General features: G+C 38.6%; 9 protein-coding genes and 1 pseudogene across 23 annotated transcripts; 4 read left to right on the top strand and 6 right to left on the bottom strand.

The window, feature by feature from the left end:
• Window positions 1-3,516: 3,516 nt before the first annotated feature.
• On the top strand, window positions 3,517-8,071 carry LOC131693755 (SANT and BTB domain regulator of class switch recombination). Of its 3 annotated transcripts, none has more exons than XM_058981876.1 (4): window positions 3,517-3,655; window positions 3,716-4,321; window positions 4,395-5,322; window positions 5,370-8,071. In XM_058981876.1, the coding sequence occupies exons 1-4, from the start codon at window positions 3,612-3,614 to the stop codon at window positions 6,039-6,041; spliced, it is 2,250 nt and encodes a 749-aa protein (XP_058837859.1). In that variant the 5' UTR covers window positions 3,517-3,611; the 3' UTR covers window positions 6,042-8,071. The 3 variants fall into 3 exon arrangements, with proteins under 3 accessions (XP_058837859.1, XP_058837858.1, XP_058837857.1); XM_058981875.1 differs by having other exon boundaries at window positions 3,713-4,321; XM_058981874.1 differs by having other exon boundaries at window positions 3,517-4,321.
• Window positions 8,072-9,710: 1,639 nt separating this feature from the next.
• On the bottom strand, window positions 9,711-12,713 carry LOC131693757 (ubiquitin-conjugating enzyme E2-22 kDa). Its single transcript, XM_058981882.1, has 3 exons — window positions 12,090-12,713; window positions 10,448-10,600; window positions 9,711-10,385 (listed from the first exon to the last, which is right to left on the bottom strand). The coding sequence occupies exons 1-3, from the start codon at window positions 12,150-12,152 to the stop codon at window positions 10,002-10,004; spliced, it is 600 nt and encodes a 199-aa protein (XP_058837865.1). The 5' UTR covers window positions 12,153-12,713; the 3' UTR covers window positions 9,711-10,001.
• On the top strand, window positions 11,590-41,444 carry LOC131693756 (ribose-phosphate pyrophosphokinase 1). Of its 4 annotated transcripts, none has more exons than XM_058981877.1 (7): window positions 11,594-11,729; window positions 24,817-25,051; window positions 31,909-32,092; window positions 32,796-32,849; window positions 39,601-39,699; window positions 40,220-40,678; window positions 40,743-41,444. In XM_058981877.1, the coding sequence occupies exons 1-7, from the start codon at window positions 11,678-11,680 to the stop codon at window positions 40,833-40,835; spliced, it is 1,176 nt and encodes a 391-aa protein (XP_058837860.1). In that variant the 5' UTR covers window positions 11,594-11,677; the 3' UTR covers window positions 40,836-41,444. The 4 variants fall into 4 exon arrangements, with proteins under 4 accessions (XP_058837862.1, XP_058837860.1, XP_058837863.1 ...); XM_058981880.1 differs by lacking the exon at window positions 11,594-11,729 and adding an exon at window positions 24,541-24,686 and having other exon boundaries at window positions 24,743-25,051; XM_058981881.1 differs by lacking the exon at window positions 11,594-11,729 and adding an exon at window positions 24,552-24,686.
• Window positions 41,445-49,569: 8,125 nt separating this feature from the next.
• Window positions 49,570-57,682, bottom strand: LOC131690494 (tubulin alpha-8 chain-like). Of its 3 annotated transcripts, none has more exons than XM_058976314.1 (3): window positions 57,603-57,682; window positions 57,449-57,517; window positions 49,570-50,978 (listed from the first exon to the last, which is right to left on the bottom strand). In XM_058976314.1, the coding sequence occupies exons 2-3, from the start codon at window positions 57,449-57,451 to the stop codon at window positions 49,638-49,640; spliced, it is 1,344 nt and encodes a 447-aa protein (XP_058832297.1). In that variant the 5' UTR covers window positions 57,452-57,517; window positions 57,603-57,682; the 3' UTR covers window positions 49,570-49,637. The 3 variants fall into 3 exon arrangements, with proteins under 3 accessions (XP_058832297.1, XP_058832298.1, XP_058832296.1); XM_058976315.1 differs by having other exon boundaries at window positions 57,620-57,638; XM_058976313.1 differs by having other exon boundaries at window positions 57,449-57,663.
• A 470-nt stretch (window positions 57,683-58,152) lies between these two features.
• LOC131689851 (tubulin alpha-8 chain-like) lies at window positions 58,153-70,154 on the top strand. The gene is made up of 2 exons (XM_058975191.1): window positions 58,153-58,373; window positions 68,678-70,154. The coding sequence occupies exons 1-2, from the start codon at window positions 58,371-58,373 to the stop codon at window positions 70,019-70,021; spliced, it is 1,347 nt and encodes a 448-aa protein (XP_058831174.1). The 5' UTR covers window positions 58,153-58,370; the 3' UTR covers window positions 70,022-70,154.
• On the bottom strand, window positions 70,035-71,703 carry LOC131689855 (UPF0046 protein T07D4.2). Its single transcript, XM_058975193.1, has 2 exons — window positions 71,302-71,703; window positions 70,035-71,239 (listed from the first exon to the last, which is right to left on the bottom strand). Exons 1-2 carry the CDS (start codon window positions 71,567-71,569, stop codon window positions 70,785-70,787), a joined length of 723 nt encoding a protein of 240 aa, XP_058831176.1. The 5' UTR covers window positions 71,570-71,703; the 3' UTR covers window positions 70,035-70,784.
• A 2,122-nt stretch (window positions 71,704-73,825) lies between these two features.
• On the top strand, window positions 73,826-485,145 carry LOC131689849 (protein furry). 6 transcript variants are annotated; one of them, XM_058975185.1, is made up of 27 exons: window positions 86,538-86,610; window positions 93,235-93,333; window positions 103,669-104,966; window positions 118,694-120,214; window positions 131,197-131,277; window positions 133,772-134,091; window positions 134,177-134,359; window positions 142,963-143,106; window positions 151,021-151,188; window positions 151,415-151,937; window positions 152,234-152,344; window positions 171,074-171,228; window positions 206,134-206,294; window positions 228,342-228,461; window positions 272,305-272,438; window positions 273,383-273,481; window positions 287,056-287,187; window positions 287,338-287,506; window positions 292,287-292,389; window positions 318,894-319,347; window positions 326,605-328,377; window positions 328,634-329,035; window positions 329,178-329,252; window positions 329,460-329,489; window positions 396,230-397,599; window positions 433,065-433,303; window positions 484,346-485,145. In XM_058975185.1, the coding sequence occupies exons 2-27, from the start codon at window positions 93,249-93,251 to the stop codon at window positions 484,675-484,677; spliced, it is 10,182 nt and encodes a 3,393-aa protein (XP_058831168.1). In that variant the 5' UTR covers window positions 86,538-86,610; window positions 93,235-93,248; the 3' UTR covers window positions 484,678-485,145. The 6 variants fall into 6 exon arrangements, with proteins under 6 accessions (XP_058831167.1, XP_058831171.1, XP_058831170.1 ...); XM_058975186.1 differs by having other exon boundaries at window positions 86,540-86,637; XM_058975184.1 differs by lacking the exons at window positions 86,538-86,610; window positions 93,235-93,333 and adding an exon at window positions 73,826-74,060.
• Window positions 209,280-217,676, bottom strand: LOC131689854 (antigen 5 like allergen Cul n 1-like). 3 transcript variants are annotated; one of them, XR_009305485.1, is made up of 4 exons: window positions 217,202-217,676; window positions 216,577-216,821; window positions 209,450-209,771; window positions 209,280-209,382 (listed from the first exon to the last, which is right to left on the bottom strand). XR_009305485.1 is itself a non-coding variant. In XM_058975192.1 (3 exons), exons 1-3 carry the CDS (start codon window positions 217,511-217,513, stop codon window positions 209,507-209,509), a joined length of 822 nt encoding a protein of 273 aa, XP_058831175.1. In that variant the 5' UTR covers window positions 217,514-217,676; the 3' UTR covers window positions 209,390-209,506. The 3 variants fall into 3 exon arrangements, 1 of the variants encoding a protein (XP_058831175.1); XR_009305484.1 differs by having other exon boundaries at window positions 209,320-209,382; window positions 209,441-209,771; XM_058975192.1 differs by lacking the exon at window positions 209,280-209,382 and having other exon boundaries at window positions 209,390-209,771.
• Window positions 239,531-260,430, bottom strand: LOC131689850 (uncharacterized). The gene is made up of 4 exons (XM_058975190.1): window positions 260,077-260,430; window positions 259,837-259,964; window positions 259,343-259,765; window positions 239,531-241,077 (listed from the first exon to the last, which is right to left on the bottom strand). Exons 1-4 carry the CDS (start codon window positions 260,107-260,109, stop codon window positions 239,538-239,540), a joined length of 2,124 nt encoding a protein of 707 aa, XP_058831173.1. The 5' UTR covers window positions 260,110-260,430; the 3' UTR covers window positions 239,531-239,537.
• Window positions 356,567-357,612, bottom strand: LOC131689853 (thioredoxin-like protein 1; annotated as a pseudogene).
• Window positions 485,146-544,527: the final 59,382 nt, after the last annotated feature.

Below are 544,527 nucleotides of genomic sequence, written 5' to 3'. Positions count from 1 at the left end.
AATTCATGGCCGTCCGATTCATGACCGACAGGGCCTATATATTGCTTGATGTTTGTTCTAAACTGGGCGGATAGAGCTAACAGGGTATATTTTCAATTCTTTCGCTATTTTGAATTGATTTCGTCGCATGCTAATCTTCGCCGAAAAGCACAATATTATGTCGACAGTTTGAAAGCAGAAGTTAGCATCTTCTACATTTTCGAGCATAAGTGAACTGCGTAATCCTAGGGGCAGATCAGTTGCGAAGCAATTTTTAAAAATCAGCGAAATTAAATGCATTTCTTTCCACCAAAATAGAAATTCGTAATGCATTTTTCGTTGCGTGTAAGACGTCAAAACCCTACAAAAACAGCCCTATATTCAACAAAACATCGAACAAAGTGGATCAGCGTAGGACGATTGTTAAGTAATCTTTTCTGCGAGGGAGTTGATGCAAAAATGGAAATTAAATGCATTTTTTCTAAGTTGATGCAAATTTGTTATACATTCCTAGAGTGATCTGCCCCTAGGCGTAATCTATACTGGTGCACTTTTGATCAATAATCCCTCTCAGAGCTATCATAGAAATAAAATTCACTTTGCTTCTGAAACCAAACATGTCCGTACCTGAAAGCGCTGCGTCGGGAGAACGAATGATGATGGAAACGAACCAAAAATTTCATTCATCGCAGCGGGTATGAATTGAATTTCATTTTCTTTCAAGTTCATGCAGCAATGTCAATTTTTTTAAGCTCTGCTCCAGAGTAAAAAGGAGCAAAAAATCCTTGCTCCTTTTTACTCCGGTTTACTACCAGAAGAAAAAAGAGAAGAAGAGAGTACAGGAATGATTTTCTCCGGAGTACTTCCAGTTTCTCCTGGTCCTGGAACAAACCTCATAACTACTAGAGGGAGAAAAGTGCTACTGTCTCCAACCATTCATTGATTGAAACATGTCGTCTTGCTCTAGCATATTGTAACCCATTGCTTTGCAATGTGTTTACCCTAGGCAATAAATATTAAACTAATGGGCCTATCATATGAAGCAAGCAAGAACATACATCATCAATATAGGTTTGCTCCAGTAGACGGAAGTTACTCCAGAGTAATTACTCTGGAGTAACTTCCGTCTACTGGAACGCCCTTCAGAAATCTTGACATACACACAGAACTTTATTTAATCATCGATAGCATATAGGGTTACCACCTCTGGAGAGTGTGTGACCCGGAGATTTTCACTGGACTTTGGGGGGGGGGACCGAAGGGTGGTGGATTTTGAGTGGAACTAGACGGAAATTGGCATCAAAACGATTGCTCGGCAGTTTAGAGCACTTTAATCGCTTTTTATTACTACGTTAGAGTAAAGCTGTAAATTTTTCTTATTTGAGAACGGTTTGGTCGGTTTAATCTGGTGTAGTATTTCACTTCCCCTACTAAATACCAAGAATATAAAAACACCAGCTACTCTCGCTGTGCAGGATAAGTCGAACGAGCATTGCTCTCCTCCATAACTAACAGGAAAAGGATAGCAAAGGAGACTGCGGCATCACATGGGAAGCACTATGTGGTGTCGGTTATTCATCACCAGAGGTCGGGGGTACAAAGAGGCAAAACTCACCCCCTAGCCTACAGTTAAGGGTCGCTGCAGGAGTAGCAACAACAAGGGAAAAACTCGTTTGATGTTGACCTAGTAAGTTGGATTAGAACAAATCTGCCATACCTTGGTGCAGCTCCACTAACAGTGAAGTGATTTGAAAAAAAATTGCAGCAAAATGACTTTTTTACATCATTTTGAGTGACTTAGTGGGATGCTACATTTAAATTGTAGCATATAGCGAAATATTACTTTACTTAATTTGTAGTAAATTTGATGTTTTTCATATTCATTGCCTTATGAAAGAAATCAGCAATATTTGGTGAACTCATCTTCGCCACCTTGAAACGAGGTAAGTCGGGCAAAATAAACCTGAACCAGAGTAATATTTAACTTAGACTTTTTAAATATTTTGTAAAGAATCAATTAATTCCAAAAAAATTAAATTATTCTTCTTCCACCAAACCCGGAGAAATTGATGTAAAACCCGGAGGTCCGGAGATCGCTCCCGAAAACCGGAGTCTCCGGGTCAAACCCGGAGGGGTGGCAACCCTAATAGCATACTTTTCCATCTACCTCTCGTTTCTTCTGATGTAAATTTTACATTTGGGCTACCCATTCATTGAATGCTTATTAGAAGTATATGCTAGAAAACGCATAAAAATCACAGCAAAATAATAGAGACGGGAATAGAAAGTGTGCTAAGGCTGTTCGCAATGCTGTGATGTAAATTTGTTTCAATGTTTCAAAATGACAAGCCGTTGGATAAATTGGATCTGTCACAATACATCTAGAACACGGTGTTCTTAATGCGATGATCCAGCCACCTGATCAAAATATTGTTTATTCGATTTTGTTATTGTTTATCATTTATGTGACACATAAGTTGTTTTTCTATTTTACATCACCGATTAAAACAGATCGATCGCAATGATGAGATGCAGTCTAGATGCAGTTCTATTTTTCGAGCACTTTTTTGGATCAGATTTAAAACAGCTCGACCATTCTGTTTTAAATTTTCCACATTAAATCATTGAATGGGAAAAAAATCCGATAAAGCTGATTTTCGATGTTTTTTTTCCAACTCAGGAAACGTGAAAATAAAATTTAGTTTTAAAATAAAGAAATATTTTGACAGTCTTTATTTGACACTATCGGAAGCGTTTGACATATTTAATTTCACAACAAATGATGCCCTGTCAGAAAAAATGAATACATGTTTTCCCACAGGGTTATTTTTATTTGACATAAACACCATCCAATCAACGACACGACCTGAAACTTAATGAAATATTTTGAAGAAAAAAGTGTCCGAGTCATTTACCGCCAGTTACCAGTACATCGAGTAACCCTTTGGTAAGGTCGGAAAATAAATTTCTTTAACAACACTTCTTTGTTTACCTATAATTTTCAGCTGCTTTCATAGCAACCATGTTATTCGTTGTAAATAAAGGAGCAAACTTTTTTTTTCTATTTGAATGGTAATAAGGCTCTCAAGTTGATTTTTACCGCTACCGTTGAACGCACTGCCTGTTGTTATGTCGTTGACATAACTCTGCATATTTTTGTTTCTCAGTGTCAGAGATGCCAGGTACTTTTTTCAAATGTCTGCAACAATAATTTTAAATGTCTGGGAAGAACAAAAATGTCAGGAAAGCTAGTGTAACCAAAAGCCTTTATATTCAAAAATCTGCAAATATCTGCAACAAAACTAAAAAATCTGCAAATATCTGCAACCAAACTAGAAAATCTGCAAATATCTGCGTCATCGAAAAAATCTGCAGCTTAAATTAAAAGTCTGCGAATTTGCAGACTTGTCTGCAAATCTGGCATCTCTGCTCAGTGTAGAGGTATACAGCGAATACTCACACTGTCGCATATCCACAGGGCTAGTTGATTTTGAATGTCGTTCCAGCGGAAATAGTTACCGTTGCTATGACAATATCACGTTTTCATTTCATTATTGTAAACTGTTTATATTTTAAAGAGAATCTTTTTAAAAATTTGAGTGTTTAAGGCAAGAAAAACGTAATTAGAATCAATGACTGAGCATCAAGATCATAACCGAGGCGAATCAATTTCGATGCATGATTTTTTGGAATTTTTAAAAATTACTTGTCAAGTTAACGATTCTTTTAACAGCAGCAAGAAAAATCCTCCATTCGACTACAACCAACTAGCAAAGAACGAGCTGATTAGTCATGTTAACAATGGGTTACCAAATGGGCCTAGTAATATCACTGGAGCACCGCTAGCTCGACATCAGGCAACCAAAAAAGATAGCAATGACGGTACAGCACAAAAGAAAATTTTCAAAAAGAAAGCACTTTCGCAAAGTAAACCACAGAAAAGTAGACAAGAGACGGTCGATGTTCCCAAGCGGAATCTAGATGCATTGTTAAATGAAAAGCTGGATGAAGTGCTTAACGAAGGTATTCTTGATTCAGTGCTACCGTTCATCTGCCCGTCTAATTCAAATTCTAGTGGACATGGGTATAGTAAAGGAACGAATTCAAAATCATCGCAACACCCTATTGTGCAAATAACTTCTGGTGTTGGAGGTGCATCAAAAATAGTACCAAATGGAGGCGAAGCGTCTTCGGATCTTCATGGTTGCGGAAGTTCTAAAAAAACTAGCCTTTCGGGTGTTGCGGATGCACCGCATAACTTTCTAATTGCAAGCAGTACTACGAATAAGGCAAGAAGGAAATCATCCGTTTCACAAATGACTATCTCCGATAATCGATCAGAGTGAGTTAACAACACAATAAAACGTAACGAACCAGTCGTTTTGTTTTTATTGACATGTTTAATTCTATTTCAGGCCTGAAGTCATCATCCACGTATGTGACGAAGTCAAAGGAACATCTAGGGACTTTTCTTGTCCTCAAAAACTCCTTGTCACAAAGATGGGTTACTTTGGAGATGTAACAGCTGGTCAACGGTTGGAGGACATGGACATATCTGTACACTGCGATTTGCAGATATTTGAATGGCTTATGAAATGGGTGAAGAAAGAATCCGTATCTCAAGATGATTGGCCTATGCTTGATCCATCCAACGTAGTGCCAATTTTAGTATCAGCTAGCTTTCTACAAATGGAGCCATTGCTGTTAGATTGTCTGTCTTTTTGCCATGCTCGGTTAAACGAAGTCGTAAGAGCATCTGCAAACTTGGCATGCCTGAATGATAGCATTATAACTCGATTAGCAGCAATGTTCACAAATCTAGAGCTGGAAATGGTTAAAGATAAGAAGGATCGAATCGCGCCTCGTATCTGGACAAAATTAATTCAAAGCCTCTGTGAGATTGAACCGCAAGCACTCAGAGGTCACTACGCTACATTAGTTGGCATGTTTCGCTGCTTGCGATGCGGTAAATTCTTAACCCAAACCGTTAGTACATTCATACATTGTGTTCCCCAAAACATACGTCTAAATCGCTGGGGTCAACTCATCAGTTCACACGTTAAGGACCCTGCGTGGAACATTACCAGTTATGTGGCTAGTCTACATAAGGAACTGCGTTCTTGGCGTAAAGTATACTGGCGGCTTTGGGGGCATTGTCATTTTTTGTATTGTGCTATATGCGATACCCACTTTGCTGTGTATCAAATGCTTTGGTGCCAGTATCATCCAGAACAACCGCAGTTTTTAGGACCTGCCGCAGAGGGGAGAGTTCCTGGGCCTGCTGGAAGATATCCGTGCTGCGGGAAACAGGCATATAGATACGAGACGCTTCCAGCACCAACGGTAAGATTAGAACTAAACACAAATGATTACTAAACGTATTGTTTCAGGGTTGTCAATTTCGCGAGCACACAGTCCAAGCTGATACGGATCGTGATCGTGCTATCCTACAGCTTGCCATGCAGGCAGCCGAAGGAGGATGTTTATATGAAACTGCTCCGTTTAAGCCACCTAACACTGTTAATGACCCGTGGTGGAACGGCATTGGGATTTTGCCTCACCGTTCCAGACAAGGTTTGCTCCCAACGTTCCATGTAGACGGTGATGTACAACCAAGCCGCTCTACTCGAAAATTCGTCACTCGGCAGCTGTCCCAATCAGTGGCTGAATCTGACACTGAATCCGAATCGGAGGATGTTGATAAATCTGGTACCATCTTGAGTCACTCCTCCAGTAGCAGTAGCGACGGAGGTGAATCCGAATATAGCAGCCCCATGTCGTTTCATCCCAAAAACGTCAAACATAAGCCAAAATTATCGTACGGTCGCCAATGGGCTGGTGACATGTCAGCTCGCAGTAATCAAGACAATCAGCGAGAGTATGAAGAACGTGCTATGAAGCAGATTATTGCGATGGTCGGAAAGAAGACGGGTGGCGAGCAGAATCAGCAGTTTGTAACCTACCAGCAGGGTGGTACGTATGTGAAGATCGAGGCTGACTGGCGGGAATCTATCAAGCAAAAAACCTTAGCGAATGTAAAGGTTAAAACAGGGATCAAATGATGATTGTTAATTGATTTGCGTGAACGATCAAAAGAAAAATCAGTTTAGGGTTATAAATTTATGATTTGAAGATAAATTATTGTTGTAGTTCAAGCGCTAAAATCGACATTACGAGTGGTACATTTAATGCACTACGCTTCCTTTGGAGGGTAATTGAGCAGTTGTATACTGCATGCTTAGATCATCTGATGGGGAGCTTTATCACCGTCGCCTTCTCATAATCGCGTATTTGTCCTGTTTTATGGGATTCCCTATCTACTTTACATTTTTGACATTTAAAATATCTGACACCTGACATGAATATTGGTAACAATTTATTTTCTGTGCCATAAAATGTGGTACCTAGCTATAAGGGACTTCCGTAAATACGGAACACCGAGTAATGTATAGAGCTCTGTTTTGGTACTACGGATTCGAAATAGCAGAATAATGTTGAGTGGACCAATGCGCAAATGTGAGTAATCTCGCAGGATGGAAGCCCCTGAAGTTAACTTTCATCGATATATGAACGAAACCAAGTTATCCATGTGTATCTAGCTTGGCTGTTGCGTTACCACGGTCGAAACAAACGGATAGAACCATGCAAATGCCATCGACCCGCTGACGAATATATTGTTAAGAACAGCAGTTTGGTAATCTTCGATCGTTTATGTTCAGAAAGCAAACTATCCAGTTTATAAAACCTTTGTAAATATTCAAACGAATATTTGATAAAACACCGACCATGCAATTGTAATAATTCATACATACTTACGTCCGCGATTTTGCCTACATGAAACAACCCCAGTAGTTCAGTAAATGTAGCATCTTTAAACTTCCAAACGCGGTCTCAAACATTAACCCACCACTCGCGCGATCATGAAACGGTCACGTCCGGAAGTCTTACCTCGGTCCTACCAGTCTGGACTAATGTCCTCAGTTGAACTAATCAAAAAAGTGACGCTCATATTCACTAAACATCACATTCCATGGTGACATGACCTGGAACACTAGTGATATGGGGAAACGGACTCTCTTCTACAATATGTACCATACATTAAAAATTGAGCATCAGACTCACGGTTCGCGCGCGATCAAACACGCTACATCATTATAAAATCGAAATTATATACGCAAAGTCACATACACGTGACAAATACGTTAATATACAAATGCTAGAGCCCTTCGCGACCATCCACGGCACCTACACCCGCGATCTCGTAAACATGATGACATCCCGGTGATAAAATGAATGTCTCAGCTCCTATAAATTTTCAAACGCTGTCTCAAGCGTGAACCTAAAAACTCCCGCGGTCGCACGATCATGAATCGGTCACTTCCGGATGTTTCTATCCTTGACATCAGCAGACTAGGTCCATGCCTTCAATTGGATCAATTGAAAAAAGAAAGCTCTCATATCCACTGGACACCACGTTACATGGCGACATGACCGAGGACTAGTGATATGGGGTAACTTACTCCCTGTCAGAATGTGAATTGTACACCGAAAACTAACAATCAGAATGAAGGTCCGCGTGACTATCCAAGAACGCACGCGTATATAGGAATGACCACACGGTTACAAAATCCAGCCTTGTGCACGCGAAGTCACATGAACGCGAGCACATGTGACAAACACATTAACATACGAACGCTTAGGCCTTTCGCGATTAATAGCGCACACCTACGTTCGAGATCGCGCAAACTTCATAACACCCCGGTAATAAGGAAAACGTTTTAGCACTTACGAAGTTTCAAACACTGTCTCAAACGCGAACCTACAAAGGTCCGTTTTCGCGCGCTCATGAATCGGTGACGTCCGGAAACCATTACTCTCTGTCCTAATAACTTAGGTCCATACATTCAGTAGGACCAATAACAAAATAAAGCTCATATCCACTAGACAACACGTTCCATGGCGACATCACCGGTAACTCTAGTGATATGGAAGATCTCACTCTCTTCTTGCGTCTTAGCCGTACACCAAAAATAAAGTATTAGATTCACGGTCCGCGCGCGATTATCCAAGAATACACGCGAATATGCAAAAGGCACACGGTTATGAAATAGAATTTATACACGCGAAGTTACATACATGTTAGCACACGCGACATAGAAACGCACACGCGATCGAACACGTTAACGTACAAATGCTCGATCTCTTCGCGATAATACACGCGATCGCGAGTCCCTACGCCCGCACATACCTAAACCGTACAATATCACATTCAGAATCACGGTCCGCTACAATTGGTCTAAAGCAGTGTTTTATTGGGCGCTATTGCCTGTCTCGTCTGCAAATTGTAGTATGTGATTCTGACGGGGAGCCCTTCCGAGAACCCAGCTCTATAGCTCCAGTAGGACAACTCTCGAAAAAAAAAGAATCTTTGTTAAAACACCGTCGCCATACAAGCATATCCTAACTATGTGTATAATTATGTCGGCTGTTTTGAAATCTATACTGTCGTTGTCGTGCTATATTATGACAAATGCATTTTCGCGTAATAGGCGCACCAGTGAGCAATACAATGAATGCAAACAGTGATAATCCTTTAAGTTCCGACCGACTTTGGAAATAAAGCTGAGATTATAGCTGAGCAAACGTTAGCTTAACATCTAGCAAGACGCCGAGGTCGCTAACGTGATCTATGGATCATTTGCTCATCGATTTTGTAGTCGTAAAATATCGGATTAGTTATGCGGTGTAAGGTGATAACTTGACATTTCCAAATGCTGACTATGAGTTATTGTAGGATCATATGAAGCCATCTACCGGTCTATGTGGTAAACAATTATCTATGATAATGACCCTAAGTATACATCTCGGTTCGTTAAACAGGGGCTTTTTTGATCAGATGGTTTATGTTCTTCCATGATCTGCACACCGCCCAGACCAAAAGTTAATAGAAATCTGTGGAACGACGTGGAAAGCACGTCAAAGCGAGGAAATGCAAAAGTCTGAATGACCATGGTTTGAAGCTAGCTGTTAATTCTAATGGAGCGATATTGTAAGCTGGCTGAAAGCGTTCCCCGTTGTGTAGACAGTTTTCAAGCAAACATGTTTCCCCACTAAATACTAAACAGCTATGAACCATTTGTCTTGATCTAAATCTAAATAAACAGCAATTTTAAAATATGTGCTAATTCTGTGTCCAGGACCCATTTAACTTCCTTGTTAATTTCATTCATATAATTACAGATTTCGTCTAATACCATGTCATACGATTTATTTTCATGTACCCACTAACAGTACACTACACAATTCTGTGTCCACCACTGTATTTACCAGTAGTTTATCTTAGTTAACGCATTGTTGCTGTGCTGCCATGCGGCTCCACCAGACAAGACGTGTGCAATTGTATCGCAATCGTAAGCACTCTAGCTACAAACTTACATAAAAATTGATTATTTTCAGTCGTTTTCCTCTTATATCTGGAAACTAGCTTTGTGCAGTTAAGCGGTTGCTGCATTGAGCCCCTTAGATGTGAAATAGTGTTCATGAATAATGTTTTCTCATTTTAGCTCAAATGTATTTTATTTGTATTTTAACTTATTCAATTTACATTATACATAACAGCATTTATCAAAACTTGGCTCAAACTAGATGATTGTGTTGATGATTACAGTAGGAAATCAAAGCAGAACGAAAGTTCAATGGAAGTGTCAGCTCTACCAAATAAACACTTAAAATGAGTAGAAAACACCTGGTTTATCTGTTTCATTATAATAATACGATATCACCATTCCTCTGCAATAGCTCATGTTCTTAAGTGTTTACTGACGTTTGTCTTTTTATAAAAATGTTGAGTGTTGTCATTAAGTTTTTACATGCGCTTATTTTTCGTTTTTCGTCGATGCTTCAATAACTTTGTTTTAAAAACGTGCTGTTTCATCAACGTGGACAAGTTGAACGACAAAATAAAAATAACATGGTTAGGAAATTTAAAGACAAGAATTTATCGCATACGGAAATTGATTAAACTAACTAAATAGTTGTTCGGACGCGCGCTCAAGATGCCAATTGTGCCGCGACAGAGCAGCACGTGCTTCGTAATCGGCCACACCCATATCGCGCAATCGTTGCACTTTCTGGTCAAAATCAACATTCCGACAGGGACCACCGGCATACACGTTAGTCCAGTGTTTGGCGGTGAGGATAAACATCTCGTGGTTATCTTTGTACTGCGTAGCCACTACAGCATCCTGTGGATCATCCGGTTCAGCTGCAGCCAATAACGCCTGCAGCGACAGTAGCACCGTCCGTAGCGTCATTGCGGCGGCCCAGTTGTCCTTCAAAATATCCAAACAGATCGCTCCCGTCACGGATGAAATGTTCGGATGCCAAATTTTTGTGATGAATTTAACCTTTTTGGAGATAACAGAAAACACATGAAAACAATATTGGCGTAAGAAAATAGTGGGTTTACCTTCGGTGGGTTAAAGGGATATGTTTCGGGTACTTTGATTTCGAGTAAAAACTTGCCACCTTCATAAGGCGTATCTGGTGGGCCAGCAATCTCTCCACGCAACTCGGTAAAATTATCGTTGACTATATCCAATTTGATGGAACACTGGACGATCTGGAATGCAAATTAAGTTTTAGTTTGACACGCAATGATTGGCATACCACGTTTAAGTTTGTTTATAACCCTCCCGGAACTTGTGTTCCGCTACCATATTCCAAAATCTGTTTAAAATGCGGCAGATAACAAAGAAATCTAAATGTATCCCTACTAACCATCAATGATTAAGACCAACGCTACAAAGCATTAAGCCATACATTACAATGTCAAACCACATTTGTATATCAATCTCAAATGAAACGAACTTAGCAGAAATTAGGCAAGAATCATAATTCGATCTGATGACAGAAAACTGTAAAAATGTATAATTCTTGTGTTACTGGTGCTACAGTATCCAGCAATAGTTTCGAAGTTTTGTTTAAGATCATCAAAATCTAAATTATTATTGGGACACCAACCGTCTTCACTTAGATTTTACTAACAAACCCGACAAATGTGACACTAGCTAGAGTCAGGTAGGTATATAGTTGTAATAGATTCTTTCTGGGACTGCCTGCGACAAACCCATCCTATTAACTTTTCTCTTTTACAATATACTGCTCATACTCATAATCGCGCATTTGTCCCATGTTCTATTCACCTGGAACATATTTAGAAGAATACTAAGAATACTACCTATAATCGTAAGTTAATCAGTGTGGATAGAGAATCTCGTAGAACATGAGACTGACTACTAAGCAAAGTCTCATGCTCGGTACTGTGCAAAAACACATTGATGGTTGATTGCATTGCAGTTCGATGTTTCCTAAAGGCTCAAGCTAAATATATAAACTATTTAGTAGTTAAATAAGCATTCATTGATAACCCTTGAATTCAAATTTCATTGCTAACTCATACTGCACAATAAAAAGCTGTGTACATTTCAATGCGCTTGTAACATCGATCGAACCAAGATTATCAGTAATGCATCTGTATTTCAGTTTGCACTGGAATGTAAACTTTCGAAGTTTTGCTCTCATTTTCCCTAGATTTCAGTTGAGTGTAGTGGGCCACTGAATTCTAGTGATTTGCAGCTGCAGTTACAGCGGCTTTGCAGGCATAATTTTGATACGTGAGTAAAGGAAGCTAAACAAAATGGGCAGCTGCGTTAACCAATCAAGTGACTCGGAAACCGAATTCGAGCAAGGTAGTTATTCTGATTTTGTAGTTTACATATATACTAGACATAAGATGCAAAACAATACAGTTTTATCATAACAAAACCAGAATTATCTAAATATTCCATTGATTTATGATGAAAAATAATACTATCTACATAAGAACAAGTAAAGTGCGTTTACATAAAATTATATACATTATAAATTTAAAAAAATAAGATTTCTCCTACTCATTTTCTGCACACACGGACACAACTCCCAAAAATAGATAACGTTGACATCTGTCATCCATTCTCTACGAAATGCGAAACGAAACTTTATAGATTATGCAATTATTTTGTGAACCCCGATGATATTGAACAAAATCTAATCTTCATACAATGACTTACCTCTTCACTTTTAAGAACTTCTTTGAATTCTCTCTTGATGCGGGATACTGCCATATTCGCCATTTTACCTTCGTGTCCTGCCAAATGTTGTTGCCTGATCGCAAGAAAGAACTGCGGAACAGTTGTATTGGCTAGCCGCTTTGCTGTCTATGAAACCACCAAACTTCGATGAAAATAACTCAGTGGAAGCTCGAAACAACGCAATTTCCCGATGAGCTGGTAAGTTTTTGAGCCAGCAAAAACACAAGCGGGTTGAAAATTTTTCTCTGTTCAAAACAAGCGCCCTTGTTTTTAACTTTTTTGTGCTGCTTCCTTTCCGTGAAAAGGTCTAAAGGTTTGTTCTTTGTGGGTGCTCCGTCACTCGCGAATATCGCAATCGCACACAGACGCACTCGATGCGAATTTTATGCTACGTAGTGGTGTGACGGAAGTTATTTGCCTACTGTTTAAATAATGAATCTACCGCACTCGCTTATTCTCAGTACTATAAAAAGTCAATCGAATAATTCACTTAGGTATGACGAACATCACTAATCGATTAAATTTAGCTACAGTTGAAGTAACGGAAAGAAATAATTTCTATGAGATTTTGTTATGCTGAAGGGATTTTCAACATTAAGATGTTTGCTTCAGAGATGCCAGGTACTTTTTTCAAATGTCTGCAATAATAATTTTAAAAGTCTGGGAAGAACAAAAAATGTCTGGATAGCTAGTGTAACCAAAAGCCTTTATATTCAAAAATCTGCAAATATCTGCAACAAAACTAAAAAATCTGCAAATATCTGCAACCAAACTAGAAAATCTGCAAATATCTGCGTCATCGAAAAAATCTGCAGCCTAAATTAAAAGTCTGCGAATTTGCAGACTTGTCTGCAAATCTGGCATCTCTGGTTTGCTTTGTTCTAGAGAAGCGTCGCTTTGCCTATTTATTTTGACGTTGATGAAAGAGGGGTGTCCATTCATGTCGAACAGTATTGCACCGTTTATCCAACTTGTGTGATAATGGGACAGGACTTGTGGATAGAAAAAAAACAATGTTAACCGATTTCTTCACTTGGATGAAAACCGGTTTTCTTTGAAAACCAGTTTCCGGCTCATTAGTCTCCAGCAACCCGAAAACTGGTTTTCTACGAAAATCGGTTTTCATCCAGTGAAGAAATTGTCCGATAGAGTTCTATGAAAATCATTTCACACACACTATTGAGAGGGGGTTGTTTTTCTCCAGCTGTCATATGGCCTGTGTTAAGCCAAAGAGGACCAAGCGCCATTTTGAGGCACTTCATCCAAAATCGCTTTAACATCCAATGTAACACCAGGAACTCTAAGATATATTATGTTTTGGGAGCTCAAATAGCAAACGAAAGCAAGCAAGTGTTCTTTGACTTTCTACGTAAATGGTAAGTTATCGAAAAATGAATTTTGGTACGAAAAATACACGAAAAAAATTATGGCGCTTAGCTCGGTTTGGCTTAACGCAGGCCATATGTAAAACTCAACCAAATTAAATGTGTGAAGAAGCCTAGGGGCAGATCACTCTAAGAATGTATAACAAATTTGCATCAAATTTAAAAAATGCATTCAATTTCCATTTTTGCATCAGCTTTGCACTGCCTCGCAAAAAAGTTTGTTTAACAAACGTCCTACGCTGATCCACTTTGTTCGACGTTTTGTTAAATGTATGGCTAGTTTTTCTGTAGGGTTTTGACGTCTTACACGCAACGCAAACCACATTGCAGGCAACGCAAAAACATTGCACGCAACGCAAAATACATTATGAATTTCTATTTTGATGGAAATAAATGCATTTAATTTCGCTGATTTTTAAAAATGCATCACAAGTGATCTGCCCCTAGGAAGAAGCTCGTCTAAACTATTCATATTGAGAGATTCACTGAAACTTACACGCCGCAACAACTTTTTTAAATGCCGTTGTAAGGTTGCCAGTAAATTAGTTAGCACTTGTATTTACTATTTGCGCTTGAAATTAAGTATGTAGCGGCAGTAATAAGCCTCCCATTTTGGTTTAAACGCAAGAACAGTTTTTAAAACAGAATTTGATTGTTAAGGTCATGTTCAGGAACGTTTTATTTTGTATAGGAGTGTCAAAGTAGAACTGAAACTAAAACATTCACATCCCCAGCAGAGCGTTTTGTTTTGTAATTTCGAACAGTTTTGTTCTAAAATTTATAACTGTTATACGACGCTGTTATATTTGTTGCTGATTTTAAAACACGGTTAGAACTGTGTTTTAAATACATGGAGAGCATTTAGCACAGACACTTAGACCCGATAAACTGGGAAAAAATAAATTTGAATGCAGTAACTGAAGTGAATAGAACACCCGCTAAAACTGCTGCTGGGGACAGCAAGATCTAGTTTTGAAATTTTGAGTTTTATATTATAGAACTGTCAAAATTTTGAATTTAGAACTGAAACACTCCTGAACATGCCCTAAGTTCAACTCATTTAACCAATTTTATCAATTCTTTAATCTAAAAAGTACTTTTGAATTATACTGAACGTGGTGATTTTGGTACCACTTGCATATGGTATAAACAATCTCCACAAAACGTTGCATAACGCAGGGCTCTTTTTGGAACAACATGTGTTATTATTCAGCCCTTCGTTATGCAAAATCGCGATATTATGACAGATGGGCTAAGCGCGGTGTTTCATGGAGCGCGGCCGTTCCTTTCAATTGGGAAAGGCCGCGTGGAATTTTGGGCAAATGCGCTAATAGTGGTGTTGAAATGCTCTACGCCGCTGCAAAACTTATTCCGAATGCGTACAATACTAGTTGGTCAGGTCGAGGGGCAGTTCACTCCCCATTTAAAGTGAATTGAAAATGCCCAATTGAAAAAATACATGAGAAATGCTTCAATACACCTTAATACATTTAATGCGCCGAAAATACACTAATGTACTAAAAATACGTTACTTCTGGAAGAATTTTTCAATATGTCGAAAATACGCTAATACACAAAAATACGTTAGTACCGAAAATATTTTTCAATGCGTCGATAACAATCCAATTGGTCAAGTAATCACAAATATTACATTAATTTCATGGTGAATGAAACTAATTCAGTATATTTCTTATTATGGCATAGCGTATGTTTTTTCAAGCTAGATTGTTTACTTTTCTCGGAATTGGGACTCCCAGCAAACGAATTCAGAATCGGTGAATCGTTAGGATGACATGCAGGCAGGAATCAATCAGAATTCTTGTTACTTTGACTCAGAGGAACAATCCCATAATCTTTGAAGAAAACAAACATCCCGCAAATTTGAAAATACTCACAGGGGCGTGAACATAGGTAAATCCGAAACTTCCTACCAGCATCAGTAGGAAATTTTTTGTCAAGAATTTGCTCGTTTTAATGACATAAGCAATGGTTTAATGTTTGCCCTAAATAGTGAAGCTCTGAAATCTTGCATGTTCGAAGTTTACATTGCGACGGATCATTTTGTTTAGATTAATAGGTTAACCTGCATTATAAATCAACACTCGTTGGGGGAATAGATTCGATTCTATTCCCCCAACGAGTGTTGATTTATAATGCAGGTTAACCTATTATGCTCGATGGATGGATTGAGAATGAAAAACACAAGCTCACCTGGGTTCAATTCCCAACCCCGCACATAGGGTTAGATTTTTCCAAAAGAGGCGAATAACCCTAAGGTTAAAACCACTTTAATCAACATAATAAAAAAAATTATACAAAGCACAAGAATTACAAGTTGCTTCTGATCAACTTGCAGGAAGCAGTTCAGCAGTAACTCTAAGTCCAGTTGGAATTCCAGCTGGATTTTGTCATAATTCAGGCTCCGGTGACACAACCGAGTCTAGTATAACCAGCAGGAATTTCGGCTGATTTTACTGAGAAGCATCTCAATTTTTTGACCAAACTAAAGACAAATGTTGCTTCAATTACATGTTCATCAGCCTTGGTACAGTAATAGAAGCATATCTGGTGAATCTCTCCGCTTCCTGCTTCTCATGTCATTACCAAATTGATGATTTCTTTAACATACGTCTACTGGAAATCACCAGTAGAAGCAAACTGAAGAAGTCACTAATTCTCTAAAAAAAATAAATTTGGCATAATGCTTAATTATACGTCAATCATGAAAAATCACTATTAATTCCATTGGTACTAATTTTATTATTTGCATTTATGAAATTATTCTATTTGCATTCCACAACAATATTTAAACGTTAAAATTCTGTAACATACGGCTTCAATTGATTATTCAACAAAAATACAATAATTGCATACAAGTGTACGTTTTAGTACACTACGTATGGGTCAGGTTCCATCGTGAACGACCGAAAAGTTATTTCCGATTTACTTTCCTCCACCTGTGACAGGTGGAGGAAAACAAATCGTTGAACACACTAATACAGTTACAGATTGTCAAGTACTCTATATAGGGGCAGATCACTCTAGGAATGGATCGGTTTTAAAATCATTGAAATAAGCGTATTGTTCGGATTGGGAAGAATACACGTCCTGATAGCAGCTTACACGCAGCTTCAAAGATTTTCGTTTGCTTCTTCCGCGCTTTTCCGAAACAAATTCTTCTTTTTTATATGTGTCCGTACTGTTTTGTCTTGCAAATCTGTGATAACTAGCATAGACTAGCCAATTAACCGTACTGTTAGCTTTAGTATCTAGTTTAATCACAAATTCACTCCTTTAACTAGTATTTAAGTAATTGTAGAAATAAGTTTTAATTGCTGACTATATTATTTTATAGAGCTTTCAGATCTTCGACCACTTAACTCCTCGTGTGAAATCTATGCTCCATCTGACAGTCCAGCACACGAGGGTATGTTCTGACGTTTGCGAAACTGACATTTATGTTTGCTCGAATTGACAGCACCGGGTGGTACTGAACTGAACTCATCTGTCTGTTGAACGAATCTGCCCTGTGGTTTCGTAACATTCCCCTGCCCGTGAAGTTCCGGACCGTCTCCAGGTGTCTGAAGATCCAGGAGTGCTAGCTTTACTGCAGGTCTATTGATTACTCCATTCTTCGTCTGTACAGCTACTCGCCGAACTTGTCCATCTGGTACCTTAATAACGTCCACGATCTTACCCCTTAACCAACCGTTCCGTTTACTCTCCTCCACAACGATGACTAGGTCTCCTGCTTTCAACGGTTTAGTAGGTTCAAACCACTTTGTACGCCTGGTTAAAGTTGGTAGGTACTCTCGAATCCAGCGGGCCCAGAAGTGGTTTACCAAGCATTGTGCGAGACGCCAGCTGTCTCGCAAGGCACTTCCTTCCACCTTTGTTGATGTTTCCGGTTGTGCAACGCCCTTTGTACCGAACAACAGGAAGTGATTTGGCGTCAGTGACTCTTCTTCCATCGACTCAAGCGGAATGTATGTCAATGGCCTAGAGTTGACAATCGACTCGGCTTCTGCAACTACTGTTTCCAAAACTTCGTCACTAGGATGCTGTGGATGGTCTGCGATGACAGACATAGCGGTTTTTACTGAGCGCACCATGCGCTCCCAAGCGCCGCCCATGTGAGGCGCCGAAGGCGGATTGAAACACCAGCTCGTCTTACTGTTGGTAAATGTAATCGCACAATTCTCCTGGATCTCCTGCATCTGTTTCTCAAGAATGTTGCTCGCTCCCACGAAGTTAGTCCCGTTGTCACTGTAGAAGGTTTCTGGAGAACCACGGCGAGCCACAAATCGTCTGATGGCCATTACGCACGACTGGGTAGAGAGACTATGTACTACCTCTAAATGTACAGCGCGTATCGTGAGGCAAGTGAATAACGCCACCCATCTTTTCACCAGGTTTCGACCTTGTTTGACCTGTATTGGCCCGAAATAGTCTACGCCAGTGTGCGTAAATGGTCGAATCATTCCAGTGACGCGAGCGGCCGGTAGGGACGCCATCATAGGTGGTGCTGGAACAGCATTTCTAACGCGACAGGTAACACACTGTTTCGATACCTGACGAATTAGCACTCGTAGCCCAGGTATAAAGAACCGTTGGCGCATCTCGTTGCAAACTGTCTCCCCATTTCCGTGGAGGAATTTCCGATGGTAGTTTTCCGCTAGAAGATGAACAGCGAAGTGCTTCCTTGGTAATATAATTGGGAACTTTGCATCATACACCACGGGAGGTGCTTCGCAGATCCTACTGTTCATCCGAATAATGCCTGTTTCATCTAAGAATACTGATAGTCGGTACAGTGAGCTGGACTTCGGGATGGGTGGTGAGCTTGTCGAATCCCCTAGGTTACGCCGCAGAATCGCGTACTCGTCTGGATAGGTTTCAACTTGTACCTGTTGCCAAATTAGGTTTTCAGCCTCGCATAACTCCTTCTGCACTAGAATACTGGACTGCGATCCCTTTCCACCCTTGAACTTGCACACGGCTCGTAACACGTAGGCCGTCGCTCTCAGTAAACGATTCCAACTTGAGAATCTAGAAACATCCATCAGTGGTTGCGGCATCATACCATGATAAAGAAATACGGTACGTAGTTCAGCTTCTACATCCATCCTGTTCGGCTTGGGTTCTGACGGCCACCGATCCCGCGCGTTGAATAAGAACTCCGGTGCATTGTACCACGGCCCATTCGGGTCGAAACTTGGTCCATCTTTCCACTTCGTGGCCGCATCAGCAATGTTCATTTTCGATGGCACATAATTCCACTCATCTACGCTCGTTGAACTGAGAATCTCTCCTACACGGAACGCAACAAATTGATGATATCGTCGAGCGTCAGATCGTAGCCAGTACAGAACGGTTGTTGAATCTGTCCAGAAGTATCGTTCAGTTATCTGGATATCCAGGGAGCTCAACACTAAGCCCATCAACCTTGTTCCGATCATCGCCGCTTGTAGCTCTAGACGCGGGATGGATAGTGGTTTCAACGGAGCGACCTTCGTTTTTGCAGCTACTAGAATACATCTGGGTCTACCGATATCGTTGAGTCGAAAATATAAGGCAGCCGCACAGGCCACTTCGCTGGCGTCCACGAATAGATGGGCTTCTACATCTTTGAGAGCGGAAATGTTGACCCCCTTGAAGAAACAACGAGGCACCCTCACTGCATCTAGATGCTGCATGTTCTGACACCAATGCCTCCACTTACCATGCAATTCTTCTGTGATGAGATCATCCCAGTCTGTTCCACTTCTCCATATCTGCTGCATGAGAATTTTCCCATGTACGACGAAGTGTGCAATCAGTCCTAGTGGGTCGAAGAGTGACATTACAGTTCGCAAGACTTGGCGTTTAGTTGGTGTACTTCCACTTTCGATTAGTGCTTTAATTTCTTCCTTCATGCTGTTCAGGCCAAAGCAGAAGACATCCTCTGTTGGTTTCCAGATCAAACCTAGCACCCGTTCCGAATCAAGCGATTTGTCCAGCTTCATGGATATTTGCTGACGTGCTTCCGGCTCTCCGATTTTTTCTAAGACTCGGACTGAATTTGAGGCGAAGTTACGAATTTCGAAACCTGCTTGCGAATGGACGTATTTCACTTCGGTGATTAATCGGACAGCTTCCTCTTCCGTGTCTACACTGTCCAGAAAGTCATCCACGTAGTGGTTCTCGGTGATAGCTCTTGCCACTCTCGGAAAGGAATCAGCAAACTCTGTTGCGTTTCTGTTTTTTACAAACTGTGCTAGACTTGGCGAGCAGGTTGCGCCGAAGGTGGCCACATCCATGACGAAAATTTGGGGTTCTAATTCTGGATGCAGCCGAAAAAGGAACCGTTGTGACTGCTTGTCTTCATCTCGTATCCTGATCTGATGGAACATCTCTTTTATGTCCCCCACCATTGCTATGTTCCCTTGCCTGAAGCGCAGCAGTACCGATATCAGATCCACTAGAAGATCCGGACTTTTTAACAGCATGTCGTTGAATGATACGCCTGCCACACGTGCTTTAGCGTCCCATATCAGCCGTAGCTTGCTCGGTTTTTTCGGGTTCTGTACTATTCCCAACGGTAAGTACCAGACCTTTGTCGGGTCAGTAGATCGCAGTTCGTTTGGCGTAATACGATGGGCGTATCCCTTCGATTCGTACTCTACAATCTGCTCTTTCACCCGTTGTTCGAGAATCGGGTCCTTACTTAACCTTCTTTCCAACGCTTTCAATCGCCGAAGTGCCATCGGGTAGCTGTCCGGAAAGCAGAACTGGTCATACTTCCATAACAGCCCTATCTCGAAGGCACCGTCCACGCGCCGGGTTGTAGCTTCCATAATCTGTCGTACTCGCTTGTCTTCTTCAGCTTCAGGTTTAACTGTCACGCTGGACTCTTCAACTGCGAAGAATTGTTTCATCCATTGATGCAGCTCATGATTTTTCATCTTTTCTGTTAGATGTAAATTCAACTGCACTATCGAATTGCCGCTCTTGTCGTTTTTCCCGAAGATACACCAACCCAGACGCGTTTTTGTAGCTACTGGTTCGTTATCTCTTCCCTCGCGCGTTCGCAACGCAGTTAGTAGCCGAATATGTTCGATGCCAATGATGATACCTGGAGTCGCATCCGTGTAACTTTGAACCGGAAGACCCTTTAGGTGTTGATAGCTACGTGCTAGATTGTCGTAGCACATCGTCTGCGCAGGTAACTGTTGAACTGTTCTCACATTGTGGAGTTTAAACTTCTTGCTATTCCCGCAGATAACCACGCTAATACGCTGAGATTCCTTTTCCTCCCTCGAGATATTTCCAGTCCAACTCAAACAGAAGCCGTCATTTGGACCCTCGATGCCTAATAACGACGCAATATTGCGTTCAAGAAGAGTAGAACTCGACCCGTCATCCAGGAACGCATAGGTACTGACTTGCTTACCATTCCCGTGTATAGTGACCGGCAAATATCGGAATAACGAATATGACATCGAACTGTGTAAATTTTGATGTACAACAATATTCGTATTCCCTGCTCCGCTCGTTGTATCCGCTTTTCCCGAACCGTTTGCTGAGTGCAGAAGGTTATTGTGGTATATTCTACAACCATTTATACCACACTCCTTTTTGGTTCGACATGGCCATTTCCGATGTGGTACAAGGCAACCCCTACACAGTTTTTTCTGCTTCACGACTTCCCATCTACCGTCGATATCGAGCGCCTTGAACTGCTTGCAGTTTGCGATTTCGTGACCGGTTCTAGCGCAATACATACAAGTATTCTATTCCCGCTCCCCTGTTGCCATATTTTTCCCAGCGAATTCACTATTCCTCTCCTGCGGCCCCTCAGAGTGTGTGTACAGCTTCGGTTTCTCTTTTCCCGGTTTGATGGGTTTCGAGTTCATACTGAGCGCTTCGACTGGAAGCGTAACATCTGAAGCCATTATCACTAACTCAGACATGAACGCGCTGAAGGTCGCCAGGTTGACGCAGGTGCTTTTATTTTTGTAGTAGGACCACTGCATTTTAATTTGCGGTGGTAGTTTCTCGACTAGCTCGTGAAGCAGCGTAGGATTCCACAAATGATCAGAAAGATTAGCAACACACATGTGATCCACTACATTTTGTACAGCGAGACCGAAATTTATTTGCGACTGCAAGTTGTCAGTCTTCGGAGAGGGAACTGTTCGTAGCTTTTGGAGGAGAGAGTGTATCAGAATTTCTGGTCGACCATACAAGCGCCGTAATATGTCAATTACGAAAGGCACCGACTGCGGCATCAGCAACCGGCTTCTAACTGCTTCCAACGCATTCCCCTTCAAACAACGCTGTAGTCGCGCTAAGTTCTCCGAATCAGTGTATCCACATGTTTCCGTAGAGTTACAGAATGAGCTATAGAATAGCGGCCAATCTTGAGGGTCGCCTGAAAAGATTGGCAACTCTCGCGGCATAACTTGTCTCGCAGCCATTTGCTCGCTAGATGGCCCGCTTCGAACTGGTATAGCAGGCTGTTGTTGAGGCCGTTGGTCAATGGAGGGAGCACCGAATGGTCCGGCTGGCATCGGTAGTTGGTTACCCGGAATCACGAACTGAGGTGCAGTACTACTAGACACAGGTGGTACCAACGCATTCGTACTTACTAACACACCCCCATTATTGAAATACGTTCCTTCTCTCTGCGTTGAAACCGGGATATGATTTATATTTAACGATTGCATTCCATTCACGGTGGTACTGGCGATATTGCTATTGATCCACGTTGGTTGACAAATGGAACTTAACGTTGGTCGGGAGTGTACTAAAGGCACTGATAAACTCGGATGTTGGAAAGTAGCTGAACACCCTCCAACCGGGTAACCCTGACTACCAGTGAGAAATGACATTGATGGGTTAGTTTCAACGTACGGAGGGGCGACGATACTGTTATGTGTCGGAATATTTGTAGTGTGCAGTTGATTCAGCACTGAGGTTGTTGTCGAGAATGTGGGATTATAGTTAGATATAGGCGTATACCCATAGTTGAGGGAGGATACTTGTGGTACGCTTTTACCTACTATGCTATCGTGAAACACTGGCCTACTACTAGAGGAATATATGACAATGTTATCACCACATTCCGATGCCCTACTCATGAGTATGGAGGGGATGCTGCTTACTATTGCCTCTGGTACTTGGTTACGACCCGATAAAGGGGGAAGGTCGATAACCGAAGGCGGAGCACTATTGTTGATCTTCCGCGATCCACTGTTGTTATTTATCGCAACAAGTTTATTGACTCCGACGTAGGAGTTGCATCTAGTCACCAATGACGAACTTACCAGAGGGAACGTCTAAAATAATTTCGGTGTGGGATACGAAGTCACCTTTTGATCTTACTGGAACTGGACCTTCAGGTGTACTCATTGCTACGGAGCACTTTACCGAACTTGGTGTAGAAGTTGACACAGGGCTCGAGGTTGCAAGAGCAGGAACGTTTGACGCCTTCGGGCTGGAGGTGATGAGAGCTGGGGTTATAGACTGCTGAACTGTTTCTGTAACTACGGTTCTCGGCAAGGTGCTACTGGATGACACTACTTTCACTCGACGTGCTGTGTCGACTTCCTGCTTTCCAAGCCACGACCGTACCTTATCTAAACTAGCTCGACTGCTCAGTCTTGATGTCCTACTGGCTCCATCCTCTGAATTTTCCTCATCTGCGAGAAGTTTATACTTCTTCTTTAGAAACTTCTCCTCCTCATCCGCTAGCTTTTTCCTGGTTGCAGCTTGAGCTGCTTCTTCTTCCAGAATTCTTCGCATTCTCATGGCCTTCTCTTCCTCGATCATCCTTAGATTGAGGTCAATTCTAGACGAGTGCTTGCTAGAAGACATACGACTGACCGACTGCAACATTGAATCTTCTTCCCGGCACTGCTCGCATTTCCAACTGCGATTAACCTCGGCGATGGAATCCGTCACTCCCGCACACCCAAAGTGGATCCACGTCTCACAGGAGTCGCATCCGACTAAATTATCCGCCGAGTCCGGTCGATCACACTTGGCACAATGTTTCGTCAAATCCATCTCCTTCTTCCAGGAACTGTGTTCTCCAGAAAATCTTTGAAGATTGTTCGGATTGGGAAGAATACACGTCCTGATAGCAGCTTACACGCAGCTTCAAAGATTTTCGTTTGCTTCTTCCGCGCTTTTCCGAAACAAATTCTTCTTTTTTATGTGTCCGTACTGTTTTGTCTTGCAAATCTGTGATAACTAGCATAGACTAGCCAATTAACCGTACTGTTAGCTTTAGTATCTAGTTTAATCACAAATTCACTCCTTTAACTAGTATTTAAGTAATTGTAGAAATAAGTTTTAATTGCTGACTATATTATTTTATAGAGCTTTCAGATCTTCGACCACTTAACTCCTCGTGTGAAATCTATGCTCCATCTGACAGTCCAGCACACGAGGGTATGTTCTGACGTTTGCGCAACTGACATTTATGTTTGCTCGAATTGACAGCACCGGGTGGTACTGAACTGAACTCATCTGTCTGTTGAACGAATCTGCCCTGTGGTTTCGTAACACGTATTAATCTATTATAGTTTTTATTTACCTGGATGTTTTCAGCTATCAAGCTAGAACAACCAACCTGGTTGTTCTAAACAAATATTTATTGAATTTCCGTTCAAATGAAACGCAAAACAAAAATATATGTGTGCAATATATTTGCCATGATTTGATCTCTGTGATGCGTTGAAATGTGGCACGCCAAGAAGTCGATGATTGGATGTAGCAGTGAGGATCGATGCACAGAATAAAACCAAAAAATGACAAATTATTCTGCTAAATGAGTATTACAGAGAAGTTTATGAAATACCCATCACACAATTTGGGTCGAAAACAGAATAGCTTCATATAAAATAAAGATTGTTAAAAAAGTGCGTTTCTATCCTCAATGTGGTCAATGTAGGGTCATTACCCTGTAGGAATTGTTTATCATGATTTCGATGAAGCAGCAAATACCTGTCGAAACGGTGTATGTGAAATCGGTGTAACACAATTTCCTACACATAAACATAAACGTCAAAGTGAAACTGGTTATCAAAAAACATCATCGCCTTCATCCACATGGTTTCATATACCAGTAACTGTCATCGCCTCCACTAATCAAACATACTTTGCAGTCGTATTCTCCGTCATTGCACGACCACCAGTTTATAAGGTATCCCGTTTTGTTTAAGCCTGTGTGCCAGCCTCTATATTCCCATCCACAAACAGCCATCTATACCTAAACAGTCTACCATACAAATCGACCGATGGCGAGCTCTGCTCTTATTTAATTGATACCGTAGATTGTGTGATGCCAGTCAGATCGTCAAATCCTATTCGCGCCAGAAGTCTCATTCGCAACAACTTGGAGAAGTCAAGCAGTAACGTCCAGCAGCAGCAGCTCCTGCAGTCCAGAATGCCCAACATCAAGGTCTTCTCCGGTTCGTCTCATCCGGATCTAGCGTCGCGCATCGTGGACCGCCTCGGGATCGACCTTGGGAAGGTGGTTACGAAAAAGTTCAGCAATTTGGAAACATGGTAAGTTTTTTTTGCACTTGCCTTGCTTTTATTTCGCGTTATCGATTAAACAAAATAACCAAGCCGAATTGAGGAAAATTGTTTGGTAATCGTTCCCGTTTTCTTGGGGGCAAATCATAAACTAAAATGGCAGAGACTTTAAAAATAAAATTCACTTAACCTTGAAGTGTGAGCTCTTTCCTAACCGCAATGTAGTGTACTTCTATACATTAGTTTACGGGGAACCAGGAATGTGAACGGCGGTAGAGTTTATGAATATTTTAAAGAGAAATGATTCCCTAATTACATTTGTTTCTCTTTAAATTTAATTTTTCACTGTTTGAATTGTATACATATAGATGCCAGTTGCTGGGATTTTGTTGTTAGCCTCTGAAAATTGCCATATTTTCGTTTATAATAATAACATTTACTTGAAATGTTTAATCAGCTGAGTACAATAGTTATTCAGTGAAATCAATCCAATATTGATATACCGTTTCGATTGGAGTGGGAGTGATTTATTTTTTCTCGATGGTTAACCTTTGGTGGCAAGCCACAATTGCAGTTTATAAATACATATTCTCTACAATACATTACTTGATTCTGAATATTGGGCTTATTTTGACTGGCGTTTTTTAGTCCATTCTCCAAGCTAAAAAGTTAGTAAATTAATTTGAAGTTGCACACAATCGATTCGATGTTTTGGTGCCTCGTAATATGTCGCAAAGCAGGTAGTACATACTTAATATTGTTCATAAGAAATACTGGTTGTCTTCAGCACAGAACCAGCCGACATGATTCTACACATGGACTTCTAATAAAATTGTCAGAATGTGCTCCAACAATCATTCATCATCGTGTATCGAAACGAGTTCGCTTGCACCTCCACAGCTTTATCTGCGTACCGTGCGTACTGCGACAGGATTGTTTTCATTAATCAAATTGTTGCTGCGGATGTAAAGGTGGAACAACAAAATCACATGTTGCTGAAGCCGGATCGACGCCGAGGAGCGACAGCTCATGCTGCGGTGATCGTGGCCATGTTACGCGAACATGCAGATATTTTACGATTGTTTGGGTTGCGCGTCAGGTGAATGAAAAGGGAAGCACGTGTTTGTGCGTTCATTCTACTCGATTTAAGCTAGCGTAATTGGTATCATTGTGTTCGTAAGCTATTAATGCGTGACCATCTACTTCGATTCGGCCGGTGTAATCGTTTCCGAACATAATGGGATAACGAAATTGTACCATGTGAAATAAAAGGTTAGGTATTTACCTCGAAAAAAATTCTCCATCGATTCAAAATCCAAAAATTTAATGCAATGCTTTTACAAAATAATGTATGTTATAATTGTATATTTACCTTTTAAAAGAACTAATGAATTTTGCAAACATGTTTTGCGGATTCTTGTAATTTTCTATCATTGCAATACAAAAAACTCGCAATCAGGTCTAGTTACGAAGCATAAAGATGTGGATTAACGTACAATTCCACCCTGCAGCTGAGTAATAAACCAAAGAAATTCTTTTAAAAGACTTCTAGCGCTTTAGAGGAATCAACGTTGCGTTGCGAAGCACAGTGCTATTCGTAGATTGCATACTAACGATTATCATGTTGCCCATAGGTTGTTTAACTTATCGTACTTGTGAGATTAATGATCGGGAATGAACTTTTGAGTTCAGTACCAATATGTACTTATGGGTTTTTCGATTGATGGGCGCCGGTGTAGTGGAGTGCACTGGTCTCGCACTATTTTTTCACTTTCGAGCAGAAGTGCAAAAAATTGGGTATCCAATCCAATTGACACTTCTGTTCGAAAGTGCAAAACCAGTGCACTCCACTACACCGGTGCACTGCCATCGAAAACGGCATTAGGATAGGGTAGGAAATGTTGATGTAGTACCTACTTAAAGAAGGCCACCGATGATGGGGATCAACAGTGGGATGATTAGTATCCGAGTACAGGTATACTCAGAGCAAAAATATATTTGGTTATGTCTTTCTTGTGTTTAAAGTCTAGATAGTCGACCATTGAGAGTGATCTACTTTTCCCCAAACTACAGTAATTTGAACTCCAAACAGAGGGCTGTGGGAGTATTGCTTAAATTATAAGCTCTTCTGCTATCTATAATCGTTTGAGAATTGGGTAGTTGGACCACAAGATGATCTTAGCTATATGCACGAAAGTCGTTCGCGATCGATTTCCGAAAATTTTATTCGCTCAACTTGAACTCCAGACAGCCGATCATCGGGAGTGTTTACTTCTTAATTATAACGGGAGTGTTGCTTCTACCTTATACTCGTGCGACCGCGCTTGGTTGCAATTTCGTTATTGATCTGATTGATATAACTGAATCCGTCACGGTAAATAGCGAGAAAATGTCTCTATCGATTTTTTTTTTCAAATATTTTTACGGAAGGAAAACTAGCAAAAGAGAAAATTATATTAATCGAGGGTTGTATACAAACCGATCCTACAAAAGAAAGCCAAGAAATAATTTTGAGCTGCCTAAAATAACCATCAACTGTACCGAAAGATACACTCTGCATGACGAATACAATAGCAGTCTCACGCGCGCGTCGTTTGACCCCCTTCCCTGTCAGCATATGATCACAGATCCTAGCCGATCTTCACTTACACCACTCCCGCTCGAAGCGAACTGAGACAGGCTCCAATTCGTCAACCTGTCGAAGTGAATGAACTGACAGCGGTTGGGGATAGAGCCCGACCCAGTTCCGAGTCTAAGCGGCATAAGGTGATCTCTATCCCAGTTGGTAAGGCGTAGGAGTCGCACGATAATTCAATAAGTTTTTTTTTTTTAAAATAAGGCATGTATGACCGAAAAAGTAAACAATCGCCGAAAGGGTGATACTATCATTAAATTGCTACAGATTTGCCGAAAAAGCCTTATGGACAGCGTCGTATGATTCTTGGGCCCGAAAAAAGACCTATGTGAAAGGTCTTATAATTTTAAAAAGGTGCATTCTACATTAGCACTAAACATTTGATGTTTTTAGTATTATTTTCCTAAAGAGCATATTCCTTGGACTATATTGGCATAATTGTTCCATCAAAACACATACATATTTTCAAACAGGGATTTGTTTTAGGTACATGAAACTATCCTGGGGTGGCATTACGCATCTCGAAACGAATGGTTTATTGTAAGCAAGCTTGTATGAAAAAGTCGATTCGAAGTGGTTCCGGTTGTACGTCATTTCGCGGAATACCATTTCCCGGTATACCATATTCCGGAAAACCATATCCCAGAATGTACTATTTCCCGGAAAACCATTTCCCGGAATGTACCATTTCCCAGAAAACCATTTCTCGGAATGTACCATTTCCCGGAAAAACCATTTCCCAGAATGTTCTATTTCCCGGAAAACCATTTCCCGGAATACCATTTCCCGGAAAATAAATTAAACCACGTACCTTGCCACCACTCATTTTGATTACACTTGCTACGCAGCAAATGTCAAACAAACTACGAAATTCTCTCTATTTTAGAACACAAAAAGTAGTTTGGAATTTTATTGATTTTAAATGTAAGTTAGAATAACATATCAACAATGCTTCAGATATATTTATTTTGGTATTTTTTATGGATTGTGCATCTAAAAAAACCGGTTTTTCTTTTTTATACATGCATGCTTCCTTGTCGTTATTTTTGGCATGTTTTTGATTTATATGTACTTTCTATTTCTATGTAGTTTCACATTCTTTTAAGTACTCTTTCAAAATATTCTTGGTGTTTTATTGGATTTAAGTACTAGTGGTCCTAACATGCCTTCCCCATAGAAAATTTGACAGTTCATAAATTTCACAGTCGACCGACGAAAACGGGTGCTTCGAGGTCGATAGAATAATTAAACGACCAAGTTGGGTGTCGTCGGTGGACAATTTTCGTCACCGTATTAATCGCCAGATTTAATCTGTGTGAATCTGGTTCCAGTTTTAAACTATCAACTAATCGATCGATTTAATCGGTTGTCGCGTTGGCTGACGTCCATGTTAAACCCCCATAAGAGTCGGTGCAACAATCGACCGATCAATTGGTGGCATAGTCGGCCGATTGTGCCGACGCAAACCGATTTAGTCGGTGGGAAAATCGGGAGGATTTTCTATGGGGTTATAACTTTTTGAATTATAATTGTTATTCTATGAGCTTATTCGCCTTCTTTTGGAGATGAGTAAATCATGAAAAATAATGAATTTGTCTTCTTTAAAATTTGAATACTTTTTTTGGAAATTAATAATTCATAACAATCTTCTTTGAGACTTTGCCTTTTTTAAGCATAATCTCTTTTCTGGTACTTTATTGGTTTATGAGAGCTTGTTTTTTCTTAATATGATCAGAGAGCAAAGATAAGATGTCAAGCGAACCAAACAAAAACTTGGAATGCAGAAGAATGTCATCATGTTTTATTCCAGCACAGTCAATCAATATCTATAAAGCTTATCATATCTTGATTGTAAATTTTATTTGTCGCGGAATAATGTGAAATAAAGAATAGAGGAGAATAGGTTAGTTTAGTTTATAAGTTGGTAGCTCTCTCGGTGTTCCATCTATACGTAAATGGAATGACTCATACAAAAGGAAAAATATTTCTTTTTCACGGAATAAAAATGTTAAAATAATTGAACAAATCCAAGATTACTCTTCTGTAACGGCGAAAATGAAATCCTTTGATTTCGACGATAAATTTAACCCATTCCTCTGGATCTCGAAGACCATTCACGAAAAAAGTGGTTAATTGTAAATGCTCGTGATAATTAAAGTTTTTAGAAACCAGAATTCTCTCTATGTAACCAGGCCACGTGTATGCAGGTCCACAAACATCTTGGAAGGTAAAAAACACATGATTCGTTGGGCTGTTTCTATAAACTCGGCTCAAAATCTCTAGTGGATTGTTCATGATATTGCCTTCTATAAAATGATAAGATTTTGAATGCTATAGAATACCATATATGTAAGTCAACATAGCTCTGGATTTGTTCTTAAAGTTCAAATTACAGGTTTTCTTTAGATTTCAATAGTATAAATATTTACCGAGAAAAAGTACATTCCGGGTAATGGTATTCCGGGAAATGGTACATTCCGGGAAATAGTATTCCGGGAAATGGTACATTCCGGGAAATGATATTCTGGGAGATGGTACATTCCGGGAAATGGTTTTCCGGGAAATGGTACATTCCGGGAAATGGTTTTCTGGGAAATGACATTCCGGAAAATGGTTTTCCGGGAAATGGTAAACCGGGAATCGACGTACAATCAGTGGTTCCATAATGTCGCCCCTGATTCTATAACATTTCCCCGAAAACCAGTACTCAGAAAATATAATGCTGAAGCTTTTTCCCCACAAATATATTATTTTGAAAATGTTGTCTGCATAGAACAGACTACAGTCCGATGGTAGTAGAGATGCGACATCGTTTATAAAAATTGAGAACAGTAGCGGACCGAGGTTGCTGCCTTGTGAAACTCCGGACCGGTTTATGAACGACTTCGAAGTTGTCGATCCGATTTGGACCTGTACAGAACGGTTTGTCAGGTATGATCCGAACCAAGCCACACCCAACGCTGAGACGCCATGTCGCTGCAATTTTTCCAGGAGTATTCCATGATCCAGTCATTTGAATGCTGCTTTGAGATCCATATATGCCGTATCTATTTGCTTGCAAGGGACCACCGCTTTCGACGGTTTATCCCCAGTGGTTCTCAACGTATCAGTTTCTTGACATAGGTAATGCGCGATGTTTTGGCTTCACCACATAACTTTGTGGGTAATGCTTTTCTGCGAAAGGGTACATTCTGGAATATTTTTGCCTTTCTCAATAGAAAGGTATTGCAATTGCTCTGAAAACCGACTTTTTAACGGAGGCCCGGAGGGCCGAGTAACATATACCATTCGATTCAGTTCGTCGAGAACCCTTTAACCTCGTTTTTCTCAGTTCGAGCTGGATGTCACTTAGGACCTTTGGAATAAGTATTCTTGATTTAGTTCATTTATACAGTAAACACCAAATTTAATTCAATAATTTTGAAGCTTTGAGTTTCGATCGCTGAACCATGCAATCTAGGACGAAAAAAAACAACAATAGTTTTTACATAGATATTAAAACTATTTCTGGAAATATTAACTGTTGATTTTTTAAGCGATGTCACTGCTAGTATCGCTCTTTTTAGGAAATAGCGTTGATTTAATTGTGACTTCAACTAGAATTTTTTTTATTGTATATCAGTGTGCATTCTTCTAAAGGACCAATTTTCGAAACCTATGAACAATAACCGTAGAGCTACCTGCTAAATCACTGCACTCGTTGGCGTGTGCAGTACTTTATAGTAACACCTAAGCTAACCAACTTAGACGAAAAAGTCCGTCCACCATTTGCAACAAATCGTAATCGTTCATCACGATCATGCGCATGGTTCGCATAGTGTATGGATTTATTCGTCCGAGTCGGTCAACTTTGTCGTACCTATGAACGCGCATCCGGCTTACCATGAACTAAATTAGTTATGGGATTTGCGTTTTGACTTCGTCTCTTCAGAATCCGATACTAACTTACTGACAGTACTAAGCAACCGCCGGAGTGACGCTAGCTCCATAAACGAAAACACTGTTTCATCTCAGGAATTAGAATAAATAGACTGATGGGTTAATATTGGCTAATGGGTTAAGTATCTTCAAGTAGGAAGGATTTTTAAGTTATTCAAGTGAATCTCAAATCGAAACGTTTGTTGTTTTCCATTGACCATACTAAAGTTTCTATCACGATTAAAAATGTATAAAAATACAAGTCTGTTGGAATTATATATGTTTTGGCAAACCGTAGCTATATCTGTTCTAATATTCCTCCATCATCTTCCAGTGTTGAAATCGGCGAATCCGTTCGTGGCGAAGATGTCTACATTGTGCAGTCTGGTTCCGGCGAGATCAACGATAATCTGATGGAACTGCTGATCATGATCAATGCATGCAAGATTGCTTCCGCATCGCGAGTGACTGCTGTCATACCATGCTTCCCATACGCCCGGCAGGATAAGAAGGATAAGGTAGGCTAGCCGACTGGTGTCAAACGGAAGAGTTTCGCGATTTCTTAGATAGAAGCTTGTTACATTCAGAATGTTTCGATTTGGTTTTTGTTGAACCATACCGAATGGCGTACTGAAATGTGGTACTTTTTTGTTTTTGTTTTTCATTGTTATTTTCGTGACGATTGAAATCAATTGCAATTGCAACTATACGACTCTTAGTAACTGAGCATGCAAAGAAGACTCTCGTTCAATATGCTAATGGTAAACAGCCCACTATCGGGAGAGGTCAGATCGAAAGGTTATCGTCGTCACAGTGTTGGAATAAAACTTCATCAGTTTTGTACATCGCTGGCAATCATTTGTTCCGTCAGAACTATGTACATATAGTTGATTGATTCGCATTTTACATTGGCAACCTCTTGTTATAACTATCACCAATGACGTCGACGGTGGAGGACGAACTGATGATGATAATTTACAGTGTTATTGGCGTCCGGCTGTACCACAATATTACCGCTCTGTCCATCAGTCTAAATACGGACAAGCCTCTGTGTGTTATAATGTTTATTCAATTTCACATTATAGTTTGCCTTTTCAGTTCATTTCCTACTATGTAACCTATATAAGATAATCTTGTTTATTTGCGTGAACTGAAACTACTGAGAGTAATCTACAATAATAGCAATAATAATAATAATTTGATCTCCTACCGCCCCTTCAGACAGGCGATGATAAGCTGGCCATGTTGATGAAGACCAATGAGTGGAAGTTTCGGGTATTGATCGTTCCAGTTATTTTTTTCCTATTTATTTTATTTGTCCCACTTGTCCACAAAATCGTCATCGATTTGTTTTTGACCGTCCATTCATCATCAGTGCGTCGTTTTATTTAGTTTCGTATAGTATAGTATAGATCTATTCACCCATGGGGTCAATGCCACATTCATGTCATCAACAATGTTAATACACCTACTAATACTCTATTGGTCCGCTACTGTCGACAAAATATTAGATCTACTTATGTGTATTGATTTTTTTTTATTGTGTACCATACTTTAACAATTTGGTCAGTTTATGTTGTTGGGTAGATCTTATGACAGTTAAAAGACATCTCAATGTTTAATAGCAGAGTTCATTGTGATAAAATACGTTTTCAATTAACTTCACTTGGGAGGATTGTAAATAGGTTGTTGGATCAAAACTTGTATCAAACCTTAACCGCCACTTTCGGTTTTCTTTGCACTATATATACAATTGAATCATATATCGCGTTTGTTGTTGATTCTACTTCAAGCAAGATAAAAACATCATCATGATACATTGATTCAAACATTTAAGTCCAATTTGCTTTACATTTTAGTATTTATCGAATTGAAATTGCCAGTTAATTATAATAACCACTTCTTGTTTCAATCCTTTAAAATAACGATGCAACTTATGTCTTCATCGCTGCTAGTAGCCTAATCTCAAAAAGTGCCTAGATTTTTACACAATTACAAAATCATTCTATATACAGAATGCTTGATTCATCATAAAGAGTGGGTATTAAAGAAGTATAGACATTAGGGTTTTCAATTATTCTAGCGATGTTGGAATTTGTTCATCGCGTATCATAAAATCAATCAAGAGGTAAAACGAAAATTGTACTAAATTCGAGCGTATTTAGACCATCATAACACGCTCTCTAAGAGCATTGAAGTTTTATAGTAATAATTTATATACGTGTATTTTTTCTCGCGTTTTTTACAAAAATTCACTTTTTTTAAACTGCTCGACAATTTTTGAAATTTAGATGAAAGGTATTGGGTTGTTTCCGGTGAGAATATAACGCCGTTTTTCATTTACGTAGAAAATTCAGTGATTTCTGCTGTATAAGTGTGTGTACCCTCGTGTGGGGCTACTTTGGATATGCGGACTACTACACACACTTTAGTTTTTCAATATTTTCTAGTAGACGCACTTTTGGTAGTTTTATCACGCTTTCGGCATTTGTAGTCATATCTTTTAACCGTGTTGCACAAATCAAAAAGCTTCAAAACCACTGAAAAGTGATTGGGAGATTCGTAAAATAAGACTGCACGACAAAACAAAACAGCTTGAGTGTGCTGAGGCCACATATTGATAGGTACGAAATATGATAAATGTCGTTTTCTGTGTGTCTCTAATACGTCAGGACCGGCATTTGAAGATTTTCGTGTTGTTTCTAATATCATTCTCAAAAACTTTACCGAAGTTGACAAGTCTCTAAGTAAAGTTTTGATTCTTCATCATAATTTCCGGCGAATGAATCGCCAATATTATGTTTTCCAAAGATGCGCTGTATTATGTTGTGAACTAACGACGCTGAGTCCCTCTGGATAAAGACTCGACACGTTATCCAGAGGGATTCAGCATCTTCTTCGAAAACACTTAATCTCCAATGTTGACGGTTTCGAAATTATGTGATCTTGACTCGAAAACCTGGTTTTAAACATTTGTTTCAGTGTTCGACTTTAAAGTGCATAACATAAGGACGTGATCTTGTATTTCAAATCTTCGCCATAAATTGCCCCGCTTTAAAATATCATTTCAAGTGACATTTTTATGTGAATGTTCGGGAAAAACCAGGGGGGTGTAACTACTGTCATCCGCTATGGAGATTTACAGACTCATTGCTAGGACATTATTAAAATGTACAAAGCATACCTAGTACTGGAACATTACTCCGGAAAATCCTGATTACCAAGAACCAGATCCATTCATACGGTTCAATTTCACAGAATCAAAAAGTGGACGAGTTCCACAGAATCCAAAACAACTAGAAGTGTCCAAACCGGTTAAAAAGCCATAGTTATGAGCATTTAAATTCGTGGGAACCCGGGTATCCTCGTCGGCCTGTTAAAGGTGTTTTTTTGTTGGACACATGGCCTGTGTTAAGCCAAAATGGACCAAGTGCCAATTCGAGATACATGCTCTAAAAACGCTATCGCATCCAACATAGAACTAGCGACGGCCACATCTACTTATTTTTGGGACACAAATAGTGAACGATAGTAAATAAGTGTTCATTAACTTACAATGTTAATGCTAAGTTATTCAAAAATGCATTTTAACATGATAAGTACTCGTTGAAGGGAAAGTTGTTGGCCGTTGAAAGTCGATAGTTTTGGACATTTACAATGCGCAGGAGGTCCGCCGATGAATCAAAATAGAATTTTTCAACTTTCTAGTAATGAGTTTTATATTGAATCCCAATACATCAAACTTGTTTTTTTTTGTGGAGCAGTATTATAATTGGTAAATAAACATGAATTCCTCTTTTTAAAAAATACGATATGCTGTTTTATTGTTGCAAATGTTCTGATATGAATACTGGGGATGTTCAATAGGAAAAATTTTAAAGGAAATCGTCATCTTAAATTTTCGCATATATATAAAATACTTATTACATCGAAAAAGGAATCTACGCATTTTTTAGCAGAGTCGGACATCGGTGCTACGTTCAAAATTTCAATTTTTTTCATCTGAGAAAACCCCTTTGAAATGTTGAAAATTTTGTTTCGAATAAAAATGACTTTAAATAGCATGAAACGTTGACATCTAGTATCGAAACAAATAAAAACGTTCAAGAAACTTTGGAAAAAAATCGTCTCAAGGATTTTTTTTAAATACCTTACGGCGTAACCATGGAATTTTTCAAACAACTTAACACACAATATGTAAATTTATGAAAACAAGTCCTTCCTAGGGGGTGCGGGCATAGTGTAGTTGGTAAATCGATTGCTTTGTATGCAGTTCACCTGGGTTCGAATCCCAACCCCGCACATAGGGTTAGAGATTTTTCTAACCCGAAGAGACCAATGGCCTTAAGGTTAAAACCTCTATAATCAAAAAAAAGTTCTTCCTAGGAATTAAACATGTGTTTTTCGTACCCATGCATTTTTCCTGACAATTTGTGCATCAAAACAAAACTAAAAATTACCCAAAGTTTGGGGTTCCAACTAAACCGTCGCGAAGAAATTTGTGAAAAAATGTGGAATCTAGCTTTACAGTTCAAAATCAAAATTTTTGAAAAAAAAATTGGAATGGTGCAAATTTTTTTTAAAGTTTTAAGAAAGAACTCTTGGAACTTTAGTCACTTTTGTACCTTTCCAATTTCCTGAAAACTTGCACATAAGGACAAAACCCAAAAAATTTGCCAGAAATTGGGTTTTTCAACTAAACCTCAGAGAAAGATCACCAGCGGGGGTTCAAGATATCGCATCGGATAAGCAATCGATATGAATCTGTGCAAAGCGATCTTGATGGTTAAACGACGTTCAGCTTACTAATGGAACGAGACGCTCAGTACGCTACGCACTGCTTATCTCAGAGCCGGAAGATGGGCTTAGAGAGCAAGATCGGAGCCAGATAGAGAAGAGCGCAAGGAGGCGTTTCGCGAAGATATGGCTGCTTTAAAACGGAAAATCTAGCAAGTCAGATTGCCACATGGAGCAGTGCCGAAAAGCAGACGCCAATTCTTGGGGAGACGCGTACCGAGTCGTCATGGCGACGATGAAAGATCCGTCGACGCCAGTTAAAATGTGCCGCGGCAAGATGAAAAAATCCTTGAGGGTTTTTCTTCTGGAGCACGATCCGATGGCTTGTCCACCGACACGGTACAGCGAAGAAGAAGGAGTAAACATGGACGGTCGGAACGACGAATTCGCAGAAGCGTCGATGTGACTGAAATCAAAGAAAACACCCGGTCCGGATGGACTACCAAACGTGGCGCTTAAAATTGCGTTCCTGTCATATTCGGAAATGTTCAGGAAAGTGCTGCAGAAGTGTTTGGATTACATAAGCCTGCTGGATGCACCCGGAAAACTCCTGGAAAAGATTATCATTAACATGCTGTCGGAATACACGGAGGGCGAGCGCGGAAAAAATGTCCAAATGCAATTCGGATTTCGCAAAGGAGTGTCGACAATGGACCCAATTCGGACTGTGCTCGAGTGTGCTGAGAGGGCATCTAAACAGAAGCGAAGAGGAGATTAATACTGCGCAGTAGTCACGATAGATGTGAATAATGCGCTCAACATTGCCAGGAAGTATCTTCATAGGTTTGGAAAAGCAACGTCACCCTTGTGTCCGGAGTGTGAGAACGTCGAGGAGACACCGGAGCAACGACCACTTCCTCGAATGTCCGAGGTTCGAAGCGACACTCAGCGAGATGCTTGAAATGAGTGGGATGAACATCAACCCGGATATTGTTGTTCACAAAACGATAAGCCACGTAAAATCACTTCAAATGATCCTAATTATCCTGATAACCAACGCACTAAAAATCTCAAGCTTCCATAAAAACAACGATGGGCTAATTTTTTTTGGACGTCAGCTAGTACTGTGGTTACCTCCACGGTCAACTTTGATTACTAAAAGCAAATAATACTAAAAATAATTTTCAAATTTGTCAAATAACACAACACATGGATTACTTATAACTATTCAAAAATGCAAAAAAGTCAATATCGGAAAAGATGTGGGTTAGCCCCGTTTGTACGCCAGCCAGTCAATTGTTGTGTAACTTTCTCTATTTGTCGATTTGAAACTCTCCAGATAGACTTGCTTTCAACGAAACTCATTTTAGAAACGAGTTTTAAATGATAAAACTCCTTGAAAGTGAAATTCGAAATATATTTTTCAGATAATTGAAGACAAAAAAATGTCACTCCTTTACCTTTACCTTGTGTAGACTTTGAACAATTAAACTATAAATATTATTTAACGAAAATTCCGCACGGGAAATCAACATATTCAACAAGTTTGATAAACATTAAACATTGTTAATTTGTTATATGGAGGTATTTTATGAAAGCCAAAGTTCAGAATACCAACATTTTTGTGCTTGGAATCATTATCCTGTATGTCCCTTGTGTGTCCAATTTCACAGCACTAGTACTGAAACGCTCTTTCAAAATACGGATATACATTCTATGATCCATAATATCTTCTAGAAAATGTAATTTTGCATACCTGCTGTATTCATGCACCCCATGTCATGACAATCTCTATACAGATAATGATAATATAATACAATCATTTAGGTGATGTAGTGGGAGCAAAACCATCAGGGTTTTTCTTTCTACTTCTAAGGTTGCCTTGTATTTTTCATGTAATCGAACATATTTCCATTTGAGATTTTCACTATTTTTTGTATTAACGGCTTCTGAAAAAAATTGAAATGCATAGTCCAATCAACTGTCAACAATAACTTTGTTTTATATATATTGTCTCTAGCTTATTGTTAATGAAACCAACTTGTATTCGTTGGTTTTTTTCTGACTAAAGCAGGAAAATCGTGGAAATTTAGAGTTTCAACATCATCATTTTGAAACTTAATATTTTTTGCTACAGCATTGAAAGGAGGGAAAATTGAAAACAATGATTTAAACGTCTAATTTCTCAAATCACAGATTAATCAAAAATTGTTGGTATCTTGATTTCAAAATTATAAAATTGAATTTCTTTCACCGAACATATTTCTTCTCAAAGCTTACGTAGACGGGAAGTATTCAGTAAAAGCAGGTTGTTACTATTTTGACCACCATGATTTTGTTGCATTCTTTAGTCGATGTTGTTTGACATTGTTTCAATGGCACTACATCGTCAAGAGCTAAGTGATTCCCCATGTACATGTATTCTACCACGTTAATCCACCAGCGCTCCGTTGAATCATATAGCTTTTCTATCGAGTTGTTGTAAGGAACATTTATTGGCTTGGTACTTTATTGTCCTCGTGAGCTTTATTCAGTTTCTGAAAGAAATGTAGTTGCAGTAAATGATCGTCGAATGAAAAATCCACCTTTTTTCCGTACAGTCACGTCATAGAGTCAGTTTTGGTTTTTGCTTTGCTCAATCCCTTAAAACACTCATTCTAATTTTAATTCTTTCTGTAAAATAAACATTTTATCCTCTAGGATCATGTTCCAGACCTTTACATTGTGAGTAAAATGCCTTCGCATAAGTGGCACGCATTTATCTGCAGGCAGTGTGAACTCTGACAGTGTGCTGCTACAGTTTCTCCGATTGTCCAAACTAAAAGTGCACCTTTCACTGCAAAATGATCCGTTTCCCAATCTCCCAATTGCAGCAAACAATGTAGATAGTTTTAGGGTTTTTGAGTGATTTCAAAACAACATGCGTGTCAAACAATCAAACTGCTTAAACTTTATGGATCAAAACGGCGAACTCGTCCATTTAAACAGGGATGCGACAAAACATGCCTATTTCAGTAGTTGATACAGCGATCGGCTACGGATATTAGTAATATCGGTTCATGAAGCCACATGTGTCTATTATAGTATTTCATTCATCCGGCACTCATCTAAATTGCATGTGGGTACACTCATCCGTTGAGAGTATTGAACTTGGGTGGTCTAATCAGTAAAATTGTATGCGAAACTAACAGGAATGACATTTTAAGTTGTTTTATTTTTGTCCAATATTCATTACTTTCAGCCATCGTCGGTCAATGATCTTTTTTCTTTCTTTAAATTGCTTTTCCAGAGTCGTGCACCGATTTCGGCAAAGTTGGTAGCTAATATGCTATCAGTAGCGGGTGCTGATCATATTATTACAATGGATCTTCATGCTTCACAGATTCAGGTAAGGTACTAGTAGTTAGTACTGCTATTATCGTTTATCAAAAGGTCGTATATCAAGAAGACTGAACCTGAAGGGGCCACATAGCGTTTATCTCCTGAAGATACCGCATATGTGGTGTAGTTTGCTACGTTAGGTTTTTTTTCAATTCTCGAGAATCTCATTTGAAGTAAAGTAAACTATTTATCATTATCATTTGCAGTAAAAACCACCTCTTCATGGTGCCGAATTGTTACACAAGCTTATTCGCAATCTATACTGTTGTTCTACGCATAATTACGCGTACAACGGCAGTAAATATCTACGTTGCTTCTTGGCGATGTATCATACCACCACTATTGCACTTGTGTAACCTGTTGCGTCAGGTCAAAACTTTCAACACGCGACATACAGGATTCAGTCAGTCTTGTATTTATCTTTTAACAACTTGTTTAATACAACTTGTTGGTGTATTACAAATACATAATAGTTAACCATGGTTGTGTTATAACTATTAATCTGCATCATACACACCATTTTCCAGGGTTTCTTCGATATCCCAGTGGATAATCTGTACGCCGAGCCGGCAGTACTGAAATGGATTCGAGAAAACATTGCGGAGTGGAGAAATTCGATCATCGTATCTCCGGACGCTGGTGGTGCTAAGCGAGTTACATCGATTGCCGATCGGTTGAATGTCGAGTTTGCGCTGATTCACAAGGAGCGGAAAAAGGCAAACGAGGTCGCCTCTATGGTCCTGGTCGGTGATGTGAAAGATCGGGTGGCTATTTTGGTGGACGATATGGCTGATACTTGTGGTACCATATGTCATGCAGCCGACAAACTGGTGGAAGCTGGCGCGACCAAAGTTTACGCCATTCTGACCCACGGTATATTCAGCGGGCCTGCGATCTCGCGGATAAATAATGCTTGTTTTGAGGCTGTAGTTGTTACGAATACCATACCTCAGGATGGACACATGAACGATTGCCCTAAAATCCAGGTAAAGACATTTGGTACTGATTCTGAATGAATGAACAGTTTAATTACCCTTCATTTGTTTGCAGTGCATTGACGTGTCAATGATGTTCGCCGAGGCTGTTCGTCGAACCCACAACGGTGAGAGTGTATCATATTTGTTTTCGAATGTTCCTTATTAGAAGCATCCCTATTGGAGATCGAGTAAAGAGCAGACAAGAGACTAGAATCCAGGATAATGGACCAGAGTCTTCTTCTTTGTGTTTTTGCAATTTTTCATTTTGGAACAACATTTATTTTGATAAACTAACATTTTGACACAAAAAAGACTATGAATATCTCAGCATTCAACGCAAATTCGAAATAACTGACAAGAGGACCGAAAATTTATTTTAGCAGAAAAAGATTGTGATCTAGCGGTTTCCCTATGTGTCAATTCCTTTCTAAAAGGCGGACGACTAAAATATTTAGTTTTCATGCACGGAATGGATTAGCGTTCTGACCCTGGCTTCAAAATACACATCTTTTGCGATGGCCTCCGATGAACAGAAATAGTTTACACAAGCCACTACAAACCAGAGTTAAACTTTGCTTTATAGCAAGCCATTTAGGGGTAGCTTTTAGTTTTAGCCGATTGGATTTCGTGCTTGTAAAACAGACTACACGCATCTGCGAGTAAACTGGTAAATTCAAATCCAATTAATTCTAAGGTACAACTACAAAATATATTTTTACGCTACTTGATATGAACATGAAAAGATATAGAAAATATAGTATTACACTAGCAGAAACCCTTTTTGTCCTATTCCGAAAGTTACTCTACACAACCTATTCATCCTTGGCATCTTTCAGGTATTTTCACTAAAGTGTTCGGGAGGTGATATTGTACTAGCGACTAACAGTAGTCATAAAATAAGAAGTAGTGTCAACTTGCCGATTTGCCATTTGTTTGTGGATGTAAAGGGCTACGTGTGAATCGGTGAAATGAATAGCTGATTCGTATGATGTTGAATGGGTCAAAATCAAGCGTCAAAATTTTCGAAGACATTCGGCTCGATTATGGCGTTAGATGGAGAGATACACTATTCAATCAGTTGTCCAACATAACTACTGCCCATGAGTCATTTGCTGAGAAAACGAGCAATAAAATTTGCAAAAATTCTCGCTGTATTGTTTTAATATGAAGTCCCCGCAGTTAAAATTTTGGTATGGCACAACTCAAACACATAGCACAGTGGAGCCGGGCCGCACAGTGGCATGACTTAGAACAAAAGGTGAACTAAAGTGCAAACTTTGCCGTATCGGTTCAAATAGGATGATTTTATGTAAGTTTGGTATGCCGAATTCGTTTTTGATATTAAAACATTTCAAAAATAAGCGTTTACTATTCATTAGGGTGCCTCAAAAATATTTTTTTTTTCGAAATCGTTCTTAAAATTTTTGTATATAAATTTTTGTGTGCTAAATCGTTTTTGATATTATCGCATGGGAAAAAAATTTCATTTTACGTTTGGGTGGCTCAAAAAAAATTTTGTTGTGAAGGTTCAAACATTTTGTTTAATTAAGTTTTTGTGCGCTGAATTTCTATTTTAATTATAAAAATAGAAATTAACTTTACTACTTATTAGAGTGGCTCAAAAGTAAGTATTTTGTCTTCTATAATGATTTTTTCAATAGTAATTTTGGAATTTATTTTCCATATTGAAACAAATTAATTGACATCTCATTATGGGGCTTCAGAAATGACTATTTTGTTTTTACGGATTTGGAACATTTAATTAATTAGTGCGTTACTTGATATGAAATCGACATGTTCTATCATTTTCAAAACAAACATTTTGAGCGTCTTAGTGGAATGTTTAATTACATTCACTAATCAGCAAGATGGTTAACGATTTTTTTTCGTAGGTGTGTTTTAAGTTACTTAGATTGCTTATTTCATATCTTAAATGAAAATAAATCCAAAACCCTTTTTCCGTGTATATGGTTCATTTAAAAATGATCTTATTTTATTTGGATAATATCGCATACCCTTAAGCTATATCAGTGCTATGCAAATTCGGATCAAAATAGTCTCACCGGAGCTTAAAAAATTGATATCGCTGCGTGAACTTGAAAGAAAACAAAATTCAATTCATGCCCGCTGCGATGAATGAAATTTTTGGTTTGTTCTCCCGACGCAGCGCATTCAGGTACGGACATGTTCGGTTTAAGAAGCAAACTGAATTTTGTTTCTATGCTAGCTCTGAGGGGAATTATTGAGCAAAAGTGCCTCAGATATGGATTACGCAGTTCACTATGCTTGAAAATGTAGAAGATGCTAACTTCTGCTTTTAAATTGTCCATTTAATAACAAATGAATGCTTTGGTTGGTGAATAAATTTATATTTCCTCTGCAGTCAAGCATTCGATTCGGCATGAAATTCCAGTCAGCTGGAAAGTTAATGCGGGAGGCGTTGAATTTGAATGTCGGTTTCGGTAAATGCAAGCAGAAATAGGTAACTGATTTTGAAATTTCGAAACATTGAGTCTCAGCAAATGACTAGAACTCAACTGTGTTCACTCTATTTGACAGTTATTGCGCAAGTTAGCAAGAAATAGTTCCAGAAACATTTTATAACCTATTTCAGATGGTTGAAAATATTTACTGATTTTCAATCATTCTTAATACCTCTACCATCTAAAAACATACTTCCCACTCGGCTCCTTACTCACTAGTGAAACCCTTGTAGACCATGCTCTCAATGCTATTTTAAAGTTGTGCATGTATTCGTGTCATTATTCTAGCTATAAAGTGATTATTCAAGTGCAATATCAGTAATAACCATGCGTCTCCATTCACAGTTTTTTTAAATTTTGACTGGTTATCGCAAGTTTTCGCAAAACTAGCATATACTCATTTTAAAGAGAAAATTAAAAGATTTCGAATGAGTATAGTGTGATCGCGGGCATTCACGGGCGTCGTTGTTGTTATCGCATTAGAAGTTCGAATTCAATAAAAATTCATGACAAACAGTTATCTTAACACAAACTAAACCATCTAGTGATTTATTTTTGGCGATTTTACGATGTAATTTTATCACACGGATAATTTTGGTGAAGTAATGCAATGCATAAAATCAACAATTTCTTTGAAAAACGAAAATAACTGGATGTATTTCCTATGGTCAAATTATGCAAAAAACACTTAAATTATGCCCTTAAAAAAGCTGTTAAAATTCATTTTACGTTCAAATCACTTAAAATCTCGCAAAAATATCTCTAATGGCTCAGCTGATAGGAGAAAAATACTAGCGAGAATATCACATACCATTCATATATGGATTTAAGTCCGGGCTCGTCCCACTGTGGGCCGGTCAAAACCTCCAAAATTTATTGTCGATTTTCATACCTTTTATATTTTTTTTCCTAAATGTACATTACCTAAAGCTGTATTCGCCAAATTTTTGAGTCAATCGATTGAAAAATATAAGTGCTACATTTTTTTTTGAACCGTACAGGGTCTTGAAAATCTGCAAGAATTTGGGTGACAATAAGTTTTTGTTCATTTTAATTCATCTCGCTTTAATAGGTACTACAATGATAATTTAACAACACATATTTGCACATTTCTAATAGAAAATCATCTCAGGAATTCAATGGTGTATTTCGATTTGAGAAATAATGAGTATTTAAAAAGTTACCAATAAAATCAATATAACTATGTTGTTCAACGCGGACTTATTTACATTCAGAGTGTCATCTCTTTATCGGTAAAAGCGTGTTAAAGGATCTCATCTAGTAGGTACAACTGACGCAGAATTTTATCTAGTTTTCAAAAATCATAGTGTCATCTTGCGCCGTTTTGCGCCGACATTTGTAAAATTAGTTTTTTCGTGGAGACATGGTATTTCTTGATTTCATGAAGTTTTGCATTATTATTCACCGGTGGATTTCTTTTTCTGAACGCTGCTTGTAAATTCAGGGTTCCTTGATACAAATATAAGTATGCCTTAACCGTCTTGCAACTATGACTCGTGTTTCTATATTTTCACAGTTATCTGCAGTATAGAAAAATTCAAATATATAGAAGCCAACGAGGCAAACTAACTGCAACTATTATTATATCTTTCCATGAATCCTATCTCTTTGGTAGGTATTGGTCGTTAGCTTTACTGGTGGCCGATGAAAGGTAAACACGTGAGTGTGGGAAGTGTTCTTTTTTACCCGATTTTTACTTATTGGCCAGTAATGCCACATTCATTTTCAAGTACAAACTCCCTATTGAATCTATCACAATCAACAATCAAATTCAAAATCTTCCTTAATAATTCACTTCCAAATTGACGAGAGTTTCAGGAAAAAACGCTCACGCCTCTATTTCACAGCATACACATACAGTGCAAAGTATGCTCAGGATATTTTCGTACGAAAAAAAGTCATTACCCACAATGAGAGATATTCATATCATCATTGGAATTGAAAATCAATGGAAAAGTATTGAGAGGCTTAGCTGCAGTAGGCATCGTATGAGCAACTGTGAATAGAGCATAGTACGGCATGATTTGAGATCTTCATCATAATCAATTAAACCTGTCATCTTTTAATAGCTTTGGCGATAACTATAAATAAATAAACCAATAAAACAAAAATTTAAGGCATTCTATCAAACACCTTAACATATGCTATCTTTTACAACTATTCTAAACGCATACGTTTCTAAATTAGTACATGAGGTTTATCTCTTAAAGAACTATGAAGGGATGATTTTTTCTACGATGATATTCAGATTGGACTGAAGATCTACAAACAAATGTATAAAATTACATCATTTTTTATTCACCAGATTTCGATAAATTGGAACCACCCTAGATATCTCGTTACTAAGGACTACCCTAGGAAATCGAAATGTTTCTGTTCACTTACGAAGTATCTGTTTTGAGAAGTTAATGAAATTCACTGTTGCGAAATTAAAAAAAAAAACTTTTAGAACCACCCTAGGCTGTCTAATTTTCATTTTAGCGTCCTAATTTAATCAAAATCGAGTTCAGCGCACCAAAATTACCCTTAGATGATATTTTCATACATTTTAAACTACTTTTGAGGTTTTGTCCAGCTTTTGTATGGAGTGGATCCGCTGTGCATAGTGGTGTAGCAAAAGTATACGTTTGTCTACGAGGGAGGAAAGGGGGGGGGGGTTTGCAAAAGTCTACGTAGAGCTCGATTTTTTGGTCTTCTCGTATTACGGATTATAAATAGGATTTTAAGAGAACGCTGTTCAACATACTAGTCCATTCAGCTATATGTAATTTTGCGAACACTTCGAAGCTAGTACATACATTATTGAACTCTTTAGGGAACCACTCTATCCTGCACCCCCGTGATCTTTTTTAGACAAAACACGACTCATTTGGGGTTTTCGATTGATTGACAACGGTGTAGTGGAGTGCACTGAAACTGCACCGTTTTTACACTTTCTAGCAGAACTGGGTATGTTCCATTGACACTTCTGCTAGAAAGTGCAAAACCAGTGGAATCCACTACACCGGTGTCAATCAATCGAAAATCCCAATTGTTTTTTCTTGCGTAGGGCACAATATAATTCGCGAATGAATTTTAATCTATCATAACTATCGGCTCACGTTCTAGCTTACTCTCATGCTCCCATATGTTTGCTATACACCCTCTCCATCAAAACATAATTTATTGAAGGTCATTTAACAACAACAGTGAGTTAAGGCATATATCGACAGGTTACCGTAATATTGTTAATACACAAACAACAAAATTCTATAACCAAGTACAACACCATGCTCTCAGCAATACATTTAAACTAATTTATTATTTTAATTGATCAATTATCTCACTAGCTGATTCAATTTAGCAAAAAATGGGTGGTATGTCCAGCGAATATATTCAAAACGAGTAACTTCATATTGCGGACTGTGATGAGGAAGCCCACGCTCATCAAAGGAAATACTCAGTTCTTCCACGAAATAAGCAATTTCATTTTCCAATTAAATTTTCAATAATGATCCAATGTACTTAGGTAAACAATCTTTAGGTTAAGTATTTCTTAATCGACTAATGGCCAATCATACGAAATTATTTAATAAATTACAGTGTTATTAAACCGGTTCCAGTTTGAAATTAAAACAATCAATTCCACTAGTGGTGGAATTGATTGTACTTGACTGGTGAGGGCCACGGAAAACCTCTCCATCAGCCGGCGAAGGTGTGGCAGAGGGCCCACGTTTGGTCTGGTTGATTCAGATGCGGTCGTATAGGCGGGCATCCTTTGAAAATAGAAAAACTTCCTCTCGAACCAGGTCGTTGGACAGTACGTCTCGGATTGAATTGGTCAGATCATGATGTCGCCGGAGGTCCTCGAGTTCCCGGCAGTTGCATAGGAGGCGTTCAACAGAGAGTCGGGTGTTGAATGTGGTACATTCTGGTGTTGGTTCCCTAGAGATGGTGTGGGCGTGAGTAACTTTCGTGTGTCCCACCCGGAGTCAGGAGAGTATTAACTGTTCTTTTAAATTGTATCTGTCATATCAGCAGTAGGGAGATCCCTTGGCCTTCTGTGTGGATCTTCGCCAGTGGTTCGTGAACCCGTTCCGCAGATTCATGTTGAATTCTCTGTATATGTCGATAGATGGTATTTCTTCTGGTAGTCGGGGGTACTTCTGCCGTGTAGGGCTAGCCTATGTTCCCTCTGATGCCAGGGATCCAGAACAGTGTGATCAGTGGACTGACAAGGAGACGGTTAAAATTACGGTTGGTTCGTCTGCGTCTCTTTTAGCCATTGCCACTGCGATGGCTGCAACTTCCGCTGCGAAGATTGAGCAAGAGGATGTGAGGTGGAAGGAGAGCCCGTTCCGACGCAGTCGTTCGCCTTGAAACCGTCGATGTATAAGTTAATGTGATGTTGGTATTTTTCGGTTGATGAGTTGACTATATTTTGGCGTGACACAGTTCGGGGAGTCTTCGGCTTTTACTGTACGGGTGAGACTGTCGTCAGTGTTAGGTCCAGGGTCGTGCCAGGCTCGTGGTCTTATGCGATGTAGTCGGTTGTTGGGTGGGGTTTGTCGGTGAATTCCATGTGGATGTTGCTTGCGATGGTGAGGAGGTGACATTCGTCACCCGTTGTCCTCTCGAGGAAATTTAGTGCCCGTTTTAGGGCTACCCTCGCTGCTTCCCAGCGGTAAAGGAGTACTCCGCCTTCGACACAGGCTGCTTCATCAGGTAGTAGTTCGGAGCCTAACCGCAGCGCTCCATGATATAGTAGCCCGAGTGTCGGTTGGTGAGGTAGTTCTGGATGAATGGGCTGAGGTTTCCCTGCAGACTCCAACGTTTGAAAACTTGGAGCACACCTTCTCGCCACACTGTGTTGTATGCTTTTGCTACGTCTAGGATGGCGAACACGGCGTGTAGTTTTTCTGATATTCCGAGTAAACGAAAAGCCCATAATACACCCATGCTCATGGGGTTTGACATTGGTGTTAGAAATGGGTTCAACCTATGAAAATACCATCACCATGGTCCGGTAGATCCCATATAAAATACCATATGTTGGTGTATTTATGGGTTATTGAGACCATTTTATGGTGTCTTGATGGTTGTGAATTTTGGCATGGATGGACACGTCTGTCGATACCAGGACACATGTTAGTGAACTCGGGTGATTAGTAGTTATACTGCCTAAGCTCGACCCTCATTAACTGAAGACAAAGATTAAGCCCGTACGATATTAAGCCTGTTCTAATGACCCTGCCACTTCTAGTTTTCCGATCTGTTTACTTCACATCCTTGCTCTCACTTGAGTACTAATTTTGGCATGAATGGACACGTCTGTCGATACCAGGACACATGTTAGTGAACTCGGGTGATTCGTAGTTATACTGCCTAAGCTCGACCCTCATTAACAGAAGACAAAGATTAAGCCCGTACGATATTAAGCCTGTTCTAATGACCCTGCCACTTCTAGTTTTCCGATCTGTTTACTTCACATCCTTGCTCTCACTTGAGTACTATGGCTCTAATTTTCATAACTTTCCCTACCCAGTAATCTCTAGCTAATTGAATGTCGTTAAAATGTAAAAAAGAAATGTGTCCGGACCGAGGTCCGGACTGAAACAAACGATATAAGCAGAGACAAGCGTTATAAGCTTTAACTCAGATAAGCTTTTCAAGTTTTGTGCTAGGCTGAAACGTTCATGTCCAGGCTTAGACTGGCAGCATCAAAACGCTGGATTATTGTTTTCAGAAAAAGCTTAGTTCGCCCAAATATTAACAAGACGAAATCAAAAAATCAACTAATTTGTTGGTTGACATTGTGATGAATTGGTTTTTCGTGTAAATATCAAATAATAATGCATGTATTGTACACGCAAAAATAAAACAACCCACAGAATAAGTTCTTTTAACTTAAATTTAGGTATTTTTGAGCTGTGCGTCGCTTTCGTAATTATTAGTGTTGTTAAAAACAAAATGAGAGATTCGACTCAGTCGAGGTCTTCCGTGCAGTAAGGTACTTTTAAGTTGTTTGGGGTATACTCAAAATTAGGTAAATTCAACTTAAATTTAAGTAAATTAAACTCAAGGTTGAGTTAAGAATATTGCCGTAGTTAAATGGAAACTACCTTCAACACGGTTTACCTAATTTTACCTTCCTGCACGATAGCACGAGATTGAGTCAAAAGTACTCAATTTTAGGTAGTTTTTCGGTGGCGTGTAGTTTACATGATGCATACGCATTTTTTTTGCTTAAGTTGATTATGTAGCTTAAGCGGAACGAAGTCGAGCTCTGCAACGAAATGTAGTACCAAGACTTTGCTTTTTAATTTGAGCGAAACGTGATAATTTGGAAAATGCCGAAATATTACCCTGCAAAAATTTAAATGTGGTTACATTTCTTTCTTATTCATCAAATTGAAGTTAAAAGTACTCTACAGAACATGTTTAATAACAATCACAGAAATAAAACACTAACAATGCAGAACAATTTAATATTCATCATCCTCGCTGACCCCACCATCAGCGGTGTCGGTTGAAACTTCCTCGTAGTCCCTTTCCAAGGCAGCTAAATCTTCTCGCGCTTCGGCAAATTCACCCTCTTCCATGCCCTCTCCGACATACCAGTGGACAAAAGCTCTCTTCCGGTACATGAGGTCAAACTTTTGGTTCAATCTCTCCCATGCACCGGAAATCGCGGTTGAATTGGACAGCATACAAACGGCTCGTTTTGGTTTGGCTAAATCTCCACCGGGTAGAACGGAGGGAGCCTGCTGATTTATGCCGATTTTGAATCCCGTGGGGCACCAATCGACAAAGGTAATGTGGCGCTTGGCTTTGATTACGGCGATAGCGTTGTTGATGTCTTTTGGGACCACGTCGCCGCGGTACAGTAAACAGCAGGCCATGTATTTACCGGTGCGAGGATCACATTTGACCAAGGTATTCGGTTGGCTGAATGCAGCATGAGTAATTTCTGATATAGATGAACATTCGTGTTGAGCTTTTGATGCCGATAGTAGCGGTGCGTATGATACTAGCGGAAAGTGAACCCGTGGATAGGGAACGAGGTTAGTTTGGAATTCATTTAAATCGACGTTCATGGTTCCCTTGAACCGCAATGATGCTGTTACCGATGAAACGACTTGCGCAACCAATGTATTCAAGTGATTGTAATCAGGTCTACCAATTTGTAAATTTTTCGAACATATATCATAGGTAGCTTCATTGTCAATCATAAAACAACAGTCAGAGGAATCCATGGTTGTGTGAGTGGTTAGGACGCTGTTATAAGGTTCTACAACGGCAGTTGAGATCATCGGTGCTGGATAAACCGCAAACTCTAGCTTGCATTTCTTGCCGTAATCCATGGCAATCTGTTGCATCAGCAGTGATGAGAATCCTGAACCTGTTCCTCCTCCAAATGATCGAAAGACCAGAAACCCTTGAAGTCCATCGCATTGTTCTGTGAGTTTCCGTAGGGTAGTGGAAACCTGTTCGCTGATTTGCTTACCCACTGTATAGTGCCCCCTAGCATAGTTGTTGGCAGCATCCTCCTTTCCGGTGACCATGTATAACGGATGGTACAGATGCCGGTAAGTTCCAGTCTTGATTTCGTTGATCACGGAATCTTCCAAGTCGATAAACATGTTGCGTGGCACCACACGCCCCGAGCGGGTGTCATGGAAAAATGTTGTCATGTTCTCGTCTACGTTTTGATGCGGATTTAACGTTCCATCGGCGAGTACACCATGTTCCAGGGAAAACAGTGGCCAACAAGCGTTACCTATTTGGCAACCAGCCTGACCGACGTGTATTGAGATGACTTCACGCTGTAAAAAAAGAAATAATTTTCTGAAAGCTGTGTCTTTCTGAGTATTTAAAATTTAAGATTACTGTGAAGACCCGATTCCATCAGCCCCAGATTTTATCTGTTCCCGATTATCTCGAGTAAATCCTTTCTTAAGCATATTTTTACATTTACAGAAGTGAAAATTACATTTTTTTACAGAACTGGCAGTTATAATCCGGGACACTTGCCTGATAGTTCGCATAATACAGCAAGACGGCCGCTCATGAAAACTATCAATGCGGCCCCCGAGTTCATACCCATGGAAGGTTATACACCTAGACAAGGTCCTCTCACATACACTTGTGCAGAAGAAGAGGGCAACGGAGGAGTAAATCTGTTACGTAGTCAAGTGGCCACCGATGCCTAAGATGCTATATGGAAACCCAGTTTTCAAATTTCCCAAGCGGGAATTTTTTTTTGGATAAGGCCAAATTTTTGTGCATAAGGACACAAGACCTTACATAAAGTATATTTTGGTCTTTCTCATATAAAGAAATGTTACGCAATCACTGTAAAAATCGACTTTTTAACTGAGGCCAAGTGGGTCGAGTTTCATATACCATTCTATTCGGTTCGTCGAGATCGGAAAATGTCTGTGTGTATGTATGTGTGCATGTGTGTGTCATTTGAACTCACACAATTTTCTCAGAGATGGCTGAACCAATGTTCACAAATTTAGTTTCATCTGAAAGGTATTACGCTCCCAAGAGCTGCTTTTTATTTTTTAGTCATCCGACTTCCGATTCCGGAGTTACGGGTTGAAGAGTGCGGTCACACAGATACTTCCTATATAAACTGGTGCAACCATGATGTCCAAATTATGTAAAACTTATTAAAATGGATGCAACATTACTCAAGTTTGCGGGTCTGGATCACTAATGATCAATAAAAGCAGTTTTGACCACATTGGCCACCTATGACAGTTCATGATGCCTCCGGGGAACTCACCATGTTCCTTAACTAATATCACACCTATTCCCCAGCGAATTTTCTACCGAATTTTACAAAATACCATTCACTGCTGCTGAATTTCATTCAGTTCTGACTCTTGGTTCCGGAGTTACAGGTTAGTTAGTAAGGTTACATTGGAATTTCCCACATAAATCGGTACAATCGTAATACCTCAGAGGCTAAAAACTATTGAAATGGTCACCAAATTACTTCGATTCGTACGTCTAGATCACTGATTACCAATCAAACCTTCCTTGAATATATTGTCACTATTGACAATTCCGGAAGCTCCGGATTCCGGGCATATTTCACAATTAAAGTCACATCGGTTCTTCGGTGATGACTGAACCGATTTTCTAAAAACAAATCTCAAATGGAAGGCAAAATATGCAGTTGAGTATTGCGTCGCCACACTCCCACCCACTCTTAAGCTTACACCTTGATCACTCCCCGTACTTGGACCACACTCACAATTCCTTCATCCACCCCGTATACCGAAATAAGATAAAGGATTTTTGCCGCATCCTCCACTCCCACTCTACTGACCCCCCCACCCTCTCCACTACCAAACCCATTTCACCAACATTTCAAAATATAATTACATGTAACACATGCTGATTAAGCTAATTAAATATTATACTTTTTGTTCAAAGCGAGTCAGCGTCTACTTTCGTTGTAGTCGTGGGATTCGTGCTAAGTATAATAATAATGTATGTAATTTCCACAATTTTATCGAACAAAACCTAATAAATCATAGTTTGGATAAATGAGAAAGGCACAATCGCACCACTAGGTGGATTAAAACCGGGTTTTGGTTTCGATTAACATTCCTCGTCGGCAAACAGAACCTCTGTGCTTACTAATGAGACATCACTCGATACTAGCCAGTTGTTTAGTGTTCACACAAGAAGTGTGAAAGTGCATTTTAGTGTCTAACTAGCGCCAATTTGGTGCTTGTTTGAACTTATCTAAGTAGCATTAAGTTGGTGTTAGTTACTGACGAAGAGAATCCGAAACACAAAAAAGCATACTTTATGTAAGGTCTTGTGTCCTTTTGCACACAAAATTTGCTTTCATAAAAAATTCCCGCTTGGGAAATTTGCATACTTATAACATGTTTAACAGCGCGAGCGATACGTCTGGAAATTGCTCATTCTCTAAATACTAACTCTTGTGTGATAGCTCTTAGAAATTTCATGGCACGACGTGGCGTCCCAAGTCTTATCTATAGCTATCGAGGCACGAACTTCACAGAAACTAGTAAGAAATTGGTAGCTGCGCTGAAGTTGATGAAACAGGATAAGCTGATTAACGAAATCGTGAGTCACCAAATAGAATGGTCTTTCCTTTCCCCTGCATGATATGGTAGGAAGTTGGGAGAAATTAGTACAATCAGTGAAGAAAAACATTTGTGCGATTAGACCCTAGCGAAACCTGACGGACGAAGTACTCCGCAACTTTTTGGCTGAAATTGAAAACGTCGTAAACTCTCGACCAGTAACACATTTGCCAGTGGATGGACCGGAAGGCCAGGTTCTAACCCCGAACCACTTCATATTAGGCTCTTCTAGTGAATTAAAGCCAGTAAGCCCTCTCGATGATAGGGCTGCAATGCTGAGACGTTCATGGACAACCTCACAATTAGAAGCCAACTTGTTTTGGAGACGTTGGGTTCACGATTATCTACCGAATAGCTCGAAACACACAAAATGGTATAAGAAAGTGAAACCAATCCAGATTAATGATATGGTAGTTATTGAAGATCCCAACGTCCGGACGCGTCCTTCGTAATTGCTGACTAAAAGGCCGTATCATCGCGGTGTGCAATAGCAGAGATGGACAGATAAGAGCAACAATCGTACAAACGACAACCGGGATCTACGTGTGACCAGTGGTATGCTATTGGCTGTTCTCGACGTTAGGCGCCAAATACCAATAAGTAACGAAGATGGTACACTTGGGGATTGTTGCGATTCTCTGGTCGGCGCGCCTGGCGAGGCCTCACAGACTGAAAGAACTATTACTGGTAACCTGATTTGATGACAGCAATCTCCACTAACCGGTAAGACAAACGGTAAAATGCCCAAAAGATGCTCACTGAATTCTTATTAAACTAATTGTAGAGATAAGTTAAACCTAAAAGAAACATTAATCCTAGAACGTTACACTTACTTTTCTTACCTTAGAACGTTGCACTGGAGTACAAATGTACCCCACGCTTCGATCACAATTTTCGCAGGTAAAAATGCAAACTAAAGAAATGTATAATTTATCATTTTCTTCGTTTTTTTATTGCAAAAACAGCTGAGTAGGTGAAATTACTGAATTTATTGAATCAATGATACAGAAATTGGCCTAATAAAAAAGTGGAAAAAATCGCGGTTTTTTCACAAAAATTACTATAACTTTGCTTATTTTCAGCCGATTAAAAAAAATCAAATGATTCTAAAAGTTGAAGGAATGGTCTAGAAACGGCATAGAATAAAATTTCGAGATTTTTGAAAAAGTGCAATTATTTGGAGAGCGAAAGATGAAAAATCTGGTTTTGGAAAATACCACGAAATGAGGTGGAAATTGAAATGAAAAAAAAAATATTTCTGGTCAGCAATACATTGGTAACACGCAACGCTACTGTTACAGCAGTTATTATGTGCAAATTATGTTTGCAAGCCATTATTTTGAAAAACTTTAAAAAATAGAAAATTATAAAGTAAAAATCAGCGCAAATGAGAACGAATTTTTTGTCTACTTGAAAATTAAATTAAATTAATTGAATAAATAATTAAAACTGATTACATAATACTAATTGTTACTTACGAAGTGAAACAATCGGTATTTAAACTGGTATTGTCACGAGTCACATTTCCACAAACAGAACGAAGCACTAACGGCAACCGTACACTGGGGTACAAATGTACCCCAATCCAACTTTAACACCTGCTTCCACGAAGGCCAAAAGCCAACTGGCTTTACTACCTTTCCCTACTCTTACTATCCCCTCTAAATTGAATTATAGTTAGGGTCCCACGTCGGTAAATACCGAATTCTCGACTTCACACGTCTCTAAAGATTGCGTGGGGTACATTTGTACCCCAGTGCAACGTTCTAGGGTTAAGTTGGATCACAGTTAAAAGAAATAAGAAAACGTTTAGTACGTGAAATTGAACATAACCTAAACTAATCTATATCATAAATTTTCAACCCTTTTGGGAAGTTTTTAAACTTTCCCATCAATTTTAATAAAGGCTTTAAATACTTGGAAAGTTCTTATTCCTCCGACGAAAATCCAACAGTCGGTCTGTGAAAAGCTGGCGCGCATGTTACGCACTGCTAAAAGCTAGTTTACAGTTCGGAAAATGTGTCACGGGATTTGGTCCCCTGTGTGTTTTAAATGGAGCTCTAGATATCAAATCCCGTGACGGGAAATGAGTTTACACAAAAATGATAGTTTTCTTGAAGTGTAAGCCCAACGGCGGGAAACATCACGGGATTTTAAAACTCTCCACACAGAAATCTGGCCGGGAACAATTCAACACCAATTTCCCCTTACTACACTAAAATAGTCAAAAAATTTAAAAAACTAAAATTAGCAAACGTATGCGAAAAAAACATCGAGTAGTTCTAAGCAAGCGTGTATCTCGGCGAGTTTTGTTTATTGTGGATGGCCCAGAGAATGTTCGAACAAATTGATGTGAAAGTGGTGTAGAATAAATTTGATAAAAGACTGAGCATTAAAAGCCTCCAAAAACAGTGCTTTCCCGCTATTAATTTCCATGATTAATGAATGACGAAAAGATGAATCTGAAAACTTCCAATGTGGGTACTTTTAGAATATAGAAGATGTCGCCATCTTGGATTTCACAATGGCGTCAGGTATCGGTTTTTGGCATCGAGTCTTAAAAACCGTGCTGAAGATATCTATATTGATTGGGATATATAGAGAATTCCGTTAAATTGAATGTCGCCATCGTGATTTTCAAAATGGTGTCAAAAATCAATGGCATCTACTCGTCAAGCCCGTTTTGAAAATACCCAAATTGATTGGGTTATAGAGAATTTGGCATTTGACACACAAAAATGGGGTGCCGAGAATCGATTTCAGTAGCCTTTTTAAAAACTGAAAAAAAAGAAATTGTTACGCACATTTCGGTGGCATTCAATGTTGAATCACAAAAAAATACTCCATGCGCATATTTTTTCAGTCGATTTACTTCATTTTATAATACTAAGCAACTGATCAACAAAAACTTTTGACTAGGTTTTCACTTGTTCAAAAATAGTTTGTTTGTAGGACAGAACATACGAGTCGCTTTGCCTCGATAATCGGCACAAAATGAACTTGCTAATATAACACACAAATAATATTTCTCAGAATGGCTATGTTTGTCAGATATTGTCAGAGTCATAACCGGAGTGAAGTAGAATACACTTTGAGCTGTCAATTCGCATGTTACAATTATTATTACCCTAAAGATTCTATTAAAATCGGGAAAATTTAAATAAACCCCGTTGAAGATAGTTTCCAGATCTCTGTAAACAGTATTTCTTCGGAACAGTTTCCCGCCACGAAAATGAAGAGTGCATTGCGCTCGTGTGACGGCAAGTAAATTGTCGGTCATGGTTCGGGTGCTTGGTTTTGTGGGTCGCCGAGGAACAACAATTCCTCTTCGTTCAAATCTATCGTAATTTTTGTTTAACCCACAAAAACACCCAACACTCCACCGAAATCCATGTTTATGTTCACACCAATTTTAATAAATTGAGCCCTTTACTTTATGAAAATCGAATTTATCGAATTCAATGAGTTGACAAAATCGAGTTAAAAAGTTGATAAAATCTTATCTTCATTGTAATCGGAAGCAAAGATGTTTTTCAAGAACACTATATGCTTTCATTTATGGATTTACGGATTAACGTTACTAACGCTTCTTTTTTCAAAAATTTCAGATGGAACAACTCGAGTTAATGAAGGCAAAATTTATATTGATTGATATTCTAAAAGCTGCAGCCTATAGTTATGGATAAATTTGCAAGGCTGATCCATGTCATGACGTTGATACAAGCCAATTTCCAATGACTTGAAATAAATTGTCTTTAACAGTTTTCGAGTCAATTAATTAAGTTTCAAAGCAAAAATAATTCACAGCCAAATCTTAACTTGTTACATCTTATAGGCTGTTTCCAGTAGTCCATTTAATTTATTTGTTTGAGCAGCTTCTGGTATCTATTCAATGCATTGATTCAAGGGTACATTGAGTAGATAGCAGAAGCTACTGAGAAATATCTGCAGCTCGATTTTAATTTTCATTGCGCTAACACACTAAAATTACGTATGTTTCACGTTAGCTTTGTTACTATTCTGTTTCTGTTTTAGAGAACATGATAAAAATGCTTATTTTAAAATCATAGCTTGGATGGATTTAGCGAAATATTAAATTTACTACTGGCATGTCTTGCACTATTCACTTGGCCATTTTGATTGTTTCACAAGAAACTTACCATACTGAGACGAGGGACGCACTAAACAGTGAAAATGTCGCACACGGTAGTAGTCCACTGATTTTTGCACTGCAATTATTGAAATTTATTTTATTCGTATATTTTTTTTATTTCGACGCGCGTCCAAACACTTATAAAATGATTTTGATATTACCACACAAATTTTATTACATTTAGGTACAATGGCAGTTTATGATAATGTGATTACAGCGTTGCCAACGTACACAACTAAGATGAGGGAAGAAAATCTTTGATAAATGTATAGGGTAGTCCTAAATTACATGTACTCATTTATGGACAGAAATATTATATAAACACATTCAATTATATATTATTGCAGTAAGGTTGCTGTCAGCCACACCTTTTCTAGACACAACAGCAATATACTATGCCCAGGCTAGAATTTTGAGAAGAAACCAGACATCGTTTAGGCAGTTTAGTATTCCAGGGGAAGTAATTTTATTTGGAAGCCCAGTTGAGTCGATTCGTGATAAAGAACAGACTGCGGGAGAAAGATCATATTAAATTGACTAGAGTCTTGGCACGCAGTATGTTAGTAGTAATCTGCGCTACGATAAGATTCCAATGACTGTTTTAAATGAAAATTTAAGCTGGATTGTATTGCCGAACCACCCCACTACTACAAGCCAACAGTTTAGAATCAATAGATGTAGGCTTTACAAATAATGATCTAGATAAGTGATCGTTGAACGATCGTTTGTCAAACATTGTTGTTTCTGCCCAGCGCGTATTCTCTCAAATTATTACCGTCTCTATATTTAATTAATTTCCAGATTATTCTGTTTATTGTTGTATTACTCGTTATTAAATTGTTCAGTTGTTCGCTAAACACATTTTTAATTGTTTTTAACATTCAAACAGTGCTGTGATTGTTAAATAGAGTCAATCAATCCGTTCGACTATGGTAAGTGGTTTGAACATGGCGCCTTTTTCGGAATATTATAGGCATTATTAGTTGTATTATTTCTCAGTAGATATTTAAGGTTCGACTATAATAGCTATGAAATACATGCTGACGGTTGTCACATGTAAGCATCAGTTGGTCTATGAATAATATTATTCGTATTAAGAAACCTCCGGATAATGCGATCTTTGATTTATGGCAGGTTGAATCGTAATTTTTTCGTTACTTTGGACTTTGAAACAAATTTGGGGAATGTTTAACTATAATTCATCACATTTTGGAAGAAAGACGTTGAGATTCAGAGAAATGTCGAATCTGTTGATCATATGAAATAAAATCAAATAGGGAGATGAGAATTTGTTTTATTTCTCTTACTATTATTTTCGGTATAACCTGTTTATATAACCTCTGGGTTTATATTTCAAATTGACTGATAAATGTATACACTGCACAGTGCTCTAAAATTCAAATTTCGCAGAACTTATAAGTTTAAAGTAAACAACTTGGTCTTATTATGTCCTGGGAAAAGTTCTTGTAAAAACGTTTGTTAAAACAACAGTTGGAGGGGTTTTAATTTTACTAAGATCAAACAATTACCTTTTTTATCATTCTAGAAGTAGAAGTATGGCTTTATTCTTCAGTGAAGTTGCAGGACAAATTTTTGAAAATTTTGCTGATAACATATAAGCTTTATCTGTCATACTTTTCATATTACAAGAAATTTAAAATCAAGATTTGGAATGTTTCTTAACCCTCTAATGCCCAAATTTTTATTTGGTTGAAAAAACTTTTGTAGGTGGGTTTCGAGATGAGAAAAACGAAAATAATGTTGATAATTCATGTAAGCAATGGAATAAAAAACAAAAACATTTTTTCTTCTAGTTACTTCAACATAAGCGAATTCAGATGGTTTACATTTTGGACTCCTGCAGAACGCAAATTACCCAAACTAAGGAGTATTTCTCTAGTACTTTGGTTGTTTAATTATTGACTTCTAATTTATTATAGGGGAGACCAGTGTCTGCTGGCGATGGTTTCACTTATCATATTTTATTTTTTAATTTAAGAAGATCGTGTAAAAGAGAATTTTCGAGATTCTTCAGGTGAAATTCCGAAGTAAGCAAACAAAAAAGAACAAATTTTGTTTGTGGTTACGTATATTATATATACGGCCACGGCAAGTTATTTTCGCGCGCTATCGAAAAATCTAGTCATTCGTGGAATAGCTTTGAACTAGCTCTAAATAACAAAAATGCTGAAATTTAAAAACTTCACCTAGGGTAATGAGCCTATTTTCGCCCTAACCATGTGAAGCCGGTGGTTAGAGCAGCGTTAGCCACCTTTGTTCAATGCATTGGAAAGCAAAGATACTGGTGCCAATTCATACGCATTGCATCAATTGTATTTCGAGTAATTGATGAAATGGTGAGGCGCCCTCCCTAATGCGACTAAACTAAGCTCTTCACTCTAATATGCCTAAAAACTTAACGCCTAACGTGAATGAAACAGAATGTAATGCAACATAAGTACATGGGAGTATGTATTACACAGTACTTGAAGTGCAGGACTATAAACAGTGCCATATGTCTAATACAAAAGGAGAAAACAAAATTCCGCCAACTTACCCCAGACTCCCCTAAATATAATTAAATGATAAGGACATCCATATTCTAACAGCAGCATTCACCAAGCAAGATTTTAAAACATGCTTCTTTTCAGCTAAAATTACACATAAAGCTAGTTTCGGTACGATAAGTAATCACAAAAGACTGAAATTTTTTTTCGCCCAGGTGCCCAAAACCGCTTTTAGGCGGGCAAAGTATTTTACCAAAAAAGCTAAACTTCCGAATTATTCCACTAAACCAATTCACATCTACAGTAAAATGCTACTAACAGGCTACTCAAAAATATTTTTTTTAGTTATTAACATTTCCAAAAATAGTTAAAATTTGTTTAATGAAGATTACCACTAAACACAAAATAGTTTTTTCCACGTTTTCATCGAATTTTCAACTTTGAGCTTCAATTGCCTTTAACAGAAAGCTACGATTATTCAAACAATGTGTGCGTATGAAAGGTGTGAGGAAGAAATACTAGTGCGGATGACAACATACAATGATGTTTTAGTAGTTTAATTTAGATTTTTAAAGAGACCGCCTAAAGGCAGTGTTGGGAACTAGAGGGTTAATGACACTTGAAAATTAGTGTACTTTCCGAAAATGAATGTCTTGTTTTGCCACTTTCTGCCCCGAGGTATGAAAAAAGATGATATTTCATGATACGTCTGAAGGAGACGCATGGTAGTGTTTGATTACCCAAGGTTCGTAATATAATTTATAAATGTGTCTCAGCATTATCAATAATTGAAAAAATGCGTATTCTACTAAAAATTTACTAGACCAAATTTTTTAAAAAAGAATTTTCGGATATAGGCAGCAACTTTATATTCATAAATGTTGAATTTTTGAACCACTCTATGTGTCGAAATTTCTATAAAAAATGACATCAAATATGAATTCTGAGCACCACAAAATTACCTTAATTTTCATCAAGTTCGGACCACTTTTGAGGTTTTGTCCGACTTATGTACGGAAGGTGATCACTGTGAGACGTACCACTATTCGAACGTTTTGATCTCGGACATTGAAATTGAAATGGAATGTGCGTCATAGCTTCCGGGACACTATGCCGCACATCCCTTTTCGGATCTTACGACGCAGCATGGTGCTTCGTAACGTTCGGGACACTATAACGCACCACCCTTCGAACGTTATGACGCACCACCCTTGGGACACGGTGCAGTTATGGAGTTTGTCTGAGTGCAGCAAGTTGATCGGCCTTTTCATTCCTTTTGACACCGCAATGACCAGGAACGCACCACACGGTTGCCGTTGAGTCGCAGTAGACGCTAGGAAGGGGGGGGGGGTGCCAAGGGTGGCGAAGGCGGCTGTCCAACGGAATGGGAGTATGTCAGCTTCAATGCACGCTGTTGCAGCAGGGGGCTGCTGGGTGGCAGATTAGAGACATATTAGTTGATAGTGAGTCGATCAGGCCGTTCCCATTTGGGAACGTGATTTCGATTCTATAAAAAATCCGACTGTTGATGATAACCTGGCAAATGATGAGGCCTGTGTTCCTGTTCCATTTTGGGTGTCCACAGCTGAATCTTGGGTTCTCATCGGTAGGGAATGGGAGACTCCGCGAGTTGGACCGGGAAGTTGGTGGTGGTGTGTGTTGCAATACTGTGATAGCAACTTGAAACTTTCTCCTTATGCGCCAAACTTCGTTCGTTTCGTGGCACATGTTTGATTGATGGCCACCAATGCAGACTTTGAAACTACGGTTGCTGAGGTAGTTTTGAAGAAACTGTCCAAGATTTCCGGTATCCCCATAAGTAGTTGCCGAAGCACTTCCCGCCAAACCCTATTGCCATGGCAATATCTAACACCAATGTTTGCATGCTGGTTCTCAGAGATAGTCTGATTGACTGTGTTACCGTCGGAACCGAGGTGAATTCCGGTTCCGAGACTTTCTGCGAATTGCTGGTTGTCCAGCACACTGTTCTGCTTCAGGAAGGACATCAGCCTTCTATTGACCATTGACCTATTTGGTCTCGCACTAACACAACTGCACATGGATTAGTCAATGCGCTCCATATTGTTTTCCACTGGAGGCTATTAGGCTAATAGGACGCAAATTTTTTGTCGTTCGTGAATCTTCGCTTTTTTTTAATTGGTCCAATCAAGATTTTCCAGCCCTCCGGCAATAAGCCGCGATCTATCACTTGTTTAATGTTTTTGAGTAATATCCTCTTGGCGAGTGGCAGCAGATGCCGGGTAGCCGATACCCTGTAGTCCGGCCGGTTCTCCGTGATTTAATGTGAAAGCGTGGTTTAGCTCGGAACCAAAAAAGGGTTTAGTGAAGTCCTGCACCGAGTTACAAAATATTCGTAGAAGCATGAGGTGTCTCATTGAATTTCTAGATGAATATACCTATACTATGATGAGATGACTGTGATATCTTAGAAATTACAATGCAAAATACCTTATAATATCCTATTTCAATGTGGAGTAACCTCCAACCGTTTATTCACTCACTGACATAACACACTGTCTGTCTTTTTGCTCACAGACACACGGACCCGTTAATCTCTAGATACCACATCCTCCCCTGGCAAACAATGAGAGACAAAACATCATGTTGCTATGAGCTAGTGTCCCAATGCGCCTTCAAGCTCCAAGCTGTCGATGTACCTTTGTGGTCGTTTTATTGTTCTGCCATTGCCTCGCCTTGGAACCGGCTCATCATCGTTCAATTCTTGACCTTCAATGCACTGGTCTTCAGATAAACGTTTCATAGACGATCTTTGATTAGAACTGCGTTGAGGTTGTGTCGATGATTCCGGTACGTCGTCCCGCGGTTTTACTATAAATAAATGAGAAAAAAAAATTAGAGATTGTATAGGTGTAATTCAGCTTTTTGTTTTCACCATTGGAATTCGACTCGTCCTTTTTAACATATTTCTTCAAATCTTTAACATTTCTGTCATATGTTTTGTTTGTCATCATATCCACGATGGTCGCTCTACCAGCTCCAGTTATTTGTACCACTTTGTGGAACGCATTTTTGTACGATGAGTCAGTCTTGTCTCGTTTCTGTTGAGCAACTAACACGGTATCGCCCACTCTGATTTGTGACTCGCGAGCACAGCGTCGTGTATCTTCCCTGGAATTACGAGTGAACTTCGCTTCTTTGTCACGATCACGTAACTCATCATCTATGATATTTCGTCGATCTGTACGCACATCCGGTAGCAGGCTCCTGACAGCTCGTCCAAACATGAGTTCCGCTGGCGGTACTTTTGTCACATGGTGTGGCCACGAGTTATACGCAGCTACATAGTCAGCCAAAACATCTTTCCAATTTTGCTTTCCAAGTTTTGCAATAGCCGAGATTTTATTTATACCTTGCATACTTCTTTCAACGAGACCATTTTCCGTGGGATTCATTGGAGTACTGTGGATAAGTTTTACGCCCCATTTGTCTTTTAGCCATGTTTGGAGTCCTACACTATTAAAAGGCGGCCCGTTGTCTGTTTTCAACGTTTTTGGAATGTAGTAGGTGTTGAAAACCCTGTGAAGTACTTTTTTTACGGCTTCGGTATCGGTTTTGTCCATAGGAATCGCAACAAGAAAACGAGAGTAGTTATCAGTCAGGACTAAGGCTTTCCAACTATGCAGATCGGAAGCGGTTGAAAAATCCATTGATACATAATCCCACGGATTTTTAGGAAGTTCAGTCATCGTGATGGGTGGAGGATGACTGTGTGTAGTAACTAGTTGGCATTCTGGGCAGCTTTTGACAAACTCTTCAACTTCTCGGTCCATCTTTGGCCACCATAATCCTTGTCTTAGGAAATTTTTCATTGTGGACATACCAGGGTGACTTCGGTGCGCTAACATTACAGCTCTACTTCGTAGTGTTTTTGGTATCACCATTTTCTCCTGCTTCATGAGTAAATCACTCTGCATATATAAATCTCCTTGAAATGCTTGATACTGCGAAATGTGAGCTGGCCATTTAACACTTTTGTTGAGCCATTTAATGACTTCCTGAAGTTCTTCGTCTTTGAGCAATTCCTCTCTAACTTCTTTGTTAGTCATCGCTAACAGTTCCTTATTCAGGGTAGCAGGGTTGGCTGTTACATTGCATAGCTCATATGGTTCCTTTTTCGCCCCAAACTCTTTATCGTTTCGCTTGACACACATTCTAGAAGCAGCATCAGCAATGTTATCCTTTCCTGCAACGTGTTCAAACGTATAACGAAAATGATCCATTCTAAGCAGCCAGCCTTCAGCTCTCGATATTACTCGTTTACCCACATCTTTGTGGTATTTATTCTTAGTCATGAACATTAAAGCTTCGCTATCAGATCTTAAAATAAAACTCCGTCCAAGAAGATAATAGGAAAATCTCTCCATAGCCCAAACGATGGACAAGGCTTCGCGATGTAGTTGTGGATATCGACATTCTACTGACGTTAAACTTTTAGATGCACAAGCGATAATACGATATTCTCCCGAGCACGTCTTTTGTTGCGCTAAAACTGCTCCAAGTCCCCACGGGGAGGCGTCTGTATAAAGGATAGTTTTGTCATTGTCGTCAAAGTATCCTCTTTTTATCAAATCATATTCTACAGCTTGCTTTAGCTCGTCAAACGCCTCTTGGTGAGGTTTATCCCATGTGAAACTTCGATTTACCGTTAACAGATCTCGTAACGGCTTGGTTCTGTGCGAGAAATGTTTAATGAACGGGCTAATGAAGGTTAACATCCCAATGAAACTACGAAGTTCATGAACATTTTTAGGCCTCTCGAACAACTGTATATCTGAGAGTTTCTTTCTCGTTGGGAGGATTCCAGTACCATCAATGGTGAAGCCGAGAATGTCTACCGTTGTCTGGTCATACGTTGACTTCTCCTCGTTAATTGTAAGGTTGTTCTCAGTCAACCTTCTCTTAACATCTTCCACATGCTTCCTTAGTTCCTCTAATGTTTGACCGTAAATTAAAATATCATCTAGATACACGATGACGTTTTTGCATTTAATCATGAGTCTCTCCATCACCTTCTGGAACAGTTCCGGGGCACATGACAATCCGAATGGTAGTCGTTTAAAACGCATCAAGCCATTAGCGGTCATAAAAGTGGTAAGATGACGGACTTCTTCATGCAGTTCTATGTGAAAGTATGCATCTTTTAGATCCAGTTTTGTAAAGAATAAAACCCCATCACCGTTAGGAATATCTGTCCAGATTTTCTCCAGAGATGGCATGGGATACGGTTCGCGAATAATTGCCTTGTTGACTGCTCGATAATCTACGACAATCCGAAAATCGTTAGTACCTTTCGGAACTAGCACCAAAGGTGAAACATAGGTAATTAAATCATTCTCATTATCTGCTCTTTCAATAATTCCTTTAGCTTCCATAACCCTTAACCTTTCATTTGTATCTTTCTCGAATGCCTTTGGTATATTGTACCGGATAATTTGTTTCGGTGACACTGATTCGTCCATTTTAAATTTAACGCCGTCGATCGGAATTTTAGGGAAATCTTGTTGTTTGGCCGTCGGATTTGACATACATGGTTTAGAAATGTTGCCTTCTGTGACCCTACAGATTGTTGAGTCATCGTATTCATTAACGAAGACTTGATATCCAATACGTATTAAACCCAAACTGCATGCTGTCTCATAGCTGAGTAATGATATCAGGGCTCCATTAACTACGAAAAACTTGGCAAGTTGTAACGGGTGATGGCCGTTCGTAACGCTAATATAAGCTTTAAAGGAGCACTCGATATCCAGTGGTTGCTGATTTGCGTAACTTTTTATAACTTCTTCAGGATGGATAACCAGATCTTGAACTACAGTACGACAGTTTCGTTTAATCCTTTCCCATACATGAGGTGTGATTGTATTCACAGTAGCCCCAGAATCAATCATGAATTGTAGGCTTTCAGTTCCGATTGTGCAATCAATATACCTAGGGTCATCGGTCATTCGTGCGAGGTTTTTACTTCCAGTAATCAACTGTAATAAATAAATGAATAAATGCCAAACGTTTATAACTTATATTAAAATGATTTATTTCTTTAGCAGGATTAATTTTCTCTACTTGAACCTATCTAACTATCTTGTGATTGCTCACTATCTACCTGGTTGATTCTGCCAGCTTCATTTTTCACTTTTTCACGGTGATCGGCATAAGTCTGGATTCTGTGGTGTGTACCATTGTTATTTGATGATCGGCAAAAATCGGCGAAATGACCTAATTTCCCACATCCGTAACATTTTACACGAAAAGCTCTGCAATGTTTTGGTCCATGAGTTCGACCACATTTCGAACAATTAAATACAGCATCCCTGCCGCGCTCGATTTGCGTTTGTGGATTCCATGTGCGATGTCGTAAACCAGATCGTTCGCGCTCAGAACGAAAATTACGATAGGGTTCGTAACGATTTTGGGCGGATCTTGGCTTATGTAAATGCAAAGCATTCAACGGTTTCACCTCGACTGCTGTTTCACTAGCATACCTGTCACTTTTTGTTGACGTTGCTTCCTGAGCTTCCGATCTGATAAAATCAAGATGATTTCCATGGTTAATGATTTTCTCCAAGTTATTGTTGAAGATACTGGATATCTCATATAACTTTTCTGAGATCATTGGAATTGATCTTCTCAACAACGCTTGAATGAACTCTTTTTCCCGTTGCTGCTCACCGAAATCGCAGAATTTTGCTTGAATTTCCAAGCGTAACACCCAATCAGCAAACGGTTCTGTCATTTTCATTTGCAGTTCCCGGAATTTCATTCGCTCTTTCGTCGTGTCGCAAGTTTGATTAAAATAGTTATTAAGAGCTGTGAGAGTTGCTTTGTAGATGTCTTCCGAACCACCCGGAACAAGTTTCTCTTGCATTTCAATTATAGTCAATAAGTAGTTTCCTGCAAAAATTTTTAACCCGGTTAGCTTCGTGATGGAATCCACGGGCGCCTTGCAAGAAACGATGCGTTCGTATTGATCACGAAATCGGATCCATTCCGCTTTACGCTTATTATTCGTTAATGAATCGTCGAATGGTTGCAGTGGCCATGACCCTGAAAGAATGTTTAATGTGAGACGTAGATTTTTCTTTAAATTGCGTCATCAAACCTGAAAGCCATTCCGCTTTTCGTTCCTTTCCTGCATCATTCTGACTAGGCTGTTGATTCATGTTGCAATCGGATGTATTTTCCGGGATCATCTGCTGTCGCTCTTCGATTCCGCCTAGCTGGTCAATCTCGTTTTCTGACTTTTCCGTGCGCGAAACGTCGCTTACATGCCAAAACCCACTCATTTTTTTCCTTCCTCCGAAAAATGCGACTGATGGTGCATAGGTTGCTTGTACAATAAATCCGTTTTTTTCTACACGTTTCACATTTTAATGCTCTCGACATACGTCCACGCCAGTTGTTGTCTTCTCACTCTTCCTTGTTTTGAAATAGCTTCTAAATAGATCAGTGCAGCCGTTTACATCTGTGCACCCGACGTACGTTTCGATTGAGTATCTATTCGTCTTGTTCTTTGGTATGCTCCAACTTTATGAGAACACATGCACTACACACATACCTATTGGAATAGAAAAAGACACGTAATATAAACGCCAGAATAATTTCTCTGGAAATGGTGAGCCTCAACCTATCCCAGCAAAAGGACTGGCGACTAGGTGGTTTCAACTAGATGCTGGCAAGCGGTAGGCAACTGGAACTTGGTTCTGGGCTACTCGCTGTAACCTGCCGCTTTATGGAAAAACTTGTTTGGGATGTTTTGCGTGCGGGTAGTCAGATAGAGTAAACAGATGTGATTAAATGTCATTTTGAAGGTATTAGTAACGGAATGAAAATTAAAGGTGTATGGAAATCATAATTGGTCACGTCACAAATTTATAGTAAGAGAGAGAGAGAGCAATAGCGTTGGCTTACTTCTGTAAAATGCACGCCATTGGTTTTGATTGTTGTTTTCAGCTTTTAGAATCTATGCTGTTTCTTTTAGCTTGGGTGTATTATTTAATTTGTCTTGAGCTTTACTCGACGAAATTTATCACCGGTCTTGGGCAAAACCCGACTCAGTTGAAAGTTATCTCTTGGCATTGAGCTGAAACTCTGCGCAAGTTTCGCATTGAATTTCTCTTGGCTTTAAGCTTAACTTAGCGCAAGTTGGATTTTGTACTTCTCTCTCCCTCTTGCATTCCCATTTCTTTCCGTCATATGTACTTGCGATTTTCAGCGCTTTTGTATCATTTTGATGGCTCATTACGTTGAACTTTATATATTCAATGAAATGCAACTATCGTGGCAGGATCGCCAATGTGATATCTTAGAAATTACAATGCAAAATACCTTATAATATCCTATTTCAATGTGGAGTAACCTCCAACCGTTTATTCACTCACTGACATAACACACTGTCTGTCTTTTTGCTCACAGACACACGGACCCGTTAATCTCTAGATACCACAATGACCAGGAAGATTAATGAGCAAATCCTTCCAAAGTGAAACTTGCCTCAACTATCTTTATAAAATTAAAGTTTTATTGACACCATTTAGGCCGACACATTAGTTGAAATAGATTCGCAATTGTGTTGTGTCATCATAATAGTTTACAAACTGCAAAAAAAAACGGATGAGGAAACACAGATGTAAAAAATGTCCAATCTGAGTGAGAATTCAACCATTTTTCACCTATTTTTACCTTTATTTCAGCGAGAGGTGCTCTCGATCAACGTCGGTCAGGCGGGATGTCAAATCGGAAATGCTTGCTGGCAGTTATTCACCCTGGAACACGGCGTCCAGGCCGATGGTACCGTTAGTGAGAAGATTCAGGTCGATGAAAACATGGCAGCGTTCTTCCATAATACGGGCTCTGGGAAGGTGGTGCCTCGGAACATCTTCATAGATCTGGAGGAATCGGTCATAGATGAAATGAAGAATGGTTCGTACAAGTACCTGTACCATCCGTTGTACATGATTACGGGGAAAGAAGACGCTGCCAATAACTATGCTAGAGGACAATATACTGTGGGGAAGCAAATTATCGAACATGTTTGTAACTCCATTCAAAAACTAGCAGAACAGTGCGATGGATTGCAGGGAGTGTTAGTATTTCATTCGTTCGGTGGTGGCACAGGGTCAGGATTCACTTCGTTACTGATGCAACGATTGGCTGCAGATTATGGAAAAAAGTGCAAACTGGAGTTTGCCGTTTATCCATCGCCGAAAATTTCAACGGCTGTTGTGGAACCTTACAATTGTGTATTGTCGACTAGTACTACAATGCCGAACTCAGATTGTTGCTTTATCATGGATAATGAAGCGATCTACGATATCTGCTCGAAAGGTTTAGAAATTGAACGGCCAGATTACACCCATTTGAATTCTCTGGTGGCACAGGCCGTTTCTTCGGCAACAGCGTCGCTTCGCTTCAAGGGAACGATGAATGTTGATTTGAACGAATTCCAGACAAACCTGGTACCATTTCCTCGTGTTCATTACCCATTAGTATCCTATGCGCCATTACTGTCAGCATGCAAAGCACAACACGAATTCTCTTCAGTATCGGAGATAACTAATGCTTGTTTTGAGACTAGCAGCATGATGGTTAAGTGTGATCCTCGTCACGGAAAATACATGGCGTGCTGCATGCTGTACCGTGGAGACGTGGTTCCGAAGGACATCAACACTGCAATTGCCGCTATCAAAAGCAAACGACACATAACGTTCGTAGATTGGTGTCCAACTGGTTTCAAGATTGGTATCAACCAACAAGCTCCTTCGGTTCTTCCGGGTGGTAATTTGGCCAAACCAAAAAGAGCAGTATGTATGCTGTCCAATACAACCGCTATATCTGATGCTTGGGCTCGCGTAAACCAACAGTTCGATTTAATGTATCAAAAGCGGGCCTTCGTGCACTGGTACGTTGGTGAAGGTATGGAAGAAGGCGAATTTACCGAGGCTCGGGAAGATCTCGCAATGTTGGAACGAGACTATGAGGAAGTCGCAGGAGATAGCGTGGATTTGGAAGAAGTTGGATCGGATAATGAATTTTAAAATGTTTGCAGTTATTATCTGTACAACTGATTGTGTCTTTATTTTTCACCGTATCCTATAATACTTTATGTGATAGTTTCGGCTTATAGTCAAGTAAAAAATAGGCACATGTGTGCCGTGATAACGACAATAATATGGTAAACCAACTCCGAAATCCCGTACGATAACCTTTTCTTCATAATATGCTTTCAAAGCTCAGTTAGTTTATGTCAATGGTAGAAATTTCGATCATCATCCAGTTTTCATTATAAGATTGAGCATTACTAGATATTTTGAACTTTCACTAGATATATTAATAACCTTCACAATGAGCATTTCGAATATCATATCCAGCAACGCTTGAATGCGATCTCTGATGGTCCAGAAAACAAATTCATACTGAAATAAGCTAATCATTTTATACTTAGTCTTATCTTAAGGAAACTTTTCTATAGTTTTTATCAGAACTTTCATCAGGTGCAAAATAAGATTGCTAAGCAAACGTTTTGACTAGCATATGAAGCTAAACAAGGTGAATTAATCTTAAGCCTATTGCAAACGTTGTCATGGTATTTATGTCGGGTCATAATTTAACAGTTCGAGTTTAGCACTCATCTTTTGTACGTCCATTCGCAAGAGAGACGTCAAATACGATAGGTTGATTATTTGGCAAATAATTGATATCACAAGTCGAAGCGTTGATAAAAATAATCTTTCCGTCCGAGGTGATACCGTAACCCTCGTGGACATGGCCAAAAACATGATATCGGGGTTTGACTCGCTGTTATACTGTCGTTAGCAATTCGACGCAACCTGCCCGAACCCCGGAACAACAGAGATCGCCGTGGCCGACTGGAGGCGTATGGGTAATCAGGACATCAAGGCTTTCCGGAATTTGTTCCCATTTTTCAAGACAATCTTTGCCACGCTTGACGTTAAAAGCCCACTTACAGAACTCCGGCTGCCAGGGTGTTCCGTAGATTTTCAAACCATACAACTCAATACATTCATCCTGTAAGTAGGTACAGTTGCTCAGGTACTGTCGAATGTTTTGCGTCTTCACTGCTTCCGCCAGGCTTTCTTTTGAGTTTCCCAAAGTGGGAATCTCATCAAGTATGTTACTGCCCATCTTTTTGCAGCAAGAGCTGTTCGCATTTTGAAATGGATGAGTGAAAGTATGATCAAAGCTCAGTTCGTGGTTACCAGCAATAACTATCTTGTGTTTATGTGGCAATTTGCCTAAAAAACAGCAGAAAGCATTAGTTTATTATAATAATTACACTTCACCTGTATAAATTTACCTAGCCAGTTGTTGAAATCGATCACTTCGTCTAGCTTGCCGCAACGAGTAAAATCCCCTGCGTGTATAAATATGTCCCCTTCCGGTATATCGAATTTTATGTGATGAGTGAGAGAGTGCGTATCGGACATACAAACAACCCGGACTTTGTTGTTCGGAACAACTGAATTGGGTGGTTTGGTGTTGATTTTTATGACACGCTGAGTTTTTGAAATTTCTTTCCATGCTAATGTAGGATTCTCTGTCAGGGGATGTATATCTATCTCCATAGCCACCGGGACAAATTCTGTTTTGCAACACCGTGTTTTACACTCCGGATGATTCGAGAAACGTTTATCGATTGTGAAATTAAACGAAATTGCACAAAAAATACTGAACACTTATGACGCAAACCGATCGGTAACTGTCAAACTGTTCGTGTGAACTATTTTGTGCCACCCTGTGATAGTCAGTTTGCGATAGATTCAATCAGCTGATCGAGATAAACAAATATTAAAAAGCAATTATCACTGATATTACTCAATTAATTGCTGTAGTGGAAGTATACAGCTGCTGCTGTTAGAAAACAATATGATTAGGATGTTCGACCGGTTTGTTAAGCTTTGGTTTTCATTCAATATTTGGTCAAAATATACAAGTAAATAGAAATCAGCTGTTGAGAGTTTCTTCTTCGGCTTTGTCGTCACGAAGTTTGAAGAGCAAACTGTCAAACCTCGGCCTTTAATTTTATGTTTACATGTCAAATGACACTCGTAAGATTGCTATCGGGTTGCCAAAAATCACCAAATATATAATAGGAATATTATCGATATTGGAATCGAATTTCGACAAAACGAATTGTGATTAGATTATTTAGGGAACACGCTCGTTTAAAGTAACTCAAAAGTGAGTGACCAGCCACTCAATTTCATAAAAAGTGCACATAGTCAAAATATGAGTTATCATCGCTTACTCAGTTTTGAGTTCAAGACGAGAATGTCAAACTTGAGTAATTTTTACGCAAAGATCAAATATGAAAAATAACCCTTCCGTAATTTTATAATAGTAATAAATGCATTCATCTCTATTTAAAATACCACTCACCTGTATCTCTAGGCCTTAATGCGATGTCTAAAAATCTACTCCGGGGCCCTTTCTTCACTTTCTTTCCTTGTAACTCGGATCTCATACTAATGGAGCTAAAAAATAATATGTGTTTAATAAGTTTGATTATTTAAAAAACACATGTAGAAACTTACCTTTTAGTTTTATTCAAATTCTCTTCGTCGATTCTTTTGAATGTTTTTCAATTTTTTAGGTAGCGTTGCACTTCGTGCACCAGCAAGTTATTTTTTCACTCAAATACTTGATAATTTAAATTTTACTCAAGAGTTGAGTTAACTCTACTCAAATTGATACCCATTTTTTGACAGTTTGCCCCTATTTTGGAGTTTGAGTAGTGGGAACTCATAATTTGAGTAGTTTTAAATGAGCGTGAAAGGCCGCCGTGCCAAAAGTCGTACCTAATTGGTTGCTACAAGTACCGTTAAGTACTATAGAGTTTCTAAAGTGGTGCCAATATTTGAAAAGTACTTTATAAATTTATGGTAATTTAATTACATAAATATTTTCAGTATGGCGCTATCGTACTTCAAATACTCAAAAGCTTTTAAGTGCTGCCAATAGGCATTTTAAATACTTTATGTCAGTGGTTCTCAACCTTGTATGCTCTGTGGACCCCTTCGAAATCACCTTGGGTCATCGCGGACCCCTTCGACATTATTCTGGGTGGTCGCGGACCCCTTCAAAATTACCGCAGGGCGTTTGAGGACCCCCACGGCTTAACATCGATTTATATGCTGTCAATATATTATTTTCAGCCTGATACGATAAAAAAACTGCTGGCGCATCGAGGCTCGCTCCTCAAGAATATCTTTTTCATTTTAGAGTTCACGAGTTACTTTTTTTCTACAACACGTTGCGGTCATGCAGAAATAAAAATGATGAAAATAACTGATTATAAAGTGTGCTACGAAATAAATTATGACTTGATACACTTATAAGCTAGGTATTTACGGTCACTGAATAAAAACCGGTTTCCGGTGAAAAGCGGTTTTCAGATTGCTGGTTAGTATTAACCAGAAACCGGTTTTCAGGAAAAACTGGTTATCATCTAAGTGAAGTAATTGGCCGTTAATCTTTCCGTTAATTTGATTTCTTAGGCTCTAACGATATTTATGTGAAGAAAAAAATTCTCCCATAGTCACGAATTACTCTAAAACTATGACATCCAATCAAAAATCCGTTAACTTACGTTAACTTGTGAAAACAAAAATAAAAAAAAACATTCAACATTTTTGCCGCACTATCTATATATCTATAAACAAAAAATAGAAATAGAATGCAATCAAACCAATTTGACAGCAACTCTTTATTAGAAATGATGGTTATCTGCGGGACAAACGCCTTACAATCTGCCAATTGACATCGAAAAATATAACATTAAGGTGTATACACATTATTTTGTTGATCTGCCAGCACTGACCCCATGTTTCTAACGGGAACGGGAGTGGAAAAAGTATTTGTTATCGATCGTGTGACGCGTAAAATAGTGAAAATTTTCGTATTTTTCGGTGTTTTTCGGGATAAATCGGTTCGTGGCGTGTTCGCGACGCGTGAAAATGCATCGTTCCGTCGGTGAAGAGCCGGATTGCGCTGACAATGTTGTGGAAATTCCGTCGGACAATGGCTCCTCCGCAGTGAACTCGTTCGCTATCAGTGGTAAGTTTCTGATGGTTTTATATTTCAGAACCGATGGGAATGCCGATCTAATGATTAATACTATGTTTATTATAATAAACGTATCGAAATCCAGTTAGTTGCCATTGAAAACGACAAAAGCATGGGTTAGCTTTATAATCTTGTACGCTTGACCAATTATATTTACAATTTCCCGTTACCCGCAGTTCATTGATCCACCTTTGTATTGTGCGGATCTTTGACCATTCCTTTGAATTTTTACGCTAGCAGCTTCTTAAAAAGAAGTAAAACAAACTATAAGCAAAATAATTTACAATAAACAATGATAGTTTTTAGATATGATCTGCGTTGACTTTTGGTGGTGTGTTCGGTTTGTTTACATTTCCATATTAACTTGTTTTGCTAATTTGCAATAATTTCAACATCGAAAACATTTGAAATTGGTTCTATGAAAGGTAAAAATGTGGAATAATGAGCCAAACAAGTTCGTTTACAAAAATCTCTTCAGTCCTTTGAAGAATTATCATTGATTTTTACAGAATCGATTGTGTTTAAACGTAATGATTGTAGGGAGCTCTTTTACTTTCACTATGTTTGCGAACAATTTGTCGTCATTTGGCATCTAACCACTATTTTTTGTTAGTGTTGTTTTCGGTTTTGAACGTCCACTCGAACGAACACAAGTCCAATCGCAAGTACTATTCATTTATGCTGTGAATCGTCGACAGGTTCTAGTGATGATCTTACGTGACTTCTATTTTAGGTTTCCGCAGCTATCTTGGAGCCTCACTTGATCCATGAAACGGTTCAAGCTTTGAGTTACTTTAGTCTCGACTCTCATCTTGCTTTCCATCTCTAAGCCGTGTGGTGTCCGGCGGGCTGAAATCTTTTTGCACTATTTCAACCAAGAATAGAACCTCTGGGAACTGCTCCCATGTCGTAAGAGGCGACTAACAACATGCTAGGAGTTCCTAGGCCGAGGTTTTGTTCCGTACCGAAGACTTAATCTGGGCGGACCTTAAGGTTTTCCATATTACCCTCTTTCCAGTCTGTATTTAGTGAATCACTGACATATACCTTTTCTGATTCGCCTTTCTTGATTGTGTACCAACGTTTTAAGTTTCTTCTGGCGGTTGTATATTAGCCGTAAATGACGAAATCTAATTCTACACTAAGTAACAGAATATATTAATATACCGGCACTTCCACGCCAAGGTTTAACTTCCAAAGCTTTGGCTTAAAAACCGTTTTTAAAAAATGGAAACTTTCATGCAGGAAATTTATTGAATTGGCCTAAGATGGAGCTGTCGAATTTCACAAAAAGCTTTTTATGTTGCAAGTGATCTGTAGTTGTGTTAAATTAGGTATTTTTCTATTATATTTGGAACCGTCTACCGACAAATCTACATTTACGAATACCTCCAAAAGTGACTTCTTGAGGTCTCATGAAGGCCTGACACTAGCTTTATGATATTTTTGCTTTTCTAAACAGTAATAAAAATCTCAACATTCAAGAACTTCACTTTGTCAGAAAATGTAGGGCCATCGGAAGCTAAAACTTCGTAAAATCGCACTCCTGGTCCTTTTTTCAGTGCAGTACTCTACGTCACTCGTTCAAATTTGCACCGCTCTTATGGTAGTCGGTATTTGCTAGTATTACTGTTCTCCCATCCATTCTGGTAGTCAAACGGTGGGATAGCAAAATTCTTACAAGTTTCCTATCTCATGCCTCCACGCGATTCTAAGTCTATTGATGACATTTGGTCCTTAGACCGCAGAATGAGAGGGTGCGAACAGAATGAGAGGGTGCGAACAGATCTAGTCGAGAAAACATTGCCGTAAAAATGAATAGTTGATCGGAAATTAGCCCCAATACGACTAATCTGACTAGTATCTATGAACACGGCTCAATACGTATTGAAAATTCGCCGCGTCTGTTTTTATGAACCTAATTTAAAGCTCCGTTATTGCTAACAAGCCCGTGCATCAGATTAACAATCCTTTATATTTCCCTTCAGTGTTCGGTATTATCGCTCGTATACTTGTATTCCACAAACAATCCGATATGGAAAATAAGAAATACTTTCCTTGATTTATAACATCTCGCGCTATTTTTGCCAGTATAATATGCTGTCACTTGGTAGTTTTCAAGCCAATAAATATATCGTAGAGAAGAAGTAGCGAGTTCTGTCCAAATACTGTTGCAATAAATAGTGATCCGGCCCATTACGCAGATAAGATTAGCTTTTCCAGGCAATACTCCCACGATCGGCTGTGTGGAGTTCAAATTGTTTTTGTTTAGGGAACATAGTATACTCTCGGTAGCCGGCTGCCCAGAGTTTAAAAATAACCAAAAACTAAACAAGATCATCTCTTTTTCGAGTGATCGTGCACTCGAAGACTAACTAAACAACTACCTAATAAAATATGCTTTACAGGTCGCATCGTTTGCTTGGAGCGAATCCTAGACCTGATACCCTTCCAAACCACCAACTCCGCGACACCTATGGAAGAGTCTGATGAATCGTCGTCCTTCCGTTAAGTAGGTGGAGCATCAACACTTCCTGTCTACCTTATCCTTTATCCTTCCCCGTGAACGATGGAGATGGGGGCGGCCGGCAATGATGGCTATCATGCTGTTGAGGTTTTAATATGGGTCGGATTGGTATGAATTCCTACTTACCACTTCCTAAGCAACTCTTATTAGATAATCAGCAGTCAAACATGATGAAGTCAGTGTGCAATCCGCCAAAATCATCGTCACAACGCAACGCAACGCAACGCAACTCTCATCTTGCTTTCCATCTCCATCTACTACGTCGCCATTTAGCTCTTATTTCAGAGAATCATTCAGCTCTCGGTCTTACCCCGATCCAGTAGGATAGTCCCCGGCAATGAACTCACCCTACTCCGACTGAAAGATCCCTGGTGGCGGAGTTTCTCTCGTTGCCAGTGTCTGTTTAGTAAGCTCCCGTTTTTGTCATGATATAGTCGGATAGTCCACGGTGGTGAATGTCCCTAGGCTTCGGTGATGAGACTAAAGGCGCGTACCCTTGGGTGGTGGATAAGAGTGGGAGATCAGACCGAGTGATGGTTTTTTATCTCTGGATCTCGACTAATAATCATTAGATCAAGTGTTTTGGCGGACAGTTAATTTGGATGTTTTTGCTTTTGAATGGGTGGACATATTGGTTCTGGTCGAAGACTCATTTGATCTTGGGCATAGTGATCGATTCATTCAATTCAGATCAATGGACTGTCATCAGTCTGATGATCAGACTGAAGGTGGGTATTTTGTCGTGACTAACGACTTACCTTTCAATATAGGGGCCCCTTTTCAAAATTTCGGAAGAAAAATGATGTAAGATTTTGAACGCTTATATCTTTTGTTGTACTGAATGGATTTAATCAATTTCTTCGGCATTTTGTCGAAAATATTTGTACCAATGTTGTATTAAATTTTGGAATATGTAGGATATTCATTATCAACGGAATAATAGTGTTTTGAAAAATCTTTCGAAAACGACTCGGAAAAGTGAAAATTTTCAGCCCATCCCGCACAGAGCCGTCAAAATGGTGCAGCAAATGAACAATAAAATAATGAAAAGTTTATATAAAGGTCCACTACATGTTTGTTCCTATGATTATTCGTATTGGGTTGCTTGACGAGAGCAGTTGGTGGGGGAAAGCCGGGATGTTAATTTTGGTTAAGCCATTAGAAGTCGGACGGAAAGGAAAGGCTCATGCACGCCACGAGAACGAGCGACAAGCGATAGTAGTGCATATTAGCGAAAGCGTTACGTACATTTTGAACCTTATTAACTTTTCTTCTACAAAACGGATTGCCAATCTTGTTTCATAAATCGGAAGGAAAACGTTCAATGCTTGCTACCAATGCGTTCTTTGCTATATAAAATTTGTTTAAATAGTTCGAAAACTACTTTAAATGAAATCAACATTAATGATAAAACCTATAAATAGGGGTGTCGCAGCTTTTCTCTAAGCCAGACGTGTGTAAGACGCAGTGCATAACAGACGTGCGTGGTCGTGAGAAGCTGCATCGGACGACCAATCAAATCAGCTACCATCGGAGAGAAGAAGAAAAACGTTGGTGGAGGTGGTGGCGGTGAGAAGTCCAAAAAGCCAAAGGCTAAGAAACGCAGTCACTGAAAAGGCGGTAGTAACTGCCACTAAAAATGCCACCAAAACATCGAAGGCTGCAAAGCGTACTCATTCGGTGTGAGCTGCGAAAGGGGAAAGATCGTATGGATGTACGCAGTAAAAACAATCGTCGGCAAGGTTTGAATTATTTTAAAAGATTCCCGTCTTGTATCAACATAGTTATCTACAAACCGTCCTTATTAGGACGAATACAAAATGGAAAAAGAATTTAATTAGAAAGTTTCTTTTATTAACTGGTATTAAGTTTGCGCTTGGTAATTCTGTACTTTTACCAGTGAATCATAAGAAAATGTTTTTCTAATTTACAAACCCGAAGGTTTTTGCAAATCCTTCCAAGAAAATCAGTGAATGTGCCAACTCTGCCACTAAGCGAAAGCTACACCAAAACGAATGATGAAAATATTTTCATTTATCGAACAAAAGGACGTCCTTCCATCTGCATTGTAAAGTCAATAAATAGGAACACCATGATGAAAACCGTGCTCATTCGGTGTGAGCTGCGAAAGGGGAAAGATCGTACGGATGTACGCAGTAAAAACAATCGTCGGCAAGGTTTGAATTGTTTTAAAAGATTCCCGTCTTGTATCAACATAGTTATCCACAAACCGTCCTTATTAGGACGAAGACAAAATGGAAAAAGAATTTAATTAGAAAGTTTCTTTTATTAACTGGTATTAAGTTTGCGCTTGGTAATTCTGTACTTTTACCAGTGAATCAGAAAATGTTTTTCTTATCTACAAACCCGAAGGTTTTTGCAAATCCTTCCAAAAAAATCAGTGAATGTGGCAACTCTACCACTAAGCGAAAGCTACACCAAAACGAATGATGAAAAGATGGGTTGGTAATGTATATGACATAACAGGGGTGTCGTGACCACACTTCGAAGTTATTTCAAATCTTGCAAAGCATAAATTGACATAATTTCAATGATTGTTCCTTTATGAATGAAATGACAAATTTTCAGGTCAACGCGGCAATAACTTTGCAATTTATAGAACAATTTTATATTTTTAGTTATCATATATTAACTGTCATCTCTTCCAAACAACTTAACCCTCTGCTGCCAACCACGTGGTTTTGCAGGGTTAAGGAGAATCATTGTAAAATGTCCAATACATGATTTTATGTTGTTACCTCCACTAAAACCACTTCAGAACACTCCCACCTGTCATACATGTACATTGTCTGCATGTTGAAATCATTATATGAAATTATTGACCTGTATTCAACGCGGAGAACTCGGTAATAAAATTGTTTTGCTGAATATACTAACGAACGGGATCCCCAGGAAAATTTCGCTGAGCCCGGTGAATCGAACTTAATGCGCAAAATTTAGCCATTTGAAGGAGATACAAGCAGAATTTTAAGAATATGACCATCGCGGTTATGTCCCGGACATTACCCGCCCCTAGTTTTTCGCTAAGCGTGTTCATTTCTGTACGGAAAAGATTCCGATGGTTGTTTCGAGAGATTTTAACATTGATATTTCAAAGCAAGAAAATTGTTCATTTCATGAATGAATGTCTCAACGAGCTTAGAATCCAGCGCATCCCCTATCAACGCAGACGCCAACAACAAAGGTTCTTTTCAGATCCACCATAATTATTATAAAGAATAACTTGAAACATTCCCACATATTTCATTGAGTATCATTCGATTTGAATTACAAGTCAAACGAGTAGTCACGACACTCCGGTTATGTCCTAGACATTACCCACCCATCTTTTTATCTCTTAACTCTCTCAAGCTGTTGCTCTGGTTCGTGAAGATGGCGAGTAACAATCGTCTATAACGAATCGGATTCGCTGTTTTCAGAAGCAGGGATGACAATCTCTTATGGGTGGAGCCTCTTTCTTAAACATACTATACAGCCACTAATTAATGCTCAACTATCCGACTGAAACACGTAGTATTTGATGAAATCCAATCTAGGCGAAGCACATCACCGAACACCTAAAAGGAGTTTGGATGCCTGTAATATCTATTTCTGTAGCTAATATATTGTCATCTACTCAATAGTATAGAAAATCTTTATATTTCCCACTTTATAGATCAGTTTACTCTGTCTTAACATTATTCATGCATACTAAAAATAATCAATATTTGTGTTTTAACTTCATTTATATCTTAAATTTATACTAACACTCACTAACAGAATAAATTACATATGCTCTCATATATACTCACAATCGTGGCCCTCGCGATTGCACAAACCTGGTCATAAACACGAACACGCTATTGCAATCATCCACACATACTTAGGCTCGCGATCTTGGCAACATTAAAACACCCCGGTAATTAAGTGAATGTTTTAACCTACCGCTCGCGCGATCATGAATCTGGCCCGTCCGGAACTCTCTACCCTCGATCCTAGCAGACTAGCCTCATGCCTTCAGATGGACAAAAAATAACGCTCATATACACTAGACAACACGTTCCATGGCGACATAACCAGGAACTCTACTGAATTAGTAGAACTTACTCTCTTGTAGGATCTGAACCGTACACTAAAAATTAAGTATCAGATTCACGGTCCGCTCGCGATCATTCAAGAACAGGCGAATGGTTTCACAGTTATAGAAAATAACACGAATTTACTTACGCGCTAGCACACGCGACAAACACGTTAACATACAAACGCTCGATTTCTTCGCGATCGTCCACGCACACCTACGCCTACGATCTCGTAAGCAGGAAAACATGCCGGAAACAGTGAACGTTTTAGGACATAGAAATGCACAAACGCGGTCTCTACCTACAAATGCCTATGTTCGTGCGATCATGAATCGGTTACGTCCGGAAGTCCCTATCCTCGGCCCCAGTAGCATTGGTCCAATGCCTTTAAGTGGACCACAAATAATGACGCTCATATCTCATATAAATTTTCAAATATGTTATCAAACTTAAACCTTCAAAATCCCTACAAATTCCCGGTATCAGAAGTCTAGATAACACGTTCCATGGTAACATGACTGGGAACACGGTTTAAAATCGAATTTATACACGCGAAGTCACATACACGCGGGCACATGTGACAAACACGTTGAAATATGATCGCTTGCCCTTCGCGATTATCCACGCACACCTAACCCGCGATCCCGAACGTTTTAGTATGTACTTACAAAGTTTCAAACGCGGTCTTAAACGCGAATCCACAAACGCCCGTGTTCGCACGATTATGATTCGGTCACCCACGAAAAACGCTCCGTCCTAGCAACTTAGGTCCATACATTCAGTTGAACCAATCCAAAAATAACGTTCTAGTGATATGGAAGAACTCACTTACTTCTAGCATCTGAGCCGTACACCGAAAACAAAGTACTAGATTCACGATACGCGCGCGATCATCTAAGAGCACACGTGAATATGCAAAAGGAAACACAGTCATAAAATAGAATTTATACACGCGAAATTACATTTACGTTAGCACACGTGATTGAACGCGTTAACGTACAAACGCTAGAGTCGTTCGCGATGATACACGCGATCGCGAAGTTCCTACGCCTGCACATATCTGACCCGTACAATGAATATCTCATTCAGAATCACGGTACGCTGCAATTGGTCTTAAGCAGTGTTTTAGTGGGTGACATTTCCCGTCTCGTCTGCAATTGTAGTGAGTGATTCTGATGGGGAGTCCTGCCGAGACCTTAGCTCTATAGAATAACGCTAAAACAATTAGAGTAATACTTATTAGCTATTTTTTATAGTAGGTTGGGCATTAATGGGTTAATAATGCTTCAAATTATGCACAAAGATTTTTGGCATTTTCATTTTCCTAGCAACTGAATGTTTTTTTTATCTTAAATACGTTTATTTGGGCCCAAATGCTGTAGCCTAACGAGGCCGATAATTCATTTTTTTTTATTACATGTTACATGTTAGTGGGGGAAGGGAAAGTCGTATTTAGGGGCGGCTTGCTCCCTTCTTATGTAAGTAAAGGGAAAAGGTAGGAAGTGGGCTACATATTGTGTAATTGACATCGTCGTTTGCTGATTGATCATTGTGGCGGATATGCACACTTTGTTGTAGTGTTGTAGTTTCCAGCCTGTAATCGCAGGGGCGAGGGGAGGGTCGATATTTCGGATAATTATTGGCACTCTATATCATCTGCATGTGAGGTATGTCATGATGTTCTGGATAGACGATTATCAAGAAGGGTATGCACCGAAGACTCGTGAAGCAATGCCATATTGTAGATACAGGGATAGGTTGGTGAGATTCTACTGTAAATGAGAGAGGGGAAAATGTATTAAACTTGGACATCAATAGTTTTCAAAAAGATATAGATAAGAAAAATATAGGGGTGGTCACGGCTTGCTAGGACGTCCCGGACTGGCACATAGGGTGATCTACCTCGGGCCCGAAGGGAATCTATTAGTTGGGACCTGGCAACACAGTACTCTACGCACAGCCAAACAACATGCTCGATGTCGTGATAGCCGTTCTCACAAACAATGATTACTTTCAGCAAGCCCTATACGATGGAGATGCGCGTCAAACGAGTAATGGTTGGACATGATCCTTGACATCGTACGAATAAAGTCCCGGTTCACATCCAACCCCTTAAACCAAGCATTCGTTGATACCTTCGGGATAATGGAATGTAGCCACCGTCCCAGATGCCCATTGCTCCATGAGGTTTGCCAACTATCGAGCGTCCTCTGACGAGAGATACTGAAAAATTCGTTGAAGCAAATTGGTCTTTCGTAAGTGTCGCCTTCTAATGCGCCCACCTTGGCTAAAGAGTCCGCCTTCTCATTGCCCGCAATAGAACAATGTGACGGGACCCAAACCAAGGTAATCTGGTAAGATTTTTCGGATAAAGCACTCAGATATTCCCGTATTTTCCCCAGGAAATACGGTGAGTGCTTTCCAGGCTTCGCCGCACGGATGGCCTCAATGGAGCTGAGACTATCCGAAACGATGAAGTAATGGTCTGAGGGCAGGGTGTCAATGATCCCGAGAGTATACTGAATGGCAGCTAATTCTGCGACGTAAATTGAAGCAGGATCATTGAGTTTGAATGAGGCAGCAAGATTTTCGTTGAAGATACCGAAGCCTATGGACCCGTCGAGAATTGATCCGTCAGTGTAGAACATTTTGGCGCAGTCGATTTGATGGTATTTGTTATAGAAAATATTTGGGACCACTTGTGGGCGAATATGATCCGGAATTCCACAAATCTCTTCCTTCATGGATGTATCGAAAAATACAGTTGGATCAGAAGTATCTAAGAGATGAGCACTGTTGACGTTATACGTAGATGAATGTTCTGTGCCATGTAATCGAAGTACAAGGACATGAATCGGGTCTGAGAATTAAGCTCGACAAGCCTTTCGCAATTTGCAATCACCAATGGGTTCAGAATATCGCATCGAATGAGCAATCGATATGAGAGGTCCCAGAACCGATTTTTCAGCGGAAGAACGCCCACCAGCACTTCGAGACTCATCGTATGGGTCGAGTGCATGCAACCCAAGGCAATACGTAATCAACGATACTGGACTCGCTCCAGTTTGATGAAGTGTATGTTCGCAGCGGAGCGAAAGCAGAAACATCCGTACTCCAACACTGATAATATCGTTGTTTGGTACAGCCTGATTAGGTCTCCTGGATGGGCACCCCACCATGTTCCAGTTATTGTACGGAAAAAGTTGATCCTTCGTTGGCACTTCTGTTTCAGATACCTAATGTGACATCCCCAGGTACCTTTAGAGTCGAACCATACCCCGAGATATTTGAATGTTGAAGCCTGAGCAATAGTTTGATCCATTAATTGAAGCTGTAGTTGCGCTGGTTCACGCTTTCTAGAAAATACGACTAGCTCAGTTTTCTCCGTGGAGAACTCGATACCCAGCTGGAGAGCCCAAGCAGACAAATTGTCCAAGGTATCTTGTAACTGAATGTTTGTCTCACTATCGAATCCATTTGGTCATTTCTTAAGTCTGTTTTTTGCATTTCGTTTATTCGTAGCTATTGGCAATCGAGTTTTAGCCGATATTGAAACACTGTGAACAGAACTTACAGATCAGCCAAGCTTTTTCAAAAGTATTCTGATTAGATATTCCTGATTTTCGTTTGGGCTGGGCAACATTGCTTTTCTAACACGCTCTTCTTTAGGCGCTATTTTTTGAAAGCGCGTTCTGCATGTTAACGTTTTATATATTTTTAGATAGAAGAGATATATTTCTGTATTTGGGAGAAATAATTCATTTTTCTTGAAATACAAGAGATCTATGTGGTTTTAGGTGTCCAGATTTTGTCGCGAACAAGCCTTATTTTCGAAGGTTCAATTATCGTAAAATTGATTACCAGAGGGCGTTCCTTTTTTTTTTTTTTAAATGTAAATCTATAATCCAGCGGCTATGAACAAGTGGAATGCTGAAGATTATACGCGTTAGATAACCTAGGGTGACCACTGACCATACGTCCTGGTTTTCAATTGACTGTTTTGGGGTCCTGGGATGTCGAGGAAAACGCTTGATTTGTCCTGGTTTTTCTGCAAGCCTAAAATATATCTTCATTGTGTTTTGTTTTTAACCTTCTCTTTTAACATGTTTGGTATTTTTACGACTTTCGTTGTTTTCGGTCTCCTTCAGTGGTGGTTATCTGTATTGTATTGTAATACAGATAATTTCCACTGAAGAAGACCGAACACAACGAGCGAAACGTTTGAACGTTATAAATCGTAGTGTTCAATTTTATTTTGACTGTAGAGTCGTAAATTTTTGTCTAATAAGCAAATTCCATATCTACTTTTGAATAGCGCTACTAAGATTTATAAACAAACTTTTATTTTGCTGATTTCCCTTATTTTGTTATAATTTGAACACAGAAGACATTTGAAGTTGATTCTACCAAGGGTAAAGCTGTACCGGTTCATGTGTATCTTTCATGAAATTCAACTCGACAGTGGAATAATGAGCAAAATAAGTTTGTTTACAAAAATCTCATTAGCCCTTTTGAAGAATTGATATTTAATTGAAAAGATGTGCTTGAAGAAAATCTGGCGGACCGCAGCTATCCGTTACAATATCACAAGATTTCAAAAAGCGATGTCAGAATTCTGCTACCATTGAACTCATGCCAGTAATGAAGTTTCTTGGTTGAAAACAAGCCCCTTCTGATTTTTCCATCTTTGTTTATTACTTTCAAAGTGAACTTTTTAAATAGTGTTTACAAACCAAACCAACCAGAACCATCGCTATTTTATTTAATAGGTGAGTTTGACTGAATTGACAACTGACCACAAAGAGATTTAAAAATTACTGACAAAGTTATACCACAGTTGTCTGTGGTTTAGTTGGAATTCGTTAGAATATTCTAACCTGTTGTATATAACATCCTACATAACAGTGAGTATGGAACGTCGCGCTCAAACTTATATAATTTACACCGACCTTGCTGCCACTTTTGACAGAGTGAACCGTGATATAACAATGTTGATGCTAGCACTCAGATCGAGAGATATTGGTTGTCATTGTAGATTGCCAACCACTCTCTTTTACTTCCACGCCAGGAATAGCCCAGAGAAGCTAATGGGGACCGTTGCTATTTCTGTTTTACTTGAATGACTTGTTTTTAGCGCTGAAAATCCGATCCTTCGCAGACGATCTCAAATATTTCCTCCCATCAGCTCAATTGACGATTGCAGATTTCTCCAACGACTTCTTGCAACCTTCGCTGCTTATGTGGTACTTCGTTTGTGTCAATTCGAATAAGTACTATAGGTGAATGAAATCACACGAAAGACAATTTAGCCGAGCTCGGTCCTCCAGATCTCCAGAAATGTCTCATGACTAACAAAAACCTGGAGAAAATTTCGCCAAGCACGTTCGAGTAAATTTTGTGGGGAGGGGGGTGAGTGACAGGGGCTTTATCGACTGTGTTGGGTTTTTACTCGCTCGATATGGTCACCCTACCATTGACCAATCAGCTGTAAATAAATCGGGAATAACATTAATTTGCCTAAAGATCAACTATGGATTGGTTTGTAATGCCAAGTAAGACAAATCTTGTTTACATATTGTACAAAAATGAATGACGAAAGCAAATGACGGCAAGAAAAAAATATCACCATCGGTAAATATAGTAGGAAAATATGAAAAATCGCTGCTCGCAATTAGCCAGTTCGCTTCCAATTCAAGTAACCTGGGTTTGCATGTATATATGTACGTACAGTACCGGTCTTTCGCTAAACTGCGGTAATGTGACGAATCACGCGGAAATCGGATGTGGGCTTGACGGTGCGGTGTAAGATATAGTCATCTCTCCCTTGAATGGTATATTTGAGCTATTTAGTGTGAGAAACGGTCGCAAGCGATTAAGAATTATCGCGGCGTGCGCGCGAAAATCTTTTTGTCATCCTGCAGCTGCTCGTCGCGAGGTTGTAACCCCGCAGTGCTCGAAAGTGGTAGTGTGTGTGTGTGAATGGGTGGTGTACTGGGCGAGGTCGGTGTACTAGTTGACTAGTATGTCTTCGTTTTCTTCGAACGAGGGGCAAGGACACACGTGACTACTGTCATTTAATGGGATATGGCTTCACCTTTATTTTGGCGGTGATAAAATCGTGGACGCCTCTGTGTCTTAACTTTCTTAAACATTTTTCATATTTTTGAAGATTGTTGATTACACTGGTGTTATTGTTCCTGCATTAAAGTATCAGTGATGCCTAATTAAGTTTGATGTTGTTAATTTGTTTTCACATAGAAAATGAATAACTTGAACGCCGCTCTTCGAAGAAGGTGGACTCATATCAAGCATCCCCACCTTATCTGTAATTGAGCACTTATTATACCTAGTGCGATAAAAACCATTGTATCTGTCCTGTACGCATAAACAAAACGTTTCAATTATGTCGAATATGATTTTGTTGTTGACAGCAACTGTGCCTCTACATAAATACAGCTAAATCGGTAGTTTATGTCATACATTTGCTGTGGACTGTTGCCAATGCCCTACGGTTGTGCATCTGTGAATCGCAGCCAAATCTGGTTAGAATAGTATGTGCAATAACAAGACAGCCGATAATGCGACTGCCTGTCTGCCAGCTTGGTTCTGCGGGAATGGATCAGAGGGCGCACAATTCACTTCCATGTGAAATGGATGTTAATTCAATTATAAACAGTACGGAATTACATACCGCTGGTAAATGTATAGTTGTTTATTAGCTTTTCGGTGACATATATGGTTTTCGCGCGGAAGCCGCATGCTGACAGCGTGATCTGTTGTTGTCGTTGATGTACGTGGGTGTGCAATGTAATCATGACTATTTGAGAAGCATTTCTGTGTTGGTATTACATTGTTATTTCGACTACTTCGATTGTTTGCTTATCGATTGGCAATATTTAGCACTGTAATGGATTTCGTAGCCTCAATTGAACCTGAACAGTGTGTGATAACAGTCCGAAAATCGCATTTTAATCCACCTAACAATTTGATGAGACATTTCATATAACTTTCGTATCTCTTTTCGGATATTATATTGATTGAAAACATTTAGAACATGAAGTTTTGCGATGTTTTTGATAACACATACTACAGACTATATGGGGCACATACCACAGACTATATGTGCACATACTATATGGGGCAGTAGCAGGAGTCGGAGAAACGATTTAATCGGCATGGGATAATATCAGTGTGAGAAATCTCGAAAGTCAAATCAAAACAATGGTCAAACGAAAGAAAATGGCCTTTAAAATAATGCTTTTTGACTAAAACATCTAAATTATTCAATCAATGCCATAGGTATGGACCAACTGAATTTCTCTTGAGTTGTGCTATGCCAAAAATCAAGAGAAAAAAAAGGCTACCTCTGAAGTGCATGTGAGCATACTTTAAACAAAATCGAGTGGTAAATAATTATTTTTAATAACCAAAATAAAAAAAATGATCACGTTTTATGAAACTACAATAGTTTTCATAGATTTTACTTTTCGTCATTGGACACTATTATGGTAGTTTTGGAAATTAAATTCCCTCATTATCATATTATGCATTGTCTTATAGCACTCTTCCTCCTATCGTCAAAAACGATCCGAGATTTGATTTGTAATTTTCCATACCATGAGACATATGTTTTTTTTTAACATTCTCGAATGAAATCTTCAAGCCGGTCTAACATCAAACGAAAATGATTAGCGATAGACGTCGTTTCATTGTTTGCGGAAGGAAGGATCCACCTATGAATTGTCAAACAAACGTCGCATGGAAAGGCTAATACATACCGAATTCTGAATCGTCGATAGAGGCAGAATCGGTTGCCGTTGCTGCATTCGAAATTATTTTCGATAAGAAAACAATCTGAATTCAAATCGAACTCCTGGTGATTTATATGTGGTTCAATATTCAATATGTATGATATTTGCTGAAAGGCTTTTGATATTTAAAGATTTCATATGGGATCGTAGTGCTCAGACCGTATTTATGTAGTCATATGTGCGATTCATATGAACTTCACCTGCAGACTTTGAGGATACAAAACCTTCCATTTGCGACTAAGTTTGTGACAATCGAAGAAGCCTTTTCCGAGGAACCGACGATACTTTAATTCTGAAATATTCCAAAAACCAGGAATGGACGCTGGATTCAAAGGGACTTTGACTGGCCATCAGCAATCAAGAAGGCTCTAAAAATGCTAAATGTAGATCTTACAGACAAAGATACCATCAGCACTTACCGCAGGTAGAGCCGAGCATCTATTATTGATGTCAATTTTCATAGCCTCGAAGTGACAGGAAAAATGAACTGAAAAGTGTGCGAGGAGCTAACCATAGCGACCATCAAGCAATTTGGTATAGCATTGGTAGCATGTCACAGTTTGAATAACGTGGTAGACATATAAACGTATGAAGGTGAAAAATAGTTCTTTCACAACGACGTGTCCGTCGAAGAACTTAAATTTGGGGGCATTCTCTTCAACCAAAAAGTGAACGAGTTGACGGCTGAATTAACAAGGATCATACCGAGGAATGGGAATCCTGGTGCAATACGATTACCGATCTACGTATAAGTTGCCGCCAAGCTTGGAAAAAAAGTCAGAGGGCTCGTAATGACACCGTAAGTTAGAACCGTTTTTAACAAAGCAGTCAAGCTAGGCAAGAAAGCCTGCATTGAGGAGTTTTGCCACAAAGCCAACATGAATTCTCGAGTAGACGGCTACATAGATGCCATAGCAAAGAAAAAAGGTCCAACTGCACCACCTGAAAGGTGCTTGGAAAAGATGAAGATCATCATCGAACGGCTTTTCCCGCAGCATAAACCAACTTTCACTGGACAGTGAGGAAAATGTTTATGAAGAAGTAGTAGCTCGAATTACCGACAAACAGCAAATCGAAATGGCAAAAACCATGAAAGTGAAAAAGGATCCAGGACCAGCCCCAACTTGGCTCTGAAAACAGCGATACAGAAGAACTTGGATATGCCCAGGGAGATCCGATAACTGGAAGTGACAGAAGTGGATGTTGCTGTCTATGCAAAGAAAACCTGGAGTTCTTTTAGCTTGGTACAGTCGGAAAACTGGTAGAGAGAGTAATCCTGAACAGGCTAACTAAGTACACGGAGCATGAAAACGGCGTGTCATACAGTTCGGCTTCCTTGTAGGCAGGTCTACAGTGAATGCCATCCGAACGGTTGTGGAGGCTGCGGAGACTGCAGAGAAAAGGATATCGCGAATGCGTGGTGGTTACCTTAGACGTGAAGAATGCTTCAACAGTACTGGCTGGAATACTTCGACAGTACTAGCTGCACAGCGTGAGGGTTCCTGAGTAACTCTGCAGGATATCAAAGAGCTATTTTCAGTACCGAACACTGGTCTATGAGACGGACAAGGGAGAATGACATTACAACGGACGTTTCTCGGCCCGATGCTGTGGAATGCGTTGCACGATGGAGTATTGAAGCTGAACTTCCTAGAGGTGTAACGATTGTCGGTTTCGCGGATGATGTGGTGTTCAAAGTAGTCGGGGAATCGCTAGGAGAGGTGGAGGCATTCGCCACGGAGACGATTATTAATCATAAAACAGAGGTAACGTTGATTAGAAGCCGAAAAACGGCAACAGGCGAAACTTCATTGTCGCAGATTATATCATGGACTCGAATCGTGAAATTATGCTATTGGGTGTGAAAACCGGTGACCGGCTGAATTCATAAAGTCACTTTCATTATGCTAAGAGGAAGACGGCAAAAGTAACCACAACTTTGGTTGCCGCGCCAGTGTACCGGGCACCACAAACCATCTGGAATCGCCGGACCGAAGCCCCTTGAACAGACTAGTTCCACTGCCAGTTACTAGATCGAGTGAAGCGCCAGCGGCTGATCGTTGAGTCTTCAGCGAAGCAGAAGCTCTATCCGGTATCGTCGAAACGATCTCGCCAATTACTGGTTGGTCCATTGAGTAGGATATATGGACTGTTTGAGTAGAATACGACAAAACTGGGAGCAAAATGACTCACACAACGGGCAGCGGGATTGGGAGAAACTTCGGCGCCGAGGGATAAATGGTTCATTTAGATGGAAGCTGGAATGGCTCGCGAGAACAAGAGCTACAGGGCTCACCGAAATGGGAGCCAAATGGCTCCGGAAGGTCCGCCACTGTGATTATCCGAATAGGAGTTCGGAGCTAAATCACCCTAATGTATGCAGAAGCTGATGGAGGAAAGCCGGAAGTTAAATAGCTGAAAGGACTAGAAATTTAATGGATCAAGGGATACCCCAAGTAAACTGCGAAAGATTCATGAGCAAAACAAGGGATGAAACAAAATAAAGTTTGTGAAACTCATATACAAACATGTCTTTTAGCCCTCAAGCACTTACGCTATTGTAATTTGTACACCACTTTGAGAATTTCTGGTATCATTTTGTTGCAAAGACATTTATCAACGCCAAACCGCCTTGTATTCCTCAAATAACATGTTCTGGACAAGATATAATCATTTTTATTCACAGACACATTTCAAGTGCAACTATTATATCTTGAAAATGGAACAACCGAGATGGAAATTTCGACAAAATAACATTCCATCGAAAAATCTCGTGATCTCGATCATGCAACAGGGTAATCTTCGGAAAACCTGTTCGGAAGATCAAGAGCTAGCCTGTGGAAGACCAAATAGTTTTCAACTCTGCCACTAGGTAGCGCCAGAGATCATGTTTTTTAGTTCGCCGTATCTCAAGATCGAAACAGTCTCCCCTCGATTTAACGCTTTGATGTAATCTCGTAGGGCAAAAGGAAGGAAGAAAAGTAAGGACTGTTTTGTAGTGGTTCAAATTAAACTGTTATCAATGTTTGTACAGTAGGAATCACTGATACTAATGACGCGCACAAATGGTGTCGGTAAATCGTCGCTGTTGTGCTATCTTATGACAAGCGCCATTTCGCACATTTCGGGAAAAACGATTTTTAAAGTTTGAAATTGAATATCTTCAAACTTATAAATGATAGAAACACTTCATAGAAAACAATTGATGCTTCTATCTATTCCGTATTAATCTCTCAAATATTACGAAGATCGGTTGACTATGTTGCGAGTTGTTACTAAAAATGTAAACAAAAGTCGCACTCACACGTGTCATAGGTGTGTATTGATGACAAAATTTGTATGGCGTGTCATAATCGTGCATGGAAAATATTCCATAGAAAAAATCATCAATTGTTAACTTTTATTCATATCTTTGGCTTCATTTGGTCTATGAACAATCGGTGAGATGCATTTTGAAGGAAATGAGTCAGGGAACCTAGAAAAAATAGTTATTTAAGGTTAAAATGTTGCCAAATATGCTATATTTTAGGTTGTAGAGTTAAACTGCATCTTTCTCACAATTCGTGTATTTTTGTTTTGAAAATGATTATGTCATTCTGCTTCTCAGAGAGTTTTACATAGAAAAACATCCTATACATCAAGATAGCTTGCGCCAAACCCCAATCACAGTCATTTTAAACAAAAAACATAGAATTTCTCAGCACGTTTCTCACTATATCTTAGTAACCAAGCAGAATGTCAAAATTCTGAAAACGCCACTTTGTAGAGATTTTTCAGACAAGTAATGTTGCATATCTAACTCAGTTTACACCAAAATGGCGTTTGTCATAAAATAGCACAACAGCGACGATATACGGGTATCTGTTGTAGATACAAGATCTAAATGGTTTGATTATCTTTTGGGACAAAGGGATTGTGTAAAATTGTAAAGGTTCACCATCACTCACACACACAAAGCAGTTCGGAAGCAAAAAAAAATCTAGAAAATAATCTGAAAGTCCTACGTGTAAATGAGAACTTCACATTGTTTACTTTCCCCCCGTTAATGGACCATCCATAAATGACGCAGCATAATATGGAGGAGGGGGAGTATTCTATTTTGTGATGATGTGTGACGACAGGGGGGTCATGTCATGCTACGTAGCTTTTTTAAAGGGAATAGAGGTTGACCTGATATCACGACAACCTTACCCGTTTCATCTAACTACCATCGTTTTTTATTTTTTTTTTATTTTTTACGTTGACAAGGGGGGGGGGAGGATTACCGTCAAGCTCCGTAATTACCAGGGGTTATTTAGAGGTTTGTGACGAAATGCTACGACGGGGGAGGGGGTGTTAAAATCGTTAAAAAATGCTACTTCATTTATGGATGATCCCTAATCAGGTTCATTCGAATCTGCCATCATTTTCACTTTGCTGTCGTTATTGAGCATGCAATTCATACTCGATCGAAAAAGCGATTCGTAATGTAGAGTTAGGGCTGAATCATTTGGTCGGTTTGACATTTGCTCTTTAACTGTATGCATAATATCCTAGTTGAAGTCACAATCTTTTGATGAGCACTGGAAAATTATTGGAAGATTTTATGATGTAATACAGTGAAGACCCGTTTTATCAGCCGCTTGATTAATTTGAGGCTCGAGTCTTCTCTGTAGTCAAAGGATAAAGAAAACGAAGTGGGGTTAGAATTTGCACAAAGACTTATTGATTATTTTGCTACAATCGTTACTAATTCCCATTTGTATTAGTGAAAACCAATTTTATGTTGGAGCGATCTAGTTTTTCTGCGAAGTTATTTAGAGTAGCTGTACGGATTGGACAATCGTTGCACCTGTTTTCTTCCACTCGTAAGTATTAAACGATACATCCTCGGAAAGCCCAAAAGAATTGTTAGACATTGTTAGCTATCACTCGAGATCATTAGGTTTAGATAGGTTAAAAGATAATGTAATTTTTGCACCAAATTTGCTTTTTAACATATCGAATGTCTTGATTGTCTTGATTTATTGAGGGAGAATGTTCATGTTTCGAATCTGCTGTTAACATATAGCTTTATTATAAGCTTGTTTTTGGATAAACAACTAAACGGTATTGGTAAAAATCCCTATATAGTTCATTTTTTATTATTATTTTGAAGTAATGTTTTCTAAAGTAAATAACGTATTAGTTTCGAATTAATATTTGGTCATACAAAACAAATATTGGTCTTATAATCGTCTCGAAAAAAGTCTGTGAATTTTTATGCCCAATAACGTCAAACCAGGAAATAGCCAAGTGCCCTGGTCTGAAACACAAAAAACCATTCTATAGATATTCCCAAATACACTTTTAATGTATATTGGGTCTACAGCCAAAAGCTAAATATAAGTGGTAATGTAATACTATTTATTTTAACAATAGTTTTGGGGAATTAACAAAAATGTGTGTAATCGACAGCCGGAAGGTTAAAACCTTTCTCATGTCCTATTATAAAATTAAATCATTCGTGGAATATCTTAAACTCAGCGCCAATTTGACGAAAAGTAAGAAGTGAGAGAAAAATTTACTTAACTTGCTCGAAAACCCTATATCGATCAGCTGAAAAACTAAATGAATTGCTACATAAATACAATGAGTGATTGCAACGTGTACCTAATATAAACGGAGAAAAAAACTGCCGACTAGTTCCTTGTTCTTCCACGGCATTTAGTAGTCACGTCATCCTCGCTGTTATTGCTTGTTTTCGACTTCATTAATTCTCATCAGCTAGGACTCCTTTTCTTGTGGGATATCAGAGGTTTGCTCAGAATCACAAACAGTGTTTTCGTTTTTTAGAGCTAGCGTCAATTTAGGGCTTACTTAGTCCTGTCACTAAGTTAGTGTCGGATTCTGATGAAACGCAAATTCCATAACTAATTTAGTTTAAGATTTTGTGCCCTTAATGCACAAAAGTGGGTTAAAACAATTTTCTTCTTAGTGGAGAAAAATTAATTTTACCTTTATCTGATCTGAAATTTTGCACAGTTCTTCTTCACAGGTAACAACGGGTGCTTTTTACAAAATTATTGTTTTATATTATTTAATAACATGCAAAATTTGTTTAGCGAAAAACGGGACCGGGACTGCTACGATAAGCTAAAAAATCGAGTAAAAAATAAAATTCTCCCGCTATTACCTGAGGAATATTGTGAAGAAGAACTGTGCAAAATCTCAAAACGCTTGGTCTAGTAGATGATGAGTATCAGTGTCATCACGACAAAAAAAAATCGAGGAGGCGCTTCCAGAGATTCACTGTCACTCATTTAATTTTCAGTATTTTTCAATGAAATTTTGAGAAAATGTTAATATATAAAAAATGGATGGATATACTAACACTCTCGGCATCGCCACAACGATTTTAAGAAAATATGTCTTACTATCCGAATTAACCTTACCCCCCTTACCTCAGAACTTCTTTTCGTGCGGGACATTACGCAGGACGAGGGGTTTGCTCAGAATAACAAATAGTGTTTTCGTTTTTTGGAGCCAATCTATCCGGCGCTAGCTTCGTTCTGACACTAAGTTAGTGCTAGATTCTGATGAGACAAAGTCGAAACGCAAATTCCGTAACTAATTTGGTTATAAGTTTTGTGCCCTTGACGCGCACCAGTGGCTCAAAACAAGTTCTTCCTTAAAGGTAATAGTTTTTACCTAACTTTTCTCCACTAAGGAGAATTTAGCATAGAACAAATCAATATTAAGTTAGAAGCAATCATATTGGTAACCGCTTATTTACACAGTTCTCAGTGCTATTACATGCTGCATCATATTATCAATGTACATATATATTAGAGTGTCAGTTATTTTTGCGACCTTGCATAGTTGCCCAATGTCGGTCAAAAATGAATCAAGGTATCGAAAAAAAATGGACAAAATCTGAGTGAAACCGGAGTATATAAACACGTGCCCTAAAGCGATTATATGGAATTTACATGCATTTTTTCATACGTTTTATATAAAAATTGAAAACTTTTTAGGTGATCGAAAAATTTTGAATTTGGCCTTTGAAAAATTTATATGAATGAAAACAAATAAAAAAAATCGAAGACAAACCCGAAATCTAAGCACTTTTAGAAAACAATATTTTCAAAAAATTGATTAAATATCCGTTTGAAACCTAGCATCATGTGCTCGTGCTCTATCAAGTTTTAAATTTGTTAGATCTCTTTGAAAAAGTTATTACGCAAATAAATTTCAATCGATTTTCGACACCTTGATTTATTTTTTGACCGGCGATGGACGAAATTCCAACATTACAAAACTAACTGCCACCCTAATATATACCCATATGCATCGTACAGGTACCTATTAATGATATTCCTGTTGCTCGCGTGTTGCACCTTATTCTACATCGATATTATTGGCAGCGGTGTTACCGAGCTAAATTTCCGCGACTGAACAGTTCATTGCATCGCGTTACGGCATTGCGTCTAACAAGTTCAAAGTCACAGTATTCAAGGTGATATAATTTGTTGTTGTGATTGATGTTATTATATGATAATTTGTAATGGATCTTCTAGATGATTTTGGAAGGAAGTACTTTTAAAGATAAATTTAACTTTTTGTAGTTTTCACCCTAGTGAGAAATTTTGGTTTTTACCAAATTTTCCTCCTTAGGGTGAAATATAGCATAATAGTTTTTATAGTTTTTGGTGAAGTTATTCCGATTATTGTGATCAAATATCTCGCGACTATCTGGAATTCCATAGATGCTCAGTTTGACCAAAGCTTTTAAAATCGTTCGCATTTAGCAGTGGTAGGAAATTTTGAATCATTCTACCGTCTTACATTCTGTTTCGAAAAAATATGTCCATCCATGCAATTGTATTTTGCCTTGACCTTGTATGTATTTATCACTCCGTGCTTCTACACAAGCCGCACCTTCGTGGAAAGCTGCTAGTTGATGTTTGGACTTTTCGTTCCAATTCAGTAGCACACAGGACACTCTTACTCTATCCCGGTCGATTCATGGTGATGTTGATTTTTATCGAGGAAACGCGACAGAAGAGCGTTTTTAGTTTTTGTTCAAGTTTTCAACACTAATTTTTTCGGTTGTTTGAAAAATATGAATATACAGTCAAAGTGAAAAGCAAATGGTAGTTGTTTATTTTTTTTCAATATGCTCAGTAGAGCGGTTGGGAAAACAACTTTTGCCACCTATCGTTGTGGATATACGTAGTGAAAACTCGACCATGATATTCCACTTCCCGATGTGATATGTGTGTTCGTTTTGATTGCATTATCGGAAAACTTCTAGGAATATTCGAGTCTACTGAGTTTGGTGAAACTGTACGGCAATAAAAGAACCCAATTTAGCAAGACCCAATTGTTCTAGGGTAGAAAAGGTCGCTTGATATCAAATTACTTTTTCTTTTTAATGACGGATTTCTACCTGATTGCTTGCTGCTAGAATAGGAGTTCCAGATAACTGGAAAATATTATTCATCCTTTCTGAACTAATTAAACTCTCAAGAAATAGAAATCTGCAGAAACATCCTTGATTTTTAGGCTAAAAGTTCAAGTTACAAATATTTTACTACATTTAATTAACATCGAAACATCAGCGGGTAAATCAAACCCTGCGAAAGAATTCGTGTAAAAAAATCTACGCCCGGGTGATATACGCAATTTGGCGCTTCAGTAGTGTATTCATCACTCTAGACTATTCTTATGTACTATTGGCACAATATTCTTGACATCAGTAAGTCTCCATAACACTAGATTCAAATATTGGAACTCTACTTGTGTTAACAACTATATAGATGCTCACTTACGACGTCCCGCAAGTACAGAAGTTCTGTTCTACCATGGCGAAAATCGTACCGCGTACCGTTTGTTCACTATTCATAAGAAAGCTTTCTTTAGTTGTGCTGGCTGTTCGGCCATCTATAGAAGTTGTCATTCATTGTCAGCTTCTTTCTCCGAACAGCCTAGATAAGCCGTTTAGTGTCGGTAGTGGTTGTTTAAACCGGCCAAGTATTACACTACGGACTACCTGTTCCGATGTTAAAAACCTACCAAACAGGGAACCCCTATTCCATAGTGTGTTCGCTGTACGCACCGAAGTTTTTCGCCGATGATCCGCATAAATTTGTCAAATTTTTGTTGGCTAGGGGTTTGCTGAGACTGCAGACTGTAGTTCGATGAAGTTTTGCTGGGTTTCGATTATCAAACTTCGATGTGTACAGACGAGCCTGCCCAGTGGTATCCGGCCAAGAATTGAGCCACTGGGTTCATACTCCCATGTCGTAGGAGGCGACTGAAAGTAGGAGTCCCTATGTCAAGGTGTAGTTCCGTGTCGAGGACTTGATGACTGCTAGTCGCGCACGGAACACTTTGGATTTTTTTTTTTGGAATTGCTTATTAGACCGGACAATTCATTCTATATGTCCGGAAGCATATAACAGATCCTTACCAAATTTGTTAGCAGCCTGTAAGGTATACCTTTCATATGAGGCTAAGCTTGTAAAAATCGGCCCAACCATCTCCGAGAAACTGATTTGAGTTTGTTAATTTTGAAAGATGGCCACTTTTCCTGGGCACTTCCAGAACCGTCTATGGTGGTCAATGTGGTCAACAAGACTTCGATGGGCCGTTAGTAATCTAGAACTGCAAATGCAGGACGTTTGGCTCCCTTTCTATCCAAAAACAAATCCCTTTTGCATTCATCGCGGTATCGGTTTGAAAAGTTTCTATGGGACCATACTCCACAACACGTAACTCCGAAACCGTAAGTTGGATATAAATGAAATTTAACAGTTTTTGAGGACACTACACCGTTCATTTGAGACTAAGTTTGGCCATCACCGAGAAATGAATGTAACTGTTATTTTGAAGAACCGTCGATTGTGGCCAATGTGGCTAAAGAGACTTTGAATGACTGTTTGTGACCTAAAACTACAAATATAAGCAGTGGTGGTCTTATTATGGAACAGTTTTCATCTTTTTACATTCATCGCAGTATCACGTAACACCGATGATGGAGCAGTGGGTCCTCGTCCCGAGTACCGGTGTTTACTTGGTAGGCAGTTACCACTTCGTTGGCTTTTGCAAATTTTGTCTCGCGGGACGGTCCAAGATCCCTTAAGCTATAAGCTGCAGTCCTATCATTAATGATTTAGACACGCAAATCCAAGTAATGTGGCACACATTTTAATATATTGCATCATTTGGACATCATAACGGTACCAGTTTATATAGAAATTTGCAGTGTGATCGTACTCTTCAATCCGTAACTCCGGAATCCGAAGTCCAATCAATAAAAAAATCAATAGTGACCGATGGGAAGGTTATACCTTTCATTTGAGACTTAGTTTGTGCCAATCGGTCGGGCCATCTCTGAGAAAAATGAGTGTGATTGTTTGACACATACATACATACATACATACATATACACACATACACACGCATACAGACTTTTGCCTATCTCGGCGGACTGAGTTGAATGCTGTAAGAAACTCGGACCTGCGGGCCTCGGTTAAAAAGTCGAAATTCCAACCGATTGCATAGCTTTTCTATAAAAATGTCTTACTGCACTATCTGGGTCTACGTATCGTCATTCCAAAACCTATCGATGTCACGTGTTTGCGTCACAATTCTGTTATTTCCGCTAATAACTCTAGGATTTCCGTATTTCTTACCACTAAACAATTCGGATACAACTCAACTCTGCGAAACCATGCCCGTTTTAAATCATTCGTTGCTAGCTTTTCGAACGAGCCACACCTGGGCTATATCGTCCGGATGGTGTGATAAGTGGGAGAGGCTATGAGTTTTCGGCAGTTCACCAGTGTGACATAAACCCGCACAACCGAATGAAAACCGGGTGCCAGTACTAGAGTTAATTATTAATTATCTACTATTTCATTTATTTAGTTCAACATCAATTTCATGATAACACTGAATCAACAATTTGCCTCCACAATACTCGATTTGTAGTTGCTGCTCTCCAACGTCGGTTACGCACAACACTCGTCAAATCACGTTCCACCTGGTCCGTCCATCGTGCTCTCTGCGCTCCTCGCCTTATTGTACCAACCGGATCATTAGCGAACACCATCTTTGCAGGATTGTTGTTCGGCATTCTTGCAACATGCCATGCCCACCATATCCTTCCAGCTTTGGCCACCTTTTGGATACTTGGTTCGCCATAGAGTGCAGTGAGCTTGTGGTTCATCCTTCTCCGCCACACACCATTCTTCTGTACACCGCCGAAGATCGTCCTTAGCACTCGTCGCTCGAAAACTGCTAACGCTTGCAGGTCCTCCTCGAGTCCAAGTCTCGTGCCTGTAGAGAACCACCGGTCTTAAAAGCGTTTTGTACATGGTGCATTTGGTGCGGGGGTGAATCTTTCTTGACCGCAGTTTCTTCTGGAGCCCATAGTAGGCCCGACTTCCACTGATGATGCGTCTTCGGATTTCACGGCTCATGTTATTGTCCGCCGGTAATAATCCTAGGTAGACTAAATCCTCCAGTACCCCGAAGGTATCCCTGTCGATCGTAACGCTGTTTCCTAGCCGGATCCTGTCGTTTTCGGTTCCGCCTACCAGCATATACTTTGTTTTGGACGCATTTACCACCAGTCCGACCTTCGCTACTTCGTGTTTCAGGCGGGTGTACAGGTCTGCCAACGTTCCAAATGTTCGGGCGATAATGTCCATGTCGTCCGCGAAGCATACAAATTGGCCGGATTTCGTGAAGATCGTGCCTCGGCTGTTGAGCCCGGCTCGTCGCATCACACCTTCCAGAGCGATGTTGAATAGTAGACACGAGAGTCCATCACCTTGTCTCAGTCCCCGTCGAGATTCGAATGGACTGGAAAGTTCACCCGAAATCCTTACGCTGTTTTGTACACCGTCCATCGTTGCTTTGATTAGTCGAGTCAGCTTCCCGGGAAAGCTGTTTTCGTCCATGATTTTCCATAGCTCTACGCGGTCGATACTGTCGTATGCCGCCTTGAAGTCGATGAACAGGTGATGCGTTGGGACCTGCTATTCACGGCATTTCTGGAGGATTTGCCGTACGGTGAAGATCTGGTCCGTTGTCGACCGGCCATCGATGAAGCCGGCTTGATAACTTCCCACGAACTCATTTACTTTAGGTGATAGACGACGGAAGATGATCTGGGATAGCACTTTGTAGGCGGCATTCAAAATGGTGATCGCTCGGAAGTTCTCACACTCCAAATGGTCGCCTTTCTTGTGAATGGGGCAGATCACCTCTTCTTTCCACTCCTCCGGTAGCTATTCGGTTTCCCAGATCCTGACTACTAACCGGTGCAGACAAGTGGCCAACTTTTCCTGGCCCAACTTGCTGAGTTCTGCTGTGATACCATCTTTGCCAGCTGCTTTGTTGTTCTTGTTGGATGGCATCTTTAACTTCCCTCAACGTGGGAGTTGGTTCATTCCCGTCCTCAACTGCACTGACGTAGTCAAATCGTCCGTTGCCTTCGTCATCTGTACCTACATTCTCCTCGCCGTTCAGGTGCTCGTCGAAGTGCTACTTCCACCTTTCGATCACCTCACGGTTATCCGTCAGTAGGCTCCCGTCCTTATCCCTACATATTTCGGCTTGCGTCACGAAGCCTTTGCGGGATGCGTTGAAGTTCTGGTAGAACTTCCGTGTATCTTGAGAACAACGCAGCAGTTCCATTTCCTCGCACTCCGCTTCTTCCGATGAATGCTGCCTCCGCTTCTGTTTGTATCGTTCTACATTCTGTCGGGTTCCATGCTGCAGAATGACCTCTCGCGCTGCATTCTTCTCTTTCAAACCGCTCTGCACTCCTCGTCGAACCAATCGTTCCGTCGATAGTAATTATCTACTATTTGTTAATTCTAAAAACACGAAATTTGGTGCGCGTGGCTAACTTTTGAACCGCATATTGTCCATCAACTGAAAGATTAAATTTGAATATTTCCTACAATTGATAGCAACAATGGTCTAACGAATATGTGAAATTTGCAAATATGTGTGATTTGTTAAAAGTAATCTTTCGGAAACATTCCAAAAATCTGTAATATTATAGACCAGCTTGCTACTCAAACGTACATTGATAATTTGAAATATGGGAAAACCTGTGTTTGTTCTGTGGCCTGACTGTAACAATTAGTTTGTACAGCTCCGTTCTAGTAACAAGGGTCAATTCAAACAAAAATTCCCCATTTTAGTTAAATATGCTTACTACAATATAATTGAATTACTACTGAAAAGGACAATGGGCTTGTTTTATTATGGGAGGCACAATAGGTCCGCTAACGGCGGATTCGGCGAGCCATTTCGATGTCTTTCGACATGATGGGTTACTAGCTTGGCGTGGAAGGTGCACTATTTCGTAATAGGTCGAACAAATCGACCAGGAATGCCTTGTTGGCTTCTTGGGGGTCATTACGGCTGAGATGAGTAGATCGATTTTATAGTCCTGCGCAATCTGACGAACCAGACGCACTGGAAGGGCCAGCTTGCGGATCAGTAGCTCCGTTGACTTCTGATAGCGGGTAAATTTCCCACAGGGCGACATTTCGGTAGCGAGGTCACTTTTGCGGACGACCTTCGTTGCTAACTGCTTTCGGGGAGCTTTTCCATCCGGTGGACTTGCGGATTGTCTGTTTTATATGGGCCATGGCACGAGAAATTCTGCTCTGCTACTGCCGATGCTGGCTGGCTAATGCTAATAGCACAACGACGGTCAAACGAATGATGTGAAAAACCGAACTTCCGTTGTATAGTCGCGCGAATACGCTCTAATATCGCTCTCTCGCACGTTTTCGTGTTATGTTCATTTTTCATCAGGGTTACCCCACACATTCACAATTTTTGATCACATTCTTTTTCTCATATGACAGATTTTTGACATTTTGATCTTTCACAGATTTTTGAAAGTATTGCGCGATTTTTCACAGATTTCTTGGTAATTTATTTCATATTTTTTGTGCGACCACCACCCCTGGTTGCTATACTCCGTTATCGATCTGGACTAGCTTAAGTTGCACAGTGAATCAGTAGATAACTATGCTTGGGAGTAGCGAAACATCTTTCAATGTTCAACTCCTGATAATCCTAAAGTGTTTATTGATCAATACCGACGCCGACCAGGCCCGAACGTAGACTAACGGGCTTTACTTACCTTCCGAACGAAGACGTGACCACAGATTTTTTCATCTCAGAAAAATTTCAACAACCTCGGCTGGGATTGAACCCAGACCAACTGGGATGGGTGGCGGTCACGCTTGCCACTCAACCACCGGCGCCGTCTCAACGAATGTTGCAATTTGGAAAAAAGGAAAAACAGTCCAACAATACACTCAAGTTTTTTTTACGCGGTTTTTTTGCGCGGTATTTTTTTTACGCGGTTTTTTTACGCGGATTTTGAAATTTACGCGGTTTTCATTTACGCGGATTTTGAAATTCACGCGGATTTTGAAATTTACGCGGTTTTCATTTACGCGGATTTTGAAATTTACGCGGTTTTCATTTACGCGGATTTTGGAATTTACGCGGTATCCATCAACGAGGTTCTCTTTAACGCGGATGCTTAAATTTAAGTGGTCTTCATTTACGCGGATTTTGAAATTTACGCGGTTTTCATTTACGCGGATTTTGAAATGTACGCGGTTTTCATTTACGCAGTTTTCATTTACGCGGCCTGTATCCCCTGCGTAAATAAACCTGAGTGTATTTCCAAAAAAACTATGTGTAAAAAGCGGCAAAATCGCATAGATATTATTTTCTCCATTAGATTTAATAAAATTCAAACAGTATTTTCGCAGAGCATACTAACTACAGAAGTAGTTAGTTTCTTTCAAAGGTAAATAAAATGAACTTAACTTGCTGGGGTAAGTTGGCGGGATTTCCGTGTCTCATTTTATATATCTATGAAAATGAAGACAATACATCAAACACTTTGAAAAATTCTGAGATGTTACAAAACAGTCTACCCTTGTATGCCACGTGTTCAAGTGCAGGTCTTCGTTTCATCTTACCCCACATTTTAACTTGCCCCGGTATATCCCAAATGCGTAAATCACTGTTGAGAATGTGGTGATGATGAGATATGCGTTGTGCTAGGGTTATTCCTAGGATTGTATTATCAAATTACGCAGCCCATTAAAATATTTTCGAATAGTCTATATAACATTCATTAACCATTTCCATCTTTTCATCAACAGAATCGCAATCCGGCCCCAGTGGGGACTACAACGTAAATGTAGTCAATCAGCAGAATCTATCGTTATCGGAGCCACCATCATTATCGGACGGTCTTTCGTCGGTTGGCGGCTCTAGTGATTCGACCAGTGTAATTACCAATGCGCGCAGTTCTGTTAATTTTACCAGCACACCAAAGCTAGGCGCCGATAGGAATTCAAAAAACGGTTCCCAACTGCAGCTCGCATCGCAAGCTGGTAACGGTTCCGGTCCCGGAGCTGGCCCGGGTGGGGGCGGTAGTATTGGCGATGTCAATTTAGTGGACGAAGGGGACACGATTACAATCGTCGAAAATCCTGCTGAGGTTGAATCGGTAAAATCACCCGTTATCACGACCAATACAAGCGTGCGGTTGAGTTTGCTTCCTTGGAATACACACAATCGGGCATCGGTTGTTCATACGAGTGCTTCCGTCGCGATCGATATGATGGCTGCCTTTGATGGAACAATGAGACCCGGCGAAATTGTTATGCGAACATTATTCGCTGATTTTACCGTGCAAGCGGAGAAGAAGATTGAGATAGTTATGCTGGAAAGTTCGGATAAAAATTTAGCTAAGTTACTGCAGCGGGGAGAAGACAGTCAATTTGATCAGCTTTTGCAAGCACTTGGCTCAGTTGCTGAACATTGTTTACCGTCGCTGCTAAAGGCATTGCTAGCTTGGCATCGGCATCAAATCTGTGATGGCGATATCAAACGCGACTACAAACGGTTAGAGACTGAACGGCAACCGATAGCGTCCAAATCGAATAACGATTTGGAATTTCAACTCCAACGACGAGAAGCCGCAGTAGAATTTATCTTTTGTTTGGCTTTGATTGAAATCCTACGACAATTTTCATTCCATCCGGGCCATGACGATATCGTGAAAAATATCGAAAACCTTGCCTTTCGTCAGTTCAAGTACAAAGAAGGGGTGCAAGCGTCTCCAAATGCTCAGTACAATCATATGATTGCGGATCTGTACGCTGAGGTGATTGGTGTACTGGCACAAAGTCGTTTCGCGTCGGTGAGAAAACGGTTCATGACGGAGCTGAAAGAACTTCGCAGCAAAGAACCGAGTCCACATACGACACACAGTATTATAAGTTTATTAATGGGAATGAAGTTCTTTCGCGTCAAGATGGCTCCGATCGAGGAGTTTGAGGCATCGTTCCAGTTCATGCATGAATGTGGACAGTATTTTCTGGAGGTTAAGGATAAAGACATCAAGCATGCGATGGCAGGACTTTTCGTGGAAATTCTAGTTCCAGTAGCTGCGGTAAGTGTGCATTAATTTAGTGTTTTTTGTTATTCATACATATTGCACAATTTATTGCAATATTGTTTGTAATAAGCAAACAATAGTGCGATAAATTGTGCAATATGTATGAATAATATAAAATGTAGTTAGATCTTTATTAGACTGGACAATATCTACTATCTTAATCTATTAAGTTTCACCTGATTGTATTTATTAAGATGAAACTTTCTTTTTTCCATTATAGTCTTCGTCCATCTCTTTCGAAAGCATATCAGTCAGTGAGTTGGGATGCGTTATACACATGTGTACACGCTCAAATTTGTTTCAATAACATGTTGTGAGAACACAATGCTTAAACCTTCCGGTACTCAATTTACATAAACACACTTCCAAGTGTCTATTTTTATATCTTGTCTATAAAATTCAAACATTCGTAATGGGTCATAACTCGCCCTACAATACCACTTTAAGTGATTTTTTTCCATTAGCTATAACGCGAAAATGATCATGATGGGCAAAGGACACTCAAAAAAATGTAAACGTTATGCCTATTGATTTTACACGTAGATTTTTGCAATTATCTGAACCCTCCCCAAGGTTTAGGGGTTTGACGGTATTGCAAACATCATCAAGCATCAATTGCTTTAAGATGGGTATTGCATTACGCCTCGATAGTGGTGCGTCGAGGAGACCGAGAGGGCTTATGCGCCTTTTTATGTTATATGTTTTTTCATACTCTGCACCTGCGCATACCAACGCTAAACCACTGGTCTATGCGCGGTGGCGTGACCGACTGGCGGATCGACGTAGATTGACTTTTGCTGTGTGCCGTGTTTGCAAATATTGTTCTATTGGTGGTATTCGTGGACGGGCCTCACGGAGGGAGTCATTGTGTATCCATTTATCGGTCGACATCGTCATCGTGCATTAAATTAAATTAATTTAATAATTAAATTAATTTAATAAAGTAGAATAAGTAGAAACCTATTAGTTGCAGCTTTGTGATAATCGTAGTTTTTCGTACTATTGTACAACTGCTATGTGCTAGTCGTGTGTTTATCTATGTATGTATTTGTCTGCGTATTTATGACAGTTGGGTCAGGGAATGGATGCAGAACTGACGTATATGATAGAATAGCGGCTAATGCTTCTGGTGATCAATCTGAGCATTTGGTTCTATTCATTCGGGAATGTCGGGTTGGATAAATTAGGGTAAAATAAATTTACCGACGCACGTGGGTCATCCATTCCCGGCCAGCATAGCATGATGAAAGTCTAACAGCATGCAATTGTCGTTAATGATAAACATACAACATTTGCTGCATTTAGACAAGTTTGATTACATGTTACATGTGTTTTTCTATTCTACTTCATTAGTCTGTTTCTTTTGTACATCTATTAGTTTGCTTTTCCATTATTTATGTATACCAAAATAGTATTGTTCAATTTATACACTGCTAGTCAAGCTGTTTGCATCTTTTTTTCTTTATTCGGCATGTTGTGATTCCTTTTATTGGTATATCTATACTATACGCTATCTATACTCATATAGGTACAAACGCTCGTGGCCACAAACCTGGCGGAATTTTTCTTGAAAAATTGCAATTCTAAAAACATCTGATCTCTTTAATTTTAGTCGTTTTCTTCAAGAAATTTTGTGAACAACGCATTCAATGTTGTTGGTTCCTAGGATGTCAAATCCCAAGAACGGAGCAGCCAATCGGCATAACTATTTTTCAATAGTATCGTCTATCGGACAACGTTTTCATTAAAACGATGGTTGCATCGACCATATAACTTATAGCCCCATCTTGTTTAAACCAAACTGGCCATAATTGCAAGTCAGTCCCATGTAGATAGGGAACCCTATGGAACATAGGATAAATATGCGATTATGGACAGTGAAGGTCTTCCCAACCTTGTGTAACAACAGTTGAAAGCAACTAGTCCTCAACTATGTCTCGATAGTGATCGCTAGTGATATTGACGTTGAATTCAGTATCAGTTTGGCAAAAATTAGGGTGCCGTTCACCTGCAAACAGCACTACACAGTCGCATTTTTAGGATGTAATGGGGTCTCCGAGATCATTTCTGGCTGTTCATCACACTAAATAAACAGTTGTATCTGCTTTCATTTCCATTTGACCAAACATGATTTTTGGGTAGCAAATGCAACTTACAGATGCTGTTTATACCTTTCTCAACGGAAAGGTTTAGGTCCGGACGGCCGGGTTTCATATACCATTCGATTCAGTTAGTTGAGCATGGTAAATGTCTGTGCGTTTTTTGTTAGAGAAGGAAAAATTGTACAAAAACCAACAACTGGTTGAACGGCTTTGAGCTGCCACCCGACCCGCTAAAACAATTACTCTTGCACGGAACCTGATTCCTCCCCGGTACTATCTAACGGCATTACTTTCAGTAGGATTATAGCACACCTTCTAGACACACTACCAGCTTTTGACCATTCATACACGTGGTAAATTATGTATGGCAGTAGGAAAGCTAGCTGTGGGTCGATAATTAGTGCTCTTCCCCTACGAGGACAACCTGGGCGGCAAACTTCACGTTTATGGCATTTTTCCGATGTCCTCCGCCAGGGTGATGCAGATAGGGATCATTCCGGCGATAACACATACTGCCCCCGACGATATTATTCTGTACGTGATCGTGACTCGTACAGCGATCAACCGGAACGTACTGTTCAACTATTTTCACGGTTCTGCTTGGTTTTCAGCACCGCACTGCTTTGCAGTTAATGACCTACAACACCTGCAGCTTGACCCCGTTCGTTCAGTTCTCGATCGCGTCCTTTGTCTCCGTCACAGACACCTGCACATCTACAAGTGTTTCATTCATCACCGTTAGTGACACGTTATCCGCGAAACTCGCGATTTTCCAGGGCAGCCGCAGTGTCAAGACATCATCGTACATCCCGTTCCAAAGCCGGACGGAGAATGGAGGCCGCCCGCTATCAGTCGCATTGACTTTCGCCCTTCGTTCGTTTCGTATAGAAGCACTCTGTTCTGGAAGTAGCTTTTTAGGATCCGGCATATATAGTCGAGAACTCTCATTCTGTGCAGCGCTGCAGCGATGTTAAATGCATTCTTCACATCTATCGTCACCACAGCACAGTATCGATCTCCCCGTCGCCTCCGTTTAGATGCTTTATCTGCACTCTCGAGCACTGTCCGAATTGTATCCACTGTCAATGCTACTTTGCGGAATCCCAATTGCATCTTGAACAGCCCGTGCTCGCTTTCCGTGCATTTTGCCAGTGTATTAAGAATGATTCATTCCAGGAGTTTTCCGAGTGTATTCAGCAAACATGTAGGCCTATACGAGGCCAGATCGCCCGGTGGTTTCCCTGGCTTTGGTAGCAACACCAGCTTCTGTTCCTTCCGCATTTCGGTGAAGTTGCCTTCATCTAGGCACGAGGTATGCCCGGATCGCAGCTTTCAGGACCATGTTGGTATTCCATCAGGACTGGGGGCTTTCTTTGATTTCAATCGGTTCGATGCTTCTGCAATCAGTTACCGATCTCCGTGTTTACCCCCTTCTTCGCCGCACGGTGTTGTTAGCAAGCTGGTTAGATCGTGCTTCGGGAAGTGACGCTTCTCCAGATTAACCGGATACATTTCGGCTGGTTTCGACGGGCCATTCATTTTCGCCATCACGCCTGGTTACGCGTCGGCCCAGCGATTGCCGTCTTCTCGGCACAGCTCCTTGTGGTAATTTTTTCCCGAAAGGCTGCCTTGAACGCCTCTCTATCTGGTTCCGATACTGCTCTCTGAACCCGCCCTCTGACCCTGAACGCCGTCACAAGCCGTCACAATCCTTCTGGTTAGACCAGCCGCATCCTCGGTCCCGCCGTTCGGCCGAAATGCTTTAACGAAGAGGTCTTTGTTGAAAGCTTTCGTCTACCATTTTTGTCTGCTGGTCATCCTTCTCTGTGCTTCAGCAGGGTTCCGTTGGCTGATACGGTCGCTAATGGCTGGTGGTCGCTAGCGTCTACTTCTCGCATACTCTCCAATCCATGTTCGCCGTCAGTGAAGGGGTACAGAATGTGATGTCGTTTAAACACTCCCTCCTGTATCTCCGAAATGTGCTAACGGAGCCTTCATTGCACAATCGTGCGTCTAACTTCGCTAGAGCTTCCTGCATGATATACCCTCTTGTATTGGTTATTTTACCACTACCAACGCCAATGACAATCGCCTTCGACCGATCAACCGCTCGGAAAACTGATCCACCATTAGGTTGAACTACTCCACTGTCCACCTTGGAGAAGCGTAGCTGCTGCACACGAAGATGCCGTTGATTTTGGCGATCACGAAGCCTTCATATGAGCGTTCTACCACTTCTTGAATGAGGAATCTGCTCATAACTTGTATCGCAGTCGTTCCCGATTTATCCGACACCTGGCTACCGCCATCAAGGGGGACTTGATATGGCTCTGCAATCAAAGCAACGTCACATATCGTTTCTGCCGTTGACTACCAACAACAGTTGCTGTGCCGTGCACTGCTGTTTCAGTGTACCTCTCAACTCATCTTTCGTCCACACCTTTTTGGGTACGCCTGGTTTTTATCACGTTTTCTCTCAAATCCCTTAACTGCGGATCCTCTCTGACCTTTTTGAGGAGAGCTTCATACGTCGTCGCGTCATTGGCTTTGATGATCACGGCTTTTCCCGTTGGTGCCTTCTGGCGAGCCAGAGGTTTTACTTTCCTCTTCAGCTCCATTTTTACATTTCTTATAAAAGAAATGTATAGAATTCGCTCAAACTTTCAAGATTTTTTCCGAGGCCCGGAGGGCCGAGTCTTATATACCAATCGACTCAGCTCGACGATTTGGGACAATGTCTGTGTGTGTGTGTTTGTGTATGTAACGGACAAATTCCCATTCGTGTTTCTCAGCAATGGCTGAACCGATCTTATCCAAACCAATTTTAAATGAAAGAACTAAAAAACAGTATGAACGCTATTAATTTGTTTTTGATTCTGATGCTTAGTTTCCAAGATATGAATGTTTGAATGCGCAAAAATGGCGTTTTTTGCAGTTTTTTTTAAATTATCTGCCGAAATTGACAACATAGATTAACAATTTATATGTTTTTAGACAGCTTTAATGAATACCTTTCGAATAAGCTATAGATTGTTGAAATCGGACTATTACCAAAAGAGATATTTAACATTAAATGCGGACGAAAGATTTTTATCATTTCCCATTGCCAGAAATATGACCAAAAACATGTAATCTATTATTAACGCCAAAACGGCTTATTTTAGGTCAATAGTATCTTCGGAGAATTTAATGGAGGCAATATGCCCTTTCTTTTGGTATTGTGCTTTTGCTGATTAATCCCCCTATAGGTGAGATATTTTCACAAATTTTCTTAGAAGTGATTATATCGAAATGATGCCTTCAGCAAATTTGTAGCTCTTACTTTTGCGAATAACTTTACTGAAGACTTCAAATATCCATTTTGAATACTTTAAAAGTTATGGCTTGTTGTTTGTTGATTACTCTTTGTCGCCTATTTATTGTTCAATATTCATTAATCCATTGAAATAAGCCAAACATTATTTCGATAAAACGAATTTTGTATTTCATTTTACTATCTACAACCGCTAGAAATAATCACCGAACACTTCCAAGTTGTCTGGAAGGAACTTGATAACTTATCAGTAAAAAAATGTTCATTTGTGCGAACCTTCTGACTGCAATTTTTCTAACTTATAACCATCGGATCGATCTGAAACATATCGGAAAATGAAAAGCGAAATAAATAACTCCAAGCAACGGCGTAGCCAAGAGAAGGTTTTGGGGTTTAACACCATACAACCCCCCCCCCCACACCCAAAAAAATTGGATTGAAGTTGAAAATTTATTGATGCATACTGATTTAATTCAATATTACAATAACAATTATCTGATCCGTAGATTGATAACCTGTTGTTGTAAACATCATGAGGACTTTTGATAAATTGTCGGAATGGGGTCCTGATATGTAACTGATCTCTTGGTCTTGATTTCACAGTTGTCTAATAGCATCACTATCAAATTCCTGCCTGAAAACATTCCAATAGAAAATTCCAAAGTTCTGTAATCGATCATAATCCTCAGATTTATTTTCAAATTGATCTCGTTTTTGTAGAGATGTACTGTAATAAGGATCTTTATTTAATAGGAAGCGAAGTTAAAATTGATTTAATGTCTATGAAACATAGAACTGCTCACCAAAAAATGCATAACTTTCAACATTTGCTAAAAATGTTTTTGCCTTTCTCATTCACTCTAAAATTCGTCGATCTAATCCCGACCGGGAGGGCCGAGTGTCATATGCTAATCGACTCAGTTCGTCGAGATCGGAAAATGTCTGTATGTGTATGTATGTCTGTATGTATGTATGTGTGTATGTGTGTATGTGGAAAAAATATGTGACCTCTGTTAATCAGAGATGGCTGGATCGATTTGCACAAAGTTAGTCTCAAATGAAAGGTACAATCTTCCCATCGGCTGCTATTGAATTTTTTATTGATTGGACTTCCGGTTCCGGAGTTACGAGTTGAAGAGTACAATCAAAAAAAAAAATTCAAAATCAATTTTGTATTTTTGATGCCAAATGACATTATAATGCATGAAACATTGAGATTTGATGTAAACTCGAAAAAATAACGTTTGACAAAAATTGATTTTTTTGGACTTTGGTACTTTTTTGCTCTGTTACCATTTTCTGAAAAATTAATTCTGCGCAATTTTAAAACTTCAAAAATTACGGTTTCGGAATTATGCCGTTTAGACATTAAGATCGATTTTCACCAAACCCCCACCAATTGTAAAATTGGTATTGTAAAAAAACGTAAGGGCGATACTTCAATGCTGATAGGTGGGACCGAAAAAGTAAACAATCGCCAAAGGGACTATATACTATATATACAATCATTTTGTCAATTTCAATAGCAAACACAAATTTTAATTTAATAATTTCAAATAAATGTAAAAAACACAATAGTTCTTAAATAGGAAATAAAACCAAGTCTGGAAATATGCACTGTTGATTTTCTTTGAATGGTGGGTTTTTTCAAGAAAAAGCGTCGATTTCTTAATTCTCAGTCGCGTAGGAAATTTGAGTAAAGTATAAACTTCAAATCGATTCAAAAATCGATTTTTTTTTGGCTCAGTACGATATACATAACCCCATTAGAAAAATCAGTTTTCCCACCACAATGCATTGATTGAGGAATTTAGATATTTTATTAACAGAGCATTAGCAATAATTCGTTTGTATGTCTATTTTATCGGCCATTTTTTCGCTTTCCCATTAATTTGGTTTGAGATTTCTAGCACTGATGTTGTCCTATGCTGATTTGAGCGATTCTCTGTGTCCTACCACAATCCCATGTAGTATGTGTTATCAAAAACATCGCGAAGCATCAAGTTCTAAATGTTCTCAAACTATATAATATCCGAAGAGAGTGATAAGAGTTATAAGAAATGTCTCATCACACTGTTAGGTGGATTAAAAGCGTTTTCTCTTTTCTTTTCGCTTTTGCTGTTTCCCGTGTTTCTTCTTCTGACTGATTGGCGTCCTTCCCTTCAGTAGTAAGAGCGCCATCGCGTGTTTATCTTGGACCCCCCATAGTCTTCTGGCTCCTGACGAGGTTCTTTTCTTCTTTGGAGCCACGGAAACTGGCCTGTTCCTATGTTTCTCCTGCTTCGGGGGCTAGTAAGATAGGTAGCCTTAGCCGACGCCAATGCTCGCTCAGCTACACAAGCCCTCAGCATTGCCGTGTCATACGTAGTAGCCTCTTGTGACCCTATGGTTTTCGATCCAAGCAGGGCGCTAGTGTAGAATCGGGAATGGTCCAACCGAACCTAGTACCACCAAGCAATTGATGACGAGTTTTGACCGTACCCGGAGAAGTGTCATGGTTTTGAAGGGACAGAGGTATCCGTGCTGTTAGCCCATTCGCCATTTTAAGTCGGTGTTATCCTTTCTTACTCAGGAAGTAGAACAGCACGCCTATCAGCCCAAAGTCGCCATCCAATTCATGATCCATGTCCTGTCCGTCGACGTTCGCAATGACCAGTATGCCGTAATCAGGATGATTCTGACATCGATCCTGATATGCCGGTTAGCTCTCCGGTTGAGCTAGGGTGCTTTTATTGCTAAGATCTTTAATTTATAGAAACTAAGGGTCTCAGCAGAAGCGGCACAGATTAGCTTCGTCGAAGCTGCGTTCTTATGGCATTTTATAGAGGTTTAGTAAAGCCCAATGCTGCTCCAACTATGTGTGTATGTATGCGTCTGTGTGAAAATGTCACTTTTCTCACAGATAGCTGAACCATTTTCACAAACTTAGCCTCAAATGAAAAGTACATCGGCTGCTATTGAATTTTCAGTGGATCCGATTTCCGGTTCCGAAATTATAGGGTGACGATCGAGTACGATAACGCAGCAAATTCTGATTTTAACGAATTCTGCAATGAATGTAAAAAGGTGATAATATTTCCTAAATGTGACCACAACTGCTTGGATTTGTAGTATGTACTAGCCCTAATAAAAGTTATATGGTTAAATAGCTTAACGACGTGTTCAGCATATCGCCCAAACTATATATGGAATGGTTTTACCATATGGGTTATAATACGTGTATAGTTTCTTTTTATTAGGGAGGTCTCTAATAGTCATTCAAAATCTCTTTGGTCACATTTGTCATCATCGACGGTTCCGGAAGCCTCGGCGGAAGCATAAAAATTTTGAATAACAGTTAAAGGGCGAACACGAAATTATTGCGACACATTCAACAGGGCATAACTTTTTTACCATTGGGTAAAAATCAACCAAATTTTGCACACTTTCTCATTGATATGTATTGTTTACATGCTGTCAAACTCGTGTTTTTCGATTCAATGAACATGGAGGTGAACCAACGCGAGTCGAGAGAACAAATTATTTCCAAACACCTGGAATTTCCTGACCTGTCGCACCGGCAGTTGGGAAAAATGTTGAACATTCACCATTCAACCGTCTTCAGAGTGTTGAAGCGGTTCCAGGAGCGGTTGACGTTGGACCACGGCAAAGGAGCTGGAAGAAAACCGGGACCGGAGAACAAAAAGACGGAGGGAAAGGTGAAGCGGATGATTAAAGCAAATCCCAACGTCTCAAGCCGTGATTTGGCTAAAAAGATCGGCATGTCGCAGAGCTACGTCCAGAATGCAAAGAAGAGAGCTGGACTACATATATACAAGGTACAGAACTTCCCAAACCGCGATGAGCGGCAACAATCGACGCCTAAAACTCGGGCACGGAAGCTCTACGAGAAGATGCTGACAAAATATGGCTGCTGTGTGGTGGACGACGAAACGTATATAAAAGCCGATTTTAAGCAAATTCCGGGGTTGGAGTTTTTCACCGGCAAGCGCAAATTCTATGTGGACGACAAATTTAAGAAGAAGAAAATGTCGAAGTTCGCCTCCAAATATCTCATTTGGCAGGCCATCTGCTCTTGCGGACTGAGGAGTGAGCCTTTTGTGACAAAGGGCACAGTAAATGGCGAGATCTACAAATCTGAGTGCCTCGAGAAGCGCATTTTGCCGTTCTTGCAGCAGCACGACGAAGCTCTGCTATTTTGGCCAGATTTGACATCATGCCACTATTCTAAAAGTGTGCTGGAGTGGTATGAGGCCAATTCTGTCGATTTTGTTCCAAAGGACATGAATCCGCCAAACTGTCCGGAGCTGCGCCCGGTGGAGCAGTACTGGGCAATGATGAAGCGGGAACTTCGGAAGAGCAAGAAGACAGTCAAAGGCGAGAAGGACATGTTAAGAAAATGGAATCAAACAGAGAAACTGGTACCGGATGACACTGTAAAGACTTTGATGGAGGGCTTCAAGCGAAAATGCGTTCAATTTTACACTCAAGGCTCCATCAATTAACTTTTCTTTTGATTTTTGAAGTAAATATATGTATTAAACTACCCTAAAATTTTGGTTTGATTTTAAACATTATAAGAAAATTGGCATGACATTTTCGGTGTCCCAATAATTTCGTGTTCGCCCTTTACATCTCGGAGATGGCTAGACCGATTCGATCAAACATAGTCTCAAATGAAATGGTTCCGGAGCAAAAAGGTAAAAATGTTGCTAAAATGGGAAATAAAAAACTTGCATTTGCAGTTCTAGGTCATTCACGGCCAACCGTAGTTTCGTTGACCAAATTTACCACCATAGCTGGTTCTGGAAGTGCCCCAGGAAAATGGCCAATGTTTGAAAATAAACATAAAAAACAAAAAAAAAATTGACAAGAATCGACTTTGCTATTTGGATTTTGTCGGATATTTTCGGAAAAAATAAGAATAAGACAAATAAATAGATTGATTGTTTGGTTTATTTAATGGCGATTTCGCTTGAACCCGAAACTGAGTCAGGTTCTAACCCCAACCGCTGTTAGTTCATACATTTTGACAGCAGTTGGGGTTAGAACCTGACTCAGTTTCGCTTCAAACGAAAACCACATAAGAGTGGTTTTAAATTATTATTCATTCGCCACTCTGGAATTTGGTTTTTCGTTTACATTTCATTTTAACATAGTTTTTTTTTAAATTAGTTTATACATCTCCGTATCCTTTAAGAAGCATAGAAGTTGTTGTTCCTTACCTGGATCGTTGCTTAGCGTATCTCGGATGGAATCTCCGATTTGATGGTTTTGTCTCGCATTGTGGTAGATGGGACATCGGAGTAAAGCTTGCTCCACTGTCAGTTGAACCGCACAGGTGTCGCATTGAGTTGGTCTCCCGTTGAGGTAGAGTTCCTTGTGCGTTAAGAGGGTATGGTCGGCTCTAAGTCGAGATAGGATTTGTTGTTCCCTTCTTACTTTTCTATCAGTCCATTTTTCGAAGTTTGCTTTTATTTTTCGAAGAAACACGGATCGATTTATTGTCCATTATCTTAAAACTTCCTCTCTTATGAATTTGGAAGAATTTCGCTTAATGTCCGGACCCGGTACATATCTCGTTAGTAAGGTTCCTCTACGTCCGGTAGCTGCTAGATGATCAGCTTCGTTGTTGCCGGTGATCCCGCAGTGGCCAGGCATCCAACAAAGAGTTGTGTTATATGCTAGTTCAATGGCTTGTATCCAGGGGACTGGATCCTTTTTCCAAGGCTTGGAGTACGCTAGCGGAATCAGTGTAAATCACGATTGGGTGGTTGGGGTTCGTCGTTTGTTTGGTTAGTGCAGTGTGTATGGTTGCTGCTTCTGCTGAGAAGATGGAGTAAGCATTTGGTAGCCTATAGAAGGTTCCATATTGATGTTGCGCAATTCCAATTCCTACTCCATACTCATTTTTGGATCCGTCGGTGTAGATAGCCGTATGATGCGTGTACTTTCGACTGTGATTTTCTGTGAAAATTGCGACTGTTTTTTTGGGGGGGTCTCCTGCTTTAACTTTGTCTTTGATCGCCCAGTCGATGTTGGGTTTATCTTGATCCCATCGTAAATCCCATATATGATGTAACCTGTATATCGGGGGGTGTGCGGCAGTTGGAAATTCATTATAAATCTTAGTAGTTATTTATTCGGTTGGGTCGTAGTTCCCTGTCGTTTTCTCCAGTATTCCAACGGTTCTCTGTATTATCGAGGTTGCTGCTATTACGTCGAATGGAAGGGTTCCGGCTTCAACGCAGCTGCTAATTGCGGGGGTACTTGGCAGTAGTCCAGAGCAATTTCGCACCATTTTATTGTAGACCGGCACAAGTGGATGCGCAAGTGTTGTAACAAGACTGGCGAACGCTCTCGACGAAATTTCAACACCGTATAGAAGTTTACTTGTGAGTATACTGTTACCTACCTGTAGGAGGGATTTTCTATTCCCGTTTAGGTGCCGCCCGCTAATTGTTTTGACTAATCGGCTTCTCGATTCTGCCTCCTTTTTAACATTAGCGAAGTGGTGTCGAAACGTAAAGTTCCGGTCTAGGGTGATCCCGATGATTTTATTGTTTTTTTTTAAATGTAATAGTTGACCCGTTAACAGTGATTGGTCGTCTCTAAGGCTGATGTGATAGTTGGCAAAGGTGAGAGATTACGGATTTTTCAACTGACATGCAAAAGCCTACGCTTTCGGCCCATTCTGTACCTCTTCTAATAGCAGTCTGCAGTTTTAATTTGTTTCTGTTGGCGTTTTCATCGGTGGCAACTAAGACGATGTCGTCTGTGTATACCAGAATGTAAACTAAATGTGACCGTAACTGCTTGGATTTGTAGTTTTATGGTTAAATAACTTAATGACGTGTTCAGGATACCATCCAAACTATATATGGAAAGGTTTTACCATATGGGTTATAGTACGTGTATAGTTTCTTTTTATTAGGGAGGTCTCTAACAGTCATTCAAAATCTCTTTGGCCACATTTGTCATCATCGACGGTTCCGGAAGCCTGGGCAGAAGCATCAAAATTTTGAATAGCAGTTTCATCTCGGAGATGGCAAGACCGATTCGATCAAACCTTGTCTCAAATTAAATGGTTCTGGAGTTACGGGTTGTGGAGTGTGGTCACATAGAAAATTCCGATTCAAACCGATACTGCGATGAATGCAAAAAGGTAAAAATGTTGCTAAAATGGGAGCCAAAAAACTTCCATTGGCAGTTCTAGGTCATTGACGGCCAACCAAAGTCTCGTTGACCAGATTTACCACCATAGCTGGTTCTGGAAGTGCCCCAGAAAAATAGTCATTCTTAAACATAAAAAAAATTGACAACTTTGCTGTATGGATTTTGTTGGATATTTTCGGAAAAGTTAAGACAAGAGAAACAAAAGGAATGACACTGAAAGACGGATAAGTATTCTAGAGCAAATTCAAATATAAACTTAGAACGGAAAAACTAGGACTAGGTAGGCTCATATGGACATGATCAAAAGGAAATTTGTAGAACCATTTGCCTTCTGCTGGTAGGAGTTGGGCTTTTCACCCATGTTCGTTCATAGAACATTACTCATCATCATGTTTTACCTTCGGCGATACAGTACAACCTTGCGGCACTTAGGACATAGTAACAAGAATTGACTTTTTGGGACAAAAATCAACGATTTTGCACCTTTTTGCCATTCTCAAATAAAGAATGGCTATGCAATCAATCTATGTATTTGTCATTTAAACTCACACAAGTTTCTCAAAGTTGTCTGAACCGATTTAGAAAAACATAGTTTTAAATGAAAGGTAACTCAACGATGCTCGAATGATGTAATACATATTGAAATGGGTGCAACATTACTTGTGTTGAAGGTTCAAATCACTAATGACCAATCGAAGTAGCTTCGACAACATTGGCCACCTGACCTGATTTCCCATACAAACCGTTACAATCGTAATACCTCAGAGGCTAAAAATATATTAAAATAGTTATCAAATTACTTCGATCCACAGGTCTAGATCACTGATTGCCAATCAAACATTCTTTGAATATCTTGTCCACTATCGACAATTCTGGAAGTCTCGGATTCGGGGCATATTCTACAATTAAAGTTCTTCGGTGATGACTTAACCAATTTACTAGCCATGCATAGATAGACATTGATCTTCGTTCTGCTGCAATTTAAACAATTCGATAGTCTTTCCTATTATCCTATCCCTTTTGTTTTTTGGTATCAGTTTGATAAATCAACTAGTTCCGCAGTAGTTTTTCTTAAAATTGTTGTGTAGATACTCTTAATAACATACGTATTTTTTTGTTCTCAATTTCAGGCCGTCAAAAACGAAGTCAATGTGCCATGTGTGAAAAATTTCGTCGATCTGCTGTACTCACAAACACTGGATGCGTGTACCAAGTCCAAACACAAGCTAGCATTGTTTCCATTAGTAACGTGCTTGCTGTGCGTGTCACAGAAATCATTTTTCCTTAGCAATTGGCATTGTTTCTTAGCCATGTGCTTAAGCAATCTGAAAAACAAGGATCCCAAGATGAGTCGGGTGGCACTGGAGTCATTGTATCGGTTGCTGTGGGTGTACATGATCAGAATCAAATGTGAATCTAACTCGGCGACTCATTCACGCTTGCAAAGTATTGTAAATTCATTGTTTCCACGTGGCTCCAAAGCGGTTGTACCGAGAGACACTCCGCTGAACATTTTTGTCAAGATTATACAGTTCATAGCCCAGGAACGGTTGGACTTTGCTATGCGTGATATTGTATTTGAGCTATTGTGTGTTGGTCGCCCTATTAAAATTATTATGACACCCGAACGAATGAGTATCGGACTGAGAGCATTTCTGGTTGTGGCTGATTCGCTGCAGCAAAAAGACGGCGAACCACCAATGCCGAGAACGGTTGGTGTTTTACCCTCTGGTAATACACTGCGAGTGAAGAAAACCTACTTGAACAAAATGTTGACGGAAGATACAGCTCGAAGTATTGGAATGTCCAACTATTTTCCACACGTGCGACGTGTTTTTGTGGATATACTGAGAGCGCTTGATATTCACTGCGGAAGACCTTTGATGATGACGATCAACCAAAATCTGAATAAAGAACCGGACGAGATGCTGACCGGCGAAAGGAAACCGCGGATTGACCTGTTTAGAACTTGTGTTGCTGCTGTGCCAAGAATCATTCCAGACAATATGACTGGTCACGAATTGGTGGATATGCTGTCAAGGTTGACGATTCATATGGATGAGGAACTACGAGCATTGGCACACCAATCGCTGCAAACATTGGTCGTCGATTTTCCAGACTGGCGGCAGGATGTAATTCAAGGATTCACTCAATTCTTGTCAAGAGATGTTGTCGATACATTCCCACATTTATTGGACAACGGACTGCGAATGCTTTTCGCATTTCTGACAGTTTGGAAGAATGCTATTAGCAATAGTAGTACCAACAACAGTAACAATAACACTCTGAACACAAAAGTAGGCTCAAATACTGCGGCAGCCCAACGAGTTGTGTTTCATCAACAGCAACAACAGCAGGATTCTGGTTTTTCTAAATCGCTACCACAACAAAACATGTCATCCCTAAATGCTGCCACAATTAATTCGAACTCAAGTGGTAGCTCCGGAATATCATCGATTACGCAAACGACCACGATTGCAGCAGGGGGCAGCACCGATTCCACGGGACACAGTTCAGCAATGGCGGGAAGTAAGAAAAATCACGAGCAACCGCTGGCCACAACCATGCATTTGGTGGAGGGTTTCGCATTGGTGATGCTGTGCAATTGTCGACCCGCTCCGCGGAAATTCGCCGTTAACATTTTGAAGGAGGTAAGTACATTCTATGTTCATTGAGTGTAATAGCTTGAGGTTGCGTATTTAACAGTTTGACGTATTACTTAGGTGCATTTTAGTTTTTCTTAAAAGGCCTGCAGTTTATCCAAACATTTTGTCGTATTGTATAATTTTGAACCAGTGGTATTCAAAATGAAGAGCGTGGTTTTTTTGGCTTTTGGTAATTGAAATCAGGTAAATGAACTAAGCAGTAGACACACATTGTACATGCGTAATATGTTTCGCGTTGGCTTATCACGGCACTATGCAAAAACCCGAATGCCTAATTTGCTAGGGTGGGATGGGAATGAAAAATAAAATTATTGGTGTCAAGCTCATACGAAGGATTCGTGATTGCCAAAATTATTGTCTACGCACCCCTTAAATGGACGGTAGAGCAGTTCCATCGGATGCTAGATAAGCTTACTGGAGAGCTAGCCGGACGAAGACCGGTAGTCATCAGAAAAGATTTCAATGCTTGGGTAGTGTAGCGGGAAAGCAGACATACCTTTATTAGAGGATATAGCCTGTTGGAAGCTCTAACCAAACTGGATGCTAAGCTGTGCAATGAGTGCACCAGCACAACTAGCCCAGGTTGACACCGCAGTTACCTACATCAGGGGAGCCTTTGTTCGCCCTGCTTCGTTTTCCTTTGCGATTAACTGTGGAGGAGAGCTAGGCTCGTTCGACTGATCCTCCCCAGTGAGAACGGTACTGGTGTCACTTGGGTTTCTTTTTATTTAGCCGAGGAAGCGAACGGCTCCTTGGCGATTAGCTTCCGATATCCGGCGACCCAACACCACAAAACACTGAGCACCCGGACCACGGGCAGGCACTTTCGACGGAAATCTACCGTCGCATACGCGCACTGAACGTTGGTTACGGTGGCGGGAAATTGTCCCGAAAAAAACAATTTTCTGAACGTCTTTTCGTTGCCGTGGTCCGTCTCTTTCTGATCAAAACTCGATGGCCTCACTCGATCAAAACAAACCCGACACCACAAAACCGCATCGCCGCATAGCTGTCATCTCCCTTGCAGCATAAACAGCAACCAATAGCAAGAGGAGAGCGGTGACCTACCTAAGCCCTATGTTATTAATTTACAAACATAAAACAAAATTTACTACACCTATCTGCACGCACAAAACCGTTCACAAACGCGAACCTATGCAAAAATTTACAAACTAAATGTGAACGGTATCGAACAGCGGTGAGCATAGCTTTCGTAAACAAATACACTCTACGGAGTGTATAGCCAAAAATAGGTATATTTCCATCCAGTGCTAAATTGTCACCCTGACGGGTTACACCGTAGCAGGGTTCTTTCCGAAGCACGGTCCAATGATATGGTCGATTATACCGTATAGCGAGGTAGAGCGGGACGTTGCCGAAGTGATACAAGTCTCTAACGAGAAACTCATCGCATTGGCAAAGGGTTCGGAGGTACAGAAAGCGATCGGATCAGATGGAATACCCAACATCGCATTAATAGCCGCAATCCAGACACTTCCGGGTATGTTCAGAAAGTGTTTCAGTTCAGATTCCGGAAGAGTAAGTCTACAGTGGACGCCATTCGGGCAGTGATCGAGATAGCCGACATGGCGCGTAAACAGAAAAGAAGAGTCAATTGATACTGTGCTGTGATAACAATAGACGTCAAAAACGCGTTCAAGAGCGCAAGCTGGGAAGCCATTGCAGAATCACTGTACAAAATGAGGGTCTCTGGCTACCTGTGTAAAATTCTAAGGAGTTATTGCCAAAACTGAGCCCTGATCTATGAGTCAAACAGAGAACAAAAATCGGTTAGAATTACGGCAGGAGTCTTGCAGGTCTCTATCCTGGGTCCAACGCTTTGGAAAGGGATGAATAACGGCGTTCTGACGCTTTAGCTGTCTAGGGGTGTAGAGATCGTCGGTTTCGCGGACGACATCTTAATATCGGTACTGGGAGAGACGCCGGAAGAGATGGAATTGTCGGCGATGGAGGCAATCGACAGGATTGGACACTGAATGCATGGAGTTAAGTTGCAGATAGCTCACCACAAAAGGGAGTTACTATTGGCCAGAAACTGTAAAGTGCTGCAGCGAGTAGTATCACTGCCGGAAAGCACGTCATAGTCTCAAAGTGGGGGCTGAAACAGCTTGGCGTAACGATCGAAGAGCGACTGAACACCAAGGTCGACTATGCCTGCCAGAAGGCAGCCAAAGCTATCAACGCTTTAGCCAGAATTATTCCGAACAACGCCGGGGCAAGTAGTAGCATGAGGCGTCTTCTGGCTATCGTATCATCGTCGATACTGAGGTCCAGAAGCCCTGTGTGGGTTGCGGCGCTGGAGATACAGGGGAATCGAGTAAAACTGAGTAGTACGTTTTGGCTTATGGCCATGCGGGTCACCAGTGCGTTTCTCATCAGAGGAATCGCTGGAATGATCCCTATCGGCATCATCTTAGTGGAAGATAACGAATGCTATAACCAGAAGGAGACCAGGGGAATACGAAAAACAATGAGAGCTTACTCGATAGCCAAATGGTAGCAAGATTGTGATTCGTTCGAAAAAAGCAAGGTGGACTCACAAACTTATACCGGTTCTCCCGACCTGGGAGGCATGGTGAAGTAATCATCTATCTGACGCAGTTCCTTTCTGGTCGTGGTTGTTTCAAACAGTACCTTCATCGGATTGAACACGCGGTGTCACCTTTTTGTCCGGAGTGTATAAACGTGGAGAAAACAGCGGAACATGTGGTCTTCAAATGTCTGAGGTTCGAAGCGACACGCAGATTCCTGAAACGGGAGGATCGGACATCAGTCCGGATACGTTTATCCGGACTGATGTCCGATCCTCCCGTTTCAAGCATACGCGGTCAACAGAGTGGTGATGTACTTCAGGCGGTGAGAGCAATCACCGCCGGGAAACTCCACCGAAGTAGGCTAGATCCACCCCACCGACGGGGACTACACGAGTTGACTGCGACAGAGCACTGAATATGGGACGCTACGCTCCATCCAGAATCGCAGGACCTACCACGGCACCCTACCGATTGGTCCGATACAAATATAGAGAATAACTAAAGAATTGGTGTCGGGAGAACTTCTTTCGCCGGGGAACTCTCTGTTGGCGTAAGCTAAATTCACCGCCGGGTACTAAACTGAGTAAACCGCAACGAGACACCACCAGTCGCGGGTCGTCGGGGCACCAGCGTACAGGAATCGCCGAACTGACATCGGCGCCTAGCTGGTTGGCTCGCCGGGGAACTCTTCGTTGGTGGAAGCTAGATCCATCATCAGGGACTGAACCGAGTAGTTCGTGAGCAGGTCGGGAGCTCGACGAGGAAGAGGTACTAAATGGCACAAGGGACCGAAGGACCAATTCTCGACTTGAAGCTAGCTTTCTTACTGCCATTCAGAAATTGGGAATGCAAATCACCTGAAATTAGCCACGGCGTGAAGAGGAGTTCCGCAATATCGCAAAGCCGTCGGTGGCCAACTGAGGCTCTATGGCGGATGTAGGTGTAAGCAATGCAAAGGTCTAAACGCGTTCCTTTAGTTCTTGTTTGGCAAGCGACAACTTCATTGCTTGGTACCGAGGAAAGGTTGCTAAAAGTATTTGCTCTTCTCGATTTAATGGAATAGCATTAAAATCGCGAAAGTTCAGATGTATTTCTGAAGCAAGTCATGTTTTGCATAAAGCAATTGCATCGCATTTTAAATTATTTATTAAAATTTTAAAAGAATCGATTTTTGGGATAATGCTTCTGCAATTTCATTGTAGAACAGTGATACTATCCGCGACCTCGTTCGATGAAATAACCATCGAAGGATACAATCGCTGAAAGGAGGGCCATTTTGCAGTGAACTGAATCAAGAATGTTTTTATTGTGGGGAGAAAGCTTATCAAGATGCTTCGAAGGGAGAAATAATTAAAATTGGTAAAATACGGTTCACAATGTTGGAGACTTTTATTAATCCAGCGCTGGTTTCATTATCCAGCTGAGACATGGGGACACTTGGGGTTTTTGATGTCCTAAGAAGTGCTGGGAACTCCTTTTCTAAGCTAAGGTTTCTAAGACTGGAAGCTACTTGCTTTCTAGCTACTTATTTTTGGCGGACCTTGAAGGGACCCTTTTTGGCCTTTACAGCGAAGCTTAGGAGAGGAAATGTTTTCTATTGCTTCTAGGTACAGCAGAAGATGTTTTCTTCTGGGGTTCATCAAAGTCATCTTTGTCAGTAGACAAGTTAGTATCGATGTTCGTATGGTCCAATGGCATAGCTATTTTTAGCATTTCTGCAAAAGATCGCTTAGAGCGTCCCTGAAGGGAGCGCTTAAGATTGTGCTCGTGGTAGTTTGTTCGCGGGGCGTGTCGGAAGAACATGTGGGTTTCCCACACAGAGTTTTCAACATCCCTTCCACAGGAATCTTCTACATGATTCCCACCATATGCCCATACCGAACCTTATTGTTACAATGGCAGGTTGTATGTCCCAATTATGACCCGCGGCATAAAAATGCAAACAGGTAGACGTACCTTATCAAAAAGGAGGTAGTTGGGTAGAGCAGACTCTAGTATTTTCACTAGCTGGAGCATTGGGTCTTTAAAACAGCCAACCCCATGTGTCATCAGATCCTCGCAATTCAAACTCGAACTGGAGGCGACCCCACCGACTTTAACCCGATTTGATACATATGCTCTGTACTAGGTCGTAAAAGGCCCGTTGTCAGCAATATCATTTGCCTGATTCAAACTATTTTTTTATTTCGATTATAGATGTTTTAACCTTAAGGTCATTCGCTTGTTCGAGTTAGAAAAATCTCTTATGAAATTTTTTTAACCCTATGTGCGGGGTCGGAACTCGAACCGAGGTGCGCTGCGTACAAGGCAATCGATTTACCAACTACGCTACGCCCACCCCCTGATTTAAACTATTTACCACCACCCGAAGCTTATCAGAGCGTGTTTTCGATATTTCTGTTATGGCTGAATATCGTTCCGTCAGAACTCGAGAAATCTGCAATCAATCCAAACCCTTGTGTTTTTGGCCTAGAAGAAGATTATGTAAGGCCTGGTGGACGAGCATGGATGAAGGTTGAGCCGGGAAGCCGATTTTGTTCGACATGTATCTCACCTTGCCACAGGAAGTTATTTTATACGGGCCTCTTTCCCAGTGCACGTTTATAGGAGAATCAAGATGGGAAAACGTGATATAGTAGCGGAACTTATCTTCGATAACGGTATCCAGGCATCTGACAAGAGACAAAACACTGCTACTGCTCTGCTGATCGACTAACGGCTAACGCGCACACACAAATGAAGAAGCTTTACAACCTCGAAGAGGCGGAGAAAGTTCAAGATAAAATTGAAAGCGGATTAGCACTATTTTTATCGCTATATGTTGCTTACAGAGAGGCGACGAGAAGCTGAGCTGGGGCTGGTGCTAACATTAAGATGCGTGTGAGAAACTGGCTTGCCTAGCAAATCAATTGGAGCCTGTCGCAGTCAAAGGGCAGTTGATGCAGATCCGCTCGGCTTTCACTTTGATCATCCCTTCAGTTTGCTGCAAGCAGGTTTCTCGCATCTCGCATCCTATTGTCAGTATCAGCCCCAGCTCAACTTCACGCCGTCACTCTGTAAGCGGCCATACATGACACGGTCTAGAAAGATCGACTTCTCGTTCCGGGAGTTACCGTACGAATGTGAGAATGGACTGATTAGAATTACACGAGTCTTCCTCAGGGCTTATGTCGCAGCCCCATACTCCATAATTGATTCAACTATATAGTTGAATCATCAGACCATGCAATTCAATCATATATTCACACGCGTCATAGGTGTGTATTGATGATAAAATATGTATTGCGTGTCATAATCGTGCATGGAAAATTTTCCATAGAAAAAAATCATCAATTATTAACTTTTATTCATATTCATATTTGACTTCATTTGGTCTATAACCAATCAGTGAGATGCATTTTGAAGGAAATGAGTTAGGGAATCTGGAAAAATAGTTATTTTTGATTACAGTGTTGTCAAATATGCTAAATTTCCAGTTTACAACCTAAACTGCATTTTTCTCTCAATTAGTGTATTTTTGTTTTAAAAATGTGTTTCTCGTATAGTTCTACACATAAAAACATATTAAGCATCAAGATAACTTGAGCCAATCCCCAGACATAGTCATTTCAAGCACGTTTCCCGCTATATCTCAGTAACTAAGCAGAATGTCAAAATTCTGAAAAACGCCACTACGTAGAGATTTTTTAGACAAGTAATGTGGCATATCCAACTCAGTTTGCCCCAAAATGGCGTTTGTCATAAGATAGCACAACAGCGACGATTTCCCACTGGTCAGCAGCGATTTACGGAAAAAAAGTTATTTTTACGCATACAAATAACTTGGTTCCAGGATATAGGTAGGTGTTAGCTCCATTGATTTTCCGATTACCCATTTCGTATACAGGGCCATTGGCGGATCCAGGGGGAGGGTCTTGGGGGTCTGAACCCCCCCTCCGCAATTTTTTAACTTCTTAAGAAATTTTAAAATAGTTTCTAGTTTTTGCATTTCTCATATAAAGAAAGGCTATGCAATCACTGTAAAAATCGGCCTTTTAACCGAGGCCCGGAGGGCCGAGTGTCATACACCATTCGATTCAGTTCGTCGAGATCGGCAAATGTCTGTGTGTGTATGTATGTGTGTGTGTATGTGTGTGTTTATGTGTGTGTGTCATTTAAACTCACACAATTTTCTCGGAGATGGCTGAACCGATTTACGCAAACTTAGTTTCATCTGAAAGGTATAACGCTCCCATAAGCTGCTATTGAATTTTTAGTTGATCCGACTTCCGGTTCCGGAGTTACGGGTTGAAGAGTGCGGTCACACAGCAAATTCCCATATAAACTGGTACCACCATGATGTTAAAATGATGTAAAACATATTAAAATTGATGTAACATTACTCTAGTTTGCGGGTCTGGATCACTAATGATCAATTAAAGCAGCTTTGACCACATTGGCCACCTATGACGGTTCTTGACGCCCCCGGGGAACCCGCCAAGTTCCTAAGCTAATATTACACCCATTCCCCAACGAATTCTCTACCGATTTTTACAAACTTGATTTCAAATGAAAGATACAGTAATACCATTGACTGCTGCTGAATTTCATTCGGTTCTGACTCTTGCTTCCGGAGTTACAGGGGTATTAGTAAGGATACACTGGAATTTCCCATATAAATCGGTACAATCGTAATACCTCAAAGGCTAAAAACTATTGAAATGGTCACCAAATTACTTCTAATCGCAGATCTAGATCACTGATCGCCAATCAAACATTCTTTGAATATATTCTCCACTATCGACGATTCCAGAAGTTCGGTATTCCGGGCATATTCCACAATTAAAGTCACATCGGTTCTTCGGTGATGACTGAACCGATTTTCTCAAACCAAGTCTCAAATGGAAGGCAAAATATGCAGTTGAGTATTGCGTCGCCGCTCCTTTTTCATATAGAAAGGTTATGCAATTGCTCCAAAAACCGACTTTCTAACCGAGGCCCGTAGGGCCGAGTCTCATATAACATTCGACTCAGTTCGCCGAGATCGCAAAATATCTGTGTGTATGTATGTGTGTATGTATGTATGTATGTATGTATGTATGTATGTATGTATGTATGTATGTATGTATGTATGTATGTATGTATGTATGTATGTATGTATGAGTGTGTATGTGCGGATTTGTTAACAAAATGTTCACATCGGTTTCTCGGAGATGACTGAACCGATTTTTACAAACTAAGATTCAATTGAAAGGTATAATATTCCCATAGGTTGCTATTGAATTTCATTTTCAACCGACATCTTGTTCCGAGCTACGAGTTGAAGAGTATGGTTACAAAACAAAATTTGTTGATTTGTCCACATCGGTTTCTCGGAATTTTCTGAACCGATTTGACAAACTTGATTTTAAATGAAAGGTCCATCAGCTGCTGTTGAATTTTGTGTGGATCCGAGTTCTGGTTCCTGAATTACAGGGTGATACGTACGATCACGCAGCAAATCCCGATTCTAATGAATTCTGCGATGAATGTAAAAAGGTGATTTTTTTTCCAAAATGTAAACACAACTGTTGAATTTGTAGATCTAGGTCACCAACAGTCATTCAAAGTCTCTTTGGCCACACTGGCCACCATCGACGGATCCGGAAGCATCCAAATTCAGAATAACGGTTATATTGATATCTCGAAAATGGCTAGATCAATTTGATCAACTTAGTATCATATGAAAGGTGTTGCGTCCCCGGAAACTGATATTAAATTCCATCTCCATCCGACTTCCGGGTCCGGAGTTACGGGTTGTGGAGTGCGATCACATAGAAAACTCCGATTCAAACCGATACCGCGACGAATGCAAAAAGGTGCTCTTATATATACTTACCAAGTGTAATAAGAATGAAAGACATTTCCATAATGTTATATTGTACGAACCAGCTATTAAATCATAGTTTGGAGAAATGAAAAAGGCACAATTGCACCTCTAGGTGGATTAAAATAGGTTTTTCGTACTAATTTCAAAATCATTCCAAACCGGATTCGACCACCTAAACTGATTTTAATTAAATGAGAGTATTTCATTTCACGTATTGTACAATGAACATTTCAAAATCGAAATTTTGGACCCCCTCTCAACCAGTCCCGCCGTAATGTAATGTTTGTATCAATTCGATTTTACCATTACAATAAGATTTTCGATTCCTTACATGAGGTAAGAAATAGACACGTATTTAGCGTTTAAAATTGAATATAATCTAATGGATATATAAATTTGTTTATAGAAAAATATACCAGTTTTTCTACAGCATATACATTAATTCGCCGCTCTTCTGCCACGCTGCTAACCGCACGCATTGGACATATTCGGGCTCGACGAATATTCTTCAGTAGTACGCTCCAAAAATGCATAAAAATCACAACAGAATAAAGGAAAACATGCGACCTTTGCATATTTTTGTTTCTCGGTGTGCACCGAGACACACAAACATATTGAGCTCGTTCATCCCTCACTCTCGCCGCACGCACTCCGCCGCTATTCCCATGCACCCCATAGAGTAAACCTCCAGTAATCACTCAATAAGTAAATAGGCCGAATACGCCCAACGGACAAATTACACAGCCGAAAAAACGAGAGACAGGCAGAAAAACATGCCATCGATGACCAAATAAAGCTATCCGTGTAGTGTGCATACGCACTTTTCAGTGTGTTCGCCTTTCTCACTTTCGCAATAACTTGGTTCTTCTTACACTCTCGTTCGTAGCAACAGCGTTCGCACAGAAGTGCTGATCTTCGAGCGCGGAGGTGTATTCGTTCGTCCCGCTTATTTTCTTTCCCGATGATGCTTCTGTCGTGAAGAAAAATCTTCGAGAAACACCTTATATATGTTTACTACCATTTAATTAAACTACGTTTATAGTTAAATGCACTTGCACTTCACCATTTAACAGATTCCTGGTATTTCGATTACTACTTGTAATCTTCTTCGGTGTTTGTCTTCGAGAAACGCTTTTTAGAGTTATCCCAGTTCAGGAATCTATTTCCTCCGGCGTATTCCATAATGTGACTGTCCAACGATCCTTTGGTATACTTTTCCAGCGAAAAAACGCGCAAGAAACGTCCCAGCAACGTGACAGCAATTTACGGAAGTTCTTAACTTCACACACGACGAACCGACCGAAATTAATTTCCACGGCATAAAAACGATCTGTACACTGAAGTGATTCTAGGTAGTCAACCAAAAACTAAAGTCATCTGATCAATTGTTTACTTTTATTACAAGTTATCAGGCATACCATTAACTTGATTTCGTTCATGATATCCCGGATATCAAACAGATGAGAGGACATTGAATCGTATGGATTATCAAGAGATATGCCACTTAATATCGTCGAATATCAAGGTAATCTGCACATTACTTGATATCTGTGTGATAACTACTGTGAACAGAAGGAAAAGAAATCCAATTAAATACGCCGAAGCGCAAACGTGGTAGATCAACAGATAAGCAACTACGTGAGCCGGAATGCACAACTTCCATTACTCACCCTGGCGACGACGAGGACACCGAACAAGTCATTCACAAGTGCAAAACCAGACGGAGCTGCTCAAAACATACGTTTTTCCAACATTTCTTTCCGCGGTTTCATGATTTTTGACATCATTTGCCACCTCCTCATTGTCTTACCTGAATGACGTCAATGGATTCATTTAATTTTCATTTACTATTTGTGTTATTAATTTTTAAATAATCTGTAGTACTCATACTCTTCAAATCAAAGTTGAACCGCTTATTTTCTAGGTGTGTACATAGTTTTATTTAACCTTGAATATAGTGACATATCATACCCTCTGATTTAAAAAAATCATCGAAAAATGTACCTTTGTCTTATTGAATTTAGTTTAAAAAAACTTTAGCCAGGCGTAAAATTATTATATGTAGTCAAAATGTTGCCAGACATTTGCAACGAGTCCTTTTTGTCATAATCAGTGCGAAAACGCCATCATACGAGCTCTCCAAAAATTACCTACTTGACCCAACCCTACTCTAATATTTGTGTTAAGCGCCCGTTTTAGTCACTTTTTGAATAGATCGTAAACCTTACAGCGAATTGTAAATAAATACATAATTATATGGCATGCTTATGCCATTTTTACTTGACCCCGAACCTGAATCAGATTGCATCCCCAACCACTGTCAGTTCTTACATTTTGACAGCAGTTGGGGTTAGAAACAAACTGAGCTTCGCTTCAAGCAAAACGACATTAAAAATGTAATTTAACGCATAACATAACAGCGAAAATAGAATCTCCAATCTGATTAAATAACATTGGCAACCGCAATTCAATTACGCTCTAATCCCCACTGTTTGCAGTAGATATATTCTGTCTCATTCATTAATTATTTTCCTTTTTTTGCATGTTCATCTCGAATACAACAGGTGAAAGTTTTGATGAAAGCACTGGGCATCGCAGAAACCGAGCCACCGTTGATTGATGTAATTGATAAATGCTGTCCACAGGTAAGCTTTGTTTCTACACACTCTAATTTCCACACGCTTATACATTCGCTGTCGCAGGCTTTATTTTTACAATCAATTGTGCGCCTGCCTTTTATAATCTACTGCTCTTTTGTTTCTCATTGCTAGTTATCAGATTGCGAATTTGTTGGATTATACTGAGTAGGAGGTATAGATTACATATCCACTGTATGCAAAAATGCTCCGGCAAATCGAAAGAAATGATGCTGGGTTGATAATGTTCGAACCTTGAATTCTCAGTGATCAGCGAGAGTACAGGTCTTGAAATTGTCATGTACATTATGAACTGGCTGCGAAGTCTGCCCAGAGCGAAGGTTAAGTTCCACAATGAAATGTAGTACCGAGACTTTGTTTTGCATTTGAATGGAAAAAGTTTTTTTCAAATGACTTGATGAAAAAGTTACTCGGTAATTGTTTACTTTAGCTACTTTTCCCCCTGTAAGTGGAAAACATGTTTTTCTTTCGTGAATATGCTAGTTTAGTGTTGTAGATTCATAAAAATGAGGCGGAAAGCGAAAATTTTTAATAATTCATTAATTAGCTTTAAAGTAAGTTGTACCTAATAACTTTGTTCATAGGGTTATTGTGCTCCCGGAAGTAAGGTTTTTGGCGAAGCTAGTTTAATGCGGCTATGCCGCATAGCCGTAGTCCTCGTACTCGTCATCGAAAACGTAAGCGAACCTGTGATCCACTCGTTTGCCCGGTATACTCAAACAGAGGGGCTATCCCTAGTTTAAGTCCGACTGAGCGGTAGCGAAGTCGGACAGCATGAGAAAAAAATCGATGTGGCGTAGCCACATTAGGCATTAACAATGTTTTATTTAGTAACAATAGGATTGTATTCATCGGCAAAAATTAAATTATTGTCACTGCCTAATGTGGCTACGCCACATCGTTTCAATTGGGTGCTGTCCGACTTCGCTGCCGCTCAGTCGGACTTAAACTAGGGATAGCCCCTATGTTTGAGTATACCGGGCAAACGAGTGGGTCACAGGTTCGCTTGCGTTTCTGATGACAAGTACAAGGAAGGCTCGTCCAGCGGATCCTCAGCGGCTTTGCGCCGCTTCGGATCCTTGGACTCGGCTATGCGGCGTAGCCGCATTAAACTAGCTTCGCCAAAAACCTTACTTTCGGGAGCACAATAACCCTATGTGCAAGGTTAGTAGGTAGAACTTACTTTTAGTCTCATTAATAAATTATTAAAAATTTTCGCTTTCCGCCTCTTTTTTATGAATCTGCAACACTAAACTAGCATATTCACGAAATAAAAACATGTTTTCCACTTACAGGGGGAAAAGTAGCTAAAGTAAACAATTACCAGTTACTCATCAAGTCATTTGGGAAAAATGCTTTTTCCATCCATTTTAAAATCCTGTTCATTCACCGCAAAAGGGATAACGAATACCGCGCTATGTGCAGCCCTTGTTTAATGATTTTTCAAATTAAACGCATTCGATTTGTTAATTCGCTGGACTTAACGCATATTAGTGGTAAATTGGATTAATTTAATAGTAAGGGGAAAGCTTGCTTATATCATTAAAGATATTTGTTATTTGCATTGGAACATGTTCATTATTTTGTTTTGCATTTGAAACATTTATTCTTTTTCAAATTTGTAAATTCCAGTATTTTATAATTCTATCTTCAAGTTTGTACATAGAGCCTACCATAACAAGCTTATGAAACAACCTTTTCAAAATGCTTTTGTAGATGAATCAATTTTTTTTAGTGTTTTCGTTTTTGCTGTTGCACTGATTTATTATGTGGAACGAAACACGAGACACGAACGAGCCTGTAGCGTAACAGTCCATGCTGAGATGTTCTTAACTCGTAGCTAGTAAAGCATATACAAATGTACAGATAAAGAAAATTTTACTATGGGAGTATATGTAATTTTGGATAGACTATCAAAAGTATGTAGTTTTGTTGAAATTAATTTAAAAATGTACGTCTTTAAGGAACAGGTCGAGTTTTGGTCCATATACATGGGAGAATTATACGAAGGGTAGTAATATTAGCAAAGTGAGAGAGAGTGAATTATTACATTAAACTGTGAAATCACAATCTACAATTTTTAATGTAAATATAAAATAGCTATTCGAAGATTGTTTTATCAAGTCTAACAAACATACGACTTGGAAACTATTCTTCGCCCGTTGTAACGGTAATTTTAAATATATTTTTAGTTCTGACTGTGGACGCATATGCGATGTTGGTGCACTGGCATATGCGCCCCTCTTGCAAATAACTGTTTGGGACCGTGTGTAAAAGGTATTATTGCTTTGAGGAAATGACTGGATCGATGTTTTTGGGTGGAATTTTCTCATTGCGTTATGTCTGTTTGCCTGTGCTTTTAAACCAACGCTGCAGTGTTACAGTAAAAACAAAAACACTATTAGATTTTCAAATAGCTAGCCTTTCAAAACAATCTTTGTAAATATTTTGTATTTGTTTGCTTTTTCATCACTTTCAACAGGTCCTGGAAAAATGCCTGCATATGTTGCCCCAAGCGGACCGGACCGCAATGCTGAATGCGAACCTCATAGATCTGCAGTGGATAGTAGACCGCAACAGTGGTGTGTGGACGGTGGGTAACATTGAGGACTCGGCAAAGGCGTCGACGCTGACCCTTTGCCATTCGCAATCGTCCGGCCAGGCATATGATCCATGGAGTATATGTTTGTTTGGTTTCATGGAACGTCAACACGTCCTACAGTACTGCCCGTCGGCCGTGGCCCAGGCGTGGCCCATTTGTTATCAGCGGGTGACTAGTTTGTTCAATGTGATTGATCCCACGTAAGTTGATTGGTATTTTAAACGAGTGGGACGATTTGTTTGCCTTACATGACTTGTTTTCGTTTTTGATTTCGCTTTCCCTCAGCCCGGTCAGCGATAATCGTGCATCGTTGTTGCGAAGCTCGGCGCCGCCCAAGAAACCCCCTTCGGAGGCCCAGCGGGACTTGCTGGCGCACCTGTGGAAAAACCAAGTGGCGCTGGCGATGCGGCTTGTACCGCAAATGCCAAGTGTGGCCGTTCGGTGTGCCTCACCGGATCTAAGTCTGAGGTAGGTTTTTTTTTATCGTGCGCTTCCGTGTGAAGTAGTTTAATTGGTTTATCAGTTCACATCGTGTATTTTATGTTATTCTAATTGTACCCACATGTGTCATGTTTGTGTTTAGCTGTATAGTGATAAAAAAGCGCCGTTCTGGCTGCATGGGGTGCAATTTGTCTCTTTGCTATGTATCTAATATTTTCTTGATAATCATTTCATTTTTCACATAAAACATACAATCGTTTCAGTCACTATGCGTTAAATCTATGAATATTATTTATTAGAAATCTTGTACAGTTTCTTAAAAGACGAAAGAATGCTAATTTTGTTTAGCATGAGTATAGTTGTTTAGGATAGTTTGAATTGTATTATAAGCAATTAGAAGTATGAATAGAACCAAAAAACGTCAACTTTTAACAAGGTCATTTATACGATAAACGATTCGATTTAATGTATATTTACTATACCACAGAGCAGGGTTGCCACATTGAAATCTGAGTTTTAGTAAAAAAAATCTTTCTGCCATCTGTGATGCCTACAACAGAAAAGAATCCGTGAATATCTGAAATTTTCATAGAAATGTCAAGAATCTATAAAATCTGTGGAAATGAATCTGCGATCAAAATATGTTAAATAAATCTGTTACATTACAGAAAAATCTGTGAATGTGGCAACCCTGCCGCAGAGGCGGTCGGTTCCAATATACGTTTTGGAAGTTGTATCAAAATACTTTCGATCTTTATATTTCCTGAGCACGACATTAAAGTTAAGGGTTTCAGCGTAAAAAAAAACACGTTGCATACACACTCTGTGGATAGAATGTCTAACCCCTACGTTGATCTTTCGAGATTTAATTTTTCAATAAAGGGGTTTTTTCTCTCATTTGATATAAAATAGTTATTTTTCACGAAAAATGAGTTGAAATCGCTTTTCTATTCGGACGTCAACAACAAGATAGCTAATGTACGAAATATAAACCAGGGATGCCATTATGCCAGATTTATTTGGCACAGTCAGAGTTTTTTGCAGCTTCCAGACAAAAAGACAAACCTCTCATTCTGCCAGATTTTTACATTATACAACTGATTCACACATTTTGGAAATTTGGGCATATTTTCCCAAATTTAACAAAAATTGATTGGTAGGTTTCGATTATTTGAGGTCGCTGTTAAGTGACAGACTTTGCCAGACATTTTTCGTTGATCTGCCAGATATTCTTTGAGAAATAGTGGTAACCCTGATACTTCTTCCCGTCCTGTACGGGAAACAAGATCTACGGTTTGGATCTACATGTCCAAACCGAGGGTTCAGGTCCAGTTACTAGTCTGGATCTAAACTCAGGTGTGGGTCTTGTTTCGGTATGAACTTGGTAAGGGGAAATGGGTTGGGTGAAGTCCGGATTCTGAAACTGGTGCTGATCCAGATTAAAATAGTTCTGACCCATGGATTGGTCTGGTACTCAAAGCGAACGATCGGTACAAAGCATTGCACCGATTTTTTAAACTTGTATAATCCAAGTACCCAGACAAAAATCTGAAATTCGGACTGGTTCCTGCCTGATTTCCGATAGAAACTATCCTGAAACCAGCCAGAATCTCGGCTGGTTTGGCGCGGCACCAACACAATTACAGGAATCGACCGAAGTAAGCCACATACGAAAATAGCCGAGGTTGACGCATGTATTGCTACCGAAGTTTGCCATTCCATCGTTTAGTATCTTTGCGGTAATATGGGTTTAATATAACGATGTGCAACTGCATGGTCTATTACCAAAAAAATAATTGAATCATACCCAAAAAGTAATAGAAACTTACCCATCGGATTTTGTGTGTACACATCAAACTAATTTTACCCAAAATTTAAATACAAAATACCTAATGGAAAGAAAGTTACAGAAATTTGATTAGTGATTCAATTTCATTCCGCAAATTCCTTAAGGCTGGGGGCTCCGCGTAACTATTTTGAGCTTGGTGCTGCGCGAAAGAATTGATGGATTATCGCATATAAGTCTCTTAATTTTTCCGCGTAATTTAAATTGGCGATTTTTCCGCATCATGCAGCTTTATTTTTCCATTTTCCTGTTACAGTTGAGACTGTGTTTCTACCATTGGTTGAATATTGCAGTGGAAACTTCTGCGATGTGTGGAGATTGGAACGGGAGAAAGGGGGACCACGTTAGTTCTGATGAAGATTTTTCTCCGAATCGATCCTCTGATTGCCAAGCCAGCCAGAACCCAACAATGTTTCAGCAGGAAATAATATCAGTTTGTAGAAATATATATCCCGGATTCTGAAGATTATTTCTTTAATGGTTAAATATCAGTTTTTGTCGAAGAAGGACTTTATTTTAAAATATTGTGAATCGGAAAATATTTACATGAGAAATGAATGCGACATGATACGTCATGGTTATACGCTTCCAGGATTTAATCATCTCAATTTACCGAATGAACAGCAGAAAATAGTCCGAGGCTTCCGTATACGTTTGGTCCTATTATTTTGAATCACAGTTGTGGATCAATATTGTTTGTAGGGGAAAGTGTTCGGTTGCCGACACTGGTCGGTTGCCGGCACTGGTCGGTTACCGGCACCCCTTTGTAGCTTTTGACAGAAACCAGACATGGACATTATGATAAATATTATTTGTGTGATATATTAGCACGATCTTTTTGTTCCGATTGCTGAAGCAAACAGACTCGAATGTTCTATTCTACAACTAATATATTTGTTGAACAAGTGAAACTCTACTTAAATTTTTTTTTGTGATTTGTTTAGTGTTACAGAAAGAAGTAAATCGATTGAAAAAGTATGCGCATTGAATATTTTCGATGTGAATTTATTCTATTTTGTGATTCAACATTGAATGTCACCGAAATGTTCGCCACCATTTTATTTTATCAGTTTTCAAAAAGGTTACTAAAATCAGTTGTCGGCACCCAAACATGGTCGGTTGTCGGTATCCTATTTTTGTGGCAAATGCTCTCAATAACCTAATCACTATGGGTCTTTTGGAACGGGCTTTACGAATAGATACCAAAGATCGATCTTTGGAACCATTCTGAAAACCAGGAAGGCGACTTCCGGTTTAGCGTTTTACATGATTACATAGTCGTGTTTTCACCACTAGGTAGCACTGTACGTACATACCAGATTGTCACGACCATATAATTCGGTGAGGGGGGGGAGGGCGTGGTTACCCTCTCCTTTGGGTGACTTCTATCTGATCTGTCTGAAGCTTTGGGAAAAAGTGGACTGCCTGAAACTAACTCAATGGCAGTGAATGCGATCCGTCAGTGCATTACACAGATAAAAAATTCATGTAAATTTATGCTAACTATACTGCACATAAAGGGAACGCGACCAATAGTGTAAAATTATGCGAGTGATTAATTTTACATTGGCAACAAATCATACTATAAATAACATACGTATGTATTGGTGACGATAAAAAATAAAAAAAAATCAGTTAAATAATACCAAGACTTGAACGGACAATCATTGACTCACCAGAGACACCCCCTTATGGACTAGGCTAAAGCGACACATAACAACGTGTCTGCAAAGTGGCGTACATAAGCTTCGCTTGAGCGAGGACGATCCGAGCGCATTGAGTTGCGGCTCGTGCATGTATGTGTATGACGCAGTTAGTTTTTCTCTCTGCTCAACACCGTTTCGTATAAAATCGTGTAAAAATAAGATATTTTACCTGAAAATTGAATGAATAGCACGCAGGTCTCGAGCAGAATAATGTAAATTTTCATAGGAACATACAGATTTGCATGATTTTCAGGTGTCATTTCATGTGCGTGATATATAGCGTAAATTTATTCGTGAAACATAATTACAGGAATAGTTTTTCTGCGATATAATGACATACGCTTTTTTGCTGTGTAGCAGTGCGTAATATTCGCACTAGTTTTTCACATACACAGATTGTGGTTCTGATGAAGAATGATGTTCATAATGCCTTTGACAGATGTTGAAATGAATAAATTTCCTTTTCCTTTTGAATCTTGATGATCATCATTCATATTTTTACATTTTAGTAAATTTTCTTAGAGTGCCGACAACCGACCACATTTTTAAAAATGGTAAAAAATTATCATTTACTAAATTGTTAATAACTTTTTTCAAGTTGACAAAATAAATTAAATTCTTTCATAATTTATTAGCTAAGACCTCTAGCTTTCCATTGGTATACTTATTCCCATATATTGTTCAATTGGAGTAATGTTGTGAGCCAAAAACAAAAGTGTGCCGACAACCGAACACATTCCCCTACATTAAAATTCCAAAGTTTCATGGTTCAGCCTACTATTAAATATCGGTTAAAGAGTACATAGGAAAAAATAATGTTCCTCTGTTCAGTTAAGAACGATCGGCTTTCCAATGTGAGAAAGTTGATATATTGTATGAATCGAAAGGATATTGAAAGGTAATTAACACAATTCATAGTACTATTTACACTTATCCGATCCGTTTCGGTGCGGTTCAGTACCGTGCACGGACACCAAATTCTTTTACACATTTAATTACAAAAATTTACACTTCTCTGGCATTAGGCAATCCATTAGACGTTTGTTTGACAATTCAGCGGTGGGTTCTGTCAACAAGTATACTCCTGCGAACAGAAAAACTCGTCCGACAAACAACTTTGTTAGTCCGATTGATGTTGGATCGAATCAACGATATTTTCGGACGTCGCACCCCTCGGAGTAACGTCAGAATAAGTAAAGAAGAAATAATCAGCTGATCAGAAACGTCTCATGGATTGCCTAATGGCACCGTGTCGGACAAGTATGAATGGTCGCATTTCATGTGTATGAAAAATATATCCGTCCACAGCACTTAACCGTCATTGAATCGGATCGGATAGGTGTAAATTTGACTTTATTCTGCATTACGAGGAATTCATTTTTCGAATGGGTGTGGTTCGATCGAATTGGACTGCCGTTTGGTTTTGCTCTCGTTATTAAAAATACAAATCACATTCGTTTGAAAAAGTGATTCGTCGGAATGCAGAATAAGGCTGCACATAAAATAACAATACGATTTATTAATATTGTGAGAGACAGTGCGCGCGATTTGCCATTGAGAGCGGAAATTGTTTCTTCTCCAACTGCATCGTGGGGGATCGTTCTCGTTCGCGTCCATTTGTTAATTGCTTACTGTTTGGATACTCACGATCAGATGTTATTCTCGCCCTTGGCGGTTACTAGTGTGAATCCTCCGTATTTAATAGTAGTTTCCTCACCGATGGTATTGACTGTTGAGTTTGGGATACTTGAAGCAGCTTGTCATTATTTCCTGAACAGTAGCCACACATTTGGCAATTGTTTGTGGTTCAAGTGATGGTATTGGAAACTGTGTGTTGGAATTATTTCCGTAGTTGAGCTATCCTAAGCGGTTTCTGGGCAGGGTTATCCGTAATGTGTCGCATGCGTTCGTATTAATTTGTCATTGATGTGCACGAAGATTTCTCTATGTAAGGTAGGAGGGAATTAATAGGTCCACTCGCATTCTCATCACAAACACTCGTTGGAATACTTGGACAGTAGTTCCTTCATGTGTTATGACGTGAATGTTTTGACAGCCACTTGGAAGCAAGTGGTGCTAAATCATGTAGTTTAAGGTCGATGTATTCATCGTTTATCTATATGGAGACCTTGATTTTAGCGTTGTTATACACAAGCACGAGTTTTAAGTAGTTATTTTTCACTTTGATATCTTAGCTCGCTCTTATGCGAAAAGACCGGATTTCAATGGCCAGACAGGCTGAAGCGGCATGTTTTGTCGCTGAGATTTAGTCATATTCATAGATCACCACGATAAGAATAAAAGTAACGGTTTCTGTCTCCTTTTCCGACGATGCATACAAGATACAAGTAACCGTTTGGCGTACGTTTTGCTTTGGCTATGAAAGTGGCAGAAAGCACAATGCGTATCGTGACGTGAGTTTAGTGGTTCGAATTAGTTAGTAGAGATTTCTCCGTTACTTAGCTTCTTAATGTACCTGCCTGGCAAACACTTATTGACAGGGCGGCCTAGGTGCTTCTACCAGCATTGTCGGATTTTTGGATACACAACGAACTAACAAAGATTCGCTAACTTTTCTTTTCCAAAATCCCCACGCTATGCTGCTACCTTTGTGGGCGGAAATGCGGATGGCTCCTCCGATCGGCAGGGACTGCACCGGCCCCTTTCTTTGAATAAATTCCGTGGGTTGTTCCGGCAGCCTTGATTCGTGGCTAAGGAAGTGAGCTTGGTTCGTTTGTTGGTGCCTTCCTAGCGACGTTGGCGACGAATTACCGAATCCCGGAAGACACCGCAGTATTCTTCTTAGGGGGAGCCGTTGTTCACCCTGCTTGGTTGTGGCTTATTCTTCCCAAGCGAGGACAGATTGGTGCGTCTGGATCCTTCACGGTTAGCTCGGGAAGCGAAATCTCTTTAGTTATTGGCTTCCCACAAACGACAATCCATCACCACACAAAAGCAGCCACTAAATCACGGTCGACAATATTGCGCTTATCTTCCGCTCAGGCGCATTTGTGATGGTTCTGCTTCTCATAAAACGTTACGACAAATGTGACTTGTTTCTCTTGTGGTCTCACACTCTCTGGCGACTATCCTCGATGGTTACCTTCCGCAAGATATAAATAAATCATCCCGTCTACTCTTATTGTCTCCGCCGTCGCTTGCTTAGTAGCGAATCGAGCTGTAGGAAGAAATATTTGACCTCACTAAATCCTATCATTAATTCACAAACAACCCGAATAAAAATACACCATTTTAACCTACAAAATCGTTCAAAAAGAAAAATGCCTACAAAATTAACGAAAATTGTGAACGATCAAGGAACAGTGTTACGTAAACAAATACACTCTATGGAGTGTATACACAAAAATAGGTAATTGATTTGAGTTTACAACTAAAATAATTGTTAGGATGAGTATCTTGTTTATAATGTATTTCATGCTGAAAAATTTGGTCAAATAGCCTTAAAGGTGCTGATGATCTGAAATAAATAAATGAATAAATAAATAAATAAATAAATAAATAAATAAATAAATAAATAAATAAATAAATAAATAAATAAATAAATAAATAAATAAATAAATAAATAAATAAATAAATAAATAAATAAATAAATAAATAAATAAATAAATAAATAAATAAATAAATAAATAAATAAATAAATAAATAAATAAATAAATAAATAAATAAATAAATAAATAAATAAATAAATAAATAAATAAATGAATAAATAAACAAATAAATAAATAAATAAATAAACAAAAATAAATATATATATTCACCCAGATCGGTTAATCCTGAATATGATTTTTGTGTAGTAAATATAATGTGCGAAATTATTTACACAGTTTTTTGATCCATAACTGTACATAAAATGATCCGTATGTAGTCTACAGATTAATTCGTAATTGTGTAATTTAATCATTTTCTCTTGTCACTATGTTTGGGTATTGGCTTTCGCAGTCTTGTAGAAATATCAAATGACTTATTTTTTAATTGTCCGGCGCTTTGGCCGTTTTTTGTGGCCTTTTTCAAGGACAACTTTAATTAATCTGTATTTAGATATTTGGTTTTAGATTTACAATGTTTAATGTGATTTCACTTATCTGTCTTGTCTTGTCATTCAAATACTGAAAAATGACTGATGTTTCTGTAAAAAAAATTTGCGAGGTATCCAAAGGTTATGAAATTCACTAATATCGATATTCACTATGGGTTTTGTTCTGCCCATTCCAACGCTGTTACAGGCTTGAAAATACTGAAGGATTTCGAAAAGGCCATGTATGCCGTTTTTTGTCATCGATTCTGAGCCAAGTTCTATTCCTAAACAGTAACCAGTTCATACATTTTGACAGCAGTTAGAGTTAGGTTTTCACTACAGATGATGCCCAATCAACGTTATTGACCAAATCCACGATAAAAATCAATTTTCAACCATTTCATTCTAAGTTGATTGATTTTTCGTTCCATATTCGTTTGATATTTGGTAGGATCATTTAAACTAACAGATTTGTCGCTTTCTGAGAGAGGAAAACTAATTGGGAATTTTAAAAATGTTATTACCGTGCAAATATTGTTTTAATTCACTATAGATCTGATACATGGTGAGGTTATACACACAAACAATTAATAATATGATCTACATATAATAAATCCATTCAAAATTTTCGAATCTGATTTATAGCACATACCTCTACTCCATTCATCATCTACTACTGTACATTAACATTATCATCGCTTGTTAAGTTAGTTCACGGTCGCTGGTTTGATTAAAAGCATCATTCGGAAAAAAATCCTGGTTTTGGTTTTTGTTCTACGTTTGCCTGCGATCACTTTATTTTAGACGTTTACAATTTTCAGAATTAACTTTTATTCTCTTTTCTTTCTTTGTTTATGACCGCGCCTAACCGACATGAATTTGGGGGTCGATCGATCGTGAACCTTAACAACAAACAATACAAAATCTTGTACAACAATATCTACCACTCTGCCATTACTTCTACTACTATTACTACTACTACCACTATTACTACTATTATGTACTACTGCCACAACCACCATCACCACCAACCGATCTTTAGTCTGCATGACCAGTCGGATTCCCGCTCGTTGTCCGACTCACTGGACAACATTCCGTCATCCGTGTTTGGACCAGAAGGAATCGTAACTCGGTTCACTCTACCTCTATCCTATGGGCGCAAAGATGCCAGACATAAACGACAAGGGTAATGTTTCGGAAGTAGTTGATTCTTACCATTAAGTGCACTTTATGTTATATTTTGTCATCTCTTATTATTTCACTCATTTCGTTTCGTTTTTGTTTGATTCCGCGCGTACAAAGCTAGAAGTGCGCAAAAGGTGAATTCTCATCAGGAAATTCTCTTCCCTGTGCAAAAGTTGAAATCAGTTGGTGAAATACCAACTTACCATCTATCCATGCAAATTCAACACACTAACGCTACATCACCAGCTCTTTCATGTTACTTCAATGAGTACGACAGCTAGTTTCATACTTTTTACATCACGATACTGCCAATTAGCGATTGAATCATGGTTATTAGAGCCTGTTTGATCATGTACTTAGATAACTAATAGCTAGCTATTCATTAAGGGGTTATATATGTTGAGATGAGGGAAAAGTTGGTATTTTTTGTAAAGGTATGTAGCCATATTTTTATAAAATACTTTTTATACGTCTAGCGTAGTACAATATCCAATTTGCAAAATCCCCTTGAGAATATAAAAAATATTAATAATTGTCGAAGTTAGAACAATTTCCGCAAAATGCGTTTTTTAAAGAGGTTTGCCGTGACTACGATTTCAGTCCTACAGCCCAACTGAAAGCATAAAACTAAAAAGAATTCGTTAGTATATGTACCTGTGGTGTCCTTGAACGATTGATTAAAAAACATTTATCTTCTTTTTGGAAACGGAAACGATTTTTCCAAAAAAAACATAAAAAATTATTAAAAAAATTTATAACATTAATGTGAAAATTTTGTTGAAAAAATGGACTCGTTCAAGGACACGGCGGTTAAATGTCGAATAAGATGAAAAAAAAGTTTGAAAATCGATTGAAAGCTTTTTCGGCAATCGTAGCCACCACAAAGACGTTTTTGGGAAACATGATTTCGAAATCATCGCGTTTAAAGTTTCAAGTATAAGCCCCGCCTCAGTAAAGGAGCAAAATGAAAAACGCTATAACTTTGCATCTACTGCTCCGATCTCTATAAAAATTTGAGACAACATTCTTAAGAACCTGAACTTTACGATAGAAAAATAATTTTTTTTTTGATTTTTTGGCCGACCTCAACATATGTAATCCCTTAATAGATCATTACAACATTATATCTGATGTGTGTAGCGTGTTGCATAGTATTTTGGCATGCTGAAAGTTGCTTGGGGCGAATGTTTCCGTGACATGCATAATGTTGAGGTACAATGTTTTGGAATTTTAGACATTCACTTGCCGTATTTATATTATTTGAAGCTTAAGAACCTCAACATGAGTTGCAGTGTCGATGATTCGTATATTTTGATGGTACCCTTATTATGTTTAGTAAACGCTGGTATGAAGGTAAGGTGCGTGTAACATAAGTTAGTCACACAAATCGCAACCCCATATTTTTCACATCTTCCATCTTTAAAAAATCTACATACTACACAAGTATCTGTGGAGTAGTTTGTGATTTACAGCTGTTGAACCGGCATTTTCTCAATTTTTCATAAATCTATGGACCCCAGTGAATTCTGTGTCCTCTCTTCATTTAACATTATTAGGGAACCTTAATGAGTATTACGGCCATTTTGTTCCATCGAATACCAACAGTCAAAAGATGGATATTAAAATTCAAATTTAATCGTACGTTCACAAATAATGACCCGGCTCACTTTATCACAAGCGGTTGATAGATCGGTGTAAAAACATCCGTTTGAGCATAGCGTTCCATACTATCTGTTATGTATGATGTAAGGCACAGTGAGCTAGTCGTTGTGGAACGTCCTGATGTGCAGTCATATTGATCTTTACCTAGGTACTGCTTGCGGTATCCCTGAAGAGGTTCTATGCAAAAATTTCACCGAAAAAAGTTCACGCATATCCTGCGATGTGGTAGCTGTATTGCCATTGAAAGCCACAGATTCCTTGCGGTGTTTATTAACATATGTCCGGAAACGTTTCACTAAAAATCCTATGATTTGTATAGGAGTTATCTACATCTCTCCCGAACTTGCTGATCTTTACGTCATGGAGCTACATGACTGCCCTTATGTTCAGCAATTTTAACCAACCTGGACTTGTCTGGAAGAAAGCTCCCGCGGGTCACGTTTACCCCGATCCAGCTGATTCAAAATTCTCAAGATCATGCTCCACCTGTTATGTCGTTGCTGAATATGAGCACATGAGCACTGTAACGGAGCATTTGACTTTAATGAAATGAAATACACTGAAGTCTTTTTATGCGGTTTTTTATGCAACTTTTATACGGATTTTCAAAGTTATGCGGTTTTTTACGGACTACTCGGAATGGTCCCCGACGGTGGATCTTTCCTACTCCGACGAAGAATTCCCCGGCAGTGGAAGATCTACCGAAACCGATGCTACCTGGGCAGATGCCGAGGTCGGTCCTGCGACTCTGGGTGAAGGGTGACTTCCAGTTGACAGGCGCCCCGACGACTATTTGCCTTTGCCTTTTCCCGATCTACTCGAACTAGTCCCCGGCGGTGGGCCTAGTCTGCTCCGACGGAGAAAGTTCCCGACGTTGAAATTTCTCTCGAAATCGTTATCTCGATGCTGGTCGGTTAGGTGCCGAGGTCAGTCCTGCGATTCCGGGGAGTCACGGTTTCGACAGCGTAAGTCATTAAGTGGCTTTACGCTTGTCCAGACATGCCGCAGACTCAGGTGATTCGCATTTAATGCAAAAAGATCATGACTCCTGCGTTGCAGAAGACAAAGAGTTAAGTAACCGGGAAACTCTAAGCTTGCTTATATGAACCTAGTCCACGCTTTTCTAAACTTCCTTACTTCAAATCATTGCTCTACCTTGAGTACTATGGCTCTTAATATTGAAAAATATTTCACACGTTATATGTTTGCGGATTTTCAAAATTATGCGGTTTTGTATGCGGACTTTCAAAGATATGCGTTTTTTATGCGGATTTTCAAAGTTAAGCGGTTTTTTAATGCGGATGTTCAAAGTTATGCGGTTTTTTATGCGGGGCATATCCCCCGCATAAAAAAACTTCAGTGTAATTTCTCTACCGTGTCTGCGAAGCTTATGAACCTTTAGTTGGCTCCCCGCTGTTTGCAGTCGTAGATTATCCGCAATAGATGCAATTTATGGAAGTGCCTGAAGATAGAGAATTCATTTTTCCAAAGGTTAAATTTGTACTTAGAAATCCTCTTCGAAGCATTCATTGGTCGAAGGTACTCAACGATACAATCGGCATTAATGATTCAATAGATACATGCCGCCTCTGTGGTTCAATAGCAGTTTACGGGAACTGAAATGATTGTGCGCCGCGGCTTTAGGGAACTTCAGTAACCACCGAAATCCTACCGCTAAGCGTCAGTTTTCGCATGCAGGTACAAGAACTATCATCGTTTCCTTTACTCGAAAGATGTGATGTAAATCCTTACTTACCTTATCGTTCAGGCTAGAGCCTTGTTGTCACTTGCTGTATGCAGAAGCCGTCTCCACCCCACTCGGTCCATTGCTGCTTGTCGCCAGCCTCGCAGTCTTCGAAGGGTCCGCAGGTCGTCCTCTATCTGGTCGATCCACCGTGCTCGCTGTGCGCCCCGTCTTCTTGTTCCTGTGGACATTCTTACGACGTGTCCAGCCCATCGCAAACGTCCTATTTTTGCGGTGTGCGCGATGGATGGTTCTTCCAGCAGCTGATGCAACTGATGGTTCATTCGCCTGCGCCACGTTCCGTCTTCCATCTGCACGCCACCATAGATGGTACGCAACACCTTTCGTTCGAAAACTCCATGGGCGCGTTGGTACTCCACGAGCATAGTCCAGGTCTCGTGGTCGTAGAGGACCACTGGTCGAATCAGCGTCTTGTAGATAATCAACTTTGTGCGGCGGCTTACTTTGTTCGACCGGAGCGTCCTCCGGAGTTCAAAGTAGGCACGATTTCCCGCCAAGATTCGTCTCTGAATTTCTCTGCTGGTATCATTGTCAGCGGTTACCTTTGAGCTGAAATACATGAATTCGTCGACCATCTCGATTTCGTCACCGTCAATCCGAACTCGGGATGGGAGATCCACATTTTCGTCTCTAGAACCTCTTCCTCTCATGTACTTTGTCTTCGAAACGTGGATGGCAAGTCCAATCCTGCTGGTTTTAGCCTTCAGTCTGATGTACGTCTCCGACATCGCCTCAAAGTTTCGTGGCATTATGTCAATGTCGTCGGCGAAGCCAAGAAGCTGGACGGACTTCCTGAAGATTGTACCACTTGTGTCTATCCCCGCTCTCCTAATTACACCTTCTATCGCAACGTTGAACAGCAGGCACGATAGACCATCACCTTGCCGTAACCCTCTTCGAGATTCAAAGGGACTGGAGAGTGTCTCTGATACTCGAACAACGCACATCACCCGATCCATCGTCGCTTTGACTAATCGTGTTAGCTTATCCGGAAAACCGTACTCGTGCATTATCTGCCATAGCTGATCTCGATCGATTGTGTCATACGCCGATTTAAAATCGATGAATAAATGATGTGTGGGCACGTTGTATTCGCGGCACTTATGCAGAACCTGCCGAATCGAATATTTGGTCCGCGGTGGCGCGAGAACCCATGAATCCCGCTTGGTAGTTGCTTGCACGAACTGTTCAACTTCTCGTAGAACTTCCGTGTGTCGTTTACGCGGTATAGTTGTTCCAGTTTACACTGCTGCTTCAGTGCACCTCTCAGCTTGTCTTCCGTCGTGATTTCATCAAGGTCCTTGCACAATATTACCATATCCGGGTTTAAGGTTTTTATTTCTGCCTTTTCACCCATTGATTTGGTAATAATCTTCTGCAAGGTCGAGCTGCTAGTCGTAGGTTCCTTCTTCAACTCGAAGATCATCTCGCCTTTTTGGGTACTCCTGACTCGTACCACTTTTGACCCCAAATACCTCAGCACCGGGTCATCTCTGACATTATTGAGCAGCGCTGCATACATCGTCCCATCGTTGGCTTTGACGAGGACGGCTTCTCCCTTGGGCGCCTCCTGATGAAGGTTTTCCTTTTCTGCTCACCTTTTCGCTCATCCTTCAGGTTTTGCTGTGTCCTGTGTTTTTCCTTCCGACCTACAACGCTACTCCAGCTTTCTCCCTGTTGGGTAATGTTGTTGGCTCGCCATTTCAAGTCGGTTCCTTACTCAGGGAATAGAACAGCACGCCTGCCAGTCCAGAGTCGCCGTCCAATTCGTGATCCGTGTCCTGTCAGTTGACGATCGATATGGCCAGTATGCCATAATCAGGATGTTACTGATGTGCTGGATGACGCTTCGGTTGGGCTAGGCTGCTTTTATTGCTAAGATCTTAGATTGTTGGAATCATAGGATCTTGGCAGAAGCTGCACAGACTCGCTTCGTCGTAGCTGCTTTCGAAGTTATGGTTTTTTTTTATAGAGGTTCAGTAAACGATATCCTAGCAAGACTCCCCAACTCGCAGTAGGTTGGAGGGGGGGGGGGTGGTAGTTAAGCCTCTGGACTCCTGTCCTTTTTGTCCCTGCTGCCCCTTGTGTGTGTATGTGACCAATAGTTACACATCGGTTACTCGGAGATGGAAAAGTACAGCATTCCGATAGTTCGCTATTGAATTTCATTTAATTCCGACTTCCGGTTCCGGAGTTACGAGTTGAAGATTGCGGTGACTCATGAAAATCCCATTTAAATCGTTAAATCGGTATCAGCATGTTATCTAAAAGATGCAAAACTGCTTGAAATATGTTCTAAATTGCTTAGATTTAAAGCTTCAACTCACTAATGCCCAATCAAACCCCACATTGACCATTTTGGACACCATTGGCGGAATCGGAAGCTTCGGGAAAGTGTAAAGTTCCTGAATTGAATTCACATTTGCTTCTTAGAAATGTCTTACTCGATTTTCTCAAATTTAGTCTCAAATGAAAACTACAGCATCCCTATTTACTGCCTTTAAATTTAATTTGGAATCAGAGTTCTGGTTCCTGTGTTACGGGTTGAAGTATGCGGTCTCATGCGAAATACCTATATAAACCGGTATAATCAGTAAATCTAAATGATGCAAAACTAACTGAGATGAGTTCAGAATTGCTTGAAATTGTTAGTCCTGATCACTAATTGCAAATCAAAGACTCTTTGATCTCATTGAGAATCGTTGAGGATTCTGGAAAATTCGAGGAAATGGCCAACTTCCGAAATTAAATTAATACCTGTCTTTCATATATTGCTGATTTGATTCTCACAATCATATGGCATTTTCGTTTTTGATAGTGCACTACACCGGTGTAGTCAATGCTACACTCATTCAAACTTGGGTGTAATCAGTCTATCTCTTTCTTTACACTACACCGGTGTAGCACCAAGAAAAACGAAAACGCTATTAGTATTAAATGAAGGGTATAGTAGTCTTATTCTTAAATGGGGTATATGATAGTCGTAATCTTAAATGAAAGTTATATTATTTGTCGTCTCCCTCACACACCCACCTCGGAATGCACAAAGAAGTTAGCAAGAAGACAACTTTAAACTTATGCTAATTAAGCATGATATTTTTTTGTTTCAATTGTTTCAGCGTTGACAGGTAGCTTATCAAGCTCGTAGCTGGCAAGCCATTGTGTATTTGTGCAAGGTGTACTAAGAATGTAGTAAACATTTTCACAATTTTATTAAACATAACTGTTCATGGAATCAACTATGGACCACCCTAGTTTCAAGAAAATGTAAACATCGGCATTGGGCCGTAGATCTAAATCTAATTATCTAAGGATAGACATTCGTGTTTTCCCAAAGATGGTTACCATAGTGCGTTGGTTGGGTACTTGTTCAGGTGCTTTGATTGCAACCCGTGCCAATGTGTAGTTGCATTACGTTTTCTGCTTGTTTTTCTCTGATATGACGCTGTTGATCTTGAAAAACAGATACCAATATTTTCATTCACTTCTTCCCGATTGGAAAATATACTTTCCTGGTTAGTAGAGTATATTTATGCAATCTGCACTCATTGTATCGAATGTCGGAGTTTTTGTGATTTCTGCGTATACTTGCAAGTTTTTATTGAGGTAAGCGCAAATTATTTCGCACAGCAAAAAATGAAGTTAGAGTCTATCATGGTACATACCGTGCTATATTTTCCGTTGTATGTTTTGAATTTCTTTTGTTTGCGTAAACTTTTCCTCCTGCAATCGACTTCAAAAGAAAAATACTTCAAAAAAAGTCGATCGGTTATGAAATGGTTTTGATGACATAAAACAATTGAGTTCATGGAACTGGAAGTACAAAGACATTACCATGTGCATATGCCATTATGAAACAATGCTGTAGGCATATCCAGAAGTGTTTTATTCCGTGTGTAAGGAAGCGTGAGACTTCTTGATTACTTTCTCCTTTGTATAGTCATTCATAATCTTATTTTCCTTTTCCCAAACCGTACCTTGGAAATAATACACTACATGTCTTTGTTTCATCCATTTTATTTCGATAATCAAAATATGAAATATTTTACAAGCAGTCTGTTGAAAATATTTAAATTCTGTATTTACATATGAACACTATACTTAAAGCTGTTGGCATGTTTCATATGTGTTTGACTTTAATGGTAAATCTCTAATCGTTAAAGTGTCTACTATACTATTCCTCCTTGGAACTTCTCAAGCTAATTTTCCTCTAGTTTATATTTTAAAAATATTGTTTCTCCGAAAAACATTACTCATCCTCTATCGCCTTAGTGAAATAGCAGTTTGATGAAAAATGGCCAAAATAGTTAGTCTGACAAAAGTAGTGAGCATCTTGCATCTGCATCATTGCTAGCTTTATATTTCCTATCGTTACATAGCAACGATGAAAAGCATTAACTGTCATACATTCCCTCCCATTTCATATCGTTGACATAAAATATCTCGACACCCATTCAATATAGTAACATAACTGAATGACCATTCCAGCTCATCGCCGGACTCCCTGTCAGCCGACCGAAGTGATAAATCCAGTGGCACGACTGCTTCCCCAGTGGCACTGTACAAGCTGGTCATACCACTGTTGCGCTGCGAAGTTTCTGACGTCCGAGACGCTGCCGTCAATGCACTCGGAATGATTAACCACGATGCTCTCAAGTATGTTTGAATAACTTGTCATCTTGTAACGTAGCAACAGGCAAACTCATGCAACAAATTAAGAGAACATTCTCGAATATGATGGATGCTTTTACAATTTGCAACCTATTAGGGAAAGGATTTGCGGAATATGTTGTCATGACTTGTTGCAGTTTATGTTTCCACATGAGCTCAAGTTCAAGTTTGTTCAGCGGGATTTCTAATTACATTTTTTTAACCTTGACAGAGATTTGATGGAAGAGTTGGCAGTGTACATACGCGAAGCCATTGATCGCAAACAGGAAAATATGCGGAGACGTCGACGGCGGGACGCGCTTCGCCTTCAACTGGTGCGGGTGTTGGAAAAAATTGTCGAAAATGGCACTTTCGGTAGAAGCCCGTTTGTACTGGAACGAGATACCATGTCGCTCCATCCGACGTTTGTGGAGTACATTGATGGGGCGCGTCTCTATCTGGAAGCGGAAACTGATAAAGATAACAGTAGCATGCGAGAGGTGAAAACTCATTTCTGTGATTTCATTCGGAAAATGATTAAAAACTTTTCACTGGAATCATGCCCCACGCTGTTGACACGTGAACTGAAGCGGAATTTAGTTAATTTGTTTGCTTCTTGGAGCGGGTCATATGCGGCTCCGTTCGGCGCTACAGCAGGAAGCAACAGCGGCGGGAGCCATCATGCTATCAGTAGCAGTAGCACCATCAGCAGCATTTCAATAGATGAAGAGAAACTACAGTTTAGCGCTTTGCAGGTGGGTCGTTGCTAACGGTACATGATTTAACTTTTGCTATATAGTATGTATGACAGAACTTCATATTCACCGTTCCGAAAGAAAGAAATACAAAAAAACAAAGACGAGAATTTCGTATGAACTTATCACGATTCCTTTCAGCATGTAATTCAATTTACTAGTATCCTTAATATATATTACCGTTTTCGATGTGGAATTTTATTCACATTATTCACCTCGGTTCAACATGTATAACAAATATTCCTCCTGTCTGAACCTCACATCATTTATCTTCTACTTTCTCTCCAATTTCACAGGCAACATCGGCTTTGCTTTGCTGTGGCCCATGCTATGAACCTAACCATTTGGCGGAGGATGGTGTCATCTACAGCTGGCTTGATCTGTTGATGGCATCGAAAGACGAAAAGGTGAGTAATTTTCGTATCTGTTGTGCCCGTGGTTACTCACTGCAAAATTGATTACTAATGATGACACCTGGAAGTTTTAATAGACTTACTTATCCAACCGTTTATAATATGTATGCGAAAGTTTATATTGAGTTTCAGAACAAATTTTAGCGTGTATGAATAGCATGTTTAGTGTTCTTGAACCCTCGCGAAACCCGGATGAAACAAAATCTCGAACGGGAATGTTTGCGATAAACCTATCCTTCCGTCTAGAAAGTAGCGCAATTTCAAACACTTTACCTGCTTTCCTTTTCCTCATGTGTGAATACGCGAAGAGCATAGCCTACTAATGCAATTTTTCATTGAAAACCCAGGGCAGTGGTTTGCAGCAGTGTTGCAGTTTCTAGCAGAAGAGCAGAATTCACTGCTCCGGGAGTTTTCAATGAAAAACGTTAACGAGCAAGGTTTTTTGCACAGCAACGAAAGAGAATAGCCTCACTGCTTTCTAACTGGTCAGAGTTGTGAAAGGTTTAAGTTTTTTTTTCTACGTATGCTAATAAGACTGGTGCGAGTCGTTCCCATGTTACCCATTCAATTAAATTTCATGCATCCTACTACAGATTTATTTCAAATGTACAAAACATAGTATACAATAGTTAATATGCAATTGGTGGTCTTTTATTAAATGGGGCTTTCGTAAAGTGAGGGATGGGAACATTTTTTAAATTGGTATATCGTTTGTTTTAGACTTGTTTCCAAGAAGGGCTTATTAGGACAAATTTTTCATATTTTGGTCACAGTCGAATATAGTTGTCTGCGCCTTTTTTTCATCGACACCGAAGAAAATCACAAAGGGGCCGAATGAGGATCGCAGATATAATTCCAAATCGATTTTATTTCATCATCCGTTTGAGCGTGATTTTTGGACGGGAATCTAGAAAACTGAAATAGAAATGAAGGAATCTGAAATAGGAATGAAAGAGGGTGTTCAAAGTGAATGAGCTGGATTGGATAAAAAGCCTATTAGACCTTCTACTGTTGCATAGGGCTTCATAATAATGTTGAGTTTTATTTCTTCAGTGGACGTGTGTTCAATTTTATTTTGCGTGAATTATCACTTGGTTGCCCTGGTTTCATGGGTCAGACGCGCTGGTCTCATAAGTCACTAGTCCTGAAGGATTTTCAGTAGTCGAAAGGATCGTAGAATCCGGACTCACTGCGGCGAGAAGTAGTCACGTCTACCACTTAAACACTTGCGTTCAGTACTCCAAAAAGACGGTCAAAAGCGTAATTTGTCCAGAGTTGATGTATTTATCCGTCGGATTAAGCATTTCGTTCAGTAGTGAGATAGACGTTGGATTGTATATGAAAGCACAGATCACAAAGAAATTCACCTAGTAGTGAGAAAATAAATTTATAATATAATTCATATTCATATTACACTCTGCAACTGTGTTTTTGAATAACAAATTTCTAGTGAAAATTTATCTTCTTTTGCAAGATTTATGTTATACAGTTATGGCGTAAAAATTATCAGTTGCATTTCCAAATTCATTTCTAAGATACGTCATAAGATCTTTAACTATACTTAAATATTTGTTAGTATTCAAGCTAATTTAATCTTGCGATGTATTTGTTCAGGTTAAAGAAAACAAACCTATTTTTGTCTTCTGTTTCCCCATAAATAGTCTTCCATTTTAGTGTAGAATAGACTCACTTGCTGAAACAAAGTAAATATCACATTCTACTTGAAAAATATAATTATTGGCATCCTGGGAAAATATTTGTATTATGAGAAAACTATAACTAATTAATGTTCAAACCCCGCTTTCCTCTAAAGATGAGGGGCTATTCCTTCGAAACGTTGCACTAAGGAGAGTCATATGACCAAAAACCGAAAACTACATTAACTACAATTTATTTAAATTTTATACTGAGCGTCTGTGTATACTATAATTACGGAAATTCTTGGGTAATTCAAATTGGGTGATTTGAAGACAAAAATGTTGAAAGAGACATCTCACGTGCACTTTTCGTATCTCTACTGAATTTTGAATGAAACATATGCTCCAATGTGTCATGTGAAAATTGAGAACACCAATATAAAAAATTGAAATTATTTAAAATGCAGATTCATAATATTGGAATGCACTTTTATGAAAAATAACGGATCAAATTCTAAATATATCCACAAATTAGAACCGGGAAAAATGGCGCCCAAAGAAGACCCCTGAACTATCGACCTTTACTTGCATTCCAGTGAAAGGATGCTTTTAACTTATAGCGATGGTTTCAATTGCCCAAAATTGCTGAGAACGCTTTATTTGAAGCTTCAATGCTAGAATTGATACAGGCATTGGACAATTCAATAGACGTTCGTTTGAGTGCTTCGTATTCTACACGTAAATTACAATCACAGTTTATGCATTGGACAGATAGTCGACCTCACTGAATTTATGTCATACATATTACTGTGTAACTACAACTGATACTGTGTTGTACTGAAAACCCCAATATACATTTTTCATGATCAATGTGACTAAAGCATATTTATTTTATGAAAAAAATACGATATGTTCGTGCCCCAAACGCAGTTTAGGGACACTTTCAATGGCCCCTGGCTTTTCGATGAATTTAAATACTTATTCTGGTAGTTTGAACCATTTCTTTGTCATGGTATTGTTTTGTGTAGGACTCATTAACCCATATCTCCAGAACGAGAATTCCGAACGAAACAATTCTCAAGTGATAAGGATTGGTGGAAAGGAATTTGTATTGTAATCGACTGAATGTACGGCTTTTGTGTCATCGACAATAATATAATTGCCAACATAACCTAGACACTTGACACTGTTTTCTATATACTTCAATGAAAATGAATACTATTTACAGGTAGCCTTATCTCAGTTTAATATTTCTATTCTGTACAAAAATTATTGAAAATTCTATTCTGTACAAAAATTATTTTCCAGATATATGTGAGCAAAAAGAAATTCCAAGACAAATTCCTGATTTCTAGATTTCCTGACTAATTAAGGCCCATCAATAAAGAACCAACACCAGATAATCGTATAACACCGTCAAGAAAAAAAAGAACGAAAACGTGCTCTTTGAAATGGGATTTTTACAAACACTTCAGAATATTCTAAAACAATGGTTTTGGAATTCGTGAAATTCGTTTTATTCATTTGACTAAATTTTTATTCTATATACTCTTTTTTTCCAGATCATTCATATCATGGATTATATTCGTTTTGCTTATTTTTTCATTTATATGATCATTTCATTTTAATGATTTTATTCATTTAGCATTCTTTTGATTCATTTTGTTTATTTGACCTCATTTTATCTACTGTATTTATTTCATCAGTTTATTACCTCATGCATCTTATTCGTATCATTCATTTAATTTATTTTATTCACTTTTTTCGTGCTATGCAATTTTATATTGTTTTTTGGGTTCACACATTTTATTCCTTTTAATAATTTGACTAATTTTCTTCAGTCATTCATTTTTTTATTCAGTTCGTTTATTTAATAGGTACAAATGCGTTAGCTTGGCGGTGCCAAATTATTTTTTTTTGCATTTTGTCGTGACTAACGACTTACCTTTCAATATAGGGGCCCCTTTTCAAAATTTCGGAAGAAAAATGATGTAAGATTTTGAACGCTTATATCTTTTGTTGTACTGAATGGATTTAATCAATTTCTTCGGCATTTTGTCGAAAATATTTGTACCAATGTTGTATTAAATTTTGGAATATGTAGGATATTCATTATCAACGGAATAATAGTGTTTTGAAAAATCTTTCGAAAACGACTCGGAAAAGTGAAAATTTTCAGCCCATCCCGCACAGAGCCGTCAAAATGATGCAGCAAATGAACAATAAAATAATGAAAAGTTTATATAAAGGTCCACTACATGTTTGTTCCTATGATTATTCGTATTGGGTTGCTTGACGAGAGCAGTTGGTGGGGGAAAGCCGGGATGTTAATTTTGGTTAAGCCATTAGAAGTCGGACGGAAAGGAAAGGCTCATGCACGCCACGAGAACGAGCGAGAAAGCGATAGTAGTGCATATTAGCGAAAGCGTTACGTACATTTTGAACCTTATTAACTTTTCTTCTACAAAACGGATTGCCAATCTTGTTTCATAAATCGGAAGGAAAACGTTCAATGCTTGCTACCGATGCGTTCTTTGCTATATAAAATTTGTTTAAATAGTTCGAAAACTACTTTAAATGAAATCAACATTAATGATAAAACCTATAAATAGGGGTGTCGCAGCTTTTCTCTAAGCCAGACGTGTGTAAGACGCAGTGCATAACAGACGTGCGTGGTCGTGAGAAGCTGCATCGGACGACCAATCAAATCAGCTACCATCGGAGAGAAGAAGAAAAACTAGGAGTGGGTAATGCCCGGGACGTAACCGCGGTGTTGACGTAGGACTAAACTTGGGCATATCATATGACATTCATGGATAATTTGAGCCAATGCACTTTTTGAATGAATGTTTACTGGAAATTTCATGTCGAATGAGATTGCCACATTCACTGATTTTCTAGGACTTGCAAAAACCTTCGGGTTTGTAGATTAATTTGATAAACATTTGCTTATATGAATCACTGGTAAATGTATACAAGAATTGACAGGCGCAAACTCAATTCAAGTTATTAAATGGAACTTTCTAATTCAATTCTTTCTCCATTATGTTTTCATCCTAAAAAGAACGGTTTGTAGATAACTATGTTTGGTGATACCAGACGAGAATCCTTGCTAACGATTCGAACCTTGCCCGAATTCGCTTCTGCTGCGTACATACACGAACATTCCCCTTTCGCAGCTCACATCGAATGAGCATTGTATATCGGAATGCGATTTCTTTTATAAACTTCTTAGTGCAGATGGTAGTCCATCCCTTTGTGCGACAAATGAAAATATTTTCATCATTCGTTTTGGCGTGGCATTCGCTTAGTAGCAGGGTTTCCACATTCACTAATGTTCTAGAAAGATTTGCATTGTAGATTAATTCGATAAACATTGGTTTATATGTGTCATTGATAAAGTACAGCAGACTTGACAGGCGCAAACTCAATCCAAGTTATTAAAAGGAGCTTTCTAAATAAATTCTTTCTCCATTATATTTTCATCCTAATAAGAACGGTTTGCAGATAACTATTTTTGGTGATACCAGACGAGTACATACACCAGATGCGTACATGCACGAACATTCCCCTTTCGCAGCTCACATCGAATGAGCATTGTATGTCGGAATGCGATCTCTTTTATAAACTTCTTAGTGCAGATGGTAGTCCATCCCTTTGTGCGACAAATGAAAATATTTTCATCATTCTTTTTGGCGTGGCATTCGCTTAGTAGCAGGGTTTCCACATTCACTAATGTTCTAGAAAGATTTGCAAAAACCACCATTCAAAGCACGGCTAATTAATGCTTTTACAAAATCATTTCTATCAAAATTTACGGTAAAATCTACGGAATCTACTACACAATTGTTTTAATTATTTCCCAACACATCGCGCAAAAATCTGTTCCGTACAGCACAGCGCAAATAATTGACGTTGGGAAACAAATCGGCAACTTCAGCTGCCAAACACTTAGAAACGATCGAAGCATTTTTCCGTTAATATCACTTTTCTGACTCAAATTGTTGTAGGTATTTTATTGCTTCCGTCCAATTGGTCAGTTTATTAGTTTTATCGTACATTTTTCGGATATTATTATAGAAAATAACTAACCCGATAAGAGGGAAGTTATTTTCCAAAGCACGAAATGGAAATTTCAATTGTAATTCTTCTGAGAACGATTTTGTGGTCCTAATAAGGACCGTTTGTTGTGAATATTATTTCGCCGTTTCCCGCTCGGCATGATGATTATTCGCTTGGCATGGATAGCGCACAGATTGGTATTTTCCAACAAACTAACCAGGCAGGCCTCGCTGGCTTCTTAAAGGGCCATTACGGCTGAGCTCCGGAAGAGTAGGTTTTGAAATTCTGTGCAATCTCACGGACCAGGCACTGGAAGAGCAGCTTGCGAATTAGTAACTCTGTCCACTTCTGAGAGCAATGAATTTCACGCAGGGCGACGACTGTTCTTGGTTGGCAGCGATAAGGCAGTAGCTATGATTTGGTTGGTGGTCAAAATGCAGCTTCTCGTTGAGCAGCACACGTACGTGTGTTCTGCTCTGTGGCTTACACACGTCTGGCTTTAAGAAAAACTGTGACACCCATATTTATAGGTTTTAGCATTAATGTTGATTCGCATTAAAAGTAGTTTTTGAACTTTTTAAACAAGTTTTACATAGCAAACAAGGTATCAATAGCAAGCGTTGAACGTTTTCCTTTCGATTTATGAAACAAAATTAGTAATTCCTTTAGTACGAGAAAAGTTATTAGAGTTCAAAGTGTACGTAACGCATCCGTTTTGAAAATTTTGAAATGACACCCAGTATAGTAAAGAAAGACGTAAGTCCTACGTCAAAACGTTGGTGGAGGTGGTGGCGGTGAGAAGTCCAAAAAGCCAAAGGCTAAGAAACGCAGTCACTGAAAAGGCGGTAGTAACTGCCACTAAAAATGCCACCAAAACATCGAAGGCTGCAAAGCGTACTCATTCGGTGTGAGCTGCGAAAGGGGAAAGATCGTATGGATGTACGCAGTAAAAACAATCGTCGGCAAGGTTTGAATTGTTTTAAAAGATTCCCGTCTTGTATCAACATAGTTATCTACAAACCGTCCTTATTAGGACGAATACAAAATGGAAAAAGAATTTAATTAGAAAGTTTCTTTTATTAACTGGTATTAAGTTTGCGCTTGGTAATTCTGTACTTTTACCAGTGAATCAGAAAATGTTTTTCTTATCTACAAACCCGAAGGTTTTTGCAAATCCTTCCAAAAAAAATCAGTGAATGTGGCAACTCTACCACTAAGCGAAAGCTACACCAAAACGAATGATGAAAAGATGGGTTGGTAATGTATATGACATAACAGGGGTGTCGTGACCACACTTCGAAGTTATTTCAAATCTTGCAAAGCATAAATTGACATAATTTCAATGATTGTTCCTTTATGAATGAAATGACAAATTTTCAGGTCAACGCGGCAATAACTTTGCAATTTATAGAACAATTTTATATTTTTAGTTATCATATATTAACTGTCATCTCTTCCAAACAACTTAACCCTTTGCTGCCAACCACGTGGTTTTGCAGGGTTAAGGAGAATCATTGTAAAATGTCCAATACACGATTTTATGTTGTTACCTCCACTAAAACCACTTCAGAACACTCCCACCTGTCATACATGTACATTGTCTGCATGTTGAAATCATTATATGAAATTATTGACCTGTATTCAACGCGGAGAACTCGGTAATAAAATTGTTTTGCTGAATACATTAACGAACGGGATCCCCAGGAAAATTTCGCTGAGCCCGGTGAATCGAACTTAATGCGCAAAATTTAGCCATTTGAAGGAGATACAAGCAGAATTTTAAGAATATGAGCATCGCGGTTATGTCCCAGACATTACCCGCCCCTAGTTTTTCGCTAAGCGTGTTCATTTCTGTACGGAAAAGATTCCGATGGTTGTTTCGAGAGATTTTAACATTGATATTTCAAAGCAAGAAAATTGTTCATTTCATGAATGAATGTCTCAACGAGCTTAGAATCCAGCGCATCCCCTATCAACGCAGACGCCAACAACAAAGGTTCTTTTCAGAACCACCATAATTATTATAAAGAATAACTTGAAACATTCCCACATATTTCATTGAGTATCATTCGATTTGAATTACAAGTCAAACGAGTAGTCACGACACTCCGGTTATGTCCTAGACATTACCCACCCATCTTTTGAATACCTTAAAACTAAAAGGTTACAATGCACAAATATTTTTTAACTATTGAGCAGAACATTTTTTTCAATTATTAAATTAAACTAAAAATACGATTCGATATACAAGATTGAAGAATAATTATTTTTTACAAACAGCTATCTTAAGACTAGGAATGTAGATTAATATAAAAGAAGGGGAACAAACTTTTATGAGAAATTTCACAGCTATCTTAAAACTAGGAATACAATTAGATATACAAAATTGAAAGTCATTCATTTTATTCATTTCATCTAGACCATTGATTAGACACTATTTAATTTAATCTATTAATTGTATTACTTAATATCGCTGATTTTTTTTATTTCAATCATTTTATTGTTAAAAGCAAACAACTTGAAAAAATGATAAAATATAAAAAAAAACATTTGTATTCATTTTATCACTTTCTTCATGTTGTAAATTTTACTTATTCTATTCATTTTATTGATTTTCTTAACCCTCTGCATACCCTGTTATTTATGAACAACCACGTTTTCAAACAGCTATAACTTTAGGGTTAGACAAGATTTCCTCACAAAAAAGTAAAACTAATAATTGTTACTGTCACCGTTTATTTGAGCGTTAATAGTTACAAGAAATATCCGTAGAACTGAAGTTATTGCAATTGTTCTGATTGGATTTCACTGGAGCAGTGTTGCCAGAGACATTTTCAGTTATCGGTAAAAAAATATATTTTGATATATCTTCGTTGTCTTCAAATATTGTTGCGGCTGTCTTCTCTGCCCAATCGAACTACTGAAATCTTCGCAGGAGATGTGTTTTAAGGATCGGCATGTAAAAATTGAGCAGATTCTCACACTGCTAGATAAGGTGGTTTTTCGTGTTTCTTTACTCTAGCACTTTAAAGAAAAACCATATTTTTATTCATATTATTGATTTCATTTATTTTAATCATTTATTAATTTGCTAATTTTTCGCAGTTCATACATTTTATTCAGTTTCTTCATTTTATTAATTTGGTTTAGTGAGTTCTTTTTATAATTGTATGAAAGTTTGTTAGCTAGAAACAATTTAATTTACTCTCTTAATTTCTTTTAACTTTTTTAATATTGTCTAATTTTCATTTGAGCTAATTGATTTATTTCAATAATTTGATTTATATTAATCATTCTGTCCATTTTATGAAAAACTTTTTTTATTTTTCTGCTTCATAATTATTTAAAATTTTTATTTGTTTTGTTATTTTCTTTTAATTTATTCAGTTTTTTTCGAGGTGTTATTCGTGCAGGACTCGAAACTGTGCTTTCTCACATCTAGTTGCTTGCCAACTTTGCGTGTTTTCGGCAAACTAATGAATAATACAACAGTGATATGTATAAGAAATGTCTCATCTTACTGATAGGTGGATTAAATCGGTTTTTAAATATGTTTTCAAATATTATTCTTTTGAGTTTGAAGTGTTCGACGACGCTTTTCGACTCGTCAAAATAAACAACTATAATTAACACAAATTTCGTCATATTTCGAGTAGTTTTAAAGATATTGAAATAAGTTCTATTGAATCGTCTGTAACTCTACTGGAAACATTGAGAAACAAATTTACTGTATTGAATTTAATTGTACTAACGCTTCAAATTGCAAGCTGGCTGCTCGGTTTTCCATTTCAGTAGTTATTACTATTGAAACTATCGCTATTTTATGAATTAATTAATTCTTGTTCTTTACGCCGTTGTAAATTTTTTCGTCGCCCATGATCATAACTATGTTGCGCTTCCTCTACGAGCGCTTTTAGTAGCTGCTCTTGGGTGACCGCTTGCGCTTCCGAGACAGCTGCCCAAAACTCCCTTAACTGCACGTGACAGCGCTAAGGGATTCGTAGTTGCTACTCCGTGATTGATCAGAACAAGTTAATTTGCACAGATAGTCAATGAATGGGGCCTGGGAGTAGCTATCTATTCTTAATATGCACGAAGGTAGCTTAGTTATTTGGATTAAAGAAAATTGGAAATTAGTTGCTAATCAAGGGGGTTCATTTTAAAAGATAGTACTGTTTATGAATCAATTTATAAAAATAGATGGTAAGGGACGCGGACAAAAATAGCTGACCACCGCCTCATTTGTCACAACAATTGAAAAAACAATAAACAAAATATATTTCTTTCGTATAGCTTAAGTATGATTCATTTCTTTATCAGAATCCCAATTAAAATAAACAATTTTCCGCTTGAGCGACAGTTAACGCCAGTTAACCTACGCGTATTAAATCGAGGTTTTTGTGGCTTTCACACGAATTTTCAACACATCGTTTTTAAGCGGCACATTTTTCAAGAATTTTACTTCCTATGGAATGCGGTACCACTCATCGACCTAATTTCTATACCTTTTTAGTTAGATAAAAGGTGTTCGTATATCGCCCTGCGTGCTTCTTAACATGTATAAGAGGACCATCATTATCCAAATTTTCCATGCCATGCTATCAAAAATCTATAATTTTATCTATTGCAGTAATTTCTTAGAAACATTTTTGAGCAAAAATTTCGTGAATTTATCGTGCAATGGCTGAATTATAAGCGTTAACGACCCAACCACTTTTCGTTGTATATTATTTTTGTTGAATTTGTAACGTGCATACACCCCCATATCGACAACAACGACGTAGTCCTACGTCAAAGTGAGCGTTGGATTCTGCAGGAGAATAATGATCATGACTACTATAGCTGGTTATGCTCAGTCCGATGATAGTTCAATTGAAAACGTCTTGACCTATTTAAAGCTTTCAGGAAACCGTGCCTTCATCTTGATACATTTCTTCGAAAAAAAATGAATAATTAGAATTGTTTTAAATTTGTTCCACAATACTTTCTATGAAGCACTCTTTTTTCTGGACCCTGTAAGAATAATTTTATAGTATATTTTTCATCCACGCCATCACAGTTATGAGGGAGGTATAGTTGAATCATACCGAACGTTTCGCAACGGGACGAATCGAGTTGATATGACTGAAAATGTTCAACATTGCTTTCCGGGGGCCTTCGCTGGAAGGCTGTGACATGGTTGTGTTGTCCCTAGCGATACCAATGCACTGCTTTTTGCCACACACTGTTTTTCTGACTCGGTATGGGTTGATATCTGTCGAGCGGAAGAATGGCTTCCAGGTTGGGTTATATATGTGGCTTTCGAATGTGTATTTGTCTATGATCGGACTGTATGAAACACTGTAAAATCAGAGGAAGTCTAAACATTTTGCAAATGGGTTATTATTGCATGGTTGATAGCATCGTAGTTGAATTTGAATCCATATTCAATGTGTGGACCGTCTCTTCAATGTGGAATGACGAGCAAGACGTATACCCGCTATAAGGCAGGTTAGAGCGACATTGTCCTATAATAGCTACGTAGCATTACGATGGTTGTGCTTGAGTTGTTTTTAGTTGTATTGTTTGTCAAGCGCCTCACATTTGTAAGACTGGTTTGTTGTTTATGTATATATTTGAACTAATAAAGAGGCGGTTCTGTACCAGCTTAGATGTGGTTCAGCGCAAATATCATGGTTGCTTATAAAGACGATTGGGATACACACATTTTTCATTATTAGTAACTGTTCTTGGTATAAAATGTTCGTAAATACTCACCCATTTGAAAATATAACTCAGTTTGTGTTGGAATTTCATATAAACATGAACAATGCAGTCATATTTCAGGAACCATATAATTAATCCATACGAAATTCAACAACATTCTTTGGAAAACTAACATCTTTCATTTAAAACTAAGTTTGTGAAAATCGATCCAATGAGCCTGCGAGAAACCGATACGAATTTGTTAGTGGAATATCTGCAAGCATCTTCTGTGGGTATTTGCTCAAAGACAGCTCGGTTGGCCATCAGGAAACCCATAATCTAAGCAATTTTTTGTCCGTTTAATAGCCCTTCAATATTTTAGGGATTATGCTGGTAACAATTTATATGGAAAATTCCTATGTGACTGCACTAACCAACCTGTAACTCTAGAACCGAGAGTTATTCGAAATCAATTTTTTAAAATTCGTCCAAAAAAGCTGTGACATTAGCTTAGGAACTTCCCCATCCCCATCAAGAACCATCATAAAAAACGGGTAGCCAATGTTGTCAATCAATTACATAGCTTGATGGTAATCCTCCTCCCTTGGCCCCGCAAAAAATTTGAAAAAAATAAACGATGTTAGTTAGATGAACCGGGTAAGATTGTCGTGACATTAGGTCAATTCCTATTCCCCTGTAAAAAGCTACGTAGCATGACATGACCCCCTACCCCCCTGTCGTCACACATCATCAAAAAATTCCAAACTGCTCCATATAACGCTACGTCATTTATGGATGGACCCTTTTTATATATTTCGTTTATTTGGCACGGCTGAATGCGTCAGCTTAACCTTCAAAAAGGCAAGCTAAAATTGTGACTTCAAGAATTATTGCTCCTAAAACTCAATTAAATCAAAAACCTCTTTTTTGTCGTTCTATCAGAGAGAGAATCCTGAAAACGCTCGATCATTTGTATATCAAACTACCTTTAATTGAGGGTTAATTGAGCCTTTTGAGGGTTAATTGAGCCGTGAATCCTTTAGTATTTACAATGTGTGAATAGAAATAAATAAATCGAATTCATTTATATATCCATTGGATGTTTTGTACGCGTTTTGTTACTTCGCGTTAAGAAGCGAATAGTTCGCCTCAAAATTTGCGAGTGTGTTCGTCGATGAGACCCTGTCTTCGCAGCAGATATACGTTGCCACTAGCGGCGTGGCCCAACTCGAACGATCAGTGAGTGAGATTCGCGTGGAGCACTTGGATATTGTATCAGCAACATCCAAGCTTAAAATAAAACATCGTCATCTCCCGAGCCAGATGGTGTCCCTGCTGTGTTTTTGAAAAAGTGTGTATCTGGTTTGGGGGAACCACTCTGACAACTATTCAAAATGTCACTGACAACCGCGATTTTTCATCAATTGTGAAAAGCAGGTTTCATCTTTCCTGTCAGCAGATGGTGTGAAAACAACCGAATGATTCTGAATCCGGCGAAATGTTCTGTGATATCGTTCTCCAGAAAAAAGCTCCCATTAGGGTAACTTGTCTGGAGCTCTCGTTCTCCGGGTGATCTGCGTTAAGGATTTTGGAGTGCTGTTCGATTCGAAACTTGCATTTAAGAATCACATTTCGTATGTTGTTGGTAAAACATCGCGACGTCTGGGCTTCATTTTCCGTACGGGTAAATCCCTCACAGACATTTATTGTCTTAAAAGCCTCTACTGCTCTTTAGTGCGCTGCATGCTGGAGTATTGTTCGGCTGTCTGGAATCCCAATTACATGAACAGCAGCGATTGATTTGTAGGCATTTAACGATTATTTATACGGTACCGTCATCGGGGGTTACTTTACACCAACAATAGAACGTTTTGTATATTACACTCAAGAACTACTATAATGCGACTTTTAAATTGAAACTGTTTGATGTTTTACATACAAGTCTGCGAAAAGAACTTTTGGTAAATCAAGATTGAACAAGGGATATAAAGAACTAAAAATTGGCGTAAAGTCGCCCCCACAGGGGGCTACTTTACGCCAAAAAGTTTTTTTTCCAAATTATGATAACTTCTTGATTTATTGTTATAGTTTATGATCGACATTTATGTGTGAATTCAAATGAATGTCGTACTTGTAAAAATAAAAAGAGTATGTTCAAGAACTGCGTACCACGCATCCAATAATCATGCTTGGAGAGTCAATAAGTCCTACAATTGAAAACAAGCCAAGAAAAAACGCTCTTCATAATATACTTTTTCATTGAGCCTTATGAATTAGACAACTTTGTTTTAGTATTTTTCTAAAAGTAGTTTTATTCCGGAGTGCAAAAGTTTTTCCAACAGAAATGCGAATGGTAATGTTATATTTAATGGTCAGGTCAGTTCATCCATCTTTAACGAGATATCCATTTCCAATATATTGATGGCCTTTTTGTTTAGTAAGGTTTTAACCATAAGTTCATTCGCCTACACTACAGAACTAGTTCCCGCTGCTTATTCTGTCAATTCACGACTAATTGCTTCAATACACATAGTTTAAATACTTCTAGAAACGATGGCGTTTTTATATGTTTGCCTCCATTGCAACTACACTACTCAACTTGCAAATTATCGATTGCTGTTATTTTTCAAAACAGTCAAACTAGTATGCTAATAAAAATCTGCTTTGAATTAGAATCAAATCCCAAAATATGAGTAAATTTTAGATCAAATATACAGAGTGTGCAATATAGACTTAAGTAAAGCTTGGCGTAAAGTAGCCCCAATTTTAGATAAAATGGACATATGGTTACCAATTACCAAAAAATCAAAAATGCTGACAAAAAGTACCAACACAAATAATTGCTTTACATTGCCTGGTTTATTTCACGTAATCTATATCCTCTTATCTAATAATTTGACTAGTATATCACACTTTCCCTAGATAATTTAAGTTACAATGCTTTTTGCGTATATTTTATATTTCAGTTTCATCGCCTACTAGGATTATTTGCAATAATTTTCTGAAACCTATTTCTATTTTTTATATTTGTGTTGAACCAGCGAATAATACAATGTTTTGTATTCGTCAAAATACACTGAAGTTTTTTTATGCGGGGCATACGTACCGCATAAAAAACCGCATAACTTTGAAAATCCGCATAAAAAAACCGCATAACTTTGAAAATCCGCATAAAAAAACCGCATAACTTTGAAAATGCGCATAAAATAAAACCGCATAACTTTTAAAATCCGCATAAAAAATCTGCATAATTTTGAAAATCCGCATAAAAAACACATAAGGTGTGAAATATTTTTCAATATTAAGAGTCATAGTACCCAAGGAAGAGCAAGGATTTGAAGTAAGAAAGTTTACAGATAAGCGTGGAGTAGGGTCATATGAGCAAGCTTGGAGTTTCCCGGCTACTTTTTTTCTTCTGCAACGCAGGAGTCAGGATCTTTTGGCATTAAATGCGAATTACCTGAGTCTGCGGCATGTCCAGACAAGCGTAAAGTCACTTAATGACTAATGCTGTCGGAACCGTGACTCCCCGGAATCACAAGACTGACCTTGGTACCTAACCGACCAGCATCGAGATAACGATTCGTCGGGAAATTTCTCCGTCGGAGTAGACTAGGCCCACCGCCGAGGACTAGTTCGAATAGATCGGGAAGTAGCTCCCGCAGATGCTCGCCGGGGCGCCTGTCAACTGGAAGTCACCCTCCACCCAGAATCGCAGGACCGAGCTCGGCATCTGGCCGGGTAGTATCGGTTTCGGCAGATCTTCCACTGCCGGGGAACTCTTCGTCGGAGTAGGAAAGATCCACCGTCAGGGACTATTCCGAGTAGTCCGTAGCGAATCGCTGGCTTGAATCATCGGGGCGCCAGTAAACCGTACGCAATCCTCCCTCCAACCGGAATCGCCAGATCGACCACGGCATCCAACTGGTCAACGTAGAGAGGAAGGCATGTAGAATATCATACCGTGCAGGACTGATATGGCGGTTACGAGACAAGCGAAATCTAGCACGACCAACTAGACCTGGAATCAAGTGAAGTGCATTAGCACGCCTCCCCCCAAAGTAGTCATTTCAAATGGAATCTGGGGGATCAGGCAAATGTCGGACTTCTTGGTGGCGTTTAGAGGAATAGGGTTCAGAGTTATCTTCTCTGTTCAGAGGCCCTCACTCTGGCACACGATGGACGAAATCGGTAGTATGGTCTAACTACTGAACGTGCGCCGGGTTGACGTAAAAGCTCTATCACCAAGTAAAAAAAATACACGCTCAGAGACTTTTTCCGATCTCGCCGAACTGTGTCGAATGGTATAAGAGATTCGGCTCTGCGGGTCTCAGTTAAAAAGTCGAAATTCCGACCGATTGCATAAGTTTTATTATGAGAAAGATAAAAAGGTATTCAGTCATTTTCTGTTTTTATTTTCACTGCATCAAGAATGCTTCTCATATCCTTAACCCAAAGACTAGTAATTTATAACCTAAAATAAAAATATGAACATTTTATGTCTTTTGTTTAAGCATGTGTATTCACGAGGATCTATCTTTCGATAAAAGTCGCTTCAGGTGATGCCCTAGAAATTAAAAGGAAGCTGTATAAAAAGAATCGCATAACTTTGAAAATCCGCATTAAAAAACCGCATAGCTTTGAAAATCCGCATAAAAAACCGCATAACTTTTAATATCCGCATAAAAAATCGCATAACTTTGAAAATCCGCATAAAAAAGTCGCATAAAAACCGCATAAAAAAACTTCAGTGTATAACATTAAATTTGAACTAGAAGCTGAAGTATCATTCTTTAATTTTGGCGTAAAGTAGCCCCCGTGCCGTAAAGTAACCCCCGATGAGGGTATTATGTTTTTCGACGCCTGCCTTGGCGCGATCTTGTTTGTCTACCAAGCTACGAGAGTCGGTGTCAGCTCATCCAGCACGATACCCTTCAGCGTCGTAGAGAAACTGCAAGAGCCCTATTCATCTCTGATCTTCTGTCAGGACGCATCGATTCTCCAGGTTTACTAGAGCGAGTCAACCAAGGGGTGAGTCGCTTAGCACAAATCGAGTTGTGCTTGCAAACAAACAGCGTGATAGCCCGTGCCACAATGTGCCACGATATATCATGCTAAAATAGTGTGCATGGCACATTGTTCTAAGCGAGTTACTCCTTGGAGTCAACATTCAAGCAAGGTCCAGAGCGTTACGCGGAAACGTCCTTCTGAGAGTGCCGTTTCGACGAACTATTCACACCGCTAATACCTTATCACGGGACTACAACGCCTCTTCAATCGTGTGTCGCACCCGTTCGACTTTTATTTGTCTCGGATATCATACAGAAATCGATTTCTGCAGTTTTTTAGAAGTAATTAGTTTAAGTTTCCATCATTGGAGTGCGGCCTGTTGATGTGTGTGTGTGTGTGTGTGTGTTAAATAAATAAATAAATGAAATAAATAAAGAAATCTTTGTTGTTGAGGATCCTGGATCGCCTGCTGTTGCTTGAGGGTCACCTTTCTCTCGATTTATTTTTTCGTTCATGCTGTCTTCGCTATTTGCTTGCAGTTGATGTTGTTTCGTTAGAGGTTTTTGTGCATGGTTTCCGTAGTGTGTCTTCTTGTTACAGAACTATCACGTAGACCCCTACGTTCATCATATGTGCAAATCGTGGTTTGAGATTTGGGAATGCCTTTTATTCCGCATTGAAAGGTCAGGTATGAATAGGCTGCGTCATTCGCATCCTAACGATACAAACGTCTTAGAAATATGCGGAAACAAATTCGCAGGTTTCCAACTTAACAGATTTCACCGCTCCGTATTTCGACATGATAGTTGTAATCAACTGATTTCTAGTACGCGGAGATAGATCGTGTTAACGAACATCTATCTTATCACCGTCTATATAAACGGGTATCATGATTCTAACATTGTCATACTCAACGACGTGTTGTTATTTTCCTTAGCAAAACTTTCCATCATGGCTAAGGTTTTAAACGTTATCAGTACAGTATTACGAGTATGATGAAATTAGATGATAACGACTTCGAGTATAAGCTGCAGGTGGTGGTAAAATTCTCCCGCGTCTTGGGCCGGGAGATCGGTGCGCATTCAGAAGGTCAAAAAGTATTTGGCCGACATGGACATCGTCATCAGGGAGTGGAAATCGAGGCTAGCCTTGTCGAAAGCGCCAGCGGCTACCTGTAAGTAGCTGAAGAGCCTCGTTAAGGATATCTTCCCTAGGAAACGTGGCATGGGTGTGATAATGGACGACGAGACGGACCAGAAGCTCAACGGTAATGAATGACTAGGGACCGGGTATACCACGTCCACCAGGAAGCAGCGGCGTAAAGTACATCTTCTTGTGACTGAAAAGCTGTGAGGATGTTAAAGCCGGTCTAATTTTCTTCAACGGAGTGTTGCACGAAGTGCTTACAGGAAGCCTTCGACACATTACGCGAAGCGACCAGAGGAAATGGAGCGTTTGAAAATCCCAATCGTCTCCAAGGACGCTAATCGTGGGTTAATCGCTAGTCGATTTCTTAAATTGTACGAATTATTTGATGAAAAAAACGTAAAAAAATGTTATATTTTTGAACAATATTCTTATGTATTACGAACGTGTGAACAACTAATTTAAATAAAAGCTTCATCTGATTACATACAAACAATCCGTATATTTTTCGTAAGTTGATTGTACAAAAGCTATTCGTAGCAGATTTATGAATATATTCTCTCGGTGTTGTAATGTACCTCCATTATCCGCACTAACAGATGTTTGAAAAAAAAACGCCAAAAGCTCGATGTGGCAACGGTTTCCAACTAACACTAGCCTATTTTCAGGCGAAAAAAATGTTTCCTATGAGCTTTTTATTATCTGTGTTGCGAAATGTTTTCATTAGTCACTGGCACAATGAACTGAAGACATTTGTTTGGTTTGCTCTTGATTATAGAGCTTTTAAGGTTGGACAGAGAAAGCGCAAAAATCGAAAACGAAAAAAGCAGTTTTTTTCCACACCGTGTGTTAGATCTCCATAAAAATCAATCAGCAGTACTGTAACAACATTCTACATAAGCTGATTTTGGTTTTCGATTTTTGCGCTTTCTCTGTTCAACCTTAACGTTAGAAATCATTAATTATATTTTTCGTGTTGGGCAAATCGAATCGACTCTAGGTCGACTGGGTACAGATCGAACTGTGACCAATATTGATTTTATCAAGAATGATACATTTTAAGGGCATGTAAGGCCACACATTTTGTTTGCTACATAGTCTTTTGTATTTATTTATTTATCTCACCCTTATTATATACACAACGTTTGATCTATTTGTTTAACTCGTTTCTTTAATTATCCAGATATATGATCTCGCCAAGGAAACGGTGGTGCTACTGCTGGAATCCAATCCAGATATAGGCCAACTGCTGGAGTGGGTAATCGACCGTTGCTACACGGCGTATCCCCGCGAGGCAGATGCATGCTTTCTCGCTTTGGCTGTCATCTTCAGTGCCCGGTAAGTTACACCGAACCATTTAGGTACAGAATATTGCAATTACAGTAAAGACCCGATTTTGTCGACTTCATTTATCTCCGATTTTGTTATTTTGTTTACTGACCATTTTTGGTGTACATAAAGGACTGAAAATTGTCGATTTATTGAAATTGGTGTGATAGTAAACTTTAACTTGTGTTAGCAAGCGATTCTCGGGTTTTATATGATTTATAAAGAAATTACGACAATTTTAACAGAAGAAGGATTATTAAGGATATTTGCCAAAGTTTACAATAAATATCGAACAGAAAGAACTAATCACATTTTTTGGAATTCTACGTCTCACCATGTAATTGGACGTTTAAAGTTGTACAACTGAGACAATTTGCAACATAATTCAAATTTCATCGCAGTGGTATGTTTGATGACCTCTAGCTGTGGAATGAAGGCACAAATCCCCGACTACATACGGGGCACGTGCCATTTAAGCCAATATATTCTGATATTCTGAAGGCAATAATGTTGACCTATATTACTGGGATTGCATTGAAACCAACAAATAGTATCCCAGTACTGGACCATGCTTCCGGAAATCCGGACTCCCAAAAACCAGATGAATTGATCCATTTTCATAGAATCTATAGCAGTGGTTTTCAACAATTTTCGTTCAATGTACCCCTTTCCTAATATTGATCCCCATCAAGTACCCCTTTCTGAATATTGCTTACTGTTTTTCAACTATGAAAACTGTACCTTTTGTATTAGAAAGCTGTTCCTGAAAATTCTCTGCCAGGTGTTTTGAACCATGTGCAAAGATCCAGTATGATTTTTTTTTATTCTTTTGGTTTATTCGATAGGCACAAATGCGTTTGCTTGGCGGTGCCAAATTCTTTTGTTTTTACATTTTGGATATTTTAAAACTAGGAGGTTACAATGTTGAAATATTTTTTTTCGCAAAGGAAAATAAAGTTTACAGCTATCTTAAGACTAGAAATAAGAGTCAATATACAAGAGAGGGTCAAGATTTTTTTTTATGAAAAATTTTAAAATAAGGGATTCAGTTTGATATACAAGAGGGGGAGTAATAGTATTTTACGAAATATTTTACAGTTATCTTAAAACTAACAATATAGTTTAGTACAAAAAAGGGGGAACAAATATTCATGAGAAATTTCACAGATATCTTAAAACTAGGGATACAATTCTATTTACAAGATGGAGGACAAGAGTTTCAATAAAGACTAAAAATTATAGCTATCTTAAAACTAAGAATACAGAATACAAATTTGATTTTTTTAACGAAAACTTATGCTTGGTCAAGATATTCAGAGGGTGGCTTATTTCCACATCAGTTGTATCAAGGACAGGGGAGAGAAGGCGTATGGTGACAGGGAAAGAAGAGCAAAACTTTTTCGCCCAAACGGGGGGGGGGGGGGGGATCAGAGAAACAAATTTGCGCCTCAGTCTAGTAAGTCGTTGAGTACCGGATTGGCGGATGGCATTCTTCGGACCCGCGGGGAATCCTTTAAAAGTCATCGGACCTCGAGTCGCTCTCGCTTCAGTTTCTTTCTATGCAGGTGTAGTGGTAAGGGCGACGGCGGTTACATAGTGGCACTCTGGAGCTGATCGGTTCCACAAGGCAGGAGGAAACTTCTAAAAACGAGAAATAAAAGAGAGGGGCTAAATCAGTATGATTTTGATCGTTTATATTTATGGTAATCCTCCCTTAATGCATTTAAATTTGAAGTTCCCATTATAAATTTGACTTGCCAGGCGATTTTATTGAGCATTTGTCCAAATAAAAATTTGTATACTCAGTTGCGTTTCGGCTTCGCCTCATCAGAAACCGACACTAACTTATTGTCGGAATAGATTAGCGCCGGCTTGACGCAAATCCCTTAAAATTAAAACACACTTTTTTATATTGTAACGACATATAATTAGCAAGGGACTGGAAGGTGATTAGTGAGGGCAAAAACTAACTCATTCAATGAGTTTCATCGTCGCACAATGCTTAGGGTGGAAGTTTTCCGTGACTTAACTTTTTGTCGGCTCCGACAGCATAGGTCATTAAATTGACTTTACGCTTGTCCGGACATGCCGCAGACTCAGGTGATTCGCATTTAATGCCAAAAGATCCTGACTCCTGCGCTGCAGAAGACAAAAAGCTAAGTAATCGGGAAACTCTAAGCTTGTTCATTGACCCTACTCCACGCTTTTCTAAACTTTCTTACTTCAAACCCTTGCTCTCCCTTGAGTACTATGGCTCTTAATATTTGAAAAATACTTCACCTACCAGTCCCTTGCTAATTATATGTCGTTACAATATAAAAAAGGAAAAAGATTGACTGACTATAAGTCGTTAATAAAAAAGCTAAAACACACTTTGTGTTTCAATCGAACGACTGATCAAACGTGATGTCCCGTCCGAGCAGAAGTTCTGTTTGTGCCGATGAGACACAGTGAGCCGAAACTTGTCTTGGCTTAGCAGGCCTATGCGAAAGCACTATGCTATATTTCACCCTAAGGAGGAAAATTTGGTAAAACCAAAATTTCTCACTAGGGTGAAAATTTGTTGGTAAAACCAGTAAATAAATTTTTTTATTTGTGTGCGATCAATAAAAGGATTTTTTGCGCGTTCATGAGCTTAAAGCGGTGTTTGAATACAATATCGTGGTTATATTAGTTTGAATACAATATCGATATTATATTATTATGATAGCATTACAGTTAATTCGGTTATTTATAATATAATCACGATATTGTATTCAAACACCGCTTTAAATTCAAGAACGCGCAAAACAAATCTTTTCTTTACCTTCCGGCAGTCGCGCTAGTGCACTGAGTGCACGCTGCTCTGGAAAACTAGCGAAATCGTCTTAGGGCATCAGCTGTTGCTCGTTCAGTGGGCCATTTGCGCGACTGCCGAAGGGTTAATCGAACACAAACAAATATAAATTTTTATTTGGACAAATGCTTAATAAGATCGCCTGATACGTCTGCCTGTATTCATTATTTATTACGTATCACTTGTACAGGGTTGTTACTACGATTTAGATATACGGTTCACATACAAACGTTGTGGCCAATCATTTGTTACACAATATGAACATCCTTCTTTGAGTGCATCATTGACGCATGATGCGTGTGAGATGCAAGTGTTTGTTCTCCAGCTTAGTCGTAGTTTGCAAGAAACATTCTTTGTGATGAGTTGCGTTCGTTGAAAAGTTTAATTGGTTTGGGTTGGTTGACTGCATAAACTGACTGTTCATGACTGTAATACATAATATTAATTAAAAGATGGTAACAATTCTTGTGTGGTACCATCTCGAGGATTCATTCTAAAGAACCATATAATTTATGCATTAAATTTATTTGTGCTTGGAAGGGGAATGTTTGTTGTGCTTTCAAGTGCTATTCAAAATAAATATTTCTTCCATTTGTTGTCGCCCTCTTGGGTGTGAGAAAAATGATAAACCAGCGCAAAGCAAGCTTGTGAACATGTCCAAAAATATGATAAACAACTTTGTCATTCATCACTCATCCACTGTTGTGAGCTACACTGTGAAGCGCAACAAACAACTCGGTTAGATCATAAACACATTTTCTGTTGAAATTTGGAACATTATATCACTCCCCGCTGAATGACAGGCGATGTGATTTCCATTTCCTTCATATGTTGATTTGAGGTCTGCACCCAACAAAGGATAAGATCTCTCGAAAACGTTTTAATGTTTAATATAAGTGATGCAGAATAGTCTAGGATCCAGCTATGAAAACAGCATTTGTATACCAGGCAAAGCAAGTGAATAACAAATAGATATGTATTGAAATTTCTCATTGGTTTGCAAAGTTACGGATCGTTGAAGTGATGGGTGCTGAAAGCATGCGATATTTGGCAGCAAATATATTTTGCAACATATGTTCATTTTTTTTAATAAAAATTTGATTTGCTCATTTTTTCAATATTTTTCAAAAATCATTCACGGTTCAGCTTGGTGGCAATGCTGGCTTATGATGCCTGTTGTGTACATGATTGGGTTATGTACTATTATGATATAGTTTACTATCGCAGTTTAAACCCACTTGTCAAATGAAACATGACACTAAACGGATGCTAAAAATTAATTTACAAATCAGTATTGCAGAAATACTCACTAATCGAAAACTCCTCTTTCATCTGAGAGTAACTTTCAAATATCGCTGAAAAACTCACTAAACAGAAGCTCGCTCCGCTTTTATACGAGTCAAGTTTTAAAATGTAACTTAACTTTCGAAGAGTCTAGATCATTTTTTTTTATTTTGGAGTTGAAACTAAATACCTAGTATTATAAACATGTGAATTCTTCGTGATTCATTTGTACGGTGATCTTGAGAACAAACTTTTTTTTTTGAAAATTACTGAATAAATGAGATCAAGGATGCAAAATGCCTACCTTTTCTACGACTGTAATATTTTTACCTACATTATCATTTCTCATATGATGCTGCTGCTGTCTATCACATTTCAGAAAAAAATTGTCATGAGCATGTTTTAACAGAAAATTGTATTTTTGACTGCAAATAGTATGAATTATAAAATATGTCAAAAGTTTTTGCTAGGGTTCTCCATGACCCAAATACACTGAAAATGTTTCTTTTACGTCTTTAAAGCGATAAACGGTTGTCGACATTTGATGATGGAAAACGCGAATAACTTTTAAAAAGTGCATAATTACACGAATTAATTGTTTTCGTTGGAGCAAAGTTCCAAATATCTCGACAACTATCGCATTTTGTAAGATGTCTGAGAAATGCCTTTTGATTTGAAATGATACTTGAAATTTGATTTGAAATGATACTATGAAATTAAAAACATGTATAAAGTTTTGTAATAAAATTACAGTTTTATATATCAATTAGTATGAAATTCAAAAACATGTATAAAGTTATCGTTTGAAAAACTTTTTTACCGATTAGTTCTCCATCATTCAATCTCATTCAAAATGTTTCTTTTCTCTTTAGGTTAAAAAATGGGTTCTTTGCAAATTTAAATTTGTAATATAAATTTATGTTTTAGTGTAAAATGACTCAACATTTTTCATTGTATAGGGGAACCCGGGACTATTCGTACCTACTTAAGCGAATCGCCCCTTTAGGTGGATAGATGTGAAAAAAATTACCGGTCAAAAGTCCTAATTGTTAGTTTGAAACCTCAGCTACATTTTTGTGCCATAAAAAGTTCATTTTCACCACTCAATGGCAGCGCTAGGTGACGATTTGCAAACTTCTGCGTTTTTCCATCCTTTTACAATGTAAGGGGTTATTCGGACCTCCTTACGGGGAAATTCAGCCCGTCATTTTTCTTTATTTGTTTACAATGGAATTATGTTTACCTGTGAATTAGTTACAAGAGACACTCCTTAAGAAGCAAAAAATGCTTTAAAAAACTTAATCTGGTATGCCACAGCTGTCGATTGGCGGCCCATGTATTTTCTTTACTGTGGCGTGTGCAATGATGTGCACAGATGCAAGCCGTTGAACGGTGGTTGGCGGAATGGCAGGTCCGAATAGCCCCGTACGCTCATATCGCACACAAGTGGTGAGCGTCTCGAAAATATCTCTGTTTTCACCCAAACAAAAATCATTCCATAAAATAGGAGCCTCAAGCTTTTCAAAACTTTTACCTTTTATTTTTTCACTTTTATTTGTCGCTTTTATTACGATTTTTCCATTATAATGATTTTTGTTTTGAGAATGGAAAAACAACGAAAAACGTATCTCCTTTCTACGAAGAACAAAGAATCAACTTCAGCTCTCAAAATTAATGTTTCAGAATAGCTGTTTCACGAATATGTACGATAGTCAGAAAGTCTTGCTATTTTGTGAGAAATCGAGGGGATCCGAATTACCCCCACTGTCTTAATAGCCCCGGGTTCCCCTATTTTTTCGAACAGAAGGATTAATTACTCGTAGCTCTTTCCCAGATAGTTTTGTTGTATAAAATACGGTAATCGAACATTTTTTAGAAATTGCTACATGTGGAAATTTTTACGCCCTTTTATAAAATTGCTCTTGAGTCAAATTAATCTTATTGACTGTGAAACATGTTCAGACTTCCATGCCGGTCGGTCGCGATTTTATTGATTTTCAGACGGATCTTTGTGGAATTTCTCATTTTTCCCAAATATTATAAGGCTGAATTGGTAAAATATTAAAATTTCTGTTAGATTTTCATTTCGAATTAATACTGTGCAATATTTCCCCATATTTAGGGACGTTATGAATAGGATGAAAATGGGCAGAATATCCTATCCAGATTTTCACCGCAAAATATGAATAATTGTGCAAGATCCCCGCACTGGTCAGTGGAATTCTGAAATCTGATGCAGTTGTAATGTAATAGTGGTCCTGTCGAAATATCGAAGAATGGCTCGGAATAATAAATGGGTGTTTTGGAATCTGTTTTAGATCACTTGGTAATACATACTACTGCAAATATTAAATTCCAGTTTGAAACAATAATTAAACAATTTTCTCTTTCCCACTCATTTTGATTTGTTGGGACATTTAGTCGTACTAGAAATTGTGTTCTCATAAGACTAAGGTACCTGAGCAATCATGTTCATTAGTTCTGACGCCATTAAAAACTTAAAGGTTCTGAATTATGAATAGATGATTTCTATTCCTCGCTACTTAAACAAGATCATTGCTTGCTTCATGGTGCCATGTCTAAGAGTAAGGGATGGTATTAGGGTGTGTGCTGTAGAGCGTAGCTTAACGGTATCAGTTCCATTGTTTTACGAGCCTAGCTGGCTAAAAGGCACGTTTATGACTCGCTCTGGTCTCGGTTCAGCGTCTATTTTACGAGTTGCCTGGTAGTTTATGGGAAGCGGAAGGAATTTATTTATGCCTGTTGATTCAACTCGCATAACCTTGTACTGTACTGGATAGAAATTCATTGCTAAATAGAACCATTGGTTTTGATATTTATTGACTTTCTGCGTAGTTAGTGCCGATGAAAGTGCTACGCATTATTATCCGTAGGTGTAAACGTCATGAATGTTATTTGAATTTAACAGTTTCCGGTATTGTTACACTAAATTTGATATTTGAAGGGGGATGTGTGGGGATAATTATTTTATTCTCAAGTTACTCAACCTTATTTGGCATAGATACGGGAAGTTTAAAAAATTGATTCCCAAGCTACCCTAGCTTTGTAATCATATAATTAAGATGTTAATCATTTTATAGACCTTAAATACGCTTGAAGATGATTTTCCACAAATGGACGTAGACAAGAAACAACCTAAACACGTTTTTATCGAAATCACTTTTTTGGGCTTGATCGGATATATAACACTAATAAATCTGTGTTGATCGTTTTAAATTTTCACAGTATATTCAACATTGTTTTCTTCAACTACTTACGTACGTTATATTTTTTAATGCATAATTATTTGTTAATAAATAACAATGTGTTGATTTTATTGTATTTTTTTTTTCAAAAAAGCGCAGCGAAAAATTAAAATACTGATTCTTGACACTTTTTTTCGGGCTGTTTAGTGGAATGTTATAACGTATATCCCGCATGGGCATTTTTGTAATACTATACCACACTATGAATACTCGAGGCTTTTCAAATTAATACCAACTTCTAAAAAAAACTGCGATCATGGAACTATTTGTTAAGTAGCAGGTTGTATTAGTTGAGGGCCCCATAACTGTTTCTATAGCCTGAAATATGATACTGATGATGTACACAAGTAGTATGCTAAATAGGCGTGTCTGTCACAGATACAAGGAAATGAGAAAATTTAAAAGGCGTTTCAAAAATGCCCTAACGGGATATAAATGTTTTTTTACCTTTGGGAAAAAAGCTCCGCAAACAGATTTCCGGCCGTAAAGCTCTTTGAAAAAAGGTAAATGCTGCACATTCTGATACTTTGAAAAATATATTTGCGCTTCACAATTTGTGCAAATTCTCATTATGACATCAAAACGGTGCAGAACTCGACATTTCATTGAACAGAGCAAACCAAATTCTATGTTTGTTTAGTGTTTATTTGATCAGCTAGGGAACTAATTCACAGGGAATTAAATGTGCATGGAGAAAATGCATGGTCTTATCTTAGTGGAATGATGACTTTCATAATGTATGAGGGTTGAAAATTGACAAGTCGCGAAACGGATCGAAAATCAGTTACCAATTTCCTTCGGTTATGTCAGCATGAAGATGCACTATATTGTTAATTGTCATGTAAACCACATTTCATCACGAGCTTAATAATATTATAGCTCAATTTTTGTGCTAAAAGGCTCCGCCCCTTCTTCGTATCTGCTGCATTTTCTGATTTTGGCACTTTGTTATTTTAAATCGGTAAATTGGTTTTTCCTGCTTCCATGTCGTAACTAAGGATAAAAACAGAACTCTCTATACTTCATTTCGTGCATCTTTTAGACTCTCTAATTTTTTGTACTAAATTGATAATTTTGTTTCTGATCATTCTTCTTATCTATTCGTGATAAACCTACTTGTTTCTATTTCTAGTAATTGGGATAAATTACGCGTGTCAAATTGCTAGTATGTCCGTCATACAAAGCCAGAAATCGATTTTTTATTTATTTTTTATTCAGTTCATTTAATTGAAGCCACGTTTGAGTTACCTTGAAAGTGCCCATTTCATTGTTTTACATTTTACATTAATTAAAACTAGAGGATTACACATTGAAATTGATTTTTATAGTGAAGCTAATAAAAATTTACAGTTATCTTAAGGGACCACTTCAATGGAAAAAATGCTTGGCCGCGGAAAATATTTTAGGAACACTGTTGATTACTTTGATGGTTCTGACAAGACAGACCAAGCAAAAATCTAGCGGTTTATTTGAAAAAGTTACCAGTTTTACAAATTTGTATACACTGAGAAAAAAAATATGCAGAGTTAGCATATTTCCTGTCTCCGTCTCTTTTATTCTGCTGTGATTTTTATGCATTTTTAGCATGTGCTTTGAGGAAGCATTCAATGACGGGAAGAGCAATTTACAGCTGAAGAGGCAAGAGGCAGATAGAAATATATGCTATCGATGACTAAATAAAGTTTCAGTATATTATGTATATCAACGAACACCCTAGTAAGTCCACCCGGAATTCTGGTTGGTGACCGGTTAGTTTTCAATCTCCAGGGACACAATCGATTCTAATTAGTATTCGTTTTGTTACTGGTGTCGGAATACTTACCAGAACCAGCCATAATGCCGGCGTATTTTCCAGCTGAACTTTACTGGAATGGTTTGCAAAAAAGAGATTACAACCTCTAGAGAGAATGTTGCTAAAATTGCGTTGCAAACACTGGTCGAAACGTCGCCTGATCTAATTAGTTTGACAGTAATTTTTGTGGATACAAAGAAATCAGATATACCGCAGCGAAACAGATTGTTCAACCAGTGAATGCATAGATAAATGGCGTCTTGAGGTAATCTCTATTTGATAACTACGGTGACGCATGATTCTAATTCTGTATTTTGCTACTGCATAGAATTTTTTCACATAACTAGGCAGAGATGGCGGATGACCTAGGTAGTATAAGTAGTACTACCCACTCGAATATATCTGAGAGGGTAATTACCCACTTGGAATTTTTAGAACAAATCTAAAATTTGAAATCAGGCGAGCAGATGTCTCGCACGCACAATACTCCTCTGTCTGAAATCCTCGATGTACCACGATGTCATGTGCTACAAACGCACCGGAGGTAATTTTATCAGATTGTTATGCTAGTATGAGTATTGCAAAAATGCGGTATTTATCTAGTCCCACCACGCTTTTAGCCTAACACCGGCCCTGAAACTATTTCACGCCAAATATCATATGGTGTTACACTCAAATGTTTAGTAAGATCACTGCGGTTGTGTGCCAAATATGTTTAATTTTATCTTACAAATCTAGTTCACAATTTGAAGAAACACTGTTTCGACCAAAAGAGCTGAATATTGAACGATGTTCATGATAACCTCTTGAGTCACGATTTCGCAATTACGATGTACATTGGCGTTATATTAGTTGATGAGGTTTCTATCTGATTTTTCGGGCATAATAATGTCACTCACGTTTATAATTTGAGGAGCTTAGTCACAAATTTAATATTCGTATTGCGTTGTATATTATATGTACAATTTAAAATTATTCTATACTTATAATTATAATATTCCAAAATTTTGTGAAATTGTTCACGTGACAATTTCCAGACCTGGTGCAGAGTTGCTTGAAAGTGCAAATGATTAGAGATATCTTCTAAATTTCACAAGCATGAAGCATATCATGCACAAAATTGCACATTTCATGAAATTGGAAACGTATTTTAATTTTGTGAATTATTTTACGAATAAAAAGGGTTTATCGTGACTAACATACTCGGAATCAGGAATTAGTTTACGAAGCTCGAAGGGATCCATGAATATTATTTCGTGAAACTAAAGCAGTAGTTTTATAACCTCATCCACAACCACAAAAACCTGATCATGATCAAGATGTAATAAATCATTAATCAGTTCACGTCAAACCATGAACAATGTTCCTAAATTTATAAATAAATTCACTAATCAACACTTGGTTTATGAAAAATGTTCATCAACTAGCTGACAGACAGTTTGTCAATGACTAAGCGGAACCCGTGAAGTTCCTAAAAAAATCAAATGTCTCCAAAAATAAAGCAGGCGTTACGGAAAAATGAACACGTTTATAAAACACATGAATTTCTGTTAACGGTCCTGTTTCCGAACGTAGAAACACGATTATTCCAGAATTCATGGCACTTTATTTCCGAATTGGGGAACATTTTTGTCGGTATTGCGATACAAATTGGTCGTCCTTACAAGCATTTTTATTTTCATAATAGGTCGATCAGCCACTTCATGAAAACGCTCGAAACCGAAACAGTTTTCATAGACGACGGAGATAACAAAAGGCGAAATGAATATATATTAATACTAATAAGAATTACTAATATATACGCAGCCATCCTGAAAACAATATGGTTAAAATAAAATGGAAAAATCTAACTGGCAACTTCCTGGTGCCTTCATAACTACCAGTAAAATGCTGGTAGACTCGGGTCTCCCGATATTCCAACTTACGGCTAAGTAATACGCTCAGTTGTCACGTGTCTGTTGTTCCTGTACTCCCGCTCTCCAGGTTTTATAACAAATTTCGGATCTATTTTGAGCTATTCAGTTTCAGTCTCCAATTTCCAGTAAATCGTATGTTACGGCATCAGAAAGCTCGAAAGTTACCGATTTAAAACATTCGACGCACATGTTGCTACCTAGTTTGCTCGGAGTCATCGAAGTCTTTCCATCAGAATTTGAATACCGTACGCTCTTATTACAAATTATAGTTGATGCAGATGTACGTTTGTGGGTTCATATTTTCAATCTCAAACATATAATTTTTTTCAAAACAACCACGACGGCTGTGAACATTTTTTACTTTCGTCATCGAAGGTTGCTACGATGGAACTCATCCACTAAGTTTGGTTTTCAACCTTGTTATAAAAATAAAAATTTATATTACAAAATCGATGCTTTCTTAGATAATGTTCAGTGGAAGCCCATTGATATTTAGTTAGTGGTTGTGTGTAAAGTAATTACAATGCTTCTTGAAGAATCTAAATAAAAATCTGATCAATATGGTTCGAAATGAATTCAAAGCGTTTGTATATACGATTGACTATGATCATGTTGCAATATTACCAAATGCTTGGGAGACGTTGGAAAAACATGACTCTACAAAATTTCAGTGTAAATCCGAGACCAGATACCGGAGGTACTGATAGCTGAACATCAAGCTTTCAATGTGTGTAAGGAATATATCTGTCATTTTTAAATGGCATCAGTAAAATCAACTTACCAGTGCTACGATCGGCTAGCAGACTTCCGGCAATCGACAGACGGATCTTGCACGCAAACATGGATACGATGGTTATTCGCGTACATATAAGGCGATGTTTATATGTAACGAATGCTTACACAGGTTTTCCCGAAAAATATGTTCTAGCTTATCCATCGATTCTGTGTCTGAGCTGACCATAATAAATAGAGTTTTTGCAACATGAATAAATACACGATGATTTGCAGAAAGTTTGGTTGAAATTGGTTGAACATTTTGAGAACTAGAGCCCACTGAACATCCAAATTCATAAAAGACACTATATGAAATCCACTTGATATTGTCCTATGAACTGGTGATAGATAGGGGAAATCACGTTGCAATAATAGCTGTAACACAACTTTGAACACGTATTTTAACAACTTTCACAGTTAGGCACAAATCTCCGGCTACATACAAGGAACAGGGCATTTGAGCCAATATATTCTGATTCCTGATTCACCTTGAACTGAACACCTTTAGTGAAAAAAGATTAACTATTCGTGGTATAATGCAGATGTTTTCAAAAAGTGATTCATCGATATTGAAAGTTGCGTTCAATACATTTTGTTAGCTGAACTGAATTTGGACTAAGTTTTACATGACTCTAGTCCACCTCATTTGTTTCGACTGTTGAAGACAGATATAAAAGCCGCCTGTCATTGATCGGATAGTAAGACGAATGTGGATGGTCCGAATAATCAACTGCTGACAGTTGTATTTCTGACACTAATTTATCTTGAAAACAGCTCCACATTTTCATTATACTCTATCATTAGTGTTCATGTTCACTACTCAGTTTTGCGTTTTTGACGAATGGAAAAGATCAACATATCAAGCATTTCGTAATTTTTCGCAGTGTATATTTTCTAAAATTGATATAAACTCTTTTCAATTAGCATGCTAGATAAAAGCATTGATGTCAATGAAGTCATGTCATTTGAGTCAACAAACAAGCCAAATTGAAGCTAGATGGCCATGGAATATCATTATACGCTAAATGTTTTCACAATGTAATAAATGTTCGATTACGAATGGTCATTTTTGGAACGGTGTTTTCAGAACATTCTACATTATAAATTGGGATAAATTCATATCAATATTGATGATCAAAATGAAATAAGCTAGATACAATGCTTATTTTATTGAGATATGTGATTATAAGCACATTTATTCAACATTTTCTTTTGACCATATATTATCCACATTTACGCTGTGCATGCAAACTATTACAAACACCATAGTGTTGCCGATATGGATGTAAATAAACATCCCTTCACCCAAATCTTTCGGACAGGAAATTCTGATTTTTGAGTACTTTTTGTGGAAGCAGTGAATTGAAAAGGTTTCTTTGGAATGTCACAAAGGGATCAAGGTAAGTTCAGTATTATCTTTTATTTATTTACGGAGATAACCTGACTAGAAAATTGAGCTACGGAAATGAGCCATGTTGATTGGATTTTTACAGGACCAACAATTTTCTGGACAGGAAATCTTAGTAATAAATGCATATTTCGCTTTTCGGTAAATTCCTAAATATTGTTTCAACTTCATTTTAGGTAGTAAAAAGATTTCAATGAAATTGGAGCGATATTTACGGAGAAACAATTTGTTTTGCGGAGACGTCACATAACCACAGTTTTCATTGAAGTGGTCCGTTAAAGCTAGGAATACATTTCTGTGTTCAAGAAGAGGTAATATAATTTTAAAAAGATTAAGGGGTCCAATTAGAGTTATTTTTATGAGTAGTAATACAGTTTGGATTTTTTTCCTAGCAAGAAATATTATTGGGGCAATTAGATATTTTTAGTGGCAGCCCCAGTTTGCTTTCCACTCTTATTTTTTTGTATTACGATTTTTTTTTGTTTCTTTTTCTTTTGCTAGTCTGTCTTCTGTAAAAGTAATATTTGAATTAAGTATAATTCTATATATTGTATCGTTATTCGCCATTACAATATTCTTAAAACATATTTCAAGCACCTAATAAGTCTCCTTGTGGCCGGGCGCCAAAAAAAAATAAAATCTTGAATCGAGCGCGTACTCCAGTTCAATTTCGAATACCTATCTTTACATACAATCTCCTTCCTCCCGTGACACTTGTGGAATGCCCATTAGTATATACGGCCTCTAGCAAAAGCAATTGTCGGACTAACATTCCTTCTTTTTCCTGTTGCGATCTACGTTCAGGTTTGGCAGACGCCGGTTTTTGTACTCATTTCTAGGTTTTTATTCTGAACTTTTGGTCAAGTATACTCACATTTGAATCAATTTTGTCTTATTTTGTTTATACCTTACTCAACTCAAGGGTACTTTATTGGCACCGTGTCACAACGTCCGAAGGGTGGTGCGTCATAACGTCCGGGACATTATGACCCATCAGGCTGGGATATAACATCCGAAAACGGGTGTGCATCATAATGTCCCGAACGTTATGCCGCACAGTCGATTTCGGATCTTATGTCGCAGTCGATATTCTGCACAATGTGACGCACTTATAGTTTCAGATATTGTGACGCATAAGAACTGCATCATAATGTCCCAGGTCATAACGTCCCAAAATGATGTGCGTCATAACGCCCGGTACATTGTGGTGACGCACGAGGGTGCCTCATGAGGTCCGAAAATAATAGTACGTTATAAAGTCCGCAATCATTCTAGTGTCACAAGTCCGAAATCTGTATCTGGGACGGACACTGTGACGCACTTATAGTTTGGGGTATTGTGACGCATAAGAACTGCGTTATAATACCCGTCTGCGTCGTAAGATCACGGACTTTATGACGCAGGACTAGTTTCGGACGTTATGATACAAGAGTGGTTTCGGTTCCTTTTACGCATTTTAGCTACTCTTCTCTATATCTCCTTGCTCCTAAAATATCACTGGTGCGCATAAAACGGTGGTATCTAGAATTATGTTTTTCCACTTAAAAGTGGGACTTTCCTAGTATTCAGGTTCTTCTGAGCACACTGTTAAATAAGGCAAATCATTTTTTTTTTTCAAATGAAAATGTTTTTGGAATAAAGCTTCCTAACCAATAGGCCCCGTGCGAATCTAGAAACTTTGATAAAAATTTAATAGCCTTCTCTGGCGATTTTTGATCGCGATGTATTTTTCTTCAAAGTTGTACACAATGAAATCCTTGCCTTCGGATCTTATGGCACATTCTTCTACCTCATAAAGTCCCGGGCATTATGACGCCGACGCTATGGCCTGGGACGTTATAACGCAGTTCCTGTGCGTCTTAATATCCGACACTATGAGTGCGTCACAGTGTCCAAGACGTTCATTGTGACATAAAATCCGAAAACGTGAATGCGTCATAACGTCCGGAATACGAACGCACAACGAGTGCGTCTTAACATCCGAAAACGGATGTGCATCATAAGGTCCCGAACTTTATGATGTACACTTATTTTCGGATTCTATGACGCTCCCTTTGTGCGTCACAATGTCCCACATGTTATGACGCACCCCCTTTTGGGACCTTATGACCTGGGACGCTATGACGCAGTGCCTATGCATCATAATATCCGAAACTATGAATGCGTCATATAATCCTGGACTTTATGACGCAATACCTCTGCGTCATAATATCCCAATCTCAGGGTATGTCATAAGGTTCCGGACATTATGACGCAGCACCTCTTTCGGGCGTTGTGACACAAGCATGATTTCGGATCTTTTGGCGTATTATGTTATGACGCACCCTTTTGCTTCGGATGTTATGACGCACCCTTTTGCGTCATAGTGTCCCGGACGTTATGACTCAGCACCCTTTGGACGTTATGACCTCGGACGTTATGACACGGTGCCTACTTTATTCAACAGAAAAACTAAATTTCAGTTAAAAAACCAATTCGTTGGGTTGATTTATTTTTTGTTCAAGCTCTAAATTGGTGCAGGTGTGCTAATTTCAACATCTGTCAAATGTGAGCACTACATTGAGAAAAAATGCAAATTATTTTTCCCAGTAATGTCATGTAAATGGAAAGGTAAAATGCTTTTTAAACTCCAATTCTCGACAAACATATGATGACGGTGTAAAAGTATCCAAATTCACATTGAATGAAAAAAAGCTGTTAAAATTCACTTTGAATGAAAATTTCGAACAGACGGTCTCTCGTCAATCACAGATGTATACAAAAAAGTATAGTTTTCTTTTGCATTTAGTACTGGGTTCGGCCAGTAACGGTTTGCCCGGAATTTCCCTTTAAAGAGAATTTTGACAGTTGACTTTTACGCCGTAATTATATGTTTGTCGAGTATTCTGGGAATTGTTTTTAATGAAATTTTCAATCAAAATTTCATTACTTGGATTACTTGGTGTGGATGCATAGCAAAAATTTTGATTGTTAATAATGTTAATAAAGTTACCCCTTAGTTCCCTACCTCCTTTTTGATCATACAAAAATCTGCCAACACACACAGTGACTCTGTTTCGTCTGCAAATAGCTAAATTTCATCCATGCTATACGCGTGTACCTGTTCACGAGCGTATATGAAATATACGATGACTTTTTCACACAGTAAGTGTTCAATACAGTGAAATTTTTGCTCTCATAGTCGTTGGTTTGTGCTCAAATTGATTTTTAATGGTCGTTCACCAGGGCGATAGAGTGCACTGGGTTTTAATTCTGAGAATTACCAAAAACTGAAACGCCAAAATGACATCTTTCTGCGGCACGACCACTAAAAATGGGATGTTGGAGATTTACGCTATGCTACATGGAGAAGCGAAACAATGAAATGATGACGCCTGAACTTCAAAAAGACTAATAATTTGATTCCTTGAAGTGGAAACAGGCTACAGTACAGGAAATTGTAAAAAAGTCTCACGATTTTTTTCATTGCGGTCAACCATTTGTGGAACGAGTGGTTTTATGATCATGGTTAACGTTGAATGAAGATGCTAATTTTATTAAATTGTATCATTGTTCAAAACCTTTAAAAATCAGTTAAAAATTTACTAATTGGTCAACAATAAGTTTGCAACATTATCGTGTCATTTAAACAATACGTTCAACTTAAATATGGCATAAGTTTTCGTCAAATTAAAAAGTTAAACACCGGAATAATGTCGGTAAAAATTATTACAACAAAACTGTTCAACGTGGATAGGTTTTAGTACGTCACCCAAATATTTAATCAGCATTAAATCGACATTCATGCATTGTGGGAGTGCGATATATTTATTATATCATGTGGAGAGCATAAAAATACATGCTTTTTAGCATACTTTTTGCGCAGTAAAAAAACGTACAATTGCAGAAAACTGGGGATACCTGCTAGTTGGATTGAAAGCATTTCACTTTGCAGAACAACTTTTTTAAAATTCACTTTGCGGAAACTTCGAACATTACTATTTTTCCATGTTCAAATAATTGTATATTTTATTAGCAACTCGAAAGACAAGCGTCCAATTATCATTACTAATAAATAAAAAAGCAGTAAAAGCATTGAACAAACTTCAAGAAGCCTTACTCTTTTAGTTTCTTCTAGTCCACCTGTTCTACTTATTCGAGGACCTCCCGCTTTGCAATGCCTCAACAGGATAGAGCTATTTGGTATACCTTCGCTTCTGGTGCAGCAATTCCAGCGCTCGTAAAAGAACTTTTAGCAAACGGACACTGTTTTTATAGTTGACATTGCATAATTTTTTCCTACGACTTTGTTCTTTTCTACGTTGGGGTATCACGAAACGAAAGCGCTACGTACAGGTTGAATATTAAAACTTTTTTCTTACTGCAATAACACACAACGATAGAAAATCAGTGGATTGAACTGTGTTGACTAACAAATTGTTGCAAAGTGGTACTTTCAGTTTGCTTCTTGCTAGGCCGGATAAATTTTATTGATCGTTTGAGGAAGTATTGATATTTAGAAATAGTTATTAAGTGTGGGTGCAAATATGAAAAATAAAAGTGTTTTGTCATTTATAGTATGAATTTAGAAACTAAAGCCAACATTAAAACACCCTGATAATTAAGAGAACGTTTTAGCACTTATAAATTTACAAACGCGGTCTCAAGCATTAACTCACCGCTCGCGTGATCATGATTCGATCATGTCCGCAAGTTTTCACCCTCGATCCTAACAGCCCAGACTTAGGCCTTCAGTTGGACCAATAAAAATGACGCTCATATTCACCAGACAACACGTTCCATGGCGACATGGTCGCGAATACTAGTGAAAAGGGGAAAATTCACTTTCTTCTAGCTTCTGAACCGTAGACGAAAATTAAATATCAGATTCACGGTCCGCGCACAATCGTTCAAGAATATGCGAATGGCCACACGATTATAGAAAATAATGTATAGGGGAGCCCGGGGCTAGTTGGCGGTGGGGGAAAGTTGGTGGATTCCCTTTTCTTCTGTTTCTATTAGACATATAGCGCTGCCTCTTCTTGTGTACCTCAAGTTGTGTGACACCCGTTATCCAATGTATTTTTGTAACAAAACGATTTGTTTGGTAGAAGTTGTGGGTAATATTGTGTTTTCGAGCATACCAAGTAAATTTTCTAAATTTTAAATACTTTGCGCTATTTAGGGTGATTTTGAATCTATTTCTCGAATGATTATATTTTTCGATAGCGCGTGAAAAGAGCTTTCAGTATCCGTGTAGAAATTACATCCATCCACCAACAAAAGTTATTTTTTAAATAGCTTTTAATAAAATATGCGGTTGGGGTAAGTTGGCAGTGCTAAACGCGGGGCAAGTTGGGTACTATTTACAGTGCAAAAAAATTATAAAAAAATTTTGCTTCTGAAATTCACTCCAAAGTAAGAAGATCTTTTTTTGTGTATCTCGCCAATGTAGGAGACATTTATTCCGGCCAGTTGCATGAAGAATCTCGAAAATTTGATTTTTAAAAGGGAGTACGCGTCAATTGCCGGGATATTGAAACCGAAATGTAATAGCAATTGTCGTTTAATATAAAGTTTTCTTGAAAAGACATTCAGCACGTTCCAAAAAAGCCCTTGAAGTAATTTAATCTCCATTTGATTGCTTAGTTTTTAGCGCATCCTCACATATCGCCGGGTAAGTTGACGGGTTTTCCGTGTCACATATTTTTGTGTCTAAAAATGGAGACAATGCATCAAGCACTTTAAAGAAATCAGAGATGTTGCCAACAGTCTGCTCTTTCATGTCGCGTGTTGTATTTTGCAAGATCTACCTACATCAAAGCGGTGAAAATTGAAAACTTAAAACACCGCCAACTAGCCCCGGTCTCCCCTACACGCGAAGTTACACACACGTTATCACACGCGACAAAAACGTTAACATACAAACGCTCAAATCCTTGGCGATCATCCACGCACACCTACGTCAGTGATCTCGCAAACAGGGTAACACTCCGGTAACTAAGTGAAGTGCTAAGTGCTGCGGCTGTTCGCCCATCTAAATATGGAAGCTGTTCTTCAATGTCAGCTTCTTTCACCGAACAGCCTAGATAAGCCGTGTAGTGTCGGTAGTGGTTGTTTCAACCGACTAAGAATTACACTACGGACTACCTGTTTCAGTGGTAAAAATCTACCAAACAGGGAACCCCAATTCCATAGTGTCATGCGACCCGTGCTATGGGTAAAATTGTTGAGGGGGTTTAAAGCATTCTCAATGGCGAACGGAGCCTGGGAAGAGTCGGGCGAACTCCCTAGTATACTGCATTACGCAGCGGAACGTTCACTCTACACACCGATTTTTTTTTCACCGATGATCCACTTAATTTTGCCGAATTTTTGTTGGCTGGGGGTATGCTGAGACTCTCGGCTGATGGTAGTTCGGTGAAGTTTTGTTGAGTTTCGATTATCAAATTTCGATGTGTACAGATGAACCTGCCCAGAGGCCGTGTGGTATCCGGCCTAGAATTGAGCCACTGGAGTCCTGCTCCCATGTCGTAGGAGGCGACTGAAAGTAGGAGACCCTAAGTCAAGGTGTAGTTCCGTGCCGAGGACTTAATGACTGGAGGGTCTAAAATATGCCAGTCGCGCACGGAGCGTTTTGGGTTTTGCCCTTGCTGTGTTATGCGAATCTCTGACACAGTGGACCATTATTTTCTTCGCAAATCGTGGGAATCAAATGATCATGTCCCATTTAAACCTGATATGGCTCGCTAAATGCGTTAACATCCCAACTCGCTTGGTGTCCTCTAGTTGTTGTGCAATTTGTGTTGGAGATGAAATGTACAGTTCTCTAATCAACAATGGTTAGAATAGCACAAGTCAATCTTCAACATAAACGTACAGCAACTATGAATTTATCTCGACTCATGCAGGAAGGTAAAGCTTCCATAGAATTGGTTCAAGAACCGTATTTCCATAAAGGAAACTTCTATTTTGGAAAGTTACTTAACACTGCCTTCATTGCTTACAACAAGACAGGCATGACTAACCCACGTGAAATGCCTCGTGCTTGCATTCTTGCAAATAAGGCTATTGACGCGTGTCTCATATCGGAGCTCACAACTCGCGATATCTGTGTTGTCACAGTTTCACTGACTGTCGGAAACGTAGACAAAAAATACATATATTGTTCAGCATACCTACCACATAACGAATCATCTCCTTCTGATGATTTCAAAAGCGTTGTATCATATTGTAGCAGAAATGGGCTTCCGCTCATTATCGGCAGTGATGCGAATGCTCATCACATCATTTGGGGCAGCTCAGACATCAATCTGAGAGGCTCTGAACTGATGGAGTACATAAGTAGTACAAATCTCCATATTCTGAATGTGGGAAACCGACCAACTTTTGCGAGGTCTGGAAGGGAGGAGGTGTTAGACATAACACTTTGCTCTGATAGAATTTTGCATGAACTGGGAAATTGGCAGGTTCCAAATGAAACTGAACCGTCTCTATCCGATCCTAAATATATATTTTTCGATCATTTTGATGTCACCTTCAATGTGGTGACATATCGTAATCCTAAGTCTACAAACTGGGACCTCTTTTTGGAAAACTTAGCGACTAAATTTCATGGATATTTTCCAACAATTAGTCAACTAGACGACTTAGATGACGTCGTGGATACGACAAACTCATTCATATTAGCATCCTACGAAGAAGCTTGTCCACTTCGTACTGTTAAATCGACTAGGGGAACCCCTTGGTGGAGGGCTGAGCTTGAAAGAATGAAGAAAGTTATGAGAAGAGCATGGAACCGGCGTCAGCGTGATGACTCCAGGGCTTTCAGGTCAGCTCGTAGTGCATATAAGAAATGTCTTAGATCTGCAGAACGGGCTGGCTGGCAAAGCCTATGCACTAATGTCTCTAGTCTGAACGAGGCTAGCAGATTAAATAAAATTCTCTCCAAATCGAATGATTTTCAGATGAACTCCTTGGAAACCAGAGATGGTGTTTATGTGACGGACGAAAAAGATGTTCTTAATTGTCTCTTCGACACACACTTTCCAGGTTGTATCGATCCGGAGTTGAACAATGTTCACCGATCTCATTCTGGTGATTCGGACTCGTGGGCGTTAGCACGCACATTGGTTTCCACTGAATCGGTCAAGTGGGCGGTTGACAGCTTTGCTCCATACAAATTACCCGGAAAAGATGGAATACTTCCCGTGCTACTGCAAAGGGAATTGATATTCTTAAACATGTCTTGAAAAAGATTTTGCTTTCCAGTCTTGCTACCGGGTATATCCCGAAAGCATGGCGAGAAATAACTGTTAGATTTATTCCCAAAGGGGGGCGCTCAAGCTATGAAGAAGCCAAGAGTTTTAGGCCTATCAGCTTAAGTTCTTTTCTTCTGAAAGCTTTGGAACGGATAATCGATCATCACATCAGGAACGTTAGTTTAGTTGAATATCCACTGCACAAAATGCAACATGCATATCAGTGTGGGAAATCCACGATCACTTTGCTTCACGATGTTGTTTACAACATTGAGAAGGCCTTCTCGCTCAAGCAATCTAGCTTGGGTGTATTTCTAGATATTGAGGGTGCTTTTGACAATGTGGTCTTCCAGTCTATTCTGGAAGCTACGCACGGTCATGGGATACCTGCATGTATCTCAGGTTGGATAAACGCAATGCTTAGTAACCGCATACTTTGCTCGTCACTGCGACAGGCTGAGATACGGAAGTTGAGTATTTGCGGTTGTCCTCAGGGCGGCGTTCTGTCACCTTTGTTATGGAACTTAGTAGCTGACGGCTTGTTGAAGAAACTCAATGAGCTTGGATTTCCAACCTACGGGTTTGCTGACGATTACCAAATACTAATTACTGGATTTTGCATCGGAACAATCTTTGACTTAATGCAACAGGCATTAAGAGCTGTCGAACAGTGGTGTCGACAAGTTAAACTATCAGTTAACCCAAGCAAAACTTCAATGGTTCTTTTCACGAAGAAGCGAATAACAACCGGGGTTCGTCCCTTGCAGTTCTTTGATTCTGAGCTGCTGTGTGCAGATCAAGTCAAATACGTTGGAGTCATATTGGATTCCAAACTGAATTGGTCTGCTCACATTGAGTTCAGAGTCAAGAAAGCGTGCATGGCCTTCGGGCAGTGCAGACGAACTTTTGGAAAGACCTGGGGTCTCAAACCTAAATACATCTATTGGATTTACACGACAATTGTACGTCCAATACTGTCATACGGATGCCTTGTGTGGTGGCAGAGGGGAGAGGTGGTGACAGTCCAGTCAAAGCTAAACCATCTGCAAAGAATGGCGCTCATGGCGTTGACTGGTGCTTTCACCACGACTCCGACTGCTGCTCTTGAGGCACTTCTAAACATCAAACCATTACACATACACTTAAAACAAGAAGCACTATCATGTGCATACAGACTGCAGGTTACTGGGCTTTGGAACAGTAATCATGTTGATCTTGCTACCAGTCATACACGATTGTGGTCACAAATGGTTACATGGGGTGAAGATATTCTTGCTCCCAGCGATATTACACTCACTTGTAGTTTTCCTTACAGGACATTCCATGTGAAGATTCCCTCTCGAGAGGAGTGGTTGTCTGGCTTTATGGAAAGACAACAACAAACGCAAGTGGTTTGCTACACTGACGGTTCTCTGATGGAGGGACGTGCTGGTGCTGGTGTCTACTGTCGTGAAATGAGATTGGAACAATCTCACTCACTAGGTAGATACTGTACTGTATTCCAAGCAGAAATCTTTGCGATTATGTGCGGGGTGCAATCGGCCCTTCAACTGAGTTTATCCGGCAGAGTTATAAACTTCTGCTCCGATAGTCAGGCTGCAATCAAGGCCCTTAGCTCAGACAAATCCCGGTCCAAGCTAGTGATCGCGTGCCGAACCCAAATCGAAGAACTAAGCATTGTCAACATTATCTACCTTGTCTGGGTGCCCGGACATTGCGGTATTACTGGAAATGAATGGGCTGACGAATTGGCCACGGCAGGTTCAGCGATTGACTTCGTTGGTCCTGAGCCCGCGCTGCCAATTTCGACAAGTTGGATAAGGGAAAAAATACGGTCCTGGGCTTCGTCCGAGCACCGCAATTATTGGAGAAATCTACAAACGTGTCGCCAAACAAAGGCGTTTCTAGAACAACCATGCCCAGTGGTTTCGAAAAATCTCTTACATTTTTCAAAGCTCCACTGCGGCATGCTGACCAGGGCTTTAACCGGCCACTGCAAACTCAATTATCACATGGCAACTATTCAGCGCGCTGAGTCTTTTTCATGTGATCTTTGTGAATCCGACTACGGAACCTCATATCATCTGATATGCAACTGTCCAGCGGTAGCGCAATTGCGATTTCGGGTCTTCAGCCGTCCTTATATAGACGAAACCATGTTTGGTCGACTGAAACTCAGAGACATACTAAAGTTTCTTGTCCAATGTGGTAAAGAGCTTTAGGCTTATTCGCAGGCAAGTTGAACTACTTGTGAGTTTAACTTACCTGTTGTTTATTTTTGTTTTGTGCTGTTATTTTTCCCACCCTTCCAATTCTACTTCCCCATACCTCCTTGTCCTTTCCTTCCGCTCAGGAAATGATGAAACACACGGCAAGGCACAAATCCCCGACTATGTACGGGGAACGTGCCATTTGAGCCAATATATTCTGATTCCTGAAGTGAACATTTTAGCACTTATAAATTCACAAACGCGGTCTCAGGCGTAAACTTACAAACGCCCGTGTTCGCGCGATCATGAACCGGTTACGTCAGTAAGTCTCTATCCTCGGTCCTTGTAACATAGGTTCAATGCCTTCAGGTGGGTCAAACTGAAAATGAATCTCATATCAACTGAACAACACGTTCCATGGTGACATGGCCAGGAACTCTAGTGGAATGGGAAAACTCACTCTTCTAGCATCTGAAAATAAAGTATCACATTCACGGTACGTGCAATCATCTAAAAACACGCGGATATGCGAATAGACACTGTTCTATAATCGAATTTATACACGCGAAGTCGCATGGATGCGACTAAAACGTTAACATACAAATGCTTGAGCCGCTCGCGATCTTCCACGCAAGTTACACTTGCGATTGCGCAAACTTGATAACACTCCGGCAATAAAGTAATAAGTTACAAACGCGAACCCACAAACGTCCGTGTTCGCGCGATCATGAATCGGTCACGTCTGGAAATCTTTACCCCCATCCTAGCAACAAAAGTCCATACTACAGTTGGGACAATCAAATAAATAAAACTCATATCCACTGGACAACGCGTTCCATTGCGACACCGAGAACTCTGGTGTTATGGAAGAACTCACTTTTTAGTATCTGAACCGTACACCGAACATTAAGTATCAGATTCAGGGTCCGCGCGTGATCATCCAAGAACACAAGCGAGTATGCGAAAGGCACACGGTACCTGCTATTGTAGTGAGTGATTCAGCTCCATTCTCAAAAAATCTATGAAAATCGGTTCAGATGTGACTAATTCTGGAATACATCAAGAACTCGAAAATTCCGGAACTGTCGATAGTGGACATTATATTCAAAGAATCTTTGATTGGCCATCAGTGATCTAGACTTGTAAATAGAAATGATGTGATCTAGACTTGCAAATAGGAATGGATTTTTAACCTTTGAAGTATTATGATTGTACCGGTTTATATGGGAATTCCTATGTGGTCGCAATAAACAACCTGTAACTTCGAATCCAAATGTCAGATACGAAATTCAATAACAGTCCATGGGAGTATTGTATCTCTCATTTGAAACCAAGTTTATAAAAATCGGTCAGGAATTTCCTGAGAAAAAGGTGTGAGATTAACTTACGAACTTGAGTGAGTTTTTAAAACACACACACATACACATACACACATACAGAAACGATGGCGGAGCCCAACGGAGTTTAGTCGGTATTAATGGCAGCGTCACCATTCGAGCCCGACACGCCCCCAGTGCACCCCGTGCGGTAGCTTGGACCCTACCAATAGCACGTGTACTGGGCTAGGACGTAAAGGTCTTCTCCATTGTAAAAAAATACACACATACAGACATTTGTCAATTTCGACGAACTGAGTCGAATGATATATGAGACTCAGTCCTCTGTGCCTCGGTTAAAAAGTCGGTTTTCAGAGTGATTGCATATTCTTTCTTTATGAGAAAGGCAAAAAACATTATTAATTTTTCGTTTGACCGACTGTTTTATAGATCACTTTTTCGCTTTACAATTGATTTGGTTTAGCTTTTGAGATTTCTGGCGCTGATGTTGTCCCATGCTGATTTGAGCGTTTCTCTGAGTCCTGCCACATTCCATTGTAGTATGTGTTATCAAAAACATCGCGATGCATCATGTTTCAAATGTTCTCAATCGATACAGTATTCGAAGGAAGTGATAAGAATTTAAAGAAATGTCTCATCACACTGTTAGGTGGATTAAACTAATTTTTGATATATCAAGACTCTAAGCACATTTTCAATCAATAAAAAAATCATTTTTTTTAAAATTCTGTAGTGTAACCCATTAATACGATAAACTACAATAGACTAACCATCTTCAGAAGTGCATATGTGCAACATTTAGGTGATGCATAGGTATATAGGGTAAGGTGGGGGAAATCCGACCTAGTAAATGATTTTTGCTGTAAAATGCTCATTTTACATCGGATAAAGTCGTTTTATATACCAAATTAAAGGTTAGTCTTCAGGGCAACTTTCTATATATAGCATTTCATTCGCATCTTGTAAAAATTTTGAGATACAAGCGTTTTACGAAAACGTTCATTTTTGCTGTGTTCAAAAATGGTGGGGTAAACCCGACCGCCTATGTTATTGGTTGATTGAGCACAGATATTACCCAAATTTTATGGATTTTGAATTGATTGATGAGGTGATTTTTTAAGAATTTATTTTCAATTTTAACCGATTTTCCATACTAATTTCCATATAAACTTTGAAATTTTTGGAGGGTCCGTAGACACAACCGATCGGTACCAAAATTTGCACAATTACTAAGGGTCATAAAAGGAATCAATAAAGCCTGGTGGAGCTAAAAGTCAAAAAATGAACCAGTCTAATATATACATGTTTAAGTTTCACATTTTTGAAAGTATGCAAGTGTTCGTTCGTTTTACATTTCTTATAAAAGAAATGTATAGGATTCGCTCAAACTTTGAAAACTTTTTCCGAGGCCCAGAGGGCCGAGTCTCATATACCAATCGACTCAGCTCGACAAATTGAGACAATGTCTGTATGTGTGTGTGTGTGTGTGTGTGTATGTGTGTATGTATGTATGTACAAAATGTCATGTAATTATCTCAGCAACGGCTGAACCGATTTTAATGAAATTAGTTTTAAATGAAAGGCCTAACGTTGCCATTTGACACTATTATTTTTGATTTTCGATATGTTGTTTACTTTCTGAGATATGGGCGATTTTGTCAAAACACAGCAGGTTTTTTGCAAATAACTTTTGAAAAATACAATATTATCCCACAAATGCACATCAATAGAAAGCTTGTAAAAATACCTTTCTAACAAGCTATAGATTGTCTAAATCCGTGCACCAGTAGCGGAGATATTAACCATTTTGTATTTTTAGTTCTCGTTTACCAATTTCCACTAATTAAAAATGAGATTGTTTCATGCAGAGTATTGCTTTACTGGTGTTTTAGGGGCAAAACTAAACCGATTTTGAATATCGGGGTATGAAAACACATCTACGTGATTCAAGGAATTTGATGTTGAGAACATTTTGTGAATTACCTTTATAATAAATTAACTATTTCTCAAAAATTAATATATAAGTTCACTTCAAAGACAAAATAATGTGTTGATAAAGAAACAGTGAGTTCTAGTATTTATTCCTTAAATTAGGCATTGCGTTCAATCATGAGGTAAATGTTGGATGGTATATCAATACACAGATCAACAAGTAATTCACCTAGTAGTGAGATAAAAGATTTCTAATACTTGTGGCGTCACCGAAAGCAGCTGTATCTTTGAAGCCCAAAAATCTAGCGAAAATTTAGCTCTTTTGCAAGATAAGGTTATACTGGTTATGGCGTAAAAATTACTACTTACATTATTTATGATAAGAATGTAAGAAATCAATATATCATAATAATATACCTATAAAAATAATGTCACTGCATTAACCATCATTTGCCATTCTTCACACGCCCCCCCCCCCATCTCGCTCTATCTATCTCTTTCTCTTTCTCTCTTCTATCGCATCTATCTAGCTATTTCTGTATCCATTTTTAAGTTGTGTGATAAGATCTTCTGCCAATCTGAAATATTTATTAATTGTAATTGCGAAGGTTTGAGAAAACAAAACTATTTTTTGTGTGCTGCTACATCAACTCAACTTTAATTCAATTGTATTCAAAGCCTGTTTCTACACTATAATTAAGGAAATTCATGGCTATATCAGAAAAATGGGTAATATGAAAGTTTGACGATGAAAATTATCAAAAGAGGCATTCCACGTGCGATATTTTAACTATTCGTATCTCTATTGAATTTTGAATGAAATATATGCTCAAAAACTGAAAGCTGAAGCCAGCAGGATTGGACTTGCCATCAACCATCTCAAATACATGAGAGGAAGAGGTTCTAGAGACGACAATGCGAACCTCCCACCCGAGTTCGGATTGACGGTGACGAAATCGAGATGGTCGACGAATTCGTGTATTTGGGCTCACTGGTAACCGACGACAATGATAACAGCAGAGAAATTCAGAGACGGATCATGGCGGGAAATCGTGCCAAAATTCGCCGCCGCACGAAGTTGATTATCTTCAAGACGCTGATTAGATCGGTGGTCCTCTACGGCCACGAGACTTGGACTATGCTCGTGGAGGACCAACGCGCCCTTGGAGTTTTCGAACGAAAGGTGTTACGTACCATCTATGGTGGCGTGCAGATGGAAGACGGAACGTTGCGCATGCGAATGAACCATGAGTTGTATCAGCTGCACATTTGTTGTATTGGTACGAACATTCATGAAAAATAACGGATCAAAGACCAAAAATATCCACAAATTAGATCCAGGAAAAGAAGTTTCCCAAAGTACCCACTTTCGATGGGGGATGCAACTACAATGTGTCTTCTAACTTTGAACCATTTCTTTTTCACAGTATTGGTCTGTATAGGACTTATTTATTCATATTTCCTGCACGAGAATTCCGAACGAAACAATATGAAAGCTATAAGGATGAATGGAAAGAGACTGCATTGCAATCAACTGAATGCACGGCTTTTATGCTATCGACATAGCCTAGACATTTCACACTATTTACTTCAATGAATAAAAACTTTGAAATATCTACCTCTCTCATTCACGAATCGCATTCTCCCTGTCGTTCTCTGTTCAAGGGGCTTGAAACCACATGTGACCTTGCCTCACTTTACTAAATTCAATTGCGCAGTAAAATACTGGACCAGTAAATTCTATTCTGTACATAAATCTTTTTTTCGGGAATATGTGACCAAAAAGTAAACTTCGAATTCCAAAGCAAATTGAACGTTCCAGGTTCTTGATAACTACTTAAGGTCCAACAATAAAGTAGAAACACCAGATAATCTTAAAACGACGCCGTCAAGTAAAGAAGCATGAAAACAAAAAGAATAAAACCAAAAAAAGATGGAAGCCCTAAAAAGTCCATTGCATATTTATTAGCCTTTTCTCAGAAGATGGGATTTTCAAAAACATTTCAAAACTTTCTGATGCAATGTTTCTCAAATTCGTACAATCAGGGTTATTCATTTTCTTTATTCAAAAATGTTTTTAGCTTCAAATGTATGACCATTTCATTTTAATTAATTATTTCACTCCGCATCTTTTTATTCGTTTTGTTCATCTGCGCTCATTTTACTTATTTTATTCGTTTCATTCTTTGGATTCACTCTGATCAGTTTATTCTTTTTGTGCATTTTACTCATATCATTCATTTAACTTATTTTATTCATAGTTTTCATTGTATGCATTTTATTCATTTTTTCCTAATTATTCATTTTGTTCAGTTTCTTCATTTTAATAATCTGACTACAGGTTATTTAAAGTTTCAGTTTTAATCATTTCATTCAAATAATTTATTTGATTCAATTTATTCCTTTATATTAATTTATAACCTTTTAACATTGTTCAATTTTTCATTCTAATCAATACATTTAATTCTGCTCATTTTCTTCTTTTTATCCATTTTATCACTTCAGTTCATTTTGTTTATTTGATTCGTTTGTTTTATTTATGCATGGCATTTTTTTACTTTATTCTCTTTGTTCATCCATTCTTTTTATTCATTTGATCCATTTCATTAATTTGATTCATTGTATTCACTGGATGAATTAAATCAATTTGATTCATGTAATTCATTTGATTCATGTGATTCATTTGATTCATTTGATTCATTTGATTCGTTTGATTCATTTGATTCATTTGATTCATTTGATTCATTTGATTCATTTGATTCATTTGATTCATTTGATTCATTTGATTCATTTGATTCATTTGATTCATTTGATTCATTTGATTCATTTGATTCATTTGATTCATTTGATTCATTTGATTCATTCGATTCATTCGATTCATTTGATTCATTTGATTCATTTGATTCATTTGATTCATTTGATTCATTTGATTCATTTGATTCATTTGATTCATTTGATTCATTTGATTCATTTGATTCATTTGATTCATTTGATTCATTTGATTCGTGTGTTTCATTTGATTCATTTGATTCATTTGATTCATTTGATTCATTTGATTCATATCTTTAATTTTATGCATTTCATGTTCAGTCATTCGTTTTATTTCATTCAATTTGTTAGTATGAGTCAATTTATTCTATTAATCTTATAACTATTTCTAAATATAATCTTAATTTTTATGTAATAACCTAATCTAATTTGATTCGTGTATATTATAATTTTGATTTACATTAATTTTTCTACTCATTTTATGAATTTAAAAACCTATCGTTTCATTTTTTGCTTTACTTTTTTATTTCGGTCGTTTTGTTGATTTCTATAATTTATTCAGTTTATTCGAGATTTTATTCATGCAAGACTAGAAACTGTTTTCATCCCACCTCTAGTTGGGTGCCTACTTCTCGTGAGTTCTGCAAACTAATCCAATAGTGAAATGTGTAAGAAATGTCTCATCTCACTGCTAGGTGGATTAAATCGGTTTTTTTTAGAATTTACCTCTTAGAACGCGATCGCATTTTTTGCATTTTGATGCCGTTATGCCTTCGTTATACAACAAGTAAACCGATGAACCGTTGACTTCCTACAGCATATCCTTGTTTCGTTATACTTCAGTGTTGTATCAATCAAACAGTCACGTCTTGGACATTGTACAGAAAATATCCGAATGAATAACTTTGCATTGAACATTCTTGGTCTACACATGAAGAAACGTATGCGAGTGGGAGCGATAGCGTTAGTGGATACGAGTGGGTTAAAGAGCGCGAATGGATACGAGTGGGAGCATGGGCGAGTGGGTGTATGGACGTGTGGGAACATGGACGAATGGTAGCAGCAGTAGGAGCGAGCGTCAGTTTGTGTACGAACTAAAGGGTTCCAGTATGTACGATTTGAGTGTCCAACTACCACTCGCAGAAAAGCAATCCACCGGAGAAACGAAAGAAAAAAACTATGAATGGAGAACACTTGGATAGGAGTGTTGGGCGTTGCGAGAACACGAGAGAGGGAAATATATGAGTTATTTTTAAAAGCTCGACAACACTGGATGTAACACCTTTTATGCGGACCGAGTGAATAAATTAAATTTTTCCTACACGCGCAGAAATAAGTAAAGGGGTGTAAAAACAGTCGATATGATGCGAGTGCGAAGATGAGAAGTTTCAAGGTGTTTCCCGAAGCTGAAAACTCTTGGCTCCGGTGCTTTCTGAATTTGAGAACAGTCGGCTCCAGTATTTGCCGATACATGAAAGCTCTGAGGTCGAGAATGAATCTCAGTATTTCGGTAAAGGGTGTTTCATTCATCGCACTGCGTGGTTCTCAATTTGTGCTGACACGGTGCCGTTTTCAATACTCTCGGTTACTGCACGCAGTGCAGGATTGTGTTAATATCTCTGGCTGCTTCTGCTGTTGTTTCCGATTGTTCGACGGAAGAATGGGTTCGATATTCGACGGAGGCGTTACAGCTAAACTGAAACATGGAAGAGAAATATCTCGAGCATTTTGCACGCTGCATGTCTAGCTTTGTCACCACAGACTTGGGAAGCGCAACATTCTGCGTGAAAATACATAATCAATACCTTGTCCGAGATATGGCAGATTGCGTGAAATTCGTGGAATCGGCATTTTTTAGTTTGGTGGGGAGCTGTGAACCATCAGTAGGTAGGAGAAATGGACCATTGTTGTGGTTTATTTTATTAGGGTTTACGACGATAAATTCAAAGATATTTCTAAACTGAGATGAGTTAGACAAGTGATCTGATTCGCAATGAATAGGTGACAATATGATTCGCACCAAACCACCTGAATTCGCGGTTGCGGCACACGGCGATTAAAATTGTGGTAGAATCCTGTTCTTCGCATAAAACTGGTAATGAGAAAGTGGCGTCATGTCAGTAGAAACATTTAACAGTAATTACCATATTTTTAGCATTTATAGTTTAGCTGGGCTCACAACTCTTCATGGTTCATAACTCCTTACCGTCCCCTACTGTAATCCAAGTTGAGGAATTCCACGAAGATCCGTCCGAAAATCATTAAAATCGTGACAGACCATCTTAGATTCCGATGAAACTTTGCACGTTTCACCATCATGGAAGACTTAATATTTTCCACAGGTAATAAGATTATTTTGACTCAAGAGCAACTTTTCAAAAGGGCGTAAACGTTTCTACATATATGAATTTCAAAAATTTTTGTTCGATTACTATATTTTATACAGCAAAACTATCTAAGAACGAGTTACAGAGAATGAATACTTATGTCTGAAAAAAATATACACTGAAAAAAATGTTGTCATTTTTCAAAAAAAAACAAAAATTTATGATAAAAATTTAAATTGCGAAAAAACCCATTTTTTTAAATTTTTTATATTTTGTTACCAAAAACCTAAAGAGAAAAGAAACATTTTGAATGTGAATGCATGATGGAGAAAAAATCGGTAAAATTTTTTTCTAACAATAACTTCGTACATGTTTTTAAATTTCATACTAATTGACATATACAATTGTAATTTTATTACAGAATATAATTCTAAGAACCATATAAAATCAAAATGCATTTAGTAAAAATCTTCCAAAATGCGATAAATTTCGAGATATTTGAAATTTTGCTCCTTCAAAAACAATTAATTCGTGTAATTATGCTCTTTTTAAAAGTTATTCGCGTTACCCCATCATAAAATGTCAAATGTTTTAAAGACGTAAAAGCAACTTTTTAGTGTATTTGGATCATGGAGAAGCTTTCAATAAAAAAGTTTTCCTAACAACAACTTTTTATAATTCTTACTATTTGCAGTCAAAAATACAATTTTCTTTTTGAATATGATTCTAAACGCCATTTTAAATCGAAATGCTCTTAACAAAAATTTTCTAAAATGTGGTAGTTCTCGAGATATTTTAACTTTTGTTTTAACAACACAATTATTTTGTTTTATTGCGACCTTTTCATAAATTAGTCGCGTTTCTCCATCAACAATAATAGGTTTTTCAAAAGGTCCGTAAACTTTCCTGCAACTTTCTCTTTGACATCTAGGCGATATTGTGAAAAATTTGAAAGTTACATGAAAACAACCAAAATATGATTCAACTATATAGTTTAATCATCAGACCCTATGGTTGAAATATATTTTGGTTGCTTTCATGTAACTTTCAAATGGTTTACAATATCGCCTTCATGTTAAAAAGAAAGTTGCAGGAAAGTTTACGGGCCTTTTGAAAAACCTATTATTTTTGATGGAGAAATGCGACTAACTTATGAAAAGATCGTAATAAAACAAAATAATTGTGTTGTTAAAACAAAAGTTAAAATATCTCGAGAACTGCTACATTTTAGAAATTTTTTGTTAAGAGCATTTCGATTTAGGATGGCGTTTAGAATCATATTCAAAAAGAAAATTGTATTTTTGACTGCAAATAGTAAGAATTATAAAAATATGTCAAAAGTTGTTGTTAGGAAAACTTTTTTATTGAAAGCTTCTCCATGATCCAAATACACTAAAAAAGTTGCTTTTACGTCTTTAAAACGAATAACATTAAATTTTTCACATTTTATGATGGGGTAACGCGAATAACTTTTAAAAAGAGCATAATTACACGAATTAATTGTTTTGAAGGAGCAAAATTTCAAATATCTCGAAAACTATCGCATTTTGGAAGATTTTTGTTAAATGTATTTTGATTTTAAATGGTGCTTAGAATAATATTCTGTAATAAAATTACAATTTTGTATGTCAATTAGTATGACATTTAAAAACATGTGCGAAGTTATTGTTAGAAAAACTTTTTTACCGATTTTTTCTCCATCATGCAATCACATTCAAAATGTTTCTTTTTTCTTTAGGTTTTTGGTAACAAAATATAAAAAAAATTAAAAAATGGGTTTTTTCGCAATTTAAATTTTTATCATAAATTTTTGTTTTTTTGAAAAATAACACAACATTTTTTTCAGTGTATAATTTTGACAGACATAAGTATTCATTCCCTGTAACTTGTTCTCAGAGAGTTTTGCTGTATAAAATACAGTAATCGAACAAAAAAAATTGAAATTCATGCACGTAGAAACGTTTACGCCCTTTTGAAAAATTGCTCTTGTATCAAAATATTCCAATTGCCAGAGAATATCATGGAGATTCATACAGTGAACACACTTGCAAAGTTTCGTTCGAATCGACGATGGTCATATTTTGCGGTCGGCCGGTTTCTCATGGAATCCCTCTGTTGTTTCCGATTAGACGTTCGACGGAGGAATGGGTTCAATATTCGACGGAGGCGTTACAGCTAAACAGAAATATGGAAGAGAAATATCTCGAGCATTTTGCGCGCTGCATGTCTAGCTTTGTCACCCCCGACTTGGGAAGCGCAACATTCTGCGTGAAAATACATAATCATTGTCAGAGATATGGCAGATTGCGTGAAATGCGTGGAATCGGCATTTTTTAGTTTGGTGGGGAGCTGTGAACCATCAGTAGGTAGGACGGAGAAATGGAACATTGTTGTGGTTTATTTTATTAGGGCTTACGACGATAAATTCAAGGATATTTCTATACTGATATGAGTTAGACAAGTGATTTGATTCGCAATGAATAGGTGACAATACGATTCGCACCAAACCACCTGAATTCGCGGTTGTGGCACACGGCGATTAAAATTTTTTGGTAGAATCCTGTTCTTCGCATAAAACTGGTAATGAGAAAGTGGCGTCATGTCAGTAGAAACATTTAGCAGTAGTTACCATATTTTTAGTATTTATAGTTTAGCTGGGCTCACAACTCTTCATGGTTCATAACTCCCCACCGTCCCCTACTGTAATGCAAGTTGAATCTACCAGGCCATCCTAGAGAGCTGTTGCGGTTAGATTCAAAATAGGGAAATGCACCAGAATGCTGCTAGCACTTTACCAACGTTTATTTTGTTTTGTATTTTCAGAGAGTACCCGTGTGACCACTACACATCGGTTATCAACGTCACATTGCTCATGACTGGATGCCCGCGGGTAGAAGTGCACTCTACCGCCCTTCAGCTTCTACAGATTTTGGACAAGCGCTTTTTCGGAAACGTTGGGCCGCTGCAATCCGAAAACGATAGAGGTAAGAGGCTAACCCCTATCCATCTACCGTGGGGCTATTCGATGCAGGATTAAAAATACGAACTGGAACCTTTTCCGATGATTGTTGGGTTGGGAAATGAGCAACGAAAACACTTTTCATTATGATTAATGATGCTAGCAGCGAACGCGTTAGCCAGCTTCAATCAATATTGGTATCGCGGTTTGTTTCAGTTAATGAGCTGTTTATTACGAACCAGAAAAGGGAACACAAAAAATAAAAATCTCATTTTTTCCTGGCTGGCGAGTTTGCGAACCAGTTGATCGAAGTAGATTCGTTGTTACATTGAAAACCATATAACTTTCACGCAATTTTCATAGCGTAGGTAATTTATGAACCCTTAAAGATACAGTTTATTCTCTACCGTTATATACGCTCCCGATTGTACGAGCACTTCCACGTGATGCCCTAAAAATAACTTTAGTGAATTGAACCTTTATTATTTTTATTTCATACTTGAAAGCGAACAACTTTGTACCCACTCTAAGCGTAAGTTATGGGTACACACGAATTGGATTTCTCCTGACGACGTTTGCAGTTGTGTTTGGAACCAACCGTGTCATTTTACGCTTCGATTGACGTTAGAAAAAAAAATCGATAATGCGTTGGATCCCTACTAGAGCTCGCGTCATTGTGCGTAGTAAGCCTTTGAAAAAGGTGAAATTTCCCAAGAGAACAATAAAGTATAAGCTATGAAAAACCATCGTTGGCGAGTGATGGGTGTAACTGGATTGCTTCACTTTAACGACCTCTAACCCTTGGGGCCATTTAAATCAAGACCGAGCCGTGTGGAAGGAGCGTGACGGTGGTAATCCTTATGTTTAGGAGGGGGGACTAATGACAATCAAACGAGTATAAAAACACGAATGCTCGTTCTCAGCGGGTCTGCTACCATGAGGCCCCTTGTTGGTCTGTTGCTTTGTGTCGATTTTTTCAGCTATCTTAATACGCCACACTTAAAAATAAATAGCTTCAACTTTTACCGGGGTAAAAACACATCAAAGAGCCAGTGTTAGCTGCTAAGTCTGGGTTTGCAATTGTTTTGGGATTTGCCAATTATTTGTGATTCGTTAATTGTTCCAACTTTCTGTAATCATCGCAATTGTTCATTATGTTGGTCTTTCTTACCATTTTTCTTAATGAAGCTAGTTATGCATCGTAATTGCTTTAAAACTATATTTTCAGAAACGTGAAAAATATTAAGTTTGTTTTTCTCGGAAGATTGTGAAATCGTGAAATAGACATTTTTGCCCGTCTTCTACTCTCGCGGTTTCAAGAATCGATTTTTTTGGTTTAATTTTAATCTATATGTATCTGAGAATACGCCACAGAAAGAATTTGGTGAAAATCGTATTCCTTGACATGCTTCTGGGAACCGATGGCGCTTGTCTAAGGAAAAATCATTGTTTAAAAAATTCACCGGTCCTTTCAGGACGGTTTATGTATATGTGAGTGTCTGTGAATGGTTTCTTGTTTTTTTTTAGGACGAGATAATCGTACGGAAGAAATAATGCGTCGGACATGTTGAGAAGCGTATGGGAACGAGATTACGAAAACTGAAGAAAAAAAACAAAGCTATGGGTGGGAAAGGAAGGGGGAAGTTGACGGACAAATTAATCGGCGAGCTAATAAAATTTTATGAGCTGGCGATTCGGAGAAACTTAAATTCTGTAGAACATATGCGATATCAAAGTGTTCACCCAGATGACGGAGAAAATGATTATTAAAAATCAATTTATTTATCTAATTTATAAAGAAAATATCATTATTAAAAATACATTATTAAACACATCCAAACATACACTTCGATTTTTGAAAGGCAAACCATATGCATTGCATGTTATTGACGAACGTGTTCTATGCAATTTACCATGGAAAGATGAAGTTGCTTGTCGCAGTGCGCTTGAATATTTCATTTTATACCACTAACTCTATGATTTCTAGAAACAGGTCTAGATTTATGTGTGTATTTTGTTTAATCTCATTCCAACGCGTGATAATGTCATGTATCACCAACGCTTTTGGGATTGACGTGAAGAGGAAGGTGACATCTAGCGAGATGTGTACATATACTGGTGGTAGCGTTACAGAATTTATAAATTTGTAAAACGAGAACGAGTGTTTTGTGTTGTACGAGCTATTGGTTGAGCGTTGAATGATTTTTCCTACTAATTTGGACATATTATAATAGTCATACTCGATACAACCGGTCTAAGTGGAAGTCCAGCTTTGTGTTGACCGTATATCCTTGGACAAAGTGCGTTGTACGTTGTTAGTTGTGATGCTGTATACTTGTCGATCAGGTTTAGATTTAGTAGTCGTTTCGCGAAGTTGTTGTTGATTTTTTGAACGTGAGCCGTCAGTCTAACTACCACGGCAAACATATCCGCAACAGAACCAACAACACCAAACATAAGTTAAACAGAATCATTCTTAAGACAGCAATAGCATCAAACAGTATCAACCTAGCCTACAATCAGCAAGCAATACACAACGGAACAAACAAGACCATATCGTCGGAACTGGAAATACTACTACCAAAATTTGCGCTTCCTACTACAAAACTCCAGGACACTCCTTTCTTCCATTATCCATCCAGTGTACACCACATTTTCTTCATTTTTTCCACACAGAAGCTATATGGCCTTCTTAATAGTGCTTCTCAACCTCAAATGCAATCAAACATCGATTCCTAGAATTTCTTCATTTTTCGTCCAAAGTAGCTTCCAAGAACAATTTCAAATTAATAATATGCATTCTTGTGGTCAATAGATGTTCGATATGATTTGCATATGCAAATGTTTATTATTGAATATTGATTAAGAGAAAATTCGTTAAAATAGACGTTTTTTTTTATTTTTGGGAAACGGGTATTTCGTAAACATAGACTATCGTAAAAACTGTGCAATAAATCATCAAAGTGTCTCGTCTTCAAAACCTAGCAAGGTAGTCAAAAGCAATGAGTAAGCAATCTATGTTTCCGTTCAATCTTTTGGAAAATATATTTCGGATGAGAAATGAAAATTATTTCACAGAAGTGGGCACTCGTAACTGCTTCCAACTGGTTTCTCTAAAAGATGAAGCATTTCCATTTAGTTCGGAAGTAAATAAGAATAAAGTATAATTACCTCGCTCACCTGTAAATCAACGAACGATGGTCGAGCTGTGTTATCAGGGTTTCTCCGATTGCATCATCAGCAGGTCGACGGCTGTTTGGTGTCGCTACCGCAGAGGCAGGAGTACTGTTTCGATCGACTGGTGCATCGTTGCGCTGGTGAACGACTTTTGATGTAGGTTGGCTCTTGAATAAAATTCGTCGAAGAATAGTTGCACACCAGGTAATGGGTTTGACAGGATTTCTTGGAACCGGGTCGTACCTGAGCGTCGTACACGATTAGGCTGCAACCGAGACGTTCAACGCGATCGTTCACAAGAACAGTGAAGTGGCCTATGGGACCGCTGGGGAAGGAAGAGGAATTTCATCAGAAAACAACATTTGGATAAGGGGGTGGCTGAGCTAGGGGTTCAATATTGAAGCGCAATCAAAACTATTCATCTTGTGAATAAATAATGCAGTTCTGTATACACAGCTCGTTTATTTAGTAATTTTACATCTAGCAAGATGTACCTAAATGGACCATCGCAGTTTTATTTCAATTCACGAACAAAGAAACATATAATATGTCGTTTTATATAATACGCGTAAAAAAATTTCTGGCGAATCCTGGGCTCCCGAGAATACGGAAGAAAGATACAAACTTTATTATTTTTATATTTCACCATATAATGTAAGCACATTGCAAACTCGATTGATTTCGTTGTTTATTGATTGCAAAAGGAGTGAAAGAGTTTATGCTTGTTTCATTTAAATCCAGCAGGTAGGTCTGGTTTCAACGAATATTCGTGCTTCTATAAAAGCCTATCCCAGGTCAGTAAAAATGCCCGGGCGAAAGCCTCACCGGAGGTGGCAACCCTGCCGCCTAGAGATCGTCGTCAGAGATAGGAATAGATCGGTGATTTCTGCTTAGTTAGTTTTGGTTTCAACCGTCACCACTTGTTCTTCGTTACACAAGCGAGGTTTCCGACGATATTGGGAAGCAATTGTTTGACAGCTTATTGCATACAAGTTTCGATTAAGCTCTGTTTATATGAAAAAATGGACCGCTGCAACAGCTGCTCAATCGATGTGGTCACAAAAGAGGTAACGTGCAGAGGGTTCTGCAAATCGTCGTTACATTATCGCTGTATGAAATTCTACAATGAAATGAGTGGAAATGCTTACATTTTCTGGATGTGTATCATAGAAAATGACCGGTTTACAAAGGCACTAATTTGTACGAAATCTGCCATAGCGAAGATCAATATATCGCACAAGAAGCTTATCGACGAACTTAAACCCGGGATTCGCAATAGTATTATTGCTGCATTGACGGAAGAGATCTAAGGTGGGTTTTCAAAACTGTCGCAGTTACCAAAGGTTGTCTGCAGTCTGACGACGTAGTCGTGAAAAGCTTAAAACCGAGGGACCGACATATTTCTACGATGACATTTGTGTATTTCAAAGTAGGTGTTAAATCAGGTCTGCGGGAGAAATCAATGCTTCCTTCAACCTGGTCGCAAGGTGAAGAATTTCGCGAGATTACTGACTATTATGTAGAAGCTACAAGCCGGCATTTTCGGAAACCGACAGAGCTGAGTGTAACAGAACCTCATTCCATAGCGCATCATACAGCTGCCTAACGATGCTTGGAATGCACTGTTATACTGAGCCAGTTGAACCGACACACAGTGATCACCCTCCATGCAAAAGTCGGACAAAACCTCAAAAGTGGCCCGAATTTGATGAAAATTGCTGAATGTGAATGGTGGGCTTCTCGATTTGTCATTCGCCGGTGAGTGTTATGCCACATTCTATTTTAAAAATAGGCCATCACCGCAAACCTTTCGTATTGAATCTTAATTTAAGTGGCGCAGTTGCTCTTAACCAGGATATAAACGACTGTGTAACAGAGCTTAACTTCAACTGTTGCGATTTTAGATTGATGAGTAATGAAATTCTGGATGTCAGCTGGGATGTACTACTGGAGTCTACCAGATTTTTTTTGTTACTGCTTCTTAAGAATGAAGCAAGCATGCTGATACCTATTTAAGCGCAATCCAATCACTGTAAACCGAGTTACAATCGAAATAGAGTAACATCCTGCCTAATGCGATGAATAGAGGCCTGTACACTACGTAGTTGGAAGCGAGTTGTTTGTTTGTTCACATGTGTCGTCCCAACCGGGTTAGTTATTAGTCCAGCTGAGGATGAGTTTAGGATAGGTATGCCATACTTCGCGAGGCGTTATAAGATGCCTTTCGAAGTATCGCTTTCTTCGAAGAAACAATACTGCACTATTGGAGAGAATATCTTTCGAGTTCTCGGGCTTGTAGTTACAGAATCGACAAATGTCATCTTGACTTTTGCCATTTTTCAGGTGATACATAGCAGGACAAAGTCCTGTGAATAGGCCTGTGATTATACATAAGTATTTTCGTTTTAGATCCATTAGTTTTTTGGTTCTCATTGTATACGGACATCACCTACTCCGTTACACCAGTTGTTTAGTAGTTGGTCTCTTACCCGAGCTGAAAGTTCTAGTTTGATGGCACAGGTAGATATGCCGTTCGTAGCTTCGTTTCCGACAGACCTCCGAGCAGGAGCGCCTATTTTCACCATACTAAGCATGATGCCCCACTAATTCATTAATTTCTCGGCCTACAATCAAGGGAATCCGTTAAAATTGACATCAACAGCTTTGCTTCGTTGTTAAGAGCCAGTATAATAAAACAAATGCGCTGAAAACATGTGCACTATGTGAAGCTCATATGAGATGTCGAAATTCGGTAATATTTGACTAATTCTCAATGTATGATCATTTCATTTTGACCATTTATTTCATTCAGCATTCTTTTGATTCATTTTGTTCATTTGGGTACATTTTATCTATTGACAAATTTCGCAGCAATTCGAACAAATGTTGGCTGCACCCTCTCAGATTTTAATGAAACTTTCTGTACATGAGAACTTTGTTAAAAAAGCTACTTTGCATACTTTGTTTTTCCAAAAATGATTTAGACTGTCTTTTGAAAAGGGTCAATTTTGTTTTACCATTTTTTTCAAATGGCTGTAGTCTAAAAATGACAAATCCTACAAAAAATGTTGTTCCCTGCCTACCGTCAAAAATTCAAGTTGGGCACTTTCAAGGAAAAAAGTTGTTTGAAAAAAACTTCTCCTTGTCCAAACTGAATTTTTTTCAGTGTATTTTTATCGTAAACTAATCCAATGAAAGGCATAATCAGCTCAGAATCAAATTTCCCAACTGTTAGTATCCTGATACGTGCAAAAAGTATCGGTAACGAATTTGGTACTCATTTCGCATATTACTCTGGTTACCTGTACATTACCTGCATCAATACTCATTTTACCCAATAACACTACTATAAAACTAAGGCCTTAAAGCAGTATAGTAACAATAGTTGTGAAGAGCAGTTCTAGTAAAATTATCATTATGGATCAATTGTATAAATCAAAGTTAAACAGTATCAAGTGCTGTGCAAAAATAAACAATCCGAAGTGTAATCGTAATAATTTACGTCCGGAAATCGCCATCCTGGATTTCAACATGGCATCAGACATAAATTTCTGGCACCTGCTCTTCAAGACCATTCCGAAAATACCTAGTTAGTCTATATTCTAGACTGTGAACTCTGGACTCTGTAGTCTTCACGCTGGATTCTGGCCTCGATATTCTGTGCTATGGACTCTGAACTATGGTCTCTGGGGTTCTGGACTCCAAACTCTGGACTCTGAAGTATGGACTCTGATATCTGCACTCTGGATTCTGTACTCTTTGCTCTCCCCTCGGGACTCTAGGTTCTAGTCTCTGGACTATGGACACCGAACTTTAGATTCTGGACTCTTCACTCTCGTCGCTGAATGGTGGACTCTTGGCGCTGGCCTCGAATTTCTGTACTACGCACTCTGGACTCTGAACCATGGGGTCTGGTATCTGGGTCTTGATCATTCACTCTGGAATTTGAACTCTAGACTCTGAAATTTAGGCTCTGCACTCTGGATTGTGGACCTTGAGCTCTCTTCTCGGGACTCTGGATTCTGGTCTCTGAGCTCTGTGCTGAGAGATTCTGGTGTCTGGACTCTGAACTCTGGTCTCAGAATTCTCGTCTCTGAGCTCTAGATTCTGGACTTTGAACTCTTCACGCTGGGTTCTGGACTCTGGAGTACCGTAAACCATGTACATGTGAAGAAGATTAGATGGTTTTACCTGAAATTGTTCGCTTATAAGTATTTGTCCAAAAATGATTTCAAGTCCGCTTTCGTATTCCGGGGTGACTTTGATAACCTGCATGTTCACCCACATTAAATTCTTGATGTCAATATTTTTCATGCAAATGTTTGTTTAGACTAATCCTGAAAAGATATTCAATTATTAAATATTAAAAATAGATGTTAATTGGTATTGTAAAAAGTATTTCAATCTACTGTAACATTCGAGTGACCAGAATTTATATAATTCGAGCCTAACTGGAATAAAAGAATCTGAAAGCATTTTAACTGCTACACTTGTTTTATTTCAGTAGTTTATCAATGTACAAAGACTTTCATTCATTTTAACGCTTTGGAGTATTGAATATAAAAAAAATATTGCGAATTTTAGCTGGAAATAATCTGAAATTATTGCCAACTAGTTTTACAGAAAATTGTTTTTAAAATAAGCGAACTATTTAAAAAAAAATTTAGTGCATTCCACCCTAAAGAAAAATTAAAACTCACTTAGAATTTATTACTCTAGTTAAAATCTAAGATTTATTTGTTTTATAAAAAAATAGACACTATACGAAGCTTCGTAAAATAAGGTAAAGTAAAATTTCGGTTTTTTTGTGGTTTTTTACCCAAATACCGAACAATATACTCCAAACATATAACAAATCAGTATTTTATAAGTTATAGAGTAAAACTCATTACAAGTTTAAAGGATTCGGTACACTATTCGGGCCAAATAAGCAATCTGCGAAAAAAGTTTGGACTGATCAATGTCACCCCGATGATCAAAGTCACCCCGGTTTACGGTATGTGCTGAGGACTCTGGGCTCAGTATTTTGGGATAAGACTCTGGTTTTTGGACTTTGGGCTCTGGACTCTAGGTTTTGGACTCTTAGCATCTGAACTCTGAACGCTGGGTTATGAACTCTGCGCTCTGGACTCTGCATTTTGCACTCGGAACTCTGGATTCTGGATTCTGAGCTTTGTCTTCGGAACTTTGGGTTCTGATCGCTGCGCTATGGACTATGGACTCTGCATTCTCGACACTGAACTCTGTATTCTGGACTCTAGACTCGTTCTAGTATTTTGGGTTAAGGACTCGCGACTCTGGATTCTGGGCTATCTCCTCGGGACTCTGGGCTCTGTGCTATGAAATCCGGAGTCTAGGTTCTCTCCTCGGAATTATGGGTTCTGGGCTCTGGGAATAAAAATACGCTGAAAAAAATGAGTTTGGACAAGGAAAAGTTCTTTCAAATAACTTTTTTCCTTAAAAGTGCCCAGCTTGATTTTTGACGGTAGGTTGGAACATAATTGTCTATCTTGGAATAAAATTTCATTCATATCAAAGATGATTTTTTTTTTGTAAATCGACTTTAAATATTTAAAATCGATTTTTTTCAGTGTAGGAGTCGATGAAGAATTTTTTTAATATTTTTACAAAAAAAAATTGTGAAAATCACTCCTACAACATTTTTTGTAGGATTTGTCATTTTTAGACTATAGCCATTTGAAAAAAATGGTGGAAAAAGTTTGACCCTTTTCAAAAGACCGTCTAGATCATTTTTGGAAAAACAAAGTATGCAAAGTGGCTTTTGTGACAAAGTCTTCATGTACAGAAAGTTTCATTAAAATTTGAGAGGGTGCTGCCAACTCTAAATACGATTTAAATTCGTCTATTTTATTCGTTTAATTCTTTGGACTCATTCTGATCAGTTTATTCTATTTCATGCATTTAACTTATTTTAAGCACTACGTTCATTTAATGCATTTTATTCATTTTTTCCAGTTCGTGTATTTTATTCAGTTTATTCATTTAAATAATCTATTTTTTCCAGTCGTTCATTTTATTAATTTCATCCAAATAATTAGTATTATGCAATTCAATTTATTCTATTAATTTTATACTTGCTTTAATATGTTATGAATTACATAGATTTTGTTTATTTTATTCTTTCATCTATTCATTTATTTAATTGATTAATTTTATTCATATTATTCATGTTGTTTGTTTTATTGATTTTATTTAGTTTATTTATTTAACGTATTTTTTTTTATTTTATTCATTAATTTTTTTATTCGTTTTATTATTTTTTTCCAGTCCGTACATTTTATGCAGCATTTTATATCTTTATTAATTATGTTCGGTCGTTCGTTTTATTCATATCATACTATTTGCTGGCTTGAAAAAATTCTCTTATTTTCTGTAAACTTTTTTTGAACGTTGATTTTTCAATTTGATAGGCTGAAGTAATTTCATTTATTTATTTTATTAATTTGATTTATATTAATCATTCTATTAATTTTTATGAATTTGATAACTTTTTATTCACAAATTTGCTGTGTTACTTTTCAAGTTCATATGCTTTTTTTGATTTTCTAGCATTTTGCAGTTGATTTGAGGTTTTATTCATGCAGAATTCGAAACAAATCGTCGAATTTTAACAAGGGCAATTCATTTCTAATTATGTAGCTTTGATTTTAATGGCTATGTGTTAAGGATAATACTTTGCTGGAAATATGTTGTCAACGAACAAAGTGCATACGTGGAAGGTAAATGTTAAAACAACCCGATCAGACTAAAATAACAAGTTTATAACACAAAAAAAGTTTTGTAGCAAATTATGTTAGCTATTAGATTTAGTTAGTATTACTAAGTAATTAACAGAAAATAATAACAAGTTGAAACGAGAGTTTATTTGTTAGTTATTTATGATCTTCTAATCGGGGAATGAGTATTTAATATTCCGGAGATTTACAACGGATTTGTTTATGATTCGGAACACCAGCAGTATCGTTCATGAAACCCAAAAGTACTCAGCGTGTTTGATATTTTCGTTTTAGACTTGTTTGTGCTTGTCAGTTTTAAATACTTCCTCAACAAAGTTCGATTTATGGTAGTTATAGATAAAAGCCAGTCGAACTGAAGTCAATTATACATACTTGGCTACTTTTCCTGGATAACGCTCGACTATGGCCGGGGTAGCATTTCTATGTTCCAGAAACCATGCATCAATACTGCTAACTATCACATCCTCAGGCTTCAACGGTTCTTTTTTACAAGCTGTCTTGGATGCAATGTTTTGCCCTGCCGGTTGGAACTTTTTCGTATTACGGCACTCATCATGCCCATAAACGCATCGTCTTGCATTACACCAGGCCAGATTCTGAAGGTCGTCGTCCCACAGCTGGAATGATATACATATCTCTTTATATATCTATCTATACATATGAAATCCATATCAGTTCCATATTTGTTTACATGCATATAAAACGGAATCTGAAATTGATATGTAAATATGCTTAGCATACGAAACGTGTCGGCAAACTTTGTAGTGCAGTGATTCAGAGAATTAAACGAACATCTTTTGATCATAAGTTTCTCGAGTTTGCTCGGTATTTCAACCCATTAGTATCTAAATTTCAATCCATATCAAGGAAGTACACAGATTTTAAAAAAATGAACAGTTTTGGATACAGTTTTGTAGCTAATAGCTACCATGCCACCCCGCAATCTACAAAGTTTGACTTGAATAAATCCTTGAAAGTTTCGCCACCGAGACAGTACCACTTCGAACATCTTGGCAGCGGGTGGATATGGAGCGACTTGCCCACAAGCAATCGCATTCCGTCTTGAATTATGCTCTCGTAAGATCAAAGACCGCAGTTTGCCTTTGACAGATATTTGGCGAGGATTCTTTCCGGCACACTGGGCTCCGTAAGGCGTTTTCGCTTTCGAGTTGCAACCGCAGCCAATATTTTGCTTCCCATCGGGGCAAATTTCCTTTCGGCAGTATTCGTCGTCGCTGACGGCTTCAACGATGTAAACTTTCTTCAGCACATGAGTTAACAGCAATAGGATGATAGGTTTAGGCTTCATCGTGGATGCCTGGCGGTTATGGTGTTGTTTGAGCTAGGAAGTTGAAATTATAATAAACTTTCACCAATGGTGAACTTGAATCGAATTCTTCAAATCACACAGCGACCTGACTTCCAACCAGTAAGACTAGCACTACTCAGTATATGAAACCGAGTGGGTTACTCACGTGTGGAGTGATAGTATGTAGTAATAGAAAAACCTTTTGCTTCGTGATGTATTTTTATAGTTCGGGCAAAATTTCTTTGTCGTTCATGAGCTTTTCATTTTTATGGTGATATCGTGATTGAAAATAGATACAAATAGTTTTATTTTTCAGAACAACCTCTGTTTAGTTTTAATTTGCTTGGCGATCGGCGAGTTACGTGTCTGCAGTCAACGAAAGCACAAAAAACGCGCTTGGGAGTTGATAATTCGAATCAAATGTCCATATTGAACGGGTGCGCTTGAGGATCAACTTACAAAATCTAGAAAAGTAGCCATCTTTGAAAACTTAAAAGCAGTTTTGCCATAGTTGCCCGACGTCCATTTACTGATTTTCATGAAGATTATGTAAAGGGTGGCGAAATAAACTGTTTTTTGTTTGTTTTTATTTATTTATTTATTTTTTTATTTTTTTTTATTTATTTTTTTTCATCTGACCTTCATGGTCTACATGAAACGCTGAATGAGGAAAAGCCCATTTGAGGATTCGACCTATCAAATGCGCGTAAAAACCTCATTATCTTTTGATACAAACATCATACAATATTGCACATTACATCACATTACTTTACATTAGATTTCATTACAATACATAACATTACATTTGATTATAATACATTCCACTACAATGCATTGGATTTAGTTATACATATAACAAATCAAAATAATTATCTGAGTTACATCTGAATGAACTAAGTTAGTCGTTTAAACCTATTGTGTTTTTCAAATTAAGGAGCTCGACCTTTACATCCTCATGTGACATGAATTATTTCCCGCAACGCTAATAGAATGTGTCCTGTTGCAGCACAAGTAACAGCTCTCTTCAAACTATGTTTGCAATGTTCATAATCTCTTTGAAGTATAATTGGAATGGTGTCATCGGAGACTTAAACGGAGTAAATCTTTCAATCGCCCATTTGACCGATTCAACTGTCGTCGACGAGGCACCTCATGAAATTTACTGTCACTCAATTGTGGTATTGTGGTAAAGTGTGGTATTTTGAATACACTCTCTGTATCACCACAGCAATTTTTTGAAAAATGTTCCCTTTTACCGATTTATCATTCACCGTCTCAAGACTATAGTCAAAGTAAAACGATTATATGAGCATGAGCATGATGACTGTACAATTCGTAGTTGCTACTCCGTGATTGTCCAGAACAGGCAAAATTGCACAGAGAATCAACGAATGGAGCCTGGGAGTCGAGAGTTCTATACTTTGAAAGGACAATAACGGCGCCGGCCACGTCCTTACAGTCATCGGGGAAGGAAAGGAATGTTAGTGTAACAAACGTTGTTATGGAGACCGTGTATACCTCTGCATAGGGTTCGTCGCGGTTGCGGTAATTACCGCAACCGCGCGGTATTTACCGCACCCGCACCGCAAAAACTGCGGTGCGGTGAGACACTTTTTCCCGCGGTTGCGGTGCGGGAAATGAGCTTTTACCGCGCGGTATTACCGCAACCGCACTTCAAAAAATAATTGATAAAGTCTGCAGTCTGCATTAAAAAGTGAATTAAAACTATGACTTTTACCATTTGAGAAGGACGCAACTAGATTTATTTTCTGAACGAATGCTTAGCAATGTCATTATTAGGAACATCTCTCTGTCAGAACCTTCGAGTTTTTTATTACCCTACAATAGAGAAACATGATAAACATTTAATTGCTCTAATTTCCATAGGCTTGACAATGATTTGAAAAGAAATCCGACTATAATCTGTATTCTCGACCTATCGCTACTTGATTTTTTATATTTTGGTCATTCAAATGTGATAAAACATACTGTTACTAAGAAATAAAATCTATAAGCTGTGTCCAATATAATTTGGCAGCATTATTTTTAAGACATATTTTGAAAACTATTTATTTTATACTTATACCTTTTCAAATACATAAAACGCAAAATCCAATCATTGAAAAACAATTGAATTTTACTGTCAAATCCAATTACAAAATGCATCATTTCTCCTGATTCCTCTTGGCAATCGTGGAATTATGAATCGTTTTCGATGACATTTTCTCAACTGTGAATTTTGATTAACTAATGATACTACGGCTTAAAAACAATCCAAAGAATGTAATTATCATCATCAAACCAAACAAATTTGGAGGAATTTTTTCGCGTGCCTCCATTGTTCGTCCAACTGGGAATATTTTCTACCAAATTAACAAATAATATTTTTCAGTTAGGAGTATTTTGTAACTTTTTGAAAGTAAAGCTTTCGAAGTTAGTGTAGGACATTGCGATTTTTTGGTTTTCTCAAAGTCCCCCTCAAGGTCTTCCTTCATATTGTGACAAGTGTCAAAGTTAGCCCAGATGCCAAATGTTGTATAGTTTGGACAGTTTTTGCCTTAATTGAAAATTTATCTTGAAAGATTAAAGTAGGGGTTTGGTATTTCTACATAGAATCTGTATACAAAGTTTGAAAGAAATCGGTTAAGTAGTTTTTGAATGGCAAGTAACACCGCAAATCATGTTTTTCCAGAGACTTTCTACAAAAATCTTCGTCACCGAGTCGTTTGTCGATATTTTTGCATGGAAAAATTACAGCATGTTATTGAAATGATACACTATAATGTACAAAAGTTTTGATCAGTTCGCTTCACGCAAAGTTTAAAAAAAATCGAGAAAAAGTGTTTTTTTTTCACGCCAAAACCCCTCTTAATAAAACTTGCAAAGTTGAATAATTTCATAAATGTTACATTCTGTCGAAGATAATTTTCATGTAAATAAGAATAACATTTTACTATAAATGGCTCTACAAAATAAATGAATAATTTTTCAGCACAACTTTAAAATACATGATTTTTACCGCATTACCGCGCGGTGCGGTGCGGTAAATGCAATGCGGTTGCGGTAAGCGGTGCGGTTTTATTATTTTGCTGCGGTTGCGGTGCGGACTATCCATTTACCGCCCACATCCGCACCGCGACGAACCCTACTCTGCATATCCACGTTTGCCACGGGAAGAAGTTTTTGTTAGTGGAATGGGGTAAAGAGCTACACAAATCTGGATTCACCTTGATAAGTCATACGATTTATGCAAGTTCAGAAGTATTATCATGTGTTTATTGTTCTGGGCAATATATGAAAGATTTATCGTTTGTTGAATTAATTCGGCAATGTAAAAATGTAACGTCAGCTCCGGACAGAGGACTGTCGGGAGTGTTACTTATATTAAATTGAATCAAACGGTTTGTGAACGATTTTATTATCCCTTGTTTCTGTATTCCGGCGAAACACGACATCCAAAGAACAATACAAAATAACGTGAAGTGATTATTTTTACTTTCACTTTTTCGAGACATTTGCTGAAATAGACGCGGTTATAGTGATGTAATGGAATATTTCGAAGTATAGATTGATATTATTATAAGCAATACAACGGCAGCTATGTAATGTTTCTTTACACCACGAGCGATTGAGTGAGATACCGACTCTTATGCAATTAATATTCGCGCGCGGTTTTATGTGAGTGGTTTTTGAGCCGTATACGATCAGCACCACTTAGGTATCTGAAACGACCGATTTTGTATGTCGAACGTACAACCGACAACAGGCGCGCCTTATATTTTGCTAACTACTAGAAATAGAAAGGAAGAATGGTAGACAAGAAGACCAAATATAACTATTATATTAATATACAACAACGTGCTAAAACTTAAAATGCAGAAAATACAAAAAAATGAAGAGATCGACACACACAAAAACAAGTATTTTTCTGCATCACCCTTCCCAAGCTGAGATTCGGCAGAAAAAGTAAGTCTAGAGCCCTTATTGAAAACGGCACATCCACAATGAGTGACCCCCCACCCTATCAACCCCCCCCCCCTTTCGATCTTAAGGAAATGCTGAATAAAGCCACAAGGTGGCAGCTAAAATGGCCGTAGTCGTTTCTTCTTCTTCTTCTTCTTATTTCATCGTCAAAATCAAAACATTGGCAGCATTGACGCGCAAGACAAAATCTTTTGTAACTTGAATGTCTTATATCAGTTTGCTTAGAAATTGTATCACTGTATGCAGGCATGTTAGCACAAGCTGATGAATAGATTCTCTTCACGGAATTTTGATTCGTTTGGGAAATTTGTACCTTTTTATTTTTAAAATAAATGAAACACGTGGTGCAAAAATCAGTCAGCTGATTGCTGAATGATACGCTTGTGTGCGTGCCATCTCATATCGGTATAGTACTTTCTAACCGCACACAGATGCTGCACGTAACCCGAACATAACCGAACCTTTGTTATGATTTTGGCATCGCTTCACGTTAACAGCATCACTGTACAATTTTTAACTTATTTTACAGTACAGATAGAAAGACGGTGGTTTTGACTAGCATACTACGCAGAGTTGACGTAGAGAAAGTAAACAATGAGAGTCGCTCACCGTAGAAACGTCTCCCCGAAAAAAGCCTCAAGAAGTGTGTAGTTTTCATCTCGTTAATTCATGTTAGGTAATAACCCCCCCCCCCCCCCCCTCCATTCGACCATCAACCCGCAACATCACCCATGAACGCCCCCCTGGTGACATATTTAGAGTTGACAATCCAATGGAAAATAGAATTGACAGGATTCCAGTGCGCCTCCAGCACCCCATGTCACATCTTTATGTTTATTCCACATACCAAGAACACCAAATCATGTGATATGATAGTTGGAAGATTAGTGAAGCAAACCCAATAAGAAAAATACTGCTCTCGTGTATGTCATCAAAACAATCACAACAATTACACAGGCTCTTGGTGATACCATGCACGTTCATTGGACAAATTTTCAGACAGCCATGGTCAATATGTACTGTGTAGCAACATTCAATGTTAATTCCAGGAACGCCGGCTCATCATACCACATCAGGAGCACTGCCACTCCAGGCACAATCATCTCAACCACCCTCACATCAAATTACACCATTTGATCACAAACACGTTGTTGATCATCAGCGGGCGATAAGCGGCCCTTACACGTTCAATATTTTTGTCAATACGAGTATTGACGATATTGCTTCATTTGAAGTGTACGTCGTCAATACAACATTTTTCCATTACACGTACAATACTTTAGTCAATACTTGCTAGTATTGACGAAAAAAACCGAACGTGTAAGGGCCGCTATACACGTTCAATATTTTGACGTATTGATGGAATGCCTTCAATACGTCAATATCACTCCAATGCACATCCCTAATCCGTCCCCGTCTCATCCACTCCACACCTCCAGCAGGCACTCATTGAGTGCACCGACCGAAAATGCCTCGCTCGTCGTTGATCAACATTAATTGCGATTCGCACCATCCGTCACTCCTCCGTCAACGGTACATTACATCAACGGGACGTCAAAATGAATCACATGACAGAACAAAAAACAACACAACGTTTCGGTGAACGCACACAGAAAATGCATTCCACTCATCCCGAAGCACCGGTGAAGCCACGTTGACACTCTGCTCCGCTAACTGAAACCGACGTACCGTGTGATTGAACGTTACTTAAGTATAGACAGTGATCACATCGTCCACCGCTATACTGGTTGCCAAAATGCACAATAACCTGTACTTATACAGATATACCACATTCAAGATTTGATTGTGCGAATATATATATATATATATATATATATATATATATATATATATATATATATATATATATATATATATATATATATATATATATATATATATATATATATATATATATATATATATATATATATATATATATATATATATATATATATATATATATATATATATATATATATATATATATATATATATATATATATATATATATATATATATATATATATATATATATATATATATATATATATATATATATATATATATATATATATATATATATATATCCATATATCGAGCAAAAGTGAATTTTTCCTGCATTTTTGATTATTTTCCCAAATTCTGCACATTTAAGGGTTACATATATTCAGGTTGGCCAAAAATCGAAATTTTTTTATTCTTTTTTCGTAAACTTCAGGTTTTTAAGAATGTTACCTCAAATTTTTATAGAGATTGGAGCAGTAGACGCAAAGTTATAGCTTTTTTCATCTTGCTCCCTTATGGAGGTGTGGCTTATACTCGAAACTTTAAGCGCGATTATCTCGAAATCATGTTGCCCAAAAACGATTGCCGAAAAAGTTTTCAAACGATCTCAAAACTTTTTTTACTTGTTCGTAATTTAACTGCCGTGTCCTTGAACGATTCCATTTTTTCCTCAAAATTTTCATATTAATGTTATGAATTATTTTTTTCAGGTGAAAATAGTGATTTTTTTTTAGAAAAATTGTCCTCGTTTCCAAAAAGAATTTTTTTTAATCAATGCAGTAGAGCCTATTGCGACCCTATTTCATACCCCTTGGTTTCGAGTCAAGCATATTATCTCATATATTAATTTGGCTAAAACAGGTGTGCAAAAATAAGCTCTTTATTTGTTGTACACATATGTATTTAGAACTATCCTCTAAATCCAACTTTTAATTAAAACAAAATAACCTTATAGAAATATCTGCTAATCCGGCTCACACACATAGTGAACCGAATCAGGACGCAACGGCGCGGCGCTTAGCTGTTTATTTATGCAAGTTACGAGCCAGCATTTACCGCCTCATATTCTTGTTATTCCGGCACAAATATATTAAACATTGCACTGATACATACCTTTATTTTAGCTGGAGAACCTTTTTACGATTATTTCAATTTTAAAAGCACTCGTCAAACACTAGGATATGTTTTGTCCGATACACTACCATAATCAAAACAAACTTTTTGCATCCATCATACAGAAAAGATTCACCAGTGCGGCCAAATCAAAACATGAATTTGAAAATATATTGTAATGCAACTTCAGGTACAAGTAATTAATGATTTCAAGTTATTCAACTAATTGTTGATTGCAGATATTTTTTTCATATGCACATAGGGGAATTATGGTTAAAACCGACTCCTTAAGCTAAACACTTTTTCTGGGTTGCCAAAAAACCAATAAAATAATAATTTCTACGCAGAATTCTTCTTAGAAAATTCTTAACAAAGCTTAATTTTGTCAGCAATGAATTTCATTAAAAATTATTGGTTGCAAAACTTGGAAAACAAAATGACTTTTTGTAGGCACTGCGGGTAAAACCGACACAACCTTTAATTTATTTTCTCTTCACTTTTTGTTAAAAATGTGATATATGCGTGACTAATAAAGTGTGAGTATGTGTGAAGCAAACATATGCTTTTTGTAGCTTCATCATGTAGTGAGGGGAAGAGAGCTCGAAAGCGTATTGCTATAAACAAGAGTATTTTATACTATAGGATAATTTCTTGATAAGAGTATATCCAAATAATCCTTACGCACATCATTGCAACCTTCAGTGCCATTTTATTTCGTAAGAGAAGATTAGCAAGCGTTCTACATTCTGCTAATCGGAATCATTCACTTATAAGTGACACACACTTCTTAGTAAAACTACCTTTTTCCGACTTGATTTTTCGGGCTCTGCTCATCAACGATCTATTGGGGTATACAAAAGATCATTGTCTCATTGTGATAAAGTTCGTCTATGACAAACCAAGAGAACACTAGAACTTCGGTTTGATGAGCTTTTTGCAGAAAGAGCAAAAGCTTCGATAGAATCTGATAAACCAAAATTCCAATTTTTGTTTTTAAAGAGACTAATAAGAAATAAACACAATAAAAGTATTTCTGCTATTACTATAGTGTGCTAATAGTGTAATTGAAGTGTCACAAAGATCCCCAGCCATTTGGAATGAACCGCATGTCAAAACTGCCATCTTAACAGCGTGTCGGTTTTACCCTAACCAAATGGTGTCGATTTTACCCCAACAGCGCACTTTTTTAAAAAAGCAATTAAAAATACTGAATTTCTCAAACTCGTCTTCAATGCATCCAGTTGATCAAAGGAAAAGTCGATAATAAAAGGTACTGAAAAATGTGGTGATTTGAAAAGCTTTTGTTCTGTTAAAACCTTAAAATCTACCAACAAAATTTTACATCCGGACGAGTATGAACGCTGCTGTCGTATGTTTTGTTTATTTTTTTTTTTGACATTCGGTGAATTAACGTAAATCCAATTTGACTTCAAATGATCTACATAATCGTATTAATAATAAAGTGTCATTAAGAAATGAACAAAAATATGATTTCTAGGGAAAGTTGTGTGGTGTCGGTTTTACCCACAGTGTCGGTTTTACCTACAATTCCCCTACAATTCGGATCGTGAGAATGCAATGTCGTCGCTGTTGTGCTATCTTATGACAAGCGCCATTAAGCACATTTCGAGAAAAACGATTTTTAATGTTTGAGAATTAATAACTTGACACTTACACATGATGCAAACAATTCAAAGAAGACAATTGATGCTTCTATCTATTCTGTATTAATCTCTCAAATATTACGAAGATCGGTTGACTATGTTGCGAGTTTTTACTATGAATGTAAACAAAAGTCGCACTCACACGTGTCATAGGCGTGTATTGATGATAAAAATTGTATGACGTGTCATAATCGTGCATAGAAAATTTTTCATAGAAAATTTTCCATAGAAAATAATCATCAATTTTTAACTTTTATTCATATCTTTGCGTTAATATGGTCTATAAACAATCGGTGAAATGCATTTTGAAGGAAATGAGTCAGGGAATCTAGAAAACATAGTTATTTTCGGTTACAGTGTTGCCAAACATCCTTTATTTCCAGTTTAAAACTAAAACTGTGTTTTTCTCACAACTCGTGTAATTTTCTTTTGAAAATGTTTATGCCATTGTGTTCCTCAGACATTTTCATACATAAAAACATCCAAAACTTCAATATAACTTGAGCAAATCTCTAGATACAGTGATTTGAAGCAAAAAACTCACAATTTCTCATCATGTTTCTCGCTATATCTAAGTAACCAAGTAGAATTTCAAAATTCTGAAAACGCCACTTTGTGGAGATTTTTCAAACAAGTAATGTGGCATATCTAACTCAGTTTACCCCAAAATGGCGTTTGTCATAAGGTAGCACAACAGCGACGATGTGTGATATGAAACTTGTCATTTCAGTTGTTAACCTTCGCATGGTTATTTCCTGCGTGCGCAATTCTGGGCGCTCTTCTACTAACAGCTGATGAGTTTCTTTCATGTGCGTGATGTTAAGTTTGTTTTGATCGGCTGAAAAAAGCAGAATGACTCGTTTTACAAATCACGCGTTGGCGTCCATGATCTGGATACTAAGAATCGACGCAAATGGAATATGAGGCATTGCGTTTCTACTAGATTGTTTTTCGATGAGGTGGAAATTGTCACACCCATGAGGCGATAATTGGATCGTTGAGGTGGGAATAGATGCACAGAATAGAATATTTATTTTTATTTATGATGATTTATTCTGCTAAAAAAGCATAAAATAGTTGTTTAAGAAACAGTACACTGATACTTTATTGTGAAAAAGGTTATAGGTAATATGGCTTCTTGTAAAGTTATTAAAAAAATAGTGCGACACTCTCTAATGGTGCCAAAATAGGCTCATCACTCTACTTGTGGTGTCCTTGAACGACACCACAGGTACATATATTAATGATTTTTTTTAGTTTGATGCTTTCAGTTGAGCTGTTGGACTGGAATCTTAGTCACGGCTAACCTCTTTGAAAAAATTATTAATTTTTATTAATATTTTTTATATCCTCAAGTGGATTTTGCAAATTGGACATTTTACTACGCTAGACATATAATAAGTATTTCATAAAAATATGACTACATACCTTTATAAATATTCAAACTTTTCCCTGTTTTCCTGCATCTCAACATATATAACCCCTTAATAAAAAAAAATAATTTTCCAAACCAAATTGATGGTCCTTTCAATCGGTTACACTTCGAGTGCCGGACTCTTTAGTAAGGCAAATTATTTCGTCGGTGCTCACAGCTAGACGAATAAATAAGTTATAAAATTCTATTACAGTTGAACGATTTCCACCCAAAATAATCAAAAAGTAAATCAAATTGCTGTACGTGTGCGCTTACTTTTAGAGTTCACACTGCATAAGATGTAGATGACACATAATTTTTTCTGCACGTGTTATTGCTGCTGACAATACGACAATATCATTTTTGCGCGATTTATTAGGTGGGAATAAATCTTGCTTCAGTGTTTTTTTCCTTTTTCATTTCCGTTGTCCAGGGAAAATGATATATTACGCCGCTGAATAAATTGATACTTTTGGGAAACCCTAGCCTGCCCTAAAGAATAGCCAAGTCATTGGAAGCGTGCCAATTCCATCAAACATTTTTCGTTTTGCTCCGTTTCGCTCCATGCCTCTGCACGCTGCGTAATATTCGAGTTTTACGAGTCGTAATAAATTCAATTTTGCTACTGGAAGTAATTGTAGCTCAACACTGATTCACTAACTACTGCAAATTGTCGCCATTGAAGTGAGTGCTAATTCCATTTTTATATTCAGTCCCATTGCTGTTTCACTTGTTGAACGCTTTTTAATGCTGAGATCCCTAATTGTATTTTTGTGTCGGTCATAAGACCCCTCAGCAGGGTGGTTTGATTTTTTTTACGGATGAGTGAAGATTATTTTAAATGTTATGTTTATTCTATTTTCAGAACTGGACAAAGTTGGCACCTTGGATGCGATTCTCAGTGGTGCGTACTGCCGATCGCAAATGTATCTTTCGAGACAGATGGCTAGATTGCGACCGGAGCTGACAATGTCGATGTTTTCCGGTAAGTTACTGCACAGTTTTCGGTAATTGTATTGTAAACAACCCTGCGTTTCCTACGTCCATGTGTGATGTAAAAGCGATATTTACATTTTTACTTCATAAAATGGATGTGTGTTCATCCTTATTATCCCACAAACATGTTTCCGTGGGTATCCCCACAATCGGTTTTTTTTTATAATTTTCATGCTAATCTTACTTCTGCAATACTAAATCGATTGCGTGACACAAATAAGTGAATCTGTTCAGAAAATTAACACAAAAAATATAATCTAATTGAAAATAATATTGACAACTTTCGGGAGAAACTTTCTCATGCCTCATATTACTGTCGTCTATTCGTCGTTAAAAATCCTATGGTGTTTACTTTAAAACTTTGTAGAATGCTCGGTCTTTTAATGTAACGTTGCTGTTATGAGTTTGCAGTTTTGATACAGTTTGAACATTATGAGTAACAAAATATCGTTCTATCTATCTTAATTTTTCGAGCTTCACGGCTAGAATTGGGTAGAGATGTCTAAGTAGAGAGTTATTAAAATTTAGAGCCATCGTACTCAAGTGAGGGTAAGGATGTGAAATATACTGATCTGAGAACTAGAAGTGGCAGGGTCATTGGAAACAGGCTAAAAATCTTAATGAATATTTTTTTGTCTTCTGTTGGCAGGCGTCGAGCTTAGACATTGTTGCTACGAATCGCTCGTAGTTAGGATTAAGGGGATAATTGAGATAACATTCAAGCAAAATTAATTGATCTCAACCATTCTCACAATCTAAGCGTAAAATCGACGGGCTTATTTTTCAACTACAAAAAACATTTTCTGTTTTGCATTGTTTAATTTTATCCGGCGAGATTCGAGGAATCAAATTACAAGCAATTTAAAAATATTACAATTTTTATTTATTAACATTGAGATGATGTGAAGTTGCGAATTACTAGTGGAATATTTTGCCTTTGTCAAGATGTGTTTTCCTTCTCTTCTACCTTGCCCATTAGTGATTGTTACTCCCTTTTCTCTTAGTCACTAATTCACGTATATGTCGCTGGATAAAACTATGTATTCACGCAACTTACATCGAATGAATATAAAAATCATCTCTTACACTGGTAAGCTAATATATGCCGCACTGTATCCTGAATAAGTTATTATTTTTAGTTTCTATTAGAGCATCATTAGAAGCTATACATAATATTGACCAAAATGCGAGCCCAATAACTTCTGTGTGTGCTGCATAGTAGATACAAATTTGCACCATTCTATTAGAGTATGCAAACACTGTTTCGCTTGATGCCGTTGCAGGAAGTAGTTCCTCGCTGAGATTATGAGCAGCAGTGTTGTTCAGTGTTGATATTGTCCCGTTTGTCTTGAATTTAATAGCGCCGTCATCATCTTGCATAACTTGGTGCAGCATGCATAGAGGATGCGATCTTTGTCCTTGTGTACTGATACACGCTGCACGGAGGTTGCGAAAGACTGGCAGAGCACGATTATAAATTTTGAGTAATGGCAATCTGACGGTCTTTCGACTTTCTCGAGCGGATGCAGCAGCGAGGATATTACAGAAGTAGCATTCTTAAATTGCATGATAGATGACGTGTTGTGAAAAATTCACTCCCATTTATTAGCGACATGGATTGGCAACAATGAACAATGTAGAGTAAAAGGAGGGGCATAAGTACGCACCTAATAGTTGTGGTAAGTTAACTACACAGAAAAAAATATTTTGTAATTTTAAGTTTATTTTCATGCACATATTTAGAGCATAAATATAAATGTAAAATTTCGAATACTGCTGTAAAATGGATGACATGTAATATTACACGAATGAAAGTGTAAAATTGTATGCTGTTTGATGCTCCAATTGATTTCAACGTAATTTTCAATCAAATTTTTGATTCAATCGTTGTATGTTTACACTCGTATTGATTTACATGTCGTTTAAATTTCATTATTTTTTGGTGTGTATTAACCCTTTATAAGGCGGTGGCAACTATATTGCCACCTTTCGTTTCGTTCATAACGAAAGAATATGAAGTTAGAAGTGTTTCAATCTTATGAAATCTACTTGTTAGGAGTCTGGCAACTCTTCTTATTACTTTTTATTGAGATACAGTGAAAAGTATCCGATTGGTAAGGTTTTTTGAAAAAAAAATAAAAATAAAAAAAATATGGTGATTTCCTTTTGTTCATTGTTAGCTCGATTTTGAAAAAAATAAAATACTATAGACCAAATGGTGATGCAAATTGTAAAAACAACTATTTTTAATCCGAAAATTTGGTTTATGAGTGGTAAAAGTAGCAAAGAAAAAAACCTGTTTTATTCCTCCTAACGGTGCAATTGTGCCTTTCTCATTTCTTCAAGCTATGACCATTACCATTACCATTTCTTCAAACTATGACCATGCCCGATTATGTTCAATATAATTGTGGAAATGTCTATTACATTCTTAACCCGAGAACGTTGCACTTGCGTTTTCCACCCTAGAATGTTGCACTGGGGTATAAATGTACCCCACGCGTTTGATCGCATTTTTCGCAGGTAAAAATGCAAACAAAAGAAATGTATAATATATCACTTTCTTCGTTTTAAAATTTCGAAAACAGCTGTGTAAGTGAAAGTAAGAAATTTATTGAATCAATGATACATAAATTGGTTTGAACAAAATAAAAGGTGAAAAATTAAAGGGTAGTGTACAAGACGCGACCGCAGTCACATTGAACATGCAGCATTATTAATGAAGACCTTGCACGAAGTTATTTCATCGCATCAATACCACGCATGACGTTGTTGCATTTTTTGAAACCACACCGACGATAAATGTTTATATGCTTTATTACATTATTGGATAAACAGTATTTACATTCTTAAAAAAAATCCCAAATCGGAATATATTGGCTCGAATCGTTTTGTCGAGAGGGCCGGGGGAGTGGAAGGGTATGGGGGAGGGGATCAAGGGTAGGAGAAACATCCAACACCATATTATATCTTGCATTTGTGACTAAGGTAGTGGAAATTGGTTCAGTCATAACCGAATAACTGATTCTGGTATATACCCGCAACCGTCGATAGTGGACAATATATTTAAAAAAAATCTTGATTAGCCACGAGGGATCTAGGTGTGCTAATAATTTAGAGAACCGTCATAGGTGGCCAATGTGGTCAAATCAACTGTGATTGGTCATAAGTGATCTAGACCTGCAAATCCAAACAATGTTGTACCCATTTTAATAAATTAGACATCATGGTGTTACCAGTTTATATGAGAACTTGCTGTGTAACCACACTCTCCAATCCGTAACTCTGGAACTGCAAGTCGGATGAACTAAAAATTCAATGGCAGCTTATTGGAGCGCTATACCTTTCATTTCAAACTAAGTTTGTGTAAATTGGTTCAGCCATTTCTGAGAAAATTGTGTAAGTTTAAATGACACACATACACTTCCGGTATGCGGGGTCAATGAAGAGAATGCGAGTGCGAGGGTGGTGATGAAGGGGTGAGGTGCAATTGTAAGGGGGAGAGGGACGAACGATGCAACACCCAGCTGCATATTATACCATCCATTTGAGACATAGTTTGAGAAAATCGGTTCAGTCATCACCTAAGAATAGATGTGACTTAAATTGTGGAATACGCCCGGATACCGGGATTTCAGGAATTGTCGATAGTAGACAATATATTCCAAGAATGGTTGATTTCCATTCAGTGATCTAGACCTGCGAATAGATGTAATTTGGTGACGATTTCAATAGTTTTTGGCCTCTGAGGTATTGCGATTGTAACGGTTTATATAGGAAATTCCAGAACCTTACCAACTAACCTGAAACCTCGGAACCAAAAGTCAGAGCCGAATGAAATTTAATAGCAGTTAATGGGATTACTGTATTTTAAATTTGAAATAAAGTTTGTAAAAATCGATCAAGAATTCGCTGGGAAATAGGTGTGATACTAGTTTAGGAACTTGGCGAGTTCCCCGGGGGCCTCAAGATCCGTCATAGGTGGCCAATGTGGTCGAAGCTGCTTTGAATGATCAATAGTGATCTAGACCAGCAAATTCAAGTAATGTTGGACCCATTTTAATACGTATTACACCATTTGTACATCAAAGTGATACCAGTTTATATGGGAATTTGCTGTGTGACCGCACGCTTCAATCCGTAACTCCGGAATCGGAAGTCGGATCAACTAAAAAATCAATAGCAGCTTATCGGAGCGTTATACCTTTCATTTGAAATTAAGTTTGTGAAAATCGGTTCGGCCATCTCTGAGAAAATTGTGTGAGTTTAAATGATACACACATACATACACACACAGACATTTGCCGATCTCGACGAACTGAATCGAATGGTATATGACACTCCGGGCCTCGGTTAAAAAGTCGATTTTTACAGTGATTGCGTAGCTTTTCTTTATATGAGAAAGGCAAAAATGAATGAATGGAGGTCTGTAATCTGTAACCAGTAGCTCACCTTAATTTCTTTCTGAATTTCTGATCCAGCTAGATTTGTCTTTATATTTGCATAAATCTCGTTGAAAATACATCAATCATTACGAAGACTGACATTTTCTAACCGGTGGTAGCAAGTATATTTTCAAAACAATTTTTATTACAAAATAAATGTAAATATATTCTAAACTAAGTGACAGAACCGTGTTTCTATTAATATAATATTCATTAATAGCCCCAAACTCTGGGCCTCATAAAGGGTTAAAACGAAAACTCCAAAAGATCGGATTTTTTTTATCAAGTAGCACTTTAATCTCTCACCTTTAAAACGTATTACTAGATTTTTTCTAGTTTTCTTTCATAATTCAATTTTATTCGAATTCTCGTATGCGCGTTCGCGATAACCTAAAACTGAAGTTAACCCCTTCATGCCCATGCTGTTTGTGGACAACAACGTTTTTAAACAGCTATAACTTTTGATAGAGGCAAAGTCTGCTCACCAAAACAAGTAAGGCTAATAAATGTGACTCTTGCCTTTCATTTGAGTATTTACAGTTACAAGGATCAGCTATAGAATTGGAGTTATTGCAATTAGCCTGATTGGGTTCCAATGGAGCAGTGCTGCCAGGGACTGTTTATGTTGACGACAGAAAATGAATTTTTCACATATCTTCGTTATGTTGCGATATTATTGAAAACTGATAAAACTTATCAATTTAGACCGTCTTGGGCTACGTTTTCCACGCAATGCGACTAATGTAAATATTCTTGGAGAACTGTATTGAGCATTGGAAGTTAAAATTAAGTAGCTTCTAGCACTGCGAGGAAAGCACCTATCTAGATGAAAAATGCTTTTCGTGTTTCTTGAGCCCACCGATTTTAAGGGGTTATATACAAAGTTGTGGCGAAAAAGTTAGCTAAGTTCGTGATTTTTTAAAGCGTTTTATGCAAATTTTATTTGAAAAAGTGAAAGACAGTTCGTTGGTAGCACTATCGAAGATAAAAAAAAACAAGTTGAATTCAAAAAAAATATTCAAGGTTGTCGGAGTTATGGACAATCCCCCGAAGCATGTTTTTTTGGCAGAGGGTTCCGGTGAACGCTCTCCAAGCGGAACCGCTCAACTGAAATCCAAAAACTAAGAAGATTATTGAAGAGAAATGTATTGTGGTGTACTTAAATGGATCAATTTCTCAATAAAACAATTTTTTCTTGCATAGAAAACATGTTGACCAAAAAAATTAGTTTTGTGGGGTTCAAAGTTTCAAACAAAAATTTATTGCAAAGGATCGAAATTTTTTTGACGAAAAAAGAACCGTTCAAGTACACGAGAATATAAATACAATAAAAAAATGTTTTAGAAAATCGGATGACTAGTTTTTGAGATATCATGTTCACCGCAACGGTACTTTTCAAAAAAACTTATTCCGAGATAATTGCGTTTAAAGTTTTGTGTTAACATCATTCGTGGAAGTACCAGCGCGCAGCAAACGACTGTAATTTAAAATCTAGCGCTCCGATCTGGATGAAATTCCGCACAGATATTTTCAAAAGTATGTACTTTCAGAATATTCAATAAAACAAATTTCAATTTTCTTAGTTTAAACTTTGTAAATAACCCCTTAAGGAAAAATAGTTTTGAAACCTTACACGCACTAGAAAAAAGTTGGGCTTGGAAGGGTTAATAAAGTTTTTTCCGACATTAACTTAGTGGGGCAGGACTACTGAGGGATTCTAACAGAAACTAGCCGACCACAAAATACGACCATCACCGATTCGAACGAAACTTTGGACTTATGTTCGGTTTACGACTCTCCATGATTTTCTCCTGCAATTGCAGTATTTTGATGAGAGAACAATTGTTCAAAAGGGCGTAGACGTTTCTGCATGCATTACATTCAAGTTTTTGTAAATTTAAAAATTGTATTTTTTGTAATTTGAATTATCTCTAGAGCTACTATATCTCAGAATTTTTTTGTTAAGAGCATTTTGATTTGAAATGACATTTAGAATCATATTCAAAAATAAAATTATATTTTTGACTGCAAATAGTTTTTTGTATGTCAATTAGTATGAAATTTAAAAACATTACATTCAAAATGTTTCTTTTCGTTTTACGTTTTTGTTGACAAAATATAAAGATACAAAAAATGTTTGTTTTTGCAATTTAAATTTTTAACACAAAATTTTGTTGTTGTGAAAGATGACACATTTTTATCAGTGCATATTTTTTCGTGCAGAAGTATTCATTCCCTGTAATTCGTTCTCAGATAGTTTTGTTGTATAAAATACGGTCATCGAACATTTTTTTCATAAAATGTTACATATAGAAGCTTTTACGCTCCTTTAAAAAATACTCTTGCCATCACACACTATGCTGTTATAGGCACTTCGACTATTTCAAAATATTGTAATAATTTGAAGGTAAGCGCTCACATCATTGACGATATAAATTTATTATATATTCTTATAAAAGACAAAAATATAATAAAAAGTTCACGTGTACGTTTCCAATACTCCAAACCCCCCTCCGCAAGGACAAGAGTGGGCTTTTCGTGACCCCTACCCTCCCCTAAATTGTCCACGTGCTATATGGATGGCCCCTTGGCATATGCGACTCCAAGGAAAAATAAAAAACTCGCCTCGAATTTACTATTCTAGCTAGAATCTTAAATTTATTCGTTGTATAAAAAATGGACACGTTACGAAGCTTCGCCAAAATAAGGTCAAAGTAGAATATTGGATTTTTGCACATTTTGTACTCGAAAATCGAACAATATATAACAATATATAAAAGATTGGGGTCCCAGGAAACCCCTGGTGAAGAAATTTTTGAAAAAAATTGGACCAGGGCTTCACAGTTTAAAACCAAAGTTTGTATGGAGAACTAGGGGTGTTCAAGAGGGAAGATATCAATGAAAACGATCGTCTTGAATTTTCGCATAAAGTCTTGCATAAAATGCTTATTACGTCGAAAGAAGGAATCTATGTAATTTTTTAGCTCAATCGGACATCATTAAGGGGGTGCGGCGTTTGAATATTGATTTCATAATATTCGAAAAAAAACCAAATTTTCACATGAAATGTTGAAAATCGATTTTTTTTGTTGAAATATGTCTAAAAATAGCATTCCGAAGTCCAAATAATTCCGGAGTTCCTTGAATTCCACGACAACATGCGGGAACTTTGGCTGACCTACAAATTCCGCGGAGATAATTGTTTTTGCTTTGTGTTATGCGCAACGTGATGGTAGTGTGTAAAATGTTGGTCTTATGTTATATTTTTTGTGTAATTTTGAATGTTAATTAGTTTTAAACAATTTCAATAAGACATTGTCAGTCAGTTGAAAATTAAATAAATAAATACAAATAAATAAATGAAACATCAGCATCTAGTGTCAAAACAAACGAAAACTGCTAAAAGCATTTTTTTTAGTTCCAAGGACTCAGAAATCTAAAAAAAATGGAAGTTCAAAAATTTTATTGTGATGCCTTATGATTTCAAAAAAAATTCCCAACGAACTGGGTTTGGAAGCAGAACAAATAAAAAGATGACAGGGATTTATGGTTTCAACTAAATCATTGCGAATTTTTTGTAAAAAAAAGATGGAACGAGTCTACACAGTTTAAGGTTCAACTGAGAAAACTTGGAAAAGTAGCCATTTTGAGCTTGAGCTTGAGCTTGTGCGACCACCCCTGCTGCTACTCCGTTATCGATCTGGACTAGCTGAAGTTGCACAGAGAATCAGTAGATAATTATGCTTGGGATTAGCGAAACATCTTTCAATGTGCAACTCCTGGTAATCCCAAAGTGTTTCTGATCAATACCGACGCCGGCCAGGCCCGAACGTAGATCGCGGAAGGAAAGGGAAGGAATAGTTAGTCCGATACCTGCTTTTGCTAGAGACCGTATATACTACTGCGCACTCCACACGTATCATGGGAGGAGGATTTTTGTTTGTTAGTAGAGTATAGAAGTTGGATATACTTCTTCTTTACCGATGCCAGAGAGGTGACTCCACTACCTGGACTAGATATCGATCCACCAATTTCATGGGACCAACGGCTTTACTTCCCTTCCGAAGGAAGACGTGACCACAGATTTTTTCACCTCAGAAAAATCTCAACGACCTCGGCTGGAATTGAACCCAGGTCAACTGGAATGAGTGGCGGTGACGCTAACCACTCAACGACCGGCGCCGTGGAAAAGTAGCCATTTTGGAAAACGAAAAAAGCATTTTTTTCGCGCAACGTTGGAAAAATCTTCATGAAAATTAATCAATTGTACTCTACCAAAGCCACGAATACACTGATTCATTTTCATGAATATTCTGCCAACGGCTTTTCTCGTTTTCCACGATGGAAGCTTTTCCAAGCTTTCTCAGTTGAACTTTAAAACCACAGTTTTGTGAAATTTTTAAAAATAACATCTTTGAGGTGGGCGTTTTTGATCAAATTTTCCTAACGAACTGGGTTTGGGAGCAGAACAAATAGAAAGATGGCAGGGATTTAGGGTTCTAACTAAATCATTGTGAAGGAATTTTTAAAAAATTGGAGCGGGATTTCACTATTTAAAACCAAAGTTTCGTTAAATTAAAAAAATAACATCTTTTAGGTGAAAATGGGCATTTTTGATCGAATTTTTGATCCCAATTGGTTTTAACCCTTTGCGACGCAGTGGAACGTATACGTCCCACCTACTTCTCCTAAGTTTTTATTGGATTTCTAGTTAACGTTGACATATAAATACGAATTCTTTGTTTTGATCAACTCCTAGGGATGTAAGGAGTACAACTACCACAAAAATGTTTGTGAATTTGTTAATTACTTATTAGTTGTAAACAATTAAATTTGAAATACTTGTTTTTTACAATAAATTGGACTGTGTCTGAGCTAAAAGTCCTAGAGATCTAAAATGTTTTTGCAAGTATCTCAATTATTGAACTAAATAGATTTTTTGCAGAATTTTTTCATTTCAATATCAAAATATGCAAAAATGGAATTATTATGTTGGTCTATAAAAGATTCTGAGAGACAGGGATAACGTCGCAACTAGTATAAAATAGATTATGTGGTTTTGAGGTCACTGACTACGATTGCGATAACAGAATTTGAAAATTCAAAATGGCGGCTACGCAACGGAAGCCATTTTTTACGAAATTCACGAATTTTGTTACAATGAGCATAAAACTCGATTTACGAGAGTTTTTAGGGTCGCTGATTACGATTCTGATGTCAAAATTCGAAAATTCAAAATGGCGCTTACAAAATGGAAACCATTTTTGACGAAACATAAAATTTAGCCAAACCCACTCGCCATACTAGTTCCTTATTTTTAATTTGACAATTCTAACGTCAAAATCAAAATCAGTGACCCTGAAAACCCCCTTGTAAGACGTTTTAGGCCAATACATAAAAAGACATGAAATTTAGCCAAGCGCAGTCGCCATATTGGGACTGCCATTTTAAATTTTACATTTTCGACGTCAGAACGCCGTCAGCGACCTCGAAAACCTACATAAAGCTAAAAATAACAGTATTAACAATGAAAAAAAAATCGCGTCACAAAATGGTTAAACTGGAAAGTCTTGTTTCAATTTTTTTCAAAAATCTTTTCACATTTATGTAATTAGAACGCTTAATCTCTGCCATATTTTTTTCTGTTCTGCTCCCAAGCCTCAGTTCGTTGGGATCATTTAAATTCATAAGGCATTACAAGAAAATTTTTGATTTTAGAATTTTTTGGAGCTAAAAAATTAAATTTGTTTTTAGTGGTTTTCGTTTGTTTTGACACTAGATGCTGATGTTTCGTGCTAGTTTTAGACACATTTCAACAAAAAATTTCGATTATCAACATTTAATGTTTGGATTTGGATTTTTTCGAATATTATGAAATCAATATTCAAACGCCGTACCCTCTTAATGATGTCCGATTGAGCTAAAAAATTGCATAGCTTCCTTTTTTCAACGTAATTAGCATTTTAGGCAAGACTTTATGCGAAAATTTAAAACGACCATTTTTATTGATATCTTCCTTCTTGAACACCCCTAGTTCTCCATACAAACTTTGGATCTAAACAGTGAAGTCCCGTTCCAATTTTTTTCGAGAATTTTTTCACCAGGGGTTTCCTGGGACCCCAAACTTTCGCCATTTTTTCGTTCTGCTCCTCGTTCTTGTGTTGAACATTGTTATAGACATTTTTTGTACCTCACAGCCGGTGTGTGAAACATTTTGAGTCCTTTGCTAGAATTACACTCTTAGTTGGACGAAGATTCGAGAAAGTTTTATGAACATGTTATTATGTTTACAAACAAAAAGAACGCCCTCGTCGCGAAGTTAAAACAAATTCTAATTTTTACCGGTTGTGGACAATCGCGATCACGCTCTTACTGGACAGATTGTAAGCTTCCACGTAACCCTACTTGGCACAGATAGCAATCCTTGGTTAGACAGATATTTCAAATCACGTTTTAAAACTTCCTAAGTGATAGAGCACTCCCGTGACTATGAATAAAGACAGAACATACCATCACAAAATCGAGTGGCTTAAAGTTCGAATTTTCTATTCATATAAATCTATTGCAACAAACAGAATGATGTATTTTCAAGCTACTTGCTATATCGCCTTCAATCGTCCCTAATATCGCTTGGATCCTATTTGCGCATAAATGTCCCGCGGGTGGAGGAACGGCTGCCGAAGGGTTTCAATTTCGCGACTGAATGGGCTCCGCGAACAGTGTCCGCATTCTGATGAGCTTGATTCAATTTCATCTATAGCTATCTTATAGTGTTGAATGGTTTCCCAGCAGGCTCGGTGAAAGTCCTCGTAGCCTTCGAGTAAATCGTTTCCAAAGTATCGCGCTTTCGGTGAACTCGTTGCGTAACGGTCTTCCTCCAATATTGGTTCAAGGAAAAGTGGTTCGGTGAAAACATTCGGAAGCGTATTGCAACCGGGAGAGTGATTTTCCGGATAATCGCTGCCGATGGAATCCAATGATTGTTCTGGTTTGAAAGAGGCTTCAAATACATCGAATTCCGCAGGACAAAGATTCAAAAAACTGGTTCTGTCTGCCGGTTTACTTGATTTTTCTAGGTCAAATCCTTGTATCGACTCTTCAAGAAATAGCTCTGAAGGTTGTGGAAGTATCGGTTGCTTTGTTGCATGAACGATTCCATTTTTCTTCTTATTTTCAAACTGCTTCCATTTAGCTGACTTCTCAGCAATATCATGGCAATGAAATGTCAATTTGCTCTCCTTTTTTATTAGCTCTGAGTCAAGAAACCCTCCTCTCTTGGGCACTTGTTTAAGACTTTCCAACTTTGTTTGCTTTAATGGACTATCATCCCTTTTCAATGAAGCCGGTTGATGTCTTTCTCGGATGATTGGTCTCGCTTTTGAAATTGTAGGAAGCTGTTCTGGATAAAACTTTGGTATTGGAAGCCTTTTTGGGGGCACGTGGTCTGGAGTTATCACTTCTGATTTTCTGCCGACACGTTTCTGAAGGGGTTCATGACGAACACCGAAAAAGTCGATTTTCTGTCGCATTTCCTTCGCGGAACGCTCGTTCTGTGGTAAAGCATATTTTTCCGATCTATGATTTTTCTTTCCTTTCTCCGGTATGTCAAAGTCATTAGTTTGTAGCCATTTGGTACACTTTTGGAATGTGCTGTACCGGTTGTCAATCGGTTGACTGAGTCCATAAAGAATATCCTCGTCGTCCGGTCGGCGAGGACTTTTCTTTTCTGCGAATTGTTGTCTTTCAAATCGATGGCTGAGCGGTGTTTCTGGATTCTGCATGACTGCTGCCGGTGGAGTGGAAGTGCGTTCCTTCCTACGGTTCAAGCAATCTTTGTATTGGCTCAGACAGCGAAGCAAACAATTTTTCACAACTCGTTCGACTTGCTGAGTGAGAAGGTCGTTTTTAGGGAAAGTAACTATTATCAGGAAATCAATGGCGTGTTTCGATTGGGTGAGAATTTCATTCACCGTCGGCAGTAGCTCATTGTTGGACACGCCATTGACGAAAGTAAATTGAACAGGGTCAAGACCGCGTCGGGCTTCCCGCGGGCTAAAGAAACACTCGGCCAGGATGCTATCCTTGCGGCAGGTGGTCACTTCGACGTCCGTTTCGGTCACATTGTAAAGCTCGCAATATTTCGTCAGCAGAGTGGGATGCCTGCGAAGAGACAAGCACACAAACCCAGATTAGGTTCGGATTTATGTTTCCAATTTAATACGATTTATGGGATGAAGTCCCACGGGTGTGGAAAGCGTGTCATAGCGCAAAAAGTGTTGAGCGGAAAGCGACAAAATGATAAATATTATTGGGTTGGAGACAGCTTTGGTGCTTTAGTGTTGTTCCACTCACATAACAGTATTTTAAAGAGCTAATTTACCAAGCTTTGACTAAAAATCAACAATACCCTTTGTAATTTTTTCAGCATAATGAATGTTATTCCGCACTCAATTTTGGAACATTTTCGTCGAATGCTTGAGTGACAAGCGAATCTTTTGAAGAACATTTATATAGCGAATCTAAATTTTTTTTAAAAAATGTCGAACAAGGTCTAATTTCGTGTTCTCCAATGGAAACGTTAATTTATGACTTTCAAAGGTGGATGAAAGAAGCACACATTTTTATTGTCATCGTTAGGAAAGCGCGATGGAATACATTCTGACGTTATTAATGAAGTGTTGTTGTCAGGAATGGAGCACATCATCCAACCGAAAATTGGCCCATTTGTCTGGCGATGATCTTAGTTCTAAACCACGATTTTTAGAAGAATCTTCGTTTCGGACGTATCTAACAAGAAGAATTATCTAGAAAACCGATCGGCGACTCAACGCGACATTATCCTTATTTACCGAAACTTTGAACGTGTGTTCGCTCCTGTTATCATAAATATTTTGATTCATGATTTATGAGTAGTTTATAAAAGTGGATTTCTATGTTTTTTACGGATCTATGGATTAACACGGGACGTCTGCAGAATTTTTCATTATTTTTCCAGAAAATTTGTGAAAATAATTCAGAACTCGCGTTCAAGATTGGTTAATTTTTCATGGTGTGGTTCGTAAAATAATTTCGCTTGGATTTTTACTGGTAGTGTATTAGGCTCCGCCAAAGTATCCTCTCTGGGTTCTGGCAAAATTCTGCTTCAAATGCAGCAATCCTTTTCGAAACCTATAGAGCAGGAATCCGATGAAGTTTTTAACCTTCCTTAGGTGTTAATTTTTTGTAACGAATAAGGTGTTAGCGGGTCATCTTGACCCGGATTGCGAATTCAGTTTTAAGACACATTTTCAGCCAAATCTATATGTCCTTTAACCCAAATTGTTTGCTAAAGTATAATTTTCAGTTTCTGGTATATATTACCGTTTTTGATCTGGTTGGCCAGTGGAAATCAGTGTCGAATGGGCTTATGTTTGGCATGCATATCTTAAATCACAGGTTTATTAACAGAATACTAATAAAAACAAAACAAAAATTAGAATGTGTGCATCAAATTTGCACATGATACGACCGATCTTGGATGTTCCGGATTACAATTCCGATGTCGATCCCGACGGTATAAAAGTATCTCTCATAATATTGAATATGCGACAATGCGATCAATCAATGAAAAGAGATTCCAAAGATTTGTAATATTCTTGAAATAATATATAGGGTAAGGTGCGCCAAATCCAACCGTTGGGTAAACTCGACTCCCCTCTGTTATCGAAAATCGGAAGCGCTACGCGAACTAATATCAATGTTGTCGTGTAAAGCATCGGAAATAATCATAATGGTGGTATTGCAGCATTTTATTAGTCTACATTGAGATGCTCAAACGACAATAAGTGTGTTTTTAAAACTTTTGATTTTATTTTTGTGCATCATTGACCACAGGTTATTTCTGATTATTAAAGTGATAGCGTAAAAAATGTAAGTGGATTTAAATTCTTTGATAAAAGCGCATAGATGAATTTAGTTCAACCTTTTTTTAATTGCATCGTAGTGAAAAATGACGCGGTGGGGCAAATCTGACCTCTAAATAGTGGGGTAAATCCGACCGCTTTTTTGCTACGAAAATATCAAATTGAAATATATTTTTGTTATTTTTAGCAAAATGGTAATGTGGTAATGTTTTTTTTTGCACAATGGTTAATTATTACAAACCCTGGGCTTGGGTGATGAGCCTGATGGGCGCGTATACTTGCTTGGTCGATAAGAGTGGGAGATCCGAGCGAGTGCTGGTTCATTGATCTCTGAATCTCATGACTAATAATCATTCGATCGAGTGTTTTGGCGGACGGCTGATATGGATGTTTCTATTTTCAAATGGGGGAACATACTGGTTCGGTTGTTCGGGGACTCATTTGATCTTGAGTATAGTGATCGAGTCATTCGATTCGGATCAATGGACTGTCATCTATAAGAGATGATCAGACTGAAGGTGGGTGTTTTTATCTCTTAAATCGCTCTGTCGCTCTGCCTCGTGAAGATGGCGAGTAACACTCTCTATAACGAATTGGATTCGCTGTTTTCAGAAACAGAGATGACTATCTCTTATGGATGGAACCTTCTCTTAAACATACTGTTCAGCCACTAGTTCATGCTCAACTAGATCAACTTAATAAACTGAAACACGTAGTTTTTGAAGAATTCCTATCCATGTGAACCACATCACCAAACACCTAAAAGTAGTTTAGATGCATGTGATATCTATCTCTTTATCGCTCTCGCAGGTTGATGGGATTGACGATATTGTAAACATCATCAAGCCACAATAGATTCAATAGAGTTATCTAAATATAAGGACCTTCGCTCTTTTTAGTTTCTATTTGCACCAAGTTCTACTACTAGAAATTAATTAGTTCTCATGTTAATAATCCACCAATCATTATTTTTTTTTTCAATTTGTTTATTTGATAAGGCACGTATGCGTTAGCTTAAAGGTGCCATTTTTTCATTGTTTTACATTTTGAATTTCTTAAAACTAGGGGGTTACACATTTCAATATTATTTTGTTTTATATAATGAAACTAAAAAAAAAACTTTACAGCTAACTTATACATATAAAAGAGGGTATAATATAATATTCGTAAGATTAGGGGGACGGGTCATTTTGTGTGTTCTTTTTATAGTAATTCACTTTATGATTTTTAGAAGGGGGATTGTAGGAGAAACTAATTATTAACTAAGCGGAACATTTTACAAGCTTATTAACTAGAAATAACTAGAGAGAGTGGTTCAAGATTAGGGGAAATAATTAGGGCTATTTTAAAGTAGTGGTACTGTTGTGCATCTCTTAACGAGATTAAACATTGATCAACTAAAACTAGAAGATAGGGGGGCACATAAGTTTTGGGAAGATATTCAAGGGGAGAAGGGGGTGAAGTCATACATCTGTGTATCAGTGACATGGGAGGGAGGGTGGACAAGGCTGAACGGGGGGGGGGGTATATAAACTTTCAGTTTCCGGCATCAGGAATTAACGGCCAGGATTACAGATTCGAACGGATTGATCAACTAAAACTAGAAGATAGGGGGGCACATAAGTTTTGGGAAGATATTCAAGGGGAGAAGGGGGTGAAGTCATACATCTGTGTATCAGAGACATGGGAGAGAGGGTGGACAAGGCTGAACGGGGGGGGGGATATAAACTTTCAGTTTCCGGCATCAGGAATCAACGGCCAGGATTACAGATTCGAACGGATGCATCAAGTATTGGGACGCCGGGCGGTTTTCCTCGAGCCGGCAGGGGTTCCTCCAGACGATTTCGTAGTACGGCTCAGATACGGATCGGAAACACACCGCGTTGCGCGTGTGATGTTGTACTGTAGATCTCGTGTTGTTGGTTCATTCGACAGATGTTTGTCTCGTCTTGGTCGTATCAAACCATCGTTGGGGTACGGTAGGCGGAAGAAGGCACTTCTGGGAATGATAAGAGAAAAGATAGGGGCATTTAAATTTGGATATTGATGGTTTTGAGGAACGTGTATATAAGGGACATGTAGAGAATATCGCGGCTTGCTAGTACATCTCGGACCGGGACATTGGGTGATCTTCCTCGGGCCCGAAGGGAATCGAATAGTTGAGATCTGGCAGAACAATACTCGGCGCATGCCCAGACAACATGTTCGATTTCGTGATAACCGTCGCCACAAGCGCAGATACCGCTATCCACGAGCCCAATACGCCGGAGATGTGCGTCCAGCGTGTAGTGATTGGACATGAGCCGAGACATCACGCGAATGAAATCCCGACCCACATCCATCCCCCTGAACCAAGGTTTCGTCGATACCTTAGGGATTATCGAATGTAGCCACCTTCCCAGTTCACCATTGCTCCATGAAGTTTGCCAACTTTCGAGGGTTCTCTGATGAGTAATACTGAAAAATTCGCTGAAGCTAATTGGTCTTTCATATATGTCACCTTGTAAAGCGCCCGCCTTAGCTAAAGAGTCCGCTTCTTCATTACCTGGAATGGAGCAATGCGAGGGAACCCAAACTAAGGTAATCTTGTACGATCTTACAGACAAAGCACGCAGGCGCTCCCAGATTTTCCCCAGAAAATATGGAATGTGCTTTCTAGGTTTCATTGAACGGAGAGCCTCGATTGAGCTGAGGCTATCCGAGACAATAAAGTAATGATCGGTGGGCAAAGTATCAATGATCCCAAGGGTATACTGAATAGCAGCAAGTTCTGCGACGTAAACTGAAGCAGGATCATTGAGTTTGAATGAGGCGGTGAGGTTTTGATTGAATATACCGAAGCCAGTGGAGCCGTCGAGGCTTGATCCGTCGGTGTAAAACATCTTGTTGCAGTCGACTTCTCGAAATTTACTATGAAAGATGCTTGGGATCACTTGCGGACGTATGTGATCCGGGATTCCACGAATCTCGTCTTTCATGGATGTGTCGAAGAATACAGTTGAATCAGAAGCATGAAAGAGATTGACACGGTTGGGATAGTCTGAAGAAGGATTGATATTTTGTGCCATGTAATCGAAGTACAAGGACATAAATCGGGTTTGAGAATTGAGCTCGATAAGCCTTTCGAAATTTGCAATTACTAACGGGTTCAAGATATCGCATCGGATGAGCAATCGATATGAGAGTTCCCAAAATCGATTTTTCAGCGGAGGGACGCCCGCCAGCACTTCTAAACTCATCGTATGTGTCGAGTGCATGCAACCCAAAGCAATACGCAAACAACAATATTGGATTCGCTCTAGTTTGATGAAATGTATGTTCGCAGCGGAGCGGAAACAGAAACTCCCGTACTCCATCACCGACAATATTGTTGTTTGGTACAGCCTGATCAGGTCTCCTGGGTGGGCACTCCACCATGTTCCGGTTATTGTACGGAGAAAGTTGATCCTTTGCTGGCACTTCTGTTTCAGATACCTAATGTGACAACCCCAGGTTCCTTTAGAGTCGAACCAGACCCCGAGATATTTGAAAGTTGAAACCTGAGCAATAGTTTGACCCATTAATTGAAGCTGTAGTTGCGCTGGTTCACGCTTCCTTGAAAATACGACTAGCTCAGTTTTCTCCGTGGAGAACTCGATACCTAGCTGGAGGGCCCAAGCAGACAAATTGTCCAAGGTATCTTGCAATGGTCCTTGCAGATCGACGGCTTTGGGACATGTAATAGAGACCACACCGTCATCTGCAAGCTGCCTTAGCGTGCAGGAATTGACAAGACATTCGTCAATGTCATTCACGTAAACGTTATAGAGAAGGGGGCTTAGACATGAGCCCTGGGGAAGACCCATGTAGCTAAATCGTGATGTCGATAAATCACCATGCGAAAAATGCATATGTTTTTCAGACAGCAAGTTTAGCAAAAAGTTGTTTAGAGTCGGTGAAAGACCATGCTGGTGCAGCTTCTCAGAAAGAATTTTGATAGAAACTGAATCAAAAGCCCCCTTTATATCTAGGAAAACTGATGCCATCTGCTCTTTGCTAGCATAAGCCATTTGAATTTCTGTTGAGAGCAACGCAAGGCAATCGTTCGTCCCTTTGCCTTTGCGGAAGCCAAATTGTGTATCTGACAGTAAGCCATTTGCTTCAACCCAATTGTCGAGGCGTAACAAGATCATTTTCTCGAACAACTTCCGAATACAGGACAGCATTGCAATCGGCCGATACGAGTTGTGGTCGGAGGCTGGTTTTCCTGGTTTTTGGATGGCGATGACCTTCACTTGCCTCCATTCATAAGGGACAATGTTACCCTCAAGAAAATTGTTAAATAAATTCAACAAGCGCCTTTTTGCAGTGTCAGGCAGATTCTTCAGCAAGTTGAATTTGATTCTGTCTAAACCTGGGGCGTTATTGTTGCATGACAAGAGAGCAAGTGAAAACTCCACCATCGAAAACGGTGTTTCGTTCGCGGTATCGGGAGGAGACGCGGCGCGGCACGTTTTCTGTACCGGGACAGAGTCCGGACAGATCTTCTTGGCGAAAGCGAATATCCAACGGTTTGAATATTCCACGTTCTCGTTGGTACTATTACGGTTACGCATACGTCGAGCCGTACCCCAAAGAGTGCTCATCGCTGTTTCTCTCGTTAACCCGTCGACGAACCGGCGCCAATAACTGCGTTTTTTGGCTTTCATTAGACTCTTCATTCGCCTTTCTAACGACGCGTACTGTTGATAGCTAGCGGGTAACCCGTCTTCCCGGAAGGCCTTATATGCAGTGGACTTTTCCGCGTATAGCTCTGAGCACTCTTCATCCCACCACAGGGTGGGAGACCGTCCATGGGTATTCGCGCTTGTTACTGGCTTAGTCTGAGCTTCATTCGCACTGTCGAGAATCAAGCCAGCCAAAAACCTGTACTCTTCCTCCGGAGGAAGTTCTTGAGTGGATTCGATTTTAACGGATATCGCGGTCGCGTAACTCTTCCAATCAATGTTCCGTGTGAGGTCATACGAGACATTGATTGTTTCCGATGGTCTTGAACCGTTAGCAATTGAAATCACGATAGGCAAATGATCGCTACCGTGGGGATCATGGATCACCTTCCACATGCAATCTAACTGTAGCGATGTCGAGCAAAGCGACAAATCCAACGCGCTTGCGCGTGCTGGTGGTGTAGGAATCCGCGTCATTTCTCCCGTGTTTAAGATGGTCATGTTGAAATTATCGCAAAGATCTTGGATTATCTATTATCATCATGAAGACAGCCCCATACCGTACCGTGCGAGTTAATGTCTCCCAGAACTAGCCGCGGTGCCGGTAAGGATTCCGTGATATTACAAAGCGTTCGGTGCCCTACCGAGGCTCTAGGAGGAATGTAGATGGAAGAAATGCAAAGGTCTTTACCTTTGATTAAAACTTGACAAGCGACAATTTCAATGCCTGGTGTCGAAGGGAGGTTAATTCGGTTGAAAGAATAGCACTTTTTGATCCCCAAAAGTACTCCTCCATAGGGGTTACTCGATCCAGACGAATTATATTAAAGTCGTGAAAGTTGAGATTTATGTCGGAAGTTAACCAAGTTTCACATAATGCGAAAGCATCACATTTTAAACTATTTAGTAAAAATTTAAAGGAATCGATTTTCGGGAGGATACTTCTGCTGTTCCACTGTAGAACAGTGATCGAATCGGTGACCTCGTTCGATGACTTAGCCATCGAAGGATACGATCGCTGCAAGGAGGGGCCATTTAGTAGTCAACTGCTTCAAAAATGTTTGCACTATAGGGAGAAAACGTATCAGAAGGCTTTCAAGAGGATCAGTAACATTGAAAGCTGTGAAAATTAAGTCCACTATGTCAGAAAATTTCATTAGTCCGCTACTGGACTGAGTATCTGTTTGAAAAAATGGGACACTTGGGGTTTTTGGTGTCCCTGGAAGTGGTGGATACTCCTTGTTAGAATTAATATTTCCAAGTCCTGGAGCAAATTGCTTCGGCTTTTGTGCATCACTACCGTTGGATTTATTGATTGTAGTTGGCGCACTCTGAGTGGACGACACCTTGGCACCCTTACAAGGCAATGTAGGGGAGGCTGGATTTCTCCTCTTCCTGGATTCCCCTGGGTTAACCAAAGTTCCCTCTCGTGGGTCGTCAGATTCTTGCTCAACATTAGCCAAACCAGCATAGGGATTTTCGGACAGGACAGATGGCGAAGCATTCTTTAGCATTTCTGCATAAGAACGCCTTGAGCGTTCCTTAAGGGAGCGCTTAATTTTATCCTCGCGCTGCTTGTACGCAGGGCATGATTTAAGAGCATGTAAAGGGCCCCCGCAGCAAATACACTTTTCAGTTTCTTTGTCGCAAGAGTCATCTTCATGCTCTCCTTCGCATTTGCCGCATCGTTTCTTATTTCCATAATATGTGGTTGTGTGGCCCAACTGCTTGCAATTGCTGCAGCTCATGACCCGCGGTACAAACAGGCGAACCTTGTCAAGGAGGATGTAGTTGGGAAGAGAGGACCCGGCGAATGTCACCCGAAGCGAGCCTGATAGAGAGTAGGTAGTCTTACCTCCCTCGGTGTTTGCGGTATACAATTGTTTGCATTCCAAGATCTTAATCTGTTCAAGTGAGGGGTCCTTAAAGCAGCCAACCCCGTGCTCCAACAGTTCTTCGCATTTCAGGCCCGGTCCGGACACTACCCCATCGATTTCACAGGTCACACAAGGCTCGTACGCTTTAAATTCCCGCGTAAAGCGCTCACAGCAAGCAATCGCGTTTGCCTGGCCGAGATCATTCACTAGAACACGTATCTTGTTTGCCCGAACACGTGTTATCTGAGTTACGGCCGGGTAATTAGCAGTCAGATCTCGAGAAAGTTTTAATATATTAACCGGTTTCTCTCCGCTCCGAAAATATACCACCCATGGCCCAGAGGAACCTTCTGGGTACTGCTTTATACGGGGAGCAATGCGAGTATTAGGGGGATCAGGGACTTCCATGATTACATCAGATTGTATTTCGCCCTCGGCCATTTAAGCACGAGGGCAGAGCGTTATATAAACGGGAATGTGTCTTATTATTTGATTACAAGGTAGAGTAAAAGTAGGGAAAAGGAAAGAAAGCAAGCGAGGAAAAAAATAAAGCAAAACTTATCTGCAAACAACGTCGATTGTTCCGCACCAGCGAAAACAATGTACTGGATTTACTGCCGGCACCAGCAGAACGGCAGCTAACGAACGAACAAAGCATGACCTTCACTCACTAAAATTTACACACCGAACACCACTGTGAAATATAACGATCCGTTCCGTTCAAAGGTTGGGAGACGTATGAATGTGTGGCTAGTTGCATGATCTGTTGGGTTAGTGTTCCAAAGCTAAGTAACCTTAAGGCGGCATGCACAGGAAAGTGCTTCATGTTTCAGAAACACATACAGTGGTTTTATGGTCAAGAGTGCCTCTAGAGCAGCAGCAGGTGTTGTCGTGAACGCATCATTCATCGCCATCAATACCATCCTCTGAAGATGGTTTAACTTTGATTGGATTGTCATAACTTCTCTCTTCTGGCACCAAACAGGCACCCCTATTCCAATAATGGTCTATACACTTAAAAATATTTACATCTCACAAGATGTAACATAAAAGCAGCGTCACAATTCACTTGAATTTTCATTCAAGAACAAATAAGAATATTTTTCATTTTCTTCAACCGAGTTTTACATCAAAAGAAACACAATATTTTTTTTTACATGTCCAAGCATGTAAAATTCTATTATGAAATAGACAAATACGTCGCAATACTGTTTACGTCGTACGTAATTTTCGATTTTTCTAACTGTGAAACAATTGTTATATAGATCCACTGAATGTGCTTGGGTTTGAGTCTCCAAGATTTGCCGAAAACCCGTGTACAATGTCCGAAGGCCATGCAAGCTTTCTTGATCGATGACAGATCGCCAATTAAATTTTGGGTCAAGAATTACCCCAAAGTACTTCACTTGATCTGTGACAATAATTTCAGAACCAATGAACTGCAACGGACGAGCTCCGGTTGTAATCCTTCGTTGCGTGAAAAACACCATTGATGTTTTATTTGAATTAACTGATAGCCCAACATGAAGACACCATTGCTCAACAACACATAAAGCTTGTTGCATCAAATCAAAAAGTGCGTTAATGCAAATACCGGTGATTATTATATGATAATCATCGGCGAAACCATACGTCGGAAACCCAAGCTCATTTAGTTTCCTCAACAAACCATCGGCGACAAGGTTCCATAGAAGTGGTGACAGCACACCACCTGGATGGATTCGAATGACATGTTGTCCAAAGCATCTTCAATATCGAGTAAACTCCTAAACTTGATTGCTTTTGTGAAAACGTTTTTTCAATGTTGTAGACAATATTGTGAAACAGGGTGGTAGCAGACTTCCCCCGTTGATATGCATGTTGCATTGCATGCAGCGGGTGCTCGACCAAGCTAACATCCCGAATGTAGTGGTCGATTAAACGTTCTACTGATTTGAGAAGGAAGCAGGTCAAACTGATCGATCTAAAGCTCTTTACCTTCTCATAGGTAACGCGGCCACCTTTGGGAATAATTTTTTTTTGTACTTATGCGGAGTAAAGTTTTCAATGGCCCATTTGATCGATTTGGTTGTCACAATGCTACGCGCAAATGCTCTAAAATCAGAACTCAAGGGCAGTCGTCAGTGATGGCTCCGTACAGCCTAGAAATTGTGTGTCAAAAAGACAGTTCAGTACTACATCTTCGCCAGAAAAGTATTGACTATTAGCAGTTCTTATCGAACTGACATAAAAGTCTTCCGATTTCGAAGGTAACTTATTTAATCTTCTAATCTCGTTGAGATTTGCGACATTTGTGCAGAGGCTTTTCCAATCATTTCGCTCATAGGTTCGAAGGATATTTCTGTATACTTTGCGAGCCAATCAAACTTCATCCGACCCGTCCCTGCGTCCGCGATTCCAAGCTCTTCTACTGCCTGAGTCGAACAGGTTCGGTATACCAATAAGCCCAAGTAACAGATGAAGTTTTATAGCACATCAAACTAACAAGCAATTACGTTCTACTCGAGTACGCTTGTTTTAGTTCCACAATGGCAACACTTCTCGATAATCTAGTATTTCTTCGAGCGAACTCGAACGAAAACTAACCTTCGAGCTCGGATCGATATCCAATTGCGAATTCGATAGAATTTTGATCGAATCGAGATGCGGAAGCCACCTTAGCGGTTATTTCCCACGAACTTTCTTTTTTTTCACGAAATAATGGTTGGGTTTACCGGAATAGTATATTTGGAAGGATTTTAGTACATGAGTAGTGAGTAGTAGCGAATAATTGACAACATCTGAGATTCCAGACAACTACGGCTGATTTGTACCTGTATGGGGACGAGAAGGAACTTTTACGCTTGTCCTGAGTTACTTTATGGGGTTTGAAGAGTTTTTGGGATAAGGCGTGCACTTGCAGTTGAAGCTTTTCTTTTTCTATACCGGTTAATGTTCAAACAATAATCTCACTTTTAGGTCAATCTTTTTTTTTTCGAGAGTTGTCCTACTGGAGCTGTAGAGCTAGGTTCTCGGAAGGGCTCCCCGTCAGAATCACATACTACAATTTGCAGACGAGACAGGCAATGTCGCCCAATAAAACACTGCATTAGGCCAATTGTAGCGGGCCGTGATTCTGAATGTGATATTCATTGTACGGTTCGGGTATGTGCGGGCGTAGGGGCTCGCGATCGCGTGTATCATCGCGAAGGGCTCGAACATTTGTACGTTAACGTGCTCGATCGCGTGTGCGTTTGTATGTCGCGTGTGCGTTTGTATGTCGCGTGTGCGTTTGTATGTCGCGTGCGCGTTTGTATGTCGCGTGTGCTAACGTGTATAAACTTCGCGTGTATAAATTCTATTTCATAACCGTGTGCCTTTCGCATATTCGCGTGTGTTCTAGAATGATCGCGCGCGGACCGTGAATCTGATACTTAATTTTTGATTTTTGGTGTACGGTTCAGATTCCAGAAGAAAGTGGGTTCTTACATATCATTAGAATTCCCATTCATATCGCCGTAGAACGCGTGGTCTAGTGGATATGAGCTTTATTTTTTGCCTTTCTCATATAGAAAGGTTATGCAATCACTCTGAAAAACGTCAACCTAATCCCGGCCCGGAGGGCCGAGTGTCATATCCCATTCGACTCAGTTCGTCGAGATCGGAAAAAGTCTGTATGTGTGTGTGTATGTATGTATGTGTGTGTATGTGTGTGTGTGTATGTGTGTGTGTATGTGTGTGTGTATGTGTGTGTATGTGTGTGTATGTGTGTGTGTGTATGTATGTGCGTATGTGTCAAATAATGTCACTCATTTTTCTCAGAGATGGCTGGACCGATTTGCCCAAACTTAGTCTCAAATGAAAGGTGCAACCTTCCCATCGGCTGCTATTGAATTTTGGATCGATCGGAATTCTGGTTCCGGAATTACGGGTTTCAGAGTGCGGCCACACAGAAATTTCTCATATAAACTATAGGAAAAATTAAAAATAGAATTTTTATTTTTGATGCTAAATGTGTTCAAGGTGCATGAAACGTCGAGATTTGATGCAAACTCGAAAAAAAAATTTGACTACGATTCACTTTTTTGGATTTTGGCACATTTTTGCCTTTCTCATATAGAAAGGTTATGCAATCACTCTGAAAAACGTCAACCTAATCCCGGCCCGGAGGGCCGTGTGTCATATCCCATTCGACTCAGTTCGTCGAGATCGGAAAAAGTCTGTATGTGTGTGTGTGTGTATGTATGTGTGTGTATGTGTGTGTATGTGTGTGTGTATGTGTGTGTGTATGTATGTGCGTATGTGTCAAATAATGTCACTCATTTTTCTCAGAGATGGCTGGACCGATTTGCCCAAACTTAGTCTCAAATGAAAGGTGCAACCTTCCCATCGGCTGCTATTGAATTTTGGATCGATCGGAATTCTGGTTCCGGAATTACGGGTTTCAGAGTGCGGCCACACAGAAATTTCTCATATAAACTATAGGAAAAATTAAAAATAGAATTTTTATTTTTGATGCTAAATGTGTTCAAGGTGCATGAAACGTCGAGATTTGATGCAAACTCGAAAAAAAAATTTGACTACGATTCACTTTTTTGGATTTTGGCACATTTTTGCCCTTCTCATATAGAAAGGTTATGCAATCACTCTGAAAAACGTCAACCTAATCCCGGCCCGGAGGGCCGAGTGTCATATCCCATTCGACTCAGTTCGTCGAGATCGGAAAAAGTCTGTATGTGTGTGTGTATGTATGTATGTGTGTGTGTATGTGTGTGTGTGTGTATGTGTGTGTGTATGTGTGTGTGTGTATGTATGTGCGTATGTGTCAAATAATGTCACTCATTTTTCTCAGAGATGGCTGGACCGATTTGCCCAAACTTAGTCTCAAATGAAAGGTGCAACCTTCCCATCGGCTGCTATTGAATTTTGGATCGATCGGAATTCTGGTTCCGGAATTACGGGTTTCAGAGTGCGGCCACACAGAAATTTCTCATATAAACTATAGGAAAAATTAAAAATAGAATTTTTATTTTTGATGCTAAATGTGTTCAAGGTGCATGAAACGTCGAGATTTGATGCAAACTCGAAAAAAAAATTTGACTACGATTCACTTTTTTGGATTTTGGCACATTTTTGCCTTTCTCAAATAGAAAGGTTATGCAATCACTCTGAAAAACGTCAACCTAATCCCGGCAAAAAAAATTTTCGACTCGTTTAGGGTTTCTAGATTTTATCAGGGGCGTAGTTGATGGTTTACGGAGAGGGGTTACACCCCCTCTCTACTATTCGCGCCCCTCCTTTAAAAATCTCCTTAAATCACCCCTCAGACTACCACCCCATCCAGCCCTCATACCCCTCCCTTTCAACCCCATCATCTTTAAACCACCACTATATCACAAAGCATACCAATTTAAGCTGGGGAGTCGTTCGTTCATGGGACTTTCGCCCTCTTCACATACCCAGCCCCGCATGACAAAATGAGTTAGCAAGCAGATAACATTGATCTAATGATGATTAGGCTAATGGAGTATGATATTTTTTTGTTTCAAGTGTTTCACCGTCGACACGTAGCTCATCAAGTTCGTGGCTGGCATGCCATTGTGTATAAGTGCAAAGTGTACTAAGAATGTAATGGACATTTCCACAATTATGTTGAACATAAAAAGCCTCCGTGCCATAGTTTAGAGAAATGAGAAAGGCACAATTGCACCGCTAGGTGGATTAAAACAGGTTTTTTTGATTGGTCCAACTGAATGTATGGACCTAAATTGCTAGAATGAAGGCTAAAGATTTCCGGACGTGACCGATTCATGATCGCGCGCGTTTGCGGGTTCGCGTTTGTAACGTCGTAAGTACTAAAACGTTCACACAATTGCCGGAGTGTTATCAAGTTTACGCGATCTCGGGCATAGGTGTGCGTAGATGATCGCGAAGGGCTTAAGCGTTCGTATGTTGACGTGTTTGTCGCATGTGCTCGCGCGTATGTGACTTCGCGTGTATAAATTCGATTTTGAAACCCTGCGGCCATTCATATATTCGCGGACCGTCATTCTGATCTTTAGCTTTCGGTGTACGGATCACATTCTGACAGGGAGAGAGTTACCCCATATCACTAGAGTTTCCGGTCATGTCGCCATGGAACGTTTTGTCTAGTGGATATGGGAGTTATTTTTCAATTTTATTTTTATTATTTTTTATTAATTAACAAGGACCTAGATTGTTGGTACCGAGGATAGAGACTTCCGGACGATCCCGATTCATGATGACACGAGCGCGGGAGTTTGTAGGTTGACGCTTGAGATCGTGTTGCTAAGTTTATGAGTGCTGAGATTTTCACCGGGGTGTAATAACGTTTGCGAGTTGGGCGTAGGTTGCTTGGAAAATCGCGAGGGGCTCTAGCGTTTGTGCGCTGACGTGATTTTGTAACGTGTGTTCTTGAATGGTCGCGCGAACCGTGAGTCTGATATTAAATTTTCGGTGCGCGGTTAGAATTCTGGCAGAGAGTGGGATCGTTTATATCGATAGGGTTCCCGGTCATGTCGCCATGAGTCGTGTTGTCTAATAGGTATGAGCGTATTTTCTTAATTGGTTCAGCTGAAGGCATGGACCTAGGCTTCAAGGATCAAGAATAGACTTCCGGACGTGATCGATACGTAACCGCGTGCGCGAGGGCTTTTTTATAGGTTCATGCTTGAGACCGCGTTTGAGAATGTGTAAGTGTTAAGAGGTTCACTATCACCATCTTTGCTGACCCAGCTGAAGGCGGGTGTAGAATGGTAGTATGGGACTCGAAAAGAAGAAATAAAGGACAATATATGAGAGACGTAATAGATTAGATAGGTACAAGATACAGCTGAATTTATGATCATCACATGAAAGACATACATTAGTACTTCAAACTCTACCAATACTTGAATAGCCAACCACCACACATAGCACATCCTTTCTTTTTATGTCGCTAGCCGTGCATTGAAGTATGCCTAAAACTCTGAACTAGGCTCCGTCGAGTCCAGTCCGTCATCTGTCCGTCTCGTTCTGTCGTGTCTGGGGCTTCCAGGTTACATGCATTCACCAGACGCGACTAGCTTATGTCAGCTTAATTGTGCACTGGTTTCGTAGAATCGAGGCGATCATCGAAATGATAGATCCTACGAGTGAATGCACTTGGCCCAGTCACCTGTCGAGCATTTGTATATTTGCGAGTTTGAATGTTTACGTGTGTATGGGAAGTGTTGTGTGTTGAGATATGTGTGTTACCTGTAAATAATAAGTTAATACAAATAATATTTAATGTGTTAAAATAAGACATGTGTAATATGCTACATGCAGTTTTTGGTCGTTCCTACTTATCTGATTCAATTGAGTATGAGAGTACATCTCAATTCTTCTAAAACCTGTCGACGTCTGATGGTAGCGAATAGTCATTGTTGGCAGCAATGTTACCCTTTTTTGATGAATGAACTCGGAGAGGTCATCATAGGAATGTGACGCATGAGACCGAAAATAAATAAAACAAAATGAAATAAAGAGAAGAGTTAATATTATTATTGAGTATTATTTGAACAACACACATGTAACATGCAATAAAACTACTTGGAATCGTCTAAATGCCAGGAAATGATATATATTTACTATTAACTATGCTGACAGGGAATAGATGATTGATGTGCGTCGGTAAATTAATCGTACCTTCATTTATCCAATCCGAATGAGTCGCATCGAATGCACGAATTGAACACCGATAAAAAGTGATCCAAAGAAGGATTACCCACTATTCTATCATATAAGCCAGTTCTGCATCCATTCCCTGACCCATATGTCACAAATACTCCGACGAACACATACACAGATAGACATACGACTAGCACATAACAATTTTACACTAGTACTAAAAACTACAATTATTACAACACAACACAACTAATAGGGTTCAACTGTTAATTTTTAATGCGCCTGTGCACATTGACGAGATCGACCGATAAATCGACACACAATGACTCCCACTGCGAGCCGTGCTCAAAAAGACAGCCGTTATGCTGTTGAACAATGTCTGTAAACACAGCCCACAGAAAAAGTCAATCCACTGCGACCAGCCAATCGTCCACGCCAGTGTGCACAGGTTCTTAGCTGACTGTTAGTTTGGGCTGGTGCAGAGTATGAAATAACAAAAAAAAGGCCCATAAGCCCTCTCGGTCTCCTCGATGCACCACTATCGAGGCGTAATGCAATAACCATCTTAAAGCAGGTGTCTGCTCAAATATGCTTGAAGATGTTTTCAATACCGTCAAACCCGTCAGCCTAGGAGAGGGAATCTCACTTTTAGGTGAATCTTTTTGGGCTTAAAAAGTCCATACACGCGAGTGAAGATACCATTGATCCACACTCAACCGTTCTGTTAATTGGGCTGCATGATTTTCAAATTTCAATAGCTCGTTGATATATGCTTCTAATTTGGACAATTTTGAACGAAAGACTACAAAAGACACATTTATCCAAGACCTGGCAAATAAACATTGGAGTCAAAATTAAATTCCTTTCCGTATGTTGTTAGATCTTGAATTTGACACAGCTTTGCAGAAAATATTTAGAGTGGGTCCAGATTCAGTGCTTCCAGCGGAACATTCAATGCAGGTAACTCAGCCACCCGTCAGACGACGAAAATAATTGGCAGATGGATGCAAAACACTTCGCAAAAACTTGCATCCTGCTGTTTCACTCTTGGGCCAAGAGAACACGAACGCGAGGCGACAAGCTTTTTCTCTTTGCTTTTTACAAGCGCGATAACGATTTTGGGTTTTGACATAAGCATAACTGCTTCCCTAGGACGTGTGAAATTTTCATCTTTTTGTGGACGACACTGGCCTGTTTGAAGTTAGTTTTTGCTGAGGTTGAGTGGCAGGTCCGCAATCGACACTAATATTGATTGCTTTTCCGCTTAATTTTTGGAGAACAGAAGTACTCCATTCACTTTCAAGAGGTAAAGGTTTGTATTTCACTAGTACGTTGATAAGTCTATTTAAAATGAACTACTGTGAATGAAAATGACCAGATATTTTCGATTAAATCTAATTAAAACGTCAATTTCAATATACTGTTCAGCATCGTATTGGATGGAATTGTTCATTTTTCACATTACTCGTAAAAAATCGATAGTTCGTTCAAACTGCAGAGCAATACATGCTGATGCCAATTGCTTTTTCTTCATATGCAAAACTTTGAATAGAGTAAAAAGTAAATCTTTTTAGTCGTCCAAAATTTGCCCTTGAGGCAGTGATTTAGGCAAAAATAAATAGTAAAAAAATATTGCTTCTATAGTTTTAACTGATCGAGATCAAAATCAATATTGTCTGAATATAGCTCAACTTTACCCAATTATATTTTGCCGAGAACCCCAAATCTTCTAGATACACATTTAATGCACAAGAAACTTTCTTCATCGAAAGTAGTGGTAAAATAGAAGTATCAAGTTATCTTGATAGAAGCCAAAATCGTCAAAATGTTTCTTGATTTTACCCCGAAGGCTCTAAAACTTCAAGTTTCATATAAGAACACTAGAGGTTTTGTTCATCGAAAGTAGCTTCCTGCTCAACTGTGCACTGTAGTTTGACCTTCTCATCACCCACCATATTGAATAAATATTATCAAACAAAAGCCAGCAAGGATGCCAATTACTGTTGCAATTGTTTAGAAATCGTTAAGAACGAAAAGATACGTGTTGTAGTAACAAGCAGCAATGAAGTAATAAGCGACACATTTACTACAAAAGTAAGATATGGATGGAAAAACTTGTTGGTTTACTTTTCATTAAATAACTTGTTTTGCTACGAAAATTTCGAGTTTCAAAACACACATAAATAAAACTCGAGGAAAAATATTTCATTACCATTCTTTCTCGAAGTTGAATCAGCAGAGACTGAGATAAATAATAGAATAATTTTCCTCTTTTCAATTCCATACTTACTTTTTGCTCTTGAACACCACCTCCGAGGAGCTCAAATCCTGCAGCGTAAATGACCGATTGTAGTGGATTAGTGCCTGCACACGCAAGTCCGCCAGCAGCTTGCGGTAATCCTCTTTGATCGAATGATTGCGTTGCCGTTCCGGTTCTTCGCAGAAAATGTTCTTCAACGTAACCGTCGTACCCCGAGACTTTCGTGCGTAGTTGTACTGTGATACGGAGTCGAAATTCCGCTGTGATCTCTCGTTAGTCCGGATAGATTGTTTAAACAGTCTCGAGTGGGATTTGGCGTCCCTTGATAGGCCGTCCAGGGATTCAATCAGAACCTCCTCGCATTTGTTGACTATTTCGGTTAGAGATGAGCCGGTAAGCCGAGCAAATTGTTTTGTTTGTTTCTTTTTTTCGAAGTCGATATTTAGCAGGCAGCTGTAGCACCAGGGGAAAAATGGTCACAATCTCTTTCATGGTAATGAAAACAAACGGACAATGCCCCTTACCAGTTGCCTATACTTTGCAATTCCTCCTTGCTGATTCCATCCCCGTTGTCCAGTACTTGTATCCAAAATAACTCCAAGCAGACCCGAATCGCAATGGAGGAACTGTTTGCATCAAGAGAATTTTTCAGCTAATTGGAAAAAAGAAAACTTTTCTTGGATAAGGTATCGTAAAACGACGACGTGCTTTTCACTGTAATGCAACTTATTTTTTCTAGGATTCGTTACAACGTCCTTACTTACCAGTGCAATCACAATTTCGGACAGTGAGTCCATCGACGGTGCTCAAAGCAGAGTCAATAGTAAATAATACGTTGACGGAACGACTTGTTTTATTTACTAACAAGTCGCCATGCCGCAAGCGATGTGCTCTTCGATTGAATGCCACCTTTTCGAACAGGGTGGAAGTGAGACAGGAAGCGTTTCGATCTGTTTGAACGAGAGCTCGGAAACTAACGGAATGATTTCCTAAAAGCGTTTTTTTTTGTTTTTATACAGTGAAGTGTACAAAAGGGATGAAGTTTGCAGTAGTGTAGACGGTGTCAGCAACGAAAATGCCATAAGAGTATTTTTGTTATATAAAATAGCTTTTCTATCGTAGCATTTACCGGTTTCACGCCATCGAAATACAATGGAATGATTTTATTGTTATTTCGAGGCGCAAATCATATATTTATCAGTTGCTACTAGTTGAAGAAAACGTGTTTGAGCATCGCCTACTGTTCTTAAAATGCGAGATTTTAATTTTCGATTTCGAATTTTTCGTGTTTATGTTGTATTGATAGAAAATATTACAAATTGGGCTTTTAAGTAAACCTAAGCATACGCGATAAACTACAAAATTTCAAACAGACAGATCCGACATACTTTTGAAATTTTTTGAAGTTGTCAAAATAACATCGCATCGCATTTTCCGACTCTTGCCGCTCCGTCGTTGATGGACTATCTTAGCCAGGCATTCTCGCCATCTCTATGAGCTCAGAAGTCTTTCGCTTATAAATCCCCAGACCAAATCGTCTTCACCCGCAAAATCTTTATTCTATGAAAACAATATTAATGCCAATTTTTTTTTGACATTCAATTGATTTCAACAGAAAAATCGTAAAAAATTAATTCTTGAAAAGGAACGCTAAGTTCGCGATCCATAAGACCCAGTGTAATAAAAAGTCTCTTTTTGACGCTTTATTAGTGAGAGAATTGACAGCCCAAAAACGCTCAATCATTTCTATGTCTAATTATAAGTTCATTAAAACTCGAGAAATGACACCCACCAGGCCTTCGAGAGCCCTTGCCTTTTTGAGGATGAATCTTGCGATATTTTCAACAACTTATTATTGATGATGATGAATGGAATGATGATATCAGGGAAACAAGGTGACATCGCTCGTTCTGTACCATTTAACCCCGGTACCAGCCGGTTGCCTCGATTGATGATGAAAAAACAAGCTTAATCCACCCAACAGTATGATGATAAATTTCTTATAACACTTATCACTCTCTTCGGATATAGCGATTGAGAACATTTACAACATGATTTTTTGCCAGGTTTTTGATAACACATATTACATGGGATAGTGTAAGGCCTCAGAGAAACGCTCAAATCAACATCTTCGGATATTAGTTCGTAGTGGGCAAAATACTTCGACTCACAATAGTTAGTGGATGGGAAAAGGATGAACCATTATCACTAATCCTAATGCCTAAATATTTGATAATATTTACACAAGTACTTTGTAATATTCACACCCTTATTAATAAAAGGGGAATTTTTAAAAGAATCTAATCTTTATTCATTTGCCTAAAATATGCCTAAAATATGGGTCTTAAAAGTAATATGTCCAAATATGAAAGGCGGCAGTAACATGAATATTCAAATTTTCAATTTTGCCACATCACTTGTTCTGTATACCCTGAGTGTTTTGAAAAAAATAATTGTGTTTTTCTCTAAACCACATTTATTGCGGTGGCCGATAATATAACTTAAGTAAAGATATTTTTATCGTTCTGATTTTTTTATTTCGATTATAGAGGTTTTAACCTTAAAGTCATTCGCCTCTTCGGGTTAGAAAAATCTCTTGTGAAAAATTTCTAACCCTATGTGCGGGGGTCGGGACTCGAACCCGGGTGCGCTGCGTACAAGGCAATCGGTTTACGAACTACGCTACGCCCACTCCCGTTCTGAAATTTTTACAGTGTTTTCGAAATTGCTTTCTCCAGCGACGTACGTAGGATTTCATTTTTTATTGCACTTTTTTTTTTTTAAATTAAGCAATTTTGTACCGATTTTTAAGTAATGTTCAACGTTGCTATTTTGCGAAAAATCCAAATATCGTCGCTTTTTATCGTTCTAAGGAATCGATAAAACTTGTTTTTGGTTCTATGTCAAAAATTATGGACGATAGATTTTCGACAGTGGACTTTTTCCAAAAGAAATAGTCTATGAGAAAATGGTGTCCAGCCGCAATCTTGTGTTGAAAACACTTGACACTTTTAGTTTTTGTACGTCAAAACTAGTATTTAAACTCGCATTTTACGGGATCTCGATTCATCTTTACATTATATCAAGTTAAAATTCCGAAATATTCCTATGTTTTCGTGCTCTACAGTGGTGTTACCCCTTAATAAAGTTTTGCAATCTTGTTTAGAGAAAATAATGCAATTTTTTAATCTTTGTCGATCCGCTACATATAGGATACGATTATTTTCTTTTTAGTTAAGTTACATTGTGATCAATTTTAGTACTTAACTTGGCGACCTTTATTATCCACTGCCATGGTCAAATAATATACAATGTGGGTTTAGGGCCCAATTCTCTCTGGAGGCACTCTTCTTTTATTGCTATATTTTAAATTAGATCCATGCTAACACTCACTAACACAAATTGCTTATTATCTCATGTACACTTACAATCTATTATTTCAAATGTACAAACGTGGCCTTCAAGATAACACAAACCTGGTCAAAACTGCGAACGCCCGCGATCTCGCCAACATTCAAACAACCGGTAATTAAGTGAGCATTTGCACCTAAAAATTTACCAACGCGGCCGCAATCATCAACAAACCGCTCGCGTAATCATGAAACGGAATTTATACACACGAAGTCACATACACGCGACAAACAAACATACAAATGCTTGAGCCGTTCGCGGTCATCCACGCAGCCTACACCCGCGTTCTCGCAGACATGATAACATCCCGGTGATAATATGAACGTCTCAGCACTTATAAACATTCAAACGCGGTTTCAAGCGTGAACCTACAGTCCCCCGCACTCGCGCGATCGTGAATCTATCACGTTCGGAAGTCTCTAGCATCGATTCCAGAAGTCTAGGTCCATGTATTCGATTAATTAAAAAGAAATCTCTCATATCCACTGGACAACACGTTCCATGGTGACATAACCGGGAACTCTAGTGATAAGGAGTAACTCACTCCCTGTCAGAATGTGATCCGCACACCGAAAAATAAATATCATAATCCGCGTGGCCATCCAAGAACACACGCGAATATGTGAATGGCCACAGGGTTACGAAATCGAATTTATTCACGCGAAGTCACATACACGCGAGCACACGCGACAATCACGTCAGCATACGAAGGTTCAAGCTCTTTGCGATCATGTACGCACAGCTACGTTCGCGATCGCGAAAATTTTCTAACACTCCGGTAACAATGTAAACGTTTTAGTTCTTACGAAGTTACAAACGCGGTCTTAAACGCGAACCCGCAAACGCGCGCGATCATGAATCGGTCACGTCCGGAAATCTTTACCCTCTATTCTAGTCACTTAGGTCCATACATTCAGTTGGACCAATCAAAAAAAAAAATAAAGCTCATATCCACTAGACCACACGTTCTACGGCGACATGACTGGGAACTCTAGTGATATGGAAGAACCCACTTTCTTCTAGAATCTGAACCGTACACGAAAAATTACGTATCAAATTCACGCTCCGCACGCGATCATTCTAGAGCACACGCGAATCACTCACATATTCTCAAACGCGGATATCTCACTTATATGGGGATTAATCAGTGAACACATAATCTCAAAAGAAGGAGCATATTAAATCCAATAACTTCTCAGATGATGCTATTGACCTCAACTTAGCCGTTTTGGCAGTAATAGTCAATTTCATGTTTTTGGTCTTATTTCTAGATATTGGGATACGGCGAGAATCCGTCATCCGTATTTAATGTTAAATATCTCCTTCGCTAATAGTTCGATTTCATCAAACTATAGTTCGTTCGAAAGGTATTCGTATAATCTGTCTGAAGATGTATAAAGTGTTTATCTACCTTGTCAATTTCGACAATAATTTTAAAAAAACTGCGAAAGATGCCTTTTTTGGACATTCAAACATCCATATCTTAAAAATTAAAAATCAGGATAAAAAAAATAATAGCGTTCTGCCTGGGTGTATTGGTTTGGATAAGATCGGTTCAGCCATTGCTGAGAAACACGAATGAGAGTTTATCCGTTACATACACACACAGACACACATACATTGTCCCAAATCGTCGAGCTGAGCCGATTGGTATATAAGACTCGGCCCTCAGGGCCTCGGAAAACATCTTGAAAGTTTGAGCGAATTCTATACATTTCTTTTATAAGAAATGTAAAAACGGTTGGTTTGTATATACAATATCAACTTAAATAGTTGACAATTAAACAATGCTCATGATTTCAAGAGCTTTGTCGCGATTTTCGTAATTTCTCATCACGTTGCTATAATATTTAATTCATGAGTTTACTATCGGATTTTTTTCGCAAAGTAGCGAATCATGTTCATGACTTCAGGACCTTAGTCACGATTTTCGAAAATTATGTTCACGTTATCGTGATGTAGTCGCAAGCATAGTGTTGTGTTCATTATTTCAGGATCCTACTCACGATTTTTTGATTTTGTTGACACGAATGGTGTGCTTTATGTTCATGATATCTGGATCTTAGTCACGATTTTCGTATTTATATACACTCTAATTAGTAATTAGAGTGTTTTTTGTTCATCCCTCCCCCAGGCTGAGGAGTTTGATGGTATTGCAAATATCATCAAACATATTGCGTGCATCAGTGGTAAAGCACCTTTGACAGACAATAACGCTCAACCATTAGCCTCTGCGCGGTGGTGTGGCCGATTGGCGTGTCAACGTGGATTGACTTGTGCTATGACCAATAATAAAATGACGCTCATATTCACTAGACAACACCTTCCATGGTGACATGACCGAGAGCTCGTGATATGGAAGATTTCACTCTCTTCTAGCATCCGTGCCCCAAAAATTAAGCATTAGGTTCACTGTCCGCGCGCGATCATCCAAGAACACACGCGAATATGCGAAGAGCACACGTTAGCACACGCGATCGAGCCCTTCGCGATGATTGCGAAATCCCCAATGAATATCACTTTCAGAACCATGGCCCTCTGCAATTGGTCTTAAGCAGTGTTTTAGTTGTCGACATTGCCTGTCTCGTCTGCAACTGTAGTGTGTGATTCTGACGGGAAACCTTTCCGAGCTCTACAGCTCCAGTAGAACAACTCTCGAAAAAATAGTGTGATTTGTGTTCCTGACTTCAGGATTCACGATTTGCGTTATTTTAGTCACGAGCAGTGTGATTTAAGTTCATGCTTTCACGATCTTAGTCACGATTTTCGTAATTTATATGCACTTTTTCGGGATATTTTATTGTAGAGCTCAGTTTCAAATTTTTTTTTTATTTTTTTATTTTATTTTCATTATAGAGGTTTTAACCTTAAGGTCATTCGCCTCTTCGGGTTAGAAAATATCTTAGGAAAAATTTCTAACCCTATGTGCGGGGTCGGGACTCGAACCCAGGTGCGCTGCGCACAAGGCAATCGATTTACCAATACGCTACGCCCACTCCCAGTTTCATATTTGACACGTGCAGTAATGTGACTCATATTCAAGATATCAGCAGTTTTATCCTAATATTCGTTGTTTCTCTTCGCCTTATTGTAGTATGCTAATTTTTCATTACTATCGGATTTTTTACTCGGAGTAACATGACAATTTCAGCTGGATCATACTAGTGTGACTGATTTGCGGTCTCTTGTTTTATGAACTATATCACAAATACGATTTGTGGCTCTAAAATATATTTTTGGTGCTCGTTTTCTGTTTGGACATTACATGGAATTATCAAATAGATGACGATGTTCGAGGTTCTTATAGTTTGCTTATATCTGCTGCTCCCACCTATTACTACGCGGAAAAATGGTGAATAAAGTGCCATGAATTCTGGTACAACCACGTTTTTACGTTACGAAAGCAGGACCATGAACAAAAATCATGGCTTTTATAATTATGTTCAATTTCCCTTCAGTAACGCCCACGTAACGCTTTTATTAGTGGAAATATTTGTTTTTGTTTTGTGAACTTAAGTCATGTTTTCTACCATATCATTACCAAATCGAGTTTCTGTACGTGAACTAGTACACAACTTTAAGAACATTATTCATAAAACCAAAGGTTGACTTATGATGTTATTCATAGATTTAGGAACATTAGTTCACCGAATTAAAACAGTCTGGATACTTTATCGTGAACTATTTCACGAAACTCGGAATTTTAATCATAAATCCATACAATCCCCGTGAACTAATTCATGATTCTTAATATATTAGTGACGATCCAATATCCGTGCTCGAGAAATATTTCACAATACCATAAAATATTATTCATGTATTCGTTAAGTGGTTCATGCTTTCTAGTATAATAGTCCCGACTTACCAGTCGTGGTCGTGAAATAATTCACGAAATCATGAAACATTATTCATGTATTCGTGGACTGGCTCATGATCCCTAGTATACTAGTCATGATTTATCATTATTGCTCAAGAAAAATTTCACGAGATCATGCAATATTATTCATGTATTCGTGAACTAGTTCATGATTCCTAGTATAACAGCCACGATTTACCATTAGTGGTCATGAAATTGTTCACGAAATCATAAAATATTATTCATGTATTCATGAACTGAAAGTCACGACTAACCATTCGCGCTCGTGAAAAAGCTCACGAAATCATCAAATATCATTAATGTATTCGTGAACTAGTTCATGATTCCTAGTACAATAGTCACGACTGACCATTCGTACACATACAGTATTTCACAAAATCATAAAAGGTTTTTCATGGGTTCGTGAATTAGTTCATGATTCCTAGTACTTGACTTAGAATCTATCTTGCGTGCTTGTGATATTTAGAAGATATCCCTAATCATTGCACCAAAAATACATTATAGAGCCACAAATCGTGTTCGTAATATAGTTCATGGAACAAGTTCCCGCTTATTAGTCACACATTCATGACACTGCCGATGTCATGAGCATCAGTCACAACACTCCACGTGTCAAATTCGAAAGTAAGCTCTAGATTAAAATACCATGATAACGTGCAAATAATAGTACTGTTTTCGTAACGTAAACACGTGATTGTTCTAGAATTCATGGCATTCATCGCTTGGGTCGTGAAGAATCTTACGGAGAAGTCAATCAAAAAGTGGTATTCTTTAAACAAATCGATCTTCCCTCGACCCCAGGCATTGAAGTTGTCGCTTGCCAAACAATAATTAATTGGCTTCCATCTACATTTTTTTCTAGAACCTCAGTTGACCACCGATAGATTTGCGATATTGCGGAACTCCTCCCCGCACCGAGGCTAGTTTTAGATGATTTTAACTTCCACGGTACGGAATGGGGTTGTTTTCATGACTATAACTGATCTACCTCACTCCATGAGCTTTGCGACAACTTCAATGTGACCATTTTGAACACAGATGAAATGACACGAATTGCTGCTTCCCCCGCGCCAGATCGCCTTAAACTTGTCCTGCTGCTCAACATCGCAGCGGTTAGAGTGCACGTGAAAGATATTCCCTGATCCCCATGGCAGCGACCATCTGCTAATCGTAGTTACTATTACTAACGGTTCAGGGTCACCGAGTACAATTAATATCTCGTATAACCTCACACGTAATATTGATTGGAAGAGCTACGCGTCCATGATATCCGGAAAAAATTGAGACCGCACAAGAGCTGGTTGACTGGCTTGACTCAAGTGCAAACTAAACGCATACCAGACGCGAACTTTCGCGGGCGTACTCTCAGTCCATGGTGGGACAAAGAGTGCTCAGACTTGCACGCGGAGAAGGCCGCCGCGTATGAGACCTTCCGGGACGACGGGCTACCCGCTAGCTAGTCAGTAAAGGGCGAACACGAAATTATTGCGACACATTCAACAGGGCATAAGTTTTTGTCGTGACTAACGACTTACCTTTCAATATAGGGGCCCCTTTTCAAAATTTCGGAAGAAAAATGATGTAAGATTTTGAACGCTTATATCTTTTGTTCTACTGAATGGATTTAATCAATTTCTTCGGCATTTTGTCGAAAATATTTGTACCAATGTTGTATTAAATTTTGGAACATGTAGGACATTCATTATCAACGGAAAAATAGTGTTTTGAAAAATCTTTCGAAAATGACTCGGAAAAGCGAAAATTTTCAGCCCATCCCGCACAGAGCCGTCAATATGGTGCAGCAACCGAACAATAAAATAATGAAAAGTTTATATATATGTCCACTACATGTTTGTTCCTATGATTATTCGTAATGTGGTGCTTGACGAGAGCAGATGGTGGGGAAAGCCGGCATATTAGTTTTGGTTATGCCATTAGAAGCGGAAAGGAAAGGCTCATGCACGCCACGAGAACGAGCGAGAAAGCGCTAGTAGTGCATATTAGCGAAAGCGTTACGTACATTTTGAACCTTAATAACTTTTCTTCTACTAAACGGATTGCCAATCTTGTTTCATAAATCGGAAGGAAAACGTTCAACGCTTGCTACCGATACGTTGCTTGCTATATAAAATTTGTTTAAATGGTTCAAAAACTACTTTAAATGAGAATCAACATTAATGATAAAACCTAAAAAATAGGGGTGTCGCAGCTTTTCTCAAAGCCAGACGTGTGTAAGACGCAGTGCATAACAGACGTGCGTGGTCGTGAGAAGCAGGATGCAGGACGACCAATCAAATCGGCTACCACCGGAGAGAAGAAAAACGTTGGTGGAGGTGGTGGCGGTGAGAAGACCAAAAAGCCAAAGGCTAAGAAACGCAGTCACTGAAAAGGCGGTAGTAACTGCCGCTAAAAATGCCACCAAAACATCGAAGGCTGCAAAGCGTACTCATTCGGTGTGAGCTGCGAAATGGGAAAGATCGTATGTATGTACGCAGTAAAAACTATCGCCGGCAAGGTTTGAATTGTTACAAAAGATTCTCGTCTTGTATCAACATAGTTATCTACAAACCGTCCTTATTAGGACGAATGCAAAATGGAAAAAGAATTTAATTATAAAGTTTCTTGTATTAACTAGTATTAAGTTTGCGCTTGTTAATTCTGTACTTTTACCAGTGAATCATAAGAAAATATTTTTCTAATCTACCAACCCGAAGGTTTTTGCAAATCCTTCCAAGAAAATCAGTGAATGTGGCAACTCTGCCACTAAGCGAAAGCTACACCAAAACGAATGATGAAAATATTTTCATTTATCGCACACAAGGATGGCCTTCCATCTGCAATGAAAAGTCAATAAATTGGAACGCCTTGATGCAAAGCGTGCTCATGCGGTGTGAGCTGCGAAAGGGGATAGATTGTATGTATGTACGCAGTAAAACAATCGTTGGCAAGGTTTGAATTGTTTCAAAAGATTCTCGTCTTTTAACAACATAGTTATCTACAAACCGTCCTTATTAGGACGAATGAAAAATGGAAAAAGATGGGTTGGTAATGTATATGACATAACAGGGGTGTCTAAAACACTTCAGAACACTCTCACCTGTCATACATGTACATTGTATGCTTGTTGAAATCATTATATGAAATTATTGACCTGTATTCAATGCGGAGAACGCGGTAATAAAATTGTTTTGCTGAATATACTAACGAACGGGATCCCCAGGAAAATTTCGCTGAGCCCGGTGAATCGAACTTAATGCGTAGAATTTAGCCATTTCAAAGAGGTACAAGCAGAATTTTAAGAATATGATCATCGTGGTTATGTCCCGGACATTACCCGCCCCTAGTTTTTCGCTAAGCGTGTTCATTTCTGTACGCTAGGAAAAAGATTCCGATAGTCGTTTCGAGAGATTTTTACATTGATATTTCAAAGCAAGAAAATATGAAATTTGTTCATTTCATGAATGAATTATAAATTATATAATTATTTTAAAGAATAACTTGAATCATTCCCACATATTTCATTGAGTATCATTCGATTTGAATTACAAGTCAAATGAGTACTCACGACACTACGGTTATGTCCTAGACATTACCCACCCATCTTTTTTACCATTGAGTAAAAATCAACCAAATTTTGCACACTTTCTCATTGATGTGTATTGTTTACATGCTGTCAAACTCGAAGTCGTGTTTTTCGATTCAACGAAAATGGAGGTGAACCAACGCGAGTAGAGAGAACAAATTCTTTCCAAACACCTGGAATTTCCTGACCTGTCGCACCGGCAGTTGGGAAAAATGTTAAACATTCACCATTCAACCGTCTCCAGAGTGTTAAAGCGGTTCCAGGAGCGGTTGACGTTGGACCACGGCAAAGAAGCTGGAAGAAAACCGGGACCGTAGAACAAAAAGACGGAGGGAAAGGTGAAGCGGATGATTAAAGCAAATCCCAACGTCTCAAGCCGTGATTTGGCTAAAAAGATCGGCATGTCGCAGAGCTACGTCCAGAATGCAAAGAAGAGAGCTGGACTACATACATACAAGGTACAGAACTTCCCAAACCTCGATGAGCGGCAACAATCGACGGCTATAACTCGGGTACGGAAGCTCTACGAGAAGATGCTGACAAAATATGGCTGCTGGGTGATGGACGACGAAACGTATATAAAAGCCGATTTTAAGCAAATTCCGGGGTTGGAGTTTTTCACCGGCAAGAGCAAGTTCTATGTGGACGACAAATTTAAGAAGAAGAAAATGCCGAAGTTCGCCTCCAAATATCTCATTTGGCAGGCCATCTGCTCTTGCGGACTGAGGAGTGAGCCTTTCGTGACAAAGGGCACAGTAAATGGCGAGATCTACAAATCTGAGTGCCTCGAGAAGCGCCTTTTGCCGTTCTTGCAGCAGCACGACGAAGCTCCGCTATTTTGGTCAGATTTGGCATCATGCCATTATTCTAGAAGTGTCCTGGAGTGGTATGAGGCCAATTCTGTCCATTTTGTTCCAAAGGACATGAGTCCGCCAAATTGTCCGGAGCTGCGCCCGGTGGAGCAGTACTGGGCAATGATGAAGCGGGAACTTCGGAAGAGTAAGAAGACAGTCAAAGACGAGAAGGACATGTTAAGAAAATGGAAAAAACTGAGAAACTGGTACCGGATGACACTGTAAAGACTTTGATGGAGGGCATCAAGCGAAAATGCGTTCAATTTAACACTCAAGGCTCCATCAATTAACTTTTCTTTTGATTTTTGAAGTAAATATATGTATAAAACTACCCTAAAATTTTGGTTTGATTTTAAACATTATAAGAAAATTGGTATGACATTTTCGGTGTCGCAATAATTTCGTGTTCGCCCTTTACGCGATGTCGGAAACGCGAATAAAGAGTTTGATGGAAGCCAAGAATCGTAGTTACTGGCGCCGGTTCGTTGACGGGCTAACGAGAGAAAAATCGATGAGAACTATTTGGGGCAGGGACCCAACTTTTCACTTTTCATTAAATTGCGAAAAGTTGCCAACAATGCAGTATGGAGGCGCGATACTTTCGCGATTTCGAAGCTCGTAATAACTTAAGGTTCAAGAAAGATTACACTATTTCTTCACATTATTGTAGTATTTAAATTATCCACTCATTTTTGTAATTTTCTGCGGAATTATTAATTATTCGACAGTTTTATATTAGACGCGAAAATATAATTTCATATTATACTACGAATAAAGGAGTTCAGATGCTATTTCGTCGCGAAAACTTGGAGGGCAAATAATATTGCATGATATACTTGCTGTTTCTATTGCTATTCAAAGTAGGTATACTATCGCCTAGCTCTGTTCACGAATGCGAAAATTTCAAACTTTGCTAGAAATCGATTGAGTTCTCGAAAATTCGTATTATTCTTGGCAGTCTATTGCACAGTAATCTATAACAGACCATACCACCTATGTGATTTATTTGTGCAATTATCCAACATATTAGACCCCCTACATATGTACCTTATTTGCCATATTTGTCTCGAAGGCAATTCTATGAATGCGAAGAAGGTGCCATACCGTTTGTCTAACATTCAATTTCGGTCGCACATAAAACAAAACCTTCTGATAGTCATTTACGGTAATTTTTCTTGCTCAATTCCGTGTGAACCTCGCAGCACCTACATCGGTATCTGTTCATCGTATCACCTTTTTCATGTCGATTTTTTGCCTTTATTTGCAGAAATAACACATCGCTTCCAGACGGCCCGCTCGGAAGTTCGTGCTTTGCTGTTACAGTGCTTGCTACCCTGGCTGGAGAATGTGGAACTGGTGGCGTCCAGCGTTCCACCTGCGACGCCCTTATCCTACATCATGGTGAGAACTGACAATTTTGCTATATGGCCGTAGTTTTTCATTGCTCGCGTCATAGCTGGTGCGACGATTTTTTTACGTTCTGTTCTATGGTCGATAATTTGGCTCCGCCGTACTGCCCATGATCGCTAATCAGTCCCATAAAGATAGGAAATCCCATAGAAAACGGGACATATATGCAATCATGGGCAGCGTATAACCGTTAAGAAAAAAAGAGAGCAGTGTTTGTTGTGACAAATAGATACATACATTCCTAGTGTACGAATGTATCATCTTGTCTACTGGCAAGATCAGCATTTTATGGATTCAATATAATTTCAATCAGTGCCGTACATCGGGGATTTATCATTAGGCCATCGAGCATTCGACCTTTCTTGATAATGGAAAGTTAAATTTTAGCACTTGTCTTGTTTAGAGTAGTCCCACGTAATGCTACACTTCTTTCGTTAGTTTGCATGTATGCTACTCTGCCGTTCTACGCATAAATGTCTCATGTATATAGGGAATCCCATAGAACATGGGACAATTAAGCTTATAACGGCAGTACTGGTTATATAATATAAGATCAAAAGCACAGTGCAGGTGTCACAAATCTGATGATGGAGAAGGTTGAAACGCTGTATTTAACTGTAAAAATCCTTAATTTCTGTTACCCAGATTAAGGATCAATAATTATAATCGAGTAATATTTAGCTGAATGGAATTGTTCTTTCAATTAAATTAAAGTTATAGGCAATCAATCACATATTTCTACGGTGAAAAATGTAGTCATGCGGCCCCTTTTTGAATGCATATCGCAAGTCTAGCCCATAATTTAAAAAACACATTAAATCTTATCCCACATTTCGGCCAAATGTCCCGTTACCATCACCACTTGTGCTATGGCACGTCATGTGTAGATTCAGCGAGAGTTTATGATGCTTTAACTTTATATCCTTATTTTGCAGTATTATCCGGACTCGAGCACACGAGGCAGACGCGAAGGTTCCGGATCCACCGAAGCCACCGAAATGATTTTGAACAATTTGTTCTACATCACTGCGAAGGTAAGTACCGACCGTATTCACATAAGTGCTCATCACTCACTGCACGTGCTGTGACGCTCCCATTTGGTAATAAATTTATCCAATCAGCATCAATGAAGCATGCTGGTGCCACCGCCATTTTTTGTTCGCTGTATTTATTGAACCGATAATTCATACCGTTTTCCAATGGTTCACAAGCCACAAGCCAAATATCAGCTTATTTCGATACTTCATGTGGAGTCGCAATGATACTTGGGCTTGTATGTTGAAAATATGGAAAATCCGAACAGAGCTCTCATAAAATATGGTTTGGTTGATTGGCGTTGATATGGAACAAGGGAATTATCCCATTATTCAACTTTGTTCCTGTGTATATTCATCTCATTATCTGTTGACTATGCTTCAATCAATGGGAACACCACCAAACCCCTGAATCCGAAATATTCTTTTGAGTTTTATTTATAAAACTATCCTTGTATTTCATTAAGGGGTTATATACAAATTTGTGGCGAAAAAGTGAGCTTAGTTCGTGATTTTTTTAAAGCGCTTTATGCAATTTTTTTTAGAAAAAAAACAAGACAGATCGTTGGTAGTGCTATCAAAGATCGAAAAAACAAGTTGAATTAAAAAAAATATTGAAGGTTGACGGAGTTATGGCCCATTCCCCGTAGCGAGTTTTTTTTTGGCAGATGTTTGCGATGAACGCTCTCTAAGCGGAACCGCTCAACTGAAATCAAAAAAGAAAAAAATGTATCGTGGTGTACTTGAACGGATCAGTTTCCCAACAAAAACATTTTTTTCCGCAAATAAAACATGTTAACCAAAAAAATTGAGTTTTATGGTGTTCAAAATTTTAAACAAAAATTCATGGCAAAGAATCAATTTTTTTTGATGAAAAAGGAACCGTTCAAGTACACGAGAATGTAAGTACAAACAATTAAAAAAAAAAGTTCATGAAAATCGGATGAATAGTTTTTACGATATCACGTTCACCGCAACGGCACTTTTCAAACAATTTAGTTCCGAGATAAGTGCGTTTAAAGTTTTGTGTTAACTTCATACGCGGAAGAACCAGCGCGCTGCGAACGGCTGTAGTTTGAAATCTTGTGCTCCGATCTGGATGAAATTTCGCACAGATATTTTCAAAAGTATGTACTTTCAGAATATTCAATAATTTTTTTTTCGATTTTTTGAGTTCCAATTTTGTATATAACCCCTTAAGATATAAAACACTTAGCTCTCAATTCTCGCAGTCAAAATATCTATTGCTAGTGCCTTCTTTATGCATAGGCACACTGGGCTAGGAAGGAAAACCGGTAGGGCGAAATGGTTTTTTGGCATTAAAGGAACTAATTGTCTGCACTGATGGCTTCAGGTAGCGATGCACGTTACGTCACGAAAAAATTTTTTTATTATAAAGTCAAGGGTGCATGGTTCGACTTTGTCTCATCAGAAACCGACACAAACTTACTGCTGGAATCATTTAGCGCCGCCGGCTAGACGCTACATTCCAAAGCGGAAACACAATTTACGTTTAGAATCAAACTACTGGTCACACGTGATGTCCTGTTTGAGCAGGAGTTCTGTTACACCGATAAGACACAGAGAAGCGGAAATTTGTTTTGGCTTAGCAGGCCAATGCGAAAGGCCTATGCTATATTTCTTTCTAAGGAGAAACAATTGAATGGCTGGCGTCCAAAAGGGGACACCTACATTTTTTACCGAAATCGACATTTTTGCATTTTTTGATAGCTCTAAGTAATCCACGTGTACTGCCATTTAATAATTTTGAAAATAATTTTTAGATTTTTTGCTATTAGCAGTCAAAATTGACTATGGAGGTAACCCCATTACTAGCTGGCGTCCAAAAGGGGCCAGGGTTACTACATTGAGTCTTATGGAAATTCAAGTTTTCTCGTTCGTTTTTCGAGGTTTTAAGAAAAGTTAGTCAATGGATTCGCAATCAGTAAATTTTGTGTTGTAGCTCACATATCGGTGAACTCGATATAATACTGTTTTTAGTTTGATTGCATTGTACGTTGACGTTTCGGCTCACACAGTCGATCCTGAAGGTAAGGGCCGCTCACACACTTGCTATGTATGTATGGGAAAAATCGCATCACGAACCGTTCGTTCGCCCTTCACAAGCAAGCTTTCTTCAGCGGTAATGCATGCACCGCCAACAAATGGGCCGCAAAGAACTTCAGTCGATCAAATTGCTTGTGGTGTATCACAAAGTTACTCATAAAGCAGTGAATGCAGTGAAAAAATAGGTAGTATGTTTTATTCATGCACCAAGAAACCTTTTTTGAGCTTCGCGAAGCTGTGTGACTAACATTCAGTACCGAAGATTTGACGCTGCTCTTAAAAATGTTAAGCTTCGCTGTTCATTCGCAGTTTGGGGCATCTAGTAATCTACTGTGAAGTTTTTAGACTTTTCCCTTGGTAAATACGTTGTCCATTTACAATTAGTGAGCATAATATTTTGGTTACTTTGTGATCCATAGTTAGCAACAGTCGCGTGAGTTACTGAATTTTCCCATGCCTGCTTCCGGTTGAGGAAAACTTTTTAAAACCTTCACAATATGTGCAGTTTTATATGAGTACTTTTGGAACGGACCTGACAGGCAGATTCCGGAAATCATCACGTCATTTTGATAGCGACTTCCGATTGAGAAAAATTGGTCAAAAGTTCTAACAATATTAGTATTTTTGGAACTAAGTAGATGACAGAAATCGATGTGTAACGTCAATCCCATTCCAAAACATCGATATTGTTGTGGTTATATGATTCTGAACCGGAAGTCGCTATCTTGGATTTCAAAATGGTTTTTGACATTGACTTTCGTCATCCAATCGTTAATCCGAGTTTGAAAATACTCATACCCATGTTAAGTTTATAGAGTTTTCTAAACCAGAAGTCGCCATCGTGGATTTTAAAATGGCCTAAACATCGCCATGTACTCTACAATTTCGTTCCGAAATTACTCATATTGTTAAGGTTATAAAGAGTTCTTAACCGGAAGTCGCCATCTTGTATTTCAAATTAGCCTTAAATATTGATTTCCGTCATCTGCTCATTAGCTCCGACCGAAGTACCAAGTTACTTTACTCTTGTCCGGACATGCCGCAGACTCAGGTGATTCGCATTTCTAATGCCAAAGATCCTGACTCTTGCGGTAGCAGACAAAGGGTTAAGTCGCCGGTAAACTCATATGAACCTTTTCCACGCTTTTCTAAACTTTCTTCCTTCAATTCGGCGCTCTCCTTTGCTCGAGTACTATGGCTCTTAATATTGAAAAATATACTTCACTTTCAAGTCCCTTGCTAATTGAATGTCGTTAAAAACATAAAAATATATAAGTATATGTTAAAAGTTTTAGTTAGGAAAACTTTCATATTTCGTTGTTCGCTTCTCCATGATTTAAATGGAAATGATGATGGAGGAACGCGAGTAGCTTATAAAAGGGCATAATTTTACGTATTAATTGTTGTTTTTGAAGCAATATTCCAAATATCTCGAAAACTATTGCGAAGAATTTCGTTAAATGAATTTTGATTTGAAATGACATTTAGAATATTGTTTCATAAAAAATATTGTTTGTCTATTTGTATGAAATTTGTAAATATGTTTGAAGTTATCGTTAGAAAACCTATTTTATTGATAGTTACTCTATTCCGCAGGTACATTTAAAGTGTTTCTTTTCTGTATAGATTTTTACTGACTATTTTTTTTATTGAAGAAATGCTTTTTTTTAAATTCAATTTTTGGTTAAAAAAATATTTTGTGAAAAATATCACAATATTTTTTTCATGTTGAAGATCAGATTATTGTACTCTGTGAAACACGGTAATCGAACATTTTTTGAAAAATGCTACATGGATAAATTTCTACGCCCTTTTAAAATATTGCTCTTGCGTCATTTTGTTCTACTTGTCAGAGGAAATCATGGAGTTTTATGATCCGATCCCAACTTCAAAGTTTTGTTCGCATTGGAGATGGTTATATTTAATGGTCAGCCGCTTTCTCATGGAATTAGGGTGTGGTACCGGTAATACCGGTACCGAAGATCCCGGGAATACCGACCCATTTTTGGTACCGTAATACCGGTACTGAACAAAAGCCAGTACCGGTATTTTCGGTACCATACAATTTTTTTATAAAAATATAATAGGGGAACCTGTTTTAAAATATCGGTCTGCAAGAAGACGTTTGATTATATTAATTACCTTCTAGATAAATCGTTGAGCTAACACCTTTGTGGGGGAATAAGGTGGGGCCATCATCATAATAATTCTAGAAGTTAAACATTACTAGTTCCCGTTGTACTGAGCGGTACGTTTAAATTCCTGCACTATTTTGTCGAAATTAAATTTTAACGATCTTGTACTAAATTTCTAAATATTCACATCTAGCGTAAGAGACGTAAAAATTTGCTATGGATTTTTTATGAGCGACATACTAATTGCTTTCCATTATTCACTGGGTGGCTCGTAATAAGACTATGGTCTGTCATGTCTGTATTTGGTTTGCTCTTAAACCTTTATCTAAAAAAGAACGAACATCGATTTAGTAGCTAACAATTTTAGACTTGGTGAACTGCTTCAAATGGGGCGATTTGCAATGATTGCTGATCGGAAAATTCAGCAAAAACTCCATAGTTTATAGGAAAGCAAGGAGCCTTGGTATGCACGAGAGAAAAAGTCAAAACCAATTTATCGAAAAAAAGAGACAATGCGAGCAACCTGCTCGGATTTACTGCCATTCTCGCTTTGATTTACTGTTGTTAATAGGATTTCTTACATTTACCATCTGTTACAGTCGACAAAAGTTGCAACGCTTAGCAGTTATTGATGTCAAAGTGGTCTAGATTTCGAAATAAAAGAAGGTGCCGCATACGAAAAATATCTTCTGCTGAAATGAGTCATGCCATTCCGAAGCGATTAAAAACAATAAACATGTTTTTTGATCAGCACAAATCAAGCATTTGAGAATAAGGTCATCAGTTTGAGCATTCTATTTCACTTCGAAGCTTTTTTCGAATTTTCTAAAAAAATATTCGAGTACCGGTAGTTTACCGGTACTGAGGGCTTCAGTACCGTAGTACCGGTTTTCGCCAAAAAGGGTCGGTACTGCGAACCCTATTCATAACTGTATAATCGATTTTGTTACATTTATTTTGGTTTATTGTTTATGTAACTATTTTTAAACATTTTATGAGTTTTATTTATATGGGTCATTCCACGCGAAGTGATCAAAAAAAGATGCAAACTTGAAATCTACCTTCACGGATTTGAACCAAATTTGGAGGAATTGTTCATCTAGGGCCAATATATAAAAACCCAAATTTTTGTGTCAATTGAACCACCCCTCGGGTCATGGGAGCACCCCCCGTTTTGGCAAATTGCCAAAACCCTTGATTTTCTTTTGATCATATCTTCGTTTCTATTTACTCTAGAATCAAATAGCAAGTTGGCTTTTGAAGAAAATTGTTCACGAAGTCTAGAAAAAATATTATATTTTGCCGGCAGTGCTGCAAACTATGTAATTTTTTCAGTTAAATATTAAAAGTTAATTTTTCTCTCAATACATATATTTTAATTTTGAAAATTTTAATGCCATCGCGTTCCTCAGACATTTTTACATAAATAACACTTCCCTAGTAACAATTGTGGTTTTTTGGCACTCTTGAAGCCATTCTTAAAACTTAAATTGCACTTGTAGTGTGCTATAAAACCTAAATTGTTACTTGGGTTATCATCCCATTTTAATATGAGCGCATCCTGAGATATACCGTTTTGAAGGGAAAAACTCCCACTTTCTCATATAAATCCATTTTTATTGGTCAAAATTGAGAAAATCTTCAAACGATCATAAAAATCGACTCTGATCTGCTAGAAGCAAACCAAAAACGTAGTTTTTCATCATTTCTCGTCTACTTCACGAAAGATTGTGTTTGAAAACAGAATAATCAAGTTGATTTTTAGTGCTGTGCGCTTACGATTTTATATGGGAAATTTCGGTTTTTTCTATTCAAAACGGTGTATCTCAGGATGCGCTCATATTATATTGGGATGATAAGTGTTTTTTATGTAAAAATGTCTTAGGAACGCGATGGCATAAAAATTTTCAAAATTAAAATATATGTATTGAGAGAAAAATTAACTTTTAATATTTAACTGAAAAAATCGCAGCACTGCCGGCAAAACATAATATTTTTTCTAGACTCCTTGAACAATTTTCTTCAAAAGCCAACTTGCGGTTTGATTCTACAGTAAATAGAACCGGAGATATGATCAAAAGAAAATCAAGGGTTTTGGCAATTTGTCAAAACGGCGGGTGCTCCCATGACCCGAGGGGTGGTTCAATTGTCACAAAAAATTGGGTTTTTAGATATTGGCCCTAGATGAACAATTCCTCCAAATTTGGTTCAAATCCGTGAAGGTCGATTACACGTGCCTTGATCACTTCGCATGGAATGACCCATATATTAATAAAGTGAAGATCCGTTTTTATCAGCTCACTTGTGTATTTTAGGGTGACAAAATGGGGAAATGGACAAAATGAGGGTTTTTTCTTTCTTTTCTACGAAACTGTAAAAATAATCCTCATGTATTCATAACCTTGTCTGATTATTTAGTAAAAATGTCCCTTAAGGGGTTTTCCAGTGCGAAATTTGGAAAAATTGCTTTTTTTTGCATATTTTGCATCTCTAAGAATTTGACTTGGTTCGTCTGTTACAGCCCAACAAAATGATTTTTATATGAGGCTGATAAAATAGGATCTAAAAGCTGACAATATTGGGGGTAGACAACATCGATGGCAGACAAAATCGGGGGCTGATCTAATCGGGTCTTTATTGTAATTTTATTTTCTTCATTTTATTCATTTACATCATTTTATTTATTCTATTTCTTTCATTGTTTTTCGCTGTGTTTATTTTATTGGTTTAATTTATATCAGATATTCTGACCATTTTCTTAATTATACTATTTTACTTATTTTTTACTTTTTAGCGACATTCAATTAGCTATAGATTTCTGAGTAGGGAAAGTTATGAAAATTTAGAGCCATAGTACTCAAGTGAGAATCCATCGGCAGCGATGGATAGTCGCTATAGGCAAAGCCATATCTTACACACACCAGCAAACCCGCTACCACTACAAGAGCAATTGTAATAGTCTAATAAAAGTCTACCCCGGCATTCGGAAGGCAAAACAAACTTGACTTCTCTTTTGTCGGTTCTCACGGTAAAGAGGGAAAAGTCTGTCTTTGCCGTTGTGATATGTTGGTAGACTTGAGCGATTCGTAGTAATGCTGCCTAAGCTCGACTCCTACCAGCCGAAGACAAAAGATTAGTCAGTAAGATTTTAAGCCTGTTTTCCCACCGCTGCCGATGGATTCCCATCACGGTTCTCACGGTAAAGAGGGACAAGTCTGTCCCAGGAGACATGTTGGTAGACTTCAGTGATTCGTAGTAATGCTGCCTAAGCTCGACATCTGCCAACAGAAAACACAAGATTAGTCTGGAAGATTTGAAGCCTGTTTCTAATGATCCTGCCACTTCTAGTTTTCCGATCTGTATATTTCACATCCTTGCTCTCACTTGAGTACTATGGCTCTAAATTTTCATAACTTTCGCTACTCAGTAATCTCTAGCTAATTGAATGTCGTTAAAAAGTAAAAAAGAAAATGTGACTACATATTAGTCGAAATAAAAAAAGGAAAAAAATAAAATTCATGTTGTTTATTTTATTTATTATTTAATTTGATGAATATCATTGTTTTATTAGTTTGATATAATCTATTCATTTTATACGAGGTTTTACTTGGCAGGACACGAAACTGTGTTGACCCGATATCTAGCGGGATGCGTACTATGCATGAGTTCTGCAAACTAATGAATGAGTAAACTATTATGTGTATAAGAAATGTTTCATCACCCTCTTAGGTCGATTGAATCGTTTTTTAATTCAAGAAAATTTATCATTTTTCAATCCTTATTATACGTACACGGGCTCCCTGGAAATGGCTGGAAAGCTCCACGTCTAACTAAACTTCAACGAAACGGTCGGTGATTCCTCGACAGTAGGAAAAACCAAATCGGCTTTATGTCTACAACCGCCAGCAGCATCGTTTATTTTATCTTTCCGCTTTTCTAGCCACACTCAAATATATAACGTGGAGTTTGTATTAAGTTTTTGCTTCGATCTTTGTTCACTCTGATAGCATGTACCGTGGCGTAGCTTTTGAATGCAATAATTGTCAGTGAATGACGACCACTGTCTAGATATGATATTTCCGTGGGATAAGGATGAATAAACTAGTTTACAAAAGTATGAAGTGGATTTAATTTGCAACTAAATATTCTGTTTGTTGGCGCTTGAATTGGTAGGCGTGTACCTAGGCACTGATCATTGGGGCAGTAGAAATATTTTTGTGCTACCTTTCAGGTAGTTTAGATACAATATATTGCCATGTTCAAGACAAGTATGCCGTAAAAAGTGGAACTTAAAATGGCTTTTTTCACAATAACGCAAAACTGTTTTGCCTACATCGCAGTTTCCCAGCGCATTATCACAAAATTCTATCGGGTGTGGCATGCCGAGCATTTTCATTTCCTTATCTCAAATTTCTTTGGCTGGCTTGTAGACCATTATAAGCGGCACTTATCTGGTTAGGACGGAATCAAGAATCCATAAAGTTGGTAGTAAAAATACACTTTGAAAACCGAAACGATGAAACTTCTGGAGCAGCTCGACTACCAACTTGGTCTTGGCTGCGGTAATTGACGCTAACAGACTGCAATCAGCGAAACGATGCGATGCCACGGCGAGATTGTGCAAATCACCGAACAACAATTATGCTGGATGAGTTGAAACACTGCTATAGCCATTTTCTATTCTTATAACCTTGATTAAATTTTTAAGCTCCATTTAAGCTGTTTTGCTGGTGGTTCAGTTCAGTTGAGAGAAAATGGTTCCACGTTATATTGGTCATATTGTCTGCGGCTTTATGTCGGCTACAATAGCAGTTAATTGAAAAGTTTTTCGACTGAAATTATTTACCATTTTTCGAAGTGTGACATTTGGAAGTATTCTGGAACGATCCTCTAATATGTATGGTGCCTTTTCGAAAATTGTGCCATAAAACAGAGATTTTATTTATTTCCTTTAAGGGGTTACACAACTGTAGTATTTAAAAAAAATCGGAAGTTCAAAATGTGCTTTAGGGTCTTGAAAATGATATAACAAAAAACCGCAGGCGACAATAATTGCTAAATGTTCTAATTTTCAATTCTGCTGCAACGCCTCTTATGTAAACCCAGAGCGCACTGAAAACTTTAACTGCGTTTTTCTCGAAACCACATTTTTTTGAGCTGGCCGGAAACGTAACTCGAACACATGATTTTCTATCGTTTTGAAATTTTTACAGTATATTCAGAATTGATTTCTCCAGCGACATACGTAGGATTTTATTTTTCTAGTGATTGGTTTTTTTAAAAAAAAAATTTTGTAACGATTTTCATGACATTTTTAGAGTTTCTAAAAAGAGCACCATTTCGCGAAAAATGAAAATATCGAAAAAATCCTACGTACGTCGCTTGCTATTGTTATGGGTAATCGCAAAAGCTTTAATTACAAGCTCTTGGTTAAACATTACGGGAGATAAGTTACCGGCCGGGTGGACCCTTTCCAAAAATTGGTGTCTATGGGAAAATGCTGCACAGCCGCCATGTTGTGAAAAAATCACTCGAAAAAAATATTTTTTGTACTTCACAACTAGTATTATAAATCCCATTTTACAAGATTCCGATTCAACTCTTTATTATGTCTAGAAAAAATCCCGGAATATGCCTGAGTTCTACAGTGGTGTAACTTCTTAATAGAATGGCATGCACTACTGTTGACACATATGAAACTTTAGGGATCATCCATAAATGACGCAGCATTATATGGGGGAGGGGGTTTGTGATGACGTTTGACGACAGAGGGGTTGGGTATTAAAGGAGAATAACTAACATCGTTTTTATTATTTTTTAATTTTACGGGAACAAGGGGGGGGGGAGAATTACCGTCAAGCTACGTAATTACCAGGAAGGGTATTTAGAGGTTTGTGACGAAATGCTACGATGGGGGAATAAATGCTACGTCATTTATGGATCGTCCCTTACGGCGCTTGCCAACCATATCATGCGTTTGGGCCGTCGCACGGTGGCGTAACTAAACCAAATTCATGTTCTAAACTATGTTGTGCGTATTTAAGTTTTATTACACTTTAAGGGTGAGCAAGGGATTCAGCGTAAAAAAACACATTTTTCGCGTTTTTTTAGAAATTTGGTTAAGCGAATTGATCAAAACTTTCGGATAATATATTGTATCATATTAATAACATTCTGTAATTTTGCTATGGAAAAATATCGACAAGCGACTCGGTGACGAAGCTTTTTGTAGAACGTCTCTGGAAAAACACGATTTGCGGTGTTAACTGCCATTCAAAAACTACTTAATCGATTTATTTTAAGCTTTGCATGCACATTCTATGTAAAAAATACCTAACCCCTACGTTGAGCTTTCGGGATAGTTTGTCAATTAAGGGGGTTTTTATTCATAAAATGGTGGATTTTTTCGTGAAAATTCCAATTTTTATTTCAAACTAGCTGTAACCCGGTGCGATTCGCTACACCCATCAGGACTAAACGAAATATTTTAAAAATACTAAAAATAACAAATATTTTTTCTCGCGGATAGACAATGTTCTTAGTTTGACCATCTGGAGCACAATTAAATTAATTGCTCTGTTTTCCTACACACAATCGTTTGAAATCCCTTGATATCATTCGAATTCGAGGTAGAAGTACATCTGCTCCTTTACATTTTCTAGTTACAATGGTCGCTTAAATGAAATTTTTCAACCAAAGCACAGTTGTGGTGGGTCGATGTTGCGCAGTAACTAATATAATAGGCACACAAAGTTTCAATTGCAACACATGCGGTGCACAGTGTTGCAAAAAGACGTTTTCACGATCAAAATTCAATAACTCCTGAACCATTGGTTTTGGAGAATGGATTTTTTTCGAAGAAGTTTATGGATATAAATAGATGCATCTTTTGATATAATGAATTGAGCGATTAATTCCCTAAAAGTGAGATAGAAAATTTATTTCCCCAAATGATTTAGCTAGAAGCTCGCTGTCTTCAGTAAAGTTCTAGAAAATATTATTGGAAAAATCTTTACTGAAGATACTAAAGCTCTATATAGTAACAGTAGCAAGATATGTAGATTTGCTTGGGATAGATCCCTTAAAAACAGTTTTTCGAATATAACTTTTTACGATTACTTTTTATTATTAAAAGTGTCTTCTACATAGTTGCTAAAGCGATAAAATACACATTTTTTATAACAACGATGAATATGTAACTTTCGAAACAACAAAGTTATTGTCAATTTTCGAATATTTTTTATCAATTTACACCTTAAGCAACTTAATCGCAAAAATTCGTAGAAACAACTTTATTCTTTCGATTAAATATAAAAAACCTTCGTCTGACGGAGACATGTGCTGGGTAGGTTACGTCTAAAACCAATACTCCTGAAAGCATGGTGGATCGAATGGATTAAATAATTCAACACGATAATCCATAGATTTATATGCGTAACAGAATTACCATCGATTTTTTTTGGATGGAGTAGTGCATGAAATTGAAGTCAATATACGCAATCGATTAATTCTTCAACAGATTGTATTATTTTACAAAATCATGTGGAAATGTGGTGCAATTTATTGTTGCATCGATTAACATTTTCTTAATCCATATATCTAATTTTTTTGGTGAATTAACCTGCGAAGGTGACTATAAGAATCATTCAATAAAAGTATGCACATATAGTGAAAAGTTCTGTTTTCGAAACATATTTCCAATGATACGAAGACATAACGGAGTGTTGGTGGACGTGGGTAAAGTTAATTCATAAAAAATGGCACATTTAAAAAAAAATATTTTGGTGATACAGAGAGTGTTGGTATATTCATTCACTTTCCATATAATCACTGTACAATTTAACAATATTTCTTCAAATATCATAGCAGAATACTGGAAATTGAGCCAGTGACAGAGAATCTCTGGAGGAATCTCGTTGAAAACTTGCTTTGTGGTGTACATCATAAATCAAAATATTTTGGACCAATCGTTTTCAAGGTTCTACATATTCCCAGGTATTGATCGAAGTTTTTATTTTTTTCTCGATATTTGAATTTTTCATAGCATTCTGCAGCTAAAAATGCAATTTTCGCTAAAAAAAATCATAAAATTTATTTTTGAGAACAAATTTATGATCTTTAATGATGTTATGATATGAAGGAGAACTGTGCAAAATTTCAAACAATTTGGTTCAGTAGGTTTAGAGTTATGCTGTACATTTAGAGTTATTCGAGGTGTCTCCTGAAGATTCACTTTAACACACCCAATTTTCAATATTTTGCGGTGAACATTAAGGAAAATATTGCTTAAATGTTAAATAGAAAATGTCTGAATAGACTAACACTCTCGGTATCGCCAATTTTTTTTTTTGAGCACGATATTTTTTTCAACAATAATCCTACCCTCTTAAGCAAGAACTGATTTCATCAGTAGGTGTCGACTACCGGAAAAAATTTGACGAAGATCGCCGACCACGCCACCAAATATTCGATTAGTTCCTTTTATGGGTCATCGTGAATTCGTCCTATATAACAGTGTTGCATTCTTTCAGCATTTTGCTTACACCCGAATTTTGATTGATATAGTAAGTAACGTTTTCAGCAAGCGCAAGATTTAGTGGCTATTTTAGGGCAGGGCTGTTCGTCCATAATCCAGCAATGTTGATTTAACTTCAGATGAAGCGACCACAAGTGCAATTTTCAATTCAATTTTCAATTTAATTTTCGGCAAATTCATGCAATTCATCTGTATTATATTCTCATTCGCGTAATAGATCTCTATCAAATAAATTCTTGCTATTCCATTTATGTGCTGGTAAACATACATGCAACAAAATTTTAGATTTTTGAAGTAATTGATAGATATTGCATCAGAAACCCTCCCTCTCCTTCAGATTCCGAAACCAACAATCATGTCCACCGTCTTGGTGAAAGGAATACTTATGCCAAATCATATATAATATATATATATATATATATATATATATATATATATATATATATATATATATATATATATATATATATATATATATATATATATATATATATATATATATATATATATATATATATATATATATATATATATATATATATATATATATATATATATATATATATATATATATATATATATATATATATATATATATATATATATATATATATATATATATATATATATATATATATATATATATATATATATATATATATATATATATAAAAAAAACTAACAAGTCTTCTAGCCACCGAAAAAAAGTTTCCAATTATTAAACCGACACTTTTTTATGTGCCACAGGCAAACAAATTTCCAATCAACAATCGTCCTCGTACATAATTTCCAATAGACGATTTATCTAACTTTCTTTCCCAAACTTATTACAACAGTTCGCTGATTCACACCCGTACATCGAGGAGCTCTGGGGAACGCTCTGTCAGTTTTGGCCAAACAATCTGAAGGTTATATTACGCTACCTGCTCATCATCTCCGGAATGGCCCCGAACGAACTGTTGGCTTACGTAAGTACACATTTTCTTCTAATCGAGCCGCTCTGGCTATATTGATCTACTACTATGTCTAATTGACCGGAACCATTAATTTAAACTTGACTTGCCTGTATGCCGCTTGATACTGGCCTTTGCTGTTGTTGATGTGGATCACCCTTGAAGGCCAAACGGGTTGCGCTTTATCTGGCCCGATCCTGCACCAACCGGCTCCTGGACGAACTGATGAGTGAGCTGCAAACCGTGGAAACGCTGAATTGTTTAATTGAGCGTACCGAGACTCCTCCGTTCTATCGGTTAACGAGCATGCGGAAGGCTTCCAGCCATTCGGATGGTAAGTTTAAATCGAACTTATATTGCTTTCTCGTGGTGATTTGTGTTTTCAATTTAGTATTTGTTGTACCAGTGGTAACAAGGGACGGAGGACAATTAATGTGAAATGGATAATTAAAAAGTCCATACAGGTCGGGTAGAGTGTTGTTGACAAGTTAGCGTGAGGCGAATGCGTTTATATCACTTGGCACTGAAATCTCGAGATTTTGCTCTCAACATAAATATGGTCTATCCCATGCATATAGGCTGTTATCAGTAGACGTCAGCAAGAAACTGTTTTGTTGCAAATAGTTACGTTTTTTATTTATTTTCGAAGTATACGGTGATCGAGTTACCTCGAAAGGTTTGGGACCTGATATGCGAAAACGGTTTTTTTCCTCTATATTTTATTGTAATTTTGCAATAAACTTTTTGGTAAACACAGCTGGTTTCTCATCTCGCTCAGTCCAAAAAATTGGAAATTGCGCTGCTTTAGCAGGAGAAGCGAACAAATTCCCCGCGCATCTCTGTCTGTTTGCAAAAGCAAAATATCGGTGTGTTTCTTTCTACTATGTGATACGTGAACAAAAATGAGTGGTGATGCAGAGCTAGTTTATTCCCTGATGCATATAAACTGTGTTGCTGTTGACTTTTTGAAATGTCTCGTACGACCATCGTTTCGTGAAGTGGAGCATTTATTGAATATTATATATTATTAATGCAATTCCACCATATACGCCAAACAGTACTGATTATGTTCATAACCATTAATCAAGCAGAGTAATTTGACCTGCAGAACAACTTTGTACACGTCGTCTAACAAAATGGGGTTTTATATAGCATGCCAACAGATATCTCGACAAACATATGATTACGGCTTAAAAGCCAACTGTCAAAATTCTCTTTGAATGGAAATTCCGGACAAACCGTTACTCGCCAATCACAGATGTTGATAGTAAACAAAAGAGAAAAGTTTTCTCTTTCATTAGCTGCTGTGAACTGTGTTCGTAAATTCAAAGAGAATTTTGACAGCTGGCTTTTAAGCCGTAATCATATGTTTGTCGAGATATATTTATTTATTGATTTTATTTTCGTCAAGCATATGTAGACTACATAGAATGCTATTACAATATTTAATGTATATTATAATATACATTTTTTCTACGGCTAAGTTAATTTGTTTTCTAGACATAGAAAGGTCAATTATTTCACAATTTTCATTCTTTTGATGGGGATATTTATAGCATAGTTTATCCTAAAAAAATGTTCTTGGAATAAATTACGAGTTCTTTGTTGACGGCTAGGTACATGAAATTTCATTTGCCAAAGTAATGATGTGGTTTGTATACATTGAGAAATAATATAGTTGATGAAGCAAAGCAAGGCAAATTCGAGGCGTTCTTTGAGTGTTTGTATATTGACGCGTATCTCCAATCGGCAATATCAACACATTCAAATCCTCTTTGCTTCGCACTAATGTTTCATCAATTCTTATACAATAAATATTAACGCATCGGATGCTCTAGAAGTGTGTAGCATTTCGTTTGTCATTGTATTGCATATTAAGCAAAGCGAACATAATGTGCATAAAGATGGGCTTCGATTTTCACTGCACTACACATTTCGTATTTGAAGATCGGCTCACACTCGGCCAGCTTCAAAGCACAGTCAGAAAAAACCGATTTGGAACAGTGGTGGGGTATTTCGGTTGGTGTTAGCGATAGCGTCTGCGTAAAATAGTCCTTTCCGTCATGTACGGGAAGCAATACCTACGGTTTGAATCCACGTATCCGAACCGAGGGTCCGGATCCAGACAGTCGTCTGGATCTAAGCGCCAAGTCTAGGTCTGGTTAAGACCTGAACCTGTTAAGCGGAAAAAGGGATGGGCTATATCCTGATCTAGGCTGAACTAATTCGGTTCCATAGACTGATGCGGATCCGTAGTCTGTACCGGACTCGGGGTCTAGGCCTGGACCTAGATCAGAAACGGTACAAAGCATTGCATCGATTTTAAATTTTTTATCTCACTATCCAACCTACCCAGTATAAAATCCGTGCAGCTGGTTCCTGCCAATATTGGGGCAGATTCCAGCCGGAATCCCAGCAGAAATTCGCCAGAATTCTGATTGGTTTGACTTGACGCTCATAGAAATCGGGTGAATTATCCCACATACGAGCAAAGTCGAGGTTGACACTTACTGAAAAACTGTTTTGTTGTGTGATGCACATACATGCGCAGGTACCGAAATTCGTCATTCCATTGTTTATTATCTTTGCGGTAGTACAGGTTTAATACCGCAATGCGCTGTTGCGTGTTCTGTTACTAAAAGACAATAGAATCTATTCTAAAAGTAATAGAAACATACTTGTCGGATTGTTGGTGTAGGTATGGTAACTATTGGTTTGGAGAAACCGTGGAATATTGTTTGTTCTGCATTTAATTTTTCGGCCGGCTGTCTGTGATGTATTAGAAGATGTCGAATGCTGTTTGATTGTGTTGGTTGTAGTAGACGAATTTTCTTTAGTTGTTTGGGCACCTGGCTTACCGTAGTGTGCCGTCTGGTTGTAGAACTGGAACGTGGCCCTCTGCCCAGAGTATGTGCATAAAGTGTTTTTGCATATAGTTAACACCTTGATCTGCCCTCGAAAGTCAAGCAAGACAGAATAGGTTGGCTCAGCTGTATTCCACCACCCGGAGACCGTTGAGAATGCCAGGGAAGAAGTTTCTCCAAGTGTCGTTAGAGATTGATTCCACTTCTCTATTCTTCGGCATGAATCTTTTAAAATAATCCGTGCTAGTACGAGGTGCCAAATCCTGTAGACGAGTTTCCGTTAAATCAAAATCAGTGTTCATATACATATACACGATAGCGTTTGATTTTATCGCCCGTTAGCAAAAAAAAATTCTTCATAATGATCATTTGACATTACGACCGTACGACACAATAATTCTTCCCAACCAGGGTCCTTCAAATTGATTTGAGCCAGAGTTACAAATTTTCAAATTCATCTAATGAAAATTGATCATATTCTGCCGCATTCATTTTCAATATTCAGTGACGCAGCTGAAAACGTCAAACGAACAAACCGACCATTCATCTATGCAGATTTTCATTCGTCTCCGATTATTATACGAAGCGAATGTACAGCAATGAATCAAACGCCTCAAAGTAGGGGTACAACTTTTAACGAAGTGGTGTCTGAGTCCGTTTTGCATGGGGCCTAGCAGTGCATGGTTGTGTAGTAGTACTCGAGTCCCGCAAACTATACATTTATGTGGAATAATGCTTAAATTTAGCCGAATAATATTAATAATGTTAAGAAAAATTTTAGTACATAATGCGAGTTATGTTTTGGTTAGAAAATTTTAGTTTTACCTATGACCGCATAGAGGGCGCCAACACTAACTTTTCATAGAAGAGAGATAGAATATCGAGATTATCGGAAGAAATACTGCAAAATGCCCGTTCTATAACTTTATAGAAGACACCTAATTTCTATCTCTCTCCGTTGAAAAGTTAGTGTTGGCGCCCTCCACGCGGCCATAGGTGGAACTAAAATTTTCTAACCAAAACATGACTCGTATTATCTACTATAATTTTTCTGACTGTGCTCTTGAGCTAAACCTAATTAATTCACAAAAATGGTTAGTTCGTAGGAATCGAGTACTGATACACAACCATGTACTGCTAGGCCCCATCCGAAGGTGACTCAGACATCACTTCGTTAAAAGTTTAATAACTTGTTTCAACAAAGCCGGATTGACTAGCAGTCTTCGACAAAGTTGTAGACAATCAAATCATCTTTCTTATTTTCACTTACAGTGATAATAGGATGCATACAGTGCCATCTATCATTGCTAATGCGAGCTGGTGTGTTTTCTCCATATAAATTGTAATAAAACCCCATACAAACTTCAGGCACGTAGGTCCGGTAGCTAGACTTGTCCGATTTGCCTCAAATTTGGAGCAAGTACTTCTGGTGGGACTAGGAATCGACTCAGAGGTGGGCCGATAGGGAACATTTTTTTCTTGTCACTCTACTGTAGATGCTTAAAAAACAGTACATTGATACTTAATTCTGAGAAATATAGATAATATAGCTTCATTTAAATGTTGTTCAACAAATAGTACTCCCTGATAGATCCAAAATAGGCCTATTACCCTAACTATATTTGATCGATTTAGCTCGAAATTTATGGGTATATTACGATCGATTCAGGGATTAGTCAGTGGTTAGCGTTTTTTTCCTGGTCACTCTAATGTAGACTTTTCATTTATGCCGAAGTCATCTAAAAGTGCCAACATTTATTTCCTCACACAGAACTAAATTAGCATAACATTTGTCAATAATAACTCTTTTAATCTTTTACAGAAAGTTTACTGTTTATTTTCCAATAGGTCGAAAAACAATTACTCCGAACACAAATAACAAACAATGTCTGTTAACATTATGTCAACTCCGATGGTTTTCTGGCATGTAGTTGCCTTCCCAAAACACCCAACAAATTTAATCGAATTCGATTAAACCGTCCGTTCCCATTACCATCCACTTCATTCTTGTCGTTCTTTGTGTCGTGCGGGTTCACAGACACCGAGCAATCAACCACCCAGCACGGGGTGATTAAATTCATTGTCCTTTTTTTACGCGCGGCTCGTCCAATCATGTTGCTGGTAGTTTTTTTTTCGTTTTGACTATAGATTATTTAATTCTGACCCAAACTCCGACGCCCACCGAGATGCGTGCTCTTCTGTCGTTTGCTGATTTTCACTGTTCATATTTTCCTTTTTCGTTTCGTGCAGGACCGGCTTCTGGCAACAACGATCCCAAGGTGCAGGATGTCGGTGTGGAGAAGGGTACGATTCACACCAAACGGCACAGTGGCGAAGATCACATCAAGTCGGGGTAAGTAAAAATACAGCGTTTTCCGCATGGAGTTGAATATATTATCAGATTTGTCGTTTGTAATCCTCGGTTGGATTTTATATAATTAGAAGCCATTTTTAGACGGAATGTGTAAATTAATTAGTTGATGGTTAGTGCAGATTTTTCTGGATCTTGTCGGATAAAGTTGGCTAGCTATCGAAGGCAAATTAAAATCTGTTTGCGTAGGCTGATGATATCAATTTTACCATATTCTGATTATTTTCATTTATCGTATGGAGCTCTTGCACCGAAGTTTGGATTAACAGGGTTGTGGCAATGCAAGTTGGATTCCTGCCTTATGCTCTTAGGTATTTACAGTTAAAGTTTCCCATACAAGTTTAAGGACCTGGGATTGACATTCAGCGTTCTTCCAGAAATGCCGAGTGCCAATAGTTAAAAAGAAACGAAGACGGGTAACTTCTGCACCCAAAAGTTACAGCGAATGGATTGATTGGCCACAAATAACTTCTTCTATATCTCACGCAGAAGTTATATGGGACCATTCATAAATTACGTAACGCTTTTAGGGGGGGGAGGGGGTACAACAAGTTGTGACATGTTGTGACATAGGGGGGAGGGGGAGTTAGCTAGATCGTTACGTAACATGTTTTCACCGAAGAAAAAAAAATTTTTTCTGGGAATTTGTTACGTAACAGGGGAGGGGGGGATGAAGAAATTTGTGACAATTTGTTACATGGGGGGAGGGGGGAGTCAATTTCGGGCAATTTTTGCGTTACGTAATTTATGAATGGTCCCTATACAGTTTATTCATTTGAGTTCAAGACAGATACACCAATCAAGGCTGTCTTGCAAGGATTACCGGTCAAAGTTTGGACAAAATAACCAACGAATTGACAAATTTACTTGAATTCATTCCTTTACACGTAATTCTTAAAAAGAGAAAGCCTAACGCACTAAAACGCCAGCACCATCAAGAGTTATCCAGGAGCTTTAATTCATTTTATTCGTAATGCGGTAAATAAGTTGAAAGTGTTAGAAAAAGTATGTTTTATATTCTACGGACGAGTAAAGTGCGAACATTGTAGACGACATGGGGGCAGAATTCACAATCTGACCCAATTTCTGAGATGCCAAGGCTTAGGGCAGAAACCACAGAAATTGTCGCATCTGCAAAGCAAATTTCTCGGCATGTCATATTTGAGGAAAAGTTATAAATTCTCGTACAAAGCAACAAATAAAAAAAATACTTACTTCTTCAGGTACATTTCACAAACATGTTTAAACGTGTTAATCGGTTTCAAAATAGAAATGCCATTTTTCTACCTACCCAGTCTATCTCAGTCACACCAGTGGCAGGTAACCCGGTAAAAAGAACGACGGTTTCCACGCCGCTTTTTTCATTTCCACACAACGCTTCATTTGCTTGTACCGATCGAGGGAGTATGTATTACGGAAGAAAAATTATTTTTTTGCAGCAATCAATGTTTCAATTGATGACTTAATTCTAAATTTTACTGCCATGTTTGAAACTTTTCAAACTGGGTAGGAATTTTCTTAAAAAATGTAATGAATTTGAAGTTTAATAATGATTTAAAATATTTCTTCATCTTTTTTAGGATACACAATGTGCATAATGCCGTTGTGACCTAAACCTTCTTAAGACCAGATACTAAATTGAAGAGTAACACTAATTTTGTTAGTAATCGATTTGACCGAATTGTTGGAATCGGTGGAGGAATCGCACCAGCGGTTAATCTCAGAATCAAACATTGTGTCTTACCCTCTCTTGACACCAAAGTTATCGAGTGTTTGGATATTGAAGCTAAAACCGATCTTGGTATCATTTTTATTGCTATAACATATTTGCCTCTTCAATGCACTGGTAAGTAAACTAATTTCTTGAAAGGAGACTTGCAACTTACTTACACTCTTCATCCCGTAACTCCGAAACCGGAAGTCCATTCAATACAAAATTCAATAGCAGCCGATACGTATTCAATATTCAATATGCAAACCACGTCGTTTCAGGTATTTCGGTAGTATTTATTTTATACCGTTTAAAATGTGTCTCAATTAGCTTAACAACGTGCGCGAATAATGATAACATAACAATCGGCACCTTATTCAATTGTTTGCGGAGAAGGAAATCAGTATATGGTTGTCATTTGTTACTGTATAAATACCAATGATAAATAATACTTTTTCTGCGAAATCTTCTATTACATAAGTATAAGTATATCTATTTCGACAAGTATCTCGAAACACTAAAGGTAATCGCTTTTCAGTATATTATATTGTTTTTGGAATGTCGTGTTTCGCCGGAAACAAGAAATAATAAAATCGTTCACATACCGTGTGATTCAATTAAACATAAACAACAGTCCCGACTATCGGCAGTCCGGAGATGATGTTGCTTTTTTACAAATCGATCATTTCCAAATTTATTTAACAAACTATAAATCTATCATAAATTCTCGGCAGCCGGCTGCCCAGAGCAATAAACACATGATAACACTTCTGAGAGTTGCATAGATCGTATCATTTATTAAGGTGAATCCAGATTTGTGTAACTCTTTACTCCACACTACTATCATAAACTACTTCCCGTGGCAAACGTGGTGATACAGAGGTATACACGCTATACATTTGTTATATTAACATTCATTTCCTTCCCAGATAATTGTAAGAACGTGGCCGGCGCCGTTATTGGCATTTCAAAGTATAGAACTCTCGAAACGTGCACATTGAGAATGGATAGCTACTCCCACGCTCCATTCGTTGATTTTCTGTACAATTTCACTTTTTCTGGTCAATCATGGAGTAGTAACTCGAATTGTACGGTCATAATGCTCATGTTCATACTTTTTAAGTGTTATCGCAAATACTTTGTTTTAGAGATTTTTAGAGAACTTTTTCATACCGGCTTGAACTTTCGTTCGAACCGGTCTCAAATCTTGATAGCTCCTAGTTTACCTAGAGTTTTTCAACAGCAACAGTCTTTCGCAAGGCTACCTATATTTTCGCTCGATCAGTCTTTCTCAAGACTACCTATATTTTTTCGACAATTAGTCTTTTTCAAGACTACCTACTTTTTCTACTCAGTCAATCTTTTTCAAGACGAAAACATTTTTCAAGAACAATTCAGCCTAAAGAAATATTTAATTCTTCCAACATGCCTGGGTCCTCCCAGAAAGGCTGTGTGCCAAAAATTAAAGCTAAACGGAAAAGGGTATCTTCTTCACCCGAAAATTCAATTGACTGCAGCAACTCATTCGATGTTTTATCCGAATGTGAAGCTGATGAAATTTCTAAATTTCCTCGCATTGCGCATAATGCCAATGAGAAGAAAACGCAATCACCGCCGCATATAACAGTGATGATCTCCGACTTCAAAGCCTTTCGAACTGAGCTTTCGACGTTCCTTCCGGACGTGAAAGTCTCTTTTCAGATTGGCCGAAGAGGAGAATGTCGAGTTACAGCGGAGGAATTGATTGGCACAAACGACTACTCCAGTATCTTACGGAGAAGTTATATAAATTTTATTCATATGATTTCAAGACAGATAGACCATTCAAGGCTGTCTTGAAAGGGCTACCACAAGGTCAAAGTTTGGATGAAATATCCAACGAATTGAAAAATTTACTTGGCTTTTCTCCTTCACAAGTTATTCTTATGAAGAGAAAGGCTAGCGGCGAGAACACGCCAGTACGCTCTCGAATTATTCAGGAGCTTTATTTAATTCATTTTAACCGTAATGAGGTTAATAATTTAAAAGTATTTGAAAAAGCATGTTTTATGTTCCACGTGCGAGTAAAGTGGGAACATTATAGACATGGGGGCAGAATTCAAAATCTGACCCAGTGTCGTAGATGCCAAGGCTTTGGGCACGGCACAAAAAATTGTCATTTGGATTCCAAATGTATGATCTGTGGTAATAAATCGCACACGAAAGATACTTGTCCGGTGAAAAAAAACCACAAAAAGTTTCGAATGCGCTAATTGTAGCGAAAATCATAAATCGAATTTCTGGGGTTGTCCTGTTCGAGAAAAAATTATAAATTCTCGTTCTAGACAACAAAAACAACAAATAAAAAATGTACCTACTTCTTCAGGTACACTTCAAGAAAACACGCCCAAACGTGTTAATCCGATTCAAAATAGATTAACAACTTCTTCTACCTCCGTCACACCATCCTACAATGGTATGTCATCTTATGCTTCAGTGGCAGGTAGCAATGCCAAAATAACGGCTACAGTCACCACGCCCACAAACTCGTTTGCACCCAACGCTTCCTTTAGTCCAATGAATCTAGGTAGCGTAACGGAAGAAAAAATTAAAATACCTCTACGTTACCTATGATGATTGCCATGTTGAATTCTACCTCCATGTTTGAAGTTTTTCAAGCGGGGTGGGAATTTGCTAACAAAATTGTAATGAAATTAAAGTTTAACAATGACTTTAAATAATCATTTAAATTTATTAAATTGGAATGCTCGTTCATTAAAAACGTGCGAAGACGAATTTTTCAACTTCTTGAGGATACATAATGTGCATATAGCCGTTGTGACGGAAACTTTTTTAATATTAAATTGAAGAGTAACTCTAATTTTGTTATTCATCGATTTGATAGAATTGTTGGATTCGGCGGAGGAATCGCAATAGCTTAATTATCAAATCGCAGGATCAAACATTCCGTTACGCCGTCTCTTGACACCAAGGTGATCGAGAGTTTGGGTATCGAAGTTGAAACTGATCTTGGTATCATTTGTATTGCTGCAGCCTATTTGCCTTTTCAGTGCACTGGCGAGCAAATTAATTTCTTGAAAGGAGACTTACAAAAACTTACAAGAAATCGGTCGAAATTCTTCATAATCGGTGATTTTAACGCCAAACACCGAGCCTGGAATAATGCTCAAAGTAATTCCAACGGTAAACTACTTTTTAATGATTGCTTTGCTGGTTATTATTCAATTTTGTTCCCGAATGGTCCTACATGCTATTCGTCTGTAAGGAATCCATCAACAATTGATTTGATTTTGACAGATCAAAGTCACCTTTGTAGCGAATTGATTACAGATGCTGACTTTGATTCTGATCGTCTTCCAGTAAGTTTTTCACTCTCTCAAGAAGCTGTTTCCAATCCCATTAGCTCAGTGTTCAATTATCACAAAGCGAATTGGGAAAGGCACAAAACTTTGTTTGGCAAAACTCAGTTTTGCCTGTGTTTTTCTTACGCACTGGTCGTGCCTCCCGCCGCTCCTGAATTTCAGTGAAATCTGCCTAGTTTGCGTTGTTTGAAGTGTAGTCGAAATTTTTTAAGTGATATTCACCGCATTGTTACTCAGTAAAACGACACGTCGAGAGAAAAATTGTTAATAATAGATGCTAAATTAACGTTTTAGTATCAGCGCACAGTGGCGGATTTCCCTAAAATCCTGGCCAAAAGTCGAAAATGGTTTTGATTGATCTGCAAGGGTGTATACCATGGTTTTTTGGGGCGCAGATTACGATTTTGATGTCAGATTTTCAAAATTCAAAATGGCGCATGCAAAATGGCCGACATTTTAATCTAAAAATAAGTAAATTTTCACGAATGAAGATTTAATGGCTCCAGTGTATGCCAATAACGTTTGTAATGTATCGAATTTTAAATAGTGTGTAGCTAAATGATAGAATTTGTTGATTTTCATGCATTAAGAGGATTGGGTGTCTAGATAATGTAGCTATTATGAGAATTGATGTTATTAGTCATTTCAAACTATGTATTTTGAAATATTATGCAACATAGTTACAAAACTTTTAAACTCTCTGTACGATTATTGTTCAATTGCTGATGCATATATTTCTCAAAGAACGAAATTTTTTCTAATATACAGAAAATAAGCCGATTCTGCGACGAAATGCATGGAGTGAAAATTGACAACAAGTTTGCATGCAAATTGCAGCAACTAAAAATAAATATGAGAAAAATACGAAAATAAATGAAATTCACTAAGATTGATAGTTTTATTTAAATTAAATTTGACCGAGGATTTGTCCAAAGTACATTATTATACGATGAAACATTTAAATTCTTGCGTTATACTTGGTCAGAACATGCTAGTACTGCTTCCTGTTATAGTTTTGAGCAACCACGTTTTATTGTCATGCTTGCTGACATGCTACGACTGTTAACCTTCTCACAAACAAATTCGACAAACTGGAGTGTACACCAAAGTGAGCTCTTTGGCGAAATAACGGCCGGAGATCCCAGTATTCTTTTGCACTACTCTACTCTTTTCGCTTGTAGTATCCAGTCATATATTCCACCTTTAGATTTGTTTTGTTTTGCATGATCAAAGGTCATAGTTCCCCGATAACGTTTAATCATGGCATCCATAATCGATTTTTGATATTTGGAACCTTTAGCGATTACTTCTGTTGACCTCGTTGGATTTCAATATGAACGACCAAAATTATTTACGTCTTTTGCGTTCCACTTTTGATAACTTTTGAACATGTTTATGAATCTCGATGAAATTTTCACCACTAAATACATAATTCTTTCTGATCAAAATGCAGTATTGTACGACTCGCTATGACAACCGGAGGTGCAGTAGTAATTAAAAGTGCGAGTCCAAATTTTTATCTAAAAATCTTATAATCCATCTCCGTCTCCACTTAATCAAAGAATACTCATAAACGGGCAAATTCGGGCAAGAATTCTATTATGTTCCAAATAGAAAATCGTTCAAGGAACACAAATTGCCTTAAAACATAGTGGACATACGTGGACAAAAAAAGTATTTCAATAATTTAGCAAAAATGTCTGTTGAAACCGTCTGCTAAAAAAGCGTGAAAGTTATTGACATTTTCTATAGACAAACAAAATAATATGTTTTGACATCAGTACATATAATTAAAATACATACCGTCAGCATAACTTTCCATTATTACACATTTTAAACTGACACTTTTATCAAAATCTAGCTACACTTGAATAATACTGATGTTTCGGGCGCTCGATGAAAAAAATATGAGCAAAGCGCGATGGTTTAAACTGTTTGGATGTGTCAACACCTCAAATATGAAAATTTTGGAGTGTTTCACCTAAAATAGCATGCGGCAGCACCATCTGAAGGACAATATATGTACTAGATCCCAAAGTACTACCATGCAATTTTCGACTTTTGGCCAGGTTTTTAGTCAAATCCGCCACTGTGCAGCGTCGAAAATCAACAAATTTGCCATTGCTTAACTGATCACCACAACTCACGTACGCTGTAACGATGAGCTGCAAGAAGTGTGCCTCTGTGATAATGCCAGAAGGGAATAGCATCGTTTGTGAAGGCTTTTGTTCTGACCAATATCACGCCGATTGTGTTGCGCTGACTGTCCCAGACGTTCGACATTTGGGAGCTTTTCGTGATAAACGACAGGCGCTCGACTGCTTCGTTCCGATTCACCCTGCTTCTGTTGCCTTTTGCCGTTCACGCAAAATCGCAGACAGATGAAAACAGCTCAAATTATCTCGAGGAGTTGAGCAGAATAAAACAACAAATTTCCGATATGCAGGACTCTATTGCTGAGATTTCCCGATTACGTTTGGATTAGAGCTTCCATCCCGGGAATTTATTTCCCGGGAATCCCGGGATTCCCGATTCCCGGGAAATTGTGTTTTCTCATTCCCGGGATTCGGGAATCCCGGGAAAATTTTTTTTTAATTTATTTCAAAAGGCTTAGGTTCTGCGAAAGAAATTCTGTAGGAAATATCTTTATCGTCAAACATTTGGAGTGAGCAGTGAAAGCAGATGCTTTTCCAGCTGATTTGCAGATCTTTGGACTATATATCTTTAGACTCGCTGATATGTTCTCATGATTTTTTAGGTATATAGTCCAAGCCTTGCTCAAAATACTACTAAAAATGTTGATATTTTCATGCAAAAATGGATTAATTTGCCGGCCGTTGTACCGAAGCATTTCCTTACAGTAGCGTTAGTGATGCGCACGATATCTCTGCAACCGATGAGCCGATTGATCAGATTTTTTAACAGTTCTTTTAATATTTAGATCTTAAATGAATGCAATCAAATTAGTAATTGAAATGGCGGTAATTTCTTAAAAAATCGATGAGTGTTTATTTCAAAACTTGGGATGGTTTGTAGTGATATCATGCTTAACGCAAACGCTATTTAAAATATAGAATATTTCTAGAACGTCTGCAGAAATATTTGATCGGTTCATCGAATGCATATTTCGTCTAATTTGTTATACCGTTATATCTGTAAATTTTTGGATGTTTGAAAAGAAAGACATAACGCTGTAGCTGTCCAATATCATGCGCATCCAACCTATTTGAATGTCGCTTTCAAGGATGCAGGAAGGATTTTTGAAGGGATAAGATCAAGCAATCCAGATACTCGCCCGTAACAGGAAATTGATGCTAGGCTTCATCCATCGCTGCACAGCTCGTCCATTATCAGCTTGATTTTGATTCACACTTAATTCGGGATGATGCTGATCCTACAGCAACAGAAATAGATACCGTATATCACATTTTCTCATTTGATCGGAAATAACTGCACAATACCCTGAAGCAGCTTAATTGTTTCATTCTAGATTACCAAAGAAGGTGGTTTACAATAAAATGGATCAATATCAGAACAACGAATTCCAATTTTGGGCAGTAACTCCAGCAGCTGCGTATAGTATATCGTCCCAATTGTATCTGTGATTACCAAAATTTAGGTTATACATATGGTCAAGAAAAATCAAAAGAAGTTGATGTTGTGTTAACTTATTGACGAGTTATCAAATGATTAAATAATGTGTAGGACATCAAATCGCCTTTTTTGACAACAGCTTTTAGAACAGATATACATGCAATCAAACGGGTTTGAAAACATTTCAATTTATTCTTTTTTTTCTTAAGAAAATCATTCACCTTTTTATTTTTCTTCTGTATTCCCGGGATCCCGGGATTTCCCGGGAAATTTATTATTTATTTCCCGAATCCCGGGAAGCTGAAAACCGTCGGGAAATGGAAGCTCTAGTTTGGATGATACAACTGAACCAAACCATTCGCCCCCGGCACAGTCATCTCCGATGCCTTCTACTAAACTACACGGCACCGGTAGTATATCGACAACTTCGCGCTCTTCGACAATCTCTGCGTCATCGTTCTGCTGGCTTTTCTTTACACGTATCAAGAACTCTGTTAGCGAAACGGAAATCGCCGCTATGGTTTCGGGTGCGTTAGGAAATGATTCTGTCGTAGTAAAAAAGTTGGTACCCGAATGGAAGGATGCAGCATCATTGCCGTTTATTTCATTGAAGGTTGGGATCGATGTAAAGTTAAAGCGCATTGCGTTATCTCCAGCTACATGGCCGCGCGGCATTTGTTTCCGGGAATTTCACGAGCGGTTCGGCGTTTGGGAGCTTTAATATGACTAGAATGTATCGTAAATTTTTCAATGTTCTAGCTGTATAACGTATTGTTTGTTCCGAGTGATTCGTTCCTAATGTTAAAATGTAAATTAATTAATTTTATGTTAAGTGGTAGTCTGTATGGTGCTTCGCATTAAAGACGATATAAATAAATAAATAAATAAATATAAATAAACTTATATTGAGAATAATTTTAATCATGACCTTGATTTACAAAATAAAGCTGACATTGATACGGCATTACAAAATTTAAGTATATCTATAGTTGATGCTAGAAATTTATCAGTACCACCAACACAGAAAAAATTTAATACTCCTATTATTGAACTTCTGATTCGCTCGAAGAATGTTCGAATACGTCAATATCGACGTTCTCGTGATCCTGCTATGAAATGTATCTAACAGGATCTACAAAAAGAAATTAACCCTTTCATGCCCAATTTTTTTAGTGCATGTAGAGTTTCAAAACTATTTTTCCTTGAAAACGGTGGGGTCAAGAAACACGAAAAACCTATTTTCATAAAAATAGGTACTTCTATGGCAGTGCTAGAAGCTGGTTAATTTTTACCTTGTAATGCTCAATACAATTCGCCTAGAATAATAACAATAGTCCAATTACGTGGAAAACGTAGCCAACGACGGTCTAAATTGATAAGTTTTATCAGTTTTCAATAATATTGCACCATAACGAAGATATATGAAAAAATCATTTTCGGTCGTCAACGTAAACTGTCCCTGGCAGCACTGCTCCATTGGAATCCAATCAGACTAATTGCAATAACTTCAGTTCTAGAGCTGATCCTTGTAACTGTTAATACTGAAATCAAAGACAACAATCACATTAATGAGCCTTACTTGTTTTTGTGAGTAAATCTCGCCTCAATCAAAAGTTATAGCTGTTTAAAAACGTTGTTGTCCACAAACAACATGGGCATGAATGGGTTAAGCATAGATTCACACTCTTAAGAAATGAAAATTTCGCGAAAGAGGTTGAACAAATCAAGCCAAATTCTAAACCTTTCTGGAAACTTTCTAAGGTTCTTAAGACACTTCAGAAACCAATTCCAGCTTTGAAGGAAGGTGACCACATACTTCTTACAAACGAAGAAAAAGCTCAAAAACTTGCTCAGCAGTTTGAAAGCGTCCATCATTTTAATCTCAATGTTGTGAGTCCTATTGAAACCGAAGTCTTACAAAAATATGAAAACGTTTTAAATCAAGTATTGTCTCTAGACGTCTGTTGAAACAAACTATGATGAGATCAAATCCATCATGAAAAAGTTAAAAAATATGAAAGCTCCAGGTTATGATGGAATTTTCAACATTCTTCTTGAAAACCTTCCTGAAATCACCATGAGATACTTGGTCAAAATATTCAACAAATGTTTCGAATTAGCATACTTCCCTGAAAGATGGAAAAATGCCAAGATTATTCCTATTTTGAAGCCAGATAAAAACCCAGCAGAAGCATCTACCTATCGACGAATTAGCTTACTCTCTTCTATTAGTAAATTGTTTGAAAAAATCATCCTAACTAGAATGATGTCACATATCAATGAGAATTCTATTTTTCTTCCTGAGCCGTTTGAATTTCGTATTGGACATTCAACTTGTGAGAGTAACTAACATGATAAAGGCAAATATCTTAGAGGGCTATTCCACTGGAGTTGCTCTTCTGGACATCGAAAAAGCTTTCAACAGTGTTTGGCACAAAGGATTAATTGCCAAAATGTGGGATTTCAATTTTCCAATTTACATAATAAAGATAATTAAAAATTATCTTACTAACCGTACCCTACAGGTTTCTTATCAGAATTGTAAATCTAATAAGCTACCCGTTAAAGCAGGCGTCCCTCAAGGATCAAGCGTCGCACCAATACTATACAATATTTTTACCTCTGATCTTCCAAATCTACCTACAGGCTGTAAAAAGTCACTTTTCTGTGATGATACAAGCATCTCAGCCACTGGTAGGAATCTTCGTATTATCTGCAATCGACTGCAACGAAGCTTAAATATTTTCAATGATAATCTGAAAAAATGGAAAATTTCCACTAATGCGGCAAAAACACAATTGATTGTGTTTCCGCATAAGCCAAGAGCTTCTTCTCTTAAACCAAATAATAACCATATTATTAAATTTAATGGTTTGAATTTGACGTGGTCAGATCAAGTTAAATACTTGGGTTTGATTTACGATAAAAAAACTCACTTTCAAGGATCACATTGAAGGAATTCAAACAAAATGCAACAAATATATAAAATGTTTATACCCTCTTATAAATAGGAATTCTAGGCTCTGCCTAAAGAACAAACTATTAATTTATAAACAAATATTTAAACCGGCAATGCTATATGCAGTGCCAATCTGGGCAAGTTGTTGTGCTACTAGGAAGAAAACGCTTCAAAGGATTCAGAATAAAATTCTGAAAATGATTTTAAAGCGTCCTCCCTGGTTTAGCACAAATGAGTTGCACAGACTCGCAAACATAGAAACATTAGAAATTATGACTTAACTTTTCATAACTTTTCAAATATACGAAATGACAAATTTGTTACTTTAGCAAAAATATGCGTCATACAGCATTAAAAATATTGGACGCCAATTTGGGCAATTCGTTGTGTAATCAGGAAGAAAGCACTTCAAACTTTCAGAGCAAATTTCTGAAAACGGTTTTGAAGCGTGTTTAGTACTAATGAATTGCACAGACTCGCAAACATTAGAAATTGAGACGAACAGTATTATAAGCAATTTCCGACAATAATCGACGATTGGATCTTAAAAAATAAAAAGTGGCGATTCCGATATGGCGGATTAAAATGTGACTAAAAATTTTGACCGAATAGTTCCGTTTTTCACCGTTTACTGTGGTTGTTTGATAATTCACGATTAGTCTGCGATGCTTTTACAGATCAAGTTGTGAAATACGTTTTCGAGACCTATACAAATGTGGAGTGCAACGCGAAGCATTTTGGAAACGTGCATAATGCCATGCAAAGGTTTCTACCTGACACGAGCGTCTCGAGCCAAGAGCGTCCCATGGTGGCCAGGACACCGCTTCTAAGAATGCTCTGTAGAAACTTGTTTGATGTGCGGATCGAAAATCCGTTTAACACAATATAGTAGACACTTATACCTTTCAAAAAAGGCAAAGAAAAAGTTCAAATTTTGAATTAGAACCTCCCCTTATGGCACGAGAAAAATGAATTATGAACAATCGAAAAAATGAAGTAAATAAGATGAGTAGTTTTCCGGCAATCGGTATCACGGAATGCCATTTTTGAAAAATAAAACAACACTAACTGCTCTTAGTAGGCGAGACGACTTTTGATCTACTGCTATCTATAACAAATTGGTAAAATATTTCCAAGGTGTATGTAACCCATTAAAAATTCCTATTGAAAGAAATTATTCAACTGCGAAAGCATATTATGCATTAATAGTAATTAACCGAATTATGTAAGCGATAGCGATGAAAAATCACGCATTGTGGCTAAACATCCAATATATTGAATTAGAAATGTAGTGTAACCTAACAGTATAATCAAATAAAAAATTGAATATATAAAAGCACATTGATTTAATTTGCGTTTTGTTCGTCTTTATTTTATTATTTGATGTTTTACAAAAGATGTCAGCAGGTCCACGTAGTAGATCGCTGTATTAAACAGCCAAACTTTCTCTAACGACCTATTCTTGCTAAAGGCTTGTTTAAGGAAGAACAAATTAATGAGGCGAATAGCAAAGTTTTCGACACACTCGGGCAGCATATAACCCAATTCCAAGTTCTATTTCATAGACATTAGGGCATTGCAAAAAAAATTTTTTTTTGAATTCTCAAAGGCCCCCCCTCTCATATTGTGATAAATGTCAAAGTAAGCTCAGATGCCAAATTTCACATCATTTGGACAATTCTAGACCCCCGCCCACTTCGCTTGAAATTTTTGTACCTGGTGCTATGGGAAAAAGTGGAGGAAAAATATATTAAATGCCATAACTTTTGAAGTAGCAATCAGAAAATTACAATTTATACCTCTTTTTAAAGGAAATAACGTTAGTACTGGAATGGAAATATTCCCTTTTCTATAAAAATACGGGAAAGTGGGGTACTGGGTCATTTTGACCCCAAAATCCCCTATTTTTTGAATTTTTCTGCTCCGTTGTGCAAACCATACATATTTTGCAATTTTTCTAATGTGACAAAATCTCAGAAATCGTACGGAACCTTTTAGAACTTTGGCCGAATACGAGAAGTTGGGGTTATAGGGCCTTTTGTCATTTATATTAAATTTTACCATTTTCTCGTGCATATATCTCTATTATTTTTCATTCAATTTTCGTAAATTGTACCTTGTTCAACGTGGAAAATCCTTAGAAGTAAAATAAAAACAGATTCGTTACCGGTAAAATTCAGAAACATCAAATTATCTGACATATAGTCTCGATTTCACATTTTTATCATAAAATCGCACACATTAACTCCATTTAACAACAAAATTCTTATTTAATTTACAATTTATAGTGAAAAATGCGCTTAGGAATCACATGAGAAAAGTTTCATACCTGGAAAAATAGGTGGAGTTGAGGTCTTAGGACATTTAATGAAAAAATGTGGTTTGTAGAGTTAATGTCAAAAAATTTGATGTTTTAGAATTTTAACGCGAACGAATCTATTTTTGTTGTATTTCTAAGAATTTTCCACGTTGAACAAGCTACAATTTATTAAAATTGAATGAAGAATAATAGAGATATATGCACGAGAAAATGATAAAATGTAACATAAATGACAAAAGGCCCTATAACCCCAACTTCTCGTATTCGGACAAAGGTCTAAAAGGTTCCGTTCGATTTCTGAGATTTTTTTCACTTTAGAAAAACTGCAAAATATGTATGGTTTGCACCACGGAGTAGAAAAATTCAAAAATAGGGGATTTTGGGGCCAATATGACCCAATACCCCACAATCCCGTATTTTTCTATGAACAGGAATATCTTCATTCCAATACTAAGGTTATTTCCTTTAAAAAGAGGTATAAATTGTAATTTTCTGATTGCTACTTCAAAAGTTATAGCATTTAATATATTTTTCCTCCACATTTTCCCATAGCACCAATTTCAAAAATTTCAAGCGAAGTGGGCGGGGGTCTAGAATTGTCCAAATGATGTGAAATTTGGCATCTGAGCTTACTTTGACATTTGTCACAATATGAGAGGGGGGGCCTTTGAGAATTCAAAAAAAAATTTTTTTTGCAATGCCCTAATAGACATATTCAGTGAATCGCAACTGTGTATCATTGCTAATGTCTCGTTAACCGCGTATCGCTCAAATTCGATTACATTGCCCATTAGTTGTCACTCATGTCCTTATCTTCTCGAACGAAACATAGTGTTGGACAGAAGGCAACATGTCAAGGAGAGAGCTAACAACTCCATCGAACATCTGATGTTGCGAACAGCCGCGCCTCTTTTTTGGCAAAGATAGAACAACAGTGCTATGTGTTGGTGCAATTCGCTGCAAAAGACGCCGATTCTCTGAATAATGACTCGGCGTCTCAATGATTTGTTTACCGTTCATCTGTCAGTGTCATTTCAATTAAACACGAGAACTGAAGTTTGACTACTATAGAGTATTGCATGAAAATGTATAACCTCACTTTTCTGACAGTGATTCCACCCAGTACAAGAAACTTGGTTCGAATTCTAACACCATGTAAACAAGCTCGCTGAACTGTCATGTTTTCGAGCATTTTTACTCATATGACGTCATCTTCTAGTGCCCCATTGACAATTCTCGTGTTAAAATGGAATGATACTAAAAGATAAATGATGAACAAAACTTTGAGTCGTCGAAACTTTATTCAAAGGTTTTGCATCTTTATTCGTTGGTATGCGCACACATAAGTGTTGTTTATTTGCCAGTTAAGGGTGCTGTAACTATCTATAATCACGCTTCATATTTGTGAGAGGGTAAAGAGAAAAGTTTTCAGCCTTTTTGGTATGTTATCTTCGGTATTACGATGAGTTTTTTTCCCGTGTGAGCCGTGCGTAAACAGTATTATTCCATAGTGACATGTTTTTGTGGACTCTATCGTAGGCCTCGAACGGCTTCTATCCTTCATTCGCTTTAATAAAGCTAGCATGAACACACCAAGCGGAAAACTGTGCCATGTGCACATGGAAATCGACTTATGTACTGTCATGTGATTACAAATCTGTACTGCATAAATCAAACTGCCTGATCAGAAAATCAGTGACGGGACAAATAAGCTTCTGCACACTGTGGAATAGTGTAGGTACGGTTGTTTTTCGGCTGGTTCTTCATACTACTCCTACGGTATGTGTATGGTTTTTTGGTTAGATGAAGAATGTAAAAACATGATTCTCATTTATATTCGATTGCATAATCCGTGAGTAATACCGAGAGGAAACGCCAGCCGGTGAGATTTGGCATTTCCGAATGTTCACTTGGAGCTGTAATAGAAATTCTACACGGAATAAAATTCTTTCATAAATTCATATAAGAGCACGATTGCAGCACGATTATGTATGAGTTTACTATCGAATTTTTCTGTCAGACTAGCGGGATTTATGTTCGTGGTTTCAGGATCTCAGTTGCGTTCTTCGTAATTTCTCTTTGGGGTTATCGTGTTATTTTAGTCATGAATAGAATGATTCATGTTCATGAGTTCAGGATGTTAGTCAAGATTTTTTATATTTAAATCATGAATAATGTGATTTATGTTAATGATATCAGGAACTTTGTTATGAGTTTCAAAATTTCTATTCACGTTGTGTGATGTTTTAGTCATCAGTACAGATTTATGTTCATCATTTCAGGATCTTAGTCACGATTTCTGATATATTTGTCATGAGTTAAATGACTTATGTTCATATTTTCGGGATCTTTGTCACAATTTTCGCAATTTCTGTTCACGTTATCGTGATATTTTATTGTAGAGATTATTTTCGAGTTTTATCATGGTATTCGTAATTTATCTTCGCTTTCTCGCGATCTGTTGTTTTTTGGTTACTTTCGGTTTTTTACTCAGAATAACGTGACAATATCAACTGGATCATTCAAGTGTGACAGATTTGCGGTATCTTGTTCTGTGATCTATATCACGAACATGATTTGTGGTGCTCAGCGCAGTTTTCTGTTCAGACATTACACTGGAAGGCTGGATATTCGAAGTGGTATAACCGCCAGCTTTTCAAAATCCGTTTGATTTATTTTTTTTGAAATTCTATGCTGATGCTGTCACTCTAGCGTGAAGAGCAAGTCAACATTTGCAATAGTGTAATGGAGTTTTTTTTTCAAAAATTGCCATTTAAACCTTGTTGACCACATTTCTGTCTCTTTTTTCTCGAACAAAAAAAGTAATTGAACGTCGAAAATTGTCAAATAATGCGTTTGATTATATTTCAACATTAATTTACGAACATTTTGATTCATGAAACAATATTATAGATCCTATATTTCCGGAGAAAATCATGGTTAATCGCATCGAGAAAAACAAGATCGCCGCATCAGCAGCAAGGAGTACACGACAGCTTTGGGAACCCGCATTCCAGCGAAGGTGTTTCCCAAAGGCTTAATTTGTTTTCTATGAAATTTAATGTAATTATTAATTGAAAAAAATTGTCCAAAGAAATATTGCATATAGGGGAACTGTGGGTACGACGGACAGGTGGGGTATGACGGACACATGGTTATTTTAGGCATATAACATATAAAGTTCAATTGCATTATATGAGTACCCTCTTTTTATGGTTATCCTTGAATTATGGAGCACTCAGACCTGGAATTATGGAGAAAAAAGACCTGGAAAAGGTAGACGACTTTGTGCAGGTCCCGTATTCTGGTTGTGTGTACTCGAGGAACTGATGTTACCAATTGCGTATTTAATATGTAACTTTCCAGTTTTATATAAATTATTGTGACTGATCATTGGAACTGATTGTATAGCTCTCTTTATGACAACGAAAAAAAACGATATTAGAAAATACATCATTTGCTTCAACTTTAAATCGAACACCAACACGTTATTTTTCACCTCGAATTGAACATATATATTAAGAAGAACCACAAACTATCCAAAACATGCGTTAGAAACAGTATATTTTAATGTTTTGTATTGTGATCATTCTTTCGGCGACATGTCCGTCTTACCCCCACCATGTGTCCGTTTCACCCGCAGTCTGGAAAAAGTGCAGATATTTCTTTGTTTTCTATTTCTTTCAAAAAAGATACTTGTTGATTTTTGTAACATAATCCCTCTGGGCACTCGAAAGCCAACATATGGAGCTACAACATAGAGTATTACATGTTGACATAAACATGCTTTGACTATGTTTTATTTTAGTATATCCTTAACATGTCCGTCTTACCCCCAGTTCCCCTACATTCGAATCTCATGTTATCGGCAAAGTAGTATAAAGAGAAATTCGACTAACGAATTCACGAAAACAAATAATTAAATATCAGTGTATGCTTTATGTTATTTATTGTTTTAGCGTTTATTGAAGCATCTAGATTGAAGAATTTCCAAAAATGTTTTAAAACCTTCGTGAAGCTTATTTCTCTGACTTCCACTTCATAACGCTAATGGTTGATGTACGGTTTTGAACTACCAGACCCCCTCGACTATTACGCTTTCAAATTTCAATTGGTCGTATTTTCCTCAATTTACGTCGAAATCGTTTCAAACTTCAATAAGTGTCGTATTACTTAATAATGAACCAACAATCGTGAGTTTTTGTTTTCAATATTGAAAATGAAAAAATGGGGGGATTTTTCTGTCCTCCTGTACAAAATTGGAACTGGCGGTTATACGACATTGAATATCTACCCTACAAATGAATAAATATATTCAAGGTCCTAATAGTTTTCTTATATCTACTGCTCGTTACTATTACTGGTCGCTAGAAGTTGGATATTTCATGAAAAAATGCACGGAACAATAATGATTCCTCGAATAATACTCCAAATCTTGTAAAATTTCATTATCCTGTTGCATGATGGGATGGCATGATTATGGGTCTCTTATAAATATCTCAAGCATGTAGAATAGATCGTAACTCATGTGCTAGGACTCTTCAACCTGTTCACAAATCTATGACCAAGCAACATGTAATGGCCGCGGTTTGTTGCATAGCCATAAACTTGTTGGTGCGCTTTTTAGTTGCTAAATTAGTTGAATAATGTTTATGTACGCTTCTTTTCAACGAATTTCGTTATAGAAACTGCTAGTCAACAAGCGGTGCTGCTTGGGGAGTAATATTTCATAGTTTTGTGAACTATTTGACAAGCACATATGGTCGGTGTTAGGTCAGACCGGACAAAGTGACAAATTATTGATTTCCAGAAAATCGCGCTTAATGTTTGAATCGCAGCACCCTTTACATTATAATTGGAAATTAGTTTTCGCCATAGTTCTTGCTTATTGTTACATATTTCAAGTCTGACAAAAGTCGAATGTAGCAGAGGAAATTCTTTATCAAGTGCTATCATTATCTCATATTTTGATGTTTTGCGACATAGTCCGGTCTGACTTAACACCGACCATATGGTCAGACGTGACTATTGTACGAGGAATTATGAATCTGTTCACGAAGACATGAATATTTCATGATTTTGTGAACCGCGAGCACGAATGGTAACTCGTGACTATCATACTAGGAATCATGAACTAGTTCACGAATACATGATAATATTTTATGATTTCGTGAATTATTTCACGAGCATGAATGGTAAGTCTACGTATTATGAGCCAGTTCACGAATACATGAATAATGTTTCATGATTTTGTGAACTATTTCACGAGCATGGATATTGGATTATTAATAACACTGTGAAACAAAATAAAAAAAATTGGGAGCAGAACGAAAAAAAAGGCAAAAGTTTACAGTGTCAGAAATCTTCTGATGAAGAAATTTTTGAAAAAAATTGGAACGGTGCTTCACAAATTAAAACTAAAGTATGTATGGAGAACTAGGGTGGTTCTACAGGGTAGATATCAAAGAAAATGGTTATCTTAAATTTTCGAATAAACTCTTATTACTTTGCTTATTACATCGAAAAAGTATTCTATGCAGGTTTTTAGCTCAATCGGATATCCTTAAGGTGGTGCGGCGTTTGAATATTGATTTCATAATATAAGAAAAAATCCAAAAGGGAGTACATGAAATGTTGAAAATCGATTTTTTTTGTCTGAATATGTCTAAAAATAGCAGAAAACATCAGCATCTAATATCAAAACAAACGAAAACCGCTAAAAACAAATTTAAATTTGTTTAGTTCCAAGGACATAGAAATTTTTGAAAAAATGAATCGAAAATCGAAAAGTTTATTGTAATGCCCTATGATTGCAAAAAAAATCCATCGAGCTGGGCTTGGGAACGGAACAAATAAAAAGATGGCAGGGATTAGGATTCCAACTATATCAATGTGAAAAGATTTTTTGAAAAAAATTGGAACGGGACTTCATAATTTAAAATCAAAGTTTTGTGATTTTTTTTAAGACAGCATCTTTTAGGCGAAAATGGGCATCTTTGATCGAATTTTTCCAAAGAACTAAGCTTAGGAGCAGAACAAATAAAAATGGCAGGGATTTAGGGTTGCAACTACATCAATGTGAAAAGATTTTTGAAAAAAATTGGAACGGGACTTCACAGTCTAAAATCAAAGTTTCGCGATTTTTTTAAAATAACATCTATTACGTGAAAATGGGCATCTTTGATCGAAGTTTCCCAACAAACTGGGCTTGGGAGCAGAACAAATAAAAAATTACAGAGATTTAGGATTTCAACTACCTCAATGTGAAAAGATATATTAGGAATCATGAACCAGTTCACGAATACATGAATATTATTTTAAGATTTTGTAGCGGGCCAAATGACCGTTTACGGTTTCCATCTACCAAAACACTCCTCAGGGCGTTTTAAACGAGTAGGTTTGTCGCCACCCTCGAAGAGAACCATTCGTCAAGTTAGAATTGGTCGGTGTTAAGTCAGACAGGACTAAGTGACAAAATATTGATTTCGAGAAAAACGGATTTAAAGTTTGAATTGCAGCATTCTCTACGTTATAATTGGAAATTATTTTTTGCCATAATTTTTGTTTATTTCAAATCTGGCAAAAGTTGAATGTAGCTGAAGAAATTCTTTATTAAGTATTGTCATTATCTCATTTTTTGAAGTTTTGCGATTTAGTCCGGTCTGACCTAACATCGACCAATTGCTCAGCATGAAACCTAACCTCAGGGCCGGTTATAGAAATTGATCCCGAAATGGCGCAAAGGAACGTTAGGTAAAGGGTCCATAAATGACGTAGCATTATGTGGGAGAGGGGGAAGTTTTGTATTTTGATGTGTGACGATATGGTGTTAAAAATTACCTATTTAGGCCTTTGCCTACCGGGTGTTGAATTCGGCCGACTTTTTGACGGTGAAGATGGCCCTCGTTCTAACGAAGCGCGTTGATGAATTTGCTGTTTCCTTCCGACCTGTTACCAAAAGCGTTGCGAACTTTCGAAGCCGGAACGTGGAGTCAGCAGGGTGGCAAACGAGACGAGCGGCATGCCAAACGTATGCGACGCTAGAATGCGGATGACGGCAAACGTCTAAACTTTTCAAGCCGTCGATCGGCTATTCGACGCTTTGAAGCTTTTTATAACACAACTCAATTATACCATCTTACCTTGTTTTCACACATAAGTTTGCACGAAGTGCAACGAATTCAAAATTGTTTTTTAATCGCACAATTTTACACTGACCGCACTAGCTATGCCTAACGGAAAGGAATTTTTTTAAATAAATTCAATTCTAATGTCGGTTATCACGGTAAAGATGGACAAGTCTGTCTATGCCAGGACACATGCTGGTGAACTCGGGTGATTCGTATTTATGCTGCCTAAGCTCGACCCTCATCAGCAGAATACAAAAGTTAAGCCCGTACGATATCAACCCTGTTCTAATGACCCTGCCACTTCTAGTTTTCCGATTTGTTTCCTTTACATCCTTGCTCTCAGTTGAGTACTACGGCTCTAATTTTCATAGTTTTCCCTACCCAGTAATCTCTTACTAATTGAATGTCGTTAAAATCTAAAAAACTACCTTTTGAAACACACCGCGATACTAAAAAGAGACTTCACACTGCTACCTCTTCCACTATCAGGATCTAAATGGACGAGTTGCAGTTCTGTAAATCCTCAGACAGGCGTATTTGGAAGTACGTATTTTTACAAATACTACTCTTTCGACGACAATTTCTCTCGCTTGAGTTTATAGATATATCTTTCTTCTCAACCCATTTGTATATAGCCATTTCATTCCAATGCGCATTTGGGTAGTGAACGAAAAATGACAAGAATTACGAAAATTGTGGAAAAGCTGCATTTTTTTTAATTATATCACATGTGCACGAATAATCAGTCGTGACTATTGTGCTAGAAATCATGAACCAGTTCACGAATATATGAATATTTTATGATTTCGTAAATTATTTCACGAGCACTAATGGCAAATCGTGACTATTATGCTAGGAGTTATGAAACAGCTCACGAATACCTGAATAATGTTTCATGATTTTGTGAACCATTTGACGAGCACGTATATTGGATCGTGAATCATATGTTAGGAATTATGAATTAGTTCACGAGGATTGGATGGATTCATGAATAAAATTTCGAGTTTCGTGAAATAGTTCACTAGAAAATATCCAGAATGGTTTTATTTTGTGAACTACTGTTCCTGAGTCAACCTTTGGTTTTAGGAATATTTTGCGTTGCGTTGCGTTGCGTTGCGTTGTGACGATGATTTTGGCGGATTGCACACTGACTTCATCATGTTTGACTGCTGATTATCTAATAAGAGTTGCTTAGGAAGTGGTAAGTAGGAATTCATACCAATCCGACCCATATTAAAACCTCAACAGCATGATAGCCATCATTGCCGGCCGCCCCCATCTCCATCGTTCACGGGGAAGGATAAAGGATAAGGTAGACAGGAAGTGTTGATGCTCCACCTACTTAACGGAAGGACGACGATTCATCAGACTCTTCCATAGGTGTCGCGGAGTTGGTGGTTTGGAAGGGTATCAGGTCTAGGATTCGCTCCAAGCAAACGATGCGACCTGTAAAGCATATTTTATTAGGTAGTTGTTTAGTTAGTCTTCGAGTGCACGATCACTCGAAAAAGAGGTGATCTTGTTTAGTTTTTGGTTATTTTTAAACTCTGGGCAGCCGGCTACCGAGAGTATACTATGTTCCCTAAACAAAAACAATTTGAACTCCACACAGCCGATCGTGGGAGTATTGCCTGGAAAAGCTAATCTTATCTGCGTAATGGGCCGGATCACTATTTATTGCAACAGTATTTGGACAGAACTCGCTACTTCTTCTCTACGATATATTTATTGGCTTGAAAACTACCAAGTGACAGCATATTATACTGGCAAAAATAGCGCGAGATGTTATAAATCAAGGAAAGTATTTCTTATTTTCCATATCGGATTGTTTGTGGAATACAAGTATACGAGCGATAATACCGAACACTGAAGGGAAATATAAAGGATTGTTAATCTGATGCACGGGCTTGTTAGCAATAACGGAGCTTTAAATTAGGTTCATAAAAACAGACGCGGCGAATTTTCAATACGTATTGAGCCGTGTTCATAGATACTAGTCAGATTAGTCGTATTGGGGCTAATTTCCGATCAACTATTCATTTTTACGGCAATGTTTTCTCGACTAGATCTGTTCGCACCCTCTCATTCTGTTCGCACCCTCTCATTCTGCGGTCTAAGGACCAAATGTCATCAATAGACTTAGAATCGCGTGGAGGCATGAGATAGGAAACTTGTAAGAATTTTGCTATCCCACCGTTTGACTACCAGAATGGATGGGAGAACAGTAATACTAGCAAATACCGACTACCATAAGAGCGGTGCAAATTTGAACGAGTGACGTAGAGTACTGCACTGAAAAAAGGACCAGGAGTGCGATTTTACGAAGTTTTAGCTTCCGATGGCCCTACATTTTCTGACAAAGTGAAGTTCTTGAATGTTGAGATTTTTATTACTGTTTAGAAAAGCAAAAGTATCATAAAGCTAGTGTCAGGCCTTCATGAGACCTCAAGAAGTCACTTTTGGAGGTATTCGTAAATGTAGATTTGTCGGTAGACGGTTCCAAATATAATAGAAAAATACCTAATTTAACACAACTACAGATCACTTGCAACATAAAAAGCTTTTTGTGAAATTCGACAGCTCCATCTTAGGCCAATTCAATAAATTTCCTGCATGAAAGTTTCCATTTTTTAAAAACGGTTTTTAAGCCAAAGCTTTGGAAGTTAAACCTTGGCGTGGAAGTGCCGGTATATTAATATATTCTGTTACTTAGTGTAGAATTAGATTTCGTCATTTACGGCTAATATACAACCGCCAGAAGAAACTTAAAACGTTGGTACACAATCAAGAAAGGCGAATCAGAAAAGGTATATGTCAGTGATTCACTAAATACAGACTGGAAAGAGGGTAATATGGAAAACCTTAAGGTCCGCCCAGATTAAGTCTTCGGTACGGAACAAAACCTCGGCCTAGGAACTCCTAGCATGTTGTTAGTCGCCTCTTACGACATGGTAGCAGTTCCCAGAGGTTCTATTCTTGGTTGAAATAGTGCAAAAAGATTTCAGCCCGCCGGACACCACACGGCTTTCAACCTTTGGTTTTAGGAATATTGTTCATAAAGTTGTGAACTAGTTCACGTACAGAAAATCGATTTGGTAATGACATGGCGGAAACCGTGACTGAAATTTACAAAACAAATATTTTCACTAAGAATAGCATTATGAGGGCGTTACTAAAGGGAAAAAATTTAAAACACGTGAATTTTTTTCATGGTCTTGTTTTCGTAACGTAAAAACGTAGTTATTCAAGAATTGATGGCACTTTATTCACGATTTTAGGAACAATTTTTCCGTGATATCAGAGTTGATATTAAATACAATCAATCAAAACCATTTTACAGCAGTGTCACTTTTTCGTTTAGTTTTACTTCTATAATATTTCGAAATTGGTGTGTAGTTTTATAGTTGGAATATCTAAATCCAGTGCTAATATGACAATATATTTTTATTTTATTTTATTTTTTGACACAGATAATTACAAATTCCTTGTGCATAAACCGTGTCGTAGTTTTGTTTTTGTTTTCCACAAGCAATCAGACTATTTCGACTCAAAAGTATTTTTTTTTAAATGGCGCAGGGAAGATGCTTTCAATATTTTTGTAATTACACAATTTGCCATTAAACGAATGATTTTTCAACTTATAGATGCTCATAACAAAAATCTTTCAAAATGCAGTTGTTTAAAAAAATTTCAAATTTGTTTTAATAATGTATTTACAATATGTTCAGAAGATATATTGATAGATAATGATTTGTTATATAAATAAAAATAAACATGAATTTCTCTGTCTGAATTCTTGAAACACAATAGCGTATTTTCTCGATTAAATTTTAGTACTCATTCCAACACTGTTTTGCATCTATTTCAAGGTCTGAAGTAGGAACAAAAGAGTGATATTTCTGTCCGCCTGGAACCTTCACGCTACTCTATTAATTTGCTCGTTATTCGCATCTTTTTTAGGGACATGTATATTTTTTATTTTGCAACAGAACTCACTGATAGATAGTCCCTTTCCTGTCCTTTTCATCGAGGCCGGCAGACGAGGGCCTATTTGCACACATGTTGTTTTTTCTGTAGCTATTCGGTATGCACAAAACTACCCTGAAATGATGTGTAGTGTTCTAATTTCCGGTTTTCCTATAGCTTGACTGCCCATAACTATTGAATCAGACCTGAGAGTTTCCTTGTCGAAAAGTGAGAGAGACCCATATTCGTACCGATTGAATCATTCAATTATAGATATCGATAGAACTGGACGATTTTTCAGCAGAACTCTCAACATTCGTAAATTTGTGGTGCAAGTGTGTTTTCATGGTACGCTTATCTATCGATTTCCGACTCAGTCTAGTGTCTATTTTGCATACGTACACAGAAAATCTCTGGAAACCAAGGTCGGAAATGGGAACGGAAAAGCAAAACTTTGGAGTGTGGTAAATTTATGTTCAGGAGGGGTTATTTTCTGGTACACTGTGTGCCAAATGAATGGTAGTCAGTGGTTAGCCGTTAGGTTTCAGTTTTGTAGAATATCCAAATAGTTACTGGTTGAAATTTTGGTGGGAGAGTAACTAATGCTATGGATTGAATATTTCGTACGGCTACACTTATGACACTTATTCTTTAAAATGTGAACTAATAGATCTATTTTAAAACCATTAATCAGTTTGCTTTGCTTTTGCGATGGGTATTCTGCCTATACTCAATATATTTAAATGAATGTTTGATTTTTTTCCGATAAAATAGTGTACAAACCTTGGGTAAATAATAATATAGTTAAAAATGTAAATATTCTTGTTTAGGATTATCGGGACTACAAATTGAGCGTCCCAGTATGAACTAATGCTATGCGGCTCCGGCTCAATTTTAAAACTCAGTTTCTATTTTGTGAAATCAGGTTCTTAACATTTACCTTCCAAGAGTATTCCACTAAAACGGTAGACACTGTGATAAGTGAAGTGTATGTATTAGGGTACGGGCATAGCGTAGTTGGTAAATCGATTGCCTTGTACGCAGCTCACCTGGGTTCGATTCCCAACTCCGCACATAGGGTTAGAGATTCTTCCAAAAGAGATTTCTCTAACTTGAAAAGAGGCGATTGACTCAAAGGTTAAACCTTTATAATAAAAAGTGTATATATTAATTATTATGTCAACTCTAGTTTGTAGTTATATTGTGATTAATTTAACAAGAGGTGAAACGCTGCAGAATATTCGCGGATGCAGTTCCATTACTATTCGGTCTCAATACGTCAACCTTGAGATATTGTTTTTCATCGTGTTGTAGAAGTAACATTTTGCGTTTATTGAAAATTATAATTGGAATTTTTAAAAAATAAGGATAATCAGTGGGAGGCAAATATTTATTTCTGTGTAATATCCAGGAGTTTAAACATTCGTGTGTTCTTCTATTTCAGCACATGCAAATCGGATAGCGCCCTGCGTACCTTCGCGAATAGCTATCGACCACCGCGGGGCAGCGATAAAATTCGCACGGCCTCCGGTCCTTGCGTGCTGCCCCGCCACGAAGACATGATGCTTATGAACGAAACTGAAATGAACCAGGAAGAGAACTTTGCCCAGCTGCGCAATAACGAGCAACCGACCGCTCCCCACCCGCTGCCAATGCCGGAGTACGGGGGTTATTTCGCACCACTGACTGAGTTTTTGCCCGATGCTACGAGTCCGATCAGCGGGTTCCATCGGTGCAACGTGGCCGTAATGTTGCTTACCGATATCGTTGTCGATGGCATTCCGGGGTTGGATTGGACATTACATGTCCCGCTCATGCTACACATACTGTTCCTAGGGTTGGATCACACCAGACCGATTGTGCGGGATCATTGCAAAAAACTCCTGCTCAATTTATTGGTAAGTAAACTATTTATATCATGTGTATATTTGTTGAGCATGAATGCACAAACCTCAGCTTTCCCAAACAGCATAGAAAGTAATTGTTGGACACGGAAAATGCTTTTCACATATTCCGCTGATCCCCATTGGAAGTAGCAGGTGTGGGTTATTTTTGCTGAAAATATGTTCTAATTGCTAGATAAATGAATTCCTACCGCTTTCATATCGATTTTGGTACCAATTCGCATAACCAACAATGCAATTCATGTTTTGTTTTGCGACAATTATTACATTAATAGCATACTATAACTAGAGATTTACGGGTGTCCGATTTATGGTATCCGACTAGAACCATTTCGGAAAATTGGTACATATTTGTAGGACCTTCGTATACAGTGTTGCAATATAACGGGTGTTCAATAAAAATGAGAGTGACTTCGATACCATTCTGTAATTAAAGTAAATAGCGTATTTTTTATTCCAAGAGAGCTCTTTGGACTCCCTAGAAATAGTTTTAAATATAAAGATTCCTGTTTAGGATTATCGGGACTACGAATTGAGCGCCCCAATATGAACTAATGCTATGCTGCTTCGACTCAATTGTAAAACTCAGTTTTACAGTATGTTTCTTTTCGCTCGGGTGCTGTCAGTTCAATCGAAGATGGCGTCGAAACAGCAAGCACTCCGCGAGCGTGTTGTACGGTTTTACGAAATGTTTGGTAATCGTGAAAAAAAGTTTGCGGTAGACAAATTTCGAGACGAAAACGTGCCCGTGAGTACAGTTTAGCGGATCCTGACATCCATGAGCGTGGAAAGCCGGTAGGGGCCGTCCTGCGAAGATAATGACGAAGAAGAAGAAGGAAGCGTTGAAAAAGCTGTTCGGCAACAAGGACGGAACGAGTTTGCGTAACGCCGGCCGAAAATATCACTGCTTCCATACCTTCATTCACCGAACCCTCAAGATGGAGGACATCATCTGTCGGAAGAAGAGTCGGTCCCCCGAGTACGTGGACAAGCAGATAGCGATCGTTAAATCTCAGTGCAGGTGGATGACGAAGAACTACCGTGGAACGTCGTTCGTGCTGGACGACGAAAGTTACTTTCCGCTCTCGAAGATCCACATTCCAGGAAATGATAGCTACTATTCCAGCGACAAGTCGGCCATACCCGCCGATTTTACGTTCAAGTTTAATAAAAAAAATGAAAAAAGTTATGCTGTACATCGCCATATCGGACAAAGGGATTTCAATGCCGTGGCTCAAACCGAGCGGTCTGGCCTTCAATCAACAAGTGTACCAGGAGGAGTGTCTTGAGAAAATTCTTCTGCCGTTTTTAAAGAAGCATCATGTGGACGGGAAGTACGTCTTCTGGCCGGGCAAGGCGTCTTTCCTTTACGCCAAGAATACGCTGGATTATCTTGAGCAGGAAAAGATGCCATACGGGCTGGAAAAATGGAACCCAACCAACTTGCCCCAGTACCGTCCCATTGAAGGGTTTTTTCGGCTCCCTCAGTGTCCTATTGAACACAACTAATTGGCGGGTCAAGGATACGAAGCAGTTGACCACCAGGATCCGGAATTGTATCCGGAAGATGGACGTCAGTGCCGTCCAGCGCTCTGGTGAGAGCATCGCGACTAAGTTGCGTCATACGGCTAATCAGGGCCCCCTTCTCCAATATTCATTGATGTTTTTTGAAGAATAAACATTGTTTTTAATAAAAAATACTGATTTTTTGTTGTTGTTTAACTATATGACTCATTTTTTTTGTTTTTTATTGAACACCCGTTATTTCGGAAGTTGCTCACAACAACGCGTGTTCGTAGCGACTGCATAAAAATTTATCTTCGCTTTCTTGGATGTACAGAAAAAATCGTTCGCCTAATCCTAATTGCTAGCGCCGAGAAAATAGTTTTTACTCAGCCGGTATCGTCTGGCTGCTTTCCTTTCGCCAGATCCAACACAGGATTCAAAGCGATATATTTGCTGATAATTTAATCAATTTATTATTAAAATTACTGAGATAGTAATAAATTTGCAAAATTCAGCCTGCCACGTTCTCTATCAAAATTACTCTGTTCTACCTACATTTACATCGGGCCTGGCTTCAGGCTCCTCTGCCAATAAATGGCAGAGGAGCATGAGGCCAGGCGCTTTATTATGTCTGGTTGTGAGAACATCCACCTCCCCGTGAATTCAAGTGGAACGCTCCAGGACATGTGTAGGGTTCACCAGCATCAATCTCAATCACAGCCAGTTTTGCTACCAGCCTTCAGCCGCCCTGAAGCCGTCTCCACAAACGCCTGTCGAACTCTGCCATCTGTTACAGTGATCACTTCTGCGATCTGTCCGCGGATCCAATTTCTTAGGGTTCCTTCGGTTACGTAAACGACATCGCCAACTTTTACCGGCCTTGTATAAGCTAGCCATTTCACTCGTTTGTTTATGGTCGCGAAGTACTCCTTCTGCCATCGGTGCCAGATCGCGTCTGTCAGATATTGAGCTCGCATATAGCTACTTTGCGACGCTGTTCCTAGATCAGTTGGCATCCTCAGCTGCTCGTGGGCACCGGATGAGTTTCCATCATCTTGCGGCATATAAGTGAGCGGTCGTGAATTGACAAATCCTTCAATCTCCACCAGCACCGTAAGTAGAATGTCGTCCGCCAGTTTACGACCGTCATCAATGGCTTTCATACAATCCTTCACGCTTCGAACTATGCGGTCCCAAACGCCACCCATGTGGGCAGTACACGGGGCGTTGAATGTCTACTTAATGTTTGCATAGGTGAATGTTTCAGCGCATTCTCCGTTAATACGCTTAATCTGAGCTCGCAAAATCCGATTGGCTGTCGGCGGGTGAAGCAACGAATAGCCATCAGGCACAAGTCGATAGAAAGACTATGGGTGACCTCTAGATGAATTGCGCGAACCACCAGACATGTAAACACAGCCACCTATCTCTTCTCTTTTCTTCTGCCATTGCTAACCTCACATGGACCCATGTAACCGTTGCTCAGAAAGCGGAGTCATGCTGGGAGCTTTCGACTCGCATTTATTTATTTTGCACCACCCGCAGCTTTTAATATCATTTTCGACCGCGGATCGGATTTGTCTCACTTCAAATGGCTGTCGTAGCTCGTTCACCATTACCTCCTCCTGAGGGATAGTGCTCCAGGATTCAGGAAGTTATAGGGTGTTGCCTCGGCAAAATAATCGGAAATCGGGCTTCAAATGGCGCGAACTCAGCGTATGCTGTTTGACTGTTAACTCGAAGCACGCCGAACTCGTCGGCAAACGGTGAATCCTTGTAGACTTCGCTAGATTTATCAACCATCTTCTGTGCACCAACTGGTAGGTTGCGATTATTCTGCAATGTTTTCATCTCATCAGGATAAAAAACACTCCGGGCGACTCGCCACAAAAACTGCTCTGCCCTCAAGTACTCTTCATGTCGTAAGGGAACTTTTACCGCCGACATGGAATATTTTATGAATCGTGCTTGATTCGATGCTGCGGTTACTGTTTCTGCTGGTAGGTCCTTTATTCGCCCCCGGCAGTTAGAAATGATCCGGAATGCTTGAACCACGATGCGAACTAAAATGTTCCACTTAAAGATTCTGCTGACGGCCATTGACTGTTTTGGAGAGGAAAATTGGTATAGAACGTATAGTGGTCGGAGCTCTCCAACAATATCAGCTGGAATCTGTGTCTCCTTTAGCCAGTCCTCCTCAGGGCGATTCAGAAATGAAGATACGGTAAACCACCTGCCGTTGGTATCAGGATCCGTATCCTTTGCCCGCTTTGTCAATGCATCAGCTACGTTTTCCTGCGTCGGTACCCAACGCCTATCCTGTGGATTGGGTGTAGACTGTATTTCACCGGTGCGGTAGACTTCGTACCTCTTATATCGTCTGTGTTCCAAACGGATCCACGACAAGACTGTTGTCGAGCCTGTCCACAGAAACCGGCTGCTGATATTCAGTGCGTGGCTGTCGCTAGCGGTATTCATCAATCGTACTCCCAGAACGGCAGTTTGTGACTCCATTCTCGGAATTCTGGCCATCACTAGGGAACACTGCACAGTTCCATTGTTACATGCTCGGTAATAGGCTGCGTATCCGTAACCCGCTTCGCTTGCATCCATGAATATGAGGAGGGGAGTTGGTATGGGCCACGTTCTACGAGGAAGAAATAATACCGAGGTACCTGTAGCTCTTTTAAACCCCGGAAAAGCGTGGTCCATCCCTTCCACTTCTCGAAATTCGGATCGAGCATTTGTTCATCCCACGTAATACCACAGCGCCAGATATCCTGAATCACCATACGACCGTGTATTAGGTAAGAGGAAAAGAGTCCAAGCTGGTCGAATTGACTCATTATGCAGCGCAGAGATATTCGTTGGGTCGGCCTTCTTTCTTCTAAGATGTATGGTTCCAGAGTTTCTCGCACGCCGACAGAGAACAAGAAAATGTCGTTGTTAGGGTCCCATATCACTCCCAAAACTGTTTCCCACATCTCTTCTTTGTTGAAAACGAACGAGACGGGTTGATGAACGTCCAAGTACCTCCAGAACTTCACGACTGCTACTCACTCAGTTTCCCATTTCGAACCCTGCAGAGCTCTGGACAGTTTTCACTTGCATTGCTCGAGTTAATGCCTCTACTGCTGAGTCCGCGCTGTCGAGGTAGTCATCCATATAGGTTTTTGTGATGATGGCCTTCGCAGCTTCATGATACTGCCCCGCAGACTCTTCCATATTTCTTCACATTTTGTACTGTTCGGAGCATGGTGAACATGTCGCCCCGAATGTGGCTACATCCATCACGTACTCATCTCTGGTTGATCCGGATCGAAACGAAAGAAAATTCACTGAGAATGCTTGTTCACTGGTTTGATTCGAATTTTATGGACTCGAAACCGATGCGATGTTTTCTAAACTTGCATATCACAGACGGCAGAGTCGTGAGAAGATCGGGTCCCGGGGGTGGGCGTAGCGTAGTTGGTAAATGGATTACCTTGTACGCTGCACACCTGGGTTCGAGTCCCGGCCCCGCATATTGGGATAGAAATTTTTCATAAAAGATTTTTCTAACCCGAAGAGGCGAATGACCTTAAGGTTAAACCTTTATAATTGAAATAAAAAAAAAAGATCGGGTCCCTTCAGAAGCTGGGAGTTTAACGATACACCTTTCACCCGAGCGGCAGCATCCCACACGAGTCACTTCTTGTTCGGTTTTCGAGGGTGCAGAGCTACGTTCAATGGTAGGTACTAAATCCTGGATGCATTCGCGTCAGCAAGCTCTGCTTTAGATGCTTTGTACGCGTAACATTTCTGGATGTATTCCGTTGTCGTTATCCCGTAACTCTGGATCTCTGGCAATCTTGGCTTCTAAGTTTTTCAATCTGTGGAGGGCCATCCATCGGCAATGCATGAGTTGAACGATTTCCTTTTCAAGAGTAGACCCGTCTCGAATTTGCCATCCGTCGTTCGCTTCGTCGTAGTCTCTAAAATTTGTCGAGCTTGCTGCTATTCTGTCGGTTCTGATTGCGTTACTACACACACTCCAACATCTTCAATGACGAAACGTTGTCGGATCATCTCGTTTAGTTCATGATCAGCTTCATACTTGCATTCATGTTTTTTGCGAAGTTTTACCTTCCCCTGTTGATCCATATACTCCCAGAAAACTTCGGGTTGCTATCGGGTCACCAGATTTTCCGACACTACTTTTCAAAGGAACAAGCATCTCGAGATTCGGAAGACCTATTAAAACTTTCGTCGCTGCATCATAGTATGACGAGACAGGAAGTCCTTGCAAGTGCGGGAGGCATTGATTCTTTGAATTCGAAGCGTAGGCTTTGTTCGTCGTCAACATCACCTTTTAACCTCTACTGAGTCGCTGTGGGTATCCAGATGACCCCTACCTCGCGGCTTTCCTTTCTCTTGCTTAGTAAACTGTGTTGACTGCGCGATGGACTTCACTCGCGTCCATCGCTAACCTGTCCATGAACATTAGACCTCTCCACATTTTGAAAAAAGTTTAGAAATATACATGGGTCAGCTCAGATTTTTGTTCTAGGTGTGAATTTAAGAACTTTCGCCAAAAATGACTTAATTTGGACATGATTCAGAGGTGTCTCCAATCAAAAATCGTGTTTATGCTCTGTTTTATGTTTTTTTTTTCAAAATGTGGAGAGGTCTAATGAACATGCTGAGGAGACGGCTCTTGGAATTCTTTTTTATGTCACACCCAACCCAATTGGATCGCTGCTTGGATAAGCTTTTGGGAATTTGCTTCTCTCATAGCGTTGGATTTGTCAATTGTGCCTGCAGGTTCGAGGTGATCGCATAACCTCGGAAATATAGCGAAAACCAAAGAAGAATCGAGAGAATTTTTTTTTGTCGGGTAACTCTCCGTCGGCGTAAGCTAAATTCACCACTGGGGACTAGACTGAGTAGACCGCGACGAGACACCTTCAGTCGCGGATCGTCATGCCTCCAGCGAACCGGACACCCTGCTCCACCGGAACCGCCGAACAGACCTCGACACTTGTTTGGTTGGCTCGGTTTTGGGAGAACTTCTCTAGCTGGGGAATCCTCCGTCGGAGTAGGCTAGGTCTATCGTCGGGGACTAGGCCGAGTAGTTCGCGAACAAGTTGGGAGCTTAACGAGTAAGTGGTGCTGAATGGTACGAGAAGGTTGCGATGCTGTATGGCACAAGCGAGCTAAGTCGTGGTGCCGAATGGCACGATAAATTAGACAATCTGAAGTTTGCCGCCCAGATTGCCTTCGTAGGTCTCGACCCACAGCTAGCTTTCCGACTACCATGCAGAAACTGCCTGCCTGTGTGGATAGTCGAGAACCAGTAGCGTGTCGAAGAGTGGTGCTGAAATCCTACAGAAGGAACTAATCACTAAGTAGTTGGATTAGAGTGGGTGCTGTGGACATAAAAAACACCCGAAGTAATAGTGTAGTGCCGGGGAGGAATCCGGTTTTGGGCAAGAGCAGTGGTTTTAACGAGTCGGGTGGCAGCCGAAATTCGTTCCCTGAAACGTTGGGGTTTGTACGTTTCTTCCTGCTTCCTCAGGCTTTCCTGTTTTGGGATGTGCATTCAAGCTCCTATCCTTTATTTATTTATTTATTTTTCATATAGCAGGTCAAAGCTCTTTAGGGTTTCCTATGCTCTCATATCAGCAGATAAAAAACCGATAATCTATATCCATGTACATTAAATATATTCTCACTAGTTTAAATTCTTTACCTTACCCCCAACAGATTGTTCTAGCAGAGCACAGCGACCATTTGAACGTAGCAAAAATTTTACTAAACAGTGACACTTCCAAACTGCGTCTGGGTTTGAGCGTACCCTCGCTGCCCGTTATCGATCACAACTTCACCGAACCGGACCAGGAGTTCGATAGCTACCTGTTCGGTTTGAACAGCAATCTTACCCAGACGGCACTGTCGCCGGTATCCAATCAGCCAAATGAGGAAACTCCCGTCCCGACGATTGTCACGGAAGAAAATGCCCCTCCCCAGCCGGGACCCTTGATGCCGACGGCACACGTCATCAAGAGTCTCATACGATTCCTCTCCCAGGATAGCGCCCAGCCGCTGTGGAACTACGAGGACATCACAGCGAAGGTGTGGACTATTAAGTCGGCGGAACAGTTGCAGTGCTTCCTCCGGCATATCGTGAAGGTGTTCTCCGACAGCTATTCTCACGCTAGAATTGCCGAACGGTGGGCACAAACGGCGTTGCAGTTGGGGCTCAGTTGCTCCTCGCGTCACTATGCCGGACGTAGTTTGCAGGTGTTCCGCTCGCTCAATGTGCCGATCAACTCGCGCATGCTGAGTGATATACTATCACGACTGATTGAAACCGTGGCCGAACAGGGAGAGGATATGCAAGGTTATGTGACGGAGCTGTTGCTGACACTGGAAGCGGCTGTTGATAGTTTGGATTCGGATTTTAGACCATTGGACGTGATGAAAGATATCTTCAAGAGTACTCCGAATCTCAACAATAAAGATGGAGCTATCTCGAATGTGTATGGCAATAAAAGAGCCAGTGATGGTCTCCCTGGGTCGCCTCAGACTATGACAAACATGGCCACAGGAGGGCATACAAGAAGTACAAGTTATTCGATCTCGTATTGCTCTCGAAAAGCAGCCAATTCACCAATTGACAAGCAAGTTGAACTTCGTAACCGTACGAATGCATTGGAATTAGAGAGAAATGCAACCAAATTCCAGGTTGCATCTTCGTTATCCAGGTCACGTAGTGCACAAAGTTTGAAACTGCTTGGCGATACGGCTACTCAAGACGACAAAATGACTATCCTAGCGCAGCTGTTCTGGTTAGCAGTGTCCCTTTTGGAAAGTGACTACGAACATGAGTTTCTTCTAGCTCTTCGACTGTTGACGAGAGTGCTCCATCGACTACCACTGGATCGACCGGATGCTCGTGATAAAGTTGAGAAATTACAACAGCAACTGAAGTGGTCTACATATCCGGGAATGCACGCTCTGTTACTGAAAGGTAGCACACACGCCACTACTTACGAACCCTCTATAGCTGTTCTGTCACAACTTGCTCCACTACTAAATCTCCCGGTTTGTGATGCGACGCAGAGTTGCGCCTTTCCAATGAACGTAATCGCACTGCTTCCATACATGCTGCTGCACTACGAGGATGCAAACGAAATTTGCATTCGAAGTGCGGAAAACATTGCACAAGTTTCATCCGAGATGGGTCTGAAGTTGGAGAATCTCGGAACAGTGATGACGCTGTATAGTCGAAAAACATTCAGCAAGGAATCGTTCCAGTGGACGAAGTGTGTTGTTAAATATCTGTACGATACGTACGCCCACATGGGTCTGCACATGCTGGCGTTTTTGACCGAGGTTATGGAGAAAGGACCGAACCAGATTCAGCTGCAGGTGTTGAGCGTAATTCATTGTATGCTGCATTATATCGATTTATCGTCAGTGCAGGCACAGCCGATCGCTGGGGATTTACTGAGGGTTATTTCCAAGCATCTCGATGTGAGTAAAAGTGTAATATTGTATATTTGAAGTTATTTCCGAAATCTACTAGCTTGCAACAATGAGAAACTTTGCAAACATTAGGCTGCTATAGTTGGTTTTATTTAACGTTTTCAAGAGCTGAGTTATCTTAAAAAAATTAGATAATTTGGATGACGATTAGATGCAAACTAGTGGATTGTGGAAGTAATAATACATTGCTGTAGATTTTTCACCAGCAAACATCTTCAACTATTTTGTGATTTTCGCACTATAGAGTCCCAACTGGAAGGAAGCGTTGAAAATTCTAAAACTGGTTGTCACACGCAGTTCCAGTCTACAGGTAGTTCCCCAGACTTCCGAAAGTAGCTCATCGTATGCCAATATTCATGGCAGTTTTAGTGACTCGGAAGTTTTCTGCAAAAAAGAACTAGCCGGGCGAACGATGGAGTTTTCATTTGATGTTTCGCAGACACCGCTAATTGGGCGTAAAATTCTGCTTAAATCCGACGGAGAGAGCAGCATTGTTTCGGCACAATTTTCCAAAAATTGCATCTCTAGTGTTGGCGGTGCCAGTGCGCATTACGCTGGAACACCCAACTCTCCTCGGCGAAGTGCAAGTCTTTCGCCGGCGGACACGGCTCCGCTTAGTGGCTGGAAGCGGCCATGGATGTCTCAGGTAATTGCTGTTTATAAACGTTTACGGTTTTAAATAGAAAAACTTTGATTGTTCAAGACCAGTGGCACCTGTGTCTTGCGCTTCTGCGATTTCCTTTGGTGGGACTTTTTTAATCTAAAAGTATTTTCCTTCCTCAAAATAGGGTCGAGTACGTGAATGCTTGGTGAATCTTCTCACCACCTGCGGACAACGAGTGGGATTGCCGAAAAGTCCATCGGTAAGTTATATGTTCTTTCATTATTACCGTACCTGCCAGTATCAAATGTGCTATAAGCGACCGAAGAACGTGATTGGCTTTTCCCATTCGGTGGTGATTTTGTTTATAGAACTATAGATCAAATAAGTTTATTTCATTGTTTCCGAGGATAATATCATGTATATCACACTTCTTTTATGTTCTATTAAACCGAAAAAAAACTCACAGGATGATGTCCTAAGCTCGCTTTATTCCAAGGTAAACGAAGTGAATATAAAATTATACTTTCTGACAATAAATATTTCTTCATTTAATATACGCTTTCCCGCAAAATCGCTTTAACAAAACACTCAAGGCACAGAACGAATGGGTAAACATTAAGCATCATGCCAAAGTGTGACTTGTCGCCAACCCCCTTCACACAGCAAATAGCACAATGGTGTAGTTTGCTGGGTAGGAAATAGCACATACATATTGCAATGAAAGGAAAATCTTGTTTCCCACGTAGGCAAAACCTGCGTTGCTTTCAAACCAGCTATCGTCGGCACGACACTGACTTTCACCTATAGAACTATGGACTACTTGTTGCTTTTGTCAGACACAGTGTAGAATTGTTCGCTTGCAATGGGCTTCTGTGTCACGCCTTTAATGAGCGACGCGATGGAAATGCACACATTGCGGCAATAGATGTATATCGTAGGAAACTCCGCACAAAGGTATTGTGTTTTTAGCAAGAAAGTACACACTGGGGAATAAACCTTAGTTAAAACAGGTACCTGATAAGCGTTCGAGGACCCTCATAACGGTTGCATACCTTTCTTTGCCTGATGAACTAGAAGAGATATGAATTTATAGATTTTTACGGTGTTATATACACCATGCGATACATTTGAATGTTATCTTATGGAGGCGCGTGGTTGTGGGTACGTGAACCACAGTCGTTTTCCCTTGATCACACAAACTGGCAGTTGCAGCGCGTGGTGCTAGGATTGCTTTCTCTATGTTTCTCCAGAGCGTATTTTAATAGAAAAGTACTTACATTGTGCAGCTACCATTTGCACATGATTTCCAAGTTCGAATCTTTTGTAAATTTCCCACAAGGTATTGAACATTCCTTAGAAAAAAATTCTCAAGTGAAGTATAAAGCATACGCATTTGAAAGTCTGCCTACTAATCATAAATATATTGACGTAGATAAAAACCATTTCATTGGGAGTCATGAATTGGATGAAGTGGGTAGGACAAGAGTTGTTTTTTTGCGAAGTCACGTGTTTCAAGCTTACGGAGATCCATCGAAGCGTTTAGCAATCGTTATGAACATTTTCTGAGATGTGTGGTGTGTGCATGGTTGGAGCTTCAAAATATAAATGTTTCTAACCAAGTTCTACAATAGAGTACAAAAAATAGGTATATTTCGGAAATTTTACTTGACAGGAGAAGAAATAGATCAATTGGGATTTTGTAAAACAGGATTTATAATACTATATTCTTTCACAAAAATATTGTTTTGATAACCCTATGTTGAACAGCAAAACTATCCGAGATTGATTTCAAGGGAAATAAAGAATCTGTAGGAAAAACGCACAAAATTGTGAAGTGCAGTTTCGACCCATTTTTATAAACTACCGATTTTATGCACCCCCATTTTGTGCACCACCGATTTTATGAACTTTTTATAGTAGAGGCGGGCATAGCGAAGTTGGTAAATCGATTGCCTTGTACGCAGCTCATCTGGGTTCGATTCTCAACCCCGCACGTAGGTTAGAGATTTTTCTAACCCGAAAATAGGCGAATGACCATAATGTTAAAATGTCTATAATCGAAATAAAAAAAAACTTTTGATATTCGATTTTATCAACCATCTTTTATACCTGTAATTCAGACCAAAAATCTTCCAATTATGTTCTATCAAGGTAATGGGTACTGCACTGTTGGTTAATAGTCAAAATGTAGGGTAGATTACACAGTTTTGGTCCTCGTTTATTTGTTTATCAACACCAACAGACCCCTTGCCCCAATGGTGGTTCTTAACCTAGTTACACTCAAGGATAGACAAAAACTTATTTTTAATCGTATTTCTAGTCCAGTGGAAGTCGAATTCTGCGAAGCTCGCTGAAAGTCCGGTAACAGCACTGTGGCGACCGTAGTTGGTTCTCCTTAAAAGTAGTCATAGAAGAGAGTTAGCACGCAGTGTTCGAAATGCTTGAAAATTCAGGCGTTCTAGAATTGTAGTGCAATCCACTCTGGCAGAGATTAAGTCCGAGACGAAAAGGACTCGAGAGCAGTTCTTTATGAATGCTGAGTATCGAGGTGTATTAACTGGCAGCGGTTTACATAGCTCGGCAGTTGGAATCTGTTTCGCCATGGGAGATGTCGAAGGGTGAAGCGTATGAACCGGCGTTGGACAGACTCGATTCTGTCAATCCCGTTCTGATAGTACGGATTTCAAACAGCAGAACAATATTCTAATGTTGAGCGGACCAACGCGCAATAAAGCGATTTAAGGAAGTATACGTCCCTGAAGGTTTCTGCTGTTCGGAAGATTTTTTTTAATTCGTTTATTTGGCACGGCTGAAGGCGTTAGCTTCACGGAGCCGTGGGTTTTATATATTTACATGATGTAAACAATAAAAATAATGAACAATTAATTCTAAGATCGATCCCGTACGCGCGACTTGCCATTGCGCGCGAAGATCCGTTTCCGTGTCGGGAAAATATTTGCATCCACGTCAGCATGGGGGTCATTTGTATCTCTGTCGTCATCGCACATGCCCGGGTCATCATCGGGGTTACTGCCTTGATGATCGCGATCAGGTGTTGTTCCTAACTTCTTTCCCTTTCGGGTCACGAGCGTGAACCCTCCGTCATTGCTAGTAACTCCCTCATTGCTGGAATTAGCTGTTGAGTTTGTGGTACTTGACGCGGCTTTCGCAGTTGTCATTATTGCTTGAACAGCAGCCACAAATTTGGCAACCGTTTGTTCACAGAACTGACACATGTTAGTTTGTCCTTGATATGTACATAGAGTTCGCTGTATAATGGTATCACCCCCTTGTGTTGTGTATTGCAGGGTAAGGTAGGAGGGAATGGGTTGGCCTACCCGCATTGTCACCACAAAAACACCATTTGAAATACCTGGAAAGTAGTTCCTCCACGTATCCGTAATGGATTCTTCCATTCTTTAACTTCCACGTTTCCGTTATCCATATACATAGGGTCTTGATTTTTGCGGTGTCACAATTCAGAACGTGTTTCAAGTTGTTTGGCGAAATGAATGTTTTTGCCTGGGCGAATTTGTTGAACGTTATCAGCACCGCGTGTCTGACGTGCTCCAACTGGATGAAACTGACGTCTGAAAACCGAAGCTGCATTTTCTCCTTCAGCAAATGTTCCACATCACCAATACTCGGTCTTATGCGGAAAGACCGGAAGTCAATAACCACCGTGTTAGACCGAAGAATTACATTTTGTTGTCGAGACTCAGTCATCTTGATAGAATAATAGTAACGGTTCCCTTTTTACATTTCTTACAAAAGAAGTGTATAGGATTCGCTCAAATTTTGAAAACTTTTTCCGAGGCCCGGAGGGCCGAGTCTCATATACCAATCGACTCAGCTCGACAAATTGAGACAATGTCTGTATGTGTGTGTGTGTGTGTGTGTGTGTGTGTATGTGTGTATGTATGTATGTACAAAATGTCATGTAATTATCTCAGCAATGGCTGAACCGATCTTAAAGAAACTAGTTTCAAATGAAAGGCCTAACATTGCCATTTGACACTATTATTTTTGATTTTCGATATATTGTTTACTTTCTGAGATATGGGCGATTTTGTCAAAACGCAGCAGGTTTTTTGCAAATAACTTTCGAACAATACATTATTGTCCCACAAACTGCACATTAATAGAAAGCTTGTAAAAATACCTTTCTAACAAGCTATAGATTGTCTAAATCTGTGTGCAAGCGGCGAAGATATTAACCATTTTGTATTTTTAGTCCTCGCTTACCAATTTCCACTAATTAAAAATGAAATTGTTTCATACAGAGTATTGCTTTACTGGTGTTTTAGGGGCAAAACTAAACCGTTTTTGAATATCGGGGTATGAAAACACATCTACGTGATTAAAGGAATTCGATGTTGAGAACATTTTGTGAATTACCTTTATAATAAATGAACTATTTCTCAAAAATCAATATATAAGTTCACTTCAAATACAAAATAATGTGTTGATAAAGAAACATTGAGTTCTAGTATTTATTCCTTGGATTAGGCATTGCGTTCAATCATGAGGTAAATGTTGGATGATATATCAATACACAGATCAACAAGTAATTCACCTAGTAGTGAGATAAAAGATTTCTAATATAATTATACTTGTGGCGTCACCGAAAGCAACTGTATGTTTGAAGCCCAAAAATCTAGCGAAAATTTATCTCTTTTGCAAGATTTAGGTTATACTGGTTATGGCGCAAAAATCACTACTTACTTTATTTATGATAAGAATGTAAGAATCAATATATCAAAATAATATACCTATAAAAATAATGTCACTGCATTAACCATCATTTGCCATTCCTCACACGCCCCCCCATCTCTCTCTATCTCTCTCTCTCTCTCTCTCTCTCTCTCTCTCTCTCTCTCTCTCTCTCTCTCTCTTTCTCTCTCTGTCTCTCTTCTATCGCGTCTATCTAGCTATTTCTGTATCCATTTCTAAGTTGTGTGATAAGATCTTCTGCCAATCTGAAATATTTATTAATTGTAATTGCGAAGGTTTGAGAAAACAAAACTATTTTTTGTCTGCTGCTACATCAACTCAACTTTAATTCAATTGTTTTCGAAGCCTGTATCTACACTATAATTAAGGAAATTCATGGCTATATCAGAAAAATATTTGGCTTAACTGGGTAATATGAAAGTTTGACGATGAAAATTTTCAAAAGAGACATTCCTCGTGCGATATTTACACTATTCGTATCTCTATTGAATTTTGAATGAAACATATGCTCAAAGACTGAAAGCTGAAGCCAGCAGGATTGAACTTATCATCAACGTTTCGAAGACAAAATGCATGAGAGGAAGAGGTTCTAGAGACGACAATGTGAACCTCCCACCCGAGTTCGGATTGACGGTGACGAAATCGAGATGGTCGACGAATTCATGTATTTGGGCTCACTGGTAACCGACGACAACGATAACAGCAGTGAAATTCAGAGACGGATCTTGGCGGGAAATCGTGCCTACTTTGGACTCCGTAGGACGCTCCGGTCGAACAAAATTCGCCGCCGCGCGAAGTTGATTATCTACAAGACGCTGATTAGATCGGTGGTCCTCTATGGCCACGAGACCTGGACTATGCTCGTGGAGGACCAACGCGCCCTTGGAGTTTTCGAACGAAAGGTGTTGCGTACCATATATGGTGGCGTGCAGATGGAAGACGGAACGTGGCGCAGGCGAATGAACCATGAGTTGTATCAGCTGCACATTCGTTGTATTGGTACGAACTTTCATCAAAAATAACGGATCAAAGACCAAAAATATCCACAAATTAGATTCATGAAAAGAAGTCTCCCAAAGTACCCACTCTCGATGGGGGATGCAATTACAATGTGTCTTCTAACTTATCGTCGTCCATATCTGGATATACTGAGTAGTTTGAAACATTTCTTTTTCACAGTATTGGTCTGTATATGACTTATTTATCCATATTTCCTGCACGAGAATTCCGAACGAAACAATATGAAAGCAATGAGGATGAATGGAAACTGATTGCACGGCTTTTATGCTATCGACATAGCCTAGACATTTCACACTATTTACTTCAATGCAAATAAAAACTTTGAAATATCTACCTGTCTCATTCACGAATCGCATTCTCCCTGTCGTTCTCTGTGCAAGGGGCTTGAAAGCACATCACGGTGTCTTTTTTTAACAACTTTATGCAAAGAAATTCAGCATCTCTGAAACTTCAGGATATGAAAGAATGGGCTTTCCCCTTTCATTTGAAACCAAAATCAAAATGATCCGTCGGGGGGTCCAGAGCAACTTTTTATTTTGAAGTTTTTTTCGTGAAAACAATGATTTTACAATGGAACTAGTTCATATTTCTGCCCCTAGATGAAGCTTTAGACATTCGAACAACACTAAAAGTAAGAATCTGATAGATTATTTAATTGTCTATAACTTTGTTATCAACTAAAAACCTATTTGAAATTATCCCGACAAGTAGTCTAATATTTTAACGAATTTTAAGTCTAAGTTAGTTTCACAGAAGACCTAGTGGTTTGTCAATTCACAAGCACATTTTTATTTGCCAAATAGTTGTGTTTAGTTCAATAGTGAATTCAGCGGAATTTGAGAGCTTGGAAAGTCTCATCTTTTAGCTGAAAATTATAATTCCCTGATACAGGGCACCATTCATATTTTTGGGATAAGAAGTTTTAGATAAGTGTTGACTAAACTAGTATGATATTAATATTCTTTTTCATGATGGTAAGTGATTCCTCCCGCAGTAATAACTTTTTCAATTATGTATGCCTTCTTTTTCATTTTTTCGATTGTTCTCAGGGAAGACTGATAACTATTCTTACATGAATCTCCTACTCTGTTAGCATCTTCGTATAAAATTGACTTGTCCTGAACTTCAACCTTTATATTTGAACACACTCAATGAAACTTTTAACGCACCATTGCAATATTTCGCGGATTTCATTGCAACGTTTGGTTAGAAAACGCTGATTATCCGTTTTCAAAATTTACTCAATGTGACAAACAGTGAACAAAAAACTTTGAGTTTTGGGATCAAGATATTTTTTTTGGGATATATTCGAGGACTTCTATGTATATAAGGTTATTGTTCTACTCAAATCATATTTTGTTTTCAAAAGTAATACATATCGCATAATCTAGGATCAATTTAGTAATGATATCTCGCATAATTGATAGCAAATGGCAGTAAAATCCAACTGCCACAATATGCTTTGCGGAGAAAATTTGAATAAATCGTTTCACGCTAACCACTAATTTGGACAGTTACTGCTATGGTTTGCGTTAAATTAGAAACGGTGTGTCCCAACATTTCGTCTTGAACGGAATTATAATAGCTGACTTAAGCGATCATAACCTAAATTATACGACGTATGGCCCTTTCTAAAACACAAATGTAAGCAAACCCAAGCAATACCTTCCGATGAATGGTAGTCCCTTCGAACCTACCGGGAAAGATTACAAACCAAAAGCACAAATAGTTTTCTGACTCTGTCAAACATCCTTATTTTCAGAAGTTCAATTAGAATTGTCAACGTAATGAATCCCGTCTAATATTTTCATGCCACTAAACCCAATTATTTTTTGGTAATGTAATAAGTGCGAGAAAACATATTTCCAAACCACTAGGCCTCGTGTGAAACTATCTTAGAAATAACTTTGTTAAAATCTTAAACAGCTTTTCCGGATGATTTCAGATAAATTTTTAGTGGTCAACAAACTTGTAGACAATTAAATTTTTTATCAAATTGTCACTTTTAGTGTTGTTCGAATGTATAAAGCACCATCTAGGGACAGACATATGAACTATCTCCAGTAGTAAAACCTATATTGTTACGAAAAAAAAACTAAAAAAAAGTTGCTCTGGACCCCCCGACGGATTATTTTGATCTTAGTTTCAAATAAAAGGGGAAAGCCCATTCTTTCATATTCCGAAGTTTCAGAGATGCTGAATTTTTTTGCATAAAATTGTTCTAATAAATACACCGTGACATGTGACCTTGTCTCACTTTACTGTATTCAATTGCGCGTTAAAATACTGGGCCAGTAAATTCTATTCTGCACATAAATCTTTTTTTCGGGAATATGCGATCAAAAAATAAATTTCGAATTCCAAAGCAAATTGAACGTTCCAGGTTCCTGATAACTAATTAAGGTCCAACAATAAAGTAGAAACACCAGATAATCTTAAAACGATGCCGTCAAGTAAAGAAGCATGAAAACAAAAAGAATAAAACCACAAAAAAGATGGAAGCCCTAGAAAGTCCATTGCATATTTATTAGCCTTTTCTCAGAAGATGGGATTTTCAAAAACATTTCAAAACTTTCTGATGCAATGGTTCTCAAATTCGTACAATACGGTTTATTCATTTTCTTTATTCAAAAATGTTTTTAGCTTCATATATATGACCATTTCATTTTAATTAATTATTTCATTCCAAATCTTTTTATTCGTTTTGTTCATCTACGTTCATTTTACTTATTTTATTCGTTTCATTCTTTGGATTCACTCTAATCAGTTTATTCTTTTTGTGCATTTTACTCATATCATTCATTTAACTTATTTTATTCATTGTTTTCATTGTATGCATTTTATTCATTTTTTCCAGTTTATTAATTTTGTTCAGTTTCTTCATTTTAATAATCTGACTACTTTTTCAGTTTTAATCATTTCATCCAAATAATTTATTTGATCAATTTATTTCTTTATATTAATTTATAACCTTTTACCATTGTTTAATTTTTCATTTTTATCAATGCATTTTATTCTGCTCATTTTATTCTTTTTATTCATTTTATCACTTCAGCTCATTTTGTTTATTTGATTCGTTTGTTTTATTTATGCATTTCATTTATTTTTTACTTTATTCATTTTGTTCATCCATTCTTTTTATTCATTTTATCCATTTCATTAATTTGATTCATTGTATTCACTGGATGAATTAAATCAATTTGATTCATTTAATTCATTTGATTAATTTGATTCATATGATACATGTGATTCATGTGATTCATTTGATTCATTTGATTCATATGATTCATTTGATTCGTTTGATTTATTTGATTCATTTGATTCATTTGATTCATTTGATTCATTTGATTCATTTGATTCATTTGATTCATTTGATTCATTTGATTCATTTGATTCATTTGAATCATTTGAATGATTTGATTCATTTGATTCATTTGTTCAGTAATTTGTTTTATTTCATTCAATTTGTTAGTATGAGTCAATTTATTCTATTATTCTTATAACTATTTCTAAATATAATCTTAATTTTTATTTGATAACCTAACCTAACCTAATTCATTCGTGTATTTTATAATTTTGATTTACATTAATTTTTCTACTCATTTTATGAATTTAAAAACTTAGTATTTCATTTTTTGCTTTACTTTTTTATTTCGGTCGTTTTGTTGATTTCTATAATTTATTCGAGATTTTATTCGTGCAAGACTAGAAACTAGGGTTAGGAAAACCGAGGCATTTTGAGAAACCGGTATTTTCGGCATTGAAAATGAAAAAAACCGGTAAAACCGCTAAAAACCGGTAATCACAAAGAGAAAATCGAAATTAAATTGAATTTACAAAGCAGTCGCATTTAACTTGCTTTGATACCAATTCATACTTTATTAAAAAAGTAATCGCTCAACAGACGTTACTTGAGAACCACTGATGATCGCAGCATGAAAAGTGTGCATGTCGTCATGTTGTCTAACTCGCTTATTGTACCAAAAAGCACAGCAGGTTAGCTAAATGCAGTAGACAAAAAGAGACAAAAGAGATTCGACAAACCATTACTTCGAAAACAGACCTAAAATTGCTGTTTTCTCCTTATACAAATGCCTTAACATATACTGAAAATAATGTTCAAAAAATGTTTGAGCTCCAGCGCATCAAAAACGTTTTAGATTTGTAATAGGTCAGGTTAATCTGTCTATTTTGTGACCAGTATTCAAAATACCCATTTTAACAGTCCTACTTCGTATATGAAACCGCTTAAGTTTCAATTCCACCTCGTCTTGAAAACCAGCGTTTATGTGCTTCCTTTTCCAATTGAGCATGAGCAAGATGACCGTACAACTCGTAATTGCTAGTCCTTAATTGAACAGAACAAGCATAATTTCACAAAAAAATTGCGAAGGGAACCTGGGAGTAGCTATCCATCACCAATCGAGAGTTCTGTACGGTATAATGCAAATGGCGATGTCTGCCGCGTCCTTACAGCCATCTGGGAAGGAACGAAATGTTAGCGTAACAAATTTTGTTATGGAGACCGTGTACCTCTGCATCTCCACGTTTGCCACGGGCAGGAATTTTGTCAGTGGGGTGAGGTAAATAATTGCACAAGTCAATGCAACTTGTAGAAGTGTTATCATGTATTCATTGCTCTGGGCAGCTAACCACCGAGAATTTATAACAGGTTCTTAGATTGTTAAAAATGCAACTTCAACTCCGGACAACTGATTGTCGTGAGTGTTGTTTAGTTGATTCAAGCGATATGTGACTGCTGAATATGCTAATAGCTGTGTAATTGAAGATTTCGAAATATAAATAATATTCATCGTATTATTATAACCAATGAAACGACAAATATGAGTTGATTTCTCTCTCTACAAACGATTGAATATGATGCAGATTGTTATGCAATTAACATTCGCGCGCGTAATAACATTATTACTATTAGCAAGAATGATCGAAGGAAGGAAACTGATTCACTGATTTAATACAGCCATGTGCTGAAGATCAATCGAGCTGCATTCCACTGCTCATACAAAAACATTGAAGTGTCCCAAAACAGGCGATCTTACTTCTAACATTAGTAGGTGAAAATATTTTTAAAGTATTTCGAAAGCTCTATTATAACAAAAACAATGAAAAATTATTTAAATAGTTTTCGCTAAAAAAATATCGAAAATACCGGTTTTTCATTCTTGCAAAACCGGTATTTCGGTATTTAATATATGGACGGTTTTACCGGTTTTCGGTAACGGTAAAACCGGTACTCCCAACCCTACTAGAAAACTAGAACTGTTTTCATCCCACATCTAGTTGGGTGCATACTTCTCGTGAGTTCTGCAAACTAATCCAATAGTGAAATGTGTAAGAAATGTTTCATCTCACTGCTAGGTGGATTAAATCGGTTTTTCTTCAGACAAAGCACACAAGAAAAAGTCAACTGCTTGCGCTGGCTTGTGTAGCAGCAGAGAGCACACTGGTATTGTGACTGATGCATTTGGTGGTTGACAATAGACTGCTGTTCGGAAGATGAACCCAAGCTGTCTTGATGCCTTATCTACGATGGGTGAAGTATATGGTTTGAGCGTTAGTGCTGAATCCATGAAGACTCCGAGATCCTTAATGTGAGAGCGTCTTGGTATGCTCTAGTCGAAGAAATGGTAGTTAAATTGATTCGGATGGCGTTTCCGCGTGAACGTAACGATTTACAACCATTCTGTTTAGATCACACTACGTACTCCAGTTACCTCTGAAGAAGCTCGGCATCGGTTTTATCCCATATTTGTCGAAAAAATTTAATGTCGTGGGCGAAAGAAAGGCGGGGTCATTAAACATTAACGTCAATAATGTAGAGGGTGAATATTGCTGGACCGAGATGATTTCCTTGTGAGATGTCGGATGTGGCGAAGAATGGTGCAGATAGACAGTCCTTAATGCTGATTTGCCTTCCAGCGAGGTAGGAACAAAGCTAGCGCAGAAATTGTTCATGAATACCGAGTTTGTCCTCCTTCGCTATTACGATATCATGGTTGATTTTGTCGAAAGCCGCAGCTAGATTCATGTAAATATCATTTTTATGAACTGGAAACACGTACGCTGCTTTCCAGTAGGAAGGGATTGTTCCAGTAGTAAGTGTTAGTTTGTAGAATGTTCCAGTAGTAAGTGTCGCCAAAGTGGTTCAAGAAGCCCGCTGATGCACTTTTTGACGAAAACCGGCCGTCTTGGCCCGGGGAGCATCTAGATGCCTTCAGTTTTGAATTTGATACAATAATGGCAGTAATATCGACGCGAATCGTCCTAAAGAAGGAGTTAAATTGGCGACGGCTGCGACTTGTTGTGGGGGAAGGCTCTCGTTGGGAAAAAACGCTTGGAAATTTGTCGGAGAATAGTTGGCAAATTTCCTTAGTGTCGGTGTCCAAAACTTCATTAAACGACATACAAGATGGTAAACCGGATTCTTTTCGCTGCTCGTTCACATACTTCCAGAACGACTTGGGCTTAGATTTCAGTTCACGCTCGATGTTTCGTTGGTGTCTAAAAAGGCGCGTCTGCATTGCTGTTTGTATTCGTGGTTGAGCTGAAAGTAGTGGTTTCGTAATGCAAGTGTCTTATGTTTCAAGAATTTTTTAAATACGGCTCGTTTGGCTGTTTTTAATCGTCTAAGGGCAGTCGATTGCCAGGGAGGGTGTTGATCGGTACTAGTTATTCGTTTTGATTCATGGCGGTCGATTAGGTAGTTAAGAATATTAGAAAACGTCATCGCTATTTCGTTTGCGTCGTCATTGTTAAGATTTTCGTCCCAGTTTATATCCAACAGCGTGTTAACGATGCTGTCGTAGTCGGCGTTTTTTAAATCCTAAACCATAGAGATTGAGACGTCTTCAAAATTCACTCTTAGGTTACCAGCGAATATAGGATGCAGTGCGGGATGATGACGCACATGCTGGACTAAAGGATTCGGAGCAGTGTAGCAGTACGGAGAGTAGTCCCGGGCACTTACAAAGCAGAGGTCCAATGTACCCATTCTTGTTGGTGACGCGCTGCTGTAGTTGTCCAAAATACAACTGGCATCGCTGATAAGCGCAGATTTCGATATCCCATCGTAGAAATCCATAACTTGCCTGGCACCACGTCAGGCTAGATAAATTGAAGTCACCTAGTATAACAATTTCGTTAGACAGTGCGGCTATCGAGGTTATGCAAGAAACGGAGGAAAGATGTACATCTTTCAGGATAAAATCACGAATTCCGACAGGTGGAAAGTACACCACATACAGAAACAGATTGCGATTGGCAAGTTTCATTGATATTCGCACTTGCTCGGAGCTCGCCCCCCGATCATCGTTAATCGCTCGGGCTTTTATACCATGGCGAAAAGCGATAAGCATACCATCACCTGATGTCTTGTGGCTGTTGGGGGCGTTTCGGTCACAGCGGTAGACATCGAATGTTGAACCAAACACCTGGCAAGACAAAGTACGGTTGTCGAGCCACGTCTCGGTGAAGGCGATAAAGTCGTAACATTAGCCCGTTGTCGCGAGCAAATAGTTGGTGAATTTAAGCCAACAACATTCTAGTAGTAAACCTCGATGTTGTTGGAGGACGGATCATGTTCAGCAGAAAGCGAAGCCATGTTGCCGTTTTGAACGTGAAGGATCCTTTCGTAAATCCCACGAATTGTGTCGGAGCGGCTCACGGTCGTTTGGTCGACTGTGGTGACGGATTCGAGTCATCCCAAATCAATTGTGGGGCGCGACCCAGAATACGACGATCGTCGTCGGCGGAAGAAATAGTTGGCATTTGATGACAAGATGTTGGTGTAAAAGGCAAAATAGTGGAAGTGAAGAATACATCAGCGCTAGAAGTGTTCGTATCAGACGTATACTTGCCATTTGTGGCGGGTAGGAAAACCCTTTCAGCTACCCCACACTAAAAACCGGGACAACTGATGATCGCTGGCTGCAATTGCTCGAGTGTGGCGAGGGGATCGAGAGCTTCCATAGTACTAACTGCGTTGCGTCCCAGCATGCGACCAGCATCGACACTCCATCACAATGGCGGTGTTGTTTGGTATAGTGGCATTGCCAATCGTTACGGAGTCCTCTGCAGGACCATTGATGAACCGGGTTGCATTAGCGGAGTACATGCTACTTCTGGAGGCGGAGGAAAATCAGTCGTCGGGCACCAAATGTTCTGAGTACGTCATCGGCGAATTCCCTGAACGGTAAGCTTTGCGGTCATATGTCAGGCTGCCTTATTCTGCGCGGCGTGTGACGTGAGACGACTAAATTCACCTCACTTCATGTAACTTTTCTCACCCGATTCTGAGAGTCGACTCGGGTGAGGTAAGATTCCCCATTGCGGTTAAATGGGCGTCTCACGTCACCCGAAGTGACTCTTCAGAATCGGGTGAGAATAGTCACGTAGAGTGAGGTGAGATTAGTCGTCTCACATCACACGCCGCGCAGAATAGGGCCGAGGGTTAAGAGCTGCATCACGGTTTGAAGGATATGAAGTTCAAAGTACTGACTGTCATCGCTTCCAAATACCTAATACATTGCGAACGCATCTCAGAATCTCAGCTAACAAACGTCATTTTTACTGAGATCTCAAACAAAAAAACGGTTTGCTGAGATCTCAGCTGTTCAGCTCTCGACAAAAGATGCAAAAATTCAAGGCTCGACCACGGTTAAGCGGACCCTACACGAGCAGAAATATTGGCAATAAACCAATTATTAATCAATATATTGATAGTGTAAGGACATTTTGAAAATATTGATTGCGTAAAATTCAAATGGGATTGACGTATTGAAGCAGTCTTGACAATATTTTTATTGACAATATTTCTGTCTCGTGTAGGGTCCGCTTTAGATTTAAAATGCAATATTTCTGGTGAATGCTATGCCCTCTGGGGCACCATTTCCACCAAAGCAGTATTACAGTGATTATATCACATAGAAACTTGGGATACGATTATTTTCTTTTTAGTTAAGCTACATTGTCATCAAATTTAGCACCTTAACTTGGCGACCTTTATTATCCACTTATGTTATGGTCGAAATAATGCACACCGTGGGTTTAGTACCAAGTTCTCTCTGGAGGTACCCTCCCTGGTCTTCGGTGATGAGCTTAAGGACACGTACTCTTGGGTGGAGGATAATAGTGGGAGAGTGCTGGTTCTTTGATCTCTGAATCGAGTGTTCTGGCGGTCAGCTGATATGGATATTTCTACTTTTGAATGGACATATTGGTTTAGCTAGTCGAAGACTCATTTAAACTTGGGATTGGGATCAATGGACTGTCATCTATAAGAGATGATCAGACTAAATATGGGTGTTTTTATCTCTTAACTCGCTCGGACTATCGCTTTGGCTCGTGAAGATGGTGAATCTATAACGAATCGGATTCGCTGTTTTCAGAAACAGGGACGATAATCTCTTATGCATGGAAGCTATTTCTTAAACACACTGTTCAGCCACTAGCTAATGCTCAACTAGTCCAACATAATAAACTGATACACATAGTTTTTCAAGAAATTCCATCCACGCGACCCACATCACCAAACACCTAATAGTAGTTTAGATGCATGTAATCTTTATTTCTTTCCATAGCAAATATATTTGCAGCTACTCATTCGTATACATAATCTATATTCCCTACTTTATAGATCAATTTACTCTGCCTTGACATTATCCATGCATACTCAAAATAATATATATTTGTGTTCTACATTCATCTATCTTTGCTTGATTTTTTTTCTTTATATATACTATATCTCAAATCAGATTCATACTAACACTCACTAACACAATAAATTGCGTATTCTATCACAATCTCACAATCTCTTCCATTGTAAACGTACAAACGCTCGAGACCTTCGCGATAACACAAACCTGGTTGCAAACATCCACATATATTTACGCCCGCGATCTTGCCAACATTAAAATACTCCGGTAATTAAGTGAATGTTTTAACACTCGCGCGATCATGAACCACTCTCGTCCGGAAGTCTCTACCATCGATCCTAGCAGCCTAGCCTCTTGCCTTCTATTAGACCAATGAAAATTGACGCCCATATACACTAAACAACACGCCGCATGGCAGCATGACCGGGAACTCTAGTGATATGGGAGAACTCACTCTCTTCTAGCATATGAACCCGTACACTGAAAATTAGGTATCACATTCATGGTCCTCGCAATCCTCTAAAAGCACGCGACAAACACGTTAACATACAAATGCTTGAGCCATTCGCGATCATCCACGCAACCTATACCCGCGATCTTGCAAACATGATAACATCCTGGTGGTAAGGTAGGGGAGACCGGAGCTGATTGGCCGAGTTTTACTTTCGGATTTTCTCTACCCATTCTGATCAGACTTTTTGAAACCCGGTTTGCGCTGTCATGAAGATACAATCCTTGAGCACATATGTATTTTTTTCACTCATGAAAAAAAAATCAGGTAAAAAGTTATTAGCAAACAAATGCGGAAAGAAAAATCGGCAAACCAACCCCAGGGCTGGGGTAGGTTGGCCGAGTTTGGTAAAATAAGTTAAACACGTCAAATGTATCAGTGGAAAACGTTTAATTAAAAAGAACATCGATTTTTCGTATATAGGTAAGGAAAATAAAATCCACTCTTCATTTTTAGATTTTTTAACCTTTTTGGACTAAGTTTTGGCAGCTTTAGTGAACTTTTTACCAGCTCTCGCTGATTTTTTTTCCTCCGCCAGCGTACGCTTACGTTTGATTTCCTTTTTTCTACTCCTCCAATACTGCTTTTGTGAGGGAATCGGTCAAAATTTGAGTCGATCGGCGTTTACGACCTTGCCACTTCATCGAAACAGATCGTGCACTCGCTTTGGGAAGAGGTCTGACGTCTTCAGAGAGGCTTACACCTGCAGCAGATTCTATGCTAATGGACGAGTTTTGTTTGGGGTTGGATCGATCTGTGACAAATTCTGCCAGAAACTCCTCAGGAGGAAAAATTTCAGGATTGAGGGGGCCCACGCCAAAGACTCTGAAACCAGGTTGGCTTCAATTAAATTTCATAAAATATCGGAATCAACTTTGTTATAAACAATTTCCGAATTTTAATGATTCTAACCTCTTATTTCAATTTGGTAATAATTTATATTATTTTTTATTACTTATGTCTCGTGTATATTTTTTTCTTATAATCATCAATATTGGCATGATATAAAATTTTGCTTTGAAAAAGGTTAGCATTTCACAAATATCAAAGTGCACATTACTCTACACTAAATTTACAACTCGGCCAACCAGTCCCGCACAGCACTCGGCTAATCTGCCTCAATGTACATTTTCGAGAACGTATCACGATTTATACAAACAAATATAAGGTTACACTGGTAACCGTTATACCATTTTGTTGGGTTTTGAATAACCTTTCCAGCAGTACCAAGTTATTGATAATCGGATGTAAATTGATTCGCGTTACACATATTATTTTTCAGAAACAGCAATTTACTCCCCAGTGCCGAAAAAGAACAAACGTGCTCCTGTACAAACGACACCACCAAAACACCTGAAATTACGTCGGTACATTGGTGACCTAATACCTAATACCCCACCAAAATCACTACAGATGTCGCTAACTGCGCATAATAACCTTTTCATAAAAGGCACTCGGCCAACCTGCCCCTTCGGCCAACCAGCCCCGGTTACCCCTATACATCTCAACACTTATATATTTTCAAACGTGGTCTCAAACGTCAACCTACAAGCTCCTGCGCTCGCACGATCATGAATCGGTCACTTCCGGAAGTGTCTATTTTCGGTACCAGCAGTCTAGGCCTATGCCTTCAATTCAACCAATTAAAAAAAGAAAGCTCTCATATCCACTGGACAACACGTTCCATAGCAAAATGGCCGGGAACTCTAGTGATATGGGGTACGTTAACCTACAAACGCTCGAGCCCAACGCGATGATAAACGCGATCGCGAAGTCTCTTCGCCTGCACATATCTGAACCCTGCAATGAATATATATATCACATTCAGAATCACGGTTAAGCAGTATTTTAGTGGGTGACGTTATCTGTCTCGTCAGCAATTGTACTGTGTGATTCCGACCTAGTTCTACAGCTCCAGTAGGACAACTCTCGAAAAAAAAATTCTAGCGAACGCTTTGCGCAAATTTCAGATTTATAGATTATCAATAATTATCAGATTATCTGACATATATGCACAGATTGTTGTATGTTTTCACCATCTCAGATAAAATATCGTTTGACCTAAAACACATGTATCAATATGGCAAAGGGTACAGTGGTACGAAATAAATGAATGAAAACAATTTTACAATAATACGCATTTTGATTTAATTGATTTTCTATTATTATATCATCACAAAGTTAACAGTGAACCGATTATTGATTAAAGAATGTTGTTATAATTTTCAAACCTTATTATTCTTTGGTAAAGGCATAAGGTAAATGTACTATAATTCGCCCCCCCTAAAGCATTTGTTTGCGGAAAAACTTTAAATTTCAACAATTTTGAATTGCTCTAACTAATTTTATTTTATCATTCTCATCACGTATCATATAGTATCCAATAATCCTGAATAAAAGTGATTTAAAACATTAAATTAACGAAAAAATAACAATATTCTAAATCAAGATGTGATTCAATTTTCGTCCCCCTAAATTTAATCTTCGCCCCCCTCTTGCTCTATTCTTCGCCCCCGTGCGCTCACGTACAATTTCACGACTTCTATCATGCTACAATATCACAGAATTGGTAATAGAGAAAAGATTAGACAAATTCAGATTATATATTTTCAAAAGCTAACTATCAAACAAATAATACGTTAACTTACAAGCTCTTGTATTTGTAGTCTTGTTATGTTGTGTTGTGTTGCGAAACGAGCGAGAAGCACTCCAATTGTCTTTTTTATCGTTATACGTAAAACTACTCCGTGTGCAATGGAATACCCAATACACATGAGACAATTATACGTAGAGCGGCAGTATAAGTTCTTAAGAATATTTTTCTAAATTATTATAAATATCCAAATAGTAGAACCGTTATAGCGTATTTCACTATTCCCTAATGAGGTCCCGGGTATATACCAGAAACTTTGCACGTGATTATCTCGAAATCATGTTTTTCCAAAAACGTCTTAGCTGTGACTACGATTGCCGAAAATGTTTTCAAACGATGTCAAATTTCTTTTTTTAAATTGTTTGTAATTTAACTGTCGTGTCCTTGAATGATTCAATTTTTTCGTCAAAATTTTCATATCAATGTTATGAATTTCTTAAAAAAATCTAAGAAAAAATGTTAATACATTAAATGAAAGCTTTCAATCCCTACTTCATAGGAAAATATAAAGATTGTTTAATAACCAATTTATGTATTCAAAACCGCTTGTACCACTGTAGGAACACATGTACCAATAGTAATTTCTGGTCCTATTGTTGCAAATCCCATTGATTTCTTATGGGACTTGCAACTATAGGTACACTATGTCAACTATAGGTGCAAGGGAGCACCTATTCAAAATTCAAAGAACATCAATTTTTTAAAAGTTTTTTGAGCAAATTTCAAGGATACCAGTTTTGTTGTCGCATAATTTTAGTGCGATGAATCGATAAAAAAATATTTGTTGATAGTTGGTACCTTAGTTAGGCGTGTAACCCACTACTGAAACTATTGGTGCACCTCAACTATAGGAGCACCCACCCTATTAATATTTTTTCATGTTCACAAGTGGGTTTTTCAAAATAGACATTGTACTACGCTAGACGTATAATAAGTATTTGATATAAATATGGCTACATACCTTCATAAAATTTCAAATTTTTCCCTTTTGTCCTGCACCTCAATATATAAAACCCCTTAATCACAGACAGAAACTCCGTTGTATTTGTTTTTTGATTAAGGCTTTCCAAACGAATTAATTTTTGGCTTGTTTCTCGATAAACAATGATAAAATGAATGGAGAGGTTGTATTTTGATAGGTTTTGTCTTCCTTACAGAGAAAGCCTAGAAGCCTGCTCGGTGCTGTTTAGAATCCGCATATCATGAATATACATTCGTAAAACATCAAACATTACGTTTGTAAAATGTAATTGATATATTTTAATTGAATTGTTAATAACATATTATAGAAATCGAAAACAACTGCGCTGGATTCAAAGATAGATTGCAGAATCTGATTATCTTCACTGCAACTTAATAGGTAGAAGGCAGTCTTGGGGCGCTCTTATTTCTCCAGTATATAAAAAAGGTAGTTTATCCGTTTTTACTCGGTTTGGAGATGTTGACCTTAGAAAGAGTGAATAGCTCTGTAAATAGCGAAAAGCGAAGCGAAAACAGGTTATGGTATTTTAGAAAATTGTCTATTTCAGCCGTCTATATTACTTTCTAGAACATCAGAAATCGCTTGAAGCTCCATAATAGAAGTTATGGTGAAAAAACTGTTTTTGAGGGGCCTTTCACAAACAACGCCCTGTATCTCGAAAACCAAGAGTTTCCGAAAGAAATCTTTTTGGTAATTTTTTCTACAACTTAATTGAAGTGAGTATTTTTCTATCTGAATTATTGAAGAAAATAAATTTCGTAACTAACTATTAAGGGGATTAGTCAACGATCCGATGTGATTGAAAGAAAGAGCGTTTTATTTCAAGAAATTTCCTCAAAGACTTCACATAAAATCACTAGTCTACTTTGTGACCATTGTGGAACGGGGCGAAGATAGAAACCCATACGAAGAAAAGAACGCTATATGGGATTTCGCCAGGGGCGAAGATTAGAATTGAGTTTCATCTTGCGTTAATTTTCGCCACTTTTTAAAATTGTTCAAACTTAATTAAAGAAAGGTAATAATCGCGGATGTGCGTTGACATGTATTCCTGCAATGCTTAAAAACATTACTATTGAATATTCTAACGCTTACTCACAAAATTTATATAACTTTCCCCGCAATAAAAAATTGTCATCATTTTTAGTTTTCAGGAAAGTAAGTGCTCTACAGGTACTACTTTATTTACGATTAAAAATACGTTATGAAATATTTTTGTTGGAAATAGAGCAGTTTTCACATTTTATTCGTCTTAGTTTGTTTTTCATTAATAGTCGAAAGCGGAGTTCCAGATCGTAAAGCAGATAGAATTATTTGTAATTGTTCTGCAAGGGGGGCGAAAATTAGGGAGGGGTCGAAGAATGATACTTCTACCCTATATCTGATCATTAATAAGCGCACATGTAAATCAGTAGAAGATTTTTTCTAATTCAATTCTCTTTCCATGATGTATTCGTTCTGATATGAACGGTTTGCTGTGATTCATGCCGAGAATCCTATGAAACGATTCGAAACTTGCGGGCACGGCTCATACACACGGTATAAACCAGCAATTCGTCATCTTGCTTCTGTTCTGCCATCATCGCTGGGAACTACGAATTATAAAATCGTTCCAGAGCACACACATGAACGTTCCTTTTTGGGAGATCACAAAAAATGACTGCCTTTCTCGACAAACATATGATTAGCGCTCAAAAGCCAACTGTCAAAATTTACTTTGAGGTGAAATTCTGGAGAAACCGCATGATGCATAGTAGTCAACGAAAGAGAAAACTTTTCTCTTTTGTTTGATCTAAACGGTCGTGCCAGGCGATTAACAATTAGTCCGGAATTTCTCTGCAAAGTGAATTTTGACAGTTGGCTTTTGATCCCTAATCATATTTTTGTCGATATTTGAAACACGACAAGCTCTTCTATTTATTTTGCGATGGAAATATAAGACCCTCTTTTTGGACAATAACCGAGAATATTTTCACCATCCTTTTTGCTGTGGCTTTCGTTCAGTGAGAGGGTTGCCACCTTCACTCATTTTCATGTAGGTTTTCAATTTTTTAGGTTTGTAGATTAATAATAATTTAATAAATATTTAATGTTATTGTTCATTAACAAACGCAAAGTTAATACAAGTTAATGAAAGGAATTTTCTAAATCAATTCTTTTTCCATTATGCATGCGTCCTAATAATGACAGTTTGCTGATAAAAATGGCGTGTGATTCGGACCGAGAATTTTATGAAATGACTCAAAACTTGCCGGCACGACTCATACACACTCCCTTTGTTTACAAACATGTAGGTAACAAAATTTATCTACCCTAGGTAGACTAAAATAAAAGTTCATGTCAACCAATTTAAATAAAAAACCAACGAACATAGTGGATAGTGGTGAGTTATGTTGCACAAACATTACACTCTACGGACTAAATAACGCAATTTTAGATATTTTTCGACTCAGTGCTAAATTTTGACCCTGAAATGCATGAAAAATTCAAGCTATTTTCTGTTGTGATTGCATTTTCCAATTCTCTACCTTTTTCTTTCACCTTTCTTTGCCTTCCCATATGGAAAATTATGAGACTTCATGGCAAGTTGCCAATCTCCGAATAACACGAAGAATGTGCTAATTTCTTATTCTTGATAGTAAAACAGTGGCTGACCAAATAGACCGTCACCAACGTAATCAAAGTGTCCGAGATACGTTTCTTGACAACCAGGAAGCCTGGATTGGGAGCACATCGAAAGCAAGGCGGTAAAAAGATTGACCCCATCTTTTCCGTCCGTGCAACCATGCATCGAGCTAAAATACGAGTAAGATTTTCGATCTATATGAGAATTGTGACTCCACATCGCGACGTGCAGGTAGAACATGTGGACATCTATTTGACCGAATCTGGGCCTTTCGTTTAACTCCTGCCATTAGATTCTTTACATCTAACTTATCCACTCTGTATTTTAATATTCTTCAGGTTGCGTATGGCTTTATCACAATATTTCTATATTGGGCATAGCTCTGGCGCGTGTGGGAGGGTTTTTGTCTTTCGGCTCTAATTTAATCCAAAAAAAGATTGATTTCTTTAATAATTTTTCAAAATTTATATGGTGTAATACCTTTCATATTCCAAAGTGTAATATTGGATTGGCTGATTTGCGCATCACGGAACAACACCTAACTTAGGTAGAGATGGATTTTGTATTTTGAGTTCGTCTCTTCAGTAACTAGCACCAACTAGGGGACCAAACGCCGGTCTCTATTCAAAATTTATTCCCTATAGAGATAAAGATTGGATCGAACCAATTCGTGTATAATGGCACAACTTCTCAATTAGAACAAATGATTCAACAGTTAAAGTAAAGTCATGGTTTGCAGCTCAGGTTTTAACTGAACTACTTTTTAGTAGTGCTGTCTTATTCTGAGATTTGCTGAGGCGCCATCGTGGACCAACTCAATTGTTAAACATCATTAAAATTTGTTAATTTTCTAAGTAGCATGTTTCCTGTGATAATCTGTAGAATCTGGTTACGTTAAGGCTCAAGTTACCTCAAGGCTTGGTAGTGTGCGTGAGAAAAATTGTGTTCAGCTTTGCCACCAGACTATACATTTAAGCCTTTCCAAACCTCTAAAAGAAGAATATTAGTCGATTTATTAGATCATCACGATTCAATTCATGCAAAATACTTGCTGGAAAAACCATCGGCTTAGCTGTATGGTGCTTTTGAAAAAGTGGCTGTGGGTTTTTCATTGCGCAGTTGTGTTGCGTACATCAGCACAGTGTGGTAGTGTGACAAAAAATCACAACCACTTTTTCAAAAGCACCATTTAGCGAAACCGATAGTTTTTCCAGCTGCTATTTTGTATGATTTGAATCGTTGCGATCTAATAAATCGGCTGATGTTCTTCTTTTAGAGTTTTGAAAAGGTTTAAATGGATAATCCGGTGGCAAAGCTGAACACAATTTTCCCTACCCATACTACCCAGCGTTCAAATCTAACACATGCTCAAAAAAGGTAACTTGAACCTTAAATTCAATTACCACTACTGAAGAAATATTTCGTTTTGGAGTGCACCTAAAAATGTCGAATGACTTACAATCGGCACACACCCCAACTCCAGATGTCTTCCATTGGCTGCTATAGACAGTCTCATTCGCTTAATGAGGCAAACGACTATTGACGTTAGTTCCTCCACAGAATAGCGTTCTATGCTTTAGTAAATGAATCAGAGCAGACTTTGCCGTTCTATTGAAAGCTATTCATCTTTGGTTAAATATCTCAGAAATAACCTTTAACAGAGTTCCAGGTAGGTCTTTGGCTCCATGCGATTGCACCCAACCCTGTCGAAATACCCATTTACTTCAACCGAAATGGGAATCCCAAAATGTCTCAGCGGCCGTCAGAATTATTTTGGTAGACTGATTGGTTAATTTTGACGCCTTGCTCACTGAACATTATGGTGTACAATCTATGTCTGTATTTATGCGGTTGGAAGCAATTAACCGTCTATGCCAGCAACGTCATTCAATCTGCGAACCAATTATTTTTAGACCGTCTTGGCCACGCAAACTGGTAATGCATTCAATCAAATATTTACCCTGTGTCTGGATTAAGAATAAACCAATTTGGTTTCACATTTTCTTTTTGGCTCACTGATGGGTTTTATGCGATGAGTAAATGGGTTGGGTTGATTGAATTTGACTTCGCATTCTGTTTCGATCATCATTCGGTCGATTCACACTCTGAATTTTTAATTCTCGTGCCGATTTCCATCCGTTGTGGAAAATTGGCATTCCATGTAAATGGAAAGTAGTTGAGTGTAGATGAGATAAGTTGAATTTACATAATAAATATGATTTACATTCTACCAACGCAACATCCTGTCTTTGCATCTTTTTGGGGTATGGTCTTATGAAAGAGTGAAATAGTGAAACGTGCGAGCCTCAGATTCTGCATGGGAAGTGATGAGTATATGCCATTCAATTTAGCCTGAAATTAGTAGTGGTTTAATTTTAACCGAGATTTTAACTATCTACTGCTTTAAATGCGAACAGGTTTTTCGCTAGTTACACTACATTTTTGTTTATGCAAACAACTGTTGATGTATTCTAAAAGTCTTTGTGTATTCTACTGAAAGCAGAATATTCGGCTGTAGGGTGAAAGCCGCACTCTCCGTCGGTTTATGAAATTGTATCATTTATCCCGAGAAAACTGTATTTATGGGGATATACCGCGGCGTTACATTAGCCTTATGACTGGTTGTTGCCCCGTGGGTCAAATTTACGATGATCGTGATCTATCGATTTTAACATGCAACCACGGTATCTTGCGATTCAAAGCAGGTTTTGATGTGAGCGATAAAAACGGGAAGGGACATCCATCAAATTATAATCTGAAGAGATCAGAGGGGTTTTCTTTTGCATTTCAAACCGTTCATATTCCTTATTGGTGTTCTTTATTAAATAATAAAATTGTAAAAAAGCACTAACATGGGACAACACGGATTGGTAGCAAAAGCCGTTCGCAGAAAGGGCATCTAATCTAAGTCTAATAAAGGGACAATGGGCACAAGAGATTTAGTACCGACCAAAGCAACTTTGTGGCGCCTGTAGTATGTTATTTTATCGCCTCAACTTACTTTAAAGGATTCCTTTTCATTCTCTTGAAGACGAAACCTTACGGACGCATGGAGAAGTAGTCCAGACAAAAGACCGGCTGTCTGTAAAACGGCAATAAGCAATCGATTGCAATACTAATGTTTATCCTTGCTATTTGTACGCAAACAGAGAGTATCTAGCAGTAGGGGAAAGTGGGGCAAATTTGCTACAATGAAGTTATTGGCCAGTATTTAAAAAATAATAAAAAATCTACAGCAAAGGTTGTTATATCCTCACAAAGAGAAGTGTTGAGAAAATTTCTCAATTACTGAAGAAAATATACACATTTATTCTACAAAGACTTCATGTTTATCACAAATGGTTTTCAATTTATTGATATTTTAATGCTTCTTTCACGTTGCACAATTTTCGTACTAAGTTGAGAAAGTGTCCGACGAATAACAAAAATGACGATGATTTTGTCGGATTGACTGCTGATTATCTAATAAGAGTAGCTTAGGAAGTGGTAAGTATGAATTCATTCCACTCCGACCTATATTAAAACTTCAACAGCATGCTAGCCATCATTGCCGGCCGCCCACATCTCCATCGTTCACGGGGAAGGATAAAAGATTAGGTAGACGGGAAGTGTTGATGCTCCAACTACTTAACCGAAGGTAGACGACTCATCAGACTTCCATAGGTGTCGCGGAGTTGGTGGTTTGGAAAGGTATAAGGCCTAGCATTTACTCCAAGCAAGCGATGCGACCTGTGGAGCATGCTTTATTGGGTAGTAGTTTAGTTGGTTTTCGAGCACACTATCACTCGAAAAAGAAAAGATCTTGTTTAGTTTTTGGTTTTTTAAACTCTGGTTAGCCGGCTACCGAGAGTATCCTAGTTTTTGGTTTTTTAAACTCTGGTTAGCCGGCTACCGAGAGTATCCTATGTTTTCTAAACAAAAGTAATTTGAACTTTACACAGCCGACCGTGGCAATACTTCCTAGAAAAGCTAATCTTATCTGCATAATGGGCCGGATCACTATTTATTGCGACAGTATTCGGACAAATTTCGCGATTCCTTCTCTACGATATATTTAATGGGTTGAAAATAACTGAGTGATAACCAGGCTTGTTATTTGCTCACACAATGAGCCACAAAGAGCGAAATACACCGATAAAAAATAGAGCAGCACAAAAACACTGCGATGAGCAGAACGACCGTACAAAGAGAAACTTGAAAACGAAAAAGAGTAAGATCTGTGCACCAAGAGCTGCACAATTTCGTTCACAGAGTCACCTTGAAGAGCCACTTTTTTGTGCCTTCCCTCACTGGAAAGCAGGTAGGAAGGCGAATCAAACTACAATTCAGATAAAGTTTGATCGGAAGAACGTTTTAAAAATGTTTTTTGGTTGCCTTCTCTACTTACGTGCGCGAGGGACCAAGATACATACTAAAGAGCCTCTTTATTTCTACTCTTTGTGGCGTGCAGCCATGGAGTAGAATACATGTGTGGGAGCAACACGCATCGGAGTGAAGAGGCTTATTGTGAAAGAGAAGAGCGGTGGTTCGCATGAAAAGTGCAAAGAGCGTTTGTTATTCTTCTCTTTATTTGCTCTGAGGTGCATAACATCCCTGGTGATAACACGTTGTTCAGAAAAGGGTTATGGTAGCTCGAGATGTTATAAATCAAGGAAAGTATTTCCTATTTTTAATATCAGATTGTTTGTGAAATACTCGTATACGAACGATAATATCGAACATTGAAGGGAAATGCAAAGGATCGTTAATATGATGCACGGGCTTGTTAGCAATAACGGAACTTGAAATTAGATTCATAAAAACAGACGTGTTATAGCGATCATGAATTGGTTATGTCCGTTAGTCCCTACTCTCGGCCCTATCAATCTAGGCCCATGCTTTCAGTTGGACTAATCAAAAAATGACGCTCATATCCACTAAACAACACGTTCCATAACGACACGACCGGGTACTCTAGTGATATGTAAGAACTTACTCTCTTCTAGAATCTGAACCGGACACCGTACACTGATAGAATATATTCATAAATCGCCAGGAATTTGTTTCGTACAGACAATTTTCATAAAATATACGAATTTTTTCGCACATATGATAAATCATTCGTAGTTCTATTGAAACATTTTATTCGTCAAACCGTCAACGTCAAAAAAGCTTCAATAGAGGTAGAATACGTAAACAATTCATCACGACGGTCTCAGTCTGACTATTTAGTAGCCGTATCCGTGCCCGCCGGTTTCAGGAAGATTTCCTGAACCTCTTTCGTTTCCAGTTGATCCAAAATCCGGAGCTGTACGTATTCAGTTAACGCGCATCACTATCTTTAACCTTTTAAATAACATATTCAAACATATTCGTCACCGCGCCTATCCACTGCCTTCTAACCATCCTTCTTCCGGCGGCTCAAACAATATAGTGGCTTTCACCCTTCTTCCCAGCCACCCGCTGGAAGTCATCCATCTTAGTCGTTGCAATCGGTGACCCGATGAAGCCCAAATGATCGATAATGGTCGTCTCGTCACCAGAATGGTTATCCTTCACGAACAGCTGCATATTCTGCACGTTCTGAAATTTAACGATGTGCAACGGAATCGGCGATCCCGACACAAGATCCTTCTGCCCCAGTACCAGATCCTGCACCGAAACTTGCGATTCGGCCATATCGAAATCGATGGTGCTTGGTTGATTGATAAAGATTCTCACCTTTTTTCGGTCCGTGAGAGGGCGGTGCTTTGAACTTGATAGCACCGATTTTGACCAGCTGATTGAAGGTAATGGAAATGATCAACTGTTCGTCACAATCGGACACCAGATGACCACCGCTGGAACAGAGCGCATTCACTATCGGGTGGTCGTTCGATTCGTTCATACATTCGCACTGGTTCTTCTGGATGAAGGTGTTCAAGTCCAACATTCCATGACCGTAATCTTCTCCAGATTCATACAAGCTGGCGACGTAATGTTTCTGTATTTTGGCTTCAAGTCCATTAATGTCTGCACCCTGCATCCTGTCAATCTTTGTTCTGGCTCGGTAGAAAATAAACATTGGCATGGTCGACATGCCCTGGGACGGCGCCGTTTCGGTACATCTGTTGACGTCCACCTTGAGAAACACAGCCTTTGGATATTTCTCCGGAAGCTGATCGAACAAATGCGATATGTTTCGGCACGGTCCACACCATGCTGCGGTAAAATCCACAACAACCAATTTTCCTCCTGCTGCGGCTAGTTCGGTTTGGAAGTGAGCTTCATCGGTGATTGCTTTAACAGCCATGCTGTATGGTTTCTTGCGCTACTATCGGTTAGATGAAGATTCTAGTTACAGGGCCACTATTTTACCCGGACAAATTAACTACTTATTTAACTTTTAACGTTATGCACTTTACCTTTCACAAAACTTAACTAATTGAGAATGACAAGAGATGAACGATGAAAGATGATTACGAAAACTTCTCTTAGATGAACGAAATCAATTCGTGCGAGCAACGAGATTGTTCGTAATATACACAAATGTTTATTAAAATAAGCAAAACATTTCGTTTCATTCACGAAAAATAATGTAGTTTTCAACGACAACATTCGTGCAATGTACACTAAATAAGTAAAATTTACGAAAATTTTCGTTCATCAAGCGGCCATTTCTTCACACAACAGTAAAATCGATTTGGCCACATGTCAAACATCGATCCCAAAAGATCGACTGAAAACAATAAGAGGCTAACAAATACGAAAACTTTTCTAAAATAAACGAAATGCATTCGTGCGACCAACGAAGTCGTTCGTAATATACGCAAACATTTATTGAAACAAACGAATCATTTCGTTTCATTCGTGCCATGTACACTAGATAAGTAAAATTTACTAAAACTTGTGTTCATCAAGCGCCCATTTCATCACACCACAATCTTTCTAGTCCTCAATACAGGTAAGCAGGTTGAAATAAAATCGATTTTGCCAGATCGATTCTTTTAGTTAGTTAAAAAAGTCGTTGTCGTCAAACATCGATCCTAAAATATCGATTGCGAAAATAATGAATACGAAAACTTTCCTAAGATGAACGAAATAAATTCGTGTGAGTAATGAAATCGTTCGTATAATACACAAACGTTTATTCAAATAAACGAAACATTTCGTTTCATTCACGAAAATTAGTGTCGTTATCAACGATTACATTCGTGAAGTGTACATTAAACGTGTAAAATTTACGAAAGCCTTCGTTCACCAAGCGGCCATTCTTTTTCATGAAATGAACGAAACCTACCAGTTACAATGCACGAAAGTACTTCGTTGCTGAAAACAACGAATGAATTCGTGCATTGCATGATCGATTTCATTATATTTACGAAGTTATATTATCAGTGCCAATTAAGTATCATATTCACGGTCCGTCCGCGTTCGAATTTATGCACGCGAAGTTACACACATACGCTAGCACACGTGACATACAAGGCCCGACACGAGCGAACACGTTAACGCGCAAACGGTTGAGCCCTTCGCGAAGATACACGCGAGTGGGCTCGACTGTGAAGTCCATACCCCCGCACATATCTGAACCGTACAAGGAATATCACATTTAGAATCACGGACTGCTGCAATTGGCCTTAAGCATTGTTTTAGTTGGTGACACTACCTGTCTCGTCTGCATTTGTTGTGGTTAATTCTGATGGGAAGCGCTTTTGAGACCCTTGCTTTACAGTTCCAGTAGGACAAAACTCAAAAAAAAAAAAATTATTGTGTGATTAATAGGATAAGTAATATTCGCATCATTTGATTTATTTTGTCAAATTCCATTTTAATCGCTTTATTATTCATTCGTTTTATTTATTTTAATAATTTTATTTATATTATTCATTCTACTCTCCTCTTCATGAATTTGATATTTTTTATATTGCGCACAAAAAATATTTCATTTTCATATAACAATTTCAACCTTCAGTTTATCCCAAAGAAAAAGTGAATGGATGTACCAATTTGCTCTTAGAGACACAAAACCTAACTTATAGAAGTTGGATTTGATAATTCGTTTTCCACTCGTCAGAAACTGACACCAGCTTGCTGCCAGTTAGACTATATATCTAAACTAACACCAAATTGGCGAAGCTCAAAGAATTCTATGTAATAAAAAACCAATTTAATCCATTTAGCAGTACGATGAGACATTTTTTGTTCATACTATTGATTTCCTATAGGAACCCATCTTTATTTGGATGCGCAATTCGCATGAGTTCTGAAAACAATGAATCAGCAAATATTGGTATGAACAAGAAGTGAAATCTCGAAACAATAAATAAAAGATGATGATAAATGAAAGATGATAAATTTAATTAAATAAGTGAAAATAATATTATAAAATTAGAGAAGTTGGATTTGAATGTTTCGAGTTCCAGTCGTCAGTAACCGACACCAACCTGGTGCCAGTTAGACTATATATCCAAACTGACACCAAATTGGCGCCAGCTAGACATTATATCCAAACAGCTCACACAACATGTGTGAACGTCTGAAGCAACTGGGTGGTAGCGAGTGATGCCTCGGTTAACCAAGCACAGAAGCTGGGGTCTGGGGTCGCTGACGAATCTAGGAAACCGAACTGTTATCTTTTTCCTTTGTAGTATGTAACCTTTATTTTTGTCCAAAGGAATATAATTGGATGAACCAATTTGCGCTTAATAGGACAAAACCTAACTTAGAAAAGGTGGATTTGAAAGTTTCGCGTGGGGTATTGGGGGGGGGGGGGGGGGGTTGGGGGATTTAATGTCTAACTGGCAGCAAGTTGGTGTAGTTGCTGACGAGTGGAATATCAATGCATCACCATACAAAGCCCACTCAAACGAAATGAGGCGTTTTAAACGTGTTTTAAATACTCGCTAAAAATGTCTCAAGTTTCATCTTGATTTTGATCGTAATACCTTTTATACAAAATAGAGCAATTCCTTCAAGTTTCGAAAAAAATATTTAAAATCGTTACCATCTTCGATTTGGATGAAGCTTTACACGTTTCACTGACATGGAAGACTGAACATTATCCGAAGTAAATCTGATCTATTCGATCCAAGAGCATTTTTTAGAAGGGCGGAGAAGTTAGGTGCAGCATTGTCAAAGCAAATTTGTTTGCTTATCTTAATTCGTACAGCAAAATTATCCGAGAAAAAGTTACAAGAAATGAATGCTTCTGCGTGATAAACATGTAAAATGAATAAAAAGTTGTGACATTTTCCTTAAATGTTTTTTTGTTTAAAATTGAATTACACAAACCTTTTAATATTATGCCATTAAAAGCCTAAAGAGAAAGGAAACATTTTAAATGTAATGCATCATGGAGAAACTATAAGTTTTTTTTTTCTATCGATAAAGAATTTATAACCATAACGATTTTTATTTTAATACGTTTCAAATTTCAAATAAAACTGTAATTTTATCATAAAGTATTATTCTAAAAGTCATTTTAAGTCAAAAAGCTTCTAATTAAAATCTATCCAAATGCAATAGTTTTCTGATTATTTAAAGTTTCAACAAAGCAATTGTTATAAGCTATTCGCGTTTCTTAATCAAGATGTCAACAATCAAATGTTTTTCGTTATAACATTAAAACGATTTGTAGTGTATTTGCATCATGGAGAAGCTATCTTATTTTTAATATATTTTTATAATTAATTCTGTTAATAACTCGTAAATTTAATTTTCCTAAAGAATATGATTCTAAATGTCATTTCAAATCAAAATACTCAATAAAAAAATTTTCCAAGGTGTAATCATTTTCAAGATATTTTTAATGTTGTTTCAATAAAACCAATTATGTCGTTTAATTACGACCTTTTCAAAAGCACGTTTTCCATCAAGAACGTTAGGTTTTTTAAAATGCACGTGACATTTCATGTAACTTACCTTTTAACTTCCAGACACTATTGTAAACCATCTGAATACTACAAGAAAACAATGAATGCATTATTTAACTATATGGCCTGATGACTGAACTAATTAGTCGATTCATTTAATCATTTATTGTTTTCTTGTATCATTCAAAGGGTTCACAATATACATATACTATCTCAAAACTTTTGTTGTAATAGAAAAGATGATACCTAGTTGAATATATCGTGGTAAAATGGAAATGCACAGTTGCTATTAATAGTTCGCAATATTAATATAAGCAGTGAACGGAAATTGTTATTCTCTTTTCCGGTGAATGTATGAATAATAATATGCCGATTTCCACGCATCCTATATACGCGTGTGTTTTTCTTGTTGCTATTTTGACATGGCACACGTGAAAGCGTTCTTTTTCCTTGAAATGTAATCATCCGAAATATACCTAGCGTAGAGTCGTGCTGATAAAATGAACAACTGCTTTTTTATCAATGATTCGTGAATGCTCGAAAATACATTAATAAAAAATCAAATTTAGGGCAGGACAAGATTCGCTAGGTCAGCTGGTCTAATATATTTGATATTAAATGAAGCTTTCATAGCACTGTTAACAGGCTAACCTACGAATGAATAAAAATAACAGAGCAAACTTGAAAAATGTACATACAACTCTCTGACAAAATTGGATACCCTTCAGAGGCATTTAACGGAATTACCCCGCGCTCCCTTATCGGTGACGCATTTCAACTGACAGTGCCATAGAGTGAAGGAAGGGATACCCAGTTGTTTCATCTTGCACGTTAAAGGTTATTTTTTGAAGTTTCAAGTCATGGGTTCGATCCCGAATGTTCTAATGGTATTGTTGTTTTTATTGAGACATTTTCTCTACCATCGACCATGCGGAAATAACAGATGTATGCTTTTTAATCAATATCATCCAGCTGAGATGCACCACGTTACTCGTAGGCCAACCGAACAATGCACTCAAGCTGATGGCCTGGAGAATATCCTTCACCCATTGCCATGTCCGCAAAACAGTTGCATTTGAAATTCCTATTTTTACTTGGGATTTGCTGTGGGTGCCCGTAGTCATGTTGTCATTGCAAATAGCATATCTAACTAAACTCAGGCTGGTATAACCAATCCTTCTGGCAAAGCAACGGCGAGGTACGAGTCACGTTGAACCTGTTACGTCACTGAGCGGAATACTGTGTTATGGAAACGACGGTTATTTTGCTCTACACGGTTTTGTGTGCACCGTTGTTTCCGTTTGTTGATGTTCTATTCTGTCGGCATTCTAAAGGTATTCGAGCTAACAAACGATTCGATCATGTCGTCAACCGCCGACCTAACAATTATTCGCGATGCGTTCTCCTACTATAACCATTAGAGTGGGACATGGTTATATGAAAAAAATAAAATTTCGCTCCGAGTAACTTTTTGGGTCCCATTTAGCTCCCAGAACAACTCTGCAAATTTTTAGTTCGATCGGTGAAACTATATTTTTGCGCCCACTGTTTAAAATTTACATGGGATTTCGTATGGCGAAAACGTCTTTTGCAAATTAATTCTTCCAAGAGTCACCCGTTACCTCCTAAAAATAAATAGATGTATGATTTTTATAGGAAATTTGTCAAGGAAACAAAGTAGAGAAGACCACGAAACGATCTGATGCTTGTGGAAAAAGTTATTAAGCAAAAACCGATTGATGCCCTGAAGATTAATGAAAATTTTACTTTTCATAGCATCACTGCTGCTGACGCTCGAATTATATACAAAATCTGTAATTTTCTCTTATTATGTACAAAAGAAGACTCAATTTATCCCTGAAAACTCTTGAGAAGTGGCCAGAGAGTATAGAAAAATGATTTGGAACATTAAGAGAAGATCAAAACAAAATTGCATATAGTTGGACAACCAACAACAGTGGTGCTAGAAACAATGAATATTTTATCGATCGTCAGAGCATCAATTGATTTCAGCTTAATAACTTTTTTCTCAAGCGTCAGATCGTTTCGTAGTTTTCGAGACTTTGTTTCTGTGTTAAATTTCCTACAAAAGCCACATAACGGTTTATTTTTAAGAAGCAATGGGCGACTCCTGGAGGAATTTTGTGAAAGTTAATTTTCCCATATAAAATCCCATGTAAACTTTAAATGGTGAGCGCAAAAATATAGTTTCAGGGATCAAGCTAAGAATTTGCACATATGTTCTAGGACCCAAATGGTACCCAAAAAGTTGCTCGGAGCTGGAATCTATTTTTTGTCCCACCCTAATAACCATGCGTGTTTTCACGAGGGTGGAACTGTGGATACAATATATTTACTTCATTCCGGTAGTGAGCGGAAAGGGAAATAATGCACAAGTCACCATTTCAATGTTCTTCCTTATCGGTAAGTTTGCTGGCCTTTTAGTCCGTTGGCATTATTGAGCCGAGCTGGCGGCAGTGGTGATGGTTACATTATTTACCAACATTGTTGTGTATGAATGACGAATAGAGAGGGCCTTACCTCGATACTCCAGTTGCGTATAATATATTCTTCCATTGTATAGTATGATATGATATTCGCATCAGTGACGTTCGGTGGAACAAGCCATTCATGGATTATAATAAATTGCGGTAACGCAAACGGAGGTGGGTATTGCTAGGGACATAACCACGGTGTTCTCATGACTACCCGTTAGCGTATACTACGTAGGGACAATCCAGCAGACAAATCTGATTGAGGTTTTCCCAGATTTATTGGGCGAGCGGCTGAATTGTAGAGCATTGCATTGAGCTATCACTGAAAGTGATCATTAAATTAACCGTTATGTGTTCGACGCGGTACCCGGGTACCTTTTTAGGTTTCAATTAATGAAATTCTCATGTTTTATCCATAGCTGGAAATTGAAGCTTTGTGACATCTTAGAACTTCACTAAGTTAAGCTTTTCAGGTAATAATATTGTTGATATAGTAAGAGGGGGAGTGAGGAGGGGTTCCTGATTTTTTTACTACGTAACAGGCCGATGTGGGTACCCGGGTACCCACAAAACTGAAATGCCAATAACTAAGGTAATTTTAAACCGATTTTGATACTTTTAAGTGTTTTGGATTCAGAAACTCATCCACTTTTAGACTTGGTGAAAATGAATATGGTCACTTGATTCGGTTCCCGGGAATCCGGATTTCCGGAAGCTTGTTCCAGTGTTGGGATACTATTAGTGAATTTCAATGAAATACTAGTAATATGGGTATCAAAATTCATGGAATTGCATCAGTAGGATGTATCTCGCGGCTTTGGAACGATTTGGTGATTTGACCCCGGAACGGACTTTCCGGAGCAGGTTCCCGTGGGGCCGTGAGTGGCCATTCCATCCCAATTCCACTTTTCAATTTGCTATAGGGTCCCTTAACAATAAATAACAGACTTCCGAGACAATTTGAAGAGTTTTGATACTCATATTGCTAGGACATTATTAAAATTTACAAATCAGACCCTAGTACTGGAACACTACTCCGAAAAATCCCGATTACCAAGAACCAGATCCGCTCATCCGGTTCTATTTTACAGAATCAAAAAGTGAACGAGTTTCTGAATTCAAAACATCTAAGTGTCCAAATCGGTTAAAGCAAACCATAGTTATGAGTATTTCAATTTGTGGGTACCCGGGTACTCTCGTTGGCCTGTTAAAGGTGTTTTTTTGTTGGACACATAACTGTTAAAAACAATCTGGAGCACGAAAAAGATTTTTATTTATTTTTTTCCCTACGGTGTTTGCCCGAATTGCAAGCAAACCGTTTGGTGTCCGGTGGGCTAAAATTGTTTTAACACTATTTCAGCCAAGAATAGAACCACTGGGAACCCGCTTCCATGTCATAAGAGGCGACTAACAACATGCTAGGAGTTCCTAGGCCAAGGTATTGCTCCGTACCGAAGACTTAACCTGGACCTTAAGGTTTTGCATCATTGCCTTTATCTATTCTCTATTGAGTGAATCACTGACATATAGTCACCTTTTCTGATTCACTTTGCCTGATTGTGTACCAACGTTATAGGTTTATTTTGACGGTTGTATAATAGCCTAAACAGTGGTAAACATTGCAACACTCCAGAACTTCACTCTTTCAGAAAATGTAGGGGCATTAGAAGCTAAAATTTCGTAAAATCGCACTCCTGGTCCTCTCTTCAAAATCATCCGGCGCAGTACTCTGCGTCACTCTTACGAGTTTGAACCGCTCATATAGTAGTCGGTCTTTGCCAGAATTGCTCTTATCCCATCCATTTTTCTTCTGGGCCGCCGATGGATCAAGAGCCTTTGAGGAATTCCACGAAGATTTGTCCGAAAATCTCCAAAATCGTGACCGACGGTCTTAGATTTCGATGAAACTTTACAGGTTACACCGGCAGGCAAGATTAAAAATTTTCCACAGTTAATAAGATTATTTTAACTCAAGAGCATTTTTTTAAAAGGGCGAAGACGTTTCTACGTGCAATAATTTCAAAATTTTGTTTTTCGATTACTCTATTTTATACAGCAAAACTATCTGAGAACGAGTTACAGGGGATGAACACTTCTTCACAAAAAATATATACTGAAAAAATGTGGAATTTTTCACAAAAACAAAAATTTATGTTAAAAATTTAAATGGCAAAAAAACCATTTTTTATTTTTTTTTTATTTTGTCAACAAAAACCTAAAAAACGTATTTCGGATGTGATTGTATGATTTAGAACATATCGGTAAAAAAAAAGTTTTTTCTAACAATAATAGTTAGATGTTACATGTTTGTAAGTTTCATGCTAATTGACATACAAAACTGTGATTTTATTATAGAATATAATTCTAAGTATCATTTTAAATCAAAATGCATTCAACAAAAATCCTCCAAAATGCAATAGTTTTCGGATATTTGAAATTTCGCTCCAACAAAAACAATTAATTCGTGTAATAATGCCCTATTTAAAAGTTATTCGCGTTACCCCATCATAAAACGTCAAAAATCTAATGTTTATAAATTTGAAGACGTAAAAGAAAATTTTGCAGTGTATTTAGATCATGGAGAAACTTTTAATAAAAAAGTTTTTCTAACAACGACTTTTGACATATTTTTACAATTCATATTATTTGCAGTCAAAAATACAATTTTATTTTTGAATTCTTAATTAATCTCTTTAATTCTTCATTCTTAACACCATTTTAAATCAAAATGCACATAATAAATTTTTTCTGAAATGTAGTAGTTTTCGAGATATTTTAAATTTTGTTATAACAACACAATTATTGTGTTTCATTGCGATTTTTTCATAAGTTATTAAGGTTAATGTTTTTCAAAACACCAATAACGTTTCCTATAACTTTTCCTTTGACATCAAAGCGATATTGTAAACAATCTGAAAGCTAATCGAAAACAATCGAAATATGATTCAACTATAGGAGGGAGTGGGGATAGATTAACCACTTTTTTGTTAGTTGTTATATGTAACAACACAAACAAAAGTAACGTGTTATTAAAATTATATGCATTTTTGTTAAGTATGTTAAATGGCTCAAATATCCCCGCGGGTAAGGATACTTGAACCACTCCAAGGGGATAGTTGAACCATTATCGAAACTACCATAAAAACACGTAGAACCATGCGAAAAAAGTTTGTTCATTCTGTCTTTTGTGCAAAAAAATAATTCCATTTGTATGTTTGATGTATAAAATCCATATCACAAATTATTTGTTTTTGTTTTTAGTATTTTTATATTCTTTCCTTTCTCTCATCGTGTTTTCCGAATCTTATTTCTAAACAATGAAAAAGATAAGCAGTCAATTCTGTTTCTTGTTGTCCAAAATCAACTTCCAATTACTTTTCTCGTCCTTTTTAAGTTTCTGACGTTGCGACTTAAAATAGGGTACGAGATATTGTGTATTTTACCTACTCGACATACTATATGTCCCTTCTCAAGATTGTAAATTAGCGCAGACTTCATAGTTGCATACACAGTCAAACCTAATTGCGTTTAGCGTTTATAGTTGCACATTATTTTGACAACCTTTAACAAAAAACTACAAAAATCCCAACCTGGTTTATGTATCCCCGCAAAAAGTGGTTCGTGTATCCCCACATACCATAAGCAAATTTGAATTAATTTTAAGCTTGCAGGAAATACTTACCTTTGCAAATTTCTTAATATAAATAACAGATTTTTCACCTACTTACAATAAAGAAAAACTTTATGATGTTTAGTCTCACAGAAGGAATAGCACAAACTTTAAAAAACGCGAGGTCTCAATTGAGGCAACTTTTAATGTACAATAACTTTGATTATCTGTAAAAGTTGTCACACTTGACGCTATTGCAAATGCGTTAGCTTACCGAGAGAGCTACCAAAACGCATAAGGTTTACACTAAAATTGGTAGAATGTGTGGTTGTTCTCTTATCCCCGTGGTTCACCTATCTCCACTCTCCCCTATAATTTAATCATCACACCTTATGGTTGAATAATATTTTTATTATTAATGCATAGCCTTTAAATGGTTTACAGTTTCACCTTAATGTCAAAGAGAAAGTTGCAAGAAATGTTATGGGCCTTTTGAAAAACCTATTGTTGTTGATGGAGAAACTTGTGAAAAGGTCGTAATATAACAAAATAATTGTGTTGTTGAAACAAAATTTAAAATATCTCGAGAACTACCCCATTTCAGAAAAATTTTGTTATGAGAATTTTGATTTAAAATGGCGTTTAGAATCATATTCAAAAATATATAACATTATATTTTTGACTACAAATAGTATGAATTATAAAAATGTGCCAAAAGTTGTTATGAAATTTTCTATTGAAAGTTTCTCCATGATCCAAATACACTGAAAAAGTTTCTTTTACTTCTTCAAATTGATAAACATTAGACTGTTGACATTTTATAATGCGAATAATTTTTAAAGAGAGTATAATTACACGAATTAAATGTTTTTGTTGGAGCTAAATTTCAAATATCTCGCAAACTCGCATTTTGGAAGATTTTTGTTAAATGCATTTTGATTTAAAATGATACTTAGAATTATATTCTAAGCATAATCTGAAAATTACAGTTTTGTGTGTCAATTAGTATGAAATTTAAAAACATGTATTAAATAATTGTTAGAAAACTTTTTTACCGATAAGTTCTGCATGCAATCACATCCAAAATGTTTCCTTTCTTTTTAGGTTTTTGTTGACAAAATATAAAATTTCTTTAACATAAATTTTTGTTTTTTTCCTTTTTTATTAACGACTTATAGTGAGTCAATCTTTTTCCTTTTTTTATATTGTAACGACATATAATTAGCAAGGGACTGGAAGGTGAAGTATTTTTCAAATATTAAGAGCCATAGTACTCAAGGGAGAGCAAGGATTTGAAGTAAGAAAGTTTAGAAAAGCGTGGAGTAGGGTCAATGAACAAGCTTAGAGTTTCCCGGTTACTTAGCTTTTTGTCTTCTGCAGCGCAGTAGTCAGGATCTTTTGGCATTAAATGCGAATCACCTGAGTCTGCGGAATGTCCGGACAAGCGTAAAGTCAATTTAATGACCTATGCTGTCGGAGCCGCACGTTTTTCGTAAAAGGTTCGTTAACTGAACCTTTTACGAAAAACGTGGCACTGCTGCGGAACAACATGAAACAATTTGTGTTTCCACCACATCGTCCACGTCAAAAATATATGACTGGACACTAGAGTGACAAGAAAAAATGACCTCTATCGGCCCACCCATTAGTCGATTGCTGGTGCCACCAGGAGTACGTGCACCAAATTTGAAACAAATCGGTCAAGTCTAGCTACCGGACCAACGTATCTGAAGTTTGTATGGGAGTTTTCGACAATTTACATGGAGAAAATCCACTAGCTCGCATTTTCACCGCTAGGTGACACTGTATGCATCGTATTATAGCTGGAACTGGAAATAAGAAATATAATTTCATTGTCTGCAACTTTGTCGAAGACTGCTAGTCAATCCGACTTTGTTAAAAGAAGGTATTAAACTTTTAGCGAAGTGATGTCTGATTTAGTTTTGCATGGGGCCTAGCAGTGCATGGTTGTGTATCCGTACTCGATTCTCACGAACTAGACATTTTTGTAAATTAATGGTTACGTTGAGGCATATTCAGAAGAATTATAGTAAATAATACGAGTCATGCTTTGGTTAAAATATTTTAGTTCCCCATGATACCGCGTAGAGGGCGCCAACACTAACTTTTCAACGTAGAGAGATAGAAATTTGGTGTCTTCTACAAAGTTGTAGAACAGGCATTTTGCAGTAATTCTTCCAAACATTTCAATATTCTATCTCTTTTCTATGAAAAGTTAGTGTGGCGCCCTCTATGTGGTCGCAGGTGGAACTAACATTTTCTAACCAAAACAAAACTCGTATTATGTACTACAATTCTTCTGAACATTGTCCGTAATGTATTTGCGACGTAGGGGTAGTAGGCGGATTAGAGTTTTTCTTTTGTCAGCTATTTGAACCTATGACTAGCAGAGTTAAAAATAGTCGAAGCTCTTTTTTGACGGCTGAAAATGAACCTGATGCGAATCGCGGTGAATAGAAAAAATATTCATTCAAATATCCATGTTTTTCATTCAGTTCAATATCGTAAAATATATTCATTTCACTAATTATCTAGGAAAATATTTTTTAATACCGGTAAAGCATATGAATCAGGAATCATCATCGCTTACATTGTGCCAGGGCCTACTTTGATGCGTTTGATTCGTTGCTGCACAGTCGCTTCGTGTAATAATCGGAGACGAATGAAAATCTGCATAGTTGAATGGGCGGTTTGTTCGTTTGACGTTATCAGCTGCGTCACTGAATATTGAAAATGAATGCGGCTGAATATGATCAATTTTCATTCAATGAATTTGAATATTTTTAACTCTGATGACTAGTCGCTAGCAGTACCCAGTTCTTTGGGAAAATCTGATGGTTATAAATATTCATTTTCACCTGGAACATGTTTTTTTTTTAAATTCATGCAAATTTCGGTTTTAAACTGCGAATTTCCGTTCCAATTTTTTTAAACATTTCTTCTTAATGATTTAGTTAGAACCGTTACTTCGTAAGGAAAACTCGAATGTCAAAAGTTTTCCAAATCTAAAGGAAGACTTTTTTACAAAAAGAATGTCCCTGTTTCGCCGAAAGTTTGTTTTGATTTTCCACATTTCATATGGATTTTTCGAATATTAACCGTTATGTGTCCGACGCGGTACCCGGGTACCTTTTTAAGTTTTAATTAATGAAATTCCCATGTTTAATCCATAGCTGAAAATTGAAACTTTGTGACATCTTAGAACTTCATTAAGTCAAGATTTTGGGTTAATAATATTGTTTACATAGTAAGAGGGGGGGGGGGGAGTGAGGAGGGGGTCCTGAATTTTTTACTACGTAACAGGCACCCGGGTACCCACAAAACTGAAATGTCAATAACTAAGGCAATTTCCAACCGATTTCGACACTTTTGGGTGTTTTGGATTCAGGAACTCATCCACTTTTAGACTTGGTAAAAATGAATCGGGTTACTTCATACGGTTCCCGGAAATCCGGATTGCCGGAAGCAGGTTCCAGTGCGGGGATACTATTTGTGAGCTTCAATGGAATACTAGAAATATGAGTTTCAAAATTCTTGGAATCGCATCAGTAGGCTGTATCTCGTGGGTTTTGGAACCATTTGGCGTTTTGACCCCGGAACGGACATTCCGGAGCAAGTTTCCGTGGGGCCGTGAGTGGCCATTCCATTCCAATTCCATTTTTCAAATTGCTATAGGGTCCCGTAACAATAAATAACATACTTCGGAGACAATTTGAAGAGTTTTGATACTCATATTGCTAGGATATTATTAAAATTTACAAATCATTCCCTAGTACTGGAACATTGCTCCGGATAATCCGGATTACCAAGAACCAGACCCATTCCTCCAGTTCACAGTTACAGAATCAAAAAGTGGACGAGTTCCTGAATCCAAAACATCTAAAAGTGTCCAAATCGGTTAAAGAAAGCCATAGTTATGAGCATTTCAATTTGTGGGTACCCAGGTACCCACGTTGGCCTGTTAAAAATGTTTTTTTTTTGTTGGACACATAACTGTTAAAAAATAAATATTCGAACGCTGCACCCCTCTAATGATGCTCGGCTAAGATAAAATATTACATACATTTCTTTTTCGACGTAATAAGCATTTTATATAAGACTTTATGCGAAAATTTAAGATGGCCATTTTCATTGAAATCTTCCTTTTAGAACCACCCTAGTTCTCCATACAAACTTTGGTATTAAACTGTGGAGCCTCGTTCAATTTTTTTTTACATTTTTTCGCCAGGTACCCCCGGGACCCCAAACTTCGATCACCTTTCATTATTTTCTGCTCCCCGATCTTGTGTTAAACAGTGTAATCATTGATCCATATTTCACAGGTTTCGTCACTTTCTTTGCATTCATTATATGGATTGTGCAAGTAATGAAGCGAACCTACTCTTACTTGAATACTGAAATAAAATCAGCAGAAATTGCAATAGCATCTACCCTACAAGCATTCGTAGAACAATAGATATTTCGACGCATGGTTGTCTCAGTAGATTTACAACAAGACGTCATGTAACAATTACTTTTACTTTTTTACTGCAAAAATATAGCAATCAGTTCAGTCGGATAAAAAGTGTTATGGTTCAAAAGGTGAAGTTAGGCTGTCGTTTCGAATAATTTGAAACAAGAGCGTAGCACGGAAACTGAATGAATGAAGATGGACAGGTGATACGCCACCAAAGTTAGTTTTTGTATTTCTAGCAGATTTCTTATTTTCTTGCAACCATAAAGCAAAACTTACCAATGAAAAATTGAGTAACACGAAAGTACCACTACGTGCAGGTCACGGGTACACAAAGAAATTTTGAAACGAAAAAGTGAAAGAGTGTCTACTTCAAGACAGTTTTCGTTACTACTTGGCGAACTTTTTATTGCCGTCGCTCAGTGGTAAGCAACTCAAATTTCAAATTGAGTTTGACCGGCTGGAGTTCAAAGACGATTTTGCTAGACTTTCTGAGCGTGGTGGATGTACTACGTGAGTTCTGGGTGTGATTACATTTTAAAATTCTTAAACTGCTCCTTACAAGCAAAGCGTCAATTAGTAAAGAAGTTTTTGTGCTTCATGAAATTTCAACCAGCTGGGTAGATGTTTTGAATTCGAACGTGGGTTGCGATAGATTTAATTAGAAACTGGCATTTTGATATGAAAGCTTTATATTCCATCATTGATTTTCTCCGAAAAACAGTAATTGTAAATTCTCCAAGGCAATCAAAATGAGATTTGGACGTCTTTCACTTTGCTTAATGTAAACTGATAACAAACGGGTATGTTTCTTGGGAATAAAAACTAATTTCATAACTACAGACAGCGCTACTCCAGAATTATGGCTTTGATCTGATAAAGCTCATCAGTTAAGTTATGAGAAGAAAATGAAAATTGCCGGTATGCGAAATAGTGATTCCTCTTTGTACACTTTAAACCCCTCGTCGATTTCAATTATTACATAAATTTTTGTTTCGTATCAATATTAACATTTTAATATAATCTACTGCATTCATTCATTATTTTTGACAAGTAGGTAAATTCTTGAGATATCAATACCAACACTACACAAGAGTTTACAGATCGTACCTGATACGATCTAGGGTAGGGTATTCAGCAGTACAATATAATATGCATCATTTTATATAAAACATTAGTTTGATTGATAACTTTAACACATCTTTTCGAATATTGTGCGGAATGCAAACCTATAATTATGTCGAACATTCTTCCTACGGAAATGTTTGGCCTAACTGATTTCGCTTTATTCATGTCCTGTGTAGTACTAATTTGATTTAGTCCAATGAATTCCATTGGAAATTTCATGACACTTGATTTATTAAAGTCGAAGTTTCAGCAATTCTGAATAAAACTCTGAACGGTTTTGGTTGGGATTTTTTAATTAAAATGAATTGTTTTTTCAATGGTATGGTATGTTATGCTTTTTTGTTAAAAATATTATGCAGTTTTGGGACAACAATATGAAATTAACCATTATTTCGCGATTTTTTTATGAAAAATATGAAAATTGTTTAACATTTCCATTAACCTTCCGGCAGTTGCGCTAGTGCACTGAGTGTACGCTGCTCTGAAAATCTAGCGAAATCGTCTTAGAGCAGCTGCGGTTGCTCGTTCAGTGAGCCATTTGCGTGACTTCCGGAGGGTTAAGAAGCGTCTTTGTTTTAATAAATTTTGAAAGAGAACATTTAATTCCCCATCCAACAACATATTTATCATCAAAATCGGTTGAAAAATAATAAATAAGAAACTTGCTCGCATGTATTTTTAAGGGGACGATCTCATATAAAATTTTCCAAAATCGATTTTTTTTGCTCGATTACGTACACATTCGAATGTGTGTGTGAAAATTGAAGTTAAAATTGGGAAAATAGTGGAAGATATAAGTCCATCATTTTGCAGTACGCGACACTCCCTTACTAACCCCTTAAGAGGTAATGCGAGCAAGTTTCTAATTCGGAAAAAACGAAGAACTCTGCCATTTTTCAACCGGTTTTGATGATAAATAGGTCGTTAGATGCGAAATTAAACATTCTCACTACATTTCTGTTAAAACAGATCCACTTTCTTAAAAGAATGTTGAGTAATTTGCATAAGTTTCTTGAAAAAATCAAAATAATGGCCGTGTTTACATTGTTGTCCCAAAACCGCATAGTATTTTTTACAAACGAACGTAACATGGCATACCGTTGGAAAGGTCATTTCCTCTCCTTTACAAAACACATAAATAAACAGAAATAGAAAATCGGTTGAACAATTTTTTTATTTCTAATAGTAAATAGTAAATCGGTTGAAAAATTACAGCGCAGAAAAAAAATTTGGTGCCGAAAGTCCCGAAAAGTATGTTTTGCCATAAATCAAGATTTTAAGGTTATACAACATTTTTCAATCATTATTTTGTGTTCAATTTGATGAGATGTACAAGCTATACCAGGTCATTTGAAAAGTACAAAATCAGTGCACCGTGTTATTGCTTGTAGACTCGCAACAGGATACATTTTAATAGCGTGGCGGGAAAAATTTCCAAAAATCCATTCCCAAAGGTGGCCGTCTTATCTATGAGGAGGCAAAGATAGATACGATAATACGACCCGTTAAAGAGCTGTTGACCGACCGGTCTGACCTCTTTTCTTATCAAATCAGGGGATCTTTTAATCGACCACTACATTCGGGATATCTGCTTGGGTGAGCACCACTTTCAAACCACGCCACATGCAATGATCTAGACTGTTTTTTGAAAAGGGTCGATTTTTTTACCAATTTTTTTCTAATGTCTAAGGTCTAAAAATGACAAATCCTACAAAAAAATGTTGTAGGAGTGATTTTTACAAAATTAGTCAAATTTTCGATTAAAAATATTGAAAAAAATATTCATCGGCTCCTATACTGAACAAAAACAGTTTTGAAATTTAAGTCGATTTACAAAAAACGCCATCTTTGATTTGGATGAAATTTCGTTCCAAGATAGGTAATTATGTTCCCTACCTACTGTCAAAAATTCAAGTTGGGCACTTTCAAGGAAAAAAATATTTGAAAAATACTTTTCCTTGCCCAAAATGAATTTTTTTCCAGTGTATTTTTATCAAAAACTAAACCAATGAAAGTCATAACCATCTCAGAATCCAATTTTCCAACTGCTAGTTGCCTGATACATTCAAGAAGTATCAGTAACGAATTTGGTATATATTCATAACAAACTTGTTAGTAAACTTCAAATGAGCACTGTTATTAAATTAGTATTAATGCTAATTAGACTTATATCTGGCGCGAATCGGCCACGCCAGCGCGGACAGACCAGTAGTCTTTTGTTTGAGTAGGTGCGGAGTATGAAAAAATACCACACATAAAAAGGCCCATAAGCTCTCTCGGTCTCCTCGATGCATTACTATCGAGGCGTTTTATCAGATGTTCTTTAGCACGCAATATGCTTGATGATGTTTGCAATACCGTCAAACCCCGAAACCTAGGGAGAATACAAGGTAGGCCTTTTTTAAAACAAAAAATGAGAATAACTCAAGAACTGTTCGATATATCAAATTATTCGGTTCAATAAATGGTGTATTTCTATGATGGTAACAATGTTGTGGAACTGAAATGCTTAAAAATCTTTTTTTCGAGAGTTGTCCTACTGGAGCTGTAGATCTAGGTTCTCGGAAAAACTCCCCGTCAGAATCACACACTACAATTGCAGACGAGACAGGCAACGGAGCCCACTAAAACACTGCTTAAGGCGAATTGCGATCGCGTGTATTATCCCGAAGGGCCCAAGCATTTGAACGTTAACGTGTTCTATCGCGTGTGCGTTTGTATGTTGCGTGTGCTAACGTTTGTATAACTTCGCGTGTATAAATTAGATTTTATAACCGTGTGCCTTTCGCATATTCGCGTGTGTTCTTGGATGATCGCGCGCGAACCGTGAATCTGATACTTAATTTTCGGTGTACGGTTTTGATGCTAGAAGAAAGTGTGATCTTTCATATCATAAGAGTTCCCGGTCATGTCGCCATGGAACGTGTTGTCTAGTGGTTATGAGCTTTAATTTTTGATTGGTCTGAACGTTGACAAAGAACAGAATTCAATGTTCATCACACCGCCGATTTTTCTTTAACACCCAATAATTCGCGAACGATGAAATTTCTAGTGTGTATGCTTTACCTTGATGAGACAAACTATCACGCCATAAGTTGGCATCAATTCCGAATTCTCACAATGCTTTTGACGAATTTCGCGCCCACTAGAACAAATGTTGGCAGCACCCTCTCAGATTTTATTGAAACTTTCTGTACATGAAGACTTTGTCACAAAAAACCACTTTGCATACTTTATTTTCCAAAAATGATCTAGACTGTCTTTCGAAAAGGGTCAAACTTTTTTTACCAATTTTTTTTTGACAAGTCCTACAAAAAAAATGTTAGAGGAGTGATTTTTGCAAAATTAGTCAAATTTTTGAATAAAAATATTGAAAAAAATATTCATCGACTCCTAAGTCCTAAGTTGCTAGGACGGAGAGAAATAATTTGCGGACGTGACCGATTCATGATCGCGCGAACACGGACGTTTGTAGGTTTGCGTTTGAGACTGCGTTTGTCATAAGTGCTCAAACGTTTATCTTATCACCGGGGTGTTATCAAATTTGCGCGATCGCGGGTGTAGGTGTGTGTGGTTGATGGCGAGGTGCTTAAGAGTTCGTATGTTAACGTGCATGCGACTTCGCGTATACAAAACTCGATTTTGTAATCGTGTGGCCATCACATATTCGCGTGCGTTCTTGGATGGTCACGCGGACCGTATTTCTGATATTTAGTTTACGGTGTACAATTTACATTCTGACAGAGAGTGAGTTACCCCATATCACTGAAGTTCCCGGTCATGTCGCCATGAAGTGTTGTGCAGTGGATATGAGAGCTTTCCTTTTTTTAATTGGTTCAATTGAAGGCATGGACCTAGGCTGCTGATACCAAATATTGAAACTTCCGGAAGTGACAGATTCATGATCGTGCGAGTGCGGGAGTTGTTGGGATCACGCTTGAGACCGCATTTGAAAATTTATAAGCGCTGAAACGTTCACCTGATTACCGGGATGTTATCATGGTTGATCTTGATATTTATTTATTCGTCAATCAATTGAAGACTACATTATACAAATATTAATTGCTTATATACTATCCTGTATACTATTTCTATGTACTATGATGCCGTAAAGAGTTGAAAAACTGTTTTAAACTTTTTCGGGGCATGGTAAGGTCAATACTTTCACAATGCTCGTTGTACACAGTCATCATCTGGTTTAGTGGTCCGAATTTAGCATAGTCTGTACGGTGATGACCTATCGCGAACAAATTTCTATTGCGTAATTGACGAGTAGGAGCATATAAATTTAATTTTGACAATATGTAAGATGAGTCAATACGCTGCATGACGATATCGTTTAGAAACGAGATCATAACATAGTCCCGACGTTCTTTCAATGTTTGAATGTCTATCAACATACAACGTGCTTCATAAGATGGAAGAGGGAATACTGTCCATCTTAACTTGCGTAGTGCATATAATAGAAACTGTTTTTGGATTGACTCAATTCTCACTTCGTGTTTTTTATGAATGGTGACCAAACAATACTACAATATTCTGAAATAGACCGAACATATGCTACGTAAAGAGTTTTAATTGTGTAAGGATCTTGAAAGTGATATCCGAAGCGTTTTATAAAATTAAGCTTATTACTAGCTCTATGAACAATTGGGTTGTAATGTTCCACAAATTTTAATTTTTTATCTAAGATAACTCCTAAATCTCTTATTTTATCGCATTTCTGAACGGTTTGATTACCTAATGCAATTGACACGGAGGCCGTGAATTTTTTTCCGCTAAAAGTCATGAGATTACATTTTTTAACATTTAATTCCAGTAAACATTTACAACACCATGTATAAAAGATTTGTGTTTCATTGTGAAAAACATTATAGTCATTATTATTTCTAATTTCTAAAAATAGCTTCATATCATCCGCATATATGAGAATTTTAATGTTTTGTAAAATGAGAGAGATGTCGTTGACATATAAAATGAAAAGAAGAGGCCCTAAGTGTGAACCTTGAGGAACCCCCGAAGTAACTTTAATTATATCAAATTTCATCTCATAGAATTTTACTATTTGCTGACGATCTGTTAAATACGACTTAATCCAATTGAGGAGTCTCATCTCGATTCCCAATTTTTCAAGCTTGAATATTAACATGGGAATGTCCAGCTTATCGAAAGCTTTGCTGAAGTCAGTGTAAAGAGCTTCTATATGATTTCCTTTATCCATGGCATTTAACGAGTAATCAACAAATTCTAAAAGGTTTGTACTAGTTGAACGGCCTTTAAAAAACCCATGTTGTGAATTGGTTATTTTATGTGTGACTTGGTTGAAAATGGTTTTATTTATGATGGATTCGAAAAGTTTGGGAAAGCAAGACAGAATGGCAATTCCACGATAATTGCGAATATCAGATTTTTTACCCGATTTATAAATAGGTATTAAAAAGATTTTTTCCAATCTTTTGGGAAAATACCAGATTCTAGTGACTTATTGAACAGCCAGAATAAAGGTAACGTAAGCTCAGTTGCTAAATTCTTTATGAAAGCAGGTGGAATTCCATCAGGTCCTGAGCCTTTAGTGGCATCTAGATCATTGAGACCAGACAAGATATCTTGAACATTAATGTGACTGACACCAACATCCCTTGAATAATCAGGAAAATAAGAAAAATATTCAAAGTCACGATCATTGTCTGAATAGTTAGAATAAGTTTCTTGAAAAAATGTTGCGAAGAGATTACAAATATCTTTTGAAGTTTCACCCTCTTTCGCATCTAAAGACATGATGGGAAGTTGCATGAATTCAACTTAGTTTTGATGTACTTAAAAAGTTTTTTGGGCATGACTTGATCTCATTTTCAGTTTTTGCATTATATACAGTTAGTGCCGAAGAAATAGCCAAAGTTAGTTGGTCACGAATGTTGAGGTATTTTTCCAAATTATCCTGATTATTGTGTTTTCTGTAAATTTTGTGAGCTTTTTGCTTCCAATTTTGCAAATTAATAATTTCCTCGTTGAACCAAACTGGATTTTTGGATGCATGATTTCGTCGTTTTTTCGTGAGTGGAACTTCCTCCTGTATTATTTGCCATAAAATATTATAAAAGATCTCCACTGCACATTCAATGTTCTCTTGATTCTTTAAAAGGGACTGCCAATTAGCACTGCTTAATTTATATTTATTATTTTCATAATTTGCTTTTCTATAATGGAAGACGTCCTCGAAGTCACAATCAATGGAATTATGATTCTTGTGCACAAAAATAGAGAATTCTATTGCTGTGTGAAACGTTTCATTTTTCCATAAGGGAGAATGAGATTCATCAACACAGAAATCTTCATTAATGTTTGTTAATAGCTGATCTAAATAACGATTGTGTTGATTTTTTATATGGTTTATTTGATTGAATCCTAGCAATGCAATTTTTACAAACATATATTGTAATGTTTCGTTTTCACCAACGACAGGAAGTAGAATGCTCTCATTTTCAGAGTCAGGAATGAAATCTAAGTTGCGCTGATTAGAATCACCATAAATATGAACTTTAAATTCTGGAGGAAAATTAGAGATTATTTCTTCAGCTGCTTGAAAGAAAATCTCATATGTTGATTTGCAAGCTAGATCAGGTGGAAACTACACTGAGACAAAAATGTGGATTTCATCAACGTTATGTGCTTTAACCCATACATGTTCAAATTCTTTGAATTTTGGTGAGACAATAGGATCGGAATTAAATATAGATGAAACTGCGATGAGAACTCCTCCGCCTGACATTCTTTGGGTTAGTCGTAAATCACGATCATCTCTAAAACATTATAGTCACTACCAAAAACCTCTTCACTTTTTACATCCTCATTCCAACTTGTTTCGGTACCTAGAATTATCGAAAATGAGGAACCTAATATATTCTTATGGATTTCGTTCAGCTTTACGGCGCTCCTCATTCTATTAAAATTTTGACAGTAAACCAAAATTTCAGTGGCTTTCGAAGAAGTTGGTTGTGATTCGTTATTCGTAAAAATATTGTTTAAAACTATTGTACTGTTACCAGCTGCGTCATGCTTGTCCTGGTCTGCCTCTGAAAAGTGCGTTAAAATTGGCGAAAACACGAACGTTCACAGGAGCAAGATGAAGTTGATTGTTATGGTGATTGTTGTTAAGACCATTGTTGTTTCTATTGCAAATGCTGTTTCTGTTGTTGTTGCTGTAACTGCTGTTTCTGTTTTCGTTGTGGTTGTTGTTATTTCTGTTGTAGTTGTTGTTGCTGTTTCTGTTGTAGTTGCTTATTCTGTGATTATTGTTGTTGTTGCTGTTTTTGTTACTGCTGTTAATGTTGTTGTTTCTGTTTCCGTTGTGGTCGTTATTGTTTATGTTGTGCCTGTTTCTATTGAAGTTGTTGGTGGTATTATTGGACTTGTAGCTGTTGTTTTTGTTGTTGTTTCTATTTTGGTTGTAGTTGTGATTATTGTTATTGTTGTACTTATTGCGGTTCCTGTTCTTATTGCACTTGCTATCTTTGTTGTTGTAGTTGTTATTGTTAATACTGTTGATATTGCTGTATCTTGTACCCTGTTTTCTTCTCGATTTTTTACTCTTTGCTGCTTTATCTTTCTCTTTTTGTTGTTTAATACGACGCTGCTTACGTAAGTCATATTCTGACCAGTCGGAGCGCCACACTCTTTTCGAAGCAAGTGTGCGCCATCCATCTTTTGCCACTTGATTATGCTGCGAACCTGAGATAGCAGTTTTATTTGAAACGACGATCAATTCGTCCATCAGACTGGGGGGAGACACCGCAGGTGTCAAACGAGCATTATTAACACTGGTTTCCAGGGTACTAATTGTCGCGGCAATTGCCCTTACTTCGTCTAAAATATCATCGCCAACAGCGCTGGTTAATGGTTAACAAAATATGGTAAAAATAGAACTTACCGTGATGGGGATTCATCGTTGCAGCGTTGGGTGAAAGCTGCCGACACCGTGCAAATCAGCAACACATGTGACCATATTGTCACACACGCTGAGACAGTCACAATAGTCGATAAAATAAAATCACTCAGGCAGGCAATTGGTGAGGGAACAAACAAAACTGGCTCATTCAATGAGTTTCAACGTCGCAAATGCTTAGTGTGGAAGTTTACCGTGACTTAACTTTTTGTCGGTTCCGACAGCATGAAGTAACAAGTTACTATGTTACTATACGCTTGTTCGGACATGCCGTAGACTCAGGTGATTCGCATTTCTAATGCCAAAAGACCCTGACCACTACGGTAGCAGACAAAGGGTTAAGTCGCCGGTGAGCTCTAAGCTTGCATATATGATCCTTCCACGCTTTTCTAAACTTTCTCCTTTCAACACCTAGCTCTCCCTTGAGTACTATGGCTCTAAATATTGAAAAATATACTTCACCTTCCAGTCCCTTGCTAATTAAATGCTGAAAAAACTGTTGACAAATTAACTCAATAGGTCGTTAACAAAAATGGTTAACAAAATATGGTAAAAATAGAACTTACCGTGATGGGGATTCATCGTTGCAGCGTTGGGTGAAAGCTGCCGACACCGTGCAAATCAGCAACACATGTGACCATATTGTCACACACGCTGAGACAGTCACAATAGTCGATAAAATAAAATCACTCAGGCAGGCAATTGGTGAGGGAACAAACAAAACTGGCTCATTCAATGAGTTTCAACGTCGCAAATGCTTAGTGTGGAAGTTTACCGTGACTTAACTTTTTGTCGGTTCCGACAGCATGAAGTAACAAGTTACTATACGCTTGTTCGGACATGCCGTAGACTCAGGTGATTCGCATTTCTAATGCCAAAAGACCCTGACCACTACGGTAGCAGACAAAGGGTTAAGTCGCCGGTGAGCTCTAAGCTTGCATATATGATCCTTCCACGCTTTTCTAAACTTTCTCCTTTCAACACCTAGCTCTCCCTTGAGTACTATGGCTCTAAATATTGAAAAATATACTTCACCTTCCAGTCCCTTGCTAATTAAATGCTGAAAAAACTGTTGACAAATTAACTCAATAGGTCGTTAACAAAAATGGTTAACAAAATATGGTAAAAATATAAACAGCGCTGGCTTGTGATTTTATTGCGTCAAGAGCATCACGAGCAGAAAACGACTGGTTACCGGTATGTTCGTTGCATTGAGACGCCATGTCAATGGTTGTTACGCTTAAATTCTGAACTTTGCTGCATATTTTTTTTACCTCTCGAGTCAGGTCAGTTGTGAGCTCCAACACGTACTCCTCAATGCGCTTCCATGTGGATTCCATAGATATGTTGAATAATGATGTTATATGCTTTTTTAAAACAACGAGCTGATCGGCCTTATTGACCGCGTTGTTTTCCATAGCGCGCGATAATGTTGACACCGCATAATCAACTTTCGCGCAGGTGATATTATTTACATTAGTCACCATTTCTTTTAGCTGGTGATCAATGTTGTCGAACAGTTCACCAAATGCGTTCAACTTTGTAATGTCGGCAGCCATTCGAAGATTGGAATCGGTTTCCGTCTTGATTAAATTAAACAGCTGCTCCTGTTGGAAAAGCACTTTACGTGTGTCAATTCCCGTTTTAAGATTATGCTGACAATCCGAGCATAGAGGAATCATAAAAGACATGATGTGATGCTCTTGGTGCCGTTGCACTCCTACACAGGCCCCGTGATACAATTTGTTGCAAAACTCGCACTTCCATAGGAAACGATCATCACTAATTGAACACGATCGAACACTGCACGACATAATGCTGACTTTTTTTTTCGAAAAACGCGCGCGGCTTAAATTAATCAAATATATACTTGAAGCGTAGCGCCGTTCAACTACGTCTACTACCGGTAACGGTCGACTAAGAACTTGCGAGATAGCGCATGTAGGTGCCTTGGATGATCGCGAAGGGCTCAAGCATTTGTACGTTAACGGGTTTGTTGCGTGATCCTTCCACAGAACTAAACAAGTAAATAAAGAAGTAATAATGGAATATTTGTTTAATGACATAAACTCTTTTCCATGGGATTCTTGAGTAATGAAAATATACTCAGTTGCTAAATTAGACTATCTTCTCCCAACTGAGTTTTATTGGATTCTGAGATGATTATGACTTTCGTTGGTTCAGTATTCGATGAAAATTCACTGAAAAAATTCAGTTTGGACAAGAAAATGTTTTTTTTTTCAAATAACTTTTTTCCTTGAACGTTCCCAACTTGAATTTTTGATGGTATGTAGAGAACATAATTACCTATCGTCCTAAATTTCATCCAAATCAAAGATGGTGATTTCTGTAAATCGACTTTAAATTTTTAAAATCGATTTTTTCATTATGGGAGTCAATGAACAATTTTTTCTGTATTTTTATTCAAAAATTGGACTAATTTTGTGAAAATCACTCCTACACCATTTTTTATAGGATTTGTCATTTTTAGACTAAAGCCATTTGGAAAAAATGGTAAAAATGTTTGACCTTTTTCAAAAGACAGTGTGGATAATTTTTGGAAAAACAAAGTATGCAAAGTGGTTTTTGTGACATAGTCTCTATGTACAGAAAGTTTCATTAAAATATGAGAGGGTGCTGCCAACTCTCAATTCGATTTAGCGCGAAATTCGTTATTTGGAGAAAATCGAGTTTAAAGTTTTGCTCTTAATAGACGAAGCGTGCTTGGAAGCGCTGTAACATTCGATCTATTTTCCGGTTCTCTATGAAAATTTGGGAAAATATTGTTAGGAAGTTGTACTTTCAGATACAGTAATAAAAAAAATTCGATTTTTTGAAAAATAAAAAGGTATGTAACCCCTTAACTTTTTCGAATATTGCGCAGCTCATCATTCTACCAAGGACTTTTATTCAAACGGCGGTGGCTTATTTATATTTAAACGTCTTGTCGGAGACGCGTGTTGTTGAAAAATGAAGTCCAATTCACGAGAAAACCTGCGATTCAACTCATCATAATCACAAAAACTCACAATTGATAGGGGAATGTGTTCGGTTGTCAGCACACTTTTGGTTTTGGCTCACAACATTACTCCAATTGCACAATATATGGGATATATAGCTAATAACTTATGAAAGAAATTAATTTATTCTGTCAACTTAAAAATGTATTAACAGTTTAGTAAAATGATATTTTTTTACCATTTTGAAAAATGTTGTCGGTTGTCGGCACCCTAAGAAAATTTACTAAAAATGGAAAAACATGAATGATAATCATCAAGATTTAAAGGGAAAAGGAAATTTATTAATTTAAACAACCATCAAAGGCATTATGAACATCATTCTTCATCATAACCACAATACGTGTATGTGAAAAACTAGTGTGAATATTACGCACTGCTAAGGCACTGATAGATCGCATTCACTACAATTAAGTTAGTTTCAGGCATTCCATTTTTACCAAAGCTTCAGACAGAACAGATAGAGGTCAGCCAAAGGAGGAGCAGGGTTAAACCCTCCCCCCCCCCACCAAATTGTCTGGTCGTGACAATCTGGTATACACAGTGCTACCTAGCGGTGTAAACACGACCAAGTGGGCTTTCTTCATGTAAATGTAAAACGCTAAACCGGAAGTCGCCTTCCTGGTTTTCAGAATGGTGCCAAAGATCGAACTCTGGTATCTATTAGTAAATCCCGTTCGAAAATACCCATATTGATTAGGTTATTGAGAGTATTTGACACAAAAAATGGGATGCCGACAATCGATTTTAGAAACCTTTTTGAGAACTGATTAAAAAAAATTTGTGGCGAACATGTCGGTGCCATTCAATGTTGAATCACAAAATAGAATAAATTTACATCGTAAATATTCAATGCGCATACTTTTTCGATCGATTTACTTATTTCTGTAACACTATGCAAATCATCAAAAAAAAAACTTTTAAGTAGAGTTTCACTTGTTCAAAAAATATATTGGTTGTAGAACAGAACATTCGAGTCTGTTTGCTTCAGCAATCGGCGCAAAAAGATCTGGTTTCTGTCAAAAGCTACATAGGGGTGCCGATAACCGACCAGTGCCGACAACCGACCACTTTCCCTTACAATTTTTGCTGGCGTCATGATAAATAACTTTGTTTGGGATTTCTATAGTTTGGTGAATATGTACTGAACGCAAGTTCTTCGTGGCAACTTAACTGTTCTTGGTTGTTGTAAGCATACTTGAACCAAATAAACAATTGCAGGAGATTACGGAAAGAAATGTATTACCCCCTTAAATAAAATTATGGTACTAATCCATTTAGATGCGTAATGAAGGTTTATGAACCTTTTCTGAAGACATCTAAGCATAAGAAAATAATTGAAAGGCAGCAAATATTGTTCACATTGTGTTTTTGGTATGGGACCACTGTACGGTGGAGTCGAAGAAGACACGCTAGTGCAAACTGTACCCGAAGACGGAACTTCCCCAAGAAAAGTTTTTCCTCTCTAATTTATTGAAACGGGTGTGTATGTTTTGACCTACCTCACTTCGTTTAACGCTATTTCCATATGAACCCACTGGTGGCGATTTAGGGCGAGGCCGCACTCAATTCGACTAACTGTCAAGCGAAACGGGGTTCAATGGGACGGTGAACGCTAAATTGATATCTAAGCTTCATGAAGAAGTTCGGCGGAGGATTAAGTGAAAACGATGATTAAATGACGTTTGATAGTAGGAGACATTTCTTATCTGCTCGCCTGACGGCGAGGGATATGGTTGGTGACGCCGGGTGGTCATATACCCACGCACTCTTACGAAAATAAAGTTGTAGAAGAAGACCACGGGAGTCATGAATGGTGGCAACCATGAATTGAATACCCATGGATGGTGGGTTGGGGGTAGCCGATGATAAATTTGCTTCGATAAGAAAGCATGTCTCCTGGCACTTGAGTTATGTCGTTGAAAAGGGAGAGGAAAATTGGGCTTTCTAATTTCATTTTTATTGAAAGGATGTTCACAGTTTCCGTCAGAAAATTACACCGTCTTTTGTCAAAGACCCTATAAGGAGCATTGTTTCCGTCCCCATGAATGGTGAATGAAAATATTTTTTTATTCTCGTGATTGAGGAGGAATGAAAGAATAGCTATCCATTGCAAGGCGATCTTTTGTGTTTTTATAAGGCGGATAATGTGTTTTTTGGCACTATATAAGTTTGTGTTATATTATAGCATAGATAAATAGGATTAAATAAAGATTGTGTATCCAATCACCAGGTACTCATCAAATCAAACAGATATTGATCTTGATTGAGTTTCAGTGCTTTACAGTGGTGAGAACCTTCTTAGTATCTTTTTCGAAAAATAACTGCGTATTGATGGCACGTGGGCTGCGAATTGCTAATAGCATTGTTTTAACTTGAAAAGGGAACAAGTCTACATGCATGCACTAGTATGATGCTGCGGTTTGTTACTTTAAGTTTTCATTCGCTGCGGCGCAGGTATTTATTTATGTTATATACACTTTCAATTTGATCAGCAAAATAACTTGCAAGTACTTTTGGAGAAAATATGCTTAAAGTTGTTTCGACAGTTCTGTGAAATGAAATCTACTCGGTTTAGTTGGTTATCACACTAATGTGTTGTATTAAAGTAAAGGCAATATATCGAAGAGTTCAGTAAAGGTTTTAAATTTGAATGTTGCTTACCGTAAATGCACGTGAATATTGATTGACTTCTAATTTTTTAAATTATTGCGTACATTTATTTTATAGGTAACTATAAAAGTTGCAAGATTTTTTGCAATGATTTTTTCTCGATTCAGTTTCAATAACCTGTAACAATGTGAACCTGTATGTGAGAGCATCGAAAGCTATTTCTGTCCAACGTTTTAGCTGAAATTGAGGGATGAAAGCTCAAACTGTTTTGTCACAGTCACAGCACCAAGGTCCAAGTTGAAATGATTCATCAATATCGAAACAACACGTTTCGTCGCTCCAAACAGAAAGTAAACCCATTTGGTGAACATATTTTTCTAACGAGATTAAAAATTAGTTCGCTTGCATCAAAGGTTCGCTTCACTCGAGCACGTAGTTTATGTTCCGGTTTTGTTATTTTATACATTGTTTCTTCGAAACGAATCGATGCGATGGTTCCTTCAACTTCCAATCTTTTCTTGCAAGGCGTTAAATAATATTTTCACACCTATAAGTAAACTTTGTTGAAAAGGAACTGCTGGTATGATGGTTATAAGGAACCGAAGCGAGTTAACGCGATCATTGAACATTTTTTTATTATATAGGTTGTAACCATAGACTCATTCACCTCTTTGTCGGGTTAGAGAAATATCTTTGAGAAAAATTAATCCTATGTGCGGGGTTGGGAATCGAACTCAGGTGAGCTGCGTACAAGGCAATTGATTTACCAACTACGCTATGCACGCCCCGATCATTCAACTCAACATGACTTTATTGTTCAGCTGATTTATGGATGTTGCAGTATTAAGAACGCTGAGAAAATATATTCATAAATCTGCTATAAATGGGTTTCGTACAGAAAGCGTTTGTAAAATTTACGAATTTTCCGTACATAATATGAATCATTCATAGTCCGCCTCTAGGAAACGTTTTCATTTTCGTTACGATTTTTTTTCATAAAAACCAAGGCACTACAATTGTTGTCTTATTACGCATCTGTTTTATTGTTCAAACGATTAGTTTGATGAAATACACGAAAGTATTTTTAATTTTTACGAGTAGCTTTCGTAATATGAACAATTTTGTCCGAAGAATCACCAAAATAATTTTGCACAAAAAATCGTATCGCTGAACCAATTTATTCGTAAATCTGCTAAAAATAAGTTCATCTGTGGATTCGAGTCTTTTCGCGCATTGTAAATAGTTGGATTCTTTTATTCTGTGAATTAAAAGCATGGCGACTTGATGAACGAAAATTTGCGTAATTTTAAATATTTAGTGCACGAATTTTAGCGTAGGAAACGAAACTATGTTTGCTGGTTGAAACGAAATATTTCGTTAATTTACTAAATGTTTGTAGACAGTACGACTATTTCGTTAGGGGAGACTGGGATTTGTTGGCCAAGTTTTTGCTTTCGGATTTTCTGCACTCATTCTGATTATACTTTTTGATAAACGGTTTGTGTTATCATGAAGATACAACGCTTGAGTACATATGTCAGCGTAATAAAATTATTTTTTTATTTAGATCATAGTAAGCGATGCCTAGTTTTAATTTTAATCAAATTGTAAGGAATATTCATACGAACGCTTCCTCCAAAGACACCCTGTGAATATATTCGATGGTTTCGCGTCTAGTGAATTAGGTTAACGTTTTGCCTTTCTCATCTAGAAAGGGTATGTAATCGGGCGGAATTTCTACTTTTTAACCCTCTAGTTCCCACACCGCCTCTAGGCGACCTCTTTAAAAATCTAAATAAAACTTCTAAAACATGATTGTATGTTGTCATCCGCACTAGTATTTCTTCCCAACGCTCACACCTTTCATACACATACATTGTCTGAATAATCGTAGCTTTCTGTTAAAGGCAATTGAAGCTCAAAGTTGAAAATTCAATGGAAACGTGGAAAAAACTATTTTGTGTTTAGTGGTAATCTTCATTAAATAAATTTTAACTATTTTTGGAAATTTTAATAACCAAAAAAAAATTTTTTGAGTGGTCTGTTAGTAGCATTTTACTGTAGATGTGAATTGGTTTAGTGGAATAATTCGGAAGTTTAACTTTTTGGTAAAACACTTTGCCCGCCTAAAGGCGGTGTTGGGCACCTGGGGAAAAAAAAATTTCAGTCTTTTGTGATTACTTATCGTACCGAAACTAGCTTTATGTGCAATTTTAGCTGAAAAGAAGCATGTTTTAAACTCTTTGGGTTAATGCTGCTGTTAGAATATGGATGTCCTTATCATTTAATTATATTTAGGGGAATCTGGGGTAAGTTGGCGGAATCTTTTTTTCTCCTTTTGTATTAGACATATGGCGCTGTTTATAGTCCTGCACTTCAAGTACTGTGTGATACATTCTCCCATGTACTTATGTTGCATTACATTCTGTTTCGTTCACGCTAAGTTTTCGAGCATATTAGAGTGAAGAGCCCATTTTAGTCGTATTAGGGAGGGTGCCTCACTATTTCATTAATTACTCAGAATACAATTGATGCGTATGAATTGGCATTAGTATCTTTGCTTTCCAATGCGTTGAACAAAGATGGCTAACGCTGCTCTAACCACCGGCTTCACATGGTTAGGGCAAAAATAGGCTCATTACCCTAGGTGAAGTCTTTAAATTTCAGCATTTTTGTTATTTAGAGCTAGTTCAAAGCTATTCTACGAATGACTAGATTTTTCGATAGCGCGCGAAAAGAACTTTCTGTGGTCGTATATACAATATACGTAACCACAAACAAAATTTGTTCTTTTTTGTTCGTTTGCTTCGGAATTTTACCTGAAGAATCTCGAAAATTCTCATTTACATGATCTTCTTAAATTAAAAAATAAAACATGATAAGTGAAACCATCGCCAGCAGACACTGGTCTCCCCTACTATAAAATAGAAGTCAATAATTAAACAACCAAAGCACTAGAGAAATACTCTTTAACTTAGGTAATTTGCGTTCTGGTGGAATCCAAAATATAAACCATCTGAATTCGCTTATGTTCAAGTAACTAGAAGAAAAAAAGTTTTTGTTTTTTATTCGCCCAGGTGCCCAACACCGCCTCTAGGCGGCCTACTTATTTTAAGGTTTTAATGAAAAATCCATTGCTTACATGAATTATCAATATTATTTTCGTTATTCTCTTCACGAAACCCACCTACAAAAGTTTTTTCAAGACAAATAAAAAATTGGGCTCTAGAGAGTTAACCGAGGCCCGCAAGGCCGAATCTCTTATATCATTCGACTCAGTTCGTCGAGATCGGAAAAAGTCTGTATGTCTGTGTATGTATGTATGTATGAGTGTATGTGTCAAATAATTTTAGATTCAAATGAAAGGTATAATCTTCCTATCGGTCGCTATTGAATTTTTTATTGATCCGACTTCCGGTTCCAGAGTTCGGGTTGAAGAGTACGATCACACAGCAAATTCCCATATAAACTGATGTCCAAATGATGCAATACATATTGAAATGTGTGTAACATTACTTGGATTTGTGTGTTTAGATCATTAATTACCCATCGAAGTCGCTTTGATCACATTGGCCACCTATGCCGGTTCTTGATGCCCCCAGGGAACTTGCCAAGTCCCTAAGTTAATGTCATACCTATTTTCAGTGAATAATTCACCGATTTTTACAAACTTGGTCTCAAACGAAAGGTACAGCGTTCCCACTAGCTGTTATTGAATTTCTAATTGATTCGGCTTTCGGTTCTGGAATCACAGGGCGATGAGTTCGAACACGCAGCAAATTCCGATTTCAACGTATATGGCGATGACTGTAAAAAGGTGAAAATTTTTCCAAAATGTATCCACAACTGCTTGGATTTGTAGTTCTAGGTCACTAACAGCCATTCAAAGTTTCTTTGACCACCTTGGCCACCATCGATGGTTCCGGAAGCCCCGGCGAAAGGACCCAAATTAAAAAAAAAACGGTTACGATTTCTCAGTGATGACTGGATCGATTTAACCAAATTTAATCTCAAATGAACGGTGTTGCGTCCCCAAAAACTGTTATTAAATTTTATTTCGATCCGACCTCCTGTTGCGGAGTTACGGGTTGTGGAGTGTGGTCACAGAGAAAACTACTATTCAAACTGATACCGCGATGAATGCAACAAGGATTTTTTGAAGCCAAACATCTCCCATTTGCAGTTCTAGGTTACTGACGGCCCATCTAAATTTTGTAGGCCACATAGACCACCATAGACGGTTCTGGAAGTGCCAGGAAAAATCACCATCTTTCAAAATTAAAAAAAAAAAAAACCCATTAGTTTCATATCAGATGCTTGGGACGATTTTTACAAACTTTGTCTCAAACGAAATGTATATTTTTCTTATAGAGTGCTATGAAATTTTGTACAGATCGGTTTTATGTTTACGGAAATATAGTATGAATCGTCCGGTCACATAAGAAATTCGCATTTAAGCCCCCTGCTTATATGGGAATTTCTTATTTATTTGTGGGCCCTCTGCCCATTAAATTTCAGAAATCGAATTCGTATTTGATGCCAAATATCCTTCAAATGCATGAAAAGACGAGATTATATATTAAACCGAAAACAATATTTTGAGCAAAATAGACTTTTAGAAACTGTTGATTTCGCACCATTTTGCATTTCTTTTATAAATAGGTTATGCAATCCGTCGGAATTTCGACCTTATAACCAAGACCCGCAGGGCCGAGTAATTTATACTATTTGATTCAGTCTGAGGAGAACGCCAAATGTGTGTATGTATATATGTGTGTATACATGTGTGTGTGTATTAGAGTGACAAAAATGACCCCTATCGGCCCACCCCTGAGTCGATTCCTAGTCCCACCAGGAGTACTTGCTCCAAATTTGAAGCAAATCGAACAAGTCTAGCTACCGGACCAACGTGCCTGAAATTTGTATGGAATTTTTCGACAATCCACTAGCTCGCATTTTCACCGCTAGGTTGCACTATATGCATCGTATCGTCACTGGAAGTGAAAATAAGAAAGGTATATTAATTCTCTTCAACTTTGTCGAAGACTGCTAGTCAATGAGGCTTTGTTGAAAGAAGTTATTAAACTTTCAACGAAGTGATGTCTAAGTCAGTTTTGCATGGGGCCAGCAGAGCATGGTTATGTAACAGTACTCAACAAACTAAACATTTTTGTGAAATAACGGTTAGGTTTAGCTCAATAGTATGTTCGTTAATCAACCACTACCATGCGTCTCTTGCAGCCATATCTTGAAAAATCATTTTTTTCATACCTCGGGCAGAAAGGGGCAAAATAAGATATTCATTTTCGGAAGGTTCACTAATTTTCAAGTAGCATTAACTACAAGCGATCTTTCCGAACTGTTTCAAAAAAAGTACAACCACTTTGAACATTATAATTTGAGTTTAATGTACGATATCTTATTTGTTCTTCATGTCTGAGCGAGAAGGAAGGCTTATATCGACTAATGACAAGTATACGTCCAGTGAATAACCGTTCAACCCCAATCGGAATCTTAACTAAAAAGATATATTTTCATTTGAATAACATAGGTTTGAATATAGTTTTTTCAAGAATTGATGTTCTATTTCACCTTTGAAGCTCTATAAAAAATCTATCTTTCGTCCTCAAGACTTTTGAAAAGACTCTATACAAGCTATTTACATACAAAGAAAAATGTAAAATTATGAAAAATCCAACACAAAATTTTGAGGTTTTGTCCGGCTAGGCGACACTGTGTGACGCGTTGTATTTTTTCTACTTTGCTACGTCGAGCTATATCCAGGTAACCAACAAGCATTAGTGTATGTAGTAAAATAGTATATAATTCGGATTTCAAATGCCTCTTGTTGTATATTAGCATTCTTTATGCATAACTGTTGTTAATCAGCATTCAAAGAACTGTTTAAAAACTTCTTGTCAGTAAGCAGCATTCTGAATGCACAACTGCAGTAAAAAGCATTTTTATGGCACGGCAGTAATGTATCCGTATATTTTTTTTCCAAAAGCGACTTTAAAATAGCATTTAAATCGTCTCAAATGCTGATGAGGTAGCCGTTAAGACGCATTTTGCATGCTTATTAGTAACCTGGGTTACCCAGGCCGGGTAGCTCCGTGCAGCGTGCTAGCTATCACCGTGCTAGCGAGAGTTCTCGCTAATCGGTGCTTCTGCTACTTGCTAACTCTAACTCATCGAACCAGCACAAGTACTACCTCAAGGAATATAGCCTTGACACGTTAGGAGCCAATGAACAGGAATAGGACACGGTGCAAACATCGTTCTTGTACACATCTGCTAGAGACTCGCACAAATGAACTGTATGAGTACGGTCCAGTGACGAGCTATAACGAAATCAGTGAACTGGTAGCAACAGCTAGGGACCGAGAGTTGTATATGAGCACAGCCTTCACCTGAAATTGCCGCATCTAGTGCTTCCGGAGGAGATCGAGACACAAAGAAAAGAGGTAGCGAAAGTGCTTGGACAGGTCTTGCAGTGGGTCGGTTTTCTGCCTACCCCTTCCCTATGGGTGATAATTTCAGGTACCTGTTTGCAGACTCTTCCCAAAAAAAAACCTTACACATATGTACACACAGCCATTGCAATTTTGTTTACAATCACACAAGTTACAATTTTATGGAAGACATGATGTCTCTATCGAAATGACTAAAATTGTATTTCACTTATAGGTGAATTAATCACTGAAACGTGTATTCCTCTTTAAGCGCATTCGTAAAGGCAAACATAGCTCCGAATAAACAATACTTCTAAAGTGAAGAGTGTAGCACGAAAATAGTGTTTTAAAACACTGTGGTGCATTGTCCTACATTGGAAAAGTGAATCATAACATTGCTTTTCTAAGAAATGTAAAAAAATACTTGATTTTCCAAAGCAGGCCATCTCATCAAATGGTCGTTAATCCATTTATTATTTGTTTTCAAAGTATGTTTACTGACCATCCCTTCACCCCTTGTGCAATCGAGCATAAGCAAATTACGAACGGGAGGCAATAAATTAAAATAATATAGTGTACAGTATAGTTCATATTTTGATAACAGTTTACGTTGCCAGTATGCGGTGAATTATTATTTACCATCCTTCTCGCTCCCACTTCCACACTTTGTAATACATTTAGTGTATGCTATGTAACCATCTGTTTCCTATTAATAAAGAATAAACCTATCCATAACTATATTCTGAGTCGGCGATGTGAAATTTCATTGCCAAATGCAAATTTTCAGAATAATAATAAACCGCAAACCAACATTCATATTCAAAAGCCTCATTCAATGATTTATTTTCAAAGCAGCTGGATTTTCATGCAAAATCGAACACCTTCATCTCCATGCAACACTCCATCATTCACCACCCAAAGTCTTTATCAACAGAAACCAGATTGGGAACAGGCTTCCATGTAAAGGATACTCAGAGTATATTTGCTCGAAAATCCAAGGCTGTTCCCCGTAAGAGGCATCCACTTTACAAATGAATATATAAATAAATGAAAAGTGATTGAGATGATGGTAGCAGTATGAGTGTGAGACGATACAACAATTGCCTCTTTTATCTACTAGGGTAATTTCGGGAAAGAGCAGCATCTATTCCAATTGTCGGGGTGAGATGCCACACGACGACATTTTTCTCTGAAATTATAGAAGTGTTCGTGATCAGACTACTTTCTAAAAAGTCCCAACTATTTAACTGATACATGATTTACCATAAAAATTGCTCCATTCATGGAAATTTTACGTGTAACTGAACATTTTCAAGACATAGCGATGCAGCTGGACGCACATAATGATCAGTAATATTTTTGTAGGTAAATGAAAGCATTGTTTGACATCTTCGGCGTTCTAATTCTTTGGAGAACAAACCAACATAAACGAGATGAAAAGAGACCGGTATCGACGTGGCAAATGTCACGAAACTACCCTATGCTAAACATGACTTGTGATTTATTTTTCTTTTCATTACTGACCAATTAGCAGCTCAGTTTCAAAATTACGGCGAATACCACTGACTTTCAATTGATATTCCATGTTGAGTCTGGCTCACGAATCTAAACAAATAATCAATTACAACAACTGCTCGAATGACCAAAGGTTGATTGTCACAAAATGCAGCACAAAATTGATCGTCTTATTAACAGTCGATTGTCAAATGAAATGATGGAAAAATAACAGAAACACATACAACATGTAACTTAAACTAGAAGGAGATTAGAAACTGTAGCATCACAGAGTTCTTTTCCATAAGATGTTGCAAAAAAAATACCATTCTGCGCTTAATTCATACTTTGACTGGAATCTACACAAGCTTGCGAAGTTTTTCTTATTTTTGTATTGTGCTGCTGCTCCATCAGACATAAAATAAATTTTAGAAAAGTTTATCAATAGTTTCATAAAATTTTACATTTTTGAGATGAACAACTGAACTGCAGTCTTTCAGTCTTCCAGTCTTCCAGCCATCCAGTCTTCCAATCTTCCAGCCATCCAGTCTTCCAGTCTTCCAGTCTTCCAGTCTTCCAGTCTTCTAGTCTTCCAGTCTTCCAGTCTTCCAGTCTTCCAGTCTTCCATTCTTCCATTCTTCCAGTCTTCCAGTCTTCCAGTCTTCCAGTCTTCCAGTCTTTCAGTCTTCCAGTCTTCCAATCTTCCAGTCTACCAGTCTACTAATCTTCAGGTATTCCACTCTTCCAGTCTTCATTAAAGTTTGTTATGAATATATACTAAATTCGTTACTGGTACTTTTAGCATGTATCAGGCAACTAGCAGTTGGGAAATTGGATTCTGAGATGATTACAACTTTGATTGGTTTAGTTATCGATAAAAATACGCTGAAAAAAATCAGTTTGGACAAGGAAAAGTTTTTTTCAAATTACATTTTTCAATTGGGTTCACAGTGCACGAAGTGCAATAGTTTAAGCGATAACGTTTTGTATTCTTTGGCTTAGCACAGGTCAAATAGTAATGAATATTCTGTCTTGATTTTCTTATTCACACATTTAACTGAAAATAGTGTGACATATATTACACTTAAATAACGAATCTCAAAATTTTAAATTTAATTTAAATTAAATTCACATGAAATCAGCTCCAAATATTAAAACAACAAAACAGCTATAGGTCTGTCTAAGTATTATGAAGAAAATGGCGCAAGACTTTTCTTTACCAGGGTTAGGTCACCTTTGGTTAGACGTTTGCGACGAATTAGCAAAGATCTTGAAAAAATCTCTACCAAAACGTAAGCTTATAGAAACATTATAATTGGATTTTGCTTTCCTTGTATACTTTTCTTTTTTTTAAAAAAAAAACGATCCCCGAGTTACCAATAAGCAAATCGCTCCTATCAAATCAGATTCTCGCTTATACGAATTGTTCATACTCCCGCAGACCCGGTCGACCTTTCCCCTTTTCAGCTTGGGCGACTTGACAGCTTGCCATAATTTCCATATCATTCCATTTAATAATTTAAATACTCCTAAAACTGCAAGACCACTCTGATACAGCAGCATAGAACCAAGAAACGAAGGATAATCAATCATCGAGGTGCGACGCATAGTCTAGAGCTATTAATTAAGCAGCTCCTTTTCCATTGCTCTTGCCATTAGCTGCGTGTGATCGATGATTCATGAATATTCCATATAAACAGAAGAGATTTGTAAATGAAATTCACCCAAGAAGACGGAACCTTTCACCAGTCTTGTGATGTGTCGTACGCGTTTCACATATGCTTACTGAAACGATATCAAACGAGTTTCATATCAATCTTCTAGCACAGCACATATTGTCGTAAACACTAGTCATTATAAATAATAGGCAATAGCACTTTTGAGCACTGGATTCAATTTGCTTTCTCTACGCATCAATATGCTTCGTCCCTTTCTGTACCACTAAAACTAAACATTTATTTTTTTCCAACTCCTACAGGTAATCTTCAGCCAATCATCGGATCTGCTCGAACGACAGTCATCCGCTGCCTCGAGTACGGATGAAACATCCGGAGCCCAACAGGATCTTAGCGGTGGATCCAAACGAGACGACGGGCCTCCTGACTTTGGTGTCTTCAAAGATTTCGACTTTCTCGAATATGAAAGCGAAAGTATCGAAGGTGAATCGACTGATAACTTCAACTGGGGAGTCCGGAGAAGACCACTTTCGGAAGGTGACAGTGAACCACTGTCCGTCACTAAGACGCACTCCAACATCGACGAGAGCTTAAGCGAGAGGACTCCGGTTCTGAATCGGCGTAAGAGACCGACTGCGGATGACTCCAGCGATGAAGAAGTAGAATCTGAGTCTCCCTTAGACGAGGAACAACGTCCGATCTTCTCGAAAACCTCCTATCTCAGTGGACCGCCGACAAGTTTGAGCTTGAGGGAGCGAAGGCATCGCAGGGATTCGGTGTCTCGTAGTGATACTAGCGGATCCAGTGCTGGAGATCTCGGCGACATAACTCCGTGTAATGCATCTCCTCATTTGCCCGGTTTGTTATCTTTCCGTGCGTCGATTCGGGACGAAAGTGAAGAGGTTTGGAGAAGAAATCTTGTTGGTTTGTTGGTGAATCAACCATCCGGTCATGCCCCCGATCTCTTGAGTCAGCTGTTCAAATTGATCAAAGAACTATCGCACAGATCGATCTCCATTTCAAAAGAGTGCATGCGATACTTTACTGGAACGGGAGTACAATTAGGTCACCGTATATCCGTTTTATCCGATTTGCTCTCCTCCAGAGGCGAACCGCCCAAAATATGGTATCATCAAACTCTAGTGACAACTCCTAGACTGTTTGAAAATTTAAGATATGGCGTTTTAGAAGTTCAAGAGCACTTGGAAACTTTCTTCGATAGGAAAGACACAGTTCTTGATAGTTTGGATGCCGTCAAAACATCTTGCAAGTTAGCTTTATTTTCGTCTGACATTGACTCGGCAAACGAAGGCACCGGATCGAACCTCATCACTTCTATATCTACTGATCCCGCCACAACGGAGCTTTTGATAGACCTTGGGCGCGGTTTATACAAGCTAATGTTCCAACTACTGCTGTTGATTGAATCGGACCACAAGATCGCGATTAGTGTTGTTCAGAACTTGCGCCAAAATGAAAAAATGCAAGACCTGTCCAACCTGTACGTTTCGGTGCGCGGTGCACTGCTACGTTGCATTGACGATGCTGAGATGGAATCGCTTGACACTTCAACCTCTACGGAAGGAGAAAACACACCCACTCCCTCTCCCGGGCTGCTGATGAACAACTGCGAATTCGAGAACAGTCTCATCGAGCTGATTGACAATCAACGGTGAGTATAATAACAGTCTATCGAATAATCGATTAATTTATTACAATGTAGTTAATTTTTTCTATCCTGCTCAGATTGCCTTAGTGTTCTCAAGAAACGGTAAAATATTTCGATTTAGGTTCTGAAACTGAAGTCACGAATAATGATGATAGCACCTTTGACATTTTCAATCTTGGATAACGGGTTTACAGCTTAAACAGCAATTTAATTATCCCGCCCAATCATTTTTCACGATTCGAAGCCTTGGAACCGTTAAACAAGCAATCTTTTACGGCTAAATCTGGATGCTAATCCTTTTGACATAATTTGGTTTGGCTCATTTATTTAGAATCCTTCGTTATCCGGTTTAGTCCTTCCCGAAATTAGGAGACTAAAACACCCTTTCATTCGCTTTGTATCTGAAGACAAACTATTTGAGCGGAAATATTATCACCAACATTAATAGAGTAGAACGGTCAATGTTAATGAAATTATAAACCCTACATGAATATTTTATCATTTCCGAGCATGTTTAATGTGTGTTTTAAGCGACAAAAGCGTTTTGCTACTACTGCCGGTGGCTGATTGATGTTTTAATCCGCTTCATGAACAACTGGAGTAAATATTTATTGCAAGCTTGAGCGAATTTACGAAGCACGCTGCCACCGCTGCTGCAGCACTTGTTGGAGGAAAATCGGGAGCTTACTGTTTAGGACTGATAATGCTACTGCGTGGTAACAGCGCCCTGATTCATCTCTACCCCTACTCGTCCATTCACTCTATACATTGAAGTATTTTTCATGAATTTTAAAGTATGTAACCAGCTAAGAAGGAATATGTTTTCTTGTGTTCATAAAAAATTATTATATTTGACTTAGTTTGTCATCAAAGGCAGAGCGTCGTTGCAGACGAGAATCCACCAATATTGTTCTTAGCTACTGTTTTCTTCTTCGTTCTTTTAAAACCAGTATTGCAAATGGTGGAAATGTGTTTAAATTATCAACAAATATAGATTTTATTCTACCTTGTACATTTTCTTTCATTTTATATCCATGTCAAAATATTTACCGCCTCTTCGAATTTGGTGAACCGTCCAGCCGCTTTGCCGTCAAAATTGGACGATCTGCTGTGTTTTGATATTATTTTTTAATGTGAAGATTTGTGATGAATTGTAGTTATTATTATTGTATGTGTTTGTGATTTTAAAAAAATGGTGGTTTTGCGCCCATCTGAGAAAGGTGTCCAACTCAGATGGGATTTTTCCAATCCTGACTGTCCATCTACACTCTAAAGTCCAATGGACGTAATAAATAAATAAATAAATAAATAAATAAATAAATAAATAAATAAATAAATAAATAAATAAATAAATAAATAAATAAATAAATAAATAAATAAATAAATAAATAAATAAATAAATAAATAAATAAATAAATAAATAAATAAATAAATAAATAAATAAATAAATAAATAAATAAATAAATAAATAAATAAATAAATAAGTAAATAAATAAATAAATAAATAAATAAATAAATAAATAAATAAATAAACAAATAAATAAATAAATAAATAAATAAATAAATAAACGAATAAATAAATAAATAAATAAATAGACGAATTTCGCGCCAAATCGTATTCAGAGTTGGCAGCACCCTCTCAGATTCTAATGATACTTTCTGTATATGATATATGTATGTATATTGCATATTTTGTTTTTCCAAAAATGATCTAGACTGCCTGTTGAAAAGGGCCAAACTTTTGTTTACCATTTTTTTTAAAATGGCTATTGTCTAAAAATGACAAATCCTACAAAAAATGTTGTAGGAGTGGTTTTCACAAAATTAGTCAAGCTTTCGAATAAAAATATTAAAAATATTCTTTATTGACTCCTACACTGAATAATATTGATTTAAAAAATTTAAAGTCGATTCACAAAGAAACCCCATTTTTGATTTTGATGAAATTTTGTTTCAAGATAGATAATTATGTTCCCTACCTACCGTCAAAAATTCAAGTTGGGCACTTTCAAGGAAAAAAAACTATTTAAAAAAAAACTTTTCCTTGTCAAAACTGATTTTCTTCAGTGTATCTTTATCGAAAACTAAACCGATGAAATTCATAATCATCTCAAAATAAAATAAAACTCAATTTGTGAGAAGATATTGTCAAATTTAGCAACTGAGCATATTTTTATTAAGTGGTTAACTACTTTTTTATTTCGATTATAGAGGTTTTAACCTTAAGGTCATTCGTCTCTTCGGATCAGAAAAATCTCTTATGAAAAATTTCTAACCCCATGTGCGGGGTAGGGACTCGAACCCAGGTGCGCTGCGTACAAGGCAATCGATTTACCAATACGCTACGCCCACCCCCAACTACTTTTTCATTTTTCATAAAATCGAAATTTTTTGTTACTTTATCTGAAAGTATAACTCCTTGAGAATGTTTTTCCAAATTTTTATAAAGATCCGAGAAATAGATCGAAAGTTATGCCCTTTTTAAAATTTCGCGTTACCCCATCAATCATCTAATGTTTACAACAACTTTTAAGATATTTTTATAATTCATACTATTTGCAGTCAAAAGTATAATTTTATTTTTAAATGTGATTCTAAACGCTATTTTAAATTAAAATGCAATAAACTAAAATTTTCTGAAATGTGATAGTTCCCGAGATACTTTAAATTTTGTTATAATAACACAATTATTTTGTTTTATTACGGCTTTTTCATAAGTTTCTCCATCAACAACAATAGGTTTTTCAAAAGGCCCACAACATTTCCCGTAACTTTCTCTTTGCCATCAAGGCGGTATTGTAACCCATTTGAAAACTAGATAAAAACATTCAAAATATTGTTTAACCATATGGTCTGATGATTAAACTATATAGTTGAATCATATTTTGGTTATTTTCATGTAACTTTCAAATGGTTTCCAATATCGCCTTGATGTTAACGAGAACGTTACAGGAAATGTTATGGGCCTTTCGAAAAACCTATTGTTGTTGATGAAGAAATGCGAATAACTTATGTAAACGTCGTAAAAAAAACAAAATAATTGTGTTGTTAACACGAAATTTGAAATATCTCGAGTACCATTACATTGCAGAAAGTTTTTGTTATGAGGATTTTGATTTAAAATGGCGTTATGATTCTAATTCAAAAATAAAATTGTTTTTTTGACTGAAAATAGTATGAATTATAAAAATATGTCAAAAGTTGATATTTGGAAAACTATTGTATTGAAACCTTCTCTGTGATCCAAATACACTAAAAAAGTTTCTTTTACGTCTTTAAAACGATAAACATTAATTTGTTGGCATTTTATGATAGGGTAACGCGAATAACTTCTAAAAAGAGCATAATTGGAGCAAAATTCCAATTATCTCGAAAACTATCGCATTTTGGAAGATTTTGGTTAATTTCATTTTGATTTAAAATGATACTTAAAATCTTAAACAGTTTTGTTGTCCAAATAGGGTAATCGAACAAAAACAATTGAAACTAATGCACGTAAAAACGTCTACGCCCTTTTAAAAAAATGCTCTTGAGTCAAAATAATCTTGTTGACTGTGGACAATGTTTAATCTTCTATACCTGTGAGGCTTGTGAAGTTTCATCGGAATATAAGATGGTCGGTCACGATTTTGAAGATTTTAGGACGGATTTTCGTGGAATTCCTCAATATGTTTAAGTTGTTTTACGATGTACATTATAAAAGATATAGTTCAGTTCTCACTATAAAATTGTTAACTAGTTTTTGAGTAAATTGAGTAAAGAGGATATTGCAATATCGTATTTTGTTGTGATGTATACTACGAAGTATAATATTTGATCTACAGAAGTGATATTTCTAATTTTTTCCCTGATCATAGATAATAATATTAAAAAACAATTTATTTATATTTATTTTTTATGTGATAGTTATGAGCTTGAATCAAAAATTATTTAGTAGGCGCGGTATATGAATAAACTATGCGCCATTAAATAGTCTTCATGTTGTTCAAAGGTTACTTTAGTGTAAAATAAAAACTGCAAATGTTATATAAATAAAACCGTTTTTCTAAGGAACGCCCTAATGCATACATTTAGATTTATCGTATCGGTTTCAATACTAACATTTTTGGATAGTATGAAAGATAGAGCTTGCGTGTTTTCAGCAAAATTCGTGTAAAATGTGTTGTTCCACAATTTCAGACGGCGCCGGTGGTTGAGTGGTAAGCGTGACCGCCACTCATTCCAGTTGGACTGGGTTCAATTCCAGCCGAGGTCGTTGAGATTTTTCTGAGGTGAATAAATCTGTGGTCACGTAAAGCCGTTGGTCCCCGGTCCATGAGTTGATGGATCGATATTTAGTCCAGATAGTAGAGTCACCTCTCTGGCGTCGGTAAAGAAGAACTGGAATCCAACTTCTATACTTACTGACAAATGTCCTCCTCCCGAGATACTTGTGGAGTGCGCAGTAGTATATACGGCCTCTAGTAAAAGCAAGTATCGGACTAACCATTCCTTCCCTTTCCTTCCGCGATCTACGTTCGGGCCTGGCCGGCGCCGGTATTGATCAAACCTTGGGATTACCAGGAGTTGCACATTGAAAGATGTTTCGCTATTCCCAAGCATAATTATCTACTGATTCCCTGTGCAACTTCAGCTAGTCCAGATCGATAACGGAGTAGCAGCCAGGGGTGGTCGCACAAGCTCAAGCTTAAAATGTGTTGTTCCACAATTTCATTGAAGACAGTCAAGCTCTATTTCGAACTGCTAAAAAGTTAAGTTTTAGATCTTCTCAAAACTAGAACCACCCTAACGTCTACTTAAACTAAAAGTACAATAACTTTCCTAAACATTTTAGAAGACTAAGCTATGTAGTTTTATAAAAAGTTAAAAATCCTTCTCAATTTACATTCTAGACCATTGTGCACTGTTGATTTTGACATTTCGAGGGACTGTGAGTTACTTATTGGTGCATCCATTATGAATCAAAAACAAAAGTTAGAGGCAAGACCTTGGTTATGCGCTTGTATATACGTACCAAGTGTAATATGAATGCAACAGATACTTCCACAAAACACATCTACCGAACAATCAGTAGCTATTTTTACTTTCAACGCTCTTCAAAAAATTATATTAAAAGATATTTCGGCTCGACCTTCGTTTTCAACTAGAATATTTAAATAACTACTAAGAAAAACTACACAAAGTTACAAAAGAGTGTGCCCAAAGTGCAAAATAGCCGAAATGGCCAACAGCTCTAGAGTGCCATCCACCGCTCATTACAAATAATAGATATCAGTTTCCGTGTATTGAACATAACCTATTAGATCACAGTTTGGATAAATGAGAAAGGCACAATCGAACCACTAGGTGGTTTAAAACAGGTTAAAAAGAAATGGTTTCAAGGGAGCATCTGGTGTAGCGATATGAGATTTTTCAGTTTTTATGATGCCATTACCCGAAATTCAAACTTTTTTCTATTTTTTATAAAAGAAATGTATAGAATTCGCTCAAACTTTCAAGATTTTTTCCGAGGCCCGGAGGGCCGAGTCTTATATACCAATCGACTCAGCTCGACGATTTGGGACAATGTCTGTGTGTGTGTGTCTGTGTGTGTGTATGTAAAGGACAAATTCTCATTCGTGTTTCTCAGAAATGGCTGAACCGATCTTATCCAAACCAATTTTAAATGAAAGAACTAAAAAACAGTATAAACGCTATTAATTTGTTTTTGATTCTGATGTTTAGTTTTCAAGATATTAATGTTTGAATGCGTAAAGATGGCGTTTTTAGCAGTTTTTTGGATTATCTGCCGAAATTGACAATATAGATTAACAATTTATATGTTTTAGACAGCTTTAACGAATGCCTTTCGAACGAGCTATAGATTGTTGAAATCGGATTATTATCAAAAGAGATATTTAACATTGAATGCGGACGAAAGATTTTTATCATTTCCCATTGCCAGAAATATGACCAAAAACATGTAATCTATTATTAACGCCAAAACGGCTTATTTTAGGTCAATACCATCTTCGGAGAATTTAATGGAGGTAATGTGCCCTTTCTTTTGGTATTATGCTTTTGCTGATTAATCCCCCTATGAGTGAGATATTTTCACAAATTTTCTTGGAAGTGATTATATCGAAATGATGTCTTCAGTAAATTTGTAGCTCTTACTTTTGCGAATAACTTTACTAAAGACTTTAAATATCTATTTTGAATACTTTAAAAGTTATGGCTTGTTGTTTGTTGATTACTCTTTGTCGCCCATTTATTGTTCAATATAGTAATAATCCATTGAAATAAGCTAAACATTATTTCGATAAAACGGATTTTGTATTTCATTTTACTATCTACAACCGCTAGAAATAATCACCGAACACTTCCAAGTTGTCTGGAAGGAACTTGATAACTTATCAGTACAAAAATGTTCATTTGTGCGAACCTTCTGACTGCAATTTTTCAAACTTATAACCATCGGATCGATCTGAAACATATCGGAAAATGAAAAGCGAAATAAATAACTCCAAGCAACGGCGTAGACAAGAGAAGGTTTTGGGGTTTAACACCATACAAACCCCCCCCCCCACCACACCCAAAAACAAAATATTGGATTGAAGTTGAAAATTTATTGATGCAGACTGATTTAATTCAATACTACAATAACAATTATCTGATCCGTAGATTGATAACCTGTTGTTGTAAACGTCATGAGGACCTTTGATAAATTTTCGGAATGGGGTCCTGATATGTAACTGATCTATTGGTCTTGATTTCACAGTTGTCTAATAGCATCAATATCAAATTCCTACCTGAAAACATTCCAATAGAAAATTCCAGAGTTCTGTAATCAATCATAATCCTAAGATTTATTTTCAAATTGAGCTCGTTTTTGTAGAAATTTACTGTAATAAAGGTCTTTATTTAATAGGAAGCGAAGTTAGAATTGATTTACTGTCTATGAAACCTAGAACTGCTCACCAAAAAAATGCATGCATAATTTGCTAAAAATGTTTTTGTCTTTCTCATTCACTCTAAAATTCGTCAATCTAATCCCGACCCGGAGAGCCGAGTGTCATATGCCAATCGACTGAGTTCGTCGAGATCGGAAGATGTCTGTGTATGTATGTATGTGTGTGTATGTGTGTGTATGTGTGTATGTGGAAAAAAATGTGACCTCTGTTTTTCAGAGATGGCTGGACCGATTTGCACAAAGTTAGTCTCAAATGAAAGGCACAACCTTCCCATCGGCTGCTATTGAATTTTTTATTGATTGGACTTCCGGTTTCGGAGTTACGAGTTGAAAAGTGCAATCACACAGCAAATTCCCATATAAACTGAAATGAAAAATTTTCAAAATCAAATTTGTATTTTTGATGCCAAAGGACTTTAAAATGCATGAAACATTGAGATGTTTGATAAAAATTGACTTCTTTTGACTTTTGGTACATTTTTGCCTGTCTCATATAGAAAAGTTATGCAATCACTCCAAAAATCGTCAATCATACCGGCCCGGAGGGAGTATGCAGTGAGGGGTTGCTACTTTAAAATTAAAACTAGTTTAAAATTTCTTAACAAGTTGAAAATTTTCGGCAGGACCTGGACCTCCCGGATCTTTCTCCATGATCTGCCGCTGGTTTCAAGCGATGTTTCAGTTTCACATAGTATCTCAAGATCGTGTCTGTCGATCCATTGAATGTATGTGCAAATCGTACTGAACATGTAATATTCATTTCCACCATTGTATTGAACATAACCAGCCATGGAATCGTAGTCTGGACAAATGAAACAAGCACAATTGCACCACTAGGTGGATTAAAACAGGTTTTTATTTTGGGAATGCGTCGAGTTGAGACGAAAACGTAATATGATTAATAACGAGGATAACACTTTCCGAATGTAGAGAGAAATTTATGAAAAATGACGATTTCCATTCGATTCTAGCAGGTTCTGATCGATTTTGATGAGCATTTGATTTTTGTTGTATGACCAATTATATGTATAGGTCAAATGTTCAAAAACAGTAAAACAGTCAAGATAGCATCATTTTGAAACCGCCGATTTCGGAGGTTTAGTATCTTCGATGAGTTTTACAAACGTTAAACAGCGCATCATTTGATAAAATAATTTTGACGGTATATCGTCCAAGAAGTATTTATGGTGAATTTTCTCAGATTAATATTCATGACTACAATAAAGTCTCAACAAATTTGCTAAAGACACGAACTCTGTTACTATTTTCTGAAAAATTAATTCTGCATAATTTTAAAACTTCAAAAATTACGGTTTCGGAATTATGCCGTTTGTACAGTATGATCGATTTTCACCAAACCCCCACCAAACCGAATTTCTGGCTACGCCGCTGATTTCAAGTAAGTAGAAACAAAGTCGTTCTACACTCGTTCACAAGAAACTTTTTCGAATGCTTAATATCTATTATAATACATTGAAACCCCGATTTTATCAGCCAAATATGAACATATGTTTGATGGGCTCTAGCAGACGAACAAGACTGAATTCGAGTAAATCCTTTCTTGAGCATGTTTCCCCTATCATAAAGATGGAAATATGCAAAAATGAAAAATTCATCATAATCAGAAATAGTTATCAGACTACATCAAGGGACGGGAAGAATATTTTAACAGCTTCAGTTTATTATAAAGAAAAAAAATTGCCCGATTTAGTCAATGTCCCCATTTTGTCAGCCTAAAATACACCATGAGATTGATAAAAATGGGTCTTTATTGTATGTATTATTCACTGTGTTTCACATTTTTGTAGATTTTTTATTGCATCGAACTACAACAATTTTTAGGTAATTTTCAAGGGGTTATTTTATAGACTTCTTCCAAAATTTGGCGAACCTATTCCAATTCGTATACCAACTAATTGGTATACTTAACGGCTTATATGTTGCAGATAGAGAAAATACTGAAATTTTCAGCTTTTTTCCTACACAATATTACGAAAGCTTATTAAACAATTTTTCCTAATAAGTTTGTGAAAATTATAAACTATTTGAAATTTTTTAATAGTTTTATTTTTCATTTAACCGTGATTTTTTAATAAATAGTGACCATCGCTTCACAACGTAGTCTATTTTTCATGGCTTGCGGTGAGCACGATCTCTCGAATTGCTGAACTGAAAATTATGGAATAGAAATTAATTTTTAGTATTCTTTACAGATTTAACTGGCCGCGCAGATAGCTCTGAATTGGACCCGCTGGTGCCCTAAGACGATTTCGCTAGATTTTCAGAGCACTGTGCACACAGTGCATTAGCGCAAGTAACGCAAGGTTATCGAAAAGTTTCGCGAAAATGAAAATTCCATTAAGGATGATGATTTTCCCAAACGGTTCGTTTTCGAGAGGTTTTTATTTGTTCTTTGGCATTAGGATTAGCGATAATAATTCAAATCAAGGATACTACTGGGAAGTCACCTTTAGAAAAAGTCGATGTTGAAGTAAAATTTGGAACTATGCACGCATGCGCTTCAGAGATAGCGTGATATCAGGAGCTGCGATTTCATTTCAACGCTTTTTTGTGCAAAGGGCGATACTTACAGATGTAAACATAAGACTTTTTTCATACATGCGAATGAGGGATTTGAAACGGAACAAATTAACCTAAAAAATTTGATTCTACGATATTGCTTTCTTAAACTACAGCAAAAAATACAACGGGCGAAACTGTATTTTTGTTTGTTTATTTAAAGTTTCGCCCTCCACGCTCCATGCAAACAAACAGGGCGATACTTTTTTTGCTAGAAGTTTAGAGGCGAAACTGTTATTTTCGTATTTTTTTAGGATTATCAAGCTGATACCAGCTGTAAATAGTAACAATGATCGCTATTGAAAAAACACGGACGAAATGGGTGGTGTAGAACGGTAGTTATTGTAAAAAAACGTAAGGGCGATACTTCAATGCTGATAGGTGGGACCGAAAAAGTAAACAATCGCCAAAGGGGCTATACTATCATTTTGTCAATTTCAATAGCAAAAACAAATTTTAATTTAATAATTTCAAATACTTTATGAAGTTTTGGGTTTCGATCACTGAATCATGCAATCCAGGATGTAAAAAAAACACAATAGTTCTTAAATAGGAAATAAAACCAAGTCTGGAAATATTCACTGTAGATTTTCTTTGAATGGTATCACTGCTAGTATCGCCCTTTTCAAGAAAAAGCGTAGATTTCTTAGTTCTCAGTCGCGTTAGGAATTTGAGCAAAGTATAAACTTCAAATCGATTAAAAAAAATCGATTTTTTTTGGCTCAGTACGATATATAACCCCTTTAGGAAAATTCAGTTTTCCCACCACAATGCATTGATTGAGGAATTTAGATATTTTATTAACAGAGCATTAGCAATAATTCTTGTATGTCTATTTTTTCGCTTTCCCATTGATTTGGTTTGAGATTTCTAGCACTGATGTTGTCCTATGCTGATTTGAGCGCTTCTCTGAGTCCTGCCACTATCCCATGTAGTATGTGTTATCAAAAACATCGCGAAGCATCAAGCTCTAAATGTTTTCAAACGATATAATATCCGAAGAGAGTGATAAGAGTTATAAGAAATGTCTCATCACACTATTAGGTGGATTAAAAGCGTTTTATTCGTTTTTGGGTTCCTATTTCAGACAGTTTTATCAAGAGTTATCATGTCCGTCGTGGCGCTTCTCGACGTGGAAATGGTTGAATGTCTACTCTTGGAACGCTCGTATGTTTGGCTCTGCGAGACTGAAATTTTTTCGTGAATAATGAACGTCTAAATAACATGACACAAGAAGTCCATTGTTGCCTTGCATTGAAAATTGTAAACAAAAAATCGGTTCGAGTACTTTATACCAGACGCCCACTTGCATATTTTTAAAATTCATACTATTTGCAGACAAAACATTTGTTTAGTAAAAATAATTCTAACTTTCAATTTAAAATGCTCATAAGTCATAACAATAACCTTATAAAATATAACCGCTTTCATGACGTTTTAATTTTTTTTCGACACCTTCTAATTAATGAAATTATGATTTTTTGATAGGTTATTCGCATTTCTCCATAAAGAAATGATGACATGTGTTTTTTGTTTTTGTTATAGAACTCACTGGTAGACATGACTTCGCAGTGCAGTAACTCGATATTTGGAGCGTCTCGTTGGCAAAGGACATGATTTGAGAAAAAGCTTTACAGAATGGTTTTTTCTGCTATGATATTTTGTATTAGTTTCTACTGGTGGCGGAAGACTTTTATTTTATTCAAGCTGATAGAAAAATACCTGCTGTCATTCTATGCCAAGGAGAACCATGAATTTTGGAAGTAATTCGTTTTGATTACGTTTTGTTCCACGGATGTAGCGTGAAATGTTTGATTTAATTACGTTTTCAGAAGACCTAACGCCTATCGGGTGCGAATCGTGTCCGGATATCGGGTTGATAAAATTCAATGTAGACCCAATCTATGAGTTGGAAGAAGACTAGCATACGATATCTTACTCATACGTAACCAGGATTAAACCGTAAATACAGCAGTATTCAAAGCCAATCCCATCAGGCTAATGTTCAACTATGGATCGTTTTATCCAACATATATCATAGTCAACGTAGCCATAACCTCATCAAACGAACTGTTATATTCTATACCAACAGTAGAAACATATCATCAATCATTATCTCTGGAAAAACGATTACCCCTCAGCACTTATGAATCGGTCAATTTATACATTCTATGGAAATCACCTTTGATAGCTTGTATCATGTAATATACTAACATACCACCCAACGGCAACGTGCTGGACCAAATTGATAAACAAACAGTATTCAATAGCAATATTTCATCCTTCAGTGGCAAAAAAACGAAAATAGTAGGTTCTCGTATCTTGCTTCCAGATTCGACGGAGTAAACAGAAGTAAACAAACTTGCTCCTGTTAGCCCTGATTTGCAATCATAAATGAAAATGAACAATTTCGCTCTGGATTCCCGACCAGGAAGAAATAACACAATTATAACTCATGCTGATATTTTGTTACGAAAAATTTCCTATCAAATTTTGTTATAAAGCAGAAACCGTTAGGTGTTAAAATAACAAAAATTCTAACAAAAAATTCTCTACGAATATCACATTTATAACAAACGTTGATAGCAATATAACACGATCATAACAACATGAGATAGCATAATGGACTCCAACATAGCTTGTATTACTTATTGTATAATATCAACGATTTTAGCGTGCACGTCTAAAAATAGAATACGAGAAAATTAAAGCATACATTAAGGCGCTTTTTGCTTTGGGAGCAAAAAAGCTTCATGCATCAAAAGCTTTTATAGCATTGCCAAATGATTGCATACCTGCTGGCTGATTGTTATTGTGAATATATGACACGCAGATTATTATTTGTGGATATTGTCGCTTTGAACCTGGGTATTCTGAGTTTGATGGGAAAGTCTCCTACATGAACCAACGACGTTGTTTTCGACTGATGTTTAATGTTAGCGTAATATTCCATGCTTCCGTCAAGGGCAAAACGATTATAGATGCAGAAGACGTTTCCAGAACGCACACATTGAACTTTGCCCAAGCCTAAGTGCTCTTTGTTTTCCTGTTGTCATACGCTTTGTTTTTATTCAGTTTTCCTCACCAATACAGCTGTCTATATGACGATGACTGAATAGCTTTATCTTTTCAGATTAGGAAAGAGGGGCTATTTTTAGATTCTAAATAGTGCGCTTTGGCGCTTCTCTTGTACGTTAACGTGTTTTACGTGGTTTTTAGAAATAATGTCGATGCGACATATTTTACGTACATTATTTTACGGAGAATACGACAAATCTTATTTAGGATTCCGCATAGATTCAAAGCAACAAATGTGTTTTGAAGTTTCAAAATAAGTCTCTTTTGGGGATTTGTTATTGGCATTTTTGATATAGGAAAGACTAAACAAATCAGTACAACTATCTCGCACCTAATAAATTGCTAGAAATGCAAATCTTTCACAGAAGTTATATCTATCAACTGTGAATATAACAGATTTATGAGAAAATTCGAGAAATTGTTGATGTTTCTTCGATGGGACGGATTCTTGAATATTTCATGTTTTTTTTCTGTTACACTTTTTTTTTTCCAAATTTGATTAAATTTTAAGGGGGAAATTAACAATATTTTTGCATTAAAGTTTTTAAATATTTCAAGGATTATCAAATCACTTGTCAATTCAACCAAATATACTCAAGTAAACTCAAACACTTTTTATGCGGAGGATAAAATAAAAAAGTCGCGATAGTTTAGAAATTCAAAAAAACGCACAAACTAGAAACCCACACACTGGATATGGTTCCAGTGTTCATAAAAACCTGCATAAATTGGAGAAATCGCACTGAAAGTCTCATCAAGATCCTCAAAATACACTACGAAAATTTTGGAGATCAGTATAATATATCAGATAGTTTTTTGTGACCTGAAAATTCGTTTTCGCAATATGCAGCATAGATTAGAGGAAAATTAATTATATACTCATTAGACAAAGCCATAAAAACTAGTTTTAAAATGCTTTTTGATTTCAATTCACGTTTCTTTATTTCATCTGGACTGCTTGTTACTTCCTGCATATTCTTCGAAATAAGTTTTATAGGAAAATTTTAATCTTTTGAAAAGTTCTTTGATAACTTCACGATTCCTTTTTATGATAATGGCTTTAACATTTAAATCATACGCCTCCTACTCGAAGTTATGTGTCAGATGAGTGTCTCAGAAAATTGGCAATGTCATCTTCTAATCCAACTGCAACCAAGTAAGTCAATCAAACACCTCACTGACAAGTTCTCCGACCAATTGCATCTAAATCTTGTCTATACTCAAAACGCGGAATTTTGAAAATCCAAATCAAAAAAATCAAAAACTTCGAAAATTCGCTTTAAAAAGTTGCATTACGACGCATAAAAAAAGTGTATAAGCAAATATACTGTCATTTGTGTAACCGTTAGCGTTCAAGATAATTGTGAAAGAATATATAACTTACTGTAACATCATCGTTGTATGCGTACATTAATATCATATTATTAATCCAATGGTGCTATAGAAGATATAATCTTGATATAAGCTTTCTTGCATTCCTGATCCGTATATCATAAAGATAACACAGAGAGTAATATATATCAACATGAGATATAAATTTGATAGCTTTCTGTTATGATGTTCTGATCGGGTTACTAACTGTTTATCCGGGTAATGGAACAAGCTTAGTGTTTCACCAAACGCAAACTACAATCAGCGCAAACAGTTCATATCTGACCTCATTTAAAAATGGCTTCTATCAAATGGAATTATCCTGTATGGATTGGGGGCTTATTCTCGTTAACGACGATGTTGACGAAGTCGAGAAGATTTTATTTGAGGTTTCATCCAAATTGGCTTTTCCCAACAAGGTTAAACGATAAATTTTACTTATCCTGGTACTGGAGTAGATAAACCTTTTCCCATACAATGCGAATATATTCGAGTCGAAAAAATTGATCATCGCGTGATCTGTTTAGCAAAGCCGGCACAAAGCAAACTTGCTCTAGTGACCAATTTTATCCGTGACTCGTACGTGCCAACATTAAAGGTTGAACATCTCGCTGTTTGTGGAGCTCCTGGACAGCACTAACGTTTTACTTACATGAGCGATAGTGAAATTTAACGTGTTCTGGTTCTGGTTTTGTCGTTCAAGTTCACACTTCGAGTTAAAATGTGTTTCAACACTAGTTTGATAATGTTTTCCTTGATTGTACTTATTAAAACGAGTTTTAAATTTATCATTTATGCGCTACTAACACAGACAATAACAAATATGTTCGACGAGGGCCACGAGATTAGCATATATCGGGTGAAACTATGACAGTTGGCCCAATCGTCAATATGTAGGGGATGGTGGGGAATTATGAACCATGGGGAGTTGTGAACATCGTCAATTCCCGCTAAGCTATAAATGATAAAAATGTGGTAACTATTTTTAAATGTTTCTACTGTCATGACGCCACTTTCTCATTAGCAAATGTTTTATTAACTCATGTTCTTCGTGTTTGGGTAACTAGCGAATAAATATACCAAACAAAAAGTTTTTTTTTTTCTCTATTATATTTTGTGGTATGTTGAGTCCCATTATGTAGCAGATTTCAAAGTAAATTAGTGCAAAACATTCCTTGGGAAATCGGTTTTCATTAACAAAAAAAAATTGGATGAACCTTTAATGTGTCAATGGAGATACGTATTTTTCGAAGATATGTAAAGTGGGGAATTGTGAACCATACATTTCAGTCGATTAAAGTTTTTAACGAACAGTATCATAATTCGAAAATTAGGGATGACTAATGTATATTATGATATAAAAAGGCTCAATTTTATGCGAAGAACGGGATTCTACCACAATTTTAATCACTCCGTGTCGCAACCGCAAATTCAAGTGGCTTGGTGCGAATCATGTTGTCACCTATTCATTGCGAATCAGATCACTTTTCCATCTCATCTTTAGTTAATATCTTAAAATTTATCTTCTATAGCTCTAATAAAAATAAACTACAAGAATATTACATTTCTTCTACTTTTTGCGATAATTCACAACTCCCCACCTAACAAAAAATGCCGATTCTACGCATTTCACGCATTCTGTCGTATCTCAAAGAAGATAATGATAATTTTAAATTGCTTCAGTCTGTGGACGTGTTAAAGTATCCTTTACAAATACCAGGTCAAATTTCGAAAATCGACCAATATTTATGGTAGCTATGTCCCGAAAACAAAACGATGTTCATAACTTCCCACCGTCCCCTACTTAACAACGAAAATGAAGAAAATCAGTAAGACCCGAACCAAGTATCGAAAAATATAACGACAGCAAACGATAACCATCCCGACTACGACAAAAGCAAACATCAATGTCTGTAATCTAGCAGAACTTGATGGGATGGAATGTGTAGTAGACCTCTAATTTCCATAAATCGAAACGGCGAAGTTATTAGAGACCATTTACCCCACGGCAAATTTAATCTGGCGTCCAAGGTACATTTTCTCCTACGGTCGGCCAACATAACGAGATCAGCATAGCCACTGTAAACCTGCATCATGTGCAAATCAACAGCAATGGAATGAAAATTGTAGCAATCCAATGTGGTTAGGCCGATGTGAAATTTTCCAGCAAATGCTGTTTCTACTTCGAAGACTGTTGATGTGAGGTATTTGCCATTCTCTCAGGCAAGAGCAATGTGCAAACATTGTGCAAATACGGATTACCGATTCATGTCGTTCCTGACAATGGGAAATTTTCAGAATAAGAATGTACATTAGAATGGAATTACAGTACATACCCCCACATACAACGAACTTACATAAAAAGGGAAATCTGTCGAGCCCAAGCGCACCTCAGTCCGAATAATCTTAACCGTTATGTGTCCGACGCGGTACCCGGGTACCTTTTTAGATTTCAATTAATGAAATTCCCATGTTTTGTGCATAGCCTGAAATTGGAATTTTGTGACATCTTAGAACTTCACTCAATCAAGATTTTGTGTTAATAATATTGTTGACATAGTAAGAGGGGGAGTGAGGAGGGGCTCCTGAATTTTTTTACTACGTAACAGGCCAACGTGGGTACCCGGGTACCCACAAAACTGAAATACCAAAAACTAAGGTGGTTTCTAACCGATTTTAATACTTTTTGGTGTTTTGGATTCGGGAACTCATCCACTTTTAGACTTGGTAAAAATGAATCGGATTATTTCATTTGGTTCCCAGGAATCCGGATTTCCGGAAGCATGTTCCAGTGCTGGGATACTATTTGTGAATTTCAATGTAATACTAGCAATATGGGTATTAAAATTCTTGGAATTGCATCAGTAGGCTATATCTCGTGGTTTTGGAATCATTTGGTGATTTGATCCCGGAACGGACATTCCGGAGCAGCTTCGCGTGGGGCCGTGAGTGGCCGTTCCATTCCAATTCCTTTTTTTAAACTGCCATAGGTTCCCGTAACAAATAACAGACTTTCGAGAAAATTTGAAGAGTTTTGATACTCACATTGATAGGACATTATTAAAATTTACAAATCATGCCCTAGTACTGGAACATTACTCCGGAAAATCCGGATTGATGATGATGATGGTCCCACCTCATACCCCCACAAAGGTGTGAGCTGAACGAGTTATCTAGAAGATAATTAATATTTTAAATCATGACAAGACCAGTTAACAAAAAAAACGGACTGGTTCAATTTACAGACATAGCCTTTCCTTCAAAAGAACGTAACCAGATATATTTCGAATATTCCATCAACAACCAGGGTCCATCAAGAAAATTTCCATTCCGGGAAGATACTTGATAGAATCGGGAATTGAACCCAATAGCTTCCATTTCTGATAATTCTCTGTAAGACTCCTCCCGCCTGACCAAGACATCGGTACTACCACCTGCTAAGGTGAGAAGTGACGAGCCTAGTGGCAGTGCAGAGTCTAATCGAGTTATATCATCCACATCAGGCCCCTTTATTGAAAGTTGCGTACCACTAACCCAAGGCAACCCAGGAATATTCCTTTCCGGGAATACCCTGGATTGATCAGGAATTGAACCCGATATCTTGTTTTATCAGAAGAAATCACCAAGCCCCCCACTCAACGAACCAACTCCGTTATTGCCGCTATGGCAGCAATAACCGAGATTAACTCTATTGTCGAGCAAAGCCAGCAAAGCAACTCCATCATCAAATCAGACCCTGATCACAACAAAAGTCTAAAAGCTTCAATTCAACCCGATGAGCTCTTAGTACTGGTCACCATGTTCGATTTCAAGTTAGTCTCTATCTGTTTATCGCGCGCGTGGCTCAGACTTCTGTAGACATCTCATTATTTTTAAAAACTATAATAAACAATTAACAAAAATCCATCATCATCATAGCGAATATAATAACTTAGTGTGACTAAATGCAAATAATAGAAGAGAAAAAAAATACAATCTTCGTGGTATTACATAGTTATTCAAATAACTCCAAAATATGAAAATTCAACAAATCTGTCTACAAAGCAGATTTTACGTGTGAAATACATAGTGTTTTGAACTCCGCTAATGTTGCCGCACGTTTAATATGTCTAGGCATCGAATTGAAAAAACTTATTCCTTATTCTGTGATCTACTAAATAAAAAGTTAGGTGTTCTTGCATCAGACGCGTTTCTAGTGTTGTACCTATGCACATCACTTCCTCTTTCAATTCGATCACACAAATATCGAGGTAGCATTCCATTAATAATTTTAAAAATGAACACCATTGTTAAGTAATAAATTCTTTGCTTCACAGAGAGCCATTGTAATGCGCTTAGCATGAAACTAGAGGAAGTGTATCTGTTACATTTTAAAATTAATCGCATGATTCTATTTTGCAATCGCTGTAACCTCAATATTTGTGTTTGATTGGCAAGAAACAAAATGGACGGGCAGAAGTCAATATGTGGTGAAACAATAGATTTATATAATAAAATTTTACTACTAATTGTTAAATCATTTTTCAGACGACACAATATACCATACTTTTTAGCAATCTTTTTGATGACATTGTCGATGTGAGACTTAAAGGTTAACTTATCATCAATGATTATTCCAAGATATTTTAATTCACTAACGCGATCAATAGTCTCACCATTTATTTTAACGTTAACGTCAGGCCTAGTATTAGCCGAAGAGATAATCATATATTTAGTTTTAGCAACATTTAACTTTAATTGTTTAAATTTTAACCAACGAGCAAGGGAATGCAAATCTTCGTTCAAATGCGCCACGGCTTCATCTATATCCTTAGCTGCAATGAACAGAACAGTGTCGTCAGCAAACAAATTTAGGTCACAAAATCGTAAAACTCGCCTAATGTCATTTATATACATAATAAATAAAATAGGACCCAAGACACTACCTTGCGGCACTCCAAGAGGATTGTCGAGAGGACTAGATACAAAATCGTTAAAACTAGTTTTCTGAGTTCTATCACATAGATAGTTTTCAAACCACTTATGTGCTATCCCTCCGATACCAAATCGCTCTAAAGTTTTCAAAAGTAAAGGTCTCGAAATTGTCTCAAAAGCGCGTTTCAGATCCAAAAATACAGCAAAAATAGTCTCTTTAACCTCGATTTTCTCTTTCCATTTTGCTAACACTAGATTCAAAGCGGTTTCGCAAGAGTGTCCCTCTCGGTATCCCGATTGCTCCGGAATTAGCAAATTATTATTATTCAAATAACTCATCAGCTGGCCCTTAACAACAAGTTCTAAAATTTTCTCTAATGTGCGCAACATGTTAATGGGGCGGTACTCTTCGGCTTTATCCGTCCCAGTAACTTTGGGAATAGGAATCACAAGTGACTCCTTCCAAACTGTCGGCACGTGCCCAGTTTGTAGCGATTCATTTACAAGATCCAGCAGATCGTGTCCGATGACATGAAAGCAATCCTGTATCACTTTTGCATTGACATTATCGATACCAGCCGATTTTCCCAAAGAAAAACAAATATCTTTCAATTGTTCAAAAGTGATTGGGTGAAATCCGTCAAATCTACAGTTAGTATTAATCGGCTGTGTTATTTCCACAGGTTCACTGACCAGCTCAATACTTTGATTGATCAGTTGGACACTGTTAACGAAATAACTGTTCAATTTTTCAGCTATTATTTGTTCAGATTGTTCTTCTATCCCGTTAAAAGTTATGGACTGCGAGGAACTACGTTTAGGTTTAATTAAATTCTTTAGGATTTTCCATAACTCTTTGCTGTTGTTTTGATGTTGATCGATCTTCCTTTGAATATATTCACATTTGGTCTTCTTCAAGGCCCGTGAATAAATATTTCGCGCGTGTGTGTACCCATTCCAAAGACGTTCACTATTAGTTCTGCAAAATTTCTTGTACTTTTTATCCCTTTTACGTTTAAGACGCAAAAGATCTAAAGAGTACCAGCTGTTCGATTTATTTGAATTAACAAACTTTTGAGAAACTAAACTATTTGTACACTCTTTTAACACGTTAGTTAGAACAGCTGCCTTGTTATCCAAATTTCCATTCAATTCCGTAAAATCCATGCTTCTCGAAACCAGTTGAGACATAGCTTGTTTTGAATATCTTTTCCAGCACTTGATTTTAACTTTATCCTCTTCATGGTTAGGTTCATTCTCCAGTAAAATTGAAATTGTCTCATGGTCTGAAATTTTACAATCGGCCTCTACATACGAATGAACCCCATCAAAATTGGAATACACGTGATCTATCAATGTTCTACTGTGTCTGGAAATTCTTGTAAACTCACTAACCGTTTGCTTGAAATTGAAAAACTCTGCCAACTGCTTCAACTGATTCGAATTTTGATCATTGAGCCAATCAATATTGAAATCGCCCGAAATTACATTAAGTTTACTTAAGTCAACGAAATTCTCCCACCAGTTTTCTAAAATTTCTAAAAACCGTCGATCGCTTGAACTAGGAGAATGGTATACTACTGCAAAATTTCCCATCTGCATGCCTCTTTCAACTGATATACCCAAGAACCAATTATTATCAACTGCTTCGTTTAACCGAACGTTGAATTTAATCGATTCTTTGGCGTAAATAGCAACTCCACCGGTATGTCTGGAATGAGATAGGCAAAAAGCAACTTTATAACCCGGAATGCTATACTGATCAAATGCATCAGCATCAACAATATGTGTTTCTGATATTAAAACCAACAATGGACGTTTGTTTTCTACAAGATGTCGCATTGCGACAAAGTTTGTAGATAACCCAGCTATATTTAAATACAATGTTTCAGACAACCTCTCGTTTGTTAGTTGCTATTCACTTGACCAAACGTTGCTTTTTTTCAATTCTAGCAGTCTCCGATATACTGAACACTGCTTACTAAATGCCGCATGATTTACGTCCAAATTCATTTTACGTTCATTATTCTTTTTAATACAATTAACGCATTTAAAATCCGTTGACGAGCATTCAGATGTTCTATGTGCTCCATTACATCTGGAGCATGTTTCTTTATTCACGCATCCCGTGCTCTTATGACCATATTCTCCACAGTTGAAGCAGCGCAGCACGTTAAAGGCCTCAAAAACAGAACACCTATCCCAACCAATGTTTACCGCACGGGCTGACATCAGGCTGCTATAAGTGTCCTTATCAACTTCAATTATAACATTGTATTTGTTATATTTGAAGCGTGGATTTTGGAAATTGGCAACAACTTTAACATATTCAAACGGAATACCCTCATTCTGACTCTTCAATAAGTCAATGAAGACTTCTTCAGAGTATCGATCACTCATCCCCATTATTTTTATCTTCGGTTTACCGGGTATCGGTATAACAGCATTATACTTTTCACCCAGATTGCTTACAATGATTACCAAGAACCAGATTCATTCATCCGGTTCAATTTTACGAAATCAAAAAGTGGACGAGTTCTTGAATCCAAAACATCTAAAAGTGTCCATATCGGTTAAAGGAAGCCACAGTTATGAGCATTTCAATTTCTGGGTACCCGGGTACCCTCGTTGGCCTGTTAAAGGTGTTTTTTGTTGGACACATAACTATTAAATGGAGAGCACTACCCATGATCGCATATTTGTCCGGTTTTCTATGGGATTTCCTACCTTAATGGGACTGTCTGCCGATCACGGGCATAGCAGATAAATCAAAATTTCAACCAAAAAAACCTGTTTTAATCCACCTTGAGGTGCAATTGTGCCTTTCACATTTCTCCAAACTATGATTTAATAGCTGGTTCGGACAATATAACCTTTTTGCATTCATCGCGGTATCGGTTTGAATCGGAGTTTTCTATGTGATCGCACTCCACAACCCGTAACTCCGGAGCCGGAAGTCGGATGGAGATGGAATTTAATATCATTTGAGACTAAGTTGATCAAATCGGTCTAGCTATTTTCGAGAAACCAATATAACCGTTATTCTGAATTTGGATGCTTCCGGATCTGTCGATGGTGGCCAGTGCGGCCAAAGAGATTTTGAATGACCTAGATCTACAAATTCAACAGTTGTGTTTACATTTTGGAAAAAATTTCACCTTTTTACATTCATCGCAGAATTCGTTAGAATCTGGATTTGCTGCGTAATCGTACGTATCACCCTGTAATTCAGGAACCAGAACTCGGATCCACACAAAATTCAACAGCAGCGGATGGACCTTTCATTTAAAATTAAGTTTGTCAAAAACGGTTCAGAAAATTTCGAGAAACCGACGTGGACAAATCAACAAATTTTGTTTTGTAACCATACTCTTCAACTCGTAATCCGGAACAAGATGTCGGTTGAAAATGAAATTTAATAGCAACCTATGGGAATATTATACCTTTCATTTGAATCTTAGTTTGTAAAAATCGGTTCAGCCATCTCCGAGAAACCGATGTGGACATTTTGTTAACAAATCCGCACATACATACATACACATACATACATACATACATACATACATACATACATACATACATACACACATACATACATACATACATACATACATACATACATACATACATACACACATACACACATACATACACACAGGTATTTTGCGATCTCGGCGAACTGAGTCGAATGTTATATGAGACTCGGCCCTCCGGGCCTCGGTTAGAAAGTCGGTTTTTGGAGCAATTGCATAACCTTTCTATATGAGAAAGGCAAAGGAATAATATTTAACCCTTTCATGTCCAACTTTTTTCTAGTGCAGATAGGTATTCAAAACTATTTTTTCTTGAAAACGGTGGTGTCTAGAAACACGAAAAGCCTTTTTTTCATAAAGATAGTTGCTTCCCTCGCAGTGCTAGAAGCTGCTCAATTTTTACCTTTTAATGCTCAATACAATTCTCCTAGAATATTTACAATAATCCACTTGCGTGGAAAATATTGCCAAAGATAGTCTGAATTGATAAGTTTTCTCAGTTTTCAATTATATTGCAACATAATGAAGATATCTGAAAAATTCATTTTCCGTCATCAGTATAAACTGTCCCTGGCAGCACTGCTCCATCGGAATCCAATCAGACTAATTGCAATAACTTCAGTTCTAGAGCTGATTTCTGTAACTTTTAATAATCAAATGAAAGGCAATAGTCACATTTATTTGCCTTACTTGTTTTTGTGAGCAAACCTTGGCTCAATCAAAAGTTATAGCTGTTTAAAAACATTGTTGTCCACAAACAACATGGGCATGAATGGGTTAATGAGCTTAATCAGCATGAGTTCAATGTTATCTTCATGTGATTATATTTTGAAATGTTGGTGGAATGGGTTTGAAAGTGGAGGGAATGGGGGGTTAGTAGAGTGGGAGTGGATGATGCGTCAGAAATCCTTCATCTTATTTCGGTATACGAGGTGGATGAAGGAAATGCGGGCGTGAGGGTGGTCCAAGGGGAGGGGAGTGATGAAGGAGTGAGGTGTAAGGGCAAGGCGGGGGGAGGGGCGGCGACGCAATACTCAACTGCATATTTTGCCTTCCATTTGAGACTTGGTTTGAGAAAATCGGTTCAGTCATCACAGAAGAACCGATGTGACTTTAATTGCGGAATAAATATGCCCGGAATTCCGGACTTCCGGAATCGTCGATAGTGGACAATATATTCAAAGAATGTTTGATTAGCAATCAGTGATCTAGATCTGCGATTAGAAGTAATTTGGTGACCATTTCAATAGTTTTTAGCCTCTGAGGTATTACGATTGTACCGATTTATATGGGAAATTCCAGTGTATCCTTACTAACACCCCTGTAACTCCGGAAGCAAGAGTCAGAACCGAATGAAATTCAGCAGCAGTCAATGGTATTACTGTATCTTTCATTTGAAATCAAGATTGCGAAAATCGGTAGAGAATTCGTTGGGGAATGGGTGTGATATTAGCTTAGGAACTTGGCGGGTTACCCGGGGGCGTCATGAACCGTCATAGGTGGCCAATGTGGTCAAAGCTGCTTTGATTGATCATTAGTGATCCAGACCTGCAAACTAGAGTAATGTTACATCAATTTTAATATGTTTTACATCATTTGAACATCATGGTGGTACCAGTTTATATGGGAATTTGCTGTGTGACCGCACTCTTCAACCCGTAACTCCGGAACCGGAAGTCGGATCAACTAAAAATTCAATAGCAGCTTATGGGAGCGTTATACCTTTCAGATGAAACTAAGTTTGCGAGAATCGGTTCAGCCATCTCTGAGAAAAATGTGTGAGTTTAAATGACACACACACATACACACACATACATACACACACACAGACATTTGCCGATCTCGACGAACTGAATCGAATGGTTTATGACACTCGGCCCTCCGGGCCTCGTTTAAAAAGTCGATTTTTACAGTGATTGCATAGCCTTTCTTTATATGAGAAAGGCAAAAAAGAAGTAGTTTTTATTTCGACAAATATGGTGTATTTATGCGTTCACCCGATTTCTTCAGAATATTTGTTTGTTTTTTTTTTCAAATGAACTATTCTAAATTTTCTAAAATTGTTTTGAAGCTTAATTAATGATGATTCTTAAAATTGGTAAACTCTAATGCGTTTTGTTTGTTATGACAGTTTTCGTGAAAAAGTATTGTCTAAAGTACGATCTTCCCCGCTTTTCACTGCTGCGCTTAACCCTTTATAAGACGATGAGAACTATGTTGCCACCTTTTCGTTTTGCTCATAAAGCAGGAATATGATGTAATAAGTGTTATAATTTTATGAAATACTAGCTAATACACGTCGTACGTTGCTGCGACTTTCAACGAAATAGGAGTAAAACACGGTTTGTTCCGAAGCGTCATCTGGCGGGCAGATAATCCCCAGCCAATAGCACACAAACACGCTCCATAACAAATGTCCACTACGTATAAATTTTCACGGCAATCGGTTAAGCCGTTTGGGAGTCCATAAATTATATACATACAAACTTTGACTATTCGTTAGGAGTCTGGCAACTCTCAATTTTTGGATTTTTATTAGGATAAAGTAAAAACTTTCAGATAGGTGAAGAGTTTTTTTAAAAAAAAAAAAATACGCAAATTTTTTTGGACAATAAAATTTGCTCGATTTAGACTGCATCAAATGTGGACGTTTCGTGCATTTTAAAGAAATTTGGCATCAAAAATACAAATTTGATTTTTAAATTTTCCTTTACTTTCCCGATGACGATCGACACAAAAAATTATTTTAGGCTAAGTTTGTGCAATTTGGTCCAGCCATCTCCGAGAAAAATGTGACGTTTTTGACACAAACGCACATACATACACACATTACCCCTCCCCCGGACTTACTGCGTGTTGGGGTGTCTTGCTAGGATACGGTGGGGTTTCGATTGGGTTCTGCTAAACCTCTAAAAAAGCTATAACTCCGATCAGTTCCAACGAAGCGAAACTGCATCGCTTCTGCTAAGATCCCAAATTTCAGTAATCTAGTAGCTCTTATCAATAGAAGCACTCTAGCCCAACCGGACCGCCAACCGGTACATGAGGATTGACGTTCCTGATTATGGCATACTGTCCATGGCGAACGTCAATGGAAAACACGGATCACGAATTGGATGGCTGCCTCCGTCCCGACAAAACCGTGGCAAGTCTCCGGGTACGTTCAAAACTTGTCACCGTTTAGTTGGTGGTACTGGGTTTGGATGAACCACTACTCTCCATGAAGGATAGTGTCAACCCTAGTATGACCTCCTGCTGCATGGATAATCTTGGGATCACAAGAGGCGACTCCGTACAACGAGTGGATATAGCGGTCCGAAGTACGGACCCACCAGCATAGAGACATCCAATGGAACAAATGAGGAGGACGCGTTTGCAAGAAGCGCTAAGCTGCAGAGGTCGTCGGTTACGACACCGATAGCCACAGCGAGTACCAGCAGAGGCTCGATACAGAGTGAGTCATGAGGAAACCAATGCACAGTGGCTGAAAACAGCGTTTTGAGGTACTTAATTCATTAGAGTCAAAACTGTCCATATTAGCGATTTCACATATTCTACAATGTTTGTGTATGTAAAAAGCGCCATCTTTTGGTAATATTTTTTTTTAAATTAATCATAGTAGGCTACAGAAATTTTAACTTTTGAACCGAAAGAGATAGCGCTTGGCTGTGAAAAATTTCATTCCGCGTTTTCAGTAAATGTATGTCAAAAATATGTAAGTTTTGGTGTTTAGTTTCTGTTTTATTGAAATAGATCCAAAAACAATTTGCGGACTGATCTAACGGGCAAATATTAAGGTAATTTGCTTTCGGTAGCTATCTGACAAAGGACAATGCGACGAAATACGAGTTGTGCGGTCCGTTATTAGGGCAAACCGAACAATCCTTTCGGACAAGTGAAGTGTTTTGGTCGTAGTGTGTCGTGTCCACAGGTTTTAATTGGTGCCGTAGGCCGTTCATCCTAGAGTTGGTGACATATGCAGTGCTAAAAAAAAAACTGACATCTGTAAGGCCTATGGAGATTGCGTGGGTTCCCCCTCTCTTATTAAGTTGGTATTCAACTAACATTCCCTTCCCTTTTGCGATCATAAAGACATGGCCAGTAGGGTGGGACAAAAAATAGATTCCAGCTCCGAGCAACTTTTTGGGTACCATTTGGGTCCTAGAACATCTGTGCAAATTCTTAGCTTGATCCCTGAAACTATATTTTTGCGCCCACTGTTCAAAGTTTACATGGGATTTTATATGGGAAAATTAACTTTCACAAAATAATTCCTCCAAGAGTCGCCCATTGCTTCCTAAAAATAAACCGTTATGTGGCTTTTGTAGGAAATTTAACACAGAAACAAAGTCTCGAAAACAACGAAACGATTTGACGCTTAAGAAAAAAGTTATTAAGCTGAAACCAATTGATGCTCTGACGATTGATAAAATATTCATTTTTTCTAGCACCACTGTTGTTGGTTGTCCAATTGTATGCAATTGTGTTTTGATATTCTCTTAATATGTCTAAATCATTTTCCCATACTGTTTGGCCACTTCGCAAGAGTTTTGAGGGATAAATTGAGTCTTCTTTTGTATATAAAAAGAGAAAATTAAAAATTTTGTATATAATTCGACCATCAGCAGCAGTGATGCTATGAAAAGTAAAATTTTCATCATTCTTCAGGGCATCAATTGGTTTTTGCTTAATAACTTTTTCCACAAGCATCAGATTGTTTTGCAGTCTTCTAGACTTTATTTTCATGATAAATTTCCTATAAAAATCAGATATCCATTTATTTTTAGGAGGTAACGGGTGACTCTTGGAAGAATTAATTTGCAAAAGACGTTTTCCCCATACGAAATCCCATGTAAACTTTAAACCGTGGGCGCAAAAATATAGTTTCCCCGATCGAACTAAAAATTTGCAGAGTTGTTCTGGGAGCTAAATGGGACCCAAAAAGTTACTCGGAGCGAAATTTTATTTTTTTCATATAACCATGTCCCACTCTAATATGCACTGGCAGTAGGTGCGACCGGATAATACTGTTGGGCGCCATCAAGTACGGCAGGCGACGAATTACGACAGCTGCAGTTGACCTCGATGATGACATTTTGAACTATTTTGGACGCTACAGAGGTAAACAATTATTTTATTTGAGAGGATATCCCCATTACCGTGGATGTTACAAAGGCAAATTGCCTAATGTCGGTAAGAAAATTCTGGAGTTTCAATCAGAACCTCATATTGCAACTACAGGTATGTATCAACAGCCACTACAAAAGTTGTCAATATTGAATTTGGGATTTTGCAGTTTTGGAACATTGAATTAATTCTAAATTTGCTTAGAAAATCAGTAGAAGGTATATTCAAATACATATCAAAGTCGGGTAATATAATTTGATCAGTTTTACTGTCTTTTCTCTCTGAGTTTTCGCTCGTGAACTATGTTTTCTAACAGAATCAAACAGTAACAAACAGGAGTTGTGTCTCCACTAAAGATTTAAGCAGGTGAAACGAATCCTGGATGGTGGAGCCAAGTTCTGATTATTGAACCCTAACTAGAATTACTTGGAAAATAAAATTGCCAGTTGGGTTTTTTCTTGCTGTTGATTTTGTAAGCTAAAAGGCACTTTCACTAGTGGAGATGTATTCCCCATCTTCCCAACCATCGTTTTCAATATTTTTCAGTTGGAATGCACTTCATGGAGCAATGGGGTGTAAGTTTATCTGATGAATTTCTCTCTTTCTTTATCATTATTATTATTTTATCTTTCTCATTACAGAGAGCGAATAAAGGCGCTTTAACCTAGGCTCATTAGCCAGGGCAAAGTGTAAATACCTCTGTCCCATCCCAAAGGACCAAAGGAGTGACATTAACCTTTTTAGCCAAGTCACTCCCAACGATTTATCATATCCCCTTAAAACTGAAACGGTCGGTACGGTTGTCCTCGTTTCTTCTTTCATCAAGGTTCAAAATGATTCGTTAGTTCAATTATTCAGTAAATGAATAATTGGATTGCCGTATAATTTTGAACCATCTTCAAAATAAACTCTGCACAGTAGGCCTGGCCGTTTTAATATTTGCGTCATATTGCAATATGCGGCAAATATTAATGTTGACAAGAAAAACACTAAAGATAACTGCAGTGTTTTCCAGGATGCTTTTCAATACTGGCTGTGTAAGAGTTAGAATAGAATAGAATAGAAAGAGATAGCGCTTGGCTGTCTTCGACAAAGTTGTAGAGGAGAGTATAGATTATCGTATGAATGTTAGCTTCAGGCCAGAAAAGATGATGCATAAAATTGTTGCCTTCACCACAGTCTGAAATATTTGAAAATATCCAGCCGGTTAATGCAGCAATTATATGGAAAATGTGTATCCTTTACTTTTTTATCCATATCCTGAAACTAAAATTCATACGGTATAAGCCGGACCGAGATGAAATTGTATGTCACCCGTTGGAAAATCATTCAATATCAGTGTTAACCTTCCGGAAGACGCGCTACTACACAGAGTGTGCGTCACTCAGGAAATCAAGCGAAAGCGTCTTTGAACTCCAGCGCCTACTCGTTCAGTGAGCCATTCACGCGACTTCAGGAGGGCCAGACATAAAGTTTTAAAAAGTGTATAACTTTTGAACGGGTGCTTATGGACAAGCAATTTTACCTTCGTTTTGTAGGTGAAACCTAGTCCTATTAGAATAATTGATAGCATAATTACAATTTTCGCCGATAGTGAGGTTAAACGGGTTCAAAAACAGGCCAAAATTAAATCACAGCTATCTGGTCTCTTCGGAAAAGTTGTGTGTTTTATGATGATAAAAAATATCTTAGAACATTGTTAATGCGAAAAATCAGAAATAAAAAAGTTATAAGTAAAAATAGGAAATGAAGGAGTTCACCATAGAGAATTTCTCACAACTCGATTACTATGAGTGACAGAGACAACATGTCTTCTGCAAAATTTATAAAAATACTCTCCTCTACAACTTTGTCGAAGACAGCCAAGCGCTATCTCTTTCGGTTCAAAAGTTAATTTTCTGTAAGCTACTATGATCAATTTAAAAAAAAAAATTACCAAAAGATGGCGCTTTCTACACACACAAGCATTGTAGAATATGTTAAACCGCTAATATGGACAGTTTTGACTCCAATGAATTAAGTACATCGAAACGCTGTTTTGAGCCACTGTGCAATGTTGGGTTACTAAATCGAGTGTTCACCCCGAGATCAGGTAGCGACACCACCCAGAATGACTCACATCTTGGGAAGTCATACTTGACGCATGTGAGGAAAAAGATTGACGAGCTCTATAAATTCGTGAAACACAAGCACAATGTGCACACCAAAATGAAGCAGCTAGTACCGAGTGGAACGCTGAGCTTGGCCGACTGCGCAACGTACTACGGAAGCAACGTAAGCGATTCTTACATCACAGGACCGACGACAACAAAGTTATTCTTCGACAAATTGAGCTGCAATATGAAACAGCCCGAAACAGTGCATTCGGTGAATATCTCAACCAAGTCCAATGCAACCTACGGAATAATCCCTCGACATTCTGGAAGTTTATAAATAGCAGAAGACGCTCCGGGGGTATTCCAGAGAATGTTTATCTTCGAGACAAATGTTCACAGTCCACAGCCGAATCGGTGGATCTTTTTGCAGATCACTTTCGAGATGTATTTACCAGCCCTCCTGTCTACCCATCGCAAGACTACCTTGAAACATTGCCAACCTATAATATCAGCCTCCACTGCCCTAACGTAAACGATGCCGATGTTTTGATAGCTTTGTCCAGCGTTAACCCGATGAAAGGGCCAGGTCCGGATTGTTTGCCCCCTTTGTTCATAAAACATTGTGCCCGAGTGCTTTCTGTACCAGTAAGCATTATTTTCAAGCGCTCGATCACGGAAAATGTTTTTCCAAGTGTGTGGAAAGAAGCTGCTATAGTTCTATCCATAAGGCAGGAAACACTCATAATATTGAAAACTATAGAGGGATCTCGCTTCTGAATTGTTTGGCCAAAGTTCTGGAAAAGTTTGTTTACAATGCAATGTATGCTGCATCTTCATACATAATTGATGAACGTCAGCAGGGCTTTGTAAAGAAACGCTCGACAACTTCGAACTTGATGACGTACACAAGTTTTCTAGTTCCAGCCGTCGAGAAGCGACAGCAAGTTGATGCAATATATTTTGATTTCGCCAAAGCATTCGACAAGGTGCCGCACAACGTTGCGGTTATGAAACTGCAGCGATTAGGATTTCCTCCGTGGGTAACCAGGTGGTTACAATCTTACCTTTCTGAACGATCCGCTTTTGTTAGAATCGGCACCACATACTCAAGCGTATTTGAAACACCAACCGGTGTCCCTCAAGGAAGTCACTTAGGGCCACTTATCTTTATATTATTCATCAACGATCTCTGCACCCGCATCAAGTCTGAAAAACTGCTCTACGCTGTTGATATGAAAATCTTTCGCTCCATTGCTTCGGGACTCGATTCAGCTGTGCTCCAAGAGGATATAGTCAATATTGAAGAGTGGTGCTCGCTGAATGGAATGCAGATCAACGTCGATAAATGTAAGGTTATAAGCTTCGGGCGTTCGACAACTCTAAGGCGCTGCGAATATACCCTTCAAGCGTATGTCATCGAGTGCGTGGAATCTATCCGTGACCTGGGAGTGTTATTTGACAGAAAACTTCGCTTCGCCGATTCGTACGTCTAGATCACTGATTGCCAATCAAACATTCTTTGGTTATATTGTCCACTATCGACGATTCCGGAAGTCCCGGATTCCAGGCATATTCCACAATTTAAGTCATATCGTTTTTTCGGAGATGACTGAACCGATGTTCTCAAACCAAGTTTCAAATGAAAGGCAACATTCGCGATTGAGTATTGTGCCGCCACTCAGCACCCCCACACTTGGCCTCACACCTCCCTCCTTCACCACTCCTCTCCCCTTGGACTACCCTCACATCAGCATTTCCTTCATCCACCCCGTATACCAAAATAAGATGAAGGATTTCTGACGCATCCTCCACTCCCACTCTACGAAAACCCCCACCCGCTCCACTTCCAAACCCATTCCACCAACATTTCAAAATATAATCACATGAAGATAACATTGAACTCATGTTGATTAAGTTATTTAAATATTAGGGGAGCCCGGGGTTGATGGTTGGGATGAGTTGGCGGAATCTCTTTGTCTTCGTTTCTATTAGACATATAGCGCTGCCTCTCATTGTGTAGCTCAAGTTATGTGAAACCCATTATCCAATGTGTTTTTTTTAAACATTTTGTTTTGTAAAAGTTGTGTGCGATATTGTGTCTTCGAGCATAACAAGTAAATTTTTTAAATTTTAAACACTTTGTGTTATTTAGAGTGTTTTTAAATCAATTTCCCAATTGATTTTATTTTTCGATACTGCGTAAAAAGAGCTTTCAGTATCCGTATAGATATTAAACCAATCCATGAATTAAAGTTATTTTTTAAATAGTTTTTTGTAAAATATGCGGTTAGAGTAAGTTGGTGGTGACGCACGCGGGGCAAGTTGGCGCTACTATTTACAGTGCAAATATAGTCGTCAAATATTTTTATTTTTAGAATTCACTCCAAAGTTAACCATTGTGTATCTCGTCAATGCAGGGGATATTTACTTCAGCTAATCGCCTGAAGAATTTCGAAAATATGATTTTGAATATGGAATACGCGTCAAAGTAAAATACCGAGGCATTGAGACTGAAATATATTGGCAATTGTCGGTTAATATACAATTTTATTGATAAGACATTCAGCACGAACCTTTGATATAATTGGATCTCCATTTTCTGGCGTAGCACAAGTAGTCCATATAACAATAGCCTATACCTACTGTGCGATATAGTGATGAGTGACGGTGCCCAGCAAAAAGCAACCCAGATGCGGCCGAACTGTGTTGCTGTTGATTTTTCAAAATGCCCCGTAAGACCAGCCATTCGGGAAGTGGAACAGTTATTAAAAGTGCAGATGGAACTCAATCTGGCTGAAGTGAAAACCCTACAAATGCATCATATCAAACATTGCGTGCTGATTTCGTTCAAGAACATTAACCAAGCTGAGTCATTCGCCTCGCGAAACAACATGCAGCACACCGCCGAATGCGGCAATGTTAAATATAGCATTCCCGTATACATCGAGAACGGCGCTGTAGAAGTTCGTGTCCATGATTTGGCTACACGTACCCCTGTCAGCGTGATTAAAAAATGCTTGCAAAAATACGGAGAAGTAGACTCCGTTACACACGATACATGCAGGATTTTTTCCCGGGCATCACTAACGGTGTTCGTGTGGTGAGAATGCGTGTGACCAAGCCAATTCCCTCATACATATCCGTCACAGCGTTAGGAAGTGACGATGTTCTCATTCATCAGACATCAGTAGTCACGTACCCAGGGCAAATTCCTACGTGCCAGTTCTGCACGAAGACGCTGCACCTCGGAAAACCTTGCGCAGAAACTGTTAAGGAAAACTCAACAAATCCAACTGAAATCAACACACAACCATCTTACGCTAAACCACTAACAGCTGCAAAACCAACATCGCCGGATCAAGCACCAACAACCAGCAACAACAACAACGAAATGAATGCCGACAAATTCGAACATATTATAATGACCCTTAAGAGTAACACACACACTAGAACATCCGACCGCGAGCAGCAGGAAAGTAGTACGGATGAGGACATGGACGTGAACGATAAGGGACCATTCATAAATTACGTAACGCAAAAATTGCCCAAAATTGACTCCCCCCTCCCCCATGTAACAAATTGTCACAAATTTCTCCATCTCCCCTCCCCTATTACGTAACAAATACCCAGAAAATTTTTTTTTTCTTCGGTGAAAACATGTTACGTAACGATCTAGCTAACTCCCCCTCCCCCTATGTCACAACATGTCACAACTTGTTGTACCCCCTAGACCCCCCCTAGAAGCGTTACGTAATTTATGAATGGTCCCTAACGCGAAAGAAGACAAACGAAATGAACCTCAAATTGCAGTGGACAACACTGGCAATATTTCGCCTTCTAGAAAAAGGATCTCAACACGCAGAAGCAAGCTGCGCCTGAACGAGACCAAAAATTTAATATAATTGTTTTTTTTTATTTAAAAAAAAACAATCGGCCTCGTCGAGCTACCGCATTTGGGCCTAATAAATCATTAATTATATATATAAGAAAGACCAAGCAAAAAACTTTGATAAAATTCAGGGATGTTGGCTACAGCGTCATGTTCTATTTTGCAAGATCTATCTACATCAAAGCGGTAAAAAATGGAAACACCGCAAACTAGCCCCGGTCTTCCCTATACTTTTTTGTTTAAAGTGAGTCTGCGTCTACTTTCGTGGTAGTCGTGGGATACGTGCTACGTGAAATACATTGTCACAATTCTATTGAACAAAACCAGCTAATGAATCATAGTTTGGATAAATGAGAATGGCGCAATTGCACCACTAGGTGGATTAAAGCAGGTTTTTTGGAAACGGTCCACGGTCGGAAGTCCATCTCTCATTATTTTTGACCTAGAACTTAAAACTAGTTTTTTTTCGATTCCTTAGAGCAATAGCAAGCAAGGTACGTAGGATTTTTCTCGATATTTAGATTTTTTTTCGGGAAATGGCACACTTTTTAATCGAAAATCGCTTAAATGTAATAAAAATCGACACAAAGTGGTTTGTTAAAGAAATTATGCAATAAAAAAACAGTTCGGACCCCCGGAGAAAGCAATTTTGAATGCGCTGTGAAAATTTTAAGAACGATCAAAGATCATTTGTTCCGGCCAGCTTAAAAAGCTGTTTTCAGAAAAACGCGGTTAAAGTTTTCAGTACACTCATCGTATATATATATATATATATATATATATATATATATATATATATATATATATATATATATATATGTATATATATATATATATATATATATATATATATATATATATATATATATATATATATATATATATATATATATATATATATATATATATATATATATATATATATATATATATATATATATATATATATATATATATATATATATATATATATATATATATATATATATATATATATATATATATATATATATATATATATATATATATATATATATATATATATATATATATATATATATATATATATATATATATATATATATATATATATATATATATATATATATATATATATATATATATATATATATATATATATATATATATATATATATATATATATATATATATATATACAGGGTGTTTGGTTCATGGTTAAGAACCTCTCGAGGAGTGATTGTTTGCCATATTTGGAGAAAAAAATTGTTCTACACATACCATCAAATCTCAACCATTACAAAATTATTGAACTTTTTGTGTTAAAAACTTATTTGTCTTAAAATACCTCTAACTCAAAAAGTATACTTTGTATTTCAAATATTTTAGGTCCACTGGGAAGGTGAAAAAATTTCGCATTGAGTGATGTCACATGTTTCAGCTAATGAGTTTAAGTAGCCTTTTCAAAGTAATTTATTGAAAATTAAACAATTTTAATCGATATGTATCTAAGTATTAGTTACTTCGGTTTATTCTTTAAAGTTTCAGACACTAATTTTAGTAAACGCATTGGTTTGTAGTGATGCCAATCTTGGGATAAAAATGAAAATTTCGATGAATTGATGCTTTTTAAAATGAATTTTTCAAGAACAAACAAAAGTTATATAAATACATTGTTGGAAGAAACAACCAAAAACTGCTTTTAAGGAACCCCTACCAATATATCGCTCGTACAAACATATAAATAAATAGTGCCCTTAATTAAATTACTCCAACTAATCCGTTCCACAAGGTTGCAAATATAACGTCATTTATTAATGGTCCGACGTGACGTCATTTATTAATGGTCCGACGTGACGTCATTTATTAATGGTCCCTATCATATTTAACATAAATTAGATCAGATTCGATAGTGATGTTTTTTTTACCTTTTTTTCTTATCCTCGCAGATGGTCCGCAACCATAAATCATGTCAAGCAGCACAAACAAATGTCGAACCTATCGTCGTCCAATTACAACCTAAGTGGCGGAAGTGGCACCAGCGGCGGCGTAGGGGGTGGCTCTGGATTGCAACTTGATTCGAGCTTTGGCGGCACTGGCTACAACTTGACCTCGGAATTCAAATCTACGGATGATTTATCCATCATCTTAAATATCTACTCGCAGAGGCTGACGAAGGACCGAAACGGTAAGGTGTTCTTCCTTTTTTTCGACTAACAAGCCATGGCATAAGAGCCCCATCAATCAAATGCTGTTTACTTCAAGTTTTGTTCATTTGATATCTGGACTACATAGATACAAGGGCTTCGAAATGGTGCTGCATCGTTTTAGTGCTCCTCGGGAGAATCCAAATTTATTCAATAGTAGAAACTTGAAATGCTTGCTGAAATTGTCAAGCGATTATAAACAGAGCAGTGTGGAACATGAGTATATCTTTATTCTGCTTCGACGCTAGAGAGGGAAACGCAATCTGCGAAAACAACGCTTTATAAAACGTAACAAGATTGTTCAATTGCCATGTGAGAAACTGGAAGAGCAGGACGATGTTTTCAACTTTTCTCCAGATTGTTTTGGAGTTGGGAATGCATTTCATTTCGTCTACGAAACATGATAACAGAAATTATTTATCTTGGAGATATTTGATTGCTTATTTTTTATGAAGACAGTCGCAGGTTTGGGATTTTATCCTAGATGCATTTTGTTATCTTGAGTTTAAAAATATTTGATTATTATTAAGGTATACTACCCATTAAAGCATAAGAGTCCTATATTGAAAAACAGAAAGCCAAGAAAAACGCTGTTCAAGATTTACATTTTCATTTAGCCTTATGGGTGGGACAACCATGTTTTGGTATTTTTTTTTCGATATTTTCTAAACAAACCTAGTTATTTTACAGATAACTCATTTTCGTCAAAAATCCATATGAGACTCTTATGCTTTTATGGACAGTAATAGTAAAGGGGTAATTATCCTGTCGAAAGTTTGGAACAAATCCAACATTTACAATCTACCGCACATATGTCTCACCACGCAATGCACAATGCGCTCCTCTGGAATCCTCGATGTAAAAGGAGTACTGAATCAAATTGCATCACAAGAAACGGTTCATTCAATTTACCCGATCATTTTCAAATAAAATAAATCATTCGTTATCGAGCACTCAGTCGAGATAGAAGTCTTTTGTCATCGGTCCGTACACTCTATAGCGACAAATAGTGTTAATCCGCGTTCAAGGTTATTTACACACTCTGCGCCTAGTTGACGCTTCAGTATTTTTTCCCTTCTTTTGTGTTTCTGTTTCTGAGTACCGTTAGCCGGTCAGTGAAGTGAAACAGTGTTCTTCTAGTAAGCCGTCTGGATACCGTTACATACACAAGCTAAGTATTAGTTTTCGTTTCCCCTTCTTGGTTGTTTTAATAACGTGCACTGGGCAATAGGCCCGTGCAAAAATGACTTCCCCTGACGGCGGTTCATCTCAAGGTGAGATGGACGTCGAAATAAAATCGGCTCCCCGGCTCAAGGTATATCCGAGCTCGGCCACCGGGCCATTTGTGATCTTCTTTCGGACCAAAGAAAAAAAGTGTTTGAATCTGTTGCAGATTTCTCGAGTTCTGACGGATCGGTATTCGGCCGTGACAGAAATATCGAAAATTCGGCCTGATAAGCTTCGGGTGGTGGTTAACAGTTCAACTCAGGCAAACGATATTGCTGGATACGAGCCCTTTACGAGGGAGTACAGGGTGTATATTCCAGCTAGCAGGGTTGAAGTCAGTGGGGTCGTTTCCGATTCGAGTCTGAATTGCGAGGACCTGCTAAAATATGGGACTGGCTGTTTCAAAGACCCCATGCTTAAGCCAGTGAAGATACTGGAATGCAAACGTTTGCATTCAGCATCAGTCGCAGCTGACGGGAAGAAAACATACGTCAATTCAGACTCTTATCGGGTGACTTTCACCGGCTCTGCCCTACCTAATTACCTCCTTTTTGACAAGGTTCGTCTACCTGTTCGCCTCTTTGTGCCGCGGGTCATGAACTGTACTAATTGCAAACAATTGGGACACACAGCCTCCCATTGTAGCAATAAAACCCGCTGTGGGAAATGCGGTGGGAATCATGCGGATGATTCCTGTGGTAGAGATGTCGAAAAGTGCCTCTACTGTGGGGGAAACCCACATGATCTCCCTTCATGTCCCGCGTATAAACAGCGCGAGGAAAATCTTAAGCGTTCCCTTCAGGGACGCTCTAAGCGATCTTTTGCAGAAATGCTTAAGATAGCTACGCCACCTGTCTCTACGAACATCTTTACCAACTTGTCTACTGACGAAGGCGACTGTGATGAACCCCAGGAGGGAACATCTTCTGCTGTGCCTAGAAGTAGTAGAAAAAGGAAGAACATTTCCTCTTCCAAGCTTCGTCGTAAAGGCCAGAAGGTGTCTCTTCATGGTCCCCCTAAAATAACTACTCAAGGAAGTACTGGTGCAAAACCGAAGCAAGTCGCTCCCGGTCTCAGTAACCTGAGCTCAGAAAAGGAGTTCCCAGCACTTCCAGGAACATCAAAAACCCCAAGTGTTCCCATATCTCAGCCAGAGAAAGAAAACAGTGCTGGCTTAATAAATTTCTCTGACATTGTGGACCGTATTCTTACAGCGTTAAACATTTCTGACCCCCTTAAAAGTATCTTGATAAGCTTTCTCCCCGCAGTAAAAACATTCTTGATGCAGTTCACTGCGAAATGGCCCCTCCTTTCAGCGATTGTATCCTTCGATGGCTAATTCATCGAACGAGGTCAAGGATTTAATCACTGTTCTACAGTGGAATTGCAGAAGCATTATCCCGAAAATCGATTCGTTTAAAATCTTACTAAATAATTTGAAATGCGATGCATTTGCCCTATGCGAGACATGGCTCACTTCAGAAACAACCCTACACTTCCACGATTTTAATATTATTCGCTTGGATCGAGAAGACTCTTACGGAGGAGTACTTTTGGGGATCAAAAAGTGCTATTCTTTCAATCGGATCGACCTCCCCTCGACACCAGGCATTGAAGTTGTCGCTTGCCAAACCAGAATTAAAGGCAAAGAACTTTGCATTGCTTCCACCTACATCCCCCCTAGAGCCACAGTTAGCCACCGACGGCTTTGCGATATTGCGGAACTCCTCCCCGCACCGAGGCTAGTTTTAGGTGACTTTAACTCCCACGGCACGGCATGGGGTTGCCTTCATGATGATAATCGATCTACCCTACTCCATGAGCTTTGCGACAACTTCAATATGACTATTTTGAATACGGGTGAAATGACACGGATTCCTGTCCCTCCAGCGCGACCGAGCGCCTTAGATCTGTCCCTCTGCTCGACATCGCTGCGGTTAGATTGCATGTGGAAGGTAGTCTCTGATCCCCACGGCAGCGACCATCTGCCAATCGTAATTAATATTGCTAACGGTTCAGGGCCACCGAATACAATCAATGTTTCGTATGACCTCACACGAAATATTGATTGGAAGAGCTACGCGTCCGCGATATCCGAAAAAGTAGAATCGACACAAGAGCTTCCTCCGGAGGAAGAGTACGGGTTCCTGGCTGGCTTGATTCTCGATACCGCGATTCAAGCTCAGACTAAACGCGTACCAGACGCGAATTCACGCGGGCGTCCTCCCAATCCATGGTGGGACAAAGAGTGCTCAGACGTGTACGCGGAGAAGGCCGCTGCGTATAAGACCTTCCGGGACGACGGGCTGCCAGCTAGCTACCGACAGTACGCGATGGCGGAAACGCGCATGAAGAGTTTGATAAAAGCCAAAAAACGTAGCTACTGGCGCCGGTTCGTCGACGGACTAACGAGAGAAACATCGATGAGCACTCTTTGGAGTACGGCCCGGCGCTTACGAAACCGAAACAGTACCAATGAGAGCGTGGAATATTCAAACCGTTGGATATTCGATTTTGCCAAGAAGGTTTGTCCGGATTCCGCCCCGGCACAGAAGATCTACCGCGCCGCGTCCCCTCACAATAACGCGAACGAAACACCGTTTTCGATGGTGGAGTTCTCACTTGCTCTCTTATCATGTAACAATAAAGCCCCAGGGCCAGACAGAATCAAATTTAACTTGTTAAAGAATCTGCCAGACTCTGCCAAGAGACGCTTGTTGAATTTATTTAATAAGTTTCTTGAGGGTAATATTGTCCCTCATGACTGGAGACAAGTGAAGGTCATTGCCATTCAAAAACCAGGAAAACCAGCCTCCGACCACAACTCGTATCGACCGATTGCGATGCTGTCCTGTATCCGAAAGTTGTTCGAGAAAATGATCTTGTTTCGCCTCGATAATTGGGTTGAAGCAAATGGCTTACTGTCAGATACACAATTTGGTTTCCGCAAAGGCAAAGGGACGAACGATTGTCTTGCGTTGCTCTCAACAGAAATTCAAATGGCTTATGCTAGCAAAGAGCAGATGGCATCAGTTTTCCTAGATATAAAGGGGGCTTTTGATTCAGTTTCTATCAAAATTCTTTCTGAGAAGCTGCACCAGCATGGTCTTTCACCGACTCTAAACAACTTTTTGCTAAACTTGCTGTCTGAAAAACATATGCATTTTTCGCATGGTGATTTATCGACATCACGAATTAGCTACATGGGTCTTCCCCAGGGCTCATGTCTAAGCCCCCTTCTCTATAACTTTTACGTGAATGACATTGACGAATGTCTTGTCAATTCCTGCACGCTAAGGCAGCTTGCAGATGACGGTGTGGTCTCTATTACAGGTCCCAAAGCCGTCGATCTGCAAGGACCATTGCAAGATACCTTGGACAATTTGTCTGCTTGGGCCCTCCAGCTAGGTATCGAGTTCTCCACGGAGAAAACTGAGCTAGTCGTATTTTCAAGGAAGCGTGAACCAGCGCAACTACAGCTTCAATTAATGGGTCAAACTATTGCTCAGGTTTCAACTTTCAAATATCTCGGGGTCTGGTTCGACTCTAAAGGAACCTGGGGATGTCACATTAGGTATCTGAAACAGAAGTGCCAGCAAAGGATCAACTTTCTCCGTACAATAACCGGAACATGGTGGGGTGCCCACCCAGGAGACCTGATCAGGCTGTACCAAACAACAATATTGTCGGTGATGGAGTACGGGAGTTTCTGTTTCCGCTCCGCTGCGAACATACATTTCATCAAACTAGAGCGAATCCAATATTGTTGTTTGCGTATTGCTTTGGGTTGCATGCACTCGACACATACGATGAGTTTAGAAGTGCTGGCGGGCGTCCTTCCGCTGAAAAATCGATTTTGGGAACTCTCATATCGATTGCTCATCCGATGCGATATCTTGAACCCGTTAGTAATTGCAAATTTCGAAAGGCTTGTCGAGCTCAATTCTCAAACCCGATTTATGTCCTTGTACTTCGATTACATGGCACAAAATATCAATCCTTCTGCATACTATCCCAACCGTGTCAATCTCTTTCATGCTTCTGATTCAACTGTATTCTTCGACACATCCATGAAAGACGAGATTCGTGGAATCCCGGATCACATACGTCCGCAAGTGATCCCAAGCATCTTTCATAGTAAATTTCGAGAAATCGACTGCAACAAGATGTTTTACACCGACGGGTCAAGCCTCGACGGCTCCACTGGCTTCGGTATATTCAATCAAAACCTCACCGCCTCATTCAAACTCAATGATCCTGCTTCAGTTTACGTCGCAGAGCTTGCTGCTATTCAGTATACCCTTGGGATCATTGATACTTTGCCCACCGATCATTACTTTATTGTCTCGGATAGCCTCAGCTCAATCGAGGCTCTCCGTTCAATGAAACCTAGAAAGCACATTCCATATTTTCTGGGGAAAATCTGGGAGCGCCTCCGTGCTTTGTCTGCAAGATCGTACAAGATTACCTTAGTTTGGGTTCCCTCGCATTGCTCCATTCCAGGTAATGAAGAAGCGGACTCTATATGAAAGACCAATTAGCTTCAGCGAATTTTTCAGTATTACTCATCAGAGAACCCTCGAAAGTTGGCAAACATCATGGAGCAATGGTGAACTGGGAAGGTGGCTACATTCGATAATCCCTAAGGTATCGACGAAACCTTGGTTCAGGGGGATGGATGTGGGTCGGGATTTCATTCGCGTGATGTCTCGGCTCATGTCCAATCACTACACGCTGGACGCACATCTCCGGCGTATTGGGCTCGTGGATAGCGGTATCTGCGCTTGTTGCAACGGTTATCACGAAATCGAACATATTGTCTGGGCATGCGCCGAGTACTGTTCTGCCAGATCTCAACTATTCGATTCCCTTCGGGCCCGAGGAAGATCACCCAATGTCCCGGTTCGAGATGTACTAGCAAGCCGCGATATTCTCTACATGTCCCTTATATACACGTTCCTCAAAACCATCAATATCCAAATTTAAATGCCCCTATCTTTTCTCTTATCATTCCCAGAAGTGCCCTCTTCCGCCTACCGTACCCCAACGATGGTTTGATACGACTCCAAGACGAGACAAAACATCTGTCGAATGAACCAACAACACGAGATCTACAGTACAACATCACACGCGCAGCGCGGTGTGTTCCCGATCCGTATCTGAGCCGTACTACGAAATCGTCTGGAGGAACCCCTGCCGGCTCGAGGAAAACCGCCCAGCGTCCCAATACTTGATACATCCGTTCGAATCTGTAATCCTGGCCGTTGATTCCTGATGCCGGAAACTGAAGTTTATATCCCCCCCCCGTTCAGTCTTGTCCACCCTCTCTCCCATGTCTCTGATATACAGATGTATGTCTTCACCCCCTTCTCCCCTTGAATATCTTCCCAAAACTTATGTGCCCCCCTATCTTCTAGTGTTAGTTGATCAATCCATTCGAATCTGTAATCCTGGCCGTTAATTCCTGATGCCGGAAACTGAAAGTTTATATCTCACCCCCCCCCCCCCCCCCTTCAGCCTTGTCCACCCACCCTCCCATGTCTCTGATACACAGATGTATGACTTCACCCCCTTCTCCCCTTGAATATCTTCCCAAAATTTATGTGCCCCCCTATCTTCTAGTTTTAGTTGAACAATATTTAATCTCGTTAAGAAATGCGCAACAGTACCACTACTTTAAAATAGTCCTAATTAACTCCCCTTAATCTTGAACCACTCTTTCTAGTTATCTCTAGTTAATAAGCTTGTAAAATGTTCCGCTTAGTTAATAATTATTTTTTCTACAATCTCCCTTCTAAAAATCATAAAGTGAATTACTATACAAAGAACACACAAGTGACCCGTCCCCCAAATCTTACGAATATTATATTATACCCTCTTTTATATGTATAAGTTAGCTGTAGTTTTTTTTTTTAGTTTTATTATATAAAACAAAATAATATTGAAATGTGTATCCCCCTAGTTTTAAGAAATTCAAAATGTAAAACAATGAAAAAATGGCACCTTTAAGCTAACGCATACGTGCCTTATCAAATAAACAAATTGAAAAAAAAAAAAATAAAATAAATCATATTATTATATATTTTACATGTGGGTTTTATTCAATTTCATAGCCATATCAAAATGCACGTACAATAATTCTACTCATAAGGTCTTGTACAACGGTTGGGGTAAGTTTGTTTTTGTGTGAAAATCCTTCCCCATTTCTGCTTCTGTTTTCCCTTCCTTGGAATATTTTCGGAGCGCCTGCTTGACGAAGATCTAATATTTCTCAAGTAGACAAAATTCCGGTGCGTTCAGGGGATTAAGATCATTTGGCACGAAATTGATCTCCTTAGCTTTGTACAACTCCAGAACCTCATTCGTATAATGGCATGGGACTAAACCCGGGTAGGAAAGCGTAGGGCCATCGTGAGGCCTCAGAAATAGAAGTAGATGCTTTTGGAGACATTCTTTCAAGTACACCTACCTTTTGAGCATGCCGGTTGTCACGAACGGGGTGCTTTCAAGATGAGCCAATTGCCTTCCAAATCGTGTAGTTATTGTTATTGTATAGTAATTTGGACATCCTTTTCTTTTTAACAACCTCAGGGACGTCGAATTTATCACGAGCAGTTAGGAAAAGGAGTCCAGGAAGCTGCCGGAATCTGCTTTCACATAAATATCGTTATCCATGACGTGACTATGCGGTTTTGTGAATGCTGAATGTAAAGATTTCGGGCACGTGATTTACCCACTGTATTCTGCCGTTCATTGAGATCCGGTGCCTTTGGACTTTGTAAGCGTGTAGTCCTTCAAGTTTGTTAGAATCTTGTCCAAAAGTTTTTATTTAAATGCAGTTTTTTGTCACCTCTTTGAAGTATTGGGATTCTTCCTTAAATGTTCGACAACCCGCTTGTGATCCTTCACTCTATACAGAGATCCATTTTGGTCACTTTTTTCCACCTTATCGATGGCCAAACGTTCGTTGTATTGTTTCAAAACACGACTTACGGTAGATGGGCCCATTGCCAGCTTCTCGCTAATTGCACGGTGAGAGAGATCCGGATTTTCTAGATACATTTGTTTCCACCGCTGATGTTCTTCCTACTCCATTTTGGCAACGTGTGCAGAATTACTACTTATTCAATGTAAACATAACACATTGAACTAAATTCACCTAAAATTTCGCACCCTTTACGCGGGTTTTAAATTAATCTCAACCTGAAGTTGATTTCTGGCAGTTGCTTAGATGTGATAATGTGGTTTTCAGGATTTGGTCGGAATTCTGCTAAGGATTTTGCTTGACTGTTTCCCAGAATAGGGATCTTTAATTTGGAAAAATTGTGTCAGTTTTTCATATGTATTGATAGCGGGTGTCCTTACGAGTACAATCATTTTTAAACCGTAATTATTCTTTTCTGATTTTTAAATTAAAAAAATCTAAACTAAATTCAGCCAACAAACTGATATGACATATCTGCAAATATCTCGTTCGCCTCATTGTTAACCGGGACAGCACCCCACACAGCTTGATCTGGTACTTTTGCAATCCGGTAGCAGCCTGTCATCCCAAATTTCATCTGCAAACTATGATAGATCTGATGAGGCACCCTATAGAGTCGTGCAAGTCACATGGGTTTGGATGTGTTATTGTCCTAAAAGGAAATAAACTAAAAAATGTTTTTTTTTTTTCATTAGTTTCAGGTTTAAAAATAGAAAAAGGATTGACGGCACTAATCTGCATCAGAAAATGCCTTAACCCGCACACCCCTAAAGATCCCTATTCTGACTGGAATTCTGATAGATAGGTCTACCGTAACATTCAGATGGAATTCTTATTCGTTTTTCTGCTCAAAATTTCGATAGAATCCCAAGATTTCATTTCAAGATTCCTGTGGAATTCTACGCAAGAGTCAGCAGGTATACTGCGCAGGATTCCGATAGTTCTGGTAATACTCTTAGTAGGATTCTGAAGAAAAGATTCTCAGAGTTCTAGTGGAACCCTTCTCAAGATTGCATTCTGTTGTAAATTATGATTTACTCAGGATTCCAATAGAATCATACTCACGTTTTTATTGCTATCCTGTCAAACATTCTGCAGAAAATCTTGCTCGGAATTCTGGTGGGCTTTTATTCAGTACTTCATCGCAGTTTTACGCGCGCGTTGTTTGTTACTCTTCCCTGTCAGCATACGACCACAGATCCCAGACGATCTTCAGTAATGACAATCGAAACGAAACTTAGAAAGGCTCCAATTCGTCAACCTGTCGACGTGAATGAACTGACAGTGGTTGAGGATAGAACCCGACCCAGTCTATAGTTTAAGCAAAAACGGCATAAGGTGGCCTGTATCCCGGTTGGCACAGCGGAGAGGTAAGGGATAGGAGTTCTGTATCAGAGGTGCATGGCGACATAGTTTGGCCTCATGTTGCACAATATTACAGCTTTGACAACCATTACGGAGAGCGATCACAATTTGTCGAAGAGCCAGTTCGAATTTTCGGAAAGGGAAGTCTACAGTGGACGGCCATTCCGATAATGATCGAAAGAGCCAAGACGGCGCTCAAGTAGAGGAAAAGGAGAAATCGATATTATACTGTGAAAACGAACGCGTCCAATAGCAGGAGTTGGTTAGCCATTACTGAATCACTGCTCAAAATGATTGTCCCTAGCTACTTGTGCACAATTTCTAAGGAGTTTTTTTTCGGAGTTGGGTTCTAGTCAACGAGACAAACTGAAATCAGTTAGAATCGTGTCAGTTTCACAAGGGTCTATATTGGGTATAACCCCACGGGATGGAATGTACTGGCGGTTTTCTGGTATCTGGACATGCTAGAGATGGAGTTCGATATTATTTGAACTTGTTGCAGTTGCAGATAGCCCACCACAAAACGGAGGTGCAGATAACCCACCACAAAACGGAGGTGCTACTGATCGGCAACTACAAAGTGCTGGTGCGCCACACCAGTTGGGGGTGCGATGATCCATGACCAACTGGCTATGATCCACACCCATGCTGGCTATGCCTGCGAGAAGGCGACCAACGCTGGCAACGATTTAGCTTCAATTATACCGAGCACCGCTGGCTGAAGCGGCAACAAGAGGCGTCTTCTAGTTAGTTAATTCTCCTCGAATCCGAGGTACGGAGATTCTGTCTGGGTTGCAGTGCCGGATACACAGCAGAATCGAGGGTCCACGGGTGCGTACAGAACCATCTTATCGGAGGTAGTGTGCATTGCCGTTGGACTGTTCCTAGAAGCGAAAGGTGACCATGACTTGATAATCAAGTGGCAGGATCAGAATAAGGTGGAAAAGGAAGAAATGGTAGATAATAACGCACTCATATCGGTTCTTTCGATCTGGGTGAACAGGAATCTGGCCATAGTTGCTTAAATACAGGGTCTTCCACTTGAAATGTAAATGATTAAAAAAGCCTTGATCATGACCTTCCGAAGGCCAGAAATTGAATCGCAAGCTGTCCGAATATATTTTAGTTCACTAATGGACAATGACTTTCTTCAGTCTCTAGGCTGGTGTATTTTTACTTTGGGTCTTGCTCTTCAAAACGGTCTAGAGAGGATAATTCATTGGATTGGAGTCTGATGAATTCGAGAGCCATTTGTGGCTATATTGCAGGTCGAGACGTTGATTTTCAATCATTATTGGTGCACACGCTCTTTGTGAGACGGTGCCAAGTCTTGCTGAAACATCCATGGTTTGCGACTAAAGTCGGCTTCAAAGCAGCCTCCAGAAAACTTTCCCGATAATATGTCGCATCTACTTTGACGCCAGGCTCGATGAAAACGACTAGAGAGCGCCCATGTGCGGATACAGCGGCCCAAATTATTATTTGTGTCGGGTGCTGCCTCCTGGTGGCCAACCGCTGACTCAAGTTCTTGTATGGATTGTCGGTCAAGCGAATCCTATCGTTTTGAGAGTTTACGAATTGCTCAATAAGAATTTTTTTTCGTCAGAAAGCACGATGTTCGGAATTTTATTGCTTTCGGCCAAGCGAACCACTTCTCCGCTCTCTCTCTCTCTCTCTCTCTCTCTCTCTCTCTCTCTCTCTCAAGTCTGACTTATTATTGCTTCGGTGTGAGATAACGGATTTTTTAGAACTTGTAAGGTTTGACTTTGAGCTTATTTTCCAATATACATCGGATGCTGCAGTCGGTTTTTCAGTTCTGTACACATTTGATTGGTACTTCGTTGTGGATTTTGCTCAAGTCGCCGTTTCACTACCGAATTATTTCATGTGACGTTGCAACCAACCAACCACCTACATGGCGTTTTGCGTTGCTACCAGTATTATTACAGGTCGGACTCGATTATCCGGGGATGCGATTATCCGGGGATTCGATTATCCGTGATTCGATTATCCGGGGAAAATGATTCGATTATCCGGGTGTTTTGAAAAAAAAAAATCAAATTTCAACTATAATGTCTTATTATAGCGCTAATTCGATCATTGCAGTCAATAGAACATTTTTTTTTGCAATTGGGGGGTCTAGGGTAACCTCCTCTCAAATTTTAACCTACCTCAAAAATAGCTTATATATGGGTTATTCCGCGCAAAGTGACCTAAAAAACAAAACTTGGAATCGAGCTTCATGGATTGGAACTAGTTTTGAAGAAATTGTTCATTTAGAGCCAATATATAATAACCTAAATTGTTGTGTCGTTTAAACAGCCCCTCAGTCCATGGGAACACTCTTAACCGTTATGTGTCCAACACGGTACCCGGATACCTTTTTAGGTTACAAATAATGAAATTCCGATGTTTTATCCGTAGCTGGAAATTGAAACTTTGTGACATCTTAGAACTTCACTAAGTCAAGCTTTTAGGATAATAATGTTTTTGATGTAGTAAGAAGGGAGTGGGGAGGGGCTCCTGAATTTTTTACTACGTCACAGGCCGACGTGGATACCCGAGCACCCCCAAAACTGAAATGCCAATAACTAAGGTTCCAACCGATTTTGATGCTTTTGGGTGTTTTGGATTCAAGAACTCATCCACTTTTAGACTTGGTAAAAATGAATCGGTTTATTTCAACCGGTTTCCGGGAATCCGGATTTCCGGAAGCATGTTCCAGTGCTTGGATACTATTTGTGAATTTCAATGGAATACTAGCAATATGGGTATCAAAATTCTTGGTATAGCATCAATAGCCTGTATCTCGTGGTATTGGAACCATTTGGTGATTTCACACCGGAACGGACATTCCGGAGCAGGTTCCCGTAGGGCCGTGAATGGCCATTCTATTCCAATTCCATTTTTCAAACTACCATAGGGTGCCGTAACAATAAATAACAGACTTCCGAGACAATTTGAAGAGTTTTGATATTCATTTTGCTAGGGCATTTAAATTTAAAATTTATTTAAATTTACAAATCATACCCTAGTACTGGAACATTACTCCGGAAAATCCGGATTACCAAGAACCAGATCCATTCATACGGTTCAATGTTACAGAATCTAAAAGTGGACGAGTTCCCGAATCTAAAGCATCTAAAAGTGTCAAAATTGGTTAAAGGAAGCCATAGTTATGAGCATTCTAATTTGTGGGTACCCGGGTACCCTCGTTGGCCTGTTATAGCTGTTTTTTTTTGTTGGACACATAACGGTTCATTTTAACAAATTGTTTAAAAAAAATGTTTTTCTTCAGATTATATCTCTGGTACTGTTTGCACTAGAATCAATCAGCGAGATATTCTTTTATAAAGATTTGTTTAGAGATTCCAAAAAAAAAAATGAAAAGTTTTGAATGCCAAATATGCAACTTTTTAATTTTACTCTAAAAGTACATTTTTCTCGTAATACATCGGTTACTGTAGGCCACATAAAACATCATTATACCTACATTGCTCGGTCGGTTTCTGGCTATCTCTTGGGATAATGATGACATGCTTCTCAGGATTCTGTTTGGATACTTTTCAAGATTCTGATCGAAGTATTCTTAGCATCCCAATGGAATCTATTTCAGAACTTCGATTCAATATTTATCCGTATTTCTACGGTTTTTTCTCTGAATTTTGATGCAGTATTCTAGAGAAAAGCTTCTTAAATGTATAGTGGAATCTTTCTCAAGATAGAATTCCGCTGAAGATTATGCTTTATTCCAGATACTGATAGAATCATGGTCCTATTATCATTGGAATCCGGTGTAATGTTCTGATGAATATCCTGCTTTGAGTTCCAGTGGACTTTGACACAAACAATATTGCTCTTCTCCCATTATCCCCTTCAATAAGTGATTCCTGCTCAGAATTCCAATAGCATCTTTAACCCGTTCGTGCCCTTCTGGTTGATGAACAACCATGTTTCTATATGACTATAACTTTTGGTTTACACAACGTCAAGTAAGGCTAATAACTGCGACTAAGATCTTTTATTTGAGCACTAAAAGATATAAATATTAGCATTAGATCAGAAGTTATTACAATTAATCTGATTGGGTTCCGCTGAAGCAGTGCTGCCAGGTATAGTTTCTGTTAATGGCGAAAATGAAATTTGGGAATATTTTCGTAGCCTGGGAATATTATTGAAAACTGCTAAAACTTTCTAATTTAGATTGCCCACAATTACCTTTTTCATGCAATTAGACTAGATCGGAAGGTAAATATTGAGCAGCTGCAAAAAAGCACCTATCTTTCTTAAACCGGGTTTTTCGTGTTTCTTGACGCCAACAGTTTTAAGGAAAAATAGTTTTGGGACCCTACGCGGTAAAAAAAAGAAATGGTTAACGAGATTCTGAAAAGAGACCCGGCCGTCACTGGAGGTTATTTCAATTCTTGTGTATCTCAAGCAAAGATGGATGATAGGCTATGTAAAGAGGGCGTCAGCAGTACTTCTAGCTGAGGCGCCCGGGAACCCGGTAGTCCTTCGCTAGTGACAAGTATGAGTGGGACAGTTTGCGAAGACTACACGCGTAGTTATTACCAGTATTGGTCAACTAAATGATGCTACAAGTTCAAGGACAAGGATTGTCTTTGTGGGTGCGCAACACGCACTCTTCTAATTAGAATGACTAGACATGTTAGCTGTGATATGTGACACTCCACGTAAATTAAACTGGAGCCAAGAAACAGACGACCCCCAGTTTACTTACTAACTTTTTTTTCTGGTATTCGAGTAATCGAATCAGTTACCTCGGAAAATCTAAGCCCTGGGTAATCACGTTTAACTTGTATTGCAAAGGCACACCTTATTAAAAAGTTTATCTTAGAATTCTTGTACAAATAGTATAAACAACTGATACGTATCGTTAACTCTTTACCAATATGAATAATAAATGAAAACGAACTGAAAATACAAATCACACCCTGAAAGTCTGAAAAATCGACTAGGGCCAAAATAGGTACATTTACATTTACCATAATAGGAAAATTTGCCCTGGTCATTTTATTTCCAATTTCTCCACGAATGAAGCTTAAATTCATGAAATAACGCAAAAAAAGTTTGATTCGATTATCCGGGGTGAGATTTTTTTCAAATCCCCGGATAATCGAGTCCGACCTGTATAGCGAATTATGGTTCGATAAACAAAAACTTTATTCACCTTAAGTTGTTTGAGCTCACGAACAATCGCTATTTGTGATATTACAGCTAAATATAAAGCAATCACTTTTGAATTCCACCGCTGATCACTTTTTTTGCATTCACTTTTGATAAAATACTTTTGTATGCTTGTAAACAATACTCCGAAGTGTCATTCAGCCAATTAATAGACAGCAAATGCGACGGCTGCGTAAACGGTCTGAAGTTTGTTACACTACGTGTGCCGGACCCTGTAGTAGGTTCGAATACGCTTCATCGTTCTTCTGTCTAGAGCGTGGAAACTTCGGAAACTACGAGAGGCCTTGGTCCTTTGCTGTCATAGAGCGTGTCTGTAGCGCGAAGTGAGGTGCCTCCGCTTTGCTTGAAGAATATCGGTGCTAAGATGTGTCTAGGCGAGGTATATCGTAGCAATGCAGTTCCTTCGTAAATTTTTGACAAAAAATGTAAGTTTGAGAAATTATTAAAAGTCCAGAAACATAAGCAGTCTAACAGATGCCATTTTAGCCTACAAACAAGAAGAATCAATATAAGCGCGGTTTTAGATCTCCATATGTTCTTTTTTACAATATTTGAATGAAGTGTAAGTTGGAACGATATGGCATAAGAGGTTTGGCTAATAATCTAATTCATAGCTACTTGTCGAACAGATTTTAATTATTTATTTATTTTCGTCAAGCATTTGTAGACTACTGGTATTACAATATTTGCTTATATACTATACATTATTTCTACGATTAAGTTCAAATTTAATTTGTTGTCTGGACATGGAAAGGTCGACTATTGCACAATTTTCATTATAATGACTCATCAATCTATTGATGGAGTTATTTTTGGCATAGTTTGTCCTAAAAGATTGTTCTTGGAATAAATAACGAGTTCTTAGTTGACGGATAGGTACATAAAATTTTATTTGCTAAAGTAATGATGCGGATTGTACACGTTGAGAAATAATGTCGTTGATAAAGCAAAGCATGGCAAATTCGCGGTGTTCTTTGAGTGTTTGTATGTTAATGGATGAGGAAATGTCCAGTTTAGTTTACGAAGTGCGTACAAAAGAAATTGTTTTTGGATTGATTCGATGCGTTCTTCGTACAGGACAATGTATGGGTTCCATACTATGCTGCAATATTCCAAAATTGGCCTGACATATGTATTGTATAATGATTTAATTGTGTAGGGGTATTCAAAATTATAGCTGAAGCGTTTAATAAAGCCCAGCATACTATTTGCTTTATTTATTATTGTATTCCACAAATGTGAACTTGAAGTCTAAGATTACGCCTAAGTCTCGTACAATTTTGCATTTTTTACTAGTCCTAAGTGTATGTCTATAGGTATAGTTGAAGTTTTTCTGCTAAAGGTTATTGTGTTACATTTCTTTACGTTAAGTTGGAGTAGACTTTTGATACACCATGTGTGGAATAGGTTGATTTCGTTTTGGAATACTTCAGCGTCTTTAACATTTATTTCCGTGAAAAGTTTTATGTCGTCTGCATGTGCATATATAAGCACTTTTAGATGTTTGAGTATAAAGGTAATGTTATTTACATACAAAATAAAAAGAAGAGGGCCTAAGTGGGAACCCTGGGGTACGCCAGAGGTGACACGAATTGGTTCTGAGAGTATATTCTGAAAACGAGCTGATTGTTCGCGTTTCGTTAAATATGATTCGAGCCATTTCAAGAGCTTATTTTCCATGCCATATTTTTGCAGTTTGAAGAGTAATAAAGGTACCGCAAACCGGGGTGACATTGATCAATTTTCGAAGTACAGTAATGTTTCGATTATATCACGGTCGGTCTGTATTTTAGCGTGATATATTTGAAGCGTGATATATTCAAAACAAACCAAAAAAGTACATTCAAGCATTAACCCATGTATTTCTATAAACAAAAAGTAATAAAAAAGTTAGTCAAAAGAATAAATCAAAGTAGGGTAATGATCCTTTTTGTGCCATGCTTCTATAATCACACACCATTTGATTCCGTTGGTTAGGGCAGGGTCTGCCATCTTTGTTCAACGCATTGGGTAAAACGGAATGGCATCAGTGGATAATTTTTCCCCACACAGCTTCACCTTACGTAGCACATACCGTTTCTTAAAATAGTTGAACCACCCAAAACTAAACTTGAAGGAATCTGCCACATTAAGGTTTTGGACAAATATCTTGACTATTAAAATCAGTGTATTCGAAGAGACTACGATTCAGTTCTCGTTGATTCAACATCCATAGAAATAGTCCCATCACCAATTGTTGATATTGTCCTTCCAAAAGAAAAGTATTCACATCGATTCAAGAAAAAATGCATATCTATGCATACCTACCATATCTTGCGTATTTTGTTTTTCTCATTATTTTGTTAGATTTTCTTGTTTGTTACCAACAATTTAAAAAAGAAGTCGATTTGTTTACCTGCTACACCAACCGGTCCCTCCAGACGGTCTCTTAACTCTTAACTCCGCTAGCGAATGACGGATCCCAATAGTAGCATGTCTGTAATAACATACGTACATGGAACTATTGAGAACCAGAGCTACAGGTCCAAAGCCCTGGTAAAGGAGGATGGTTGTGATGATCCGGGCCGAGATCACCACGTAAAGCAAGGTAGGGCATAACCCCAATTCCAAGGCGTGAAGCGACCCGTGCCGAGGGATGAGTGATCGAGGGGGTGAAAAAGATGCTCGATCGTTAACGGAGCCTGTGGGGTACCTGGGCAACCCCCACAGTAAGCGTCCCTTACCACGCTAATGCGGAGCTCTGGCGTGGCGGACATATATTTCTCGCGCTACTCGTGGGACTATACATGGAGGCAAATAAAAATAAAAATAAACAGACGGAGGTGCCAAACCCCTTCGCAAGAGGTGGTTTGGCGAGGTCTCCCCCCCGTGGGGAGAGTAGTGGAACGATGAGTGCTGTACTCGAAAGCACCAGTGACCCCCCAGCAGCGGTAGGCAATACCCCTACCAATGCATCGGAGGGGCCAATAGCTGCGATGCGCAAAGTAGCGAAGCAACTCGATGCTATAATCGACTTCCCTAGCGCAAAGCAGAACATAGCCAAGGAGTTGAAGTTGAGCCTTCTGGAGCTCCGGAAAGCTGTTCGTGTCGCAAGACAGGAACAGCAGGCATATGTTGAGAGGGTGGAATGTCGGGAGAGGCCCGACAGAGAAACCCAGACAGTGGCCTCCAATAGGGAGGAAAGAGAGAAGGTTAATAGAGGTTCACAGACAGTGGCCTTTACCTTCTACGGAGCAGCCACGTCGATCGGAGCGGCGACCGAGTTCCCCTCGAAGGGAAAGGGAAAGGGCAATCGCAAGACGGCATCGAATGCGAAGCGCCCTAGGAAGTCGCCAGGAGAGGGTGCCAAAACCGACACCACTCGGCGTGCAACCGTCAAGGTCAAACGCCGCCTGGGTGAGGTAAGCGAGGGCGAGAGTGACCTCGCTGTGGAGAGCGATGGTACCAGCAACCCGACACGACCGGGGCAGGGGGGCTCAAACCCCTGGACGCTGGTTACCAAGAAAAAGCCGGCACCGAAACCGGAGATACCGCGGCCTGCGAGGAAGGCCAAGGACAGAGGCGAAGCCTTGTGGTTAAAAACCGACAAGGACAAATACGCCGATGTCCTTAAATCGATGAAGGCGGCCGAAAGCCTCTCGGCCCTTGGGCAGGATGTGCGTAGCGTAAGACGCACCAACACGGGAGAGATGCTCCTGGTGCTGAAGCGAGGCGCACAATCAAGTGCAATATATAAGGCCTTGGCTCAAGAGGTCCTTGGCGAGGGCGCCCAAATCAGGTCGCTAGGTGCGGAAACAACTCTCCAGTGCAAGCACTTGGACGAGTTCGCGACCGCAGAAGACGTCGTCGCAGCCGTCAAGGAGCACTGCGGCGTCACAATCGAGCGGGCCTCTGTGCGATTGAGGGACGGACCCTCTGGCACCCAAGTAGCCTACCTCAGGCTACTGAATGCGGATGCCAAAAAGGTAACCGAGAAAGGGAAGCTGAAGATCGGCTGGTCGGTATGCCCTATTAGTATACCCCAGCCGCCTTCAGTGGACAGGTGCTATCGGTGCCTAGAATCCGGCCATAAAGCTTACGAATGCAAAGGCTTAGACAGGAGCAAGCTATGTCGTCGATGCGGCGAGGAGGGGCATAAAGAGCGGGGGTGCACTAAGGCATATAAGTGCCTTATCTGCACCTCTAAGAAGCAAGCCCATAAACATGCTATGGGCGGACCTTCGTGTCCCTTCGGCGAGTTAAATAAGAAGAAGCCGTGAGAGTCACACAGCTAAATCTTAACCATTGTGCAGCAGCCCAACAGCTGCTGTGGCAGTCGGTCTCGGAGTCGAGGACAGATGTCGCCCTCTTATCAGACCCTTACAGCATCCCTGCCGGCAACGGCAATTGGGTGTCGGACGGGTCTGGAATGGTGGCAATCTGTACAACGGGAAGGTTCCCGGTTCAAGAGGTAATACACCCCTCCGCCGAGGGTGTGGCGATTGCCAAGATCAATGGTGTGTTCTATTGCAGCTGCTACGCCCCACCAAGGTGGCCAATAGAACAGTTCTACCAGATGATCGACAGGCTCTCGTCGGACCTCGTGGGCCGGAAACCGGTAGTAATAGCGGGAGACTTCAACGCTTGGGCAGTGGAGTGGGGCAGCCGCTGTACAAATAGCAGGGGTCAAGCGCTAATGGAAGCGTTTGCGAAACTCGATACTGTGCTAGCTAATGATGGCTCCGCTAGTACATTCCGTAGAAACGGAGTGGAGGCGTGGATTGATTTGACCTTTGCCAGCCCGAGTCTGGCTCCAGGCATGGAATGGAGGGTAGACGAAGGCTACACCCATAGTGATCATTTAGCAATCCGCTTTAAGATCAACTATGGTGTGCAGCATCCGAGGGCGGGAGATCCCTGTCAGGTACGCGGGTGGAAGTCCAATCACTTCGACAGCGAAGCTTTCACCGCGGCCCTGGGACTGGAGGCCAACACCGACAGTCTAAGCGGGGATGCGCTGGTAGCTGTTCTATCACGCGCGTGCGACGCCACTATGCCGAGAAAAACACTGCCAAGAAACGGCAGATGCCCGGTATACTGGTGGAGTGCCGAGATTGCAGCTCTACGGTCAGCCTGCCTCAGAGCTAGACGTAGGATGCAAAGAGCTCGCACCGAGGATGCAAGAGAGAACCGCCGTGAAGTGTTTCGAGCTGCGAAATTAGCCCTTAACAAGGCTATTAAAAGCAGCAAGAGAGCGTGTTTCGACAACCTGTGTGAGAGTGCCAACGCGAATCCGTGGGGTGACGCCTACCGGATTGTGATGGCCAAGACCAAAGGGGGCTCCTCACCCCCAGAACGGTCTCCGGACCGGTTGGCAACGATTATCGAAGTACTCTTCCCGTCTCGAGCCACAAGCCCCTGGCCACCTGCACTACGAGACAGTGCGGGCACGGTCGAAATGGTGGCTCCAGTGACGAACGAAGAACTACTCGCAGTGGCTAAATCCCTAGCAATGAACAAAGCTCCAGGGCCGGATGGAGTTCCGAACAACGCTCTCAAGGCAGCGATCATAGCGAACCGGAACATGTTCAGGCTAGCTATGCAGAGATGCCTTGACGAGTGCCGTTTCCCCGATAGATGGAAAAGGCAGAAACTGGTGCTGTTGCCGAAGCCCGGGAAGCCGCCAGGCGACCCATCGGCGTACAGACCAATCTGTCTGATAGACACGACTGGCAAACTGCTTGAGAGGATCATCCTCAACAGGCTCACCCCGTACGCGGAAGGTACGGACGGTCTGTCAAGCAACCAGTTTGGCTTTCGGAAGGGTAAGTCCACAGTGGACGCTCTCAACTCAGTGATAAATACTGCCGAGATAGCGATCCAACGAAAAAGGCGAGGTATTCGATACTGTGCGTTAGTGACACTTGACGTGAAGAACGCATTCAACAGCGCAAGCTGGGATGCCATCGCGCTCTCGTTACACCGGCTTAGCCTACCGGTGGGTCTGTACCGGATCCTGGAAAGTTACTTCCAAAACCGCGTACTGCTATACGAGACCGATGCCGGTCAGAAAAGGGTTCCGATTACCGCCGGAGTCCCGCAGGGCTCGATCCTAGGCCCGGTGCTATGGAACCTCATGTATGACGGGGTTCTGAGACTGAAGTTCCCTCCTGGGGTCAAGATCGTCGGCTTTGCCGACGACGTAACCTTGGAGGTCTACGGGGAGTCAATTCCTGAGGTAGAACTAACCGCAGAACACGCGATTAGCACGGTGGAGGAATGGATGAGCGCGAGAGGCCTGGAGCTCGCTCATCATAAGACGGAGGTAGTTATCGTCAACAACCGCAAGTCGGCACAACATGCAGTTATCCATGTGGGAGAAGTCGCGATCACTTCACAGCGAAGTCTGAAGTCTCTCGGAGTCATTATAGACGACAAGCTGACCTTCGGCAGCCATGTCGACTATACGTGCAAGAGAGCGTCGACTGCTGTTGCGGCACTATCGAGAATGATGTCCAACAGCTCAAAGGTGTGCGCCAGTAGACGTAGGTTACTGGCAGGCGTTGCCGTATCTATCCTCAGGTACGGCGGCCCGTCATGGTCAAGAGCACTGAGGGTAACCAGTTACCTACAGAAACTGGAGAGCACCTACCGCGTGATGTGCCTCAGAGTGATATCTGCCTACCGCACGGTATCACACGATGCATCCTGCGTGATAGCGAGCATGATGCCAGTCGGGCTGGTCATTCGGGAAGATGAGGAGTGCTTTGAGCTACGTGGAAATAGGGGAGCCCGCGAGCGCACCAGGGTGACCTCGGTCGCCAGATGGCAGCGTGAGTGGGACAACTCCTCGAAAGGTAGGTGGACCCACCGGCTGATACCTAGCATATCGAGCTGGGTGGGAAGACCCCATGGGGAAGTTCACTTCCACCTGACACAATTCCTGTCAGGCCATGGCTGTTTCCGTCAGTACCTCCACAGGTTCGGACACGCGGAGGTCCCAGTCTGCCCGGACTGCCCAGGTGTAGATGAAACTGCCGAGCACATACTGTTCGTATGTCATCGGTTCGACGTCGAAAGAAGAGCAATGCTTGACGTCTGTGGCTGGGACACAACCCCGGATACCCTTATTCAGCGGATGTGTCAAACGGTGGAGAAGTGGAACGCAGTCTCGACTGCTACCATCCAGATTGCCAGTAGGCTACAGGTAATCTGGCGAACCGAGCAACAGACGGCGGGCACGGCTAACTAGTGATTGGTTAGTTGGAGCGAAAAAGGCCAAGCGCAAAATAAGAGAGTGAATGGTCTGTTCATGCCGAGGTAGGTTGGCGCAGCGAATGGCAACCGCGTAAGGGGTAAACCCAGCCACCCCGAAGCAAGACAGAAGAGTGAGTGTATAGGCGTATAAGTGGAGTGCCTCATGCCAAGACGGGAGGGTCGTAGCGTAGTATGTTGGAACTAAGCTATCGATGCCTCATGGCGTGGCAGAGGAGTGAAAGGGTGAGCATCCAAGTCAGTCTCACACTGCATGTTAAGGGTGAGCATAAAAGTCAGCCTCACAGGTTGGTAGAGGCTAGCACAAAAGTCAGCCTAGCAAGGAATGAAAAAGGTGAGCACAAAAGTCAGCCTCGCATGGTATGTCAGAAGTGGGGCCTAAGAAAAATGTCCCACATGGGATGCCAGAGGGAGTGACAAAGGTACAATAGAGTGGCACGATTGAGAGTGAATCAGGTGATAGGGTGAGCACCCAAGTCAGCCTCACATGGATGGGTAGGGCGAGCACAAAAGTAAGCCTAGCAAGGAATGAGTAAGGTGAGCACACAAGTCAGCCTCGCATGGAACGTAAAAGGTGAGCACAAAAGTCAGCCTCATGTGGGAGTGTTTGAGAGTGAATCAAAGTGTGATTGAGAGAGCACCCAAGTAAGCCTCATACAGGATGTATGATCGCGCGAGTGAGAGTGAATGAGTACATTCAGTACAGCCATCCCCCAGAAGTAATACCGAGAGGTAGTTCCTGGGAGGAATGATGGCGGAGCCCAATGGAGTTTAGTCGGTATTAATGGCTGGTCACCATTTGAGTCCGACACGCCCCCAGTGCACCCCGTGTGGTAGATTGGACCCTACCGTTAGCACGTGTACTGGGCTAGGACATAAAGGTCTTCTCCATTGTAAAAAAAAAAAAAAAAAGACGGTCTCTTAAGGACACGGCAAATAAGATACGAAGAATTTAAAACTAAAATTGAAATCGGTCGAAGAATATTTCGGCAATCCTAGTCATTGCAACAACGTCTTGGTAAAACATGATTTCGAGATTATTCACGTCTTCACTAAAGGAACAAGATGAACAGCGCTAAAACTTTGCTTCTACTACTTAAAGCTCTATAGAAATTTCAGATACTTTCTTAAGAATCTATACTTTAAGATAAAAGAATAAAAAAGTTTGACCGACCTCATCATATATAAACCCTTAACGAAATAGTCCGAAACCTAATAATAGGCTCATTACCCTATATGTAAATAAGCAAATCAATTGTAAAAAAATCCTAAAAGTGCCAGGACACAACATGTGGCTTAATTGGATCAAAACGTAGTGTGCCTTGTCTGTTTTTCAAAAAGTGTGATATAATCGAGATAAAACCGTGATATAATCGAGGGTGACATAAACGAGTATTGATATAAACGCATAGTGATATAATCGAAACATTACTGTAATAAGCACATAGTTTTAGACGCAATACATTTTTTCAAGATTAGTATTTTTAAACCATGTACTGATGTATGAGGAACAAGATTGGATGGTTTTATCTGAATTTGTTCGCCTACTACTATTTTTGCAAAAAATATTTCAATTCGAGGTCCGTTTTTGAATTACAGGGTGACATTGATAGCCTGCAAGTTACCACATATTAAGTTCTTGATATCAATGTTTTCCATTCAAATATTTGTTTAAACTAATTCTGAAAAGATATCCATTGTTGAATAGCTGTTGATTAGTATTGTAGAAAGTATTTTCATATGCTGTAAAATTTGAGTAAACAAAATTCGTATAATTCGAGTCCGACTAGAAGCAAAGAATCTGAAAACGTTTCAACTGCTAAATTTGTTTTATTTGAGTGGTTTATCAATTATCATAGAGTTTCATCCATTTTAGCACGTTGGAGTATTGAATACAAATGAAATATTGCTAATTTAAGCTGGAAATAGTTCAAAATAATTGCGAACTAGTTTCACAAAAAATGTTTTTCAAATAAGCAAGCTTTTAAAAATCAATTTGGCACATTTGACTTTAAAGAAAAATAAAAACTCGTTCGGAATTTATTACTCCTGCTAAAATCTAAGATTTATTTGTTGTATAAAAAATAGACACTTTACGAAGCAACGCAAAAATAAGGTAAAATCAAATTTCGGTTTTTTGTAGTTTCTATATCCAAAAATTGAACAATTTAAGTTTAGAGTACAACTCATTTCAAATTTAAATTGTTGGGTAGAATATTCTGGTTAAATAAGCAATCTACGAAAAAGGTTTTAAGTGATCAAAGTCACCCCAGTTTACGGTATGTCAATACGGTCGAATGCTTTACTAAAGTTTGTGTAGAGAGTTTCCACATGGTTGCCATTGTCCATCGCATTTGCAGTGAATGTTACAAATTCTAAAAGGTTTGATGTTATTGAGAGGCCTTTATAAAAGCCATGCTGTTCGCTTGTTATTTAATTTGCTAGAATATTTTGTCATTTGCTAGTTTTTCGAATAATTTTGGAATGCATGAGATAATGGCAATTCCTCGATGGTTTCGAATGTTCGATTTAGTGCCTGATTTAAATTATTGGCACTAAAAAGGATGATTTTCATATTTCTGGGAATGTTCCATTTTTCAGCGACATGTTTAAAATATGTTGTAATGGTAGAGTAAGTTCTTCTGCTAGATTTTTTTAAAATATTGGAGCAATTCCGTCAGGTCCAGGTCCTTTTGATGCGTACAGGTTCTTTAGCGCAGTGGTAATTTCGTATTCAGATAGTTCGTGGACGAAAATGTCATTTGAAAATTCAGATATAAATGAAAAATGGTCGCGGTCGCGGTCTGTTTCGGAATATGAAGCATACACTTTTTGAAAAAAAATTCCAATTAAATTGCAAATTTCTGTACTGTTATTTCCTACATGTCCGTTTAAATGCATTTGGGCTGGAAAGTCGCTACTTTTCAATTTCGTTTTCACGTAATTGAGGAAATTCTTTTCAAGTTTTACTATACGCACATTCATTCATTGCTAAACTATCTTGTTTCAGTGGGCACGCCTCCAGCATATCGAATCTAAAAAAGCTACAAACACTTCAGAATCGATGTCTTAAAATTATCTTTGAAAAACCATTTATGTGTCCAACTATGCTGCTCTACAGCAACATTTTGCCATTGCACAGTGCACTATGGGTCACAAGGGCGGTTTTTCGGTACAAAAATCAATAACTCCCAAACCGTTCATTTTAGAGAAATTATGTCTGAGAGAATATTTTTGGAAATTAAATTGGCTTTCTTTTAAAGTAAAATGTAACTAGGGTGGTTCTCTCGAACATTCTTTTCGAAAAAATATTTTTCGAACGAAATGGTATAGCAAGGTACTTACTTCAGCAATGTTGTAGAAAAATGTTTTTCAAGTAACATTTTCAAATGCATCAAAGTTATAGCATTATCGGTTTTCATGCTATAATTATTTTTCTTCTCTAACCTAGGGTGTTTCTGAAAAAGTCAGTTTTTTAGCTATAACTTTTTAAGTAGTTAGTCTATCTTAATACTCTCTATGAAGCAATTTTAGTACTTTTCATTGCACATATTTTTGCTGAAAAATATGAATCGATATCATTTTTCGTTATCGAGTTACGATCATTTTTTTAAATAAAAATGATAGTTTTCAATGACCTCTAACTCAGAAGGTTGCAAAAAGTAGCAGCTAAATTTGTACTTTTTCGAAAGTGCATCAAAAATACTATAAAGTATCTCAAAATCAACTTTTGCTTTTTTATCCTTCAGCGAAAAATGTTGACATCAACATTATGATCTGTAAGTAGGGGTTTGCCCACTACTCGGGTTCTTATTTGCCCGGCGTACCCTTCGTTTCAGGGCGGCCTAGGTGCTTCTACAGAATTTCGGATTTTCGTCACAACAAAAAAAAGGTAAACTAAACAAATAAATTAACAAATTTACCGACTTTTATTTCCTCCTAATACTCTCCACTGCTGCTGTTGCCGTTGAGCTGCTACTGCTGGGCGGAAAGGTGGGCGGTCTCGTCCGACCGGCCGGGACAGCAACGGCCGAGTTCTCCTTGATTACGTTGGCTGCTCCGGCAGCGGTCCTTGTCTTTTAGCTAGGGAGGTGAGCTTGGCTCCTTTGTTGGAACCTCCCTAGCGACGGTGGTGATGAATCACCGGATTCTTTGCTCGCCGCAAAGAATCCCGGAAGACACCGCAGTGTTCTTCCCAGGGGGAGCCTTTGTCCACCCTGCTTCACCCTCCTTGGCTATTAGCTGGGAAGGAGAGCAAAGCTCGTTCGGCTTATCCTGGCGCGCGAGGGCGGATTGGTGCGTCTGGATCCTTTGCGGTTAGCCGGGGAAGCGAAAATTCCTTGATGATTAGCTTCCCCCGACGGCGATCCAGCACCACAAAATAAACAAGCGCACAAACCACGGGCCGGCACTTTACGACGGATAACTTTCCGTCACACACGCGCACTTTGCACTACGGCTATTGTGGCTGGAAACTGTCCCGAACTGGCGTAACGGGGACGTCTGAATTTCACCGTGGTCTGTCACTTTCTGGTTTTTTCACGATGGCCGCCTTTTCCACTCCACCAAAACAAACACCATCACCACAAAACCGCACCGCCGCATAACTGTCATCTCCTTTGCAGCATAAACAGCAACCAATATAACAGCAAGAGGAGCGCGGTAACCTACCTAAGCCCTATGTTAGTTATTGACAAATGTTTAACAAAATTTTCTACACCTATCTGTACGCACAAAGCCGTTCACAAACGCGAAACTATACAAAAATTTACAAAAAAAAGTGAACGGTATCGAAACAGCGGTGAGCATAAATTTTCGTAAACAATACACTCTACGGAGAGAGTACGCACGAAAGGGTATATTTCCACCCAGTGCTAAATTGTTACCCTGACGGGTTACAATCTCGCCCACACCGGGTGGAAAAAAAATTGACAACAATTTTTTTTCTAAACTAACACCTAACACCGATACAATAATTATGAACGAAATTAATAAATAAATAAACAAAGAAAAACTAACTACACCTAATTATTTCTTCCGCAATTTATCAATAATTCATGTCAAAAAAAAACTAATCGACCGGCGGTCCTCATTGGTGAAAAGTTTGCCTGTGTTTGGTCTGATAATACTGACAGCATACGCGAAGCGAGAGGCTATCAGCCATCGTCATTACTCGGCTATGGGTTGAACCCTAAATCCAATCTGAAAACAAGATTGGTAACAACTCGAAATTCCCAAAATTCTGCAAGTGGCATTGACAATTTTCAATGTTTCAACTTGCAGGGGAACGGTTGTCGGCATTACATTGTTCGTTTTATCATCGACTGTCCAGAAATGCCTCGTGTTCTTACGGTACCAGTACTACACGCTTGTGTTGGGGTTTCTATCCAAATACATTCGTACAATTATCCCATTCATTCATCCTCAATCACTGGCCTACTCGATCATTCACATTCCGATAAGCACTTCGAATTAACCCCAAAACAATTTTATCTTATCATTCCCACATGCATTCATTCCTTCAATATGATTCTGCACTCAAACATTCACACATACAAGACCGCTTAACACGTCATCATTTCTCCCACTCGCAGACATTCCGGACAAAATGTTTGTATATTCGTCCCTTTTCGCCTCAAAACGCTTCGTACATGGCAAAAGAAACGTTTGAGAGGGACCAAAGAATGTCTTTCGCATAATTTAAACAGATCAAAATGATTCCCGCTGGAATCAAACGAACCACCCCAGGTTAAACCACAAACCCAAAATTATGCGAAATAAAATTTTATTATTTGATTCGAAATCGAAGACGCGGTATCGTTTTACCCCATTCGCTCTTCCACTCATACTACTCTGATCCAAATCGGGCTACACCTGCATGATGCAGAGCATTGATGCGAACATCGGGGAAACTGTCAAAATTGATGATGATATTTTCATCCATCTGAATGGATGAATGAATCATCCTCAAAATATAAATAAAAACAAAACAGTTCGCGAAATCGGTTCGCAAACTGTTTTTATTATTCCGTTTACGGTCGGTCCCGGAGTAGTGGAACCACTCACGCGAACGAAGTGTCCCCGGCGAAGAGGGGAAAGGTGGTTTTTTTTTTATATAGTGACCCAAATAAGGAAAAATTTTATATAATTTAGTGCACCCGTAGGTGCGAGTGTTCCCCACAGAAAGGGGTTTTTGAAAAATTTTATGTTGCCGAACACGGCAGAAGAATGATGTGTATGCATCCGGCGGTGAAAAGACGGTACGATAGGTTCGTTTTGTTTCTTCCAAACACTGGTACTGGTTTGGTAAGAAAGTTTTGTTTACCGTAACCGTCTCGACCGCCGGAGCAAAGCAAATTAGTGGATAATTTGGTTACCTCACTGTGCGAGTGGGGCGCAAAAGAATTTTTTTGTATTTGTTTGCCGAACACGGCAGGTAGTGTATTTAGATGCGTCCGGTGCCCGGGAGAACGGCACGGTATAAGATTAGTGTTTTTTTTTAATAGAGTATTCCACCCTACCGTAGTCGTCATCGGGGCCGGAGCATATATTTCGTGCGAGTGTTTGTTTACCACACTGCGAGAGTGTGGCTCTGAAAAATTGCAAGAAGGTGTTGAAGAACCTTCTCGCGGCAGAGTTGGTCTTCCACAATAAAAATAGAGAAGACGGAGAAATGTTTATTGTTTTTTTTATTCGGACCAACGTCCGTGTTGTTGCCGTCGGGAACTGACGGCTGCTTTTGGAAAACTCCCAAGTGAGTAATCCATATAAAAGCATACCGTCAGTCCACAGACGGCACGGAAAAGTTTTTATGCTGGTTTAAGGAGATTTGCTGGCCAAACTCCGAGATTTTTACCTGCTAAATCCTCCAGCTCGTAGGAGGATACACCTTTTTTTTGAGACAATTTTTGCCGGTAAGTATTGTGGTCCAAGTTTAGCATTGTAAGACTCGAGTGCATTCGACAACTTCATGTTTCGACGGTATACCATTTGTCCTGTTTCGAAAGGTTTGGAGATCTTTCGATGACGCAAGTTGTACTGATGTCGAATGCCCTCGCTTGCCTTTGCCAAATTTTTGACCACAATCTCCCGGATTTTGTCTATCTGTTGGTGTCTTGTTTCTAGGTCACCCTCACCGGAAATCCTGCTGAAGTCATCGGCAGATGCCATTTCACACCCGTGTATAATGAAATGTGGACTAAACCCAGTGGAGGAATGAACGGTAGTGTTTAGGATGCGCTCCACATCGGTGATGTGGACGTCCCAGTTGCGCTGCTCGGTTCGAGCATATGCCCGGATTGCGGTGTTTATCGAGCGATTTGTTCGCTCCACTGGGTTAGCCTGCGAATGATAGCGGGAGTTCAGCCAATGTTTGACGTTGGTTTCTTTTATGAATTGACTGAACTCCTTCGAGGTGAAAGTGGAGGCATTGTCGCTTAGCAGAATTTCCGGGCTACCATGGCGATTGAACCACTGTTCGCGCAGTATCGTACAGAGTGACGTACTAGCGATTTTGCGAACGGGGGTTAACATGACGTACTTGCTGAAGACGTCGAGGACTACAAGCAAGTGTTGATTGCCACGTTTGCTTTTTGGAAGAGGACCGATGAAGTCCACAGAAACCATTCGCCATGGTGCATTAGTCGCACGCGACTGACCCATTTCGGGCTGGACTGGGACGAAAGGAGCTTTGATTTCCTTGCACGTCCCACATTCTCGAATAAACTTTCGAACTTCCGATCCCATACGAGGCCAGTAATATCGTAACTGCACTTCGTGGATCGTTTTATCGTATCCCACGTGAAGCAAATTTTCGTGGGTACGTTGGATCAAATCTTGACGGAACTCGGGTGCTGGGACGAGTTTCCAACTAAACCGCGAGTCGCACGGAACAACTTTCGAGTTTACATACTTGAAAAGTTGATCATTTTCCACTTTGAAGTCGGCATAGTCGTCAGGATTTTGGATAACTTTGGACTTCATGGAACAGCACCAGTCTGAGGTGGACAAAGCGGAAACGGCTGCTACGGCCCGGGATAACGCATCTGGAACGACATTGTCCTTGCCTTTCCGGTGCTCAATAGACATGTCATAGAGTTGCAATTCTAAACTCCAACGACTCAAACGTGAACTGGTTTTCCATTTAGTCTTCAGTATCCATGTAATCGCTGACGAATCAGTGACCAGTCGAAAATGATAACCTTCCAAGTAACCTCGAAAGTGTTCAACCGCCATTATCACCGCCAGACCTTCCTTTTCAGTTGCATGATAGTTCCTTTGGGGAGTGGTCAGTTTGTGCGAAAAGTAAGCAACTACTTTCTCGCCCTCGGGATACTCCTGCACCAGAACAGCAGCGACTGCTACGTCACTAGCGTCTGTCTGAAGGATGAACCCTTTGGAGAAGTCTGGTGAGACTAAAACTGGAGGAGTGACTAGAAGTTCCTTAATTTTAAGGAACGCGGTACTGGAGTTCCAAACTAAGCTCTTGGTTTTCGTTTTGAGCAGATCGGTCAAGGGAGCAGTGACCTCACTGAACCGATCAATGAAGCGGCGGTAATAACCGCACATACCTAGGAAACGACGAAGTTTCGTCACGGTAACCGGTCTCTCGTAGTCGAGAATCGGCTGAATTTTGTCAGGATTGACCTTCAGTCTGTCCCGATTCAACAAATAACCAAGAAACTTTAGTTCGGGGACTCCAAAACGGGATTTTTCCAAATTGATGGTTAGGTTGGCTCTTGCTAGACAATCGGCGACTGCTTTGAGCAACTGTATGTGATGCTCGAACGTTTCGCTTACCACGATGATGTCATCTAGGTAGACGAAAACGTAAGGTTCCCATTTACCTCGTTCAAGAACCTGGTCCATCAGTCGCGCCAGAGTAGCGGGGCTGTTGACGAGACCAAATGGTAGACGAGTAAATTGGAACATACCCCTGCCGGGAACACTGAAAGCGGTATATTTGCGACTATCCTTGGCCAGGGGTACCTGGAGAAAGGCCTCCTTCAAGTCTATGGTAGACAGGTACTTCGCCTTGGGTAAGCCGCCCAATATTCGCCCAGGGTGGGGCAAAGGGTATGCATCCCGTACAGTACGCTCATTGAGAGGCCTAGCGTCTAGACAAAGGCGGATTGAGTCGTCTGGTTTCGTGACAGCCACAATATTAAGCGACCAATCCGAATCAGACTCCTCGATAATTCCCATAGACCGCCATCGGTCAACTTCTTCCCAGACCTTAGACAGTTTCTTTGGGCTCATATGATAAGGATATCGGCAAACGGGTGCCGCTCCTTGGAATTCATCTTTGATGACAATCCTGTGCTCTGTGAATGAGGTTGGGTTTAGCTTTCCGGGCTCTACTGCCTGGAAACACTTCTTTACTTCTTCTACGCGCGCTAACTGTTCCGAAGTGAGTATCGACTCACGCGGTACTTCATCTTCTTCATCGTCTTCTGATTCCTGACCTGAGTTCAACAGAGCACAGTTTTGTATCTCAGGAGAAATCCCAAAGGCGCGCCAAAAGTCCATACCTAGAATGGAGTTGACGGTCAGATGCTCTACTACAAGAGTGCATAGGACCTTTGTCAAATTTTGAAAAGTATACGGGAGATACGCTTGTCCAATGATTGGTAAGGATTGACCATTTGCAGAACGTAGTTCGAATGGTCGTTCCAACCTTTTCAATGGACTTTTCGAAAACTTTCGGTATAGCTTTTTAGTTATAATTGTGGCGTTACTACCACTGTCGAGCAAGGCTTTGAAGGATTTGCCGTACACAGCGACAATTGCAAATGGACGGTTATCGAACGGGTCGTCAAGGACGATGGTTTCGACGGACAATGAATTATCATAGTCCTCATCACGAGCCGGTCGAAAACTGTCGTAAATCTGGGGATGGATTGTTAGTTGTTCTTTGGAGCGCTGCTTTACTGCCAACTGCGACTTCAGTTGGTTCTGATCCCGTTTTTTAGGCAGTAAGGGCAACGAGAAACATCAAATCCTTTAAAACCACACACGATGCAGAAGACCCGATTTGGTTTCCGGCATTCCTCAAATTCATGTCCTTTGTCTCCACAATTGTAGCAGACGCCGAGCACGGGAGGACGATGCTTTTCCACCAAATACTCCAGACACATTATAGGTTTCTGCGGTGGTTCGATCGGTTTTTGATTGTTTCCTTCGAGATTCTTGCCGTCCTGATTCCCTTGCTGTTTCTTTTTCTGGTTGTCAGGAGGCTTGCTTGAATCAAGACCTGCCGGTTTGGCATTCTTGTTCCAAAACGTTTTGGATTTTGCGTTGCCGTTATTCTGTCCACCTCCCTTTTGGTTTTGATTATTTTGTTTTTGTTTGTTTTGTGGTGGATTATCAGAATAAGCAGCAACTTCCCGAGAAGAACCGAAAACTTTCTGATAAATCGGCGTCTTGGAGGCGTCGATCGATTTACCAAGACTCATCAATTCCGAGAGCGTGTTCACTGGCCTGAGAATTAGCATTTGTTTATAGTCGGGTTTCAGGTTCCGCTTGAGCACATCGAGTTTTTCGCTCGGTGCCATTGGAACCGGCATAGCACGAAATATTTTTTCCATTTCCAGGAAATATTCCTGGAAAGATTCGTTACGCATCTGCCGGCGCTGGAGAGCCTTCATCTTGAGCGTAGCATCAAGTTCAGGATGAACAAAATTTACCTTGAGCTCGCAAACAAGATGGTTCCAGTTAAACAACCGGTTTTGCGCACGCATAGCCTGATACCAGGTCAAAGCATTGCCAGTGAACAAATGCATCGCAGAATTGAAAAGTTCATCTTCGCACATTTGTTCACACGCAGCGTAATTTGCTACGGTGTCCAAAAACTCATTAAGTCCAGTTCCTTCATCAGTTCCAGCATACTTCCGAATTTTCCAATCAGCGACGCGTTGCGGGTTTCGCGAGTAATTCCTGGGGGCCACCATCGATCTGTTTCCCGCATTGGTGGATATCGAAAAGTTTGGATATGATGGTCCCGCCAGCTGTTCGGTCAATTCAGGAACGTAAGGCTGGTTCTGAGTTTGGTACGGGGCTGTGAATCCAGTATTCTGTTTCGGTTTCTCGATAGGAAGTGATGGACATAGATTTTGTTGACCCGAGAATCCTCGCTTCAACACAAATTGATCGGGACTGGGCGCCAGTGTTGGGCGAGGAATCTCTGGTTCATCAAATGAATCGGGTACGTCCATCAAACGCAAATCTTCCAGATCGGTCTGCAGATCCATCTCGGGAGCACTTTCCTTCTGATGTACTAGTGCCCGAAGTTCATTCACGGATTCACGAAGTGAGACAACTTCTTGAACCGTCTTTCTCAAAACTGACGAAATTGTTGTCAGTGAAGCAATCCCGTCCATTAGCGTTTCGGTAGCTTTTGAAAAAGCATCAGACCCCTGAGACGCTAGGGCTTTATTATCGTCGGATTGCTGTCGCAATTGTCGAATCTCGTCCCTCATCTCGCACAAGACACGCAACAGGTCGTCTCCTACGAGCTGTTTGGAAAGAGATCCTTCGTTATCGGAAGGATTGGATCCCTGTGGAATTGCAGGTACGTCTGTACTCAGCAAATCTCCCAAAATTTCTCCATCCTCCCCTTCTTGGTTGTCGGGAGGAAGTGCTACCTGTTCGTCGCTGAAATGACTGGCATAAACTGCTAGAACTTCCTCCAGCAACCCCGAAATTTCCTGGTTGACCTCCCCTGCCGCATAATTTCGGATAACCTGGAGCCTAGACCCCAAATGAAGCAACCGTGTTCGGTAAATCTCCTTGTTTGGGCACCGGTACTGGAGATCTTCCTTGATTGTTAGTAATTTACCAAGGCAGATCTCCTTTTCTTCACCCACGTCACCCCGGAAATTGCGTACTAATTCCCTCCGAGACGACCGCTCATGCGACAAAATTCCCCGAAGACGCCGCTGCCGCTGGACACCCGAAAGATCCGAATCAGGAGAGATAAAAATGCTTCGAGATAGCAACTCAAAATCCAGCTCATCGAAATGCAAATGATCGACGCGCATGAACACACACGCTTGGTTGAATTTCTCCAACGCCATCATAACTTGCGCTATATTGGAAGAAATCACCAAGACACAAAGCATGTAAGTACTGACACGGTATTATTTTCGATTTTTCGCCCACTAACGATTCCCTTAAAATTTCAGGAAATCAAATTGTACCAAAAATGTATCAAATCGGATTGAGAATTCAAGGCAATTAGCCACCACGACCAAATGAATGACGATAACTTTCAAACAACTCGTCCGGCAGACCATACACAAACAACGCAATCCACAAATTCGGACAAAAAAGGAAAATACAAAAAATCGAAAAAATATAAATAAATAAATAATACGACCGCGAAACAATATTGCGGAAGAAACCTCACCGACTGTTCTACGAAAATCCTAGATTTAGTAGAAGCACCCCACACTCCGGAAGAAAAAAATATTTTCCAAAATAGGAAAATATTTTTTTCAGTGTGCCCCACGTTGGGCGCCAAATGTAAGTAGGGGTTTGCCCACTACTCGGGTTCTTATTTGCCCGGCGTACCCTTCGTTTCAGGGCGGCCTAGGTGCTTCTACAGAATTTCGGATTTTCGTCACAACAAAAAAAAGGTAAACTAAACAAATAAATTAACAAATTTACCGACTTTTATTTCCTCCTAATACTCTCCACTGCTGCTGTTGCCGTTGAGCTGCTACTGCTGGGCAGAAAGGTGGGCGGTCTCGTCCGACCGGCCGGGACAGCAACGGCCGAGTTCTCCTTGATTACGTTGGCTGCTCCGGCAGCGGTCCTTGTCTTTTAGCTAGGGAGGTGAGCTTGGCTCCTTTGTTGGAACCTCCCTAGCGACGGTGGTGATGAATCACCGGATTCTTTGCTCGCCGCAAAGAATCCCGGAAGACACCGCAGTGTTCTTCCCAGGGGGAGCCTTTGTCCACCCTGCTTCACCCTCCTTGGCTATTAGCTGGGAAGGAGAGCAAAGCTCGTTCGGCTTATCCTGGCGCGCGAGGGCGGATTGGTGCGTCTGGATCCTTTGCGGTTAGCCGGGGAAGCGAAAATTCCTTGATGATTAGCTTCCCCCGACGGCGATCCAGCACCACAAAATAAACAAGCGCACAAACCACGGGCCGGCACTTTACGACGGATAACTTTCCGTCACACACGCGCACTTTGCACTACGGCTATTGTGGCTGGAAACTGTCCCGAACTGGCGTAACGGGGACGTCTGAATTTCACCGTGGTCTGTCACTTTCTGGTTTTTTCACGATGGCCGCCTTTTCCACTCCACCAAAACAAACACCATCACCACAAAACCGCACCGCCGCATAACTGTCATCTCCTTTGCAGCATAAACAGCAACCAATATAACAGCAAGAGGAGCGCGGTAACCTACCTAAGCCCTATGTTAGTTATTGACAAATGTTTAACAAAATTTTCTACACCTATCTGTACGCACAAAGCCGTTCACAAACGCGAAACTATACAAAAATTTACAAAAAAAAGTGAACGGTATCGAAACAGCGGTGAGCATAAATTTTCGTAAACAATACACTCTACGGAGAGAGTACGCACGAAAGGGTATATTTCCACCCAGTGCTAAATTGTTACCCTGACGGGTTACAGATCAAATGACATCAGCTTACGGCTGTTTTTAACCCTTTCATGCCCAACTTTTTTCTAGTGCATGTAGGGTTTCAAAACTATTTTTCCTTGAAAACGGTTGGGCCATGAAACACGAAAAGCCTATTTTCATAAAGATAGGTGCTTCCATGGTAGTGCTAGAAGCTGGTCAATTTTTAACTTGTAATGCTCAATGCAATTCTCCTAGAATAATTACAATAGTGCAATTACGTAGAAAACGTAGCCAACGACAGTCTAAATTGATAAGTTTTATCAGTTTTCAATAATATTGCACCATAACGAAGATATATGAAAAAATCATTTTCCTTCGTCAACGTAAACTATCCCTGGCAGCACTGCTCCATGGAAATCCAATCAGACTAATTGCAATAACTTCAGTTCTAGAGCTGATGCTTGTAACTGTTAATACTCAAATTTAAGGCAATAATCACATCAATGAGCCTTACTTGTTTTTGTGAGCAAATCTCGCCTCAATCAAAAGTTATAACTGTTTAAAAAAGTTGTTGTCCACAAACAACATGGGCATGAATGAGTTAAGGGCCTGGTCATCGCCATTTAGCACCTGCTTTACTAGATCGAAAAGTCGAGTTTTTAAATGATTTTTTGAGCTTGTCAAATATATGTACACAAATATTGAAAACGTTAGACTCAGGCAGATATTTATTTTACTATTCTACATAACTATTTTATTATAATCGACATCATCATAATTATTATAATCACAATCATCAACATCATCAGCATCGTCGTCGCTATAGTTATCTGAATCGTGTTTCTTTTCCCAAAGATTAAGTTTCCTTTTCCTTTTCAAGCACAATTCATGCACTCGGTTTTTTGGACGGCCTATAATTTTGAACATTATATAAACAGTATAAAATGTAGGGCATGTTACTTTAAAAAGCGAATTAAGGATTACCCTTCATTCTGTTCTGAGTAAGCGACGAATTTCTGTGAATGCTGTTTTAGGAGGAAGTGCTTTTTTTGGAACTGTTAACAGCTTCTCAAAATATTTCGAATTTTTCCAAAATTGGACCTTGTTTTTCTGAGTGGCGCGCACTCTGTGTACTAGCGCGTCTGCTGGAAGGTTAACATCGATATTGTATGATGCTCTAACGGGTAATGTACAATTTCATTTCCGTCCGGGTTACCGTTAGCTTTAGGATAAAGAAGATGCACAAAATTTCTGCATTCATAACGGTATGAAATATTTCATACTGAAAATATTCAGCCGGTTAATACAACGATTATATGGAAAAAGTGTATCTTTTACCTCTTTTTCAATATCCAGAAACTAAAATTCATTCGATTAGCTGGAAAAGTACATCACCCGTTAGAGCATCATACAATATCGATGTTAACCTTCCAGCAGACGCGCTAGTACACAGAGTGCGCGCCACTCAGAAAAACAAGCGAAAGCGTCTTTGAACACCAGCGCCTACTCGTTCAGTGAGCCATACGCGCGACTTCAAGAGGTCCAGACATACAGCTTTCAACAGGGTATAACTTCTGAACGGGTGATTATGGACAAACGGTTTTGCCTTCGTTTTGTAGGTGAAACCCAGTCCTTTTAGAATAATAGATAGTATAATTACAGTTTTTGCCGATAGGAAAGCTACACGAGTTCGAAAACAGTTTAAAATAAAATCAAAATCAGCCATAAGTCTTTACACAGCATTCACAGCTATTTTGTTTCTTCGAAAAAGTTGTGTGTTTTGTAATGATAAAAAATACCTTCGAACATTGTTAACGCGAAAAATCAGAAACAAAAAAGATGGGTGGGTAATGTCAGAGACATAACCGGAGTGAAGTAGAATACACTTTAGACCGGTAAATTCTGCTCTGGAATAAGCAATTTCTATGCGATTTTGTCGACTTTAGCACATTCATAGTTTATTTGGAGTATTTTTGGAATTATCAAGTTGACAATTTGCAACATTCTTTGAAAATATTGTTGAACTTTTATGAATGAAGGCACGCAAACGAGCGTTTGACCGTCGTCCTACTACCAGCATTAGAGAAGTAGCAGATCAGCATTTTTCGCTACATGACCTGTACCAAACAAACCGTAAGTCCACCGGAGGAAAGGCTCCCCGCAAGCAGTTGGCAACAACTCCCTGGCAACCCTATACCATCATATGGAGTTTGACAGCGACCGACATATATGGGGCGTTATAGCTATAAAGCCCCAAACAAAGAATTATGTTCGGCACTATGCTCGATATTCAAGCATTTCACACGACGTTTTGCGTCTTGTGGGATGATTTAATAATTTAATTTAATCGACATTTTGTAACTAAATACAGCTTCTAATCATTCGGCTCAAAATCAATGTTTTGCCTTTCATGGCAGTGATGCTGGCTGTACAGAGACGTCGTCCTTGACAGGGGCTGGTTGGCAACGAAGGCCATGTAAAAGTGCCCCAGTCACGGTTAGCGTTAAGAAGCCTCATCGCTACCGAACAGAAACAGTCGCCCTGCGAAAAATTCACAGCTATCAGAAATCGAGCGGGCCTAAATTGTGACCCAAAATAAACCACAAACCAACAAGTTGTTTTCAGGACCAGCCAATTATAAAGTATTATTATTATAAATGAAATTTTCCATTGCCTTAAAACCTCCCACCCCCTTTCCACCCGGCTTGAATAACTATCAATCTTGATGATGCTGTGCGGCGGGGGCACTAGTTTTTTTTATAGTGGAAAATTTAGGTTTTCGCGTTTTTCCCTAAAGTTTTTTAGCTGTGCTGTTTTCAAGGAAGTTGTAGTTGAATTCAAAATAAAATAGTTTATTTCTGTTGTCAGAGATGGACCTTCCAACGAAAACTAGTCTGGCTCGCTTGGAATCGAATTGTATGGACCAACCACTGCTTTCACAAAATCTGTTATTTTCAGTAATTGAACATTCTACACAACTAGTCACAACTATTTTCAATCAGCGCAAAAATCGAAGATATTCATTCAGTACAATAGCAGATTTTCACTTTTAGAAAAACAGGCAACATTCTGGCCGAAAATTTTGAAACGGAGCACCTATATCGAAATGTTAGAAAACGTTCGATTTTTGTAAATTGAATCATTACACTAACCTGTCTACAAATCACACAAATAACTTTTTTATTTTGTGCCATTCTACTTGAAAGCGACGATATTGTTCACAAGTGGCTCACTTACCATCCAACGCTCTTGGCAAGCCACTTTCTGATGCTTGTAATAAAATTTCAATTCGATTCTTTGTCGATAAATTGATGGCCCTGAAAAGGGCCTTTTCTTTGGGCAGTTTTCGAAATTTACTTGGTGCTGGTGTATATGGTAACAGTTTTGGTGCCATCGAAGACGGCGTGCTTGGCCAACTCTTCTGTTACAGCAGCAAATGGACGGCGGTTTGAATTTTGCGGAACATGCTGCAAACGAACTGCTGCATGCTGATGCTGGAAACGAACTGAGCGTAAGCAACAGCATGCTGAGTTTTTATACCTGACTACAGCACAACGTAAGCTCGTCCTTTTTTGTGTTGTCCTCAATATGTGTTCGTCGTAGCTCCACCCCTTGGTTGGTCGACCACATATTTTTGATAAAGAACAAAATTGAAATTGTGTTTCCACTACGGAGATTATCGAACACTAAGGGTAAAGAGAGTAATGTAATACGGCACCTTTGCAAAATGTTTGAGAATTGAAACCTTTTTTGAATGCGCCTAGTAAACACGAAACTGTAAACAAACAAACAAAAGATAACTTTTTCTTTTGTGTCATTCTACGTGAAATCGACGATATTGTTCACAAGTAGCTCACTTGCCATCGAACGCTCTTGGCAAGCTACTTTCGGATGCTTGTAATAACAAAACTTTAATTCGATTCTTTGTTGATAAATGGCCCGTACCAAACATACCGCTCGTAAGTCCACCAGAGGAAAGCCTCCCCGCAAGCAGTAAGCAACGAAGGTCGTGTAAAAGTACCCCAGTCACGGTTGGCGTTAGGAAGAACAGAAACTGTCGCCCTGCGAGAAATTCACAGCTATCAGCAATCGAGCAGGCCTAAATTGTGACCCAAAATAAACCACAAACCAACAAGTTCTTTTCAGGACCAGCCAATTATATTCCAGTAAGATATAAATGAAATTTTCGTTTTCCATTGCCTTACAACCTCTTTCCTCCCGGCTTGAATTACTATCAATCTTGATGATGCTGTGCGGCTGGGCACAGGCAGTTTCCATTATAGTGAAAAATTTAGGTTTGCGCGTTTTTCCCAAAAGTTTTTTAGCTGTGCTGTTTTCAAGGAAGTTGTAGTTGAATTCATAGTAAAAAAGTTTACTTCTATTGTCAGAGGTGGACCTTCCAACGAAAACTAGTCTGGCTTGGAATCGAATTGTATGGACCAACCACTGCTTTCACAAAATCCGTTATTTTCAGTAATTGTACATTCTACAGAATTAGTCACAACTATTTCCAATCAGCGCAAAAATCGAAGGTTTTCATTCAATACAACAGCAGATTTTCACGTTTGAAAAAACAGGCAGCATTCTGGCCGAAAATTTTGAAACGGAGCCCCTATATCGAAACGTTCGATTTTTGTAAATTGAATCATTACACTAAACTGTCACAAATAACTTTTCATTTTGTGTCATTCTCGTGAAAGCGACGGTATTGTTCACAAGTGGCTCACTTACCATCCAACGCTCTTGACAAGCTGATGCTTGTAATAACAAAACTTCAATTTCATTCTTTGTCGATAAATTGATGGCCCTGAAAAGGGCCTTTTCTTTGGGCAGTTTTCGAAATTTACTTGGTGCTGGTGTATATGGTAACAGTTTTGGTGCCATCGAAGACGGCGTGCTTGGCCAACTCTTTTGTGACAGCAGCAAATGGACGGCGGTTTGAATTTTGCGGAACATGCTGCAAACGAACTGCTGCATGCTGATGCTGGAAACGAACTGAGCGTAAGCAACAGCATGCTGAGTTTTTATACCTGACTACAGCACAACGTAAGCTCGTCCTTTTTTGTGTTGTCCTCAATATGTGTTCGTCGTAGCTCCACCCCTTGGTTGGTCGACCACATATTTTTGATAAAGAACAAAATTGAAATTGTGTTTCCACTACGGAGATTATCGAACACTAAGGGTAAAGAGAGTAATGTAATACGGCACCTTTGTAAAATGTTTGAGAATTGAAACCTTTTTTGAATGCGCCTAGTAAAAATTCACTTCACTCCAGTTTGTTTCTGACCATATTTGCAATTTGCGTACTGAAATAAATCATAATTTAGGGTTTAACCCAAATAGCTCTCCAGGGAGAAACAGTCCATGAAACAGAAAATGCAAACTCATTCTTTGAAATGATTTTGGTGGCCCTGAAAAGGGCCTTTTTATAATGATACAAGTGAGTTCTACCTTTTCAACTTCCAAATCCATACAAAGTGCGTCCCTGCCGCTTCAGAGTATAGACGACATTCATTGCGGTTTTGCGCTTGGCGTGTTCAGTGTAGGTCACGGCATCTCGGATGACATTTTTCTGCACACCATCAGCATTCGTAGATTAAATTGGAGATGCATTTTACATCACTACGACGAGCCAGACGCCGACTGGCAGATTTGGTGATTCCCTGGATTTTATCACGAAGAACCTGGCGATGACGCTTGGTACGGGAACGCAAACATGATACCGCCCATTGTACCGTCCGGACGAGCATGTTGCTCGTGTGGTAAGCGAGCACCCACTGATACAAAACAAGCTCGCGTGACCTGTATATATAACATTCCCGTATGTAATGAAACGCTTACATGCTCCTTTTTGCCGGCTCTGCGTGGGATATGCTGACAAATTGCGCATTTTCCTCGCTGTTTCCGAAGGATTTTCTGAAAATCCTTGTTTTGGTTTATTTATAGTAGTCGCAGTAATTCCGAAATTTAATACGATATACGTGCACAAATTTCCGATCAGATAGTGCAAAAATATTGCGATTTCGTCCAGTAGAACGGAAGATACTCGCATTTCAAACCTGGGAAAATTTCTCAACTGAAATTTTTGAAACGGGACCCCATATTGAAACGTTAGAAGTATTCTACTTCAAAAGTTATAAGTAAAAATAAGAATTGTAGGACTTCATCATAGAAAATATCTTATAACTCAATAACTGTGAGTGACAGAGACAACATGTCTTCTGCAAAATATATGAAAATACTCTCCTCTACAACTTTGTTGAAGACGGCCAAGCGCTATCTCTTTGGGTTCAAAAGTTAAATTTTTCATAGCCTGCTATGATCAATTTTTTAAAACAACAATGTTGCCAAAAGATGGCGCTTTTTACACACACAAACATTGTAGAATATGTAAAATCGCTAAAATGAACAGTTTTGACTCCAATGAATTAAGTACCCCAAAACGCTGTTTTGAGCCACTGTGCATTGCTTGGATTGACTGAAATTGAAACAGCAATGTATGTTTTTAATGCTCTTCATAACCCAATAGCGCATAGTAATTTACACTTCACTACAGACACTCGTGTGTATAGTACCAGGCAAGCCAATAATTTACAACGCTCCAGGGCCTCCACAAACTTTGGTCAAAAACGTGTTTCATTTATCGGGCCAACGATCTATAATCAGCGTTCTACTGAATTAATACATATAACAAATCATTCGTTTTCGAGCTCTCCATCGAGACAGAGGTTGTTTTTTCTAGTCCGTAGTGCTGTGTGAGGCGATAAAGAATAGTGTTAATCCGCATTCAAGGTTATTTTGCCAGTTCGGTTCGGTCCTCAGTCTTTTGTTCGCGTGTGAGGATTAAACAATAACCAGCTGTATAAGCTGGATCGGTTCGTCGTTGGACACCAGTTTAAAGCTAAGTGATTTTTGTCATTTGTAACACATTTATTGCTTTCTTCCGTCTGCGCGGGCGCTGACCCCGTGCGTTGACGTTTTCTATGGTTCCCTCTCCGGATGGTCAAATGGAAGTTGAATCGGGTTCAACTTCTAAGGCTCCCCCTCGGCCCAAATGCTATCCAGAACTCTCAACTGGTCCATTTGTGGTCTTCTTTCGGCCCAAGACTAAATCACTGAATCTTCTTCAGATTTCTAGAGACCTGACGGAACGGTTCTCGGCTGTGACCGAAATTTCAAAGGTCCGCTCGGACAAGATAAGGGTGTTGCTAGCCAACTCAAAGCAGGCAAACGATATTGCTTGCTGTGAGCACTTTACGCGGGATTATAACGTGTATATTCCGGCGGTAAGAGTACAATCCGAAGGCGTCGTAACCGATGAGAGTTTGACGTGCGAGGATCTGCTGAAGTACGGGGTTGGCCGATTCAGAGACCGCTTACTTCAGCCAGTTAAAATACTTGAGTGCAAACGTTTGCACTCAGTAGTAGTTGCGGGGGATGGTTCAAAAACGTACCCCCAATCAAACTCTTATCGGGTGACCTTCGCTGGTACCGCTTTGCCAAATTTCGTCCTCTTGCACAAGGTTCGTCTGCCTGTGCGTCTGTTTGTGCCGCGGGTCATGAATTGCACAAAGTGTAAACAATTGGGTCACACAGCCACCCATTGTAGTAATAAGGCCCGCTGTGGAAAATGCGGGGAGAATCATCTGGATGATTCGTGCAGTAAGCAAGCCGAAAAGTGTCCTTACTGTGCGGAGAGTCTGCATGATATCTCGGCATGTCCCGCGTACAAACTACGCGGGGATAAACTGAAACGTTCCCTTGCGGGACGATCCAAACATTCTTTCGCAGAAATGTTAAAGAATGCTACGCCACCATCCTCAGCAAACATCTATACTCACTTGCCTCCTGACGAGGGCGAGGCTGGTAACCCACAAGAGGGAACATCTACTAGGGTGCCTAGAATTTATAGGAAGAGGAGGAACACTTCCTCTCGTAAAGTTCCTTGTAAAGGCCAGAAGGTGTCCCTTGAGGGGGCTCCGAAAGTCACATCTATTGGAAGTGTTGCAACCAAACCGAAGCAATTAGCTCCTGGTCTCGGAGGATTAAGCTCAGAGAAGGAGTTCCCAGCACTTCCAGGAACATCAAAAATCCCAAGTGTTCCTTTGTTTCAGTTCGAGAGTAATCACAGCACTGGAATTATAAAACTCTCGGACATAGTGGACTGGATAATAAAAACTTTCAATATTACTGATCCTATTAAAAGTCTTATGTTAGCTTTTCTCCCTACAGTGAGAACATTTTTGAAGCAGTTGACTGCTAAATGGCCCCTCCTCTCAGCGATTGTATCCTTCGATGGCTAACTCATCGAACGAGGTCACGGATTTGATCACTGTTCTACAGTGGAATTGCAGAAGTATCATCCCGAAAATCGATTCCTTCAAAATTTTAATAAATAATTTGAGTTGTGATGCATTTGCATTATGTGAAACTTGGTTAACTTCCGACATAGATCTCAACTTCCACGACTTTAATATTATTCGCCTGGATCGAGACACCCCCTATGGAGGAGTGCTTTTGGGGATCAAAAAGTGCTATTCCTTCTACAGAATTAACCTTCCCTCGATAACAGGTATTGAAGTTGTCGCTTGTCAAGTAACAACCAAAGGCAAAAGCCTTTGCTTAGCTTCCATATATATTCCCCCCAACACCGCGGTTGGGCACCGACGGCTACAAGACATCTTAGAATCTCTGCCAGCACCGCGACTAGTTTTAGGAGATTATAACTCTCACGGTACAGCATGGGGTTGCCTCTATGATGATAACCGGTCTTCCTTAATTCAGGATCTTTGCGATAACTTCAATTTGACAATTTTAAACACGGGTGAAATGACACGGATTCCTGCTCCTCCAGCGCGCCCGAGCGCCTTAGACTTGTCCCTTTGCTCAACATCGCTGCGGTTAAATTGCACGTGGAAGGTAATTCCTGATCCCCACGGCAGCGACCATCTGCCGATTGTAGTCTCAATCAATAACGGTTCAAGGCCATTGAAATCAATCAATATTTCGTATGACCTCACACGAAATATCGATTGGAAGAGCTATGCTGCCGCGATATCCGACAACATCGAATCTACCCAAGAACTTCCTCCGGAGGAAGAGTACAGCTTTTTGACTGGCTTGATTCTCGACAGCGCGAATCAAGCTCAGACTAAGCCAGTACCCGGCGCGAACATACAAAAACGCTCTCCTAATCCGTGGTGGGACAAAGAGTGCTCAGACGTGTACGCAGAGAAGGCCGCCGCGTATAAGACCTTCCGGGACGACGGGTTACCCGCTAGCTATCGACAATATGCGACGTTAGAAACGCGAATGAAGAGTTTGATGAAAGCCAAGAAACGTAGTTACTGGCGCCGGTTCGTTGACGGACTAACGAGAGAAACATCGATGAGCACTCTTTGGGGCACGGCCCGGCGTTTGCGAAACCGAAACAGTACTAACGAGAGTGCAGAATATTCAAACCGTTGGATATTCGATTTCGCCAAGAAGGTTTGTCCGGATTCCGCCCCGGCACAGAAGATTTACCGCGCCGCGTCTCCTCACGATAGCGCGAACGAAACACCTTTTTCGATGGTGGAGTTCTCACTTGCTCTCTTGTCGTGTAACAATAAAGCTCCGGGGCCAGACAGAATCAAATTCAACTTGTTGAAGAATCTGCCTGACTCTGCCAAGAGACGCTTGTTGAACTTATTTAATAAGTTTCTCGAGGCTAACATTGTCCCACTCGATTGGAGACAAGTGAAGGTCATCGCCATCCAAAAACCAGGAAAACCAGCCTCCGACCACAATTCGTACCGTCCGATCGCAATGCTATCCTGTATCCGGAAGTTGTTCGAGAAAATGATCCTATCCCGCCTCGACAATTGGGTCGAAGCAAATGGCTTACTGTCAGATACACAATTTGGCTTTCGCAAAGGCAAAGGGACGAACGATTGTCTTGCGTTGCTCTCAACTGAAATTCAAATGGCCTATGCTAGCAAAGAGCAGATGGCATCAGTGTTCCTAGATATAAAGGGGGCTTTTGATTCAGTTTCGATCAACATTCTTTCAGAGAAGCTGCATCAGCATGGTCTTTCAGCGACTTTAAACAACTTTTTACTAAACTTGTTGTCGGAAAAGCACATGCATTTTTCGCATGGTGACTTATCGACATCACGATTTAGCTACATGGGCCTTCCCCAGGGCTCATGTCTAAGCCCCCTTTTATACAATTTCTACGTCAACGACATTGATGAATGTCTTGACAATTCCTGCACGTTAAGGCAACTTGCAGACGATGGCGTGGTGTCTGTTACGGGACCCAAAGCTGTCGATCTACAAGGACCATTACAGAATACCTTGGACAATTTGTCTGCTTGGGCTATTAAGCTGGGTATCGAATTCTCCACGGAGAAAACTGAGCTAGTTGTATTTTCAAGGAAGCGAGAACCAGCACAACTACAGCTTCTATTAATGGGTCAAACTATCGCTCAGGTCTTCACAGTAAAATATCTAGGGGTCTGGTTCGACTCGAAAGGTACTTGGGGATGCCATATTCGGTATCTGAAACAGAAATGCCAGCAAAGGATCAACTTTCTTCGTACAATAACCGGAACATGGTGGGGTGCCCACCCAGGAGACCTAATTAGGTTGTATCAAACAACGATACTGTCGGTAATGGAATACGGATGATTCTGCTTTCGCTCCGCCGCGAACATACATTTCATCAAACTCGAAAGAATTCAGTATCGTTGTTTGCGTATCGCCTTAGGGTGCATGCAGTCGACCCATACGATGAGTCTCGAAGTGCTGTCGGGCGTTCTCCCGTTGAAAAATCGATTTTGGGAACTCTCATATCGATTGCTCATTCGATGCGATATCTTGAACCCGGTCGTGATTGAAAATTTCGAAAGGCTTGTTGAGCTCAATTCTCAGACCCGTTTCATGTCCCTGTACTTTGACTACATGGCGCAGAATATTAACCCTTCTTCTTACAATCCCAACCGTGTGCATTTCATAAATACTTCTGAATCTACTGTTTTCTTCGACACATCCATGAAAGACGAGATTAGTGGAATTCCGGACCACATACGCCCACAAGTGGTTCCAAACATTTTTTATAATAAATTCCGAGAAGTCGACTGTTCTAAGATGTTCTATACTGACGGATCAAACCTCGAAGGATCCACTGGCTTCGGTATTTTCAATCAAAAGTTCACCGCCTCCTACAAACTCAGTGACCCTGCTTCAGTTTACGCCGCAGAACTAGCTGCCATTCAGTATACCCTTGGAGTCATTGAAACATTACCCGCAGGCCATTACTTCATCGTTTCGGATAGCCTCAGTTCTATTGACGCTATTCGCTCGATGAAACATGGAAAGCACTCCTCGTATTTTTTGGGGAAAATACGGGAGCTACTGAGTGCTTTATCTGACAACTCTTTCCAGATTACCTTGGTATGGGTCCCTTCTCATTGCTCCATTCCGGGCAATGAGAAGGCAGACTCCTTAGCTAAGGTGGGTGCCTTAAAAGGAGACGTTTACGAAAGACCAATTTGCTTCAGCGAATTTTTCAGTATTACTCATCAGAGAACCCTCGAAAGTTGGCAAACTTCGTGGAGCAGTGGAGAGCTGGGAAGGTGGCTACATTCGATAATCCCTAAGGTATCGACGAAACCTTGGTTCAAGGGGATGGATGTGGGTCGTGACTTCATTCGTGTGATGTCCCGACTCATGGCAAACCATTACACGCTGGATGCACATCTCCGGCGTATTGGGCTCGTGGATAGTGGTATCTGCGCTTGTGGGGACGGCTATCACGACATCGAGCACATTGTCTGGGCGTGCACCGAGTACAGTTCCGCTAGGTCTCGGCTAATGGATACCCTGCGGGCCCGAGGAAGACCAACCAACGTCCCGGTTCGAGATGTGCTGGCAAGCCGCGATGTCCTCTATATGTCCCTTATATACACCTTTGTGAAAACCATCAATATACAAGTCTAGCTGCCCCTTCTTATTTTTCTTATCATTCTCAGAACCCTCTTCCACCTGTATCAAAGCATCTGTATTGAATGACCCAACAAACACGGGACCTACGGCACGAACATAACACGCTTAACTCGAAATGTAGCCGATCCACATCTGAGCCGTACTACGAAATCGTCTGGAAAAACCCCTGCCATCTTGAGGAGGACCACCCGGCGTCGCAGTACATGATTCCCCTGATGAAGGCCACCCGAGTTTGTAATCCATCCGTTGATCTCACGATGCCTGAAACTGAAATAATTTTCTCTCCCTGCCATCTTTGTCTACCCTCCCTCCCCTGACTCTTATACCCAGAAGTAACACCACTACCCCCCCACCAATATCATCACGAAGCATTTAGCTCTTCTTGTCTCTTCTAGTTTTAACTATTATATTATATAATCTCGTTGAAAATGCCCAACTCTACTACCCACAAAAATAACTATAATTACGAATCTTTTCAAAATTCAATCATGCCCTCTAGTTATTCCTAGTTTTAAGTTAGTCGTAAAAAATTGTCTCCCTTAGTTAAACATTATTTGCTCCAATAATCTCACTGATAAAATTGTCAAACCATATTGCCACAAAAACTAAATGACCCCCCTAATCTAACGAAAATAATATTATCCCCTTGTGTAGATATATAAGATAGCTATAAAATCGCATTAGTTTCATTTTAAAAAAAATCAATATGTAATCCCCTAGTTTTAAGCAATTTAAAATGTAAAACAAAACAAAATTGGCACCTTTAAGCTAACGCAACGTGCCTTATCAAATAAACGATTTGAATAAAAAAAATATAACAAATCGCATCCAATTCGAAACCAAGCAGGCACGTTTTCTTAAAAATAAAATTAGAGAATTTTTAATATAAAATTAGTTGTTCACCAAAAAGTTTTTTTATGTGCATTATTCTAATCATAATTAATATTAATTGTAGAAAAAAAATTACTTTCCGTATCTATCATAAATGCTACAGTTTTAGTTATTTTTTTTCTTCTTGTGTTGCCTTTTTTGTTACTGAGAACTGTTGTGTCCACTACCAGGGGGCTCTTTGTGCGAGCCTTTTGGTGTGGGGGTGAGAGCTTTAAAAAAACGCGTTTTAATCCACCTAGTGGTGCAATTGTGCCTTTCTCATTTATCCAAACTACGAATCCATGGTTGGTTATGTTTAATATAATGGTGTAAATATCTATTACATATTCAATGCGATTTACACATACGTACAATGAATCGACAGCTACGAACTTGAGTTGCTATGTGTCGACGCTGAAACACTTGAAACCATTTTTTATTTGAAACCATTTTCCGTTTTAAATTTTCTATTTCTACCATATCAAACAGAAAAATAAGTTTTCAGTGATTCCATGAAAAAGTGGCGAACCATAAAACATGACTAGCGCCAATTCGAATGAAACTTTGCAGTTGGGTTGACGAATCTCCTTGTTTTCCACTGGCAATAGAACATTTTGACACATAAACAATTTTATAAAAACCACTTGCGAAGGTTTTTCATGCATTACTTTCAAAAAATATTTTTCGATAGCCGTATTTTGTACAGCAAAACTATCTGATAATCAGATAAAGGGAATAAACAGTTTTGCGCGAAAAAAAGTGCAGGGTGGTGTGGTCCGAAACCAATTTTGCCTAAGCAAAATAGATGTTAAAAAAGTTTTAAATTATTTATTTTGTTTAAAACGCATGTGGATTCTTTGAACAAAACGTTTTACAGTAATGTTTCGATTATAGCACTATGCGTTTATATCAATACTTGTTTATATCACCCTCGATTATATCATGGTTTTGTCTCGGTTATATCACGCTTTTTGAAAAACAGAAAAGGCACACTAAATTTGGATCCAGTTAAGCCACATGTTGTGTCCTGGCACTTTTAATATTTGTTTACAATTAATTTGCTTATTTACATGTGGGGTAATGAGCCTATTAGTGGGTTTCGGACTATTTCGTTAAGGGTTTATATATGATGAGGTCGCCCAAAAAGTCGAACTTTTTAATTCTTTTATCTTAAAGTATAAATTCTTAAGAAAGTATCTTAAATTTTTGTAGAGGTCTAAGCAGTGAAAGTAAAGTTATAGCACTGTTCATCTTATTCCTTTACGTGGGCGGGGGGGGGGGGGGGGGGGCATTGGGCGTAAAACTTTAAACGTGAATAATCTCGAATTCTTGTTTCACCAAAACCGTTGTTGTAATCACTAGGATTGTCGAAATATCTTTCGCTCGATTCCAATTTTTGTTTTAGAATCTTTGTGACTCATTTGCCGTGTCTTAAAGCGGGCGCCTGGTGTACCGGATAAAAAAATCGACTTCTTTTTTATTCGCTTAATTGTTAGTTATCCGCAGGAAAATCTAACAAAATAATGAGAAAAATAAAATACGCAAGATATGGTAGGTATGCAGAGATATGAATTTTCTCATGAATTGATGTGAATACTTTTCTTTTAGAAGGACAGCATCAAGAATTGGAGATGTGACTATTTTTATGAATGTTGATACAACGAGGAATGAATCGTAGTCTCTTCGAATAAATTGTTTTAATAGTCAAGATATTTGCCAAAAACTTTAACGTGCCAGATTCCTTCAAGTTTAGTTTTGGGTAGCTCAACAATTTTAAGAAAAGGTACGGGATACGTAAAGTGAAGCTGTGTGGAGAAAAATTATCCGCTGATGCCATACCATTTGACCCAATGCGTTGAACAAAGATGGCAGACGCTGCTCTAACCAACCGCTTCAAATAGGTGGTGTGGTAATAGAAACATGACAAAAATAGGCTCATTACCCTATTATGATTAATTCTTTTTGACTAACTTTAACTTTTATGACTTTTTGTTTATAGAAATACATGGGTTAATGCTTGAATGTAATTTTTTGTTTTGTTTTGAATATATCACGCTTCAAATATATCACGCTAAAATACATAACGACCGTGATATAATCGAAACATTACTGTACTACATTTTTGGTAGCTGCACAAGGTATTCAGTTTCTATTTGATAGAGATAATGAGGCCTAATTAAAGTATACAAATTGGCCGTATCAAAAATGCATGGTCAGAATCCGACAGGCAATGGTCCCATCCCGACTCACTATTTCTATTACAGCAAATCAAAGGAAAACGATGTCTTAAATGTATTTTGCTTGTTTTGAGCAAAGCCGAACAATTATCATTCATTTGTCTTTAGGATTAAAATTCGGTAATTAAATCCCCATCCCACAAACTTTTTCTCCCCTGCTGTCAGCTCAATTTCTTAACAGGTGCTATTTGCCTCACAGCGCGAAGCGCGATTTTGCGCCACATCATTCATATTATAATTCATTAGCCTTCCCCAGCACAAATGATTAACAGGTAACATTTAATTTCCCCGACAGATGTATTCATCGCGTCCCGGTCGGAAATCGAGTTGGGCGAAATCTACCAGATTCTGATGGAAAACTTGCTGCACGTTTCGTCCGCCCTATCGAACATGGAGATCGGAATGAAGGCGACAAACAACACCAGTTCGTCATCGTCAACGGTGACCACGATGACGACAATACCGGCTGCCACCGGATCCGCCGCAGGATGTGGTCCCCCGTCTGGTGTCGGTGGACCGAGCGGGAGCGTGGGATCGGTTGCGCTGCTGCCACCTGTCCAATTCGGTCCGGTGCTAGCGTCGACCAATCCATTCAAGGATACGGTTGATATTATCACAACACTGTAGACTGAGTCCGTACAGAACGGTGCGATTTGTCCTGAAGAGTCAGAGCCGGCAAAGGGTTTTATTAATTACTTTTAATTTGGTTCGCATTGTCGGCTGTAATTGCATTGATTGATTTATATTATTCATGTGTCCGGTAAAATAGGTGCGATGAAACAGATCCGAGCGGGAGAAAGACAAATGATTGTGAAGGTAACATGATAGGATGAGTAATGATTTGAAATGTAGCTGTTAATTGTGGATTTATCCAAGATAGTTCGAATTCGCCGGGTAAATTACGATGACAAAGTTTAGCAAACTGCAGATATTTTATCTGGACAAGATTAATCCACATTAATTTGATTTCTTTACGGCACAAATACTAACTATTTACACAATTCTGTGTGATGCATAAACATACGTATGATTCAACTTTTTTAGCAATAGGAGACACTATAAAGTTTTACAAATAAATGCTACATTGTAATCAAACTAGCGGTTTTTCATTTTATTTGAATTGGATGATCTCATCACAAGGCCCCCCTGGGATTGTATTAAAGTCGTAGCTGGAAAATATGTCATGACAGGTCATCTTGGGGAATATTTTCACTTTGAAATTCACAATACTCGCATTCTCATGACATTTCATCCAAAAGCAGTCAAACAGGCGTTGGTAAATGCAATGTGACATGTTTGATTGGTACAGACAAGTTGCGAAAATGGAGCACAGGTTGAATTGTTATGTGACATGTCGCAAGGACTGGTATTGAATATGTACAAAACACCGAATACCGTGCATGTGCATTCAACTATTTCGTGTAGTTTTAATCCTTGTATTTTGTAGCAATTATATATTTTATTTTTTTTCTTCTATACATAACCGATTTGGATTCATTGATTAAGTGTTTCAAGGTGTCTTATGCCGATGGTTATAAGTTATTCCATATAGTTAAAAGTTACTCTGATGCATTGTTTTTGCAATCTCAGTTAGACATTTGGTGCAATTGGTGCATGACCAACAGGATGGTTTCGAATGCCTCGAAGTGTTCTGTGATTACGTTTGCACGAAAACGCTCTGTCGTAACATTTGACTAAAATATCTTGCAAAACAAATTAAAAAGAAACTACAGTGAATGATTTAGGTGTTCTTTTGGATTCAAAGCTTACATTTAAGGATCACATTGCTTTTATCTCGTCTAAGGCTTCGCGTAATCTAGGGTTTATTTTTAGGGCTACTAAGCATTTCACTAGCGTACACTGCTTAAAAACGTTGTACTGCTCGCTCGTTTCTTCCACGCTGGAATACGCGAATTGGTAAAACAAGTTTGAACCTTTTTAAAAGACAGTCTAGATCATATTTGGAAAAACAAAATATGCGAAGTTGCTTTTTGTGACGAAGTCTTCATGTACAGAACGTTTCATTAAAATCTGAGAGGGTGCTGCCAACTCTGAATACGATTTAGCGCTAAATTCGTCATATGTTTTTTTTCTTTTTTTATTTCGATTATAGAGGTTTAAACCTTAAGGTCATTCGCCTCTTCGGATTAGAAAATTTTCTCATGAAAAATTTCTAACCCTATGTGCTGGGGTCGGGACTCGAACCCAGGTGCGCTGCGTATAAGGAAATCGATTTACCAACTACGCTACGCCCACACCCCTATCTGCCTGTTTCATTAGGACGCTGTATCCCATTTCCAACGTCTGTTGCATGAATGCGTAAGGAAGTTAGACTTTGTCTGTAAAACGAGCCCATAACAAACGCAATAATTTATCGTAATTTAATTAAATTTATTTACCTTGGTACCTTGCTTTCTTTCATACACCACCAAATCAAAACTTGATCCTGATTGGCAATGCCCGAAAAATCTTGTTGATTTTATGTAAACTCTCCGATCAATTTATTGTATTTACCGTTTTCATTGAGCAGACGAGCAAACTTATCCCTTTCTAAGAAAACAACTTCGTCCCAGTGCAAACAGTTACATTGTCGCAAAAGGAAAGAAGATTAGATGGTGCGATTCATCGTTTCACTGGTGGTTACCGGACGCATCGAAAGTTGTTGGAATTTATTATTCATGCTTTTCCAAAGGGAACGCGTTGATTATTTTTAATCGCAGCAAAATTCGGAGCGCGATTCGTCGCAACGCTTTTTTATGGGATGATTGACACATTCAAATATGTATTCCTATTTAGTGTAAAAAGCTGTAAACTACAAAATATATGAAAACCTTAAACTTTGCGCACTTCCCAAGTGTCACAGGAGAAGGGAGATTGTTAGTAGGAATTTAAAATTATGCTGAATTCGTCCGCAGTTCACGATTGTAGGAGTCTTATGACGTACGGTCACCAGGAGACTTATTAGACTCCTAAAAAGACGTTTTTATAATATCGTAACGGCGAATAGCGAGAAAATGTTTATACACATATACCAATATTATTTTAGGGAAAACAATTAGGTTGAAAGAAAAAGCACCAAAAAATCTCGAAGCAAAAAAAATAGCTGTAAACGTACTGAGGCTAAAAAGGAATGTATTCGATGCGAGAATATGAAATAATTTTGAGTGGCCAAAAAAGCATTTATTGTACCGAAAACCTGACGGACATTGCTAGAATTTCAATTATACTTATTATTATTATTATTATTACTACTCGAAAGAGAAGGAAGCGGGTTTATTATGAATAGAAGAAGAATGAAATGAATAAATTTACTAAATAATGCAAAAAATAGAAAGATGTAGGAAATGAAGAAGAGAGCTCTGTTTTGTCACTTCTTGTGGCTTGAGAGCTGGAACCTAGTGAATCAATTCTTGGTGTCGGCCGCCCGATGTCACATTGGACTCTAGGCTGCTCTCAACCGCTTAGTTGATACCAGTAACCTCGAACAGATCACTAACCAATACTTTATACATTCAACCATGCTATCAGATAGCTATGGGTGGATGAAAGTCATATATAAACACTTGGATGATCTCACGATTAATGGAAAAAGTAAAGGACGCACGCAGATATAAAAGAAAACATGAAGAAAAGTGCTAAAAATTTAGGAATAGAAGAGGTCTTCTACTTCCAACAGGACAACGACCCTAAGCACACCGCGGAAATTGTACGACTTTGGCTTCTATACAACACTCCATATCAACTCAAAACTCCTCCCCAATCACCGGATCCGAATCCAATAGAGCATCTGTGGGATGTACTAGACCGGCGCGTTCGAGAACATCACATAACCTCACAAAAGCAGCTGAAGGAAGTCCTTTCTTGAAGAATGGCTGGAGATCGAGCCCTCAGTATGCGAAAAACTGGCCCACTCAATGCCAAACCGCTTGAAAGCAGTCATTGCACAAAGTGGATTGAATACAAACTATCAATTTTGTAACTCATTGCTCCAATGTGGGTTTTTAACATTGACGAATACTTTTGTCCAGCTAAATTTTGAGCTATTTTAGTTTTTCTCTTGTTTTTTTCTGTTTACAGGCTTACTTTTGAATTTTTAATAAAGTGAAGTAAAAATAATGTTCCGTTTTAGCATTGAAAATGCTTTACTCTACTATATGGGGCTAGGTGTAAAGCTAAAAGTCTGATTTCGAACTGCGTCACGAAAATGTGGCATAATTTTAAACGACTGTACTACCCATGATCGCATAGTTGTTCCTTTTTCTATGGGATTTCCTATCTTTATGGGACTGATTTGCGATCATGGGCAGTGTAGCGCTGTTAATTGTTGATGGATTTGCGTCATTTAAATACTAATCGATTCAGAGAAGTCCAACTTAAAAATTGGTTGCAATTATAAATTGGTATCTCAACTGTACACTATTGAAAAATCCGTATAATTGTAAAAACATTGTAAAAAACAGACGAAGTTTTCGCTTACGTTTTGTTAATTATTGATGGATTCTCATGATTCGAACACCAATCGATTCTGAAAATTACCAGTAAAAAAGTGTATTATTAGCGCAGTATTGAAAAATCCGTAAATATGCAATAAATATGGAAAACATACAATTTTCACAGATTTGTGCAAGACTTTCTCTAACACGGACCTCATCGCGACATTCATAAGCGTCCTACACATTTCATCGCTTGATATAAAAGGAATGTTTTTGACCGAATTCCTTCATTGCCATGCCTGCCCTGCTGGCAGAACCACTTGGATTCTCGCTATTGTTGCTTGTAGGATAGCTGTTAGATATATCTTGTATTTAACCACGAGCTACGGAAGGGGAACGTTTGTCTGTGTGCGCTGGAAGGATTTTGTTCGCATCTTCAAACGACGATGGCGGAGCAGAAACTAGATGGCGAATTGCTGGTTCATGCCGTGCGTATCAGCCTTGCCTGCAGGCTAAAATCGTACCATAAGATTCTCGTCCCGCATCCCAAAACATAGTTATTAGTAAATCGTCCTTGTTAGGACGAATATATAATGAAAAAATAATTCAATTAGAAAATTTCTTTTATTAACTTGTATTAAGTTTGTGCTTGTTAATTCTGCACTTTTACCAGTGAAACATAATATATGTAAATATTCTTCAACATAATAATCTACCAACCCGATAGTTTTTTTCCACAACTTTAAGGAAATCAGTGAATGTGGCAACCCTGTCACTAAGCGAAAGCCACACCAAAAAGAATGATGAATTTTTTTTATTTGACGCACAAAAGGATGGTCTTCCATCTGCACCAAAAAGTTGATAACAGAGATCGCCTTGTGTTACATAGTGCTCATTTGACATGAGCTGCGAAAGAGGGATGTACTTCTGTGTGTATGCAGCAGAAACGAATCGCTGGCAAGGTTCGAATTGATTCAAAGGATTCTCGTCCCGTATCCCAAATCAGTTATGTATTAGTATAAACCGTCCTTATTAGGACGAATATATAATGGAAAAAATTGATTTGTGCCTTTAAAGGTTAATAATGCTGCATTTTCAATGTAACTGCGGTCGTGTCTTGTACACAACCCTTTAATTTTTTAACCCTTTCATGCCCAACTTTTTTCTAGTGCATGAAGGTTTTAAAAACTATTTTTGCTTGAAAGCGGTGGAGTCAAGAAACACGAAAAGCCTTTTTTCATAAAGATAGGTGCTTCCCTCGCAGTGCTAGAAGCTGTTCAATTTTTACCTTCCAATGCTCAATACAATTTACCTAGAATATTTACAATAATCCACTTGCGTGGAAAATGTAGCCAAAGTTTAATCAGTTTTCAATAATATTGCGACATTACAAAGATATATGAAAAATCATTTTCCGTCGTCAACGTAAACTGTCTCTGGCAGCACTGCTCCACCGGAACCCAATCATACTAATTGCAATAACTTCAGTTTTAGAGTTGATCCTTGTAACTGTTAATACTCAAATGAAAGGCAATAGTTACATTTATTAGGCTTACTTGTTTCTGTGAGCAAATCTTGCATCAATCAAAAGTTATAGCTGTTTAAAAATGTTGTTGTCCACAAACAACATGGGCATGAATGGGTTAATTGAACACAACTTTTACATATAAATAAACCTCATCTTTGAGTTCTTTAACGCGATATCAGCATCCATACATATGACGAATATTTATGGCCATCAGTGTAACAACATGATGTTAAAACTCATACAATCAGCACATCCGCAATTCAATGCTGTCTCTTGTGTAATGAATAAGCCCCAATACAGCGTTTGATGATGTTGGTTGGGACAGTAAATAATAGCTCGGCGTGCGTTGCTATAACAACCAGCATAGGCACGTGAATGTGGCGGTAATCTTTTGACAGTGTGTTGAAGAAACGTATGTAGGGGAATTATGGTTAAAACCGACACCTTAAGGTTCAAGTTACCTTTTTTGAGCATGTGTTAGATTTGAACGCTGGTTAGTATGGGTAGGAAAAATTGTGTTCAGCTTTGCCACCGGATTATCCATTTAAACCTTTTCAAAACTCTAAAAGAAGAATATCAGTCGATTTATTAGATCATCACGATTCAATTCATGCAAAATACCTGCTGGAAAAACTATCGGTTTTGCTAAATGGTGCTTTTGAAAAAGTGGCTGTGATTTTTTGTCACACTACCACACTGTACTGGGGTACGCAACACAACTGCGCAATGAAAAAACCACAGCCACTTTTTCAAAAGCACCATTTAGCAAAACCGATAGTTTTTCCAGCAGGTATTTTGCATGAATTGAATCGTGATGATCTAATATATCGACTGATATTCTTCTTTTAGAGTTTTGGAAAGGTTTAAATGGATAATCTGGTGGCAAAGCTGAACACAATTTTTCTTACGCACACTACCAAGCCTTGAGGTAACTTGAGCCTTAAGCTTAACACTTTTTCTAAGTTGCCACAAAACCAATAAAATTATAATTTTAATGCACAATTCTTCTTCAGAAAATTCTTAACAAGGATTAATTTTTCTAAAAATTGTTTTCATTAAAAATTATTGATTGTAAAACCTGGAAAACAAAATGACTTTTTGTAGGCACTGCGGGTAAAACCGACACCCTATAGGGGCAAGATCGACACCCCCTTTAATTTATTTTCTCTCCACTTTATTAAAATCTTTATCTTCAATAAAAATGAGATATATGCGTGATTAATAAAGTGTGAGTATGTATGATGCAAATATGTGCTTTTTGTTGCTTCATCGTGTAGTGAGGGGAAGAAAGTTCGAAAGCGTAGTACTATAAATAAGAGTATTTTATGCTATAGGATTATTTATTGATATGAGTATTTCCAAATAATCCTTGCGCACATCATTGCAACCTCCAGTGTCATTTTATTTCGTAAGAGAAGATTTGCAAGCGTTCTACGTTCTGCTAATTGGATTCATTCACTTATAAGTGACACACACACACTTCTTAGTTAAACTATCTTTTTCAGATTTGATTTTTCGGATTCTGATCATCAACGATCTATTGGGGTATACATAATATCATTGTTTCATTGTGATAAAGTTCGTCTATGACAAACCAAGAGAACACTAGAAATTCGGTTTGATGAGCTTTTTGCAGAAATAGCAAAAGCTTCGATAGAATCAGATAAGCAATAATTCCAATTTTTGATTTTTAAAGAAACTTATAAGAAATAAACAGAATAAATGTATTTCTGTGTTTTTCAGCTATTACTATAGTGTGCTAATAGTGTAATTGAAGTGTCACAAAGATCCCCAGCCTTTTGAAATGAATCGCAAGTAAACACAACCATCTTAACAGTGTGTCGATTTTACCCTAACCAAAGGTTGTTGGTTTTACCCCAACAGCGCACATTTTTTTATAAAAGCAATTAATAATATTGAATTTCTCAAACTCGTCTTCAATGCACCTAGTTGATCATAGGAAATGCCGATAATAATAGGTACTGAACAATGGGGTGATTTGAAAAGCTTTTGTTCGGTTAAAACCTTAAAATCTACCAACGAAATTTTACACCCAGACGAGTATGAACGCTGCTATGTTTTGTTTATTTTTATGACATTCGGCGTACTAACGTAAATCCAATTTTTCTTCAAATGCTCTAAACAAACGTACTAATAATAATGTATCATTATGAAATGAATAAAAATTTGATTTCTAGGAAATGTTGTGGGGTGTCGGTTTTACCCACAGTGTCGGTTTTTCCCACAATTCCCCTATGTATAGCAAGAGATGAAGCGATTTTATATGCTTGCAAAAATTGCAAGCGGCTTTAACTGCAAAATTGCAAGCGATGCTAACGTCGCTTGCAATTATTGCAACATATTTTTGTTTTGGGTGAAGTCAAGAGTTGTGAAATAGGGAATAGTTTCTACAACTATAATACGTACAATACCCTATCTAAAAAGCCTTGCCGTAGATTTGAAAATGTCTTTGTATGCGAATATTATAACGTTTTATAACGCCTATTCAACCGTCTTCTCTTACAGCTTTATTTTTAAATAAGATCGTCAATCATTCAGTAGCTCCATATTGTCGAGAATCGTCCAACCCGCATAAATGGGTGCCCTATCCCGATCAGAATGAAATAACAAGATTATATCAGAATTCAATTTTGGTAACATATTGGGCTATAAACTAGGTCTCGTTAGTAGTTAAAATAACAGAAATTGATAACAAGTAACAATGTGAGGTATAGTTTTGAAAAAGTGTTTCTGATCGGGTGTGTCAACCATTGCATCAAACGTTTAAAAATCAACAATAGATGGTTCTTCAATAATAGATTAACCATTGCTTGGTATAATATCGAACATAACCATTATCGTTTTTCTATTCTTGACCATACAAGCAACGGGTTGTTAAGAACGATCACCATACCGAAATATGTTCTTTTCCATGTATATTTTGACAACATACCATTCAACAACCATACAGTTTATGGTGACATGCACATTTTTGATCTAGCGATGGATAAAACATTAGATTGAGAAAACTTCTCTTCCCTTCACACATTTTGGAACTCTATCGATTGATGAAGTATTATTTTGTTACATGCCATCTTCCGAAGAATGGGGACTGACACTTTATTCAATTGAGCTATCGCCATAATATTGAAAGAGGAAGATTTTTGATCGTGTTAAACTACATGTTTTTGGAACAGGGTAAACAGATATGCATATGACAGAGCCCACCAGGGCAATATTAACCTCTGGCACAAAAGAACAATACGCGGAAGATACTGTAATTTGTAACTACAGTGAGTATGGTAGTTTAATAGTTGAATTTTATTGATGAAATATATCAATAGTATTCCCAACATGGTGAGTATAATATGAATAGTTTGGAAATGGTTCCAAAGATTTCTAGAATGGTATTTATCTATACGGGTAACGAACGGTAAAGACTTGGACAAGGAAGAAGTACGATGCACGATACATATTAAAAAGGACTGACATGCGATAGTCGCTGCCGCACACTGGCTTGAAATGTCGAAAATGCGATCTTAATTCCTTTTATTAAAGCTAAAACATTATTACTTTCTCTTCTAAAGAGATAGATTACATTTTTCTACTAAGAGCTACTCAAAACACAGATTTTTGCACAAGAACGTTAATTTGTGGGATTAAACGTTTTAGATATATAAAGTAGTGTTTTCCATTGCAAGAACATGTAGTTTTCCCCAAGGAGAAAATTTGATTAAAACCATTGTATACATGAAGGAAATAAAACCTGACTTAGTAGGTCAAGGGATGTTTTTTTCGATTTCGTATTATCAGAATCTGGTACGACAAGAAATGTTATAAAAATACTAATTTTAAGGAGTTTGATATGTAAAACGTTTCATTTATCCAAAACGTTTAGCACTATATTTTTATATTTTCAAGGAAAATTATTTATTTCGAATAGCTCGAAGCTTACTATTTATCTCTTGAATGGAAAGAATTTTTTCGTGAACATTAAATGGTGAGAGATATTCATATGAACAATTCCTTCTAAGACATCCTGTGAATATAATCGATGGTTTGGCCTCTATTAAATTTAAATTCACATTTTTGGCGTTCCTGACCAACTGTGCGCCGCCGCACTAGTTGCTGGAGCAATAAATACTGTATTAACTATGAATTATGGGTTAGTATCTGTTGTATATTTTATGCAGCTAATCTATATTCCGGTGGAGTGAACTTCATGCTATTGAATGCCGTGCCGCGCGGAGGAATGTAACTGTGTAATATAATGTAACAATATTTTATTACATTATATTAGATAGGTACGGAAAACCAAACATTTTTTATGTGAATTCTTCCATTGATTGAATTTATTTCGTCAGGAAGGGTAAACAAACACGATTTTGTTGTAGAAGGCGAGCCACTGCCCTCAGTATTTAGATTTCGTAGCACTGATGTTGCTTTTTAAATTGAAAATCGTGAAAATTGGACCTAGGCTACTTTCAAAATGGCGCTTCTATTATCTACTCGTCATACCTATTCCGAAAATACCCGAAATGTTGACTACGGGCCATTATAAATCTTCAAGATCCGTCCAGTCCACTTTTTCAAAAGTCTTTTGCATTTAAAAAGAATTAGACAATTTTTGCTAAAACCGTGTTATCGTTAGTGTATAAGAAAGGTCTTATCACATTGCTAGGTGGATTAACTGCTATCCTTTTCAATTAAACATTGTTTTCTTTTATACTTTTAATACCCAAACCAAAATGAAATAGGATCGAATTGACCTTTTTTTTTCTAAATAAGGACTTGTACCTGCTTTCCTATTAGATTAGATTGCGGTGCCCAAGGCAAAATCCCTATTGTTTTCTACTTCGGGGGTTTTGCTATAAATCAGGACACATTTATTTTCGATTTAGGGAAGCTTTCCACGTCAACTATGAAGCTCTTAATTCAATCAACTCCCAATCAAAGGTTCTTTGCAATGAAGAGGCAAACATTATGAAAATTGCTAGTTGAAGCGGTTAAATTGATATCAATTTTGATTCGGTCTTCGAATAAAGGATTCGGATGCCTGCCTAAACAATAGGTACGTTTATAAGAATGAGTGACTGTTGCGAACGGCATTGAACGGTGATTTCATTACAACATCCTTTATTAAGGATATTTTTCGGAGACAGTACACCGATATGGATAATGAAAATATGAAGACCTAGCGTAACTCAAAACTGCATTATAATGATTTTTGTTTTGAGAATGGCAATACAACTAAACACGTTGTATCTCCTTTCTACAAAGAATCAACTTCCACTCTCAAAATTAATGTTTCAGAATAGCGGTTCCACGAATATATACGATAGTCAGATAGTCTTGCTATTTTCTGAGAAATCGAGGGGGTCCGAATTACTCCCACTGTCTTAACAGCCCGGGTCCCCCTATCTAAAGAACGTTTCTCGACTGTGACCGAAATATCAAAAAACACTCACAAGATCAGATCGTATTGGCAAACGATATACCTTGCTGTGATCACTTGTAGCCCGACAGGGCGACAATTTAGCACTGGATGTAAAAATAATTATTTTTGATTATACTCTCCGTAGAGTGCATTTGTTTATGCAATATAATGCTCATCGCTGTCCCATATAAGCTTTCGCTTCCCCGAATAACCGTAAAGGACACCCACCCACCTCGCTATTGGAGGATAAGCCAAATAAGCCTAGCTTTCTCCCACAGCTAACCGACAAGGAGCGGGAAGCAGGTAGGACAACGGCTCCTCATGGAAAGATCTTTTTGTGGTGTCTTCCGGAATCCTTTGCGGGGAGCAAATGAATGCGGTGATTTGTCAACAAAGTCGCTAGAGAAGTTCCAACAAACGAGCCAAGCTCGCCACCCCAACTAATTGCAAAGGACCGCTGCCAAAGCAGCTAAAGATACAACCTACGAGAACGCGGTCGTTATTGCAGCAGTAAATCAACCGTCGCAGCAGCAGTGTGGAGATTTTGGAGGAGAATAAATCGGTAAAAGTAATTTATTTGTTTGTTCACTTTTTTATTGTGTATGCATGGATGTATGTGGGTAGCCACCATCCTAGCTTGAGTCTTGAGCTGTATGCGGCTCCACTAAACAGTACGCTCAAATTTCGGTACCATTCTGAATGAAGGGCCAAAAGGGGGTTCGCGGAGGCAATTACACCTAATCAGTATCCGCGGGAATCAAAGAGTCTCCTTTCAACAATATGATCCAACAGATTCAATAATGAATTCTCGACAAACATATGATTACGGCGTAAAAGCCAACTGTCAAAATTCTCTTTGAACGGAAATTCCGGACAAACCTTTACTGGCCGAATACAGGATAAAGAAGTTAACGATAAAGAAAACGTTTTAACGACATTCAATTAGCTAGAGATTACTGGGTAGGGAAAGTTATGAAACTTAGAGCCATAGTACTCAAGTGAGAGCAAGGATGTGAAGTAAACAGATCGGAAAGCTAGAAGTGGCAGGGTCATTAGAACAGGCTTAATATCATGCGGGCTTAATTTTTGCCTTCTGATAATGAGGGTCGAGCTTAGGCAGAATAACTACGAATCACCCGAGTTCACTATCATGTGTCCTGATAAAGGTAGACGTATCTATCTTTACCGTGACAACCGGCCGAGAGAAATTTCGTCACATTCTGTAGTCTTTGACTGACGGTGAACATGGACTGGAGAGAAGTATCCCCATAGAGACCACCAGGCGATTCGCTACCGCATCGGCCAATGGAACCCTGCTGCAGCACGAAGAAGGACGGGCCGCAAGCTAAAGTGGAAGACGAAAGCCTTTAACGAAAACCTCTTTGTTGAGTTACTTCGGCGAACAACGGAATCAAGTACGTTGATGCGGCTGATCTAACAAGAAGGATTGTGACGGCTTGTGACGTTACATTGTCACGAAAACTAGGGCCATGCAGTAGACGGCGTGCAGCTTATGGGTTAAATGAGTAGCTCAGTACGCTACACGCTGCTTGTCTTAGATCCAGAAGGCGGGCTCAGAGCGTAAGATCGGAGAGTGAGAGAGGAGCGCAAGAAACGTTTCGAGAAGGTAGGGACTCTTTAAAACGGGAGATCAAGCTTAGCAAGCCAATTGTCATAAGTGGCTGTGCTGAGAAATAAACGCCAATCCTTGGGGGACGCGTACTGAGTCATCATGACGAAGACGAGGGTCCGTCGACACCAGCTGAAATATACCCGGGTAAGCTAACGATAATCGTTGAGGGTCTCTTCCCGAATCACGATTCAACTACCTGGTCATCGATACCGTGCGGTGAAGAAGAAGGAGGTAACACAGCCGAGTGGTAAGTGACTAACGACGAGCTCAAAGAAGCATCGATGTGACTAAAATCAAAGAAAACCCCCGGTCCGGATGGAATACCAACCGTGGAGCTGAAAGCTGCGATCCTGGCATATTCGGAGAGGTTCAGAATGCTACTGCTGATGTCTTTAGATGATGGTACTCCCCAAAATGAGGAAGGTGCAGAAACTGACGTTGCTGCCAAAGTGTGGGAAGTCACCGAGCCATCCAGCCTCGAATAGACCAATGCCGCAGCGTGGCATAAAAGAATGAGCCAGATCCTGAAGAGCTACTTCCAGAGTAGAGCACAGCTGTACCAGACGAACAAACGGGCAATAGGCAATGCGAGTCACAGTGGGCGTTCCTCAGGGCTCCATTCTCTGTCCAACACTTTGGAATGGGATGTACGATGGGGTCTTAACACTGCGGCTTCCCAGGAAAGTGAAAATCGTTGGTTTCGTGGACGATGTGTCACTAACGGTGAGACACTTGAAGAAATGGAGGTGTCGGTGATGGAGACAATGAAACCACGAAAAGCTGAACAGGACGCTTCGACTGCTGGTCGTACGAGTTGCGATTGCGTACCGGAGGCAGTATGCCTTGTCGCCGAGATGATCCCCATCTGCATTATCCTGACGGAGGATATCAAGTGCTACAAACAATGAAACACCAGAAACGTGAGAAAGATGATGAGAATCGATTCGATGGTGACGTGGCAGCAGGAATGGAACAATACGGAGAAAGGAAAGTGGACCTACCGGCTTATCCAAACCTGTCGGCGTGGGTCAATAGAAAGCACGGAGAGATGACCTTCCATCTGAAACAGCTCCTACCGAGCCACGGCTGCTTAAGGAGTATCTTCATCGGTGTGGGTACGCAACGTCAACACTGTGCTTGGAGTGTGAGATCGTAGAGGAGACACCGGAGCGTCTTTGAATGTCCGAGGTTTGACGTCTTTGAATGTCCGAGGAGAGTCTTTGAATGTCCTAGGTTTGAAGTGACGTGCAGGGAGCTACTTAAAACGGGAGGACCGGACATCAACCCGGATAATGTAGCCTATAGAATGACAAGCGACGTAAAGACGTGGAACGCAGTAAACAGAGATATGATATAGATCAATGATTCTCAACCTGTGGTCCGCGGACCCCTAGGGGGCCGCGAAGTCATTGCTGGGAGTCCGCGAAGAAAAACATATTTTCCGAGTGCATATTGAAATTTCAAGTCATGTTTCTCTAGCTAATTGAATGTCGTTAAAACGTAAAAAAGAAAATTTGACTAACATAGTCGAAATAAAAAAAAGGAAAAAAGATAAAGAAAACTTTTCTCTTTAATCTACTGCCAATATCTGTGATTTGCGAGTTACAGTTTGTCCGGAATTTGCATTCAAAGTGAATTTTGACAGTTGGCCTTTACGCCGTAATCATATATTTGTCGAGAATTTCACTATACTTGTTAAGCTTTCCACGCAGTGGCGTAGTAGCGGGGGGGGGGGGGGTTTGGGGACAAAGCCCCCCCCCCCGAAATATTTTGGAGAATTTTGAAAAAATTCAATATGTTAAACAAAAATATGTCTAAAATTTTAAATAAAATTCTCAAAGTTTCATTTGCAAAAGTTATCTTGTGAAAATATTTCCTTGTAGTGAAAATCAGCAGACTCGACACCTACCTGACGGCACGTTGTGGAGGCTAGCTCAACCGCCGAGGACTATAACAAGTAGATCGCGGCGAAGCGAGGAGCTGGGAGCTTATTGGTTCACGAAGCGGATATCGGTACCGAGAGAAATTTTGTCACATTCTGTAGTTTTTGACTGACGGCGAACATGGACTGGAGAGAAGTATCCCCATAGAGACCACCAGGCGATTCGCTACCGCATCGGCCAATGGAACCCTGCTGCAGCACGAAGAAGGACGGGCCGCAAGCTAAAGTGGAAGACGAAAGCCTTTAACGAAAACCTCTTTGTTGAGTTACTTCGGCGAACAACGGAATCAAGTACGTTGATGCGGCTGATCTAACAAGAAGGATTGTGACGGCTTGTGACGTTACAATGCACTATGGTCCCAAAGCTGTATTTAGGAAGACAAAACTGTTTGCGCCAAAACCGTTGGTTTTAGATATATAGTATCTTCGGCAAAATTTGTTAGTACTTTCTTGCCGATTTTTTTATATTAGTTGAATTAGGGTGGTCCTTGTGGTTAGGGTGTTCCAAGTATCAACTTCTTAGATATGTAAAATTCCGCTACATAATGTTCAACAAAGTTATAAATCAATCAAATTGAAGCAACTTTTCTTAAGAAACTATGTGGCTATCTCTAATGGTTCATGTACTATGATTTTGGCAATATTTAAGGTGGGGTGGCTCTTTAAAAATTGGTTTTCTATTAATAACTTTTTATGTGTTAATTTCTCGCTAATACTTTGTTCTAGAGGTTTTTAGAACTTTTGTAAATACACATTTTTGCCGAAGCAATGAAGTTTATATCTCTTTTGTTTGCATAGTTACAGGCGATTTTCAAAGCAAGAATGGTTTTTTTTCAAAGCTATATATCTTCCAACATTGCAAATGGATTTTCAATCTTTTAATTTCATTTGAAAGATCGAAACTTTTGTAGTTTTTAGTGAAAAAACTGCGGGAGCGTTATTTCTGTAAAATAAATAATTAATTTTTGAAAATGGTGTATTTTTCAACAAAAATCGTTCATAACTTTTCAAATAGACGAGATAATAACTTTGTTACTTCTGCAAAAATCTTCGCCATGCGAAGTTCTAAAAGTGCTGCAAACAAAGTATTTACGGTAAATCAATGTATGAAGTGACAAATGAAAAATAGTGATTTTAAGAGGTCACGTTTTCATCGCTCAATCTCTAATGGTAAAATCAACTGAGAAATAGTCAATGTGTGTTATAATGAAAATCTATTGAATATGTGACACTGTTTGAAAACACAACATTTTACCGTACATGTTAGGGTGAATTCACAATAGTGTTAATAGCGTACTATAGTAAACTCTAAATAAAAGTTATCTATTACGTGGCCAATGAAGCAACCGTCATGCATTATATATGGGGAATTATGCTTTATGAGTTATTTTACCAGTTCTCGGTTAGCGATTTTCAGACCTCTTACTTTTATTTGTTTTGAAGTAACAAAAAATTGAGAATCTTTCCTTAACTTACCCACAGCCGTCATTATAGTCGATAATTGATTTATACTTTCAAACATTGCATAAATGTTGGAACAGCATACAATAATTTCCGCTGCTATGAATAACAAACTCGTTTCAAGATTTTATTTTAAGATAACAAGACGTGAACTAAAACATTTTCTTTCTAGCACTCGTTTTGAGCGCTAGTCCAAACCAAAAAGGATTTACTTAAGTGAGCATAAATAACTTTTGTTGGCCGATTTAGAATTAACGATAGTTTGCAGCTAACACTACTGTAAATCCACTGTACTATTTAGATGTACGGTAGATGGTTCTTTCAAAAACGTTTACAAATCCAATAGAATTGCCATGATATTCGGTATTATCACACTCAATGACTATTTCTCAGTTGATTTTACCATAAGAGATTGAACGATGAAAATGTGACCCCTTAAAATCACTATTTCTCATTTGTCACTTCATACATTGATTTATCGTAAATAGTTTGTTTGCAGCACTTTTAGAACTTTGTATGGCGAATATTTTTGCTGAAGTAACAAAGTTATTATCTCGTCTATTTGAAAAGTTATGAACGATTTTTGTGGAAAAATACACCATTTTCAAAAATAAATTATTTATTTTGCAGAAATAACGCTCCCGCAGTTTTTTCACCAAAAACTACAAAAGTTTCGATATTTCAAATGAAATTAAAAAATTGAAAATCCATTTGCAATGTTGGAAGATATATAGCTTTAAAAAAAACAATTTTTGCTTTGAAAATCGCCTGTAACTATGCAAACAAAAGAGATATAAACTTCATTGCTTCGGCAAAAATGTGTATTTACAAAAGTTCTAAAAACCTCTAGAACAAAGTATTGGCGAGAAATTAGCACATACAAAGATATTAATAGAAAACCAATTTTTAAAGAGCCACCCTACCTTAAATATTGTAAAAATCATAGCACATGAACCATTAGAGATAACCACATAGTTTCTTCAGAAAAGTTGCTTCAATTTGATTGATTTATAACTTTGTGGAACACTATGTAGTTGAATTTTACATATCTAAGAAGTTGATACTTTGAACACCCTAACCACAAAGACCACCCTAATTCAACTAATATAAAAAAATCGGCAGAAAAGTTCTAAGAAATTTTGCCGAAGATACTATATATCTAAAAACAACGGTTTAGACGCAAACAGTTTTGTCTTCCTAAATACAGCTTTGGGACCATAGTGCAATGTCATGAAAACTAGGGCCATGCAGTAGACGGCGTGCAGCTTATGGGTTAAATGAGTAGCTCAGTACGCTACACGCTGCTTGTCTTAGATTCAGAAGGCGGGCTCAGAGCGTAAGATCGGAGAGTGAGAGAGGAGCGCAAGAAACGTTTCGAGAAGGTAGGGACTCTTTAAAACGGGAGATCAAGCTTAGCAAGCCAATTGTCATAAGTGGCTGTGCTGAGAAATAAACGCCAATCCTTGGGGGACGCGTACTGAGTCATCATGACGAAGACGAGGGTCCGTCGACACCAGCTGAAATATACCCGGGTAAGCTAACGATAATCGTTGAGGGTCTCTTCCCGAATCACGATTCAACTACCTGGTCATCGATACCGTGCGGTGAAGAAGAAGGAGGTAACACAGCCGAGTGGTAAGTGACTAACGACGAGCTCAAAGAAGCATCGATGTGACTAAAATCAAAGAAAACCCCCGGTCCGGATGGAATACCAACCGTGGAGCTGAAAGCTGCGATCCTGGCATATTCGGAGATGTTCAGAATGCTACTGCTGATGTCTTTAGATGATGGTACTCCCCAAAATGAGGAAGGTGCAGAAACTGACGTTGCTGCCAAAGTGTGGGAAGTCACCGAGCCATCCAGCCTCGAATAGACCAATGCCGCAGCGTGGCATAAAAGAATGAGCCAGATCCTGAAGAGCTACTTCCAGAGTAGAGCACAGCTGTACCAGACGAACAAACGGGCAATAGGCAATGCGAGTCACAGTGGGCGTTCCTCAGGGCTCCATTCTCTGTCCAACACTTTGGAATGGGATGTACGATGGGGTCTTAACACTGCGGCTTCCCAGGAAAGTGAAAATCGTTGGTTTCGTGGACGATGTGTCACTAACGGTGAGACACTTGAAGAAATGGAGGTGTCGGTGATGGAGACAATGAAACCACGAAAAGCTGAACAGGACGCTTCGACTGCTGGTCGTACGAGTTGCGATTGCGTACCGGAGGCAGTATGCCTTGTCGCCGAGATGATCCCCATCTGCATTATCCTGACGGAGGATATCAAGTGCTACAAACAATGAAACACCAGAAACGTGAGGAAGATGATGAGAATCGATTCGATGGTGACGTGGCAGCAGGAATGGGACAATACGGAGAAAGGAAAGTGGACCTACCGGCTTATCCAAACCTGTCGGCGTGGGTCAATAGAAAGCACGGAGAGATGACCTTCCATCTGAAACAGCTCCTACCGAGCCACGGCTGCTTAAGGAGTATCTTCATCGGTGTGGGTACGCAACGTCAACACTGTGCTTGGAGTGTGAGATCGTAGAGGAGACACCGGAGCGTCTTTGAATGTCCGAGGTTTGACGTCTTTGAATGTCCGAGGAGAGTCTTTGAATGTCCTAGGTTTGAAGTGACGTGCAGGGAGCTACTTAAAACGGGAGGACCGGACATCAACCCGGATAATGTAGCCTATAGAATGACAAGCGACGTAAAGACGTGGAACGCAGTAAACAGAGATATGATATAGATCAGTGATTCTCAACCTGGGGTCCGCGGACCCCTAGGGGGCCGCGAAGTCATTGCTGGGAGTTCGCGAAGAAAATATATTTTCCGAGTGCATATTGAAATTTCAAGTCATGTTTCCTAACAAATTGAAAATAACATATTGATAGCATACAAAATTGACGTTTATCTATGGGCGTCCGCAGTCTTACAACGGAATGGACATCGAACAACGGTTTCGGGAGAGCAATCACCGCCAGGGAACTCTCCGCGGGAATAAGCTAGATTCACCGCCGAGGACTAGTCGAGTAGACTGCAACAGAGCAGCGAGTATGAGTCGTCGAAACGCCAGCGAACCGGACGTCACGCTCCATGCGCATTCGTCAGACCGACCACGGCACCCCACCGGTTTTTCCGGTAGAAAAATAGCGAAAACCAAAGAAGAATCGATATTGGGAGAATTTTTTTCGCCAGGGAAATCTCCGTTAGCGTAAACTAGATTCACCGCTGGGGACTAGACTGAGTAGACAGCGACGAGACACCACTAGTCGCGGGTCATCGGCGCACCAGTGCACCGGACACCCTGCTTCATCAGAATCGCCGAACTGACCTCGGCACCTAGCTGAGTAGCTCGATCTCGGGAGTTGTTCGCGAACAAGTCGAGGAGCTAAATGGATCATCAAGGAAGTAGTGCTAAATGGCCCAAGAAGAGAACTAAAGGGCTTAAAGGAGTTGCGGTGCTAAATGGCACCGGTCACGGAGCCAAAGGGCTCAAGAAGTTGTAGTACTGAAACCAAATAAGAATCAATATCGGGAGAACTTCTTTCGTCTGGGACCTCTCCGTCAGCGTACAGTCAGATTCACCGCCGGGAACGAGACCGCGTAGATCGCGACGATACACCACCAGCCGCGCCGGGGCTCCAGCAAACCGGATGCCCTACTCTACCGGAATCGCCGAACTGATCGCAGCACCTGGCTGGTTGGCTAGCTTTCGAACTTCTCTCGCCGGGGAACTTTTCGTCGGAGTAGGCTAGATCTATCGTCGGGGACTATACCGAGTAGTTCGCGAACCACTCGGAAGCTCAACGAGGAAGTGGTACTGAATTGCACAAGGGAACTGAAGGGCTCAGTAAATTAGACAGTATGAAGTATGCCGCCCAGATTGTCCTCGTAGGGGAAGAGTATTAATTCTAAACCAACAGCTAGCTTTCCTACCTTGACTACCCAAACCCGTTCCCTGAGTTGTTGGTTTTGAACATTTTTTTCCTGCTCAGAATGTTTTTGAACATTTTTTCATATACAAAAAAATTTCATATCACCCCCCCCCCCCGAAAAATTTTCTTACTACGCCACTGTTTCCACGAGTTGGTTTGTTGAAGAAGAGCGCGTCAAATTGTTTACAACTGTTGGAGAGAAATGCACCTGTCGCGAACGACGAACATTTTTGACACATTCCAGCGTTAGGGGACAACGTTTGCACGCATCATGCAACTGTTTACAGCCCGTCGTTTGAAAAATCCTACGATGTACGCTCAAAAAACCTAATTAAATATTTTAAAAGACCTAACACAACATTTATGTTATGGGTTTGATGTTTTTCAGGTTGTCCTTTCATTCTGAGAGGTGAAAATGTCGCGTTAGGAGATAACAGCATAAATTGATTTTCCAACCTACACTTGTGTTTATCAAAAAACCTTCTCTGTCTCAAACTTTAGAGCATCTATTTGTTCTAGAAATTTGATCATCGATAGTCACAGAATAATACTGTATACTTCGATTTTAGAGTTTTTAGGAAGTTTTTTTCACTACCGCTGCGAACGCTGCGTTAGGGGACAACACCAAAATGAACACAAACGGTCGCATATGAAGTGTTGTCCCCTAACGCGACTGAAGTATTTGTTGAAGCTTAAACACAGCGATGTATACTACCTCCAAACCTGCAAAAAACTCAAATTAAAGATTTGAAATGCCAAACCTGATGTATTTCTAGTTTCACCTTCATGTGTATTTGACAAATGATACTTAGAAATCAAATTAATATGGATTGAGAACAGGACACACCGCATACCACAGTGTGGCCCGGTATAGAAGAGATTGTAGACCACAATCGCCGCTTTCTAATGGATCGAAAAAGGTGGTTTCAAGTAGTTTTGGTAAGTTTAATACATTATTGACATCGGAAAATATATGAAATAAAATTAACTGTTTGTTAGGGTGACTCAAATTTTTTTTATTTTGTTGACCAAATAAGTTTTTTTCAAGTTATTTTGGTGCAGTGACTTTGTTTTTTGACATTATACAATCTTGAAAATAAAATTAACTGTTGATTAGGGCAGATAAAAAACGTCATAGGGTGGCTCAAAATTTATTTTCTTGCTGCGTTACAAATACACAAATGTGACTCTGAAGCAACTCAACAAAGGTAAGACTGTCAAACGATTATGCTCAGTCGAGCAGTTATTATATTTACATATTGTATAAAATGTTGTCGCGAAATACCAGTAATACGGTTGAATTAAACATTTCGAAAGGGGCCGTTCATAAACCACGTAGACTCATAGGGGGGGCGGGGGGGGGGGGTCTGGCAAAAGTCTACGTTTGTCTACGAGGGGGGAGGGGGGGTCTTTGAAAAAGTCTACGTAGACTTTTATTTTTTGTTATTCTCGTATTACTAATTATAAATGGGATTTAAAGAGAGTTGTATTCAAAGTATCGGTCTATTCAGTATTTATGCAGACATTTCAAAGCTAGTACACTATTGAGGTAACTTCTCGTTAAGCGACCACTCAACCCAGAACCCACGATTTTTTGGAAAACCTCTCACGTTGTTGTTTCTTGCGTAAATTTTGATATAGTTTTGATCTAGGAATAATACAAAATTCCTCTCGTCGGAAGATTTTGACTGTGAAATCATCTGAAACATCACTAGTTAGCAGACATGCATGGACCATTAAATGCATGAACCATAAAAAGTTAAAAAATGGTCAAAGTAAAGTATTAAAACCACCATTGTAACAACAAAACACCCGATTAAATGGATTAATTTTTTATTTATTGATTTCGGTGGTTAAAGCAGTAGTGTAGTTAAACTTTTACAACAAAGTGTTTACTCGAGTTAATCAGCTTCTCTTGCAATCAAAAATTCTCAAATTTCGGTCTACGTGGTTTATGAACGGTCCCAAAGAGAACATCCAGTTCAACCTCTGGCGTTTGTACAACTGTTTCTACTCATAGATCTGCAAGACGACACTTATTAGTGATGATTGCGGAAATTAATCAAAATGTAGCCGTTTTACGCAATATTTAGAAAAGAAGGGTAGGATCCAGCTTTTTGAAAATTTAGATATATTAGAGCACAAAAAAATCGTTAAAAAATTTCACTCAATTGCGGTCTTGTGAGTCAGATGGCTGGCTTGTCATTGAATGATCTAAATGATAGAAAATTGGAGAATTTCGTGAAATTGTATCTTTTATTAGCGAATTCTAAGAAATGCGTATCCTCAGGATAACATTTTAAATTTAACGTGTTATAAAAACATTTTTTTATTTTAGATTATAGAGGTTTTAACCTTAAGATCATTCGCCTCTTCGGGTTAGAAAAATCTCTTATGAAAAATTTCTAACCCTATGTGCGGGGTCGGGACTCGAACCCAGATGCGCTGCGTACAAGGCAATCGATTTACGAACTACGCTACGCCCACCCCCATTATAAAAACATTAAAAAGCTGTGTTAAACTATGATGTTTTTTTCATAAAACGTTTATTTGACACGGCATTTGCAAAAGCTTTTTTGCGCCGGGGTTTTTTTTACATAACATGTTACAAAGGTTCTTAAGACTATCACGTTATAAAAAAAAATTCACTTTCTAATGCTAACACTGAGGATAATCATCATTTTGAATATTTTTAATTATACTCTATTTTCTTGAATTTCATTCTAAACCTATTGATAGTTTTTCTGTATAAACTATGATGTTTGGTTTATGTTGTCCCGAAAAGACAAACCGTGGTTAGTTCCAAGTGGTCAATTTGAAAGAATGTTTAAGGAGGACGAGTGAGTGTTATTACCTATGACCAAATTATTCCGCGCGCTCTCATACTTATTTGGTATTCTAATGCGTTCCATTCTATATCTTTGAAATCACTTCGAACTCTGTTCTGAATTTGTTGATTTATCCTTAGATAGTTTATTTACTGATAGATGTAATAAAAAACTTGATTATTTTTGGATATTATAAGGTAGGTCTCCCCCTTAATGGCAACTCCCCCCCTCTCTCCTTCCCTCAGCCCGCCATAATACTGCATGGCTGCGGTATTGCTGAAATAGGTTGGTTATATTTTTTATGTCTATATACTGCTCTGTAGGCTCTCAAAGTAACTCTGCAGAAGGATTTATCGTACTGTAACTGAAAGCGTTAGGGGACAACACTTCAGTGCACCCCTGTGAAAGAACGATTTCAAAGCTTGTTATATAGATATAGCACATTTTTAGAAAGGTATTGATGAGTATTAATAGCTTCTGAAAAGATTTTATAAATAGCGTGCTTTATTTTCGTGAAAAATTCAAAAAACATGATATTTGCATCAGGGAACAATGCAAAAATGGTCAATTTTTGCCCCCCTGTTATCCGGCGATCCATTCACTCAAAAAATATGCGTCCAAAGATGAAATCTTTGTACAATATGTGAACAACAAAATGGAATTTGACATTATTCCAAATAAATTTTATTACAAACCTGTCGGTGTGGTACGGAAAAATCAATTCAATTATTAAAAACGAGTCATAAATGTATTGCTGCATTGACGACCGTCATAAAATTCTTTTAAAAAATTTCTATATATCTATGATTTGGGAGCCTTAAACCTATACCAACATATTTCAGAACAACTTTTACTTACATTAGCAGATTTATTTTCTTGAGGTAAGCGATACAAGTGCGTGGAATGTGTCTTTTACTCCTTGACTCCGATTGGTCTTCTACTTCATTGTCCAGTTGTATTTTCAGTGATGCCCTGATGCATCCTCCTCACCCCGTGAATCTTATGCATATAATATAATATAATATAATATAATATAATATAATATAATATAATATAATATAATATAATATAATATAATATAATATAATATAATATAATATAATATAATATAATATAATATAATATAATATAATATAATATAATATAATATAATATAATATAATATAATATAATATAATATAATATAATATAATATAATATAATATAATATAATATAATATAATATAATATAATATAATATAATATAATATAACGGAAAAATGGAATTTCTTCTCCTAACCCGATCAGAAACATTTCAAAACAATATCTCGCATTGTTACTTGTTATAAATTTCTGTTATTTTAACTACTAACGAGGCCTAATTTATAACGCAATATATTACAAAAATTGTGTTCTGTTTTAATCTTGTTATTTGATTCTGATCGGTAAGCTTCCCGATTTACAGTATTTTTATAAAATTCATAAATACCACCCCCCCCCCCCCCTCCCCAGTTGTCCTGTCTCCTGAAGTTTAAAAAAATTTAAAATGTTAATCGAAAAAATTGGCTTCATCAAGCTTTAACGACCGTGCCTTATCAAATATTGAGATTGAATAAAAAATCGACGAAAGCCTAGTCAAATTAGACCTACATCAGCTTCCTGCAATTTGCGATCTCAGTTTAATAGTTAAGGGGTTGGTACTACTTCTTGGCAAAACTATTTTTATCCCTATTTAGAAAATGTAATTTCGAATTTTTGAATTCGTAAGTACAAGCGTGGAGATTTCGATCAGAAGTTCTATTAATCTTCCGGAAGTCGCGCTAGTGCACTGAGTGCACGCTGCTCTGAAAATCTAGCAAAATCGTCTTAGTGCACCAGCGGCTGCTCGTTCAGTGAGCTATTTGCGCGACTTCCGTTGGTACAGCGTAAATTCGTTAGTTGGGTCACGAGTGCACCCCAACTAGCGAATCGTATCCGTTAATTGGTGAAACTGACAGCTGGCAAAAATTACCCGTGGGATACGCTGATTGTTTGGTTTCTTTCAATAAAAAAAGCAAACAGAAATACTAGCGCATTTACCCAAAATTCCACGCGGCCTTTCCCGGTTGAAAGGAACAGCCGCACTCCATCGCGAATTTGCATAACGAGGGCTTAATGAGAACACATGTTATTTCAAAAATCAGCCCTGCGTTATGTAACGTTTTATGCAGGTTGATTATACCAGATGCAAGTGGTGCCAAATACACCACACTCAGTATAATAGAAAAATTCTTTTTAGATTACAGAATTGATAAAATTGGTTAAATGAGTTAAGGCCATCGTAACTCGCGCCGCAAAACAGTAGGAAAAAGTTAGTTTTTCGAGAAAATAGACGATAAAATTAACTAAAATCCCAAAACAAAAAACATACGTCCCTGCAGAATTTATTCAGCTATCATCTGGTTAAAATTTTCCGTGAAAATTCTCCAGATTTTCCGAATGCATTACCTTAGACCGGAAAAACTTTTGCCTTTTTTGCATTTCCACGCTAATATCTTCGAAAATAAAGCGATGACATACTCTTTTTAGTATTTCAGTGTGTTTCTATTTCTCTAAAGCACACATTGGAACTTTAGTTTGATGGAATTTTCCGACTTTTCCATGAAAATTTTACGATTTTCCTAATTTTATTCATAACCTATCTATGCATTGTGCATACGCTCTAATTGATTCAAAAAATATACTGGAGCATTCTACGTAATATTTACATCTAATGTATATTCAGTTTTCACGAAAAGTTTAAGTTTTTCATTGGGAAATTCCATATTTTCCATCGATTGCATATCAAATCGTAAACTCCGCGGATGCTTGTTTGTATGCGTATACATGAACCGGCAGTAGATGGAAAACACAAATAATAAACGTTAGTAGGCGTTTGCGTTAGTTTCACAAGTTGCAGCATTTCAGGGATTACATCTTGACTACGATGTTGCGAACAATGAATAACAAATATTTGTTTTCCATTCAAATATCGGTACTTAGTTGATTGTAACATTAATTTCAACATAATTACTGCATTGTGCTGTGCTTTTCATAAATAACATTAGTTTTTTTTTCTGAGCTAGAATATGGTTTTGATATTTATGTACAATTGATGAAATTTTTGAAGACAACGTCCTAAACATGAACAAAACTAATTGAAAGAGATCAAATGTGACGTTGTAAAACATTATACTAACATGATAGCATATTTCGACTGGCTAAAAATCCCCTTTAGGAATCCGGAAGAAAATCGTGTGAGTCAGTGAGCTAATTTCATATGCAAGTGATCTACTCAAATTTTCCAAATCTATCATATAAATCACACATTATGAGAAATTCCAGCATCGTCAAAGAGTTGTGAGTTGGTGTGATATTGCGGACATTGATAAAAACAAAACATATTCATAATTTATTTCACTTTTTGGAAATCAACCAGAATAGGTTGGCAAAGCTGTATTATTGTGCAATATGATGCCACACTATGCCACCATTTTCTTCTGATACAGAACTCCTATCCCTCACCTTGCCGCGATGTCAGATCCTACATTTTGACAGCGGTTGGGGTTGGAGCCTGACTCAGATTTGTTTCGGATGGAAGCGGCATTAGTGACCACGGTGGGATTTGTGGTCGTATGCTGACAGGGAATGGGAGCAAACGACGCGCGCGGTCTACCCAAGCTAAACTAAGCTAAGCTTTTTGGAAATCATCCACAATAGTTTCTAATGTACACTCGCTAGCCAATAAATAATATAAAACGTTTTTCAGTAAGCATTGCCGTCCTGAGCATAACCAATCAATAGATATTATAAATATTTAGAGGAACTAAGCACGGCGAAGACTGACTATTCATATAACCATTAGATCTTCAATGTCCCAACAATGCTATGTGGCGGTGACACTATACCGATGACCCATAGTGAATTATACTGCCAACGATCGCACATTTGTCCCATTTTCTATGGAATTCTTATCTTTATGGGAGTGATTTGCGATCATGGTTAGTATATGTGTATATAAAAGCTATTCTGCTCTACCTAAGTATCAGTGATTTGTAAGTTATGCTACGTAGATTCGCCAACTTTGTTTGAAAAAAGCCATACGATTTTTTTACTGATAGCGTATAAGTACAATACTTCGCATAAAAGGTACTATTTGATATAGCAATTAGATATGTATATGTATTTCAACCTGTGAACATACACTTCGGTGAGCTATGTCCCACTACCGTGCAACAGATCATAGACATCGTGAAAGAATCAATCAGACGTAAAAGCTTTCCATAGTGAAAAACAACAATCCGAGAAAAACGTTGTTCAAGATTTACATTTTCTTTGAGCCAAATGGATGGGACAACCATGGTTTGGTATTTTTTCGATATTTTCTAAACAAACCTGGTAATCTTATTTGTTCATTGTGATTCAGTGGTGATACAGAATACAATCCAACAGATAACTCATTTTCAACAAAAAATTCATATGGGACTCTTATGGTTTTATGGACAGTAAAGCTCAACGCAAAGACACTATGATATAGGCACCGGTGCCGGTTACAGATGGATTCAAAATAGATCATTTACCTACATTCTCTAAATATGATTTTGTAGTATCAAAGGCTGTGATTTTTCATTAGGATTTTAAGCCGGTTCTACACTATATCCAACCCATTTTCGGAATTTTGTTCTGATTCTTATATCGGGGCAGTAGATTGCACTGGTTTTGCACTTTCTAGCAAGTGGGAATGAAACGCGTCTAGTGGCTTGCTCTACTGCTAGAAAATGCAACACCAGTGCAATCCACTGGCCCGGGCTTTTTCAATGAAAAACCCCATTAGTAACCTTTTCTTCCGACATAGAATCATATCTGCATTAAATTCGAGCATTTCGGAATATGGTTTACCGGACCAGCAGTAACTTATCTTCTGTTCCACCCAGTCTAGGTTATCTATAGATTGCCCTTACCACAAGTCTATGGATACCAAGCAGAATATCTAGTTATAAGAAATGGTTCAGAATGACCGCCAACGTCTGATTGATTTGAATTGAGTTATGTGATGACATCTTCCAAGCAAAAGTTTATGAAGTCTAGGATGTCTTCGATTGATTTATTGTAGTTGTGTATCACATATAATAGTTAGTACATTATTAATTGTGGTGCACAACTGGATATTGTTTTGCCTTTCTTATATAGAAAGGTTATGCAATCGGTCGGAATTTCGACTTTCTAACCGTGGCCCGCAGTGCCGAATCTCTTATACCATTCGACTCAGTTGTTCGAGATCGGTAAAAGTGTGTTTTTTTACTTGGTGGTAAAGCTTTTATGCCGACCCAGCAATCGTTCGACCATACTACCGATTTCGTCCATCGTGTGTTAGAGCGAGGGACTTTGAACAGAGAAGATAATTCTGAACACTACTCCTCTAAACTCCTCTAAGGAGTCCGACATTTGCCTGATCCCCCGGATTCCTAATTGCTAATGCACTTCACATGATTCCAGGTCTAGCTGTTCGCGCTATATTTCGCTGGTCTCATAACCGCCATAACAGTCCTGCACGGCATGATATTCTACATGCCCTCCTCCCTACGTTAACCAGTTGGATGCCGTGGTCGATCGAGCGATTCCGGTTGAAGGGTGGCTTCCGGTACACTGGTGCCCCGACGACCCTATACTGGTGGTTTGTTGGGTTCGGTGCTACTCGGCGTAGTCCCCGACGGTGGAGCTAGCCTACCTCGGCGGAGAGTTCCTCGACGAAAGAATGTCTCCCGCAACCGTTGACGGACGCGTTATTCTTCTTTCGATGCAGTCCGGCAGAATGCCGAGGTCAGTCCAGCGATTCCGGGTGGAGGATTGCGACCGGTTCACTGGTACCCCGACGATTCAAGCCGGCGATTCGCTACGGACTACTCGGAATAGTCCCCGACGGTGGATCTTTCCTGCTTCGACGAAGAGTAAAAATGTGTGCGTGTATATGTGTGTGTGTATGTATGTATGTATGTATGCATGTGTCAAACAATCTCACCGATTTTTCTCAGAGATGGCTGGATTGATTTGCAAATACTTAGTCTCAAATGAAAGGTACAACCTTCCTATCGGTTGCTATTGATTTTTTTTAATTGATCCGACTTCCGGTTCCAGAGTTACGGGTTGAAGAGTACGATCACACAGCAAATTCCCTTATAAACTGGTACCATCATAATGTTCAAATGATGCAATACATATTAAAATATGTGCAACATTACTTGGATTTGCGTGTCTAAATCACTAAAGACCCATCGAAGTCGCTTTGACCGCATTGGCCACCTATGACGGTTCTTGATGCCCCCGGGGAACTTTCCAAGTCTCTAAGTTAATGTCATACCTGTTTCTCAGCTAATTATTTACCGATTTTTCCAAACTTGGTCTCAAATGAAAGTTACTACGTTCCAATTGAATTTTGAATTGAAAAGTTACAACGCTGCTATTGAATTCCTAATTGAGCCGACATCCGGTTTCAGAATTACAGGGTGATGAGTACGAACACACAGTAAATCCCGATTTCAACGTATTCGGCGATGGATGTAAATTTTTTCCAAAAGGCGAAAAATTTTCCAATATGTGACCACAACTGCTTGGATTTGTAGTTCTAGGTCACTAACAGTCATTCAAAGCCTCTTTGGCCACATTGGCAACCATCGACGGTTCCAAAAGCCGCAACGGAAGTATTCAAAGTCAAAATAACAGTTACATCAATTTCTCAGTGATTACCGGACCGTTTTGACCAAACTTAATCCCCAATGAACCCCAAAAACTGTTATTAAATTTTATTTCGATCCGAATTCCGGTTGCGGTGTTACGGGTTGTGGAATGTGGTCACAGAGAAAACTCCCATTCAAACCGTTCAATGCAAAAAGGATTTTTTTTCCCTAAAATAGGAGCCAAACATTTTGCATTTGTAGTTCTAGGTTACTGACGGCCCATAGAAATCTTGTTGGCCACATTGACCGCCAAAAACGGTTTTGGAAGTACGCGGAAAGATGGCCATCTTTCAAAATTAAAAAACTCACATCAGTTTCTCGGAGATGGTTGGAGATTTTCACAAACTTTGGTGAAATGTAAGGTATATTACCCCTATAGACTACTATGAAATTTCAGATATATGGTTTCGGAAAGATAGAATGAATCGTCCGGTCATATAATAAGTTTCCATATAAGCCGGAAATTATTCAATCTGTCTTGAAGTGGTTGTTGTAATTTTAGAATACATAGGTTGATAATACAATTATCAATGTCATTAACATGTATGTGATTGTCTGGCAGTAAATTGTATAAATAATTATTGACTTTTGATGCCCACAGCACATTGATGTAGATTCACCGAGAGAACATCAATTTAAACTGAGTTGAATTTTAGTTTTACGTCTAAGAACATGGACGCCATTTCTTCTTTTTTGCCAGGCATAGTGCTAAGTAAGTCCACTTGCTACAAGGAGCTATGCAGATAAATAAACGCCAACCCGTGGGGCAATGCTGACTGTGTCGTTATGGCCAGTATCAAAGGTCCAATGACGCCAATAGAAACGCGCGCTGACAAACTGAAAATTATCGTGGAGAGTCTTTTCTCGAAGCACGACCTAACCGCATGGCCACCTACAGCATACGTTGATGCAGACGGTGGAAATGCTGGTGATTATCGAGTCCCGAACGACGAGCTCCTTATAGTGACAAAAGGGCTGAAAGCGAAGAAAGCTTCCGGATACGATTGTATCCCTAACGTGGCGCTGAAGACCGCGATACTGGCATTTCCGGACATGTTCAGGATAGTCCCACAGAAATGCCTGGACGATGACTACTTTCCGGATAGGTGGAAGATCCAGAAACTGATGTTGCTGCCAAAACCAGGGAAACCACCACGAGATCCATCATCGTATCGGCCTATATGCCTGCTGGATACTCTTAATAAACTCCTGGAAAGGGTCATCCTCAACAGACGTTATAGACGATAAAAGCCATCCGCACAGTCATCGCGAGCGCACAGAAATCATCGAAGCAGAAGAGAAAAGCTAATCGCTACTAAGCCGTGGTTAGGATCAGTGTGAAGAACGCGTTCAATAGTGCCAGCTGGGGCAGGGGGCGATTGCCATAGCGCTGCACAGAATGCGGGTTCCGGACTATCTGTGCAAGGTTCTGAAAAGTTATTTTCAGAACCGGTTACTGGTCTACGAAACGAAAATGGGAAAGAGGTCAATTAGGGTCACTTAGCCCAACGGAATATAATGTACAATGGAGTGTTAACACTGCAACTGCCCAGGAGAGTTGAGATCGTCACATTGGCAGATGTTGTTGCCCTAGCGATAACCGGTGAGACCCTTGAGGAGGTGGAGATAACCGGTGAGACCCTTGAGGAGGTGGAGATGCGTGCGCTGAAGCTCCTGGGTGTGATGGTCGATGATTGATTAAATTATAACAGCTATTTCAACTATGTATGTGAGAAGGCTACGAGGACAACTAAAGCAAGGATCATGTCGAATCACGGAGGAGCAAGAGGCAACACGAGACGTCTCCTGGCGGGTGTCTCATTATGGCGTTCCGGCCTGGGCTGCTGCGCTGAACTCAAAGAGGAACCGAATGAAGTTAATAAGCACGTTTCGCCAAATAGCTGTTCGTGTCGCGAGTGCGTACAGAACGATGTCGTCGGAGGCGGTATGCGTAATTGCCAGGATGATTCCCATCTGCTTGAGGACGTGGAATGCTACTAGCGGAGAAATGCATGTAATGCAAGGAGACTGGTCCGAGCGGACTCGTTGGATAAGTGGCAGCAAGAGGGGAACAACGCAGAGAAAGGAAGGAAGACCCACCGACTTATCCCAAATGTGTCTGCTTGGGTACACTTCCATTTGATGCAGTTTTTGTCCGGGCACGGATGCTGCCGGAAGTACCTGCATCGATTTGGACACGCTTCGTCACCCATTTGCTTGGAGTGTGTGAACATGCAAGAGACACCGGAACACGCGGTCTTCGAATGCCCTAGGCGCGAAGAAGTCCGAAAGGATATGCCTAGTGTGACAGTCGATAATATCGTCCAAGAGATGTACCATGAAGAGCATATATAAAACGATAACAATAGAGTGGTTACGAGTATACGAGTATACGAGGGACAAACAAACTAGCTCCATTGGCTAGAACGCCACTCTGAAACCTGAAATAGGGTTTCAGAATTCCGCATCCGGGGAACTTTTCGGCTGTGTGAACTAGGTCCATCGCCGGACACTAGTAGAGTAGTACGCGCCGTAGCACCGGGTTGGGGTCGTCGTGGCGCCAGCGAACCGGACGTTTGGCTTTACCGGAATCGCCAGACCGACCTCGACACTCTACCGGGTAGCTCGTGAGTAGGCTAGATCCACCGTCGGGGATTGGACCGAGTAGACCGCGGTCAATAACTTGCAGTGGGTCATTCGGGCGCCAGTGAACCGCAAGCTACGTTGCACCCAGAATCGCTGGATGGATCTTAGCACTTACTGGCCTGTTGAGTAGGCTAGATCCACCACTAGGGAATAGATCGAGTAGATCGGGACAAAGTGGGGAGGTAAATCGCTCACAGAAACGAACATCAGCATCGGGAGAAATCTACCACCGAGGAATTCACAGTGGGGTAGATTCGCCGCCGAGGACTGTTCGACTAAAACGTGACAAAAATAGGAGCTAATTGGCTTACGAAACAAACACCGGTGCCGAGAGAAATTCCTTTGTTGGGGAATCCTGGCATGACAATAACTAAACGACTTCTTAACCAAAGTGCTTAGAGTTCTAAGGTCGTCTTTGGTAGTAACTAGGTGAGAAGGTGAGGTAAACGTGCAACAGGCTATGGGAAAAGTAGCAGCGAACAACTTTGCATGCTAACTGGAATCCAAGAAAAAATGTTTTTAAAACCAATATTGCTGATCGACGTTTTGCCTTTCTCATATAAAGAAAGGCTATGCAATCACTGTAAAAATCGACTTTTTAACGGAGGCCCGGAGGGCCGAGTGTCATACACCATTCGATTCAGTTCGTCGAGATCGGCAAATGTCTGTGTGTGTGTATGTATGTGTGTGTCATTTAAACTCACACAATTTTCTCAGAGATGGCTGAACCGATTTTCGCAAACTTAGTTTCATATGAAAGGTATAACGCTCCCATAAGCTGCTATTGAATTTTTAGTTGATCCGACTTCCGGTTCCGGAGTTACGGGTTGAAGAGTGCGGTCACCCAGCAAATTCCCATATAAACTGGTACCACCATGATGTTCAAATGATGTAAAACATATTAAATTTGATGTAACATTACTCTAGTTTGCGGGTCTGGATCACTAATGATCAATCAAAGCAGCTTTGACCACATTGGCCACCTATGACAGTTCATGACGCCCCTGGGGAACCCGCCAAGTTCCTAAGCTTATATCACACCCATTCCCCAACGAATTCTCTACCGATTTTTACAAACTTGATTTCAAATGAAAGATACAGTAATACCATTGACTGCTGCTGAATTTCATTCGGTTCTGACTCTTGCTTCCGGAGTTACAGGGGTATTAGTAAGGATTCACTGGAATTTCCCATACAAATCGGTACAATCGTAATACCTCAGAGGCTAAAAACTATTGAAATGGTCACCAAATTACTTCTAATCGCAGATCTAGATCACTGATTGCCAATCAAACATTTTTTGAATATATTGTCCACTATCAACAATTCCGGAAGTCCGGAATTTTGGGCATATTCCACAATTAAAGTCACATCGGTTCTTCGGTGATGACTGAACCGATTTTCTCAAACCAAGTCTCAAATGGAAGGCAAAATATGCAGTTGAGTATTGCGTCGCCGCCCCTCCCCCGCCTTGCCCTTACACCTCCCTCCATCACTCCCCTCCCCTTGGACCACCTTCACGCCCGCATTTCCTTCATCCACCCCGTATACCGAAATACGATGAAGGATTTCTGACGCATCCTCCACTCCCACTCTACTAACCCCCCATTCCCTCCACTTTCAAACTCATTCCACCAACATTTCAAAATATAATCACATGAAGATAACATTGAACTCATGCTGATTAAGCTAATTAAATATTATTCTTTTGCCTTTCTCATATAGAAAGGTTATGCAATTGCTCCAAAAACCGACTTTCTAACCGAGGCCCGGAGGGCCGAGTCTCATATAACATTCAACTCAGTTCGCCGAGATCGCAAAATATCTGTGTGTATGTATGTGTGTAAGTATGTGTATGTATGTATGTATGTATGTGTGTGTATGTGCGGATTTGTTAACAAAATGTCCACATCGGTTTCTCAGAGATGGCTGAACCGATTTTTACAAACTAAGATTCAAATGAAAGGTATCATATTCCCATAGGTTGCTATCGAATTTCATTTTCAACCGACATCTTGTTGAAGAGTATTGTTACAAAACAAAATTTGTTGATTTTTTTTTTTTTTTTTTTTTATTTCCATTATAGAGGTTTTAACCTTAAGGTCATTCGCCTCTTCGGGTTAGGAAAATCTCTTATGAAAAATTTCTAACCCTATGTGCGGGGTCGGGACTCGAACCCAGGTGCGCTGCGTACAAGGCAATCGATTTACCAACTACGCTACGCCCACCCCTAATTTGTTGATTTGTCCACATCGGTTTCTCGGAATTTTATGAACCGATTTGGCAAACTTGATTTTAAATGAAAGGTCCATCCTCTGCTGTTGAATTTTGTGTGGATCCGAGTTCTGGTTCCTGAATTACAGGGTGATACGTACGATCACGCAGCAAATCTTGATTCTAACGAATTCTGCGATGAATGTAAAAAGGTGAAATTTTTGCCTTTCTCAATAGAAAGGTATTGCAATTGCTCCGAAAACCGACTTTTTAACGGAGGCCCGGAGGGCCGAGTGACATATACCATTCGATTCAGTTCGTCGAGTTCGGCAAATGTCTGTGTGTGTATGTATGTATGTGTGTATGTATGTATGTGTGTGTATGTGCGTATGCGTGTGTGTATGTTACCAAAAATGTCACTCATTTTTCTCAGAGATGGCTGAACCGATTTTGACAAACTTAGTCTCAAATAAAAGGTGCAACGTTTCCATAGGCTGCTATTGAATTTCTAATGGATCCGACTTCCGGTTCCGGAATTACAGGGTGATGAGTACGAACACGCAGAAAATGTCGATTTTAATAAATTCTGCAATGAATGCATAGAGGTGAAATTTTTTCGAAAATATGACCACAACTGCTTCGATTTGTAGTATTAGGTCACTAACATCCATTCAAAGTCTATTTGGCCACATTGGCCACCACCATCGGTTCCGGAAGCCCCGGCGGAAGTATCTAAATTCAGAATAACAGTCACATCGGTTTCTCGGAGATGGCTAGACCGATTCGACTAAACTTGGCCTCAAATGAAAAGTATTGCGTCCCCGTAAATGGCTATTTAATTTCATCCCGATCCGACTTCCGGTTCCGGAGTTATAGGTTGTGGCGTGCGATCACATAGCAAATTGTGATTCAAACCGATACTCCGATGAAAGCAAAAAAGGTAAAAATTTCGCTAAAATGTCTCTCAAACAACTTAAATTTGCTGTTCTAGATCACCGACGGCCAACCAAACTTTCGTTCACTACATTGACCACCATAGACGGTTCCGGAAGTGCTCGGGAAAAGCGGCCATCTTTCGAAATTTACGAACTCACATCAGTTTCCCGGAAATGGTTGGGCCGATTTTCACAAACTTAGTCCCAAATGATAGCTATAATATCCCCAAAGATGTTTATAAAATTTCGTACGGATCGCTTATATGGGGCCGGAAATATAGACTAAATCGTCCGGTCACATATGAAATTCCCATATAAGCCGGAGCTCAAATTTTTTTTTCAAAGGGGGGACCCCATGAAATTTCAGAAATCGAATTCGTATTTTTGATGCCAAACATCTTTAAAATGCATGAAACGTCGAGATTTTATGTTATCCCGAAAAAAATTTTCAGTTCAATATTACCGTGGCTGTTTTTTCTTCTTCAAAATTTTAGAACTCGAATAATGATTTATTTTCCTGTAAATAGTTGTCATGTGATGTACAATAATAAAATGTAATATATGCATTTAAAAGCTTTTAATGAATATAAACAACGCACACATTCTCGTGATTCATGATTGAGAAAGGCACAATTGCACCGCTAGGTGGATTAAAATAGGTTTTTGATAATCGTATTACCTGAGAATAAATGCTCCTTGCTCCTAATTCTTGGTGGAACAAGGAGCGCTCTGATGCGTATGAAGTTAGACATATTGCTTACCAAGAATTTTCGAAACAAGGGGATAGACGCATGAATTTTGAAAAATATGCGATATTGCAAAAAAGATATGTCAGTCTACGTCGAGCCAAGAAGTTTAGTTATTAGAGCCGCTTCGTTGATGATTTGTCTAGAGAAACATCACTGAGTACTCTTTGGATCACAACCAGAAGAAAGAGAGATCGAAACGGGACTAGTGAAAACGAAGTTTTTAGGAAGCGATGTATATTTAATTTTGCCATGAAAGTTTGTCTAGATTCTTCTCCTGCGTAGAATAACATTTGTGATGCTCCCACAAGTAACGAATCTATTTATTAGCCCTTGATAATGAAGGAATTTTCAATTGCGCTCCTCTCATACAACTGAATTAAATTCAACTTGGGGAAGAGTCTTTTTGATTTTACCAAAGACGCTTGCTGGATTTAAGACGGCGCCGGTGGTTGAGTGGTAAGCGTGACCGCCACTCATTCCAGTTGGCCTGGGTTCAATTCCAGCCGAGGTCGTTGAGATTTTTCTGAGGTGAAAAAATCTGTGGTCACGTCTTCCTTCGGAAGGGAAGTAAAACCGTTGGTCCTCGGTCCATGAAATTGGTGGATAGATATCTAGTCCAAGTAGTGGAATCACCTCTCTGGCGTCGGTAAAGAAGAAGTATATCCAACTTCTATACTCTACTAACAAAAATATCCTCTTCCCGTGATACTTGTGGAGTGCGCAGTAGTATATACGGCCTCTAGCAAAAGCAAGTATCGGACTAACCAATCCTTCCCTTTCCTTCTGCGATCTACGTTCGGGCTGGCCGGCGTCGGTATTGATCAGAAACACTTTAGGATTACCAGGAGTTGCACATTGAAAGATGTTTCGCTAATCCCAAGCATAATTATCTACTGATTCCCTGTGCAACTTCAGCTAGTCCCGATCGATAACGTAGTAGCAGCCAGAGGTGGTCGCACAAGCTCAAGCTCAAGCTCAAAGACGCTTGCTGGATTTATTCAACAAGTTTCTTGAGTAGAACATTGTCCCGCGTGACAAGAGACAAGTGAGAAATATCGCCATTCCAAATCCGGTAAAACCACACTCTCCGATCATAACTCGTATCGACCGATTGAAATGCTATCCTGCATCAGAAAATTGCACGACGTCTCGAAAATTGAATTGACGCGAATGGTTTGCTATCAGATACCCAGCTTGGTTTTCGGAGGGTCAAGGAAACGAATAATTGTCTGGCAAAAAAGATCAAATGGCGTCCGTGTGCTTAGGTAAAGTAAAGTTCAACTCAGTTTACATTGATTTACAATCTCGTTGAATCTACATGAATGTGGTCTTTCACCAAAATTAAATAATTAATTATACAATTTACTGCCAGAAAATCACACACATGTTAATTATATTGATAATGTAATTGATTGTATTGTCAACCCATGTACTCTAAAATTACAATAACCACTGCAAGACAGCTTGAATAATTTTTCAAAAAGGGCTTTAAAGAAGGGGAATCGATTTATCTACGGGGAAAACAGAGCTGGTAATTTTTTCAATGAAGCGTAATTCAGCTCAGCTTCAGCTTCAGCTGGCTGATAGAACGGTAGCCTAAGTCCTTGCCTTCAAATATCTCAAAATTTAGTTCGATTCATAAGGCAAATGGGTAGGCTAAACGAAATGCTAACAAAGGATAGATTTACTTCGAACAATAACTGGATCTTGGTGGGGTGCTTATCCAAGTGGCCTGATTGTATTGAAGGGTTCCACGAGAAACCGGCCGACCACAAAATATACACGGAAAAAAATTGTTCCCAAAGTCGTTAATTAAATTCTTTACGTTACGAAAACAGGACCTTGACTAAAAATCATGGCTTTTATAATTATGTTCAATTTCCCTTCAGTAACGCCCGCATAACGCTTTCATTTGTGGAAATATTTGATTTTGTTTTGTGAACTTCGGTCACGGTTTCCGCCAAGAACTAGTTCACAACTTTATGAACATTATTCATAAAACCAAAGGTTGACTCATGATTTTTTTCAAAGTTATAGGAACAATAGTTCACAACATCGAAATATTCTGGCTATTTTTTCGTGAACTATTTCACGAAATTCGGAATTTTATTCATGAACCCATTCAATTTTCGTGAACTAATTCATGATTCCTAGTATATTAGTTCCAATCCAATATCCGTGCTCGTGAAATGGTTCACAAAATCATCAAATATTATTCATGCATTCGTGAACTGGTTCATGATTCCTAATATATTAGTTCCAATCCAATATCCGTGCTCGTGAAATGGTTCACAAAATCATCAAATATTACTCATACATTCGTGAACTGGTTCATGATTCCTAATATATTAGTTACGATTCAATATCCGTGCTCGTAAAATAGTTCACGACATCATGAAATATTATTCATGTTTTCATAAACCGGTTCATGATACCTAGTATAATAGTCACAACTTATTCGTTTTCGTGAAAAAGTTCACGAAATCATAAAATATTCATGTGTTCGTGAACTGGTTCATGATTCTTAGTACATGATTTACGAACTATCTAGTATTTATTTGCGTGCTTGTGATATTTAGAAGATATCCCTAATCATTTACAATTTCATGCAACATAGTAATGAAATTTTTACGTGAACTCTATCACAAAAGTTGGAGTATTATTCGTGCAATCATTTTTGTTCCATACACTTTTTAATGAAATACCCAGTTGCTAGCGACCAGTAATAGGTACGAGCAGTAGATATAAAAAATATTAAAACCTAGAACATCGTTATTCATTTGATAAGGTTCATTGTGATGTCCGGACAGAAAACGAAAACTGCACATTCACAAAACCAGATATCACGAATGAGTCTTATTTTAATGATCCAGTTCATATTGTCACATTATTCCGAGTAAAAAAACCAGTAGTAACCAAAAAATAATAGATCATGATAAGGCGAAGAGAATTTACGAATACAATGATAAAACTGCTGATATCATGAACATTAGTTACATTACTCTTTGAAAGTAAGCTCTAAAATAAATTATCATGATAACATGAACAGAAATTACAAAAATCGTGACTAAGATACTGAAATCATGAACACAAATCACACAACTAGTGACAAAAATATCTAAAATCGTGACCAAGATCCTGAAATCATGAACATGAATTGCTCTATTCATGACTAAAATATCACGATAACATGAACAGAAGTTACAAAAATCGCTACTAAGATCCTGAAATCATGAGCACAAATTACACAACTCGTGACAAAAATATTTAAAATCCTGACAAAGATCATGAACTCGTGAAAATGAATCACTCTACTTATGACTAAAATATCACGATAACGTGGATGAAAATTACGAATATCGCGACTAAGATCTTGAAATCATGAACTTTAATCCCGCTAACGTCATGAGAATGCACAAGGATCGCGAATAAGCTCTTGAAATCATGAACAACGTTTGACTGTCGACTGTGTATTCCCAAATCATGAACAAGAATCACAATAAAAAATAAACAACAAGAGTAACCCACCCAAACATTCTAATGTAACGCCATGTATATATTCGGGGCGAGCTTGTTTTTAGAAAATACAAATAGTTTCATGAATACGAGGTTTATTATTCATAATTTCAGGAACTTTGTCACGGTTTTCGTAAATCGTCCAGTTCATGAAATCGTGACCTTTTGTTCATGAATTTATGAACGGATTTTTTCGTATGACCATCGTTGATTCGAACGAAACTTTGAAGTTGTGTTCGGTTTATGAATCTCCATGATTTTCTTTGACAATTGCAATAATTTGATACAAAAGCAATTTTTCAAAAGGGCGTAGATATTTCTACGTGCATAAATTTCATTTTTTTTGTTCGATTACTGTATTTTATACAGAAATACTTTCTAAGAACGAGTTACAGGGAATGAATATTTCTGTACAAAAAAATGCACTGAAAAAAGTGTAATTTTTCACAAAAACAAAAATTTATTTTTAAATTTAAAGTGCAAAAAAACATTTTTGCTATTTTTTTATATTCTGTCAACCAAAACCTAAAGAGAAAAAAAAATAAATATGATTGTATGATAGAGAACAATAACTTTATACATGATTTTAAATTTCATACTAATTGACATACAAATTTTTTCACAGAATATAATTCTAAGTATCATTTTAAATCAGAATGCATTTAACAAAAATCTTCCAAAATGCTATAGTTTTCGAGATATTTGGAATTTTGTTCCAACAGAAACAGTTAATTCGACTGGTTATGTCCTTTTAAAAAGTTATTTGCCTTACCCCATCAAAAAATATAAAAAATCTAATGTTTATCGTTTCAAAGAGGCAAAAGAAATTTTTTCAGTGTATTTGGATCATGGAGAAGCTTTCAATAAAAAAGTTTTTCTTACAACAACTTTTGACATTTTGTCATAATTATTACTATTTCCAGTCAAAAATACATTTTTTGAATATGATTCTTAACGCAATTTTAAATCAAAATGCTAATAACAAAAAAATTCTGTAATGTAGATGTAGTAGTTCTCGAGATATTTTAAATTTTGTTTTAAAAACACAATTCTTTTGTTATATTACTACCTTTTCAGAAGTTATTCGCGTATCTCCAACAACAACAATCGGTTTTGCAAAAGGCCCATAACATTTCCTGTAACTTTCTTTTTGACATCAAGGCGATATTGTAAACCATTTAAATAGTTCGATCATACGATCATGCTTTTTTTCATGTAGCTTTCAAATGGGTTACAATACCGCCTAGAATTCAAAGGAGAAGTTACAGGAAATGTTATGGGCCATTTAAAAAACCTATTGTTGTTGATGGACAAACGCGAAATGGTCTCAATGAAATAAAATAATTGTGAAGTTAAAACAAAATTTGAAACATTTCTAGAACTACTACATTTCAGAAAAATTTTGTCATGAGCATTTTGATTTAAAATGGTGTTTAGAATCATATTCAAAAAGAAAATTGTATTTTTGAATGCAAATAGTATGAATCATGGAAATATGTCAAAAGTTGTAGTTAGGACATTTTTTTTGAAAGCTTATCCATGGTCCAAATACACTGAAAAAGTTTCTTTTACGTCTTTAAAACGATAAGCATTAGATTTTTGATATTTAATGATGGGGTAACGCAAATATCTATTAAAAAAGGCGTAATCACACGAATTAGCTTTTTTGTTGGAACAAAGTTCCAAATACCTCGAAAACTATCGCATTTCGGAAGATTTTTGTTAAATGCATTATAATTTAAAACGATATTTAGAATTATATTCTGAAATAAAATTACAGTTGTATATGTCAATTAGCATGAAATTAAAAAAAACATGTATAAAGCTATTGTTAATTTTTGGCGATAAGTTTTTCATCATACAATCACGTTCAAAATATTTCTTTTCTCTTTAAGTTTTCGATGACAATAATAAAAAATTAGAAAAAATTAGTTTTATTTGCAATTTAAATTTTTAGCGCAATTTTTTTGTTTTTGTGGAAAATGACACAACATTTTTTTCAGTGTATATTTTTTTCGTACAGAAATGTTCATTCTCTGTAGCTCATTCTTAGAAAGTTTTGCTGTATAAAATACAGTTATCGAACTAAACATTTTTGAAATTATGGCACGTAGAAATGTCTACGCCCTTTTAAAAAATTCCTCTTGAGTCGAAAAAATCTTTCCAATTGTGAAAAATGTTCAGTCTTCCATGTCGGTGAAACGGGTAAAGTAGGAATCGAAGATGGTCGGTCACGATTTTAAATATTTTCGGATGGATCTTGATGTGGCCAACAAGATTTCTATGGGCCGTCAGTAACCTAGAACTACAAATGCAAAATGTTTGGCTCCTATTTTAGGGAAAAAAATCCTTTTTGCATTGAACGGTTTGAATGGGAGTTTTCTCTGTGACCACATTCCACAACCCGTAACACCGCAACCGGAATTCGGATCGAAATAAAATTTAATAACAGTTTTTGGGGTTCATTGGGGATTAAGTTTGGTCAAAACGGTCCGGTAATCACTGAGAAATTGATGTAACTGTTATTTTGACTTTGAATACTTCCGTTGCGGCTTTTGGAACCGTCGATGGTTGCCAATGTGGCCAAAGAGGCTTTGAATGACTGTTAGTGACCTAGAACTACAAATCCAAGCAGTTGTGGTCACATATTGGAAAATTTTTCGCCTTTTGGAAAAAATTTACATCCATCGCCGAATACGTTGAAATCGGGATTTACTGTGTGTTCGTACTCATCACCCTGTAATTCTGAAACCGGATGTCGGCTCAATTAGGAATTCAATAGCAGCGTTGTAACTTTTCAATTCAAAATTCAATTGGAACGTAGTAACTTTCATTTGAGACCAAGTTTGGAAAAATCGGTAAATAATTAGCTGAGAAACAGGTATGACATTAACTTAGAGACTTGGGAAGTTCCCCGGGGGCATCAAGAACCGTCATAGGTGGACAATGCGGTCAAAGCGACTTCGATGGGTCTTTAGTGATCTAAACACGCAAATCCAAGTAATGTTGCACACATTTTAATATGTATTGCATCATTTGGACATTATGATGGTACCAGTTTATAAGGGAATTTGCTGTGTGATCGTACTCTTCAACCCGTAACTCTGGAACCGGAAGTCGGATCAATTAAAAAAATCAATAGCAACCGATAGGAAGGTTGTACCTTTCATTTGAGAATAAGTATTTGCAAATCAATCCAGCCATCTCTGAGAAAAATCAGTGAGATTGTTTGACACATGCATACATACATACATACATACATACACACACATATACACGCACACATTTTTACTCTTCGTCGAAGCAGGAAAGATCCACCGTCGGGGACTATTCCGAGTAGTCCGTAGCGAATCGCCGGCTTGAATCGTCGGGGCACCAGTGAACCGGTCGCAATCCTCCACCCCGAATCGCTGGACTGACCTCGGCATTCTGCCGGACTGCATCGAAAGAAGAATAACGCGTCCGTCAACGGTTGCGGGAGACATTCTTTCGTCGAGGAACTCTCCGCCGAGGTAGGCTAGCTCCACCGTCGGGGACTACGCCGAGTAGCACCGAACCCAACAAACCACCAGTATAGGGTCGTCGGGGCACCAGTGTACCGGAAGCCACCCTTCAACCGGAATCGCTCGATCGACCACGGCATCCAACTGGTTAACGTAGGGAGGAGGGCATGTAGAATATCATGCCGTGCAGGACTGTTATGGCGGTTATGAGACCAGCGAAATATAGCGCGAACAGCTAGACCTGGAATCATGTGAAGTGCATTAGCAATTAGGAATCCGGGGGATCAGGCAAATGTCGGACTCCTTAGAGGAGTTTAGAGGAGTAGTGTTCAGAATTATCTTCTCTGTTCAAAGTCCCTCGCTCTAACACACGATGGACGAAATCGGTAGTATGGTCGAACGATTGCTGGGTCGGCATAAAAGCTTTACCACCAAGTAAAAAACACACTTTTACCGATCTCGAACAACTGAGTCGAATGGTATAAGAGATTCGGCACTGCGGGCCACGGTTAGAAAGTCGAAATTCCGACCGATTGCATAACCTTTCTATATAAGAAAGGCAAAACAATATCCAGTTGTGCACCACAATTAATAATGTACTAACTATTATATGTGATACACAACTACAATAAATCAATCGAAGACATCCTAGACTTCATAAACTTTTGCTTGGAAGATGTCATCACATAACTCAATTCAAATCAATCAGACGTTGGCGGTCATTCTGAACCATTTCTTATAACTAGATATTCTGCTTGGTATCCATAGACTTGTGGTAAGGGCAATCTATAGATAACCTAGACTGGGTGGAACAGAAGATAAGTTACTGCTGGTCCGGTAAACCATATTCCGAAATGCTCGAATTTAATGCAGATATGATTCTATGTCGGAAGAAAAGGTTACTAATGGGGTTTTTCATTGAAAAAGCCCGGGCCAGTGGATTGCACTGGTGTTGCATTTTCTAGCAGTAGAGCAAGCCACTAGACGCGTTTCATTCCCACTTGCTAGAAAGTGCAAAACCAGTGCAATCTACTGCCCCGATATAAGAATCAGAACAAAATTCCGAAAATGGGTTGGATATAGTGTAGAACCGGCTTAAAATCCTAATGAAAAATCACAGCCTTTGATACTACAAAATCATATTTAGAGAATGTAGGTAAATGATCTATTTTGAATCCATCTGTAACCGGCACCGGTGCCTATATCATAGTGTCTTTGCGTTGAGCTTTACTGTCCATAAAACCATAAGAGTCCCATATGAATTTTTTGTTGAAAATGAGTTATCTGTTGGATTGTATTCTGTATCACCACTGAATCACAATGAACAAATAAGATTACCAGGTTTGTTTAGAAAATATCGAAAAAATACCAAACCATGGTTGTCCCATCCATTTGGCTCAAAGAAAATGTAAATCTTGAACAACGTTTTTCTCGGATTGTTGTTTTTCACTATGGAAAGCTTTTACGTCTGATTGATTCTTTCACGATGTCTATGATCTGTTGCACGGTAGTGGGACATAGCTCACCGAAGTGTATGTTCACAGGTTGAAATACATATACATATCTAATTGCTATATCAAATAGTACCTTTTATGCGAAGTATTGTACTTATACGCTATCAGTAAAAAAATCGTATGGCTTTTTTCAAACAAAGTTGGCGAATCTACGTAGCATAACTTACAAATCACTGATACTTAGGTAGAGCAGAATAGCTTTTATATACACATATACTAACCATGATCGCAAATCACTCCCATAAAGATAAGAATTCCATAGAAAATGGGACAAATGTGCGATCGTTGGCAGTATAATTCACTATGGGTCATCGGTATAGTGTCACCGCCACATAGCATTGTTGGGACATTGAAGATCTAATGGTTATATGAATAGTCAGTCTTCGCCGTGCTTAGTTCCTCTAAATATTTATAATATCTATTGATTGGTTATGCTCAGGACGGCAATGCTTACTGAAAAACGTTTTATATTATTTATTGGCTAGCGAGTGTACATTAGAAACTATTGTGGATGATTTCCAAAAAGCTTAGCTTAGTTTAGCTTGGGTAGACCGCGCGCGTCGTTTGCTCCCATTCCCTGTCAGCATACGACCACAAATCCCACCGTGGTCACTAATGCCGCTTCCATCCGAAACAAATCTGAGTCAGGCTCCAACCCCAACCGCTGTCAAAATGTAGGATCTGACATCGCGGCAAGGTGAGGGATAGGAGTTCTGTATCAGAAGAAAATGGTGGCATAGTGTGGCATCATATTGCACAATAATACAGCTTTGCCAACCTATTCTGGTTGATTTCCAAAAAGTGAAATAAATTATGAATATGTTTTGTTTTTATCAATGTCCGCAATATCACACCAACTCACAACTCTTTGACGATGCTGGAATTTCTCATAATGTGTGATTTATATGATAGATTTGGAAAATTTGAGTAGATCACTTGCATATGAAATTAGCTCACTGACTCACACGATTTTCTTCCGGATTCCTAAAGGGGATTTTTAGCCAGTCGAAATATGCTATCATGTTAGTATAATGTTTTACAACGTCACATTTGATCTCTTTCAATTAGTTTTGTTCATGTTTAGGACGTTGTCTTCAAAAATTTCATCAATTGTACATAAATATCAAAACCATATTCTAGCTCAGAAAAAAAAACTAATGTTATTTATGAAAAGCACAGCACAATTCAGTAATTATGTTGAAATTAATGTTACAATCAACTAAGTACCGATATTTGAATGGAAAACAAATATTTGTTATTCATTGTTCGCAACATCGTAGTCAAGATGTAATCCCTGAAATGCTGCAACTTGTGAAACTAACGCAAACGCCTACTAACGTTTATTATTTGTGTTTTCCATCTACTGCCGGTTCATGTATACGCATACAAACAAGCATCCGCGGAGTTTACGATTTGATATGCAATCGATGGAAAATATGGAATTTCCCAATGAAAAACTTAAACTTTTCGTGAAAACTGAATATACATTAGATGTAAATATTACGTAGAATGCTCCAGTATATTTTTTGAATCAATTAGAGCGTATGCACAATGCATAGATAGGTTATGAATAAAATTAGGAAAATCGTAAAATTTTCATGGAAAAGTCGGAAAATTCCATCAAACTAAAGTTCCAATGTGTGCTTTAGAGAAATAGAAACACACTGAAATACTAAAAAGAGTATGTCATCGCTTTATTTTCGAAGATATTAGCGTGGAAATGCAAAAAAGGCAAAAGTTTTTCCGGTCTAAGGTAATGCATTCGGAAAATCTGGAGAATTTTCACGGAAAATTTTAACCAGATGATAGCTGAATAAATTCTGCAGGGACGTATGTTTTTTGTTTTGGGATTTTAGTTAATTTTATCGTCTATTTTCTCGAAAAACTAACTTTTTCCTACTGTTTTGCGGCGCGAGTTACGATGGCCTTAAGGGGTTATATATGTTGTGGTCTTCCAAAAAATCGATTTTTTTTATTCTTCTATCGTAAAGTTCAGGTTCTTAAGAATGTTATCTCAAATTTTTATGGAGATCGGACCAGAAGACTCAAATTTGTAGCGTTTTTCATCTTGCTCCCTTATGGAGATGTGGCTTATACTTGAAAATTTAAACGCGATTATCTCGAAATCATGTTTTCCAAAAACGTCTTTGCGGTGACTACGATTGCCGAAAAAGTTTTCAACCGATCTCAACACTTTTTTTGGCTTGTTCATAATTTAACTTGTGTCCTTGATCGATTCCATTTTTTCGTCAATATTTTCATATGAATGTTATGAATTCTTCAATAATTTTTTTCAAGTGGATATAGGGATTAGGGTTGTGGTACCGGTAATACCGGTACCGAAAATCCCGGGAATACCGACCCATTATTGGTACCGTAATACCGGTACTGATCAAAAGCCAGTACCGGTATTTTCGGTACCATGCAAAATTTTTGGACGCTATTGGTGGACCCGTTTTGAAATATCGGTCTGCAATGTGGCCTTTAATTATATTGTATTATCTTCTACATAAATCGTTCAGCTTACGCTTTTGTGGGGAAATGGGGCCATCATTATAATAATTCTAGAAGTTAAACATTACTAACTCACGTTATACTGAACGATATGTTTAAATTCCTACACTATTTGGTCGAAATAAAATTTCAACTAGCTTCTACTAAATTTCAAAGTAAAAGACGTAAAAATTTGTTTTGATTTTTTTATTAGTGACCGTCTGATTGGTTCAAGTCATGTCTGTATTTGGTTTGCGCTTAAACCTATATAAAAGAACGAACAGCAATTTAGTAGCTTATAATTTGAGAGTTGGTGAACTGCTTCGAATGGCGCGATTCGTAATTTTTGGTGATCGAAAAAGTCAGTAAAACTCCATAGTTAACAGGAAATTAGGAGCCTTATTTTGCATAAAAGTCAGCACCAATTTACAACAAAACGATAATGTTGAGAGGAAATGTGACCAATGTACACGGATTTACATTCTCATTTCGATTTACTGTTGATAATAGAGTTTCTTACATTTACCATGTGTTGCAGTCGACGAAGGTCGCACCGCTTAGCAGTTATTGAATTCAAAGTTCTCGAAATAAAAGAAGGTACCGACTTCGAAAAATACCTTCTGCTGCAAGTAGACATCAGTACGAGCATTCAATTTCACTTTGTCTTTTGAAAAAAATATTCGAGTACCGGTACTTTACCGGTACTACCGGTACTGGGGGCTTCAGTACCGCAGTACCGGTTCTCGCCAAAATGGGTCGGTACTGCGAACCCTAATAGGGATTTTTTTTGGAAAAATCGTCCCCGTTTCCAACAAGAAGAAAACTATTTTTAATCAGTCGTTCAACGACACCACAGGTACATATACTAATGATTTTTTTAGTTTGATGGTTTCAGTTGAGCTGTTGGACTGGAATCGTAGTCACGGCAAACCTTTTTGGAAAAAAACGCGTATGATCCCAAGTGGATTTTACAAATTGGACATTGTACTACGCTATACGTGTATAAAAAGTATTTCATAATAATATGGCAACATACCTTTATAAAAATTCAAACTTTTCCCTTTTTCCCGCATCTCTACATATATAACCCCTTAAACTAGTAAATCAAATTCTGTTTTAAAAATGTCCTTGTATTTAAACAGAAATGGGACCACTAGCTAAAAAATCATTGGATAATGTGATTGAATACATCAGAGATGACCTTCAACTCTCTGCGACTCAAACTAATTGATGCAGAATGGAAGAAGCGCAACATCTATCACATATATTTCACTAAAAAAACATTCCGGCATATGAATTCAAAAAATTAAGTTCCATTGAATTTCAAAGTATGCTTTTTTTCTAGATCAACCAATAACTCTTGAAATCGATGACTTTCAAACGTGAATTAGTTTTTGACTTTCAGTTTTGACATAAGAGTGTCTTTTAGTTGGGGCATACTGCAACTAGACACCCAACTAACGAACAGCCCAACTAGCGAACCCCCCAACTAACGAATTTGCGCTGTACTTGTTATAATTTTCTGTTATTTTACCTGCCTAATTTGTAATACAATTTATTACGAGAACTGCATTATGTTGTGGTCTTGTTATTTCATTCTGAACGGGAGGTGGTGCAGAATTGCACAAATTACACAGTTTTCGAAATCAATCACTTCGCTGGACTTAGTGTTGAATCAGTACGAAGATGTTTGTACCTAAAACGGTGTTTTAGTGAGATTGTTCTCCCAGTATCTTCAACTATCGTCATATTTTAAATTGGATTCGAGCCAGTTCAACACAGAGAGCGTTGGAAATAGCGGACATTGAGGAAGAGCAAAATCTTTAGTTTGTCAATATCGCTAATAATTTTTTTCCGCAAATGTTGCGTCGTTCGTTGCAATCGAGACCACCAACCAGGAAATGTACGTGCACGTCTGGAACGTGTCTGGAAAAAACGTCTGCTGCCTTTCCTACAGAAACTTGATTATTCAATGCTCTTCTGGGTGAATTTGGCACTCTGCCATTACGGAAAAGTGGCCATGGAGCGGTATGTCACCAACAACGTGCAGGTGCTGCCCAAGGACAAGAACCCTCCTACTACTCCATGGCTCCGTTTAATCGAGAAATATAGGTCCACGACATTCGGGACCTGAAAAAACCCATACAAATGTTGGAAGTGTGAAGCAGATTAAGGAAAACTGTCTTTCTGCGGCGAAGGCTGAATTAAATGAATGGTTGGGCAATTTGGATTCAGAGGTTTAGCTCAATATTTTTCTGTTCTTTATACTTATTCGACATGGTTAAGAAATATTATTTGATTTTTAATCAACAAAAGATAGGATGGTAATGTATGTGACATAACCGGGGTGTCCTGACTTCACTTCGGCTTGTTAATTCAAATCTAATGATATTCAAGGGAATCACGTTTGAGTGGGAAATTTTCCAATTGTTCTTTATGATAAATGACAATTATGATGGATCTGAAAAGAACCTTTGATGTTTGCATTGGTTTTGATGCGTGATTCATTGGATATTGCGGACTGCTTCCCTAAATGTCCAGGCCCATCTGTTGTTTATGATTGCGATTCTGCCATAATTGATGTAGGTCGTCAATAGGTTGAAAAGTATGAAATATATCTTCGGCTTTCTACATTGACGGTTTGACAAACACGAGATCAATACATGTACCTTCAAATGTAGGAGCTTACGAAGAATCGAAAAAAAACGTGGCTATGGAAATTCATTCGTGAAACGAACAAATTTTATACAGTAATGTTTCGATTATATCACGGTCGGTCTGTATTTTAGCGTGATATATTTGAAGAGTGATATATTCAAAACAAAACAAAAAATTACGTTCAAGCATTAACCCATGTATTTCTATAAAGAAATAGTAATAAAAAGTTAAAAAGAGTCAAAAATAATCAATCATAGTAGGGTAATGAGCCTATTTTTGTCATATTTCTATTATCACAATACCCATTTAAAACCGTTGGTTAGAGCAGCGTCTGCCATCTTTGTTCAACGCATTGGGTCAAACGGTATGGCATCAGCGGATAATTTTTCTCCACACAGCTTCACTTTACCTATCCCATACCGTTTCTTAAAATTGTTGAACCACCCAAAACTAAACTTGAAGGAATCTGGCACGCTAAGGTTTTGGACAAATATCTTGAATATTAAAATCAGTGTATTCGAAGAGACTACCGATTTTCAGATACTTTCTTAAGAATCTGTACTTTAAGATAAACGAATATAAAAGATCGATTTTTGACCGACCTCATCATATATAATCCGAAAGCCAATAATAGGCTCATTACCCTACATGTAAATAAGAAAATCAATTGTAAAAAAATCCTGAAAGTACCAGGACACAACATGTGGCTTGATTGGATCAAAACGTAGTGTGTCTTGTCCGTTTTTGAAAAAGCGTGATATAATCGAGACAAAACCGTGATATAATCGAGGGTGATATAAACGAGTATTGATATAAACGCATATTGATATAATCGAAACATTACTGTATTCTCCTTTTAAGGAATTTTTCATTTAAATCTCCCGAAACAAAAATTGGATTATTTTGTTCAATTCCACGAATAATAACCATAGTGAAAACAGTGGTCCTTTGATAAATTGCATCATACCCAGCTCTAGAATAAGGGTGTTTGGATTCGACGACATCTTCGACGAGGGCCGAGTGTCATATCCCATTCGACTCAGTTCGACGAGATTTTACGTTGCGTTGCGTTGCGTCGTGACGATGATTTTGGCGGATTGCACACTGACTTCATCATGTATGACTGCTGATTATCTAATGAGAGTTGCTTAGGAAGTGGTTAGTAGGAATTCATACCAATACGACCCATATTAAAACCTCAACACATGATAGCCATCATTGCCGGCCGCCCCCATCTCCATCATTCACGGAGAAGGATAAAGAATAAGGTAGACGGGAAGTGTTGATGCTCCACCTACTTAACGGAAGGACGACGATTCATCAGACTCTTCCATAGGTGTCGCGGAGTTGGTGGTTTGGAAGGGTATAAGGTCTAGGATTCGCGATGCGACCTGTAAAGAATATTTTATTATGTAGTTGTTTAGTTAGTCTTCGAGTACACGATAACTCGAAAAAGAAATGATCTTGTTTACTTTTTGGTTCTTTTTAAAATCTGGGCAACCGGTTACGGAGAGTATCATATGTTTCCTAAACAAAAGTAATTTGAATTCCACACACCCGATCGTGGGAGTATTGCCTAGAAAAGCTAATCTTATCTGTGTAATGGGCCGGATCTCTATCTATTGTAACAGTATTTAGACAGAATTCGCGAATTTAGACGTAAGTCGACTCAGTTCGACGAAATAGGAAAAAAGTCTGTATGTGTCTGTATGTGTGTTTTTAATGGCCTGTAGTGTATTGGCACTGTGAGGGACTCACAACTTACGCCCTTCTTCCCCGCGAAACTACATCAAGGTATTACTTCGTGGGGGTTCGTTGTACTTTCGTCGTACCTCTTTCTTCTGCTCTATCTCAGAGCCTCACTTGGTTCATGGAATGGCTCGACCTATGAACTTTTATTTAACTCTCGACTCTTCTCTTGCTTCCTGTCTCTATCTTATACGTTGCCGTCTAGCTCCCGTCCCCGTAAACCGATTAGGTGCTAAATCCTTGAGCCTTTTAGCCCATGTTTCCGTGAGTCATTCAGCTCCCGGCCCTATCATGATCTACTTGGATCGTCCCCAACGGTGAACTCACCCTACTCCGACCGATAGTTCCCCGATGGAAGAATTTCTCCCGACACCGATACCCGCTTCTTTGAGCCATTTAGTGAATCTACCCTACCGTGAATTCCCCGGCGCGCGGTAGATTGCTCCAGATACCGAAGTTCGTTTCTGTGAGCCATTAAGTTCCCCGCTTCGTCTACTCGGTCTAGTCCCCGGCGGTGGACCTAGCCTACTCAATGGGCCAGCCAGTAGGTGTTGAGGTCCATCCAGCGATTCCGGATGGAGCGTAGCTTCCGGTTCACTGGCGCCCCAACGATCCACTGATAGCTATTCGACGTGGTCTACTCGTTCTAATCCCTGGCCCTGGATCTAGCCTACCCTACTCACGGTAGGGTGTCGAGATCGGCCCGGCGATTCCGGTCAAGCCTGGCATCCGGTTCACTGGCACCCCGACGACCCGAACCTGGTGCTACGCAGCGTACCACTCAACTGGTCCCGGTGGTGGACTCACTCTACACTGTTGGAGAGTACTTCGGCCTCGGAATTTTTCCCGAAGCTCGATTTGTGGTTCCACGGCGGCGTTCTTGCCAATGGCGCTACTTTATTGGTCCCTTCGGCACTTCCTCTGCAGCTCGGAGAGTATACTCGCTACCACTCTGTTGACAGCGTCTCAGATATGCTCGACGTGGCACATCTCTTCAACGGTATTGTCCACTGTTGTCACCTTCGGACTTTAATTTTAATCAAAACTTTGAAGACCACGTGTTCCGGTGTCACTTGGACGTTCACACACGGGCAAAGGGGTGACGAAGCGTGTCCAAACTGATGCAGACTCTCGGAAGCATCCATTCCCAGACAAAAACTGCGACAAGTAGAAGTTCCTATGTATCAATGATTCCTATGTTCCTCTCCATTAGAGTGACAGAAAAAAAATGACACCCATCGGCCCATCCCTGAGTCGATTCCTAGTCCCACCAGGAGTGTCTGCTCCAAATTTGAGTCAAATCGAACAAGTCTAGCTACCGGACCAACGTGCTTGAAGTTTGTATGGGATTTTTCGACAATTTATATGGAGAAAACCCACTTGCTCACATTTTCGCCGCTAGGTGGCACTGTATACATCAGATTATCACCAAAAGTGAAACTTAAGAAGATAATTTTATTATCTACAACTTTGTTGAAGACTGCAAAACGATCCGACTCCAATAGGAAAAGTTATTAAACTTTTAACGAAGTAATGTCTGAGTCAGTTTTGCATAGGGCCTCGCAGGGCATGGTAGTGTATCAGTACTAGGTTCTAACAAACTAAACATTTTTATGGAATAATGGTTAGATTTAGCTGAATAGTATGTTCGGAAGAATTGTAGTACATAATACGAGTTATGTTTTGTGTAAGTTTGTCTTACTTAGAATGCATTGTTTGACATAATTGGTTATTGTGGACTTCATATTCGTCCAATAATAGTTTCTTCGTAATTTCATCAATAGTTTATTTATACCTACATGTCCTCCCAAGAGAGTATTGTGGTTTTCAGCTATGATGTTTTGAATATCTATTTTATTTTTTATCACTGCAGCTTTTTTATATAGTATTATACAGACGTCTTTTAATGTTTCGTTGCAGCTTTCTTTAAATTTTTGAACGTTCATTTTTTTGAATATAATGCTGCTTAATTCTAGCGCTAGTTTCTTTATTGACATTTTCTTGGCCATTTCATTTATTTGCTTTAACGCATTTTGGACATCTATAACATTTTTTTTTGTAAGTAAGTTGCACTGATGCTAACTCTTTTTTCTTTGTTTTTGATGTGATTTTTATTGATATTATCGAATGGCGCATTTCAAAGACCAATTTTGGTAAACTGAAAGCGTCTATATTGTTGACAGATTCATAAGCCCTGAGGTGATCAGTCTCAGTAGCATTATCAACTGTTATTTTGTTTTGGTCGATTTTCCCAGTTCTAGACCTAGTTTGAACTGGCAGGACAAGTAGTACTTCAGAATTGATAGTTACGCGTGAAAGAGCATCAGGTACCGTATTATTTTTGCCTTTCACGTATTCGATATCAAATGAGAAGTCTTCTAAATCCGTTCTCATCCTTGTTAATTTGGAGGATGGTTCTTTCATCGAAAATAAATATATAAGAGGTCGGTGATCAGTTTTCACTAAAAAGCGTCTTCCATATAAATATGGTCGAAAATGTTTGATTGCCCAGTGGATGGCTGTTAATTCTTGTTCTATAGTAGACTTATTACTTTCTCCTTTGGTGAACATTCTACTAGCGTATGCAACAGGTAGTTCAGCATCGCCATGTAATTGAGATAACACAGCTCCGCATGCTAATTTAGATGCGTCTGTGCTTAAAATAAATTGTTTATTGAAGTCCGGAAATTGTAAAATTCTTGGTGACATAAGCTCTTGTTTTAATTTTTCAAACGCATTTTTACACTCTTCACTCCACTTGAAGACTGCATTCTTTTTCAGAATTGCATTCAATGGAGCGGTTATATCAGAAAAGTAAGGTATGAACCTTCTGTAATAATTACAAAATGCGACAAAACGTCGTACTTCGTCCGCATTTTGGGGTACCGGATATTTTTCAATCACGGAGAATTTTGCCTTGTCAGGTTGAATTCCTTCGGCGGATATATGATGTCCTAAATAAGTAACATCTGCACAGAAGAAATGACATTTAGCAGGATTTAGCTTGAGATTAAATTGTTGGAGTTTGGTGAACACTCTTTCTAAATTTTTCAAATGGTGGTCAATAGAACATCCAATGACAATAATATCATCGATGTACAGAAAAGCACATTCCGGAGGAAGACCGCTTAAAGCTATAGTCATCATCCTTTGAAAACTATTGGGCGAGATTGACAGTCCAAATGGAAGTCTGTTAAACTCATAATGCCCTTGATGTGTGGAGAAGGCTGTTAACTTTTTTGAGTTTTTGTCTAGTTCGATTTGATGAAATCCTGACATCAAATCAAGAGTCGAAAAATATTTCGCTCTCCCAAGTTGGTCCAGAATATCATCTATTCTAGTTAGAGGAAATTTGTCGGCTATAATTTTTTTGTTAAGTTGACGAAAATCACAGACTAAACGATGCTTTTGATCTTTAGTATTGGATTTTTTCGGTACTAACAAAATTGGTGTGTTATAAGGTGACGTGGAGTCTTGAATAATTCCTTTCTCGAGTAAATCATTAACTTGTTTCGTTATTTCAGCTCTATGAACTTCAGGAGTTCTGTAGTTTTTTATGTATACTGGTGTGTTGTCGGTAATATTTATATTTTGTTTATAAAAGTTATTGCAGGTTAGCATATCACCTTGCAAAGAGAAAATATTATTAAATTTTTTGCATAATTCTATTAATTTGCCTTTGGCTTCAGCATTTACACCATCAATATTTAATTCTTTCATGAGATTTGTATTTCGGTTTTCCTGGTCAACATCTTTGAACGTATACATTGTATATTGTTGTAGAGGGATTATCTGTTTAGTAAAATTTTTATCAATTATTACTGCTTTATTAGTTGTGTTAATGAATTTAGCTATTGCATGTTCTGAATTAACGATAGCGTTTCCGCAAAATACTCCGGGTTGAACTTCACATGACAGTAAAACGTTATCTTCTTTGGTGCTCTTCGTATTTATTTGTCTATAAACCTCACAGCGAGGTGGTAGGACAATTGTATCTTCACAAGTGTCTTCAATTATTATTTCAATTGGACCAAGGCTAGTAGCGCATGTTAATGTCCAAGTGTCATAATCAATATTACAATGATATTTGGTGAGAAAGTCTCGACCTAAAATACCATCTGTCGGAATTGGAAATTCGTCATTCACTATATGAAATTTATGTAATAGCGATACACCATCGCTAGTATACAGTTCTGTAGTCATAGAACCTTTAGTTTCAGTTTTGATATTGTTTATTCCCGTAATCAAGCATTTGTCAGTTATTGTGATAAATTCGTCTTGGTTTATTTTATTGGGTTTCAGAATCGATATCTCTGCTCCCGTATCTATCAAAAATGTACAAGTATAATTTGAAATTTTTGGTTTTAAATTGATAAAATTAGTTGGTTTGGTATGAATATTGAAAATGTATCTGGTCAATGGTTCCTTATTTGGGATAATGGGACTGCTTGTTGTGTTTGCTGTTGTTGTTCTTGCGGGTTGCTTATACCCCCAACATGCTGAGCATGTTGATTCTGCTGCTGCTGCTGCTGTGGCTGTTGAGGGCCTTGCCAGTTTTCCGCATCGTTGTAAAATATTTGATTATGTTGACGAGTATTTCCACCCCGTGTGTAACTTTGTCCGCGGTGATTCTGGATTCCGCGGCCTCTATTTCCATTTTGGTGTCCCCGATAATTGTAGTTATTTTGATTGAAAGGGCGGTTTTAGTAATATCCAATATTTAGTCTCCTGGCCATCTTGCCACACCGCGTGCTGCTCTAACGTATTTATTATATTTATTAGCGGATCTCCGCTTACCGTAGGATTTTTACTTGTACGCGACCCCATTTTTTTAACTGTCACTGGTTGAGTGGGTAGCGGTCGGACGGCTGAATCTCGGTTAACTTGGCTAATGCTTAATAGTCACGTACTCATTCTCGATAATAGTAAGGTTCGTTCACTTGGTCGTAACTTAGCATCAGGTCACTAAATTCACTTGGTCGTAGTTTAACGGAATGGCGAATTTTCCACCACTGGAACTCCTCACTTTTATTTGTATAAGTTCTTCTGGAGTTATTGGCAGTTGCTGTGCGATCACTACTAATCAGTTGGGTCTTTAGATCTCCATTTTCACTTAACACACGCGAGAACGGAACGAGCTGTTAGGATTCGCGGATCTACTGTACAAGTGCGGGTTCGTGCCGCTGGTAATCACTGCTCGGATACGAGCCACGGTCTGCCATGTAAGTTTGTCTTACTTAGAATGCATTGTTTGACATAATTGGTTATTGTGGACTTCATATTCGTCCAATAATAGTTTCTTCGTAATTTCATCAATAGTTTATTTATACCTACATTTGGTTAGAAAATTGTAGTTCCACATCTGAACGCATAGATGGCGCCAACACTAACTTTTCAACGAAGAGAGATAGAAATTAGGTGTCTTCTACAAAGTTGTAGAACAAGAATATTGCAGTAATTCTTCCAAACATCTCGATATTCTATCACTCTCCGTTGAAAAGTTAGTGTTGGCGCTATCTATGCGGTCACAGATTGAACTAAAATTTTCTAACCAAAACATAACTCGTATTATGTACTGCAATTCTTCCGAACATACTATTCAGCTAAATCTAACCATTAATCCACAAAAATGTTTAGTTTGTTAGAACCTAGTACTGATACAGTATCATGCACTGCTAGGCCCCATGCAAAACTGACTCAGACATTACTTCGTTAAAAGTTTAATAACTTTTCCTATTGGAGTCGGATCGCTTTGCAGTCTTCAACAAAGTTGTAGATAATAAAATTATCTTCTTAAGTTTCACTTTTGGTGATAATCTGATGTATACAGTGCCACCTAGCGGCGAAAATGTGAGCAAGGTGGTTTTCTCCATGTAAATTGTCGAAAAATCCCATACAAACTTCAAGCACGTTGGTCCGGTAGCTAGACTTGTCCGATTTGCTTCAAATTTGGAGCAAGTACTCCTGGTGGGACTAGGAATCGACTCAGGGGTGGGCCGATTGAGTTTTCAAAAATTCATTATTTTTCTGGGCAGTCTACTCTCCATGCTTCCAAGCAGAGACTTTTGGGATGAGTCGGTGGGTGCACCTTCTTTTCTCCGCGTTGACTCATTCTTGCTGCCACTTAGCCAACGAGTTCAGCGCAGCAGCCCAGGCCGGTTCACCACACCTCAGTATTGAGGATGATACACAAGGAGACGTCTCGTCGTGATGCCTCTTGCTCGTCCGTGATTCGGCATGATCATTGCTAATGCGTTAGTCATAGTTGACATAGCTGTTGTAATTTAACCGATCGTCGACCATCACACCCAGGGGCTTCTGCGCACACATCGATGGGATGGATTGTCCCCCGACACTGATCTCGACACGCTGGGTTTTTTTACGGAAGCAGACCAGCACTACCTCGGTCTTGTGGTTAGCCAGATGCAACTTGACGTCAGCCATCCAGGTTTCCACGTTTCGTATTGTCTTTGCCGTCAACATTTCCACCTTATCAAGGGTTTCGCCGGTTATCGCCAGGAAAACATCATCTGCAAAGCGGACGATCTCAACTCCCCTGGGCAGTTGTTTTACATTATATTCCAGAGCGTTGGGCCGAGTATGGAGCCCTGAGGTACTCCCGCCATGACCCTAATCGACCTCTGCCCCATGTTCGTTTCGTAGATGAGTACTCGGTTCTGGAAGTAACTTTTTAGAACCTTGCACAGATAGTTCGGAATTCGCATTCTGTGCAACGCTATGGCGATAGTCCCTAGTTAGCACTGTTGAACGCGTTCTTCACGTCTATCGTTACCACGGCGCAGTAGCGATTACCCATTCTGCGGATGGCGTCCACCGATATCGATATACCTTTCCGGAACCCGAACTGCCTCTGCGAGAGTCCGTTTTCACTTTCAGCGTAGGTCGTCAGCCTGTTGAGGATGACCCTTTTCAGGAGTTTATCAAGAGTATCCTGCGGATATGTAGGCCGGTACGATGCTGGATCTCCTAGCGGTTTCTTTGGTTATGGCAGCGGTATTGTCAGTAAGTATGAAGCTAAGGGTCTGTAAGACAATCTAACTGGTAAGTCATGTATATTAACCGTTATATTCCCAACAAAAAAAAAACATCTTTAACAGGCCGACGTGGTACCCGGGTACGTACAAATTTAAATGTTCATAACTATGGTTTTATTTAACCGATTTGGACACTTCTTGATGTTTTGGATTCAGGAACTTGTCCACTATGTGAAAATGAACCGGTTGGTTCTTGGTAATTCGGATTTCTCGGAGTAATGTTCCAGCACTAGGGTATGATTTGTAAATTTTAAGAATTTTTTAGCAATATAAGAATCAAAACTCTTCAAATTGTCTTGGAACTCTGTTATGTATCGCTACGAGACCATATCGCAATTTGACCTCGGAATTGCCACTCACGGTCCCACGGGAACCTGCTCCGGAATGTCCATTGCGGGGTCAAATCACCAAATGGTTTCAAAACCACGAGATACAGCCTGCTGATTCAATTTCAACAATTTTGGTACCCATATTGTCAGTATTCTATTAATGGTCACAAATTGTGCACCTGAACATGCTGATTCCCAGGAGCCGAATGAATCAACCTGATTCATTTTTATCAAGCCTAAAACATCCAAAAGTGTCGAAATCGGTTGAAATTGCCTTAGTAATGAGCATTTCAGTTTTGTTGGTATCCGGGTACCCTCGTCGGCCTGTTACGTAGTAAAAAAAATTATAGGTTTCTTCTCACTCCTCCCTTACTATATCATCAATATTGTTAACTCTAAACCTTGACTTAGTGAAGTTCTAAGATGTTACAAAGTCTGAATTTCCAGCTATGGATAAAACATTGGAATTTAATTAATTGAAACCTAAAAGGGTACCCGGGTACCCCGTCGGACACATAACGATTAAAATGTCCCCGAATAAAGACTTAAGGTGTAAAAGTTTTAAGAATTTTACTTAGATATAAACATTAAGTAATATTTCGCTGACACAAACTCGATGAGCAGGTGTTTCAGCTTGATAACACAAAGTCCTTTCGTGAATTAGGAGGGTCAAAGTAATGCCACAATGCAGTTGGATATTTCCTCGTTTATCACATAAAAAGTTTTGCAGACTTGACAACACAGTCCCGGTAAAAAGCCGTTGGGAATGGTATCCTTTGCGGACCCCCAGACTTACCATTACTATCTTTTAAATTGCCTTTCAATTTCTTATATTTTATATATTATTTTTTAAGTTTTTACTTCGCGGCGAGCTCTAGGCCTGTGTATAAATAAACTCTCCTGAAAAGACCAAGCTTCCGACTTCCCTGTTAAAAACATTGATTAAACTAGGTATCTGAGCACCTCTTGGTTCAGAGATAATCTGCTAAAGATTTTAAAAGAACTGATGCATAAAGACAAGACTTGTATGAAGGACCATACGCGCCTACATGGCCACACACAAAGTTGAGATCGACAGTGGGATCATCGATTCGAGTTTATGCGTGGATCTTCTGAAGCTCGGGGTTGGCTGTTTCAAGGTACCTTTGCTTCGAATATACCCTATTTAGCATAAAGTCATTTGGCGTGA

The sequence above is a fragment of the Topomyia yanbarensis genome, chromosome 3, assembly GCF_030247195.1.
Source record: "Topomyia yanbarensis strain Yona2022 chromosome 3, ASM3024719v1, whole genome shotgun sequence".
In the NCBI taxonomy this organism is placed as follows: domain Eukaryota; kingdom Metazoa; phylum Arthropoda; class Insecta; order Diptera; family Culicidae; genus Topomyia; species Topomyia yanbarensis.
The sequence above is the reverse complement of the archived record's forward strand: the minus strand, read 5'-3'. Positions and strand labels throughout refer to the sequence as shown.

What these genes read in the sequence shown, in the direction of transcription:
- LOC131693755 (XM_058981874.1), top strand. Translation starts at nt 3,612, where the DNA reads ATGACTGAGCATCAAGATCATAACCGAGGCGAATCAATTTCGATGCAT. An exon ending in ATCTCCGATAATCGATCAGA is followed by an intron (nt 4,322 to 4,394) that starts GTGAGTTAACAA and finishes ATTCTATTTCAG; the next exon opens with GCCTGAAGTCATCATCCACG. An exon ending in AGACGCTTCCAGCACCAACG is followed by an intron (nt 5,323 to 5,369) that starts GTAAGATTAGAA and finishes GTATTGTTTCAG; the next exon opens with GGTTGTCAATTTCGCGAGCA.
- LOC131693756 (XM_058981877.1), top strand. Translation starts at nt 11,678, where the DNA reads ATGGGCAGCTGCGTTAACCAATCAAGTGACTCGGAAACCGAATTCGAG. An exon ending in TTCAGCAATTTGGAAACATG is followed by an intron (nt 25,052 to 31,908) that starts GTAAGTTTTTTT and finishes ATCATCTTCCAG; the next exon opens with TGTTGAAATCGGCGAATCCG. An exon ending in CCAATGAGTGGAAGTTTCGG is followed by an intron (nt 32,850 to 39,600) that starts GTATTGATCGTT and finishes TTGCTTTTCCAG; the next exon opens with AGTCGTGCACCGATTTCGGC.
- LOC131693757 (XM_058981882.1), bottom strand. Translation starts at nt 12,152, where the DNA reads ATGGCGAATATGGCAGTATCCCGCATCAAGAGAGAATTCAAAGAAGTT. An exon ending in AAGTTCTTAAAAGTGAAGAG is followed by an intron (nt 10,601 to 12,089) that starts GTAAGTCATTGT and finishes TTTGCATTCCAG; the next exon opens with ATCGTCCAGTGTTCCATCAA. An exon ending in ATCCCTTTAACCCACCGAAG is followed by an intron (nt 10,386 to 10,447) that starts GTAAACCCACTA and finishes ATCTCCAAAAAG; the next exon opens with GTTAAATTCATCACAAAAAT.
- LOC131689855 (XM_058975193.1), bottom strand. Translation starts at nt 71,569, where the DNA reads ATGGAGATAGATATACATCCCCTGACAGAGAATCCTACATTAGCATGG. An exon ending in CGATTTCAACAACTGGCTAG is followed by an intron (nt 71,240 to 71,301) that starts GTAAATTTATAC and finishes GCTGTTTTTTAG; the next exon opens with GCAAATTGCCACATAAACAC.
- LOC131689849 (XM_058975184.1), top strand. Translation starts at nt 73,961, where the DNA reads ATGCATCGTTCCGTCGGTGAAGAGCCGGATTGCGCTGACAATGTTGTG. An exon ending in TCACCGGATCTAAGTCTGAG is followed by an intron (nt 134,360 to 142,962) that starts GTAGGTTTTTTT and finishes ACCGATCTTTAG; the next exon opens with TCTGCATGACCAGTCGGATT. An exon ending in AGCGGCCATGGATGTCTCAG is followed by an intron (nt 329,036 to 329,177) that starts GTAATTGCTGTT and finishes TCCTCAAAATAG; the next exon opens with GGTCGAGTACGTGAATGCTT.
- LOC131689854 (XM_058975192.1), bottom strand. Translation starts at nt 217,513, where the DNA reads ATGAAGCCTAAACCTATCATCCTATTGCTGTTAACTCATGTGCTGAAG. An exon ending in CTGCCAAGATGTTCGAAGTG is followed by an intron (nt 216,822 to 217,201) that starts GTACTGTCTCGG and finishes ATATCATTCCAG; the next exon opens with CTGTGGGACGACGACCTTCA. An exon ending in TATCCAGGAAAAGTAGCCAA is followed by an intron (nt 209,772 to 216,576) that starts GTATGTATAATT and finishes TTCCTTCCCCAG; the next exon opens with CGGTCCCATAGGCCACTTCA.
- LOC131689850 (XM_058975190.1), bottom strand. Translation starts at nt 260,109, where the DNA reads ATGGACTCACTGTCCGAAATTGTGATTGCACTG. An exon ending in CCGAAATTGTGATTGCACTG is followed by an intron (nt 259,965 to 260,076) that starts GTAAGTAAGGAC and finishes TTTTCCAATTAG; the next exon opens with CTGAAAAATTCTCTTGATGC. An exon ending in TTGCAAAGTATAGGCAACTG is followed by an intron (nt 259,766 to 259,836) that starts GTAAGGGGCATT and finishes CTGGTGCTACAG; the next exon opens with CTGCCTGCTAAATATCGACT.